Source organism: Acanthochromis polyacanthus, chromosome 7 (genome assembly GCF_021347895.1).
Source record: "Acanthochromis polyacanthus isolate Apoly-LR-REF ecotype Palm Island chromosome 7, KAUST_Apoly_ChrSc, whole genome shotgun sequence".
Lineage (NCBI taxonomy): Eukaryota > Metazoa > Chordata > Actinopteri > Pomacentridae > Acanthochromis > Acanthochromis polyacanthus.
The window spans coordinates 29,386,463-29,895,232 of record NC_067119.1 but is presented as its reverse complement, the minus strand read 5'-3'; the positions used below and the strand labels follow the sequence as shown (position 1 = coordinate 29,895,232).

The following is a 508,770-nucleotide window of genomic DNA, read 5'->3' as shown; positions in this document are numbered from 1 at the left end:
GACATGAAAGAGGCCATTTCTCGCCTCCCCCAAGTTGAAGATGGGGAGCAAAATTTGCTGCCGACCTAGAGGCTTTCTGCCAAGTGTTCACACCCACTGCGTTCGAACTGTGGCGGCTGCTCATGGTTCATCTGGGATATAAGGGGGCTAAAGTGTGGAGAAATCTACCAACAACTGACCTGAGTTTGAAGAACGCAGACTGGGAACACCCTGACAATGTCTATTACAGAGAAATGATAACTCAACTCTGTAAAAGAATAACGGCCGCTTTCCCACCAAGAGTTGACATGGACAAAATATCAATGTGCCGACAAAAAACGGATGAAACTGTGTCTGCTTTTCTCACCAGACTCACAGAGGTCTACACTGCATACAGCGGTCTCACGGTGCCAGATGTCATGGGGAGAAAGCCCGTCACTGTGTGGGAAGCTTTCCTACGAGACCGCTTTTTGCATAGCATCAAACCGGAGATTAGCGAAATGGTGAAGCGGGACTGTATCACTTGGAACACCGGGAACATACAAACTGTTATACCGTATGCCATCCGAGCAGAAGAGTACCTGAACAACAAAGAGGAGAGGGAAAGCGCTCGAAAGGTACATGAACTACTGAATGCACAACAAAGTCTGTGGAGCAGAGGCAGAGGGCGAGGACGAAGAGGAAGATCTCAGGCCTGCTTCATATGTGGAGAAATGGACCACTGGGCGAGGGATTGCCCGGACAACAAAATGAACAGGAGCTACCAGGCTGTTGGTTATCACTGGGAATACAGTATTAACACAAGGCAAATAAAATCTATTGAGTATTGAATCTTGATTGACTAGGCTCGAAGCTGAGGAAAATGATGGAAACATCCAGTTCTGACGCTGAGACAAATGGTCAGCCTACACACACACACACACACACACACACACACACACACACACACACACACACACACACACACACACACACACACACACACACACACACACACACACACACACACACACACACACACACACACACACACACACTCAAATCAAATGTATCGGCTCTGCAAGATTAAGCAAAAAGTTACTTTGTTCTACCAGACAGTGCTTTACACTACATTCCCTTTCATCATGTAAACAAACTGTCATGGCTACATGTGAACTGCCATGGGATAATAGATTTCATGACATACATCACTCCACTGATCCTGACAGACTCTCATTATGATACACCATCTAACCACCTGAGCAGGGAAATGATGGTTTCCTGCCCTGGTAGAGGACATATAAAGAAGATGAGATCGCTCTGGAAGGGGAAAGTTTTCCATCTCTTATATCAACTGGATTTTCAGCTCTCTCCTTCACCATCTCACTGGGACTACTTGTTGAACTTACATTCCTGACATTTCAGATAACATGACTCATGTTGTTTCCCACGATCTGCTGCATGAAGAGTAAAGGAAAGACTCCTCGGCTTAAGGGATGGAGCTGGTGGTCTGGGGAAACTGTCGACCGTAATGATAATGTTTGCCAAGCATATGTGTTGTATTGTTCTTGTGCTAAAGCCATGATCACTTCTTTGATTAAATCTTCCATTAGACTATACATACACTTGCCACTTACAGAGATGACATTTCTGATTTTTCAGACTGGACCTCATCATTCCTTGATGATAATGATAATGTATGAACTAGCTAATTTTCCTAATTTTTCTTGGCTTTTATCTTGTTATTCACTGAGATCATGTCATTTTTGCTGATTTGTGTGTATTGCATAGTTAATGACTAATGATTGTGCTCTCATTTAACCACTATGACAGTTTGTGATTGATAAATTTCTGTTTTTATTGTGAGAATGAAATGCTTCAAGGGAGGTGATTGAAATTTGTGAGTGTAACTTGTGTAAGACTTTGGAATTTTAGAATTATGTTGTTAGCCAAGCTGACTGAGCATTGACTACATGTAACTTTCATAACCTTTGTTGACTTTTAAAGTTTTGCCACCCTTTCACCGTGTTGTGTTTCTTCTGTGCCACTCTCTAGAAGGACAACAGAGAGAAAAGAAGAATTGACTCGAGGCCACAGAGAGATGTATTGTCTTTACAGAGGCTGTTGCGGTTATCAGTGAAGAATAATGTGTAACTTACACCTTCATGACTGTCTGTAAGATACAATACTTTGATTTTCTTCCTTCCTTTGCTCATTTGACTGGTTATGAGTCCATCTGCAGATGTTGAATTAAACTTAGACAAAGACAAGTTTTTTGACTTCCTGCATTTGATGAACAAAAATTGCCACCTTAAGGTATGGAAAGAATTGGGTCAAATAGTTCAGATACACTTCTTTCAGATTGATGCAGAAGAGGGGATGAATCAGTTTGGTGTTAAACTGAGCAGAACAGCAGCTAGAATAGAGCAGTTTCTACTACCATCACTCGATAGCATTTCACAAGAATCTTTAATGCTGTATTATCCAGCCTGATTTGTTAGTTTGAGACATCCTAAATTTCATAGAATCACTTAAAACAGCCTGCAGAAATGAAAATTCTTAGTCTTTGTGCACGACACATGCCGGCTTGTTTTAAAAACTGATCAGTTTACATATATGTTACTACAGTATGTCACGCCAGCTTAATGAAAATCCTGAATAATGAATTGCAATTTTTGTTTTTGCACTAATTGTCAAAAAGCACTTAAATGACAAATGGTTTATCTCTCTTTCATTGTAGGCCAACTCTAGAATTTCAATTTGTCTTTCAGACATTTAATTAGTTGAAAAGTGCCAAGAAAAGTGAATAAAGTAAATATAAACAACAACAAAATAGCCTTTTTTTCCAGCACGAGCATAGGAGATAGCAAAAAATCTTTTCTTAAAATAAACAACTCATTTTGTGTGTTATAAAATAGAATAAGTCTTTATTGTCACAGTTACAAAAAAAACATGAAAATCAGTTTAGCATTCTCCTTATATCAGCATTAAAAATAAACTATGTAAGGTAATATTAAACACAGAATAAAAATATATAAACTGAAATACAAGAGCAAATATACAGTGTTGGTCAGTTGTGGTTAGACGCCTGCTCTATGCATGATTGTTGCACATAATATGAATTGCATGTAAACATGAATATTGCACTTGTAGGCATGTGATATTGTCATTCAGGGAAGTGTTGCTATTAAAGTCAGAACATCAAAATTAAAGGTAATTTTATGATTAAGCAACAACTTCGTAGAAATCAAAAGGACTTCTGAGGTAAAAAAAAAACTTTCTAGTGTACATATTGCACACATTTTCAAAATGTATATATTTTAGAAGAAAATGGGCTTTATTTTTAAGTTACCTTAAAAGATTACACTATCCATCCATCCATCCATCCATCTTCTTCCACTTATCCGGGGCCGGGTCGCGGGGGCAGCAGGCGAAGAAGGTTGTTCCAGACGTCCCTCCCCCCAGCGACGCTTTCCAGCTCTTCCTGGGGGATCCCGAGGCGTTCCCAGGCCAGACGAGATATATAATCTCTCCAGTGAGTTCTGGGTCTGCCCCGGGGTCTCCTCCCAGACGGACGTGCTCAGAAAACCTCCAGAGGAAGTCTCCCTGGAGGCATCCGAATCAGGTGGCCAAACCACCTCAACTGGCTCCTTTCGATTAGATTACACTATTATACATCATTTAATTGTTTAATTAAGCGAAGGTCATCCCAAGTGTCAATAAACTATAATGATTTTTAAAATTTAATTATTCTTTTTAATGTATTTATTACACATGCACACAGAATGTATAAGACTTTCGTAAATGATTCGGCCTTGACTATAAATGGTAAATACAAGTGACACATCATGTGAATAGGTTGCCATGACAGTAAGTCCAAACTGTTTAAACTGTAAATTTTTAAAGTGCATTTTCAACTACCTTTTGTCTCAGTCTGAGTAATGTTTCAACATGGTGAGTAAACTCTTAGTGGTCAGTTAATGGTGATGCCAAGCATTAAATAGAAATCTGCTAATTGTGTGATTCTTAATTTACTTTCCATCCAGCCACCCAAGACTAAAATAAAAGGGAAAGGCAAGATGCAGAAAACAAGCAATGAGCCAAAAGAGAAGAAGGATAAGGTCAGAGCTGATGGCTAACAGAGCTAGCTAGCTACAAAACAGAAACTAGCATACTCTTGTTTGTGGTAACAGCTGCAAATATGAATACTGTAAACAATGTTATCATGTCTTAACGGGTTAATTATATCAATCTGAAGTGTTTTAGTGTTGGTTTTTGGAAGTTAATTTTATTATTTCTGTGGAATACATAAACAGAAAGTTTAAATGTTAGCTGATATTAGCTTAGCATCAACTGCAAGCTAGCCCACTGACACCGTGTCTACATTGAGGACTGCTGGAGGGATGGACCTCAGGATAGGTCTGCATTCAATGCATACAATTCCAGTAAAACTTCTGATATTTTCTTAAGAACATTCACTTAAAAATCAACCCAAATCCAGCGAAATTCGTTGGATTTGGGTTGATTTTTATGTGAAGGTTCTTAAGAAACATTTTTAACCTTTCTTTCTTTCCACCAGAAAATGTTCAAAGATTTCCTAAAAATGTTGAAAATGTGAACATCAGAAGTTTCACTGTAATTTTTTTTATTTTTTTTTTTCCACATTTTCAAACTTTGAAACAGTTCAATTTGACTTGCGGGACGACACGAGGGTTCAACTTATTTTGAGTTTTCTTGTAAAATTCAACTCAAAACAAGATCATTTCAAGATTGTTTGACTTAAGATATTTAAGATGCACTATCTTAAAACAAGCCCCTCCATCTTGCTGAAATGTCACTTGTTAAGTGAATTTATCTTAAATCAATTGGGATGAGACATTTTGACAAAAAATAAGACAAATAGACTTGGTAAGATTTTGAGTTTTTGCAGTGTACAGATGTCTTGTACTTGCAGCTGTGGGAGGAATGTGTTAAGGAACTCAAGAGGGTGCAGACGGAGAAGAAGAACCTGAAGACTGAGATGAGGACTGCCAAAACACAGTGGGACAACTCCAAGAGAAGACTGGAGGAGACCAAGGTCAGGATGAGAGAAAAGCTTCGGTTGAAATGGGACGCTGAGAAACACAACCACACCGAAAGTGAGGTACTCTTTGTGTGCACACCTTTTAGAGGTTTAATTTACTCATTCATGGACAGAGTTGTGGATTCTGCAAGAGTTTGCATGTTGCATTCCAGTTTTACATTTCAAGTAAAGGAAGAAGTGCTAACATTTTATCCACCCCAGTAAAATACTAGAGAGAGGCAAAATATTTGGATTATTTGGATATTTGTCTAGCGCGGCTAGGCTAATGTTGTCTGCTTTTTGCACTGTAGTCTCAATCTGTATGTGCCATTTTTCATTACTGTGTACAGACATTCTTTTTCTAGATGTGGAAATATCCATATATATATGTATATATATATATATATATATATATATATATATATATATATATATATATATATATATATATATATATTACATTATCATATTGGAACATATCCATGACCATCAAGGAAGAAAAATTCCATTGATGTAAAGACCTGGGGCCTCATTTATAAAGCTTGCGTACGCACAAAACAGGGCTAGACAGCGTACGCCACTTTCTACGCAAAGGTTGTGATTTATAGAAACAAACTTGGCGTGAGAATGTGCGCACCGGTGCACCAACCTTGATTCTTGATGCTTCTTTACGCACAAAACAGGGCGTAAATCACAAACTTTGCGTAGAAAGTGGCGTACGCTGTGTTCGTTGTGATTTCTAAAAAAAACTTGGCGTGAGAATGTGTGCACCGGTGTGCCAACTTTGATGCTTGCTTACGCACATTTTGGAGACAGAGGGAACGGCAGTGCCGGAGGGTGAAGTGGCGAATTGAAACCAGATTGATCTCAAACCTTTATTGTTATCACATATTAGACTTGTAGAGCCTGATAATCACAAACCCTCATTGTTGTAGATGTTCCTATAGTGCGCCATTCGGCTGACGACTGTATTTGCAGAACTATGTTCATATATTAACAGGAGCGGATTGAACGTTATTTCATTCGGTCGTTTGACCGAAGGGCCGGTATCTGGGGCCGGTGCGGTGATCTTTATTAAATAATTTTGTTTACTGATCACCCGACGCCTGTATGGCTCATCCATTTGTAGGGGTGGTCTCCGACGCAGTGGCTCGGGTTCGATTCCTGCGTGCGGCACTTTTATGCATGTCTTCCCCCTACTCCTCTCCCCATTTCCTGTCACTCTTCACTGCAACTATCACAGTAAAAAGGCAAAAACAAGTAAAGAATTTTGTTTATTTATCCATATGCGGCCGAATGGGATGAGCGTCCAACCATTAATCAGCCCTGTACAGGCACACAGGCACACATGCTTCACACCACAACTCCCGAGTGAAGATGAATTTCTCTATGTGAACCGAAAAAATGCACATTCAATCAGTGTGCAAATTATTTGTACATCGGACATGATCATAACAAATTTAGTGGCAGGGTGGCCTGGGTCAACACATGATTCATTCATCCTGACACACAGCAGTGAAGACTGCCGGCCGGCGCTGCGTGAAATGCCGTGGATCAGCAGCTTATTTAAATACAGATACATTCATGAGTTACTTTGCATTGACCATTCATGGTAAAATGTGGGTGTGTTGTGGGCGGAATGTGAGGTGGATCCACCTGTGCAATCTTCCAGCTGGTGTGTGATTTATCAAGAAATTGCGTGCAGCTGTGCTTACGCAAAGTTTTATAAATCAGGGGCGAGGGGCATACGCCCTTTTCGTATTTTCGGCGTAGGCAAACTTTAGTATGGATCCTACGCAATGTTTTATAAATGAGGCCCCTGGTCATTCAGTATATTCAGGTAGTCAGCTGACCTCCTTCTTTGGGAACATAATGTTACTGAATAAAAGCATGAAACACCAAGGCACTCTCTGGGTGAATAAAATGCCTTTAATACTACATGGCAAGTCAAAAAAGGAGACAATAAGCCCCGACGCGTTTCAGCCTACAAGGCTTTCCTCAGGGGGACAAACAGAGTAAAAGGACACACCATGTGGTCCTTATAATCAAAAGAACCAACCAATAGAAATCCTCCATCTGTCAAGGAGGAAGTGGAGAGAGTAAAAAAAAAAAAAAAAAAAAAAAAAATCAAAGAAAAACAGAATAATCAATATCCTCATTCAGTCCAGGATATTTCGTAGCTTGTAATTTATATATCCAAAAGGTCTCACGTTGTCTTAGTTTTTTCAATCTATTTCCTTTTTGTATTGAGTCCTGTATATGTTCAATTCCATGTATTTGGAGAGAAGATGGGTTACTATTGTGGAGGTCCAAGAAATGTCTAGCCATAGGATAATTGGTGTTAGCTGTACGGATAGCATATTTATGTTCAGCCAATCTGTCCTGCAGTCGTCTCTTAGTCATCCCTATGTAGAAGACTTGACATGTTGGGCAGACCAGTCTATAGATGACAAAAGTAGTTTTACAATTAATGAAGTGCTTAATTGAAAACTCCTGGCCTGAATGAAGATCCAAAAAGGTTTTTGTATTCAGAACATTAGTGCAATGATTACAGTTTTGACATTTGTATGAACCAATAGGTTTAAAGTCAAGCCAAGTTCTTTTACAGGAAGAAGGCTGATAACTATGAACCAGTTTGTCTTTAAGGGTGGTGTCAAGTCTTCTACATAGGGATGACTAAGAGACGACTGCAGGACAGATTGGCTGAACATAAATATGCTATCCGTACAGCTAACACCAATTATCCTATGGCTAGACATTTCTTGGACCTCCACAATAGTAACCCATCTTCTCTCCAAATACATGGAATTGAACATATACAGGACTCAATACAAAAAGGAAATAGATTGAAAAAACTAAGACAACGTGAGACCTTTTGGATATATAAATTACAAGCTACGAAATATCCTGGACTGAATGAGGATATTGATTATTCTGTTTTTCTTTGATTTTTTTTTTTTTTTTTTTTTTTACTCTCTCCACTTCCTCCTTGACAGGTGGAGGATTTCTATTGGTTGGTTCTTTTGATTATAAGGACCACATGGTGTGTCCTTTTACTCTGTTTGTCCCCCTGAGGAAAGCCTTGTAGGCTGAAACGCGTCGGGGCTTATTGTCTCCTTTTTTGACTTGCCATGTAGTATTAAAGGCATTTTATTCACCCAGAGAGTGCCTTGGTGTTTCATGCTTTTATTACGATTTTTCCCCTACCAAAGAGCACCTCTGTTTTGTGAATATTTACTCAGTGGATGTCCAGGAAGCGTTCCTCTTTTACCCTCTTTTTTGATAATGTTACTGAACTTGACCAACCCCAGATCATAACCATAACCCCTACAGGCTTGTAGACACTAGACATGATGAGTGCATCACTTCATCTGCCTCTCTTCTTACCCTGATGCCCCCATCACTCTGGAACAGAGTAAATCTAGATTCAACAGATCACATGACCGACCACATTTATTCCTCTGAGTTGATGGTTTACCACTATCCTTCAGGTTTTAATAATTTCTTGGACGGCTCTTAACCTGATTTTAGTTGTTTCAGAAATCTCCTTAGTTGTTTTCTTTGATTGATGCATGACAATAATTTGAACCTTCTGAGACAGATTAACATCCTTTCCATGACCACAGGATATGTCTTCAGACATGGTTGTTTCAGAAATGAGAAGCTCCTCACTGCATCAGCTAGGGTTAAATAGTTGTTGTAGCTGAAATGTGTTCATCACTGCAGTAATTATCCAATGGAAGGATCTTACCTATTTGCTGGGTTATATCCAAGTGGCATCTTTTTTTTGGACGGGCAGTGTATTTTTTCTTTATGAATTCATGATTTTAACATTTCTTTTATTTGAGCTCATCTATTACAGTGCCTTGTGAAAGTATTCAGCCCCCTTGAACTTTTCAACCTTTCGCCACATTTCAGGCTTCAAACATAAAGATATAAAATTTAAATTTTTTGTCAAGAATCAACAACAATTGGGACACAATCGTGAAGTGGAATGAAATTTATTGGATATTTTATACTTTTATAACAAATAAAAAACTGAAAAGTGGGGTGTGCAATATTATTCGGCCCCTTTACTTTCAGTGCAGCAAACTCACTCCAGAAGTTCAGTGAGGATCTCTGAATGATCCATTGTTGTCCTAAATGACTGATGATGATAAATAGAATCCACCTGTGTGTAATCAAGTCTCCATATAAATGCACCTGCTCTGTGATAGTCTCAGGGTTCTGTTTAAAGTGCAGAGAGCATCATGAAGACCAAGGAACACACCAAGCAGGTCCGAGATACTGTTGTGGAGAAGTTTAAAGCTGGATTTGGATACAAAAAGATTTCCCAAGCTTTAAACATCTCAAGGAGCACTGTGCAAGCAATCATATTGAAATGGAAGGAGTATCAGACCACTGCAAATCTACCAAGACCCGGCCGTCCCTCTAAACTTTCACCTCCAACAAGGAGAAGACTGATCAGAGATGCAGCCAAGAGGCCCATGATCACTCTGGATGAACTGCAGAAATCTACAGCTGAGGTGGGAGAGTCTGTCCATAGGACAACAATCAGTCGTACACTGCACAAATCTGGCCTTTATGGAAGAGTGGCAAGAAGAAAGCCATTTCTCAAAGATATCCATAAAAAGTCTCGTTTGAAGTTTGCCACAAGCCACCTGGGAGACACACCAAACATGTGGAAGAAGGTGCTCTGGTCAGATGAAATCAAAATCCAACTTTTTGGCCACAATGCAAAACGATATGTTTGGCGTAAAAGCAACACAGCTCATCACCCTGAACACACCATCCCCACTGTCAAACATGGTGGTGGCAGCCTCATGGTTTGGGCCTGCTTTTCTTCAGCAGGGACAGGGAAGATGGTTAAAATTGATGGGAAGATGAATGGAGCCAAATACAGGACCATTCTGGAAGAAAACCTGTTGGAGTCTGCAAAAGACCTGAGACTGGGATGGAGATTTATCTTCCAACAGGACAATGATCCAGAACATAAAGCCAAATCTACAATGGAATGGTTAACAAATAAACGTATCCAGGTGTTAGAATGGCCAAGTCAAAGTCCAGACCTGAATTCAATCGAGAATCTGTGGGCAGAGCTGAAGATTGCTGTTCACAAACGCTCTCCATCCAACCTCACTGAGTTCGAGCTGTTTTGCAAGGAAGAATGGGCAAGAATTTCAGTCTCTCAAAACTGATAGACATACCTAGCCTAGCCATGCTATATCCATGTTTCTGACGGTACAAGGGTCTAGGGAAGCTCGACAGGGAGGGAGGCGGGCTAAAAGGTTGTCTATCAAATCCCTCTGCAGCAATTGGGTAGGTATACAACCACTCAACGCAACAAATAGGCTGACGTAGTTCCGAGAGCACCGGCGGATTGTGGCTAAGTCCCATTAGCTTCCCAACCAGCGGAGCCGCGGAGCCAACTGGTATATTAAGGATTTGCCATATCCCGTCGGCATAAGTCCAAATACGTCTTTCTTCTCAATGAAACACTTCAGTGCCGTCCTTTGTTTATCTTTCAAGTTGAATTTTAGCTTCAAATCTTTAAGGGCTGTGGCCAAAGCCGAGTCGAAAGATAACTGTTTATTGTGCGCTGGTTGTTTCTGTCAGAATCGTCACGCCTCTGTCGTCACTTCGTTACGCCCGCCTTCTGACTCTACACTTCATGGTGATTGGTCCGGCCAGTTTTAGGAGAATCCAGCCTCGAGCCTTATGGAGGGTAACTAGACCCACCCTGGCAGAGAATTAAATTCGTTGCCGTGGGTTGTCTAGCGCGGCTAGGCTAAGACATACCCCAAGCGACTTGCAGCTGTAATTGCAGCAAAAGGTGGCGCAACAAAGTATTAATGCAAGGGGGCTGAATAATATTGCACGCCCCACTTTTCAGGTTTTTATTTGTTAAAAAAGTTTAAAATATCCAATAAATTCCGTTCCACTTCACGATTGTGTCCCACTTGTTGTTGATTCTTGACAAAAAATTACAATTTTATATCTTTATGTTTGAAGCCTGAAATGTGGCGAAAGGTTGAAAAGTTCAAGGGGGCCAAATACTTTCACAAGGCACTGTATAGGCTTTTTTTGGGGGGGATTTGATGGCTTCTGCAGTTATAGATCCTTAAGTGGGATGTTTGCCATCTTACATTGTACTTTCTTTTTGTGAAGAAGTGTAAGAGTCAGTTCCTTCATTTTGATACAGGAAGTGGTATCTTTGGTTATCTCTCCACCTAGTATCCTTTTATTTTGCTAGCTCATTGATGCAAGTGAAGAGTGAAGTCTGGTCTGTGTGGTCTGAGCACAAATTGCTATAAACCTCAATGACTGTGACAGAAAGGTGTTTGAACACAGTGCATTGCAGCGCACTGCCTACCTAAACATTGTGACAGACCATGCACACCCCTTGATGGCAATGGTATTCCCTGATAGCAGTGGCCTCTTTCAGCAGGATAATGTTAGGATTCATTTTTGTCCAAATTGTGAACTAAAAACATTTACTAACCGTTTCTTTGTGGTTCAGATTTGACCTACAGTGCTGAGACATTTTTAGCTCTCAACAGACAATTATATCCATTGAAATGACATTGAGAGTGGTGAGAAAAATGTTTTAAATGACTGGAATGTTGGCGAAACGTTGAAGTCATTAAACTTCTGATAATCTCTCCAACAGAGGAACCAAAAGACGACTGCATGCGTTCTCAAAGAGAGACGTGACCTGTATGTAAAGCTCAGCCAGTTGGAGCTGAATCTTGAACAGGTGTCAGTGATTTGTTCCAATGTTTTAACCTTTTTCATTCGCTCAGATGCTGAGCACAGAATGACATGTGAGTCATGTGTCTGCAGCTTCAGCAGGAATACAAGAATCTGCAGGAGAGGCAGACCAAGGCCACTCTAAGCATTCAGCAGAAAAACAACCTGAAGGCCTTGCTGCTGGAGAACAAGATAAATGCCATGACAGAAATTCACGAGAAAAGGCAGCTGGAACTCTGGGTGGCGCTTGCTTTCTCACAGCTAGACCGCTCTGTTGATAAAAATATCAAGGTGAGATTTGTATCTGGGCTTTACCTCATCCTGTACATTAGCTTGTAGGACCACATACAGCAGTGATGCCACAATCAAACTGTCAAAGGGAGTATCTTGAAGTTGGCATGTCTTTATTCAGATAGTGCACAGAATCACACACAACAAAAGGGATGACAGTATTTATACTCTTGTATCACGTTGTTTAGCTACATGTAAGTTCTATCTGTTCTGAATAGTTAGAACTTACTGTTCAGTTCTAGCTGAATGGTAAGTTACAGGAGAGTGGTACAAAATCTCCTCATCTATCAGAGGAGTTTAAGTCTTCCTGCCCAAGGTCCGGGGAGTGTAGCTCTCTCATGCACTCATTCTTTTTCTGCACTTTCATACAGATCTTTAACCTTTTATAGAACAGGTACTAAAGTCATTAATATTTTTCCATCAGTCCCATTGCCTTTACCCTGAACAGAAAGACAAACTCAGCCCAATCAAGTTTTATAATTATTCTCTCATGATGTCGTAGTGATGTCTGCCCTTTCAACTACTAACTATGGCCCGATTCCAGTCCGGCTCATACACACAGGAACTCCATGTGGAGTCACATTTATTGCTGTGGAAGATCTCTTAATCAAGATGAAAATAGCAACTTTCAACCAGTCTGGCAAATTATACCGCTATCAGATGGATGTGTTAGGATTATGTCGAAACTTCATTTCCACGTTGGGGCATTTAACAATAATAATAATAATAATAATACATTGAATTTATATAGCGCTTTTTTGGTCACTCAGAGATGCTTTACAAAATAGACAGATGGGAAAAAAATGTTAGGCAAAAGCCAGATTAAACAAGGCGTAAACACAAAAATAATAATGTAAGTCCACAATTGAGACTCTTTTTTTATCGTCTTCCGTGTTCTTTGTTATTGACAACATTTTTATTAATATAAACTTTATTCATTTGAACACTTTTAAGAATTGCTTTACAAGAAAATTCATGAAAAACAATCCAGCACAGTAAAAATAGTTCACATCAGACCACTAGAAGTTACTTTGAGAAACATGTTTTTGATATGATGAATTCCTCTTTCTGGCACTTAAAAAGGTAAGCAATAAAGTTTCTTTCATTAATATAAATCATTTGAAAAATTATACTTGCTATTATTAATATTATTATTAAATCTCTTGACAAATGATAAAAGAGGATAATAGATACAAGTGGGACTGTTTTAGAACACTGATTGCAGCAAGGCATTATTCATAAAGTCTACCATTTAACACAAACCACTGCCAGTATGTTTTGTATTATATGTCCTAAAGCTGTTGCATTTGATTTACTATTAACTGAGTTTGTCCTTAAAATAGCCCCACAAAACTCACATTTAAACACAAAACAGGTGCTGCACTTGCAAGGAGTGCGATTTGCGAGCCTGCATTTGTGCAGACTTAGTGTTTTAGGACTTTGTAACTCACTCCTACTTAATTCTGGTTGGTTTGGCATGTCGCTTCATGTGGCTAACCCTCCACATAAACACGTAAACAAAGTCAGAGTGTGCTGGGAGGCAGATGTTGTTGAGCCAGACTGGATCTAGGCCTCTTAAACCATTCTGAGTTCATTTCAAAATGTAGAGTGCAATCAACACTGTCACCTCCAGAGGTCAGTAGACGTGCCTGATGTAAGATGTTGCATTCATTGTTTGCTGTGCCTTACTTTGTTTGAAATGTTTATTGGCAGAGGTGGACTGAGTAGCCAAAAAATCGTACTCAAGTAAGAGTAATGTTACTTCAGAATAATATTGCTCAAGTAGAAGTAAAAAGTAGTCATTCAAAAAATTACTCAAGTAAGAGTTAAAAGTATTCGGTTGAAAGACTACTCAAGTACTGAAAGTACTGAGTAACTGTTTGACTGTAATGTCTGATTTATATCTTTAGAAATGATGTGATCAGACAGACAAAAATTTAAAATAATGTGCAAATTCTGGTATTTCCAAATAATAAAATAAAAAATAGCAAAATTAAATAACATCTTTAAAAAATGACGAGTTCAGGCACAAGAAACACAAATTTCCAAATCTTGGTTTTTCATAGCATACAGCCAGTCAAACAGTTACTTAGTACTTTCAGTACTTGAGTAGTCTTTCCACCAAATACTTTTTTACTCTTACTTGAATAATTTTTGAATGACTACTTTTTACTTCTACTTGAGCAATATTATTCTGAAGTAACATTACTCTTACTTGAGTACGATTTTTTGGCTACTCTGTCCACCTCTGTTTATTAGTCAGGCTTGGTGAGCTACTGCCACAGCTGTGTTTGTTGTTACTGTATGAGAATAGAGTGTTTTCACCTGTAGGAACTATTTGAGTCCAAAGATGCAACAATCAAGGCCTTGAAGAATGATGTCTCACAAGATTTAGAGGTGGGTCATCAGTTGTCTCAAAGCCATTTACTACATTTGTTTAACTGTTCGTGAAAGGCTGCCAAGTTTAATTAAAATAAACATCTGACTGGCAGGAATATCATGACTTGGTTCGGAAAGCCGAGGATTTGGGAATCTGTGCCGACAAGTCGCTCCAATGTTGTTCTCCTTTAGATCACATGGTAAGTAATCAGTCATCTCCAGTCTGAGCGTCTTTATGCATCTATTTAATCAAGAGTGATTGTTGCTGTCCAGTGTTGGTTGATATTTTTCCAGTTCAGTTGCTGCTGTCTTGTGTTAATGAAATAAACATGCAATTGACAGAGCACTGACGACCTGATGAAGGAGCTCATCTCTTTGTCCATCTCTGAGCATGAGTCTGACCAAAAAGACGCCGAGGGACTGAGCCTTGCTGCTACCGAGTTCAGAGAGTGAACTCCTACGGCTCTCATGTTTGCACTCATCTGTTCTTCTTTAACATTTTCCAACCCAAATTACATGATATTTTTTCTTCTGTCTCATCCAGTTCCTTTTTTCTCTCTTTCTTGTTAATTCAGCCTAGCTTGACATAAATTTATTACCTGGGAATTTTCTTCTTTTAACTTTTTATTTTATTATTCAAATGATTTACCTTGAGCAATACCAGATTTACATCATCACTCGGTATTTTTCCTGCTCATAGTGCAGGTATAGATACTCTTACAAACCTGAATGTCTGACCGAGTAACATTAAAGTCTGCACAAGGCGACAATGATTTCCTCAACACCCCAGGTCTCAAATAAACATATATATATATATATATATATATATGTGCTGTATTCAGACCTGCGTAACCTACCGCATTGTTAACAGTGTCAGTATTTTTTTGGGGTTACTAGTCATGTATATTTCCAGATACAAATAAAAATGTTTTATATCACCTATCATGACATTCAGATAACTAAAATCCCATGAGATTAGCCTGTCACTGTGGGAAATATTTGGTACAAAAATACAGTATTGTCATAGCGTCACCATCCAGCATATCAGCGTTGTTTTTTGTCTGAATGGTAACTTGGATTTTGTAATAAAACGGGATAGTCTGTTGTGGATTTTTGAGGTACATCCTAGCAAACAGGAACTTTTAGGGAACCTTCAGGGAAAGTTCCCTAAAGGTTCCTTTCCCTGAAGATTATTTTTTAAAGATTTTTACAAGGATGTTGCAGTTGATTATAAACACAGCCAAGCAAATGTCAATCTTAAGGGATGTTCTCTGAAGGTTTTGTGAAAGTTTGTAGAATTTTACATGAAAGTTTTGGAGCCAAGCAAACACAAACCTTCAGGGAACATTCAGGAAACGTTCTCTAGATATCAGTATGTGTAGAATCCTGTAAGAAAGTCAGTTTGTTGTAAATACAACCTGGCATACAGAAACCTTTAGGTCACTTTAAGGTAAGGGAGATTAGTTTGTCCAGTAAAAATGAACCTTTAGGGAACATTCCTCTAAGGTTCCCTAGAGGTTGCTGTTCGTTGGGATGGTCGTACATACAGAGGAGGGGGTGAGATTATGAAAGAGGAAATGAACCGTAATGAAGAAACTAAAGGAAAAGGAAATGAACATTTGCGAGAGGTGGAACATATGTGTAAATAACAAACATGTCCAGGGCCCCGGTGTATTCTGTAAAGTAAACGGGGGGGAACATGGGTCGTTCCTCCGCATCCTGCCTCCACTGAGAGCAAACAGCTGACAGGAAACGCGACCACTTTCCCCGGAAAGGAGGAGCAGTTTTTATTGTCGCCTGAGAGCTGCTGTAATGGCGGTGTCTCGTCGCTCTTCGCAGCAGCAACAACAGCAAAGTACGTTACAGTCTCCGCCGAGAAACAGCTCTCTTTCGGGCGCTCCTCCGGCCTCCCCGCCGATGTCTTTGCTGACTTCGGCCGTTGGACCTCCGGAGACGGAGAGGGAATGCAGCGGAGGGATTGAGATGGCCGTGGCCTCCCCGGACCTACCAGCCCCAGTCCTGGCGAGCAGTGCGAGCTCCACCACGACAACTTCTGGCGGCGGCAGCAGCGTCTCAAGCCCCGGCTCCGGAGCCACGAGTCCCACCGACGGCAGCAGTGGCATCGGCGGGGCTTTCCGGGAGCTGTTCGAGGCTTGTCGTAACGGAGATGTGTCTAGAGTGAAGAGACTCGTCGATTCGGTGAACGTAAACGCGAAGGACATGGCTGGTCGAAAATCAACTCCCCTTCATTTCGCTGCGGGTAACGACGAGCTAAGCTAACGGAGCAGCAGCGTTATGTTGTTAGCTGATGTCTGTAGGCTGCTGGCTAGTTAACACTATGTTTTTGTCAGTATGTTTAATGCTAACCTGTTTTTATGTCATTTGCCTTTATTCTAACTTTAAATGCACCTGCGGTTTATCGTGTCTGAACATTAGCCCTGTGTTGCTAACCAGCTAACGGGACTCTCCAGTTTGTTTATCACATGCAGTCAACATTTCTGCGTCTCTGTACAGTTTAGAAACACAAAACTAGTTATATTGTAATTAACCTAGATTAATTGCCGTAATGAATTATTTGTCAACGTACAATGTTACCAAAGCTGCAATACTACTTAGGTTTACGTTTTATGTGTCCCGCTAGCCTTAGCATAAGTTGTCTTGTCCAGAATATGTCTGTCCTCCTGTCATGTAAATTATAGCTAGCCTCGGACATGCATCTAAATTGATGCAGTGGATTAATAAGGGCTACAGCTCTTGATTTGTTAATTAAAAATGTCATATAAATATAAAATAACGCAGACGTTTAAATTGCATTATTTTCTGACTTGAAAAAATTAACTAAAGTCTCTTTTCTATTGTTGTGAATAGAAAAGGGTCCATTTTAGCCATTTGAGCTGTTTGAGTGGTCAAATCTTTGAGTTAATCCACATACTAGTCAGGTGTGACTTTAAAAGACAATCATCAGATAGTGTGACCAGCACACATACGCTCCTATGACCAGTGGCTATAAAAGGCCACCTGAAAATGCAGCTTAATTCAAATGACACCAATGAAAAGAGAAAGGCAAAACCTTTATATTTGCATGCTGGATGCTGGCAGGTCAGTTGGGGACGTAGCCAGGCTCCATTTGTAGTCTAAGAAATCATGTCAAACAGCATGCTAGAGCAATCTGCTCTGGATGTCCAGCAACATGATCCTGTCCCTTAAAACGTCCATTAACTTCACTAAGCCCCTAAAGATGAGTGGAACAACATCCCACAATCAGCATCTGCAGCATAATGAACTCTCTGAGTTGCAAATATGTGACTAATTACTGATTTATGATTTCTCGTCTGTAACTCTACTCACCATCTGCCCGTTATCATTTTCAATGTAGTGAGTTTTTGTTTTTTCATGACAGCCATTCTGTTGTAGAGACGCCATGTGTTGGAAAAACAAGTACTTGTTACTTTCTATGGTAACAGAATGGCTAGAATTCAACTAAATATTACGAGTGGTGTTTAGTATTTTGTTTAGTTTATATATCATGGGACTGTGCATGTGCAACACTCTTAAGTTAGTACTGATGAAAAGCTAAATTCAAGTGCCTTTTTTCCATGTTTCAGGTTTTGGTAGAAAAGATGTGGTGGAGCACCTCTTGCAGACGGGGGCCAATGTTCACGCCAGGGATGATGGAGGTCTTATCCCCCTGCATAATGCCTGCTCTTTTGGACACGCAGAAGTTGTCAGCCTCCTCTTGTGTCAAGGTGCAGACCCCAACGCTAGAGATAACTGGAACTACACTCCGCTACACGAGGCTGCCATCAAGGGGAAGATAGACGTGTGCATTGGTGAGGATCTCTGGTGGTTATTTTCAAGGAGAAACAATTCTGGAAATCTATGATGAATGTTTTTCTAGACGGTTTTATTAGGTGTACAAGTTTAACTTTAGGACAGAGGTTTTGAAAGTATGAGAGGGGTGGAGACAAGGTCTGAATTTAGTTTAACAAGTAACCACAAGGGTTGTTTTTCAGCTGTTCTCAGGTTTGTGTTTTCTACCAATGTCTTTGCTGTGAAACGAACCAAACTGTATTTAAATATTCTCTGTGCGCTGGGTAATGCAATTGAGGTACACAAATGACTTGAGAACAAAATGTAATTTTTCTTTTCTTTCCACCCCACTTCTCTTATGCAGTATTACTCCAACATGGAGCCGATCCGAACATCCGCAATACTGATGGCAAATCCGCTCTGGATCTAGCTGATCCTTCAGCCAAGGCTGTTCTGACCGGTCAGTCCCTCACTCTTACTTACTTTATACTTTTATTTGCACAGTGACAAATGAGTACAGGACGCAATAATGCTTTAGTTTGAAGATAACTGTCATGTAATGGAACCAGTTGAATGTAGTGCTCAGAGTGTATGCATTCACGCAAAACAATCGTACACATGAAAGTGTCCTGACGTCCGAGTACCACAATTAAAGATATTCTGCAATAACACTGCAGACTAAACACGACTATCAGATTATCTGACTCCTTGCCCCTTGTATTCTGTACTTTTTTGAGTTTAGCAGACACAGAACTGCAGCAAATTACTGTGTCTTTAATGCATCCTCCCCTTATCTACACCAACTTTTCCGTCTAAACTAAGTGTAAAAACTAGCAAACTTTGCTCTTTGCCACAAACTACAACAGGCATCCATTTTCCAAACAAGCATAGGCAGTAACTACTTCCATACCATGGAGAGTTACACCACATTCTAACATCTATTGAAAGTGTTTATCATGCCTAGCTCTAATCTGAGTTTTTTTTTTTCATCCAGGTGAATACAAGAAGGATGAACTTCTGGAAGCAGCAAGGTGAGTGTACCAGGCAACAACATCAAGTGGTTGGTACAGCAGGAGACAGATTGTTTCTGTTTGAAACGCTACTGGTGTGTAGTAAACTTTTGTACATACATTACCATTCAAAAGTTTGGGGTCACCCAGGTAATTTCAGGTTTTCCATGAAACCTCACACTAGGGCTGGGCGATAAACCGAATTAATTCGATTAATTCACATTTTTAAAACCTGACAATTTGAAAATTTGCCAAATCGTAAAATCGAGGCGAGCTTAAATATATAATAGTACAGATTCTTCTTCTGCCTTTCGCAACTTGTGCACTGACGTTTGCTTCCGCCTCTCATCTCCTTCCGCCAAAACACTCACACCCCCGTTATGGCGGACACAACAGCAGACGAAGAGTTGGTCGTGAGGAAAGGACCTCATGTTACATAGATTATATGGAAGTGGTTCGGCTTTGACAAGACTGACAGAGCAAACTACAGTCATGTGCAAAGTTTGCAAAAGTACTGTGAAAACGAAGAGTAGCAGCACAACTAACTTCTTTCAGCACCTCCGGCAGTGGTATCCTAAAGAATGGGAAGAGTGCTTGCAGCTACGGGAGTGCGGCATGGCTAGCACTAGCCATAGCTAACAGACCGCAAAGAAACAACAAAATCGATTAAAATCGTAATCGTCCAAGATTTTATTTTTTGGCCATATCGCCCAGCCCTACCTCACACTTTTATTCATGTGCTAACATAATTGTTCAAGGGTTTTCTAATCATCAATTAGCCTTTCAACACCGTTAGCTAACACAATGTAGCATCAGAACACAGGAGTGATGGTTGCTGGAAATGTTCCTCTGTAGCCCTATGGAGATATTCCATTAAAAAAATCAACCACTTACAGCAAGAATAGTCATTTACCACATTAACAATGTCTAGACTGGATTTCTGATTAATGTTTTCTACACTGGAAAAAAAACTGCTTTTCTTTCAGCAATAAGGACATTTCTAAGTGACTCCAAACTTTTGAATGATAGTGTACATGTAACAGTTCTAAACACACCTGCGTAATATGTGTGACATTTGACCCTTAAAGCTGAGTGTCATTGACATCTACATCGTGCCATCTGAGTAGTAAATGGTGTTCAGATTATGGAATTAAAATTTTCTCTTAAAAATCGCAAGAAATTGGTTATTTTTAATGACGTCAGTCTTTTCAACTGTATGATTACAGGAGTGGAAATGAAGAAAAACTGATGGCGCTGCTGACTCCATTAAATGTTAACTGTCACGCCAGCGATGGCCGCAAGGTAAATGAACCACCAATACAAGACTAAACTGCACCAGACAAATATCCATCACATTACACAATGTATTTGCAGTGTTGCAAAATGAGTATGCCGTATTTTAATAGTTCTTGACCAAAATAGCAAGAAGGATTCTGAGTCAGGCAGTGTGTGAGTCAAGGATACACCCTACAGTGTGTTTGTGGCTGGATTAGCTTGTGTGGTGTGGGTATAAAGGGTGTGGGAGGGCATTACTTTGGACAAACCACTGTGAAACATACATGTTGTAGGTGTTTTTCTTCTCTGTAATTACGCATGTGTGACGCAACTGTGAAATCCATGTGCTTCTGTCGAATCATCTCAGCTCAGCATAATTTTTCTGCCATGGTGTGGGTAGGTTCAACTGTACAAATTGTCCTTTTTTTTGTCAAACAGAAAAAAAGCACTATTTTCATACATTCAGTTAGGTTAGTTGATTAATTTTGTTAAAAGTAAAGTAGACACTACTGCTTTGATTTACTGGTCAGTGTTCTTTTAACCCTCGTGGCGTCCTGTGGGTCAAAACTGGCAAAGTTTGAAAATGTGGGGAAAAATATATATTTTCACACTGAAACTTCTGATGTCCAGATTTTCAACAATTTTGGGAAATCTTTGAAGATTTTTTGGTGGATAAAAGAAATGTTAAAAATTTGTCTTGAACGTTCACAAAAAAATCAACCAAAATCCAGCAAAATTCGCTGTTTTTTTTTTTGTGAATGTTGTTAAAGAAAATATTAGAAGTTTTACTGATATATACGTAGTCACTTTAGATATTTTAAGGATTTTTTTTGGAAGATTTTTACTAGTTTTTAAAAAATATTTACAAGAATTTTCTTGCCAAATTTCAGGGATTTTTTGAATATAAATTTTAAGGGAAGCTATTCAGGAATTATTGGAGTTTTCTTCCTGAAGGTTTTGCAAATTTTCAGAAATTTCGGAATTTTTTTTCCCTGAATTTTTGGGTTTCTTTCTCCTTTCAAGGAAACAATATTTTTGGTGCCCATAAATGAGGACAACAGGAGGGTTAATCATTTCTCAGTATGTTTGGACATAGCGCCTTGATGGCAATATTATCTCTCCCCTAATCACTTTTTTATGCCAGTTTCTAGAGCAAAAATGTTTGTAATTTTGACATCTTGACACAACTTCAGCTTATGTATTCTGCTCAGTTTATTTCTCAGTGTAATTTCCAGTGTCTCTGGACCTTGCTTAAAAAAGTTTTTAATTTTCAGAAGGACATAAGTCATTTCTAGCCTTTATTTTGTTTCCTATTTTTTTCTTCTTTGTGGTTGGGTGTCGTTGAAGGATAATGGTACAAAGACAGACTTTCACAGAGTGCAACTGGCACTTCTCTTTTTGGTTTTACTCAGCATTGAGCTTTGCAAATTTTAGGTGAACAATCATTTGTCACACAATGAACTGGGGTGTTTGCTTTTTTCTGCTGTCATTGTTTTTGTATGTGAGCTTCTTTTTTCATTTTTGCTTTTTCCCAGCATGCATTAGTTTGAATTGATTTCCGTTCTTGTCCTAAGCACACTGTCTTAAATTTGTAAGTTACTGCATATAAGCATAATTCCACCATAGAAGTCCATTGTCACTAACAGTATGTCAGCATTGGTTTATTTCATTTATTTCTAACCCAGTTTCTTCAACAGCAGCTAAAGTATTACTCTTTGACCGTATAGTTAGAGTTTGCATGATCCAAACCAGTAAGCCAGTGTAGTGTGGGGTTTAACCAGCACACATTAACCAGTCCTTGCTTTTCCACAAAGAAAACAGAGGAGGAGAAATCACACTCCCCTCTCCTGCTATTGATCCTCTCTGACCTTGTCTCATGTTTACCTCAAACTTGCTTTGCGGCTCAAACAGTTTATTTCTAACAAGGGTTTGTGTTTCATTGACTTTAAGGGAGAGAGAAATTGCTGTGAAAAGATACTGTCATTTTGTAATTTTTGTTTCGTTTTGTTTTCCGTGTGACTCTGGCAACATTTGTCGATCAGTCAACATCCCAAAAAATGCTGGTAAGTTGACCTTGATAACGGCCACTTGATTGATGCACTGTTGTGATCTTCTTTTTGTTTTTGTTCCTTTTTAATCCATTGTTTTTATTTGACCAATACGCTGGCTGTCACTCGTTAATTGCACATCATGGACCTGGGTGTACGGGTCACTCATGTATCCTACCCTGATGCTCCTCTGTTGTATGTGTGTGTGTGTGTTTGTGAGCGAGCGGCATGGAAGTGAGCGAAAGAGTGAGTTGGGTTGGTGTCATGGTGACGACTCATCTTTTTTGGATTTGGAGAGGAGCTCAAAATGTCCACTGCCTGCTTTCTTCGGCGTCTGTCCTCTCTCTCCTCTGCACACTCACCCACACTTCTCCAACTTTCAGTCACTTGCTCATACATCAATATCTGATTTGGCTTTTAATTTATTAATGTCTTCATGTGTTTTGACGATGATCACTCATGCATGCCTCAAGGCCTGCCCCTCTGCATTTTGTCAAGCGATTCTTGAACTTGTGTCTGTGAAATATGTGTCTACTTCCCTGTTGGATCAGTTGGTATGCAGTAATGAATGACCCACATGTCACCTGTCACTGTAGTGCTATGCTACCCTCCATGGTAATAATGTTTGATTGCTTCTGATTGCCATCCCACACTGAATGATGCCTCCACGATTCAGCTCTCTCATCGGTCTGATTTTACCACTGCGGCTTGAGACCTCACACTTGACCTTCTGGGTTTTATATTGATATCACTGCATGGAAATCGAAATGAATGACGTCTCTCCTTTTGATTATAAGCTTGACCTGAGCTCGACTTTTTTTTATGGCGAACAAGTGCTATTGAAGTCAGATTTGCAGCTTTGCTTAATACTAATGTTCATCTTCCTTGGCTGAAATGATTTGATTTTTGACTTTGCAGAGACGCTTTCTCAAACACTCAACCTGCTTATTGGAGTTTCACTGCATCCTATTACGGTTGGGATTCAATAGCATTTTATCAAGCCAGAATCCAATATTGAATCTACTTATGAAAACTCAATTCTGTTTAACTAATTCATTGCCGTTCAAAATTTGGGGTCGCTTAGAAATGTCTTTATTTTTAAAAGAAAAGCAGTTTTTTTCTTGATCTTGTTAATGTTTTAAATGACTATTGTAGCTGGAAGCAGCTGATTTTTAATGGAATGTCTACATACAGCCATGGCCATAAGTTTGGACACAGCATGACTTATGTCTGTTTTGATGTCTATTACAGAACATAACTAATATTTTTTGACAGCACCAGTTTAATTAGTCAACAAATCAACAAGGGATATAATATTATCAATAAATTCCAACAATTGGAACAACTTTGTTCCCAAAACATAATATTAGAAGAAAATACCAAAAAATGCAGTACTTTCACAACCGAATTTGGTAAGAATAACAAAATGACACCAAACTCTTTTGATGTTTTTTTAAATATGAAATGTAATATAGTTCTCAGGAGTTGTGTATTATCACCCAAACACTTCAGTATTTTGTGGTATTTTCTAAGATTCACAAGCGTCATGGTACTTGTGTCCAAACTTATGGCCATGGCTGTAGAGATACAGAGGAACATTTCCAGCAACCGTCACTCCTGTGTTCTAATGCTACATTGTGTTAGCTAATGGTGTTGAAAGGCTCATTGATGATTAGAAAACCTTTGTGCAGTTATGTTAAAACATGAATAAAAGTGTGAGTTTTCAATGGAAAACATGAAATTGTCTGGATGACCCCACACTTTTCAACGGTAGTGTATATTTTCATAAAAATTTAGTAGTTAAAAATAATCAGATCAACAATGAAGATTTGATTATTTTAATTCTTCATTAAGCCCAATGACTACCTTAATGTCTTGGTCAGGCATGTAGGTTAACAGCTTTAGTAACAGGAACTAGATATAAATTAAGGAGTGTGTTGTATCCCAGCCGTAATTCATACCCAGCCATTTTGAATTTAATTCTCTAACAGCCCAAGCAGATTCCTTCTTGCCAGCTTACTGCATCAAACTTCTATAAAGCCTCAGCACCTACAGCAATATTTTATTTCACTGACCGTATCAACTGAAAGTCGAGGTATTTGAGTAACGACGTTGAAGCTGCTTGTTGTCGCTCACTCAGGTCAGACTCAATATCAACAGCAACTGAATTTTGTTGCTGGATTTTCCCTCAAACTCCATTGACCTTGCATCATCATATCCACCATTCATCTGCCACTCACCAAGCATAGCCTGCCGTAGCACATTGCTTCTGGCCCTAATCAGCCGCTTGCTCCTGTGGCCATCGAAGGCAGTACACGCTAAACTCGCCGGTCATCTGTGTGTGCTAACAAACGGACGTCTCTTTCAGTCGACGCCCCTCCACCTGGCTGCCGGCTACAACCGGGTCCGCATCGTTCAGCTGCTTCTACAGCACGGAGCCGATGTTCACGCAAAGGACAAAGGGTGAGGCACTGTTAGGAAAAGCAGCAAAATCTTTTGAAAATCATTTTTCCCTTATATGTTCTAACACTGATGTCTTGTCCTGCAGTGGTCTAGTTCCTCTTCACAACGCCTGCTCCTACGGTCACTTTGAGGTCACTGAACTTCTGCTTAAAGTAAGACTCAAAAAACTTTCAGTTAATTTGATGAGATATTTTTTTTGAGTTAATCCATGCCTTGGAATATATAAATAATGTTCAAGCAAATGTAGCAAGCTTATGATCTATAACAAATGAGTTAGATTTTAAGAGACAACTAATAAGAATGCTAATTACATTTTCAGAGATGTTCTTCTAACGTCAGATGCTACGATGTGGGCTGTAATAAAAGTTATTCTGCGCTCTCATGCGCTTTTCTCTCTGCAGCATGGAGCCTGTGTGAACGCCATGGACTTGTGGCAGTTTACTCCCCTTCACGAGGCGGCATCAAAAAACAGAGTGGAGGTCTGCTCCTTGCTGCTGAGCCACGGGGCCGATCCCACCCTGCTGAACTGTCACAGTAAGAGCGCTGTGGACATGGCCCCGACTCCAGAACTAAAAGAAAGACTCACCTGTGAGTTTCTGCTCAGCCACAATGCACACTTAGATGCACAGTGATGACTGGAAAAATGCTTTGTAAACTTTCAATCTCACAGACGCAGTATACAATTAGAGGCTTTACCACATTTCTCAGCCCCCTCAGTTTAGCTCTTTCCTATGTAAATGCATCACTACACTCAAATAAGGCACCCTGAGTCTGTTTTTTTTGGTTTTTTAAATCAGATACATCATTTTCTGTTCTTTTTCATGCAGATGAGTTCAAAGGTCACTCGTTGCTGCAGGCCGCCCGGGAGGCCGACATGGCCAAAGTGAAGAAGACACTGGCTCTAGAGATCATCAGCTTCAAACACCCTCAAACCAACGAGACAGCTCTGGTCAGTCTTTTGACTAGTTTGAGACTAAAAACATTTGAGGGCAGGACAGAAAGTACAGTCTCTTCTCTTCTCACTGCACAAATTCCAACTGAAAAAATCACGTAGCAAATTACAAGTAACACTGTCAACAATGCTTTGTATGGTTAATGATGAAATACATGCAGTGTTGTGATTGGCTGTAAGTGTTTAGCAGTGTCCTTGTTGGCAGATCTTTAACTGAGTATCTCATCTGATGTTGATGTATATTTCAGCACTGTGCAGTGGCTTCCCCACATCCTAAGAGGAAGCAGGTGACTGAGTTGTTGCTGCGTAAAGGTGCCAACATCAATGAGAAGAACAAAGAGTAAGTCCACCACAGTTTTTAGATTTGACCTCTATTATACACATTGTTAAGGGGATAAGGACCTTACAGTCAGCTTTTTAGCAGATAAATATATTTTTACAAAATGAGTGTGCTAACAAAACAATATCCACAAAGCCAAAGAGTAACTCCACCAAAACCAAGGTGGGATTTTAAGTATGAAAATCTATCACCTGAGAAACAGCATATCAAATTGTAATTAAAAATGTAACTCATACAGTGCTTTCTGTGTAAGTTGTGAGACAAACCGATGTCCTAAAAAGCTGACTGGAAATGATTTGTATATGTAAGCATGTTAAAGCTGCTGTCCGGAGTTTCCGTTTGTTTTCAATTTATGCATCATTTTTTAACAAAGCTTAAATGTGTTAGTCTAGTTCGATACTATAATATAAAGTTAGTATAACGCAATATGAAAATTTATTCCTGAGCTCCGCCTTCCTCTCATAGACCCCCATGTTATTCCAAAAAGCGCCGGTCGCTGCCGACCAATCAAGTTCGAGCTTCAGCTTTGTCATGCTGTCAATCAACGGTTACGCGCACAGCAAGCAAGCCCATGCAGAGGTGGGCGAGCTACGCACTACGCAACCGCGCACATTTGTTTTGCTTGTGGAGGAGAGAGCATCAGGGATCAGCAACTTCCAGAAAAGTTACCAATCCCACGGCTTGTCAGGCCAAGAGACTGCAGGACGTTTTTTGGCTCGGGGTGCTCGCGTCGCTCCCCGACCACGGCCTCCATAGCCCGCCTGACGGCTTCGTTTAGATGCCCGACCTCTGGAGGAAGATGTTGGGGCGTCTGGGACATACTCTTCATCAGAGGAGTCATGCAATTCTGAACTCTAGATAGAAATAAATAAACAATGTAACACATATACACGCGTAAATGCACTAAGTTTGATAAACAACGTCATCGAGAGGGATACACGAGTGTAATCACATATTGAAACTTTACTCGTTCGTCCTAGCAGATTCATGTTATTTTGGTATTAGGACAAGTTAGACTCAATACAGAATTCTAACGTAATTCCCTTATTATTTACTAAATGTACTAAATGTAGAAGAGTGGAAAACAGCAAAACAGGCGAGATGCTGCAGCACTCCGGGCACTCCTCTCATGTACTGCGCGCGTGCACAAATAAAGGGGCGAAATCAGAGGGAGGGAGGGTGGGACCACCAGTGTTTTGGGAGACGCTGCGATTCAAACTCCAGACAGCAGCTTTAAGTAGTTAAAGAAATGAGGTAGTGGTCTAAAAACACAAACACATGATGTGCTAACATAAACAGTGCTAGCTAACTGTCTCTTGTGTGTTTTAGCTTTATGACTCCATTGCACGTCGCTGCTGAGAGAGCTCACAATGACATCCTGGAGGTGCTGCAGAAACATGGAGCAAAGGTTTGTTTCTGTAAAACAGTATTAGAAAATGTGATCTGAGGGAGTTTACGGCCTGTGTTGCTGAAACTTGACCTCACTTCCTGTGGCTCCAGGTGAACGCCGTGGACACACTAGGTCAAACAGCTCTTCACAGAGCAGCGCTGGCCGGTCACATCCAGACCTGCAAGCTGCTGCTGAGCTACGGAGCCGACCCCTCCATCGTGTCCTTACAGGGTTTCACTGCTGCTCAGATGGGGAACGAGGCCGTACAGCAGATTCTTAACGGTAAGAATACACTTCTGAATCCTCCAAATTGTCTGCTTTTAAAAATCTTAGAATGACCATGAACATTATATTTTTCAGTTCAAGATGATGCAGATTTTCTTTAAAGCTCTAAACCCTGATTGTGTGGTTTTATTTGATGTATGTGGGTCTTGTTTGACAGTGTTTCGTATTGATTTTTTTAATTCCAGAAAATGTTCCCACGCGCAATTCTGATGTGGACTACAGATTTCTGGAGGCAGCCAAAGCAGGAGATCTGGACACGGTGCAAGTAAGTGTATTAAATTTTCTGTATAAAAATGCAAACCACATTCACAGAGATGCATTTATTGTAGTCAAATCATTTTGATACACTTTCAGTTCTTGAAGAATTTGCTCTTAAATTGATATAAAAATCCAATTTGTATTGTCCTGTAAATGTGTTGTCCTTCCACTCAGGAGCTTGCTAATTATTGTATTGTTTCTGTGAATGGCAGCAACTTTGCACCCCCCAGAATGTGAACTGTCGTGACCTGGAGGGCCGCCACTCCACTCCTCTCCACTTTGCGGCTGGTTACAACCGAGTGGCTGTCGTTGAATACCTGCTGCACCACGGAGCTGATGTTCATGCCAAAGACAAAGGGTGAGTTCTTTCACCGCCGTCTCTTTTTAAAACACTCTAATGAATAGCTTAAATGATTTCATTGTTAAGGCTACTGACTTTCCCTTCGGGGATGAATAAAGTGATTCTGATTATTAATATTTTTCATTATCTACAGCCCATGAATGTAATTGCATTAATATACATAGTTATTTATATATAACTATATGTCATTGTTTTGTATAGTTAAACATTTTTTGTAAGGAGGTGTACAACACGTCTTCTGGTGTGAAAATGTTTTGCTTGTGTTTTCCCTCCTGCAGCGGTCTGGTTCCCCTCCACAACGCATGCTCCTACGGTCACTATGAGGTGGCTGAGCTGCTGGTCAGACACGGAGCTTCGGTCAATGTGGCCGATCTTTGGAAGTTCACCCCGCTTCATGAGGCTGCAGCCAAGGGAAAATATGAGATCTGCAAACTGCTGCTCAAAGTGAGGATCCATTATCATCACCTGTCACTGTTGTACTTTTTTTTTCCTGTTTTAGTTGCACAAGTCTGACCTATGAGGCCTTACAGTGTTTTATTTAGATAAAATGGTGAAATAAATAAGTTAAACTCTTCTGTTCAGCATGGAGCCGACCCATCCAAGAAGAACCGTGACGGCAACATGCCGCTGGACATGGTGAAGGACGGAGACACAGACATCCAGGACCTGCTGAGGGGTGATGCCGCCCTGCTAGACGCTGCCAAGAAGGGCTGCCTGGCTCGAGTCCAGAAACTCTGCTCCCCAGAAAATATCAACTGCAGGGATACACAAGGACGCAACTCCACACCTCTCCACCTCGCAGGTACAAGCTGCTTTGAGGAGGTTTGGATTTTATATTGTTGTGATGTGGAGTTTACACGAAAGTTGTACTTTTTTTTCTTCCCACTCTGCTCTTGAAATATTGAAAAGGGAAAAGCTTTGAGGATAATTTTTGAAAGTGTGATTTTGTTTATGTAGTTCCTTGTTGTATTTCCTCTTTCTCTCTGCTTATGCTCATTAAAACTGTCTAATTAAATTATTATACATTTTGAAAAGTGTGTTAAGTGCTGTTCTTATGCAGAATTTTACAAGCTGTGCATTTTCTTGGTCTGATTTCTGCTCTTACTCCACAGCCGGCTACAACAACCTTGAGGTGGCAGAGTATCTGCTGGAGCACGGGGCTGATGTCAACGCCCAGGACAAAGGAGGCCTTATCCCTCTTCATAATGCTGCATCTTACGGGGTCAGTCTCAGCAACATAAACACATTACACATCACATACGGACTCTGCAGAGTTTGATTTACACATTCAGATCAGAAAGCTTAAAGCTACAGGAAAAAAAGTGCATTTTTACATTAAAACGTGTATTGTGGTGGTGGTTTTACCCTCAGTGCCTGTAAATATTGCCAATAGGTGGCCACTGCAGGAACTCAGGGCAGGCCTGAGTTGGTGTCAGCATTTACAGCAACAGCTTTGACTGTGATGGTAACTAGAATTATGCATCAATATGCAAGAGTCACTTGATGTACTTTCAGTTCTGTGAGCACATAGGAAATAGACCACATGATGATTTGTTATGTTAGTGTATATGGTGAATTTTATATTGTTGATGATGAAGTTACAGAGGCAAAGACATTACTCAAGGAAAACATTGAGTGGATAGAAACAGGCACTTGTTGCACTTTCCGAATTTAACCAGTCCGATAGTAGACGGTGCAGCACAGTAGTTTAATCAGGTCTGCTGCGAAATACCGATCATGGAGATGGTACTTTTTTCTCTCCTCAAAGAGGTCGCACAGGACTTGGTGTTTGTGTTCAGTACATGTACAAACATTTGGTCCACAAGTTCCTGAAGTGAGAAATAGCTGCATAATAACTGTTAGTTGATTCTTTAACTTAAAGTTCGGTGCTTGACTTGCCCTCTGTCTCCTCTCTACCTCGCAGCACGTGGACATTGCAGCACTACTGATCAAGTACAATACATGTGTGAATGCTACAGACAAATGGGCTTTCACCCCCCTCCATGAAGCAGCTCAGAAAGGTCGTACGCAGCTCTGTGCGCTGCTGCTGGCTCATGGAGCCGACCCCACCATGAAGAACCAAGAGGGCCAGACAGCTCTGGACCTGGCCACGGTAAGGAGAGATAAACATCTGTCTTTTCCTCTAGTAGTTCTCTGGTCACAGTGAGTGTTATACCACTGCCTGTTTAATATGCCTGGCCATTGAAGACTTGAAAGTCATCACTCTATTGGAATGATAGAAGAGTGAACTTTAGTTAATAAGTCCAATTGAACTTAGACCACGCTCCTTTCAACTTTTTGTATTTTTCTATCCCTGTAGGCTGATGATATCCGAGCCCTGCTGATGGACGCTATGCCACCAGATGCCCTGCCCAGCTGCTTCAAGCCTCAGGCCACAGTGGTCAGCGCCTCCGTCATCTCTCCTGCCTCCACGCCGTCCTGTCTGTCAGCTGCCAGCAGCATAGACAACCTGGCCGGACCTCTCACAGAGCTGGCGGCGGCTGCTGGTTCCGGGACCTCTGGAGTGGCAGATGGAGCCACGGGCACTGACCGCAAGGAAGGGGAAAGTAAGTTTGCTTCACCCGTCGTATTCAGCACCGGTCAGTTTTTAGCAGTCAACATAGAAAAAAGTGAATGTAGAAAAGAGAGAGGAGCTTTTTTGTTTATTTCTGGTAGAAGATATATTTTTACATTCAGTCTAACATGGTGTTTGTTTCATAGTGGCAATGCTGGACATGAATATAAGTCAGTTCCTGAAGAGCCTGGGCCTGGAGCACCTAAGGGACATCTTTGAGAGGGAGCAGGTCAGTAGCAGAGTCGATCTTTTGTAGCTCTTTGAAAGAATATAGTATTTTGGAATAAGTCTGTGTAGCTCACTGGTTATTTGTTCAGAGCCACAACTCAAGATTGAACATATTTTTAGTGCTTTGTATACATTTCTCATTCTGTTCTGGTGTTTACCTTTACTAGATCACCCTGGATGTGCTCGCTGACATGGGCCACGAGGAGCTGAAGGAGATTGGCATTAATGCGTACGGCCACCGACACAAGCTTATCAAGGGTGTTGAGAGGCTGCTGGGCGGCCAGCAAGGTGAGGAGGCATCCAGGGGTGTTTTTTTTTTTTTATATAACTAATGCTGTGTTGCAAAAATCAAACATGTTCAAATATTCCAAATAGAGGCTTATGTTTTATGTTCACTTCTCAGGTGCCAACCCATACCTGACATTCCACTGTGCCAACCAGGGCACCATCCTAATAGACCTCGCCCCAGATGACAAGGAGTACCAGTCTGTGGAGGAGGAGGTGATCAGAGCTTACATATCTGCTTATCTGATATCTGTTCAGGGTGTGGTTTAACTGCTGTTGTTATTGTAATCAGCTTTCTTTTTTGTATTTAAATGACTATTGATTATCTATAAAGCTCGGCATATTTCCATAAATTTAAATCGGATTGTCTACAATGGTTTGCACAGAATTAAGGTTACAAATTCTCCTTTAAGGCTGTTTTAGTTACTGCACAGTTGCTAATTATGCTGCTTTTGGAAAGCAGAGCACTGACTGATGACTCACGTAAGTGAAAATGAATTTTCTGGTTAATGAAGCCATGTTGTTGTGTGTCCCTCAGATGCAGAGCACCATCAGAGAGCACAGAGACGGAGGCAACGCTGGTGGTGTCTTCAGCAGATACAACATCATCAAGGTCTGAACCAAGAATTGATCTGCACTTGTCTGTTTCTGTAAAACAAAGCACTGAATAGCTTTGAACTTTGTCTTTGCTCAGCGAACGGGTAATGAAAAGTCATTCAGCCAGTTTCCCAGACATTGATTAAGCCTCGAAAAATTCAGTAAAGCTCTCCACTGGAAAAAGTTTTCAGTCTGGGCCGAGGTTTAATCCATGTCTGGAAAACTGAGCCATTATTCCTGTAATGAGACCTGATGTACATGAGTCAGCAGTTAATTACTGGTGTGAGGCACACAGCTCCAACATGCTGTTTGATCTGTGTCTCATTGTGCCCCATAGATTCAGAAGGTGGTTAATAAGAAGCTGAGGGAACGTTACACCCACCGGCAGAAGGAGATAGCAGATGAGAACCACAACCATCACAACGAGAGGATGTTGTTTCACGGTAAGCACATCACTGTCACGATATCTGTTTGTTTTCAGTCAAATTTAGCTTTAACTTTTTTAATCTGTCTGCAATGCGTTTTAGCGTATGAAGCTTTGCATATTGGTGATTGTATAACATCATTCTGCCACTGATGTCATGGTTTCCTTCAGGTTCCCCTTTCATCAACGCCATCATCCACAAAGGCTTTGATGAGCGCCACGCCTACATAGGAGGGATGTTTGGAGCAGGGATCTACTTTGCGGAGAACTCCTCAAAGAGCAATCAGTACGTCTACGGCATCGGTGGAGGCACAGGCTGTCCGACCCACAAAGACCGATCCTGCTACCTGTGTCACAGGTAACTTTGACTGTCATGGTTTAAAGTTCTCCAGGACTGTGCTGATATTCTGGTGCATGACTGAGGCTGTCACATTTAAAGAGACGGTTATACATTTATCTAGACTTATTTTTTGTTCAATTGTGGCATTATAAGAGTATGTCTGTAAACACTAAAGTTCAAAAGTTGGGGTCACTTACAAATGTCCTTATTTTTGAAAGAAAATTAGTTTTTTGATGAAGATAACATTAAATTAATCAGTAATCCAGTCTAGACACTTTAAATGTGATTAATGACTATGCTAGCTGGAAAACACTGAATTTTTTATTTTTATTTCTTTTGGCCGTTGAGCCTTTATTTTATGGAGGACAGTGGAGAGAGAGAGAGACAGGAAACATGGGTAGTAGAGTGGGGGAATAACATGCAGCAAATGGACATGGGCTGGATTTGAACCCATGACTGCTGCAACGGGGAGTATAGTCCCTGTTTGTGGGTCACACACTCAGCCAGCTGAGCTATCCAGGCACCCGAACAGCTGATTTTTAGACCCAATTCCAGCACCATCACTCCTGTGTTCTAATGTAATGCTACATTGTGTTAGCAAATGGTGTTGAAAGACTAACTGATGATTAGAAAACCCTTGTGCGATTATGCTAGCACATGAATAAAAGTGTGAGTTTCTCTGGGTGACCCCAAACTTTTGAACAGTAGTGTATATGTGAATACAGCCATGAGAAACTATATTTTTTTTTGTACTGATAAAATATATACACTTCATTAATAATCAAATCAAAAAATCTCAGTTCACTAATCCATGTGCTACTATAAGCACTGCAGTGAATAGGCTTTTGATTTTGTTTTCATTTAGTCTTATCAGTCTTTTGGCTAAATTGATGAGGAACAAGTGTTCTAAAAGATATGTGAAGGCTATTGGATACTCTTTATGGCTTTGACAGCTGGACACAGTTAGCCTATTAGACTGCCAGTCAGTTTCCAAATCAGAAAAGGAGGTAGCAAGATAATGCATTTTTATGCTGTTTGGATTTTTCAAATCCACTTTTAAGAAAGCTAACATTCTGTGTTTATTGTCTTTGTGAAATGATATGTGCAGTAGCCACCTCCATATGATAAGCTGATAAGGCTGTGTTTTTTTCAATGCTATACCACCAAAGTATCTCTGTTATCTTCTATTGGTGTTTTGTTGGTAGGTGTGACACTTGGCAACAAAACACTTAAAGTCTTAATGATGACTTAAAGTAACATGCAACTTGGTATTTGTGCCAGTTGTCATAATAATTTTCTTATTCACTAATATATTTATTTCGTAATCTCTCCTCCACTCTGGCTTCTAACACTCGAATACATTTCAAATAGAATTTGTCCTTGCTTTAAGCCTGGATGTGTCATGACCCTTAACTTCTGGTTTAACAGGAGTTTAAAACTAAACTGCAACAAAGATGTTTTTGATGTGAAACTTGGGTCCTTTTTGTTGTCTGTCAGAGTAAATGTTTTCTAGGCGATATTGTGGGGACACTTGTATCTGACTTTCTTTTCTCTCCAGGCAAATGCTGTTCTGCCGAGTGACTTTGGGGAAATCCTTCCTACAGTTCAGTGCCATGAAGATGGCCCACGCCCCCCCAGGACATCATTCAGTAATCGGCCGGCCCAGCGTTAACGGCCTTGCATACGCCGAGTACGTCATCTACAGAGGAGAGCAGGTGAATAGAAACATCAGTTTAATCCCCTAAATCCTGTGTAGCTCACAACATCAGCAGAAGATGCATTTATCATCCTCACCTTGCTGTGTTTTCCCTCAGGCCTTCCCGGAGTACCTCATCACCTACCAGATCCTTAAACCAGAGAGCGCAGCCCAGTCTGCTGCAGGAGCTGAGCAGAAGTCGTAGTTACTTTACGTTACACACACTCACACAAAAAGGACTCGATGCACGTTATTTTCTCCTTTGTAGTGCAAATGCCTAAACACCTTTTTATTTACCAAACACATTTCCAATCTTCTGTCCAGTAGAACCCATGGTGACCAGTGCTTCATGAGCAGATATGCTGTATAATACTCTCCTACTCATGGTGATGACACACTTGGTTTCTTTATTTAGTTTTTTTGTTTTTTTTTTTTGCATCGGCTGCATGTTAATACAAAAGCATGTAAGGCCCAATAGCGTGCGTGGGTTAGTTCAGTGTCTCTCCCCTCCCTCCCCCTCCTCACCAATCAGGAGGATGCTTGTAGAGACTGTGAAGTATCAACAGCATTAACAGTTTTCCACTCTGTGTCGCCACATGCCTTGTGACTTTGGAGAATCACCAAACCCCTCCTCCCTCACGTCTACACGCACACAAACACTGTCTCGCTGTCCGAGCCTGAAACCTGTGGACTACTTCTACCACCCCACCGTATCTGGGCTCATCCTGTATAGAATGGCCTGCAGTAACTGTGATTTTTAATGCTAACCTATAACACTACCAGACAGGTAACAGTGCGTTGTTGCTATGCTGTAATGCCGACTTCCCCAACTTTCAAGCCGAGAACACTACAAACACTGAGCTGAACTGTTACTAGCGGCTTTATTCAGGGCTGAGTGAGAAAGGGCTTTCTCTCAAATCGCAGAATTTAAGAGTATTTTACTGACGTCACAATCTTGATTTGTATGAGAGAGGATGTGCGCTCAGCAGGGCATCGTAAGGCATCATAATTAGATGAAGGTGCTGTACATTAAGAGCATTATACTGTACATGACTGTGCTTCATACAGTAGAGTTTGGTATATGTTGAAATGTGCTCGTGATGCCTTACAGCCAGTGAACTCATCAAAGCACCCTTTCTGTCGCCATGGTCTTACTCACAGACATCCCACGCATACGGATTTGCACTTTTACATAGAAAAACCTATTTAAGTTATTTTGAATTTAAATTGCAAATTTGCGGGAAAAAAAATATTTGTACAGGTTGTGTAAATGGTTGTGTATAACTGTTGCTGTTTAACAGTGTCTTTGAGTTAAACTGTAAATGACATTGAATTTTCCTTCCATGCCTTGATTCTCCATTATTTTTTTTAATAAATGTCCCATTAACAGTTTGTTTTGTTTGTGGTTGATGTTTATGTGAATATTCTCATGGTCTGACTGTTTCACAGCACGATATTTGATATCCCCTTGGCTGATGTTTGCATATTTAACCAATAAGAGAGAGAGATGTCCAGTGAAGTGTGAACCAAGCAGTAAGCCAGAACAAAATAGTTTCCTGGAGAAGCAGTCGCACCACTGCAAATGGAGATCCTACCAAATGGTGGTATGCTGATGCATACATGGATGGGTTGAAACAGTGGTAGTGGTAGTAAACAGTGTGTATTACATATTGTGTGACCTGTTGTTCAAAATCTGTTGTTCCTCCCTTTTGTGTCTGAAATCAAAAGCAAAATTATTGTATTCTCTTTTAAAATATTTCAACTTATGAAGCACACACCACTAGGAGTTCCGTGTGTGTGCAGTGGCATTAGTGTTTTGGGATTTTTTGTATAAATGAGATTTATTCTTCAGAATTTTTCCCTGAATCGTTTCTAATTTTTTCGAAACACTTCACTTCCTACAAGACTCCAACTGCGTCGCATGTAATAATACGTCATCGCGCTCAGGTGACCAAGCGCAGCTCGCTAGTTTACTGAAATTTGGGGGGGTTTGTGTTTACCTCTTCGTGTCAGAGTGAGTTATGTCACAGCTTTCTCTTTCATTCACTCACCTGCAATATTTAGGTAATTATGGGTTACGCTGAGCTCTCTTTTTTTTAATTCCACATCGTTTTCTGTCGTTGCTATTTAAGCTAGCAGACAAAAGTTGACATGTTCGGTCGCAGACATGGTGTGCAAAACTTTTTCAGTTCTGGTTTTACTCCTGAACATTTCGGCAGCTTCAGGCGGTTCGTATGTTATCACAGTTGATGTGGGAAATCCAACAGGAGACCTTAAACACTTCTGGAGGAGTACTGGATTCTGGTAGGTCAAATATAAACCTGCTTTCATTCACACACCGTAGCACAGTGGTCGTGGACAGCTAACAGTGAGAGGAAATCAGAAAGCTGACAAATTCAGTTTGGTTTGTTGTTACACCGAAAGTAGTAGATAGCGTCTTTGAATATTAATTGGTATTAATTATTAAAGCAGGCAAGCATCTTTAAGAAAGCCGATACATTTTTAAATGTGTGGGTTTACATAGTTTTTAAGCAAGTGAAAGCAGTGTTTTCAGATTCAAGAGTCAAGAACTTTATTGTCATACACAGCAGAAACAGTGGTTATCCTGAGTAATGAGATTCTTATTTAATGAGTTCCCTTCACACAACTGAAATAACAAAAGATAAGATAAAATAAAAAGAAATGATAACAAATAGAATACAATAAAATAAGATTAAAAAAGAACATTTAAAATATAATTCTCGAGCCTTCCTGTCCTCACTGCTGCAGTTCCCATACTGTACTTTGGAAGTGGTTAGGAGACTCTCTACTGTACATCTGTAGAAGTTGCTGAGGAGTTTGGGGGATAATCCAGATTTCCTCAGCTTCCTTAGGAAGAAGAGTCTCTGTTGAGCCTTTTTGACGGACTAAATGACAAAACATGACATTGCTTCACTTTCAAATTAAGCTTCAATAAACGTATTGTCAAAGCTAAATAGGTTCTGTTTGTGTCCAGCCCTCCACTCCCTCACACCCAGTCCCACCAGTTTGACCTGAGCATCGATCAGCAGTTGAATCTGGCCTATGTGGGCTCAGTTCCTCATGGAGGGATCCAGCAGGTCCGGATACACTGGATGCTGGAGCTGGTCACTGCAGAGTAAATGAACCGACAGACGGAGATGTCTCCAGATATTATACAGTAGGATTATCTGTGATCATTTTGTGAGTGTTTGTCTTGATAAATGACAGCTGTCTGATTCTGTTGTTGCAGAGATATTGGAAGACAACCCCAGTATAACTTCACTAAACTGGACCAGCTGATAGAACTCTTACATGTTAATGGACTCCAGCCAGGTATTGTATCACAGCACAGAAAATTAATTTAGTAGCCAAGCTAAACTTAAACCATATGTGTGATTTGGCTGCTCTCTGTTGTACTGTCCAGGCTTTGAACTGATGGGCAGTGTGTCTAACTACTTCACTGACTTTGAGGACAAATCACAAGTGTTTGAGTGGAGAAATCTGATTCATCTCATAGCCAAGAGGTACATTGGTGAGTGAGTGCCATCTGCTGATGTTTAGTCTTTATTTTATATGTTTATACCATTTAATCGCAGCCTATGAAAACTTCAATTTAAAAGAAAATTATCCAAAAAATTATTCATATCATTTATTTCAGCCTATGTCAAAGGAGCCGGAATTACATTTATATGTGTTTCTAATTGCTGCTGTTTTGCATAACTTCAGCACAATATAAGGGTATCCCTATAAGGACCATTCAGGAAATGTAATGTCACACAAACATCCATTAAACCAAATGTGTCATTTGACAGGAACTGTTTTTGCTACATTAAATAAACTCACACCAACACTGTATGACCGTATTCCTACATAAAGCCATACAAGTCATCTTCTGTTTCTTTGTTGATTCTAAATTTCAGATAAATATGGCCTGGGAAGTGTGTCTCGGTGGAACTTTGAAACATGGAATGAACCCAACAACCACGACTTCGACAATGTCACTGTGTCAATTCAAGGTAAACTGTGATCCATTCTGCAGGGCTCTTTATGTCATTTTAGATGTTTGTTTTAGGTGGAAAACTTTTAATACATTAATAGAAGTTAATAGAAGAAAATACTAGTTTGTTCCCAAAAAGTTTGTTCTCATTTCTATCATAGATGTGCTTGTGTTGACATTATTACCAGTCCTCTTGAATTGTGTAATGTGCGTTTATTTACCTCTGTATAGCCATGAATGAGTGAATGAATGAACAAATACTTTATATTAAAGAGGCATTTTAATGAAGACCTTTTCGTTTTCATGTGTGGCGACCTCAAATTGTTATGCAGCTGTGGTCCCAGTGCCAGCTGCCAATTGTTGGTTATTTATTAAAGAGGAGCCTCCAGGTCTGAAAAGTGAAGCTAACGCAGAAGTGACTTCATTCTTTTAAACAGGAGGCGACTCCTTTGGTTGAAAAAAGAAGTCTGAGTGTATAGAAGTCTAAGAGAAAATGGTCCTACTTCTCACTTGATTTGCTGCTTCAGTAAATATTTTTGGAATGAGTTTATGATCTCAGTAACTATTTAGGACTTGTTGAATACAGCATGGACTGCACAGTGGAGTAGTGGTTAGCACTTTCGCCTTGCAGCAAGAAGATCCCTGGTTCGTATCCCGACTTTCCTGGGATCTTTCTGCATGGAGTTTGCATGTTCTCCCTGTGCATGCGTGGGTTTTCTCCGGGTACTCCGGCTTCCTCCCACAGTCCAAAAATATGCTGAGGTTAATTGATAACTCTAAATTTCCTGTCGGTGTGAGTGTGATTGTTTGTCTGTATATGTAGCCCCAGACTGGTGACCTGTCCAGGGTGTCCCCTGCCTTCACCTGAATCAGCTGGGATAGGCTCCAGCACCCCCCCGCGACCCCAGTGAGGATAAAGCGGTGTATAGAGAATGGATGGATGGATGGATGGATGAATACAGCATGATGTGCATTTTGTAACTGATTATTCCATTAGAGTAAAATAGACAATAAAGCAGTGTATGCAATGTTTAAATCTTTCATGGTTTTTGCTGAACCTGTGAACTTAACTCTTTTGTCAATTTTTAATTTTGTCATTAAAATGCTCACATTTCACAGATTTAGCAGCACCAAAGATTAATGATGCTTCAGTGCTGCTGCCATGAGGGGCTCTGCAGCTATTTCACTTTAATGCATTTTTCTTTAGGGTTTCTCAACTACTATGATGCCTGTTCGGAGGGTCTGCGTTCTGCCAGCAGTCTCCTGAGGTTTGGAGGTCCAGGAGACTCTTGTCACACCCCCCCACACTCCCCATACTGTTGGGCCATGCTGCAGCACTGCTACAACGGAACCAACTACTTCACTGGAGAGACGGGGGTCAGGATTGACTATATTGCTCTGCACAAGAAGGTATGTTTCATGGACACTGTAGAAATATTATCTAGAACAAACAGAAAACTAATACAGTCATGTTCAGATGTGGTGCTCATATCTGCAGGAGGCCTCGGACACAATGATGCTAATAAAATACCACAATTCCTTTAATCCTATTAGTAAAGTCATCCAAGTCTGTAAAACTCTATTTATTAATGCATTTATTAGCTTTATTAATTTTAAAACTGATGACTTCTTGTTTCTGTGTTTTAGGGAGGAGGCTACTCTTTGCCCATCCTTCAGCAGGAGGTCCAGACAGTAGGGGAGATCCAGGAGCGTTTCCCTCGGTTCCGCAGCCTTCCTGTGTTTAATGATGAGGCTGATCCCCTGGTCGGTTGGTCCAGGCCTCAGGAGTGGAGGGCTGATGTGACGTACGCTGCAATGGTGGTGAAGGTGAAGTAAAAGGATCCGAAAGCACGAAAAACACCACCAGAGTCCAGTCATACTGCATGGTGAAGATCAGGATTTGTATTAAAGTGTAAAAGTAAAATATTCTGTTCATGTAGGAATTTACGTGACTTGTTAGTAGACTGTTTGTGTAGGGGTGGAAGGTGAGCTATAGGGTTAAATTATTAGACAAATGAATTTCTTTCTTCCAGTTCGGTCACCCTGAATCCAATCCTCTGTTCCGCTCCCTCCAACAGGTAATAAACCAGCACCAGGATCTGTTGTTAGCAGACCCGAACAGCACCATCAACTACACTCTGCTGAGCAACGACAATGCCTTCCTCAGCTACCACCCGCACCCCTTCACCCAGCGCACACTGACCGCCCGCTTCCAGGTCAACAACACCCAGCCACCTCACGTCCAGCTCATCAGGAAGCCTGTCCTCACCGTCATGGGCCTGCTGGCTTTGCTAGGTGACAGTTTCTTTCCTCTACAACAGCGGTGTCAAACTCATTTTAGTTCAGGGGCCACATTCAACCCAGTTTGATCTCAAGTGGGCCGGACCAGTAGCATCATAACATAATAACGCATAAATAACAACAACTCCAAATTATTCCTTTGTTTTTGTGCAACAAAAGTACATTTTGAAAATATTCACATTTAAGGAATTCTCTTTTTACAAAACATCATGAGCAAGCTGTACTTTCTTAAGAGAAAGAAGTTCATTTTCAACAACGTCACGCCTCAGTTTGTCTTTTACACATTACGACTTACAGATCACAGAGTGTCTACAAATGGACAAAACATTTAGTCACAGATATCTGGAACTGAGCAATAGAGTATCTTACTTTAAAAAAATACAAAAAACAACAAAAACAAGACGAAGTATAACAAAATGAGAAACAAATGACAAAGTGAGAAAAAAATGAGAAAAAATTAGACAAACATCATGAAACAAAACAAAAAACAGACAAAAAATCTGAGAAAAAAGTTACAAAGTGACAAAAGAAATTGACAAATGAGACAAAAAATGACAAAAGCGTGAAGCCATACAACAAAACAAGACACAAAGTAAAACACAAAATGATTGAAATGAGATTTAAAAAACCACAAGCGAGACAAAAAGGAAACCCAAAACGACAAAAACGAGAAACAAAATGACAAAAACATGAGACAAGCAGTAACAGTCAGAGAAAAAGACAAAAACAAGACAAATTATTACAAAAATGAGACACAAAATGACAAAAGAACAATGAGCAATCTAGTATTTTAGTTCATGATCAAAACAACTTGTTAATGTCTAGAAATTATTTTAAATTTATAGTTTTACAAATTGCAGTTAGTGTCTTCTCTGTCATTTTTACACTTACACAGGCCGGATTGGACCCTCTGGTGGATCGGTTTTGGCCCGTGGTCCACATGTTTGACACCCCTGCTCTAGAACATATGAAATCCAGGGTTTTGAGCGTCCTTCAAGGGAAATGTATTTCAATTCATATGTGTGCATTTCCAAAAGCATCTGTTCTATATGTGACTCCAATTTAAGGAGAGAAGCAGGTCCGGGCTCAGGTTCTGAACTCAGCAGGAAACCACAACAGCACAGTGGGAGTTCTTGCCAGCAGCCACAAACCTGCGGTACCAGGCGGCTCAGACAGCTGGCACGCAGCGGTGCTGGTCTACAACAGTGACGACAACAGCACCTCCACCAGCACTGACGATGTTACCGTCTCAGTCAAAGGACTACCTGCACAAGAAGGTACAGAATACTGTCGGGTTTCATGTCAGTGTAGATGAAAAGATGATTCTGTTTTAACTGTAAACCTTAAGCACTGAACTCAAAAATGTGCAGTATGACATAATTATAGTGCCACAAACCATTAAAGAACAAACAAAAATGAAAGCTGACATTTGTTTTTCCAAAGTAAGTGCCCACAGGTGTTACTACTGCTGGCAAAAAATGTGACCCCCACATAATGTAGAAATTTTATTATTTTACATTTTCATTTTGTTTCCATGCTTACCTCTGGCCTGCTCTGTGTAAACGCAGCCTGCAGTTTAGACAAAATCCCTGAATTTTTGTGACATTGTTGGTTGCAGCCGAGTCACTAATGGCTCCAAAGCTGCCCCAAGGAGTTATTTTAATAGAATCAGGTTCATTCAATTGATTTATTTTTGATATAGTTTAAATAAGCCTTGTGGAATAAAATGCTTTTTTGAAATATCACAACTTTAAGATTTTTAGATTTGAGTATTTGCCCCTTCAGAATATCATCCCTTGACCTTCGGAAAGTTGAAACTTCCAGATCTGCTGTTTTTAGTGTTTGTAGCTTCTATAATTGCAGTAATTTTCCCATTTAAAATGTCCTAATTAACATTGATTTTAGAGGTTGAAGAATACTTTGGAGACCTTTACTTCTGCACGTGAATGATTATTTTTAATCCTGCTTGTTATTTGTTTGCTATCCAGGTCTCGTGTATGTCACATATTCCATGGACAATAACGTAACCAACCCGTACCAGATGTGGCAGAGCATGGGCAGCCCCGACTACCCCACAGCAGAGCAGTTCAGACGGCTCCGCAGCGGGCAGGTAAACAAAACAGCTGACCAATATTAGAAAAGAAAACGTCATGATAGTTGAGTTTTTACAATATATGTTGTATCCCCCCCACCCACTCCCCACGCCTCCATTCACAAGCCCTCTCTAAAGAAGCTCAGACGATGCTTTTAAGCCTCAGTGCCAGGGAAATATGTCTGTGTTCTGCAGTTTACCAGAGTTAATGATCGGTGGCGAATGTGCTGTCCTGGCACATCAGTACAGATGTTCTGTGTTCACTGTTAATGACTGGTTTGCCAGAGCTGAGTGATGGAGATAGACTAGGCTGCAACTGTGGCTTCAAATTGGGTGATAACAGCAGCAGCAAGAAGCAGAACCACAGGAAACATCGACAGTGTTTGTGTAATTGCACAGCCTCATGAATATATGTATGAATGGGACGTTCTTGCACAGCATGTCCTCCTTACACGTGGTTGTCAGGCCATGTACTCACTAAAAGATCATGTTCAGTGCAGCCTTATTTACACACGTGGACAAAATTGTTGGTACCCCTCAGTTAAAGAAGGAAAAACCCACAATTCTCACTGAAATCACTTGAAACTCACAAAAGTAACAGTAAATAAAAATTTATTGAAAATTAAATCATCAAAATCAGCCATCACTTTTGAATTGTTGATTAACATAATTATTTAAAAAAACAAACTAATGAAACAGGCCTGGACAAAAATGATGGTACCTCTATAAAAGATTGAAAACTATTTGAGCAGAGTGACATGATTAACTCAGGTGTGTCATTTAATTGACATCACAGGTGTTTCCAAACTCATAATCAGTCAGTCTGCCTATTTAAAGGGAGACAAGTAGTCACCCTGCTGTTTGGTGAAAAGGTGTGTACCACACTGAACACGGACAACAGAAAGCGAAGGAGAGAATTGTCCCAGGACATCCGAAAAAAAATGATAGACAAACATCTTAAAGGTAAAGGCTATAAGACCATCTCTAAACAGCTCGAAGTTCCTGTGACAACAGTGGCTCATATTATTCAGAAGTTCAAGACCCACGGGACAGTAGCCAACCTCCCTGGACGTGGCCGCAAGAGGAAAATTGATGACAAATTGAAGAGACGGATCGTTGGAATTGTATCCAAAGAGCCCAGAGCAACCTCCAAAGAAATTAAAGGTGAACTCCAAGGCCAAGGTACATCAGTGTCAGATCGCACCATTCGTCGTTGTTTGAGCCAAAGTGGACTTCATGGGAGACGACCAAGGAGGACACCACTGCTGAAAAAACTCATAAAAAAGCCAGACTGGAATTTGCAAAAATGCATGTTGACAAGCCACAAAGCTTCTGGGAGAATGTCCTTTGGACAGATGAGACCAAACTGGAGCTTTTTGGTAAGGCACATCAACTCTATGTTCATAGACTCAAAAACCAAGCATACGAAGAAAAGAACACTGTCCCTACGGTGAAACATGGAGGAGGCTCAGTAATGTTTTGGGGCTGCTTTGCTGCATCTGGCACAGGGTGTCTTGAAAGTGTGCAAGGTACGATGAAATCTGAAGACTATCAAGGCATTCTGGAGAGAAATGTGCTGCCTAGTGTCAGAAAGCTTGGTCTCAGTCGCAGGTCATGGGTCTTCCAACAGGACAACGATCCAAAACACACAGCCAAAAACACCCAAGAATGGCTGAGAGAAAAGCGTTGGACTATTCTAAAGTGGCCTTCTATGAGCCCAGATCTGAATCCCATTGAACATATGTGGAAGGAGCTGAAACATGCCATTTGGAGAAGACACCCATCAAACCTGAGACAACTGGAGCTGTTTGCTCATGAGGAGTGGGCCAAAATACCTGTTGACAGCTGCAGAACGCTCATTGACAAATACAGAAATCGTTTAATTGCAGTGATTGCCTCAAAAGGTTGTGCAACAAAATATTAAGTTATGGGTACCATCATTTTTGTCCAGCCCTATTTCATTAGTTTGTTTTTTTAAATAATTATGTTAATCAACAATTCAAAAGTGATGGCTGATTTTGATTATTTAATTTTCAATAAATTTTTATTTATTGTTACTTTTGTGAGTTTCAAGTGATTTCAGTGAGAATTGTGGGTTTTTCCTTCTTTAACTGAGGGGTACCAACAATTTTGTCCACGTGTGTAATCCCTATTTCACTTACAGTACTTTGTTTTTGACCACTGTTTTATCAGCCAACAGTTTGTGACAGTAAACACCAGAAAATGCATTGAAAGCAAAAGGCCCCAAAAAATAACTTAAAAATAAAAAAGATAACCACACTGAACATACGAACATTTGTTTGCTTATGAAAAATCTGAAAACTCCACAGTTCAACTTTAAGGCTTCTTTGGTTTTTAACTGTTTGAGCTTTTCCTTCTCTGTGCTTTGAGTCATGATTCGACCCACTGGTGATGTGTTGTTGTGTCAGGACCCTCATACTGATGGACCCTGGAAGGTTCCTGCAGGAGACACTCTGACTCTGAAAGCCAAACTGTCCGTTCCCTCCGTCCTCCTCATCCATGTGTGCGCTCAGCCCAAAGCTGTGCCAGATCAGGTGAGCTCCAACAACGTCAAGTTGAAATAACTCTGATCTCATGTTCTTTTATTATCATATTGTGCCTGAAAGGAAGCTTCACAGAAATATTCCTTCTCACTGCATCCATAGAGTTCTGATTTCTGCCACCTCCTCTATGTTTATGTCACATATGTACACTTTCAACTGAAATATTTGAAGCTAACTTTAACAATTGAATGATGCTCATTTTAAGCTGTCAGCAAACCACAGAGTCTGTGGAGCCAAACTAACACTTCAACCTTTGTTTTAGTTGTTCATGAGGAGGTGTATTAGGTAATCAGACAATTCATGAATGTTTTGAACTAATCATTTGTGTCTTGTATAGACTTCCTATTTCCTACAGAATGTAATTTCCTCTATGTTTTAGGTGAACGGATTACGTTTCATCAGGATCACCAAAGCCCAAGTTCTTATTGTCTGGTCTGATCGCTGTGTTGATTCAAAGTAGGTGCACGTTTGAAACACTTCTTATCCAGAAAACTAATACAGATTCTTTGTCACTCACGCTATACACATCAGAGGATTCATTATCTTGTCCTTTTAAAGTTGAGTGAACTCAGTACGAACAAGAAAGTAATCGTTTGTTACTTTATACTTTTCAGATGCATCAAGACATATGAAGTGGAATTCTCCAAAGACCAGAAGGAATTCAGCAGGATTAACACCCGAGACATCATTTTTACTTCTTATGTCTTTTCACCAGGTAAGGACTGCTAGTAAGTTCTTCTTAGAATAGTCTTTAAAATGATGTGATTTGTGGTCTGACAGCCACAGAAGTAACATCATGTTCCATGCTGTGTTCTGTAGTGGACCGGGTGGTCGGTGGTCTGTACAGAGTTCGAGCTGTGGACTACTGGGGAAGGCCGGGTCTTTACTCACTGCCAGAGAGATATTCAGAAAAGTCTTAACCCAAGGTCAAGTCTGCTGCTGTTCATATAATCTTTCTAAATAGTTCTGTACAATGTAAATATGTTTCAGATAGATTATTGTGCGGATTATACACTGTATGTTACACAGTATAAGACATTTATCATGAAGCGTTGCCCAATCACAGAGTGAGCATATATTATGCTCTGAGTGGCACTAATTCAGGACTACAGCATAATAGGTGTGATTTCAAAGACTTGACTATTTGATTTATCTCTTTTCTAAGGAGACTTCCTCATGAATAGTGAAAAAAAATGACTGAATGCAGAAATCAGCAAACATAACCAGCTCTCATGCATTCAAATCTGAAGGTACTGAAAAATTTAAGGAACTGAAGACAAGCTGTCATAGTAGAAGCCTTTTAAATGCAGTTCTGGCAGCACTGAGCATAAACACTAACTAGTTCTGATCTTTAAATTGGCTTTATTTTATGTTTGTGTCAGTCAGGACCTATGAGAAGACCCTAACCAACAACATGTCACAGTGTCTCAGTAACTTCCAAATCCTTTGCATGGTGTTGGTTTCTGACAGATACAGGAATCTTAAAGTGGTTAATAAACATATACTGTGCATTCCAATACCCATACTACCATAATATAAGGTGCCAAAAAATATTTACAATGTCCTAATACACACAATGTCAAATGCAATACCAGTATGTCCTTCTGCTTTCAGTCATATTGGCTGTATGCAAACCTGCAGACTTTTCTGGCTCATTGTGACTCACAATCCTCTGCACAGCAGGAGCTATACCACATATGTCACAGTGTCCTTCACAAACACAAAGCAAGCTTGACCCACCAAGAGGGAACAGGCTGATGACAGCATATTTCACACTGCACAGTGTGATAAATATATGAGAAAGCTCGCCAAAGCTTTAGATGACCGATACAGCTGTATGCAACGCTACAAGCTTTATAAGAGCAGCAGCAGTATGTACAGAAAATGTGGGATTCAGGTTGCAGGGACGCTTTCATTTTCACAAAAGACTGAATAATTTCCCAAAACATTTTCATTATTACATACCTACACTACCGGTGAAGGGTTTAGTTCAGGCAGCTGGACTTATTCTTGTGATCTTGAAGATGTTTCACCTCTCATCCAAGCAGCTTCTTCAGTTCTAAAAACTAGTTGGGAGAGTCCCAGGTATTTAACCACTAGAGGTGAAGGTGGGGCTAAGGCTGATGGTATCTACTAAAAGACTAAAGAAATCTTTCAACAAAAGGTGTTGAATCCCAGTGAGGTATTAATATGCTAATAGAATAAGTCCAGTTGCCTGAACTAAACCCTTCACCTTAAGATGACCTGAACAACTGAGAACCTTTGCAGACATGCTCCCTACACGACCGTTCAAAAGTTTGGGGTCACTAAGAAATGTCCTTATTTTTGAAAGAAAAGCAGTTTTTATCAATGAAGATAGCATTAAATGAATCAGAAATACAGCCTAGACATTGTTAATGTGGTAAATGACTATTGTAGCTGGAAACGGCTGATTTTTAAAGGAATATCTCCATAGAGGTACAGAGGAACATTTCCATCATGCTACATTGTGATTGATGATTAGAAAACCCTTGTGCAGTTTCTTAGCACATGAATAAAAGTGAGTTTTCATGGAAAACATGGACTTGTCTGGTGACCCGGAACTTTAGAACGGTAGTGTCTATCTGCGAGAACTGTTCCATGCAGGCAGTGTTCGCATGCTTGCCGTGCAGTTACATATAAAGTGTCCATTATGTGTCACTATGCAGTAGGTTTGAAAGGAAAAGTAAAATGCCTGATGTATTTTATTTGAAATGATTTTATTAAATTTGTCATGTTCTATTTTTTTTTATTCTTGAAATGTGTGTATGTTGTGTTTGTGCATTAGATAAAGTTTGACCACGCTAAGTTGAATAAACTCTTCTTTTTTTTTTACAAAGACGAGGACAACAGCAAATTTCTTTATAAAAATTTATTGTCACCAATACAGAATAATCGTGCTTACAGATGTTACCCATCAGTGTGACAATACCTTACAGTTGGTTACATCTTCACATTTGCTGAACTAGTGATAGTTTTCAGTGGATTTGGCCTGAAATTTAACGTTAAACTTGGCAGTGTTCATTTTCTCAAGGGGTGGTGGATTGGACTTTTCCGCTAATTCTCTCTTATGACATTGGAACATCGCACATGGCGAGTTTGACAGGATTGTTCTCCTGAGAAGAGCTTTCTCCATCTTGGGAAGATGATGATCGGTCCGGTGTAATGAAGGGCGGCTCAACGGACTCCAGCTGAGGAGCAGTTTAGCAAGCTCCTGTTAAAAATAGAGAAAAAGGAGGAAGAAGTTTAGGATGAGTTTAAATGTCAGATGCTTACAGACTGAATGCTTTAAATGCAAGTCCAGGTACATGATCACTTCTGCTCTGTTTGTCTGTCTGTTGCCTACCGGACTGCAGCACAGGCTGGAACTGTCCAGCCATGCAGATTTCCTCCTGCTTCTGGCGGACCACTCTCTGGATGGCAGGGGGGAGGCCGCGGGGGTTGCGGGAGAAGACCAGGGAGTAGCCGTCCTCGCAGCTTCCGTCGTCCTTCACGGTGCGGCAGGCGTAGGTGATGGCATAGTTGTCATAGTCGGTGTCGATGACCCAGTAGTTGTCACCTAGAGAGGCAGAGTGAGAAGTTAGCCTCAGCTGCATGAGAGAGAGAGAGAGAGAGAGAGAGAGAGAGCAACCAGAGGGTGTGTAGATAAGTATGCATGTTTACCGCCGCTGGAGAGGTAGCTGGCCAGTCCCTGGTAGTTCATGAACATCTTGCCGGGGGTGCCGGGGTCAGGCACTGAGTACTGAGCAGCCATGTCAGCGCAAACAACCCAGAACCTGGACATCAAGCAGAGAGAACAATGTAATATTTAATCTTTACATCAAGCAGGAATGGAAACCTTTTGACTGTGTAAGTATCTCACATTCAGACCAAGCAGGTTTCAAAAAGATGGCAAACACCCACCCAAAGAGAGTGACTCTGCCTCTGGAGGAGGCCACCATGGCACCATCATCACCAACAGTGTATTCAGCAGAGATGTTGTCCTGCAGGAACAAACCCTCGGGGTCTTTCTTCTGCAGAGCGTACCACTTTCCTGCATACTGTCAGGGGAAAAACAGGAACAAAGATAAATTATTCTGAGTCGGAATCATGAGGTAAGTAAGAATTCCTGACACCTCATACTCCAGCTGTAGCACACAACCCTATGTTTCACTGTATGCTGATGATGTCCTGGTTTATATAGATGTTGGTGATCACTGTATCCCTGTTAAATTATTTTTTCTTATTTGTTAATTTGTGTTACCAAGCTGTCCTGAGACTAGAGGGAAGTATTAGTGCAAATTGAATTCTCCTAATTCAACTTGGAGTAAACGAAAAAACAATTTTTGACAACTGTTTCAGAATTTATCAAGTCTGCATTTGTCTGGAAATGGATTTATACCATGTACTCACTCTCTGGGGGTCAAAGTCCTCCTTGACTGTGAAGCTGTCGACCACACAGGTAGCCAGGCTGTGCTCCACACAGGCCAGGAAGAACATCACCAGGGCAAAGATTTGGAAATCCATTCTAGACAAAACCCAAGTGAAGCTCTTGTTAATTTGCTGCATAAAAATTCTCTGTTTGCAGCTGTAAAGTTATAGCTCCTCTTGACTTTAAACTGCGCTCTCCTCAAATGGTTAAATGTTGTGAAAATGATTTTAAAAATGAACTTTCCCCTTAAGAAGTGTAGCAGATTCCAGCGAAGCAGCATCTCCTTACCTGAAGCGTAGAATGAAGCCACAAGAAGTTTCTGGTGCAGAGTCGCTGCAGAATCCGAGATGTGGTGAGAAGACAGACTGTGAGCCTTTTATACCCGACGCACACAGGCTCTCTGATTATTTTCCCTTCTTGAGCCTAAATGCAGAGTTTAAATCTACCGCTAATCCAGTTAACAAAATCCCCCGCTGTAAGCTGATGAACCCTTCCATTCAGCAGTGTATGGGCTTTATGTAATTGTTTTCAGAGCTGCATAATAGAGTGTGTAACGACAGAAGGCCCGGGGCTGAGAAGGTGGCCTGACTGAGGTTTAAGTCATACGTCCAGGTGAAGCTGTTTACATGTGCAGACGGATGTATTTTGGGCTCTGAAGCGACATGGAAACTTTCACTGAGAGATTTACTGAGTCATGGCTGCTGAGAAAGTGCTGTAACAGAATACATTAGAGACTATGAAACAATGATATCATATTACAAGGATTTTGTGGTGTGTTTTTGTGTTTGTGCTCATTAGACCAGCCATCCTCTTTGAGTTTGCTGTCACAAATATTCCTAAATCCATAAACAGGGATAGTTATTTAAAGTTTTTCCAGCTCTCTTTAAATACATAAATACATTTAGACTTTTTTTATATTTTTTTACCTTAGTTTTGGAACAAGCCGTCTGACGAGGCTCACAGAACCAGTGACGTCTTTCGAATCACCTCTTAAAAAAACATTTTTATAGACTCACTTTAATGTGAAGTTGTTGATTTACTAATTATTATTAATAGTATCAGTAATGGGAATACTCCACTATGAAGGCCTTTTCCTCAGTTATTTGGATAGAAAGAAAAAAAATGTTTTAAAAAAATCTTAAGTCCGCAACTCATAAGTGTGTGAAATCTATAAATGTATTTGATCAAATGTCAGTTTTGTTCTTTCAGATGAATTTTAGTTCAGGATCCACATTCAGCCCAATTTGATCTGAAGTGGACCGACCCAGTAAAATCTTAGCAGAACAACCTATAAATAGCAACAATTCCAAATGTTTCCCTTTGTTTTAGTGCAAAAAACACAATTCTGAAAATGTTCACATTGAAGGAATGATCTCTTCACAAAACAATGAACAACCTTGAATTTCCTCAGTAACATAAGTGCAATTTCAAGGATATTATACCTCAGTTTAGAATTTACACATTACAATTTTCAGATCACAGTGTCTACAAAGGCTCAAAACATTTAGTCACAGGTATCTAAAACTGAACAATGTAGTATTTTACTTTATGATCAAAACAGCATGTCAAGATCTAGAAATCATTTAAAATTTATAATTTTACACATTTACAATTTGCAGTTAATTTTTTACACTTTGCAAAGTCACGCCAGGGGCCAGATTGGACCCTCTGGCGGCCGCTTTTGGCCCACAGGCCTTATGTTTGACACCCCTGATATAGTAAATCACTGTTCTTGGTCATCATTATTGTCTGTGCTGTCTGGTTTGGTTAACATGACCAACATTTTTTGAACTAAAAATAACACGTTTCACATGCACAAGAAAATATTTTGTAAGGTCTTCAAGATTAAAAAAAAGAAAGAAGAAGAAGCACTTTTACATTTGAAAACCACCCCAACAGGCCAAATGATAAACCAGTCTGGAGAACAACACTGAGTGATGAATGTTATAATGAAGTCTTGTCACGTTATGTCAGCAGAGGCTCAGGTGTTCCCATCACCTGCTTGGTTAAGTAACCTACTGTGATCTTGTCTGTAAACGCAGCTTCACCCTGTAATCCTGAACAAAACGTGTCGCACAGGAAACAGCTGAGGTGTGATAAAGGAAGTTTATACCACTAATGCATCAGCAGAGCGTGCAGAGACACCATGCACGATTTAACAGGTGTTCAAGAAGAGTAAACTTAAAAGAAATTGTATTTGCTTTATAATTAAAGGGATTTTATTGAAGCATTTTAGAAAAGCAAATTTTATTCTGTAAATGTGCAAAATCAGACGTCTTGGGCAGCTTTTTTTTTTTCTTTTTTTTTTTTTTTGAAATCTGTTGTTTTTATTGTTGTGTACTTAAAAAAAAACCCAAAGTAAGCAGATCAGTATAATCCCCCTAACACGTTCCCTGTACCACTCCTCGGAAGATGAAGATATTTTTGCTAACTACAGTCGGTAAAGTAGCTAAGTAAAGACAACCGGTGTGCCACTAAGTTCAGCTGTATTTTTAGAGCCCCAGCCATTGTTGTTGTTCTAATAATAACCTGCTCTAATGACATTAGGTAAGCAGTCTGCGCTTTGACATCCTGGTCTGTTAGGAGATGCCAGGTCTGTCTACCTGGCACGACCTGTGATATATTAACTTTGCATCCCTAATCTGAGAACAGAAGCTAGGTTTAAACGATGGGATTGCAGACACGGACTTGCTTAACTGGATGTGGGCTCAGATTGGACATGTCTGGATGCAGAGGCGGATCCAGGGGGGTTCACACGGGGGTACAACAGATATTTTGGGGGGGGTCACCAAAAAGTTGTATGAAAAAATTAAAGCTGCTACCGACCTCTCGCTTTTACAAAGTATTTTTCATGGGTTTTTTGGCTCTTTAACCCAATACGAAATATGATGATATTTTCATTTTGGACTGTTAACATTCAAATTATGATGGACTTGTTTATGTGAATTACAGCATCATCAGCTGCAACATCTGCCTGTTATGTAAAACTGGTAAGCTCAACGACAGAATCCTGAGGGCAATTAAGTGATAAGTATTGTGCAAGAACAGCACTATATACAACCCTGTGGATTTCTTAGAATGTTTACTGACAATTATCACACCTAAAATAATAAATAATATTCTGTACTTTTAGCAACCAATTCTCAGCTGTAAGCCATAAACATCACAGGGTTCTGTATGATAATCAGTCTAAATCAAAATGAGTACTACCCAAAACACAGTGAACAACAACAATCTGTACCCTTGATCTGTGGTAAAATAATCTTAAATGTTCTGTGCAGTAATGTCAGTTTTAAAATAGAATAAAATACAAAAGCAACAATCTATACATTTAATAATAAACATGAGAACAATAATAAACAGTAGCAATATTCCATATTCTTAAGTCATTTAATAGTGCACAGCTCAGCAATCATCATGGTGTTCTGCATAGAAATCACAAAAAGCTGCTCTCAATAATGTTTCACAGTGAGCAGATGTTCTTGTGTTGCAGGTCCATGGTCCAGACGTGTCCATCAAACAGGCCGGGGGGGTCTGGCACCGTCTACTTCCTAGAGCACCTCCTCTTTTTGCATTCTTCATATGGGATGGAAATAAAGAGCCCGATCTCACGAGGATTCGTGAAACTGTCACGTAAGTTTTAGTTTCGGTTTCGTGCGCACCAACACGATTTCGTCATGTTTTTCGTGCCGCTCACCACGAAATGCACACCAATGTATTTTAAACGGCGGACTTTTCGTGCCACTCAGAACGTATTTCAAAAGAATGTGTATATTATATTTGTAATGTAAAACCGTGGCGAATCCAACGCTATATTTTGCATGACATCGTTCCTAAACATAACCCTAACCATAACCATAACCATAACCTAACCATAAGCCGGTGGTACGCTTACCAATTTGCATAGGAATTTCAAGAATGTCCGGCGGCCGGCGGCCGCAAACGCGATCACACAAGCAGTATACGCCGATGGACAGCTTAGATCGTCATGAATCCGCCGGTATAAACCACTTTCAGATGTGATTACCACAGCGAAAAACATTTCGTGGTGAGCGGCACGAAAAACATGACGAAATCGTGTTGGTGCGCACGAAACCGAAACTAAAACTTACGTGACAGTTTCACGAATCCCCGTGAGACCGGGTTGAAATAAAGCAACGTTGGTTTAGTACGTCCATCAAAGGCCTGTAGGTGTGAAGCAGGAAGCCCTCCACAATGACGATGTGAGTCTCCTCCTCCTCCTTGTGGCTGGACTTCAGGATGATCTCTGTGTCCAGGGTGTTATTAACGCCGTGAGACTTCTCAAACTTCACCAGGTTCTCCAGCCATGCGTAGATCTGACTCATCATGGTGTCCATGTCCAGAGCAGTGATGACATCGTCCTGCTTAAAGCCATCTTCACCAACTTCAATCTGATCTTGGGGCTTGAAGAAGTCATCCTGATGGACCACACAGCAGTTGGGCAGGTTCTTGATCAGGTGGTTGGTGAGGGTGGTTTTCCCTCTATTGGTTACACCACCGATGCCGATGATGTACTTCATGTTCTCAGATTGGTCAAAAAAAAGAGTCAAAAAAGTCAACAAAAACCGGGTCGGGAGTGATTGGACGTGGAAGAAAGCTGAAAAAGAGAAGGTTGCAGCAGAAAACATCAACTACTCGAGTCCTCCATGGGGCTTGAGTTTAGTGAGTAAGGTAAGAGCAGAAAGGGAGCTGCCACTCAGACGTGGTTCTTTCACCCACAGAGGACCTCTTTCTGCTGTCGCTGTTACACATACTGCCCTAGTTGAGGTTTTAGGTGGAATATTCCTTTTAACCAGCCCCTCAGGTCTCTTTGAGGATTTTGGATGAAATACTCGGTTAAACCAACATTTTAGGTGCATGTCCAGGGATTTTTGGTTGAATGTTCCTTTAAGGTGGATGTGTGAGGACCTTGAAGGTGGAATACTTCCTGAAACCAACCTTTTAGGTCAACATTCAAAGATTTAAGGTGGAATATTCCTTTAAACCAACCTAAATTTCATTTTTGATCATTATCAAGTGAGAAACCTCAACCCAGACTCCTCATAATGACGTCTGAGATTTATGCTGCTGTTATTTGTTTAGTCCAGACTAAATGACAGAAATCCACAACTCTAATTATATTTCAGGACTCAGTTATTAAATATCAAAACAATTCATGTAACTCTAAAAACTCAACAGCTTTACAAACTCTTAAGATTAAACTCTCCACAAGGATCCAAAATAAGCTGAACTTCTACATGAGAGCTTTAATTCTTCATCTACTTCCTGAAAAGTTTGGTCAATAAAAAGACAAAACTAATATTTTCAGCTGAACTAAAGACAGACTTTGATTTTTCTGCTCACATGTTGTGTTGCTGTAAACTTACTCTTTCAAATAAAAAGCCTCCTAAACCCCTGGAAACCAGCGTTTGTCCTGTTTCTGTGTCACTCCTCAGCGACCCAAGACAACCGGTCATAGTGTTTTTTGAGCAACACACCATACTACGACGTTTTTACAGTGAAGGTTCTACTATGAAACCAGTTTGACATGTTCAGGCGTTCTTTGTGTGAAAACTCAGAGATTTCAGGTATCAGAAGGTGGTTTTCAACTTTCTTTGTGAACTTTCTGCTTCAATTTTAAACTAAATTTCCTTCACTAAGCCAGCCCTCTGGACTTCCAGTAAGCTGTGTTCCTATTGGCTGTCCAGGTGACTGCTTGGTGTTATCAGGAACACCTGAGTAGCTCAGTGTCTTCCTGCTTTATGTCTGCAGTCAAACACTTCCTCTGCTTCTCTTCACCACTGACCGGGTTTGGTTCCATTGCTTTAGTTTGTTCTTTAAGATAAGATAAGATAATCCTTTATTACTCCCAGTGTCCGGGGAAATTTCCCATGTTACAGCAGCACACATCATACAGTATGAGCAGCAATAAACAACAGTAAACAACAAGCATAATAATATTCACAGTACGTTCAAGAGTGTAGGATGGAAAAAGGGGCTTATGGAATGATGTAAAGTACAAGAAAAATTCAAATGGTGCAAGAACTGTGCAGATTATGTGGTAAAGGATGATGTGATAGAGTCCAGTTTATGTTAACATCAGCCAGTGATGCTGATGTTATAAAGTCTTATAGCAGATGGAATGAATGACTTGCGATAGCGCTCCTTCTTGCATGCTGGGTGTCTCTTTAGGCATTGGCTTGCAGCTTCCAGCAGTAAAATTGTCTTTAATGTGTTTCTTGATGAGTTTTAGGGTTTTGTACTGGATAGTTGTCTTGGTAAATGTGGTTCTTTAGCCACAGTTAGCACATGGTGCTAATGTGTGCAGTGATTAGTGGATTTGGTGCAGCTGAGTTGTGTCTTTATCTTGGCTGTAGTGAGTCTTTAGAGGTTTTTGGTCAGACACATTCTGTATTCTTGTTTATGAACCAACGTTGGTTGTCCAGAAGGGAAGAGTTCCTGTCCTGATTCTCTGTTTAAAGAGCTTCTCTGGTAGGCTGCAGGAGACTTTAGCGTTTGGGTTGTGCTAGTTTGGTTTTTGTACGGTTTCATTTGGACGACTATCTTGAGGCCCCTCCATGTGGTTTAGTGAGGTTTTCTGTAACAGTTCTACAAAGCAACCTGCAGCAGAAGAGACTTTGAGAGTTTTTAGGAAGTTCTGGAGACCAGACTTTAGAGCAGCAGAAACATTTGTCAGCAGTTTGAGCAGGAGAAGGTGAGCTTCAGAGTAGAAATGAGAAGGAAACCTTCTTGACCCGTGTGGTGAGGTCCTGTACCAAGAGTTTGAGCAGGTTGTGAAGAGTCTGTAGTTCTTTGGTCTGAAAGCACCAGAAGAGTCGACTCATTAAAGGAGAAACAGGAGATATTGTTGGTTTTTCTGTTCCTCTGCAGTTTCCAGTTTCCTTAGACTGAATATCAAGTTTCTATTTTAAATGATTTACTGTGTGAGCCCAAGAAGACTTCAATAACCTCCCTCCATCCCCTGGACACAACACATTTTATTACCATGTTAAGTCTTTTTTTATAAATGTTTTTGAGTTTTAGCATAGTTTTTTCCCTTTGCTTGTTTAGTTTTGTCATCTGTGTGAAAGGTGCTAAACAAATAAAGTTGAATTGATAAACTGAATAACTAACTCATGATTGTGACAACAGAAGTATTTTCATTGTGATTTAAAGGGTTTGTTTCATTTTTAAGTATGGGGTTAAAATCTTAACAGAAAAAAAGGATTAAAGAAATAAACTGCATAAAAAAAGCAATTAAATCAAAGGAAAAACATTTTATACAACAAAATGTTTAAAAAGAAAAATAAACACTAAATAAAATTAAATATATTAAACAGAAAAAATATTTAATTCAATAATTAAACAGATGATGCAAAACATGTAACTTTTTTAACAAAAATATTTAACATTAAAGATGAACTATGTTAGATAATTAAACACTTAAAAATACAATTAAACAAGAACAATATTAAACATTTTTAAAAATACAAAATATTTAGTTACATTATTAAACCTAAAAGATAAAATATTTACTTAAAAAATGTTTAATTAGAAAATTAAATCTTAAAGACAATAAAACGTTAAATAGGAATTAAACAGAAAATACAATGAAGCATTTAAAAAGAAAATTAAACATTAAAAAGTGGTAAAACATTTAAAAAGAAAAACCTTCAAGATTTAATTTAAAAATTAAACACTGGAAAAGAGAGAATTTTTTTCAAACAAGCCGATAAAGCATTTGAAAAAACAAACATGAAAAAGACAAAACATTTCGAAATCAAATAAGACATTAGAAAAGAATAAATGGTGAGAAAAGAGCAAAACTAAACATTTAAAAAGAATCAACCTAAAGACAAAACATTTGAAAAGACACCAGTTAGTTATGAAAAGTGCCACATTGTTTGATGGAAATGAAAATTATCAACCCCCCAGGAGGGCTAAATTCAAGACACCCCAAAATCAAAGTGAAAAACTGATGTGGCAGGCTAGTCCATCTTGCTGAAATTCCTTGGCAGCAACTCAAAATGGTATTCAGTAGTTTGTATGGCCTCCATGTGCTTGTATGCATGACTGATGATGCCGGGACAAGCTCTGAATGAGACGACAGATGGTGTCCTGGGGTATCTTCTCCCAGATGGACCAGGGCATCGCTGAGCTCCTGGACAGTCTGAGGAGCAACCTGATGGTGTCGGATGGAACAAAACATAATGTTCCAAAGGCGTATTGGATTCAGGTCAGGTGAGCATGGGGGCCAGCTAATGGTATCAGTTCCTTCATCCTCCAGGAACTGCATGAGTTCTCTTACCACATAAGACTGGGCATTGTCGTGCACCAGAAGGAACCCAGGACCACTGCACCAATGTAGGGTCTGACAGTGGGTCAAAGGATTTCATCCTGACGCTTTGCCCGCCCAGCCAATCAGAGGTTTTTATTCCGTCTGAGGTCGCTTTACCGACTTCCGGGTGTGGAATTTCACGATGGAGAGAGTGTAGGGAGTTCTTGTTTTGGACGGCTGGTCTGCTCTAATCTCTATAATGCGCATTTCCCAATGACTCAAATAACTTATCCATTCCTCTTAGTATATTGAAATCAAAGCCTATACCAGTGGTTGGCGACTGGCGGGCAAAGCGTCTCCCTGACTGGCCGATAAGTTTGTCAATCTCAGAGCATAGAATTTATACACAGATCGGATCGTATTGTAGTTTTGCACCAAATATCTCAGCGGGACCGGAAGTACGATTTCTGATTTGCACCTGTAGATTTCGGATTTGCACCTGTACATTTCGGATTTGCACCTGTAGATTTTGGATTTGCACCTGTAGAAAACAGAGAATGTGTGACTCGTGGGGAGGATTCGAGTGGTTGTAAGTAGCAATTTGTGTATTTTGGTGGTAAATTATTTCACATACTTATTGCACAAGTTCACATTCAGATTTGCACATATTCAAATTCTCCCCTCAACTTCACTTCTTACAATACAGGTGCACAAGTATGTTTTGCACTTAGTGTGCTGCAACAATAGGTGCAAAATGTGAGCTTGTCAGTGTTGAAATATGTGACTTGTAGAGAAGGATTTGTACACCTGTAAATATGATTTGTGCACCTGTAAATGTGATTTGTGCACCTGTAATTACGATTTGTGAATGTGTATTTTTGTGTTGTATTTGTGGGAAGAAAAAAAATCGACACATACAAAAAATTATTTTACAAGTACACAACTCATAGAGTGTGGGAAATCAGATTTGCTGATACACATACAAATTCAATGTACACATACAAATTCAATGTACACAACTACAAATTCGATGTTACAGGTGCTCAAACATTTTGCACCTGAAATACCTCCATATTATGGGAGACACAGCAAACCTTCTGGCAATGGCACGCATTGATGTGCCATCCTGGAGGAGTTGGACTGTCTGTGGAACCTCTGTAGGGTCCAGGTATCGCCTCATGCTACCAGAAGTGACTCTGACCCTAGCCAAATGCAAAACTAGTGAAAAACAGTCAGACAATATTAGGAAGGAAAAAATGTCAGTGGTCTTCACCTGTAGACTCATTCCTGTTTTTGGGGTTGTCTCATTGTTCCCCCTCTAGTGCATCTGTTGTTAATTTTATGAACACCAAAGCAGCTGAAACTGACTAAAAAGCTCCTCAGTTACTTACTTGACCAGATCAGTAGCCCACATGTTTCACTGATTTGATGCAATACTTAGATTAAAAAGTGTTCCTTTAATTTTTTTGAGCAGTGTATTTGTTGCATGAGCTCCAACAAAACCTGTCCAGGTAGAAGACCACTTTGACAAACAGGAAGTGGAAGATTCCAAGCAGATTTATAGAAGGGGGAACCGGACTGTACTAAGTGTGGTCGAGTATAGAGGGGTGTTTTGTGGGTTTTTAAGGCAATAATGATTATTAGTGAGACATTTGGAGGAGGTATTCATTTGCAGTAAATGAAAGTATTTAAAATCTTGCAGTTAAACTTAGAACAACACAAACTCTAACAGAAATTTTTGTTGATACGTTTTTGTTTTGTTTACAGATGTTAAGTTAAAGGAGTTTTATTCATGACGTAGAACCAATCAAATCACTCTAGAAGACAGAGCGACCACAGCTGGATAAAGGTTCAGAGGCAAATTATTAAATTATGTTTGTCATGCTTAATGATTCAGTTCAATGTACCTGTAACTATTCTGTTCTATTCTATCTCCATATATATATATATATAACAATAACTGGAGAGAGATAGATAGATAAATAAACATTAATTATTATTTGATTACCTTCACAATCAAATTTTTTGGTCCAAAAACATTTTCTATATATTTTTTATGTTTCTCTTTTTTGTTCATGTAGCTATATGTCTAATTATTTACAATGTAAATTTTACATTTATATATTAACGGCTGAAGGTAGAAAGACTTTTTCCCACTGTCCTCCCCCCCACCCCCGCGTGCCCCCACGGAAGATCTGCCACTGTCTGGACGAGACAGGTCAAAGGTTGTTGTATACACAGTGCAAACTGTATAACTTGAGGTGATCAGAGAGAGATGGATGCACGAATATAGAAATTCTTATGTATATACAAAACACATGGCACCAGGATGCACTATTGGAAAAAGGCATACTGGTGGAGGCAGTGTGATGCTTTGGGCAATGTTCTGTTGGAAAACCTTGGGTCCTGCCATCCATGTGGATGTTACTTTGACATGTACCACTGACTGAAGCATTGTTGCAGAAAAGACACCCTTTCATGGAAACAGTATTCAATGATGGCTATGGCCTCTTTCAGCAGGATAACTCTCTGTGCCACAAAGCAGAAACGGTTCAGGAATGGTTTGAGAAGCACAGCAGTGAGTTTAAGATGTTGAGTTGGCCCCCAAATTCCCCAGATCTCAATCCAATCCAGCATCTGTGGGATGTTCTGGACAAACACGTCGAATCCATGGAGGCTCCACCTCACAACTTCCAGGACCTGAAGGATCTGCTGCTAACATCTTGGTGCCAGATACCACAGCACAGCTTTAGGGGTCTAGTGGAGTCCATGCCTCAACAGGTCAGGGCTGTTTTGGCAGCAAAATGGGGACCAACACAACATTCAGCTGGTGGTCGTATCATTGGTGATCGGTGTATGACTTTAGACTTAAGACTGCTAGAAACTGTCTCACTTTAACTGCAGACTTGTGGCTCTGAGAGCTGCTCTCATCTGCTGTCCAGGTGAAAAACACTTCTCAAATCAGCTGCTTTAACACACCAACCAATTTTTGCCACTCTCAAACTGAAAATGCACTTACACCTTCTATGCAACTGAAATCATTCACCTTCAGTAAATGTCTAAGTAAACTCAGTATTAACTCATTTTTATTGGCTCACAGAGTAGGAGTCAACAGGGTCAGAACATTATACAGTAAATGTCTTTAAAACAAATCTTCCAAAGACAAACAGCTTTCTTTTGTATATGTTTCTTTTGAGAATCGTGCACGTTTTTGTGTTGGAGATCAACACAATAAGCCTTGTCGTATTTTTAATGTCTTGACATGATTAGACAAAAGGATTACAGGATGTGTCGTACATAAAACCTGTGAACCAAAAAGGTGTTGGCAAGAAAGAAATTCAACAAACGAAACACTTGTGGATTTGATGTGATGATTATTGTGAGCAAAATGACTGAGGTTAATGTAACATTTGTAGTGCTGTAACTAAAAAGGAGAACACTGATTACAAATCAAAGTCACATGCTGGTAAACAGAGACAAAGCCACAGTAGTTGTGTACTTCTGTATTTGTTACATTGCTTCATTACAAACATCAATAGAATAACTTATGAGTGCGTCTGCATTGTATACAATGCTGAGTTCAAGAGCGTTATTTCATATCATCTAACTAACATAAAACAACTGTATCTGGAAATCCAGAGGGGTGTCGTATTATACAAGGTAACAGTTAACACATCCACAAAAAAGTTGGAGTGTTTGAGTTGCCGAAGTTACTCCAGAAAAAGGAGGAAGAGGCTGGAAATTGGACATGGAGGTGGACGTCCTCATGGAGCTTTACTTCAGGATGGTGTCTTCATTTGCTGCAAGGAGAGGTAAACATTGAGGATTTTTTAAATGGAGGAGTGATACTCAGTGATTAAAGTTTGCATTTCAAAGAGCGATGGTTTTCTGTGTAGATGTGCACATACGGAAACTAGAGACTGAATATCTGACATGTGAGTCAGCTTTAAGAGGCTACCTTCTGCGAGCTGCTTGGCAATGCGCTCCTGCTCCTCACGGACCTTCTTCTCCTCCTCCTCAATCCTCCTCTCCTCTGCAGCGATAGGCTTTAGGGTATCTGAGCAAAGTAAGACATTTTTTTTTTATTAAATGCACATCAATCCCACCCATCAAGCAAAATCTGGTTATATAATCTAAACTGCAAATCCTGCTGAGCTTCACAAAGCAGCACTTGAAGAGTTTATTTGCAAAAACAGATAAAAAAAATTTTTTTCTCTATTTTGTCATGTATTTTCTACTGAGTCAAATCCATTCAACTTCAATTTGACTGATATTATCTCAAGTAAACAATAAAACACAAAGTTTTCTGAAAATTTATAAAAATGGAGTTATCTGTTTTGGCAAATAAACTCTTCACTTGTACATCTGTGAATACCTAAACTGAAAATCCCGTCCTCCTAATTAAAAGGCAGGGTTCTCGCCAGCGCATTTCAGCGTAACGGCCCGTTACGCAGTCGTAACGGCCCGTTACACAGTCGTATCGGCCCGTTACACAGTCGTAACGGCCCGTTACACAGTCGTAACGGCCCGTTACACAGTCGTAACGGCCCGTTACGCTATCAGTTTAAAATATTGTTATGAGAGTGTGTGGCTCCGTCATGAGAGAGGGAGAGAGAGCAGCGTGTGCGAGAGGAGGAGAGCGAGATGTCCGAGCGACCCTAAATGCAGCGCGAGCGAGAGAGACGGCAGTTCGGTAGAGGAGGAGAGAAGGTGTGTAGTTGCTGGGTTGGCGGTACTGTGCGGTTCAGCCACTGTTTATAGACAATAAAGGCTGCAGTGTTCTTCAATACGGCTGGGCTCCTGTGTCTTTGCCTATACGGCTGCTGATGAAGTGAAGGGGGTTAACCCCGGGCTTCCTGACCACGGTCGGGGGCCAAACAGGAAGGGTTAACACTGTGATTAGGGCCGCTGCGCTGTTATTTTGACAGATAACGCCATGTGCGTTTTTTTTAATCGACTGGGTGCCTATCTAGGTTAATTTATGTCTCCCCACCTCAGCCGTACTTTCCTGTCGATTGACCCGTTCCTGTCTATTGCGCGTGCGGGAGGACCTGCCGTTACGCTGAAAAAAAATTCTGGTGAGAACCCTGAAAGGCAGTCCAGATTTGTCAGTTTTTATTTTTAAAAAACATGTGACCTTTGATTTAACTGAAAATGTAATCTCTAGTGTTTCGAATAATATTTACTCAGGAGTTTTCCTACATAGATTAATTTGCCAGCACCAAAGGAAAATCACCAGGGCCTGAGCAATATAAACAGAGAATAAAAGCAGCAAATCAATTTTAATCAGTTTTGTTAACTGGAGCTCCATTTACTCAAACATTTTAGAAACTTTTGTTCATTAAGTGTTTAGAAATAGTAGGAAAATAGTAGTTAAATAATGTAAGACTGCCGTTCCCTTTGAAGCCATTTAAAAATATTCATTTTAAACGACTTTTGCGGGAAATCTAAAGATAAAAATGTTGGAGTACCTAAAATATTCATGTTAGTATGACATTTTTAAGAAAAGCTTTTATCTAAATATTCCTCAGTGTCTACAAATGTTCTACAGAAACAATTTAAACAAAAAACTTGTTTGTAATTCTGTTAAGATCACTCAGGAACAGTAAGAGGAGTAAAAGAGGAAAAAGACTCTAGGAGGGTCTGGCCCTCCCAAACCTCGACCCTTTGGAAATGCTCCATTCAAATGTAACTCTCTGATCTTTTTGATTAGACAGTAAATTATGTTTAAACACTGAACTGTATTTTCAGAATGTTGTTTCCAGATCTCACCAGTTAATACAGTGAGATGAAACAAGTCAGTTCGATGTTTTCAATGTGACTGGATGAATTGCAAAAACAATACTACTAAAATTAAAACTATAATTTGGATGGAGCATTTCCTGAAGACCCTCCTAAAGTCATCTCCTGCTGTTAAACTCCTGGTATAAAGTTGTGAAAGGGGTACAGAAAAAAAGATTCTAAAACTACCATTACTGAGCGACATCTTAAACATTTGTTGGATGAATTTAGATGTTTTTTCTTTTAAGATTTTAAAATCAAAAAATAAAATCAACTAAAAGAAAAGACTTATAAATAACAATAATGACATCAAACAGTAACATTTGTAAAAGAGGAAAAAGACTCTAGGAGGGTCTGGCCCTCCCTAACCTCAACCCTTTGGAAATGCTCCATTCAAATGTAACTGTCTGATCATTTGATTAGACAGTAAATTCAGCTTAAACACTGAATTGTAGTTTCAGAATATTGTTTCGAGATCTCACCACTTAATACAGTGAGATGAAAGAAGTCGGTCTGATACTGTGAATGTCACTGGACATATTGTAGTAATGCTACTAATAATAAAACTATAATTTGGATGGAGCATTTCCTGAAGACCCTCCTAAAGTCATGCCTTACTGGCATTGATCATTCTTACTGTGGACAGCTCCCAAAGGCCCGTTCTGAGCCAGGAAATACTCTGGTAGTGCACAAAACTTTCTGTCCTAATGAATGGATCAAAAGTGGGTTCATCTCAGTACACTGCCGGAGCAAAGGACACCACATGATGACAGAATAACTTACCATATCTCCTTTTGCCGTAGATGATGCCAGCAATCAAAGCTGAATACCTGGCTGTCTGGAATAGAAAGGAGATACATGTTAGTAACAGTTTTAGTCTTGAATTAGTCGTTTAGGACTAGGCACAAATTAGAGGATAAAAAGTACTGGATTTAAATCTAACTCTTGACATTTTGTTTGTCACTCAGAGGCTCCTTTAGTTTATTGTACTTCAGGATGCTGCAGTAGTAAAACATGACTGTTCACTGGCACAAACTATGTATCTGGGAAAGTTGAACTGAAACTCAGTAAAACTTTCAGAGCAGTTATGACACACTCTTGAAAAACAGAATTGTCTGATATGTGTTAGTTACAATAAAATATAGCTAACACAAATATAAAGGCAACACGTAATACTTTATGAAACTATATCAGATTTTTCTACCAAACAGGGAGTACGCATTTGTTGTTCCAACACATTCTGCAGCAGCTACTTATCACACACGTTGTTTTAATGTAAATTCTTAATCCTGTGCTTTAATCTGGCATGCATTTTATTTATTTTGTTGAGTGACTGCTGTCTTGGCCAGGCTGCCCTTGAAAAAGAAGTCACTGTATCTCAGCAAGAATGACCTTTTTTTCCTTTTTCTTTTAAACATGGCTTCAACAACACAATGAAACAGCTAAGTACACACTATAGAAGAAATGACAAGGGGCAGATGTAGAATGTAGACCAGAAAGTCAGTCACACCTCACACATCTATGATGCATAGAGTAATGAGGTTAATAACGATTCACTCTTCCTGGAGGTTTTGGTGAAGTTAGAGGACATTTTGAGGGACAGGATCAATGATGTCAGGCATGCCTAAAATCATTTCTTTGACAATAAATGGTGCAGACATTCAAGTGCCAACAACCAGCATCCAGCAGGCCAACAGCCTGTTCTCATATTTCTCTTGCCATCTGTGGCACCACATCATTTGAATGGAGCTGCATTTTCAGGAGACCTTTTGGTACCTGGTCAACTCATACGTATTCAAACTCGTGCATATGCAAGGTGTAGGGTTAGGGTTAGGGACGACAATTCAGCAACTGCCAGTGGTTTATAAATCCATGTTTGATCACCATAAATAAATAATAAAACATTGATTTTACATTCACTCAATACACATAAGTTTGCATACGCATGAGTTGACCAGTATCCGACCTTTTATAGTTGCTGGTGACCGGAGTCTCTGAGTGTCTGTCACTATCTGATCATCTGATTGTCCTCCTAAGTCACACCTGACAAGGACACTCAATGGATGAGACATTATCACCAGTTGAATAGCTCCAAACTTTTAGTACTCAACTAGTTAAATGTAACACATTTGAACCAGGACAACAGCAATCAGGTTTTTAACTTTTCTCAATGAAGAAAAGAAAACCACCTCCATGTTGTGTTACTATTTTCGTTCAATGTTTTGCATATAAATTAAAACAGCTGGTCCATCTGCTGTTTTCTGTGTCACCACTAACAAAAACAGTAGAGGGAGACAAAAAGGACCTCAAATTTTCCCTAAAAATATAGATAAATAACAGCTGAATTAAACACTAAACTACAAACTAAGCGTAATATTTATTAGGAAGCAGCTGTGGTTATAAATCGACTTGCTTCCATTTAGCATTTATGCTTAAAACAGCTGACTCGTTTCAATGGACGGGCTGTGTTAGCTATTAACAAAGTCAAAGGCGCTGTTCCCTCATTGAACACAGCACTATACATAAATATTGCACAAATGCACAAATAAAACTTGGTTCATCATGGCTGTAGTTGCTCACTTGGTTTAACTGAAGGTTTTTCTAATACTGTGAGGTTAGCCGTTAGCTAGCATACCTCTGGCTAACAGTTATCAAGTTAGCATGCTCTGCTCTGCAGTTAGCAAACTAAAATACAACAGTTAAAGTCATTTCACAGTAAAACACGACAAACATCTTTTCAAAATATAATGGGAAACACCAACCTTAATCAAAGGCGACACTGCAACAGGAGGAGCCATAATTTTACAGCAGACTTGCAGTTAGCAGCAGAGGTCACTTTAGCACCGCAGAGGACTACGGGAGGAGAGATGCTCTTCTTCACTGAACGTTTTTAGTGTAGCTCAGCGAAGTGCTGCCACCTGCTGGAACAACCCGACCTTTACTGCAGCAATTCACAGACTGTCCATGAGTGTAAACTGTTTATTCCTTGATTCAAAGACAGTGTCTGAACTTCACTTTAACAACACTTGCCATTTCAATATTCCCATTTCTACAAAATATTTTTATGATTGTAAAAATTGTTAAGATTAATGTCTGACAACAACGAGACCCACGAGAGAGGAGGTCCTGCGCTTGGTCAGCTGGTGATCTGAAAGCAACCTGAATACCACCAAGACAAAAATGATCACTGTGGACCTCAGGAGAGCCAGAAAAATGATCCCCCATCACTTTTCTGGGTCTCCACATCACCAGTGATCTCACACGGACCATCAACATCTAACATTTGGTGGAAAACGTACAGCAGAGACTTTTCTTTCCCAGCCTGGACTCTGTCTATGAGCTAAGAAAAAAGATCAGCAACACCGCCACCTATGAAAGTACATCAAATCAGACTCATCAGATTTAAAAATTTTTAAAAGCTGTTAAATTTCTAACTTTGAATTTTGTTGCATCGAGAATATGTATGTGAATTTTCTGTCTGAACTGAACTCATCAAAATGTTAATAGCTATTTTTCACTTTTGTTTTTCAATGCTTGCTCATTCAGAGTCAAAATTTTAGGTGTAAAAATTAGAATTTGATGAGCTAAATTGAGACATAAAAATTCACATGCATATTTTTGATGTGACAAAACTCAAACTTGGGCTGCACAGTGAGGCAGTGGTTAGCACTTTCGCTTTGCAGCAAGAAGATCCCTGGTTCAAATCCCAGGGTGGGCCTGGGATCTTTCTGCATGGAGTTTGCATGTTCTCCCTGTGCATGCGTGGGTTTTCTCCGGGCACTCCGGCTTCCTCCCATAGTCCAGAAATATGCTGAGGTTAATTGATCACTCTAAATTGCCCGTAGGTGTGAATGTGAGTGTGATTGTTTGTCTGTATATGTAGCCCTGTGACAGACTGGCGACCTGTCCAGGGTGTCCCCTGCCTTCACCCGAGTCAGCTGGGATAGGCTCCAGCACCCCCTGCGACCCTAGTGTGTTAGGATTTGCCCCAGCTTCTGCCATTTTGTCACTTTTCCTTCCTTTTCTCATTTTTGCCCTTCTGTGTGGTTTGGTTTGTATGTCTCTGTCTGTTGTCTTCCTCTTCTGTCTCTCTCCCTGTCGCTCGTCCCTTGGCTTCATCACTTGATTACTGCATTACTCTCAGCTGCTGCAATCTGCTCAACCTCATTCACCTGGTCCACTCCTCAGCCATTTAAGCCCTATGTTTCCCTCTGCATTTGCCGGTTCATTGTTCACCAACCCCACACACTGCCACAGCTCTGTTTTCCACCTGGACTACGCATAGTGATGGGAGATCGAGGCTTTGATGAAGCTTCAACACTTTATCCAATACCTGCTTCATTACTCGAGGCTTCACTGACACTCAGTGCTCGAGTAGGACATCTAGTGGTCAATAAAATGAAGTGCAATTGATTCATGTTTCTGATTGGTTCATGGATTGTTTTGGATTTGATTCGCCATGCACGTTCCTGTTCCACTACATTAGATGATTGTATCTGTTCTAGTGGCTACAATAATAATAATATTACCAGCAATAATAATGACAATAACTACTGAAGAGCCTGTTTCTTATCTGCCATGTCTGTCTGTAACCCTATATACTCTTCACTGATATTCTGTGTTATGAAACATTTAAACGGTGCTGCTACATTCATGAGATGTGCTCTATAAGTACAGACTGATGCAATTTTCACATGAGGCTGGTGCAAATACAGATTATATTATGGATTTTGGCAAAGTATGTCTTGGGTTAACTGGTAAAGAGGGTGTGCTTGTGTAACAGGATATGATTTTTTTAAACAATGTATTAACAGTTTTTGTATGCAGGTACATATATGCATTGCAGTATACCTTACAAGACTTACTCAGTTATGCAAATATTTTTAACCATAATGTGGTACTTGCACATTAAACAGATCCTCATAAAATAAGGAAATGAAGAGAAAAAGATGGGGGGGGGGGGGGGGGGGATGAAATAAACATGTTCTCATACATGCAAATACATAAATACAGTAGCTTATACAGAACAGCAGGTAATCCTGTCATTCCTCTCATTCTGGCAGTTCCACGAGGTTTACATCATAACTGTTCATTCCACCTCATCACTTTCATCTGTTAAATTCATGGATTTCAAAAAAGCAATAAAGGGTCCCCACGCTTTCTCAAACAAATCCTGTCTCCCTTTTCGTACATGTGTCACTCTTTCTAGAGGAAAGGTTATTAACATCTGCCTCACCCAGTCTACTAATCTTGGTATGCAAGTTTTTTCCAAAAAAATGTTGTAATGTAATGTTTTTTAATGCAGGAGGCTTGAATCTATTATTATACGCTCACTCTTGGTGTACTTATGTCACCTTGGATAAAGTCCCAAAATAACATAGTGAGGATAAAGCGGTGTATAGAGAATGGATGGATGGATGTTGCTTGTTATGGCAGAACTGTAGAGCCAGTCATCAGTGCAGAAGTCATTAACCAAAATTTTTAATAATCAAAATCTGATGAGTCTGATTAGCTTCCATACTATCTATCTATCAGCAGGTTCCATCAGAGAGAATCTTACTTTGTCGAGTTACAAAAACTGCATTAAATCTCTAATCCAGTGAATATATGTGGACAGAGTTTAATCTTTCAGCTGAAAAAGAATGAGTCATCTGACAACCAAAGATGCAAAGGCAGAAGCATTACATTTATATTTTGGAAGTTAAATATTTCTGTCAATGTCATTTGATTCTTAAACACCTTTGAGAAAGTTTTGACCACATCTTCCCAGAACCTTCAAAGACTAAAGCATGTTCACAAAGTGTGGATAAGATTCCTAATTAAAAATTTCCACCAGCAACCACACACATGGTTCAAATAAAGATAAATCTTGCAAGTTTAGGCTCTTATCTCATAAACCTTTAATTATAGATAAGCAGCGGCAATCAAGATAAAAAAATAAGCTCATATAACTGAGTAACAATATGCTTTGAAGGTGGATTTATGGGCACAATATTGTCTAACGTTATTGTATGAGGTGGATAAGGGAACTGAGTCAGAGCAAGTTTCTAACTTGTGAGTCTATCTAATCTAAAAACGCTGCTTGTTAGAGAGATGTCTGTTTCAGTTGGGTGAATGAGGCAACAGTTTCCTGTATTAAATGATTATATTTCTAAATGTGTTACTATGCAATCACCAATAAAATAGAAATCTGAAATATATGATGTCTAAAAGATGATTGTATAGTATTTAGGTTTTTCATTTAAAGAAAAAAATCTGTTGTCCAGCTCAAAACTTCGGTGTCTCTGTCCACACTATACCAACTGATCTGACTACATCACAAAACACAGCAGCTGGTCTCATATGTCCCCTGACTTTGCTGAAACCATCATGGTATAAAATCATCCACTGGGTCACCTGTGATTTCTCACTCATATTTACACTTTATGAAGTGTAATCAGCTAAATGGATTACAAACCAACAGTGGTGGAAGAAGCGTTCAGATGCTTTATTTCCAATTTTTCTCAGTCGTTTTGGTACATTTCTCAAATCATCCTTGGCATTTGCAAAACAGTAAGCGCATTTCTGAAAACAATTCGTACAAATAGCAAAAAACCATGGATTAGGGTTAATTAATCCATTAAAATATTATCAAAATGAACAAGATGCAGCTCCTCACAGTGAACATATGAAATAAGGATCAGTCAACACAGAAAATGCTGACTAACGGATTGATTTTGAAAAAAGCATCACACACATATACAATTCAAATTTCATAGAATTTTTGGTAAATTAAAGTACACACTTACTTTTCAATTCTAGTGTTTTTTATATAGCTTACTTTATTTTATTTTCACTAATGTATCGTACACAAGCTAACAAATGTGAAGTTCCTTGTGTGAGGTTTGTCTTCAGGTGTTTGTGAATTGTGCTGTGTTGTTGTGGTCTGCCATTAAAATTCTGCACAGTGTACAAACCACCTTGTTGTTCTGCGATCATCTGAAATACTCCCATACTTTGGAAGCTTTGGGTCTTTGGAAACTTTTACACTCAGACTCTACTGTAGTTAATATTATCTCAAACTGCACCACTGACTGCAACGGATCAATGACTTTAGCCAAAAACAACTGGGATCATGATGCACCAATTATGTAAGATACTGAGAAAAACCATATAAAATATAAAAAATGATGAATTTATAAATAAACGTGTCAGTTAAAAATGTTGATGATGCTGCATTTTGGACATCAGTGTCATCAGTTGTGTTGATCACTTGCAGTGGCTCAAGTTGAATTTAGCCCTAAGATTTTCATATTTTTTTCTTGTCTGCTTATCATGTTCAGATGTTAATCTTTATAACAATGAAAACCTAGTTTCAGTTGAGCACTTCTCTTCCATCTTTGGCTTCAGCAGTCCTGCTATCACATTAGTGAAGTTGGACATGAGAACATAAAGGGGTGTAAGGTAAAAAGAGTGATTTATTTGAACAAAAGTCTCAAAAGGGACAGTGGAGGTTGAGGACTGGCTGGTTTGGTGGACGGCTGGAGTGACCGAGGCAGAGCTGAAGACTGAGCACATGAAACACTGGAGTTTAGGAGAACTGAGCGAGGAACACAGGATCTACACAGGAGAGGACAAACAGTCAGGAAAACAGAAATCTCTAAGTCACCAGAAGGAGACTACTCAGTTGAATGAGTGCAGAAGCAGGAGAGCTGCAGTTGTTGTACCAGAACAATCTGTGACCAGAGTAGAGAAGAGTCCAGGTTTTATGGAGGAGCTGATGATCTGGAACGATCTGCAGGGTGACGAGCCACGTCCTCAGCAAACCAGTGAAAGGAAACTAGGGAGGAGAGAAAAAGAGACGACGAGAGACGGACCGAACCAAACCCAAAACATGAAAAACAACAGGAAATCCTCACCATTTGTCAATTTTTCTGTTTTTTCTCTTTATAGATATTAAAACATCACAAAGAATCATCATTAATAGTGATGAAATCTACTAATAACATTTGTAAAAGAGCATGAAGACTTTAGGAGGGTCTGGCCCTCCCGAACCTCAACCCTTTGGAAATGCTCCATTCAAATGTAACTGTCTGATGTTTTTGATTAGACAATAAATTCTGTTCAAACACTGAATTGTAGTTTCAGAATGTAGTTTCAAGATCTCACCAGTTAATACAGTGAGATGAAATAAGTCAGTTTTATGTTGTGAATGTCACTTGAAGAATTACAACAAAAACAACAATAATAATTGTAATAATAATTTGGATGGAGCATTTCCTGTAGACCCTCCTAAAGTCTTCTCCTGCTTTTACAATCTCTTTAAATATGCACTTTAATTAACTGATGAATATTCACACAAACAAATGACTTTGAAGCATCACAATTACTGAGAAAAATTTTAAATTTTGCTCTCTTTTGTCAAATTGGGATGAATTTTCCTTGAAGATATTAAAACAACAGAAGAAGAAGTCATCATTAATAGTGATGATTTCTGATATTAACATGAGTATCAGAGGTAAAGAGCTTCAGGAGGGTCTGACCCTCCCTAACCTCTACCCTTTGGAAATGTTCCATTCAAATATAACAAACAACAATGACTTAAAACTGGTCAAAAATTCTTGGTTCATTTCTTAACATTTCATAAGCTGAAATGTAAAATCATTATAGACATTGTAAATACAGATTATAGAAGAATTTCTTCACTTGTTTTTAAATTCATCATATTAACTTTAACAAAGTTTTAAACAGATTTGAATGGAACATTTCTGAAGACCCTCTTGAAGCTCTTTCCATCATTTGAAGCCATTTTAAAATATTCATTTTAAATGACTTTTGCGGGAAATCTAAAGATAAAAATGTTGGAGTACATAAAATATTCATGTTAGTCTGACATTTTAAAGAAAAGCTTTTATCTAAATATTCCTCAGTGTCTACAAATGTTCTACAGAAACAATTTAAACAAAAAACGTGTTTGTAATTCTGTTAAGATCACTCAGTAACAGTAAGAGGAGTAAAAGAGGAAAAAGATTCTAGGAGGGTCTGGCCCTCCCAAACCTCAACCCTTTGGAAATGCTCCATTCAAATGTAACTCTCTGATCTTTTTGATTAGACAGTAAATTATGTTTAAACACTGAACTGTATTTTCAGAATGTTGTTTCCAGATCTCACCAGTTAATACAGTGAGATGTAACAAGTCAGTTCGATGTTTTCAATGTGACTGGATGAATTGCAAAAACAATACTACTAAAATTAAAACTATAATTTGGATGGAACATTTCCTGAAGACCCTCCTAAAGTCATCTCCTGCTGTTAAACTCCTGGTATAAAGTTGTGAAAGGGGTACAGAAAAAAAGATTCTAAAACTACCATTACTGAGCGACATCTTAAATATCTGTTGGATGAATTTAGATGTTTTTTCTTTTAAGATTTTAAAATCAAAAAATAAAATCAAAGAAAAGACTTATAAATAACAATAATGACATCAAACAGTAACATTTGTAAAAGAGGAAAAAGACTCTAGGAGGGTCTGGCCCTCCCTAACCTCAACCCTTTGGAGATGCTCCATACAAATATGACTCTTATCGTTGACACAATAATCTGTTAGTTTCAGAATATTGTTTCAGGATCTCACCAATTAATACTGTGAGATGAAACAAGTCAGTCTGATACTGTGAATGTCACTGGACACATTGTAATAATGCTACTAATAATAAAACTATAATTTGGATGGAGCATTTCCTGAAGACCCTCCTAAAGTCATCTCCTGCTGTTACAGGAAACTTAACATTACCAAACAACATCTTAAACATTTTTCTCTATCACAGAATTTGAATGGCTTTTCAAAATGTACAACTGATAGGAAAGACTTATCAATAACAATAGTGACATCAAGCAGTAACATCTGTAAAAGAGGAAAAAGACTTTAGGAGGGTCTGGCCCTCCCTAACCTCAACCCTTTGGAAATGCTCCATTCAAATGTAACTCTCTGATCATTTTGATTAGACAGTAAATTCTGTTTAAACACTGAATTGTAGTTTCAGAATATTGTTTCAAGAGCTCACCAGTTAATACAGTGAGATGAAAGAAGTCGGCCTGATACTGAGAATGTCACTGGACATATTGTAATAAAACTACTAATAATAAAACTATAATTTGGATAGAGCATTTCCTGAAGACCCTCCTAAAGTCATTTCCTGCTTTTACACTCCTGTTACAAAGTTGTGAAAGAGGCAAAGAAAGAATAATTCTAAAACTACCATTACTGAGCGGCATCTTAAACATTTGTTCATTTTTTTGTCGGAAAAATTCAGACGTTTTTTCTTTCAAGATTTTACAACAATAATCCCAATCAACTAAAAGAAAAGACATAATTCATTGTGAAAATATAAAATCGTAACTTTTGTAAAAGAGGAAAAAGACTCTAGGAGGGTCTGACCCTCCCTAACCTCAACCCTTTGGAAATGCTCCATACAAATATGACTCTTATCATTGAGACAATAATTAGTTTTTGTTCAGAATATTGTTTAAAGATCTCACCACTTAATACAGTGAGATGTATCAAATAAATCAGACATTATTAATGGAAAAAATCAAATAACAATAATAACACTGAAATTATATGGATGGAGCATTTCCTACAGACCCTCCTAAAGTCATCTCCTGCTGTTACAATCTCACATTCAAATGTCTGCTTTAACTAAGGTGGCAATGTGGACAAGGAAAGACATCGCTTTAAAGAATGACCTCTTTCTCAAACTTTTGTCTTTTGCAGAGACTTTAAATGGTGTAAATTTGAAGATTTTAAAATCAAATAGAAAAAACTAATAAATTCAACCCAACAGGAAGAAAGGACTAATGAATAATAATGTGGTACCCAACAGTATCAATGATAACAGAGGTAAAGGGCTTGAAGAGGGTCCACCCACCCTGTCTCTGTGGCTGCACTGAACCTGAAACATCTGCAGACTGTCTGTGGAATTACACCAGTCTTCTTTTAATGTTTTGTGCACAAGGTGTATGAATATGTTTGACACATAAATGGCTCATAAATAGGAGAAATAACTGTTTGCATCAAACAGATATTACAGTGAACAACTTCAAATTTCACAGAGCTGTGCTGGGTCCAGAAACTAAAAATACAGCAATCTCTAAATGTGAAAAAACAAACGACATGTTACATGTTCAGTGCAGCAGCAGAAGGACCCTAACCCTCTGGAAATGTTCCATTCAAAAATAACAATAATAAAAAGTGTAAAACTAGTCTACAAATTCGTATTTAATTTCTCGTCATATCATAAATGGTGATAGAAACAATAAAATAGATATTGAAAATGAGAATTGTGGAAGCATTTTCTATCTGTGCTTCAGTCAAAACAATCAAATTAAACACAGATTTAATGGATTTGAATGGAACATTTCTGAAGACCCTCTTCTAAGCCCTTTCCATCTGCTTTGAAACTTTACAAAGCAAAAATATAAGGAGCTGTACAAAAGATATAGAAATACTTAAACTTGAATAAGAATCCTAAACTTATCTTAAGTTTATCTACATAGGATTTTATTTTTTTTATTTTTATTTTTTGTGTGTTTTTAAAGGAGGAAAAGAAAGAGCTGTACAGAAAGATTGAGAAATCCTTAACTCAGAGTATCCTAACCTTACCATTACTGTCTATACACTGTAAAGAGTTTTTTTTGTCATTTTTTTGTTTTTTGAAAGTAGGAAAAGAAAGAGCTGTACAGAAAGATTGAGAAATCCTTAAGTTAGAGGGTCCTAACCTTACCATTAGTGTCTATACACTGTAAAGAGGTTTTTTTTTTGGTCTTTTTTTGTTTTTTGAAAGTAGGAAAAGAAAGAGCTGCACAGAAAGATTGAGAAATCCTTAACTCAGAGTATCCTAACCTTACCATTAGTGTCTATACACTGTAAAGAGGTTTTTTTTTGGTCTTTTTTTGTTTTTGAAAGTAGGAAAAGAAAGAGCTGTACAGAAAGATTCAGAAATCCTTAACTTAGAGGGTCCTAACCTTACCATTAGTGTTTCTAAAAGGTAAAGATTTTTTTTGGTCTTTTTTTGTTTTTTGAAAGTAGGAAAAGAAAGAGCTGTACAGAAAGATTCAGAAATCCTTGTGTGGCGATGGAATATGCCACTAAATGCCCTATGTGTGACCAGCTACTCACTGAAAGGAAAGCTACATCTCACGTGTGTAAGGAGAGCAAACCCAGTGGTCCCAAACCGAGTCCAGTACCTCAACAACCTCGGCGTCTGGTAGTCCAGATGGGAAGTGGACGACGGGCTGGCCCTCGTTTTCCTCGGCCCAAAGACCTTCGTAGCTGAACAAAATGACCAGCTCCTGTAGAGAGATGAGCAGAGGGGTCAAAGCAAGAAACAGATTCAACTGCTTCACTCTGAAAAACTAGTCATTTGAGTGGAGGGAGGTCGTGGTGTCACTTTTCCAGCAGAAACATCATGACCCTTTTTAAAGCAAATCAAATTTTCCTGAGAAAATAAAAACATCCATGTAGCTTATTGTTAACTGCTGTGCTCTTAAAATGCCTTGTAGGATTCTTGAAACTGTGATTTCCTGAAAAAAACATTTTGAGAAGAGCGCTCAGCGTGGAATACTGACTCGGCTCGGAGCTCGTCCCTGGTCGGTCCTCGGGTCCCTGTGAGTCACAGTTTGTTGTCAGGGATGTTTTTCTCACTGAGCATAAGTGATACTTAAAAACCTTTAGGAGTGCACTGAAAACATATCAAATAATGTACAAGCTAAATCTATTCGAATACAAACACGATATTAGTTTGTTTAATTGTTTCTGCTTCAAACAGGTGGAACATTAAGATATTACAATACAAAGAACAAATAAGGCAACATTATTTTACTGTGGGCCAACTTGTAAATAGTTTTCAAATTCATTATTTTACTTTGACAAAAGCATTTTTAGGTGACACATTCTTTTCTCTGCCTGCGGCCAGAAACATGGAAAGACTTACAAACTAAGTAACGAAATAGCCCTGCTGCCTCTGGAGAACCGTGCATTTAAAGTCATTTTCACTGTTTCTAACAAAACATTACTGTATACAAGCTGCTTTCAAACACGTCACTGCCAAGACAATTTGATATTTAATGTTGTTTGTTACTGAGGCAGTAGTAAATCAAATTTTACCTCATGTAATACACTTTTAATCTCAGCTTGTCTTGCAGTTCTTTTGACATAACCACACAGAACTCATTAAGGGGAGGACATCCACAGCAGGAAACAACGCGCACGCTGTGTTTGTGATGAGTGTGGTCAGAAAACCTGTGATACAGACTGAGTGTTGGAGGGCTTTATAACCTACTCCCACTTAAGGTTGGTTGTTTTTAATGACACTCAGTCAGATGCTCCATGCCAACGTCCAAACGGAGGCAGAGTGTGTATAAGGTGGGAAGGTTTTGAGCTGAATTCTTGGTGTAGTTTTGGGGGAGCACTGTTTCAGCTCAGTGAACACATCGTTGTTGTAATTGAGGCAGCTTGGTCTGAATTTTGTAGCACTTTCTTATTTAATACATTTTACATTTCGCACACATCTATTATTACTTGAAGTGCTCACACCATCCAGTCCTGATTGTAACTCACTGTGCTCTCAAAAAATAATCATTTCCTGTATTTTAAAAATGACTACAGACCAACTCCACAAAAGTCTCTTCTCTCAGAGTAGACGTTTCAGTGAACTACTGACCTCCTCCACAGCAGAGTTGGACATCGGGGGGCTGTGGCTCTCGTCCTGGGAATCAGAGTCAAAAAGAGAATCTGACTCGTCATCTGACTCTAACTCTGAACATGTATCGATATTAAAATCTATGACAGAGTCTGAATCGTAGTCTGAGGTGGACGGTTGGGGGCTGGGACTTATCTGTGGCTCTTCAGGGTGATGCTGTGTGCCAGAGGTGGACGGCTGGGGGCTGGTGCTCCTTTCTGGCTGGGCAGCGTGTACCTGTGACACATAACTATTGGTAAAACACTGTTCTCTCAACATGCTGACTGACCGGTGTGCTTCATTTACTCATTAGTTTTACAGTAAGCTATCCTCACAGGAGACAGCTGTGTGTGAAAATACATTTCAGCAGAGTGTTTAGAGCGACTGACCTCCGGCCGGGATGGTTCCTCGCCTCCACGCTGAGAGCCAGAGGTGGTGCAGGGCCGCTTGGCTGGAGGCTCCGGGTGGTCTGCTGGGCTGCTGTCTCGCTTCCGCTAGTCAGAGAGTTGAGAGAGGAAGAAAGGAAGAAATTGGAATAAATGAGCAACTTAAAAATGTCTTTCATGTCCTTTATAAAACTTTTGGTTTATTGGTTTCATTTTAAGCACATACAGGGTTGCTTGTCAGAAAAATTATACATTAGAATAATATAAAAAAGACATTCTACAAATCTGTTACATTATTAAATACAATCCAGATTTCCACTTCTAATAACAATGCATTCCATGTTCAGCGTTTTGAAACAATTATTTTAGCAAAAACTTCATCATTTTTCTTCAGTAATTAAGAATTCCATCCATGCATGATCTATAAACCACTCAATCCTCTGTTGGGCCGCGGGGGGCTGCTGCCTATCCCGCTGGCTCAGGGGGAAGGTTCAACCTGGACGAGTCCCCAGTCCAACTCAAGGCTGCACAGGGAGACAGCTTATAAGAAAAAAATGTTAATTTTCAAACCAACAACCTTCAATACCACCAACACAATCCTTCACATAGCAGTTTAGTTTTAGCAGGAATACAAGAAAACGTTAAAGATGACAGCATTCAAATGACATCACTAAACCACCCACATCTGAGGAGCAAATGCTCAAATGAAACCATGACAGTAGGTGGTGCTTCACAGAGGGATTTCTGTAGCATTTAAAACATTTCTGTTTCAATAAGTTCATATCACATGATTTTGACTTCAGACTTTTTCAAAATTCCATTATTACACATGATGTAGAAAAAGCACTACTGTGATTACTGATCATTTTCTGTTGAGTTCAAAGGGGATTATCTGTTTTAAATTGATTACCCAGTTCATATACATATACAGCTGCTTTTTTCTGAGTAAAACAGTTAGAAAGAAGTCCTCTCTTTTGTAGCTGTCCTGAGGCGATGTCTCTGCATTATTTACCTGTGCCCCAAACTTGAACCAATCCATTTCTGTACCTGTTCAAAAAGCTTTACATCACCAGTTCAAATAATAGAATGCACCTCTTCACTCGTCCAGAAGTGACTGTAGCCCTATATTCTGAGTGAAATGAGATAAAATGCTGCAAAATAACTTAAAACTTTTTTAAAAATGACATTAATGAGGACAATATATGGACTACGTGGACTACATTTTAAAGATGAAAGTCAACAGACTAAAAAAATCAGCTAGTAAAAGGAACTGTTTGAAATATGATTATTGCAACAAAGTACTTCAAAAACAGTTTTAAAAATAATATTCTTGAGGACTATATTTTAAAGACTGAAGTCAACAGAATTTAAAAAATCAGATAGCAAAAGAGATTATTTGACATGTGATTACTGCCACAAAACAGCTTAAAACTTTCAAAATATTACATTATTGACTATATTTTAAGATTAAAGTCAACAGAATAAAAACAGAGATAGCAAAAGAGACTATTTGAAATGTGATAAATGCCACAAAATGACTTTTACAAAAACTTTAAAAAATAGCATTTTTGAGGACTATATTATAAAGATTAAAGACATCAGAATAATGCTAAAAAAAGGGGGTGGGGGGAGCAAAAATTACAATTTGGAATGTGTTTAATGACAAAAAGTACCTTAAAAATGTTTAAAAACATTATTGAGGACTGTACTAAATCATTAAAGACAAGAGAATAAAACAACAGAGCAAAAAGGACAATTTGAAATGTGATTAATGCTTCAAAATACCTTAAACAATTAAAAAACATTTTAAGGACTCTATTATAAAGATGAAATTCAACAGAATAAAAAAATCAGAGAGCAAAAGAGAATATTTGAAATGTGATTAATGCTACAACATATCTTAAAAACTTTTTTTTAAATTACATTATTGAAGACAATATCTTAATTATTAAAGACAACCGAATTTAAAAAAAACACAGCAAAGGAGACAATCTGAAATGTGATTAATAATCCAAAAAAATTTAAAAAACAACTTCAAAACAATAACATTATTGAGGTCTGCATTTTAAAGATTAAACAGAGTAAAAAATAAATGGCAAAAATGACTATATGAAATCTGATTACTGATCCCAAATAATTTTACAAAAACTTTTTTAAAAACATTATTGACGACGATGTTTTCAAGATTAAAGTCAACAGAATTCTAAAACTCGATAGCAAAATACAATTTCTTTGTTTCCTATCACTAAATCATGTTAATTACAGAGTACTTTCCAAATATTAAAAAAATACATCGGGCCTAACCACTGAAAAATATTGTAATATTCTCCATCATGCTAAATGTGGAACTTAACTATTGCCTGTTCACTTGTTCATTTTGTACTGTTATTTTCTTCTCTTTTTGTAGTTTCAACCATTTAACTATAATAATTGCACAAAAATTCACATACATTCGCATTTTGGACTCAGTGAGACCAATTTTATATTTAAGCTAGCTATCGCTAACAAGTTGGCTAAGGAGCAAATAGTACCCAAACAAGTTGAAATCTTACATAGAACAAAACAAATGAAAGACATTTAAATGTTATCAGTGATTAATATTCTTACCTTGTCCATGTCGTGGCAGTGCAAAGAAGTCAGGTAGTCCTGTAGGTTGCTGTAGTTTTGCTGCTTTTCTGGATCAACTTGCTGAATGCTCACCAAAGTCTGCTCTCTGCTCTCTTCAGTCGCAAAATGGCGGACGATGCTTAAGGTCACCAAATACTTTACTTTGAACAAAAATAACTTTACCCATTACATTTAAATAATAACAATAACAATGTGCAGATGTTCTAGAATAGAACAGAATAGAATAAAATAGAATAGAAGGCTTTAATTGTCATTATACACACACAATGTAGCTTATAACGAAGTTATTGACAACTCTGCACTGATTAAAAAACAATATTAAAAAATTACTGAATAATCTGCAAATAGGATCCAAACATAGCATCTCAGTATTACTAGTCTTGTTTTTCTTTTTTCTTTTTCTTTTCTTTTCTGTATTTTTTATTATATAGACAGACCCAAGCTTTGGGTCTGTCTATATAATAATCTAATAATCTAATAATCTATCTACCCCCCGCCCCCCTTCCTTAAGTGGTTTAGTCCGCACGCCGTCTCCAGCGTGCTGGGCTACTGGTGAGGTGTTGTTCCGAGTTCTTGGACCCAAAAACTGGGGATGCAAAACTCGGCAGATCCATTATCTTTTCATTATCAAGAAGTAGTCTACTGTGCCGTAAAAAACAGCTTGGCGTCTCATAGTTTCTGTTTTAGCAGAGCATGCATATCTCGGCACAAGACAGGGTGTGTCAACAGCGCGAGATGATCTTTCAAAGGATGACAAATTATGCTCATGTGTAAATGTTTTTTTAATCAGCACGCCCTTAAGAAAATAGGCTCAAACGAGTATGTAGAATAGCAGCAGTGACAGAGGTGACACAGAGAGACAAGGGAGGACAGAGAGGGAAATAGATGAGGGAAAAGAGGAGACGACAGGATTTTCAAAAACGTCTGTCAGAATATTAATGTCAGATATAAGCCCAATTTATATTTTACTGACATTAGATTTGTTTCTATGTAGATTTCCAGAAGATTTGAAGATTTGATTTTTATTATTTTTTGTAGGCTCGTAGTTAGTCCAGTACACTGAAAAAATGATTTTTTTGGCCTCGTGCATATTACTGTGACATGAAAAGCAAATTGTACAAGTTTTGTATTATCCAATTTTTACTCAAAAATGCATATTTTTATGAAATGCTACTTGACATTAGTTTGTATGTTTTTAACTTAACTTGAAAATGTGAGCATTACAATCAATTATCAAGTAATTTGTATTAAATGTATTCATTATGTGATAAATTTGTATATTGCTAGTAAACTTTACTTTGCAAAACTGGCAACCTCATTCAAACTTGGCGTCTGACGTCACGGACGGCGCGCAATATCCTGAAAAAGAAGCGGTCGTCTTCGGTTTGCACCCGAATTTTCAAGGAAATTCCTCCGTATATTCGTGTAAGTATTTTTATATCCACTTTGTTGTCATTTTAATCTGCATGGCACTCCAGTCGGACATAATTTATTGCAAATGAATAAAGGTATAAACGAATGGCTTTTTACTTCTGTGACTTACTAGCTTATGCCCTGGCTAGCAAACATATTGCCTGCCCGAACAGTGGATATAATTACATGGTTTAAGTCTAGTTTTAACGGCTGTCATGTCCTCACGATATGTGTGGTTAAACTATTTCATCTTAAATCCATGGACCGCTTTTGTCATTGAACTTTCCGTGTAGTTGCTTGGCAAATGGTCTGTGGACAAGCTGTTGCCTCGTAATTTTCTGCGTCAGGGTTGACGTTCACCGTGAGTGGGATTTTGAGTTTTATAAGCTGTGTATAAAGCCTCGAAGAACAACGCGACGTTTGTTTAAATTTGTGTTGATAATGAAGGTCGTGGTAAACGACCTAGCTGCTGCTAGCTAAATAAATCCCGCAGTCGAGCAGCACGCACCGGGTGAGGGACAGCGGACCAACCGATGTTTGGGCAGGGCAGAGCCAATACTATTTGGTGGAGATGAGGCATACATTTCGTAACGCTTGGGGTCCGTGCATGAAGTATAATTCGTTGTTGTTGCTTACACTGTACAAAGAAAACACTCGTTTTCGGGGGCATTTCCTATTTCACTGACGTATGGAGTGAAAAGCAATTCTGCACAACACAGCGACCGCTTTCCCCTTATCCAAGTTGCACAATGAAAATTGAAAGAAGGAAGTCCACAGCCTTCAAAGTAAAAGCATGGCGTTTCGAATGATGCGTATGAGACGGCGTAGTTTAAGGTTCGGGAAATGAAAAAGCACAGCAATATCCTACATAATTAACATAAGTCGTAACTAATATGCCAGCAGTGTCCCACGCTATTGACATCGGAAGACACCCGACAGGATCAATAAAACTAGCTAGCTGTGGTGGCTAATTACCAGCCATAGTGCTATTTTTTTTTTTTGCAGCTAATGTGAAATGTGGGGCCAGCGTGTTATTTTTATGCTTAACCACAAGGTGGGGCATCATCATTAATACCCAATAAGAGGGCAGGTGATCAGCAGCAGACATTTAGCTGGGGAAGCAAATAGTATGCTGGTCATGTCAAAGTGTCATTGTAGCAGCACGGGAGCGTTTATTCTACAGAGTTCTTTTATAGAGTAAGAAGACAACATAAGGCAATCTCTAAGGTGGCAACTATTGAGTATATGTGTGGTTTTAAGGACTAAATTCAATACAAACCTTTGTCATGGTTAGAATTTAAATGCCATTATCATGGAAAGTAACAAGCATGACTTGATTTAACATGTGTTAGAAACACAGAAAATTTCCATAATGCTGCTTTTCTTCAAACTAGTTTTAACTCTCAATAACTGCGCACATATTAGCTTATCATAAATTCCATGAGTTTCGTGAAATTTCTGGAGGGAGTTCATTCAGCTTCATGTTTCATTGTGTTTTTAATTGTCTGAATATAAAAACTCGACATAATAAACTGAATTAAGCACTCAAAAACCTAAAAATGAATTAGACAGATAAATTGAGGCAACAGTCTTAGAATTATACATCTATAAATTAGTATGATGCAAAGATACAAATGTTAATTTCTGTTGAGAGGTGACATGTATATATATATATATGTGTACATATATAGAGAGAGTTTCATTGATTTTATGCTGCTTTATAACAGTGTGCAATTTAACTGGGAAAATCTGTTAACAACGAAAAAATACTAAACCAACAACCTGTTCAACAAATACACTTAAAAGAATAAATTGTATTTTGTATTTAAATTTTTAGATTTAGTTTATATTTTTTATATTAACATTTTTTTTGAAAATTACTATATTTCACTGTTTATTTACATATTTTTTCTCACACCATTCACTGCCTTCTAACAGTGTTTAACAGTCTTTCTTTCTTTAACAGTGTAAAATTGAGCACTAGATGTAAAATCTGTAATATAACAGTTAATTTCTTTTAATAGTTATGGAATGTTAGTGTTTCAAGATTTTTTTCTAGTAATTTTTATGTACAATATTTAATTTAAAAACTACAAAAATAGGAAAATCTGCAAAACAAAGCCCAAAACAACAACAAAAAAGCAAATTCTTTGTGAAAAGTTTTGTATAATTTAACAAAACAAGAACATTCTGCAAAATAACAGTGAAGTTTTTTTGCCCCAAAACACTATTCTATTGTATTTTTCCTGACCTTCTTGGCATATATATATATATATATATATATATATAGTTTTTTTTTAAAAGGATTTTTTATTGTTTTTCATGTTGTTGTTTGCAGTGCAGACTCCAGTTTAAGCGCATCAGAGTTGCAGAATTGCTTTAAAAGCATCAGGTCCGGCAGGTTGCTCGTCTCTTCTTCGGGGGGATTTCAAGTCACACATTCACCAGCTGGGATTTTTAAGTGCGGCAATGACATTTTGACATGACCAGCATACTACACACGTGGACAAAATTGTTGGTACCCCTCAGTTAAAGAAGGAAAAACCCACAATTCTCACTGAAATCACTTGAAACTCACAAAAGTAACAATAAATAAAAATTTATTGAAAATTAGATAATCAAAATCAGCCATCACTTTTGAATTGTTGATTAACATAATTATTAAAAAAATAAACTAATGAAATAGGGCTGGACAAAAATGATGGTACCCATAACTTAATATTTTGTTGCACAACCTTTTGAGGCAATCACTGCAATTAAACGATTTCTGTATTTGTCAATGAGCGTTCTGCAGCTGTCAACAGGTATTTTGGCCCACTCCTCAGTTGTCTCAGGTTTGATGGGTGTCTTCTCCAAATGGCATGTTTCAGCTCCTTCCACATATGTTCAATGGGATTCAGATCTGGGCTCATAAAAGGCCACTTTAGAATAGTCCAACGCTTTTCTCTCAGCCATTCTTGGGTGTTTTTGGCTGTGTGTTTTGGATCGTTGTCCTGTTGGAAGACCCATGACCTGCGACTGAGACCAAGCTTTCTGACACTAGGCAGCACATTTCTCTCCAGAATGCCTTGATAGTCTTCAGATTTCATCGTACCTTGCACACTTTCAAGACACCCTGTGCCAGATGCAGCAAAGCAGCCCCAAAACATTACTGAGCCTCCTCCATGTTTCACCGTAGGGACAGTGTTCTTTTCTTCGTATGCTTGGTTTTTGAGTCTATGAACATAGAGTTGATGTGCCTTACCAAAAAGCTCCAGTTTGGTCTCATCTGTCCAAAGGACATTCTCCCAGAAGCTTTGTGGCTTGTCAACATGCATTTTTGCAAATTCCAGTCTGGCTTTTTTATGAGTTTTTTTCAGCAGTGGTGTCCTCCTTGGTCGTCTCCCATGAAGTCCACTTTGGCTCAAACAACGACGAATGGTGCGATCTGACACTGATGTACCTTGGCCTTGGAGTTCACCTTTAATTTCTTTGGAGGTTGCTCTGGGCTCTTTGGATACAATTCCAACGATCCGTCTCTTCAATTTGTCATCAATTTTCCTCTTGCGGCCACGTCCAGGGAGGTTGACTACTGTCCCGTGGGTCTTGAACTTCTGAATAATATGAGCCACTGTTGTCACAGGAACTTCAAGCTGTTTAGAGATGGTCTTATAGCCTTTACCTTTAAGATGTTTGTCTATCATTTTTTTTTGGATGTCCTGGGACAATTCTCTCCTTCGCTTTCTGTTGTCCATGTTCAGTGTGGTACACACCTTTTCACCAAACAGCAGGGTGACTACTTGTCTCCCTTTAAATAGGCAGACTGACTGATTATGAGTTTGGAAACACCTGTGATGTCAATTAAATGACACACCTGAGTTAATCATGTCACTCTGGTCAAATAGTTTTCAATCTTTTATAGAGGTACCATCATTTTTGTCCAGGCCTGTTTCATTAGTTTGTTTTTTAAATAATTATGTTAATCAGCAATTCAAAAGTAATGGCTGTTTTTGATTATTTAATTTTCAATAAATTTTTATTTATTGTTACTTTTGTGAGTTTCAAGTGATTTCAGTGAGAATTGTGGGTTTTTCCTTCTTTAACTGAGGGGTACCAACAATTTTGTCCACGTGTGTATTTGCTTCCCCAGCTAAATATCTGCTGCTGATCACCTGCCCTCTTATTGGGTATTAATGATGATGCCCCACCTTGTGGTTAAGCATAAAAATAACACGCTGGCCCCATATTTCACATTAGCTGCAAAAAAATATTTAGCACTATGGCTGGTAATTAGCCACCACAGCTAGCTAGTTTATTGATCCTGTCGGGTGTCTTCCGATGTCAATAGCGTGGGACACTGCTGGCATATTAGTTACGACTTATGTTAATTATGTAGGATATTGCTGTGCTTTTTCATTTCTTGAACCTTAAACTACGCCGTCTCATACGCATCATTCGAAACGCCATGCTTTACTTTGAAGGCTCTCCTTCTTTCAATTTTCATTGTGCAACTTGGATAAGGGGAAAGCGGTCGCTGTGTTGTGCAGAATTGCTTTTCACTCCATACGTCAGTGAAATAGGAAATGCCCCGAAAACGAGTGTTTTCTTTGTACAGTGTAAGCAACAACAACGAATTATACTTCATGCACGGACCGCTTGGTATCTAGGAGGTGAGATTTTGTTAATCCTAGGCTTTATGTAAGGGATAATGACCTACGAGGTGTCCATTTTCATAAATTAATGGTGGCCTGAACAAGCACACGATACTATGCACCTAAACATAAATTCACCTATATTTTACAGGACACCAGCCGAGAAGCCATTGAAGAAGACCAGGCTGAATATGTGATGAAGATTTTTGTCTCACATGGAATTGAAGGATCATATCACTATTGTGGTTGAGGGAACCCAGGTACTGGACAAATGTGAAAGTGTGAGCAAGGCATGCCTGTTGCTCATGGGCGTCATATATGTAGTCAACATGAGCTACCCACCTAAACTAAGTACGTCTTTGAGGTTTTCCAAAAGCTCTTTCTGGAGCTTGATGTCCTCAAAATGTCACCGAAAGTCCGGTCACTGAGAAATAAGCTTGTAGTTTGAGTGCGTGTTTGACGATGTTTAAAACTTGTTCCTTTAATATGCAGATTCAGGTATAAGCATTTGGTCAGTTGAGGGTCAAAAAAACTGTCTTCTAAAGAGAGTGCTCGGATCAAAATTTTTGGGTTGACTTTGTCCATTTTGTTTTTCTACTTTCAAACTTGAAATGTGTTAAAGGAGGACTCCGGCCAAATGTCATGTCAGCCTCCACAGTTTAGGGTCACTAAATGCCAATACTGGAAAAATATGAGGAGAATCTGTTCAGCTGTTTCGCTGCTAATCGCACTTTATTGCCGCTATGCAATGAAAGCGATGGGTGCCGATTTTTCCTACCGCGAGTGTGGCCTCTACTATGTTCAGAATATCACAACACATGCTTCAGAACATCCACCAGCATTGACGAACTCCACAAAAGAGAGATAGAGCAGCGTTACAGCTGTTTCTGGGAGAAGCGTCACTGACCATTCTGTTTACTTTCTGTTTACTTTCACTTTTCGCTTCTCCCAGACACAGCTGTAACCCCGCTCTATCTCTCTTTTGTGGAGTTCGTCAATGCTCATGTTCATGAGGTAAGTAACCAATAAATGTAATAATTGGATGATATTTAATATTAGATTATTACATGTATTATATTTTATTATATTAATATTATATTTATATTGTCATTATTGTTGTTATTTTTTATTATTGACATTATTTATTATTAGCATTATTATGAACAATATTCCATTAAAAAAGATGTCCACATGTGTGGATGCCAGGTCTTAGAGATTATTTTTGGACTCATTTAAAAAAAAAAAATGAAAAAAATCTTTTAAATTGCATGATGGATTTTGATTACATGTTTTTGGTTTTATGTGCTATAAAACACATTATATTTTATTCTATTCAAAATTTATGAACAGCATGAAGGCTGACAAAATATATCTATATATTCAACAATGAAACATTTCACTAATGAATAAACCTTTCTATTGGAAGAGCAAACAGCATTTTGTGTAATCTTTAGTAAGACAAATGCTAACAGTGCCACTGTTTGCCAACACAGCATCCCTATAATCCTTTCCAGGGTTTGAGCCAGTGATAAGGTACACTTTGATCGATCAGCCTGTTCTTTTAAGTTATGTATTCAATAAATAATATGAAAGAGTTGGAAAGAAATCCAATCATTGTAATGTCCTGAAACAAAGCAAGTTTTGTCTTTAAGACATACAATTAAAATATTATCAAAATGAACAAGATGCAGCTCCTCACAGTGAACATATGAAATAAGGATCAGTCAACACAGAAAATGCTGACTAACGGATTGATTTGAAAAAAGCATCACACACATATACAATTAAAATTTCATAGATTTTTTGTAAATTAATGAAAGTACACACTGCCAGTATTACTTCTTACTTTTCAATTCTAGTGTTTTTTATATAGCTTACTTTATTTTATTTTCACTAATGTATGGTACACAAGCTAACAAATGTGAAGTTCCTTGTGTGAGGTTTGTCTTCAGGTGTTTGTGAATTGTGCTGTGTTGTTGTGGTCTGCCATTAAAATTCTGCACAGTGTACAAACCACCTTGTTGTTCTGCGATCATCTGAAATACTCCCATACTTTGGAAGCTTTGGGTCTTTGGAAACTTTTACACTCAGACTCTACTGTAGTTAATATTATCTCAAACTGCACCACTGACTGCAACGGATCAATGACTTTAGCCAAAAACAACTGGGATCATGATGCACCAATTATGTAAGATACTGAGAAAAACCATATAAAATATAAAAAATGATGAATTTATAAATAAACGTGTCAATTAAAATGTTGATGTTGCATTTTGCGCATCAGTGTCATCAGTTGTGTTGATCACTTGCAGTTGCTAAAGTTGTATTTTAGCCCTAGGATTTTCATATTTTTTTCTTGTCTGCTTATCATGTCCAGATAGGGTTAATTCAGTCCATTTTTATTATGGTTCTTTGAAATTATTTCTTCTAGAGAAGTAAGAGCAGGATGTGCTAAGGACTGATTCTGTGTAGAAGATATAAAATTCCTCAGTTGAAGATGTTTACTCTTTGAAATATTATAAATTAGAGAGACCTCCTAAAGAGTCATTAAAACCTCTTATTTATAAATGTCAGATATTTTATTTAGGCCTTTCTTTGCCCTCAGCTGAAATCCAACATCTGGCTTGCCTGATTTAAAAGAAGCATTGCCCCAAACAGGACTGAACTGTGAAAGGGAGTCAGATATGTAAGTACAAGTGGAGCTTATTTAACGAGTTTATGTGCTGTTGGGTTTATTGAAACACTCAGTGATGATTCACATTTTATACCATCATTGTTGGTGGGAAAATGTTTTCAGACACCCCATACATTTGCATGTATATTGCATTAAGAATCACTCTTCACTGCACTGCTCAGTTAGCCTAGCCGCGCTAGACGACCCACGGCAACGAATTTAATTCTCTGCCAGGGTGGGTCTAGTTACCTCCATAAGGCTCGAGGTGGATGCTCCTAAAACTGGCCGGACCAATCACCATGAAGTGTAGAGTAAGAAGGCGGGCGTAACGAAGTGACGACAGAGGCGTGACGATTCTGACAGAAACAACCAGCGCACAATAAACAGTTATCTTTGGCACAGTTAGCAGTTAGCTTTGGCCACAGCCCTTAAAGATTTGAAGCTAAATTCAACTTGAAAAGATAAACAAAGGACGGCACTGAAGTGTTTTCATTGAGAAGAAAGACGTATTTGGACTTATGCTGACGGGATATGGCAAATCCTCCGCGGCTCTGCTGGTTGGGAAGCTAATGGGACTTAGCCACAATCCGCCGGTGCTCTCGGAACTACGTCAGCCTATTCGTTGCGTTTGATTGGTTGTATACCTAACCAATTGTTGCAGAGGGATTTGATAGACAACCTTTTAGCCCGCCTCCCTTCCTGTCGAGCTTCCCTAGACCCTTGTGCCGTCAGAAACATGGGTCTAGCATGGCTAGGCTACTGCTCAGTTGCATTTTCTTTTAGTACAATCACAGTCATAATACTAAACAAATCCTTAACAAAAAGCCATTCATTCGTTCAATACAAGTAACAAATTCTGAGTATTGGTTCATTGTGGTAGAATTTAGTTTTGCTATTTTTTCTTGCAAACAATAAGCAAAAAATATATATAATTAATATTTGTTTGTGTGTGTCTAATGCAGCCACACCTTTTAAAACGCAAAAAAGATTTTTACACAAATATTACATTAAATATTTGAGATTGTGTAAAATTTTAAGGATGTCTGAAATCTTTCTACAGTGATGCTCTTCTGTTTGTGATGTGATTTGCAGCTAATCACTGATGCTTAAATAAATAGCTTATTTAGCTTAAGACGTACAGCCTGTAAAGAAATACTTTGTTCAGTCTTGCAGTTTATAACAGAATTTAGCATTCAAAATAATGACATTTTTGAGATATTTGGTTTTCATTGGACAAGAAGGTTTGAAAATTTGTAATCTAAAAAGTAATTAAATATGGTAAGGCTGATGGAGCAAAACGTACAATATTTGCTTCTGACATGTAGTGGAATAAAAGTAGAAAGTAGCATTAAAGCAGCATAAAATATTCAGACGGTGATCCATTCTGTTGTGCTGTCGATCTGTATGGTATTATGAATGCTGCTCAGCTGTTTTTTTATTACAGGGAGTGCCATGTCTGTTCTTGTTTTGTATTAAAAAGACCAACAGCTGGAAAATGATTTTGCAGTAATGAATGTCATCCTGAAGAGGTCAGTAGAGATGCACACAAACATGATGTGTCTGTATTTACTAAATGAGACTTTTTATGAGGAAACAGTGTTTATTGAGAACAGGGTAAGATACTGCATTATGTGACTTAGCTGCACAGCAAATAAATCATACTGCATACACTGTAGGCAGAGCTATTGAACACATGAGAAGCAGCACCAGTATTAAAGGTTTATCAAACTCTGCAGAGCCCTTATGCTTCTCCTTTTGTAAACACACATTTAAAACACTGCAGCTGGAGTCAGGAGAAACATTTGTAGGTTATATTAGTGCTGATTCTTGGTTAAGCTGCCTCTGAAATGTACATCTTCCTAAATGCGATAGAGTTGTGCCATGAAGCTGCTCTGGTAATACAAAGGCTCATTTTGTCATTCTGTAAAACTGCACCCCTTAATGCAAACAATAGGATGACTGATAAGGTTACTGAATTTCACTTCGGAAATCAGAATCAGGAGGAAAAGATTGTCTTTCAAAGAAAAATAAGAAGTTAAAAAAGTTACAAATGTTGAGAGGAATACTTAAGATGTCACATTTGTGAAGCTGCATTGTTTGATTCAATGCATGTTAAATTATTGTATCCATTTAAAGACAGCTTTTACACACAGTTTGAATATATAATACTCTTTGATGAAATAATTTTAAAAGTATTTTAACAGAAATGGCATTCAGTGTGGAAATATAAAGATATACACCAATCAGCCACAACATTCTGACCACTGACAAGTGAAGTGAATAGGATCGATTATGCTGTTATAATGCAACGTTCTGCTGGGAAACCTTGAGTCTTGACATTCATGTGGATGTTTAACATGTACCACCCACCTAAACACTGCAGTCCTTGATGCCAGTTGCCACCTTAAGCAGGACAATGCATCCCAACACAGCAAAAACTGCTCATTAGTGGCCTGGGGACCATGACAGAGCTAAGGTGGATTCCCCAGATCTAAATCTTATTGAGCATATGTGGGATGTGCCAGGATAAGGCTGATCTAGTTTGATCCCATAGATTTCACTGCTACCATCTTGGTGCCACAGGACATCCCCAGAGGACCTGTGTCCATGTCCCACTGGATCAGAGGAGTTCTAGAAGCATAAAGGGGACCAACACAATATTAGGCAGGTAGTCATAATGTTATGCTTGGTCTGTGTATGCCAGTAACATGTCGATTTTTCATTTTTGTAGAGGTCTTCGAAAATCGGTATCATAAGTCCTTTTCACCACTACCTGGCCTGGAGAGGTTGTAGATACTCATGTCCTTGTGTGATCCCTCACAAAATCCCCCAACTCACTGCAGACCAGGTGGGGGATTATTCTTGTGTGCCTGTTCCATTTCTTTGTCCCCATCACATACATATTTGCTCTGTTTTGCAGTCAAGCATATTACTCTTTATTATATAAAAGAAAACACAACAAATCAGTTTGGATGACAGTGGCCGTTTCCGAAGCAGTGTCCGAGCCTTTTCACCGTCCTCTTGGCAAATCTCACCTTCCCTCTCTGCTTCAGGGAGGCTGTGTACTGGTTGGACTTGAGTTTGGAGTAATAGTCCGAGAACTTGTTGAAGAGGATGGAAATGGGCAGACCGTTGAGGATAATTCCAAAGGCGATGCAGATGAAAGCGAAGATGCGACCCAGCATGGTTTCTGGGTAGACATCTCCATAGCCCACGGTGGAGATGCTGACCTGCAGGGTGGTGAGGAGAGCAGTCAGTGCTAATGGACAAACATGGATCAGTGTCCTGGTTAGCTGGCTTTACAGTGACCTGTATCATCATTTGTCTAAAGACTTGACTGGTACTGCAAAGTAGTGAGGAAGACAGAGGAAGTCTTGATTTAAACTGGAATCACTGCAAATACACTATGTGTCTAACAGAACTAAAGCTTAATTTGAGATCTAAATCAGGGGAGTGTTTCATTGAAGGTAAATAATGTGGAAATCATAAGAATAATATTAGCAGAACTGTCTGCAAAGCCTGGACTCCTCTCCTGACTTTAATGACCCCAACTCTTTTGAAGATTTGTCTTTGTTTGCCTTGTAAATATTTCAATATGGTGTCTTTTATAAGTTAGCTAGAGGACATATGAGTGAAATAAGCAGTCATTGCCTTTCTGAGCATTTCCCCCTACCGATGACAGTCTCAAAAAATTAATACAAGCAACTAATCGTGTGTGACTTCCTGTATTATTAGTCTTCATCAGACCTGGCTGCGGTTCTAACATTTGTGGCTGAATTACTTCAATATTACAACTTGCCACAGTGTAACTTAGAGTGTTAGTGCAGTTGCAGTTCAGAAATTATTTCTATGCAAATGCCATTTACGCATTAAACTCAGAACACAGTAAATAATTCTAGGGTTTAATGGGTTTGATTGGATGGTTTTATGATTTTTTATGAATGCTTTTATATTGATGGTCTTCGATGTTTTTTTTGTTTTTTATTTGTTTTTGTTATTTATTTTATTTATTATGCACTATAAGGACTGCACTTTCAATTCCGTTGTTTCATACAATGACAATAAAGACATTTTGAGTCTAATTCTGATTGTAGGTGAGCTGGTGTGCTCAAGCTGCAGTGATTGATTAAAGGGTAGGGAACTATGAAGGGATTCAGTTCATGGGGGGCAAACATCTTCTAAATATGTCATTTTGATCTCCAGAATTTTTATGGATTTCATCAGCGATCACAGACTTTTACCAGGATATTATACAGGATTGCTCTTTAAAAACAGTATCTACATTATGCTGAATGTTCTGCAACCTAACAGAAAACATATTTCTTTCAGTCTTATTACAGTCATAGATCTCTTTTGTAGGACAATGGGGACATGTCAAGGCTTCCATACCGCTCTCTAAGTTCTGCTAAGTGTAGATATTAGCAATGAAAAATGAAATGGCATGGAAGTGACTGGTTATATTCATCACAGACAGAAATTGCACTGAGACTGTTTTGTATAGGCCACATATTAGAGCCAATTCTTCCTCTAAATGATTAGGTTTCTGTACTGAATAATATATTCTGTGGCCTTTTTCTAATGAGTTTCATATCAGAAGACGCACATACTCTATTTAAATATTACATGTTGCTTGTTATGGCAGAACTGTAGAGCCAGTCATCAGTGCAGAGGTCATTAACCTTGTACTGTAGTCTTTGCAGTGCTGGTTCAGTTTCCTGTTCAGGTTTCCTGCTGATAGAAGCACAGCTGGGTTCTGTTATGAGAATTTATTCAGGCAGGATCTGACTTTTAGTAAGAGGCCCTGTGGCCATAGTGTGATAAAACTGTAGTCAGGATATCCCTCATCTATGGCTTTGTTTTCCAAAATGTTTTGCAACCACAATTTTATGAGGTATTCTGCAGCAAAATAAAAAAAAAAATGACTCTGGAGTGGGTGTTTCAGTGACTCATGGGAGCTGGTAGCTGTGAGCTCAGTTCACTTCACAATAATCATCGCTATCATTCAGAGGATTATCATTTCCTTCCCCTGGATTAGAAGTAAGATTCCACCACCCGCTCTAAGTGGGAGAGGAATGATCTGTTAATGGGTTTATTTATGGCAACAGACAGACCCAAAGGTTTGTGTTAACAGTCCAAGTCTTAACTCGAGTGCAGGCATTATTTGAGTTAAGGTTATTCCATCCTGTCTCACTGACAAGGTGGCACAACTAAACAAATCTGATGTAAATATACAATCTCCCCACAGCAGCCACACATCCTGAAGCAGGAGGAGGAACATCCTTAAGCAGAGCTGACCTCATTGTGTTGAGTGTAATCTAATAACGTTACACAGTTCACACACTATTAAGGAACTATGTCAGCATTACAGGAATTTGAGGACAGAGCATTTTATTTTAATTCATTTAAAAGGTTAGTTCAGTTTGTTACTTAAGGGATTTAGACAACATTTCTAATTTTAGGACTTATTCTGCTTCCTGAAGCTTTTTAGATTCAACCTGTTTCCATTTTTGTTGCTACCTGCTCTATTACAATAGCAAATATAAGAAAAGTCAACTTACAGCTGCCCACCACCAGGCATGAGGGATGCTGGTAAAGTTCGTCTGCGGCATGTCATGCTCCACGGTGTAAACCATGGCGGAGAAGCTGAAGATGCCCATGGCGATGAAGAGGAAGAGGCAGCCCACCTGCTGGTAGCACTGACGCAGAGTGAAACCAAACGCCCTCAGACCTGTGGAGTGCCTGGCCAGCTTCAAGATACGAAAGATTCGCATCAGTCTCATGATCCTCAACACTTGCCCCAGCTTTCCCACTTGCCCCACCGCCTGTATGTCGGCCTCATGCTTCATGTAGTTTTCCTCGCTGTCAAAGAACTCCAGGATGGCCTGCAGATACTGAGGCAGGATGGCGATGAGGTCCACAGTGTTGAGGACGCTCCTGCTGAAGGCTTTGAGGTCAGGAGTGGAAATGAGACGCAGCAGGTACTCTGTGGTGAAGAAGGCGATGCACATGGACTCCACGTATTCCCAGTAGGTTTTGCCACTGAGCTGGCCTGCAGCAGTTTTGTATTGCATCTCCTCCACAGTGTTGAGAGTCATGGCCACCAGGGAGATCAGGACAAACAGACTGGAGGCCACAGCCATGAGCTTGGCCTTGACAGATGAAAACGGCTTCTCCATCAGGTTCCAGATGGCTCGGCGCTTCTGCCCCATGAACATGTCATGAAACAGCTCCTCATTCTCCTCGATCTCCACCTCAGCTTCCAGCTCCCTCTGGATCTTCAGCTGCTCGTTCAGCTCATCCTGCCTCTCCTCAAAGGAGATGCGGCAGCAGCGGTGGGTGTTCTTGATCCTCACGCCCCAGTAGTTGATCTCCTCCAGAAAGTTGCGGGGACACAGTTCATCCTTGATCCAGAGAACGCCTGTCCTGTAGAAGTTGAAGATGCTGTGGAAGACATCCGGGTCCCTGTCAAAGAAATACTCATTGTTGGTCACTGTGTAGTCGTCGCATAGGTCCAGCTTCATGTTGTGGTCTGTGTAGGTGGCCAGTCGTCCTATTCTGGTCTTTGGGTACTTGGCAGCCATCTTATAAGCAATCTGGTAGGGCTTCCCCCCGACATTGATGTTGATCATGTAGTTCTTCTTGGAGGGCGAAATCTGCTTGGAGAAGCTGTATGGAGCATTGTCATCATCGTCATCCTCATACTCGGCGTAAATGTCATAGATGTCCCTGCTTAGCTCCTGCATAGAGTTCCATGTCTTCACACAGCTTTCCTTGGCTAAAGGGTAAACAATCTCAGACGGTCTTCGATTAATTTCTGAATCTGTGACTTTGTAGTTGGAGAAGAGACTCTGTCTCCTGTTCCATACGTTGACCGCCTTCCTGGTACTCCCCATGTCGATCCCCCAGACTACAGAGCAGACAGAGCGTCCAGCATTACTGCTGTCTAATACCCCCTCTACCTAAGCATGGAGGACATGAGCAGGATGCCTCATGGCCCCATTAATGTTGCTGACTGAGAGGATCCGCGTGCTTACAGGACATCTAAATACCATTATCCTCCGCTGAGCTGCCTGACTGACATGACGTTGCCTCTCAGCGGTGCATCTCCACAAATGACTACCAAGAATACACCCACTTTTATAAAATATATTATGATGTGAAGCTTTCAGCTGCTGTTGAGTGAATTAAAGACATTAGAGGGAACAAGTAGAGTTGTTGTTTCTCACAATGTTTATGAATGTATAGGTAATATGCCATGCATTAATCTTCCTGAAATCCCTACAGATTACTCAAGAAGTCATATCAGAGGGATAGAAAATACTATTGCATGTCTTTTGTTATTGTCATGTTGCCTGAAGAAAACCACAACACAACAAACACAACACCACCCCTTCTGTTTGTATGAAAAACATTGCAAATTTTTTTAGTTGCAAAAGTTTTTTTTTTTTTTTTTTTTTAGAATTGTCTTTAAATTGTTTATATTGGTTGTATTTTGTACTGGTTTAAGATTCCTTTGGTGAAGGGGGCTGGTGGACACATAAAAGAGGATAAGGGCTTTAAGCATTAGCCTACTGATTGGGAGGGGGTGCAGGATTTTTCAGACATGAAGTCAAGGCCACATATTTGAAAAACAGTCTCTTGTTTTTATATGAAACCTATAGAGAGACATCAGGTGTGAGGCTGTGATATGGCACAACACAGAACTGATAGGTAGTAGTGATTAAATCTCTCCTCCAAAGAAGTCCTGTATCTAACATACCTTTGCCTTGCAGTGAATCCTCTTATTGGATATCAGATTATTGCCCTGCTGATTAACAGCACAGTCTGGCATTCTGCAAAGCTGCTACATGATGACATGAGCCATAAAGTATGTTCACCTTTTATTTACTGTCATGGTGACCAGTTAAAACAATTAGGGACTTCAATCGTTAATGCAGTGACGTTTAAGTAGAACTACCAGACTTAAGCTAGTCTTGTTAGTGTAGTGTGTCATAAGAATAAGAGCTGAACTGGAGTTGACATGCAAACCACAGGTCACACCTGAGGAAAGAGGCCACAAAGAAATAGGACATTTTTTCTCATATATTATGATACAAATCAAATAAAATATTGCACATTTTAAAACAACCGGAGCTGACGAAAGTGTTGTGCATGTTATTAGAAAGGCAAGACCACAGATAATTTGAAAAAACAGGATGAAAGCTGGTTCAAAAAAGCTTGTAAGATCAATTTCTTTAAAAAAAAAATACTAAAGACCACTAAGAGCAACCAAAAGCCACTGAAAGCATGTGCACCTTGAGGTTTTTCTTAATTGCCAATGGAAGAGAAGCATTAAATTGAATGTGAAAGACTATCCCAAAGCTGCCACTGTGAATGTACCACTCTCACCCACTAGCCTCGATCTTACAACAGTTGAAAGCAACTGTTCTGAGGAGCTAAAAGGCATTTATAGTACATAAGGTATTTGTAACATACCATGGCAACCACTTTACCTTTTAGAGCGTAAATAATGTGATCATCCAATTAGAAAACAAAAGTTGAATTCATTAACAATGAATCTACTTTTTGCCTTGTTAACATGTGAATGTGGTGCTTTCATAGCTGTAGACTACCACGAGCAAAACAAGCACTATATATTGTATATGAACACAAATATCCAAATTAGTCTAATATTACAACTTGCCATTGTAACTTAGAGTACTTTTACAGTGTTTGAGTAGAGTTGTAGGTGAGCTGGTGTGCTCCAGCTGCAGAAGGGATGAAGGGATGGAGTGGAGATAGAGGGAAGGATTTCATAGATCAGGAAGCAATAGTCTACAGGTACATCTGAACCATTTGAAGGCAATACAGGATTATTTTCTTGGAACAAAACAATACACTGAGATGAGTATTTAGGGGTAAAATCAGTGACTGGAGAGAAATTTTAAGATACACTGCCCATCCCAAAAAAAGTTGCATACTCTAATATTTAATTGGATTGCCTTTAGCTTTGAGTATGGCCACATTCACTGTGGCATTATTTCTATAAGCTATAAGCTAAACTATTTGTTTAGTTAAATCCAGGTGGAGACTTTTTTTTTGGACAGTGTATAAGGTTCTACAAAGTATCTTAAGAAGTTCTAAACCAAATGGAAGAATAGCAGATTTAACATGAAATTCACTCTGTCTATTTTTCTTACAGTACTTATAGCAGTTTGTTCAAACAAGTCAAACATATCAGTGACAAACATAGCTGGACTAAACAATGAGTCACGCTCCCTTGTCCTTTTCATTTATTCCACATTGGCATCTACCCCCGTATTTCAGTGGGCTCACTTACTACATGCTGTATGGTACGTACTCTAATTGTTATTTTTATGAAGAAAGTCATATTTTAACATCAAAAAGTTTCTTCATTTATCCATAAATTGTTCATGAAGCTGAACTGCAAACAACTCATCAGTCTACATCCGTGCACATTTCACAGGGATTAATATCATCTGCTCTCAAGGTCCAGAGTTTCCTGCCAGCCATTAATGTCTGCAAGATTTACGGATCAAATTTAGTAAAGTCCCTTCAAAGCTGCTTAGTAAAAGAAGAATGTAGGTTATAATCTGTCCTTTACATTTAGAAAGCTTTATGTCATTAACATTCTCTGTTATTTACCGCTGCAGCATCCAAACACAGATTGTTCAGTAACAACAAATAATGGTGTTGGATTTGACCTCTGTTGATGTGATTACACACATACAGTGTCAGCTCAAAATAAAAGAACACATATGGCTGTTTGCAACAGTTACATAATGGAACCCGCAAACTCCACAAAAGTATACTGTAAAAACTTGCACACTATTTTTTTTAAAACATGCTGCCACAATGAAGTACAACATGGAAAATCTGAATTGTCTGCACCCTTCAGTTGCTCAAATTTGATGAATAACCATGTTTTAGGTCTTAAAAGTTACAACAGATTCAATTAAAACACCATTTTGCAGAATTTGTCTTAAATTGAAAACCAACAGATGCCACCAGTGACACAATAACAAATGGCAAATACTCTACTGAGTCCTGAAAAATATGGCAAATATGGAGTTTCAGAGATTCCAGTAAATTACCAGGTTAATGATACACCTGTTTTTGCTCTTCAATGCAGCGTTTACTAATGTCACATTCAGCCTGCTGTGACAGACTGGATATCTGTCCAGGGTGTCCCCTGCCTTCGCCCAAGTCAGCTGGGATGGGCTCCAGCACCCCCCACAACCCTAGTGAGGATAAAGCGGTGTATAGAGAATGGATAGATGGACATTCAGCCTGTGAACATGTGAATGATTCAATGAAGAGGCAGTATGGTGTCAGCTCTGTCCAGCAGATGGTGGTATCACAGCCACTGACTAAAAGATCATCCAGAGCTCTCACATTTAACTCTCTTTGTCACAGTAACACAGCAAACAGTAAAATATTGTCCTGGTTAATTAACTCACAAATGACTCAACTGTCTCCTTTCTAAAGCATTAAGTGTTAGAAATATGACTCAGATGAGTTGGACTAAGTTAAAAAGAGAGACATGCTGGATGTTACAAGATGGAATTTGTGCATTTTAGTGATGGAATAAGTAGCTATTCAGATCCCTTACTTCAGTAAAAACAGTAAAAATATGCCACTAGATGTAAAAATCCTGTTTTGATCGTTGACCTTTACTGACATAGTGAATCATTTGAACATACTGTATACTGAAATTAAAAATGTGAGAAGATTCATGGAGGAATCACTATTTGCTAGAACTCATAGAATCTGAAATGTGACCCAAATCACTGGCTTAACCTTCAACAATGTGTTGTCTACATGTGTAGACTGTTGGACAGGTGTTCCTTGAAACAGTTTTCTGAAGATAATTATTTACAATCAAAACACCTCTAATGCAAAGACACACTTTAGATAGTTTTGTGTAATGTTTTGTAGCTAAAATAGATTTCTGATAAATTATGTATGCCATCATCTAATATAGCAATAAAGCTAACCAGTACAAAAGAGCATTATCTGTCCTAAAGAATAACTGACTTTGTTAATCTGATAGTGCAATGCTATATTAGCTAGCTGTAGCTCCAGCTAGCAAGCTATCCTGAATTCTTAGCTTTTTCCAAGCAACCCTGGTGAATGTTATTTGACATTATCCATATGTCAAAAACTTAAATGTCAGGGATAATAAAGTTAAAGTTAAGTTTTAAATGTTTTCTTAAGGCAGGGGTGTCAAACATGCAGCGCGCGGGCCAAAACCGGCCCTCCAGAGGGTCCAATCCGGTCTATATTACGGCTTTATAAAGAGTAAAAATTACTGAGAAGACATTAACTGTCGACCTGTCCAGGGTGTCCCCTGCCTTCGCCCGAGTCAGCTGGGATAGGCTCCAGCACCCCCTGCAACCGTAGTGAGGATAAAGCGGTGTATAGAGAATGGATGGATGGACATTAACTGCAAACTGTAAATTTGTAAAACCATCCATCCATCCATTCTCACTAGGGTCGCGGGGGGTGCTGGAGCCTATCCCAGCTGACTCGGGCGAAGGCAGGGGACACCCTGGACAGGTCGCCAGTCTGTCGCAGTTTGTAAAACCATAAATTTTAGATAATTTCTAGACCATGATGAGTTGTTTTGATCATAGGCTATAGTAAAATACTATTTTGCTCATGGTTGCTTTTGTCATGTAATGTCTCATTTATAGAATATTTTGTCTGTTTTTTTTTTGTTTTTTGTCTGACTTTTGTCACTTGTCTCATGTTTTTGTTGTTTTGTTTCTAATTTTTTTCATTTTGTGTTCCCTTTTTGTCTCGCTTGTGTCATTTGTCTATTTTTTGGTCATTTTGTTTCTCTCTTTTGTCATTTTGTGTCAGGCTGTTGACATTTTGTTTCTCATTTTTGTAATAGTTTGTCTTGTTTTGTTGTTTTTTGTCTGACTTTTGTCATTTTGATCATAAAGTAAAATACTATGTTATTCAGTTCCAGATGTCTGGATGCTTTGTTCCTTTGTAGAGCCACTGTGTAAGTTGTGCTATGTTAAATGATAAACGGAGGCATAATGTTGTTGACACTGAACTTAATTTTCTTTGGAAATATCAGGTGAAATGGCATTATTGAAATAGTTACAAAGCAACTATAATGCTAATAATTTCAAAGCTGCAGTCTCTTATGATTTGATTACCTTCAAATTTTTTTCACTTCAGAATATTTAAAGAAAATAAACTTTGGTCCTTCGTGCTGCCTCGCCTACCTATCTGATTTTATATCTACTCTTAGATGTATGTCTGCTGAATGAAATTATAAACTTTAATAAATCATAACACGTTTGACATAATCTGAGTTGACCAAAGTGGTGTACATGTCATCAGACCAGCAGCAACAAGATTATGTGCAACACATCTTTCAATGGATTACCCAAAATGTCACCTATAAGCAGTCCAAGTAAAATGTTTAGTGGATCATTTTTAGAATATGTAAATAAGCAGACAGTGTAATCAGGTTCCTTTATGATTTCAGGAGATAAATCACAGATGAGACTTCTTACTGTACATTCACAGCAACAACTAGAGTCGCTCAGGAGGCCTGACACTGAGAGCTCCGTCAAGTTTCTGTCATCACAATAACACCAGAGATTACGCAATTGTGCAAAAATAAAAGCATCACAATAGCTGATAATAAGATAAACGATTTCTTGATTGGGCTGCAGACACTTTTCTGTGCATATTAGATTTAAATTTAACGGGATTTTTTTAAATGAAGATGTCAGTGACGTATTTTCTGCTTGAGGTTTCCTTTTAATTATATATTTTAATTTATGAAAATGCACTGTAGTATATTGTGACAAAAATGTAGGGTAGCTTCTGTATTTTACACTCGTTTTTAAGCAGTACCATGAATGAATTTGTAAAAGAAAGAAAGAAAGAAGACATAAACTCTCTTAAAGCAATACTTGTACAATGCCGCCGTTACGATATTTTACTTTGAAAAGCACAGGGAGAGGTTATTAATACGGCTAACTTGATTTGCTGAGAAAACGCTGTTTTTAAAGGGAAACCAAGGTTGTTGAGGTCTGTTGTGGGCATAGCAGGAGGAAGGTAGGTGTAAACTCATTTTTGTGCGTTAGCTGTCAAAGTATCGCGGGTGTCCTTGTCCTCTGAATGCCACTCGTTTGGCTGAATATCGCTTAGGATAACGGAAAGATGCGGGCAAGTGTCAAGTCAAGACAACTGGTAAAGTGCAAGCTAACCTGCTAGCTAGCTGAAGCTAACGAGGCTAACGGTACCCGGTTCACGGGGAGGAGGCTGCCGAGCTCCGGGATGTTAGCCCGTGTGTTTGGTTGCGGTCGTCTGCTGTGAATACATGGAGAAATACAATTCGGTGTTTTCTGAGATACACTGTCACAGTTGTTGAGAGTCTTATCAGTGCAGTGGCGAGTATTTGCTGTAAATGGCTGCGTGGGGTGGGGGAGTTGTGCCCCCCCGTATGTACACACAGACAGCCGGGCTGTTTAACAAGTCTCCGTCCTGCTCCTTGGAGGCAAGTAAGAATGTAAAACTGCATGTAATAACCATTATACTGCAGGAATACATGCGCACACAGCTTGGGAACTTTAACCAGTCATTCATCATTTGATCTGCTCTGTGTAAACTGTTGTTACGTTTTGTATTTGTTTGCTTAGTTGTCACTGTTCCTGTGTACAAAACAACTGTGTAGTTTATGTCTGAAGTGAATAACTTTAATTTTCTTGTTGCATTGTGAGATCAAACAGCTGAACAACGTGGCACAGAGTTAGGCTAATGGTGGAAAGATCTTAACTTTTATTCCCATGAATGTTCCTCTTCACTTTCTTTGTGTTTAAGCCGCTATGTAATACTGTGTAGGACTGTTTGAAATACACTACCGTTCAAAAGTTTGGGGTCACTTAGGCAATTTCGTGCTTTCCATGAAAAGTCACACTTTTATTCATGTGCCAACATAATTGCACAAGGCTTTTCTAATAATCAATTAGCCTTTCAACACCATTAGCTAACACAATGTAGCATTAGAACACAGGAGTGATGGTTGCTGGAAATGTTCCTCTGTGCCCCTATGGAGATATTCCATTAAAAATCAGCCATTTCCAGCAAGAATAGTTATTTATCATATTAACAATGTCTAGACTGTATTTGTGATTAATGTTGTCTACACTGGAAAAAAACTGCTTTTCTTTCAACAATAAGGACATTTCTAAGTGACCCTAAACTTTTGAATAGTAGTCTACATCCTGTATCTACTTGTGAAAACCTCAAATTATGATCACGTCATCATTGTCACAAATAACTGATGGATCATTTATACATTTACACCTTTATAGCAAATGGAAATGTTTGATATGTGCTCATGTAAAACATTTGCCACTCAGCAAATGCTAACAGCAGCTAACAACTCTAATTCCACACAACTGGTTACACGTTTGCCATATCTTGTTTGAAAACTCCCTTTAAAGTAGCACGTTTTCTCCAAATATTGCTTAAATATTGTGTATTAAATAATTATTTAAATAATTCTGATTGCACCCATCAGTGCAATCAGAAATCTAATTTCTAGAGTAGAAGAACTAAAAATGAAATATTTAATCTTTTGGCAGCTGACATCAGAGCTCATGAAGTGATCGGATTTGTACAAGTGAATTGTAAGTAGGGCTGAATGACCGTTAAACTTTGAGGATAGTCATTTTTGCATTTTGCTTCTGCTTAAATTCACATCAGCCAAATTATTGAATTTTTGCTGCAGCCTGTACCAAACAAGCATTTCCCCATAAATTTAGACAGCCTGGTTTGTAGGCCAGACATCTGTGTGACACCACAATGCTTCTTTCATGTTGGTATGTTGTGACACGTTTTACTTTTATCAAAAAATCACAGCTCTTGTGAGTTGGATGTTACGCTGGGCCATTATGCGATCTTCAAAGGGTTTCAGTACTTATTGAGCCGTGCTTATCAGTCTCCAAATTCATTTTATTCAAATAAAGAACAACACTGTACCATTTTACATGTATAAGTGATGTATTAATTATAACTGGTGATCTTTATTTCTTCCTCCAAGTGAGAAAAAGTCTAGATTAATTACTCCCATGTCTTTAAAATCTACACTCACGTCACTGTCCTCTTTATTGTCACCAGTAGTACAAAGATGCATGTAAGGCTGAGCAATTAGTCAGTTTTGAATCGAAATAGCAATTTGAAGCAGTGCATTTAGCAAAGTGCAATGACTGCAGTTTAGGATACTTTAAACTGTTCTGTATTACAGATTCCTCTCCTGGTGTGACAGTCACACTATTCATAGTATCTCGTGATAATTATGGATCACATTTTAAATCTAGTGAATTTTGAACTGAAGCTTCATGTTAAAAACAAAATTGCAAATCACACCCAAATCATTCAGCCGTGATAACATGCATGTGTATCAGAGCCCATGCTTAATTCTCACAATATTTAAAATCTTTTCATAACTGTGTGTGATTTTAAAATGCCTGTCTTTGGTGGACCTTCACAGGAAATACCAAAACAACAGTTTACGATCCACCTCCATTTCCTGCTGTAGTTGAGCGGCAACACAGTGTCACAATGCTTTTGTTGTTCTGCAGCCTGCATGTTTTTACAGTTGTCTTTACGTCTTCTCCTTGCTGTGCAAGCTTCACTGTCGGGTGTGAACTCTATAAAACAGCCAACGAGCAGCACGGATTCTGGCCTTTGGTCAGAGCGCTATATTTGACGGCATTTCAAAAGCTTTTGCACGCTCTCCACTGCTGACATCTTACATTCACAAGAGTTATCAACTAGCGTATACACCAAACCACATGAGGAAGCCGCTGAATGTCAAGTACTGAGGAGAGAACACCTAAAACATAAGAAATCTCCTCAAAGGGAATCAACCTGCTCATAAATTTAGATTTCTGCTTCAATACATTCCTACATCAATGGTGAACCAAAATCAAAACAACAAAAGACTGCTAGAAAGTTTTTAATCATGTAAAATTCATTCATTTCATTTTGTCTGAAAGAAAACCATGCTTACCAGACAAACCTATGAAGACCCTCTCACATGTGTTTACTTATTTCAGAGAAAAATGGGTGGAGAATACAACATGAGACTGAACGATCGAGTGTCAGGCTGGCAGTGTACTCCAAAGAAAACTGATTAAGAAAAGCTGTTGAGCTGCAGCTGAATGTGTTGTCTGTATGCTCGCTGTGACTCAAGGTCTGTTTGATAATGCCAGTGCAAATGGAGGGACTCATGTGGCAGAAGAGGGTGGTCATTGGGGCAGATGAGTCATTGTCCTCTATAATATGGGGATGCCAATAATGGACATTATTAACCCTAACCTTTGACCAAACTTCAAATCCAGCCTATACTCCTGATGACATCTAACATATAAAATAATGGTGAAGTTAACAGAAATGGAAATGCATATGGTTGTAATCAGTTTCTGTTAAATCAAAATGTGAAGTGGAAACCGCATAAACATGCTGAAAAGCTTCTACTGCATCCGCTTCAATGAAAAATACCAAACTGGTTTTAACCAGAAGAGCACTGGCATTCTGTAGGAGGTCTCACTCTAAACTTTGGGAGAGTTTAATTATAAGATCATTGTGTCGTTTCCCAGTGGCTTGTAGGCATAAAAGGACGGGTGACAAATTAAAGGAAAGCCTGAACCATTCACCCCACAGTGAGGTGATCTGGTGGCTCTGTTATGCCATGGGGGCATTTTGCTACCATGGTTTGGTTCCAAATGTCCCATCAGAGGGAAGGGTCACTGCAAATCAGTACAAAGTTGTTCTGCTAAATGATCACCTTCAGCTTCTCATGAAGCATCTCCCGCTATGATAGTGGATAACTTTTCACTGCAAGAGCTCTGAGCAGGATAGAGGTGGCGTAAGTGTTTACTATAACAAGATCAATCCTGAGTGTGACAAACAACGGCAAATAGTGTTTCCTGAACATAACTCCAGTTCTGTGAAAGCACAGGAAATAGAATAATTGAGATTTTCTATGTTAATCTATATGGTGAGCTTTTTCCAGCTAACTGTTCTGTATATAGCAGGTTTACAACAACAGCAATAAAACCGAAGTACTCTCCAGTAGAGAAATAAGACTACCATTGCAATTTTACCTAATTTTACAAGATTAAATATTCAAATTAAGACCATACAGAGAGTATTTATAATGTCAATTAGTGTTTTTCCCTCCTAAAAATGGCCCTGAACAAAGTTCTCTGGGGCAGGTACTTGTGGTCAGAATACAAAGTTTCAGAATGACCCTCAGTCACCAGATTTACCTTTTGGACCAACATTTTAGACTAGCTTTAGCTTTTTCAACATCAAAACACCAAATGAGGGAACACCTACTGGAGAATGGTATTTATCTGTCAAGTACAGGACAGAGACTTGAATCAATGCCAAGGCAACACCTTACTGAGACACTTTGTACCTTTTACTTACTTATAAACAAGTACCCACGATGTACCCACAAACAAAATGAGCGCTGAGCACAGGCGTGTGCTATGCATGTGTATGTTATGTACGGATACTGAATCACGTGATCTAAATATGTAGTGGATGGAATTGATGGGACTCAGAAACACCCCCACAATTTAATCAATTGTTCCTTGTATCATTTCCGATGGATGAATCCGGATAAGTCCACAGCGGTCGATTTGTGGTAGGATCACAATCATGTGATCGTCAGAAGGCAGCTGACGTAGTGTTCACTTGTTGTCATGGTTACAGTGATGCAGTGCTGCTAACAAATATGTGCATCCAGACTATAAGCCGAATCAATGCCAAAATCCCATCCCTTGGTCCTTGTGTCATTTCTGACCTTCGCTGAAAATTTCATTGAAATCCGTTGGTCTGTTTTGAGTAATGTTGCAGACAGACTGACAGATGTCGATTGTGACATAACTGCGCCATTCCTTTTTAGGAATAACAAGTTCAAGACTGCAGCCAACAGTGCAATACATTACAAGTTAAACTCTACTAATTGGTCACTCATCTGTAAAGTGTAAGGAAATTAAAAATATGCTAATCGCTAAATTCCAAAACCCAAGGGGATGTCTTTGAACTTTGTTGTTTTGTCCCACCAGCCATCCAAATTCCAAATATTCACATTTCGATAGCTGGAAACAGAGAGCTAATCATTACAACACTAAGAACTAAGACATCTGGCTTTGCAGAAGTAAGACACTCCTCATTTTGTCTATTGCAGCATTTTCATACTAGTAGGAAGTGGTGAAAATATTTCAAAAGTAACTTATTAAGTTCGTGTCACCATTTGAGCTGGTTAATACAGTGATGGACTCTATTACTGATCAAAAAACTGGGTTTAAACGAGCTTTAAAGTGTGGGAAATAAATCTACAACTATTCCAGTAATTTTAATTCGCTGCTGAAACGTCTTTAGCTGCAGACTTGATGTCTGTTTCCTGCATCTTCCAGTAATCATGTGAGGCAGATACTGGTATAAAGAGAACATTTATCTTTAAACTAACAAATCATTTTTAACAGTGCCTGGTTTGTGAGTTCGACCTTTGCTTGGGAACAAGAGCTCCTCCTTGTGTGGATTTATTTAAGACCAGTTCATGTTAGTTCACGGCATCTTTCTTCTGAGTCAAGGACACACTTGTAACTTTACTCTGTGTAAAACGATATCGCCCACGGTGTGCCCTGTTTCCCTCCAGCACAGAGCTGACCTTGGCTCAAGACTTCATTCTCTAAAGGGCACACTTGGCCATGACTGTACATTTTATGGCTTCATGTCGCTGTTGTGTTCTTTTCCAAGACGTGTCGCCTCATTGAGCTTGTGTAATCGATGTTTGTGGGAACAAAGCCACCATTTAATGTATGCAGTGTTAAAGGTGAGAAAGGCCAGCGGTGTGGATGGTATTTTATTGCAGAATTTGTTTTTGTTTACAGTAAACGGAGGGATCCTCTCCCTATAAACAACCTTTTGCGCTGATGTTCAGCAGCGATAGAGGGAGAGATTAATCCCAACACTCAGAGCTGTGACACACCAACAATCACCTGCAGTTTCTGCTTCGTGCCCAGCTCATGAGAGGACTGTTTAGTCAGATTTACAGTTATGTAAAAATGTGTGAATGGTTTGTTTTCTTCATTTCTCTGCGATATTCTTAGGAGCACATACACTCTCTGCTCATTCAGGCTCTGAACATTCAATACGTGCATGTCAGCAGGCTTTTAACTGTAGTTTTTGGCACGCCTTAAGATGCAACTTTTAACAAAAGATAAGAGACAGTTTTGTTTCTCTCTGTTCTTGGAAGGCAACTTTTGTATGTGAAGGCAGCATATTCCCAAAAACAATGCAGTACACGGCGTATTTGGCGGCTGAAACTGAGTGAAATATGGGCTGACACTGAAGAACTTGCAAATGGGTTATTTCATGTGAAAACACACAACTTCCAGAAAAGTGGTTGCTGCACCATTGACAATTTTCTCAAGGTTTTATGTGCTGAAAGATAGTTACAATAGAACTTTCCATGCAAAATTATAGGTCTCTATCTCTACTAGTTCCAAAGTTATGACCTCTTCAAATTTCTGGAATTTGGACCTAAACCCACCCCCTAAATCCTCGCCGAGGATTTTGCACTGTTTAACTGATTATTTCTCAGCTTCTAGACATAATTGATGGCTGACATTTGGCAGACAAGCTCACAGCAACCATCTGACATCACAGGTAGCCTCACAGCCTCCTAGCTACTCTCTACAGACTACAGGAGCCTTCTAAAAATGCTAAAAAATTAAGAAAAACACACTCGCGAGTAGGTTTTAGGGGTCTAAAATTACTAGAAATGTTGACCCAAGGACCGCTCTGTCCTATTCTAAACATAATTGTATGATAACTTACAAAGTTGGAGACTTCTGGGGGTATCATATAGAAAGATATGTGCTGCTAAAGTATGGACCCCACAAAAAGTGACCAATTTTGGTGAGGCCGGTAGGTGATGTGGCACAGGTGCTACAGATCTATAAAATATCTTCCATCATGCCACTACAAGCCTACAAAATTCCAGTTTGGCTTATTTCCTCCTTCATGGTCAACCATACACTTGAAGTGAACCCCTATAACCTGCTTGCAAACCTATGTTTTCCCTTATATGAACTGAATGATGGTGGAATGGTGTGGCACAGGTGGTAGAGATCTGTAACCCTGAATAAATTATCTTCTATCATGCTGCAAGAAGCCTACATAATTCCAGTTTGGTTTCTCTCCTCCTTCATGGTTAACCATACAATTAAGTGGACCCATATAAATAGCTTGCGAATCTATGTTTTGCATTATATGAATTGAATTTTGTTTATATATCTTTTTTTCTTTTGCAGAAAACTGAGCTGAAAGAGTAAAAGTCCTGTCCAAATGATGGAGTTGGTGCCTGACATGTTGTAGTATAACTGTAGTGTAGCGCTACAAATTCTAAAAAATTCAAGATCCCACAAGTTTGGAACTAATAGAGCTAGAGCTCTAATTTTTTGCGTGGAAAGTTGTTTTGTGTCTATCTTCCATCAGAAGAAAATGTAGCCAATTTCTAGATGGTGCAGCAACACCCATTATTGAAACCACATGAAATGACACAGATTACAGCAACTTTACAACAGAGTAACTCCTGAAGTACATTTTTAATCACACAGATAAGGTTCTTGTTGTCTAACTGGAGTGTTTTTCATTGTCCTCCTTCAGGTTGCTGCTGGTTGCGGGGCCCTGTGGAGCAGAAGAGCCGTGCCATTCCCCCTTTTGTCCTCTCATGCCCCCCCCCTGTGTGTTTCCCTGTGTGTTAGTGACCCCCCACCTACCCCCTACCTGATCCCTCCTGTCGTGTTGCCACTCCAGCCCAAATACCCCCCCTCTCACCCCATGCTTGGGACAAAGCCAGCTCACTGCCAGCCCAATGACTGCCTGGATCGTCCTGCCTGTCAGCCTGTCTGCCTTCTCCATCACAGGAATATGGATAGTGTGAGTCACAGGGTGTCTGGGTCACGTATGCTGTTTTATTTAAACGTGTTGTCGTACATGACGAGGGAACAAGGGCAGATTTATGGTATCATGTGGGCTTGGCAAATATAGTCTTGTGTCCTGATAATAGTCCAGCCTGTCACTAGGGATCATATCACTCTGTGTCATTACATGTTTGATATTTCTTCCTTTAGATGATGGTGTTTTCTTCACCCTACAGGTATGCCATGGCTGTGATGAATCACCATGTCTGTCCTGTGGAGAACTGGTGTGTGATTATCTTGTATTGATCTGACAAAAAGGCGCTTTTTCCCTAGCACCTACTCCGCTCGACTCGACTCGGTTTAGGTGGTTTTCCATTACAGTTGCGTACCACCTCATCGTGGGTGGAGTCGTCATAGAACAGGGACACGGAGGTCATCGAAGCGAAGGTATCCTGTCTGCTCGGTCTATGGCTTTTCGTCAGATTCAAAGTTAGAGTTTTGTGAAGAACAACGCGCACCGTCGCTGTTGCCGATGTTACGACTACGGTTGTATGTGTGTAGTTTTCTTGTGCTCTGTGTGTGTACTTTTTATTTGCCACTCAAAAATGCAAATAGGGCTGCACTGCACCACTGCCAGGACTGGACGCCAGGCTGACGGGTCGGGGCCGGATTGGCTAAAGATACCAGGAAGGCCGTGATAAAAAGACGGAGTAGTGACGTCGTCTCCGGGTCAGAGGGTCAGAGGGCGTGGCAAACATCCTACCCTGTTTCCAACGAAGGCACACGTCAGAACACTGCACTGCTAGTAGCAGCTTGATTTCTGAGAATAGACTATAGAGCAGGGGTGTCAAACTGAAATTTCTTAAGAAAAATAAGTTCAATTTCAGCAACATTCTGCCTCAGTTTATCATTTATACATTACAATTTACAGATCACAGGGTTTCTACAAAGGAACAAAACATTTAGTGACATGTATCTGGAACTGAATGATGTATTTTATTTTATGATCAAAACCACAGAAGTCAGACAAAAAAACAAAACAAGACAAAATGTTATAAAAATGAGACACAAAATGACAAAAAATGAGACGAGCACAAAACAGAGACAAAAAAGTTACAAAGCCACAAAAAATGGAGAAACATAAGACATAAAATGACCAAAAAAGTAGACAACACAAGCGAGACAAAAAACCCGCAAAATGACACAAACGATACACAAAACAATGAATAAGCAAAACGCAAGACAAAAATAAGACAAAAAACACAAGCAAGACAAAAAGTAAACAAAACAACAAAAACATGAGAGAAATGACAAAAGTCAGACAAAAAACAACAAAAACAAGACAAAATATTTGAAAAATGAGACACAAAATGACAAAAGAACAATGACCAATCTAGTATTTTAGTTTATGATCAAAACAACTTGTCATGGTTTAGACATTATTTTAATTTTAGAGTTTTATAAATTTACAATCTGTAGTTAATGTCTTCTCTGTAATTTTCACAGTTTATAAAGTCGTCCTGGGGGCCGGATTGGACCCTCTGGAGGGCCGGTTTTGGCCCGCGAGCCGCATGTTTGACACCCCTGCTATAGAGTAATCGCAGTGAGCAGCCACCTTTTGTTTAACTGTTTTTTCTCATGTTTAAGTTAGGGTGTTGTTCTTTTTCCTCTTTGTTTTGGCAGGTCAGTTTTGGTTAATAGATTAGTGGCTTTTTGGTTTTGGTCACTGTTGATTTTAGTTAACCGTCACCATTGTTTCAATTCACACTTTTATTGTAAATAAACACATAAATTATATGAGAAAACGTGTGTTGTAGCTGCTTGGGACCAGGGGAAGGATGCCTCTACATGTTTCACTCAGTGACCCCTAAGCTGGGCATAACATCAATTAAAAAAAATGACAGGTTTGGTTTTCGTAACGGAGTCGCCCTCATGTGTTGTCGCTCCTGGTCCAATCAGTAGTCTGTACTCTGTAGACGTCACATTATCGGCTCGACTCAGCTCGCTTGTATGTGGTACAAGGTAGTAGTCCTAATGGGAAACCTCACAAACCGAGTAGAGTCGGTGCTGGTGGAAAAGCGCCAAAAGTGGGCCTAGAAATGTAATAGATCTTGGAGTTTTGTTCTGGATTGCACAGCTACCAGCAGAGAATGAACTGAGCTTCTTGTGTCGCTCTACAGGTCTTACAATGTAACATGCACAGAGGAGCTGCCACGACCAGGCTTCCCCAAGACATGCTGTACCATCCAGGACATCCCCCTCATCAGGTCCGCTGTCGTAGCTCTCCTCCTCACTGCACTTCATGTCTTTTGTTTCTGCAGAAGACAAAAGCTGTTTTGTGTCAGCGAAGGCCCTGAGGCATGAATTAGCACCTTGTTATGTTGTGGCTCTGTGTCAGTCATTTACCCACGCTTTGCATAAATTGCATTTGTTTAATCTGCAGATACGCCTCTAACCATGGGCATAAAGAGAAGCACTCTTGTAAAAAGCATCAAGCCATTCAGAACCTTTCTTACTGTGTATATATGTTTCCTGTGAACCAGTCACTCTTACATTCGTTTACATTTTTGAACCAGAAGTGTAATTCAGACATTTGTCATCATAGTTACCTTACTGGCTCAATCAAAATACAAGGAAGCAGCCTGTCTGGGTAGAAATCCACACAGTAATAAACAGAGAGAGTCTTTGTGCAGTGATAAGCATATATTTGGTTTCAAGTTGTTCTCTTGTCTGTAATTTTGAAATCTGTTTTTGTCTTCATTCTCTACAGTAAATGTGGATCTTACCCTCCTGAAAGCTGCCTGTTCAGCCTAATCGGCAACGTTGGAGCCTTCATGGGTAAAGATTCGACTGAACTGACCTGCATACATACATACACACTGAGCCATGCTGATTAAAGCGCATGGTGAACACAGGGGTACTTTCTTAAATGAAATAAGTTGTGTTTTTGGGAAATATTTATGCCACTTTCATGTCAAATAAGAAGCCAGCAGCCATTTAGCTTAGCTTAGCATAAAGACTGTAAGCAGCCTGAATGGCTCTGTCCAAAGTTTTAGTCAGAATCTGCCTACTAACACTTCTAAGGCTCATTAATAAGTCATCATGTGGTGTCCAGGGGTTATGTGCCATTTCTTGGCTGGGTGCAGCTACCTTAAAGAGGCTTGACGTGTCTAAGGTTTCCAGACTCTAGGAAGCTACACACACAGAGAAGCAGTTTTAGTTTATGAACTCTCAGAAAACCACAAGTTATTGGTTTAATACAGATTAACGTATTTAAATGTGTGAACTTTAGAGGTGTTAGTAAGCAGGTTTTTGAACTTTGGACAGAAATATTGTAGCGACTTCCTCCTGTTTCTTTATGTGAAACTAAGATAATCACGTGCTGATTCATATTTATATTAAATATGGCTTCATATTTATTGTCAAGACACAGCATTAAGCCGAGAACTATTCATATCCAAGCCAAATTTTGATTTAAAGTATTTATTTGACCATTAGATTTCTTCTGGTTGTAAATAATATAAACAAGAGACAAAGGACAATGAGACATTGTGTTGGAGATGCTAATAAGAGTGATGCAGGTGTTTTACCGAACCGTCACGTAAAGAAGGAGCCTTCAATTTACCAGTCGAACTACATTTCAAACATTGCTCTTCTGCATTGAAAGGAGCCACTTCAGAAGGTGTCGTTTAGGATTCCTCCTCCTTTGTTTTGGAGGTTTTTTGGGCATCTGGGAGGAAACCCCGGGTAGACCCAGAACTCGCTGGAGGGATTATGCATCTCGTCTGGCCTGGGAATGCTTTGGGATCCTCCAGGAGGAGCTGGAAAGTGTGACCAGGGAGAGACATGTCTGGAATAACCTGCTTCACCTATTGGCATTGTGTCCTGTCCACGATTAAGCAGGAGAAAGCGGACTGATGGATGGATAGGAACTGACTAGAGGAGCACTGCATCAGCTGCTGGCAGTTTGTAGTGGATTAGCATCCTGTGGAACATTGTACAAACTATCAGGACTGTTTGGAATGAGAAAGAATCTGAATTTATTCAAATATGTGCGCAGACTTCAAGGAGTATGAATGATTTTGGAAATATCAGTTTTAGTAAAAATGCTTAAAAAAAGTTAAAAAATGCAGAAACGGACAGTTTGTGCACGTCATCTCATGTTTTGTAGTTAAGGTTATGCATTTGTTTTATATAGAAACTGACATTATCCAATTCTTTTTGACTTCAGTTCCAATTAATGTAACTCAATGTGATTTCATAAACCAATCATGACTGATTTTTAATGATCTTATTCTTATTTAATGATCATATTCTGTTTTTTGGTCCTCTGTGACAGATGAAGGAAGCAGGCCTGTGTGAGTTTTTCATACTAAAAACACAATTAATGTGTATTTATCATGAGCACCTCTAGCACAGTGTCATTTTTTCTGTCATTTTTAGGCAGAAAGAAACGGATTGGTTCAACAGAAAAATTGTTATAAGTCAAAGTTTGGCGTCAGTATGAATAATTTTGGGCATAACTGTCAGAAAAGATATCAGATATTTATCCCACTGTGGAATACTGATTGTTTAGAATGAAAGTAAAACTGCTTGAATAACTATTTAGATTTGCGGCCCACAGTTCAGTGATAATAAACTACTGCCTTCTGTTTTTTAACACCAACACAATTAGGCAACATAACTGAGGTGAAAAGTGTTTGTTGTCTGTCTCCACTTAATCCTCTGTGGTGCCCACAGACGCCAGCCGCTAGCCTCCAAGTGCTACAGAGGGGCTTGAAATAGCCTGTGCTCTCTAATCAATAATGAATGCAGCTTTCCTTCCACTTCCCCCATCTGTCCTTTCCCCTCCATGTACCCTCTGTGGCCTTCCTCCATTACTCCTCCTCCTCCTGCTGTCTTGTTTTATCACCGCTCACTTCTGCCCCATTTTCCCCCCTCTGCCTTTAATTTCTTCTCCCCTGCTGTTCTCACCGTTACGTCATTATTCACAGCACCTTTTCTCTCTCTGATGTATTTTCATTTTTTAATCCCAGCCCTCATTATCTGATTTTGCTTCCTTGCGTTTGTATTTCGGAGGCCTTTTCTCTGCCATCCCTTCCTTTCTCAGCTCCCTCCTCTGTTCTGTCACTGATGTTGAAGCTGTTCGAATGCTTCTGTTCCATCGTTTGACTTCCGTTCTGTTGGAGGCTTGTAATGTTCATCAGTGTTTTACTGCCTTGGTAGTTTGTTTTATAACAGACAGCAATGAACTGGTTTATCGCTTTCAAACAGTGACGCTAAGAAAATTGACCTTATGCAACCAGAGGTGTCAATAGTTGACATCCTGTCAGCAGTAAAACAAATCAGCAGAATGAGTGAAGCCACAACCCAGCAGCTTTCCTCATTCAGCTGAACTTTAACCAGGGGAGAGCATGTTGTTTTGAGTAATTATTTCAGATTTTCCTGTTTAGTAGGAAAGCAAAGAAAATGATTGTTTTCTATTTTAACTTGTACGCAGGAATCGGTTTGCTTCTGCGGCTTTATTCTGTGAATGCAGCTGAGTCGTTCTTGTTGTGTCCCACAGTGGTGATGGTGTGCCTTCTGCGCTACGCCCAGGTGATCGAGCACAGCCACCGATGTTGGGTCAACACCAGCGCTCTGGTGTCCGGCTGCACCAACGCCATTGGTCTGGTCATGGTGGGAAACTTCCAGGTAAGCATTCGTCATACATCTAGTTTATCCAAATTCTGGTGACTTTTCCTGAACCTCATGTGGACGTCAGCAGAGCCAGCAGCCTCCTGACTGTGAGTCTGTGTCTGACAGGTGGATCACGCCAAATCTCTTCACTATGTGGGGGCCGGCGTTGCATTTCCAGCAGGGCTGCTGTTTGTGTGCCTGCAGTGTGTGCTCACCTACCGGGTGGCTGTGACTGCCCTCGACTACTGGATGGCCCATTTCCGGGTGGCTCTGGCACTGGGAGCCATGGTCTCCCTCGTCCTCAGTATCCTTCCTGTACTAGTTGGATTCATGTGTTTTTAACTCTTCGACATTTTTTTGGTTCCTCAAAATGAATGTTCTATTTATGTTTTATGTTACACGCTACTTTCTTGTACTTGGAAGCATGTGGTGGTCTTCAAAATGACAGAATTTCATGTTGATGACAGTATCATCAGTCAGGGCTTCCTTTCATCTCCTAAGGTTTGTGCTTCCATTTGTGTGGCGGCCTGTCTGCCCTTTCTGCCTCCCGGTGACACATTTTTAACACTTCCTAACGTTTTCCAATTAGAAAGCGTTTTAGGGGTGTCTATTTTTCTCCACCGATTCATTTACTGTCATTCTTCATTCCTGCCTGCGCCTCCTCCTCTTTTTGGTAGCAGGAATAACAAGAAAAGCACCGAGAGAGTGCAGTATACCAAGGCTGCTCAGTCGTATCATTTCCAGCAGCTGAAATCTTGGAAAGATTTTTAGCAGAAACCATGGCACTATAGAATTTGACCACTTTATATTGATGTACCCACAAACTAAATGACCTTGTGCTGAGCACAGGCGTGTTTTATGCACGTGTAGGATCGCAATCATGTGATCATCTGCAGGCAGCTGACATAGTGTTCACTTGTTGTCATAGTTACAGTGACTCTGTGCCACTGTCTTGCAGTGATACAGAAATCTTTAACAAATCCGTGCGTCTAGACTATCAGCTGCATCACTGCCAAAATCTAATCAGGTGGTCCTTGTGTCATTTCTGGTCTTCCCTGAAAATTTCATCCAAATCCGTTAGTCTGTTTTTGAGCAATGTTGTTAACAGACAGACAAACGTACACCGATCATAACTTTGCTGTTCCTTAGTGGAGTAATAAACTTCAGCTTCATGTTAATTATCTGATAAATAACAGCATTTACTGACTGTTACTTATTAATTTTTCAGTGCTCAGGGCATCTTTTGTTCTCTCCGAGCCCACTCTTCGTTTACTAAAATAGAAAAAAGGCGTTCTGTTTGTCTTGGATCTACCAGAGAAGTTTTCCTCCTTAACTCTTCCTCCTTCCAGGCGGCATCTTCTTCATCCATGAGAGCTTCATCCTGCAGCACGCCGCGGCCATCTGCGAGTGGGTCTTCACCGTGGACATCCTGGTCTTCTATGGCACCTTCACCTACGAGTTCGGCACTGTCACCAGTGAGACCATGATGGCGGGCCTGCAGCAGAGCCACCACCACGGCTCAGGGGTCATCATGGGCCCCAGGGCCCGGGGCTCCACGCTGGGCGGGGCAACCAAGGGCCTCAAGTCCCCTGGGGGAAGCAGCACATCCACACATCTTAATTGTACCCCAGAGAGCATAGCCATGTTGTAGCTCTGCATCGCGGCCTGACGGTCTGAAATGTCACTGCAGAGGGGCTTCATGGGTTCCCACAGGAAGGCAGGATGTGGAGGAAGAGAGTAAGTTGTGATATCTGTAACTTTAAACCAACACCAGGTCATTCCATCCGTTACACTCTACTGGCTTTTTTATTCCCAACATCAGTGCAAGCTACAGCAGTTTCTGTAGCGATGTTGAAAGGAGGGTCGAATGTGTGGAGCCACCATGAATGTTTTCCAAGATGGCTAGAGTGTTCTCAAAAATAACTCTGGTGTCTGGGTGGAAAGAGAAAGTTACTTAAACCCACAAAGTTTTTCTCCTCCCCAGACTCTCCCACCCGACGCTTTGTTCGGCCCACCTGTTTTGGCCTTTTGCTTTTCTCTGCACGGCACACTTTTTGAATGGAAGAACGGTCTATGTTTGATTTATTTTTTAATTTGTTTTGAGTTCGTGTAGTACATAGAAAACACTGAATGTTTGAGAGGTGGGTAGCTTCATGCGTTTTTACAGGCTGAAAGCATACAGCCTCTTTGTTCAATCAAGCATAAATTCCGTGAAAATTCCCGGCAAAAAGAATCACTGCTTTCACCAGACAATTTAATTTGTTTGCACTGATCATTTGAATGCGAATGCTGATGGTATTTTTGAATTATTTTATGAAATATGTGTGTGTGTTGAGCCACTGTCCTTCTGGAAATCATAATTCATGTTAGTGCAAAAAACCCCACACAAAAACAGACGGTCTTTGACAGAATCACTTTTAGCTGAGAATCACGTCTTCTCCCTCGCGGTCATTCTGTCGCATGATCGGATTTATTTGTACATTTACATTTCAAGCTATCTTTTATTTCACCGATGTCACGTCCAATGCAATAATTGCCATCAATCATCAGATAATTTACAACAATGCCTTTCTCAGTGTGTTAGAGTTGAACACAGGGCTCTTTTTGTTTCAACTACAGTGTCAGTAAGACATTTGAAGTGACCTACTGTTGTAAAAGGAAACAAGCGGGTGTGTGAAGGTGAGGCTATAATCCGACTGACACATATTCAGAGTAACATAGTTGTCGTTCTCGCGCTGATTTGATTCCAGGCTGGACCCTCGGAAGCCTTATTTGACTTTAGCTTTTCTCTTGAACATGACGTGAAGCCTTCTCAGTGCTTTTGTTCACAGGAGAGGTGAATAAGATGCCTGTAGATCTCACAGTGGCGTCAAAGCAGCTCTACAAGCAGACAGTACTGTGCAGGCTGTGCACTGATGAGGTTTTTGTATTATTTCTCGTTGCCATTTTCTCTCCAGACTGCCACTGCTGACTAACGCCACTCCATTTAGGTTCGGATTAAGCCTTTTTTTTTTTTTAAACGAATGAAGTATGTTTCATGACGCACACGTACGCACAGTGTTCTGCCCTCTGCATAGTGTTGATATATTTTAACCTGTCTAAAACACTGGATGCCAGCAATACACGTTTTTAAAAGGTCACATCACCTACCTCTTTTATCTTTCTGTGGGTTTGATGTTGTTTAAAGGTGAAAGCTACAGTTCCAAAATGTTTGCCATCTCAGTGGTTTGAGGTTCTACTTAATGAGAGGTCAGCGGTCCACTGCTGCGTCCACATGTCTAAAAGAGTGTCAGGGCAGTGGATGAGCTGTTACACAGGATGCATAATCACGTGTCGGTTTTCTTTATTATTTTCTGTGCAAATGATTGAACTCCCCATTGTTTCTGGGACTGCAGCTATCTTGTTTTGTTCTGCAAATCTTGCCAAAAAAAAGGACTGGAATCCACTGATTGGTTTTTCTGGGTGTCAGCAGTAGGTGTATGAATCGGTGTGAGTGTTTGGTTTTAGCCTTATCCCTCGTACTGTGCCAGGGGAGCATTGTTCAGATAGTTTAGTTTTTTTAGTTCAGCTGTAGCCTGTTTCACCATACTGTAACCAGGTCACGAGGTGTGACTCCAAATGGCAGCTTGTATGAGTCCTCACATCAGGGCTGGGTTTATTCAGCAACAGCACCTATACCATAACATCTTCCACAGGCCAAATATTCAACGGTGGATTTTTTTTAACAGTGTGTTTTGTTTTGTTTTTCTTCTGTCAAAATGTGCACTTCGGTAAACTGTCAAATGGTTTGTTTGTTTGTGGGAGAACCCTGTTTGACAAAAGGCTGCCTGACCTGTACGTGTCAGCACAGAAACAAACTTCTATAAACTGTACCAGTCCTACTTCTTTTGAATCTGAAAAATATGTAAAAGAATGCCAACGGAGGAAGAAATCCATGAAAACAAGTTGACACAAATTATTTTGTTTCCTTTTATAAATTCTGTAAATATGTATGATTTGTCTATCATTTAGGTATTTTCATTTGACAGAGATTTATATTCAAATATGAAATAAAAATGATAAATTATTAGACGGTTGTCATGGGCTGTTCTTTAAACACTTAAGACGGAGATTGTTTCCACTATTTAAAAGACTGGGAGTACAGCACTGATGAATAGCATTAGCACTGTTCTTTATTGGGGACTCTTTTTACAGATATATATAGAAAACAATTTATTTCCAAGCACAAACTTTTAACAGAGCAGATGACATGAAAGTTGTGAACTTGCACACATACTGTTTAAAAATCACACCAACCTGCTGTTTCAAATCCAATCTTAAGTGTTTATAAATGTAGAGCTGATGGGTTTTTCTCAGATTGTTGCTGTGGTGTGGCTGTGGTGTAATTCCATTAAAATAACATGACCATGTCATGTAGAAGCATCGAAACCAGCACAGAGTTTACTGGCTAAATGTTTCTGCTGTCTGAGAGGAGGGCGGTATTTTCTCAAACATCAAAGCAACATCATGAGACACGCTAAAGGTCGGTTTATTCAGAGGCGTAGCTACCCACACAGAGAACACAATTGTATGATGTCTTCTGTGGTTCTGGAGGAGCTTTGTCAAGTCTGAAAAAAGCTGGAGATTATAAACATACAGAAAACCAGTGTTCCCCTGGGAATATGGGGTTTGAAAGACGGACGTTTACCAGGCAGGGAGGGGCTGACGTAGAAATGCATAAATGGGAACAGGGGTGGACCGGGGCAATAAATCGGCTCTGGCATTTTTGGCCCATTACATTATCGGTTGACTGAATCAAGCGCTACTTTTTGAATGACAAAAAACTGATAGAGAGGTCGGATTTCCAAAACAAAAATTCAAAAACATCCCTAGAGACCTATACAAACTTGTTGACAAGCTGGGAAAAAAAAACAATTGCAATCCAGTAGAGCACGGGTATTCAACTAAAATTCAAAGTGGTCCAGTCTGAGAAAATGTATTAAAACAAAGGTCCAGAGCATCATAATGTCAAACCTGAGTTAGTGCGATAGCTGTATGTTGATGTAATCTACTAGTTTTATTAGCGTCTGCATGTAACCAATAACTGACTATCAAAACCAAATAAATTCAGTACAGTTCAAAAAACATTTTGGCAACTTTTTTTTTTATAAATAACTTTTTATATACACACGTGGACAAAATTGTTGGTACCCCTCAGTTAAAGAAGGAAAAACCCACAATTCTCACTGAAATCACTTGAAACTCACAAAAGTAACAAATAAAAATTTATTGAAAATTAAATAATCAAAATCAGCCATCACTTTTGAATTGTTGATTAACATAATTATTTTAAAAAACAAATTAATGAAATAGGGCTGGACAAAAATGATGGTACCCATAACTTAATATTTTGTTGCACAACCTTTTGAGGCAATCACTGCAATTAAACGATTTCTGTATTTGTCAATGAGCGTTCTGCAGCTGTCAACAGGTATTTTGGCCCACTCCTCATGAGCAAACAGCTCCAGTTGTCTCAGGTTTGATGGGTGTCTTCTCCAAATGGCATGTTTCAGCTCCTTCCACATATGTTGAATGGGATTCAGATCTGGGCTCATAGAAGGCCACTTTAGAATAGTCCAACGCTTTTCTCTCAGCCATTCTTGGGTGTTTTTGGCTGTGTGTTTTGGATGGTTGTCCTGTTGGAAGACCCATGACCTGCGACTGAGACCAAGCTTTCTGACACTAGGCAGCACATTTCTCTCCAGAATGCCTTGATAGTCTTCAGATTTCATCGTACCTTGCACACTTTCAAGACACCCTGTGCCAGATGCAGCAAAGCAGCCCCAAAACATTACTGAGCCTCCTCCATGTTTCACCGTAGGGACAGTGTTCTTTTCTTCGTATGCTTGGTTTTTGAGTCTATGAACATAGAGTTGATGTGCCTTACCAAAAAGCTCCAGTTTGGTCTCATCTGTCCAAAGGACATTCTCCCAGAAGCTTTGTGGCTTGTCAACATGCATTTTTGCAAATTCCAGTCTGGCTTTTTTATGAGTTTTTTTCAGCAGTGGTGTCCTCCTTGGTCGTCTCCCATGAAGTCCACTTTGGCTCAAACAACGACGAATGGTGCGATCTGACACTGATGTACCTTGGTCTTGGAGTTCACCTTTAATTTCTTTGGAGGTTGCTCTGGGCACTTTGGATACAATTCCAACGATCCGTCTCTTCAATTTGTCATCAATTTTCCTCTTGCGGCCACGTCCAGGGAGGTTGGCTACTGTCCCGTGGGTCTTGAACTTCTGAATAATATGAGCCACTGTTGTCACAGGAACTTCAAGCTGTTTAGAGATGGTCTTATAGCCTTTACCTTTAAGATGTTTGTCTATAATTTTTTTTGGATGTCCTGGGACAATTCTCTCCTTCGCTTTCTGTTGTCCATGTTCAGTGTGGTACACACCTTTTCACCAAACAGCAGGGTGACTACTTGTCTCCCTTTAAATAGGCAGACTGACTGATTATGAGTTTGGAAACACCTGCGATGTCAATTAAATGACACACCTGAGTTAATCATGTCACTCTGGTCAAATAGTTTTCAATCTTTTATAGAGGTACCATCATTTTTGTCCAGGCCTGTTTCATTAGTTTGTTTTTTTAAATAATTATGTTAATCAACAATTCAAAAGTAATGGCTGTTTTTGATTATTTAATTTTCAATAAATTTTTATTTATTGTTACTTTTGTGAGTTTCAAGTGATTTCAGTGAGAATTGTGGGTTTTTCCTTCTTTAACTGAGGGGTACCAACAATTTTGTCCACGTGTGTAACTGTAAATCTTAAAATAAAGTGCAGAACTTAAAAAAAAATGAACAACCTGAATCGATTTATAGACATCGTTAACAATGCCTAAATCTGAAAAATGGACCGTTAACATTCAAATTATGATGGACTTGTTTCCTTGTTTATGTGAATTACAGCATCATCAGCTGCAACATTTGCCTGTTATGTAAAACTGGTAAGCTCAACGACAGAATCCTGAGGGCAACTAAGTGACAAATGTGCAAGAACAGCACTGTATACAACCCTGTCAATTTCCACTTCTTAGAATGTTTACTGACAATTACCACACCCAAAATAAGAAATAATATTCTGTACTTTTAGCAACTAGTTCTCAGCTGTAAACCAGAAACATCATAGGGTTCTGTATACTAATCAGTCTACATCAAAATGAGTACTACCCAATACACAGTGAACAACAATCTGTACCTTTGATCTGTGATAAAATAATCTAATCTGTTCTGTGCAGTAATGTCAATTTTAAAATACTCTAAGTAGCACTCTATACATCTAATAATAAACCTGAGAACAATAATAAACAGTAACAATACTCCATATTCTTAAGTCATTTAATAGTGCACAGCTGAGCAAACATCATAGTGTTCTGCACAGAAAGCTGTTCTCAATAATCTTTCACAGTTCACAGTTTTTACCAGTTAATCTTGAACACCGGTTGTAGCCTAAAATATTTAGCATAATTAATTTGTGTGCACAGTGGAGTGGTGGTTAGCACTTTCGCCTTGCAGCAAGAAGATCCCTGGTTCAAATCCCGGGGTGGGCCTGGGATCTTTCTGCATGGAGTTTGCATGTTCTCCCTGTGCATGCGTGGGTTTTCTCCGGGTCCTCCGGCTTCCTCCCACAGTCCAAAAACATGCTGAGGTTAATTGATAACTCTAAATTGTCTGTAGGTGTGAATGTGAGTGAGATTGTCTGTCTGTATATGTAGCCCTGAGACAGACTGGCGACGTGTCCAGGGTGTCCCCTTCCTTCGCCCGAGTCAGCTGAGATAGGCTCCAGCACCCCCGCGACCATCCATAGAGAATGGATGGATGAACTTGTGCGCAACCGGCTACCAACTTACCTAGCGCGGAAGCAGCCAGCAACAGTAGAGAGGGGAGCGGCGGTGACTGGCGGTGGAGCAAGGTCAAACCGACCAATAGGAACTCTTGTCTTTTCCACCAGCATTGGCCCCGCCCATTTGGTTCAGTCAGATTCGCAAGCAAAACTTTAGAATTCGCAACCAAAACTTTTGAACTTGCAAGCAAAAATATTAGTTTTGATTGACGCTAAGTCAATATGTTCTCAAATTATTGAAACGGAAACTTCAGTCTTCACATCACCAACGCCATCATCACACTCCAAAGCAGAGCACCTGTCTGCTGAACTTTTAAAAGTGGACTATAAAGGTGAAGAATGTGATCAGTTAAACAGATGTGATCAGAAAGAGGTCATTTTGTTTTTTCTTTACTTTCTGGTTGACTTGATGCTGTCAGATGCAGATGTTGGAGCTGATTCTGATCTTTTCGGAGAAAAAGCTGCTTTTCCTTCATAGATTTTTCAGGAAATTAATCTCTCAGGTTTTCTCTGCTATTTATATTTTTATTATCTGTGATTATTTCATTATTGTAAAATAAAGGTGGAGGCATAAAGACTTATTTCGTTATATTATTCCTGAAATCTCTGACGTAGCAGAACTAAACTTCCATTTTCCTTCTTGTACTTCTGATACTAGAACTAAACGTGTCTTCAACACGGATCATCTGGTTTTAATGAATCAGCAGCAATATTACAACAACAAATGAGACAGTTTTCAACAAATTCATGAAACTGATGTCATTTAAGACTATCAGAGTCTGTTTTCATGTCAAATTAAAGCTCATTACTGACAACTACAACATTAACGTTTCTGTTTTCATCACATTTAAGTTTCCTGAACGTTACATTAACGTCAACCAGCCACAGTTTTATAAACTTAATCAGATTACAGGAACACAACACACTTCAGCTGCTGACAGGAAACAACACAAACATCGTTAGCTTGATGCTACATTTAGCTGCTAACCATGACTATTCAGCTCGCTCGGTTAGCATCGCTAATTCACATTAAAGCTAATATTCACTGGATGCTAACTCTCTTATCTGGTCAACACACACAAATAAACTCCACCAACTCCTGGGGTTCACTGCTCACATTATATCTGACTCTGAAGTTGAACATAAAGTTCATTAAAACTGGCACCAATCAGTAACCCTCCCCCCTTCCTGTGCCCCCACAGAAGCTCCACCACTGAATTGAACACTTTCACATTTTTTCCTGTTTTATATCTCTCACCTTATATCCCTGCTCCCCTAAACTCCCTCAACTCTGGTGCGGATTCTTTTTTTTTTCGTTTTCCCCCAAACAAACATATTTTATACAAGGTTAGTATTTTGAATCGCGGTCTGAATGGTGTCGGGGTCGTTCTCAAACACATTCGGAGCTCATTGGTCAGTCTGGTACGATATTTAGTTTGGATTATATTCATAGTTGAGAAAACTGCCTCATAACTGTATGTTTAACCGAACATAATCAGCATGTGCAGGGCTGCTTTCTTCTTGGTGTCGCGTTATTTGTCTATCTACTCTGTCCTCTTGTCTGTCCTTTGCCTCTAAACTGTTTTCTGAATGCTGAACTTGCTTAACGGCTACAATGCAGAGATTTCATTGGCTGAGTAGCGTCACATGGGATGCCTGAATTCGTATGCAGTTGGTCTGTGTGTTTCCTGAGCTGATAACCAACGACATAGACAAATATACGTATATATGTCTATGACCAATGACGTAAACACAGGAAAAGCTGCGCTGGGATAATTAAAGCGACCAGTGATATTTAAAACGTCAATCCACTTTACTGATTACAGGTCCGGGGGAACCTGTTGACCAGCCCCACTAGACACTGGGACAGTGCCCGGTATCCCAGATGGCCAGTCCACCCCTGAATGGGAATGGAGAGTGGGAAAATCTAACTTTTTCTTTTAAGCAGTTTTAATAAATTCCTAGAATTCAGTGGGGGGATCTACACTTAATTGCAGGAGTAGCTTTAAAATGAAATTTCTTGGGTGCCCAGATAGCTGGTTTAGCAGGCGACCCATGAACAGATGCTATAGTCCCCAATGCAGCGACCTGGGTCCTCCAGCTCATGGCCTTTTGCTGCAGGTCCTCCCCTCATTCTTCTCTCTACTAATTTGTCTAATAAAGCCATAAAAACCAAACTAAAAAGTCGTGTGAAGATGCTATCATGCAGTAACTTTTTGTGAGATTGGACGCTGCACAGCCAACACTGTCATCACTTGTAGGTGCATCTGCAATGTCACCATGGCAACCCCCACGACTGAAGACCACGTGTCAGGTCAGGAGTGTGCTCCAAACATGGCAGGAGAGCTGGGACCTGTGTAGTTATTGCACAAGATGTCTACTTTGACAGAGATGACGGCTAAATTAACCCCTTGGCACCTGAATTTATTAACAGTTATATATGAAAAATAATAATAATTATTTGTGTTTTTGCTTTCCAGTTGATGCTAAATTAAGTGGAGATTAATTTGTCTATTACACAAAAACAGATATACAATAATAACAAGAGATATGCAATAATTAGGTCCCACTCTGACCGGTCCTATGAGAAACCAGTGCTTTCAAAAGTTTCCTACATACATAATTGAATATGCACAAACCAGCATTGGGGGAATGGATACGCTATCTCAGCTGCAGTCTGAATGAAAGCGATATGATGTGAATTTGTGATGATCAGCGCCAAGGGGTTAAAATCAGCTTCAGTTTTGCTTTCTATACACTCACTCTGTGAACCTTTTGATTGCTCAAACCCAATGATACGCGCCTGTACTATTTAAACTGTTACAGATGTACAATGTGGGCCATGTCAACTACCTCTTTAATGCAAATTAAGTTACCAAAAAAAACAACATTCATGCTGTTTTCAAAGTTTTTTTTTGTGGAGAACTAACAGAAAAAGTCACTGAAAAAATATTGATTTTCATAAATATATCATATGAATTGGACAAATACAGCTGAACAGATGGTTTTGTGTATTTAAAGCTCATAAATGTATACAAAATGAATCAAGTGACTGAGCCGATATACTTCAGAATGCTTAGTGTCAACAGGATCTTAAAATATATTCATTCTTTCTAGCGACAAAAGAGCATTTTAAATGTTGGGTGACCCTGTTGCTTATGCTGCATTCACGCCATGTCAGATTAACAGGAAAACCTTTATTCCAAGGTAGTTATTCCCATTTCTAACCACAAAGTCACATCAGATGAACACAAATTTAGCCTAAATAAGTTCTTTTTTTACTGTCACATATTTAGAACATCGGACTTTATTGACATGGAGCTGCCAGTTGTATTGACTTTGCAGCTACATTACCAACAGTTTCCTGATAGTTGTGTAGTTCTTTTTGTCAGCTGGGAGACACAATATAGATGCCACACATTCCCAATATCTGACTTTTCCCCATTCCCATCTTTGGAATTACAATCAGTAAGAGACGGCGTGAATGCAGCTTTATGCATTTCTGGAAGTTTTCATTTTTCTCTACATTATCAGCGTGCATCAAACGTGCGCCGAAGCACTGTGGGGTCATGTGTACATGGCTCCATGGAGGTCCTCCAGCCGGTGCTCCCTTTGTTTTCTTCTCTCCTGCACGACAAAACAAAACAAAAATCAATAAATCCACACTGAAAGCACTGTTAGAAGATGAGGGTCACCTGTACTCACTTTGTCCTTTTTAAACTCCTCATATTCTGGATTGTCAGTTGGTAATTCAAGTCGGCACAGCGGACAAGAGTTAGTCTGTGATTGAAACGTTAAAAGAATCAAAAGGACTTTAGAGAAGCAGCTCAAACTTTTTCCATCGTAGCTACTACAAATACACATCTGTGAGCTTTACCTTGCCCAGCCAGGGCAGTATACATCCTGAGTGAAAAAGGTGTTTGCAAGGCATTTCTCGAACCGTCTCTTGTTCCTCAAACTCCAGCAAACACACAGGACACTTGAGACCTTTGTCTGTAGAAACAGAAATCCACATTAAGTCTCTTCTAAAGATATTAATCCAAGAAATGTTTGCAAATTACAAAAAATGTGGACACACCTTCTCATTCAAAGGTTTTCATTTAATTATTTTCTACATTGTGGATTAATACTGAAGACATCAAAACCATAAAAGAATACAAATGGAATTATTTTGTAAACAAAACAAATGCTCATCTTCAGTTTTAATCTACAATGTAGAAAATAATACAAATAAATAAAAGCATTGAATGAGGTGTGTCCGAAGTTTTAACTGGTAGTGTCTATCCATATCTAAAGATATTTAACTCAACTGGAGCAAATTCCTGTCACCTGCTTGTTCTGGAGAAATGATGACCACTGTGAGGGTCTGAACAGCAGTTTTGGCCGCCGGAGGAGGAAGCCGCTGATCCCAGTCAGACAAGTCAAACCCTGCTGAGTCGATCAAGTCCAAGCCCTGCATCAAAGACCTGCACACAAAGACCAGCATTCATTTAGAACACTACACTATTAAGCTACAATTCTACAGCTTTGTTTAGCAGACGCTTTTATCCAAACATCTGAGAATAGAAAGAAGACAAGCAAGGATCTAGTCAGGAGAAAACAACCTGGAAAAGAGTCAGAACACTTCGAGTGTGATAATAGGACCTTAGTTACCTCATTAAAGCTTTACATTGTGTCTCGGTGTGTTTGGTCTCACCTGGCCAGTTCAAGTAGAGCGTTCTGCCGATACTGCTCCTCAGGGTTGGTGGGCTCACAGTCATGTTCATCAAAGTAGGATGCCATATTTAGTCCAACCAACGTCTGTGTAGAAAAACACCTGCAGACAAATGAATGTAAAAAACAAAAACTGAAGGTTAAAGCTGATGTGATCACCATCCAGGATACACAGGAAATGCAGCTATGTGGACTTGTATGTGGAAAATGTATTGTTTCTTCATAAAACCTTAGACAAACACGGTACTGTGACTACGTAGTGTAATATTATGTGAAATTAAAAGAGAAAAGGCTATAATAACAAAGAAGGTAATTACAAATAGTCTTACTGTCCTTTGCCACTTGTTAGTGTCATTTTTAGCCACATTAAAATTCACTAGAAATCAAAGTAACGTGGGTAGGAATAATTCTGCCCGTAACTGTACATGATATGTGCTACTGATGACCTAAATTTAACTTAAAAATATACACAAACTAGAGAAAACCCTCGACATTAATGTTAACGTTACTGACTGAGGTCGCTACAATTAAACAGAGCAACAGACACGGATAAAGTCTGACACTAGAGCTTCTTCACCTTCTACAAAAATAATTCAACATGATGAAGAAAAATAAATGTACTGTCAGAAATTCTTGGCCAGAAATAAACAAATTCTCTCGACTTACCTGAAACGTTACCAATAAACATATGTCATTCTTCCGGGTAATACGGTTTTAACCCAGTGGTATTTCGTCCAATCACCGTGGAGAATCCGTCTTCTTCGTCTGAATGTTTTAAGGCGGTTCGTTAACGACAAATATTGCATCACCGCCACCAACTGGTACGAGACAAAATAACAATAACAACAACAATAATAATAATAAATGCATCATTCTTATGATTATAATTTGAGGTTTATTGTGTCTCCAGTTGTTTGAATAAAGCAGCTTTCTTGCTTTATTCAGTGTCCCTGTGTATCACGCAGAAACACACAAATGTTGGATCCATGTTTGTAGTTTTTTGTTAATGAACTATTGAATCTGTTTTTGTAGTTTTTCATTAACGCACGTGTTGAATCCATGCTTGTAGTTTTATATTAATGAACATGCTGAATCTGTTTTTGTATTTTTTAATTAACACACATGTTGAATCCATGATTGCAGCGTTTTTATTATTATTGAACTTGTTGGACCTGTTTTTGTAATTTTTTTAACACGTATTGAATCCATGCCTGTCATTTTTTATTTAATGTACATGTTGAACCCATGTTTGCAGTTTTTTTTATTAATGAAGCAATCAATGTCTAGACTGGATTTATATTTTATTTAATATCATCTTTGTGGAAAAAAAACTGATTTTCTTTCAAAAATAAGAACATTTCTAAGTGACCCCAAACTTTTGAATGGTAGTGTATATATGTGTGTAAATGTATTAATTTAAGTGCTCTGATGGGAGACTGCCTGGGAATACCAGGTGCTATGTTCTTTTTAACATATAATATAATATGCACCAATTTGGACACAGACATCAAATAGAACAGTGAGATCAAACACTGACGTTTTCTTTCCATTAGTCTAAAACAAAACCTGTTACGGAAACAAAATAGACCAAAATCTCAAAACTGACGAGTGCATACAATGTCTTGTCTTATTTTTTAGTGTAAACTGACACAAAGCACACATTTAAAATAAAGACCTTCAATAACATTTTGATACCAAAACAGAATTTATTTGCATAATCAAACTAGAATTGAGGAATCTCACTATTCATATCTATTGACATTCAAAGTGAAAAGGGAAAAAAAAAGTAGTGAACTGACACAAGAACAAATCAAAGAAGGTATGGCTTTGGTTAAATAACGCTCTACGAAACTGATTTGTTACATGAGATCTTAAATAGAGTGAGAAAAGAATTAAGGCTCTAGAATTCCCTGAACAAGACAAAAGGCCAAAGGTATCTGCTGCTTCTCATGAGGAACCGTGTACAGACCCAACCTGGTGGTCTTACAGTAGATGCTGCTCAGACGCTGAGGGAAATGAGTCATCTCAGTCCTAGCGTTTCTTCTAGCAGACCACCAGGCTCTACATTTATCAGTGGACACACAGACTCATGGAAACTGTGGACCTGCTCTCAGTATTTTGCTGTATTTGCCAGTGTTATTAGACGTGGAACTGAGACAACGGCACAGACAGCCTGTTACATAAGAAACGCAAGCAGGAGCTGAAAACAAAGCTGTTAATCCACAGTTGCATAGTTACTGGAATATCACAGGCAAATTGTGTGTACTGTTTGCATTATGTACTTCTTTCATAATGATACACATTCAACAGCTTCTCAATACAGTAATGACAGCAAGAACACGTCTCTGCTACCTTCCCAGCAGCCTTCCTTCTGTGAACGAGTGGTTATTAAACACATGTACACGCCAAGCAATGTAGCTGCATTGGATATTTACACACAAAAAAAAAATCCCAGGATGTATTCAGGAACAGTAATGAAACTAGCGTAAGAGACACACAATGTACTCCCAATGTCTTTGTGCGATTCCACTTCACCGCAAGAAATTGCCTTCAGATTGTTTTCTCTTTTTTCAGTAAAAAGACGAGGAATGATTTGGCAGAACGGAAACATCAGAATGTGTAGCTGAGGATGAGATTGCAGCGTCTGGTGGACGGCTGCATGCTGGATTTCTTCTTGAGAATCACTAAAATATTGATTCATGTATGGTTTGTCTTCGGATAAAAAAAAGATTCTGATTTTCAAAACTGTAAAATGGACTGATTCAGTTCTTGATGAGTTTATAAAAGAAGATCAAAGCTTAGAATATTTTTACATGATTGAGTGACTGGAGATCCATTTCACACAAACATAATATCTGTAAGTTCTTTACAGATCCTACTTATGGTTTATCAAAGGGGTTAGCGATGTCCAACTTTGTACAACGGACAAGAAAATCCAAAAAGTACTTTGTTCTCTTTAGTTGTAAAAACTATTTACGTTGTAATTCTACAACAACGGGTCACCTGCTCTCTGCTGTAGCTTTCTGATTTTTTTAAAATGACACTCGACCAGTGAGTAACTTTGTCCAACACAGAGTATTTTGTGTATTTCAGTATCAGTAAAAATCCATTACCTTCTAAAAAAAAGGAAAACTAAAAAGATTTGAAACATAATGATGTGAATGTAACATAAAAGAAGGACTGCTCTTTAAACACATCTAAGGAGGCCAACAAAATCATTCTGTCCATATTGATTTAGAAAAAACATCCCAATGGCATCATTTCATGTTCTGAAACATTTTCGATGTCCTTTAAATACTGAATATTTCTGCATCACATTTACTGACCAACTCAAAACCCAGAGAAACTTCAAAATGAAACTGCTGCAGTCTGAAATTTGTTTTTTCTCGACGTGAAAAACATTTAGTCTGACAGAAGGCGGTCGACTGCTCCAACACATGCACATACCTGACCCACACGCACTTCCAACCTGATCAGAAGAACTTCCTTTGATACAAACAAACCCATTCTGACACTACCTGTGCTAAAAACTCTTCAGACGCGTATCTGACCCAGAAACACGGTGCTGTTGAACGTTGTCCCTAACTGAACAGCTTGATGAAGCAGCCGTGGCAGTAGGGTTTGTCGTTTTGTTCTTTAAAGGTGCCTTTGTTGAGCTGCTTCAGGCAGAAGGCGCAGACAAAGTGCTCCGGGTGGAACTTCTTGGACATGGCCGTGATGCAGCGTCCTGTGATGGGCTTCTGGCAGCCGGAGCAGAGGGAGCCGCGGCGCTCGTGGTAGTGAACTTCACAGTAGGGCTGGCCGTCATGCTCAAAGAAACTGCCATTCACAAACGGGGTGAAGCACTCCTGCAGACACGGACAGAGGAAGACGCTCTAATACCATTATACACAAAAACTCAAAATTTTATCGTGTCTATTTATCTTATTTTCACTCAAAATGTCTCATCCCACTTGATTTAGGATAAATTCACTTAACAAGTGACATTTCAGCAAGATGGAGGGGCTTGTTTTAAGACAATGCATCTTAAATATCTTGTTAAGTCAAACAATCCTGAAATTATCTTGTCTTGAGTGGAATTTTACAAGAAAACTCAAAATAAGTTTAACCCTCCTGTCGTCCTGCGGGTCAAAATTGACCCGTTTTAAAGTTTGAAAATGTGGAAAAAAAATATCTATTTTCACAGTGAAGCGTCTGATGTTCACATTTTCAACATTTTTAGGAAATCTTTGAACATTTTTTGGTGGAAAAAAAGAAATGTTAAAAATGTTTCTTAAGAACATTCACATAAAAATCAACCAAAATCCAGCAAATTTCACTGGATTTTGGTTGATTTTTATGTGAATGTTCTTAAAGAAAATATTAGAAGTTTTACTGATATATATGGAATCACTTTAGATATTTTTAGGATTTTTTTTGGAAGATTTTTACTCATTTTTAGAAAATATTTACAAGAATTTTCTTGCCAAATTAGAGGGATTTAAAAAAAAAAAAAAGCTTAAAGGGAAATTTTTAAGAAATCATTGGAATTTTCTTCCTGAAGGGTTTGCAAATTTTCAGAAATTTGAGGATTTTTTCTGCCGATTTTTTTTCAGACAAGGAAACAATATTTTTTGGTGCTCGTAAATGAAGACAACAGGAGGGTTAAAACGTCTCAAATTAGGAGGTTACATGAAAGCGAAAATCTATTTTGAGTGAAAAACTTATTTTTTAGCATGTCTGGCTCATTTTAAACCACCTATGCTTGACAATCCTGGTAAAATAGAGCTTAAAATAACTTTTCTCAGCTAATTTTAAGATCTCAATATTCTAAATATCACATCTTATTTCAATAAATCTTACCAAGCCATTTTCCACTTGTTCTATTGGCAGATTTTTTTTTTTCACTTATTTCAAAGTAAAAAGTTCCTTGAAATAAGGTTTTTTTTTTTCTTGTTTTGAGAGGAGCATTTTTTCCAGTGAAGCGACAGGCAGAAATGCACGATACAAACCCTGCAAACGAAACACTCAGGATGCCAGAGACAGTTCAGCGCTGAGATGTAGTTTTCCAGAATGGCTCTGGCACAGCCACCACATTTCGGTGCAAACATATCGAAATAATCCTTCCTGCAGTAGGCTTTTCCATCCTTTTCATGAAAACCTTCATGGGAAAAACAGACAATAGATTGTAATTAATGAATCGTGGAATGTACAGTTTTAGAATTTGTACTATCAATGTCCTGTATAAATAAAAATCTTAGTACCCTCTGGGCCAAAGAAAGATCCACACTGAGCGCAGAAGAAGTGTTCAGGATGCCATGTCCTATCCAGTGCCGTCACAACTTTCTGAAAGGATATGACGACATTAATCATTGACTGTCTGATCAACAATAGAAACCACAGTCTGTATGTCCAAAGCAGCGGCTCACATCCAGTATGGGCCCGTTGCAGTAGTAGCATCGTGGAGAGAACAGATTGTGGTAATCTTTCTCACAGTACGGCTGCCCTTCACGCTCAAAGAAGTTCCTGGAGCCGATCTCCTCCTGACAGTGTGTGCACACAAAGTGTTCAGGGTGCCACGTGCGGCCCATGGCGGTCACCACCTAAACACACAGGAAAGTTCCCTGTACATTTAGTACGCACAGAACAAACATTAGATATTGATTATATTGACACAGTCGTCCCTCGCCATATCGCGGTTCACTTTTTGCGGCCTCAATGAATGACAGATTTTTAAATTCTATACATCTAATTTTGTATCACGGATTTTTCATTCTATGGTGGATCTTGCAATATATAGGTATATTTATATACTTTTCATTTTTTTGCATCAAAATAAGCAATTTCTAGCTTAAAAAAATGCTAACAATACAGGGTGGGGAAGCAAAAATGTCCCATTGACAAATTTGAATGTCCTGCCCAAACGGTGAGGGTAATCAAAACAATAATTAAAATTAAAGTTCCTTACCTTTAACCCATCTTTTTAGTATTTGTCAGACCTTGGTGCATTGTGAAATGAGCAAGCAACAAGCAAAACGCAACAGGGTTTGTGATCTCCTGGATGCCCAAATCCCTCAGAAGGACATTGCCAAGATTGTTGGCATCAGAGGACCATTCGCCGCGTCCAGCATGCCAGACAATCCCGTTTGGGCACCAAGAGATCTCCAGATGGTCCTGGGAGTCTTGGGCTCAGATGGCAATAAGATGCCCCCCTACTTCTTCAAGCCAGATCAGAAAATTGGGGCTGATGTGTACTACAAAGTTGTGAGATACACCGTTTTGCCCTGGCTGAAGGCCACCTACCCTGACAACAACTAAGTGTGGCAGCAAGATGGGGCTCCTGCTCACACATCAATCAAGGTCCAAAAGTTCTGTGAGTAGAATATGGTGAACTTCTGGCCAAAGGCATTTGGCCCCTGAGCTCACCTGATCTAAACCCCCTGGATTTTTTCTGATGGGGTACCACTGAGTTGAGGACTAATGCCACCCCTCATGCCAATATGGATTTACTTAAGGCTGCATTCTCCAGGGAATGGGAGGCCTACCCCAAGGAGGATATCAGGAGGTCCTGTGCCTCTTTCAGAGGCTGTATCGAGGCCTTCATCATGGCTGATGGAGGACAGATTGAATAAACATGTTCTGAAAGCTTTAAATTTGTGTTCTTCAAGAAATCAGTTCAAAATTCCAAAGAATAAAAAAGTTATACCCATTTATCGTTGGTTTTACCTGACAGGACATTTTTGCTTCCCCACTCTGTATAAAAAATATTAAAAATAATACTTAAAACATAGTAAAATAATATCAAATCTGAATAAAATCTTAGCGTACAGCACTGGGAGCTGATTGGCTCAGTGACCGTAGCATCAGTGTCCTCCGTCTCCCCTGTACAGCAGCATTCAGCATCTCACCTTGTCCATTTCACATCGACGTCTGATCGCTGCACATAGTGTTGCTCTGCTTTGTTGTGTTTTTGTGAAATTTTCCTCACTTGGAAAAAGACACCAGTTACGCCTTTAGCAAAAACAGAAGTTATGGACGAGGACGAAGATACCTCACCATCATCAGGACTGCACAGCTAATTCATCATCATCTTCATCATGTGAGTTGTGGTATATTCACTGGTGAGCACCCATGTAGAATTTAATATGTTGTTAAAATCAAGTAGGCTTAAGAGTGTAGAAAGTGTTCATAAGAGCATGGGGAGGGTTCATAAAGCCTTAAAATATATATAAATAACATAAATATGGTTTCTACTTTGCGGATTTTCTACATTCCAGAACCTCCGTGATAAGTGAGGGACCACTGTATTGTAGATACATATTTAAGCATCTCACCTGTCCCACAATAGGCTTACAGCAGGCACCACAAACTCCTTTAGCGACCGTCTGCACTCCCAGTTTGTTGAGGTCGGACTGCAGGCTGCCAAGCATGTTGTCCAGCTTGTTGACCTGCGTCGGAGGACCACCAGGAACGCCACCTTTCCCTTGAGCCATGATCTGAAATGGTTCAATATGAGTACAGTTACCATTATGTTCCTGATACATGCAGAAATGCACATTTTTAGTGTGAGGTTACTGAGCTTTGAAATCATTATGGTGTGTTTTGTAGACGTGTGAAAAACAGAAGGGAGAAGATGGGGGTTCGTGCCTGCATTGGAGGGAAGACTGGGTCATACTCTGTTTGGCAGCCTACAGACACCAGAACTTTGGGGGCAACTGGTGGAACTGGCTCCACTGGTGGTGGCTGGGTGGGGGTTTTAGGGACAGGAGGAGGGGGCTCAGGTTTGGGGGCAGAAGGTTCCTGAATTGGGGCAGGTGGAGCTGAGGGTTTGATAATCTGCGGAGGTGCAGCGGGAACTGGTTCCTGAACGTGGACGGGCTGTGGAGGGGGAGGAGGTGGGGGTATTGGGACCGGGGGCTGTTGTACAGGGAGGAGTCGCTTAGGTTCTTCTACCACAGGGGGGCGACGAGGGGCGGGGGGAGAAGGAGGTGGGAGCACCTTCCTCACAGGGACAGGAGACTCTGGGGGAATTATGATCTGAAGGAAAGAAGAGAGAAAAACAGAGAAACGAGGAGACGGGGAGGAAAATATGCAGAAAACTAGAAAAGGTGAATTAATTGAGAAAAGAAATTTGGAGGAAACTGTTGAGCACACTGAAGCCAACCTTGTCGACCTCATTGCCGGCCCCTTCGGGACGGAAACGCTGTGGTTTGGATGTGATGACGACACCCTCGGTGAGCCAGTCGTCGGACTGTTTGCGGCGCCTCTCTGAGCGGCCGATCCCGAGCTTACCCTGCAGCTCCTCTATCAGACGGTCCTGAGACGTGTTCTTGTTTACGATGACGGGTCCCATCTTCCTGCGGAGATGACCGTCTCGGTACATGGGGTGCACATTGGGAGTCTCCTTCGTTCGCCTGATCACTGATTTGATCTGAGGGGGAACGGTGACCACCTTATCATGTGTCCACAGTAATCAGAAACCAGCTCATGCAGTAAAAGCAGAGCTCTGAGGCAGCAGGCGATGAAATCACGATGTGTCAGGGTGCAGCGGTAGTCAGTGGCCTTAGAAAAATCACATCATGCACCACTACCCAGTTTTCAGTCTCTCAGGCAACCACACCAACGTCACAATGCAGCTCACATTAGGGTCCATCACACAAAACTAGTGGTGCCATGCTGAGCACTGGTGTCACCCAACAGCCAGTTAGTTGTAGTAGTTAAGTGCAGCATCACAGCAGCAATTCTTGATTAGCTCGCTTCTATACTTCTCTAGCCTCTGCCATGTATTTTCTCTCTATAAGCATTTCAGCATTATTTTTTTTGCAAAGCTGAAACATTTTTTTCTTTAGGGGTTCTGAATACATATTTAACACTGGACTGGGTAGTAAAATTGGAGCACTGAGTCTTCCCTCGCAAAGTTTAAAAGTGGTACAGCAGTTTTTAGATGATCAGATTTGGGATTTTTTTCAAATAATCAATAAACTGTGTAGACTGTAAAAGGGTAAAATGCTCATACAATACAAGTTCTGGAAGCCTGTAGCGTTTTATGTGGCCATTTGTTTAAAAGCAAAAGATATTTAACTCAAAACAGCAGCCAAACAAAGACAAACACATCATTTTCCTTTTAGTTATAGTAAATAAAAACGTTATTGCTTTCCATTTTGCTTGACTGGTCAATGTTTTCAGTCAGTCCACTAACAAATGAACCGACTGCTTCAGCTCTGTTTGACAGGACTAAGACTTTAGAGATGAAATTGAATGCTAATAATACAATCATTGTCTTACATTTGCTAAAATTACAAGGTTCAAAAATTCTACTCATTTTTATCATGTTTCCGCTTTTCAAAAAGGCCTTTAAGAAATACCCTTGAAGCAGAGGCTAGCATATATAGCAGCATTAGCTCCATAAACAAGGGCAAACCGAAGGTAAAACCGTAGCAAAACAAGCTGGCCTTGTGTCGACCAGGAGCGGATGCATACATGTCCAGATGCAGAGACTCGGTCTATATTGGGAGACTGAAGCAGGGGCAGGTCCAGGGCAACGTCAGGGGTCCCGGGGCATGAGGACGGGGTCATGGACTCATCCATCCAGCTGGCCTCTGTCAGCGGGGTCATGCTGCCATCTGTGTACAGCCTCTCGGTGTAGGGCGTCATGGTGCCATCCAGTCCATCATGCAGAGACATGGACAGCTCCTCATCAGCCCAGTCCAGATCTCCGTTCCCATCAGTGCCTCCGTCCACAGAGTCGTCTGTGATGGTGTTGGTGGCGCTGGTGAAAGTGTCGGGCTGCATGATGCTTCTGTCCATGGGCAGGATGAGCTCCTCATGCACATCCTGCATTCCACTGCCCAGACACTGTGCCTCCATCTTCATCTGTGGTTCCTCCACCTGTGCCGCTGGATGATTTTGCGCAAAACTCATTGCAAGCAGCTTGTCTAGTGCCTCGTCCAGGGAAGGCTCCACCGCAGGGGTTTGCCATACAGAGAGGGGGCTGGCTCTCTGGACAGCGGGCACTGCCTCCAACTGTTGTCTGCTGGTGCTCGTGAAGGCCAGTGGGGAGGGAACCATCATCGGAGAGGCTGTAGATGGTGAGGATGTTTTTGAGGAGATTTGTGCAGAAGATGGAGATGTAGAGACAGGGACAGAGCGGGGTGAGGGAGCTGAGAGGGGAGGGGTGAGGTTTTTCGGAGAAGGTGAAGTGGAGAAATTAAAATCAATGTCATGAAAACAAGCAGACCCTTTGCTCAGAGTCTCAGGAGGACAAGACAGTTTACCAAAAGCAGCTGATGGTGAGACCCGTTCCACAGATGGACTCGGGGACTTTGAGAACTTGTTGTCTAGGACAGTGTTTACTGAGGTAAGTGAGGGGGTGGTGGTACTGGAAGGACTTGAGCTATTTCTCATCAGGTTGGAGTTAGAGGAAGCAGACTGAGAGAGGACTAGCAGAGCCTTGGTTTGGGATGACAGCATGGCTGCAGAGACGTCTATGACAGAGTCTAGTTCTGGGTCACTGACTGCAGAAAGTGAGGAGGTAGGACTGTGGGGAGGCAGACGGCTCGGATGGGGCATCAACATGCCACCATCTCCTCCATCCTCGTCTATGTGCAGCTCTAAACCAGGTAAAGAGAAGTGAGGAGAGGCACAGGCAGACAGGTGGGACAGACTAAGGGAAGGAGAAGCCACTGGGGTAACGGAGGAAGAGACTGGAGGATGGTGAGAGCTGAAGGGTGCTCCTGCTGGCTCTAGCAGAGAGCCCAAAGAACTGGGCTAGAGAACAGAGAAGCATCAGTGAGATAAGAGGAAGAGGACAGAAATAATCAGGAACATGACAGGAGAAACTTGTGTTCTGGTATTTAAGTGCAGCTTTTCCACTGTTCACTTCTGCTGCTTTGTACCTTGAAGTCAGACAAAGAGGCCATCAGCTCGTCAAGTTCTCTTGTTGCACAGGAAGCTGAGATTCTGGCTTGCTGTTGAGATGATGTGTCCAAATCACTGTGGCGGGTGGGCGGGCTGAAAAAGACAAATTATAATGTTATCATAGATTACATGCAAATACAGAAGCATAATCAACAGAAAAGCACAAAATAACTATTTTGCAAGTTCTCACAAAAAAAGTCTGGCTTCTGGAGCTCTAACACAACAAGCTGACTTTAAAGAAGCAGCAGGTGTTGCATTACCTCACATCTATTAAAATGTACAAGCAGATGCTCTACAAAGACAGCAGCTCTCAGCATGCTTGAATAAAACAAGCTAGCTACCATTTATTGGAGCTGTAAACCTGTTTAAATGTCTCTCTTTACTGCACGGGTAGAACTGAGAGAGCAGGGATCCAGTCATCCATGTTCTTGTATCAAATTTAAATCCATATACCTCATTGCATTTAACTTTTACATGAGGGCTTATAAGGTCATGACTGGCTACACTTAACTGATGCTTTTCACTGTGAGCAGTACTGCTGACACTGACATTCATATCTCGCGGTCATTGGCCAGATCTGTTACATGACAGGTAGTGAGAGAGTTTGTTTGGTTTGGACTTCTCTCTCAAGCCGAGTTTCTTGTTCTTCACATCTCTTCTTCCATTTTTGTGTGCATAAATGAGCCCAACACAAGGAACGAGCCTTTATGCTCATATCTGAACTATGTGGTCCCATTTAAATAATAATTAGTGTCAGATATGCGTTTTCCAAACAAAAGCTTTATTATCCGATTAGAAATCCTAAAAATGATATTCATGCCTCCCACAATACTGAAAAATCCAAAACCTATAAACACACAAACATCTGTCCTGTGTTTCCACATCATGTTTATGTCAGCTGCCTGTTGGCTCAGAACCCAATTACGTATGATGTCAGAAATCCTGCTCATGGTTACTTTAACCCTCTAAACCACATTTTCTGGGTATTTTTCACTGCGATATATCAAGTCCTGAGCCTCTATAAAACAGCAGAATCCTGGTACAATAAACAAATAAGTTAAAGACCAGCAACAGTACAGGGACTCGGTTTACCTGGGTGATGGCACGGAGCCCTCCAACTCGTCCAGCAGACTCTCCACAGAGGGTCGAGCCTCCTCCAACCTTGTTCCATTCCTCTTGGGTTTCTCCTGAGGAGGAGGGCTCACTAGGATGTCAGGGGCGCTGCCGTTCTCATAGTGGGTGATGCTGCAGGATGGTAAGGGCGGAGCGGCCTCCTCTGCGGACACATAACTGTTTTACTAACACTGTTCTACACAAACAGAGCTCATAAAGATGAAGGCTAGGTGTCTACCTGTGGTGGGGAATGAAGGGGAGCTCTGCTGTACTGCGTTAAGTTCCAGCAAAAGCCTGTCGAGCTCTGAGAGGTTACTGCCCAGGGCAGAAGTCATGGCTGCTGTTGATGAGTCGGATGTCTTCTGTTTGTTTGGAAAACTGAAGAGGAGACAGAAAGAAACAACTGCTTATAGTACTAGAAAATGCCAGAGGATAAGTTTCACTTTACACACACACACATGTAAAATGTGTGGAGGATACCTGTAGACGTGGTCCTCTTCAATGTGAGACAATGGAGAACTGCTACTGTCCCTGGACCATGAGCTCTTCTGGGCTGAACCTAATGACTGCAGAGGATACATCATATTTTGAAATTAATCTGGATTCTTTTCTGATGTGTTTAATGTCTCAGGTTCTGACCAGTCACAGAAGAAAAAGTATTACATGCACACAGATATGCATGACAGAAAGTGACCTGCTGTGAGGAGTGGTGGGAGTCTGGCTGATCTATCAGGGAGCCGTTCAGAGCCTCGGCTGAGGGTGGAGGAGGCACTGGAGGTGGAACCGAAACATCTTGGTACGAGTGTCCTCCAGTGGGGATGGAGTAGGGGGTCTCGTCAGGCAAGAACACAGGTCGCTTTGAGATGTGGGACGTAGTAGATTCCAGGTCCGCCAGCAACGCGTCTGAAAGATACGATATATTGTTGCTGCAAGGCACACTCACAACTACAAAAATAAAAAGAGCAAAAGTCACAATGAAAATCCTCTATCTTTGAGTCTTTGAACTACTGTAACCCAGCCAAGTTCCTGAACAGTTTGTTGTAAGATGTTTCAGCCCACAAAGGTGGTTGTGCTGGAGACCAACGAAGTCTGTGGGGTTCCTACCTACTGTGGTGTCAGGCTGTAAACAGACAACAACAGTGAGTCTGAGTCTCTCATTCCAACCTGTCAACTAAAAAAGCTTTCTCCTCAGTGCAGATCATGCAAGAGAACCATTAAACCATATGACCACCACAGCACAGTACATCTGAGCCCTACTTCATACCGAAACTCATAAGGCCTTCATAAAATATCCCCCTGAAATCCCCAACTTACTTTTTCCACTGTCCACACTAAAAATACCACCCTGTAGTCAATGAGACGAGCTACCTGTCTACGTGTTTGATGTGTTGATCTTTTCATTCAGTCCATGCTGACATGAGCGTAACCAGACAGACCGATGAAACAAAGCAGCAGACAGACAGAAAGTGTTGTTGAATCCCGTCCAGGGTTGAGAGGGTACAGTGTTGCCCTGCTGAGTGTTCGGTGGAACGCAGGAACAAAATAGACTCTTACATCACACAATCCATCCATCCTCAGCTTGTCCAGAATAGACCGCAATCACCGGCTGCATACTGTTACACTACAGAGGCTTGGACATGTTACAGTCTGTCTCAAACAATCGCTGTACATTTAAGCTCACAATACCACAAAAGCTGGGTAGAAAACTGTCCAAATATCCAAGAATAAAACACATCCAAGCAAGCTGACGCCACTTCCATAGTATTATCTAGATTTGGAATTTGTTCAGGTATGAAAACTTTTATTCTCCATCCTTCCTGGAGCCCATTTCTAGAACAATATTAGTGTGAATATGTATCCATTTAATCAAAAATATGATTCAAATCCTTTGCCAGAGGTAACCACACGGTGTTATTTAATGACTCGATTTATTTAAATACTCCACTGATTTAAACAAAAGTTCAACAGAGCAGAATGTGAATGTTTAATATAAACTGAAAATGTTTCACGTATAGTACCTTTAGAAAAAACAAAAATTCAAATCAGGCCTGGAAAAGAAGACATTATATACATTTTCTTTTACCTGTGCCAAAACCAAAGAATCTAAGAACAAAATCTTTCCAAAATAATCTTATAATTAGACAAAAAAATTTCTGGTGTCACAGCAACCCTGCAATACAAACATTCAGCTTTAAATTCTTAGAAAGTCTAGTATCTGTACTTACATTTTTCCCACCTGCTGTATCTGTAATATCCTAATATATGCGTGTGAAGCAGACAGAAGTACAGACAACGATAGTGTGAGCACCGAGGAGTGATAAGATGCTGTCGGTCTACTGGGAGAGCAGGGGGAGTGGTCTGAGGGCCAAAATTGGGTGACAGTATCCTTTCAGTGCCCCTTTATCGTAATAACAAACACCTAACATTTACTTCATCAATGCAGTCTCACCCTCAGATATGTATTGTAAAACTTACATGTTACATCTAAAACAAAATGACTAAGGTTTAAATGTTCAGCTCAGAACAACTAGCCTAAGTCTACACCATTAGATAAACTGAAGCCTCTCACACATCTTGACGTGAACTTCCACTACGTCCAGTCTCACTTCACTCTTCATCCCCATCTTTGGTCCAAAGGGAGATCCTGCTCACAAAGCCAAATGTTTAAGTCATGAAGTTTGACATAAACCACATGGGAGCACAAACCTATTTAAAGCAGTAAGCTCAGTGAGTAGCCCATGTCTGTGCAAATGTGCTGAAATATCATGACGAGCTCAAAATAATCTGCACCTGGTGCTGACATGCTAAACAAGGTCTTACTGAAGTTGACTTTGTCACTCATAAAACAAAGGCTCCTGACAGAAAACAACCACAACTGGTTTTGGACCAAAGGTGAGTCATATTAAATACAGTGATGGGGATGTAGAGGCACATTCACATTTCTCTTTGTGGAACATCTCTCAAATTAAAAAATAAATAGCTAAGCAATTACTAATTATGGTAATGTATTCCTAGAAAGTTGTTCATGGGCTGGACAGCAGTGCTGCCTGAGGCCCTCTAAAACACTCGGAGACGGAGCCAAGTTTTTGAAAGTCCTTCTGTAACGGTGTCTCTGCTCTCATTATGCCCCCTCCCACCTGCTGATACTACACATCTGTGACTCAGGCACAGGCCCATGAACTCCAGAATAGATCTCCACAGGGGACGTCCACCACAGTTAGATGAACTGCTTAAACCAAACAATGGTGGCTGATGCTTTGCCCCTGTTTTAACACACAGTACAACTTCAGCAAGTTTTTGTTTCTTTTTTTGGTAGATATTGCTTTCTGACAGGGCTGGACAATCTGTAAAAGTGTCTTATTGTGATTATTCTGACAGATATTTTGGTTTGTGATGAAGCATTACCACTTGAAACCATCAAAATGTGACTGTCACACAATGAGGACAGTGTGAATTTGTAAAACCATTGACAAGACAGTTCAAATCCTGAGTCAGACAAAATTTCCAAAGTGTAGATATTAAATAACAAGACTGAACTCAAGTCAGTTAGACCACAGTTTGCAGCCTGAACAGCTTGTTATACGTTATTCAATGGACAAGCACAAACAACTCCTGAAAGTTTCAATTTCCTCAAATTAAACAAAATGTATTTATGGCAATAATCTCATTATTGATGGCCACACCCCATAAATCCTAAATTACAGCATTCACAATTTGATATATGCATTGTTTCAAATTGCAATTTTCATTTGAATTTGATTAATTATGTAGTTATACTTTCAGCTATCCATTTGCAATACGTCTAGATTAAATCTGGCTTAGGAGTTGTCGTACATATAGAGGTTTTACAGAAGATATAGATCAGAAAAAACAATTAAGCAGTTATTCAATTAATCCACTAGTCTATGGGCAGAAAGAGAGATGCATTTTTTGTTGTTCTTATAACCCTAATCCTAGGGAAAATTTCTCCTGGGAATAATTAAATCTTGTCTTATCAGAGCTATTTTTCATTATTGACTAGTTAATGAAGTAATTTTGCAATCAAAAACACTAAACATTCTTTAGCTGTAGCTTATCTTATGTGAGTGAAAACTCAATTTACTGGGTTTCACATTGCTAGTAGGACAAAACTAGTGATTTCAAGGTGTCACACTGGGGCCTTAGGAAATTAAAATTTGGGGATTTTTCATATTTTTTAAATTAAAACATGAGAGAAAAGCAGCAGAATAACCAGTAAGAGACAGGCCAAGTATGGATAATACAATAACCATAGTGGGAGACAGTCCAGTATGAATTCCAGTATCTCTATATCACAATAAATAAAGACTAACACAGAGCAGTAGGAAAGACCTGTAACACGTCAGATCTGTTTAAAAATAACTCCTAAATCCAAAACTTCCAGCTCACATCCTTTTGTGGCTTTCCACTAAGCGGCCTGCTTTCCACACATGGACCACTCTCCTCATCTCTATGACATGTTTTACTGCAGGTCATAAAAGGATGAAGAATGAAGATGCTACTGACACCTTCTTGCTTCTCTCCTTTCCCTGAGGAGGGCAGCATGGTGTCTGACATGAGTACAGACAACAAGCCTCGTCACTCTCAGCCTCTTTGGTCCACAAAGAGTTAGAAGCATTAAGAATGCAAACATGCACTGTAAGCCAAGTAACAGGCTAATCTTTTCCATTCCAAACAGGGGGTAGGAGCCACAGTGGACAAAGTCCAATTCTGCTCTAACAGCATCCTGACTCAATAGCCCATTGTGCAAGGTCTGGGGGAATAAAGCTGTCATCTAAAAGGATATGACTGGGACTAATAATTCAAGATGAATCCATCAGACCTCAGCTAAACAATATACTGAATTACACTGACAGAAGCTCTGTCAGGGGATCCAACTGTGGTCACACTGTGGTAACTAATCTTCATTTTGCTCAACAAACGACTGTGAAGTCATGTGGATACTGTACACATTCTTGTGGCCGTGGGTACAAGTACAGTCTTGACTGTGCACCCCTATCAACCCACCCACAGCTCTGCCACGGTCCTGCAGTGTTTATCAGATGGGAGCGAAGGTACATGGGGAATTCCACACATTCCTCTGTCCACTTTGCAGAAAGCAAGCAATCAGGCGGCGACACAGGGGAGGTGGCTCAGGAACAGAAGAACACAGTTCCCTTAATGCAGTGAAACCCCACAGAAAATCAAATCTGACTGAAATGAAATCAAAATTGTGTTTCGTAATAAAATCTACACAAGCAAAATATTCCCCCAGTGCTGCCGGGATTCAAGGTAGGTGAAGAATGTGCTCGAATACAAAACACCATCTGTCAGTCCAGAAAATGAAAATAATGTGTTGACAATTACAGGACGCATTCCACTAACTGCAGCGTGCTTTGAATTCCAGGATAAGGGAGATGTCAATGTTTTACTGCCTATTTCCCACAGAGTATGGAGTACAGTGCAGGCAGGCTGGCAGGGAGGGAGGAAGGAAACCGGGGCTGTCTAATCTTTTCTATTAACATGTGGGCAACGGTGACGGGCCACCAGGGTCCACAGCTCACCTGTTTATAGCCAGGGAGCAAAAGAGCAGAACTGGCCACAGTCCCTCACCGAAACCCTACCCCATCAGGCCAACCCAACATGATATTTATATCAAACAAGACAGGCGGGGGCCAGGGAGAGGGGGTGGAGGGTGAGATGCCAATGAGACAGACAGGGGGGGCTGTGTAAAAACCAGGGACAGAGAAATGAGACAAAATGGACCAACAGCAAACAGATTAAACGACGAACAAAAAAAATTAAAAGTAAAATAATTGTCAGGGCCCATAGCTTATAGATGTCCTCCCAGTTTCTACAGCAGAACAGACAATCCCATACAGACAAAGGATGAATGAATGCAACAGCACACTATTAGAAAGACAGAAGCATCTCAGGGTGATTACTACCTAAAAATACCCTTCCAAGCAGCCCCATATCCGAAAGATGACACTCCCCTTGAGAGAGCGCTGGACCAAAATAAAAGTACTTCCCCACAGACCAGTAAATCAGATGGCAAGGGAAAGTCTAAAGACTGATGTAACACCCAGTCACTGAGGACACATTCATAGTCACGCATGCATGAAGAGCGTATGTCAGTGAGGAGTCCTTTGTGCTGTAGGAGGGTGTAATTGGGAAGGATGAGAAAGACCCTCAAAGACCCCTCTTGTGCTTAAACACTGAAAGCAACCAGCCGTGCTCCAGACTGACAGCGATCAGTAAAATCTTGACTAACTTAGGATTCACTTGGTGAAGCTTGTCTATATCACTAAAACTAGCTTGTGTTATAATTATGGGTATTAACTGAGATATTTTACACTTGTGTTTATATTATTCACCCAAAATTATTGTTTTTAGTTTTCAATTTAGTGTATGAATCAACCTTCTTAACTATACGATGTAATCAAAGCAGCTATGCAAGAATGTTGTACAAGTCTGCAGCTGTCACATACAATTTTAAAAAAAATTAAGAAAAGCAGCTTTGAAAAGATTGGATTGTTCTTTTAGTAATTGGGTTGCTGATTGTTTTTCTCTGTCAATCAGCTGTGTTTCAGGTCTAACACAATCGAAAATTGGTAAAATTTAATTAGAAACCGTCTGATCAAAGAGTTAACGGTTCAAATCTGAGCAAGCAGGCATCATCAGTAACTGTTTGACATCCAGTCTCAGAAACAAAAGGTAGTTATATTTTTTGAAATCATATGAATATAATATGAAGTGTAAAAAAATGAGATTAAACTGATTTAATATGCTGCGAATAGTTTAATTAGTCTAAAATTAATTTATGCTGATAAGGCCAGCAGACAGAGTGCACTGTGGCTGAATTAGATAAATAACAGCAGGTAAAACTTCAATTAGCCCATATTCTTTTTCAACTAACTACAGCCCTAGAAAACAGATCCCTTGCTCTTCGTACAGTCACAAAGTTCCCCTTTCTAGGGACATACTGACAGTCTCTGAATGTACCCTGGGGTGTTCCCCGCTTGAGTAACGATAGAAGAATCCAGCAGGGACTCAGATTCCTGCTACATTACACAGACCTGTTAGGAAGATAATCAACACTGTTCTCTGAGCCAAGCTACACGGCCAGGGAACTGGGAAGGCGTGGAAACAGCACTGCAGAGAGGAAGAGGAAGAGACTGGAGTGTGCTGCAAGTGCAACAACAGTATGGTTCATCAGCATTGAATAGTGGAAAAGCTTTTCTAGCACCAGGATCACAGATTGAAGGCCCACAGCTGCCCCCGCTACCAGTGTTTGCTGGCCTCCAGCACTGACCGCTCATTGTTTTTCTCCTCTGTTTCCTGAGGATGTGGGGCAGGCTGTGTTGCCTAAGCGATGAGGTCAGCCATGTAGCGCTCTCTTCCCCAGACCCAGAACAGGATGGGTGTGGAACAAGACTGATTTACAGTCAGGAGCTTCCCTCTAGCCTAGCAGGCAAGGCTGCTGGTTAGGGGTGGTATGCACTAACCCTGCCGCTCTCAAAGGGTGATGATAGCTGGTCTGGTAACACTAACTCTGTCCTGCAGACACACTGGGACACAGAAACCACTAAAGCCCTCCTAAGATTTTTTGGTATGCTGTGCAAACACTGTAAACATTTTAGACTATGCTGCTTAGATCTCAGCCAACTCTTATTACTGTCTCGATAATAAGGCCCTCCTCTGCAAGGTGATCAGCTGATTCCAAATCCCACAGGACTGCTGTGTGTTTAGAGAAGGCATGTTTAGAAAGTGTTGCTGTTTGTTTTATCCCACACATCCACGGGCCTCTGAATGTCCACAAAATGAAGCTGAGGGGCTCCCTGAGTGGTTTAAAGCCTGTCTGCATTTAAGCAATAAACAGCACCTGCTCTCTGCTGTGTCTCCTCTCAGATGAATCAGCAATGTTTATAGGTAGACAACTGCACACTGTTATTTATTTAATCAATTTTCTGATCAATATTTTACCGGCTCAGTGGAAGGATTAAGAAAATGAAATGGTTAAAGCAAGTTTGGTGACAGTAGAGGCCTTGTTCTCAGTCTGACTAGCTGCAACAGGGTCTAAAAGTTACAGGAAAACAGAGGTGGGACAACATGTATGTGTGTGTATGATGATATATGATGAAAACTCTTGATTAAACAGAGTGTCAAATTATCCAAAGGAGTTTGAGTGCCTTTCTGTCACGACACTAGACTGTTTTAATGTTGTAGCAGATTTTTGTTGTTTTACACTGTGTAGGTTTCTAAAAAAAAAAAACACTAACACAGATTACCGATATGAATTAACTCATAACGGGGCCACTATTGACCCTAGCATCCAAAATTTAGTTTGGCTGTAGTTTGATTATATGTCTCGCTATTTGAGTTAGACGACGACACATGCATAGGTACTTCTCAGGAAGAAGTCCTGTGTTTATTTTGATTTCTTTTGGTTGGATGACCATGAAAAACTTGAGTTATGTTTTAGAAGGGGAACCTTTTTCATGGCACAATTTCTTTGCCAGGCCTGGGATAAAAGGCCACATATTTTGTCTGAGAACTGAGCAGCAGAATATTGTGTGTTTTGGATGTATTGCTGCAATGCTAGTATATTGGTGTCTTAGTATCAACAATGAACTGTAGACATTGAACAGTGGTTTTAAAGCTCAGTGTGGTGACTCCAGCCATCTCAGCAGTGTCTGATTCTGCCTAACTAATGCAGAAAATGAGCACAAAGTTGAAGTGAAAGTGGAGCTGAGGCTTGAGACTGTCCTCTGACGGCATCCACCCATCAGTCAAAGCAGCCACAGTCTGAATCAGGGTTTTTTCTGGTTTAGTATGATGACTATACATGACAGTAAGCATGTTTGGTCCTCTACGCATTAAAAACCCAGTAAGACTTAATACAACTTAAATGGGTGGGTTAGAATTTTTTTTTTTTTTTTTTACTTTGGGAACTTTACTGCTGTGAAGTTGGGCATACTAACATTCAGAGTGTCTCGCTATTGAAGCCTGCATCAAGTGGTCATTTGAAGAACTACCGTTGCCACTTTGCAGCAACTGAAATCTTAAGGGACAACAATTACATTTTGGAAGACAAAGGATTGGTTAAAATGCTTGGTCTTGTAACATGCACTTGGTTAACAAAAGAAGCTTAAAATGTTTAGAATTTCAGTTTATATTATGTTTTAATACATATTTTATATTACATCAAATGACCATGCAGTGAACCTGGGACGTACCACACACTGTCCACTGAATTTGATCAAATTATGATGAAAAACAGCCACATTAGAATGAATTAACAAACAAGACAAGAATTTAAGCTTCTCTAATGTTATTGTGGCTTTAGTCATGGCCCTCCAGCATAATGCATGTCACGTCTATATTAATCCAGCATGCTCGGTGTTAACCTGCACAAGTGGTCGGGGTGTCTCCAGCAAAGTGAGCGAGGTCAGTCTGTCTGAATCTCACACATCCCTGAGGAATTCACAGAGAGCTGAATGGTGGCTTCATGCCCCACGGACAAAAAACCCAGTGAGGAAGACACTGGTCCACATCTGTGAGGACTCGTCCCTTTGGCCACATCAGTAATGACAGTGAGGCTTTAAGCCTGGCAACCACCTGGTTTGGACTGTATAAAAATGATCAGAGATATCCTCTGGAAAAATCTGAGTCAGAGGAGCAGACTGCAGGAGTGCTCTCACCCTGCTCAGGGAATTCCCTTCCTCGAGTGGTAAGCAGTGAGGGCAGATCAATATACAAACAGAGTTTAAGAAGAGGGGAAAGACTAGAGTCTGGTCAGGTTTCCAAACAGCTCAATGAAGAGCTGTCAGTAACCAGTGAGCCTCATTACCACGACCTGCAGGGGTTTGTTAGCTGGGGGGTCACTGGAAGTACAGCAAACCTCAGTCATAAAGTGTTTACAAATATTTAATGTGATTTGTTTCTGCATATTTAGAACATGGGAGTGAGCTGACATATGATGTGGATCAAAATGTTTAGATTGTTACAGTAGGACAGATGAAAGCCATTTAACTCAACAGTGCTGTGATTATCACGCTAGCAGACCATAAAGCTCAACGTTTTTAACAATCTCCAAGTGTCTGCAATTACCAAAGGACCTAAGTTTCAGGGAGACGGGCTGAAACCGACAGCCCTCCCTCTGGTGGCAACACACACAAAGTTGAGAGCAGTGGCAGGAGGTGAGTCATGACCCTGACAGTATTTGGCCTTGGACCCTGACACAGAGTGATGTTCGAAATTCCTCAGCAGCCTCGCCCCCTCCTTCAGCCTGCCGGTCACACTGCTTCAGTGAGCCTGCAGACTCCCTCTCAACCAACAATCAGTCCTTTCAGCAGCCTATGGCAACAAGAGCATCTAACGAACCCTGGACTTATTCTCACAGCGGGCCAAAGACAAAATGTAGCCCGTCGTCTCTCCACTTAAACAATTCACCAAACCATTTTAGTGCAGTTCTACTCTGGGAGATCAGTGCAATGGGACAATTCCTGCAGATACCTGACAGGTGAAACGAAGTGATTTACTCTGAATTAGAAGGTAAATATAGCAGACTGACCAGCTGTTCAAAACTATAACAACAGAATTAGAAGTTCAGAAGTTCAGTGTCAAAGATCAAGGGCTAATGATTAGAGGGGCACAAGAAATAGATGAAGCTACCAGGAGGCAGGGACACAGTGAGTATACTGCTTGGGCTGTCACGATCCTGAAAGTTTATTTAACAACTAGCAGTTTAATTTTGTTCATTTTATGACTCTATTAGTTTTAGATTAGGGGTTTCAACTTCTATTTGAAAGCCACTTTTTTGCTAGAAAACTGTCAAACAAGGTCCTCCAGGTTACTGGGCTCTTCTTGCTCATTTTAAAATCAAAATGTTCCCACAGCAGTGTTGTCATGTTTCACTTGATAGTTAAATTCATGTGGGTAAAGTCAATAGATGTTCATCAAAAGTCGGTCAAACATTAGAGGTCAAGCGCCTCAAGACAAACATTAATCTTGAGGCACTCAACCCTCGAGATAATAAATCAGTTAAAACAGAAGATCACAAACAGTGAACAGTGACTTGGGAATACTAATCAAATCAAAGTTTATTTCTATAGCCCTTTACAACAGCCCCAAGTGTAACCAAAGTGCTTCACAATGAGAAACAAGGGAATATCTTAAAAACAATACAGAAACTTAAAACAGGACAAACAATCACACTCACACTAATGAACAATGCTGAGGATGAATTGTTCCTTCTTTAACACACACACACACACACACACACACACACACACACACACACACACACACACACACACACACACACACACACACACACACACACACACATATATATAGGTATTTTTATGCAGGGAAATGGAAATGATTCTAATTATTATAATCAGGAGGAGGCAATTATGTAACGCTTGTGACAGACTGATATACTCTATAATACCGATTGTTGTCAGGGCTGGTATAGAATATAGGGTAGACAAGAGGCATGAAGGCAATTAGTTGACAATTGATGGAAGAATTTTTTAAAAATAAGTGTTTTACATCAGTCAAATGTGAGAAATGCTGCTTTTTCTGGACTTTAATCACCCTGAGCTAAACAGCTTCAGGTACTCATCGACTAATCAAGCACAACAAAGTATTTGAAAATGCAACTTTGGGTTTGCATGACTTGTGATGTATTTTGATTTGTATCTATTCTCACAGCGATGATGAGAGGTCATCTTTTACTAAATCTGCTTCTTGTTTCGTAATAATGAGGCCATCATTATTTCTATACTTGCATGACAGATTAAAGTTAATGTAAAAGGAAATTATAATTGTTAACATGCTATAATTAATCAATAACCTAACAACTGTGCAGCAAAAGGGTGTTGAATCCACTTCAGCTTAAGATCTGTGATGTACTGACATGAATAGCTGCACCAGTTGGATATATAAAACCTGATCTGTCACAGAAATCAACAGAACATGACATACAATGTGCCATCCTGCGTATAACCAAGTAGAACAATACATCTGGCAAAGTAAAATGGGAAGTGAGGCTTTTTTTTAAGCAAACTTATGACTTGCACATGTTTAATCACAAACAGTAGTTAATGTTCAATTCAATTCAATTCAATTTTATTTATATAGCGTCAATTACAGTCAACTCGTCTCAAGACGCTTTACAGAACCCAAATGCCTGACCCCCAGAGCAAGCCCAAAGGCGACAGTGGCAAGGAAAAACACCCTTTTAACAGGGAAGAAACCTCGAGCAGAACCCGGCTCTATATAGGGGGGACCCATCTGCCTGCTGGCCGGGCGGGTTGAGAAGGACAGAAGAGGGCAAGGGGGAGGGATGGGAGAAGAGGGAGGGGTGGGAAAGCACGGAAAACACAACACTGACACTAACAATTTCCAGCTTTCTCTCTTGTGTCAAAGCTTTTCCTAGCAAAAGGGGGACCAACAAAGTGGAGTGTGTGGTCAGTAATTATGCATCTCCAACAGCCAAGTGTGCTCCATCAGATTGGAGATTGATTTTAAGGTAGCCAAGCCAGGGCTGAGCTCACATTGTGCTGCACTGAGCAGTCTAAATGGGGAGGCCTGTTGACTCCACCACTTCAAAGCTGGAATGAATAGCCTGGGGGCAAGAGTTGAGGAGGTAACGTTAAAGCTCGATGTCAAAATGTCAGCCAAATATCTCCTCCCTGTGGCACACATATTGACCAAAACTGGTTGGTTTAAAAGGGCAGCAGAGTGTATTATTATTATTATTACTATCAGAGACGTTACCACAGAAAGTTTAAAAGGAGGTGCTGGTGAAGGAGGCTAGCGATGTCCAGCAGCTAAGTTACTACGATGCTTGTTTAAAACAAAGTGGGTCAAATGTGAACTGTGTCAAACGTTCACTCTTCTACCCTAAACTGTAACGTTTCTCTCAGATATTAGCGGACTTTTCCACACCAAGGTGACTGACCTACAGTGAACCACAAACGGTCTTTCCAACGTAAAGTCTGCTTGTAACAACTCCTCCACCCAGCTACCCGCTCCTCAATGGGGGCAGAAAAACACGGAGAACAGGGAAAACTGCCCCACAACTCACCCAAATCGTCCATAGCCGCTGTCTGCTTGTGGCCCGCGTCAGTTTTCTGTTTTAAGAGCTTCTCGGCTGTTTACGAAGTCTGAATTTTCCTCTTCAAACTTCACCACCGCTGCTGCTGCTGCCCTGGAAGTTAGTCGGGATTGCTGTCGGGAACGCGCTGAGATATGTGCATGTGTACTTTACGGGAGCGCGCCCCGTGGTTGATGCCCGGCGATGAGCGACATCTAGCGGTCAGAACGTGGAACTACACGATGAAATGTAATGCAGGGGCGTAGGTTTCATCTGAACATACAGGGGGTATACAGAAGCTCCTTTCAGACAGGCGCTCTATTCCGGTAATCTGACATTAATTTAACATGGTGGCTTCATGTCTAAATGTCACAATCTTAATTCAGACCTTTTTGCGTACAATAGTCAGCATTCCAATGGACATGGACAGTATTTTTTTGCACCATGACCAGCATTCTCTACTGTTTGCACTGCATCATGCAATTATCATTTGCACTACTGTGTCACTAGCAATTATCATTTTTGCACTACTGTGTTCATATATTCTTTTCTAGCTGTAGATTTCTGTATATATCGTGTTGTATTTAATTCTGCTTCTACTATTTTTATTTTCTTCCCTGTTCTTCTTTTGGCACTTTCTGTTTTTTATTATTCTCTTCCATATTCCTAGGGTGACACCAACAGCCAAAACCAAATTCCTTGTTTGTTGTGTATACCATTAAAGCTGATTCTGATTCTGATTTGTAACATGGCACAAGTTTGTCACATTAACTGATAGATGTGCAGAAATCCAGTACTTTGAATTGTGTGAAGCGACAACAATCACATTCACATTCATACCTATGGACAATTTGGAATCCCCAATTAACCTCAGCATATTTTTTGGACTGTGGGAAGAAGCTGGAGTACCTGGAAAATCCCACTCATGCACAGGGAGAACATCCAAACTCCATGCAAGGAAGATCCCAGGTTTGGGCGGGACCTGAACCAGGGATCTTCGAGCTGCAAGGCGACAGACGTTTGCACCATATCCACCCAAAAACATCCCAGAGAGTGTAAAAAACATAGCATATGTGCCAAACACACACTCACAACACATCTTTCTCCCTCACTTTACAATTTAAAATCTTTTAAGACACAAATTGAAATGTCCATAATATGAAAACTTTATGGCTTAAAGTTTAATTACACGCACCAATAAATGAATCTAGTTTTTTTTTTACCCTAAGTTTAATTTGTTGCTTCCAGCTGTTTATAGGAGTCTTTTCCCTGAGTTTGTTAAATACCTGCGGCATCAAACCACAACAGGATCCATATGAGTGCCTACAAAGACACATAACATTTTCATATAGCACCACTGGAAACTTCATTATATGTTTATAATCATAAACTATCCCATGGAGAGCAGATTAATTCACTTCTACACTGTGTGTTTCTTTAAAAGGGTCAGCTGTTAAACACAAAATCACAGTTTAGCTTGTTGCGGTCAGATATTTGTAAGTTTTTTTCCCTTTGAGTTTAATATGTGCTTCATCAAACATCAGCAGGATCCATATGAGTGTCTCTGAAGCCATGCATTAACACACAAACAACAGCTGTAACTAAATAAAATAAGCGATTAGTTATTTGGAAAATTGCCAACTGTTATTAGTTTAGTTTTAGTCATTTGTTTCTTATTGCATTATACATCGCTTAGTGTTTTGTCTAATTCCACATGAATGGCAACATTGAAAGCCTACGGGCATAATTTCTAGGCCATGACAAGTTTTTTGATCATAAAGTAAGATACTGTATTACTCATTGTTCTTTTGTCATTTTGTGTCTCATTTTTTTAATATTTTGTCGTTGTCTTGTTTTGTCGGATTTGCGTCATTTGTCTCTTTTTTGGCATTTTGTGTTTTGCTTTATTCATTATTTTGTGCATCGTTTTTGTGGTTTGTGTTTTTTTTGTCTTGCTTGTGTTGTCTATTTTTTAGTCATTTTGTTTCTCGCTTTTATTTTTGTCTCATTTGTCCATTTTTTTTCTCGCTTTGTAACTTATTTGTCTCTTTTTTGTTCTGACCTGTCATTTGTCTCATTTTTTTCATTTTGTTTCTCGCATTTTTTTGTCTCATTTTTGCAACATTTTGTCTTTTTGCTGTTTTTTGTCTAACTTTTGTCATTTTGATCATAAAGTAAAATACTATATCATTCAATTCCAGATAGCTGTGACTAAATGTTTTGTTTCTTTTAGATCCACTGCTATCTGTCAGTTGTAAAGTGTCGATGATAAACTGAGGCATAATATTATTGAAATTGAATTTATTTTTCTTAAGAAATTTCAGGTTCATGATGTTTTGTAAAAAGAGAATTCCTTAAAAGTGAAGATTTTCAGATCATACTTTTTTGCGCTAAAACAAAGAAAAAAATTGGAGTTGTGATTATATATAGGTTATTATGCTGTAATTTTATCAGTCGGACCCAACTGAGATCAATTTGAGCTGAATGTGGCCCCTGAACTAAAATGAGTTTGAATCCCCTGCTTTAACGGATCGATGAAACCAACAATGTTACAAATCTCGTGACTGAAAAGGACTTAAGTGGGTGGTTCAGGCATCCTCCCTCAGGAAATCAAACATGAAATTTTGTGCATTCAGGGGATTTTTACATTTTCTTCTGTACAGCTAGACTCTCAACTGACCCACAACAAATCAACAAATATGCATTAATCTTAATTACATAGCAGATACTTTTAACATACTCTTTAAATCCTGAAATGGATTAATATCCAACAACTACCAAAATAAAGAATATTCAGTCCCGATGCATTTGTGACGGACTCCTCAAGCTCTGCTTTTAGGAGGCACAATGACAGATGATTGTGTCTTTTATATACGCAAGCGATGAATGACAGTTAAAAATATATTATTGACATGTGTCAGCTGTCTGGGGGAATATTACAGCAGGCAAAATCCTTCTATTAAAATTACATTGTAATGAAAGGGTTAATGTCTAGTTTACACTGTAATAAAACTGTCTGTAGTTTATTTAAATAGTAAGAAATAATTCAACCTGGTCAGAATCATGAAAAACAGAAGAAACAGAAAGATATCAATGTGTTTATTAAATCATAGTTCATAAAACACCTTGGAATGTGAATATAACTGTCATCATATTCTCCTCAAAGATTGGTTTACTGACAAAGAAAGAAAACATTCTTTTTATGCGAGACTGAAAACATGGATCCAACTCACACGCTTCCTTATCAAAGTTACAAAAATGATCATTTACAGCAAAAAACTGCGGGATACATCTGCTATTAAGCAATTATTTAAGAGTACCAAACAATAAAAGGCGCATTTTTACTACCATTGGAAACAATGTCTACATGGCCTCTCCATCATCCAGTGCAGCGGCTGCAAAACACCAGTGACTGAACTTTCTATGCTGTGAAGACGCTCTACAAGTTTTCTTTGGTTTGTCAAAAATGAGAATTTATAAAAATGTTCAATAAATATTCAGCAAATAATAAATGAAAACAAGAGATCTGATTTCTTAACACGGTCTTCTCCCATATCAAACTTAAATTTTTCTAAAATTTCATAGATACACTACCATTCAAAAGTTTGGGGTCACCCAGGCAATTTCATGTTTTCCATGAAAACTCACGCTTTCATTTATGTGCTAACAACACAGGAGTGATGGTTGCTGGAAATGTTCCTCTGCACCCCTATGGAGATATTCCATTAAAAATCAGCCATTTCCAGCTAGAATAGTCATTTATCACATTAACAATATCTAGACTGTATTTCTGATTCATTTCATGTTATCTTCACTGACTTTTAAAATGGCTTTCTTTCAAAAATAAGGACATTTCTAAGTGACCCCAAACTTCTGAATGGCAGTGTATCTTCTGGTAAATAAAACATTTAATGCTAATGGTCAAAAGTCCACTGGTTTCAGCTTCCTCTCCTCCTTATCGGTTAGAGGCTGCTGGGAGAGGATTTTATCATGCAGGCGGTGGTGTTTGCCGATGCCCAGCTTAGGCAGACCTCGGTTCAGCCCCTCCAGCAGCACACAGGACTTGCACAGCGCCTGACTGGAGATGTAGCCACAGCGGCTGCAGGTTCCCTGGACGGGCATCTTCACCCCCTCCCGCACAGACAGGTTCTCCCCAGAGTGGATAATATCTATTATGGTGCTGGGCCGTATACTCTCCAGGTCCTTCAGAAAGGTTCGTGCGTAGCCACGATAAGCATTGGGAGAATAGATACATTCGGTAGAGAAGTAGTCTAACTTTTTGAAGTAAGCGTACAGAACAATCTCCTTCTCATAAGCATATTTCAGGGGCTTGCAGCGCGGCACGACCCCTTCGCCTTCGCTGGAGGTGGAAATGGCGGTGCAGCGGCGCAGTCGAGCTATGTCACCTCGCAAGACATTCATCAGAACAGTTTCTGCCACATCGTCAGCATTGTGACCTGTGAAAAAACACATTCAGTTACTCAAACAAAACATTCACACATCTTCTGATAGCAGGGGTCGTGTGCCAAAAGGCTGAGGACATGCCTGTGCACCAACAAGAGGGCTGAGTTAAACGCGGTTCCTCTCCATCAGCTTTTGACAAATGAGAGTGTTGCACATTCCAAAAAAAGACTCTGTATACTGTGAGCTTCATCCATTACTGGGAAGACGCCTTCAGATGAACACCTTTGTTAACAGAGTCATTCCATGTCAATTCAACAAATGCTTGTTGCACCACTTTCTCAGATCCTCCCAAAAATTTTTTTGGGCTTTATTTGGGTAATTTTATGAACAAATGCAAAGTATTATGGTTATAAACATACAGTATAAGCAGTAATGATCTAATCTAATACCCATAGTCAGTCCAAACTTAATCCTCGCCTATGATTTTAGGGTTTTAAACTACTAAAAAAAGCAATTTATACTCCTCTTACATGGTCAGAATTTTTTCCCCTTCCAAAACTTTTACCCTTCTGGTGAGAAAAGTATAGAAATGAATGAAAATAAAAAAATACTGGACTGTGGAATTTCCCAAAATATCCTTATTATTTCATGGGCGACTTTATTTTGGGTTTTTCATGCCTCTATTTTAGGACTTATTCTTGTGAAAAGACATTGAAAGAATGAATTTTCTTCTTTACTAATGAAAGTTGCATAAGGTAAAAGTTTTAAAACATTAAAATAAAGCTTATTTATTGATTTATAGGCTGTTGAACTCAGGTGTAGACCCAAAATAGCCTAACTTTAGGCATTAAAAAGTGCATGTGGGATACATGGTACGCGGTTCAAATTTTTTTTGGAGGAACTAGTATGTGTGAAGTATGTGTGAACTTACTTTCATATTTGTTTCTTGTGCCAAAGATGAGCAACTGCTGAATCAATTTACTATACATTTTGATCCTCGTTTTTGTTTTTAGGAACCATTTACATGACCAACTAAAGATGAAAGATGAATCTGAAGCATCAGCATCGTAGTATAAGTTACAAAGGGCATATCTGAAGTTAATTATTATATAGACATTGTTTTTTCTTTCATACAGTAACTGAATAAGAAGAAATGGCATCACTCCCAGACTGCATTCTCAGGACAGCCTCGGTATCGTATTTGACTTATCAGCTGAATTTGAAGATTTGCAAGTGAAATTCATGCACCCAAAAGGTCCCAGCAAGAAGTTCACATGGCCTAGAAAGGATGACGTAGTGTGGGTGCCTACAGCCCACATCCTCTGTCCAATCACTGCTCCTTCAACACGCCGTGGTGGACAGTACCACATATCTGGTGCAGATGATGGCCTGATTTCAGAGAAATTCAAGCAGTTCAAAGGACAGAAATAGTGGTGTGATAAGTTGGGGACAAATTACATGTTTTACATGGGACCTAAGGCAATATAACTCATTTTAACTGCAATATATTAGTTAGAATTCCTAAAAAAACGCCTATAAAACATAGTGCATTTCTTGGTTAAATTGGCCATGAAGGATTCAAGAAACAATGTTGATACTTCAGATATCAATTATTCGGATGTTTATTGTTATACAGACAAAGTTTCATGTTTCTACTCCATGTCCCACATTGGTTTCTGTGCCAATATATGTATGGTGTTTTTCAGTCTGTTTCATAAATAGGCATCGTTTTGAGGTCTAAAGAGACTAGCTAGCTCTTGGATATTTTTAGGTTAGAGAGAACTTTTAAGGTACTTTGAGATTTTTATAACATATGAACCTTGTTACTTATTAAAATTTGTGAAAAAAATGCCTAAATTCTTGAAAAATGCCATTTTCGCCAAATTTTTAAATTGCCCTGTACCACAGAGAAATGGGTATATTCATTCCAAATTTTTTTTTCCTGCTCTATTGTTAAGGTGTTTGAACCCTTCAGATCACTTGTAAGTCTATATCATCAGTCAGTTCCCAGTATTATCTTCCTAAATCAAGCCTTTCTACCTAACATATCAATTTCCGAGTGGAAAAATAGGGATTTAAATATTTTATAACTTAGCAAATAGCAATCATATGATGTTAAAACTTTGCAAGTAATCTATTCTTATGTTGGGATAGTTAAAAAAAAAGTTTGGAGATGATCAGAGGAGGTCATGCAACAAAATTTCCTCAGATTTGTTGAAATGAGATGGAATGACTCAACAATAGTCCTCTGAGCAGTAATGGTCCTTGATATCATTGCAGAATAAACAGCTTTAACTGTGAGAAGTTGCCTGTCTGCTATCTCAAAAAACACTCAACAACAGCAAACTCTCCTCATGCATTCACACTTCAAATCTCTGGAAGTTACCTGTGCATATCTTGTCCACTTTCAGCATGACAGCCCCTCTGTCTAACGCCTGTCTTCTGAACACTCCACAGAAGGTGCAGTTGTTTTTCAGTCCCACCTGCTTCACTATAGCATCCATAGTCCAGCCGTACAGCTCCTCGTACGACACAATCTTCAGCGGCAGCTCGTACTGTTGCTGATTCCTCTTCACCGTCTCCAAGGAGTCATCCCGGTAACCAGTGATTCCTTCATCCACCGAGATGAGCATAAGTTCCAGGCCGTAGTTGTATCGCTCATTTAGGAGCTTCATCACATGTGCGAGCACAGTGGAGTCCTTTCCTCCCGAGGCAGCAATTCCTACCGACTCCCCAGATTTGAAGAGCTCTGCCGCCACGATGGTCTGATGTACCTCCTCCTCGAAGGCCCAGAAAAAGCACTCTTTGCACAGCGAGTGGCCCGTCTTTGGACGCTTCAGCACAGCACGTTTCTCAGTACAGCTGCTGCACTGAGCTGGCATCTTGACTGATTGTTAAAAAGGACAATAACATTCAAAATTAGTAAAAACAAAAAACAAAAAATGTCCCCAAATATTTTCACATCAAAGCCCAACAAATACATGAACACAGCTGCATTTTCTTTGGTGTAGACACTTTAGTACAGCAGACCTACAGTTTTTAATGTCAGTGTCTTTTTCTCTTTCTTTATCACTTGTGTCAGACACCATCTTTCTGTAATGAAGCTGTGAACTAGAGTTTCAGAGATTAATCGATTACTTATCAACTAATAAATTAAACTGTTTTGAAAAGTAAATGTTTTTTAAAAAAAGCCAAAATACTCTGATTCCAGTTTCTTAAATGTGAATGTTTTCTGGTTTATTTACTCCTCCACAGCAGTAAACTGAATCTTTGGCTTGGGGACACAGTTTTCATCTGAGGTTGTGGTAAATACTGAGAGACAGGTTTTATTTATTTATCCTAAGTGACAACTAAACCGTTATTAGAGTTAGAAAATGGACTGATTAGTCGACAATGAAAGTAACCTTTAGTTGCAGGTATAATGGGCAGTGTGTAAAATAATTACACCTAAAATTTCAGTACTGCTAAATACTTTGTCCATACACTGCAAAAACTCGAGAGAGAAGAGAAAATCATTTAAAAACAGACAAACACAGAAAATCTGGCAATTTAACCATTTTGATAGCTAAAATACAACATCCAGTAATTCTAGTCAGGCTGGGGTAAATGATAACCTTCACTGTACTAACAAATGTGCATCTACTGTCCTAAATCCTTCATTTATTTATATTTGATACCATGATCCTGGGATACACAATGCAATGAGGATACTTTATACAACAGAAGGTTTCGGCTAACACGTTAAAACATATACTACCTGAGAAAGAGGTGAGTATCCTGTAGAAGCATTTTAAAGCATTCCGAGTTTAACTCTATATCAACTTCACTTATGAAACCAGCAGACATTTACCTAGTAAACAGGGCTAGCGAGCTAAGCTAAGCTAAGCTAAGCAGTCGCATTTACAGTACATAACATTTTCATACCAATGTTTCCGACGAACCGAAGCTTTAAATGAAGATGTCCGGATAAAGAACAATAGATAAACACTCTCCAAGTAGGGTTATGCTTATTCAAATAACATAGGTGTCACACAGCATGGAACTGCACGCTGTTTCATCATGTGTTAGCCGGAAAACTTCAAGCCACTTCGGCTTTGAGTCTCCTGTAGCGCAGCCTAGTGGTGGGAGGGGGCCAGTGCGCATGCGTCAACTCTACTATGGATCTGATAGGATTCACTGTGTTTGACATCACTGAAAATCATTTAAGTATGGTGTGCTAGTCTGATATTTGGCTTAGAAGTCTAAAAAACTTGTGTGAAGAGCAATGCAGAGGTAAATCACAGGACCATGTGAGGTGTAAGCAACAAGGATTTATTAGTTTGCTTCAAAGAATGTCACTACTGCAACAGCTGCAATAGATATCAAAATGCCGTATGGTGTAAATGAAGGACAAGGAGGTGTTTGCTGCTGGAAGGGAGCAAGTTTGCCGAGGTCAGGATTCATGACAGGAAAGAGTCACAAGCTTAGTTGATGGGGTGAAAAGCACCCCTCTGATGCCACTGCATGTCTCTGATGCGCCGAACCGACTGGATCTGAGGGAACTGGGCCCCGAACTCACTGTTGTCCTTATATTCTCCCTTTTCAAACAGGTACTGATAGCCTCTGTATCCTGGATACTGATAGCCCACCCAACTGGTGCACCCAGAGCACAGAGAGGGAAAACAAATGTCAGCAAGTTAGAGGGCAAAGGATGCTTACAAGACACATAAAGGAAGATGTTTTCTTATCAAATAACATCTGCTGGGAGGATGGACTCACGTGCCACTCTGGACGCGAACAGAGGAGACCTTCTCCTGGTATCCATGTGCGTGAAAGCTGGGGACATCATCATCTATGATTTCTATCTTCTTCCCTGCAAATCCGGGGTTTTCATAAAGGACAATCTTGTGCTCCTGGCTGTCCTAAGAAAGCAACAAAACGACGTGTTAAGCAGCTGGTGGGATGCAGCAGTGAATCTGTATTAAAAAGTTTGCATTCCTACCACTTTAATTGGGCGGAATGCAACAATGGTGTCACTACGCCTGCTGTTGGTCCAGGAATCCCAGCGAGGATACTCCCCCTTCTCAAACACATACTGCTCCCCCTTACAGTTGGCCTGCTCGTATCCCACCCATCTGAAACAGAGGAGGAGGAGGGCTGAGGTTACAGCAGGTGCTCAGCATAGAAAGAGCTAATCTGTTCAGCACATATTAATCTGTTTTGCAGTCCATTTTCTCCCTCACAGAGCCAACCCTTCCAGCTCTGCCTAAATCATTTCCTAGTTCTCTGTCTGCCTCTGACCCACACTCACGGTCCACACAGCACCAGTATGGAGCCCACTTTCTCCACGCCTGCTTCCTGGAGGTTGTTACAGGGACCAGTCAGCTCGTGGCAGCGTCCCTGGAAGTTTTCCTGCTCATAGATGACCAGCTGTGGAGGAAAAAGGAAGAAAATATGAATCTGTGAAAGGTCGTCTGTGAATGCTGTTGAGCCGCTGGTCGTGTGTTAATCTGATGTTTCAGGTGATCCAGAGTTGTAAATTGTGATTAAATTGCTCTCACCTTAAATGCACTGGAGCCTGGCTGCTGCTGCTTGGATGCAGGGTTCTGGTGGTCTGTGGCCATAGCGAACGGGTTGGCAAGGATGAAACTAAAAAGAAAAACAGACAAAAATAGAATTATATTGTTTTAAATATTGATAGCAGTCTAAATTATTCTAGAAGTTTTGTTTTTGTCGCTAAATATAGGCAAGCAGCTGTTAATTGCACTTTAAAATATTTTGTTATCTGTTGTTTTCTCATACACATATATGCAGAATCCCTCTTCTTCCAAAACCAGTTAAAACAGTTCACAGACCTACGATAAATGTAATAAAATGTGATAAAATTACACAGTAAATATAGTGGCAAAAGGAGGATATTTCATGATAAAAACAAAAAATTATATAAAATACAGCATGACGGACGTGAACCCCTTACCAGTACCTGTCTGTGCCAGTGTGTTTGTGATGGCACGACGACCTCAATATATACGGGACGCCCAGGGGTGGAAACTCTGCCAACAGTACCCACAGTGTCCAAGTCGGCCTGCAGATCGGCCTGCCATAGGCCCAGCAGACTGAAATGAGGGGTGACTGTGTAGCCTCCCCCCACCCCGGGGTGTCACACTCCCACAAAGTTATTTCATTAGTTGTCAGTTTTGTCCAGCCAGTCATTGTTTGATATTCACATGATTCAGCACAAACAGTGCCAAGAGTCACACACCTACAATGAGGGGGAGAGCGAGAGAGAGAAGGATTGTAAAAGATGGGTTTTACTGTGCAGGAGAGGTTCGGAATGATATGAATAACAGTGGAAATGCTGCTGAATGTTTCCACAAGTGTAGGTTTATTTTAATTCTTTCCTATAAAACTGTGTTGTTGTTCAGTGTGGAAATCCACTGCTGCTGCTGCTGCTGCTGCTGCATTTAAAGTCAATAAAGCGTTTGGATTTACAAACCTGTTGACCACATATGCCATCGTTCTCCTGCTGGTAGTAATAGGATGGTGAGAAGTATATGACGTGGGCTCAAGAATACAGTTTACAGACTTGTACTTTACTTAAATATTTACATTTTTTACACTTTTGTACTTAGTCTATATAACAATTCAGAGGATCTTTGATGTTTTTAACTTTACTGTATTTATCTGGAAACCAGTTACTTTATATACATTTTATATAAAGTCTACATTGCACTTATTATATTACATTGTAAAAGAATCAAACAGGTGGTTCAACACCTTTTTGCCCTGAGGCCCTTTGTTTTAGATGTCTGGGAGTCCTGTCAAACACATTTTCCCGCAGTTCAGACTTACTGTAATTGTTTTCACACCACATTGATTAAATGTCATAGTGTGTATAATTTATTAGTTACAGGGATTATTTTTCTGAATAAAAAAGTATTTTTATTCAACATGTTTAGTGTATTTTGCCAAAAAGGATTTGAAATAAATGTTTATAATGGAGTATTTCTTTTACATCATTTTATTAGGAGTTGGACTTAGTGAACTGAAATGTGGTATTTTTTTTACCCTCAAACTCTAACATTTGTACATATACAAGGTGTATGTCCGTGTGTGTGTGTACATATATATATATATATATATATATATATATATATATATAAATATATACACACACACACATATATATATATATATATATATATATATATATATATATATATATATATATATATATATACACACACACACACACACACATATATATATATATATATATATATATATATATATATATATATATATATATAAATGAGCAAAATTATATATATATATATATATATATATAGATATATAATTTTGCTAATTTTTTCCTATTATATTTGGGTTTTACAGGGCTTTGTGTGTGCATATCAACAGTCTTGCAGGCAACAACAGCTAATATTTTCTTATTTATTTAAACATGGACTGAAGGTTTTTTTAAAGCTAAATGTAACTTTAGGCATTTGTATAATATGTATATCTCTGTTTTAGTGGTGGGAAACCTGTTTTTACTGACACAATGTCCTATTTAGGTACCATTTTGTTGTGCCTGAGTATCATTTAAGTGTTTAGATGTTGTGATGCTTTAAATGTTTATTTTCAGTCTCTACAGATTTCTTCATAGTCCATTACATTTACCTTACAGCTTCAGATGTAAAACATGAGGTCATAAAACATATATAATACGTGCGTTATTATAGTTGTAACACAGAGAATCATGAGAAAGATCCTCAAATGCAGTGAGAAAGTGTCTAAATGACTCATGAGGGACACTTCAGTGAACATCAGCACTTTATCGATCTATTAGTCTCTCACAGAAAAGGGATCATGATGTCAGTGAGGCTACTTAATATCCACAGGTGTATGTGTTTTATGGTAATTCTGCCATGTACGAAGTTTATAAAAAAAATCAGATATAACTTTTATTAGTAAAAGTCTGAGTCGTTCTCCACACCTGTCGTTAGGAGGGTTCAGGCAACGAGCAGAAGTGATTTGTTCTGATCACTGTTTTGGCTGCACTGCACTCTTAAGCAAACAACTTAGCACCTGTTTGTTCTATGAGTTTTGTTCTGAGTAGTAAGGATCATTTTATGGGATCCATTTCATAGAATCAGAATTTAATAGGATCAATACTTTAAAAAAAAGCATCATGGCCACTTTGTGGTCACTTTTCTCTTTCCTGCAGCAGTCCCTTCATTAATTCAGACGTTCACCTATAAAGCATTACATGTTGCTTTCACTACATCATTGTGCACTATAGGAGCTTGAAAACTTAGTATCTACATCAAAGTTGATGGTTCTATCCCCATCCCAAGCTTCTGCATTTGGAACAAATAAAAAAACTGAAAATCTAAGCTGTGTTGGTATTTTTAAAGCACAAAATAACTGTGTGAGGAGAAACATTATGCAGCTGTATTTTATGAAGTCTTGCTGTTGGTGACAGAATGAACCCTACAGTTGAATCCCATTAAAGAATGTCTGGAAATGGCTTCTTTTACAAGCCAGGTGGCTGATTTGGGAAACAGTCTGGATTCAGGCAAATTTGCGTCTATGAATATTTGCGTGGCATGTTGCTGCTGACGACTATTTTGTCGGGATGTTGTTGTTTTCATAAATTTCATTACACCTAACTTAGACACAGGAAAAGATTGTACAACAGATCTTTGGTTAATTAATTGGGATTATCGGGGATTACAGGAAGGTTTTGTGATCAATAAGTGGCTGTACATTAAAGAAAAGTAAGATTTGAGGGAAAGTGAGTTCTAGCAATGTGACAATATGTTTGTACAAAGGTTCTGTAAAAGAATTTATGGATGCAAAAAGCAATTTGGCTCCATATTGCACTGCAGCCTTCTGGTGTATATCTTAATTATACGTGTGGAGCTTACTTCAAGAAGGCCTCTACAGTGAAACCCACAGATTTAAGTACAGGGAAGTGACCGACTTCCCAGAAATAGTCCAAAATACACATTGAGAATTATAACAATATAGCAGCAATCCACAGACTGACTCAACTCAGAGGCTCTCAGTAAATCCTGGGGATCCTAAACGATACAGATGTGAGGTAGTTAAGGATCACAGCTGGCCAATTGTGTTTCTCTGCAATGATTCATTATTAATGTAGTTGAAATGTGGGTTTGTTACACTATTCTCTGATGTGAACTGATTTGGACTCCACACTATGTAGAAGCGTGTGGAGAAAATGCTCCTCTTGACAATAAGGAGAGCTGTTTTATTGTTAAATATGACATCAACAGCTCCAAAATAACAGCCTGTCATCACAAAAAGAAATCATGCCTGCAGATGGAATCCATTTGGATTGTGCAATGCAGGTCTTGGCTCATTATTATGACAGAAGTATTATTTAACTAATCAAAGCTGTCTAGTTTTAAAGATGAATTTGAGTGAGACAGACGTGGTTATTTAGTTTCTAATGTTTAGCCGGTGGCCATTCATCACGAGGGTAATTAACCATCACATGCACAATGATGACTATGGAAGGAAATGCAGTGCACTCTGTTTTAATAGCAAGCATACATACAGCATGACATCATTTCCAATGCTGTTAAGCAGATGCGATCCACATATTCACTGGATAAGTCATGTGCTCCTAAAGCTGGATGAGGTTTTGAGCTGTCTGTCTAAAATAGGAGAACACAAGCATTAAAAGTGGCACAAGTGACTGAAAAATAAATTCAAAACACCTCTGCAGTTTATCTAGAGGAAAAATATCAGTCAAATTTGGCTACGTCATCTCCACTTGGATATCAGTTTAACATCTCTTATAGCATTTACCCCCCAAATCTGTAATTTGCCAGTTAAAGCCATTTCCACCACGACTTACAAGTATAACATCACCAACAAACTCCAGGTCAAACAACTTTTTATTCGCCACTGAAACATACATGGCACTCCTCACTGGGCACAAGCAGCATTTGCCATGGTTAGGTTAAGGCAGAGGGCAGGCACTGTCGGCAGCGTGGGGGAGGCTGTGGGAGGGGTTGGGAGGCAGGTGAGGACCCTGCTCAGCTGGATCCAGCTGCAGCAGGAGGGGCAGGAGGCGCTGGGGCAGGGTCGGGGTCCGGACCGGGGCCGGGGCCGGGAGCCGGAGCTGGGTCAGGAACAGTGAAACAGCCCCTCTTGTGCCACTGCATGTCCCGCACACGTCGGACAGACTGGATCTGAGGAGCAGGGGCCTCCCAGTCATTCCAGTGCTTGAAATCTCCTCGTTCGAACACAAACTGCCGACCTCTGTAGCCTGGGTACATGTAGCCCACCCATCTGGAAGAAGAGAGAACAAAAAAATGCGAGATTAGTCAGTGATAATACTAAAAAAATATATACTTGGAGGCTGGTGGGGTAAACGGTAAAAAAAAAAAAAACCCAAAAGAACCACCAGGAAGAAGGTGTGATATGGTTGAAATGAGGAGGGGTCTTACGTTCCGTTTAGAGCCTTGACACTTGCTACACGATCCTGAAAACCGTGTCCCCACAAACTGGGCACATCATCATCAACTATCTCCATCTTTCTGCCAGTAAACCCGGGGTTCTCATACAGGTGGAGCTTGTGTTCAGCACTGTCCTGTAGAGGAGAAACACAAACATGGACGCTTTCAAGTCACTCATGTGTCTCCAGCAGATGTTGACTAAGTAAAGCAATACTTTATAGTTTGTCCAAATACAATGGGAAAATGGAATATGTGGGCATCTCATATACATTTTTATTTTAGAAGTGATTTGTAGGTGTAGTGGCTATCACCCACCACTTTGAGTGGCCTTAGAGAGAAGAGGGAGTAGCTGTTCTGACTGTTGGTCCAGGTGTCCCAGCGAGGATACTCGCCCTTCTCTAGAATAAACTGCTCCCCTGTGAACCCATGCCGATCATAACCCACCCAGCTGAGAGGGGGAACAGGAGGAAAAGATTCAGTTTAAGTGACAAAGTAATTGGGCAATCTATTTACGTACTATGTTATTTATTAACATGAAGATGTGACTAACAAATTACTTACGGTCCCGACTCAACTATCACAGAGCCAACCTTTTCCAGCCCCTTCTCTGTCACATCTTTACACTCTCCAGAGAACTCCGCCTTGCAGCCCTGGAAGTTTTCGAATTCAAACAGCACCACCTGGATCACACACACGGAGAAGTTGTCCCTTTACAAACCAGTATTGAACCAAGACAGCTGGGTTTCTTGCAGTGTCCACTGGGGGAATTTGAGATAAAGGCCTCCATAAAGGCCTCTAAGTGCTACACTGAGCATCGTCAACTAAAGGTGATGATACAAGCAGAAAAAAAAGTAAAATCACTGAGGTCTGCCCACCAGAATACATCATAAGAAGAGTGTCAGAGTTTTGTTCAATAGCTGGACTCTACATGTGAGTAAATGTGCCTGTATAAATGTAACACTCCTTCTCTGATCAAACCAGGTTTTCATCTCCAGACAGACGGCTGTTTAAGTACCTTATACGTGGCTCCAGCTCCACCCTGGCTCTTCCCAGCAGCCAGCTGCTCTGGGGCACTCTGCTGCTCCGACATCCTCCTGGTCCACTGCTCCTCCACTTTTTGGCAGCAGCACACACACAAACAGAGCACCATCCATCATGCATGTACACACAGGCAGTCATATGCCGACAAGACGAACGCTCAAAGTCACTGTAACAACTTGTGTCAACCATGGATAGGAGGATTGTATTCAATTTGATGTAAAGTAGGAATAGCATGTCTGATCTTATTAAAGCTTAATCTGTTAAGTCTATAGTTACTAGAGTTCAATTTCAATCCATGACACCAAATCCTCCAAACCTGGATCTTCTCTGAAGAAGCACCATCTAATTCCACTGCACAGGAATGAATACACCAGTGTTACTGATTCCTATGTGTCCAGAACGAGGCTTTTACCTGCGTATGCCTGCTAGTAAGTGGTAGTGTCCCTCTTTTTCGTTGTCACTTGGTGTTTGGTGGGGTTGAGCCATTAGAGGGCAGGGACAGGGGGGGTATTTATGGTTTATTTCTGGCCACAACAGCAGAAAAGGGGGAGCTGTTGATACAGCAAGTCTGTCGCTCACATTGTGTCCGTAACGCTGCCTCTCAATAGGCAGCTGTGTTGGCACACGCTGCCCTGCCTGTCCACCCGGCTGCCAGCAAGCACTGTGTGCGGGCACAGGGAGAGAGAGCCAAGAGGATTCAGCAAACAGCCCTGCTCAGCACAAACACACACAAACACACACTCACAGGCTACACCCAGTCCCAACCACACACAAAAGTTTCTCCTACTTTTCTCTCAAACTGGATTCATATTAGAAGTAAACACTTACATGCACAAATACAGCGTCCTCCATAATTATTGGTACCCCTGCTTAAGATGTGCGGAAACCTTAAAATCTTCTTTTCCTTTCGGCTTTTCCCTTCAGGGTTCGCCACAGCGAATCAATTGCCTCCATCTAACCCTGTCTTCTGCATCCTCTTCTCTCACACCAACTACCTTCATGTCCTCTTTAACCACATCCATAAACCTCCTCTTTGGTCTTCCTCTAGGCCTCCTGCCTGGCAGTGGGAAACTCAGCATCCTTCTACCAATATATTCACTCTCTCTCCTCTGGACATGTCCGAACCATCTCAGTCTGGCCTCTCTGACTTTATCTCCAAAGCCCCTAACATGTGCTGTCCCTCTGATGTACTCATTCCTGATCCTATCCATCCTGGTCACTCCCAAAGAGAACCTCAGCATCTTCAGTTCTGCTACCTCCAGCTCTGCCTCCTGTCTTTTCCTCAGGGACATTGTCTCCAGACCAAACAACATGGCTGGTCTCACCACAGTTTTGTAAACCTTTCCTTTCATTTTAGCTGAAACTCTTCTATCACACAGCACACCTGACACTTTTCTCCAGCAGTTCCAACCTGCCTGTACGCGCTTCTTCACCTCTTTTCCACACTCACCATTGCTCTCGACTGTTGACCCTAAGTACTTAAAATCCTCCACCTTCTTGATCTCTTCTCCCTGTAACCTCACTCTTCCACTTGGGTCCCTCTCATTCACACACAGATACTCCGTCTTGCTGCGGCTAACCTTCATTCCTCTCCTTTCCAGGGCAAACCTCCACGCCTCTAGCTTCTCCTCCACCTGTTCCCTGCTCTCACTACAGATCACAATGTCATCTGCAAACATCATAGTCCATGGAGACTCCTGTCTAACCTCGTCTGTCATCCTGTCCATCACCATAGCAAACAAGAAGGGGCTCAGAGATGATCCCTGATGTAGTCCCGCCTCCACCTTGAACTCCTCTGTTACTCCTACAGCACACCTCACCACTGTCTTACAGTCCTCATACATGTCCTGCACCACTCTAACATACTTCTCTGCCACTCCAGACTTCCTCATACAAAACCACAGTTCCTCTCTGGGCATCCTGTCATAAGTTTTCTCCAGATCTACAAAGACACAATGCAGCTCCTTCTGACCTTCTCTGTACTTCTCTATCAACATCCTCAAAGCAAATATTGCATCTGTTGTACTCTTTCTTGGCATGAAACCATACTGCTGCTCACAGATGTTCACCTCTGCCCTTAGTCTAGCTTCAGCTACTCTTTCCCATAGCTTCATCGTGTGGCTCATCAGCTTTATTCCTCTGTAGTTGCCACAACTCTGCACATCTCCCTTGTTCTTAAAGATGAACACCAATACACTTCTCCTCCATTCCTCGGGCATCTTCTCACTATCTAAGATCCTGTTGAACAACCCAGTCAGAAACTCTACTGCTACCTCTCCGAGACACTTCCATACCTCCACAGGTATATCATCAGGACCAAGTGCCTTTCCACTCTTCATCCTCTTCAATGTCCTCCTCACTTCATCCTTTCTAATCTTTGCTACTTCCTGGTCCACAACAGTCACCTCTTCTACTCTTCGTTCTCTCTCATTTTCCTCATTCATCAACTCTTCAAAGTACTCTTTCCATCTTCCCATCACACTATTGGTACCTGTCAACACACTTCCATCCTTATCCTTTATCACCCTAACCTGCTGCACGTCCTTCCCATCTCTGTCTCTCTGCCTTGCCAACCTATACAGGTCAGTCTCTTCCTCCTTACTGTCCAACCTAGCATACAAGTCATCGCAAGCCCCCTGTTTGGCCTTTGCCACCTCTACTTTCACCTTACGCTGCATCTCCCTGTACTCCTGTCTACTCTCTTCAGTCCTCTCAGTGTCCCACTTCTTCTTAGCTAACCTCTATCTCTGGGTCCACTCCTGTACCTCCTCATTCCACCACCAAGTCTCTTTATTTCCTTTCCTTCCAGATGACACACCAAGTACTCTCCAACCTGTCTCCCTGATCACATTTGCTGTAGTTGTCCAGTCATCTGGAAGCACCTCCTGACCATCTAAAGCCTGCCTCAACTCTTTCCTGAAAGTCATACAACACTCTTCCTTTTTCAGCTTCCACCATTTGATCCTCTGCTCTGCCTTTGCCCTCTTCATCTTCTTCACCACCAGGGTCATCCTACACTCCACCATCCTATGCTGTCTGGCTACACTCTCACCCACCACTACTTTGCAGTCACTGATCTTCAGATTACACCGTCTACACAAGATGTAATCTACCTGTGTGCTCCTACCTCCACTCTTATAGGTCACCCTACGTTCCTGCCTCTTCTGGAAGAAAGTATTCACTACAGCCATTTCCATCCTTCAAAGTCAACCACCATCTGTCCTTCTGCGTTCCTCTCCTGGATACCAAAACCTGCCCATGACCTCCTCATCATCTCTGTTTCCTCCACCAACATGTCCATTGAAGTCTGCACCAGTGACAACTCTCTCACTTCTAGGGATGCTCTGCATCACTTCATCAAGGTCCAACCAGAATTTCTCCTTCTCCTCCCGCTCACATCCTACCTGTGGAGCATACCCACTAACAACATTGAACATCACACCTTCGATTTCTAGCTTCAGGCTCATCACTTGATCTGACACTCTTTTTACCTCCAGGACATTCCTAACAAACTCCTCTTTCAAGATAACTCCTACTCCATTTCTCTTCCTATCTACACCATGATAGAACAACTTGAACCCTGCTCCTAAACTTCTAGCTTTACTACCTTTCCACCTGGTCTCCTGGACACACAGTATGTCCACCTTCCTCCTCTGCATCATGTCAACCAGCTCTCTACCTTTTCCTGTCATAGTTCCAACATTCAAAGTCCCTACTCTCAGTCCTAGACTCTTGGTGTTCCTCTTCTCTCTCTTCCTACAAACACACCTTCCTCCCCTCCTTCTTCGACCAACAGTCGTCCATTTTCCACCATCACCCTGTAGGTCGAAAGCACCGATGGTGGTCGTTGTTAACCCGGGCCTCGACCGATCCGGTATGGAAGTCATACATCTGATTCGCATGTTTGATTTGGCCAAAGTTTTACGTTGGATGCCCTTCCTGATACAACCCTCTGTATTTATCCGGGCTTGGGACTTGCACAATAAGACACTGGCTTGTGTCCCCTTGTGGCTACACTGTACGGAAACCTTAAATTCAATTTTTATTGCAGAAGCATACTCTCACACTGAAAATGGTTGAAAAATGTATTATAGGAGAAGATTAGGTGATGTTTTGTTGGCAAAAGCGGGTTGTGCAAAGTATTAGCATCAGTGGTGCTAGTAATTGTGGCACACATGATTTGATGCAAAAGAATTATTTCTTAATGTGTGATTTTTTCCACACTGAATAAATGCACTTGAATTAAAGGTTGGATTTTCCTCTTTTTTTCCATTGTGGTCCTATATTATTTAGAAAAAAATGAATTTATTAGAAGCTAAAGAACACATCTGTACCAGGGGTGCCAATAATTATAGATGGCGCTGTACAACAAACTCTGCAAAGAATCTTGCTAAATCTTAAAATGAGAACCTTCTCAGATGGTGATTTGATAAAAGAAACCCCCATAAAGAATCGCCAGAGGCTGTAGCTGAAGTCAAGTAAATTTTATTAAGAATTTATTCACCTTAGGACACTGGCCAGTACAACACAGTGCAATATACATCTTTACTTTCAAATAAAAAAGGACAAAGTAGGACATAAAAAATAAACCCTCAAATTTTAATGACAAAGTAAAACATCCATGTATATAGAAACCAGGGACAGTCGCTCCGAAGCCTCGATCAACACATTCACTTGCATTGCGTTAGCAGGCCGACGATACAGAAGACGACACACGGCCAACCGGAGGGGGCAGAGGTCAGTGCTGTAGTGCATCAAGTGACAAAGTGCTTTAGAGAAGCGCAGAGTTGAGTGGGTGGATGGCAGATATGAGGAGGAAGACACAGTTGAGCTGTAAAGAAGGTGCAAATGTTCACATTTGTTTAGAAGTCATGTAATAATGATTGCAGTGAATAAACCGCCCCTCCACTGGGGTAGTGTGAGTCAACACCCCGACGCTCTGAGCCCAAGCCTGATGTGACAGCGAAGATTGTGCATGCATGTACAATGGAGGGAAAATAGAGAGAAAATTGCACATTCATTGGAAAAACATTGTCGAAACATGATTGAAGAGTGTGTGAGGGTGAAAGTGAAAGTATGGCTTATATCAGATGCTACAATCACTTAATCTACTAAAAGGAGGGAAGAGAGGTGGAGTAGTGTTTTCATACAAGATTGAGGAGCATATTTGTGCTGATTAGGAGTGTGCATGATTGACAGGATGCAAAGCCACTTGTCCAAAAGTCCCCCTCTTCCACAAAGACGAACAGACAATCAGACATAAAGATACACGGTATGCAGCAACGGTTAGGTTGAGGAGTGTATCAAAGTAAAAGGCTGTGGAGCCTCTATTGTAGTGCTGTATCTTAATGTTTTCCTTTCAAAACTAGCTCTCTGTCTTAGTTAAATCAATGATAATACAAATATAACATCTCCTGATTGCAGTTACTAACATGATACACGCTTCCACTGACAATCAAGTCAGTGGCGATTTGTTCTCTATGTTCAAAAATCATTAGTGTCTGAAATGTTATCCTATGTCAATGCTTGTGTGACTCCCTTCGACAACCTCCAAAGGTAACACAAATACGGCCGTTACAAATGTAGCCAGCTTGTACGTATCAGCCGAGTAAAAACAACAAAAACTACATCTCGTAAGGGTTGCTGGATTGTCCTCCAGCATGCGATGAAGCACGTCCAGGATACAGAGGCGTTGTCGTGGTCCCACAAGTTCAACCATTTCCTGAAATGCTGCCCGACAGGAAATGATTGCCGATCATCGCCTTCTTCTCCGTTTTCCCCGACTTCTCCTGGTCCCTATTAAAGTGTTCATGTGGAGTCTCCTCTGCTGCAGAAGAGCTTCCACAGGTTCAAGCATGAAATGGATGAAGCAGAGCAGCCTGATGTTTTTCTCCTTGCTTGTTTTTCTTTTTCCATAAGACAGAGACTCTCCATAAAAAAAAGGCACCATGCACATTTATCGACCCAGATGGGAAGTGAAGAACAAAAACAAGAAAAAGAAAAGAACAAATGGAGAAAAAAAATACATCAGCAGCTGTTCACATCCTCCTACTCTCTGGGTCAAACGTTAAGGCTTCTGTTTCATCAGTTAAGGCAACCTTCAGGGGAGAGAAGAGAGAAGAGACACGGAATAATGATGAGATTCTGCTATTGGGTTGTAAATTTCTAAAACAGACACGGAGAATACCCAAAAACCATCTCACCTCATTGTTTACTTAGCTCTCATTTTCATACTGACTCAATCGCTTCTTGGACTTCAGCTCTTTCAACCACTGTGGTGAGTCCTCCTCGCTGCAAAGACAAGAGACGGCAGCGATTAAGGGGAAAGCTGTGGAGCTAAACAATGTGTTGACAAATTCTGTAAAACATATCACATCCAATAGGTACCCATTTTCTTTCCCGCCAGGTGGGGGCAGCACTCTTGCAGCCCGTGGGAGGAAAGGGGACTTGGGTGAGCGAGAAAGCTGGGAAGGTGAGGGAGCCAGTCCGTCAGTGTGATTGTCAGAGTCCCCCCTCTTCTTCAGCTGAGCCTGACGACAAGCACAACATATTTAGTAAAGCTCATTCAAAGTAACACGCTGTAATACGACAACAGCTATATGGTTAACAAACATGCTGCTGCTCACCTTCAAAGCTGAAGGGTCCACACCAGGGAACAGGGCGATCCTCTGTGGCTGTGAGGCAACAGCCGGACTAGCATCAGCTCCTCTGGGCTGCTCCTCCGAGTCCGACTCATCGTCTTTACTCTCAGCCTTTGGCTCTGTCATTCAGACAGCGTACATTAACAAGTGCTTTTCCACCCTGAGATTCAGTAATTTCTTAGGAGTGATGCCCAGAAATTTTCCTAGCGATAAAAGCTTCTTCTGGGAGGTGTGATTTGCATGAGCACAGCAGGGCCAAGGCAACAGGAAGATTAAGCAAATGAGTGACGTAACAAAGTGCAGAGCTCTCATATTCCTTCTAAATGTCATCTACTGTAAACACGAATGACTAATCCTGGACTTTGTTGGATCAGATTCTGTCTAAACGTCTGCAAAAATGTACAACAGACCCTGACAGTCAGGGTTAGGGTTATGATCACAAACAACCCAATGTGTTTGTATGTATAGACAGATTTAAATGTCAGGTGTACTTGACTAATCAGCAACGTTCAGCGCTGCATGCCCCACCCTTAAAGTACAAACCCAAGAGATGGGACTTAATTTAGACCATAGCTGCTACAGTTTAAAAGCAGGTAGAGAAATCTCAAAAGGTTTCTATTCTCAAGGGAAAGTTGTTGTAGATGGAATGTCAAACGAGAGCATACAGTCAGTTAATATGGGGTAGGAAGAGAGGTGTCATTAAAAGAAATGCATTTTTGAGAGCACAATGTTCATGCAGGTCAGTCAGTGTCATCAGTGATAGAGGTGTTGCTTCACTGCAGCTTTAGCTCAGAACATATTTGTTTTTTGGGACATAAAACCAGGTTCTGTGAAACATTTTGGTAGAATTTTTGAGATATTTTTTTTTTCCAGCCTTGGAGTTTCTGTAATATTACCCTAAAATAAGTCTTGTCTGAGAAACCATTTAAAGGGTTCAATATCTCCAGAAATACAGTCATGAAATTAGATGAAGACACAGAAAATTGTTTTACTGGCTCTTGGAAACAGAAAAAGTTCAAAATTTTCAAACAAAGGTTGTATTGGAGCCCCAGAGGTTCCCTAAATCTCTGGATGTATCCAGATTTTCCACTAAAAATACCATCTTTGGTCAACATTGTACTAACTGTTGATGCCTAAAACACCAGTAGAGTCTTATGTGTGGCAAGTATGGCAGGAAAGTGTTCCATTTTTTCGGTATTTAGACAACAAAAAAATGGTGATATGGACTCATTCATAGGAAAACTGATGTGCCTAGGAATGTATACTGTATTCAATCAAAATATTTTACAGAACTAAGTTGTGGATCCCAAACAACAAACAAGTAAACCCAGCAAATGCAGAGAGGATGCAGCAATAGAGTTCCTAAATTCTGTCAGATTTGACACAGACTGATCCATGTTATATAAAGTTCAAGCTGTCCCTGTTGAGCATCACTATGAAAATAAACACAGATTTCAATTTACAGAGGCAGTATTAACCTGTGGAGTCTCGATAAAGCCAGTCCTCAGTGGCTCCTCCCTCTGCCAGCGCTGCATTCTGACGGGCCGCCCTGGTGGGTCGCGTCCGTGGGGCTCGCTTCTTCCCTAGTTGGGCTCTGGAGCGGAGAGCGCTGGTGTCTAACAGAGAGGTCGGAGCCTGAGTATGGAGGCACAGGAAACAGATAGCATTGTGGAGAATTAGTGTTTTTGCAGTCAGAAAACACATCAGACAGTACAGAGCAGTAAAGGTTCGTGTGGTGATACTGAGCTGTGGTTAACACTTACATCAGGGAAAGGGAGCGGCTGGCTGTCGGATGAGGATGAGGGAGGCAGGCCGTCCACAGCATCGGTTTCAAACTGTGAGGTATGATCACCTGGTGTGTGGGGTGGAGTGGGCTTTCTGGGTGAAGGACTGAGAGTGCTGTCTGAACTGGGTGTGGCAGGTGTCAGGCTGCCATAGACGGAAAAAAAAAAGAAGTTTTGAAATCCTTCTGGAAACAGCTGTGTGGTTGAAGTGACCACAGTTACAATCAAACACAATCTGAGTCATAACTTTTCTTTTGTTCCTGTAATTCCTGTAAAGGCTGCGGAGAAATATGAGATGATGCATCTACAACAAAACGCAGGCCTCCCTGGTCACCATGGCAGGATAAACAAAGGTGATGCATATAAAACACAGATCTTTTAGGCTAAGATGTTAACTATTTTTTAAATGAATCTGAATTGAATTACTACCCATTCTTATCAGAGTTGGTTAATGTTGTGATATTACCGTCTGACCACAGGAGGTCAGTAATAGATTGCAATGGAATGCAGTATGACTACCAACACACAGGAACAATCGGTCTATCACAGGGTAAAGCTAAAGTTATTTCAGCATGGTAGTCTCCTGTCTTTTACAGAACTATTAGCAGGCTGTGGATACACTAGCAATACTTGTTGGGATTTAGTCACGTTTAGATTAAGTCTTTATTTCACTCAAAAACAGCTGCACACTGGTCTGACTTTCTTCAACTTATCTATCACACTTAAAAATCACAGCTTAAGAACTGGCAATTATATCGGCATCATCGTCATCATCAGGATCAAGCGACAAATAATAAGTATATGGTTCTTTACATCTTATTTTGCCCAAAGGATGTACATGAATGAAGAGCATTGTATTTTATGTCTGTGTCCAGTGTGCTGTGATGAGAAGAGAAGGCATTATAATATGTTAATTCCACTGCAAGAGACATTAGATGTTCTCCGCAGTTTGGAGAAAAAATTCTGTGTAATTATCAGCAATCTGTAAAAATGAGTGAAAAACTACTGGCATATCTGCAAAAATCCAATATCACGCTTCCCTATTAAGCCTTACATACAAAGTACAGAGTTTCTGCACAATTGAATTTTCAAAAGACTTGGGAAAAGTCAATAAACCTCTTGTGCAAATTGGCCGTAAACTCTTGTAAGCAAAACAACATTTAATCAATATTACACACAAGACCCTAATATTAAGGTTGTTGCTACTGGTTTTAAAAATTAAACATTTTATTGATTTTCCTGTTTGTTTAAATCTCACTTAGCTGAGGCTGCACACCTTCAGTTACTTGATGTAGAAATGAATCTGTACTGTGCAGGGTAACAGTAATGGTTCAGTGCTGCATTCCAGCCTTACACCAAGTCCTGACCCAGGTTAAGTCAAATTTAATCTGGTAATTAAACATTTTGGAAGCAAAACTGTCAAAGATTATTACCTTTAACACGTGCTCTATTAACATACATTACATTGTATTGATAATATTGTTTTAAGCATTGAATTATTAAGGTGTTTGTATACAATTTGAAATACAAAAGGACGGTCACAATAGTTTAGAATTACCGAACACAGATAACAACCTATCACGTCTGGACCGTACCTGTCATCAGTACGCAGTCCCGTCTCCCAGGTGCCATACTGACTGTCAGTGTCACGAACTGGTGTTTCTGACTCTTTCCCCTCCTCTTCACCGCTGACACTCTGCTTCTGCTGCACCTGGAGGCGAGTGGGAGAGCAAAGGGAAGGGTAATTAATGACTGACCAGAAATCAAATTGAGCTACAGTATTAGACAAGCTTCAGAGACACGAACGGCTCCGACGCCGGGACACGGCAAACAATCTGACCCTGGTTATATTTTTTAATCGGTAAATTACGCTCAGAATGATGTTTATCTGACAAGACCCACAACACATTATCATGAATAAAAAAGTGCGGTAGCTGTTTGATTGATGGCATCACTGCTGGTAAAGAGGTGGCAGTGTTTCTGATGGGCTGCAGGCTGTCGAGGTTTGAGCGGCAAGCAGCGGTAGGAAGGATAATGAAAGGTGAAGGGATGAGTTAATGGAGACAGGACCAGAGAGGGGACAAAGACGGAGATGAGAGGGTGGGTGATTGTGTGTGTGTGTGTGTGTTTGCTGCCTACTGAACTGTGCCTCTTTTAATGAGGCCGGTACAGAGGACATACTGTCTGAAAACCACACAGAGCTCTCAGGGACACGCCTGCACACGAACTGATAACCCCGGCCTATATAGGAAAAAACAATAGAAAATCCTTCTGTCCGCAGATGTTGCCTGAGGAGTGGACAGAGAAATGTGATACACCTGGCTCTGTAATTGCCCAGGTTCTCTGACTATGAGAGCGGTTCACCAGCAGTGTTTATACGAGCACCGACTGTAGATCAGAGCGCTCGGTCTTACAGCGTCATGAATGCTTCCCCTGTTTTCTGTGTGCATGTGAGAGCAGAGGCACGGGAGCGCTGCAAAACAAGCACAAGAGAGACAATGAAATAGAAAGACTATGTGAGGTAGAGTGTGACGGTGAGAAAATTTGATTGTGGAAGCATAAAATAGCTGAGGAGAGTGAGGGGGGAAAAAAGAACAGCGGTGCAGGATGTCATTCATCAGCGAAGCCTTTCCTGACAGGAAAAAAAGAAAACCGAGGACAGTGAGTGTGGCATGAGAGAGCACTTCCGCTCATCCTCTTCTCAAGGATTTACAGCACTCACACTTTTCAAGCTGGGTCGCACCACTTGGCCTGAAAAACATAACACATCCATGTCCCGAGTGACACATAGGCTACAATATCAACAAAAGCATAAATCAATAGCACTCGTGGAAAATGGAGGTTCTGTCACTTCATGTGTGTACAACGGGGTAAACAAGTTCAGTTCACTTCCAGCTGTTATTATGTCATCCGCCCCTCATCCACACAGCACGGTGTACTGTTATCACCGTTGGCAAAACTTTGAAGTAAGCCTCGTAAAATTCTGGTGATAAAAATTCCAATCTTATGTGTACAAGCGTTTCTCAACCTAAACACGCCCAGAACACACCCTCCGATCATCAGCATAGTGGAGGCACACTGCCTTTGCTGGAACATGTTGGAGAGAGGCGGCATTATACAGCAGCTAAAGATACTTACAGCAGTCTGCTCAAAGCAAAGGTTGTAAAGCCCTTTAAGAGCTGATTCATAATCTCATTCTGTTTAATTTGTCAGTAAAATAGGAGCTTTAGCAGCTTTAGTGCTGAAATTCAATCACAGTCTTTCTACTTTCTTTGTGACAGTCTGCATTAATCAACAGACAATGCCAGGTTTGATGTATTGGTCAAACAACAACAAAAAATCTTCCAAGCACCGTGACTGTTCAGGCGCTGTGCTGAATGCACACTCACAGGTGCAGCTTTCACAATCAACGACAAACACGGCAAATACGGTTAGCGAAGGAAGCCTACTGAACCAACAGGTCCAGTAGCAGTCATTTATAACTGTCAGAAGGAAGGCTTTTCCTTAATAACATTAGCAATAGCAAACTTCCTCGAGACAGGAAGGGCGTGTCAAGGGAAACAACATAACAAAGAGCGGATGAATGGAAGGATGAAGGAGAGAAAGGGGTGATCACTAAAGAGGTCTGACTGACGAGCTGTGGAGGAAGAGGCTGGAGCGAGGCCTTAGAAAATTCTACTTAATAATGGACGGATTGCTGATTGTCGCACGGTGACATCAGGGTGTGGGTGGGCGTCGTCCTTAACACCTAAATGGAAAGTGAGTACATCGATTGCTGCTCCCTAAAAAAGATCTCTGTTGTAACACACCCAATAAAGGGTCTTAAATCAGAGCCCCAAACACAGAGGGAGAAGTCACTGTAGGTATAATAAGAGTGTTTACATGAACACAACATCTAAGGCACAAGTTCATAACCCACTCTGATGTTGTCGAGGAATGTGTGTACATCTTTGGATCACTGTCAGCACTCTTCAGTATAGATATGGGGGTTATCTTCTAACATCTCTGTTAAGGTGTTTATATGCGTCAGTATTTCAGCTACCACTGCTATGAATGTCAGGTAGCTCAGACAGGAGCTTCTCTGGGTTACAGTAAAGTGGATTTGAAGTGACCATCTCCTATACTGTAAGTCTATTAACAGCCATAAAAACACACTCAGTCACAACATTGCTCTGGCAGTACGTCACCACTCCATTCTCTACTCATCTGCTCTTATCAGTCACACCAGGGTGGAGTGGGAAAATATGTTCTGCGTGCACTCCCGTACACCGCAGTAATCAATATCAATATCCTACAGATATTCAAAACAACTGCTCCCACGAGCACTAATCTCATGTCAACAAATGGGCATTCTTGCCGCATGTCGGGGGGCTCACATTGAGACGAACTCTGCAAGGCAAAGCGAACACTGCTGTGCTATTCTTTCTCATTACATAAATGGTGCATACAGACAAGGGCTCAGTGCTGCACAAAGCGTCCAGTAAGAACAGAGAGCAAGAATGTAAAAACCTGACTTGGCTTAAGATATTTTAGCTCAGAGTGCACTGAACCTGACTTAAAGGATTACTTTCAGTCTGGGGTTTGTTTTCCTGATTTTGTTGATTGTTTGACATCAAATGTTTGTCACTTAGATCAATGGATGTCCAGTCTGGTGGAAGTGTTGATGCCAGCAGCTGAACTTATAGATAGCCGCATGTCACCTGTAACAGTACATGAAATTTGTGTAATATTCATGTATCTGACAAATCTTCATTTATGCTCACATTAAGATAGTTTGCCAAAGTACTAAGTGAATAAAACAAATTGTTCTGCTTGGTTTAACCTGATAATGGTCACTGAACCTTTAAATTCCAAATAGTTTGTACCCATTACTTTAAAATCCAGCAATAAGAAATACCTGCACTTGTCTTTATATGTGTCTTTTTATGTGATGTCAAGCAAATTTATTTCCCCTGGTGGGATAATGAAGTTTCAATTACCTTGCTGAAGGGTCTTCTTGAACAGAGGGTTTTTTGCTACCCCATAAAGAGGCCTGAAGCAAAGAAAAATCACCAGCACTAAACTTATAACAACTGATAATATATATAAAAAAGAATAAACAATTGTCTTGTTCATTGGGTCAGTTTACTCTAGCATTATAAACACTGATGGTCAGAAAATACACCAAAAGCTTAGATTTCTGTCCAGTAAGTCAACACAGACCAATCATTTTTACTGCAATGCTTAGTCATCTCTCAAAGACCCATCTGATCCAGGAAAAGCCCTGCTATGACATATTAAATGACTGTTTTAATACCTGCTAGCTTATTTGAATTGTTAGTTGCCACGTGTTTATCACTTGTACTGACATGTATCCACGGCTCGTAACGGCGAGTGGGTGATTTCAGAACCTGGTTGACATGAACAGTTGGACGTTTAAAGTATATTTACACAACATCTGATATGACACAGATTGTATGTCAGAGCAGTTGAATCGTCCAGAGATGTGCAAACCCGTCATCTTGCAAAGTCATTTGAGATTACGAGTGACTGCTAGCTATCAGATGGCAAAATCCATCTTTATATACTACAACAGCTACACTGGAATATTAGAGAGAACGGAGCACAACTATTTATACTGAGATTTGCCAAGACAACAAATGAGAGATTAAGAGTCACTGCTCAAAGTGGAGATTAAAAGCCTTAAAATACTGAAAACTGCACATAGCTGTCTGGTTAAGTGGACATTGACTCTCAGCATTACAACTATATTTACTGAATTTGTGGTATTGCTGTGCCTTGTCTCACGCACAAAAGGACACAGACGAGGCAGACAGAACAACTACTCACTTTTCACGGTGACATACATCTCAAGATTTCTTTATCTGCTATGATAACATCCAAAGCTTTTCAAAGCAGCCCAATGTCAAACACATGGCAGTAGTGACACCAAACTAAACCAGCATGTGTAAATGTGGCAGAGGTGATACTTTATTTACTTTAATTCTAATACTTTTAATACACAGACTAATACAGAGCCATTCACATAATAGCTCAGACTCCAGAACCAGCTTGTACATTTTCTGGGCTCGGGAACAAACAGCTAGTTGCCTTATTTTCATTTATTGTATGTATATGACTGGACTATGATAGCGTGGTGTGGAGCACACATCCACCGCCTCCTCCAAGCCATTTACTGGCTTCCTGGCCACTGTCTGCATTCTGCCATTACTGACCTCTTGCTGTCATACATCCACTTACTGGTGGGAAGGCATGCTGCTTCCAGAGACCACAATAAAAGTTGCTGATGTCTAAAAGTGAGCAAGAAAAGGCGACACGACTGACAGCCGCACAGACGTCATGAAAACAGCTCTTATCTTTGGGAGTTGTCACTCAGGGGGTGTTGAACTGTAGTTGAGCAAACAGGCGTTAACTTAAAGACAAGAACAACGTCACTGTAAGGCATACATTACCCACACGGGCCTCTAAATCTGTGCGCCGCAAAGATCAGGTTAGATGTCAGGTTGGAGGCATCAGGAAGAAACAAGGCAGACCAGTTTTCTGTGTTTTCATGAGCTTGCCAATGTAAACAGTATGACTTCAAATAAAGCTCTTTCTCTCCTGTCGCCAGGTTTTGTGCCTAATATTACTAAAACCCAATAATAGACAAGAGAATCACTTGAAAAACTGGTAGAACAGCAGCTATGCTAAACAAAGAGCAGCAAGGTTTAGGATAACATAAGACGGAGATGTGATGAAATAAAGAAATAGATGAGAAGCAGCAGGGCAGAGCAGAGCACAGCAGATGGACAAGTTCTTGGCATGTTTGGCTGCAGACCAAACAGTTGATGAAAGAGCAGCTGTTAACACAGTGACATGGACATCGCTGCAAAATGACTTGAATTCCACTTGTGCTTAATTTAACTGCAGCAGATGTAAATTTAATAGTAGTGAAAGCATAATCGTGGTATAATAACATGAATCACATTGACGTCCGGTCAGTTTGTGGATCATTTTAGTGTATGTAACGGGTGTCTGTGAGTGTGTCCCTGCTGTGTCTTTGCACTTAAAATGTGTGTGTTGTCTTACAGCGGTGGGGGTGTTGGGCGCCGTGCGTCTGCGTAAGGACAGACGCTGCTGGCTGCGCAGTGAGAACCTGCGGATGGACTCCCTGCTGCGTGAGGCGAGGGATCGCAGGGAATTGGTTCTCTTGAAGTCCCCGGTCCCGTCCTCTCCCCTGCCTCCCCTCTCCACCGAGGTGGACAGAAAGCTGAGCGCCCCGTGAAGGGAGCGACGGACGTTTCCCACCCATCCCGACACCTGAGAATGAGCCACTGACAGCTTGTCCCCGAGATACTCCATCACGACACACTAGTGGCAGGATGTGCTGTGTCCGAATAGAGTCTGTGAGCTGAGCCGTGACTCAGGGGGAATCACGAGATATGCTGGAGAGATGGCAGTCCGGGGATGGTGTCTTAGGTACTCGCTGACGTAGGTTACAGGGTCAATACTGCAGCAGCGACGAAGGTGACAGAGAGAACAACAACAGAGCTCAGCCAGCTAACTGTGGTGATGCTGGTGTTGTCTGCTGCTCACAGCACTGCAGTAACACCAGTATGTCTCTGACTTTTGCAGGACGCAGACTCTCCCTACTTTCACTTCTGAATGGCCTTTCTGCAGTGCAGTCCCACTGGAGCCTTGAGGACTCTTGTTTCAACTCATCCCTGTGAAGGCTCCAGGCTGTCGGCTGTAAGGGAACTGTGACGCTTTCTAATGTCTATTTCGATGCTCACTAGATATGCTTGCTATGATATGCCTGGCACAGCACCGGAATGGCCATGTCAAGGTAACGTAAGGCCAGCACTCACTATTAGTCATGCAGGGCACTACTCTATGAGATCAAAAAACGCTGCACTGTCTTCCAACAGGTTACATGGCTTCAAGTACACAAAGTGCTACACAAACTACACAAGTACAGAAGTGACCAGTAATGATGATAGAATCATGTCCTCAACATACAAGGTGTTTGGCTAAACTTTCACTTATCTGTTTCCATCATAGAGGTTACTTCTTCTAAATCTCTGCCCTGTGGCAAGTGTGAGCTTCTGTCTTGATCTGAGCCTAAATTACAGCCAACCAAACACCTCTCACAGAGCTGGTGTTGATCCCTTTCTCTCAAAAGAGGGTCAGACTCAAAGTTGAAAAAATCCATCCATCCAACAGCGATACATCCCCATGGTGCCTTGTCCTATGCCATCTCCTTCGAGGTGAAATGGTGCAGGGCAGCCGGTGGCAAACGGAAAGCTGCTGTAGTCATTCGTATTCCATGAGGAAAACCAGAGGGCAAGCAATGCAGCGCCAAACAGAGTAAACAGGACAGAGTGCTCGGGCAGAGAAGTCGGCTCCACACAAGAGAGGAGACAATTTTACCCTCCTCGCCTTTTCCTGCAGGTACGGGCAGGTAGGAGAAAATGCGTCAGCAGTGCTGCTCTCTGTAGTCAGCGCTTTATAGGACTCACCGCCAAGGAGAAACTGGGTGGAGAGAGGGAGTGTGGAGCGAAGTCTGACAGAGTGAGAGAGAGAATGGGAGGTCCCTGATTCAGAGCGGGGGGGAGGAGAGGGGAGGGTGATATATGTTCTGCGGTGCTCTGTTGCTCCAGCCTGATTCAGTTGCAGGGAAAGACGGTTAAGTGACACAGCCGGAATAGCAAAGCAATGGGGAAACGAATGTAGCAGGAGGGAGGAGAAAGAGGAAATACTGCACATGTGGTCACAGCATCTCCATTCAGAACAGACAGAGAAAGCTGGAGAGAGAGTGAGGATGACAAAGTGTGATACAGTCAGATAGGAATGAGCACAAGTGCGCGATCATGTTTAAGACAAATCTATAAATAGACGGATTTGACATGCATGACAGACAGGAGTGAAAGGACAGGTGTGGCTCTGTATACTGTTTTCTCGTCAACCAGCTGGTCAGCACAAAGCAAAAGTCACAAAAGGCAAATGAATATTTATTTAAATCTCACTCAGTCTGACTCATGCAAACAACACAGCAGATTAGAGAATGCGGCTAACTTCCTGACATATGCTGTTAACTTGGAGGGATCTCTGCCCTAAATAAAGCCACGGTGGGCACCTCCACAAGCACTCCAGAGAGTTAACCTCAGAGCAAACTGGGACAGAGGGGCTCATAAACGCTCAATGGCTGTCCACATATGCCCCCTACAGGTAATCTGATTAATGTTTCTTTGAAGAGCTGTGCTGAAGGCAAGTATGCTGTGAGGTTCTCAGTTTCCAAGAGCACACAAACTGACCACTCACATGTACTCCTTAGCCTCAAAATGGCTGCCTCCTCCTGGGTATTTTGACTTTTAAGTAACAGACTGAAAAGGCTAGATTACTTGATCTGATAAATATTTAACATCTGCAGGTTTGGATGGTCAAATATTTCTCATACTGCACAACTATAACGTAGTAATATCCATTGACCTCCTCTATTATTTATTTTCTCAAGTTAATTATCAAGTTGGTAGCTTCAAATTTACTGCCAAAACAATTGAACAGTTGATTAAGCCACCAGTCAATCCACAGAAAATTAACTGAATATATGAACTATTATGTTATATTGTAATTCATTAATTTGATCGGCTAAATTTTGGGTAGTTTCTAATTCTTATATGCAGGGATTTGTTGCATTAGTCTGTTTGTGTCACTGTAAATGTAACATTCTGGTGCAGGTACATTACATTACATTTGTGGGAAAGAGATGCAACATCTCACTGAACGATCGATTGGTTGTAAACTATTAAATTAATCACGAATTATACACTTTCAACTTGTGGGATTGATAAAGTTTTCAAATAAAATAAATAAGTAAATGAAAAAGTAAATAAAAAGGTAAACAAGGCTGCTCAGTCGTATCATTTACTACAGATGAAATCATCAAAAAAAATTCATGGTCCGCAGTGGTGGAGTTGTTGTAGGATCGCAAACATGAGATCATTAGAAGGCAGCCGATGGAGTGTTCACTTGTTGTCATGGTTACAGTAATGCTATCTCGCAAAGATACAGAAATCTTTAACAAATCCGTGGATCCAGACTATAAGCTGCATCAGTGCCAGAATCTAATCATTTGGTCCTTGTGCCATTTCTGACCTTCCCTGGAAATTTCATCTAAATCTGTTCGTCTGTTTTTGAGAAATGTTGCTAACAGACAAACAGACAGACAGACAAACCACGTCGATCATCACATAACTCTGCCATGTTTCTTGGCAGACTAATAAAAGGTGGCATGACACTATCAGTGTTTGGATCAGTGTAGTTTTGCCAGTTTCCACTTCCTGGATTATTTAAGTATACAATTAAAACAAAATCATAAATAAATACCCTAGTTTGACTATTTTTTTTAGCAAAAACTATACATATATTTTTTTAATTCCAACTTGTTGACTGTTAATACTTTTGGGATTCTTTACTCCTCTATGACAATAAACTGAATGTTTTTGTGCTGTGGACAAATCAAGACATTTCAGGACGTCATCTTGGGCATTGGGGAACATAAATGAACATCTGTTTTCACTAATTTATGACATTTTATAGATCACAAATCTAATTAATTAACTGAGAAAAGAATTGACAGATAATGAAAATAATTACTACTTGCAGCCACAGTGGGAAAAAATATTTTGCAGATTAAATATAATGACGGATAAAAAAGCTATCCACCTAAAAATGTTGAAAATAGCCATTAGTTACAGAACTACTCCAAATAAACAGCTTTTAAATGACATCAATATGCACACACTTGTTTTCTGAATGAGCTGCAATCAAACACAAATTTGCAACAAGGATGTTAGGCTTTCAAGACTGGTAATATTCCCATTACTGATTTGAACAGAAAGAAGCGATTATTAACATGAAATGTATTACTGCTCCCTTATTTTCTGAAATTTCCCCTCCTAATACTGAACATCATCTACTGGGAAGTGACTCACAGCTGCTCATCACTTCCCCTCTTATGACCTCATCAGTCTGTGCACAGAGTCCGAGCCAGAAACCCAACCAGCAGCTACAGGAGGAGATGAAACAGGATGCAGCTGAAGCACATACGGTCTGCTGTGTAAGATAACGACCAACTGTACATGCAGCGCTGTATATAAAAACATACATATCTACCAGAGAAACATCTGTATTAAGAGAGGCTCGCTGTCACTTACCCAGAGGCAGTACGGAGTTAGACAGCATGACCACACGTACAGCACAGCTCTCAGCACGGTGCCCATCTCTGCTCTGCCGCACCCAACGGCCTCAGACCCTCACACACTTACACCGGTGATGTCACCACACAACTATTATCTCATCTCTGGGAGTCCGAGGATGCTTCTGTCAGCCATTTCCCAAAAGTAATCATTTCTGTGATCTGCTGACACCGTCACTCATGGCTTTAAACGCGATTTCCTCAGCCAGATTTATAAATTTTAAATAATCTAAAACAAACACAGTACTTTGTTGAAGACGTACTATATGTGATGCTGTTTTATTAACAAACTGAAAACAATCTGGAAGTGTGTCTGTGTTTTTGTCACATTGTATCATTTCAAATTATGCCATGCTGAGTTCCTGCTGCTATCACTGAGGTATCACTGAACCTGATACATGAAACATGAACAGAAACAATAAATTGATTAGCTGATCGCTATTAGGTTAGCTTCATACTTGTGAGAATGTGTTGATTTTGTCTTCAGTGACAATAAGATGAATATTATTAGGTGTTGGACTGCTACAAAATGACTAATAAAAGCTAGAGGTGTCACAATTATCAACAATATTATTGACAATACCCATGTTTTATTAAAAAAATATACAATGATATCATGATATCCACGCACTTATTCTCTCTCTACCTCTCCACATTCAGAATTTTGAGTGTAATTAATTTGCCAAAAAAAGACAAAACACAGTGAATCTGATTTGGTATTCTTTTCTCTGAACATATCATTATTGTAGATTCTTTTGGCTATGGTCATCGTTTAGTGAAACTTTAGGAAACTGTCATGGGCTTTTTTTTTTTTTTTAATTAAACTCTACAGACCAAACAGTTAGCAGAATAAATAATGAAAATAATCATGAGCTGTAGTGTTAGACCAGTGTGATATTCTGCTTTATAACTTTGTAAGTTTACCTTTACACTAATGCATGGTCACATTCAGCAGTGACATGGGACATGGAAATGATAGCATTTTTATATATTATATTAAACTGTAGTATGTAGTGTGTTTCAAAAACATAGTGGTGCTAAGACTCTAAAATGGGTCATTGACATTTACACATTTAAACAATTAGAGGCAGTTTTATAATGCAAAACAATTAAAATATTCCATTTCCCATCAGACTATTTTAATCTGTCTTTAGTAGTTTTTAACATGAATGTGAAATGCCTCTACTTCAGTGAATTATGTTCAGTGCTTTCTTGGCTGTTATAACATTTGGAATTTGATGTACTTCCTTAAACAGTGGCCTGATTAAACTATTCCAATTAGCTCCACTACCATCACCTCTGCAGTGCAGTAGTTTCAACATCTTTTTTCAAACCTGAGAACACTGTAAATGGCAACAAGGAGCAGCTCAGACACCAGGACAGTTGACACATCAAGCTGAAACACAACCACTAGATGGCAGTAGTGACCTTGAACTTACAGTGACTTAATCTGAGCTCCATATCACAGCCGTGTGCAACTGTAAAACGCAACACATTGTACTTTTGGGTTCATAGTGCAGGCCTTTATCCTGAGGCTACAATTACAGTCTCAATGACAAAAGGCAAAGTGAACCCAACCCTGTACAGGTGATAAATGTTTGAATGTCATGGCATGCGTGTGTGTCATGTTAGTTACTGATACCTGGGAGGAGACATATTTTTGTTTACCCATTTTGAAATAAAAAAAAAACCATTAAGTATATAGTTAAATCTTAGTAATAGCAGTTATAACTGATCAGCATGGAGAAACACAGACACACAAATATTACATGTCTGCTTGGCTGCGTGACAAATGATCATTATGGCTCATTTTACTTCAAAGGTTACCTGAGCCATGTTGACAGGTTTCTGATAAATGAGCAATGAGAGTATGTACCCATTAGCCATTTGTCTAATCCCATCCTGAATTACAGGCCTGAGAAGGTGTTTGGCCACCACTTGCCTAGAAACATTACGTGGGTTAGGCGGAGGTGAGTGCAGGGAGGGCCATGCCTTCAACGTTAGTCATCAGCTCTTCACCAATGAGTCCAGCAGCAACTAACTTCAGTCAACCGACCACATTCCACTACTGGCTGTCTTCAGTGCATGAGACACACACACACACACACAGAAACACAGGCTTAAAAAAAACATAGCGTCGCTCATACTCAAGTGCACACAGATTTCCCTCCCTGTCTCCAAGGAGCTCTTAGAGAAACAGTCCAAATGAAAACGGCAATTTATAACAAAGGGCTCTCAGCCAGTCGTCTAACTGACTCAATGACTTGAGCAGCAGTTTTAAATCTCACTGAGTTACAGCTTCAGTTTTTGCGGAGACTGAGCTGCAGCCTGACTCACCCAGCTGTGTCGGTCCCGCTCTCTGTGGGCGCTGCGACTCCTCATCCTGGAAAGGCTTACTTCTACAGCGCTGCTTGAAGGTGCTGATCGCCGCGACACACTCCGAGACCGCATCCTGTTCAACTCCTAACAACAAGAAGGGATCAAAGTGAACATCTGTACCACTGTACGCATACAGGATCTCACTATCATGCTACATGGTAGTGTACTGTAAATCTGTGAGGGACATTCATACAGAACAATGACAATTTTGACTTTAGGTTTACCTGATAATATTGGGACATACAGTCATGGAAAAAATTATTAGACCACCCTTGTTTTCTTCAATTTCTTGTTCATTTCAATGCCTGGTATCATTAAAGGTATATTACCTGAAGAATACAATGAACACGACAAAAAATGCAGCTGATTCCATGATACTTTATGTCCTATTTGAGATGCTTTAGCTTCATTGTATTCCCAGGGTATATCAGAGGCCATTTAGCGTCATTATTAGCACTGCACATGCAAAGGCCTAGAGTGGTTTCCTGCTTGCATTCAAGCCGTTGCACAACTCACAAGTTATCAGCTCTCACATAATGCCTCAAACAAAAGAATTATGTGAAGCCACAAAGGCAGCAATCTTGGCACTGTTGGAAATTGGCATGAGTGAGAGACAGGTAGCGAAAAACTGAAGATCTCCAAGACAGTCATTCATTACACCAAGAAAAAACAAGCCGAACACGGTGCTACCAAATTGCTAGCTGGTCGCAGCAGGAAACATCTTTCTACTCCACTACATGACCTTCACTCATCTGTTCCTGCATCAGGAATTGTCCTCAGACCTTCAGGGACCTTAAAAATGAGTGGGCACTGAGGAGAAATGTGACTTGTTCAACAAGGACAGTTGTAAATTGACTTCTTGAAGCTGGTCTGAAGTCACACAGGGCAGGAAGAAGCCCTTCATCAACAAAAGGCAGAGGAAAGCCCAGTTACTCTTTCCTGGGATTCACAAGGATTGGACTGTTGATGATTGGGCTAAGGTTCACTTCAGGGAGGAATCCAATTTTCAGTTGATGCCCACTCCAGCCAACTTACTGGTTAGGAGGAAGCCTGGAGAATCCTACAAACCAGACTGTTTTGCCCCTATAGTAAAACATGGGGGTGGGATCAGTGACAATCGGGGGTAGTTTCAGTATGAATGGAACAAGGCAAATGAACCAGGTCATGTTTGGGGCTACTCCTGAAAACAGTCTTCTTCCATCAGCTGGAAAACTCTTTCCTGTCTCCAATGACTGGATTTTCCAACAAGACAATGCCCCTGGCCACACAGCAAGGTCAGTTAAAGCCTGGAAGGAGAACCAGAACATCGAAACCATGCTTGGCTGCTCAATCACCAGATCTAAATCCAACTGAAAACCTGTGGAAAATCATCAGATGCAAAATGGAGAATCAGAAGCCCTTAAACAAAGCAATTGTTTGGGATTTGTGCAACAGGAATGGGCTGCTGTGACAGCAGAACAATGTCAGAAGCTGGTGGAGAGTATGCCAAGACGCATGGCTGCAGTCATCAAAAACAATGGTTAAGAATCAGTACTAACTCCTGTGTGTCTCATGAGACTAAAATAGACAGAAAAGAAAACAAGAAATGACTAAAAGCACTATTTTTGGCAGTACAACGCCATAGCTATTGATGAAAGAACAAGAAAATGATGGAAAATGACTAGATATCAGCTCTTAAATTAAACTCCTATGAGCTACTTTTGTTGTTATTAATACACTTGTCCAAACAAATGTACCTTTTGGTGGTCTAATAATTTTTCCATGACTGCATGTTAGTCTACAAAAATAGTCTTAGTCAACCAAGTTTTGATTGATTAGTTGGTTGCAGGAAAGAAAAAAAATTCCACAGGTAGTGGTGATTATCAGTCACAGACAGACATTATTGTTGTAGTATTGCTGTCCTGTCTGATAAAATTGTTTTTGTCAGACAGGAAATCTTAATTGCATGATCATTTCTGGAGGGTAAAGTACAACTCCAAAGATATGACATGTAAACTCTCCAGGCAAACATTCGCCTGCCTCTATCATTGCTTATCATTCGAACCATGTAATTCATAGAATGTTAGCCACTTAGCATAGCCATTCATGTTAGCATTTGATCACCTAGATAAATATGTGTTTATTTGCAAAATGTTCAGACAGTGTCCTTGCTGGATTTTGTTCACACAATCAGAATCATTAGCCTACCGATTCTGATGGCGTCGTAGCACTTGTAAAATATATATTTTAATGGCAAATGATCAGTTTTGTTACACTGTTTTAACAATGTTACTTATGCTACTTTTCTTAATCTCCCACAAAAAAAATTTAAACACTTCAGTGTAACTATAGTTTGAACACGTTTTTCACTGGGGGAATATTCCTTGCACACAACACCGCAATAACAGGGAGAGGCACAGGATACGTGTAAGGACACTTTCACTTAATCAAACAGACACATACATCCCTGAATGAGCAGAAGCATGGTTCGCGAATAGTGAGTCAGCATAGGTAAATAGACTGCAGTTCTACCATAGTGTTAGGACCAGGCGTAAACTAACCGTGACGTCACCCGTTGGTTTCAACGCCGAGAAAATGAAGCCCGGATTTTGCTACTTCCTGGTCGCCGTTTTGGATTTTTTGGAGCCAGTGACGTAAAAAGCGTCATCAAACAGACTGGACCGGAGAGCAACTAGGGGCAGGATTGGCTGAGAACTCTCTTATCCCGCCCACGTTTTGCCGCAGAGGCTTCTGTTGCTGTCTATCAAGTATAGCCACGCCCCCTGGCTCCGCCAACTTTAACGATTTATTTAAAATTCAGTATTGATTTATTTTAAGATCGGCCACCTGATCTCTCATTTTGACCATGAAAACTAACGGGGAAAAAATCCTGAGCTGTAGAAAATCAGTCTATGAAATTTTATTTTTTCCAAAAATGAATTGGAATCTATGGAGAAAAAGCTTTTTGGAGCCAACCCTAGCGGACGGTGTGATATTGCAAGTTTTTGACACTTCCGGGTTGGCTTCAATTCTGGAGCCAGATGCTACGTCCATTATATATACAGTCTATGGTTAGGACCAATGTCAACACATAAAATGCATGTTAACATCATAAGATTTAAATTATTACCTCCGCCAAGGAGGTTATGTGACACTCAGCGTTTGTGTGTCCGTCTGTCTGTCTGTCTGTTAGCAAGATAACTCAAAAACACGTGGGCAGATTCACATGAAATTTTGAGGGGATGTAGACTATGGTAAGAGGAAGAGCTGATTTAATTTTGGTGGCAATCCGGAAAGGATTCTGGATCACTTTGAATTTTTTAGTATGTTTTTTTTTTTTTTTTAGTATGTGGTCCAAAATATGACAAAATCACAGGTTAGTAAGTCGTCCAGCAAATTGGAGCAAGGTGTCCAGATAGCTCAACTGGTTAAGAAGGTGATTCGTAAACAGAACTGTGTCAGAAATGCAGGTTCGATTCCAGCTCATGATCCTTTACTGCATGGGTTTCCCGTTTTCCTCTCTATCCTTGGCAGAGGTCTGCACTCTCTGAGTGCTTTTCTAGTTGTACATAAAATCTAAAAACTTTCTGCTATCTTGCAGACATGAAAAGCCCAAGGATAGTATGAACTAGAGTTCCTATATTAAGAGAGTAGCGACATGACATGTCCAAAAATTTTGGTCACGTGATCTATGGGCGCCATTTTGTTTCCTATTCATGAACGCCGGGTTTTTCTGTTAACGTTGTTTACACCGCAGAGAGTAATTCTAGGTCTTCCAACGCTTCCTAAATTCCCTGAAAAATGACGGGCTGTTGTGCCTTTGGGTGCACAAATCGGTCAGAGAAGGGATTCCACATGTTTAGGTTTCCCAGTGATCCTGAAAGAAGGAAACTGTGGGAAAATAAAGTCCGGAGAGTGGGATGGAAACTGACTTCATCATTGTTTTTGTGCCAGGTTAGTCCCATGTATGTACTTTCATGTTATGATGTATGGGTGAATGACAGATAGAAAAGTGGATGTGATTTCAGGGTTCTCACTAGAATTTTTTTTCACCGTAACGGCAGGTCCTCACGCGCAATAGACAGGAATGCACATGCACGCATGCGCAATAGACGGGAACGGGTCAATCGACAGGAAAGTACGGCTGAGGTGGGGAGACATAAATTAACCTAGATAGGCACCCAGTCGATAAAAACAAACGCACGTGGCGTTATCTGTCAAAATAACAACGCAGCGGCCCTAATCACAGTGTTAACCCTTCCTGTTCGGCCCCCGACCGTGGTCAGGAAGCCCGGGGTTAACCCCCTTCACTTCATCAGCAGCCGTATAGGCAAAGACACAGGAGCCCAGCCGTATTGAAGAACACTGCAGCCTTTATTGTCTATAAACAGTGGCTGAACCGCACAGTACCGCCAACCCAGCAACTACACACCTTCTCTCCTCCTCTACCGAACTGCCCTCTCTCTCGCTCGCGCTGCATTTAGGGTCGCTCGGACATCTCGCTCTCCTCCTCTCTCACACGCTGCTCTCTCTTCCTCTCTCACGACGGAGCCACACACTGTCATAACAATATTTAAAACTGATAGCGTAACGGGCCGTTACGACTGCGTAACGGGCCGTTACGCTGAAATGCGCTGGCGAGAACCCCAGATTTTAGGCAGTTGTGGTTATTTTGACTTTGACCATTTTCATGCATGGAGATGTGTTACTGGTGACTGTTGGGTACCGTAAACCCCGTTAAACTTCAGTGGCCCGTATTCGGGCCATCTTGAGATGTGAAAACGTATTTTGCTAAATTGACCGAAGCTGCAAACTCGATGATAGAAACATTATACACCCATGGAAAGCTTAGACTCTCATGAATCCGCCGGTATAAACCACTTTCAGATGTGATTACCACAGCGGATAATATAAACACATTTGTCCAACAAACAACAAATAACGACTCGCCTTTGAAGGCTCATAAATAGTCAAAGATGAAAATATTCCACAAAAATCGGCCATAATCCAACCTTGGACATCCAGACAAAACAAGCCAATAAAATATTTTGTCCAAAACATGTCTTGAAATCAGTAAACAATCCACAAATAGCTAGTTTAGTCCTCTAAATTGTAAAAAAAAAAAAAAATCATTATTATTGATAAGCAATCATCCTTTTTTACTTTTGAACGATGACTAGAAAGCTTTGAATGTAAAAATCTGAATAAAACACATAGCGCTCAAAGCGAGTACACAAACAGTCACGGGTGCATTAGTGCGTGGCACAGTGAATGGAAACAAAATGGCGTCAAATCCCCCAGTTGTCGCTACTCTCTTAATATAGGGACTCTAGCATGAACTAACCATGATAGAGAAATAATGTTGAATTAATAGAACTGTTTAACAGTAATTTTACAGTCCTTCCAGGATTTTGCAGGCGTTTTTTGTGATTGCTGCGGCCGAAAATGCCTGAATTCGCGGCAGCTTTTCTAAAAAACTGTGATAAAAGTTGCGATGTTTTAATCTTATTTGTTGTGATGAAATTGCGGGAGACAGTGACAATTACTTAAAAGCTGCATTTTTTTCCAGCTTGTAGAACAGGTTTCAACACTGTAATCGACAATATTTATTCCAAAATTAATTATTTTGCGTTCCAACCCATTTCGACAAGCTGGCACACCACGGTGGGACATTAGCAGCAGCCAGATACTGGTTTAACATGACGTGGTTGGTAGATTTGCGGCACAAAATGCTAATTTACTATTGAATGAATCATATTCTGACATATCTGTCAGTGGCTTAAAAAGTTAATTTCCCTTCCTGGCACACACATGCTCACGGCTTTTCACGTCAACTAACAAGAACAGCACTGAGAGAGCGCAGTCCTCCACCAAGACAGGTGTGTGTTCTGCATGTGTACATACCGACTCGTGTGACCTAAATATGTAGCCGGCAACTGGAATTGATGGGACTCAGAAACACCCCCACAATTTAATCTACTGTTCCTTGTATCATTTCCGATATGTCCACAGTGGTAGATTTGTTGTAGGATCACAATCATGTGATTGTCAGCAGGCCGCCGAGATAGCGTTCACTTGCTGCCATGGTCAGATGCCATGCCGCTACCTCAATGGGAAATCCTTAACAAATCCATGGATCCAAACTTTAAGCCACATCACTGCCAAAGTCTAATCATTTGGTCCTTGTGTCATTTCTGACCGACCCTGAAAATTTCATTCAAATCCCTGAGTCTGTTTTTGAGTAATGTTGGTAACAGAGGAATGATTGACACACGCTGATCGTCACATAACTCCGCCGTGTTCTTAGGTGGAATAAATAATCCAATTTACCTTCATTCTTTGAGTGCTCTAACGGATCTGGACGCAACAGTTTCCATCATGGTGATTTATGTGGTCTGTTGTCTGATCAATTCAGCAGTTCTGTTTCGTGTTTTTTTTTTTTTTTTTAAGTATGTCACTCGATGATTTTTTTTCCTTTTTTGGTATTCCACCACAGTATTGCACGGGTGTAAAACAGTTTAGCTTTGCTTTGGTGAAGAACATCAGTGAATTAATTGTTTATCATGGTCTTCAGCAGTAATTTTTGTTGGTAAATGAGAGACATTGGTATGGCACATGTCTGCATCTTCAAACCATAAACAAGGAAGTGAATTCGGTGATGTACGCGCATTACGTTTGTGCTGGGGACTGCTATGATTGGTGGAACTCACGGGAGGCGGGCCAAAATTGCGGGAAAGTTGCAGTGATTGGACAAAATTGCAAGGCCGCGCAAAATTCGCGGAGATTGGTTGATTTCGTGTGAATTCGCGCGATCGCAACATCGCAAATTCCTGGAGGGACTGATTTTAGCTGCATATTGCTTGACAGTGACAAAAACCAGGAAAAACAGTTAAGTAGAAACTGAGAATGGTTTCAGTGACTTGTTAACCCAATACTGAGCTGAAGAGAGATCATAACGTTGCCATTATTTCATTTAGCAAAACCAATAAAATGCAGTTTTATATTGGAATAATGGAACCGGTTTACCTGATTTGGCGTGTGATTAAATAAAGTTATTATTGTATACGTGTTTTTTCATTTAGATTATTTTGGCCACGTATAAATCTACTACATGACATTTAATATAATATATTGTACGTCCTTTTCAATTTTAAATGGTTTAGTCCATACATATAAATTGACATAAAAGCTTCATCCTAAACTTTGCAATTGCTAGACTGATTCCTACAAAAAAATCCTCAACCTCTTTAAAAAACGAAAACTCCAATGTGCCCATTTTCCACAGAGGCATAAACTATTAACTAGCGTCCCTGATAGTATTTCCTGGATCTGTCTCACTCACCTGGGATCCCTGTGATCTCCGGTAGCTCTGGGTCTCTCCCCTGTTGTCCGGAGGCTGTAGCTCTCTGGGAAACCAGATCTGCTCTGCTGGAGTGTTGTTATAAAGTCCACCAGCAGGGTTCCCGGCTTTAGCCTCTGCCCCAGAAAAAGGGTTCAAGTTGAAGAGGTCATCCACCACGTTAGACTTGTGTTTCTGTGGAGTCAGGAGCCGATCCTCCTGCCTGAGGAGGAGCTGCTCTGGGCTGAGACTGTTGGCATGTTTTCTAGGTTCATCCACAGGCTTGTCCACAGACATCTCAACAGGCCGCAGCTCCCATGGGTCCATAGGGGATGTTGTCCATACTGGGCTTGAGAAACCTACTGAAGTCTGTGCTGGTATGTTCCAGCTAACATCCCTTTCAGGTGTGGGCTGTAACCTCGCCCCAAGCTCAGCATCTAATCCCTGAATACTAGGCAGAGGAAACAAGTCTTTACTAGGGGTGAGCTGAGCTTGAGATGTAAAGGAGTCGATGTCAAGAATGGCAGGTTTGTAAGGCTCCTTCCAGCGTGTCGCAGCATCGCTGCGTTGGGAAGTGGACTTAGATAATGGGTCATTTCTGAGCACAGAGTCCAGATCAACAACTTTAGGCCTTAGAGATGACGACTCCAGCCACATCCTCTCCTGCTCCTCTTTCCTCTGCTTTTCTTTCAGTCTCTGTCTCTCTGTTTCTTGTTGTTTGGCTATGTGTCTCATTTTCTCAGCTTCTTCCCTTTCCATCTTCTCCTTCAGTCTGTGTCTCTCAAGCTCCATAATTTGTTGCCTGTCCTTTTCTGCCTTTTTCTGCTTTTTCGAATTCCAAGAGCTGTCTTCTTTCCATCTCTTTAAGTCTCTCTAAATCCTCCTTCCGCTGTCTCTCCTTCTCCTGTTCTCGTCTCAGCCTTTGATTTTCTAATTCCTGTCTCTCATTGTCTAATTGTCTCTGTCTCGCTCGCTCCAAGTCTCTCAACCGCTGCTTCTCCTTCTCCTGTTCTTGTTGTCTCAGCCTCTGGTTTTCTAATTCTTGTCTCTCAATGTCTAGCTGTCTTTGTCTTTCCCTCTCTAAATCTCTCTGTCGTCGTTTCTCCAGCTCCCTCTGCCTTTCCCGCTCAATCTCTTTCTGACGCTCCCTCTCCAATTCCTTTTGTCTTTCTCTCTCTTTATCAAGCTCTTTTATTCTTAACATTTCCTGTTCCAATGCCATTTGTTTCATTTTCTCTGCCTGTTCTCTCTCCATCTTCTCTCTAAGTCTCTGCTTTTCAAGTTCCAGGATCTGCTGCCTCTCCTTTTCTTTCTGTTTCTGTTTTTGAAATTCAGCAAGCTGTTGTTTCTCCAGCTCTTTGACTCTCTCCAGCTCCTCCATTCTCTGTTTCTCCTTTTGGAGTTCTAGCAGCCGTCTTTCCTTGTCCAGCTCTCTCTGTCTCTCCTCCTCCCTTTGTCGATGCCTTTCCATTTCACGCTGTCTCTCTATTTCCTGTAGTTTCTCTCTTTCAATCTCTCTCTGTCTCTCCAGTTCTCTGCGTTTTTCTCTTTCCAGTTGCCGCTGTCTTTCGAGTTCTTTCTGTTTCTCCCTCTCCAATTCTTGTAATTTCTGTTTCTCAAGCTCAGCCTGTTTCTGTTTTTCAAGCTCTATCTGTTTTAGTCTTTCCAGGGCACGCTGTTTCTTCTCCCTTTCGAGTTCTTTCTGCTTCTCCCTCTCCAATTCTTGCAATTTCTGTTTTTCGAGTTCAATCTGTTTCTGCCTCTCCATCGCACGCTGTTTCTCCTCAAATTCTTGCTTCTCCTTTTCAAACGCTTTCTGCCTTTGCCTTTCAAATTCTCTTTGCATCTCCCTTTCCTTCATTCGTGCAAATTCTAAATGGTCTTGTTTCTCTAATTCAAGTTGTTTCTGTTTTTCCCTTTCAAGCTCTTTCATTTTAGCCTTGTGTCTTTCCGTCTCCTTTTTTAGTTCTCTTTTCTTTCCAGCTTCGATCATTTCATCTTCTGCCTGTCTGTCTGATGCTGACGGGATCTCTTTGGGTGACATTTGGCTCCTCCTCATCAGCTCGTCAACTTGATCTTGAGGTCCTTTTCCGAAAACTTCATCCAATGATGGATTTTTCTTCATTGGAAGAACCTTCCCTTGTGAGCCGCCCAGAGCTGATGTCACAGAGAACTCATCAAAGGGTGCAGTCATGTCAACAATGCTTGTACCGGCATCTCCAGGAGAAACTGGCTCCTGCATTTGCCCCGTCAGAGCAAAGTAAGTTGCCCTGGGTTTCGGCTGTTCGTCTGTCTGCAGCGTTTTCAAACGTTTAGGGGCTGCAGCCACTTCATCCTGCTCTGCCACTCCCTGCCTGTCTTTGTCCTTATCTAAACTCACTTTTCCTTCCCTTTGAGATTCCTTTTGCATCCCTTTCTCTAAACCAGCATCTTGGTCAAGATTTGAGGTGGTCCACTTCTGCAAACCTCCTACTCTCAGATACCGTGGCTGCCGTTCTGGCATCACTGCCAAAGCTGGTTGTCCCTGTGCTGGACCAGCCCTCTCTGCCGCTGGCCTGCTCCCCTCTGAGCGTCTGGAGCGGAGCGTCATGGCCTTATCCTCCCACTGAGCCGACGGGACGCTCTCACTCACTGCGCAATTCTCTTCGACTGCCTGCACGGTGTCAAAGGCATGTAAAATCCGCATAGGACTTGATGGAGATACAGGTTCTTTGTAGGTGGCAGTGACCAGAGTTCCCTCATCCTCCATATCTGCTCTCTGAAATGACGGGCTGCTGAGTGCATCCTTGGCATTGTTGCCCTCGTCCATCACCAACACACTGTGCTTCTCCACATAATTTTCAAACAAGGATGCTCGCACTGTGTGTACTTCAACACCAGGACCGCTTGTCTTGGAAGTGGCACCAAATGTTTGTCTTGCCTCAGGCTCTTCAGGAGTTATAGCAGACTCTTCAGCCTGAGAAAATGAAGAGACATACTGAGAATTCACAGCAATAACAGCATTATTGCAACTAATTCTCTACTTATCCATTTGATAATCAGGCTGTTTTTTTTTAATTAAATTGTTATCACCACTTTAACACTATGCATCTGGTACAGAAAGAATCAACTGACAGAAACAAAAGACTCAAAAAATAACTCTTAAATGAAGCACATTTTACTACTATAAAACCTGAGAGTAGAGAAAGTGTGAGTTGACAGCAGAACAGGAAAATACAACACACAAAGGAGCTCAAATGATTGACTGAACAATTGTCAGCACACAAACGGAACCCCCTTCTTCTATGTTGGCCTCATAACTGTGGGTGTGGTGCCAAGGTGGTAATCAAAGCTGCTCTGTATTGACCTTTTTTTCACTGATCTCTTCTCTGCGTGTTTCATAACTAGCAGCCACTGGGGATGATTAATGCTTTGGGTGTCTTTGGTTTCACAGCTTTGTACATCAATGACAGCAATTCTTTCAGCTGCAATGCCCCATTTCCTCTATGGAAAGTTCCTTCTGAATGTAGACAGGCTTTGGCCACATAAAACGTAAGAACTCCTTAAGCAAGGTGTATTTCAGAATGGTTTTAAGTGTAACTACAATGGCAGATACACAATTATCTCATCCAATCAAGTCCCATCTAGTTCAAACAAATATAACTGAGACTTCACTTCCTTCGGCAGATTGCAAACATTAATATCCTCTTTCTTCTTTGTCTTTTCTTCTTCTTGTTATGTACCTTGGATTTCATATTGGCAAGAGATGACATGAGACACACTGAAACGAGAACCTGTTTAGAGAATAGCACTGCTTTTCCGAGCACTAAGCTTCCTCATTGTTATGCTCATTTGCTTGCTAAACATAGGCCAAACCCAACAAAAATCCGTTCCTACAAAGCTTAGCCCCTCTCTTACCCTCCTCTGAGGATCTTTGCTGATCTCATGGCGGTCTGCTGCCTCAGTGAGGGAAACAAGGTCTGGTGACCTCTCGGACGAAAACCTGATGAACATACATCACACAAGACAAAAGCCATGCATGACAATGGAACTCCTGGACAAAGACACAAAACAAAACCAAACTGAGGAAACTTTAAAAGCAGCTCTTACCTTTTAGTTAGGTCAAGGGGCAGAGGGCGGGGCTTCAGTGCTGGTTTCAGGACAGGGCTCTGAGTTGGCGTTGTGTCCTCTGTTAGCTGTTTGATGAGCCGCTTAACACCCACTGGTGGTTCTGTATCAGGAACCAGCTGCACTGGAGACTGAGGATCTGGTCCCAGGCCTGTGGCACCAGGCACAGGAGAAGTCGATGAATCGAGGAGAAGACTGATTCGCGATTTGATGCTGACGCCACGCTTATCCTCATCAGTCTCTTTCATTTCTTCTGCCTTTTTGTTGCTTTGGTCTGAGAGGACAGGATCACCTACACCATCAGTTCTTTGTGCTGTGGTACTCTTGGGGGTTTTATCTTGCTCTCTGTTCTGTGGCAGTGCCTTCTCCTCTGGAGTGTTCTCTTTAGTATCTGCTTTAGGGCTTTTACGGTGCAGTGAAAGACCAATAGACTCAAACTTGGACGTGAGATCAGCTGAAAGGGGTCGTCTTGTGGCCCAGCGAGGTGCTGGAACTGATGTCTCTGCTTTAGTTGGACTGCCAGGAAAAATGGCTGAAACAGGTCTGGGCCTGGAGCCTCTGGTCTGGGGTCGCAGTGGAACCGATACTTCAGGCAAAGCTTTTTCTTTTGCTTCTTCCTCTTGCCCTACCTGAGCAAGAAAACCCATGGACTTAGCTCTGGTAATGGAGGTAGCACTTTTACTCTGTGCTGTCTGATCATTCTCGTCTTCCTTTTTAGTGGTTCCAGACCACTCTGCAGATGGAAGCTTTTTAAGACTTTTGGAATGGGCTAAGTTTGAGGCAGCAGGTTTCTGCCTCTCTACTGGCACAGGGGCAGTGGGTTTGCTGGGATCTCCAGGGTCGAGTGGAGGCGCTGGTTTAAATGGCTGGACCGTTGGCTTGGTTGTTTGTCCAGCGTTGACCTTATTAGATGTTTTAAAGGAGGTAGGGGCAGGACGATTGGGGCTGGCTGATACTGGCCTGGGTTTGCCGGTGGCAACGGGTTGCTGTGGTTTTGGACTGGTTGGAAACTCAGGTTTGTATCCAGCAAGGCGAGTGGACTCTGGTCGGGGTTTGGTTTGGGGTTTAGGGGCAAGTATGGGCTTAATAGTGGGATTTTTCTCCACAGCAAAAGGTTTGGGAGTCAGTCGGGGCTTGGGGCCGGGGACAGGTTTGTTAGGTTCTGGTGTGATGATATGTGACTGATTGATAGATGAAATCTCGATAAGGCTCTTATTGCTGGAGTCAGTCAGAGGACTCAGGTGAAGGCGTCCTCCTGCCACTGGCCTCCCTACCTCCCCAGTTTTAACCTCCACCTGAGCAGCCATCCTTTGTAACAGCACCTTTTTGTAAATACAAATAAAAAAAAAATCACCTCAGCACAACAAAGTATTTATTTTATCATTGAGGTATTCAAAAAACAGCACAATATCATACAAATTAACTTATAATTAGCCTAAAAGCAGTCATATCTATCCAGTATGGACTTTGTCTTATGGAGTGTCTTACATTACATAACAATTATAAGCCTTAGTAGGAAAGACATTTATAAAAGTTTATTGATCACACTGGCAGGTTAAAGCACATGTGCCGATTGTTAAACATGACGTAACAATTAGCAAATGGCTGTTTTTTTCCATCCATATTCACATTAATATGCCGTTCCTTTTATAACTGCAGTGGTTACTTGTTTGTGCAAAATACCACATTCACAACTCACTAGCCAAAAGTCCTCTCTGTTAGTTATTTTTGTTTTTTGTAATGTAAACATCTGGTAAAATTTTCAGTAAAATAACAACACTCTCAAAGTAAACACTGACTTTTCATAGCTGAACAATCACTGGTGGACCAGATAACATTAAAGTTTAGGTCCATTAAACTTGCATGATAACTACATCAGTTGTTGGCGCAGTGATCATTTATGTTCTTCATTGCACATTTATTTTGAAAAAGGACTGTTGTTTAAGTACCAGTTGTGTTAGTAGGAGCTTAAGTTACAAGACATGATTTGATTCCATACTAAAATGTGTTTCCTGTATTTTTTACACAGACTATAATTGATTATCTACAGCAACTGTGCTCCTTCAGGAAATATTTTAACGCTGGTTGCACTAAGCTTTGTTAAAAAAATAAGGTGCTACAATATATGTTGCCTTGTCTATACAAACAGTATTATTTAGTTTAGAATGTGGTAGACACTGTAGCGCAATGTAGTGTGGAGCGGACAGAATTATTGTTTTTACTTTACTCAGTTTTACTGGGTCAGTGTGATAAAATTTACCTTAAACTTTATCCACTTTTTGTTGGTAATCTACCAAAATATCAGGTAAAGAAGTGCCTCACTAAGTTGAATTACTGGTGTCATAGTAATCATGACTGCATACCTTTAAGGTGGATCCTGAGACAAGGAGGGGCAGGACAACGGTACAATGTCACTGTTTTCTTTGCTTTGTTATGCTGTAACACCAGCATACAGGGTGGGGAAGCAAAAATGTCCTGTCAGGTAAAACCAACTATAAATTGGTATAACTGTTTTATTCTTTGGAATTTTGAACTGATTTCTTGAAGAACACAAATTTAAAGCTTTCAGAACATGTTTATTCAATCTGTCCTCCATCAGCCATGATGAAGGCCTCGATACAGCCTCTGAAAGAGGCACAGGACCTCCTGATATCCTCCTTGGGGTAGGCCTCCCATTCCCTGGAGAATGCAGCCTTAAGTAAATCCATATTGGCATGAGGGGTGGCATTAGCCCTCAACTAGTGGCGCCCCATCATAAAAAATCCAGGGGGTTTAGATCAGGTGAGCTCAGGGGCCAAATGCCTTTGGCCAGAAGTTTGCCATATTCTACTCACAGAACTTTTGGACCTTGATTGATGTGTGAGCAGGAGCCCCATCTTGCTGCCACACATAGTTGTTGTCAGAATAGGTGGCCTTCAGCCAGGGCGAAACGGTGTATCTCACAACTTTGTAGTACACATCAGCCCCAATTTTCTGATCTGGCTTGAAGAAGTAGGGGGGCATCTTATTGCCATCTGAGCCCAAGACTCCCAGGACCATCTGGAGATCTCTTGGTGCCCAAACTGGATTGTCTGGCATGCTGGGCGCAGCGAATGGTCCTCTGATGCCAACAATCTTGGCAATGTCCTTCTGAGGGATTTGGGCATCCAGGAGATCACAAACCCTGTTGCGTTTTGCTTGTTGCTTGCTCATTTCACAATGCACCAAGGTCTGACAAATACTAAAAAGATGGGTTAAAGGTAAGGAACTTTAATTTTAATTATTGTTTTGATTACCCTCACCGTTTGGGCAGGACATTCAAATTTGTCAATGGGACATTTTTGCTTCCCCACCCTGTATTAGTCTTTGACAGTGAATGGGGGATTTCACTGCAAACTCACACCAGACTGCCATTAAACACTCAGCTCCACCCCAGTGAACTTTTAAGACTACTATCACCAGCCTCTTCAAAATAAAGCAGGTACAGTGATAAACATATGATAGCTGGAGATCAACGAGCGACGGTGATGATAACTGTTTTTATCAGTTGTTTCTATGCTGACAATGAAGACAGAAAACTACTCAAGCATTTCTGTGTTAGCCCTTTAAGAGGCTCCTGCTTCACGTCTGATAATGCTTTCCACATGTTGCTGTTGAGTTATTTCACTGAACAGACCAGCAAGTTCTTTTGGAACTGCTGCTGCTGCAAAAAAAAACAACCCAAAAAACAGGACATCCTACCTGACCAGATGTCAACAGTCTGCTGTCGAGCTCAGGCTTTTGTTGTAACCAAACTGTGATGTCATATCACACAGGAGGAAGGAGCCTGAGGGGAACACACTTTACGTCAATAGAGCGCACAAACTTTTCACATATGACAACAGACATGCTTCAGGCTATGGTAGAGAAATCAGAGCAGAGCTACAGAGGGGCTGTCCCAAAGTCTCTTCACTGTGCTGTTCTCACGCCTTTGTACAAGTCGCAAGTAGATGATAATGTTTACACTGACACAGACTTGAGTAAACACAGTCACACCCATACATTTGAGCTGATGGGATATTAGTCCACACATTATAAAAAAAAAAAAAACTACAAAATGCACAACGAAAGTCATTAAGTCAGTACTGTGATATGTTTACCTTTCCCTGTTGGTATATTTGCATTATGTCCAGCATCACTCCTCACCCGCCAATCCTCACGCACAGCTTACTACGTCTATGTAAATTCAATCTGTGAATGTTGGAACCATAAATATTGCAAATGCTTCTGTCTGCTGCCACTTACATGTGAGCCATGTGTTATTAACCTCTCTAAGCTTATTCTGTGCATCTCATTTTATGCACTAACCGATAACGTCCAACTTCTCAACAGCCAGTTAAGTTATTATATCCCACAGAGAAACAAAACAAATATAGAAAATGGAAACCCAAGGAAAGAAAGTGACACTGAAAAAACACGGACTGACTTGTGCTTGGCTAAGAAAGATTGAAAAGTTGAAAACTTGAACTTTAGATGTTGACAGGAAACGCCTTCGCCAAGATGGAATGCTAAACATTCGCTGTGATGGTGGGTCAAGCAGCACAGCAGGGATTAGGAAAGTGTCTGCCTTATATAGACCCAGGCATACAAGTGAGTACTCTACACAAAACTCATTACTGAGAGCTACAAAAACAACAGTCAATAAGTCAGAACTGCACTAGTTCTAGCTTGGTACATACAAATGCTGAATATTCAATATTTTTGGCAGGTATCTTTGGAGGATCTATCAACAGACATATCTCTTTGATTTCTAGCAGGAAGTAGAGAAGAGCAGGGCAAAGGGTAACCGGTAAATAGTTTGTTGTGTTTTGGCCTGGCTGTTAGTAGAAAAAAATATCAAGTCATTAACCTTGTTCAGCCAGTTATGCAAAGGAAACTTTCTTCCAAAGACAACAGACAACTTCATGTTACCTAATCTACTGACATCTACAAAAAGTAGTACAGTCACTCTAAGATGAGTTCTCACACAGTGCAAAACAAAGCTTTAAGTTACAATCTACAAACACTGGAGCAGAGCTACATCTACAGATTAAGTTGCCTGCTGTCATTTAAGAGGACTCTATGCAGAGATTAGTCTGTCTGTGATATTTGTCAGTATTAATGGACAGATTTAGCATAATCTTGCAAACAAAAAGTACTCCAGGTACAATTAAATCCAACTTTAAATGTGTCAATGCACCACTTCTTTACAAAAAAAATGAAGATTTAATGTGTTTACCTGTCAGATGCTACATACACCCACCCTCCCCCCACTAATTATGATAACTAAAACACAGATGAATTAGCAATTCAAAGACAGATCATCAGTAGTGTCTCAATTAAATCCAAACCATGTTACAACGGTGGCTGCTTTTGGTGATTTTCCATCTGCCCCACTCCCGTGTTTGCAACAAGTGCTACCTCTTCCTCATGTCCTGCTGCTCACCTACACCGCCTCGTATCGTGGACAGGATCCGCTCCAATTCCGCAAAAACAATACAGAGTTGGCCTGCTCACATTGACTACTAGAAAATTGTGCACAAGTACTGAATGAGCGAGATGCCTTCAAAGTAAACGCAGAGCTGAAGCTGTCTGATAATTCCCGCAGACTTCAAATGAGAGGAGAGATAAACGCATCAACAGCTTGCTGGCTAGCAGCCGTAAGCTAACAACTGAAGAAGCTGAACTCGCAAAATGGAAAGACTAACTGGAGCTGGATGTTTGACACGAACTGGAGACAACTTACCAAGCGATAAAAGTCAGTTTTTCCTCTCTTCTTGTCGAAACAACTTTAAACACGATATGTCCACGCAAGCTAGCAGGATAAATAGGAGTCGTGACAATTGGTTACTAGAGAGGCTAGCGGAGGAGCTAACTTAGCAGGTTTACATAGCTAGCCAACTGACTGGCTATCCCGTCTCAGGTTGCAGTGCTGTTGACAGGATCGACTAGACGGAGAACAAGCCGCTGGACTGGTTAGCAGCCGCAGCACAGTCAAGCTAGACAACACCACATACTGCTTCCAGAAAGCACTGTGAAAATACAGCGTAGCAAACCATAAACTGGTCCTCGAACATAAGGAACTGGAACTTAATTTATGACTAAACACATACGCAGACATAACAGTCGGTTTTTATGTACAAGACTTGTCTGTATGAGTATCCAGCAGCAGCCAGCACCGATATGTCACCGTGACTTCCGTGACGGTGTTTCCATGAATGTGTAAAACTTTACAGCTTGATCATAAACTGAGAATGGGACAATGTGGTTGTGCAATTATCATCCCATCCTAGCTGTATTTCCTTCTGAAATAAGTTGTCATTTTCCAGGTAGGTAAATACACACACCAGTTTCAAAAAGCCTATTTGGCTATTGTCTATCTGAATAAACGGGAACCTGGATGTCTACCAGGAGTACTAAGCAACTACAGACCTCTCAACAATTTCAGCAACATCCTTGGCAGCTTTCAGACAGGGTTCTGCCCATGTCATAGCACTGATCGTGCTGTCATAAAGATTTAAAATGGCATTTGTATAAATGATAATCCAGGGAGTCTAACAATCCTGGTGTTTTCAGGTTTTTGTGCAGCATTTGACCCTGCAGATCGTAAAATACTATACAACAATATTATGAAATAGAACGACTGGATAACTGGTTCAGGCTCTCTGATATTCTGAGATATGCATGAATATTGGCAATTTTTAATGAAAAATACCCCCAGTGTTGTGTGGAGTCCCACAGGGATCACCTCTTGGGCCCCTCCTATTCAATCTGTACATGCTTTTCATTTTTCAGCTATTCAGAGACTTAAGGGTTGCTTATCACAGCTTTGTAAAGAACACACAGATCTAGCTGGTGCCTTATCAAGTGACTGTTTTCATACAGACTTGATTTGTCCTTGTCTTTAGGAAGTAAACAATTGGAGGCAACAAAACCTCCTTCAACTAAATAAAGACAAGGCTAAACTGATTGTTTTTGGACTTAAAGGAGGAAGTGCTTACCTTGAGTCTCGGGTATTAAAAACCAACACCCAACTCAAGAACTTCAGTCTAATCATTGATGAGAATCTACATTTCAGCAGCCGCATTAATGCTGGAAGTACATCCTTGTTCAGGATTCTTAAAAACTGACAAAGATTGTATCCAAGCAAGATTTAGCAAAATTAATGAATGCTTTTATTACTTGTAGAGTGAACTACTGTAATGCACTCGTTCACTGGCCTCTCTATTAAGACTAAAAGAAATACTGACAAACACCAAGATGAGAACACATTACTCTGATTCTTAGGTCCCTGGTAAATACGGAACTAAATTTAAGACTCTACTTATTGTCTATCAGTCTCTGAATGCTTTGGGGCCCAAAATATATTACACGTTTGCTGACTATAAGCCCAGGAAGTCTCTATCATCTGCAGATTGGTCAGATAGTCGAAACAAAGACCAGATAAGGTGAAATAGTCATTATTGTATTAGAATTAAACTCCCCTTGGAACTTAAATTTGGCCCATATTTAGCCATTTTAAAAGTAAGATGACGGCTGTTCTTTATTCCACTGCTTTTAATCTTTTTTTAAATTTCATAGTAAGGTTATAACTGCTGGGATTTTGTGTACTTATGTTGACTTTTTTCTAACCATTCTTTGTGGACTTAATTCACCTTGCCTATATGGTGTAATTTCATATTTTTCTGCTCTATATGGCTTTTAATCCTTTACATTTTTTTAACCTTCGCCTATAGAGCACTTTTAATAACCCATGCATGAAAAACTGCCACACAAACAAACATGCTTGTTTCATGTCAAGTAGGAAACCCACATAATTCATGTAACTTACTGATATATGATGAATCAAAATCAGACTATACCATATTAACCAGTCAATATCAACACTGGTTCTGTTGCTAAGAAAACTTCACAATACAATGGATGGTACTACAAATTCAGGCTGTCAGGACTGCCCCCATGTGGAGAAAAGATAATACTGCATCAATAAACAGACATAAATAACACACAATAGTCAGTTCTTTGATTGTGCATGAGTTCTTTATTCATTATAACAGACTAGTTATGACAACTAGTCTATAAACTTGCTCAAAATTAAAGGTGAATTAAAGATCCCTCAAACAAAATACATTTCCAATAAACATCTCTCCGAGTTTCGCGGGCGTTCGTTAAATCTCAGCAATCGTCACACGTTTTCAACACTGAAATAAATCTGGACAAGTAATGTTAAAAGTTAGGGGACATTTTACTCCAGAAAATGAAAAAGGAGAAACTGAATGAGAACAAAGTGCGAATTTTCTTTTGAACCAGGCTGAATATATGAGAGTTCTGTTGAACCTACAGAACTAATCTCTTCTATACAATACTGTGTTTTCACTTCCTTGTTGTGAGAATCTGATGAGTTTACGTTGCTGTTGCAATAATACTAGGGCTCTTATCTCTGCAATCCTAAAATCTATCCTCTTGAAGTAGCACAAACTGATATTACCACTGAAAATGTACAGATTTGTCTCCTTGTGAAGTTCCAGACTGATGATGTGTAGGTGCGGAGTATCCTGGAAAGATTCAAAGGTGCAGTGTACCTGCAGCTGGCTGACTGCTACTCTTGTATAAAGCACCCTTAAATTATCTTGTCCATATTACTCAGTGGTCATAAAAGCAAAACAGGGTCATTTCTAAAGAAGCTGGGCACCGCAAAGCAAGTACTGTGATGCAAACGGGTATTAGGAAGTCATGAAAAGCCCAAACCACACATATTAGTCAGCAGCTTGATATATTCCTTGCTTTACTTAGCATCTGAGCTAAATGTTACCCAGAAGGCTTTCAGGGTGTCAAGAGGATGATGCAAAGTTTTGACCTAGTTAGACAACAACAAAAAATAATGTAACTCAACTGATGGGAAGACAACTGAAAAGTGGATCAAGTCAATGGAACAGTGGCTAAAGCAGCATGAACTTCTGCTACATACTAAAACTATTTCCATAGCTTACATGTCCAAGAAAGGTCTGCATGGAAGTAAAAACACAAGCAGTGGGAAGATCTTTAGAAACAATATGGTTACATGAACTTCAGTGTTGTCTACTTTGTGTGAACCATGGATGTGCTGAACAGAAGCTTCTGCTTTTTCTTTTTCTTCTTTCCTCCTTTTTCATCTGAAAGAGAACAGGGCAAAGGTAAGAGCAAGTCTGGGAGCAAAAAAAACAATTCACATTAAAAAAAAAAAAAAGAAAAACTTTATTAGGTGATTTAAAGATTCTCGACCTGGTTCAACAACAGGTTGTGGTGGAGCTACTGGACCGCTGTCCAGCTCCAGAAGTGCCCGCTCAAAAGCCTGACTGAAGGAGTTCTGAAAGCTGGGAACAGGAACTCGGTCCGACCCATCGCTCTCACCATCACTGTCTGCTGCTGGGGGAGCTAGGAGCATATCTGCATGGGACAAAACATAATGCTCAGTTCAGGAAGTCTTTGGTGTGTTATACTGCCTACAGCTGTAGAAACTGGTTTTACTGGAAATGCACAATAATACACAAAGCTGTGATTTCATCCACCCATTTGTCAGTATGTGGAACTTGTATAGACAAGCACACAGCCAATAAAAGTACACAACAATCTACAAATACAGAAACACATTTCTTTGTAAACAGCAGCTTAACAGAGCATTTAACACAGCACTTCTTCAGCTGTGAAAGGCTATTTTTTATAAGAAATTTAAACAGATATTTCCTCAGATACCAAGTACAGTATCTTAAAATTCTATAAGTTTAATTTCACAAAGCTAGCAAGAAAAGCGGAAATTCAATACTTAAGTCAAATAACACACAATTTAAATATGTGGAAGCAGAAATATGGTCCATTAGCTCCAGTGAAAGATGAAGCTAATATAAGCCCCTTTCACACAGCTTGTTCACAGCTGCACATGTGAGAACAGCATCATGCCTGACTGTTTGGTTCAGTCTGAAGGTGAGCAGAATAAAAAGGGCATCTTTAGAGTAGCATTATAGCAAGATCTCTATGTGAAAGGGGACATAAAAATGACTTGACAATCGGAGTAAAATACAGAGCTGTGTTTTGTCCATACTGATTTTGACAGCTGTTGTATAGTCAGCTCTAGAAATATTAATAACTCTACTTGGTTCTTGGTTTAAGTAGCATCAACTTCTTCAGGTTATTTAGTATTCAGCTGACAGCAAGGTGGACTAATACTGATGTTATTTCAACAGTACGGATGATTTGCAATCGGATTGCTGCAGCTAAATACTAATATACAGCCTGCTGTTATGTGCATTTAAACTGTTTTTCACAGCGTCTCAATCAAAGAATTCTCCAATCATCTAAATTATAACCTGGGGTAAAGTTAATGTTTACGTATTTCAAACTAGTGTATATTTTCTTTTTAGTGAATGTAGTCTTGCAGGGTAAATGATAACATCTAATTTTCAAATGACTGTGTTAAACTACCACACTGTGTGACTACATCAGCACTTTACAAGCCACCACAACTTCCACACTACCTTTCTTTGGAGTGATCCTGGGCCCAGCATCAACTCTGGCTTTTCCATCTCTTAGCATCTATAAAGGACACAGTCAAGTTCACACCATGTCAAGTTATGTGATGCGTATCCTTCATGACAAAGGCAGTCTTAATTAATGTTTTTTTTTACCGTACACACCTGTGCAAAGGACATGCAGTGGGAATCGTCCTCCACGCTACCCACAATGGGTAACGACACATTCAGACTTGGGAATCTCATCCCATCTAAAGAAACAGAAGGAACCAAAATGAATGATTATTTCATGATGTTGAGGTGTTTAATCATAAACAGTACAGACTGCTGAATAAAGGAGGAGCTGATCTTACCAGAGGAAGGGCTGCTGCTGAGGGGCGAAGGAGGGGCGAAAGTGAAATCAGGCTGGATTGGTGGACTGCTGTTGTGAGGCGGAGAACCAAAAGCTGGGAAATGTTGAAGGTTCTCCAGTCCGATATGCACCTCAGGATCTGAGGGGACACACGAGTGCAAATACTTTGTTATGGAATCTGAACATTTTCGAAAAGTACCGTTGACAAGTGATGTAAAGTCAACAGCTGTACTTACATTTACCCTGCTTCTTATTCTCCTCGATTTCAATTCGCTTCTCTCTGCGTTTCTCATCCCTGGCTTTCTTCTGCCTCAGACGCTTTCTTTTCTCCAAGTCGTCTAAAGGTTTTAGAGAAAATTTATACAAATTACCGTCACAATCCAAGAAAATTCTTTACTATAATTTTTAAAACACCCATCCTAAAAACGGAATTCAATTTGTGCTAACCTGCAAATGTGTCCAGAGTTTCTTTGGACAGGATTGGCGGCTGCAGGGCCAGCTCACAGATGCTGAACTCGCATGTGAGCGGTAGATGAGCCAGATAACGATGCCGACGACGGATCTCCTGCAATGAACACAAGAATACAAAAGCAATCAGTAACAACAACATACATTTTAGAGGAAAACTGAAGACTTGAGCAGAGTGGCTTGGTGAAAGTTAAAAAAAACAAACAAACAGGCCTCAAGACACAAAGTCTGCTTTTTGTGTTTCCTTGTTTGCTGACCTCAGTGACTGTGTGTCCCACTATCTCCACCACCGTGGCAGTGATGGAGTCAGGACTGGCCTCCAAACTGCCATATTCACGCAACAGACAGCGTACATTCACAGGATGCAGGAACATCTGCTGGCAGTCGTCAGCTGGAGGGAGAAAAAAAATGGGAAAAGTCGAGATAAAAGTGATGAGAAAAGGTTTATTAACACTGAAACATGAGGAAAAAAATACCAACAGTTCACAGTGCTAAGACAAACAGGCTTCCTGCGCTTTCTATCAGCCAGAATCCAATGTGATATTTTCAACTTCTTGATCTATACTATGTTTAAGGAAGCACAATTTCTACTTATCATTATAGAGTGAACAGGAAAATGCAGTCAAATTTGTTGAATACTGGTGCACACAGATAGGATGAAATTCTGTGTGAAACTTGCATTCGAACACTCAAAATGAACAAATCAAAATTAAAAAAAAAACACCTCATAAAAGATTTGTCAGTTGGTGTTTATGTAACCAGGAAGTTTGCAGTGATGTAACAGCTTCCTCAAAACACTCCCTCAGAGGTGTTCGGTCTGACATTAGTTGAAAATGTAACCAACTAAAAAATAGCACTTTCTTCCTTTTCAAATACCTTTACTTGTCATGACAGAAAGTTAAGAAAACCTGGAACTACTTACCTTGGTAGAAGTAGTAGTAAGGTCCATGCACTACGCTGGCAGTAGGGCGGCCTGCCTCTGCCTGGCTGGACTGGCTCTCCTCCTCAAGCTGGGGCTCTGGGGCTGCATCCATCATAGGCTCTGGAGGTTCCTCCAGCACACTCTCAAGAATGGCTTCAGAAAAGTCAGGCGCTTCTGCAACTGCATCTTCAATAAGTTCCTCCACCTCATCATCAAAGGCAGAGGAGTACTGAAGCACAGGCTAGAAGAGACACAAGACAGAGATGATGGGTAACATATTAAAGCAGAAGTTATAATCAAAGGGATGCACATACAAAACAAATGATTTGATTAATCAGCAGAGACACAACATTATCAAAAAAAAAGAGAGGGGAAAAGTTTAGACTCACCTTGGCACTGCTGATGTTAGTCACCACTTCCTCCACTGGAGAAGAAGGTTCTTTCAGAGTCAGAGAACACAAGTCAAGACTGTCTGCATTTACCTTCTGCTGCTTCAGCTGCATCTCTTCTTGTTCCTAAACCACAAAGACAAATCAGTTCACAGCTTGTATGGCATAATCTGTACTAAATTAGGTCTATGTTTATATTCCACTTTATACTTTCTATTCCAGCTGGAGACATGCAAATAAAAAACACATTTTACCTTCAGTGGAACAGCAAAACACATTTGCCAGTCATTATCAGTGTTTTTGTGTCATTTCTTTATCATGCCTGCTCCGTTCAATGCATCTTGTTGATTGTTTTATTTATAAGTACAGACATGTAAATCTAAATGTTGAGTGCCACACATCAGCTCGTAGCTTTACCTGCAAAAGACAAAGGGCGCTCTGGATGAAGCAGCCTTGAGCCTCCTCTTCCTGGCTAAGCTGAGCCTGAAGGACAGCCTTCTCCTCCGTGATCAGGCTCAAGACCTGCGCTGGGGAGGTCAGCAGCAGCTTGGAGTACGGACTCAAACAAGCATCTATGAATGACAGGTGAACAACAGGACTTGATAACGTAATATAATGTTAAGTCTTGATGATCAAGGTGCATTACTGCAATATTATTTACAGTATGCATAGGAATTAAAGATAGTGGAAAATCCTTCATTTGTCTTCCAGTCTACAAGAGGTAACTATAAATGTTCCTATGACATAAACCACATATTTCAATATCGTCGATGTAAAACTGGTCGTTACTAGTTGCAGTAAGCTGTACAGACGCCCCTGTCTCTTACCTCCAAAGCGAACAGGCTCCTCCACCTTCACCCACTGAGAACTGGGCATGGCCACCAGAGCCCCCTTTTCCCTCCTCATCAGGCGCATGGTGATGACATCACCAGCCACATACTGCCTGGTCTCCATAGCAACCACACTGCAATAACAGAAGGGAATCAGAAACCCCCAACCAAAACAAACCAAACCGCTTTTATGTGTACCTTACAGCGTTGTTTCGCCTCTTTTATTATGTTCTTTTACTTCAGAGTTAGTCCAGGGTTTCTGCAGAAATCAGCCAGTCAGATTTAATGCTTGTGAATACCATTTTATTGCTATGTTGTAAAAATTTTAATGCCACGACTGTGAATTCAACAAATTACACATTTTTTGGGGGGAAAAGATGATTTTTATATGAAAACTGTCCCTACATTTCACTATTTCTGAATTCAGAAACCACCCCTGACCACACACGGGCTGTAGTCATTTTCTGAAATCCACGTTTTCTAGCCATTTTTGCTGGAATTTGCATTTCCCAGCTCTCCTCCACTTTCCAAAAATGCAATTTTTGGCAACTGTAACCAACCAGCTGCAACAATTATCGCACTGCATTGTCATGTTTATGCACATATCTGACGAATCGGTCTATAATTATATATTATTACTGTCAAATATTTTTCTTGAAAACTGCAGAAAGAATTCTTAATGCCACCGAGAATCAAAATTAATGATTTCTAACGCCATTTAAGGCCTTAATTTTCGCAAAATCAACTTAATGACTATTAATGCTTTTTAATGCCCTTCAGAAACCCTACAGTCTATAAAGCTTTATTCAGTTCTTATTTACCTCTTCAGGTCAGCGGTGTGCACGGCCTCATAGCAGATGGGGCACTTCGACCAGCTCTTGTCACTAAGAGACAGGTAGTGCAGCATGCACGGCCAACAGAAGATGTGTCCACACCGGGTGATGCGGGCTGCCAAAGGAGGGTAGAGGCAGATAGGGCAAGATGGCACCTCATGGCTGTAGATGCGCTGTAGACACACAGAAATGAGTTATTATATGCCAAATTATTTTATACACCCAAGTGCAGATAGCATTCATTTTGATACCAACTACTCAACCACAGATAATAAAATGCTGGAAATGAAGCTACAGACAATGGCCCTTAATGTACTGCTGATACTCACCACTTGCTGCACACAGTCCCAGTTGACCAGAGTGTCTGGATCAGTGAAGTGAGCCTTGTAGTCCTGGTCATCAGTCACCACAAACTGGCAACTAAAACAATAAAGACAGAATGACTCCCACGTGTTCAGTCTCTCCATTTCATGTTATTTACAGTTTGAGGGCCTGCTTACTTGGCCTGCAGGAAAAGCTCCTTGTTAAAGGGCTTATGCTTGTGGCCCCATTTGTTTCGGCGGCCCCAGCAGGCATGGCCACCATCTCCAACACCACCGTTACCTCCACGGGGTTCAAAGGTGAAGTTTAGCAGGTGGTTCAGGCTTATTTTTTTCGGTCCAGCAAATTGAGCCGGGCTAAACTCGGCCCGGCGCGTCTCTGCTACCTGGAGGGACAGACATGGATTACATTTTATCAGTTATTTGTTGCTGAACCTCTTCTGACAAGCTTCTCACATTAAAGAAATCATTATTATCAAAGAAAACATGAATATTACCGATTAAGATCACTCACCTCCTCACGTCGTCCTCCACCTGTAAGCCCATACTGTCGTCCTCCACCTCTCTGAGGGGGTCTCTTGTCAAAATTCTTGCTTTTCTGTGAATTGGTGCGGCGAGGGCCTGGGAAACTCTCGGCTTTAGGAAAGGAGGGCTCACGCTTGCGGCTGTAGCGCTTGGAGCCTCCATTATTTTTACCTTCTGAAATTTAAAAAATAAGACTTAGATTGAAAAATGCAGAATCATTATCACTCAATATAACATCTTCAACTTCATGAGGTCTGATTTGTAAGATAAAGTATGTAAGCTGGGGTTTATATTGACATACCTAAATAAAGCCCTTGTCATGTCGAGTAAAAAATTGGCCTTTTTTTCATTTCACGTCATATAATGGAACTGCTACAGAATCTCTTACAGAATCAAATACCGCTTAATGTGAGGTGTTCATCATTCACTAAAGCCAAAAACGACTTGCATATTACAGAAACATATTTAGTAAAGCTAATCGATTTCAATTTCACATAAGAATCAATTCACAAACTACTGAAGACAATACATGAGACTAATCTACTCCTATAAACACCTTTGAAAACAGTCCCAGTGATAACAGTGACTTCTTGCATAGTCATGTTGGTATGTAAATAGTAAAACCAACTTCAAATAAAACTTTATGCAGGGATAACGTAATACTTTAAATTGCTTGTTAAACGGTATTAGCATGTCTCTGCATCCACATACATGATATATGTGCTGCATATGTACAGTGCATTAATGTCCACTGCTGTGTGCACGTATTAGCTGCAGCTCTGACTGCTAGTGGGTCAAATGTTTTGAAAGCGACGTCAGCCACAGCAGATAAACAGCCTCCGCAGTACTGCTAGGCCCCAACAGGCCACAGGGCAAAGAGTGTTTAGCGACAAGTACACTCCGAGTTTGACAACCTCTTGTGACATTTATGTGGGGTCTTCACCTGTTTTGGGTTTAGATTCGCCCGGTTGTGGGCCTGTGGAGCTGGAACGAGGCGGAACCTTGGTGCTGGTGCTGCTGTTGGGGTTTTTCTCCATGTTTGTCTCCGTACAGTGAGCGCTGTCGAGGCCGAGCTCCGGGCAGAGAGCCGCCGAGCTCTCTAGCATCAAACAGAAAAACGAACGAGGAAAGCGGGCAGCAGTGAGTGCGGGTCAGGCGGCGAAGGCCCTGATTCATTTCTGTCAAACGCGGAGACCCCATCACGGCGACATCTTGACAACAAAACAAACCCGAGAAAAAATAAGAGACACGATTTCGGCGTCTCAAAATATGGAGGCTGTTGGAAGAGAGGACGAAAGCTCGCCACGCGGGGCCAAGACCCCCCGAATTTAAGCTTCTTACCCGCTAAGGAAAACAAAATGCCTTTAACAAGGCGTTAAATGTTTTCCAAAAGCTGGAAAACGTGACAATTTGAAGATTTTAACCAAAAAAATGTATCCGTTACAACGAGCTTGCACTAATGGCGACGGGTCGCCAGATAGGAACCTGAGAGACCCGGATGTTTCTTGTCCTGGCTGCCAATCTGGCCCAACGGTGCATCATGGGAAATGTAGTAATAGCAACTATGTCAGATAAGGATTAAATTTCATGGGCTAAAATTGGGTTTAGTAAAAAATAGCATCCTCTCGACTATGTGTAAAGACATGATATGACAGAGTAAGGAACTGATGTGTTGTTAAAGGCTATGCTGCATCTTCTTATATCAACTGAGAGTATAAAACTTCTTCATACATTCTTCTGATTATTTTACTGACTTTATACCACTAATTAAAGTTACCGTGGATGATTTAAGTGTGCGCGGAAATGAATTTTTAGGACATCATGACAAATGCAATACCTTCAAAAACGGTGCTTTAATTCAAAGATAAAATACATATTAGCACAAAAAGTATAAATGCAAAATGAATTCAATTCAACATAACACTTCTGACTTTTCAGAATTGGGACACAGGCTTGTGTTGGACTGTGTGGTTCTAGTTTTATTTCTGGTGATAGTAATTCAGTATCATCTTTAGCTGTTCTGAGCATCCAACTTGTCACCTCACTGTTAAAGGATACTCATACTGATTGTCAGGCCAATCTGTTGACCCAAATTATTCATATGACAAAGCGAGGCAATCATCATTTAAGGGTCCTTCTGTTCCAGAAAGGCATGCAGTCAGTCAGTTTTTAAAGTAACAAATGCACTGTGCAGCTGCAGTAAACAATGCTTGTACAGAGGACAGTGTGCATTTCTTCAAATGAGTCTTGTAACAAAAATGACCACAGCCAGGCATCCAAAGACAACTTGAACAAAGCGAGCAACACGTTGTGTAGTCACTCTTCTTCATCTTCCTCACTCTCTGATTCCCCTTCCAATGCTTCCTTGGTTCCTCCTTCTAGGTAGCAGTCCATAAGTGATTCGCGAATCTGTTGCTTCTCTTCTACAAATGAAAACATGAAAGAAATCAGTCAAATGGTTTCCATCAGTCATGTATCCAATATTTTGAAATATAATCTTGTGGTGGCCCATAAACTAAAGACTACATTATAAAATAAGTTACATTTTTCAGTATATTCTATAGGATTGGTGTTCAACTCTAATAAACATTTTAAGTTATTGGGGTAGTGATGTTATTGAAGAGTTCACAGACTGAAATTGCAGAGTAATACAAAATCAGACAGCATTCAATTAAATTCCTCACCTTCATTTTTACATTTAGGGAGCATTCGATGAAGCTGCTGGGTGTTGTATCGGATCAAAAACTTCTGACATGTTCTAATTGTTCCTGAAACAAAAATACTTGAACTTAGACAAGCTTTCATTTAATAGTAAAGATTATGATTTGTGATTCATTATGAACTGTGTTTTTCTTACCTCCCACATGCAAACAATTCAGAAAACATGGGATATTTTGTCCACGTGTTGTAATGCTGGTAATAAAAGGCAATGCAGACCAGAGGAGTTTGTAACACTTTTTGGGAAAACGTAGTAATACTATCCCAGTATGAGTATTCAGATATTTCACTGTAAAGAAACAAGGAACAATGCAAAGTGATCAGTCAACACAACAGCATCATCAGAATACTGGTATTTCATAAAGTGAAAACTCGTATTATCACTACTCCATAAGTCCTTCATATCCTGATTTTAAGGTCTCTAAACAGATCGCAGTCACAATCACCTAACGGGTTTCAGAAAACCAACAGAGTCTGATATTGCTTCAGTATCTTAAATATTAATAATTTTCTACCAGTGGTGGAATGAAACTGAGAACATTTACTTAAGCACTGCACCTTAATACAAGCATGAGGTACTTAACTTGTGCATATCTATTTATGTTACTTTGTACTTCCAATCCACAAAATTTTAAAGGAAAATATTGTACTTTCCACTAAACTGCATTTATCTGACAATTTTAGTTACTTGTAACTTATAAGATGAAGATTAAACCAGTTGTTTCCCACATTTTTGGATGCTGAAGTCTTACAAAACATAGTGTTTAACTGGATTCAGATTTCAAATGTGCATGAATTGTTTACAGCTCGGTCAAAAATTGATTTTTCTCTCCGACTTTCTCATTTGATTTAATTTCAAGAAAATTTTAAATAATAAAATTTTTTCACAAAAAACAAAGATTAGAGATAAAGTTCAAAAACTGATTTGTGGATCAGAATTGTTTTTTTCTTTTTTTCTATCCTATTAATGATGTAGTAACCTCTCAAATGTATGTACTGTAAACAAAAACACAACACAAATTATATAAAGTACTTCAAATAGGCCTCACCTGCAGCAAATTACAACAGCACCATGATGCATATTATTATCGCTTTATATACACTAACAGTCAAGAGTTTGGACACACCTTCTCATTTATACATTTTTATTTAATTATTTTATACATTGCAGACTAATTGTTTTTAATCTGTGAAGCACTTCGTGTTGCAATTTTCTTGCATTTAAAGTGCTATATAAATAATCTTTGATTTGATTTGAATACTGAAAACATCAAAACTATAAAAGAATACAGACGGAATTGTGTTGTAAGCAAAATGGTGTGAATCTTCAGTATTAATCTACAATGTAGAAAATAATACAAATAAATAAAAAGCACTGAATGAGAAGGTTTGTCCAAACTTTGGACTGGGAGTGTACGTACAGTACCGTCCAAAAGTTTGGGGTCACCCAGGCAATTTCATGTTTTCCTTGAAAAGTCACACTTTTATCCATGTGCTAACATAACTGCACAAGGGTCTTCTAATCCTCAATTAGCCTTTCAACACCATTAGTTAACACAATGTAGCATTAGAACACAGGAGTGATGGTTGCTGGAAAAGTTCCTCTGTACCCTATGGAGATATTCCATTAAAAATCAGCCGTTTCCAGCTAGAATAGTCATTTACCACATTAACAATGTCTGAACTGGATTTCTGATTAATATAATGTTATCTTCAGTGAAATTTTTTTTCTTTCAAAAATAAGGAAATTTGTAAGTGCCCCCAAACTTTTGAACGGTCATGCATATTATTGCATATATATTATTTTGTTAAACAGATTAACCAAACCAGTACTTTAACTATATTGTACTGTTAATACTTTAATATTTTTCCTTAAGCCAAATTTGTCATGCAGCACTACTACTTGTACTGGAATGTTCTAACACTGCTATACTGGTAACTTCACTAATTACATCTAAATATTTCCTTATTTCACAAGTACTTCCATTTATGAAACTTCTACCGTACCAAATTCCACATGTGGAGGATTTATTCCACAACACCATAGACTGTATATATAGCACAACACCCATCCATTTGACAGCTGTTGTTTACTTGGCAGATTACGATTTTATCGGGATCCGCTTATAAAATGTAAATGATTGGTGCGGAATAAAATACTGATAAAATTAGTTCTACCGAGGCCAACAACAATGGACACATTATTTACACTTTGTAGCAGTGAGCAAAACAGCATGAGAACATTTTCAGATATATGTCTTCAATTTAAGTGCAGGAGTTTCACTTAAACTGGGATATTTATTAATATTGAGTTGAATATTTTACATCAGAATATAACGGAACCATTTTTTCCCACCAGTGGCTTTTACCAGAAAATCGGATGGTGCATAGAGCTAGCCCATAGTCTCCGTGTGTTCGGGCCACCGCCGCCTTCACTGTGGTTGCAACAGCTCGATCATCCAGCAGCAGCAGCTGTCTCTTGTCTGACACGTTGATTTCGCATAGTAAGTACCTACCGACAGAAGAGAAGCCTCAGAAACAAACTGTGAACACACACACAATGTGAGAACAGAGAACACGAAAAGCACGTTTTACCTAGACTTGACTCGCACCATTGCTGCCCCTCTGCTCTTCCGGGGGGACTTCCGTCAACAAAACTGTCTGCTGTCTGGACATGCGTAATAGCGCCCCCTTCTGGGCGTTAACAACTGTACCGGATGTACTTGACATTAAACACGGAGCAGCACGAAGTTATAGTTGTCTTTTCAACAACACATCGATACTGTTTTCCAAACTGAAAATAAAAACACTGAAAGTTAGCATCAGTCCACAATGGGAGGAGGTGGCAGATGGGAGCTTCTAGAGTTTATAAAATTTTCCGATTTCGCTCACATCATTGTTGTGCACCAGAAGTAACACACAATGCTCGCAGCTGAAACCACAACGGGCAGACCCGGACACTAAACCCTTCATACCCATCCGGTAACTATGACAACCTCCATCGTCCTCAGCCAATCAACAGCTCGCTTTTCCGTCTCCCATACACGTTTCACGCCATCTTGAAATTACACCCCCCAGTTTGTCAAGTCGCTCTCAAATTAAAAAAAAAAAGCACAGCAACTCTTTTCATTCCCGGCCCCGTCTCCGGTATGAACGGTTCTCGAAACGAACCGTCACAGACAGTAGGCAAGGGGCAAACGGACGCAAATACCGGCTTAGAGACGAACCACAGGGACAGAAAGACCGGTGGAGGAATGCTGAAGAAGCTGAAGTCGAGGCGCAGCCAAACAGAGAAGTGGCCTGTGGTCACGGAGGATGAACTCCGGGCTCTGGGAAGAGATATTTCCCCGGACCATGTCCTGGGTCTCCGGGCTGTTACGGAAGGTACGCTACGTGAGGGCTAAATTGGGCTTTATTAATGAGTAGAAAACACACCGCCTCACGGCTACCATGTATCTTATGCTAATTGTGGCTAACATTAATGATAGGCGACCACTGATTAAGCCCACTAAATCTAATGAGTATATTAAATATGTTTTATTAGTCAAAAAAAAACAACGCTCATTTGTGGTTTAGTTATGTTTTTAACCAGACTATGTCCAGAGACGTATGTAGGAATTTGGGGCACCCGGAAGAAATATTGTTGAGAGCACCCTGTGCTCAAAACTGTATTAATGTTAAAAACTCTTTGTCTTATTAAGCTGTTTTGTCTAATGTGTGAGCAGATGTAGAGTTTGTGTTCTGCCTTTGTTTAATAGTCGTGAGATTATCCTTAAATATGGGCAGAATTTTCAGTTATTGTGTAAATAATAGGCAGTTACTTATTTGGACAGTTTGAAATGGTTGCTGTGAGTTTAAGATTTAGTTGTTTTCTTTAGCAATAGATTAATATGTGTTCTCATCTGTCCTGAATGGCAAATATGTGATTCACACTGTGGCTCTCCCCATCTCTTGGAGGGGTTTTGACTGATTGAAGCTGTAAGGGACATTTATAGGGACTTGAAGCTGTAAGGGACATTTATAGAAAGTGACCTTTGTCTGAATGAAACAATGTCGTCACTTTAACGGGTTAATGACGCCAGAAATGTTTTGTGTTTGAGAAAGACTTCATAAAATTGTCTTGGCAAATGAGTTTGCCAACACACACATTTACACTTACGTTTCTCACCACCTGGCAAATGTAGGTTGAGTGAATAAACTGTTCACTTTATTTTGTCCTCCACCCATATCAGTGGGAGATATCTGGCAGCACTATGATCACTAATAGTGTTGCAGTTAATGTACAGTGGTTTTACAACAGACTGTTCTGTAAATGGATGGTGGTTGATAATCGGATGTTGATTCACTGTGATTTTGCCACAGCAACCAACACTAACACATTAGTTATTTTAGCTACTGTTTGGTGAAAAACCTTGTACACTTTCAAGTAATTAATTTGGATTTTGGCCTGTTTCCATTTGCCCCCCTGGGATTGTCATCACCCATGCACCCCACCACTAACTGCCCTACTTGAACCCTCTGAGTTAACCCCATGGTTCGTCATCGGACACCCACTCTACCAAGGTTGCAGCTAATGCTTAATAGCTCCCATTGTTTTGGGCTTTTTCCGGACCAGACAACAATGGCATTACTTCCCTTCTCTCTCACTACACTTTGTTGTCAAGCTGGGAGCCTGTGCTATAGGATTACTCACCACTACTGCAGGGGGCAGAAAACACATGCTGAAATCTTAGTTGCTCACTGACTGCTGTCTCAGTTCTCTAGGTAAGGGTAAGCCTTTGTGGTACAAAATATTTTGCGACTTGTATTGGACTTCAATGTCCACTACCCATCCAAAAGAAATCACACATTCTAATATTTCATTGGACCACCTTTAGCTTTGAGAATGGCATGCACTCACTGTGGTATCATTTCAATAAGCTTCTGCAATGTTACACCATTTATTTCTGTCCAGAGCTGCATTAATTTTCTGCCAAGATCTTATATTGATGATGGGAGAGCTGGACCTCTGCATGAAGTCTTCTCCAGCACATCCCAAAGATTCTCAGTGTGGCTGAGGTCTGGACTCTGTGGAGGCCCATCCACATGTGAAAATGAAAATCTCATACGCTCTGTGTGAGCTTCACAACATGAACCCCATGAATCCTAACATTGTCATATTGGAATATGCCATCAGGGAAGAATATCTCCACTGATGGAAAGACCTGGTATTTTTTAATATACTTAGGTAGTCAGCCGACCCCAGTCTTTAGGAACATAATGTTGCTGAACCTGACCAACTGCAGCAACCACAGATCGTAACCCTAACCTCGGCAGACTTGTACGGTAGGCACTAGCCACGATGAGTCATCACTTCAGCCACCTCTCTTCTTACCCTGATGCCTCCATCGCTTTGAAACAGGGTAAATCTGGACTCATCAGATCACATGACTGACTACATTTGTTCTCTGAAGATGATGGTTCACCGCTACCCTTTAAGTTTTAATGATGCGCTGGACGATTTTTAACCTGATTTTAGCAGTTTCAGTAATCTCCTTAGTTGTTTTCTTTGCAGCTGAAATGTATTCATCACTGCAGTAATTATCCAATGGAAGGCTCTTGCTTAGTTGCTTAGGTAAATCCAAGTGGCAACTTTTTTTGGACCAGCACTGTGTAATGAAATATCAAAAAAATTGGATGCTGATTGCTAATAGGTGCTTGTTTGCTGTCAGATAATGATCTTACCTATCATATGTTTGCCATTTTCTTACTTGTACTGTTATTTCACTTTACAGATTATCTTTGCAGACCTGAGGACAATATCTACAACATTGACTTCACGCGTTTCAAAATAAGAGATCTTGAGACGGGGACGGTGCTGTTTGAGATCGCCAAACCTCCTAACAGTGGTACGTGTTATATTAATGTTTGACACTACATCCAGCTAAGTATTCTCAACATATAAGTCTCAAATGGAGTAATAAGCTTTCTTTGAGAGGCATGCGTAAAGAACTCGTTGATGCTGTTCAGTTATGCCCTGAAGGTATTGTGTAGTGGATAAAGTACAGTGTTGCCTGAAAACCACAATCTCTCTCATGGGAATACTGTGTATAGGTCTGACTCCATTGCCATATGCTCAGTCTAGAGTTACTGTTTTCTAAATCGGTATTTGGATAAAAAAAAGTCCCAGAAGCAGGACAAATGCTTGAGGATTTATTTATTACTTCCTTTTCATGGGTAACACTTCTCGATGGAAAAAAAAAAAATCAAGAATCTTAAGTGTTTTCTTAGCATCTGAGCTGACTTATGTAACATTCTTCTTTTAGAACATACTCTATGAAAGGAGTCAGTTATATCAACGGTTTCGGGATTCTGCTGGATGATAATTTGAATAACGAGTTGTTTGAAAAGACAGATATTTTAGCAAAACATGAAACAAATTGTGTCTTTCAAGAGAAACTGTGAAAAGGTGTCATAACATCCTTAAACATTTCTGTTAGCTAAAGTATGTAAAAGATTACCTGATTTCCAAACGATATACATTTGAATATGACACATTTCTTATATTTTCTTTTTATGTGTTATTTTTAACTTTCAAAATAATTACAAGGTAAAGGGCCTATGAAAAAGTTTGGGCAGTACTTAACAACACCCCCAGTAAGTATCACAGCTTGTAGTGGCAGCTACATGTCTTTCAGTTCTCATTTGGATGGCTTTTTTTCATTGATTTTTACTGATATGTAGATTGGAGGACTGTGAGGGCCATGGCAGAATCTTCAGTTTGCACCTCCTAAGGTAGTCCATTGGGGATTTTGAGATGCGTTTAGGGTTATTATCCTATTGTAGAAACCATCCTTTTTTCATCTCTAAATTTTTTTACAGTGAGATGATTGCCATTTTATTCGGCCCATGTTACCTCTATCAGTGAATTGTTTTCTGTGCTGCTGACTACAAAACAAGGATAAAGCCTAATCGGTTCACCTCTGTGCTCAGCAGTTGGCGAAGTTTTATTTTTATGCAATTCTGCACAAATTTTCTTATTTGCTGACTGCAGCCAAAAAGTTCTGTTTGAACATTATCAGTTCACAAAATCTTCCAAAACCTTCCAAAATAAAATATGTCTCAGTAGCTCTTATCACAATTACATATAGTGCTGTATTATCGTGGGAAAACTGGAACACTTAAAATGTTCACACTTAAATGCTTAAAAATACAATCCCATTTTCGCTTCAGAGAAATAGTGTAATAGATTAAAGTTACCATTAAATCTCAAAAAAGAATTTTCCATTTCAGTCAAAATGGTAAAGCCAATAGGAGTCATGTCCTAGAAAAGATGCGACATTTAGTCAGGAGTAAAGTTCAGGTACTGCGTAAAAAGCAGGGATTTGATTTGAAGAAGACTACCAAGCACTGTAGAGTGCTGGGCCGCTGCACAAATGAGCCCATAGCTGCTGATTGTTGGGATAGAGTTTGAGGAGTCAGAATATTTACAAAGCTTTGCATCACCTGACCTTTCCTAATGATGATTATCAACAAGTCGTGGTCTTAACCGTCTAGTTAAGGTGGAAAACCTTGGAAAAAGTTAGACTTAGATCAGATTTCTTGGGGTGCACCTTTCCTGTTTCACACTGTAAATGTGTTCAAAGCAAAAATAAAACGCTAATTATCTTGAAAATGTTTTAAAGAATGTGCCATCATTAAGTTTTTTTTTCTGAGATCAGTTCAGCATTTCACAGCAACATTTACATTCTACTGTAATTACGTTGCCATAATGTATGCTATGAAATATTTTCATGTCCTGTCAACACCGGGTGCCAGTCAGCTGAACATATTTTGTGCATCAGGTCCTGTGGAGAATGAGGAGGAGAGCGGGGATGCAGACACCAGTGCAGGGCGTTTTGTCAGATACCAGTTTACACCAGCCTTCCTAAAGCTGCGCACTGTTGGTGCAACGTAAGTAAATGGACTTTCTGACTGCATGACAGTGAGGCCCGTCCATCTCCTGACTGTCAGTTTTAAATGGGGTCTTTTTTTGTTTCTGTTTCCTCACTGCAGAGTGGAGTTCACAGTGGGTGACCGGCCCATTAACAGCTTCCGTATGATCGAGAGGCATTACTTCCAGGGACGCCTTCTCAAGAATTTTGACTTTGACTTTGGCTTTTGCATTCCTAACAGCCGCAACACATGTGAACACATTTATGAGTTTCCACAGCTTCCAGACGACCTCAGTGAGCATTTGTCTAAGTCCATGATATTTAGTCGGTGTTTTACATACCAGCCGACATACTAATCTCCTGTATTTCTCCTTCTCCTCTTCCAGTTCGCCAAATGGTGGCGCACCCTTACGAGACCAGATCAGACAGTTTCTACTTCGTGGACAACAAACTCATCATGCACAACAAGGCAGACTACGCCTACAATGGCGGTCTGTAGTAAATGAAGGGAATGATAATGTGCAATACCTCCCAGGGGATATATTTCCTGGATTTACACCCCAACAAAAGTTTATTTTGAGGAGGGGGACAGAAGTATTCTCTCCTTTTTGGACATTATTATGAAAGTGACACCGTACTGAAAAAAAGAACAATGGATCACATCTGTCTTCATATGAAATCATGGATCCATTCATTAGCACCTCAAAATCTCAGTTTCTGGGACTCAGAGGGATAGTTTTGTTTATATCTGACTGAAACCTTTTTGTTCTGTATTTTGGTTTCTCTTACAAGTGTCATGTTACTGCTTGAACACTTTTGCCTTAAGTTTCTTGCCGTCTCTGCTGGAAAGGGACACTTTGAGTCACAGACCTCTCATGGTAAAGCCTACAGACCGTGTTAGTTTTCATTTACCTAAAGGACCAGCATGTAGGATTTAGGGATCTACGTGCAGAAATGGAATTAGCTTACAGTTACATGTAGCAACAAATTGTGCTTTTGTTAGCTAAGAATGAGCTGTTCATATCTACGTAGGGAGTGAGTCCTCGTCCATGAAGCCTGGCATGTTTACGGTTATATGATGAAGTGTCAGTCACCATAGATTCTGAAAAAAGAGGATTTCAAACTGCCCCTAAATCCTACACTGGTTCTTTACAAATATAGATGCTATCAGTTGATGTTTGTTTGCACCTTTTGCAAGTGACAATTGTGTTTCCTGTATGGAAAAGCGAGCATTAACTAGATGTTTTACAGTATTGTTAGTAATAGATGATCATGTAGCACAAGTTAATATTGTTTAATTCTTCTTTCGGTATAAGTTGTGAATCTCTGCGATGGTTGGTGTCAGATCTTTAAATGTGGTGTCCATTTTGTTAAAATTGACCAATCTTTAGTCAAGTATATTTTAATACAACTGCATGTGATATTTTCATAATTTGAGGTGTCACATTGATTCTGTTCAACTTTTTCGAACTCTGGGATGCATCAAAAGGAAAAGCTAGCAGCAGCATCTAAGGTACTGAACTTTACACGTCTTGCTTTAGATGCCGTCCGTGTGTAAAACTCATTGGTCTGCCCTCTTTGTTCACACCATAATTGAATCCCTTCAGGTCTGTCTTCCTGGTTTATTTGTCACAGCAGCACTGTGAATCCCATTCTTTAGTAGCTGAGTTTGGCCTAAAGTGTGATGTACCTATCTAACTGATTGCTGAGTCTATGTTCTGCTGCCTTGTGCTCAGGTTCTCAGTTTACCAGTGAAATGCCACAGTAGCACGCAACTTGACAGTACAGAGTGATGTAGCTGGGTAGCTGATCTATTTTTGATGAGGCGCTAGGGTTGGTGCAGAAGTTGACCTGCCTTTTTTTCTATTTACAGAAGTCCTGTTTAATTGATTATACTCGTGATTTAGCAGAGTTTAGGCCATGTACTAAAAATCGTACATATTTTCTTATAAACACAGGTTTCCAGACCATTTGATACACTGTTACAGCCTAAAGCAACCTTACACAGCAGCCCTCTGTAGCAGAGTTGATGATTTGATTGTTAGTCATTCATTGTGATGCTGTTAGACTGTCTAGTCCTGAGAGGTTGTCCAAAGTTCATAGAAAGCACCAACAATGATCAGTTTGAATTAGTTTCTGCTTGCAGCATCAATTGCAGCCTAAGTATTCTAAATATGTCTAATGTCATTAGCTGGTTCCATTTCTTAAGGCAGGAAGCAATTTTGTAATTTGCATTTAAATCAGGCATACACAGGGAGATTTGTAATTTTTCAGTACTCATGATCTGGGCTTCTTCTTACTGCATGTTCTAACATAGACTCCATGTGCCTTGAATCCGGGTGTTGATTTTTTTTCTTGTAAAGACAACTTGTTTTTCTTGTACCTGTCAAGCACACAGCAGTAAGCTGAAGGGATGATGTCTTCACTCCTCATATCACGCTCTCTGTTGCTGTCTTGCAGTGCCGCCTTGCATAAAACTTGGATGTTTTTTATTCTCAACGCATTATGTAGCCTATTTGTAATTTATCAGGTGGGATATCAAGCACACTTTGACAGGTGTAGTCTTTGCTTCATGATGTACCCTCAGTCTTTTTGCCAGTTGGACTCGATGGATGTATGTCTGTCAGGCTGCTGTTGTGGTAGCTGGGAAGACTTTGTTTAGCCATACAATATCAGTCAGTGGTGTTTTCTCTAAATGCCTTTATAAGTCTGGACACTTTGTATGTCTGTGCAAAAAGACCATGTGACCGACACAAACAGTTTATGGATCCATTCTGTGTCCTGTTGCATGGACTCCACTTTTTGTATCAGCTGATTTTACAAATGACACGTTCATGTCTTATCAGATTTGTTGTAAATAAAAATGGCTGTTTGAAAAATACACACTGAATGTATAGTGCTCATTGTAACAGGGTTATAAGTGATTGTTGTGGTCAAAAATTGCATGTTAACTGAATAATAAACATAGCCGGGGATGTGATTTTGTGGCTATTTCAAGACAATAATCTTTTATGAATGTATTTAAATATACATTTATTAAGCTGTTACTTTCTGTTGATTTAGTCTAAACCAGGGGGTGTCAAACTCGTTTTAGTTTCAGCCCAATTTGACCAATTAAATCATAACATAACAACCTATAAATGACTTTGTCCTACCCAAAAGGGAACCCATCCTTTGTCTTAGTGCAAAAAAGTACATTCTGAAAATATTCACGAAATACCTTTTTTTTTTTTTTTTTTTTTTTTTTTTTTTTTTTTTTTACAAAATGTGAACAATCTGAATTTTTAACAGAAATAAGTGCAATTTTAACAACATATCATTTACACATTACAACTTACTGACTACAGTTTATCTACAAAGGCACAAAACATTTAGTCACAGGCATCTGCAACTGAACAAAATAGTAATATGCAACTTGTAAAGATCTAGAAATTGTTTTAAGTTTACATTCGTTTCCACATCTGTGTAGTAATTCTGAACACCTGAACTGATGCACCATGCAAACTGAAGTGGGAACTATTAAGGAAAAGAATAAGTTGTTCCACTGTGTTGTTAAAATTTCTACACAAAAATGCATAAAAGTTGTGGCAGGAAATCAACAATAGGATTCAACCAAACCAAGCCCTGTCCTACTCAATCTGCTAACTCACATTATATTGCACAATATTCAATGTCTTTTAATATTTTCACACTAAGGATTCATTTCCACCTCTGTAATTTTTACACCTTTTTAAACCTACAGGCCACATTGGACCTTCTGACGGGACCGTTTTGGCCGTATGTCTGACACCCCTGGTCTAAGCTAATACTAAATCAGCTCTATGTGTACCTTCCAAAAACTTGGGTTCTGCTAATTATCGGCCTGGTCGATTATTGGATCTAATTTTTTTTTTTTTAATTTCAGCCCATATTTCAAAAAATATTTCAACCCACTTATTTCAAAAATGTGCTAATTTGACTCTGCTGCACTGTGTCTATCTATAATCAGCACTCTGAGGTCTCGAGCTATGTTCCACTCACAACAATATCTGATGGTTTCACATTGCAAGTTGTAGCAACACTATCAAATGTTGAAAAGTTCTCTTTTAATTAAACATATCTAAAACTTAAATTAAAAAAGGCATTTCAATAATAGTGTTGCATTGACGTTTGTGCCACTTTAAATTTTAGTATTGATGTCAACTCTAAAAAATAAAAGCTGTCTTAAACCCACCAATTTTGGATAACTGTTGCAAGAACTGCACATTTTCCCTTCTGATTTGTAAGTAACAATATGACATGAACTTATGACATCATATGGGTTTATTTCTGAATAATTCAGATATCCATTGCTCGCTGGGGAGGTCAAATGTGTGAGCTAAAGAAGGAAAATTTGATTTTCACTCTTATTTGTCCCTTTTGTTTCTGTCATATAGTTTATTTCCCAAAGCTGTATCAAACTGGCGATGAATAAAGGCACATATCTAAGAATTAAGACATTTAACTGTGCACGAAGTTCCCCTCTACTAGAAAACTTCATTACCCAGAATCCTCAGTTCTAAACAGAAACACCAGCAGCACATGTTTCCATCATGGCGGCCCCCGCTAAAAAGATGGTCGGTGTGTCAGACTCCAGCAGCAGCGACGACGAACAGCTCAGGAGATGTCAGGAGGCAGTTTGGGAGACAAAAACTACCAAGAACAAAGGTGAAGGGTTTTCTGTCATATGTGGAATAAGAGACGAAGTCAGCAGTCCCTAAACAACTTTTTAATTCCTGACGAAATTAACTAAACCCAGAAAAGTACACTGCCAGTATTTGTAGTTCTGCAAGTAGTTCATGTACACATTTCTAAGTAATTACAGAGTTAAATGGCTCAGAAATATGCAGTTATTGGAATTTACTGACTTTAGCTTTAAGCTACAGCATCAGCTGGGGTTGTTAGTGCATTAAACACTGTTTTGATATGAAACGTGTCTGTGTTACTGACTGCTGCTGCGTGTTTTTACCTTTTTAAGATGCAGACAGCAGTGTGAAAGAGTCAAAGCGGTGAGTGTTACCATCAAAGTATGTACTAGTTATACAGCAGACATGGAGAAAAGAAATGAAGGGTTTTCAGTGTGTAGTATAAATCCTGTGCTCCATTAACGAGTCACACTACAGGTGAACAGGAGTTTTGTTTTTTTTTTTTTAAAAGATTCCACCTTAAAACTTTAACAATTACTTACAAGACAGTTGATTTAATTGTTTTAACTTTTTTTCTTCTCTTGAAAGTTTGTTTTTTTCGTTTTTTTGTTTGTTTGTTTGTTTACATCATTTACTAAAATATGCGCTCAGTTGCAATCAGAAACAGAGATCAGCATTGGTTGAAAACCCTTGTTCCATTATGTTGACATATTAAAGTCAAAGTCCAATTTTTCTTTTTTTTTTAATGACATCATAAGTTGGAAAATGCTTTCAACAGCCAAAAAAACATACCCTGAATGATATACACCACCAGTCAAAAGTCTGGACACACCCTATTTTCTACATTGTAGATTAATACTAAAGATGTCAAAACTATCAAAGAATACACATGGAATCATGTAAAACAAAAAAGTGTTAATCTGCAATGTAGAAAATAATCCAAATAGATAAAAAGCATTGATGGAGAAGGTGTGTGCAAACTTTTGACTGGTAATGTATAAATTAACTTCTCTGTACAAACCTTCGATTCATAGATTGAGAACAAAAGTTTTTCTTCTTTGTAAATGCCATAACTTTACCACCTAACTATGTTTGCCCTGGTTTGAAAGAAGACATGCTATGGAAGCAAAATATTTTCATGTAATATGTCAAAATTGGCTGTTGCATGGAAGAAATTATGGTTTTTGGCATAGTGTTACCTTAAAAGATGTGGTCTGTTCATGATTGTCTTTTCAGCCACATTTACCTTAAGAAGGGGAACAGTAATCGTCTAAATGTCGGTTTTATTTGTAACTACTTCGATGCTCAGTATTCTACTCTTGTCCAACAGTGTTGTCGTCGCTGACCATGAGCATGATGGCAATGAGCTCCAGGTCACCAAAGGGTTTCAAACACATGTTGCCAAAAAGTTGGGGCATTTTCTTGACAGGTAGCTTGTTTGATTGCTGACATATATGATTTTATAATAGTAATTATTACTTGAAGAGACTAGACTTCTAATAGTTTTCTTTAACTTTCAGCTGCATTTCAGAGATGAGGCCTGAAGCTTCATCCTGTGTGGAATCATCAACATGTCATGGTGTTGATGATATTGATGAAGGTACAGTTTCTCTTTCTCGCAGTATTTTCTGGTACATTTGCATCATTTTTTAATGTAAAAGTTTTCTTTCTTTTAGGATTTCGTCTGTTTTCAACATCAGTCCCAGGACAGAAAGCTGATGATCCTCCAGCCCCCGTAAGGCGTCGGCCAGTTCCAAGCTCAAGGTTCTTCATCCTTTTCTCTCTCTCTCTCCTTAATACTGGTTAGTTTTTGTACTCCTGCGTTAACATTGCACATTTCTCTTCTCCTTACAGTGACAGCGACAGTGAGATGGAAGCAAGGCTGAAGGAGGCAGCGGTGTCTGTTAAAGATCTCTTACCCTCATCGACACAGCCCTCCTCGACGTCACCTCCATTTACAGAGAATCCCTGCTCGGAAAAAATAAAGAAGAAGAAAAAGAAGACGGTGGCAGAGGAAGAGGAAAGCCACACTGTTAAGAAAAAGAAAAAGAGGAAACAGAGTGAAGAAGAGAGTGAACAGGTGGACTCTAATGCTCAAAGCAATGGTGAGCACGAGAACTCAGAGCAGGAACACACACAAGTCAAAGTAAAAGGGAAAAAGAAAAAGAAACGAGAAGGAAACACAGAGGAAAAAGCTATGAACTGATTTTTTACGACTAACGTTTCACTGTTTTAGGATGTTCCGTTCTGCTGATGTGCGTTTAAATGATGGGATGGTGCCATGTTTTAGGAATTATTTCGCTCATTTCGGTTATTTGTGTCTTTACTTTGTTATGAAAAATCTTCATAGAAGTCTGAAAAAAAAAAAAAGAATTTAAGGCAGTGAACTCAAAAATAGTGCAGTTAACATGCTGTTCAAAAGTTTCAATTCAATTTACATTTTTTTAATACTACAAAACATTTTAATAAAAAAATACATATTGGTGTTGATTTTCAGTTGATTCTCTGCTGCATGAAGAGGGAGTCTGACAGTCTTTGATGCTTCAAAGCTGAGTCGTCCTTTGGGCCTTGATTCCAGGTTGTTTTCAGAAAATTTGCACCAGAGGTAGCTGTCCATCCCAGACACGGCGAGGACATGGACAGGGTACTTTACTGCGCCGTTGACACCATTTGTGTAGGAATGTAGGAGCTGATGTCTGGAGGTGAAGGTGAGAGGAGGTGAGACGGATGACTTTCTGTAGACTGAGAGGCAGGATACAGCTCCAGGCTCTCAGAAGAAGCTGTGGACAAAAAAAAAAGGAAACTAATTTATGTGGACTTACAAAAAGCTTTAGGAAAAAATAATTTCTCTAAGAACAGTTACTCATTTACTGATTGGGCTGCACAGTAGGAGTGTTTGACATGAAACTGCAGACAGCACCTTGTTAGCTTAATTCACTCCAGTTCAAAAAACTATTTATCCCCATGGGGCAATTAAAAAGAGAATACAAGCAGCTTAAAAAGGACAACCAGGCAAGACAAGCAACTGCACACATAAAGACAAACGGCATTAAAAAAGATCATTGTAAATTTAAAGTGCTTTTTTTTTGTTCCTCATGTATGGGACAGTAAAGTGCTCTTAAATGCTATGTTAAAAGAACACGTGTTAAAATAAATAAAGTCTTAGCTTTCCATAAAGACTTGAAATAAGGAACCAGTAAGCCTGACTCTGTCCAAACATAGCAAACTCTACCTACCAGCACCTCTGGGCCTAAATAATTAACACATTTTAGCTACAAGTGAACATTTATGTTTTCACGGACAGTGATGTGGCAGATTATTTCTTGGCTTTTAGCACTGACTTCCTGGATAGTTGTCATCACTATGATGTTGCCGGGCAACAAGCTAAAATAAATTAATCAGCTTTTGGCTCTGGCTTCATATTCAGAAAAACAAATATGAGTGTGGTATCAATCATTCCATCTAAGTCTTGGGATAAAATAACCTAATTAACATATTTACCAAACTATGTGAGCTAATGTGATAAAATGCAATAACTGAAATCCAACAAAACACTATTGCAGAACATTAAAATCCTCAGATTAACCCCAGATAAGTGCGCATACATAGTATCTCCTGGCTCTGCATGGGCCTATGAGGGGCCGTACATGACAGTGAACATAGGTGCACCATAAAGGCACTGAGCCTATTCAACAAAAATCTGTGCATTTTCCAGTTTGTATGCACATTTACTAAACAAAATGTCTGTTAGATTAGTTGAACTTCATTGCTGTCCCAGTGGTGAAAGATATTCTTCTTTTGACATGAAAACACATTCAAAAGCAACTGATAAAAACGGGTATGTGCGGTGTCTGTGATCGTTGAAGATGGTTATTGCTGAAGAGATGAAGGTCTGTAACGTCTCCCTGATGGCGGCAACTGGAAAGACTGACGGAGGGGTGAGAGGGGTCCTCTGTGATCAGAGAGGCTTTCCTGATCACAGATGAGTGGTAGAGCTCAGAGAGGGAGGGAAGTCAGGAATCAGTTATTTTGCTGGTCTGACTGATTATACAGAAAAGTTTTGTTGGGTATGAGGGACTTGTACCAGGATGAAATATTGAAAGTGATTCAATGAGTGAAAGTTAAACCAGGCTTAAAATGTGTTTAGTGATGTGAAAAGTCCTGAGTTTCCTTAGCAGGTGGAAGCGCTGTCGTGCTTTCTTGTATAAAGAGTCAGCATGTTGTGAGAATGAGAGACAAGTTCTGTTCCCAGGTCTGTTCCCAAAAATTCAATCTGCTCTACAATCTGACCTTGGATGCTGAGGAGGTTAAAAAGAGGTGATGATGATCTTCCTCTGCCTCCACAGCCCAACTCCTTTGTGTTTGTAGAACTAAGAGTCTTCAGAGCATCACTGTTACGCTTGAGTAAATTAGACCTCAATCAAAAAAACTAGTTAAAAATATTCTGCTAAATCCTCTTTAGGTGGAAGTCACCAAAAATTCCTCTATGGTGTAAAACAGGAACATTCTTGCTTCTAGATTAAATACGTAATGCTCATAGATGTAGCTTTGAAATGGTTTTGTCGGGGTCAGGTAGATGTTGTGCAGTAAACTTCCAGCTGTGTACCTGGTACAGGTGTGTGCGGCTGCAGGTGGAGAGAATCCTCCTGTAAAGGCGGGTCTGACTGTTCCTCAGGATCTGCTGTCAGAATCTACCCAAAACAAAAATAAGAACAGGCTGTTAATATACGACTATTTGCACCCTAACAGACCAACTAACCAATCAGACCACATACCTGTCTGACAGCAGCCAGGCTGGTCAGAGTGCCGAGGCTGCTGCTGTCGGTGATGACCATGGTCTGAGACAGCAGGCTGGATGAATGGTACTGGGGCGACTCCGACTTGTACACTGTAATGAGGAACACATGAATGAATCTTTACTCAACATAACATGCTGAACCCACTGTGTTGCTTTGGCCTTACTGTGACACGGCAGCTGTGCCATGGTGGCCATGAAGGGACTGGCAGCCATGTGGCTCTGAAGATGCTGTGATATTGGCTGCTGGGGGGAGCCGTGAAGCTGCTGCTGGAATGAGATTGGCTGGAGAGTTGTGAAACCGCCGCCCATGTTGTTTATGACGGGCACCGTCTGCGGCTGTGTGGAGGCTAAACCTGGGAAACAAAGGGTGTCAATATTATTCTCAGAATTTTGGTTTTGATTCCAAGAAAGAAAAGGAAGCAAAGCAGAAAGGCAGTGTTACCAATGAGAAGAGAGGACTCCCCAAGACTCATGACGCCGGGCACCGAGGCCATGATGAGGCTCTGAGAGGAAGCAGAGGAGGCCGACAGACTGTGCAGAGAGGTCAGAGTGCTTACTGGGGGTAGTGGGCCGCCGCTGGACACCTGAAACCAGAGACAATGTGGTCATGAAGGCAGCAGGGCTAGCTGGTAGATTTACAGTACCGAGCAGTAAGGAACCATGATACGTGCTCTCACTGGTTTGAGGTTGTGGCCCTCCAGGAGTGTGTGGCTGGGCTCCAGCTGGACAGGACTGGCCACCAGTCGTCCCACTCTCTCCCCTCCGCTGCCTCTGGCTGAGCTCCCTGTGTCACAGGAGATCTGCTGGCTGTATTTCACACCTGGAAAACAACACAAGTCAGGTCCCAGATCATTGACAAGGTTCATAGTTTACACATAGATCAAGTTTAAAAGTCGGCTCCAAATGGCAGTGTGAAGTAACTGAGAAAGATGAGCATCAGTGTCAGAACCAGTGCAGTCACTAAAATTGTTTTATATCAGTAGATTAAAAAGGAATGAGAGTCTAAAGGTCTTCCACAATCAACTTTGTACAGACAGAGCATCCAGCTCTGATTTCAGTCTTAAATTTCACTGCCGTTCTTGCCTGAACACAGTCAGGGTATTACCGTGCTCAGGACTGGGCGGAAGGGTGGGATTAGAGGAGGAGGCAGGTTGGTTGGTGAAGGGTGTGTCGAGGGCCAGTTTGTGACGGAAGGCCTCCTCTTTACGGCGGTTGGCGAACCAGTTATAAACTCGGACTTCAGTAACCAGGTTGGAGCCCAGACCAGCAAGCTGGGAGGGAGACACGCCCCTCTGGAGACACTCAGCTCTGGAAGACAAGAAGAAGAGCTCAGTGATACATTAATTTACATCGTAACAACTCATTATTATTTGAACACAGATTTTAGACATGTTCTTCACGCCTGACCAATCTCGTCTTTAAAATTTCTTCAAAAAATGCTAAAATGCTGCATGCACAGTAGACCCACCAGACACATAATTAAGTAGAGACTGAACAAAGTTGATGCTACATGGTGACACCTGAACTAAACTTGGCCATTTTTGGGTCGAATAATACACTGAAAAGAAATTGGGGAACCAAAAATGTTTTTTCACAGTAATGTCTGAGAACAAAGAAGCTTTTAGAATTTTGTGTGCCTCAAAAAATGGTTGCTTTAGGAACCATCAATGACAAAAATATGTTCTGTATGTAATCATTTCAAAGACACTTCTTTACAGAATCCCCCCCAAAAATACTGCTCATTATATTACAGGATGCCGTCATGGGATTTGGAAACTGTGATGGCATTTCTCACTTCACTATTTTCTGATGTTTTATAGACCAAAGATTAATTGAGAAAAATGCAGATTAAACAATATTGAAATAATAGTTAGTTGTAGCTCTGATGTTGCGCTATTATCTGCCAAAAAAACCAAATGACTCCAAAAAAGTGAAAAACCTCTAGTTATTTGAAGAACTACATGGATGAAGTACTAAGTGAAGAACCATTCTCTATAAGAGATTCTTCAGTCAGTGACGGCACTTTGAAGAACCAGAAAATAATGTTTTTCTTCTGAGAGTAGTAAAAACCTACTGGAGAGGTGATCACATCCTTGACATAAGTGGTAGCACTAGAAAACTCTCCTTGTGTATTCAAGCTTTGCTTAAGTAAAGTGTTATCAAACAGGATTGTAATTTGAAAACTAACCAGCAACTAAAGCTGTCAAAGAAACATGGTGCAGTAAAAAGTACAATCATTTGTGATGTAATAGAAATAAGAAGTTGCATGAAGTGGGAAGTAAAGTAAAAGTACCACAAATTAGCCTAGAGGCTCTGTGAGACTGGGCTCGGGCAGCTAATTGCTATCATCGGTATGCTAACGGTCTTTGATATCTACCAGGTCCACCTTCTTAGAAAGCAGAGTAACATTTATTCCTCGGCAATAAACTCTAGTACAGCTCAGGTTGATGTGACCGTAGTTGGTTTTACAATCAAATTTAAACACTGAAATTCTGACCTAATGAATGCACTGGATGAAAAGTCAGAAGAGCATCCAGGTTGGGCTGCTGCAGATTACTTACAAATGTTTACATGTTGGGTGTGAACACATGGCTCCTGTACAAAAAAACCCTATATAGCTTTTCAGGCAATCTTTGTGATGTGTTTAATGCACATGTATATTTTGAAAATACAGTTTATTGTTCAGCCCTACCAAATCTAAAGCAGTAAATGTGTTTTTCTCTGCTGCTTTTTAGCTGCTTTTTATTCTAACAGCCATTAGATGATTAAATGGGACTAAACCATACTAGCATAGGCCTGATGGAGCAGATTATACAATTCATGTTGTTGTGTTGTGCTGCTTTTCTGAATTTTAGCTTTTATTATTGCAAATTCTTTCATGAATACTTATTTTATTGACAGTATATATAGGATCAGATACCATTAATTAGAGCAGGGGTGTCAAACATGTGGCCCACAGGCCCAAACCGGCCCACTAAAGGGTCTGATCTGGCCCGCGGGATGACTTTGTAAAGTGCAAAAATTACAGAGAAGGCATTAACTGCAATTTGTAAAGCTATAATTTTGATCTTAAAGTAAAATACTATATTGCTCGTTGTTTTGTCATTTTGTGCCTCATTTTAGTAATATTTTCTCTTGTTGTTTTTTTGTCCTTTTTTGTCTGACTTTTATCCTTTGTGTCATGTTTTTGTTGTTTTGTTTTTTATTTTTGACATTTTGTGTTTCTCTTTTGTCTCGCTTGTGTTTTTTTGCCTCGGTTTTGTCATTGTGTGTTTTGCTTTATTGATTGTTATGTATATCGTTTTTGTCGTTTTGTTTCACAGTTTTGTCCTTTTTTGTCTCGTTTGTTAATTTTTTGGTCGCTACGTAACTTTTTTGTCAATTTTTTTGTCACTTTTTTTATTGTTTCATGTCATTTGTCTCATCTTTTTGTCATTTTGTTTCTCGCTTTTGTTGTTTGTGTGTTGTATTTGGAATATTTTGTCTATTTTTTGTTGTTTTCTGTGTTTTTTAAAGTAAAATACTCTAAACCTTAGTTCCAGACACCTGCGGCTAAATGTTTTGTGCCTTTGTAGACACTCTGTGATCAGAAAATTGTAATGTGTAAATGATAAACCGAGGCATAATGTTATTGAAATTGCACTTATTTTTCTTAAGAAATGTCAGATTGCTCAAAATGTTTTATAAAAAGATAGTTCCTTAAATGTGAACATTTTTAGAATGTACTTTTTAGCACTAAACCAAAGGAAAATTTAGGAGTTGTTGTTATTTATCAGTTATTCTGATTTTAATGGTGCGGCCCACTTGAGATCAAATAGGGTTGAATGTGGCCCCTGAACTAAAATGAGTTTGACACCCCTGAATTAGATTATTCAGTAACAGTAATATGAATGTTACATCACCAAGCATGTGGTTTAAGTCGTCGCTGAGCCAAACTAACAGCAAAAGCTCTGAGAATAAGATATTTATAAAGCCTGTCTCACCTGTTACACTCTTCCACCAGGCCCTCTCTCTCCTCCTTGCTGGGGTTCTTCTGTCGTTCGTAGGCGTGGAAGAGGATCTGCAGGGATGCTGGACCCCACTTGAACCGGTTCCTCCGGCCTTTCTTGGTCTCCTCTCCCTGCTCCTCCACAGTCGCGAGGCCATGTTTGGCGTTGGTAAATTCTGGAAGGAAACGGTAAAATTATTCTCTCTCTCTCTTTACATTTCTCTGTTGAAAACTCCCAGCCTCCTGGAGAACTGATGTCTGAACGGTGTTTGAAAGCAGAAATCGGAGCTCCACGGTACTCACGCTGGCTGATCTCGCACCGCTTCTTGACGTACCAGCTGTACAGAGCAGCTCTCTTCTGGTTCTTCATGGGTGTGCCTTTGTTGAGGTGCTGTGAGAGGTGGGACTGGTTGAGCCCTGTTGACTCCACTACCTCCCTCTGAGGTAGGTTATGCTGCTGCATGTAGCTTTTCACCATTTTTGCAACATGCCAGGGGTCCTCCCTGTCAGACACACACACACCTGAGCTGACAAATACAGACTTTTGTATGGGACTTCATATTTTTTGCATTTTTATTTATTGGGTTGAAATATATCCATACATTCTTGCCTTTCCCCGATATTTCTGCACATTTCTGACAGTTACCAGGATTTAAAGCAGTGCGATGCAGACACAGCTGGTCACAACATTAGACATAGAGTATGTCCTGTCAGAGGGAAGTAGAGAGCGGCTTATTGACAGAGAGCGATAAGAGAAAGCACACAGGGCTAAAGTCCAGCGCTTTCAGATCACCGGAGGGGAAAAACATGTGAAAGGTTTATGAAACCTGATTAGTGCTTTCTAACTGTCAAGAAAAAAGCTGTGAAAAAATGCATCAAATTTCTAAAATCTCTTACTTTAATAGATTCCAGTCTACCCCACAAATATTGTAGCTATGATATTAGATAAATTAGAATAAAAATAATTCACAGTTTGTCAAAAAGTAAGTGTTTTACATTAGATTTGACATATTGATACGAATGCAGTCAGAAATGCACGTATTCCAAATATTAACAGTCAGGTGTTTGAACTGGGTGCAGACGTATCAGTCAAGCGTTGTGCAAACATGGCCTCACCTGAGCAGCCCGACTCTATTAATCTTCACCTATGCATGTAGCTTATTTATTAAGAAAAGCCCAGGGAATAATGATGGGGGTGGGTAATTAGTAACTAGCAAAGGAGGAACCCTCTTTAAATTCGCCTCAGAAGCCAGATTGCAGAGAGACAGACACAGAAGCATGTGAAGGAGGCTGGATTTGGTAAAGAGACGTTAAACCAGGGCAGAAGAAGAGAAAAGGAACAGTCGTAACAACAGGTTAAATGCTTGTTTCAACCCTCGGCCGCTTAGTTTGGATAGAAGAGACGGAAAAGAATGACATGGGAATCAAAAACATTGTCAAGGATCACTTTTCAGACTCTGCCTGATCAGGTCCTGTTGGACAGATAGACTATGAACAGTATTTAGAGACATTAAGATGACTTTTGCTGCTGGAGCTTCCAGAGAAGTGCTTGGATCTACTTACTGCAGCAACTGGTCGACTTCAGCCCTCAGTTTGGACGCTTCTTCTGGAGGAAGCTTATCCAGGTCTCGGAATATAGGCGGTGGGAAGTCCATTTCTCCCTCCTCTGAGCTCTCTCCATCCCCTCTGTCTGCCTTCTCAGCACCGGCACTGGCCCTGTTTCGCTCCAGCTCCCCCATGGCTTGGACCAGGACGTCCCGGGTCAGTCCAGACTCCAGCAGGGCCCAGATCAGCTGCTCCTGGAGGGCAGTCAGACGGCTCGGCCTCCCCTTGGCTGCCCCGGCCCTCTCCTCTCCCTCCATTAGTCTTCTGCTCTTCCTCACCGCTGCCTCACAAACCAACACTGCTCTCATGTGCGTTGCCTCAGTCAAATAGCAGCCACACAGCCGGGCCTCATTCTCATATCTGCAGTCCCTCTTCAGCTCTACAGAAAGTTTCCTTTCATTTTCCTCGTTTGAATTGTCTCCCGTTGTGTCCCGAGCTGCCTGATTTTTAGCTCTCCACCTGCTGTTTTGCTTTCAAAGGTCAATTTTCTTTTTTTTAACCTTCCTCCTCTTCACCCCCTCCTCCTTACATGCGTCCTGTGCACTTTGTCCCCACTCTCAGTCCCCAACACGGACCAAAGTGCAATTTAAGAACAATAAATAAAAGTGAGGGGTTTTTTACATTTGCAGGGACTGCGGCTTAGCACTCAGAAAACAGAGGAAGAAACACGAGCGAGAAGTTGTGAAGTGAGGATTATGTGTGGAGGTATTTCTCATTTCATATTGAAACTAACTGATGGGACACAGAAAGCTTTCATCTGTTTGGATTACAGGTATTCCAGGCGGTTATGTTTAGGCACATAGTTTAAAAAAAAAAGCAACAGTAGGACAGAATTGAACATAAAGCACAGAGCTACAGGAGATCCAGTGATCAGAAGCATGAGTTGATTTGTTGTTTTTCCCAGTAGAGAGCGCTGTTGCCTCAGCTATACTTCAGAGGAAACCAGTTTGAACCAAAAGTTACTGCATGTTCTACTGAGCAGTGTTCTCTATGTGGAGCATTAGTTCCATCACTGAGAATAAGAGGTGATTATGAGGTCTGCACTGTGGAAAGAGGATCCTCCTTTAACAACTACCACAACATCTATTTTTAACAGTGTTTATGTGCTTAATTTTGATAGATAGATAGATAGATAGATAGATAGATAGACAGATAGATAGATAGATAGATAGATAGATAGATAGATAGATACTTTATTAATCCAGAGGGAAATTCAAATATTCAGTAGCTTACATATAACAACAACAAAACAAGCAGCTTAGTAACCAGATTAACATTAACATTAAGGTTAGTATAAACTCAAAAAACTTGCTGTACAATACTATAAACAAAACACTTCTAATTTTAAAATGTATACAGTACTAAATGTGGTAAAAGTTAATATAAAGTATTGCATTTTTGTGTGTAGTTATGTATGCATGTTCTTGGTAACACTGTAAGAATTTAGATATTTTTTTATATTTATAACTGTAATTTTCTGAATACTTTACTTTTCTTTTACATATTCTCCCTGTTTGGTTAAATTACAGGTAATAACGAGTAAAATCACTGAAAAACAAACAAATTTGCTTGATAACAAGGCAAAGCTGTGAATAATGTCATGACTAAGACTGAGAGAAAAAAGCATTATGCAGTACAAATCTGTGTTCATTTTAAGAGCTTTTAATTTTAAAGTTTTTCTGCTTATGGTTTCAAATTGTTGAAGTGGAACCATGACAGGAAGTCTGGAGGAGCTATGGGCATATGAAACAAGACAAAGTGGCTCTAAGTAGGAGATGTTTCTATAAAAAAATGTTGACTGCACTCTTCTAACATTTAGCAGTGCTTTGTGTTTTATAGAACATATATTGTCAATTCATAAAGTGCAGAAAAATGAAAGGACTTCACTATGAAAAGGAAAGATTTACATATGAAGATATCTAAAGAATCTGTGATGTCATAGTTGTTCTGATCGTCCTAGAGAATGTCCAAAAATTCATATAAATGTAGTTGTACATAGAGCACTAATAGATAACAACATATTTTATAGTTTAATAATATTTTATTAATTTTCTGTTCTGCAACATATTGTCATCTGAGTTCTGTGTTTTCAGGAAAAATCTCTAGTTCAAAAAACAAATGCAGTGGAGTGAAAAGTACAGTAATTCCTTTCTAGTGTAGTAGAATAGAAGAAAGTACCTCCAGAGTGTACGTAATTGCAGTGCAGGGCCACATACTTTCACAGTGTTACCATTAACTACTTCTGTGTGTTTTCATCCAAAACTTTTGCAGTTTTGCAGGTTTACTATTTCCACTTTTTTTTTAAAATTAATAAACATTTCTTTCTTTGACTTCCATGACACTGATGAAATAGTGTTAACATAACAGAATGCACAAGTTACTATATTTTTTATGATATTTTTTCTTTTTTAACAGGTATTTATTAGTAACTTTACCAACATTTTTGTTATAGAGGTGCACTACCAGTCAAAAGTTTGGACACACCTTCTCATTCAGTGGTTTTTATTTAATTATTTTCTGCATTGTAGATTAATACTGAAGGCATCAAAACTATAAAAGAACACATATGAAATTATATTGTAAACAAAAAAGTGTTAAGATTCAATTTTATTCTACAATGTAGAAAATAATGCAAATAAATAAAAAGCATTGAATGAGAAGGTGTGTCCAAATGTTTGACTGGTAGTGTGTGTTAATACAAACTTTATTGATGCTATTTTTCTTTTATTCATCAGGTCATAGTCTGTAATCTTACATTATATGCCTATTGTGGGTTTTTTTTTCATTAAATTACAGCAATTACCTGGAAGGAGAAGCTCTGTTTATTAAATAGCAGCTGTATTTGTGGAGATTACAGTAGCTATTCTTTTTAGTTTTTTGTACCATTTGTTGGGAGTTATTTTCTGTCAGCAAGGGTTTTGTTTTGTTTTGTTTTTAGTTGTTATTTTTTCTTGGATTATTTTTTTACAGATTGTTTTTTGTACACTTTAAATACATTTGCTGTTGGATTTTTATGTCACCAAAGACACTCCTTGCTATTTCATGTCAGGATGATTGAACTTTCCTCGGCCCCCTGCAGGTGGTGTTAAACTCCAAAAGTTCTGCGGTTTGTGCTGTTGTTTGTACTGTTTCTACTGTGCCCATAGATTTCTCAATTTCAGTGTATTTTTTTTTTGCCTGTTCCTCTTGTGTTTTGTCAAAGAAAGTAGGCAGGAATGGAAAGTTGGAGGCGAGCTGGAAAGGAAAGAGGGCAAACTGAATGGGAGCAAAGCTTTGGGAGTTAATGTTGTCTTTTATCTTCCCTCCCTCTCTTTTCAGTGTAAAACGCTCACTTTCTCTGCTTGGATCACCTTATACCATTCTCAGGTTCAGCCTATCAGCACCTTTTTGTGTCGGGCTCCTGTTACCCCACCCCACCCTTGGGAAGATGGCATTATACTGTATTTGGAAGGGTAACAGAGCTCCCTCTATCTCCCTGAGACATGCCACTGACCTGTAATTAAGTCCCATTGTACTATTCAGAGGAAACTCCTCACCAAAACGGACAGAGGGTAGTGTGTGTGTATGTGTGTGTGGATTTCCAACAGCTCAGATACCGCTGTGACTAATGCTCCACCACACAAGCTGGGTTTATCAAAAAGGAACACATGCAGCACACATTAGAGCTCACATTTTCCCTCTCCAGAGAACTCAAAGCTATGTTGATTGGTAATGAGATACAATCCACGCTGTCCATCTCTCATTAGTGAGCCATTGCTGGTGCCTGAGCCTGTGTTCTCTCTGCTCGCCCTCTCTCTCTGTCTCACCCCCACCCCGTCCCCGTCCACCATTCAACCCCATTGATCATGCATGCAGAAATTTAACACACCCCTTAATTCCTGTCCAAATAGCCCCTGTCCCACTTCCAGAGCTTCATCTGTTCATCTGTGGAGGATAGAGTGGGCCTGTGTGCAGGCAGGACACTGGCTGCAATGAGGATAAAGTGTGTTGGAGGGGACAATCACAAATCTAAATCTGTGCCTGGACATCCTGTGCTCCACACTGCCGGCCTGTAGAGTTTCTATAACATATGGGTGCTCCGGAGAGACAAAATCAGCACTGTATTCTCACAAATGTCCTACTGCAGGTCAATTTCAGCATACTCTTTAAACTAAAAACTCTCTTCACGTAGGACAGCTTGCGTTTTATACCCACCGTAAATCAAAGCTGTCTCTGTCTTTGTTTGAGTTGCTCGAGCTATTGATTGGCCTTAACATTAGTTACCAGGTCACATGTTGAGTCAGTGTTGAGAAGATTAGCCAGAGCTGGCTTTGCTACTAATTAAATACTTAAACCCCAGCAATGAATGAGCACACAAACCTCCCGTTATACCACACTGAATAAGCCGTGTGCAGTATGGAAGGTGCATTAAGACACATATTTCTGCTGGTGCTGCAATCAGCAGCGCTCACACACAGAAAGTCTCCACGCATACATTAACTTAAAGTGACTTAACCAAGACACCTAATCAGGATTTGAGAAGGGCAGTCAAGTTATAGTTACTAGATGAGGTAACAGCAGTGATAAAATGGGAATGTATCGATGAAATTACATAATTAGAGAAGAGTAATGATGTAATAAACCGTAAGTGATGAATTAAGAACTTCAGATACACTATTAGAGCCTGTTAATGAGTTAAAGGATTAGTTTGATTTTATATATATAAGCAGTGACTTCATGTTCAGTTAAAATCAGCTACATTTAGTTGGAATCAATAACAAATTTACCAACTACTTGTCAAAGAATATTAAATGTAACACTGGAAGGACCACACAGCATTTATAAAGTGACACACGGCATCACCTCTTGAGTGAATGTGTCAGTATCATTTTTAACTGATCAAATTATAATAATTGTCTGACAAAAGCACGTAATTTGCACTGCACAGAAGTTATCCACCTGTAAATTGTGTTTGGTAACACTTTATCTAAAACAGGCTGGAACTGCGTCAAGTTAGTAAAAATTTGCTAGAAGGTGACAGGAAGTTATGAGGTTGTCTCTTCATAATAAAGTCTTAATGTTGGTCACTTCAGTTACATTGATGTAATTTAAAATCTCAGTTATTTTTATGTTCTAACTCAGTTCATTCTTTTTTTAAAAAATACACTATATATGACATAGGAGGATGTTCGGTCAGCGATCTCTTTATTAAGTCGACTTGTGAAATCTAGTGAAATTCATTACAACACTTCTGCCATAAATTTGACATTTTTTAAAGAGCTTTAGCAGTTGTTTATTTATACAGTTTGTTTGTTTTGATTTATTGGGTTTTAATGGATATTATTCTAGGGTGGTAACTTTAGTTCTAAATCAATCAGATTCATCTCCAAATTAATGATATTGTAGGATTTTAGTCTTAACATATTTTTTAGTCAGGTAAAGTTGGATTTTATATAATATTTGTAGGGTTTTTGTTCTTAATATTTAAATTACCCAGGTGATGTCACAAATAACACTGTTGGGTCTTAACCTCAATATTTAAATGACTATTTAGTTTTTTGTTCTTTTATTTCACAGTACTTTGGTTCCACACTTGTTGTTTTAAATGTGGTATACCAAAATGTCCCAAAACTTTGTGCTCTCCAGAAAATCAAAGGTTGAATTTGCAATATATTTAACAATCAGTATTTCCCCCTTTCACTTTGATCACAACTTTTAGTCTTTCAGGCATGAAATGTACGAGGTTCTTGAGTGTGGATGGTCTTCCTCCACTCCTGCACAGCCCAAGAGTTGAGCTGTTTCATGGTGGTCGGCAGTGGACTGGTAAAGATGTGACTGTTCAGGATTCCCCAACAGTTCTCAGTGAGCACAGCTGTGGACACACACACACACACGTACACTGACACATCAAAGGTGCATTCATCTACTGGAATATAAACACAACCAAGTACACATGAAAAAAAACCCATGAAGTAAAAATAAACTCATCACACGCTGTGCAGTACAAACATACATATTGATGGTGTGTGAGTCAAGAATGTAGAGCAGGGACTCACTTACAGTTGATAACCTCAAAGAGTTGGAAGAGTTGATTGAAAGAGAATGAATTAATAAATCCACTGGCCTCTTAAATATACACTACCATCCAAAAATTTGGTGTCATCCAGACAATTTCCTGTTTTCCATGAAAACTCACACTTTTATTCATGTGCTAACATAACTGCACAGGGGTTTTCTAATAATCAGTTAGCCTTTCAACACCGTTAGCTAACACAATGTAGCATTAGAACACAGGAGTGATGGTTGCTGGAAATGTTCCTCTGTACCCCTATGGAGATATTCCATTAAGAAATCTGCCATTCCCAGCTAGAATAATAAATTTACCATATTGACAATGTTTATGCTGTATTTCTGATTAATTTAATAGTATTTTCATGGAAAAAATGAGAAAAGCACTCAGAGAGCGCAGTACTCTGCCGTGGTTGCTCAGTCATTGAATAATTTCCCACGGATAAGTCCTGATAAGTCTGCAAATGTGGATTTGTAGTAGGATCGCAATCATGTGATCATCAGCAGGGCACTGAAGTAACATTCGCTTGTTGTCATAGTTACAGTGATGCCGTGCCTCTATCTCACAGTGATACATAAATGTTTAACAGATCCATGGATCCAGACTATAAGCTGCATCACTGCCAAAATCTAATTTGGTGGTCCTTGTGTCATTTTTGACTTTCCCTGAAAATTTCATCAAAATCTGTTTGTCCATTTTAGAGTAATATTGGGCACAGATGGACAGACGGAAGGACAAACATACGCCAGTCTCCACATAACTCCACCACGTTCCTTGCCAGAGTAAAAACTGCTTTTTTTCCCACAACAAGGACATTTCTAAATGACCCCAAACTTTTGAACAGTAGTATACATTTAAGTTAGTATAAAAAGTAGTAAACATTTAAGTAGTATAAAAAGAAAGCCGACATTGCTCATTTGGATGGTATTTTCCACAGGTTTATCTTCCTCGCTCTTGATGAAACGATCTCAGGCTTTTATTTCGAAAGGCTACACCGGAAGCTGTGTGCGTGGCCGCAGCGGACTTGACCCCGGAGGCGTGCTGCCGGTGGTGGGATGAGAGAGAGACAGCAGCGGGGACTGAGTGGAGGAGGAGGTGGAGTCTGTCCCAGCCTGCATCTGGCCCGCTCCCCTCTCTGTCACCCCGGGCCAAACCCGCCCAGCTCCTCTCACTCGCTCTCCGCCTGCTTTCCCGCACGGCTCGGCCCGGACGCACGCAGCTCTTAGCAGCCACACGCACCGCCAGCTCACGGAATGGACACGGAAGGGAGCCAGAGCAGCCTGTCCACCACGGACTCCCCTCACGACCCCTGGTAAGGAGAAAAAAAAAAAACTAACTTTGTTTTTTGAACTTTCTTTCCTTCACACAGCTCAGACACAGAGCTGCTGTTCTCTGCTCTCACACACACCTCCACACACTCACAAATCACTGATGATTCTCTCTGAAAACCTCTCCTATGTGCAGATCACTCTTTCAAAAGCTCAATAACAACTTTGCCATTGCTGGTGCCCCCATTAACACGGAGCTCACTGAATCCTCCTTTGATGACTGTGTAAATAGAAAAACATTTTCTCCCTTTTTTTCCACAGCAAAATGTTCATAGGTGGACTCAGCTGGCAAACAACACAAGGTAAATCTTTTTCCGCCTCTCTCTCTCTCTCTTTCTAAAATGCCACCATGTCTTTAAAAATCCTGGCATGGATTAGATTGAGTCAATTTGAAAAGCCGTATTTCTTAATATTTCTGTTTGCATGCATTAAAGCTGTTTGTTTTGTGAATTTTGCATATGCTCCAGAATGAATGCCCCCATTCAGAAGAGCATAGAAATAATTCTCCAAAGCTCATTAGAAAGCATGAATCTGGAGTGATTACAGTTGGAATTATTGCAAGATTTAACGTGTTTTGGGTTCTGCTCGCGGCTCATGTTATGTTTAACACGTTTAATGAAAACTGTGTGAACTTTGGTGAAATCTCAGCAGAGCCACTCTGTATGCTCGCTGACTTCTTATCAAAAAGTTGTCATTACTCGTTAACCTCTAGTCTCATCTGCGAATCCTCTTTTCTGCCTTGTTTTGCTTCCCCAGAGGGTCTGAAGGAGTACTTCTGCAAGTACGGCGAGGTGAAGGAGTGTATGGTGATGCGAGATCCGGTTACTAAGCGCTCGAGGTGAGGGAGCTGTGAGCCCGGCTTCTCCGCCGGAGCTGAAAGTTTATCTGACCTCCGTGATTCCTCGCTGCTCATAATGTATCATTACATGTCAACATCAGTTCCTGTGCCATTAATACCTCCTCCCCCCCTCGTGTCTGCAGAGGGTTCGGATTCGTCACCTTTGTTGATCAGGCCGGCGTGGATAAAGTTTTGGCCCAAACCAGGCACGAGTTGGACTCCAAAACAGTGAGTTCTCTGTATTTACTTCCCACCACCAGCTAATCCCGTTGCTCAGTGTTTGATTAGTGGATTTTCCAATAATCCGCCAGAGAGGTGTAACATTGCTACATTTCGCTGTGTTTACTGAGGTTCCACTATGCTGATGTTTTCCTCAAACCATGTCTGTGTCGGCCGCCACACCTCAGATGTGATCCAGTCATTAGTGGACAGAGGAGACACATGGGAGAAAGTGCTTCTCTCCTCTGTCTTCAGCCAAACAGGCAAGAAAATGTCACCCAGTGTCAATTTCCATAGAAACAAGGGGGGACTGGACAGGGTTGCATTCACTGCCAATCTTTGATTTGGCCTCTCCGAAGAGTGAACCAAGACTTTCTTTCTCTTTTTTTTTTCTTTCCCGTCCCCAAGGGGTCGAATTGACCCCAAAAAGGAGTTCCTCAATGGAAACGCAACCTGAAACCATCAAGGTGTGAAAGCAGCAACAATCAGACTCCTGTGAGCGGAATCTCAGGGAGAATAAAACTGCAAAATGATAAAGTCACATTCAGAGGCCCCCCCCTACACCTGTGTGAATTCCAACTTAAAATGTATTAATCGCCTGTGTTGCCGAGTGGGTGTGATTGTGTGTGTGTCTTTTTGTCAGTAATGAATGTGGGCCTGGTCTGGGAACAATGTGGCCCGTTGGTCGCCATAGGGACCACTGCCCCCGCCTCGCTCCTCGGTGGGAGTGGTGATGGCTGCGGGTTGGCGACTGTATTGAAATGAGGGGAGGCTATTTCTTGGTTCGCCTTTTGTGCTCTGAGTGATGCACCTTCTCCGGTCTTAGGGAGATAAGTAGCGAAGAAGGAAATGGAGAAGAGAGAAAAAAAACCTGGTTGTTTTTGGTTGAAGAAAGTTAGAAGGAAATGAGGAAAATTTCCATTTAGCCCGAGTCCAAAATTAGCAGCAGCGTAAGTTGTTTGATGGAGAAGTTGAGCTGGATTTAGTTTCTTTTTCGGCGCTTTCCCATGTGCCCTACTGCTGTAGTGTCACTTGCAGGGACGACAGCTATGACAAGTAGCGCCATCATGGTTGGACGCCACTAACTCACCATGGGGTTTGTTTCCATAGAGACCCCCCTGCCACCACGGCCCCCCTTTTCCTCGCACAGTTGAAGAATGGCTGTTGTCACAAAAGAAAAAAAAGATAACAATGCACATCGTTTACCATCATTTCTTGGGATACCAGAAATCAAGACGGCGTAAACAGTCACAGAGAGCCGAGGCAGTGACTCACGTTGCCTCTCCGGAAAGGAAACTTACTGAGTTTACTCGTCGTGCACTTTGCAGATGATGATTCCCTCTTTTTAATTTGGGTTTTCCCCTCAGTTTGGGCCTACGTTTCCTCCTCGAGGGCTCGTGGGCCCCTTGTGGCTGCCACTTTGGGCGTGTCAGTGGCGTTTTTTTGGTGAGGGGGCCTTCAGCCGAGTGTGCATTCGGCGTGGAGAGGGCTCAGTGATCAGCCACAGGGGTTGGATGGTGAGTAGAGTGGGCCTTTTAGGACTGCTCCCCCCCCACTCTCTCCCTCATGCAGACAGGTTATCCTGTTAGAGAGGGGAGAGAAAAAGTTCTCCAGTGGCAACAGAAAGAATGTGCCATGCTGTGACCGACTGAACCGCTCCGGCTCTGGAATTAACACAGCTTTGCACAGCCGTGAGGCTAAAGAGCAAATACAGTGCTGCGGAGGAATTTATTGGTACTTATTGTGTTGAAGGACAGATGCGGTCCGGTTTTGACCGGCGTAGGAAGGCAGGTTTTACTGTGATTTATGTAGCTGCTGCTCGGCCAGTTGCCCCTCTGGGTGCCCTCCCAGCTTCCTGCTATCTGTAAAGTTAGTGACGACCGATGCAAACTGCACCTTTGTAGGACAAAGTTTCCATTCAACTGCTGCTCCAAGGAAGGTGCACAGTGGAGAGTTTTACAACGGCCACACAGCTCTTTACTGAGCGGCATCAGGCGTATTTGTGACCCCCTCGGCCTTTTCCATACTGACCTGAGTGAAAAGAAAGAAAGAAAGAAAGAAAGAAAGAAGGAAGGGGTGAGGGGCAGGATAACCCCATTTGTGATTACTATGGCTCTCCTAACTAATAGGATTGGAGTCAACAAGCTTGAGTTGCTCCTCAGAGATGACGAGCGCTGCCCAATCGGCATGTTGCGTTAAGTGTGTTACCGGCTCAGGCTGTGACAGGCAGCACGCTCAGCCAACTGTTGCATAGCTGGGATGGAGCTGGTCAAAAGGGATTGTCCTGATTTCCTAAACCTCTCTTGGAATTACGCTCATCTTCTGCCCCGTTACCTTGCTGTGGGCGTGGAGAGGTTTGGCCTCTGAGGCCTTAAAGCAATTTAACAAGTCTTTAAATAGGAGAAAGTGTTTATCGCATGTAAGGATACTCTGCTAGGAATGATGATGTGTGTCTGATGTGTTTTCCTTTTCTCAAAAAGTTCAATCATGTGAGGAAAAATGCTCCAAATTAAAGCTGCTACTTCTCACTCAAGGCAGATATTTTTACTTGAACACTTTAAAGCTGTACAAGGCAGAAACACCCAACAACAAAAAAGCAATGAATGAGAGAATTGAAAAAACCTAAACCCCTCCAACTACCCTAACACCCAGTTGAAAACAATGATAGTCAACTTTCATTCATAGCTTCATCCAGAATTTAAACCCCACTCTCCCCCACTGTTGCTGTTTAAACTGCCTCATCTGATTGGTGAAAAGCCCTGTGATTGACTTAAATCTCCCTTTATGGTGTAGAATTTAAAAACAAAAACTTAAATCATGAGTGTAATTTCCTCTCAGGCCAGTTGAATTACAAAATACTGAAAGATTAATATGGAATTTTTGCCCAACGATGCCAATAAAATCCTGCCTACTCCCGACTTTAACTGCTGAACACACAAAGTCTCCTGCTGCACAGAAACACTGGTGGAACTCAAGATTTGAAAATGTACAGCCCTTTTTCTACACCTAAACCCCTTCCTACCACCCTAACACCCGGTTCAAAAACAATGATAGTCAAGCTAAAAGTCAATGTTCATTTGTATCTTCACACAGCTTGTGTTGTATCTACTCTCAGATGTATGTCGCTTTGGATAAAAGCGTCTGCTAAATGAAATTGTAGAATTGTAGAAATCATTCAGAAGTTAAACTCCACTCTCCCCACTGTTGCTGTTTAACCCTCCTGTTATTCTCATTTACGGGCACCAAAAAATATTGTTTCCTCATCTGAAAAATATCCAAAAATTCTGCAAAAAAATTCCCCAACTTTCTGAAAATTTGCAAAACCTTCAAGAAGAAAATTACAATAATTCCTTAAAGGGGAACTTTGGTTTTTTTCAACCTGGGGTCTGTTTTCATATGTCATTTCATACATGTGAGTGATGGAGAAATGAATTTTCGACATAGCCCCAGTATTTAGGCAGGCAGGCAGCTTAGCAGCTCAGCTAGCAGCTCAGCTAGCAGCTCAGCTAGCGAAAAATATGGGGCAACTTGCCCCCCCACGTCAAAGTCCGCCCTAACATGCTTTTTTTCCCCACACTGACGGGCTCGGATAGTCTCAACGAGTGTCCCACAACATACTAGAGATGATAAGTGAACGAAAACCTCCACATTACGTGGCAATCGCTCTTTGTTGTGGTCTGTATCCAAAGCTCAGGACGCTAGAAAGCAAATCTCGTTCCGAAATCGCGCGATAGCTCGCGCCAAAACACCGGTTTTGGTGCGAGCTATCGCACAATTTCGGAATGAGATTTGTTTTCTAGCGTCCTGAGATTTGGATACAGATATCATTGAGACTATCCGAGCCGGTCAGTGTGGGGAAAAAAGCACGTTAGGGCGGACTTTGACGCGGGGGGGCCAGCTGCCCCATACTCTTCGCTAGCCGAGCTGCTAGCTGAGCTGCTAAGCTGCCTGCCTGGCTAAATACTGGAGCTATGTCGAAAATTCATTTCTCCATCACTCACATGTATGAAATGACATATGAAAACAGACCCCAGGTTGAAAAAAACCGAAGTTCCCCTTTAAAGGTTTCCCTTAAAAGTTTTATTTTAAAAAATCCCTCAAATTTGGCAAAAAATTCCTGTAAATATTTTCAAAAAATGAGTAAAAAATCTTCCAAAAAATCCTAAAAATATCTAAAGTGATTACACTATATATCAGTAAACTTGTAATGCTTTATTTAAGAACAAATCCGTTGAATTTTGCTGGATTTTGGTTGTTTTTTTGTGAATGTTCTCAAGAGACATTTTTAACATTTCTTCTGTTCCACCAAAAAATGTTCCAAATTTTCCCAAAAATGTTGGAAATGTGGACATCAGAAGTTTCACTGTGAAAATATGTTTTTTCCTCCACATTTTCAAACTTTAAAACGGGTCAATTTTGACCCACAGGACGACACGAGGGTTAAACTACCTCATCTGATAGGTGAAAAGCCCTGTGACTGGCTGAAATCTCCCTTTATGGTGTAGATTTTCAAAAATCCTAAAAGCAGAAGGTGCACAAGTCTAGTTTCCTCTCAGACCAGTTGAATTACAAAATGCTGAAAGGTTAGTGTGGAATCTTTGCCTGACGATGCCAGTAAAAAAACTTGCCTACTCCAGCTTTAACTGCTGAACACACAAAGCCTCCTGCTGCACTGAAACCCTGGTGGCACTGAAACTTCAGTATCGACTCATGATTGGCTGCCAAACCAGTCGTAATGTCACAAATCATGCTTATGTGCAAACTCATATTTTCGGTAAGTACAAAGAAACATCCCCCCCTTCAGCAGACGAACGTGAAAGCAGCCTTCTGGTGTCAAACTCTGCACAAAGACGACCAAACATCCAAGTTCAGTAGCAATCATCCAGAGGAGACCTTCAGACATATCTCCGGATTTTTCTCTGATCGACATTTTTTCCCACCAAAAAAAAAACCACAAGCCGCTTATTCACTGCCGCGGCCACTTTATCTGTTTAATGTCCTCAATTTGCTCCCCTGCGGATGTGCTGTGTGCTGCCATGTGTTTGATTTTGTTTGTTTGTGTGTGTGTGTGTGTGTGTCTGTTTGTTTTTGAATGTGCACAGGAGTTGTTGGACATCAGGAGGGTTGGTGACCGGAGGTGACTATCAGAGTAGTCTAGCCACCATAGAAACTAAACAGTAGACTCTGCATCTGATCCTCCAGTCTTAGCGTATAGTCTTCTCACTCTGCTCTCTAGAACAAAAGTGAAAGAACGAGAAAAAAAAAAGAAGAAACTTGCGGTGACTCTCGACGCTGTTACCCTGACTCTGGTAAACGCATGTGGTTTACCATAGAGGCTCTAGCTCTCTACTGTAGTTCAACTCTACCCTCTCATGGTTACGGACTAATCATAGCGCTGTACTGTCTCACCATCTGTTAGTGTAACAGCAGTACAGTGTGGCGTAGTCTAGTTGTTCTCTAGCTGTATTAGACCAGTATAGACTAATATAGAGGTCTCAAATTCCAATTTTTACAGCCTGTCTATGATTGCATCCTCATGGAATGGTGTGGTTCTCTCTCCAATCTTAACCTTGGTGACGTTCAGTGGTCTCGTCCACGTCTCTGTTTTATTTTTGTAGTTCTATTGTTACGATTAACACCAAAATGCTGCCAGAAAACACAAGTCAACAGAAGTCTTGTCCCATTTTTCCTGAGAGCAAATATAAGGAGCGGCAGGGCAGAGGACGATCCGGATCACCTGAGCTGAGAAAGAACGACAGAAACAAACAAACACAAACAAACAAAATGGGGGCGGGTCTGCCGTCGGGTGCGGTGTGATTGACAGCTCCTCTCTTCTTCTTCTCCTCCTTCGTCTTTCTCTCACTCTCCCTCTGACACACTTGTCCTCCATCTCCGGCTGTCCTCGCCGAGGTGAAGGCGTGTTTGTGATTGTGGTGCCTGTGTGAGATTCCAGGAGATCACATGTCACACGGTGGTGACGAGAGAGGCAGGGGTTCGCTGGACATTCCCAGGCATTCCACCTGAGCACAGCTGTGGACACACACGCACACACACACACACACACAGACACACACACGTACACTGACACGTCAAAGGTGCATTCATCTACTGGAATATAAACACAAGCAAGTACACATGAAAAAAACAACAACCATGAAGTAAAAATACACTCATCACACGCTGTGCAGTACAAACACACATATTGATGGTGTGTGAGTCAAGAATGTAGAGCAAGGACTCACTTAGAGTTGACTTAATTAAAAAAAGAGTTTTATCTAGGTTTATATTCCAATTTTCGCTGACAGGAAGAGTTGATTGAAAGAGAATTAATTGATCTTACACATACACTATCGTTCAAAAGTCTGGGGTCACTCAGACAATTTCATGTTTTCCATGAAAACTCACACTTTTATTCATGTGCTAACATAATTGCATAACAGTTTTCTAATCATCGATGAGCCTTCCAGCACCATTAGCTAACACAATGTAGCATTAGAAGACAGGAGTGATGGTTGCTGGGAATGTTCCTCTGTACTTCTATGTAGATATTTCATTAAAAATTTCCAGCTAGAATAGTCATTTACCACATTAGCAATATCTGGACTGTATTTCTGGTGATTTTAATGTTGTCTTCATTGAAAAAAAATACTTTTCTTTCAAAAATAAGGACATTTCTAAGTGACCTAAGCCTTTGAACGGTAGTGCATAAGCCAACGTAAACTAAATACCTTTTTTTTTTTTCCGTCTGTTGGTTGAATAAGTGAGAATACATCAGCCTTGGTGTTGGAGAATTTACAAATGCATTTAACAAACTTCACATTTTGTACCCTCAGTAATGAAGTGATTAATAAATAAAAAACCAAGACTAATCAGTGCTGAAAGTCATTTTTTAAAAATCTATTCAGGCGTCTATTTGTCACACAAATTCAGAGTGGAAATCACAAATATAAAGTAGAATCTGTTGTTTTCAGGTGAAATTCAATTTGGTTTATATTGTAAAATCTTATGAGACTAATTTGGATTAAAGACCAACTGATTATCCCCAGCTTATTCAGCATTTTGTTTTATTATCAGTCTCATCAGTACCAACTCCCAATAAAATAGATTCATTCAAAAATGCACTACTTTGGCTCTGATGTAGTGAGTAAGTAACACACTGAAGGATAAATGCTGAAAAGTTGTTTTTTTTTAATTAATCTTATGTGAAATGCAAATAAACAGGCATTTCAATGAAGTTTTGCACTGAAGTTTGTTTTCTGCAAAATTTTGACATCAAAATGTAATTTTTTGTTCTAAATGTTTATTAGTTCCAAATATCAGTTATCGATCTTCTTGATTAATAGCCTTGAAACTAAACATCAGTCAGTCCCTGATTTGGATACATGATCTCCACAATGGTCTATAGTTTGAAAATTCAACTAAAGTAAAATTTAATCTGAACTCAAGCATCTGCAACAGTTTTTAATTCTCTGCTACAGATGCAATATTAACATTATTAATGATAAATCAGCAGAATGTTCAGACTCCAGTAGGTCTGATCTACAGCAACCAAGCATTGATCTTAAAGTGTGTTGCTTTGAGGACACTCTGTACATGTGAAGTCTGCTTCACCTAGAGTTTCCTGCACCAACATCAAGGGTGCCAGTCTGTCTTCTAACACGCCGTATAAGAATGACAAACCGTAAAAACAGGTGTGTTTGACATCACGGCTTTGATTTAAGAGTGATGAATCGCTGTGCTAGGTCAGGAGGTGAACATGGATATATTACAGCTTTAGTGCTGAGTTGGTAAAAAGGTTGTGATATCAGAAGACATCAAGGGAAGGCGACAGGTTGCTGGTCCGTCTGTATGGCAGCACATCACTAACCGGCCCTCCGTTTCTCTGTATCTTCTCTTTTAGATCGATCCAAAGGTGGCGTTCCCTCGCAGAGCTCAGCCCAAGGTGAGTCCAGGCGTCTCCTGGTGTTTGTTCACCGCAGGTTGGAGCGTGTTGAATGTTTCCAGGTCTTATCTGGGTTAATGTCTCGTAATCTGATGAACACAAGCCCCGCTGATGGTTATTTGAGCGCACGTTAACAAAAAGTGTAACAACTTTTAAGAGTCGCTGCGTTTTTTTGCACACGAAAACATCTGTATTGTATTTCAAGGACTTTGTGCTCCGTCCTGATCGCGGCCTCTCTGTCTTTTCCTTTAACACACTGAGAGACAGAAAGAGGGAAACAGCAGGAAGGAATACTCTGGTGAGCTTAAGGAGAGCCGTGTGGAGACTTTTAATATTTGTCACGACAAATGTGTCCTGCTTTCACATTAGTTACTGTTTTCTATCTTTGAGTTTGTGGTAAGTTTACACAGAAAAAGTTGACAAATTTTTGTCACATTTTAGTTTCCAAATTTCCACATCACTGTGGTTTTCCAGAGTTTGACTAACTTGTGCACACTACTGACTGAATGATTAGTTCATTATTTAGTTAGTTTTCCTGTTTTTTAGAGCTGAAATGATTAATGGGTAAGTTGTCAACCATTAAACTAAATAGTAACAAAATGACATATTTAAAGATGCCGTCTTTGGCTTTGGGAGACACTTTTTGACATTTTCTCTCATTTTCTGTCATTTTAGAGTTAAACAACAAATAGATTAATCAATAAAGTATCCAGCAGATTAATATTCAATGAAGAAAATCATCAGTTGAAGCTCTGCTATTTTAAAACTTGTTTCAGTTCATCGTTTTAAACAAACCCCCCATTATTTACTGGTTCCAGAGCTTCAGTATTTGCTGCTTTTTCTTTGTGGTGGTGAACTGAGTGTGTTTTGCTTCCAGACTGTTGGATCAGAAAGCAGTTTGTATTGTAAACAATTGCACTGTCCATTTGTCCAAATTAGTGAATTATTTGTAGCGTTGTTGTAATGTAACACGAGTTAGGCACAACTCCAGTGACGACCTGCATTTATTTGTATCTGTTTATCTCGCTGAATGCTCAGAAAAATAATAACCCACTGACTGACTGCTAATAACACGACACCGTCACTTTGTTCTCTGACTTCAAACTTACAGTCAGCGGAGAAAACTGTGCTGTGATGTAAAGAAAGTAAAAACCCAAGTAACCTCAGGTGTCAAATGTTTGACTTTTTGTCCAGTGCAGGAAATAGTGCTTTTGATTAGAAGATTTTCTGATCTTTAAGTCACACAACAAGCAAAAGCAGAAACTTGTGGAGGCTTTGACATTACTTTTTTGTTTTTATCTTGTCAAAATTGTTATTTTTCAATATTGTTGGAGCAATCATACCTTAAATTATCTGTTTTATGACTTTTCTGTTACACATGTTGAACTGCTGGATCCATGTTTAGCAGCCCTGGGTTCTAATAGTCCGAAAGAAATAAAGCTTCCTGCTATTTCCCAATTCATTTAGGCTTTAACACGAGGATGCAAACAACTGTACTAATATTTTAGTGTTTTAGGGGCTTTAATGAGATAACTAATAATGTGTATTGCCACTGGAAACTATAATTGTATCTCTGATGTGTTACTGAGATAAACACCCGGTACTGAATGTGTTTTAAAGTAATAAATACACAAAAAAAGTTGTTTTCATCACTTAGAAATGCCCTTATTTTTTTAAGAAAGGCATTTTTTTCGATGAAGATATCATTAAATTAATCAGTCTAGACATTGTTAATGTGGTAAATGACTATTTTAGCTGGAAACGGCTGATTTTTAATGGAATATCTCCATAGGGGTGCAGAGGAACATTTCCAGCAACCATCACTCCTGTGTTCTAATGCTACATTGTGTTAGCTAATGGTGGTGAAAGGCCTAAATTAGATTAAAAAAAACCCTTGTGCAGTTATGTTAGCACATGAATAAAAGTGTGAGTTTTCATGGAAAACATGAAATTGTCTGGGTGACGCCAAACTTTTGAACGGTAGTGTGTGTATCCAATTTTCAGGACATGATTCATGCGGCAAAAAAGAACTCACAATATAATCACAATATCCATATCTATGATTAATTTCTAACTTTGTTTAGTCTGTTTGTCTCTTTTTTTGGCAAATGAATGACTCAAAATAATGGAGGGTGTCTGATGTTCATGACTGTATCACTGGTTATTTACAATATTATTAACATGACATCAACATTTTACTGTCATGATTATCGAGAACACTGGTGTATGACAGTCCCCAAACTGAGCTACAAATGCATGTGTTTCTATTTGAGCTGGCTCATCAGTGTCTGTTCTGTTCTTCTTCCAGCTGGTGACTCGAACCAAGAAGATCTTTGTTGGAGGCCTGTCAGTGAACACAACTATCGAGGACGTCAAGCAGTACTTTGACCAGTTTGGGAAGGTGAGCGTTAAAGTTGCTGTGGTGTCAGATTGTCTGCAAAATATTTGGCGGAGTGGCTCTGAGTCGAAATAAAGGCGACTCTGTGGATCATAAAGGACTCGCGTGAGGTTATCGCAGCAACACCAGCTCTGCCGATTCTGATTCACCAGAAAATTCTCGGAGAAAAACTTCACTTTGAGTCAAGAAGCAGCGAGTGCCTGGAAGTGAAGGAGTTACTGCGACGAAGGAGGAGGAGGGCGAGAAAGGAGGGAGAGAAAAGGCTTGGAGGAGAGTCGGGAAAAATAACGAGGCAGAGAAGAGAGGCTCCGGGAGCAGCAGGCGAAGTTAGAGAGGAGGGGGACTGGAAGAGGGAGCCGAGGGGGGAGAAAAGTTTTGTAGTGAGTGTGTGGTGATGGTGAGGAAGGAGGAGGGATTATCAGAATCTGAATTAATCTGATGTAACAGCTGCTCCTACCCACAACCTCCCCCCCGGCCCGTTACCGTGGTGACCTGGCTTGCCATTGTCCCCAAGTAATTCTGTGGGTAAGGGGTTTTGTTCTGAAGGAGGAGGGATGAGGTGGTGCTCGGGGGTGTTAGCATGAGTGTGCTGGGTGGGGGTCAAACTCGGGAGTTTAGGAATAGTAAATACAAGTTGACAAATCCGCAAAAGCTTCTAAACTTATCGCTCATCCTTCAGTTTCATGGATGCATTTTTTTTTTCAACTATTTTTCTACTTTTCCCAAGTTTCTTCTATATATTTGTAAGAGTGTGAAAGGCAGGGGCAGAGAATAGATGATGGGCTGACAAAGGCACCGATAAGGGAGGGAGGGTCTTACTGAGAGAGGTTTGTGAAGGCGTAGGAGAGGGAACTGGGGCAAAGATGGGGTGTGTGTGAGTGTTGGAGGGGGTAGTTACGACGGCCATTATGCCTCTATACAAAGCTAGACAAATATTTTGTTAGTTTGTTCTGAACTTATCTGCATATTAGATGTTTACTGAGTTGTCAGCTCTCTTGGATGTGGAAATTATCAGCAATATTACGGGAGATTTAAGAGGTTTAAATCACTTTTTTTGTGGATTTTGCGCAAAACACGTGGGAAAAAGAAATCATACCAACTTTTTTTCCCGACTAATTCCAAATGGCCGATCTGCACCTTGAACGCCCTTGAAACTTTTCAAAGTCAAAGATGCAAAGGCTCAGCTTTAGCCGCCACATTTCCGACTGCGTGGCACTTTTATTTTCGGTGCCAAAAGGCTTGGCCTCCAGTTTCTCCGCGCTCCCTCCTCAATCATAACGCCTAGATGAATTTTTGCCGAGAGAGATATCGAGGGATGGACGGTGAAATGTAGGCTCCAGCCATCCATGGAAGTTCCTGATTAGACTGCCTCACTGGACCTTTTGTGTCCCGTCCTGGTGAGGACAAAGGAGTGCGGAGAGGGATGGGCAGGGGATAACAGGGAAGATGAGAGGTGGGGGGGGGAGGATGAGAGGGAATATTGTTTGGCAGTGCGCCGTTAAAATGCCCGGCGTTTGAAATATTGAGCTGTGACGTGCGATTAACTCCATTTGGGGCGTTTAAATGTTGTTGTGATGTTTTTCGATCGTGTCCTCCGGGGCAGTTTTGGCTCACGTTGGGGATTGTGTGTGTTCGACCGAAGATTGTGGCCCTTTAGCATGAATCACAGAAGTGTGTTGCACTCCCTTGACCCTTGATTGTTGTGAATTGTGAAAATCTGGAGTCGAAGTCAAAAATAAACGGTGTTTCCTGCAGAGATCCAGAGTTGCAGGCGACTGTCAGGCTGGAAGTAAGCAGCGACTTGAGAGGCCGACTAGCAGGTCCCCTTTCACACTGACACTCTTTGCTCACCTTTGACCTTTCTGTAGGCAAACTGCCCTTTGGGGTTCACACACACACACACACACACACACACACACACACACACACACACACACACACACACACACACACACACACACACACAGAGTCACACTGTGCTGACACTCCTATGTGACTGTGACAAATTATTCAGTGGACCGTATCCAGTAAACTTATTATAGACCAAGAGCACAGATTAATTTACCAAATGTTTACGTGGGTCTCCGTGTGCAGGCCGGAGTATAAACATGTCGGCTTGTGACGAGAGAGAAAGAGAGAGGGGGAGAGAAAAAGAGAAATGCGTAGGTCAACTTTGACATAAGAAACTCTGGGCGTGTGTATAGAATAGACACCTGTGTCTTTGCTCTGTAAAAGGAGGCCGGGCAGGAGGGAGAGGTCAAAGGGAGAAGAGGAGGAGGAATTACGGCTGACTGTGCCAACAAACAAAGCCTCCAGGCCTCTTTGTTCTCCCTCTCCCTCTCCCTTTTGTCTCTTCTTTTTCCTCCCTTTCCTCTTTGACCCAATCTTTTTTTTCTTCCTCCCTCTCCCTCTCCCTCCCTCCCTCTCCTCCCTCTCTCTCTCTCAGGACTCTCCAAGCTCTCTTTCACCATATCTCCACCTGTCGCTATTCCTCTCGCTATCAGCTCTCCCCCTCTCATCGAGTCTCCACCTGCCCACAGGATTCACCTTTCTGCTTGTGACCGGCTACTTTTCTTGTGTCAGCGTTTCTCTCTTTGCGGCCCTCTTTGTCTCACTGGCACTCTCCCACCATTCATAAAGCATATTTGATGTTGGCTCAAGCCTTTTTTCTTTCTTTCTTTTTTTTTTTGCACAGTTGCCATGGGAATGTCAAACTTTGAAGGGAGGTGGGGGGTTGGATTATGGGCTCTCTGTAGAAGGATTGTGCAGTTTAGCAGCCAAACTTCCAACTTTTTCTGCCACCCATTACGAGCCGCCGGGCCTTGTTGTACAGTATTTCACCATATTTTCCCGTCCTTGCCCCCCTCAGGCCTCCTCTTTGTAACCTGTCGCTCGTCTCCGGTCCCTCCGTCGCCTCCCTCCCTCCTCCTCCTCCTCCCCTCTGTCCATCTGTTGCTGAGCCTCCCTGCAGAACTTGAGAAGGGCTGAGGTCAGGCAATATGCCGTGTGGCGAGAGAGAGAGAGTTAAAAAAACTGTGTTGTTTGTCTCCCCTCAGGTCGACGACGCCATGCTCATGTTCGACAAGACCACCAACAGACACAGAGGTGAGCCGGACTGACCCTCTCCGCTGCCCCTCGTCCCTGCCCTCTCCTCTCCGGCTCTTTTCCAGCTCTTCCTTGCCGTCTTTCCCGGGTGTCTATTGATCTCCCCCACCTCCACCCCCCACGGGTCTCCTTCCTGTGGGCTGAGCTGGAGGAGACGAACGAGGCTAGTCTAATTAGCCAGTCCGTTAATCGGGATCAGGATAAAGCCTCCTTAAGCGCCTCCTCCCCACCCTGCGATTGATCGATTATGACAGCCTACCAGCTTTGCCCGGGCCTTCTGGCCAGGAAGGGAGGGAAGAAAAAGGATGAGTGCAGAATAGCAGCGTCGGCGGAGGGGTGGGGGGGAGGGCAGAGGAGGAGGGGGGCAAATGTGTTAAGCGGCTATTACAGCACTAATTACTGCAGACTGTTGGCTATACCAGTGTGCAGAAAGGCTAATTCCGCCATATTGTGTGATTTTTTTTTTGTTGTTGTTGTTGTTGCATGAACTTGTCTTATGCTCATCAGGGTTCGGCTTTGTAACGTTCGAGAACGAGGATGTGGTGGAGAAAGTCTGCGAGATCCACTTCCATGAGATCAATAACAAAATGGTGAGCCTCATTTTCAGATCGAAGTTTTGTCATTTAGAAACCAGGAGTGCTAATTTGTGTGTTTTTTTTTGTGGAAACAGGTGGAGTGTAAGAAAGCTCAGCCCAAGGAGGTGATGTCCCCCACCGGCTCGGCCAGGGGGCGCTCTCGGGTGATGCCCTACGGGATGGACGCCTTCATGCTGGGCATTGGTATGCTGGGTAAGTTAGTATTGATCAGGAAGGAAGCGGCTGCACACCTGAACCTGACAGTAACCGTTCCTGCAGTTAAAGGCCCAGCTGCCTGAAAGGTCACACGGAGCCTCATGGGGAGGAAGCTGACCGCTGGAGTGGACTGCTTCACCTCAGCTTATAGTTCTCCTCCATGTAGCTTTGATTATCCAAACCTTAGAGATTGGAAGCTTAGTGAAACCGCTTTAGTTATGTGGTAATGCCTGATCCTGGTCAGTTATACATTACTTAATAACTGTGTCTGGTTTCACGCTTTCATACAAGTGCAGTTGTAAATACAAACCCTTTGAATCTCCACCAGTGAGTTTGAAAGCTATGCTATTTTTAAAAAATCATACATTTCCCCATTTATTAAAGCCGGAAGGAGAAGATTTTCAGCTTTCCAATTGGCTGCGTGACTTCAGTTTGTTGGGAAAATGAACCACATCTAAGCTTACAATTTAGATATTTCTTTGAAATCCATTTATTGTATATGTCTCATTAAAAAAATGTCAAAAATAAACCGTTTGAAGGAACCAGATTCCATTAAAAACAAATAAAAAATTGCCCTTTTCAGCACAAACAATTGCTGTCTCAGCTGTGTGCAACAGTTATATGACCAGAATTAAGGGATTTTTCAGATGGACTGGGGTTCAATTGCAGGCTGTGTTTACACAGAGCAGGAAAAAGACAAAGAAACTAATTCAACATTTAAATAGCAAAATACGTGTAGTATAGTTGTCATTTTTTTGTCAGTGCTGTTGAAACCTGCGGGCGCTTAAGAGAATTGTTATAAGTAAAAGTTCTGCATTTATGCCTGTAAGTATTATCACAAAATGTACTATAAGTAATAAAAGTAAAACTACTCAGTACAGAAATAATATGTACAGAACAAATATGTCCTATGTGACTATTATGCTATTATATATTTTCATTAGATTGTTCTTAACAGTGCAGCAGTATAGTAGTAGAGCAGGATTTTACTGTTTTAGTTGCTTGAGGTGGAGCTAATTTTGAACTATTTTGTATCTAACTTTAACTCGTGATCATTTTCGTTATGGATTAATCTGTTGATTATTTTCACCAATGGTTCAATTATTGTTGGCTTTGTAAAAATACCAGAAAACAATGATCACAAATGCTGAACACACAAATCAAGTTATCATTTTCAATCTTAGAACAACCTGCCGGATAGTTATTTTATATAAAAAAATTTTTGAAAAGTAGTTTAAGCTGTAAGAAGAATGTAGTGAAGGAAAAAGTGCAGTATGTCCATCTGAGACATCGTAGAGTAGAAGTAAAAAAAATGTTACAAAACCACTCAAGTAAGATACAAATACTTCACATTTGTTCGTAAAATACAGTACTTCAATACATGTGCTTTCCTACATTTCACCAGCAGCTTAATATTGCACTTTAGGGAATCACAAATGATGGTTTTCTAAAAAGAGTGGCTCAAACAGAAGCCTGAGAGACACACTGACTCTGTGTCTCTGGTATTAGTCAGGCTCCAAAAATGTTGGATAAATTGGTTCCCGTAAGGCTCCTCAATAGCACCTTTTATTACACCCGCTTTAAACCTTTAACCTCCACTTTGCGTTCTTTTGGTCAGAGGCTCAGACCAAGATAACTCTGATGACATCACCGTGACATCATGAGGGATAATTTTTCAACAGTTTCGAAGGTCCCTAAAGAGCCAGAGAAGACTTTTCAACAAGTGTTCTCTCGACTTAGTGTCGCTCTTCATGAACAGCTGGTTCTGAGGGGGTATAACAGATGTTTAGCAATTTTCATTACCTGGAAAATTATCCTCTGCACTACGGCTGAAGCGTTTAGTGTCGTGTTAATGATAGTTAGGACCTGTTTTGTGCATCCGAAGCCAAACTTTCCACTCCGATGCTACCACCTACTGTTCAGTGTGAGAACTGCCGTCTTTAGAGTTTCACGTCAGTCAGAGCAGGTGAAGCAACATGACACCTTGCAAGGGAAAAATCAAACAAGTAGTGCATTTTGTCATCTTGCTTTGCTTGTAATTCTTCTAAATGTCGCTGAGAGGGCCGCCCTCCGAGGTGTCAGACAAATCTGTGTGTAGTGTTCACCGCTGAGAGTGAAACTGAAGACAAAGACACTAAGCTGCTCAGTGTTGTCCTGAAGAAATTCCGACCGCAGGTGTAGAATATCATCCACCTGCAGCTTGTACAAGGCTTCACTGTTAGGGGGCAGCACAACAACACACACCTGTTACTCCATTTTGTTTTCAGAATTTCCTTTGTGTCATTGCCATCCACGTGACGACATCCAGTGTTTATTCATTCCTTGATATTTGGTGTGATCTGGATGTTAACAGTGATATTCTTCCCTCAGGTTATCCAGGCTTCCAGACTGCCACCTACACCAGTCGCAGCTACGCCGGCATCACTCCGGGATACACCTACCAGTTCCCTGGTAATCACAACACACCTCCTGCTCCTCATACACCCCGACACGTTTCTGTCACATTAAGTCAGAAATAAATACAAAGATATTTAGTCAGCAGGTGTTTATGACTGAACATGGTCCCTGGTAGAATGACATTTTTCAAGAGTCCTGCTCTACTCCAAATACAGTGAAACCACACACTAAAGTCATTTTTAAATGTTTTGCAGATTTCACACACTGCATTTAGTAATTGAATCTGAACTTATGGTTGCTATAAAAAGTGTTTGAATGACTTGCAACAGATTGAATTTTACTCAAATGTCAGAATATATGTCAAGTAGAATTGCATGTTTGACAGTAAATATTGTTGTGTAGTGAGCAGTGTGCGTCTGTAAATGTATTAATTCTCTGAGCAGCAGATAGAAATGTGTTTGAATGGAGAGGAATCTCATACTGAAACAATAATCTGGAAACAAAAATTGAAAACGGTGTCTTATGAATTGAATAACTTTCAACCGTATGTTATGCAAATACAAAATCAACAGCAGGAGCACAGAGAGACTAACAGGGAGAGTAAAAAATACGTATTCAGATGCTCTTCAAGGATAGGGTCGATGGTCAAGTAGAGATGAACAGTGACTATTCAACTTCCTATTAATGGAAGTTTTTATGATTTGTCAACAGTCCAGAAACTATCAGAGGCACTCTGGTTTCACATATAAAAATCTTTTTATCCTTTAAAGCTTTGACCTCCACCAAAGCAGTTTAAATTGAGGAGAAATTATGCTGATGAAACACATAGACAGAAAACTTGCAAATGAGATCACACAGTTAAAAAACAAACAGGATGGTAAAACATACAAAAACAGTAAAACAATGTATTCCTCGTGAAACATACTGATTAAATCATAGTGTGATCAGTGGCCCTGAGAGTCTGTGCACTCAGATAGTCTGTGCACTTTCCTTTTATTTTTCCAAAATAGTATTAATAATAATAATAATAATAATAATAACATTTTTTATTATTATTTTATATATATATATATATATATATATACATATACACATATATATATAGATAGATATCACTGCCAGAGACTTGTGACTCCCACTGTGCCCGGTTTGTGTTTGTGTGTGAGACGGTTGAAGCAAACATATATTACAATTGTATATACACACTAATAGGCTTATTCAAGAAGAACAGGACAATATAGGATCATATAATTTGTAGCAATTTAATATAGATATGTAGCAGAATACATCAGTTAAATAATCTACATGAGTAAATTATAGTACTAAGCAAGCACATTAATGTTGGAACAAAAGCTTTTTTTAAAAAAATCTCCTGTTTTAGTAACACAAATGTGCTATTTCCAATTAATTATTTGTTTTCTGAAAATCAGCCCCACCTCAGTGTCTTACAACAGGCTTAGGAACGACTGTTTTTATCAGATTTTGCATTTAAAATCAGAGTGTCTCAGGTGCCTTTTGGACTGCTAACCAGTACTGAGGATTTCCATTAACATTTTGTGGGACAGTCAGTATTTTTTTTCCATCTCGGCGTAGGTTTACCTTGAACTGACAGCAGACACACTGTCGCAAATACAAACATGTTTCCATAGAAGCACATGAAACACTGTGAGTGTAAATGGCTGCTTGTAAATATCAGGGAGTGGAATTGCATCTGCTTATCGTGTGTGTGTGTGTGTGTGTGTGTGTGTGTGTGTGTGTGTGTGTGTGTGTGTGTGTGTGTGTGTGTGTGTGTGTGTGTGTGTGTGTGTGTGTGTGTGTGTGTGTGAGAGTGAGTGAGTGGGTGCAGTGTATTTTAGTGCAGTGTGTGATGGTGATCTGAGCAATAACTCCAAAATTAGATGCCTACCAAAGAAAGATAGGACACTTTATCTCCTAAAATTGAAATAACTCCTTTGAATTGAAGGTTGTATGACAAAATTGTGACACTTTCTTTAATTTTTTTGCTCTTTCAGAATGATTAATGTGTAATAATTTACTCCACTTCTTGGACTTTGAAGCGTCTTTCCATCCTTTAATTCCTGTTTGCGTTCCTCCAGCCCTGTGTGTTGTGCTTCCTGGCCTCTGAGGTGTCTCCCTGCCTTTACATGTGTGTGTGTGTAAGTGTGTGTTGTCGTTGCTGGCGGTGGTGGTGTGTGTCTCAACAGCACTCTGATGTTTCTGTTTTAGAGTTCCACTTAGAGAGGACTCCCCTTCTGACTTCACCCCACCCCCCTGAGCTCACAGGTCAGTCAGTCCCTCCTCTGGACTTTACAAGCAGCATGATGTCAGTCTGCTACACGCCACATTAGCACCAACACCTCATCATTCTTTGGTTTGCATGTTTGTGTTTGTCGGTCCTCCTCGGGTTCCGTCTGCAGGCAGGACTGCTGGCAGTAATGGGGAAGGGTTTTGATTCAGTTTTTTAAGTGATAAAATGATGTCTAGTGTGATTTATGCAGCGCTCTAATTGGCATATTTAATGTTATCTTCTTCATGCCTTTTTAATTGTTCGTAAATTTTCTGCGGCCACTGGAGCGAGGCCTTAAGTTGCGCTACAGCTGCCTGTCATGTGCATTCAAACCACGATGTTTAACCTGGAGCTTTTCTTCTTGCTCCCTTCAGCCATTCCTCTCACAGCGTACGGACCAATGGCAGCAGCAGCGGCGGCGGCAGCAGTAGTCAGAGGTAGGAACTTCTGAAATGACTGCCAACAAAACAATTCATTTACTTACTAGCATTTCCTGGTGGTCACCAGCAGGAACAATGTTCCTATTACAGATCAAAAACTGAAGTAATGTAAAAGACAGTAAATCTTTCTATCGGATTTTTATCACACATTGTCAGAAGTTGAGACATTTTACTCAAAATCCCAAATATCTACCTAGTCTGAAGCGGGGAATCATCTGATTGCCATTTCCATCCCATGAACCGTGCTGCTGCTGTGGCTAAAAATGAGATACATTTGATTTTGTTCATTCAATAAAAGGCAGATTAAAGAAATTACTTTGAATCCTTATAGGTTAGAAAATTTACATTTTAATCTTTAGGTCCTCTTCATTATTCTATTCAGTGCTCTCTTATCTGTAGCACTAAAGCAGGTACGATTTAGACTGAATGATATTTCCTTGGTTTATTTAACTGATATTAATCATTTTAATAGCTGTGTACTCTGTATTATTTTAACCCTTTGAACCCCAAGTGTTTTGCTCCTGTCACATTTTTACTGCAATATAAATTCCTGCACCTCTATGGAAACAGCACAACCACAACTAGAAGGAGAGAGAGCTCAAAAATGTCTTTTGTGCCGTATAACACAATTGTAATACTGAAAATTAAAAGTATATAAAAATAACAGTTTAATTTCTCTGATTATTTATTTTCCCAAAAATTAAAATACCTGAAATAAACATTTCATCATTTACGACATGCCCAAAAGTGTCACCAATAGTGGAAAAAATGGTAACTCTACGTACTAACTTACTACTTAAATTGCTTTCATAAGGCATGGCTGAATTATTTTCTTTCAACTTAACAAACTTGAGTTGAATTAATTCAGTACTCTTAAGCTGAGTACACTTACTTACTTAAGCTGGAGCCAGTGTAATTTACTTGAGTTGGGTTAGCTCAGTTCAATTAAGTTGATGCACCTATTTGCTCAGGTTGAAGCCAACGTGATTTACTTGAGTTACCTTCATTCGTTTGGGTTCATTCAACTCATTTCCTAAGGGTTGATCCAACCTTTTCAGTATAGTTGGTCAAACCTAGTTCAGATTTGTCAAGTAAACTTCGGTGAATCAAGTTAGTTTAGTTTGAGGAAATCAAGTCATTCTAACTGAAATGCATAATGCCTAATGAAAGCCGTTTAATTATGTGGAAATTCTTTCTATGATTTTTTAGTTCATTCAAAGCACACTCATTTTAAGATTAGAATTGCAGTAAATTAACCCTCAGTATCAAATAATCCAACCAGCTTGGTGTCAGTAGTGTAGAATATTGGGATTCTGGTGAAACATCATGATTTCTGCTTAGTTTTGTGACAGAGCAACACATCTTAGATGAGTAATTCAAGGACCACTGGAAAGTTCATCTAATTCTGTTTTTACAGTTTGATAAATGGTGTCCTTTTGGTGATTTTTAAAGATCAAATGTCTCTTGAACTTTCAAGTATTTTAGACATTCAGAGTGTTAGATGTTACCTGTAAATGATTTCAAACAGGTAACAAACTTTGATTTGTGGATACTACAGCAGTTTAAGTCCATCATTCTTTCAATTTCAGGCTCCACCCCGTCTCGCTCAGCTGGATTTTTAGGTACAAGCAGTCCAGGTCCGATGGCGGAGCTTTATGGAACAGCCAGTCAGGAGTCGGCTGTCAGCAGTTACCTCAGTGCTGCCAGTCCTGCCCCGAGCACTGGATTCAGCCACAGTCTGGGGGTGAGTTAGCATCGCCACTGAATATGTATTAGAGTTCTGTGTTTTAATGATGTCTGCTCCTTGGCATATCTACAGCTACAGATTATGTGGCTGCTACATCTAGTCTAGTACTATCATTTTTTTTGTAAGATTTAAACTAATTTCTAAATGAAATGAGGAAACACGAGTATGTAAACAAAAGAGAATCCACAGTCCCTGTTTAGCTGTGGCTCATCACTACATGTTGAATCAGATGAGAAGATCAATACCACACTCCTGTCTGCCCATTAAATGTAAGGCTACACCCATCAGCTGGCTAGCTTAGCTTTTCATACAGACTGGAAGCTAGATATGTCTCCATGAACAAGGTTGTTAAAGGAACATGCGAACACAACAGCTTTGTCAGTTTTGCGTGGGTTGTGTCTCATGCAGCGTGGTTGTGTGTGACGAGGAACTGCCTTGACAAGTAAGAAAACAAACTGAGAGCTAATAAAGAATGGGAGGATCAGTAGGCTGCAGAATGTAACCTGAAACACAGCAGCAACAGTCAGTTGTCGGGCACCTGCTTGTGAGTTGGCACAGAGGTTGTTTGTGATGACTGGTGCTTCAATGTGATGCTCAAACTGTAGAGAAAAGATGGCATGAAGTCAGCCTTAAGTGGCCTTAAGAAGACACAAAACTGGAAGTTTAAACGTGGAAAAATGTGCGATGAGTATCTGAGACGACTTGCTTAACTTGCTGGACTATCAGGGAGCTCAGGGGGACCAGTTGAAAGGCTTCTCCACCATGACCCCGACCGATATATTGATCTGGCACTATAATCAGTCAATATTGATGTTTTTATTATGTGCTGAATATTCACCAACATGAAAACTGCTTTTACAGTAGAAATGGTGTCGTCACATGGTTTGTCCAGTGGAGTGACTCTGACTGCAAAGTTTACATCAGCACTGTCTGCAGCACATGTAGCAGAGCCTTGATTGTTCTCACACAAAGAGCTGTAAAGTTCTTACTTTTCTAGTATGCTGCAATCTGATAGGAAGACTCTGTTCTATACGTGTGCAGTAAGTCGTATCTACCGTTCAAAAGTTTGGGGTCACCCAGACAATTTCATGTTTCCCGTAAAAACTCACACTTTTATTCATGTGCTAACATAATTGTACAAGGCTTTTCTAATCACCAATTAGCCTTTCAACACCATTAGCTAACACAATATAGCATTAGAACACAGGAGTGATGGTTGCTGGAAATGTTCCTCTGCACCCCTATGGAGATATTCCATTAAAAATTTCTAGCTAGAATAATCATTTACCACATTAACAATGTCTAGACTGGATTTCTGATTCATTTAATGTTATCTTCATTGAAAAAAAAGATTTTCTTTAAAGAAAAAAAGGACATTTCCAAGTGAGCCCAAACTTTTGAACCATAAGTCGTAGTGTAGCTGCACATAAACATCCTTGTGTGGTCCATGTGGACTCTCATGGATTTCAGGAGACGACAAAAGTACTGTAACATGGACCCACGCATACATGTAGAAGTATAGCAGTGGCCTTACACAACAGCTTTCACTACGCTGTTACAGAAACAAGCTAGAACCTGGTATTTAGTGAGCATTACAGGCGTTAGTAGACGTTAACAGAGCAGGGCTTGATGTTCACTCCTGTTCTTAGCCTTTGTGCTAAGCTAAGCTAAGCTAACCCTCCGCTGATGATTGCATTCTGTTGAACTGACAGAAGGTATCGATCTTATCATCTGCCTCTGCAAGAAAGTTAATGAGAGCATTTCTTAAAATATTAAACCGTTGCTTTAACGTTCCCGGCACTGATGCTGATGTTGCATCTACTACTAAATAAATTACACAGGAAGAAGTCAAGGCGCATCCAGCAGTAGCACAATAGGTTTTCTTTCACCACTAGCCAACTGTACAAACATTTACTATTGGGGGGAGAATATTTCAGTGTTTTTCCCTGAAAGTTGAATGCAATATATGCATGTTCTCTTTTTAATATAGATGAATTTGAACTGTGTATTTTCTAACAGTAAAATGATCTTTAACCTTGCATGCTTGCTCTTCCAGGGCCCTTTGATTGCCACGGCCTTCACTAACGGCTATCACTGAGAGTGTGAGTCAGACCTGGAGCAGCACAGAGTAACATATGAGACTGTTTGGGTTTTATCTAACCTGTGAGTAATCCGGCTGCTTTGTGTGTCAGTGCAGAGCTGTAGACTGAGAGCTGGAAGGAGTTGAAGCTGCTTCGGAGCTGATCTGGCCTGTCTCTGTCCGGTCCACGTCTCCGGCTGGGGTGGCTGAACCTCCCACCCCCCAACACCCACCCTGGTGTCAGCCACATCCAGTCGGCCCTACTGACACCACACTAAACTCCACCTCGCTGGAAAGAAAAAAAGTTGAAAAAAAAAAAAAACGCCACAAAAGGAGCGACAAAGTTTATCACTACATGTAATAGCAACACGTTCAGATGCTGTATTTTTTTGTGTGTTTTATTTTCTGTCATGTTTCACCTCGCTGTTATTTTTGTGATGGCTGCGTTATTTCATTATCTGTTTTGGCTGTTTTACTGGGTCATTCGACGTCTGCAACCTGATCTCTCTGAGAAGAGAGGAGTTCAATCTCCAGGTGACGCCTGTTTGAAGGTCAGGAGTTGTAATATGTACTGGAAAGCTGTATATTTGTCAGTAGTTCATACTAAATTTTAACATTTGGGATTAATACTATTTCTTGAAAATGTGTCACAAAGTGTATATCTTGGTAGGTTTTTAACATTGACTTGTTACACTAATAATGGTCAGACCACAGCGGTCATTAGTCAGTTATGTAATAGGCCTTCATGAGGTGTACAGTTTTGTAAGATATTGTAAATATGACTGGTTTCTGGGTGGGAGGGTTCTGCTAATTTTTGTGTCTGGGAGGTGGGAGGCTTTTGGACAAATTGCTTCTTTCATCAAACCTTAAGTGTTGGAAAGTTTGATTGTTACGTATGATAGTGTCACATGGAGGTCAAGAACTTTTCGGCTTGTCTGTCTATGTTAGACCGGCCATATACTGTATTTCTCTCCAGGCGTTTATAAATAATGATGTGTCAAGTGAGTGTTTTATCGAATTCAGAAGCTGCCTCAGGGTTGAAACCCTCTGAGTTGAGCAGGAGAGAGGCTGGATCAACACTACTTACTACTTTTGGGAGGATAAGGGTGTGAAAACACTCCTCTGTCAGGAGAGAAAAAAAAACATGCTATTTTCTTACTTTATCATATTGTTGTTTTAACTGTGATTTTCAATAAGTGATGATTGTTTGTGAAGGAAAATGAAGGAGGAGTTTGTAGGAGCAGTTGCACGCGTTAGTGACAACTGAGTCCCTCTGCAGGTTGTGTTGATGTTTGCGTGAGCTTGTCGTATGGTTTTACACACATTGGTTTCCAATGTGCCATGTGCTGTTTTTGGGGGGACGGTACCTCAGTTGCAAATGTGAAATTTTAATCTGACTTTTATATTATTACATTAACATTTATGTCAAAGTGCGGATGGTTGGACCTTTTTAGAAGAAGGTGGCTTTTCCAACGGGAAAGTCGGGGTCGTATTAACTCTTGTTTACCTGTCACTCCCCCCACCCCCCTCCATCCATCACTGCATATCCACTGGAGGTCACAGACTGTACTAATGTGACGGCTATTTTTTAGACCAAAACGATTATTTTCTGAGCTACTAGGATGTTGCACTGGCCGATCATGATGAACGTGTTTTCCTTCGAATGTTTAAGAACAAAGCACTCTCGATCGACAAAATACCAGGTCTTACATTTAGGAACACTTGCTGTCGCTGCTGCGGGCGACCGCAGTATTTCAGACTTTGAAGTTGATTTCACTGAAAAATAACAATCTTGTCAACACTGTAACATTTTTCTGATTTTCTTTTTTTTTCCTGTCATGTTTATTCCTTTGGGGGAAAAAAAACTTTTTAAAATTCCTAATAAATTATTTTAAAACATTCCACTTTTGTGTCCTGTGTGACTTTATTCAGCACATTACAACCCGTGTGCTGTTGTTTTTTATGTGAGTTTACCAGAAATGGAAATTTTGCTAAAGGACAGACATATTTTTCACAATTGCAAAGCAAATTTTTCTCATAATGTTATAAGGCTTTATGATTTCTGGTACTTTTCTTCATGTGTCCCTCTGCACAATCTGATGTGGAGACATCTGGATGTCACATGATAAATCAACCGTGACAAGTTTTTATTTAACAGCTGTTGTGCAAAATTACTACAAACTATAATACATTTTTGCAAAATCAATCTATATTTGGAATAAATCACAATTACTTTTGTAATTGTAGCCTATCTTACATTGTGTGTGAAATTACCACACATTTCAAACAGGTGACAGATTTGTATTTTGTTTTTTTTTATGTATAACTGTACAAAATTGCTAAAAAATAACATTAAATTAATTTAAGAAATGTACTAAATGTACAGAAAATTCCTATAAATGTGCGCTAAAATGCAAAAATATATATGCTATATTACAAAATATAAATATAAACATAAATATGTCAGATTTAACTGTTTTTCATGCATTTCCATGAATATCTTATAAATTATCATAAATATGATTTTTTAAAATATGAAGTAGATTACAATGTGCACTGCATTATCATGAATTTGTAAATCAGTGTCCACTACAGTACCACAAATATACATGCATCAAATCAATCTAAATGTATAATTATTAATATAAAAGTCCACTACAGTACCATAAATATGCAATAATTACTGTTTTCTCTACATTATCATAGATTTGAAATATGATACTGTGTACTATGTTACCATAGTAGTAATAACTTCCTATAAACATACACACGTGGACAAAATTGTTGGTACCCCTCAGTTAAAGAAGGAAAAACCCACAATTCTCACTGAAATCACTTGAAACTCACAAAAGTAACAATAAATAAAAATTTATTGAAAATTAAATAATCAAAATCAGCCATCACTTTTGAATTGTTGATTAACATAATTATTTAAAAAAACAAACTAATGAAATAGGGCTGGACAAAAATGATGGTACCCATAACTTAATATTTTGTTGCACAACCTTTTGAGGCAATCACTGCAATTAAACGATTTCTGTATTTGTCAATGAGCGTTCTGCAGCTGTCAACAGGTATTTTGGCCCACTCCTCATGAGCAAACAGCTCCAGTTGTCTCAGGTTTGATGGGTGTCTTCTCCAAATGGCATGTTTCAGCTCCTTCCACATATGTTCAATGGGATTCAGATCTGGGCTCATAGAAGGCCACTTTAGAATAGTCCAACGCTTTTCTCTCAGCCATTCTTGGGTGTTTTTGGCTGTGTGTTTTGGATCGTTGTCCTGTTGGAAGACCCATGACCTGCGACTGAGACCAAGCTTTCTGACACTAGGCAGCACATTTCTCTCCAGAATGCCTTGATAGTCTTCAGATTTCATCGTACCTTGCACACTTTCAAGACACCCTGTGCCAGATGCAGCAAAGCAGCCCCAAAACATTACTGAGCCTCCTCCATGTTTCACCGTAGGGACAGTGTTCTTTTCTTCGTATGCTTGGTTTTTGAGTCTATGAACATAGAGTTGATGTGCCTTACCAAAAAGCTCCAGTTTGGTCTCATCTGTCCAAAGGACATTCTCCCAGAAGCTTTGTGGCTTGTCAACATGCATTTTTGCAAATTCCAGTCTGGCTTTTTTATGAGTTTTTTTCAGCAGTGGTGTCCTCCTTGGTCGTCTCCCATGAAGTCCACTTTGGCTCAAACAACGACGAATGGTGACACTGATGTACCTTGGCCTTAGAGTTCACCTTTAATTTCTTTGGAGGTTGCTCTGGGCTCTTTGGATACAATTCCAACGATCCGTCTCTTCAATTTGTCATCAATTTTCCTCTTGCGGCCACGTCCAGGGAGGTTGGCTACTGTCCCGTGGGTCTTGAACTTCTGAATAATATGAGCCACTGTTGTCACAGGAACTTCAAGCTGTTTAGAGATGGTCTTATAGCCTTTACCTTTAAGATGTTTGTCTATCATTTTTTTTCGGATGTCCTGGGACAATTCTCTCCTTCGCTTTCTGTTGTCCATGTTCAGTGTGGTACACACCTTTTCACCAAACAGCAGGGTGACTACTTGTCTCCCTTTAAATAGGCAGACTGACTGATTATGAGTTTGGAAACACCTGTGATGTCAATTAAATGACACACCTGAGTTAATCATGTCACTCTGGTCAAATAGTTTTCAATCTTTTATAGAGGTACCATCATTTTTGTCCAGGCCTGTTTCATTAGTTTGTTTTTTTAAATAATTATGTTAATCAACAATTCAAAAGTGATGGCTGTTTTTGATTATTTAATTTTCAATAAATTTTTATTTATTGTTACTTTTGTGAGTTTCAAGTGATTTCAGTGAGAATTGTGGGTTTTTCCTTCTTTAACTGAGGGGTACCAACAATTTTGTCCACGTGTGTATAAAAATTTCCAAATAATGTGTAATAGATTATTGTAAAATGTAGGAAATAACTATGTAATAGATTTTTGTAAGTCTATAATCTGTCATTTTTGTTATGCAATAACTACAATTTTGAATGAAAGTATTGTGAATGTTGTGTTTTTTTCCCTCCAATGTGTTATAAAGCAGCTGAATGTCTGTTTTTAGACCCCCCCATTTGCTCTCATTGTTCCTCACACTCCCTCAGTCTTCATTCTGCTCTGCGTCCCTCTCGTGTCTCTCTGCTGGCTGATTCCTCTCTTCCATCATCACTGCTCCATTGCCTCCCCTCTCCTGCTTCCACCTCCACCCTCCCAGTGTCTCAGCGCTGTTGCCTCGCCTCTCTGCTCGTACCGTCTCGTGGGGGAAAGTTGCAGCCAGTCATGGACGCCAAACCCTCAGCGGATGGAAGCTCTGACTTCGTGAAGAACGAGGAGGCTCAGGAGATCCCCCCTATGAGGAACTACCTCTGTCTCACCATGTTCACCTGTTTCTGCCCGGCGTGGCCCATCAACATCGTGGCGCTGGTTTTCTCTGTGATGGTGAGTTACAGATGGCTGAAAGTTTGGGGTTTCTGAATGCGGCTGCTTCATTTTAACATGATAATATACTTCAAGAGACATTTTTGTGAGGCTTCCTTGTGTGCTGGCAGTTCACAAAGATGTATGACAACATGTGGATGAATAATGTAAAGAGGAGGGTGGAATGGATGATAGTTGAATCTAATATGTCACATTTATTGAGAAAATGTATGCCTTTATTGTGTGAATTGGTGTCTAATGTCTTCTTTTTTCTGAACTAGCTACCATAATTAACAAATACCTTCGCTAATGTGTGCAAAAATCAAATATACATCCAGTTTATGGCCTTTCCAAGTGCTAAAAAATGTCCGGAACTGCTTACACCAGTGTTCTACGGTAATCTTGCCTCATCAGTGTTTAAATCTGAGAAAGTGCAGCTCTTCCTGAAGCTCTCTGGTAAAAATCCATTACCTGTATCAGGATGAAAGAGAGCTGAAGCATTAGATAGTAGCAACACATTTAAGTTTGTCTCCAGTCTTTGAGCTGTCAGGAGGGGCCGAGTTGCGTTGAGTCGACGTGCCAGCAGCAGCTGTTGCATCGTTGTGAGTAATCAGATGAGGCATGCAGCCGCAGCAATCCATGTTTCTCACTGCTAAATGTGTTGGCTTCACTACAAATCTGAATTAGAGGCAACACGTACATGTGGATGAGAAGGAAAGCTGTAAATGATTTCTTATGAAATGTTCTGCACATGAAAGACACACGGCCCCGCTATGTGTCAAAGGTTTAAGGTTTATTATTATCTGCCGTGGGAGAAATTTGTTTTAGACAGAGGTAAAAACAGCTGCACAGCAACATATAAAGCAGAACTCATAAGACATAAGACACGTGGCATGTAATGAATAAGTTAAAAGAATATAAAAAAGCTAGAACACACACACTCCCCCTGCATACATACATCTCTACACCATCTGGCTACCTGCCTTTGGTAGCTGCACCTAACTGCTCATTGCTGAGTTTGGTGGAGAGGCGGATGAAAGAGTTTTCAAGATGGTTGAGCCTGCACAGTGGGACTCTACCTTCTGCCAAAGTTCAACAGTTCATACTCTGTGAACAGGAGATGTGATGAGTCAGAGAGAATGTTGTTTGCCTGCCTGATGGTGGCCTGGATAAACAGTTCTTGTGAGGTTATGAAGCTGTGTTTTTGATTTAACTGTGAGAGCCCCAAACCAGCAGGTGATCCCGTCGTACCTTAGTATGGACTCAATGGTTGCACAGTAAAAAATCTCCATGATTTCTCTACAGACACCAAAAAGCCTGAGCCGTCTGAGAAAATGGAGGCGCTGATGGATTCTGGCACAAACACCTGCCACCTCAGGTCGCTATTAATGTGCACACCTAGGTACTTAACAGAGGTGACCTGTTTAATGCTGTTATCACGTATGGATGCTGGACTGTGGTCACCTACTGATTTGGGGTTTAACAGTTTCTCAACAATTTTTTCAGATTTTTCTGTGTGCCACTTTCTACTGTAGGGATTGTTGCTGACTTATTTACATGCACAGCCTGAGAATGGACAGAATTTCATCTTTCAATCATCCTGCAGGCCCAGAGGAGCTACCATGAGGAGGACTACGAGGGCTCCAGGCGGCTGGGTCGGAAAGCTCTCCACCTGGGGATCGTTTCGTTTGTCCTCGGCCTCGCGATCATCACATCGTACACCATTGTGCACTTTACTACGGTATGAAGCCACCAAATATGAGATACAAAATTTAACAGAAGATAAAAATACTTCAACTATCCTGTGTTTGTTTTATCTGTGCAGCATGTGGTGTGACCTCTGGAGGAGGAAGAGGAGCTGGAAGCAGAGAAGAGACAGAAACTGTCATGGAGAGATTAACTCCATGGGACGCAAAGGAGGCTCTGCTTGGCGTCTGTCATCAGCAGCTCTGGAGGTTTTGGAAGAGCAGGCAGAGTCTCACATTACAGCTGAATACATTTTAGTTTTAGCTATTGTGTAAATTATATTGTAATAAAACTTTTTACAGGTTTTCTCATTACAGGGTGAAAGATGATGCAAATGTCTCCATGAAAGAAAACTTCAATCATTGATGAAAAACTGGGATTTTAATTTTTTTTGTCCAGTCTGTACAGATAGCTTTAAAACATCTGATATACACTGCCTGGCCAAAAAATAAGTCACTACCTGGATTTGACTAAATAAATAGGTAAGAACCTTCTATTGGATAATTACTGCAGTGATGATTTTGTTTCAGCTGCAACAACTTATTTAACCCTAGCTGATGCAGTGAGGAGCTTCTCATTTCTGAAACAACCATGTTAGGAAGTTATATCCTGTGGTCATGGAAAGGATGTTGATGTGTCTCAGAAGGGTCAAATTATTGGTCTGCATCAAGCAAAGAAAACAACTAGGGAGACTTCTGAAACTACTAAAACCAGGCTAAGAATCGTCCAACGCATTATTAAAATCAGAAGGATAATGGAGAACCATCATCTTCTAGGAAAAAATGGGATCGGAACGAACTCTTAGATGATCATAGGAACTCAACAAGTAAATTCACAGTTGTGTTTTATTAGTGACAGTAAGAGTATTTCCACACTCACAATGCAAAGGGAACTTGAGGGATTAGGGCTAAACAGCTGTAGCTCTAAGAAAACCACTGATCAGTGAGGCTAAATGGAAAAAAAGGTTTCAGTTTGCTATTGAGCATAAAGACTGGACTCTGGATCAATGGAAGAAAGTCATGTGATCTGATGGGTTGATGCTAGAGGTAGGCCACAGGCTACGAGTACGGGTCCGTATCTGTAGACACTACCGATCTGATGAGTCCAGATTTACTCTGTTCCAGAGTGATGGGGGCATTAGGGTAAGAAGAGAGGCAGATGAAGTGATGCACTCATCATGGCTAGTGCCTACAAGCCTGTGGGGGTTATGGTTATGATCTGGGGTCACGGACATATTCCTAGATGATGATGCCAGGATTTATGGGGCTCACATTGAGAATGAGTGGATCAGGGATCATGAGACGTCATTTTCACACATGGATTGTCCTCCACAGAGTCCAGACCTCAGCTCTGGTCTGCAGTGGTCCGACTCTTCCATCATCAACATAAGATGTTGATAGAAAATGAATGCAAGTCTGGACAGTAATAAACGTGGTGACATTGCAGAAGCTTATTGAAATAATGCCACAGTGAATGAGTGCCGTACTCAAAGCTAAAGGCAGTCCAACAAAATATTAGAGTGTGCCTTTTTTTTGGCAGGGCAGTGTTTATTATTGATTAATGTAACTATTGATCATTGATACCTGATAAATTGTTATCTCATGCTGGCAAGTGCAAGCAAAATGTCTTTGAAATATTACTGCTTTACAGTTTATTTATGTGGGCACACAAATGTAAAATAAAAAGCTTACTTTACAAATCCTGCTTTGGTAAATAAACTCAAACTATAACAGCAAGATAGCTTAAAAAGGAAGTTTCATTTGAGAGTTTGATATCGGTGTTTGGGAAGAATATGTATAAAATGCTCCTGTTCTTGTGAGATACACTCACACTTTCACAGCTTTAACCTACAAAAAATTAATATTTCAAGCAATGACTCGATCAATATTAATGGCATAGAAGTAATAAATAGTAGGATACAGTAACAATATTGTCAAATGTTGCTCAATAGAAAATATGTTTCATGATATCCTCTCTGCTTCAGTCACTGGCCTCATTTCACACCATCTTTGGCACCTGTTGCAAGCTGTTGAGTGTGAGGGACCGTGTACTCTGATACATAATATTAACACTGTTACAAGTCCAAAAATAGAGCACATAATCTTCAGGCATGATGATCCCATGCACTAATTAAACATAATATAAAAGTCTAATCACCAGCTTATTATTAAGACCTGAGAAACATTTGTGAAACATCTTATCCTCTGGTTTTGCTCTGACACCAGCACCTGGAAACAAACAGAAAATGTTGTTTGGGGTTGTGACCAGAAGGTTCCACTGTTGATCACCAGAAACACAGAAAAAGCATCTTGACTTGGTTTGCTTCTGGAGATCCTTGTTCCAAACCCTCAGACAACCTGAGAGAGAAGCAAAAGTGAACCTGAATAAGTGAATCTGTCAGACAAATGGAAAAACTCTTTTAAGATGTTAGTCATTTTAAGCCAAGAGTCTATGCAACTCTGCAAATGAATGCATGGCATGGTGAGGTGATTTCGCATTTGTCAGTGAGGTAAATACTTCCTATTGTTGGTGCAGATGTAGGTAAACTATATGTGAGTGTGTTCTAATAGTGACTAGCACTAGAATTCTTGGTAATGTAATGAGACTTTGTCTTTGTCAACGTACACGACCAGTCAAAAATCTGAAGTAACTGTAGCTTCACGTTCTCACACTGAGAGAAGGAAAACTGAGACTTTCTCTACAGAGAAATACTGATGACTCTGGGTTTGTTTTAATTATTTTGAGTGCATACAGTAACACCCTTAGATGTGTGGATAGTAAGAAACCGGATCGCCGTGAGAACGTCTCAGAAGAATCAGACGTGGTACAGGACAAAGACTGCAGAGCTGCAGAAATCTCTTTCTTTTTTGCTGTAAAAGCAGTAATGCAACACAGTACAACATATTCAGCTTCATGAAGAGCAGGCAAAGAAACAAACACAACAACACAAAAGCTGAGCATATGCAGTGTAGTAAAATAAGCTAAACCACTAAAATAAGAGACAAAACACATTTTAATGATCCCAAATAGAGAATATTTTATTGTGTTATGGTTCTTTCTTTACATACATTTAAAAACAAGCTCAAACTATATCAGATTACTTTTATTATTACTCCTGCTAGTTAAAAATTTTAATGAAGCATTGTCTGACACTGTGTGGAAATTTAAAGTTGGATGTTTTCTTTCCTTTCATGAAGCTCATAATTTGTAGATCATTCAAAAATCACGTCTTGTCCTTAAAAACGAAATCATCTTGTTCTACAGATCACTAACTTTTCTAATATTCTTTTTTTTGTCCATGATTCTCACAGGACTTGTTTTTATGAAGTGACTGATTATCAGCAGTTGCATATTTCTGAGGGCTCAGAACGAGTCAAGCATACAGTACAAATAATTAGTCGAGAATTTTTTATAGGTGACACTTTTAGAATTAATGTAAGCAGCTGATTCCCAAAAACAAAATAAAATGTAAAATAGAACACCACATTATTGGTATGAAAAACGCAAACGCACGCAGTCCTTCTTTTTTCTTTTTTTGACAGCAGTTGAGAGAAATGTTTTGACTGTGAAATGGTTGCGATCAGGCAGCCAAATGAGATAAACTCCACACACAAAGACTAGTATTACAAATGCATCTTATATAATTAGAATATAGTGGGAAAGGCTCAATAACTTTGATCAGACATTGCTCAATGTGAAATTATTTACACTACCATTCAGAAGATTGGGGTCACTTAGAAACGTCATTATTTTTGAAAGAAAATCATTTTTTTTCAGTGAAGATAACATTAAATCAATCAGAAATCCAGTCTAGACATCTTTAATGTGGTAAATGACTATTCTAGCTGGAAACGGCTGATTTTTAATGGAATATCTCCATAGGGGTACAGAGGAACATTTCCAGCAACCATCACTCCTGTGCTCTAATGCTACATTGTGTTAGCTAATGGTGTTGAAAGGCTAACTGATGGTTAGAAAACCCTTGTGCAGTTATGTTAGCACATGGATAAAAGTGTGATTTTGTCTGGGTGCCCCCAAACTTTTGAACACTCATGCATACTCTAGACTCAGTACACAAAAACTGAAAGTTTCAGACCTTTAATTGTTTAAACTTTGAATACACTTTCAGCTCATGAAATCCCCCCCAAAATTAACCCACATTAACAAACATGCACAACAACGCCTGAGAGTCCGTCAGAGAGAGACAGTGACAATAAGCGTGAAAAAGTGGGGCACATACGGCAAAAAATAGAGTTAAGAGTGACAGAAAGAGAATGCATTGAAAGACTGGATCCGATCTCAAGTCTGAGATAACTCGAAGGCTTTCCGTCGATTTTGCAAATGTGAGATACGTGCTCACCATGCAGATTTAAAACAGCATGCTGGCACCGAAAAGCACAAAAAAAAAACAGTAGCTCAACATGTAGAGCAGGCAACAAATAAATAGCAGCCATAGGTTTAAATCTGGCCCTTTGCTGCACGTTCTCTCCCCACTTAACTCTCTCTCTCTCTCTCTCTCACTGTCAGTAAAACTAAACAAGGCCTAAAAATAACAAAAGAAAAATCCATGAGGCTAACAGACATTGGTTTCACCACTACTAAGCAAACAAATGAGCTAAGGAGAGCCACTTTCATAGCCTTTCACACATAAGTTATCCAATTTTTTTATGTTTACTGTCAATTGCTTATGCATGGTCTTTTATTTTAATCTGAGTTTTAAAATGTGAGTTATTCAAAGTTTTTATGCTTTTACTGTCAATTTATTGTAAAAAAAAAAAAAATAGATGTATATATTTATACTGTTGTCAAGAGGCTTCTCATTTACAAAATGTGCCAGTTCTACTGTTGGTTTTTTGGGCTCGTTTCCATAAATCTGGTTGCTTCTTTCTGTCGCGAGATGTGGCAACACTGATGACCCCTCGAGGGACGCGATCATACGCGATCCCCAAGTTGGAAACCCCAAATAGATGAGTAAAAAATATAGTTTTAAATAGTTTCAAGCGTGTCACAGAAGTTATTCTTATGTTTGTGTCCTGGTGTGTATTTTTTTTCCATCTATTTCACTGAATTCCTCTCAAATGCGACCAGACTTGTTTCTCCAACAAATAGTTTTTATTTCATCGTCGACATGAGACAAATGTTACAGATCTCTAAAACCAATCAGCTCGCATTTTTACAGCTTTTTTATGAGTTTCTGTCGTTAGCAGCGTGTTGATTCCAGATGAGGAGGTTACAAACAGTTAAATCCTCCTTCACACTGAGGGCAGGAGGCGGAAGAGGTGTGTTTTCTTCACTTCTCTCACAAACACTCAGGTTTCCACCGAATGGCGAAAATGCGCGAAAAACGGCCGATCAGCAGCGAATAAAACAGAAACGAAGGAAGGAAGAGAGAGATTTCACACCAGCTAAACATCAGAGACAGCTCGTCTGTTGTGGAGTCGTGGGACGGTGAAGGTTTTTTTCCAGTCAGAGGTAAACTTTTCTAGTTTGGACACGGAAACAGCAGCGATAAGAAGAGCAGAGTTAATGTAGAAACAGTAAGGAGCAGCAGCTAAACCTCATCTGACTGCACTCTGGTGGGGTTTTAAGCAGTTGCAATGCCTGTTGCAGCAGACCACAGCCCAAAAGTCACTTCTGTAATTGGATGAATTGTGAATTACATTTATTTATTACTCTCACATGGATCCCTGTTAACAACATAGGCCCCTAGTGGTGAGCGGGGCTCATGTCTGCTGCTCTGACAGGACTCACATGCTGTTGTCTTGTTGTGTTGTAGTGTTTTTCCAGGCAGCAGGATGGGGAACAGCAGCAGTGACCGGTCCGGTGGCGGGCAGGGGGACAGATCATACAGGGATGGACAGCAGGGAGGGAAAGAAGCTCGTCCCAACATCATGATGGACAGCGGAGAGGACGCAGACCTGTTCCAGAGAGAAGACCCCAAGGTACGAAGACAGATCTGCACCAGGTCTGCTGTCTCACACTCACACCTCACTCCTGTTGTCCTCATTTACAGGCACCTAAAAATATTGTTTCCTTGTCTGAAAATTTTTTTTTAAAATTCAGCAAAAAAGATCTCCAAATTTCTGAAAATTTGCAAAACCTTCAGGAAGAAAATTCCAGTAATTTCTGAAAAGTTTCCCTTAAAAGTTTTATTTTAAAAAATTCCCCAAATTTGGCAATGAAATTCTTGTGAATATTTTCAAAAAGTGAGTAAAAATCTTCCAAAAAAATCCTAAAAATATCTATAGCGATTACATATATATATCAGTAAAACGTGTAATATTTTCTTAAAGATCATTCACATGAAACTCAGCGATATTCTCTGGATTTTGGTTGATTTTTATGTGAATGTTCTTAAGAAACATTTTTAACATTTCTTTTTTTTTTACACAAAAAATGTTCAAAGATTTCCCAAAAATGTTGAAAATGTAAAGATATTTGTTTTTCCACATTTTCAAATTTTAAAATGGATCAATTTTGACCAGCAGGACGACACAAGGGTTGAGGACATACAGATCCCACATTGTGGACTTTACCCATTTTACTGCACTAAATAACATACAGACCACTAATGATAGGCATGTTTTTGCACAGCAAGTGTTTTTTTTATGAGATTATTATCAATACAGCAAAATTAAATCTTTTACACTATATATTTTTTTAGATTGGCTTGCATGAGGCAGAAAATCCTTCAAGCTTAAAGCCACCTTTGTATTTTATTGACCTCATAAAACAGGGTATTGTGTTTCTTATTTCATTCTTTGTAAAAATCAACCTGCCAGAGAGTCCAATTCCACCCACAGGATGACTTTGCAAAGTGTAAAAATTACAGAGGGGAAAATTAATACTTTCAGTGGAAATATTTAAAGACATTTGATCTTATGCACTATTATGTGAGTCAGAAGCTTCAGTATGACAGAGTTTGGTTTGGTAAAACTCTATTGTTGACGCACTGCCACAATTTTTATGCATTTTTTTATGTATATATTTTTTACACTTACAAGGCAGAAGGATAAGTCAACCTTCTTCCTTAATAGTTCCCACTTTAGTTTGTGTGGTGTGTGATTTGGTCATGATTACTACACAGATGTAGCCTAGCCGTGCTAGACAACCCACGGCAACAAATTTAATTCTCTGCCAGGGTGGGTCTAGTTACCCTCCATAAGGCTCGAGTCTGGATTCTCCTAAAACTGGCCGATGAATCACCATGAAGTGTAGAGTCAGAAGGCGGGCGTAACTAAGTGACGACAGAGGCGCAACGATTCTGACAGAAACAACCGGAAACAACTAGCCTAGCCGCGCGAGATAACCCACGGCAACGAATTTAATTCTCTGCCAGGGTCGACAACAAAAACGACAACAGTCGTTGAGCTCCATTAGCACCGACTCTGAATAATCTTTCCGTTAACATGTCTGTAATATACTTGAGCTTCACCCATTGACTGTATAAATAAGGCTTCACCGAACTACCGCATCCTCTCATTTCCGGCGCTCTAGGAGCCTATTCGTTGCGCTGATTGGTTGTATACCTACCCAATTGCTGCAGAGTGATTTGATAGACAACCTTTTAGCCCGCCTCCCTCCCTGTCAAGCGTGCCTAGACCCTTGTGCCTTCAGAACATGGGTCTTGCTGGCTAGGCTAACACAGATGTGGAAATGAATGTGAATTTAAAATCATTTCTCGATCTTAGCAAGTTGTAAAATAATATATTGTCCAGCTCCAGATACCCGTGACTAAATGCTTTGTGTCTTAAATTGTGATCTGAATGTTGTAATGTGTAAATGATAAAGTGAGACTTAATATTGTTGAAATATAGTTGAAGATAGTTTATTAAATGGGAACATTGTCAGAATGTACTTTATTGCACTAAAACAAAGGGGAAAAATTTGAATCGGTTGTTGTGTTGTGATTTTACTGGTCTGGCCCGCTTGAGATCAAATGAAGCTGAATGCGGCCCCTGAACTAAAATGAGTTTGACACCGCTGTTCTTGGGGATAGTTTGGTTTTCCTGGTGTTGGATCGTATCAGGTGCTTATTGCAATGTGTCTCTTCAATATCAATCAGATAATTAGTAACCAAAGGCACTGATGATCAATCAACTGATACACAGTTGTAAACAGAAATTTCCATAAACACAATCATATTGCATATATCTCTTTGTTGTTATTGCAAATATCCCTTTATCCGTATTGCATATTTTTATAACCCCGCTGTCACTACAGCACAAGATTCCACTACATTTATCCCTCTAACACTATTATATATTATTGTATTGTACTTTCCCATTATCACTATTGCACATGATAACATTGCACATTTCTCTAAATCACTATTGCACATATCTCTGTCTACATTACACATAATTACACTATACATGTCCCTTTGACTATTGCACATATCCCATTATCACTATCACTCATGACCCTTGAACACTATCACACATGACTGTGTTGCACAAAGCCCACGTCTACACATTTAAAGCAAGTTACAACTAATCCTCAAGAACAAGCCCCATCAACAGGCAAACAAATGTACAGTGTTATTATCACAGATCTGATTTTCCAGTAGCCGTGCTTTGGGATGTTTAGTAAATGAAGTGAGATGCAGTAGTTCATAGTTCACAAATTGCACTTGGTTTAGTATTGCAGGTTTGTGATGCGCGGAAGGAGAAAACAGACTGCCCAAAAGCACGTTTCCTACAAGGTACTATGCAGTTACCTCTAGAACCTGCTCTGGTTGATCTGCTGGAGTTTTTTATTGTAAAAAAGATTTTAAACAGAAGTTTTCCTACACGTTTAAGCACCATGTGTATCATGGCAGTTTGATTTTAAAATGACTCCTATAATTCATAGTTTTCTGTTATGGAATCACTGTCACAAAAAAAAGCATCCTGTATTTTGGTTCTTTCATAGATTTTCTTTTGTAGATCTTCTGGAAATATAATTTAAAAAATATACACACAGCAAAACTAATGTTTGATTAAATGTCCTTTGGTCATTTTCACCTCCACTAACGTCTTTGGTTCCCGTCTACATGCTTCAGATAATCTTTGACCACTTTCTCTTGACAGACTTTGTACAGTTCAGCTTAATTTGTTAACTTTCTGACACAGACTTGTTTCTTCATCACAGTCCACTGGTTCTTAATGAGGTTTACAACAGAACTTTAGGGAAATTAAGCTCTTAATTCTGGCCTGATAAGACTATTTCTTTACTCCTTTTGATGTGTTTGCCTCATTGTCTTGTTGGAACACCAAACTGTCTAATACTGCCCAACCTTCTGACTGATGGTTTTAGGTTTACTACCTCCAATATACAGTTTAGTAGAATGCTTTAATTTAAAGAGGGCTTTCCAACATTTGTCCTTCAGTCTTTATTGGCTGTTACAGGTACTCTGTAACCAAGCAAGTGGTGCTTGGGCGGGACATTTCTCAAGATCAGAGTGTTGAACACAGATGGACAGAAGTGAAAGCTGAATTAGCACATTTTGAAATGAATTTATTGTACAGGGAATCATTTCAAAATAAATAAATCCAATACTGATAGTTGTAAAACTGCTAAATATCGGATCTGGTCATCAGTTAGTTGATCCTTAATACTGATCAAGATCATTATCCAAATTTGGAGAAGCAGACCGAAGGACCTGGCCAAGAGCTAAACCGCTGTAAACAGGTTTAGAAGCAAAGTGGGTTTTAGCCCCACCAAAAATCTATATCAGTTCAAGTATGTTCTGTATTAGAGTATTTTTTACAGCTTTATTTAGCCATCAGACATCCTTTGTATACTAAAGTCTTTATATGCCTTCTTCAAAGGCCTTTTTTAAGTGGGGAAAAAACATGTTTTGTTGCTGCCCTCTTCCATAAAAGTTCACTGTTCAGCTCCTGTGCTGGTCCTCCTGTCTGCTCCTGAAAACTTTAGTTGCATCAACTATCATCTACTACAGCTAATACAGTAACTATGGATAATTACCTCACACAACCCAGCTTCAAAGAAAGCAAACAATCCTCTTAAAGGCAATTTCCTGAAAGCATTAAAACAGAGTGTTGCCAAAACAGTCCCATCTTTGTGCATGCAGTGCACAATTATAGCACAGCACATAATAAAGGCAGATTAATGTTCACAATGCTGGATCACTCAATCAGGCTAGTTTTAAGTCTCAGCAAACAGGTTTTAGATTTGAACAAAAATACAAAGCCTTCCTGGAAGGAAAGAAATAAATCTCAAACATGGGAAAACAAAGTCTAGATATCTATTCAGGATATCTGTGGGAAATCAAATAGTTGCAACATGAAATACTCATTAGATAGGAATCTTGGGATGTGATGATGAAGATATATTTATTGCATAAATCTATATAGAGTTGTGAGAATATTATCAAAAATACTCTATACTGTATACTTGATGTGCGATATGTGCTGTAGACAGAAACAAGGCGATATATTCTGTAATTACAGGAGAGTGCGCATGAATCACATGTACAGTCCTAAAAAGAACTGTTCAACAGAGCTCATGTATTGGCTCTTTGGTGGAGGACACACAAATTAAGGCTTCGATCAATTTTTTTTGCAAGAAAACACCATACATTTAAGACACACAAAGCAGTTTACTGTGTCTTCAGTGTTCTTCTCAGTCAGAGGTTTTGTTAGATAACAGAGAAAGAGGCTGGAGATGTTCTCATTTACACACCAACAATACATTGATTTTATGCTCCTCAGGCTCCACAGGAACTACAGGAATTCCTGGCCTGGCAGCAGGACCTGGACAGTGACAGTAAAAGTCCTACACAAGCCAGACCGACTGTGTTCAGATGGTCCGGAGTCGCCAAAGAAGTCTTTGTATCTGGTTCCTTTAACAACTGGGTCACCAAGATCCCGCTCAACAAAAGGTGAACAGCTGCCTCTGAAGATGCTTCTATGCTTCAGCTGTGTTTGGATTGAAATGTGACTTGTGGTTGTTTCTCAAATCCAGTCAGAAGAACTTTGTGGCTATTGTGGACCTACCAGAGGGAGAGCACCAGTACAAGTTCTGTGTGGACGGTCAGTGGATCCTGGATCCAACAGGGGTGAGTGGAGGCTTAAATAACACAGTTCTCCTTCCTCTTCATATAAATATCTCCTCTACACTGCCAAGCGCCTTTATCAAATTTCTGTTTATGCTTTCTCAGGCCGTGATGACGTCTAAAACTGGAACAGTCAATAATGTCATACAGGTGAAAAGATCCGACTTTGAAGTCTTTGATGCCCTCAGGATTGACTCAGAGGATTCAGCAGACGTCTCAGGTAATGACACCTGTATTAATGAATTAGTAACTTTGCTGAAACAGGTCAAATATTATTAAAACATGTTTTGTGCCACTTGAAATGTTTGAATGCGTGACCAAAAAAGAACAAATGGGTTTTCTATCAGAGTGGAAGGAAGAAGTAAGTTGTCAAAATGAAGGAGGATTTTCAGGCCTGGTGGGCTTGGTGGTCTCCCGAAACAGCTGAAAGTACCAGTCGGATAAAAGGGCCACAGTTGTGGCATTTGCCAAAAGCTTTCCCTTCTAGCATGAAATATGGAGTTTTTAGCGGTACCGGTGAGTGATATTTCTCAGGAGATGTGTGCAAATTTCTGGACATATTCTACAGCGATATCAGAGAGAAGCAGACAGAAGGGTCTCCAATATGCTTTTGAGAACTACATTCACCAAATTAAATGTTGGCGGAGTGCAAATAAAGAGGATGTTAAAATAGAGGGAAAAGTGCACAGATCTCAGTGTAAGCGCCAAACACCCCATGTATTGTCACTTCACATCAAAAATAATCATATACAAAAACAACAATGTTCTTGTACAGCAGGGTAAGCCAATATGTATTATATACATTTAAATTAATGTTATGTCAACTGTCATTATCATGTGTCTCCCCATTTCTTGCTAAGCTAAATTTGTGTTTGTTTACAGCGCGCCAGGATATTGCTCACATATAGTGGGGCTGATCTATACACTTTATCTCATTAAGGCACAGCAAAGCCCAGCAATATCTTGCACAAGTTTGCCACAACAGTGGCACAAACCAAGGGGTTACAATATTAATGCCGTACCGATCTCATCTGTTGTTGTCGCCAAAGCCAGACATGAGCGTAGGCGGAGACCCGTAAATTGCTGCTACAAAGGAAGCAGGTAGGATCATATTTAGGAAGATGAGGTACTGTACAATGAGCTCTATGTTGCAAACTTTTGCCCTTCTGCTCCACGGGAGGTTTCTGTCCTTGCATTGAGACATCTTTCTTTGCTAATGTTATCTAACCTAACACACAGCGCTACGGTTAGCTAATGTTAGCTAGCAACTTAGGAGGGATTCAGCTGATTATGCAGTCTCTCACACTGCTTAATCCACACGTGGCACCTTTCTTCTTGTGTCTTTGTCTTGGGGAATGCAAAAAAATCAACACCACCCTCCAAGCATTGCGGATAACGAGTGTCGGACTTGCAAGTACCGTACGCACACCGCTTCGGCATATTGTCTTTGCTGAAAGCTTGACAGACCTCTCGTGCCTAGTTACAGTTGCTAAGGTAGGATTGGACAGTAGCCGTTTGTGGGAGGGGCTTAGCGAAGGGTCAATTTTGGCTGACGCTTCTTTTTAATGTCACATGGGTATTGGCTACTGTGCCCGTGGAGTGGCAGACTGGGGTGGTGGTTTCCATTTTTAAAAAGGAGAACCAAAGAGTGTGCTCCAATCATCGGGATATCGCACTTCTCAGCCTCCACAGGAAAGTTTACTCCAAGGTGGTTGAAGGGAGGCTCTCACTGATTAGCAAACCTCAGATTCAGGAAGGGCAATGCAGATTCTGTCCTGGACGTGGAACAGTGGACCAGTCATGGGAGTTTGACCTGTCAGTCTAGATGTGTTCTGTGGATTTGGAAAAGGCTTATGGCTGGGCTCTGTGAGGGGTACTGTGGAAGTACAGGGTACCGGGCTCATTGACACAAAACATCTGGTCCCTGTACAACCCTATGATGTTCCCATTCTCAGCACAAAGTCTGACACTTGTCCAGTGGGTGTTGGACTCTGCCAGGGCTGCCCTTCTCCGATCCTGTTTGTGGTGTTCTTGGACGGGATCTCAAGTTACAGTCAGGTGGACAAGGGTGTCGACTTTGGGGATCTTAAGATCGCATCTCTGCTTTTTGCAGATAACATGTTACTGTTGGCTTCATCAGACCGTGACCTTCAGCACGCACTGGAGCAGTTTGCAGCCAAGTGTGAAGTGGCTGGGATGCAAGTCAGCACCTCCAAGTCCAAGGTCATGATACCAGTGGATTGTTCCCTCCTGGTTGGACAGTAGGGAAGTGCAGTATCTTGGGATCTTGTTCATGAGTGATGGGAAAATGGAACGTGAGATGGAAAGGCAGCTTGATACAGAATCAGTAACCGCAACAGTATTGCGAGTGTTATACCAGACTGTTGTGGTGAAGAAGGAGCTGAGCCAGTAGGCGAAGCTCTTGATTTACCAGTCTATCTACGTCTAACCCTCACCCATGGTCATGAGCTCTGGGTAGTGACCGAAAGAATGAGATCGCAGGTACAAGGGCCCGACATGAGCTTCCTCTGTAGGGTGGCAGGGCTCAGCCTTAGAGATAGGGTGAGAAGATCAAAAATCCAAAAGCAGCTCAGAGTAGAGTCGGTGCTCCTTTGCGTTTAAAGGACCCAGTGAAGGTGGTTCAAACATCTGATTAGGAAGCCTTCTGGGAGACTGTTTTTTGAGCATGTCTGCCTGGGAGGAGACCATGGAATAGACCCTAAACCCACTGGAGGGATTATAGACCTCGTGTGGTCTGGGAACACCTTGGGATCCCCAAGGAAGAACTGGAAAGCGTTTCTGAGGGGAGGGACATCTGGGGTGACCTGTTTTGTGTATAAGTGGAAGAAAATCTATGAATGGATGTATAAATCTTGAATAAGTCTGCCTTATTGCTTCAATATAAGTCTAGACTGAAATAATCTTGTGCAATTTTTTTCCTAGATTTGTCCAGTTCCCCTCCTGGTCCCTATCAACAGGACGCATATGTAACCAAACCAGAAGACAAGATCAAACATCCTCCTATCTTACCTCCTCACTTGCTGCAGGTGCTGCTCAACAAGGACACAGGAATCTCTGTGAGTCCAGACCTGATGCTTGTTTTAATGATGTAAGAAACCAGTTACTGCAGCTGATGATTTAATGAAATTCATTCTGCTTTTGATTTTCCATCAGTGTGACCCAACACTGCTTCCAGAACCCAACCATGTGATGCTCAATCACCTGTATGCCCTCTCCATCAAGGTAACCAAACATACCTGCTTTTTCACTGTTGGCACCAATTATATGCATGTTTACAGAGCATAGAAACATTATGCCATGTATTTCATTCCTATTCCATAAGCAGACCTGCCAACCTGTACGCATTTTGCGTAGCAGGTACGCAATTTGACATCAAAATACGCTGGTACGCTCCGCCTCATTAAACTACTCAAAAAGCTGCAGACATCTGTGAGTGCTGTTAGAAATGTGGACGTGCAATACTCATGCATGATGCAGCAGTGTAGTGGTGCAATTTCAACCAATCATCATAGAGTAGCGGAGAATAACGAGTCTGCCGAACCCTTGTTGGCCTGCTCTCTCCTGTCCTCTGCCTCCCTCCGCCTCTCTCCCCGTTCCCCGTGCCCCACCCACAGCTGTTGGCGGTTAATAAAACGGTTAAAAAAACGGTAAAATGGTGTGTGTGTGTGTGTGTGGGTGTGTGGGTGTGGGTGTGTGTGTGTGGGTGTGTGGGTACTTGTTTCTGCTATACAGGTGGGGACTTTGACCTGACTATTTGCTATAAAGGTGGGGACTTGTCTTACGGTGGGGACCTAAAATGAGGTCCCCACGGGTGGCAACACCGTTTTCTTGGCCATATTGTTGTTAATAAAAAATGTAAAAGTGCAAAAACGTTTGTTTAGGGTTAGGCATTGATTTGGTGATGGTTAAGGTTAGGGTTAGGGTAAGGGTTAGGGTTAGGAGTTAGATATGAATGGGAGTCAATGGTAAGTCCCCACCGGTGTGTGTGTGTGTGTGTGTGTGTGTGTGTGTGTGTGTGTGTGTGTGTGTGTGTGTGTGTGTGTGTGTGTGTGTGTGTGTGTGTGTGTGTGTGTGTGTGTGTGTGTGTGTGTGTGTGTGTGTGTGTGTGTGTGTGTGTGTGTGTGCGTGCGTGCGTGCGTGTGTGAGATTAAGTAGTACGCAAAATATTTCGCCAAGGTTGGCAGGTCTGCATAAGTATAAAGATTGGACAGCCGATATGCAAAGCCTCATATGTGATTTTGGAAACTGTTGTCTTTGAATGAATCAAAAAATGTAACATTTATTGACTCCCTTACATTTTCTGTGAAGAAGATACTTATTTCTACCTAAACTGCTAGTGCTACAGTTTTTAAAAAAACTTTTTAATACTTTTGTGATCACCATTTGAATCTAAATGCTCCTCATGTGATTGTGTTTTAGGATGGGGTGATGGTTCTCAGTGCAACACACCGATACAAAAAGAAGTATGTGACCACTCTTCTCTACAAGCCAATATAATCCACAGAGGTGGGATCCAGCCTCTTATTTTCTAACATTTTATTGTTGTACACAGCTACTATTTGGATTGTCTTGCTGAAACTGGACCTAAATGTCTTTCCAATATCAGTGGAAAACATTTGCCAAAGCTGTTTTTTGCCATTTTGTCATCTGAAAATTTGCAAATGTTGTGCCTATTTTAGTATTTATATATGGATCTTCATGATCAGATTCCATCTAAATACACAAAACGCACAAGATTAGGTGAATGTTTATGTCCATTCTAATTTCTCTAGGTTTGTAAGTAGAAGTATGGTTGAAGAAGAGACCAAACATGAAGCTTTTCCCTTGTGGCTCTGGTTCAGTTAGTACAGAGTCAGCATTCCAGTGTGCCTTTATGTGAGTGACCTGGAACTATGAGAGACTGTGACCGGACAATATAAACTATGGCATAGTGAGACAAACACAGCTGCAATCTCTGCTACATAAAGTCTACATATGTGAGCAAACAGCCACGAGGATGGTGAAACGTTACAATCCAACAGGACACCTCACATTGAGAGTCTCACTACTTTATTTCAATCAGACTCCTTTGCACAAAATCAACCTTCTTTTACATGTGATTTTACGAATTAAAAAGACATTAAACTTTTTGAGAAGAAACAAGAAATCCTCCCATCTTTTCTGTGTGTTGCGTCACTCAGTTGGAACAGTGGACTTTGGTGTCTAGGTTTTTGTATTCAGGGTTGTATTCGGTTCGAGCAAAGCACTCGGCTGCCACACGATCGCACTCACATACAGCAGCCTGGCACTTATCGTTGGCACCTGCAGAGAGAGAAGCCTGATCAGCACAAGAACACACAGCTGCATGATCTTCACAACACAAACACAACATAATAGCCATGTTCTGGTTAAAATGCCAGTGTGAGAATAGGCTGAGGACAGTGTGTGCTTTCTCCACTGTTATTCAAGCCTCAATCCCATCTGTGTAATACCTATATATAGCTCCTTAAATACAGTTATTGCATATATAATATTTATACATGTGGCCACAAATGCAGCCTTGTTTATTTTACACTATAGCTAAGTCTACTATTCACTGAAAGCTGTCAAACTGGAAAATGCTTTAAATGCTGTAGACATGAGAAACCTCTACACCCTTTCTACTGTATTTAAATGATCGAAAATGTCATTATTTTGAAAATATTTGCTGTTTGTTGAAAAAAAATGCTATGTATACTCAGGACTGGATAATGGTAAAGCTGCTATTTCACAGATTTTCTTTGTTTTGTTAAGTTACAGATAACTAAATAAAAGTGTTAAAAATGATTAAATTCCACTTTACCAGTAAAAAAACAAAACAACAAAAAAAGAAAACCTGACCATCACTGTGAATAATGTTCACATCAAAAATCTGTATTTTTGTACATTTTTTCAGAAATTTTTGCGGGGACTTTTTAAAAAAAACAACAACATTGTATTTTAATATTAAATATGACTAATAAATTGATAGTATATACCTCATCAGACCTCATTTCCCCGCAGTAAAATCTGTAGACCTGTGCTACATGAGCAGTAGTTGTTTTTGTTACTGTACATGTAGGTTGAAATAAATTAGCCAAAGTCAAAACACTGGTATCCGAATTTCATGAAGGAGAAGCTCGAGTCACTGAAAAAAGCACAGTTGTCATGATTGAAGATGGGAGTGAATGCGTCTTCAGTGAACCCCAGTCACAGTTTTACCTGAGCAGGTGACTTTATTACTTGAGCAGGTGTAGTCATAAGAAATGACATAAGGAAGGTCAGCAATATCCGTGCATCCAGGCGTCTTTCTGCTTTCTTCATAGCAATTATCATGAACTTTACAGCATCTAAGAATTGAGGAAAATATCATGTTTAAAACAATCTACAGCTGCTTCCATTTCAAATATGATGACCAGGAAATGATGCTTCCTACCTGTCCAGATCATCTACAGGGGTGCCGGATCCCCCGATGCCGCACCAGCAGCCGTACTCGTTGTACCTCAGAGGGTTGACACCAGGCTGGAAACAGCTAATCATGTTCCCAAACTGCCATACGGCCTTAGGCAGCAGTGCACCATTGACCACACAAGCTGGTAAAGGGAGATAAATAGACAGTAAAGGAAACAAGATGCAGAAATGATCTGTGGCAGAAAACAGCATTTATACAGGTATTCCCTTTACAGTGTGTGTTGTTGTAAAGTAGTGGCAGATTTCAGTCTTACCAGTGAGAAGCAGCAGCAGCAGAGGGACTGTGGTGTTCATGTTTACAGTAGGAAGAAAGCGACGTCTCTCACAGCCTGCTTTTATGGAGGGAAGAGAAAAAGAGCAATAAGGTGACAGTAAAGGGGCGGGTGCTGTAAATATGGAGATCATTTTTACTCCATTGGATACTAACTCCATATATGTGGGCTTATATATAACTTAAATGCCAAAATATCTTCTTAATTATTTAAAAAAAACGTATCTGTTATAAGATATTACATCCACATGAAGTACAACATGATACCTGTCAAAAACACATTTTGGATATTTTTTTCCTTCTCCAAAGCAATCATTTGTCAACGTCACACGGACAAATTATTTTTCATCTTTTCAGACATTTTTAATCAGGTATTCTGCAACATATTTGCTGTGGTCTTTTTGTGAGCTCTCTGTTTTCTCTTGAAGCTTGCATTGCCCAAAGCTGAATTTAAGAACACTTTCCAACATTACAGCTGTGTAAATACACAACACTTGTTGCAGTTCCCATGATGTTCCACTGCACCTGCAGAGTACTTAGATGTTAACATAAAAAGAAAACTGTACTTGATACTGTCATGCTACAACATGAGACAATATGAAGTCAACGTGTACAAAATCCTTTGTGTTGGGAAAAATCATTTGCATGCTTGTGTGCACATGACTATGTATTATTTAATGCATATACTGTATGTGTACATGCGTAACCAAACATGGTTATCCATACATACATGTTGCATAATGTAAAGTGATCAGGTGACTCTTTAGGCTTTAGCGATACGTTGGAGGCCTTCACCAGCAAATTGCATTGGTTGTTGCTAGAGGTACGGACCGTACCCGTAGCCTGTGGACTACGGATACGGCACTTGCCATTTGCCAATCAGATACGCCAGATCTGGTCACGTGACTCCCGGTAGACGCTAGCGGTACGGACCGTAGCATCGGCACTACAGGTACGGACCCTAAACCTGGCCCTAACACTAACCCTAACCTTAACCTTTGCTTACCTTTCAACAGTTTGCAGTGGTTAGCAGCTTCTTGACTCGCGAGACTCACGTACGGGTCTGTATCTGTTTGGCAAATGGAAAGTGCTGTATCCGTAGCCCACAGGCTACGGGTACGGGTCCGTATCTGTAGACACTACCAATTGCATTTGGCTCATTCACTTCTTGGCTCCAGTGAGACCTTGCAGCACAGTGATTGCAAAGAAAGCAAACAGTCCTTTTGAAGTCCCACATTCAGCAGTTTCTCGAAAGCATTACAATGGAATGTTGCCAAAACAGTCCCATCTTTGTGCATGCAGTGTGCAATTATAGCACAACACATAATAAAGCCAGATTAATGCTAACAGTGCTGGATAGCTCATTCCAGCTATAGTTTATAGTCTCAGCAGTCAGATTTTAGTTTTGACCAGAAATGCAAAGCCTTCCTAGAAGGATGGAAATAAATCTCAACATGAGAGAATAAAGTTACCAGATGACAACCCACACAAGAACAAGCGCAAGTTGCAAACTACTCTACTTAGCTGACATACTAACTGGGAGAGGAGTCGAGGCAATGCAGACGACGGAGGAGAGTGGAGAGAAATTTAGTTTTCCAACGTAGACGGGAGCCAGGTAAAGGTCCGCAGAAGTCATCAGGAGTGAACCAGGTCCATGCAGATGTGGTATGACCTGTAGCTTCAGCAGAAGGTACGGGCAGGGAGTGACATAGAGAACTAGACTCAGGAAAATCAGGTTAGCAAGAGCACAAGAAAGAAAAGTAGATCATAACAGTGACCTGAGTTGACTGACTGAGGTTGTTCATCAGTTTGGCATCGAGTGGTGGTCTGAGCCCTCTTTTATGGTAGGAGATGATTCAGTCCTCAGTCAGGTGATTATCCAATGAACGGACTCTACACACATTCCAGCACACACACCTCACTCATGCCCACATGAGATTAAAAGGGACAGGAGTTAGGCCTCCCTGGGCTGGGTGCCAGAGGTTGAAGTCCCAGATGAGAGAGGGATCAGGGATGGGGGATCCAAATGCATTCCTCTTGTTCATATTCTTCTCAGCTGACAAGGTACTGGAGACTATGCCCATGGTGATGCACATCTAGGAGCTGTCTTATGATGCCGGTGGGCATGTCATCCACCATTCTGGGTGGTGTATGGAGAAGGACGGAGAGGTCAGAGGATGCTGGGTGTATGCACATGGTGATGGGCAGCTTAAGGAGCAGAGCACTGAGATTGATAATGCGGTCAATCTCATAGGGACCTATGAAAAGTGGAGCAAGTTTGTTGCCCTGGAATTGCATCCTGTGATGTACGAAGGAGAGATGTTTTGGCCCATCTCCACATTCTCTCACATCTCTGGAGGAACACATGGACAGTGGGAATGGAGAGTCCTTGTTCCTGAGAGTTACACAGAGGAGGATGGTATCCCAAGGAACACTGAAAAGGGGACAAGTCAGGGGAAAACTTTGTCAACAAATTGTATGCATACAGCCATGGCCATAAGTTTGGATACAGCATGACTTACTATGTCTGTTTTGATGTCTATTACAGAACATAACTAATATTTTTTGACAGCACCAGTTTAATTGGTCAACAAATCAACAAGGGATATAATATTATCAATAAATTCCAACAACTGGAACAACTTTGTTCCCAAAACATAATATTAGAAGAAAATAACAAAAAAATGCAGTACTTTCACAACCGAATTTGGTAAGAATAACAAAATGACACCAAACTCTTTTGATGTTTTTTTTTAAATATGAAACTTAATATAGTTCTCAGGAGTTGTGTACTGTATTGTAAGTGACAATTTTGTGGTATTTTCTAAGATTCACAAGCGTCCCAAACTTATGGCCATGGCTGTAGTTTGAGCAGAGTAATGAGTAATGGGTAGTGAGCAGACTTAGAGAAACAGCTGATTTGATGTCATAATATGGACACAGACTGAGCAGGCGACTATGAACTCCTGGGTGTCCTCCATGGTAGGTCACCAGAACCTTTGTCAGAGAACGCCCAGAGTGTGGGAGGTACCAGGGTGACGGGTCAACTGCAAGGAGTGGCCCCACTGAAGAACCTGAGATTGGACAGAATCAGGCACAGACAAAGAATTAGGTCTGTTACCTGGATCTGGCAGGATTGACTGGGCTTGGCGAACCCGAGACTCAATTTCCCAGGTGACGTTATCCATTCTGGAAAGCATCAGGCTTTACGTGGCAGGAACCAGGTCAACTGCTATTTGAATTGTCTTGCTGAAATTGGATCTAAATGTCTTTCCAATATCAGTGGAAAACATTTGCCAAAGCTGTTTTTATGCCATTTTGTCATCTGAAAGTTTGCAAATGTTGTACATATTTTAGTATTTATAAATGGATCTGTATGATCAGATTCCATCTAAATACACAAAACGCACAAGATCAGGTGAATGTTTATGTCCATTCTAATTTCACTAGGTTTGTAAGTAGAAGTATGGTCGAAGAAGAGACCAAATATGAAATTTTTCCCTTGTGACTCTGGTTCAGTTAGTACAGAGTCAGCGTTCCAGTGTGCCTTTATGTGAGTGACCTGGAACTATGAGAGACTGACTGGACAATATAAACTGTGGCATAGTGAGACAAACACAGCTGCAATCTCTGCTATATAAAGTCTACATACACTATATTGCCAAAAGTATTTGCTCACTTGCCTTGACTCGCCTAGTATGAACGTAAGTGACATCCCATTCCTAATCTATAGGGTTCAATGTGACCTCGGTTCACCTTTGCAGCTATAACAGCTTCAACTCGTCTGGGAAGGCTGCCCACAAGTTGTAGGAGTGTGTTTCTGGGAATTTTTGACCATTCTTCCAGAAGCGCATTTGTGAGGTCACACACTGATGTTGGATGAGAAGGCCTGGCTCTCAGTCTCCGCTCTAATTTATCCCAAAGGTGTTCTATCAGGTTGAGGTCAGGACTCTGTGCAGGCCAGTCAAGTTCATCCACACCAGACTCTGTCATCCATGTCTTTATGGACCTTGCTTTGTGCTCTGGTGCACAGTCATGTTGGAAGAGGAAGGGGCCAGCTCTAAACTGTTCCCACATAGTTGTGAGCATAGAATTGTCCAAAATGTCTTGGTATGCTGAAGCATTCAGAGTTCCTTTCACTGGAACTAAGGGGCCAAGCCCAGCTCCTGAAAAACAAGCCCACACCATAATCCCCCTCCACCAAACTTTATACTTGGCACAATGCAGTCCGACAAGTATCGTTCTCCTGGCAACCGCCAAACCCAAACTTGTCCATCAGATTGCCAGGTGGAGAAGCGCCATTCGTCACTCCAGAGAAGGCATCTCCACTGCTCTAGCGTCCAGTGGCAGCATGCTTTGCACCACTGCGTCCGACGCTTTGCATTGCACTTGGTGATGTATGGCTTGGATGCAGCTGCACGGCTATGGAAACCCATTCCATGAAGCTCTCTGCTGAAGCACTGTTCTTGAGCTAATCTGAAGCACACATGAAGTTTGAAGGTCTGCAGTGATTGACTCTGCAGAAAGTTGGTGACCTCTTGGCACTATGCACCTCAGCATCCTCTGACCCCGCTCCGTCAGTTCACATGGCCTACCACTTGGTGGCTGAGTTGCTGTCGTTCCCACACATTTCCACTTTCTTATAATACAGCTGACAGTTGACTGTGGAATATTTAGGAGCGAGGAAATGTCAGGACTGGATTTGTTGCACAGGTGGCATCCTATCACAGTTCCACGCTGGAATTCACTGAGCTCCTGAGAACGACCCATTCTTTCACTAATGATTGTAGAAGCAGTCTGCATGCCTAGGTGCTTAATTTAAAACAACTGTGACCATGGAAGTGATTGGAACACCTGATTCTGATTATTTGGATAGGTGACCGAATGCTTTTGGCAATTTAGTGTATGTGAGCAAAAAGCCATGAGGATGGTGAAACGTTAAAATCCAACAGGACACCTCACATTGAGAGTCTCACTACTTTATTTCAATCCGATTCCTTTCCACAAAATCCTCCTTCTTTTACATCTGATTTTACAAATCAAAAAGTAAATAATAATAATAATAATAAAGTTTTTGAGAAGAAATAAGAAATCCTCCTGTCTTTTCTGTGTTGCATCACTCAGTTGGAACCATAGACTGTATATATAATGGACGTAGCATCTGACTCCAGAATTGAAGCCAACCCGGAAGTGTCAAAAACTTGCAATATCATGCCGTCTGCTAGGGTTGGCTCCAAAAAGCTTGTTCTCCATAGACCCCGATTCATTTTTGGAAAAAATAAAATTTGATAGACTGATTTTCTACAGCTCAGGATTTTTTTCCCGTTAGTTTTCATGGTCAAACAATCAGGTGGTCGATCTTAAAATAAATCAATACTGAATTTTAAATAAATCGTGAAAATTGGCGGAGCCAGGGGGCGTGGCTATACTTGATTGACAGTCCCATTGACTGGTCCTGCCCCGAGCTGCTCTCCGGTCCAGCCTGTTTGATGACGCTTTTTACGTCACTGGCTCCAAAAAATCCAAAATGGCGACCAGGAAGTAGCAAAATCCGGGCTTCATTTTCTCGGCGTTGAAATCAACACGGTTAGTTCACGCCTGGTTGGAACAGTGGACTTAGATGTCTAGGTATTTGAATTCAGGGTTGTATTTGTTTTGAGCAAGGCACTCAGCTGTGTGTGCTCCTACAGCCAATTTGTACATCCTCCCTGGATGTGTTCAAGGAGCATTATCTGGTAGAAAAATCCAATTTTGACCTTAACGGAACACTGCACGTGCAGAAGGGAGCATGTGGGTTTGGAGAATGACACAACACTTAGCAGAGTTTAATGTGCCACCTCAGACAGTGAGATGACCAACACCAGCAGCACTCATGCATCCCCAAACCATGATACTGCCTCCACCATGCTTGACAGTAAGTACTGTACATGCTGGAGATAATGCTTTGCTTGGCTTTCTGCATAGCCTCACATTAGCAGGAGAAAGATCTGGAAACTGGACTCATCTGACCACAGAATCTTCTTCCAGTTCCTGGCTGTCCAGTTCTTGTGTGTTTGGGCCCAGCGACGCCGGGCTACCCTCTGTCTCTCATTGATAAGGAGCTTCTTGATGACCTTGTAGGACCTAAAGTCATGATTTAAAAGTTGGCTACGTACAGTGCTGGTGGAACACTGGACATCACTTTGATCTGACCACTGCTGCTGAAGCTCCTGTGATATAATTCGGCTGTTTTTCCTGCACATGCGGATCAGGATGTGGTCATTTCTTGCTGAAGACACCCTTCAACACCCAGATCTTGGTTTGTCTTTCAAGCTGTTGGTTTGTCTGCTTTTCTGCAGAATGTATCCAACTGCTGAAGGACTGCATCTGCACTTCCTCGCTATCTGGTGACAGTTGTAATCTTCCTGGCTGAGAATCTGTAGCTTCAGGCATATTTCCTGCATTAGGTTCCTTGTTTTAGCCATTTTTGTCTCTGAAGAACTTTCAAATGTGCTGGCTTTACATATAGACATAAAGCACAGCAACAAAAATTGTGTCTTTTAATAAAAAGCACGACCTTCATTGGTGGATCACTGGTACCAAAATGACTAAATACTCAAAATTTCATATGTATTTTTATGGCACCAGTCAATTTTAAATTTGGCTGTGACTATACTAAAAAAAGCACTTTAAGACCTAAGAGTGATGCAATATTTCACAAATGCATGGGGTGTCCAAAAACTTTTTCCACCATTGTAGTCTGGTTAAAATGCCCATGTGCGAATATATTGTAGAGCAGTGTGTGCTCACTCTGCTGGGATTCAAACCTCATTCCCAAACTGTATAATACCTATATACAGCTGTTTAAATACAGTTATATTCATATCTAGTATGTGCACACAAGTGCAGCCTTGTTTAATGTACTATGTTTACACTAAAGCTACAGTCTGCTATTCACTGAATGCTGCCAATTCTGTAAAACTGGAAAATAAATATTTAAATATTTTATATATGAGAAAACTCTACCCTTGTACTTAACTGTGCACTTTAAAAATGTATTTGCCCAGTTTTTAACCATAACTTTTTGGACTATTTTGCAGATTTCCCCTGTTTTGATAAGTTACAGATAATAATAATAAGAAAAAATGTCCACATCAAAAATCTATGTTTTTCTAGATGATAAGTTGTTCTTTTACAATGTTTGACTAACAAAACTACACTTTTTTTTACTGTATTTAAATGATCAAAAAGGTCATTATTTTACAGATATTTGCTGTTATTTTGAAAACAAAAACAATGTATTCTCAGGATTGGATAATGTGTCACAGATTTTCAGTTTTATTAAGTTACATATAACAACTAAATAAAAATATTAAATTAAAAAAGTCTTAAATTCCATTTTACTTGTAAAAAAACAACAAAACAAAACAGCCCATCACTGGGAATAATCTCCACATCAAAAATCTGTATTTTTGTCAATTTTTTCTTGCACCTTTGCTGACAGATTCCCACATTTTTGGGGTATTTTTTTTATTTTTCCACTGCATTTTAATATTAAATATGATTAATAAATCGAAATTGATCATCAAATCTCATTTCCCTGCAGTAAAATCTGTAGACCTGTGCTACATGAGCAGTAGCTGGACATTTTTGTTACTGTACATGTAGGTTTAAATAAATTCCCCAAAAACCAAAATACTGGTATCAGAATTTCATCAAGGAGAAGCTTGTGTCAAGGAAGAGTAAAAGCATCTTCAGTGAACCCCAGTCACAGTCTTACCTGAGCAGGTGACTTTATTACTTGAGCAGATGTAGTCATAAGAAATGACATAAGGAAGGTCAGCAATAGCCATGCATCCAGGCGTCTTTCTGCTTTCTTCATAGCAATTATCATGAACTTTGCAGCATCTAAGAATTGAAGAAAATATCATGTTTAAAACAATCTACAGCTTCTTCCATTTCAAATATGATGACCAGGAAATGATGCTTCCTACCTATCCAGATCATCTAAAGGGTGATCCCCCGATGCCGCACCAGCAGCAAAAACAAAAGTGATTATTGGCGAGTCACTTGGGCGATGGCGTCAGCTCAAGCAACAAATGGACCTAAAGACAGATGCCTTGGTTGCTAAATTCCTTCTGGACAGGTAAAATGTATTATTGTATTATACTGCTGCTGTAGGCAACTTCACGAGTCTTACGCAAGTTTCTGGAGGGGGGCGTTTCTTCGTAAATGTTAAGAGGGGGAAGGTTAGAGGGGGGTGAAGGAGAGGTTGTATGTGCGCATGCGCATGCTACGTTCAAAGTCGTAGGAAATTAAATCTCCTCTAATGCCTTTAACACCAGGCTGGAAACAGCTAATCATGTTCCCAAACTGCCATAAGGCCTTAGGCAGCAGTGCACCATTGACCACACAAACTGGTAAAGGGAGATAAATAGACAGTAAAGGAAACAAGATGCAGAAATGATTTGTGGCAGAAAACAGCATTTATACAGATATTCCCTTTACAGTGTTCTTGTAAAGTAGTGGCAGATTTCAGTCTTACCAGTGAGGAGCAGCAGCAGCAGAGGGACTGTGGTGTTCATGTTTACAGTCGGAAGAAACCAAAATCTCCCACAGCCTGCTTTTATGGAGGGGAGAGAAAACGGAATGATAAGGTGACAGCCTAGGGGCGGGAGCTTTAAATGTGTAGCTACCCTCTACCCAACATGTAATCACTCTGTAAGACCAGAGCATTTCCTTTTGCTCTATTTCATCAGTGGAAATTTAAAGTATTGATCTTTGTTCAGTGTTTTCATGTCACATTTGTTAAATCTACATTTAATATGCTGCATTTGTCTGAATGTTTTTATTTTTACTGAATAAGACTTTATATATGACACATACGAGTAGTTCAGGAAACAAAAACACTAAGAAATTATTAAAATGAGCATCATCTTGATCTGTTCCATTGGAGGTAAATGGAGAAGTGATGGATAAGGTGGAAAACTTCAAATTTCTTGACATGCATTTATCAGATGACTTAGCATGGACTCCAAATGCAAACTACTTTGTCAATTAGGCATATCAGCAACTTTATTTCTAAAATTCACTCAGGAAAATCTGCTTCTCTCAACACCTGTTACTGTCCTCCTATCACTGTACTGATGAAAGTATTATAACATAAGGCGTCCTGGTATGGTATGGCAGCAGCTCGGCAACTGACAAAAATGCCCTGCAGAGGGTGATAAAAGCTGCACAAAAAATAACAACTTCAACCCTCCTCGCTCCTGAGGACATCTATACATCCTGCTGCTTCTAGAAGGCAACAAACCTCATCAAAGACTTGTCCCACTGTGCTCACCATCTTTTTGAACTTCTGCTTTCAGGCAGGTGCAACCAGCAAATCAAAACAAGAACTTCATTAAACATTAAATGGACTCAAGAATATTGCCATTTGGACACTGTCACACTGCGCAACACCTCATGGATATTCCTGCTTTTTTCAAGTGCAATTTTTTTTAAGGAAAATTTACCCAAATTATTTTATGTGCACAAAATGCAAATGTGTATTCTGTGTGTTGGATTGGTTGGGAAGTGAGTATGAAGTGTGGCATTATTATTTATTGCTTTATTTATATTATTATGAGATCCGTTTTACTAGAGCTTCAGTTTCGCTGTATCATGCAATGACAATAAAGGAATCTGAATCTCAATAAAATACAACAGCAAAATGCTGTCTGCACATTTAAACATTGGTAATAAGAATCCAGTAATGGAGCATGTAACAGTGACACTCAGAAGAGCCATGTTTCATCATTATTAGCATTTTTACTTTTGGCAAGTCTACATTTTACAGATACCTTAACTCAAGAGACACTTTTGATGCAACACTTTTATTTTTAGTATTTTCATATACGCCTGTTAGGGGTGTTGCAGTGTACTGGTACTGACAATCACCCTGATGATTAAGAGAAGACAGAAATACTGATATGTTAACAATACACATATAAAAATATAAATAATCCACCCTCAGTAACCGTCTGGTTCACACAGCAACACATGAACAACATACAGCCCAGTTATGGTACTGACTCTCTCTCCACCTCCATACATTGGTATTTTTCGTATAATTCATTTGGCAAAAATGAGACAAAACACACGATCAATAAAGATGATTTTAACTGATTGCATTGTTATTATTATTGTTTCAATGATTGCGAAAATATCATAGATTACTTTGGCTATCATAATCATGTAGCTAAAGTCTGAAATAATCACTGCCCTATTTGCAGTATTTGTACAATGTATCTCCAAGGAGATGCAGCAAAAACTCAATATGAACAGCTAGGGTGACATGTTAAAATTTCAAAACTTCTAAAGGGCAATGTGTACCTTTTAGTCGAGTCCACTTTTACTTCATCAGATACTAGCTTGATACATATAGGTTCATATACAACCTTAAAATGCCAAAATATCTTCTAAATTATTTTAAAAAATATTTGTTATAAGATATTATATCCACAGGAAATTCAACATGACACCTTCCAAAAACACATTTTGAACAATTTTTTTTCCTACTCAAAAGCTGATTGGCACATTGACAAATGATTTTTCACCTTTTCAGACATTTTCTAATCAGGTATTCTACAACATTTTTGTTACCGTCTTTCTATGAACTCTCTGTTTCCCTTGACGCTTGCATTTCCCAAATCTGAATTTAAAACAACTTTCCTAGATACAGCTGTGTAAATACACAACACTTGTTGCAGTTCCCATGATGTTCCACTGCACCGGCTGGATGTAACCAGACGGTTCAGATGTTAACACACAAAAAAAGCTGTACTTGACACAACATGACACACAATGAAGTCAACATGTGTACAAATTCATTTGTGTGGTTGTATGTTTGTATGCACATGATTATGTATTGTTTAATGCGCATACTCTGTGTGTACCTGTGTGAATGTGAACACAACATCGTTATCCATATGTACATGTTGCATAATGTAAAGTGATCAGGTGACTTCTGACAGTCAGTGAAAAACGACCACCTCTCCCAGTCAGAGTTCATATAAGGCTTTAGCCATACGTTGGAGGGCTTCACCTGGGCTGGGCTTGACAAACCCGAGACTCAATTTCCCAGGTGACGTTATCCTGTCTGGATAAGGCAGCAGGGTTTACATTGTGGGAACCAGGTCAATAGGTCAGGAAAAACTTAAAATGTCAAAGAAAAACAGAGCCCAGCGGACCTGGTGAGAGTCCTTTAGCCGTTGGGATGTGGTCAAGGTTTTTGTGATTGGTCCATATGATGAAGGGCTGATCAGCACCCTCCAGCCAGCACCTCCATTCCTCTAAGACGAGGAACCATATCGTAGTTTCTCTAGGCAGGGGATAATCTCCGAGAGAACAGGTGCAGCGATGGACTTTGTTGTCCACCAGAGACAGTTGAGAGAAGAACGTCACCTCTACTGTGTCAGAAGCATCCGCCTCTACAGTGAATTGCAGGCATGGGTCAGGCTGGACCAGGATAGAGGCAAAGACGAAGTGGTGCTGAAGGTTCCTGAAGGCTTGCATAACTTCAGGGGTCCAACTGAAAGTTTTGGAGGTGGACATCAGGGCAGTCAGGGGGCAGCAACTTTGCTATCGCCTCAGATAAATCTTCTGTAGAATCCAGGAACCAGTAAAGCCATTTTCTATTTCCTGGCTGTGGCCAATCCTTTACCACAGAGAGTTTTTCTGGGTCCATTTGTACCTCTCCTCTGGAAATGATGTAGCTCAAAAAGGTGACTGTGGAGGTGTGGGATTTGCACTTTTCAGCTTTGACAAACAGACGATTCTTGAACAACTTCTCCCGGATTTGGTGTACATGATCAACAGGGTCTTCTGGGTTGCAGGTGTAGATTAGGACATCATCAAGGTAGACAAAAACAAATCATGTCATGGAGCATATCATTGATGAGCTTTTGGGACAAAGCAGGAATGTTGGTGAGAGCAAAGGGCATGAGCAGATATTCAAAATGCTCCAGTAAGAGGTTGAAGGTGGTTTTCTATTCATCTCCTTCACAGATCCTGATAAGGTGGTAAGTGTTGCAAAAATCAATTTTGGTGAAGACAGTAGCCAGTGCAAGTTGGTAAAAGCTGATCTGATTAATGGTAACAGGTATTTGTTTGTAACTGTGATGGAGTTGAGGCCTTTGAAGTAGATGCAGGGTCATAATGAGCCATCCCTTTTGTCCACAAAGCAAAACCCAGCGCCAAGGTACTTTTTTTGTGACCAGTCAATATGTGGATCGTGTATCTTGAGTCAGGAGTATCCCAGGACTGAAAATGGAAGGTGATATCATGGTTCTCAGGCAGGAAGAGGGCAACGGGAATGGTCTTGCTGCTAACTTGGGCAAAATGAAGTCCACTTAATGCACAGCTCCAGACTCTTCAGCTCCAGAGTCAATCAGAGCAGTCAATGGCACAGATTGTGTCTTCCAGCAGATAGAGGCAGAAAGCTGATTGAGTAGGGCAGGTGGTGATCAAGTGATCCAGCTTTCCACAGTAGAGTCTGGGCTTTGTGGCTCTGTGAGGATTCTTTTTTCTGAGGAGTTAGCTGGCCTTATCCTACTTGCATGGATTTTGGTTTCAGATCGGATGGTTGAGAGGTGACAGGTACTGGGAGTGAGAGGTCTCGGTGTGTTGTATTGGGGTGGTCGTGGCCTCTGTGATGTTCTCTCAGGCAGTTGTCTAGTCTAACGTTCAGGAAGATGAGCTGATCCAGACTGAAAGAATCCTCTCTGGCTAATTCCTCCTTGATAGAGTCATCAAGTCCTTTGCAGAAATATCATCAGTGTATCCACTTTGAGGTGCCAAAGTGTGGAACTCCAAGGCAAACTCAGCCACGCTACAGGTTCCCTGATGAATGGATAGGATACATATTCCAGCGTCTCTTTCTTTGACTGGGTGTTTGGACACCTTCTTCATTTCAGTGGACAAGGCTTAATAAGAACTGCAGTCCTTGGACTGACATCTCCCATACTACAGCTCCTCCCTCTCTAGCAGAACCCTTGGAGATGGTTACTTGCAAGCGAACTGCAGGTGTCCTCAGTCAGCTGATTATTCAATGAACAGATTCCACACACATGTCGGCACACACACCTCACTCATGCCCACATGAGAGGGAAAGGAAAGGGAGGGAGAGAGAGAGCAAGGCTGCCACTAAACAGAGGTTTAGGTGGAAGGCATGACAAACACATCAACAATACATTGATATTAAGCTCCTCAGGTTCCAAAGGAACTACAGCAATTCCTGGCCTAGTAGCAGGACCTGGACAGCGACAGTAAAAGTCCTACAAAAGCCAGACCAACTGTGTTCGGATGGTCTGGAGTCACCAAAGAAGTCTTTGTATCTGGCTCCTTTAACAACTGGGTCACCATCAACAAAAGGTGAACAGCTGCCTCTGAAGATCTTTCTATGCTTCAGCTGTGTTTGGAGTGAAATGTGACTCGAAGTTGTTTCTCAAATCCAGTCAGAAGAACTTTGTGGCTATTGTGGACCTACCAGAGGGAGAGCACCAGTCCAAGTTCTGTGTGGATGGTCAGTGGATCCTGGATCCAACAGGGGTGAGTGGAGGCTTAAATAACACAGTTTTTTTTTGTTTGTTTTCTTCCTCGTAGAAATATCTCCTCTACACTGTACCAAACATCCATCCATCCATCCATCCATCCATCCATCCATCCATCCATCCATCCATCCATCCATCCATCCATCATCTATACACCGCTTAATCCTCATTGGGGTTGTACCAAACACAATTGTCTTATTGTTATTAATCAACTTTGAAAATTCATGGTAACAGATATTAGGGATTTGGTTTCCCATAAAAAACATATATAAATATATATATATTTTACAATACATATCTTTAAATGTTGTTTTCTAAAATGATTCTCTGACTATGATCCAGTTCATTGGCACCTACAGTGGGTACAGAAAGTATTCAGACCCCTTGAAATTTTTCACTCTCTGTGTCATTGCAGTCATTTGCCAAAATCAAAAAAGTTCATTTTATTTCTCATTAATGTACACTCAGCACCCCATCTTGACAGAAAAAAACAGAAATGTAGAAATTTTTGCAAATTTATTAAAAAAGAAAAACTGAAATATCACATGGTCATAAGTATTGAGACCCTGTGCTCAGTATTGAGTAGAAGCACCCTTTTCAGCTAGTACAGCCATGAGTCTTCTTGGGAATGACGCAACAAGTTTTTCACACCTGGATTTGGGGATCCTCTGCCATTCTTCCTTGCAGATCCTCTCCAGTTCTGTCAGGTTGGATGGTGAATGTTGGTGGACAGCCATTTTGAGGTCTCTCCAGAGATGCTCAATTGGGTTTAGGTCAGAGCTCTGGTTGGGCCAGTCAAGAACGGTCACAGAGTTGTTCTGAAGCCACTCCTTTGTTATTTTAGCTGTGTGCTTAGGGTCATTGTCCTGTTGAAAGGTGAACCTTCAGCCCAGTCTGAGGTCCTGAGCACCATGGAAGAGGTTTTCCTCCAGGATATCTCTGTACTTGGCCGCATTCATCCTTCCTTCAATTGCAACCAGTCGTCCTGTCCCTGCAGCTGAAAAACACCCCCACAACATGATGCTCCCACCACCATGTTTCACTGTAGGAATTGTATTGGGCAGGTGATGAGCAGTGCCTGGTTTTCTCCACACATACTGCTTAGAATTAACACCAAAAAGTTCAATCTTATTTCTCATAGTCTGGAAGTCCTTCATGTGTTTTTTTTTTGGCAAACTCTATGCGGGCTTTCATGTGTCTTGCACTGAGGAGAGGTTTCCGTCGGGCCACTCTGCCATAAAGCCCCGACTGGTGGAGGGCTGCAGTGATAGTTGACTTTGTGGAACTTTCTCCTATCTCCCGACTGCATCTCTGGAGCTCAGCCACAGTGATCTTTGGGTTCTTCTTTACCTCTCTCACCAAGGCTCGTCTCCCACCATTGCTCAGTTTGGCTGGACGGCCAGGTCTAGGAAGAGTTGTGGTCATCCCAAACTTCTTCCATTTGAGGATTCTGGAGGCCACTGTGCTGTTAGGAACCTTGAGTGCTGCAGAAATTCTTTTGTAACCTTGGCCAGATCTGTGCCTTGCCACAATTCTGTCTCTGAGCTCCTTGGGCAGTTCCTTCCACCTCATGGTTCTCATTTGCTCTGACATGCACTGTGAGCTGTAAGGTCTTATATAGACAGGTGTGTGCCTTTCCTAATCAAGTCCAGTCAGTTTAATTAAACACAGCTGGACTCCAATAAAGAAGCAGAACCATCTTGAGGAGGATCAGAAGAAATGGACAGCATGTGAGTTAAATATGAATGTCGCTGCAAAAGGGTCTGAATATTTATGACCATGTGATATTTCAGTTTTTCTTTTTTAATAAATTTGCAAAAAATTTCTACATTTCTGTTTTTTTTCTGTCAAGATGGGGTGCTGAGTGTACATAAATGAGAAATAAAATGAACTTTTTTTGATTTTGGCAAATGGCTGCAATGACACAGAGACTGAAAAATTTCAAGGGGTCTGAATACTTTCCGTACCCACTGTAAATACACCAAACCTTTTGCTCAATTCCATTTAATATTTATTGACTTGCCCTCTTTTTCTGTGAGGAAGATATTTATATCTACCCAAACTGCTAGTGCTGCAGTTTTTTAAAAAACTTTTTAATACTTTTGTGATCACCATTTGAATCTAAATGCTCCTCATGTGATTGTGTTTTAGGACGGGGTGATGGTTCTCAGTGCAACACACCGATACAAAAAGAAGTATGTGACCACTCTTCTCTACAAGCCAATATAATCCACAGAGGTGGGATCCAGCCTCTTATTTTCTAACATTTTATTGTTGTACACAGCTGCTATTTGGATTGTCTTGCTGAAACTGGACCTAAATGTCTTTTTAATATCAGTGGAAAACATTTGCTAAAGCTGTTTTTTTTTTTTTTTTTTTTTTTTTACCATTTTGTCATCTGAAAATTTACAAATGTGCTTATTTTAGTATTTATTAATGGATCTTTATGATCAGGTTCCATCTAAATACACAAAACGCACAAGATTAGGTGAATGTTTATGTCCATTCTAATTTCTCTAGGTTTGTAAGTAGAAGTATGGTTGAAGAAGAGACCAAACATGAAGCTTTTCCCTTGTGGCTCTGGTTCAGTTAGTACAGAGTCAGCGTTCCAGTGTGCCTTTATGTGAGTGACCTGGAACTATGAGAGACTGTGACCGGACAATATAAACTGTGGCATAGTGAGACAAACACAGCTGCAATCTCTGCTACATAAAGTCTACATATGTGAGCAAACAGCCACGAGGATGGTGAAACGTTACAATCCAACAGGACACCTCACATTGAGAGTCTCACTACTTTATTTCAATCTGATTCCTTTGCACAAAATCAACCTTCTTTTACATCTGATTTTACAAATTAAAAAGACATTAAACTTTTTGAGAAGAAACAAGAAATCCTCCCATCTTTTCTGTGTGTTGCGTCACTCAGTTGGAACAGTGGACTTTGGTGTCTAGGTTTTTGTATTCATTGTTGTATCCGGTTCGAGCAAAGCACTCGGTCCCCACACGATCGCACTCACATACAGCAGCCTGGCACTGATTGTTGTCACCTGCAGAGAGAGAAGCCTGATCAGCACAAGAACACACAGCTGCATGATCTTCACAACACAAACACAACATAATAGCCATAGTCTGGTTAAAAAAGGGTTAGTTCACATGTTATGTGTAAAATAAACAAACATACCAACAGTGTAAATGGTCATTTGTCTTTTACAACTTTTGACTACAAACTACAGAATTTTTTTTAAACTGTATTTAAATAATCAAAATGTCAATATTTTATAGATATTTGCTGTAATGATGCATATTGAAGACTGGATAGTGGTAAAGCTGTTCTTTCACTGCTTTGTTAAATTAGAAATAACTCAGAAAAAATATCTTAATTTCCATTTTACCTGTAAAAACAAAAACAAAAACAAACAAAGAAAACCCTACAAAACAGGCCATCACTGTGAATAAGGTTCATAACATAAATCTGTATATTTGTCAAATTATTTCTTACAACCTTGCCCACATTTTCACATTTTTGTGGTGGAATTTCTTATTTTTACATTGTATGGTAATATTAAACATGATTAATAAATTAATAAATTGATCATCAGACTTCATTTTTCTGCAGTAAAACCTGCAGCTCTGTGCTCCATGAGCAGTCGTTGGTCATTTTTATTCCTGCCTATTGAGATTTAAGTCAAAACTCTAGTATCTGAATGTCATCGAGGAGAAGGTTGAGTCACTGAAAAAAAGATTTTATGATGGAAATGGGAGTAAAAGCATCTTCAGTGAAACCCATTCATATTTTTTCTTACTTGAGCAGGTCACTTTTTGATTTGAGCACGTATAGTCATAAACAAGAACAACAGGATTGTCAGCAAAACCCGTGCATCCAGGTGTCTTTTGGATCCTTGCGTAGCATTCATCATGAGCTTTACAGCACCTAAGAATACATCAAGGAAAGTATGTTTAAGACAATCTACAGCTGCTTCCACTTCAAATATGATGACCAGGAAATGATGCTTCTTGCCTGTCCAGATCATCTAAAGGTGTTCCCGATGATCTGATGCCACACCAGCAGCCGTAGTCGTTGTATTTCAGAGGGTTAACACCAGGCTGGATACAGCTAGTCTGGCTCATTAACTGCCATAAGGCACCGTGGGCCACACAGGCTGGTAAAGGGCGATAAACAGACAATAAAGGGATCAGGAGGAAACAAGATGCAGAAATGATCTGTGATAGAAATCAGCTTTTATACAGATACTGCCTTTACAGTGTGTGTTATTGTAAAGTGGTGGCAGATTTCAGTCTTACCAGTGAGAAGCAGCAGCAGCAGAGGGGCTGTGGTGTTCATGTTTACAGTAGGAACAAACCAAAATCTCCCACAGCCTGCTTTTATAGAGGGAAAACAGAGTGATACGATGACAACATAGGGGCGGGAGCTTTAAATATGGAGTTACTCTCTACCCAACAGGTAATCACTTTATAAGACCAGAGTATTTCCTTTTGCTGTGTTGAGTTTGCTTCGATGTTTTCATGTCATTCTTCTTAAATCTACATTTAATTTGCTGCATTTGTCTAAACATGTTTTTTTTTTTTTACTGAATAAGACTTTATATCTGAAACATACAAGTAGTTCAAGAAACAAAAACACTAATAAATTATTAAACTATTTCAATAAAGTACAACAGCAAAATACTGTCTGCACATGTAAACATTGGAAATAATAATCCAGTAATGTAGTATGTAACAGTAACACTCAGAGGAGTCATATTTCATCATTATCAGCACTTCTACTTTAGGGACACCTACATTTACTGACACCTTTACACAAGGGTCATTTTTTATGCAACAGTTTTACTTTGATTGGAGTATTTTTCTGTATTCCTGTTAGGGGTGTTGCTGCACTATGCACCGCTTAGTCCTCATTAGGGTCATGGGGAGCTGGAGTCTATCTCAGGGTGAAGACAGGGGACACCTGGACAGATCACCAGTGTATCACAGGGCTACATGTACAGGCAAACACTCACATTCACACCTACAGACAATTTAGAATTACTAATTGATCTCAGCATGTTTTTGGACTGTGTGAAGAAGCCGGAGTACCCAGAAAAAAACACGCATGCACAGGGAGAACATGCAAACTCCATGCAGAAAGACTCCCAGGCCAGGATCTGTGAACTGTTTATCTTCTAACGGTGAGGCGACAGTGCTAACCAGTCTAGTTATGGTACTGACTCTCTCGCCACCTCCACACATTTGTTTGGTAAAAATGAGACAAAGCACACAATAAACAAAGATGAATTTGACTGATTGCATTGTTATTATTACTATTATTATTATTATTATTATTACTGTTTCAGCGATTGGCATAATGTCATGGGTTATTTTGGCTATGATAATCATGTAGTGAAAGTCTGACATCCTCATGGCCCTATTTGCAGTATTTGTACAGTGTATCTCCAAGGAGATTCAAAAGTTCTACAATTTCATTTAGCAGCTTTTATCCAAAGCAACGTACATCTCAAAGTAGATGCAACACAAGCAAGGATCTAGTCAGGAGAAAACAATCTGGACAAGTGCCAATAACAGTATGAAGTAAAAACCCAACATGAACAGGAAGGCTGACTTGTTAAACTTTCAAGACTTCTAAAAGGCAGTGTGTACGTTTTAATGGAGTCCACTTTTACTCCAACAGATACTGTCTCCACAACGGCTTCCTTTTTTCTGTCTGATTTTGACTGATAGCATTGTTATTATTATTGTTTCAATGATTGCAAAAATATCATGGATTATTTTGGCTATGATCATCATGTAGTTAAAGTCTGATATCATCACAGCTCTATTTGCAGTATTTGTACAGTGTATCTCCAAGGAGATGCAGTAAAAATAACAAGGCTGACACGTTAAATTTTCAAGACTTCTAAAGAGCAACATGTACCTGTTACTTCATCATATTCTAGCTTGATAGATATAGGTTCATTTACAACCTTAAAATGCCAAAATATCTTCTAAATTATTTTTAAAATATGCTACATGATATTATATCCACATGAAGTACAACGTGATACCCTCCAAAAAACACATTTTGAACATTTTTTTTCCTTCTCAAAAGCTGATCGGCACAATGACAAATGATTTTTCACTTTTTCAGACATTTTCTAATCAGGTATTCTATTTGGTGCTGCCTTTCTGTGAACTCTCTGTTTCCCTTGTGTTGCTTTTCCCGAAACTGAATTTAAAATAACTTTCCTAGATACAGCTGTGTAAATACACAACACTTGTTGCAGTTCCCATGATGTTCCACTGCACCGGCTGGATGTAACCAGACGGTTCAGATGTTAACACACAAAAAAAGCTGTACTTGACACAACATGACACACAATGAAGTCAACATGTGTACAAATTCATTTGTGTGGTTTTATGTTTGTATGCCTATGATTTTGGATTATTTAATGCATACACTCAAAAGTTTGGACACACCTTCTCATTCAGTGCTTATCATATTTTTATATTATTTTCTACATTGTTTCATACTGAAGATTATCACTTTTCATTTATATGTGTTGTATACTGGATGGTTGTAAGATGAATCCAAAGTGGGAGTTGCCATCGTCAGTGAAGAAATTCTCCACCAACACTGAGGATTGTGTTGTTATTGACAATCAATAAAGCAGAGAAGTGTTATTTTTTCATACTGCTTTATTGTCCAATAAAAGCCTTACAGACACACATACAACTTTCACCCCTTTATGTGATACACACTTAATTACAAATCAGTAACATCTTTTCATATTGTGTTGTCATGTTGCTGAGGGGACCACTGTCTCTCACTGCTTGGATTCACAGATGTACCGGTACGACAGGCTACAGTCTGCATCGTTCCACAGCTTGCGTTTGCGTTTGTTGGAACCATGAAGCTGCCCACAGTCCTCTCCGTTCTCTCTGTAGTCCCAGTCATCAGGCTGACCTTCATCCCAGAAACTGAACGCAAACAAAGAATGGAGGAGAAATAGTAATGTTACAGATGGTGACGACTTAACCTCCTGAGCTTTTGCTTTTTATCTGTTTTTCTGTTTTCTCATTTCTCTTACGTTTGGGTTGAGTCGAAGTTGGTTCCGTCCACCCAGCTCCAGTGGCCCTCATGCTGCCGCTCCACAAGTCCAATCCAGTAGTTATATTGGATTTCAACAACTTTTGAAATGTAGTCCTACAATTTAAAGACACCAAAAAGTTATTTTGAAGCCTTTGTTAGGTTTGGTAAGTGTGTTGCTCTGTGTGTGCTGAATAGGAGAGGACAGTCATATACTGGAGCCTCACAGTTGAAGACATAGATATGATACGGAACCAAACTTAAAGAGCCCATGTTATGCTGTTTCTGGTTTGCCCTATCTTTAGTGTGTTACAGCTTTTTGTATGTGTAAAAGATCTGCAAATATATAAACTCCAGAGTGTACATTAAAGGCAGTTATTCTCTAAAACACTATTTGTTAACTGAAACAAACCTGGTTTGAAGTCCAGGCTTCTCTTCTATTATCCAAAGTAGTTTAATTAAATCCACTGGACTTTAAGAAAGTTACTTGAAGATGTTTCACCTCTCATCCAAGAGGCTTCTTCAGTTCTGGTGGTGGTTGGTGTTGCCTCAGCTTTTAAACCTCTGTGAGGTGTGTCCAGGGCTATTATTACAACGACCAAAACCAAAACTCATCTGACTACTCAACAATGGTCGTTGTATCGGTGTGGGTCGTTGAAATGCACAGATGTCACTGAGCCCTCGTGTGCTAATGGTGGTCATTAGCATGAGTCTGCTGAGTAGTTCTTTTGGGGAGTTTTGAAAGGACCTGATTGTAAATTGGCGAAAGATGATGTCGCAGACCACCACCCCCGTTCAGAGATGGCTTCTCTACTTTGACATGGATGGCTTCTTTCACTCCTCTCTCAAACCATCTGTCCTCCCTGTCCAAAATCTGAACATTGGTGTCCTGAAACGAGTGTCCTTCTTCCTTAAGGTGAAGGAAGACTGCCGAATGCTGTCCTGAGGAACTGACTCTCCTGTGTTGAGCCATGCACTTGTTAAGTGGCTGTTTGGTTTCCCCTATGTAGAGATCTGAGCATTCCTCGCTGCATTTAACTGCATACACCAGGTTGCTCTTCTGGCTGTGTGGTGTGGGGTCGTTTGGGTGAGACAACACCATCACCACCAGAACTGAAGAAGCCTCTTGGATGAGAGGTGAAACGTCTTCAAGGAACTTTCTTAAAGTCCAGTGGATTTATTTAAACAACTTTGGATCCCATGACCTGGATGAATGAGAACCTACACAGACTTCTCTTCTATTACTTTTTTTATGACAAAATGTAATGCATTTGCATAACTTCACAAGCACGCTTCAAAGGCTGAGCAGATTCATGGCACACAGGTATTATTTCTTCATCATACCTACTTCTGCCACTTCACCTATACTCTATGATGCTATGAATCTATCATCACAGTACATAAGTGAGCTGACCAATCAGAGCAGACTGGACTTTTCAGGAGAGTCATCTTAAAGAGTCGGGAGCTAAAATGGACTCTTTTAAGCAGAAGGTGAGAGGAAGTGCTGCAGCAATGTATGGTATGGGGAAAAATAGGTGTTTTTTGAATAGTCAAGCATGTAAACATATTCTAAAAGAAAAAAAAATATAAACCCATAAATGTACATAATATGGCCTCTTTAAAGCTCACCAGTTCCTCCATATTGTTCAGAATCACCAGGTGTCCTCTTTCAGTCTTGCAGTGCTCCTCTGCTCTGCTCCAGGATAAAGCGTTACTGGACAGCAGGTAGCAGCTTCCCCCAAAAGACACCCAACCCTGTCTACATGTTCCTGGTTTGATGAGGATTAAAACAGTCTGAGCGACAAAGCAGCACAGAATTTAGATTTTATTGATATTAAAGTGTTCAGTTTTTACCCTTTACTGGCACAAGTTGCTCTAAAAGCACCTCCTGCACTGCTGTTGAGTCTGTAATTTAAGAAGCCACAAAAACACAAAACAAAGCTTTTTAGAGGAGGTAAATGTCATTATATTTAGACCAGAGAGCACTTTCTTTAACTTGAACCTGGGGATGAAGTTGTACCATGATGGCTGATTTTCTGAAGGTGGAATTTGACATCCGTGATTTCCTTGTTTAACTGCGAGACTTTGAGAAAAGAAAATAGTTGAGAGTCACATCACATTGTAATAATATATTAATAAGCAAGTTTCAGTTTATTATTTGTGTTTAAAATCGTACATTTTACCCCAGTTACCATCAGCAGAATCAACAAGAGCAGCAGCAGGATGGCATAAAGGATGGAAATCACTATCCTCCTCAAGCCTTTAAAACATTGACACATGTTTTGTCATTGTTTATTGTGACACCTTAAATTGCTGAATCAAAATCGTTTAACGTTTAAGTTTTACCTGTAGGCATTGTGACTGTGCGCCCTTCATGGACAGAGCTGCTTTCAGGCGATCCAAAGTGCTGATATTGAGAATCCATTACTGAAAAAGATCAATTTCACATGGGAAATCTATTTTTTAGCATTTAAATGCTGTGCGTAAGATAAATTCGTCTTACCAGCTGTAGAGCTGTCATGTGCATATCAGATATTCAGTCCAGACAGTCAGACAAATTCAAATCACAGCCGACAAGAGGTCAACTCTCATGTTTGCTTTTAGGCTACATACGTTAACTATTAACAGTTCTAAAAAACTCAACTTCTGCTATCATGTTCTGTACAATATACAACCATTTTCACATGTACCAATTTGCATTTAATTTGACCAAATCCTTAATGTATTTAAATTATTATACAATATATATGTGTTGTCTTCATTAATATCTTGACTATTAGATGTAGAATCTATTGCCAGTTTTACATGACTCAGTAATTCATTTAAATTTCTGCACAAGTATGCAGTACAGTAGCATACTGAGAATAATACAGGTCATATTATGTCAGACATACCATGCGGATAAAACTCATCACTTACCTTGATCAAAACAAAGTATCTCTGATTTTCTCAGTCTGGACTCTGACCATGTAATCCCAGAAAGTCCTCCCCTTTAAAGAGAAACACATTTCAATTACAGGAAATGTTTGTCATGTGCCCATAATAATTGATGCTTTATTCATCATTGTTTTGAGTGGACCGAGGTTCAGAAGAGAATAAAGACGATATGACAAGTTGACGATCTATCAATTGCAGCATAAAACTAAACTGATTCATTTCCTTTTTCATTTTTTTGTAAGTTGGAATTGTATCAATGTGTGTCTGCTCAAAGTGTGTTTTTTTCTTTGCAGACCAAGAAGTTTGTTAAAATAAACTGTACTATAGATGAAGAAAAGCTAAGAGCAGAAAAAGACACAAGAATAAATAGAATTTCATTAATGGAAATTTTATTTTTTGTTATTAGAAATTCTCCCAGCTCCTCAGGTGTGACCAGACCATCAGGTTGGGAGCTACTAACTGATAATCGCAGTTTTAGAAACATACCAGAGATGGACAATACTGTAGTTTACTGGAGATTTTCCCACTCATTAACCACGCCTGACGTATGTCAGCGGGCTTAGTGCATTCGCTTCGGTATCTGACTGGGTAAGTATGTATGTGGGTATGTCCGGTCAGATATCTCTCAAGTGCTGAAGTCAGGATAATCAAACTTGGCAATGAAGATCAGTCTCAGGTCCCCTGCTCAGTTTCGGAGTTACAAGTCAGCAGACCAAGTAGGAAGGGATATACGTAGGATGATCAAAATTGATACAGAGTATCATGCATGGGCATGGTTCTGCCATCTACTGAGGGCTGGTCTAGTTTTCATTGATTACAGATACAGATACCAATATAAGTGTGTTTTGTTTTTCTACCTAATTGCGGAAAATATCAGGTCTCTTTAACATATTATACCTTCTCTTATCATGATGACATGCTGCCAGTTGCAGACGTATGGCACAATACTTTTCAAATGGTCACAAATTAAGAAAACAAAACTTCAACATATGTAAAAGAAGAAAAGCGCTCAGAGAGCGTGATACTCTGCCAAGGCTGTTCATTCTCCCCATATGGCATTGTTAGAAATGCAGAATTGATTTTTTTTTTTTTTTTTTTTTAGAAAAGCAGCATCTGTTTATTAGTTATTCGTGATCAGAAATCAACATAGCATGTGGCCATTTAGTACAGATGTACCCACAAACAAAATGTTCTTGCGCTGAGCCCAGGCATGTGTACGTTATGTACGGATACTGAACGTGACCTAAATATATAGCGTGTGGTGGAAATTGATGGGACTCAGAAACACCCCCACAATTTAATCCTTTGGTCAGCAGGCAGCTGACGTAGCATTCACTTGTTGTCATAGTTACAGTGTTGCTGTACTGCTATCTGGCAATGATACAGAAATCTTTAACAAATCCGTGGACCCAGACTATAAGCTGCATCACTGCCAAAATCTAATCACTTGGTCCTTTGTGTCATTTCTGACCTTCCCTTAAAATTTCATCCAAATTCATTGGTCACTTTTTGAGTAATATTGCTAAAAGTCAGACAGACAGACAGACAGACAGACAGACAAGCAGACAGACCTACACTGATCGTCACATAACTCCGCTGTTCCTCGGCGGAGTAATGACCATAAAGAATCTTAGTTTTTTTAAAAAACTTTTTTCACAAATTCAAGATATATCTCATGGACTTCAAAAGTCCCTCGAATACCCTTGTCATCATATCGAGGTATTCCTTGAAACAACACTGACTGGGTGATTTACAGTGTCTTACTATTATATTTCTAATTCTTGTTCTTCATCTGCTGTGACATTTAATTTATCCATGAAACTGTGACTACAATCCACATTGCCTCATGATGTTTTCTGATTTCCATGTCTTGTTAGATGTCCGTGTTTCAGCTCTCAGTTCTGTCTGTGGCCGCTGGGTGTCGCCGTGCAGAGGTCTGGCCACCACGTGACTCCTCCACGACACAACCTGCTTCCGGCTCCGCGGCTCTCAGAAGGAAAATGGCGGCTCTCGGACGACTCTCTCAGGCGCTGCTGAGGTCTTCTTTGACCCAGACCCGGCGCCAGCTCTCTGCTGCAGCGGGACACACCGAGCAGGCAGGTAAGTGTAGCATACGACAGCGCCTCTCTGGCTGTATTTAATGTAATTAATCTTCAGGATAACTGTGTTTGTTTTGACAGTGACCTTGCTGAGCTGGCGTTAGCTACTTTAGCATTAGCGTCCCATCCTTGAGCAGACAGTTGACAGACGAGATCCAAAGCATCACCTTTCTCACCCAGTTATTTCAGGCTTTCGTCTCATTACAGCATTAAAGCAGTCATATACAAAGCGGTGACTTCTTTCAGTCTTTAGCCCGTTACAGTGGCACTAACAACAAACTAATCGCACCGGAGTGTTACCCTAGGTCAATGTACATTTTTTAATCATATCCCTGGTAAAAGTCATATCCCAACTTCAGCAAAAAAAAACAGTTGTTCACACAGCAAGAAAGACAGTAGTAATTAGGGTGCAGAGGTCAGACATGAGCAATGAGGGTAAAGGGCAACTTAGAAATTACTAATGCTAAATAAAAATAAATTAAAGTGTCCTGTGTAGGATAAACGTGTAGATGCAAGATAATTTAACATTCCTTTACAATTTTCACTTTTCTATTCAGTTTGACATATGTTTGAAAAAGAAAGCAAGAATATTAGTAGAAGTTAATGAAAGAGGGAGTTTGTCAGACCAGTGAAAAACATTCAGAAAACTTGACAAACTAATAGCATCAAACAAGTGAAATTATTTCTTACAACAGATATAAAAAAAAAAGTGATCTTGAATAACAAGCCAAAATGGTAGATCTGCAATTCATTGTCAATTATTAAATAATATGCCAATTATTTTAATAATTAAATTATTTGTCTTAGTTTGTAAAGAAAACCAAATCCAATATCTTAAATTGGCATATTTTATCCTCTGTCCTCATATATGTCAGTAAATAAAATATATTTGAATTATTGTGGGCAAAACAAGAATTGTCAACACACTGCCTTTGTCTTTGGGAAATATTTTTTCACCATTTTCTTACATTTAATAAACCAGACAGGGAATCCGTTAACCAACAATGAAAATGTCATTACAAATGGCTTAATGTGATGTGAATGGGGCTCTTTATATGTTGTTGTAGAGGTTCTCGGTAACAAATCTTAATTTCCCTGGTTTGTCTTTTGAACTGTGTATAATGTGTGCTGATTGTAATTGATGATTTATTTCTTTTTAAGAACACGCTCTGGGAAGTGGCATAAAGTTTCCTAACTAAGATTTGTAATGTAATATTCTCAGAAGTAGTTTATTTAATTTTCTTTTGTCCAAGGTCACGTCATGTTTGTCTACACAGCATTTTTTATTAAAAGATTTGTTGTTTGTATTAAATAATATTTGCATCTTTTCCACAGCTAAGACATGGAAGGTGCTCACGTTTGTGGTTGCCCTGCCTGGTGTTGCAGTCTGCATGTTGAACATCTACCTGAAAGAGCAGCAACACAGCCATGAGCAGCCAGAGTTTGTCCCCTATAGCCACCTACGCATTCGCAGCAAGGTCTGACTTTTCTATCTGGCTTTAATGATTTACACTAATGGGCTTAAATGGGACGATTTCATCATTAGTTTCAACTTCTTAATGTTTTCCTTTTCTCTGATCTCACAGCGTTTCCCCTGGGGAGATGGCACCAAGACCCTTTTCCACAACCCACATGTGAACGCCCTTCCTGACGGCTACGAGGAACATTAGTGAACCCACCAGACCTCATCACTGGAACGAGGACCAGTCCTCCCTCAGCATTTGTTACAGGACCACACTCCCATTTACAGTTTACTCTTCTCAGTTTTATTGTGTTTACCTCTGTGCTCTCAAGATGAGGCACCCGAACCAATAGTTTCTGTTCTCTGGACCATCAAACAAAATGTCAGCTTAAACTTAACATAAATAAAGTAACTGTTATTACCTCAGTTCGTGTTGTAATTCTTCTGTTTATTCATGCGATCTTTCATCCCAGTTTTCTCAGTTCCACTTGGAGCACGCCTTTTTGTGGGAAGACATTTAATATATTGCAGTAGAAAAAGCACGGGTTTAAATAATCAAATTAATCATGACTCAATTAAGTTTGTCCGCTTCAGTCAGAGTTGAGTCGTGATGTTGCAGCTCACTGGGACATTGAACACAACTGAGTCACTGTGCGCTATTATTTTTGTGAAAGTGCTCAAGTCCCGTGCGGTGACTGTGGAAAACATTCTTTTAGTAATCTCATCTTATATTCACATTCACTGATTAAATTTCTGCTTAGCTCATGCACACACTTGGTTTATCTTTGTAGCACTTGTTAAAGTTTATCAGTTATTGTTGGTAATTGGTGTTCAGTGATGTAATTCCAAACACAGTTGTCCCTGACCTCTCTAGAACCAGAATGTTGCTCACTGAATCACATCAACTGTCCATCACTGTACGCCCACTGAGGCCAGGCTGAGAGATAAGTGGTGAAATGTTTCATTGAAAATGTACTGAATTTAATTAGTTCTTTCTTAGCATTATACAAAAAAATGAATAGACATACAGCTAATAGGCAATTGTTTCATATCGACATTATTGGATGGATTTTATTTATTTATTTATTTATTTATTTTAAACAACTGAGCTTTTCCAGCTGTGATTAGTCAAGCTATCTTTTTAGAAAAAGGCCTTCTCATTCACGTCTTGTACTCATTAACATTTAGGGAATACTTGACCTGGTGAAATTATGGCAGTCGGCCACACACTGAAAAAACTTGGTCATGGGAAACACCGACCCAGTGTTATGCTGAAAGACCATTTATATAAACAGTTATCCTCTGGTCTGTGCATTATTGTACCTGCTCTGCGGCCTCTTTTAAAACCAGCCCAGTTATTTTTACTGGTTGAAATATAATGCAGGCTGCACAGTGGCTTGATGGTTAGTACTTTTGCGTTGCAGCTAGGCATGGGATAGACTCCAGCACCCTGCGATTCTCATGAAGATTAAGCTATGAACAGATATTTGATGGAGGTATGGATGAACTGTAAAGCAGATGTCAAAAAGAGATTGTAACCCTTACACTGTAACAGAAATGCATCACAATGACTTGATTCTTTTTGTGAGGATTTTCTTTTAGAGACCTTAGGCTGCAGGATAATTGCAAAAGTGAAAATTTTTTTATTGTGCCTTTCTAAAACCCATCAAAAAGTCATGATAATGAAAGTCTAAATAGTCATGAGACATGCCAAACACAAACAGTTCAAAAATGTGACAACAGCATATTATTGCCTATAACAATTGTAGATGTCAGGGCTGGTGATAAACTGCAAAAATGGATAGATAGATAGATAGATCATGACCACATTAATAGTAACATTAAAGCTGCTGTCTGGAGTTTCCGTTTGTTTTCAATTTATGTATAATTTTTTAACAAAGCTTAAATGTGTTAGTCTAGTTTGATACTATAATATAAAGTTAGTATAACGTGATATGAAAATTTATTCCTGAGCTCCGCCTTCCTCTCATAGACCCCCATGTTATTGCAAAAAGCGCGGGTCGCTGCCGACCAATCAAGTTCGAGCTTCAGCTTTGTCATGCTGTCAATCAACGGTTACGCGCACAGCAAGCAAGTCCATGCAGAGGTGGGCGAGCTACGCACTACGCAACCGCGCGCACATTTGTTTTGCTTGTGGAGGAGAGAGCATCAGGGATCAGCAACTTCCAGAAAAGTTACCAATCCCACGGCTTGTCAGGCCAAGAGACTGCAGGACGTTTTTTGGCTGGGGGTGCTCGTGTCGCTCCCCGACCGTGGTCTCCATAGCACGCCTGACGGCTTCGTTTAGATGCCCGACCTCTGGAGGAAGATGTTGGGGCGTCTGGGACATACTCTTCATCAGAGGAGTCATGCAATTCTGAACTCTAGATAGAAATAAATAAACAATCTAACACATATACACGCGTAAATGCACTAAGTTTGATAAACAACGTCATCGAGAGGGATACACGAGTGTAATCACATATTGAAACTTTACTCGTTCGTCCTAGCAGATTCATGTTATTTTGGTATTAGGACAAGTTAGACTCAATACAGAATTCTAACGTAATTCCTTTATTATTTACTAAATATACTAAATGTAGAAGAGGGGAAAACAGCAAAACAGGCAAGATGCTGCAGCACTCCGGGCACTCCTCTCATGTACTGCGCGCGTGCACAAATAAAGGGGCGAAATCAGAGGGAGGGTGGGACCACCAGTGTTTTGGGAGACGCTGCGATTCAAACTCCGGACAGCAGCTTTAAAGATCAGTATAAACTCCAAAAAATTGCTCTACAATCCTATAATTACAACACTTCTAATTTAAAATTTATAGAATACTAAAGGTATTAAGAGTCAATATACAATATTTACACATTTCAAGGCAAAGTGATTTAATGTAATTTTAACAGGTAGTTAGAAAACTACAGTTGCAGTAAGCTACATAAGGTGCATAGAAATTTAACAATCTCACTGGATTAGTCCTAATGTGATCCTGACTGAACAACGTTTCACAGACACCTCTGCTGTTACCACAGACATGAAGTTCTGTACATTTGTATGCTATGACTGATCCAGATAACAGTCACAAAAAAGCTGTAAATGTATATAAACTGGGAAATATAACTGAAAGCAAGCTGTCACCACTAGTATTAATAGATCTTTTTTCTCCGCAGCAATTTTGACATGAAATAGTAGGTTAACATAGATAGATAGATAGATAGATAGATAGATAGATAGATAGATACTTTATTAATCCCAAGGGAAAATTAAGTGTTCAGCAGCAAATATGGATAATAATGCCTGTATTTACCAGCTGTTTCTCTTCAAAATGGTCTCTGAAAAGAGGTCTGCTGTCTGACAGGTGAACCTGAATCAGGTTTTCCTCCTTAAGTGGACTCTGCAGGTAATAAAGACAAACACTTGAACTTCTACGTCGGTGTGACACCAATCAGATGCACATTAATAATTCAGCTGTGAACTCCAGTTCACTCAACAATTACATCTGCACGTAATCATCATTAACGCTGTCTGATAGGAGGCTGTGTCCCACGTGACCCGCTCTTTGTTTACAGACTCCACCTCTTCAATGTGAACGCGCCTTAAGCCGAATTAGAAAATCCTGGGTTAACAAAGCTTGCTGATATACTGCTTCATTACACCGCTTTTCTCCTCTCCGTTTCCGTCGCTTGGACACTAATTGATAATGTGAGACGTGTCGCAGCAAACGGTCGCTTCGGTTCAGCTCGGTTTTCCTCCGTTTCGCGACCGCGTGTTACGATTTGATTACTAAATCTAGCATTGAAACATCTCGGATAACTGCGCGCACCCGCTCCGCCAGCGAGGGGAGATCAGTCGCACGCCGAGACACCGATCACAAACCATGAATTCAGACAGAGGTGAGGAGACCTGAGAATATGCACCACCAGCAGCCATCAGTCATGTCTAACGCTCATAAGTGTACATTTACAGTTAATTTATTGTGCTTTTGTAGATTTCCCGATGATGAGGAAGCAGGAGAGGGCGCATTTTTTCAGCTCCAAAGAGCAAGAACTCATTCTGAAGTTGTATGAAGAGGAGAGAGAGATACTGACAGCCAAATCCAACACCACCAGTGCCTCCAAACTGAGAGAAGAAGCCTGGCAGAGAATTGCTGATAAAATAAATGAGTAAGAAGACTTGTTCACAAATTAATGGAACATAGTTAATGATTTTATTTAGCTCCTAAACGTTCATCATGCCTTCATATTGATACAGTAGTTTTGAGTTCTTTTCTTCAGACAAAAAGTGAATAGATAGATGTTGATTACCTTGACAGTTTCAGCGAGAGCTCTTACCTTCTTCAGGAGTGTCCCACTGACAGCCGAAACTGTCAAGGTAACCAACATCTATCTATTCACGTTATGTCTGAACAAAAGAACTCTAGACTAATGTCTTTATTTAACGTTAACTCACAATTTAGCAGAGCTGCAATGGTTAATTGACTGATTGTCAAATACTATATTAATTTGAGAAGCAGTTAATCGAGAAGTTTTTAAAAATGCAAAAAAATCTGGATTTGCTAATTGCATTGTCGTAAATATGAGTATTTTCTGTTTTCTTTCCTCCTTTGTGGCAGTAAACTGAAATCTTTGGGTTGTAGACAAAACAAGACATTAGAATTATTATTATGATCTTTATAAAACACAGTCTTGTTTGTTTTGAACATTTTTTGACAATCTGAAAACCGAACATATGATTTATTAGCTGAGAAATGATTCCACAGAGTACTCAGCGGTGAAAATAATCATCATTTGCAGCTCTGTAATCTGTCCTGACACGTAATGATGCTTTTCATGGTTCTCAGGGTGTCGGACAGCGGCTACAAAAGAACATGGCAGCAAGTGAAAGTCAAACACAAGAACATAGTGCAAACAGGTATCTTTATTATTGCATTCAGTCATGTAATGAAATTGAAGTGGAAACTTGAGATACTTTTACTGTAGTTACATGTACTCTACCATTGAAAAGTTAGGGGTCACTTAGAAATGTTATTTTCTATTTTTGAAAGAAGAGCATTTTTTTCAATGAAGATAACATTAAATGAATCAGAACGCCAGTCTAGACATTGTTAATGTGGTAAATGACTATTCTAGCTGGAAATCTTTAATAAAATATCTCCATGGGGGTACAGAGGAACATTTCCAGCAACCATCACTCCTGTGTTCTAATGCTACACTGTGTTAGCTAATGCTGTTGAAAGGCTAATTGATTATTAAAAAACCCTTCTGCAATTATGTTAGCACATGATGTAGTGTGAGTTTTCTATGCAAAATGTCTGGTAATGCTTGAAAAATATTGCATAAATCACTCGACATTGGAAATGTCCATTGAAAATGTCTTTAATCCGCCACAGTTATAAAATGCTGCATTGATCACTAATGTTAGTTTGATAATATACAATAATGTGATTCTAACAGGGGTTATTGTTTATTCAGTTCTTACTTCCTTTAGAAAATACATTTGGAACCCCTGAGTGAAAGTCTACATTTTCAAAAATACAGACAGATATTACAAAGTCGCACTGGCCTGTAAAAACATCTATAAAAAAATCCTTTATTCCCACTGCAGTAACCACCCTGATCAACATTGAATAAGACACTGAACAATACATATGTTTTTTTTATGGGCTGCTGTTTCTTTTTAACATTTCTTTTAGACATCTGTACGTTGTGAGCTTGTGTTTTAAGTGTGTTTTGATATGTGTTCTATTTCATTGCTGGAGTCTATCTATCTATCTATCTATCTATCTATCTATCTATCTATCTATCTATCTATCTATCTATCTATCTATCTATCTATCTATCTATGTATGTCAAGAACAACTTTTACTTTTCCGATCTGTCCCCCTTGCAGCTAAAAGAAGAAGGGCTGAGGTGAACAGGAACGAGGAGGGTTCGGCCACCCCGTCCCTGACCTCTGCTGAGGAGGATGTGCTGCATCACAAAGACAGCAGGCTGAAGGTGGAGGTCCTCCCCAGCGGTGCCTGTGTCGACCCAATAACTGTATCTGACAACTCCTTTATGAGCGGTACGTAGAGTTCATCCTCCTTAAAAAGCCTCCTGGAATTCAACCCATCGCTTAATTTACCATTTTCCCCTAAACTGCAGTGTCCGGTCATCCTGTCCTCCTCCTGCCCATAACAAAGACTGAACCGGAGAGCTTGAGCAGCGATGAGACAGACGTTAGTGACAGCCATTTTGAAGGGGTAAGTGTCTGCATGTTTGTCAGGCATTTGTCTTTGAATACTTAACATCCATCTATTATCTATACACCAAATAATCCTCATTAGGGTCATGTGGGGCTGGGACACCCTGGACAGGTCACCAGTCTATCACAGGGCTATTTTAGAGTCACCAGTTAACCTCAGCATGTTTTTGGCCTGTGGGAGGAAGCCAGAGAACTGGAAAGCAATAAGGAGACAGCAAAGGGGCGGAAGCTTTAAATATGGAGTTACTCTCTACCAAACATGTAATCTCTTTGCAAGACCAGAGAATTTCTTTTTTTGCTGTGTTGATTTTGCTTCAATGTTTTCATGTCATTCTTCTTAAATCTACATACTATATGCTGCATTTGTCTAAATGTTTTCATTTTTATTGAATAAGACTTTATACATGAAACATACGAGTAATTCAGGAAAGAAAAACACTGAAAGAAATTATTAAAATGAGCACCATCTCAACAACAACAAAATGCTGTCTGCACATTTGAACATTCATAATAATAATCCAGTAATGTCATATGTAACAGTAACACTCAGATCAGTCCTGTTTCTTCTTTATCATCACTTTTATTTTAGGCATATCTACATTTTACCAACACCTTTACTCAAGGGGCATTTTTGATGCAACACTTTTACTTTTATTGAAATATTTCTATGTATTCCTGTTAGGGGTGTTGCAGCGTGCTGGTGCTGACAATCCATCCATCATCTATACACTGTTTAATCCTCATTAGACTTGCAGAGAGCTGGAGTCTATTCCAGCTGACAGGTCTATCACAGGACTACATTTAGAGATATTTAGAGACAAACACTCATGCCTATGGACAATTTAGAGTTACCTCTGAGCATTTTTTTGGACTGTGGGAGGAAGCTGGAGAACCCACGCACGCACACTGAGAACATGCAAACTCCATGCAGAAAGATCCTGGGATCTTCTAGCTGCAAGGCTAAAGCGCTAACCACCGCTCCACTGCGCAGCCTGAATACTTAACACATGAACCTACGTTTTTGTTGCAGGATGTGCACATTAGCAGCTTCCAGGAGAGGCCTAACTCAGTCGGTGGTGCAGCTGGCGGTAGAGGTGCAGAGGTAAGGTTCATGTGCCGGCACTGGGCCACCGAAACTACAAAATAATAAGAACATCAAGAGCACACGTGCTGTTTATTCTCTTGCACAGAGGCAGACGGACGACGTAAAGACCCTTTACTGCTGCTACCTCAAAAAGGAGATCGAGAACCGGGACCAGGAGATGGCGTACAGAGCGCTTAAAATGAGGAAGCTGGAGAAAGAACTCTTATTACTTGATAAACAGCTGATGTGATTGTAAGAAAAACAGTCATCTTTTTATCCGTATCGTTATAATATGTTAAAACAACATTTGTTGAAGGTCAGACAATTGGAGTGAATTCCTTCGGTCACGTGTTGTATTGACTGATTTGCGACTTTTACCACAGTGCTGCAGCAGCAGCAGCAGCAGCAGCAGCATGTGTAGGATGCGGTTAACCCTTTCAGCTGTGGTGGGACCAGGACCACAGCTGTATTTTCAGAACAGGTTCAGTGATTTACACTACTGTTCAAAAGTTTGGGGTCACTTAGAAAGATCCTTATTTTTTTTAAAGAAAAGCTTTTTTTTCCCCAGATGAAGATAAAATTAAATGAATCATAAATCCAGTGTAGTCATTGTTAATGAGGTAAATGACTATTCTATCTGGAAATATTTAATGTAATATCTCCATAGGGGTACAGAGGAACATTTCCAGCAATCATCACTCCTGTGTTCTAATGCTACATTGTGTTAGCTAATGGTGCTGAAAGACTAATTGATGATTAGAAAAGCCTTGTGCAGTTATGTTAGCACATGAATAAAAGTGTGAAAATTGTCTGGTTGACCCCAAACTTTTGAACACTAGTGTAAGTATTGCATCAATGGTCGTTATTAAGCATTCGGAAGTTAAAAAGCATCAAATCTTTGCTGGACAAATCTCACTGTGGTCTAATGAATAAGACAAAAACACTTCTAACTTTCTCCCAAATGTCTGTGATCCATAGAAGCTAACGTTGTTAATTTTAGGCTTACATTTGTGGCGCTGTTACTGACTGAATATGATGATTTCCGGTTAAGATTTTGAAAAATGTGCCTGTCGAACATAAGCGGTTAACTGCAGTGGTGGGTAGTAATGTTTGTAACAATACTCAGATTTTTGCAATATTGCATCATGCTATAGTAAGTAAGCCATTAGGGTAATCCTCAGGCTGTGGAAGTGTTGAAATCTTCCTATACGTTGCCCAAAGAGCATTTCAATCCCTGCATTGTGGAGGCAGTAGTTGCCCCAAAGCAGGCTTTGAGGCCCAGCGAGGGTTCAGAGTCACACAGAGGATTCCTCTATCACATGGTGCACTGACACACTGCTGCTGCTGCTCTGTATCCCAGCTCAATGGATTAGAAAGGAACGAATGTCTTTAATTTCAGAGCATTTACATCCACATCGGATGAACGTCCAGGAACTGTTTTACTCTTTTATACATGCACTACCGTTTATAAGTTTGGGGTCACTTAGAAAGGTCCTTATTTTTGAAAGAAAAACATCATTTTTCAATGAAGATAACATCAAATTGATCAAAAATCCAGTCTAGACATTGTCAGTGTGGTAAATGACTACTCTAGCTGGAAATTTTTAATGGAATATCACTCCTGTGTTCTAATGCTACATTGTGTTAGCTAATGGTGCTGAAAGGCTAATTGCTAATTGGTTATTAGAAACCCCTTGTGAAGTGATGTTAGCACATAAATAGAATTGTGAAAGTTCATGAAATTGTCTGGTTGACCCCAAACTTTTGAACACTAGTGTATTTGTGCAGTTTTAGGAGACATTAATCTGATGAGTTCGATGAATAACGGTGACATTTCTAGGAATGTTTCTCGTCTGAGCAGATCCTCTGCATCCTCAGAAACCCCTCTGGCTTCTTAAATCCATACGATGACAAAAGCAGCTATTTTGTCCGGTTGAGTTTTGCGGTTTAGTGTCAACATGAAAGGCTGCTTTTGGAAAATTGTTTCTTCTACATGGTGATTGCAGGGCATAAGGAGCTGACTGTCAGTGTTACAAAAGTTTGAACAGCTTTGGAAATACTCATTAGACCTCCTGTTTTCTTCACTACATCTACACTACAGCCTTTTAACGCAAAAATTATGTTTGAATTTCATCATAGTGCATCTTCTAGGTGACATGATTATGATATTTACGTACATGCAGTATCCAAACTGAATTATCGCTCACCAGTGCCTAAAAGAAGAGATGATGCAGCCCTGGTGCTTAACAGAGGGAAGCAGTGAGTTAACTGGTCTGGGATCAGCCACACAGCTGTTCATTGTAAGATAAACAAGAAAACACAGTGTGGCCACCAAGAACTACGAAGGAAGAGTCAGAAAACAGTGATCACAGTAGTGTAATAATTATTTCCAAAGCTGTAGGTGATATTTTTAGCTCATATTTCCCACACAATCAGCTTTTCAGTCCTTTTCATTTGTTTGCAAAGATTGGGGTGAAAATCATCATGTGTGAAGCGATCTTACTTTGTCTCTTTTGAATTATGTAAAACCAGCTGTCTGTCAGATGTAAAACAAAACAAAAACTTAGTGTTGCTTCTACATATTTTATTTTTTAATATCTATTTATGAATTACACATCTTAGTTGTAGTTTCATCCATTTTTTGTGATTTTTTCCCCCATGTTGTTGTGTTTGACTCTGTATTTATTCATAGTTTTTGTATGAACCCACTACAACCCAGAACGCTTTTGGTTTTTAAATGGAAACAGTTTGTTCAGTATCTGACATGTTGTGCATAAACTGCTGAATGAGGACTTAAACAGTCCAAGAATACATGATATTAAAACTCCTTTGCAATGATTGTGACGTTGATTAAAGATGAGTTTGGTACAAAGGTCCCATGAGGTCTGAGTAAACTGTTGCCTTGTGTGACTCTTTATCAAAAATTCAACATTCTTTAATGTTTATTATAAACACAGAGTATCGGCGAAAGGTTTATGGTGATTATTGGAGGCAGGAAACTGTTTTGTGAGCTGACTGCAGGTCTGTTGTCCTCCTGAGGCCTCACCGCTGCTCCGAGCTCTGGACGGTCAAGATGGCGGACTGCTTCGCGACTGAAAACTCTCATTTTCCTCCAAAGATAAAGAGCGGAGCTGAGACAGAAACCTGAATCCAGACTTCGAAATACATGCGACATGTTCGGAAAATCTCCCCCGACCTGACAGCTGATTCCTGTTTGGTTTTAATGCAGCCATTGGCTGACGGAGCTGTGCGCGTTCACAAACCGCTCCTGAAGACATTCTCAATCGAGCGCTGAAAACCGGAGAAATTAATCGTCAAGCTGCATTTTCTTTGCCCGTTTAAATCCTCGTGTTGTCATTCTTGATACGTGCGATAGATAGACTCCATGACTGTTCTTTCTTTCTTTCTTTCTTTCTGAAAACAGCAGCTCATGTTAATATTTACAGCTGAGTCTTGGTTTACCACGTTCCAGTTAAACAGATGTTATTATTTTTTTTACCACACACCCAATCATAGCTTGTCCCTGCCAATGATGATTTAATCTTTCTACAGCCTCTTTCAACTGCAGCAGGATTTCCCATGGAGAAAACATGCAAATGATACTGAAGAGTTTCCCAAACTAATATAAATTTCTAAAAAAGGTCTTGTTACAATGATTTTGAAGCAGGTACCGTTCCCATTGTGGACACCAGTGTCTGTTTATAACCAGACTCATGAATATGTGTGTGAGAAGAAATAAAGAACACTATCCTAAACTGTCAGGATATATTTAAGGACACTCTAAAGAAAACCTCCAGCTTGAACATACGCTGCTCTGGAGCTCCATATCTTTCATGTTAAGTTCGAATATTTGGTATAATTTAAGGATGTAAAGTAGCAAACTGCATCCACATTGATGAAGTTATTATGAAACGTTTGCAAAAAGAAAATAAAGTCTTTAGTAAGTAAGTACACCTGTGTAAATGAAAGTTCGTTCTGTGTGAATATTTACAGTAAATGTAAGTGACTGCAGTGCAGAGGCTCCAACTACCTTTTACTTGGTCGTTGTAAAACCATTACACGTTGCACCTTCATGCTTTCCCTACTGTATAGTTTAACAATATTTGTCTGGAAAGCCAGTATTTACTCTAAGCTGCAATAAACTACAATAAAAATCAGATACCCAGAAGTATAGCTAAAGTTAATTTTAGGTTCACTTTAAACGGCTAATATTGTCATGTAACACACTGACACTCTAAGAGGGGTTTAATTGTGCATGCGGGACATGTTCTTGTGCTGGATTCTATTTAAAACACTGAGTTAATGCTCTTTGTAACTTTCTCTGCTGGCGTGCCTTTTAAAGTTTGCTTTTTAAGCCTGCGCGTCTCCCCGGTTTGTCCCTGCGCGCTCGCCGTACTTTCACATGACTTCCACTGCGTGTGACTGACCTGCATTCCTCAAGTCTCCCCTCACACTGCTTCATTTTAATGTCCAGAGCAACACAAACGGCGGTCTGACCAACCTCTGGCCTCTGCTGTGGGGTTTAACATGTAAATCTGGTATTTATAGCAGACAGCTGATCGTTTCCGGTCCGAAGGAGCATTTGTAACTTCCGAGTGAAATATTTACTTCTACTTTTTAGTCAGAGGAAACCTTCAGGTGGCTTAAAATACATGGATGCAAGATAAACTGATGGCTGAGCTTATGCCGCCGGACCCAAGAAGGTAAGAAGTTTAACTCCAGAAACAAGCAACAGACTGTAGGGAGTGTTTACATGTTTTGCTATAGTAAAGTACCCTTTACGGGTCAAAATCCTGTTTTTAAAATGTTTTATATTGTAAATAACGTAGCAATGATAAGGAAAATGTACTTAAAGAATCAAAAGTAAAAGCACTCAATGCAGAAAAATGCCCCCTGTGGCTGTCACAAATACTAGTTAATTTCAATATGAATTAATATGTAGATCACTTTCTGTGATCAGTTGATTATTTGGTTTGGGAAATGACTGAAAAATGTCATCACATGTGTTCTTAGCAGACACCGCTGTTCAAAAGTTTGGGGTCACCCAGACAATTTCACATTCTTCATGAAAACTCATGCTTTTATTCGTGTGCTAACAGAACTGCACAAAGGTTTTGTAACCATCAAATCAACCGTTTCCAGCTAGAATAGTCATTTAACACAATATCAATGTCTAGAGTGTATTTATGATTCATTTAATGTTATCTTCAGTGAAAAAAAAATTATTTCTTTCAAAAATAAGAACATTTCTAAGTAACCCCACACTTTTGAACGGTAATTTATATCAAAATAGCTGCCAATTTGACTGATTGACTGACTAGTTGTTTCAGTTGTACTGAACATATTTTATCGGTTCTTCATATAATTTGCGTGCCAAAATTTAAACTTGCAAAGTCATTAAAGCTGTCAGATAAATGTAATGAAGCTACACGTACAATATTTTCTTCTGGTTTGCAGTGGAGTGGAAGTGGAAAGTGGCATACATGTGCTTCAAATTTGCACTTCAGTACAGTACTTGAGCAAATTTACTCAGTTAAATTCAAAGTCAAACCAGTACTCTCTGGCTCTATTTTTCTGTTAAATCTTCGGGCCACACATTATTACCATAAACCAAACAGAAATGTTTCTGCACATTAAAGTGAATGTGCTGTCATTAATAACTGGATGTCTTCAGAGGGGCGGAGGGGCAATGTTTGGAGCTTGACTTTTATTTTCAAGCACATGACCAAACTGATTTAATGAAGCAAGATCCACAGTCTGTTGTTGTTCATTAAAAAGTCTGAAAATAGTGAGATGTGCCATCACAAGTGCATTTCTAATCAGTTTTCTGCCAATAGACGGACTGCGGACTTGTCGTTGCACTCGTACAAACTGATCAGTAATAAAACTGAATATTTGATGAGTGTTTCCTATATTTTGTTTGTAAAAATGTTTAAACTTAATTAAAACTGTCAGAAATGAACATTTCTCCCAGAGATTTAGTGGAGCAGAAATAGAAAGTGACGTGAAAAGAAAAGACTAAAGGAAACATAAATGCCTCCAATTTCTCCAAGTTAAATTTGCCTCTAAGTTTGTAAAATCAAATTTCCACTGTAGTCTGTTTCTTTGTTAAATTTTTCAGCTGCTGTAAAGAGAGCAGATGTATTATTCTAGGACAGCAAACAGAAATGTTTCTGCACATTAAAGCAAATGTAGCTTGATGTCTTCAGAGCAGCGGCTTTAATAAATGTTTGGAATTCTTGTCAAGCCTGTGATCGTTCTGATTGTATAAAACAAAGGTCTTCAGTCTCTAATGTGTCACGCTTCTTTGAATCTGCATCTTGTGATGTCAGTTGTGTTTGTCTTTTATCCATCAAACGACGGTTTAGATGTCTCTGTGTGTGATGATCCTGCAGGTGTAATTACTTCTTCCTCTACGATGGATCCAAGGTCAGAGGAGAGGGCGACCTTACCAGAGAGGGGATCTGCTACTTCTACCCCGAGGAGGTCTGACTGTCGTAACGTATCCCTTTGGTTTTGTTGTGTGGGTGCTTGTCGGTGTGATTGTAGTTTAAGCTGCGGTCATTTGTGTAACTCCAGAGCTGATCATTCCTGCTTGTGTCTCTCAGACCCTTTTAGAGAAGCAGGAGCTGCTCTGCAGTCAGTTTGCCGGCGTGGGTCGCTGTGTGTCCGAGCTCTCCTCATCTCCTGTGCAGACACTCAGGCTGCGGCACAACAAGTTCGCCATCCGCATGAAAGATGACTTCTTATGGGTGAGTGGGCCCACAGGAGGTGGAAGCAGCTGCTGAGCTTGGATTTTATGGCATTTTAATTCTTCCCTGAGTGTAAGTGTGATGGTTATTCTGGAGGTGTGCGTTCATGTTCCTCTCAGGCTCTGGGCTGCTCGGTGGACGTGCCGACTGTCAGCGTCTGTGAGCTCCTGGATCAGCTAATAAACCTCTTTTGTTTCTACAACGGCTCGGTGCGCCAGAGCTACCAGGTGAAGTTTTTAAATAGTTCTACAGTCGTCTAATGTGCCCCGCCTACGCTAAAAGTCTCAATTCTAATTAAGATTTTCATCAGCAGCCAAACACGGAGTAACATTAGAGAGCAGTTTATAAAAGCTGAAAGTCAAAATGACAAAAAATAAGAGTACTGACAAAGTGAATATCAAATAGGCTACATGACCAGTTAGAAGTTTGGACACACCTTCTTATTCAATGGTTTTAATTTATTTTACACATTGTAGATTAATACTGAAGACATCAGAACTATAACAGAATACATATGGAATTATATTGTAAACAAAAAAGTGTTGATCTTAAGTATTAATCTACAATGTAGAAAATAATGCAAATCAATAAAAGCACTGAATGAGAAGGTGTGTCCACACTTTTGACTGGTAGTGTACTTTTTTAAAATACTATGATTGAAGTTGAACATTGGGTAAAGTGTCTTGCCCAGGGACACAACAGCACATGACTACGTGTACTGTATCAAAAACTGGCCTCCCTGTCCTGTCAGTGAAGAGGGATCAGCGTTTGTCTGTGTTATCTATAAATCTGTTTTACTAAAGCTCACATGCCTCACTATGTAGGTGTCAAAAATTCATACTGACATCTGAAGCTGTACTTTTTGTTACTGCGCCCCACATGTTGGAATATGCTTTAATAAAACCTTCAGTTGACCTCATTAATACCACTGGGACAATTCCATAATGTAACTACTGCTCCAACAGGCTGTTCATTTTTTCGTTGTTCTTACTCTTAATGCTTTATTATCCCCCGCCTCCACAAAGTGGAAAAGGGGGATATAGGTTTGGCCTCCGTCCATCCGTCCGTCCGTCCGTGCTTCCGTCCGTCCGTGCGTCCGAGATGAAGGGGACAGCTTTTCTCGGAAACTGTTACAGCTAGGATTACGAAATTTAGTGTGTAGCTTCACACCATGGACACCTTGATCAAGTTCGAAAATGAGACCTGTGCGATAATATTTAACAGAGTTATGGCCCTTGATCACTATTTTGGATATAGACTCATAGACATCACATGTGGCGGGGGATATTGATGACCATGTCGTCTTGTTTGTTTCACTGTTAAATGTAGTTTTTGTCTCATATAGCATCTTGAATCATGCATTTTACAAACAAATGTGATGTCTTTACTATTGTGCAATTTGTGCTTTTCTTTGCCCTGCAGCTCAACAGTCAGGAGACTCTGGCGGCTCGGTGGGCTCGGTACCTCTCATACCTGCAGTCAGGATCCTCAGAGATGTGTCACATCTTCAGCTGCTTGAAAACAATCGACTCGACTAATGTATGTACATGACGGCGCATACATACACAGAACAGTTCTGCTTTTAAGCTGCAGCGACTTTTCCTAACGCTGCACCACAATGATGCACACAGGATATGTCACAAACCTGCGGTGTTGCGTAAACACTCAGTCTTATCATGTCTTCACAAACACACAGAGGCACATTTCTGCATATTTATTGTAAATACAGAACACATATGCACTGTAAAAAAACGTTCATACATTTTATGGTGGGAAAACTATCAAACCATGACAGAAAAATTCTCTAAACTTTAAAACAGTTTTACGTAGACAGTTTATTTAACAGTGAATCACTGTAAATAAGTTAATCAGGAGAAAACTCTATTTTTAGAAACTTTTTCTCTTGAAAAAATTACATTTCCCCTCTCTTGCACGGTTATTTAATGGAAGCATGCCGTAATATGCGTGAAATCACTACTGTAATTCTTGCATTTATTTCTCAAAAAGAATACCAGTTTTCACAGTTTCTACTGATAATGGAAATATGCTGTAATATTTATAACCAGTAACGTGGAGATTTTTGCCTTTATTTCATGTAAAAACTGATAAATGGACATATGGTTTAATATTTACATATGACAACAACAGCTGGAATTTTAGCTAAAATACACTTATTAAAAGTTAAACACACTAACTGTTGTACTATTTCTTTAAAAGGTTAAAACTTAACAGTAAAATATTGAATGAAGCACATTTTTTCACCATAAAATCAACAGTATCAAGACATTTCTGTACCGTAAATGAAGAAAATATTTCACAGTGATTTTACAGTAGCGTTCTGGCAACCACAGCTGCCAGAATTTTACTGTAAAAATAATTTTTTTTTTACAATGTGAATCATACAATGTGCAAAATGTGCTATTGTTGGTGCAGTTGTGTAGCTCTTGCTAAACACGTACTGAAACACGCCGGGTCTATCAGATGATACAAATATTGTCAGATCAAAACGTTTTATTCCAACATTCACAAAAGTGTCTTTGTGTCAGAATTGAACTGATCAAGTTATTATCTTATGAACTTCTTATTGTTGAAAGTTTGAAAGGTTTTAGCTTCAATGCTGTGGAAACATCTCCCCTATATTTGCACTAGAACAATTTAAAAGGCTTTTGAACATTTTATTAAAGCTCTTTTTGCGCATCACGCTGTAGTTCTGGTTTTGAAAGGCACCACAGAAATAATGATTAATATTATAACTTTTTTGTATCTATCACCTTTACGTTTTGGTATTTTCTCGTCAGCTGAAAGGCCCCTTTGGTTCTTGTCCTCAGGTTGACCCACTTCTCCTGCTCAAAGCTGCCCTCATTCTGCAGGCCTGTCAGCGCTGCCCTCTAGTGCTCGCAGGCTGTATTCTCTTTAGAGGACGGTGAGCTGACATTTGACCACAACCATGTTGTAGCAGGATTTTTTTTTTTAAATAACAGGTTCTGAAATCTATTTTTCAATCTTTTTCCTCCTCTCCAAAGAGTTGTTAGCACGCAGATGTCTCCAGAGCTCACGATGAAGGTCATGGTTCATGAGAGTGAAACGTACACCAAGGTAGGACACACATTCAGATTCAGACGTTCTCCTGAATCTCTTCTTACCAAGTGCCCTTAAACAGATCGTTATTCATTAGTAAAACTTTTCTCCTTCTGAGAACCGAACCAGTCTCTTAATAATCAATAATTTGAACAAATTTTAATTAAGTCTCATTATAGAAATAGGCTCAGATTTTGGGATATTGTCTCATTTACTTTCTTATCTAAGATATCCCTGTCATGTCTGTACTTCAAGTATCTTGGGGTTGTGTTGGACTCCAACCTCAATTTTAAAAAACACATCAGAAAGGTAACCAATGTAACCAGTTTTTGAACATACTCGGCCTTTCATTAAATCCTACCTCCACTGCAAGATCCTTTCTCACAGCTTCACTACCTGGTCACTTTCTAGTGTCACTGCTCTAAAACCCATTGAACAGCTTCATAAAAAAGCCATCAAAGTATTTGACAAAAAGCCACAGTCATTCCATCATTGTGCAATCTTAAAGAAATATCGACTCCCAATCCTTGAGAATTTTAAATTATATAAAAGTGCTTGCTTAGTATAGAAGTGTATGAATGGGATGGCTCTACCGCCGATAGGAGATTTTCCCAAAAACAGAAATGGTATTCCTAATACAAGGTCAGCCACCAGGGGTGACTGTGAATTCAAATTTAGAAGTCCTCCTTTGCATAGTGATTTAAGGGATGTACAAACTAGAATGCTTTACCTATAGCTATCAGAGAAAGCTCCACCTTTGTCAGTTTTAAGAGACAGTATAAGACAAGACAGTCAAACTTGTGAACATTGAGAAAAACAGGCACTTTAACTATAAGCACTTTATGACAAGCTCTGCCTAGAAAGCACTTTAGGGTAGGTTTAACCAGTCAGAACTAATTTATCATCATCATCTTTGTGTTTACTATATTGTGTCTGTAACTCTGTATGTTTTTCTTTTATGTTTGGGACAACGGATGGAAATTAGCACTTGTGGTGAATCTGGCTCATTTCCTACAACGTCGTGTAAACTTATGAGATTGTATGTTCATTAATATGCACTGTCCTATCCAAATAAATAAAGAAATAAAGAAATGAAGTATGAAGCTAAAGACAGCAGCTACTTAGCTTAGCGTAGCTTAGCTTAGCGTAGCTTAGCTTAGCTTAGCTTAGCACAAACTGGGGTAACAGCTTTCCTAACAGAACATAAAATGTATGTCCCAGCAAACATTTTTACACTGAATTATTGCTTTTTGCTGTCCCTTATAGAATTCTAAATTAAAGATCGTTTTAAATTAATAGCTCTGGCTGTCTGCTTGTCTTTCCTAGTGCTTGCTTGTTTGTTTTTTAAATCTAGCAACAGGAAGTGAATAAACTACTTACGGTCCGTCCAAGTAAGGGCAGACAGATGATCTTTAAGCACTGTGACATCTTAAAGGCCTGTATGGATTAGCTTCCCTTATAACACATGATGAGACAAGAATATGATTTACGTGTGTATAATAATAATAATAATGGATTAGATTTATATAGCGCTTTTGGGCATTCAAAACACTTGAGTGTATATGTATATACACACTGTCTGTTTAGATTTTTTTCAGAAAAAAAATGAACTTCTAGTAACACTAGGCTTTATATGTGGAGTAAATGTGTGGCAGCTGATGTAAACCAAGTAAATGATCAATCGAGTGTTGCTTTATAAATAAAAAACAAGACACAACTTGTATTTGTTTTTCCAAACAATAATAAGAAAAACATTTCCTGTTTTGTGAGAGAGGCGCTGACTGGACTGTTGTTGGATGAGAAAACAACATTTTCCTCTCTGGCCTCCAACCTCATCTGTTTTTGGCATCAGACTGAGAGCATTTCATCCAAACATAGCCATCAGTGTGATGTTTAATGGCTGTTTGCCCTGCTATGGCTTTCTTTTATAATCTGTACACAAACCTGAGAATCGAGCCATTTTACAGGGGTTATGTGTCGGACTATTTCTTTACCGCTGATGCCAGGTGGATTTTGTTACCTCTTTGCAGTCTCTGTACTAGGCTAAGCTAACTGGCTCCTGGTTTCAGCCAAATAATATTAGAAATATGGAAATAGCAATAAGTATGTTGTTTTGAAAATCATTTCAACTCTATTGGATGGCAGAGCTCACACCACACCCGCAATAGTATCACTGGGATCACTGTCATTTGATAAACATCATTTTAAGTTCATTCAGTTTAGCAACACAAGTCTTAAAAATGCAATTTAACTGCACTTTTGATCTTAAATTAACAGTTATATTTTTGTTAGCATGAATACTCAGTAAAATCTAAACAAGAAAAGCACAGAGAGAACAGTACTCCGCCAAAGGTTCTCAGTCGTCGGATTTCTGATGGATAAGTCGCAGCGGTGGATTAGTAGCAGGATCACAATCATGTGATCGTCAGCAGGCAACTGAGGTAGTGTTAACTTGTTGTCATGGTTACAGTGATGCCGTGCTGCTATCTTGCAATATACAGAAATCTTTAACAAGTCCGTGGATCCAGACTATAAGCCGCATCACTGCCAAAATCTAATCTCTTGGCCTTTGTGCCATTTCTGACCTTCCTTCAAAATTCCGTCCAAATCTGTTTGTCTGTTTTTGAGTAATGTTGCGCACAGACAGACAGACAGACAGACAGACAGACAGACAGACAGACAGACAGACAGATGTACTTCGTGTTCCTTGGCGGAAGTGCCTTATTAATGTTTTATCTGCCAATTATTACTTTAATGTTATAGAACTTTTAGGTTGTCCACTGATCTCTTAATCGTATGTTATTTCACTTACCAAAGGTTTATTTGACATAATTTTTGGATGAAAATCCATCCATTCTCTCTACACCGCTTTATCCTCACTAGGGTTGCAGGGGGTGCTGGAGCCTATCCCAGCTGACTCGGGTGAAGGCAGGAGACACCCTGGACAGGTCACCAGTCTGTCGCAGGGCTACATACACAGACAGACGATCACACTCACATTCACACCTACGGACAATTTAGAGTAATCAATTAACCTCAGCATATTTTTGGACTGTGGGAGGAAGCCAGAGTGCCTAGAGAAAACCCACACATGTACAGGGAGAACATGCAAACTCCATGCAGAAAGATCCTAGGCCCACCCCGGGATTTGAACCGGGGATCGTCTTGCTGCAAGGCGAAAGTGCTAACCACTAGTCCACTGTGCAGCCCTGGATGAAAATTACACTTTAAATAAAAGTTATTTTACTAGAGTCATACTGTGTAATATTCTTTGACACTGATGAGTTTGTTGTGAAGTTTGTTTGTTCCTGACTGATGTCCTCTTGCGCAGTCAACAAAACAGGTCCACCATCATACTAACGCTGACTCACAGCCACACAAGTATGAATGCAATTTGCCTTCAAGAGACGACATCTCTCGTAACAGAATGATAGATTTGTTTCCTTTTTCTGTGCTGTGAACAGCAGTAGCAGGTCATCAGTATCCATTTTGGGCCCAGACAGAGCACACAGCGTGGGCCTGGTGCCACTGTTTACAGAACATTATTGTTCATCAGTGTGGATTCTCACATCATTATGACCAATAAAATGCGGAACTGTTACTTTTAAATGACAAGCAAGTGTTTTTGTTTTTCACTCAGGGCCAAAGGCTCAATGGACCGAGCACATCCAGCTCGTTCGGTGGTGCTGTCAGCTCTACAACCGTGTACTTGACCATGTCTGAACTCCAGTACCTGAAGTCTGCTCCCGTCGACAGAGATTCCAGGTAAGATCTTCGTTTACAGAAGGTGTTTGACTTGGCCTATAAAACAGGACGCTTGAGTATCATTTTCAGAGTTCTGACCAACTCAAATGTTTTTACACCTTCCAGTTCACATTCTACTCCTAACAAAAACGTCCCTCCGAAGAAGACCCGCCTGTCGAGGACTCTATCCGACACGCCCTCTACAGAGTCAGAACCTTCTTACCCCAACTCGTCCCAGACACCCCAGAAGACGTCCTTCAGCCCTCACTTGTCAGGATCAGATAACTCAGTGTGCAGCCCGACTGCATCACAAAGTGCAACTGATTCTCTCAACCTGTCACTGCTGTCACTCAGGCCTCCTCTGTCCAATGGAAAACACTGTCATGAAGCTGAGGAGGAAGCGCTGGAGGAGTCGTGCTATCACAGTTTTCACAACAACGGAGATGGAAGCAGTCAGATACATAGTGAAGAAGACAGCTCGGTGTTTGAAGAAAATTCTCATCTGAACGGAGACGGTGACGCAGCTGGTGAGGCAGTGTTTGACTTCAGAGGGACTGATTCTGGGAATGAGCAGTCACATGGCGGCGGTGGGACGGATCAAGGCCGCAAGGCAGAGATGAAAGATCCTTCTCATCTCTCAGGCGCTTTTGACGACTTAGAGCAGAGTCCGTTGGTGGACGTGACGCTGTACATGCACCGGGTGAAGGGCCTGGTGCTGGCTCTGCTGGTGGAGCCTCATTTCTTGAGCGACGCAGTGTCTATGGAGGAAGTGGTGAGAAGAAAACGTTGACTTTTTTCCGTGACAGCGGCAGAATTTGATTTGCACTAGTTTGCGTTTGTGATGCTAATATTTGGTATTGTGTATCAACCCTGCCCTCGTGGTTTGGATCCAGTATCACAGCAGCCTGGCTTCACTCAATGGACTGGAGGCCCATCTGAGGACCATCTCTCCAGGGGCCCCCGGTGCTCCAGGACCCTACGTCTTTGCCCATTTTGACTGCATTCAGAGCACACTGACAAGTAAGAGCCCTGTAATGTACTCTCATGCATCTCTCTATATTCACTCTTTGGTGCTTCCCAAACTTTCCTCTGCACCTTTTTTCATCTCTGATCTTTCTAAAAATTCTCTCTTTTCCAGTTCCCCTGCTTTCCCTTTTTCTGCTACAGTGAGCATAAGCCCTGGTGTGTCTTCTCAGGGACCTGGCTGGGGGGTTTGCTAGTTTATATTTGTCTTTGCATGAGCTAATGGCTAATTAGTAAGACTGTGATCGGCATTCCTTTGTGCAGCAGGCAAGCCTGTCCAGGTTAATTTGCCTCTGTTATTGTGTGTCCCTGCAGCCAACCTGTCTGGCCGACCAGGGGGAGCCCCGGAGCATCCTTTTGTCAGAGCCACATCACTCCTTCACTCGCATTTCTGTAACACTGAAACTCTGCAGGAGGCTATTATCAGGTCAGCGTGGCAGTGACGTGCTGGAGGCCAGGGGGGGTTTCTTGCTCCTCTCAAGTAGAAGTTGGGGGTGGGGGGGATGGATTTGTCGTTTTATTGTGTCTTCCATCACATCCCACCAATCCTAAACATTCCTCCTTTAACTTGTACAGATCACACTCACATTTACCAGCAGAGAAATGCTTCCCCTTATTTGCTCTGAGATCTCATTATTATGTCACCTTTCCGGGCCTCGTGCTTGAAATGTAAATGTGTCTGACATTTTCACTGCAGGAGCGCCGGTGCTGCTGTGTATGGAACCCGCAGCGTGGCTCAGGAGACTTACTTCCAGCAGCACGGAGGATCACTGAGGAACTCGGGCATCCCTAACCACCAAGACAGTGCCTTCTCGCTGCCCAGCAAGGCCCGACACAGACTGATGAAACACGGGGTTAACCTGCTCTGACCGACAGCATCATGGCACCTGCTCAGTGTTCAAGAGGAGTTCCAGTCAAAAATCTAAACACCTGTGCTGTGAGTAGCCTTAAAAAGTTAATCTGAAAGCTCTGACTGAGGGAATTTTAAAAGCTTCCTCTGTTTTGCAGCAGCTGTGGGTGACGTGTGCGAACTACACCATGACTATAGGGGTAGCTCACTTCTTTGACTTTTTTGTGGTTAAAAACAACAAACATGGTTTTTATAAGGCACTGATTTAGCTTTGATTTATCATTATTCATGTTAATAAGAATATGAAAAAAAGAATCAGAAAACATATCAAGAGGAGCCTGCTTTGAGCTTTGGTCTTCTGTTTTGTTTTGTTTTTTAAAGTTGTTAAAAGTGAGTTTATGATGTTGACCGCCACACTTCTATGGTGATGGAACAGCACACATGTTGGTATCTTTTGAATCAGTGACTAATCACAAAGTCCATGATGGTAATAATATCAAAAAATCAGAAGTCCAACTCCAAATGGTTGCTCTGTAGTTCACACACTGCTGCAACACATAGTCTGATACTAGAATGTAATGCGCTGTAAAACATTTATGGTACTCACATTCTGAGAAGAATTAGATTTCCTTTATTATTTTGGATCTTGACGATAAATTTGCCAAGACAGACAGGAAGGGCGTTAAAGGTGATTGGAAGTCGATTCTTCACGTCTTCACATTCTTTTATGCTAAAGGAATTGCCATTACATCTAGACATCTATAATTTTGACGTAATAAACTCATGTTAATGCACTACACCCTCTCTCCTAAATGATGCTTCTGCAATGCAGCAAATATAATGTTGCTCATGTTTTTGTTTTTGCTTTTAATATGAAGTTTAGTCTATGGCAAGATAAAATGTTTGCCAGTTTTGACTTATTTATACAGAATCTCTCTTTTCTTTTGCTGAATCTAGAGCAGTTTTTCTATAAATGTCTCCATTTCAAATCAGCCATTTGGTAAGGAAAACGTGTTGTTTATCCATTTGTTTATTAAAGCTACTCTTTTTTTAATTTGAGAGTGTCATATGTTTAAAAAAAAAGTGTATTAAACATTTGCCAAGAAGAGATTTACTGTGAATTCCTGCGTTATTAAATGATTACATGATCCACTCACTGTTGATTCTTATATGAGCTACTTTTGTAATTTCTTGTTTAAATCCACAGGGGTTTTGTGACCTTCTTAGGGTCATTAGATGCCTGCATGTGACCCTCACAATCCGACTCTCTTTGTTTTCCACTCTCAGTTTAACGCCTCGTTGTAAAATGGTCTAAAGCAGTACGTGCGCATCGCTGTTGAAGCCACACATGCTTTTTAAAATGTTATTGTTCATGTTCTGGGCGCATGTTTCTGTGCTGCATGTGCTGTAAATAAGATAGCTCTTGATTATCTAAATATGGAGTAATTAGAGTCATTAGCTAAGTAGCTGAATGTGAATGTACAGGTCGGCGCTCTTCGGGGCGCCTCATTATGCAGGCGCATTAAAAGAAAGCAGTGGGGGTCAAATGGGTGGTTAAGGGCACGGACAAAAAGAGGGGCAGGGACTGAGAGGAGGGATTCAAATTTTAAGTGGTTTGTTGCCCCCATTGTCAGAGGGTATATAGCCCGCACACCAAACTCCACGAACGTTTGGAGAGGTGGCGTCACCGAGAAGCTGCTTGAAGAACCGAAGGCAGAGACTTTGGATTGCACCATGGCCTCTTCAACCTGCATTTGGATTGTTTCATTTCTCATCACAGCGACGACAAGTAACTTTGGAGTATTTGGTCGCGCGGTGGACACGCTGGAATTTCTGTCACAGTTGTCCAAAACTCCGCACGAATCCCCCGAACCAGCTTTACGCACGGCGGCGTCTCGGAGGAGGATCGCGGAGGCGCACCGGGAGCGATGCGCAGAGCTGACGGCACCTTGGCTGAAAAATATGCAACAAGCTCCCAGTGATAATGGAACACTGTTGCAGCTCCGTGTTCGTCCATTTTCACCTGGATCCTCACGGGGTTTGGTTTTTCCGGGAAAATCTCTTTTCAACTTTATGCGGCGGGTTTATCGCTGCTGTCAGGAAGGAGTGAACTGCAGGAGCGTTAAAGGGATTCAAGGCCTACTGAGAGCAGGTACGACAGATTCATTTCACAGGAAACTTCTTACACTGTGTGACTGGATGTTGTTGGGTTGTGTTGAACCACCTCTTAGTGGGTGAGGCTGTAGAGGCCAGTCAGGGAAAAGTGAAGATCAGGCTGATGTCCAGGGTGGTTAATTCTACTAAACAGACATCAGTGTAACATATAAATGCAGCTGTTGTGTAATCAAAGCAATCCTCACATCTATGAACATCAGCCCCCGACAGGCCCTGAGGACACAGGCCTGTAACACTGGTGAAACATTGTCCAACTTGATGCCATCAGCTAGTTAACATTTTGGTTGAATGGCTTTTGATCCAGCTGATTTGGATTTACGAAATTTCTACCATGAAAAGCTGTATGTGATACTCATATGATTTTAAGTAAAATAGAAGTAGAAACAGTGCTCCAGAAATCCTTTTACTTTAATAATCAAATTCACTTAGATACTCATTGAAAACCATCCTTAAAATTTTTCCAATGTGGATGACAGAAGAGCAGGCGGCTGCAGCAGTTTTGCAGAGATATGTGTAATATTCCCAGATAATAAGGCCTATTTAGATAAAAGGAAGGGAATTGGAGCATAGATGAGTACACAATTTAGCAAAACACAGATAGAGCAGATACTTAAGCAGCCACACACTAAGCACACATAGTGCTGAAAGACACTGTGAAGGATTGTCCTCTGGCAAATGTCACAGGCTGTTTTTCTGAGCAGAATTGACAGCTGAAAAGCAGTTTTGGGGGGGTGTTAATGGCTCAATTAATGCAGCTGTATAGAAGACTGTGTTATCTGCATACAAATGAGCTGGCTTAATGTCCCCTCCCAGGATGGTTGAGATATCCTGCTGACAGATTAGCAAGGCACTGGGAGCAGAAACATCACATCTGTGGTGAAGATCTGACTGCTATTCCTGAGTTTGAACCTGGTGTGAGTGGATGTGATGCGCCGCGACTCTGACAGACACTTCAACTGCTTCTTCTGTCCGTCACCAGATGCAGGCGTGGAGATTGTCCTCACCAGGGAGATTTTATCACTGATAGTTAGAAGAGCTGAGCTTCACCTTCACCTCTTCAACCCACAACATCTGGACATCCGCCCCATGCTTCCATCCATGGCAAAGCGCAGCCTTCCTACGAGGTACAAACGGCTTCTAACCCAAATTCCTTAAGTGACACAAATATCTAAGCCCTGCTTGTAACCCAGTTGTCTCTTGCCTCCTTCAGGTTCAGTCTGGGGTCTCGGGGTGATGTGGTGGAGCTCAGAGTGGATCTGCTGTTCCTTTTCCATAGTCTGCAGGAGGTTTGGGGTGGCGCTGAACGCAGTGTCAGCTTGGTAAACATGCGACGTGTGGGATTTTTCTCCAACAGGGATCCACTGGGTGAAAAGCCCTCTTTAACAGCTCTGAAGCATGCAGACGGTGATGGGTGGGGGGATGGGGTGGCCAACACGCTGCCTGATCTAGACCTGGGCTTGTTTCTGAGCTGCAGTCAGGCTGGATCGGAGGTTTCCTGTGGAGCTGGAGGTGTTCACCTCTCACACATTCCTTTCATGGCTTTCTACCACAGATGACGTTGAAGTCAGGACTTGATTGTGTTCTGTATGGGAACATTTTGTCTGTTCAGTCTAACTAAAAAAAGACCGACAGCTGTCTCAAAACCTAAAAGGAAATAATGCACTTCAATGTAAAATCTATTAATTTATAAATGTGTTGCAAGCTTTATATTAATGTGTAAATTGTAAATATGGCATAATGTAAGTTTATTGCGCTATTCTTTGGTTATTAAAACTCTAACAATGGCTCATGACAGAAGTTTACAGCCTCGTCAGTTCTAAGAAGTACTTCAGTCTACTTTGTTCAGCTGTGTTCCTCTTTTAGATACACAATGAAGATATGTGCTTCCATTTAAAGAAGTTTTTACAGTTGGTGTGAAAAGGTGGAAAAAACAACACCTGAACAAACAAAGGGCTTGTACATGTGTTGTGAATATGCTGAACATAGCTGTAACCAGGGTGGAAACTGGCCATCTGGCATACCGGACACTGTCCCGGTGTCTAGTGGGGCTGGTCAACAGGTTCCCCCAGACCTGTAATCAGTAAATTGTAATGACGTTTTAAATATCACAGGTCGTTTCTATTATCCCAGCGCAGCTTTTCCAGTGTTTACGTCGTTGGTTATCAGCTCAGGAAACACACAGACCAATACGAATTCAGGCATCCCACGTGACGCTACTCAGCCAATGAAATCTCTGCATTGTAGCCGCTAAGCAAGCTCAGCGTTCAGAAAACTGTTTAGAGGCAAAGGACAGACAAGAGGACAGAGGAGATAGAAAGACAAATAACGCAACACCGAGAAGAAAGCAGCCCTGCACATGCTGTTATGTTCGGCTAAACATACAGTTCTCAACTATGAATATAATCCAAACTAAATATCGTACCAGATCAGGGCCGGAGTAGGATTCATTTTCACCCCTGGAGCTCAGCCCACTTTAGATCACGACCTATTATCATTAAAATCATGTAAGTATAACCTTACATGTTAAGTCTACAATAGCACACTTTTATGTATAACCTTGTAATCAGCGTATTTTTCTAAAATAGTTCCAATTCAGTGGAAGTAAGGGTTGCTTCACAATGTGGATTTATTTCAACATAAGTGCACATCTCCAACATTATTATTGACAGCACGTACATTTCAACAATATCAGAATCTATATTCTGTTCAAATAAGTGTTCACAGATATCCAGACCTTAAAAAATGAATTAAAAGAATAAATAAAAATATTTCATTTTAAATTTTTTAAAAAAGGGCTGCAGAGTGCAGTAGTGGTTAGCACTTTCACCTTGCAGCAAGAAGATCCCTGGTTCGATTCCCGGGGTGGACCTGGGATCTTTCTGCATGGAGTTTGCATGTTCTCCCTGTGCATGCGTGGGTTTTCTCCAGGCACTCCGGCTTCCTCCCACAGTCCAAAAATATGCTGAGGTTAATTGATTACTTTAAACTGTCCGTAGGTGTGAATGTGAGTGTGATTGTTTGTCTGTACATGTAGCCCTGTGACAGATTGGTGACCTGTCCAGGGTATCCCCTGCCTTCACCCGAGTCAGCTGGGATAGGCTCCAGCACCCCCCATGACCCTAGTGAGGATAAAGCGGTGTATAGAGAATGGATGGATGGATGGAAATTTAAAAAATAAAAAGTGTTGCACTTTCTAATAAAACTATCATCTCTTTTTCCTCTGCAAGGAAGCATTTCCAGCACAACTTAGATCCATAGACTGTATATATAGTGGACGTAGCATCTGGCTCCAGAATTGAAGCCAACCCGGAAGTGTCAAAAACTTGCAATATCACACCGTCCGCTAGGGTTGGCTCCAAAAAGCTTTTTCTCCATAGACCCCAATTCATTTTTGGAAGAAATAAAATGTGATCGACTGATTTTCTACGGCTCAGGATTTTTTTCCCGTTAGTTTTCATGGTCAAAATGAGAGATCAGGTGGCCGATCTTAAAATAAATCAATACTGAATTTTAAATAAATCGTTAAAGTTGGCGGAGCCAGGGGGTGTGGCTATACTTGATAGACAGCAACAGAAGTCTCTGCGGTAAAATGTGGGCGGGATAAGAGAGTCCTCTGCCAATCCTGCCCCTAGTTGCTCTCCGGTCCAGCCTGTTTGATGACGCTTTTTACGTCATTGGCTCCAAAAAATCCAAAACGGCAACCAGGAAGTAGCAAAATCCGGGCTTCATTTTCTCGGCGTTGAAACCAACGGGTGACGTCAGGGTTAGTTTACGCCTGCTTAGATTTCACAAACATGAGAACATGAGTTAAAGGGCAAATCTCCAACACTATTCTTTACAACATCAACATGTATGTATGTACATCCTGTGACTGAGAGTGAGCAAAGTAATCAAAACCATCAACCGACTCATCTTCATCCGTCTCATCCCTAACTTGTGGTTCAGGTTCTACTGCTGTGATCAGTCCCTGAGGAGACTCTGCTCTCCTTTCACACTTCCTATAGTTTCCCTAGACTCGCCTGCACCTGTATCACAATAAAAAAATAATCTGTACAGGCATTTTGAATTAACCAATTAAGGTATTTTCAATGGCAAAATTTGTAGGCTTATTTCATATTACTTTCATTCAATTTGAGTTCATTTGTGGGCTTCCTGTATTTACTATCTTAGTTTTAATGTTTAAAAAATTAAACGGGTCACTGCTATTTTTTGGGCATAGAAAGTAATTATACTGGAACGAATGCTTGCTTGTTCAAACACTCTGTTCCAACAGCTCACCTGTTCCTTCCACACTGACAGGGGTAATCCCCTCACCCTCATCACTACTGGCTCCTGGCTCTGCTTCTGACCCTAAATCACATTTTAAAAATACTCATACTTCTAAACACAAATCTCCTCTTTTTACAAAGCATTCTGATCAGTTCAGGTCAGTTCCATTAATGTAGTGCTGAATCATCTCGCATCTCAAGGCACTTCTCATATAGAGCAGGTCTACACCACATTCTCCATTATATTCATTTGAACAATATTCACTCAATGAACCACTCTGGACTTGTGGGCTCATGGCTGCTGCTTGGTGCTGGATTTCTTCAGACTTTGAGGGGCTACAAGACAAAGTTTCAATGATATGTGGAGTCGCATCATACTATTATTTAAATTGTATAATGTTATGTGATATGCCACAATGTCACACAATTCATTGACTTGATAATGAATTTGAACGGTGGTTTGAAGGCAAAGTTTAATATCTTGTCATACCGTTTCCTCGTCCTCATTTGACGTTTCAAACCGCGAGCTTGTTTTAGTGAAAAAGTCTACAATTTCAGCACATTTGGCTGCATGCGTTTCCAGAGCTTTCCTCTTTTTAATTCTTGCTTTCTTCGCGCCAGCGTTGCTCGTTCTGTTTTCCATCTTTTAAACACCTCTGACTGTGTGGATGGACGTGTTATGTCAGGGTGTGCCTGCAAAAAAAAGAAAAGAAGAAAGAGCTGCCAGTGGAGGGACTGCTGCACCAGTATACGTGATCAGACCAGTGCCATGACTGAACACCGGCAAAAAGAAAACAAACAAAAAGTGAAGGCTGGCCCTTGCAGCCCAAACATCAGACCGGCCCACCAGGAATTGTCCTGGTCCTCCCGATTAGCCACTCTGTATGGAGGTATTTCAGATGCAAAATGTTTGAACACCTGTAACATCGAATTTGTAGTTGTGTACATTGAATTTGTATGTGTACATTGAATTTGTATGTGTATCAGCAAATCTGATTTCCCACACTCTATCAGTTGTGTACTTGTAAAATAATTTTTTGTATGTGTCGATTTTTTTTCTTCCCACAAATACAACACAAAAATACACATTCACAAATCGTAATTACAGATGCACAAATCATATTTACAGGTGCACAAATCATATTTACAGGTGTACAAATCCTTCTCTACAAGTCACATATTTCAACACTGACACGCTCACATTTTGCACCTATTGTTGCAGCACACTAAGTGCAAAACATACTTGTGCACCTGTATTGTAAGAAGTGAAGTTGAGGTGAGAATTTGAATATGTGCAAATCTGAATGTGAACTTGTGCAATAAGTATGTGAAATAATTTACCACTAAAATACACAAATTGCTACTTACAACCACTCGAATCCTCCCCACGAGTCACACATTCTCTGTTTTCTACAGGTGCAAATCCGAAATGTACAGGTGCAAATCCGAAATCAACAGGTGCAAATCCGAAATGTACAGGTGCAAATCAGAAATCGTACTTCCGGTCCCGCTGAGATATTTGGTGCAAAACTACAAAACGATCCGATCTGTGTATAAATTCTATGCTCTGAGATTGACAGACTTTTCGGCCAGTCAGGGAGACGCTTTGCCCGCCCAGCCAATCAGAGGTTTTTATTCCGTCTGAGGTCGCTTTACCGACTTCCGGGTGTGGAATTTCACGATGGAGAGAGTGTAGGCCAGGGGTCGGCAAGTAGATGTGGCTTCGGGCCAAAATGTTTGTAAACAATCGAACAGCGGGCCAACCTGCGGGCGGGTGCGCTCCGATTCCGCCAGCAGCGGAGCTTCTACAGCTGATCGCCGCTGCTTGGGACACACGTTTCTGATCACAGATGTATTGAAAATGACTCCCGAGACACACACATGTTTTGCACACACTGTTGCTCAGTGAAATCTGGCTGGTACAACCGTGTCCGACCAGTAGTGCAAACGCGGAAATGCCCGGCTGCAGCCGACAACACGAGTTTCGTGTTGCGGTGACGGACCGGCTTGGCTCCGTGCCAAATCAAATTTTCTAAAACATCTGGCGGGCCAGATATTATTCCTGACGGGCCAGTTTTGGCCCGTGGGCCGCCAGTCGCCAACCACTAGGCTTTGATTTCAATATACTAAGAGGAATGGATAAGTTATTTGAGTCATTGGGAAATGCGCATTATAGAGATTAGAGCAGACCAGCCGTCCAAAACAAGAACTCCCTACACTCTCTCCATCGTGAAATTCCACACCCGGAAGTCGGTAAAGCGACCTCAGACGGAATAAAAACCTCTGATTGGCTGGGCGGGCAAAGCGTCTCCCTGACTGGCCGATAAGTTTGTCAATCTCAGAGCATAGAATTTATACACAGATCGGATCGTTTTGTAGTTTTGCACCAAATATCTCAGCGGGACCGGAAGTACGATTTCTGATTTGCACCTGTAGATTTCGGATTTGCACCTGTACATTTCGGATTTGCACCTGTAGATTTCGGATTTGCACCTGTAGATTTTGGATTTGCACCTGTAGAAAACAGAGAATGTGTGACTCGTGGGGAGGATTCGAGTGGTTGTAAGTAGCAATTTGTGTATTTTGGTGGTAAATTATTTCACATACTTATTGCACAAGTTCACATTCAGATTTGCACATATTCAAATTCTCACCTCAACTTCACTTCTTACAATACAGGTGCACAAGTATGTTTTGCACTTAGTGTGCTGCAACAATAGGTGCAAAATGTGAGCGTGTCAGTGTTGAAATATGTGACTTGTAGAGAAGGATTTGTACACCTGTAAATATGATTTGTGCACCTGTAAATATGATTTGTGCACCTGTAAATGTGATTTGTGCATCTGTAATTACGATTTGTGAATGTGTATTTTTGTGTTGTATTTGTGGGAAGAAAAAAAAATCGACACATACAAAAAAATATTTTACAAGTACACAACTCATAGAGTGTGGGAAATCAGATTTGCTGATACACATACAAATTCAATGTACACATACAAATTCAATGTACACAACTACAAATTCGATGTTACAGGTGCTCAAACATTTTGCACCTGAAATACCTCCATAACTCTGGGCCTGTACCAGACTGACCAATAAGCTCCAAATGTGTTTGAGACCGACCCTGACACCATTCAGACCACGATTCGAAATACTAAAAGGACAACTTGCAGCTCAGTTCTCCCATTAAGCAGCAGGGATATAAGGGGAGAGATATAACACAGGAAAAAAATGTGAAACTGTTCAATTCAGTGGCAGATCTTCTATGGGGGCACGGGGGGACAGGGGGGCAGGCGGCAGTGCCCCCATCCGTGATCTGATTGGCCACCCCGTGTGCCCCCTCAAAAGTTTCGTTGGAAATTTACATTACTGATTTCTGATTTCCGATGCTCATGAACGCAACTTCGTTGTCCGACTGCACCTGAATGCACCAATGACGTGAGTTTGATGTTTTGATTATATTTCATTTGGATTTGAAGAAGCTTTGAAGACGTTTCCTGATGCCAGAGGAGAAGACGAGCAGCTTTGTACCTTTTAGACAGGGATATTCTTCTAAGGTTTTGATTTCTCAGTCAACCAAAGATGTCTTAACTGATTCTTATGTAATTTTTACCGTAGAATCCAATTCTGCCTCATACATTTTTGTATCATGCATATTTAAGGAGTAATAATTTTGCATAAATTAGTGCTAAAACTACATTTCTTCAAAATGCAGCTGTATTTCACATAATAAATGGCAAATTTTCATATTTCTGTATTTATTTGAACTTAAAACATCAATTTTTATGTCAATATGTGATGCAAAATTGCTGAATATATGATAAATATATATTTTGATTAGCATTTGTTTATGTTTACGACAATTTTATTTTAAAAAATTAAACATATGGATATCAAATTCAAAGACATAACGCATTCCTTTGAGTGGCATATTTGAAGAATTGGTTAACATAACTTATGCAAATTATCTCTTTATATCAATTTTGCATTGGAGCCTATCTCAGCTGACTCAGGCGAAGGCAGGGGACACCCTGGACAGGTCACCAGTCTGTCACAGGGCTACATATACAGACAAACAATCACACTCACATTCACACCTACGGACAATTTAGAGTAACCAATTAACCTCAGCATGTTTTTGGACTGTGGGAGGAAGCCGGAGTACCCAGAGAAAACCCACGCATGCGCAGGGAGAACATGCAAACTCCATGCAGAAAGATCCCAGGCCCAGGCCGGGATTTGAACCAGGGATCTTCTTGCTGCAAGGCGAAAGTGCTAACCACTACTCCATATATTTGAGGTAGAAGTAGTCATTATGCAGAATGACCGTTTTCAGATCCACATGTGATACTATTGCTGTGTTAGTGTTGCAGTTGGGCTGTATTTGTGTTACTTTATACTGCTGGGCAGTTCAGTCCATTAAAAATATGAGAAAACACAGCTGCAGCGGCAATCAGGAGGTACAACATGAACCATACCACTAACTGGAGCTGCAGTGACAGTCTCCCTAAAATGATACCGAGGACAGTGTGCCACTTGTCCAATGTAGCTTTAACCCTCCTGTTGTCCTCCAAAAAATATTGTTTCCCTGACTGAAGAAAATCCAAAAATTCAGCCAAAAAATTCACCAAATATCTGAAAATTTGCAAAACCTTCAGGAAGAAAATTCCAATAATTCCTGAAAAGTTTCCCTTCAAAGTTTTATTTTTAAAAATCCCCCAAATTTGGCAAGAAAGTTCTTGTAAATATTTTCAAAAAATGAACAAAAGTCTTCCAAAAAAATCCTAAAAATATCTAAAGTGATTACATATATATCACTAAAACTTGAATATTTTCTTTAAGAACATTCACAAAAAAATCAACCAAAATCCAGTGAATTTTGCTGGATTTTGGTTGATTTTTTTTAACATTTCTTTTTTACCACCAGAAAATGTTCAAAAATTTCCAAAAATGTTTGAAAATGTGGACATCAGATGTTTCACTGTGAAAATATATCTTTTTTCCCCATTTTTAAACTTTAAAACGAGTCAATTTGACCCACAGGATGACACGAGGGTTAAAAATAGTGCTTCAGACTTGGCAGAGGGGTTATCAGTGGAAACCAAGAAGTTATGTGAGGGTTCAGGCGTTACATGACATCCAAAGACATCCAAGAACAAAACCCTTGCTTGCTCTTTGAGGCAAAATGGTAAGATGAAACTGCTAAAATGCGATAAAAGAAGCCAGATGGATATTTTTGAGCACTTTCTTTGGTCAGATAAGACCAAGATAAATTTGTTTGGCATGAACAGTTAATGCATAGTCCCAACATTTGTGACATTTACATGTATGTCTGGATGTCTAGATACTGTAAAATACTGGCTGACAAGGTCACCAGAAGTGGGTCATACAAGTCATACAGAAATTTCTAAGAAAGAAAAAAACTATAACCTGACCCGAATCAAATAGAACACTTTTGGCTATTTTTGAGAGAAAGGTAGAGAAATACAACGTTCAGTATCCTCCATGTCAGGGTCGAGTGAGTCTATCAGCAAAAACAAAGCTGGACATACAAGTACTGAAAAGAATAAAAAGATACAGGGTGTACTGACCTTTGTTAGATAGAATTCCTAGAGTTGAAACTCCATTTTTATATACAGCAACTCTAAATGCTAGCTTTAACTTAACATGAGCAAATGCTGTTCATCTTCGACTAAAGAGATGCAACTTTGAATCATTTGATATTTACATGATATTGCACAGGGATGTACACCCTTATGTTGGTAAATGTACTTATATTCCTCCACTGCTACTCTTGTCGGTCTACATGTTTTTGTTTTTTTGAGTTTTCAGGTAATTAAACATTTCAAGTTACATAATTCCAAAAATATTTCCTAATTCTGATGCTGTGGATTCACAGAGATAGTAGTCATAAGACAAACTTAACTTGATTTAGCACAAGGCTACTGTTAAATACCAAATGACCTCACAGAAAAAAAACTCAGATGTGTTGGGAGTCAGAAAAACAGCAGCGACACATTCTGATAAAATAGCACATTTATTAAAAAGAGACAGCATTTTTCAGCATTTCCCATTTTGCAGATATCTGCATCTGAGTCAGAAGATCAGGGGTCTCAAATACATTTCTCAGTCCACCTGCTGCTGCCTACAGCCCTCAGAAGAGAGTGTATTTATCCAACACGTGTATCTAGAAGGTAGGACTCACACTGCGCACACACTCACTGTCTCACACACTCACACTGTGTGAACGGCGGCAGACCTTGTTGTTGGCGGTCTGCTGCCTGGACGATGGGACAAGTTGGCTGATGTTTTGCTGTTCAAATTTGTTTAAATTAATCTCACATGTTCAGTTGCTTTGAAAAAGAGAAAGGAAAAAAAAAACAGCAACATGCGGAAAACAAATCTACATTAATTACAGAGCGATTCAAAAGACTTTTTCAGGATGACATTTTCAAGAAGATTGGGTTCATGGCAGGAGAATAGAAATCTGTTGACAAGACATGTTTGTTTTCCCTGGTTTATTTCACTGGTTTACCAGGTCAGAACTAAAGAGGATGACAGAAATGAGGAACCTTTAGCGTCATGTCGGGACACTGTGTTTAAGAATTAGGATGGAATGACAGCAATTCTTTGGTTCTCATGTGGAAAAAAAAAAACACAGAGCAGATCTTCATTCCACTCCAGTTCATTGAACTGTGAGGTGTATTGACAACAACAGGTCTAAAAAGGAGGGATAAGACTGTTTGAAACAAGTTGTGGACATATATTTTTACACACTTTTCTTGACTGGCTTTGCTCCTAGAAAAGTTGAGGTTAGTAACAGACCTTAGATATATAATAATTCCACTGACAGGTGTTTGTGTGGAATGAAAATCTAGCCCTGAAAAGTGTTTAACAGAAAAGAAGGGGGAAAAAAATGAGGCAATTTTTTTTTTTTATATAAGCAAACAAAAGAGCAACCTCAAGGCGAATGATGGTAAAGCACGATGTATTCGATAATTCAAGGCAACAAAGACAAACACACACAAAAAAACTGACATTTAAAAATACATGAGGCAGTGCAAAATGTCACACCAATAAAATATCACGTTTTAAAAACTCAAAATAAAACAGATCCTGAGGAAAAAATTCAAACAAATCCAAGCGTATTATAAAATATCTCCAGGTCAGCCCCACTCCGATTTAAATTATATATAATAGAATGGAAGATCCCATATTTTCAGATATAATCTCATTTATTTGACGTTCTGACAGTCAGTTCATCTGGCTGCCTGTTAGATTTTACTTATACTCTGTACCAACAACCGTTCCTCCCCAGAAGAAAGGCCACAAAGTCTTCCTGGCAACAAAATTTAAAAACCCTATCACCTCAGCTACAACACAAAACCGATGAGAACAGAACAGCCGTCACACGATAAAAAGTGTGATCTTGTACCTTTATATACACACGCAACTGTGTAGACCAACAGAGGAACAGAATATGGTGGCTTTGGTGCTGAATTAAATGAACTTTTTGCATCTTTTCAGAGGAAAAACAAAGGTGCTTATATGTCTTAAATATGAACTGAGATTACAACAACAACAGAAAGAAAGAAATAAAATAAAATACAGAACTGCCAACAACTGACTGAATATTTTCTGGCACAAACTTCTTGCCCACCATCAATCAAATTGGGAAGGAGAATCAAGGAGTGAGAAAGGATCCACAGCACCTGAATTATTAATCGTTTTTTTTCCAAGCACTGCTTATGGCAACAGCAGTACTGGTGAGGGGATGGGGGAGTAGGGGGGAGGGAGGGCATTTAAGACGCATTAGTGAAACAGGCAAAGTTACAAAATCGTCCTTGGAGTAGAGCTAAGCACTTAAGGGAGGTAACTAGATACATAAATAGGAGGGTTCACAACAATTCCACCAAAACTGAAGAACAAAGCTGCTTTTCAGTCTGCGTGAAAGCTAAAAGAATATCATGGTCCAAAGACTCTGATAACATGGCCATGTAGAGGAAAAAAAAAGGCTCAAAGAATACATTTTGTCCCTCGTTCAGTTCAAGGACCAGAACGTGTAGCTTAATCGCACTGAAAGTTCACACTGAATCGACGCAACAGTACAGCCCGTACTGAAGAGTTTTAAGACAACAGAACCGAAAAGGCCGACAGAACAACGTGGAGACTTGAATGATGTGTAACATCTGGTAAACATCGAATTTTCTACCTACGCTAATGTTGTGCTTTCTCACCTCTTATGGCAGGTTGGCAAACTTGCTGTATGGTGTGTGAAACGAGTGCATTGTCTGGCACAGATTAGTTTATTTCATTAACATTGAGGTGCAGCGGCCGGTTGTCTCGATTTAAGATGGAGGACTGGAGGTTATGGCTCATCAGAGTCAACACAGTATTCTGTTGTAAAATCAAAGACACTAATTTATGACAAAAAAACAAACAAAAGCACCCTAGAAACTCTCTCCCTGTTTTAGACACCGGTGTAAAAAGTGTAGAAACTCCTCGACTAAACCCTAAATCACTCGTCTTTATCCATTTCAGATGAAGACGTACTATATTTAACTGCTAACCACAGAATCGAATCAAATTTAACAGGCCACCAATTATTCCATTTCCAAACAAAACGAAAAAAAAAGGAAAACATTCTTTGGTGAAACAAAAAGGCAGGCATGCATCATGAGTGAATGAACAGAAAAAAGGCAGAGATTACATAAAATACAGTGACGTAATGATCCTGACTCACTGGAGCGTAAGCATTTCACAGCATAAACTTTGCCTCTCACTAAATACAACTGTAGTGTCCCTTACCGAAAGAAACTGTTCTGTTAAAGGTTCAGTGTGTCAATATTAAAATGGATCCATCCTTGGAAAAAAAATTCTGCAAGGAATTTCAATTTGTGATCACTGCAGAGGACACTTGAATGGCCCTGAATCGGTATTTGGTGGAACAAAGCCAAAGACGCCGCTAAGCATGACCACACGTCACTGACAGATTTGTGAAACCCAACCTTTGTTTTATGTAAAGGCAAGCTGACGTAGACAGCAAATGAGCCCACCAGCCACAGAGCTGGGTCGAGACTAATTACCCCCTCCTTTCAACACCTCGTGACAAGTAGATGATGGCACGTCAACAAAAGGACTAACCGTCTGACTCGTGGTTTCTATTCTATTTGACCAATTTCTCGGCAGCAAGGTAACACTTCTGACCAGACGCTGAGCAGGAGTGTTAAACAGAGTGTGCTTCCTGGCTACACCCAGTACAAAACAATGCTTTTACTTTACAAAATGGGCCCAGACTAATCACTCCTGAGCATCCCTTAGCTGCGCAAATGTGGTTTTCAATCCATGAAGACGGGCGTCTGTAAATCTTGCCCGGCCTCTGAGTGGAAATGACTAACATTGTTCAAACGGGTCAGCAGAGGTGGATGCAAAACACATTCACAAAGAAGCGCAGAGCATACACTTCCTACACCTCCTGTTCTTCACTCCATGGTACTATCACGACAGCAGCGTTCGCTTCACCTCGCAGTGGCTCTCCTAAAAGTTATTGTCTCTTTGTGTCGTCCTGATTTTCTCCCAGCCTTCCGCTCTCTCCCGCGTGTTTGCTTTTACCTGTGCTGCTGCTGCTGTTGCCACCTTGACCCCCCCTCCCCCCTTTACCCCCCACCCCACCCCCTCTCTCCTCATAGGCCCACGTCCATCTTATCCTCCTGACGTCTCCTCCACCGACGGTTTCAAGCTCACAGCCGGCAGAGGCAGAACAGTGTGGGGATGAAGACCCCGAACGCAACAAGGATGGGAAACATTAGGCTGCTGTTGTCGGCTGCATATGGGTTTGGTGTTCGCGGGCCGGACTGGACCCTGTACTTGGAACCTGCCGGAGCCTTTTTCTTCCCACCTTCCTCGCCTTCTTCACGATCTTCCTCGTCTTCGTCGTCGTCGTCAGTCTTCTCCAAGCCGGGGTGAGGCTGAAGTTTTGGTACATCTGGCAAATAAGAAGTGAAAGTTAAGATGGTTGAGGTTAGTCGAAATCAGTTTCATTATAGCCTAATAACATCTTCTAATTTGTAATTTCTTTCAGTGCAAAACAGCACGTTCTGAAAAAGCTCACATTTAAGGAATTAACTTTTTACAAAACATCACGAACAACCTGAAATTTCTTAAGAAAGTAAGTGAAATTTCAACAACATTCAGCCTCAGTTCATTTACACACTGCATGTTCAGGTTAACAGAGTCTACAAAGGCACAAGACATTTAGTCACAGGAATCTGGAACTGAACAACAGAGTATTTCACTTTGTGATCAAAATAAGTCAGACACAAAAAAGACAAAATTTTATAAAAATGAGAGAGAATGACAAAAATGACAAAACAACAAACATGAGAGACAAAATGAGAAACAACACGAAACAAAACAAAGAAAGACAAAAAAGTTACAATCCGACAAAAAAATGGACAAACGTCACAGTGAGACAAAAAAAATGACGCAAATGGGACAAAAAAATGACAAAAGTGAAAACCATCAAGACAAAACAACAAAAAACGAGACGAGAAAACACAAGTGAGACAAAAAGGAAACATAAAACGCCAAAAACGCCAAACAAAAGGACAAAAAATTACAGCAGACACAAAACGACAAAGCAACAATGAGCAATATAGTGTTCTACTTTATGATAGAAACAACTTGTCAAGGTCTAGAAATTACTTTAAATTTATAGTTTTACAAATTTATAATCTGCAGCTAACATCTTCTCTATATTTTTTATTCTTTACAAAGTCATCCCATGGGCCAGATTGAACCCTCTAGAGGGCCGTTTTGGCTCGCGGGCCACATGTTTGACACCCCTGGTCTAAATCCAACCAAGAAATGGATACACAAATAGCCTGGGTTTATCAAAGAATTTGCATAGAAAATAGCTACAGTTGTGTCTACAACTCAAAATGCTTACATCTGGTTGAGCTAGGTTTGCATCAAGATGTTGAAGAGCATGTTTGTAATCTCAGGACTCACCTTCTTGTGTGCCCTTCATTACATAGAGAGCGCAGATCTTGGGGTTGTCATAATAACCCTGGAATAAAGAACAGATCAGTCAAACAGCAGCTGCATCAGTGTCAAATGTAAGAAAAGAACACCGAGTCCTTGTGAACAATATGTGTTTAATTCTACACAGGAATGATGATAAACCTCGGTTCTAAAATCCTCCACAATCATTTTTCCTTTCAACTGGTTGAAGCGTTGTTATCCTAGCATAATAAGAAAGTTGACACAAAAACAATCGTTAAATGCTTTTCTCCTTCATTTTTTTTAAAGATCTAAACTTATCCCACTGTATGAATAAAAGATGAAAGAATCGACATTTGATGCAGCTGGAGTTCAGCCAAACAACTAACAACATTCTTCCATTTGCAAAAAGAGCAGAAAGCGTGTCCCACTTGTGTCTTTTCAGAGAGGAAAATGCAAACAGGGCCAGTAATCTACAAAAAAAGTCACTACAGAAACTGTTCTGAAGTATGCCATCTTACAAATTTAGCCTGGAGTCACATGTTCTATAAACCTACTAACAAGCCAGTAGTTGTCATTTGTTAGAGCCCAGAGCTTCAAGCAATACTAATTGTATTTGCGGAGAAAAGAGGCAGATATTTTTGCTGTAGCCTGCAGCAACTTTATCAGTACTTGTGAGGAGGTGCGCAACTTAAAAAACAGGATCTCTGACTAAGTGTAATGGTGCAAACAAGATTAAGTACATGCCAAATAAGCACTGACATAATACGTCTAACTGAAAGGCATTCTGTGGAAATGACACTTGAACACATTTCACTTCAGGGCATCGTAAAAAGATGTCCTGATAATGACACAGGCATGTCCTTTGTAGCAGATGATTTTGATCTGACAGACATGGATTTTAAAAATAAAAGAAAATTAAGTGAAACATTCGACTATGATCAACCATATACATAAAGAGAAGAACGACAATGGCTCTGCATGCTGGACTTGAATCTCAATGAGCTTTGCTTAGGAGGGATCAAAGCCAACAGATAGGCAATGCCATTTGCAGATTTAGAAAACTTGCACATACACACACTGGCCACTTCATTAGCTACACCTTGCTAGTAAAAGGCTGAACCCCCTTTTGTCTTCAGAACTGCCTGAATTCTTCCTGGCATACTTTCAACAAGGTGTTGGTAACACTCCTCAGAGATTTTGCTCCATATTGACATGATGGCATCACGCAGTTGCTGCAGATTTGTCGGCTGCACATCCATGATGCATCTCAACCATTCCACCACATCCCAAAGGTGCTCTATTGGACTGAGGTTTGGTGACTGTGGAGGCCATTAAAGTACGGGGTGAACTCATCGTCATGTTCAAGAAACAAGTTGAGATGATTTGAGCTTTGTGACATGGAGCATTATCCTGCTGGATGTAGCATCAGAAGATGGTCCACTGTGGTCATAAAGGGGTGGACATGGTCAGGAACAATGTTCAGGTAGGCTGTGGGCTTTAAATGATGCTCAATTGGTGCTAAGGAGCCCAAAGCATGCCAAGAAAATATCCCCTGTACCATTACACCACCAGCAGCCTGAACCGTGGATACAAGGCAGGATGGATCCATGCTTTCACGTTGTTTACACCAAATTCTGACCATCTGAATGTTGCAGCTGAAATGGAGACTCATCAGACCATGTAATGCTTGTCCAATCTTCTGTTGTCAAATTTCAGTGAGAATATTTGAATTTTAGCCTCAGTTTCCTGTTCTAAGCCTGACAGAAATCGCAACAGGTGTGGTCTTCTGCTGCTGTAGCCCATCTTCTTCAAGGTTGTGCCTTCAGAGATGTTATTCTGCATTCCCTGGTTGTAACAAGTGGATATTTGAATTACGGTTGTCTATCATCTCCCACCAGTCTACCCATTCTCCTCTGACCTCTCACATCAACAAAGCATTTTGGTCCAACCAACTGCAGCTCACTGGATATTTTCTCTTTTTCTGACCATTCTTTGTAAACCCTAGAGATGGTTGTGTGTGAAATTCCCAGTAGATCAGCGGTTTGTGAAATACTCACACCAACAACCATGTTATGTTCAAAGTCACTTAAATCTCTTTTCTTCCCCGTTCTGATGCTCTAGTTTGAACTCAGCAAGTTGTCTTGACCATGTCTACATGAATAAATGCATTAAGTTGCAGCCATGTGATTGGCTGATTAGCTATTTATGTTAAAAAACAATTGAACAGGTGTACCTAATAAAGTGGCCAGTAAGAGTACATATACATATAAAACTTCATACTACAGCAGAGCAGTAGGGTAAGCAGACGTGAGCTATCACCTGGTTTGAACCAGAAAGCCCCAAATATGCTTATTCCCATTTCTTCTTTCGTATCAGCGAGCATGAAGGGCACAGGGTTTGGGCTGCATTGCCACATTTTGAGGGACCGGCTTGACATAGAGCCTGTCTCCTACACCTCTACTGTATGTAGTAAAGTAAAACATTGATGATGGACAACGTGAAGGGGAAACACTGAAATCAAATTACTAACAGCTTGCTACTGCACGGTCATAGGAAATGATACATAGTGTAACAGAGAAGTGAAAGAATGACTGCTCTGATCACAAATATAGCAATAGGTAGGGGGCCATTTTGATTGGGGAGACAATCATGGCCCTCATAGCTCTTTTAGAATCAAAAGACCAGGCTGATCCATCTGATCTAAACACCACACTTATAAACGCATAAATACCACAAGGCTGGTTTCAGAAAGTTTCACTTTGACTATGGGTTAGATTTAACAAATCTGGTTCAGATAGGAGTCTGAATGTAGCTGATGCAGAAATTTAAAGGCTAACTTTCTATGAATCCTGGATAAATTAAGCCCACTTTCCAAACTAAAAACTGGTGCTGACTGTACCATTGCTTCAAAACCCCGTTTACACTCAATCAGAAAACTTGTGTTCTAAAAATAAAATACAATATATGATATCAGGAGGGGCTGCACAGTGGAGTAGTGGTTAGCACTTTCGCCTTGGAGCAAGAAGATCCCCGGTTCAAATCCCGGCCTGGGCCTGGGATCTTTCTGCATGGAGTTTGCATGTTCTCCCTGAGCATGCATGGGTTTTCTCCGGGTACTCCGGCTTCCTCCCACAGTCCAAAAATATGCTGAGGTTAATTGATCACTCTAAATTGTCCGTAGGTGTGAATGTGAGTGTGATTGCGTGTCTGTATATGTAGCCCTGTGACAGACTGGCGACCTGTCCAGGGTGTCCCCTGCCTTCACCCAAGTCAGCTGAGATAGGCTCCAGCACCCCCGTGACCCTAATGAGGATAAAGCGGTGTATAGAGAATGGATGGATGGATGGATTTTGAAGGGGGGGACTACAGTAAACACCGTCACTTCCACTATTGACTGAAACATCAAAGGTATTCAAAGCAAGACGGTAAAAGATGCACAATTTAAATTATTCAAAAGAAAAAACAATGAAGAGGACGACCACCTTAGGAGTACTTAAACACACCAGGGAAATTAGGTTAAAGATACATTGTGGGTGGACAAATCTGTTTCAGGGGATGAACGGTGGGCAGAAAAGCGGAGGTTGTGGGGTCACCAGGGATGTTTCACCTGGCATTCTTCCACCCAAACTGCCAAATGTCGGCACTGATGGCAGCCCATTAAGCCGGCAGTGAGAGACGGAGGCTAATGACAGCCAAGAGGGAAATCCAGAGAACATTAGGCAGTAATGATTTGTTAATGGTTACATTGACTCTGCTGAAGGAAATAAGTTTTGCTTTGCTGTTTTGGGACACTACAGAATTAGTTATCATGTATGTGTGATTGTTACAGAGGTCTTAGTTCAGAGTTAGCCTGGTGATAGCATGGATCAGTCAACAGACTTAACATAAAACAATGTTTATTTTTGTAAGATTGTCTGATTTGTTTCATACTAACCTAGGAGTAAAGCTTTGCCTGGTCTAGCAGCCGTATGGACTGTGCTTTCCAAAGTAATAGCAAGCAGCAAACATATTCATGACAAATGGAATAATGGAGGTAAATAGCACTTAATTTTAAAAAAATGACTGACAATAACAGTTTAATGAGAGCAAAGTTAAATGCAGCTGTGAAAGCGAGTATACAAATATGGTAAAGAACCAGTCAGACTGGGGGCTACTGTCCGTCATCTGCACTGTTCACACACTACTGGCTATTTAAAGACCCTTTCAGAGACTGACTTTGTTATCATCATAAATCATTAATGTGCTGTCAGTTTTACTTCAGGGTTCCAGACTAACTTTTTCACTGGTAGCACCGGTATGACCAATTTTTTCATTTGGTCGCACCTCCCACCTTGTCACAGGCGAAACACATCACTTGCTGAACATCTGCTTATCGATAGACACCACAATTTACTAATGTTCCCTAAACGCCCCACACTGCAGACATAGCAGCTGCTCGGTAGCTGCGGTGCTCAGACAGGTGTGTGACCAAAAGTGGCCTTGAAAAGAGTAAACAATGGCATTGCCATGTCATGAGTGATGTCGCTGCACTTCGCATTTCTCGAGAAAACCACATTTTTAAGTGTAAATGAAACAGTGCACCAAAATTGTAGAAGTACTACTTTCTACCACTGTGGTTAACACAGTAGCTGCCTGTGATGGTTAGAGGAACACCAATACAGCTCACAGATCATCATGTACTCGCACAATGTGACCACTTAAAATTTTAACCCGCACATTCTCAAAAAAAACCAAAGGTTGCAAATGTGGCCATTGTGGTCGCAATCTGGAGCCCTGTACATGCATCATCTCCTGGGTCAATTTTACACACAGGTTGTGATGCCAATTTCTCTACTCAGTCTAAATTTAGAAGGAAAAAGTTGAACATTTAATGAAACTACAACACATTGTTTTAAAACTATTTTAAAAAGCCATACGTAATACTAACTTTTAAAAGCAATATGTAATACGTTAATGTGGTATGTAAGTACTCCAGGTATGGGTACACAGTTGACAGAGCCTGGACAGTTGCACATGGCAACACATCTTTATATAGTGTAGGTTAGTTTTACAGTGTTTAAGCAAAGTTGTAGGTGAGCTGCTGTTCTGAGGTGCAGTGCATCAGACAGCAACTGGCATCGTGGGTTTTCACGATGCCAGATACATTACTACCATAATGTATCTCTGCTACATTATACATTATATCTCTGCTATCTCACAATTCAAGCAAGCTGACCACTCCTTTTCACAGACAGCGACCTACAGAAGTTGCTCAGACTGTTAAAACAAACATAACTCACCTTTACAAACTCCACAGTGAGCTTGCCGTTGAAAGTGGACACCTCCCCTTGCACGCTCAGCTTGCCTCGTCTAATAGAGAAGGGCACTATCTCATCGTGAGCTGTGCTGTGACCCACTCGCTCAAAGATATCCAGGTCCTTAACTACCATATGGCCGTTTAGACGGACGTCAAACACCTGGAAACATATTTCCAAAAAATTAGCGGTGATTAACAGCTTAACTGCGCACACAGCTTCACTTTGATAATGTTATTAACAGAGTGCACTGATATTCAGACAACTAATGTAGAAATGTGCATTAGAGTGTAAATGTGTGTAAAAGTTTAAATGTCGTCCATTATACACTACATAAGAGCTAGAAAAGAACATTAGACCACAGAAAGTTTACATATAACAAAGTATGCACAAATTTTCCATCTAAACAATGAATAAGAAAAAGACAACTTTAATCCACACACCATTTAAGACTATGTCTGATCTATTCATTACCATACCTTTTGCTGTGACTGAGCAAAGTAAACCTCTGCATACTTCATAACTAGTATATAGTCTCCTTCTTCTCGAATGGGGACATCATATCCAAAAGTGTCTTCATTGTAGCGCTCCGTCTGGTACAGAATCTGGTCCTCTGGACTGGAGCGCAGTATTGGCAGACGCACCCCATAATCAGATGCTACAAAGGAGAATAACATCAGGCTCAGTATGCACTTTGCTCACAAGACCTCCTTAATAGCAGCAACACTGGAAAAACTTGTGGTTTAAGTCAAGCAGAGCAACACATTGCTCAACCCATGACCTTTTCCTGCACTCAGTGTAATACTGTGATATTCTGACTCAAATACCAAGTTACCACACTGTGATCCCTCCAGCTTACAATAACAGTATCCCTGAATCATGAAAGGAGCCAAGAGTGACTCTCTGCAGTCAGTGGGATCATATGAACACTTGATCTTAGGAGCTTCAGGGTCATTTTATGACAAATCTATCAGTGCCTCTCACTTGAACCCCTTGGAGTTAGCTGGGTTTTTTGGACAACTTGAACATATTTAATGAAATAATGCATTTCTTTTTACCTGAATATGATGTATATTTTCTAAGTTACAGGCCCTCGAAGTACAGAGGGATGGTTGAAATTTTGTACTTTGTGGGAATTGTTTTGAGCATTTTGTCATGACCTCATCAGTACAGGAATTAGCCACAAGAAACAGCCAAGCAATCTAATGCAGGCTCTCAACACTCTGAAGAGACAGGTCAGAACTGAAGACTTTTGGATGAGAAATCTCCAAGAACCAAAAAAGAGAAAGTCCAGTTGTTTTAAGCTGAAGTTCTTTTATTACCATGACCTGGGTGAGGTCCTGCTCCATGACATATGAATACCTGCTTCCTCTCAATGCTGAGAGGGGCGGGGCTGTATCCCTCAATGCTGACTCCTCAGTTTATAGTGACTTGCGGAAGCAGAACCATGCAGAGGTTTCTGCAGGAAACGTCGATTACTCTGAGCAACACCTTTTACCTTCACAATGTCACTCCAAGCAGCACCTTCCAGGTGAAGCCCAGCAAAGCACAAGCACACACATTTACAGTTAACCGCTGATAACTCACCTTTGCCAATTTTCCCTTCCAACGGGTCCTTTTTGAAGTGAATGCCGTGCACGTCTACGTGCGCTTCGCCCCCGGCATTTACAGCCCAGATAACCCGTTCAGCGAGGCTGGGGCCCCCGCCGTCCGCCCAGCACTGCTCGGACAGCAGCGACAGCACCGCTGCGAGCAGCCCGGCGACGAGCTGCGCCGTGACCCGCTGCATTGCCTCTCACAGCCTGCTCCTGGACACAGAGACAGCCAGCGTCGGTATCTGCTTGCATGCGGCACAAACTCAGTTGTTGTATGGAAACAACCCTCCCACATGTGACATTAACCGCACAAGAGCTAGCCAGCTTGTCCGGATGACATGAAACGTGATATCTGTGTTAGCCACTATGCTAACAGTACCAATACCGGCAGAAGCGTTTGTACAAAAGCTTTCAGACCCGGAATATGACACTTAAATTACAAACAAGTCCAGCTCGCAAATTTATGACATACATCCTCTGTAACATTTAGGCAAACACAAAAAGACAACGAGAGATTGGCAACGTTAGTTAGTTAGCTAGGCTAGCTAGCCAACCTACCTGTCTAACCAGAAATACTTTGAGAGCCCGGCAACGGTGTGTCTTACCTTCCCCTTCCACAAATATCTCCAACCTGCCTTCTGCCAATGTGTAAGCTGCTGGAACAGCCTCACCAGCAGCCTGCTTTGTACACTGGTATATAACTTTGCTGTGTGCAGATATCCTCAGCTGGCCACAGCCTTCTCCACTGACTTTCATTCAATGTGTGCATCCAGAGGAACATTTGCTGTGCTGTTAGCTGCTACAGCGGCTGGCAGAGTGCACGGGGCGGGACAGAGCTACCTAACGTTCACTGGACCGTAACTGACAGCCGCTCTGTCCAATCATAGCGTCCCGTCTTGGCTTCCTGAAGCATTGAACACATTTCATATCCCAGACCAATCACGTCCTGCTTTGTTGTAACTAAATACAAACAACGATTTTAAATACTTTTTAAAAAAGGAATATCACTGGTTATGGCCTTTCTGGGTTGTCAGCTATTTTCCTTGCATTGTAACCTCGACTGACAGACCCAGACAGACGGAAGTCCTGTGTCTTTTTTCCACGTCAAGTGTGGACGATGAGATTTTGTACCCTGAGTTTGGCCTTAGAGGCAGCAGGCTGACAGAGACACAGACCCAGCCAGAAATCAAATACATGACATACCTAGCTTTATGTTAAGAACAATGTAATTTTTTCATCAAGAATAAAGTTAGAAAGTGAAAACAAGGGTGAAAAACCTGCTACACTTCAATCAAATTACCAATGTGCTACAAATAGGTATTTTATAGTGTTAACATCCTTCCATCAGTCACTGTTTGCCTTGAGCTGCTGTTATAGATGATTTCATTGCGTTTAGTCTTCAATTTTTACTTCACCATGTCTCCCAATGACCCAAGGCCAATCAATACCATTTGTCTCTGTATTATAGATATCAATTAATTCTTAACAGAGAATATTCTACAGGTCAATTAGGGCAAAAGTGAATTCTTAGTCATTGGAACAGAAACTTATTGTGAGACTGCAGCACTGCCATTAAACCCATGGCAACAAGTGAAAAACGTAGGAGTTGTCTTTCTAGCACAACTGAGACCATATTTTATCATTTGAAGAGCATTACAGTTTTTCACCACGTTTTTGTTTCCTGTCGGATTGACTGTTGTAATGTTCTTCAATCCAGGCCTCCCAAGAAGAACCTCAACTGCTTTCAAACTCAGCAGCACGTGCTGGCTCGGACCAGTGGGAGACAACACATCATATGAATTTTAAAGTCTCTGCACTGGCTGTCTGTCTGTTTTAGAATCTATTTCAAGATCCTTGTACTGTTTTATAAAAGTCTTAACAGTCTTCGTTCTACCTGTTTAATGGATTTACCTTTATCCTATGAATCCTCTAGAACCTTCAGATCTTGTGGCCCTTTAATTAAGCAAAAAATCAGAATAAACTAAATGATGAGACATCCATTTATTGTTCTGGTCTATGTCTGTGGAACAATCTTCATAAAAGCCTGAGGGCAGCATGTGTTGATTTTTAAAAAGCAAACTCAAAACCTGTATTTTTTTTTGTCATGCTTTAATTTTTTTATTTTAAAAACATTTATAGCACCGTGTTTTTATGTATTTTAGAAATCTTTTATCACTTGACATTTTTATCATTGCATTATTGTGCTTTGTTCCTAAGTCCCTGTTTATGTAGAATCCTTCAATTACAACATCATGTTTATGGGAGATTAGGAGGAGTGTTGACAGTTTAATTATTCATGTTCCTTTTGTAAAGCACTTAGGGTTACATTTCATTTGTTTGGAAAGTGCTGTACAAATTAAGTGTGATTAATTGACTGAATCTCTTCAAAGGCTTCATCACGCTGTGTTATTTGTAATGTCCGTTGGCTAGAAAGTTAGCAGCTCTACTCAAACAAGCCATCAGAAGTATCACAACTTCAGTACTGTGTTACATTCTATATATTTAAGCCGCTGTACTGTTTTCCACACATTATTATTACACGTGTTCTTTAAGAAAACGTCACGCCCCCGTTTTTCCGGTATGGTACGGTCCGAGTCTTGTCCAATCAGGAGCGTCCAACGCAACGCGCACACAGTGCACTGGGGAATTGACCAGAGAGGGATGAATGAAGAGTTGCTATGGCAACAGCGATACAGCTATGGATGACAGGTGTCTCATCATCGCTCTTTACCTAACAATGCGTGGTGAGCATACGTTGAAATACCTCCCATCCTTTAAATTAGGCCTAGTATAGTTCAGTTGTTTTCTGCAGCTGGTGCTGTAGATTTATCAATATTTGCAGCAAATTTACAGTAAATGCCCTCAAAGTCATAATGTTTACACAAAGTACTTTGCATAAGCATATGGGCAAACATTTGTCGCTGTCAGCTTGCTGCTGCCACATGCAAAAGGGTTTTCTGTGAAGGAAAAGTGGCCAGTAGGCATCATGTTATTGTGCAGATGTGCCATTCTTTGGTGAAAATTTGTTCTTGCACTCACATGTCAGTCCCATTACACTAGTTGTAGCTTTACATTGTTTTATAATCGTGTACGTGTTCCCAAATAGTTTTTGTTATAAAGTGACTGCAGTTACGTGTAACTACTCTCTGAAGCAGAAGAACATCTCTTTAAGAAACGTTTTATACGCACTGTGTTACTGCTTTATGTCTTACTACCCATGTACTATGTTTGTAGTAAAACAGATCTTCAGTCAAAACTAAATCTATTTAAAGCCACTCAGGGATGTTTCACAGTTACCTGTCATCCTTTGGTACCCTGTACAGTGATAGGACTGCAGTGTTGCTGCAGGTAAAACATGCCCAGCCTGCAGTCTTACCGAGACATGTATGAATAATACATAATATAAGGAGGCTTGTCCTCCAGACATGCAGTGACAGCACTCAGTGCCACACTAATATACTCACAACTCCAGTTAGACATAGGTCTAACAGACACACAGACAAAAAGTCCACACCAATTTAGGTTGTTGTCAACATATGTTTTCATTTGATGTCTAAATAGCAAACCTTTTCTCTATTACATAGTGCCTGTATTTTCCTTGGCAACATCACCACAATATAAATGTAAACACCTTTTATTTATCTACAATAACTTGGCGAAATATTCCGTTTACTTTGTTAGACAAAAATGCAAATGTGCATACTGAATTTAATAAATGTCTCTCTTTGGCATGCATAAAAATGTCTTTGACAGCACAGATGTGTGGAACGTTACCACAACTACAATCATAATGACATTGACATACATTTTATAACATGAACACATCCACTGTACAGTTCACGTGTGTCATTCCTACTGTATAATCTCAGACAGGGCAAAATGGATCTTTAAAAACAGCTATTGCTCCCTCCCAAAGCTAGATTAGAGACTCTGGGAATTCAAACCTGCAAACATTTTGCTGCAAATTGCAGTGGGCTAGTGTCAATGAGGACTTTGGTACTCTGGATTTAGGCTTTGAAAGAGAGCTTTACATCTTATCATTTTGTAAGTGTTGTTTCAACTGTCCTAGACCTCAGACTCCAGTGACAAACATAGACGAAAGGCATTTCAGAGTCTCATTAATATCAGAGCTCTTCTTCTTTGTTACATGTCAGACAATGACGTTTTCAACAGACTGGACTGGCACAGTGAAAAATCACCTATGGCCACACAGATACAACACAGATGTGATATTGCCACATGGGTTCCTTGGTGGAGTACCGATGTCACACAAAGGTAGTTCCACGTACAATTTCTAGTACAACACATACTGTGTGAATATATAGTGAAATCTCCAACAGTGCACTTTTACATTTTTCTACAGACATTCAATCTCTCATTCTGACGTTGTTGTACATCAAAGATGACATTTTACAAGACACTTACTTATACCATGTAGAGGATGAGACAGGACACCAGCAACCTATCCACACAGGAAGATATTTAGTGAATAAAGTGCAAAAAACATAAATCAAGACAATCGTCAGCTAGGCTACAGCAAATTCTGCCTCAGTTGGAGCGGAGACTTTTCAGGAAGAACACTTATTGATTGAAAGTGTGAGGTGACTCCTCGCTTTAAAACATTCAAGGAGTTTCGATTCCAGTGTCATTCAGATTTGGATGGCTCAGAAGGTCTTAGCTTGTCCCATGTTGTACTTGGTCTAGTATGGAGGAGGACACAGCTTCACATTCAGGACTGATCATCTTCATGATCTTAGCGAGACATCATTCGTACAAACTCTGAGGAAAGAGAGAAGAAGGAGGAGGATGACGAAATGAAAAAACTGTGCCACACTCTACAGCAGTGGTTCCCAAAGTGAGGGTCAGGGCCCCTTAAGGGGTCATGAGACGCTGAAAGAGGTTGCAAATTGGTTTTCAGAAATCATATAAAATTTAAGAGCATTTAGAAATAATATCTTTTAGCCACAGCTGTTCTAAAAAAACAAAACAAATGTGAATCTGCTACTTCTAGGGCTGCACAGTGGCTGGTGGTTAGCACTTTCATCTTGCAGCTAGAAGATCCCAGGTTCACGACCCCAGCTGGGCCTGGGATCTTTCTGCATGGAGTTTGCGTGTTCTCTCCGTGCATGGGTGGGTTTTATCCGGGTATTCCAGCTTCCTATCACAGTCCAAAAACATGCTCAGGTTAACTGGTAACTCTAAATTGTCCATAGGATTGAATAGAAATGTGCTTGCTTGTCTGTATATGTAGCCCTGCAGTAGACAGGGTGTCCCCTTTGCCCTAAGTCAGTTGGGATAGACTCCAGCCCCCCTGTGACCCTAATGAGGACTGAGCAGTGCATAGATAATGGATGGATGGATGGATGGATGATACTTCTACATATTGTATGTTTATTCAGCACCATAGTTTACACATGGAGATTAGTTTGATTGATCCATTCTGCTAGTAGCCTATATTAATTCACTATACAATAATCATATGGTTGTTAAGCTGTTATGTTCTTTTGTGTTGTCATAAAGTCTGTGTTTGGATTCACCCATGAGAGGCAATTTTGTACATGTCATAAGTAGGATATATAATGGAGTCTCTGGCTCCATTATATTGGAACTGAAAAGTGTGGGAAACCTGGCTCTGCAATATACTTTAAAGTTCCATATTGTGTCCTTTTTCCACAGTGTGTTTTTCAATTGCTCTTGTTTTTATTTAGCTTCAAATACTACAAAAATGATTAATTTCACTGACAGTATAACCCTTGGTTTTAATGTTGTTCTAAATGAGCTGTTTGACTCTGAAAACTAACCAGCTCCTGCTGTTGCTGCCCCCTACAGGAAAAACACACTGTCTGTCTTGGTTTGAGCTGGACGACTATTGGATAGTTCGGTGTTACATAGGACCTGGGGACAATTTTTATTGGATTGTAAAGCTGGGATACTATCTAGTTGTAGGGAGGCTTGAGCAAAGCTTAACATCTTTATTTCACAGCAACACATTTATATTTATTTATAACAACCACAAAACACAACAAAGAGATTTTCACCATATGAGACCTTTAACTAGTTAGTTTGTGAGAGATGTTTTACCTTCAAAGTCAACTAGTCCGTCACCATTCAAGTCTACATCCCTTAAGATGTCTTCTACCTCCTTCAGACCTACCTGGAACAAAATAAACAGGTTGACAGAAGTGAGTGGAGCATCACACACACTGACTATCCATTATGGAACATTTAGAGGCTCTCTGTTTTCTCTCTCTGATCCAAATCTTACTTGTTGGCCCAACAGCTTCCTCATTGCATCCCGCAGCTCAGAGGTGCTTATAGCACCATCTCCATTAGTGTCAAACTGAGAACAACAAGCAGAAACACAAAACATAAAACTGAAATCAAAGTTAAAATTGTACAACAGAAACCAGAACAACTTAAACCAGTTATCCGAATGTGAATCCAAACACTCTTACCTCCCTAAATGCATCTTTTAACTCCTTAATTCCAATCATGTCTGCAGTTTCTGCGAGTAGTTTTGGGCCCATCAGCTCTACGAAATCCTCAAAATCCACATGACCTCCCACTTAAGAAAAAGAAATGTTGACACAGAATTTTAAACCTCAATACACACAGAGGAAACAGACATATGCATTAACAGCTATGTCCTTACAATTCATGTTTATCTGCTGGCTCAGTTCAATCAGCTCCATCTCAGTAGGCATGTATCCCATGGTCCTCATACAGTTTCCTAGATCTTTACAGCTGATGAAACCGTCCTTGTCTTTGTCAAACTCTTTGAAAGCATCTCGTAGCTCTGTAATAACAGAAATCATCTGAGTAACTGTACTGAATGGCTCTTTTTTACTCACATTGCTTTTAGGAATTTAAATTCTTGCAAATTAATTCACATCAGAGCTGAACAATTAATCGAAGTATTATCAGAATTGCAATATAGCCTCATACAATGTTCAAGTCAAAGGAGCTGCACTGTTTGATTAAGAGAAAACGTCTCGTAGCATTACAAACATAACATTTTGATGCTGCGGAGCTGCCATGGTTTACAAACAATAAACTCCACATGTAGGGGCACATGTTTGTTCAGCATAGTAGATATTAAGTTATTACTTATTTATTTTTTCAGTGGAAAAGAAATTAAAAAATTCCATTCCAACAAATTCTTGACTCATATTTCAATTGCAGCACCTGACTGTTTTTTCAAGCCTTAATTGACAGGTTCATTTAAATTTGCTGTGTTCTGTAGAGCACATTGACATGTGTTCTTTAATTGTTTTAAGATCGTTTTTTTTTTGGCTGATTAGCTTCAGTTAAAAAGGAGAATAGGAACATAAAGGGCAAAAGAACATACCGTCCATTTCTTCGGGCCTCAGCTCTCTGTCCTAATAAGAAATGACATTTGATCATCGGTTAGTACAAAACAGATTAATGGCACATGAAAAACACATAGATCAACACAGATCATAACACTCTTCTGTATATGAGCTGGTTGCAAACAAACCCTTGACAGCGCTGTGACTCGAGTGATGCCCAAATCTAAATCAGCAATCTTCTCCATAACAATCCTTACTCTTCCTGGGAACCTCAGCTCAAGGATGCCTAACAGTGGAAATGGTAACAAGCAGACTGAAACTATCTCACATCGTGATGACAAAACTTCCAGGCATAAACAGGCCGATCCCTATCAAGCATGACTGGGAACCATAACCCTGATGTTCACACAAGAATGTGTTTCTTTTTTTTTTTTTTTCCATCGCTTGCTTACAATGAACGCAACCTTTAAAGGGCAGAGAGAGAGGCAGACATATCCCAGAGCCCTCAGGGGTTAACAGCAGGAGTAGTGAGAAGTCTAAACACAACACTGAGTGCTGACGTCAGACCTGAATAACTATCTGACCGGAACCACTGACATAGAAAGCATAGGAGGCACATGAACCAAAAAAAAACAGCCAATCCGACACAAATGCATTCAGCGCTCCGTTTCTCAATGCATTAACCATAAGATCGGATCCATTTGGACAAAAACCTCCATTACTGTGCAGATTTCACTGACACACTAAATTACAAAATCTTAAAGCTCATTCTTTACATGGAAATTGCCACAATCTGTAAACATACAGACAAAGATATACAGTATATGCATATATAAACTACCAGCCAAAAGTTTGGACACACCTTTTCATTCACTGGTTTTTATTTTATTATTTTGTTCATTGTAGATTAATACTGAAGACATCAAATAATACATGTGGAATTATGATGTACACAAAAGTGTTAATCTTCAGTATTAATCTACAATGTATAAAATGATACAAATAAATAAAAGCACTGAATGAGAAGGTGTGTTCAAACTTTTGATTGGTATATACATATATATATATATATATATATATATATATATATATGAGCTATGGCTTGCGCAAGTAAGGTAAGATGAAGTACAACTATTATCTTTTTTCCCAACAGGAGACAATATGGATGCTTTACTCCTACCTACATGGAAAATAAAAAGCTACAACTAGCATCCAGTTAGCTTTGCTTGGCACAAAGAGTGAAGAAACAGCGAAACAGCTTGTCTGTTACCTATCAGCATCTCCAAAACAAACAAATTAGCATATCTTTTTCCATCACATGGAAGATATGAAAAAGGCAACCAAATAGCATCCTACGAAACTAAAACGTTCTGGTTTTACGACTGTTTGTATGGCTTAAGCAAACAAGCTAGAGCATGTTAATTAGTGATCTTTAGAGATGCTGGCAGGGTGTTAACTTTGGACAAGGACAGACTTGCTGTTTGCTCCTCTGTGCCGTCCGAGCTGTAAACTAACTGAAGAGATTACAGGCTCCGGGTTCATATTTATCTGACAGACATGAAACAAGCATCAAGCTTCTCATTTAACTCTCTGAAAGACAAAAAATACACCTGTTTCCCATTAAGTCAAACTATTCCTCAGATATTTTGTGCACTCACTACACAAATAGTTTTGCGTCTGTAAGCAATAAGGTGCATGCGCATCGCTACACCTGTTTAACACGTGACCTGTTTGAGCCAGAAAGGTTCAAAACTGCTGATCTACAGTAGTGTACCAAATGTGAGGACTGCTGGGTTCATGAGCATTGCATTTATTATTTGTGAGCTTCCAGTTCAGTCATTTTCCTCACTGGGGTGTTCCCTAATCGCAGCTGACAGGTTACCACTCAAAAGATCAATTATGATGGAAAACAGGGTCTCTACAAGCTAATGGTGACAGCTGTTACTCCAGATTACTTGTTAATAATAGAATTCCTAGCTTTACTGGTATGAATATAGCAAATAAAAATGGTGTTTGTCCAGACTTACGTACAGTCTGTCTGCACTTTTCCATGCCTTTACTCAGGAAGACACAGGTTTGTCCCAGTATGTTGCTCATGAGGGCGCAGTTTTGCGTCATGGACACAATGGAGCCCTGATAAGGCCCCAGATACCCTGTCTGGACCATCTCCTCACAGGACAGTACCCCTCTGAATCTCCTCTCAGCATCCTGGAGCATCTTTCCAGGAGGGCGCAGAGACAGAGCAGAATGGAATGAAGGCGTAAGGTGAGAGGGGATTTGTGAGATTACATAAGAGAGTCAGTGCAGACTTTTTTTAATTCTTTACAAACAGCAACGTGTTAAATACTAAAACACAAATGCAGCACAGTAACGGTTAAGCATCGTCTGTGTGTTGTACAAGAGCATACGTAACAATGTTGAAAATATGAAAACATGGCAGAAAGGTAAATGCATCAATAAAACAGCATGTTGCCAACTTTCCACTCATCGTTCATAACAGTTTACTTGCCACGTTGTGCGGACTGGCACCTCACACCTATACACTGTCACAGGAACAGTAAACATACTCAGAAGCAGAGAATAGGCGAGCTGAGGCACCAGAGACTAAACTACATGTGTTGTCTTTACAGAAAGACATTGTGCTTCAGGATATTGGGACACGTTTTCTTTTAGGACATTCAGTGCTTTTTAGAAAAGAGTTCCTGTTGCACACCAAAGGTCTGCCAAAGCCTGAAACCATTCATCTAAACACACAAACTCCATTCCAGAGCCGACTACACACAGTGCGGCAGCAGGATATGTTTCATTGCAAACCACTAAACTAAACCTAAAATGTGGCTGGCGTGACGTGCACTGATTTGGACTGTTTTTGTGTATGGATAATTACAAAAACAGATCTAAAAATATTCTACATTTTCTACGGGGTTTTCGCAGTGTGATGACTGAACACAGCTGCACAAAAACTATGCAAAATCCCAAACAAATTTCTAAAAATACCACACAACTGCTGCCCAGTTTCACTTACAGGTGTCACTTTCAAATGCACCATCAAGCAAACTGAGAACGACAGGGTGGAAAAATGCAACACGCTGAGTGCAATCTTACCGTTCTCAGAGGCCAGTCTAAGCAGTTTCCCATACCCAAGGAGAAAAGATGCACTAAAAAGGAGCATGGGGGCTTTTTCTCCGGTAAGTTTGCAGTTTGGGTTGTGAAAGGAGTGCAAACTCTGGTTTCATCAAGACCCATGAAGACTGGGGTGCTAACCTACAGCTGAATAAAAAACACTGAGGTACTGCACTAAATGAATGTAGCAATAGTACGAGTACCACGGCCCGGTAAGAACGAGGGAGAGTGAGCGCGACAGGGGGGAGAGAGGAGAAATAAGAGTGAGGGTGAGAAGCTAAATGAGAGAGGGAAGTGGACCAAGGAACAAATGCCTATTAAAGGAAACAAGGCGTCTCTGAGATATTTCACCCAACTGTGACACTGACCAAACTGTTAGATATTCTTGAAACAGCGCAGACAGCTCAGCACAGATTCACACACTATCTGTGACAATAAATATGACAAAAGGGACGAGAACTCGCAGCTTTCCTGCAGACAAATTCCACCTTAGCGCTAACAAATGTGCAGCTGACAGGTGACCTTTTACATCAGGGTCGCACACATTTTGTGAGGTGCTTGCTCTTTCTGTGAAAATCTCTAGCAGGCAAGTTTAAAAGAACATTCTGTAATGACCTACTTCCAGTCTTCCTGTCCTCCTCACCTGCGCTCTGCCGTTCTAAAATAATTTGTCCATTTGCGACCCATGAGATCGCATTTGAAGTGGACTTTATATTTTCTGCACGTGCCTTTGTTTCTTCCTGCCTCACACCCCCACACCTCACACACATCCTCCTCTGCCCCCTGCAGGCAAAGACAAGGTCACTCTGACCTCCAGCAGCCACATGGCATCAGAAGGAAACACATTAAAAAAAAAACACAGTGGAGAGTGTATCCGTTGCAGTGAAATTTAAATGAAAAGTGAGATTTTTCTTGGCACAGAAAATAAATGAGGACAACTATTTTCTTTCCCTGCTACCATCTGCTCACGTGTATTTCCATTTTGGACTGTCAGGCGGCTACCTAAGGCCAGAACAGTGAAATCTTATCTACTTCAGATGCATTGTTCAGACGAAATGCCAAAGGCAGCGTTAGTATCTCTCAAACCGTGCGTTACATTCCTGCCTGTCATTGAACTCCTCACCATCTACAGTAGCTGTCTCATCAAAGACCTTTTTCAGGTCACGCTAATGTTTTCACAGAACTGCTCACAGACTGACTCATGGGTTATTTGTAGAAATGGCTTTTATACTATAAGTACTAGAAGATGTTTCTGAAGCCACAAAGGATGATCTCTGTGTTCCCAAACTGAGTCTATTTTATGACTTCTTGTTCCAGCGCTGCATGTAAATCATCTCCTGATTCAGGATCTGACTGAAATGCAAACAACCATACATGGACGCAAATGAACTCTTTGGAAGCGGCCTTCAAAAAATAACATGTTATCAGGAGTTTACACAGCCAGCTGGAGCTTTGTGGGGATTTCCAGTGTAAAACTAAAGCCGTCTGCTTTCACAGAGCCTAAATTATGCAAAATGGCAGTGCTGATATGAATCCGAGCACATTAAGCTGAACTCCTTTCTTCTGTATAAATAGATTTGTGACTCAAAATAGAGCCTCCATCACCGGCAGGAACATCAATGCAATTGCCTTCAAACACAAAAACACAATAGCTGCGGCGATTGAATGATGCAAGGACATGAATATACAAGCATATTTTTGCATCACACATGAGCACATCTGAGATTTCCACCTCTCTGATACTGGAACATTTCGTTTGCTCCCGGCACATCCACTTCACTAAGAACAAGCTGCCTGATTGAGAAAGTCTGTAGGAGGTAGTACTGTATTTGAAATTACATAAGAAATGAATGCGTAGAAGGAGCTTCTTTTTTTTCTCCTCTATAGTCTGTCCAGTAATGACAGTGTTTGCAGACAGCATCATGGAGCAGATTAGTGTGTATTGATTGTAGACAGGATGTCAGTGAAATTAACCACTTCATACCTGTGTGCACTTTGGTACAACAACAAGCAGAGGAGCTGCAGTGAAATAAATGCAGATGATTCTTCTAGATAAAGTCTGAAGCTCTAGATGTGGATGTTTTGTTACTGAAATCATCCTTTAACAAGCCTTCAATCAGTCAACAAGCCCTACAGTGAAGTTTACATGAGGATTTAGGTTTGGGATGTCACTGTCACAGCCTGTCAGGGAATCAGCACTTCACCAACCAAAGCTCTTCAAATCAATATGAACCAACTGACCAGTGTTAGAGACCAAACTGGTGTTTTTACCTGCTGTTCCTTGAAGGCTATTTTAGGGCCTTACCTGCCCGAAGAGGGAATTCAGGATGGTGCGTAAATTGATATCAGATGCAGAAGAAGCAGCGCTGGACCTCCGAGAGCGACGGGAGGACCTGCTGGACAGCGGCACCAGGGAGCAGGAGGACGGGGATGGACTGCTGACCTGTCCGCCGCCGGTGGCCAAACCTGCCCCCTTATGGCTCCTCGGCTCACAGAGAGGAGCCCGGTCGTCGTTGCTGTCCGACAGAGAGGGCACCCTGGGGACCGGGCGGCTGTGCGTGTGACAGCGACGGGGATGCTCAGTTTCCGGTGGCCCTGCTGCCGGCGGACGGTCCTCTCGGTTGTGCTTTCTGCGGTGGTGGTGTCGGTGTGTGGGCTTGGACGTCCTGCAGCGCTCCCTCACACCTCGGCCTGCCTCGCCGTTTGGCTCCGGCGGCGGCACGGGAACTTGGCTGTGAGGAGCATGTGACTTGCACTTGCCCCGAGTGGGGGCATCATTACTACTGTCCTGGCTGCCGAGGAGGGACGGATGGCACAGGGGTCTCCGGGCGCTGATGTCGCACTCGGCCGACCAGAAGGACTCCTCGGCTTTGCTGCTGCTGCTGTGGAGTGCGGCGGGACGGTGGTGATGCTGGTGCTGATGCTGATGGTGATGCTGACTTCTCCGGCTCTCTGCTGTGTGTTCGTGGAGGTGTGTCGGTCTCTTGGCCGCCGAGGAGGATTTCAGTAAGGAGGTTGTGGAATCAGATTTGGGAAAGGAGGCGCTCATTGCGGCGGATCTGGTGTAGTCTGCCTCGGTGGGTTGCTCATCGACATCACTTGCCGTTGCCTCTCCATTGTCGACACATATTGTACAGCAGAGCCTGCCCGCGTTAACTTGAGCTACATAGCGCTTTCACCACCTGATTGCTGCGCGGCGGCGGCGCGGCCGGAGCGCGCACAGACAGCGGGGCACACACGTCTCTGCAGAGCGCGTCACCTCTCCATTGATGTGAGTGTTTCTCTGTGGCATCGTGGCAACGGCGTGGGTGTGGACGGTAGTAAGAAAAACCAATGGTCTGCAAACTTTTGTATGACAAAGTGACACCTCCAATTGGATAGGAGCTCATTACTGAAGAGATAATCCACAATAAGAAAAATATATAACATTTCTACATGTTTTTACAGATGTGAACATTAGATAATGAAAATTTTGAACAAAAAAAAACCAATAAAATAAGTTTGTGCCTCTGCCTGTAGTCACCACTTTCCTGTATGGGAATAAAATGCCATAAATTAAGAAATTAAAGTATTCAGCACTTTCAGCTACACCTTCAGCTGATCAGCCCACACAGCTCTGGATTATAAAAGAGACACATTTCACATTTGCATTTTACATTTCTGCACCTATGTGCTTATAATTTACAATATGAGTCAATTACATCAGTGCATATTGCTCAAATGATAGTCTTTGTGCATATGCATCTGTCTGATCTTTAGCTTGGTCTTCATCCAGTGTTCTGCTCTCCTGTAAAGTTCCTCTCACTAAGCAGCCAATTCAGCAGTTTGGTGACAATAATTATCTAACTACTGCATAGCCTACTTTAATAATTCAACAGCTCTGACTCTAAAATATGATTTTGTGCCCATAAAGGATGCAGCTTATGTAAGGTCTTTTCAGTGCTGTGCCTCAGCCTCAAATCAGCTCCAACCACCATGAATGCACCACCAGAGAAGACTTTAGCGGAAAAGATTTTCCCTAATGTGTGGGGAATCCTCTTCTTAGACTGCAAAGCCAGACTGTAGATTGCAGGGCCAAATATTAACCTGCAGGCTCTGTATATATTTTATGAACCCACGAGTAATGACGACACCACTGTTTTTATTTGACATGTATTATTGCCCCAGATTTTTAGTGCTTCTGGCTTCATGTCCTCTAGAGGCACCGCAGGTCTGACAGGAAATAACTGCTGTGATAATGAGGAAGCAGAGCAGCGACAACATCATTGCCTTGCTACGCCTCCCTGTGCCACCACCATAAAACTGCATCTGGATGAAAAAAGGGAACACAATTACTCTTGTCGGCCTCTATATTGCTTAAACTGTGCGTATAATCAATACCAGAGCCGAATCTCCACAGAAGACTTAATTTTCCTGGAAAGCTTCCCTCGGCAGAGTGCAGCAGAGTGAACACTGTGAAGTCAGCTCCTGGGTTCAGAGCTGTGATGTTTGTGTAAAAGTGAGAATTCTGACACCAGCTGGTTAAATAAGATACTCGACCATTTATTAAATGTACAGAAATACTGTTCAAAATCCACACAAGACCGTGTTAAAGGACAAATCCTTAATCCAAATGTAAACAAAATGGTTGCCCCATCATATACTGGAAAGCAAATGCTTTGTTGATGACAGTGTTCGTACTCTAAGGTGGATTAACAGCACTCTTGATTTGAAACCTAATTATGGACAGCTCAATGTGAGTGTCAGCGCCATCCGATTCTGTAAACAGCTCATAAACGATCATATCTCTGTAAACATTAGAACTGAACAGATGGGGATCTTGAATTGCAGTGGACTAGTAAAGCTGCAGAAGACTCGTTTTAGACTGTGCACACATATCCATGAAGTGCCGCTGAAGGACTGTGGCTTTAATAATGGTGCTGCAAAATCACAGGGATTTAAAAAAAACAACATCACAGAACAACAGGAGATAGTACTTCATAAACATTTTACAGAATATACAAATTGAATCTATCAAAATGACTTTGTGGGTTCGAAATGGGGGAATGAAATGCGATCACTTTAGCTAGAAATCAAGACAACACAATAGTCAAAGCATTGAAGACAATCATCTCGAAACATCTCAGACCATTCACTTTGTTTTTGTTACCTCAACCATATTTACAGAAATACAAACCTGATATCAAATGCAACCAGATTACAAGAGTTTAGTAAATTTACCAAAAACGCTTCATCTCCAGTGTTACAGCACAGGCCGACTCACACAGTTTGACCTAAAAATGTGCTTATCTAACCATGTCTTGTGAAAGCAGGACTGATTCTCAAAGGGGGAGTACAATTAACTACCACACTGGAAGGGTTCATGACAGAGACATTAGCTGCGTCTGTAAACATTCAAATCATGATCGACATTGGACCTCAGTTACCAAACTACACACAGATAAACCTGTTCACCTTGACATTGATAAGACAATTGTAGCTATTATTACACTATCTATAGAACAGCTGGCAATTTAGTAAGAATGTCAAACAGCTCAAAATTCAATTTAAAGAAGGATCCGACATTGCTTATTTATCTGTTCTGCTCTAATTGTTAAATTCACTTTTGCACAATTGGCTTACAGTCACCAAAGCAGTACTCCCTTCACTTGATCAATAATTACGCCGTGGCTTTGTATAAATCATAATGAGCATTACAATCACGGTATGTCAACATTCTGCAAGCAGGGGAGTGTCCAGTCATTCATAGAAATGTAAACAGTCTAAAGTGTTTCCTATATATGAAAGTGTTCGTGCAAACTCTCAGATGATGGGTGTCTTGATTTGAATCGAAATTTTAAGTGTGACTGGATATGCAGAGGAATATAAAAAATTACCAAATTTCTTAGCCCTTGCAGAAATGTATGCGGGTGTTACATGTCGTCATGTGCCTTTCTTAAGTCCTGGGAACAAGCCGGGGCTCATGAATGCTAACTTAGTGCCACGTAGCTCTGAACAGGGAGGCATTTAGTCCACCCACTTGTGCGTCTCAAAGTCCCTCTCCGGTCATTGATTAAATCCCTAAAAACTCGCTTCTGTGTACCAGAGTCACATATTTGGATTTTTTCCTATTAAAATAAACCCTTCTTATCTTAAAATGGCTTAGATGTACCTTTACACGTCAGTTCTTCTAGAATGTGCGGATCTATAAAGTCCCTGCTTCTGTCTCCACTCACTGCAGCTCGAGCACACCAGCTCAAACACTGTAAAACTACACTACACAACACAACAACAAGTGGAATATTGGAGTATTTCAGTCATACATCTTAGAACTGGGACACGATTTTGAAGAAGGATAAAGATACAGAAATCCGAAAGCTTTAGGTTTGTTACGTATGAAACTCAGAAGCTTGAATCCTTGTTTTGGAGACTGTCATCGGTACACTGCAGCTTTAAGGTGGAGATGGTGTTGATTGCTTATTTTGCTCATGATGTGTCTTACTGCATATAAAAAAACACCATATAGGCATAGTAGCATGAAAAAAAAGATTTTCACAATGAGTATTTAATAATAAACATTTGACTTTTATGTTTCTTTCGCCAATGGAAAAAAAAATGCACAAAAAATACCAGAATCATTTCTAATTTCTACTGACTGGATGACCCGGATACAGCCAATCAGGAAACTTCTAGTTACTAATCTACTTCTCGAACCTTTGGGCTGCCTTCCACCAAAGTTACCCTCATATTATTTCTACCGGCCCACTATAATACAGTGGAGTAAAACTGGCCCCAATTCAGTGACTCCGGCCTACGGATACAGCACTTTCCATTTGCCAATCAGATACGCGAGATCTGGTCACGTGACTCCCGGTAGACGCTAGCGGTACGGACCCGTAGCATCGGTACTACAGGTACGGACCCTAAACCTAACCCTAACCTTAACCTTTGCTTACCTTTCAACAGTTTGCAGTGGTTAGCAGCTTCTTGACTCGTGAGACTCGCGTACGGGTCCGTATCTGTCTGGCAAATGGAAAGTGCCGTATCCGTAGGCCACAGGCTACGGGTACGGGTCCGTATCTGTAGACACTACCTTCATTTATAGCTAATAGAATAGTTTGGCCTTTAGACCTTTAAATTCTGTGAAGCATAACAGCAACAGAGTGATACATTATTGTTTGGCTCCCTAAGAGCCCCTTAACGTGTCTGTAATGCACTTTGCTCTGTATCAGCTTCAATAACAACCTAAATAAATGCGATGGGAGCAGCACATGGAATCTTAGAAATCATTTTCAGAATTGGCCCAAAGTTAGAGGATGGAAAAATGGAAATGTGAAATAACATATTTGGTGACAACTGATCGCCGGGCAACATTCTTAGTGTTCATTCATGTATGCGCCAGTAAACATTCAGCAATTGAAAAAACAGCAACTTCTGAGCTGAAATGTCACCAGCCGTAGTATAAATACACATGAATAAGATGGCGGCATCAACTGCTATGTTCTGGGAAAATGCAAGTGTGGGATTTAAAGTATGGCTGCATCTTACACAACTGTACAGACAAAAACGCGATTGATAAAAGAGGCCCAATGTTTGGTCATCTGCTAAGAAGAGTTATGAGTAATACTGGATGAGCCGGAGATTATGTACACAGTGAATGTGAGAGCTGGTCTGGAGGCAGAAAAAGAGTTGCTCCCCAATCCTACAGACACTTCCCTAAATGCCATCTGTCGCTTGCTTGCTTGGACATGGTTTCTCACTCACACCTATTTTCCCTCCTTGTCCTCCAAACGGCCCGGAGTAAAAATGTAGTCCAAGGCTTGTCTCTCAGCAGCGGCCACGTTGGGGTGCCACAGGTCCACCATGAAGACCACCCTGGGGCCGTCCTCTGCGCCGCCTACGCCCAGAAACAGCGCCAGAAAGAAAAATCAAGTCATGTTGTCTCACTAAAACTGATATCAGACTCCTATTAAAGGCTATCCATTTTCCTCAGCCATTGGATTATACCACTTTTAGGTCAATCCTCTTTCTAGGAATAAATAAACGACATGAGGCAAGAAAAGATTCAACTTTAATCCTGTCTTACCCTCGTGGAAAGCCCTGTGGAGGAAGGAGTCATCGAAAAGCAGACAGCTGCCCTCAGACCAGCACTGTGGCTCTCCACCGACGACCAGCTCACAGGAAGGGGGCACTCTGAGACCTGTCAGAGAAAAAGCCCAGTCATGGGTCATCACGGGTAAATACAGGCAATCTGAAAGCATTTGTGCTGCTATCCAACCTCCTAGTTTCTCCATCTCATACAAAACACACAATGTTCTGCATCAGTTTGCTGTTCTATAGGATCCTGACAAGCTACATAACAATAAACATCCCTATTTAGAGCCATCTCACAGAGAACAGATGGAAATAAGATCCAACCTCAGGTGAAGTAAAAACAATGCATTTTATTATCACGGGACATTTTAGCCGTGTTCCTCTGTGACTCAGGAGGATTTGTCACATCTGTCTAAACACTACAGCTGCTGATTCACCGTGTTGCTCCTCCTCTGAGGTTAAATATGCTTATTACTGAAATCATCTGCTTTAGTGTTGAGATAAATACACACCGAGCCTCATCAGTTTCAGTTCACTAAGCCCTCTTACCCAGGTGGCAGCGCAGCCTGACATTTGTTGGACCGTAATGCTCGGTGATGAGAGCTCCAGGCGTCAGCACAGAGAAGCAGGCGTTTCCAAACACGTTGTTAGCGATGAAGGTGCGCAGCTGGCCCAGCACCCTCCAGGCCCGAGGGCATCTCCTGACATTCAGAACCAGAGGGGTGCCTTGGTTGACCAGGTAGTAGGTCCACCACTGCCCACGAGGAGTGCTGTTGACCTTCCAGCCTGGTGGCAGCGAGGAGCCGCTGCGGGCCGGAGGCTGGTGGTAGATGCTCTCAAACTCTGCCAGGAGGGCGGGGAAGCTCTGCTCCAGCAGCTCCACGTCATGTCTCTGCACTTCTCTGGAGAAGAAAGGGGCTGACGGTAGGTCGGGGAGGAAGAACACCTCTGGCCGCTGGATGGTGGGTCGGCTGTTGAGGTACCGGCCTTGGTCCCGGACTCCTTTGTGCACCCTGCCCATACCTGACCAGGTGTAGCGCTTGGCGTAATCCTGCAGGCTGTGATAGAGCCTCTGGTTCAGACTCTCCCCTGCACTTGTGCAGCGGAAGCACTCGGACGACTGACAGAAAGCGAAGCCGTTCTGCTCCTCCAGCAGCGACCCGTGCTTCCCTTTGCCCCTGCCGCGACAGTCTGAACTCATGAAGCCCCCCACCACCCCTCCGATCCGACCAGGCCCGGCCAGGTACCGCCCACGCAGGGGGCTGGAGCCGTGCTCCCGGCCCACCCTGTAGCAATACCACATGAACAGCAGCAGCACACACATGGCTATGGCAAAAGCACAGATCTCACACTCCCTTATAGACTGCATCCCTCCTGCCACCATCTCCCTCACACTCTCTAGTGACCACTCCATTTGGGCTCGTCTCTGGACTGCTGAATCGGACGGAACTATAAAGTGCTGATGAAGGGTCAGTTAACGCGTCTTTTCTCGACTGTGATTGAAAGGGGCCTTAAACCACACACAGGGCGTTAGTGTCTCTGGTGTCAAGCAGCTCTTATCGCCCTCCCTGATGTAAACAGTCTGCTGATTTGATCTGACACACTCGCTCTTCAGTGCTAACATTTCAGCTCTCTGCAGCGAGGGAAGCTTTCTCCTTGCATGATGTCTGGTTGTGCGGTATTTGTGCTTCTCCCTCTCTTGTTCTTGCAGACAAATGCAGACAGACACCGCGCCGTAGGGTTATCTGCTCCCTGAGAAACAAAGACAGAAGGAGAGAAAAGGGGGGAAAGAAGAGAAGAGGATGTTGAAAGTATTGTTAGGATGGTTGACATTCATACTCCAAACTCTGACGCAGGTATCATTACACTTTCCTTTGTCTCCCTCTTTAGAGTTTGACAGTAAATCCCCCATCCTGCATTCACCACATGCAAAAACACACCTGCTGGAAGTCACCCACACACTTCAGAATGACTGCACCCCATGCACACACACACATACTGGGAACACAATTTGGATTCCAGCTCTCCACACACACACCCCTGTACTGCACTGTATAAAACCATGAGTCATGGGCACATTGCTGCATTTAACACAAGTCTCTCCCTCTTTGTAATATTTTTTTTGCGCACCACGCACACGCGCGCGCGCACACTGAGCAGTGAATTATGTAAACGTAAACAGTGTTGATACCCACCCACATTTATAATTGGCATTCATAGGTTGCTCAGCAGGAGCTGCATAAATGGATCCTCAGGGGGAGGGAGGGAGGGATGAAGGAGGGGAGAGCAGTAGTCTGTGGAGTCCTATGCTGTCTAAGTATATATATATATATAAAGGCTGGATTACATGAGTGTGGTTATATAATGGTGATGGACCGGCAGCCAAAACGCGACGAGTGCAATGCGTCAACTGTGATCAGAACTCCACGATGCGCTCTCACCAAAAATGGTCGGGTAATCCTGCTTCAATAGATCCTCCCCTACATCCTGTCTGACAGCATCAAGACGCCCCCACACCTCTCCCCCGCCGCTTTTAGGACACACTGACCACCAAAACCCAACCGAGAAGCCATGTAAAACACACACCCTGCCTCATTCCTCCAAACGCTCCGCTGTAATCTGACCACCGGAGCCAAACCAGGGCCAAGCCGCCAACTGATGGCCAACACATCGATGAGCTGCGCCCGTTCAATAAGCCTCGGGTAAACAAGCAGCGAAGAATCTCGTGTTGTTGTTTTTTTGCCCCCCTCTTGTCTGAAGCTACGTGGATGTTTCGTGCGCTGGTTTCGTGCACAGGTTTGCGTCCATACCTACTCAACATTCATGACTGTGGCCAGTAGAGAGGAGAGGCGCACAGGTGTTTCTCCAGGCGAAGCTGCGCACCACTGCAGTGCACAAGGTAGACGGATATCACTCGGCAACATCATAGGAAAGAGCTCCAAAATGCACAAAAGAAGTCCTAAGTGTGACGGACAGCCGCCCTGCAAGAGAGGGAAAAAAAGATAAAGAGCTGTCCTACCGACGGCTGGACTCCCTGTCTGGCTGTCTGTGCTGGACAGCAGCGGCGGGTAGGCTTAAGATAATATTGATGTAAATACTGAAGCTCCAGCAGAGAGAAGCCACCAAGCGTCAAGCCAGCGGAAGGATGTGCGATAGTGTTTCCAGTGGTGCCTTTCAAAATAAATGTCTCTGGTGAGGCGGCGAGGGAAAAAAAATCCATTATAATCAACAAAAAAAGTGCCACAACCCCAAACTCCTCCCAACTGTATGGAAGTCAATGGAGCAACGATATCTAGCTCAGTGCAATTTAAATCAATAAGGCTCAGTGTTAATGTTAACAACAACAATAGCAACAATAATAAACTATTTTCTATCACACTGTACAAAACTGGAGTGATAAGGTGCTTAACAAAGCATTAAAATGCAGAAAACATTATAAAGCAACAATAAAACATTAAAAAAGAAAAAAAACACGAGTGAAGATGGTTCAACCTGTGCCTTAGAAAAGAAATAAAAATGTTATTCAAACGTGTGTCTGTGCAGATGGTTTTTAAAAGCTTTTCAAAGTCAAAGTCAGCTTTGTTGTCAATTCTTCAATACACACACGGCATACCAAGGACTGAAAATACCTTACTCAAAGACATTAACAGACATTAATAATAGACACTACTTATATATATATATATATAATATAATATGATGCATAATATTAAAACATCAAAAATTATTAAAGAGGTAAAAACTAAGTGAATTAAGAGCGAGAAAGCAAAAATCAGGTAAACTACTCTTCAAACTTTTTGATCTTTTTGACAATGACAGGAGCTTTTGATTGAATTTCAGCAGTTCTATCATGCTGTTAAAGAGAGTAGTAATGAGGCTAGCTGAAAACACTGTCAATAAATCACATACTGAAATCCTTTGGTTTCTTATTTTACAGTTAACGTTACTAATTTACTGATGTGCACCAGTTAACACGCTGCATTCATAGTTTATTTGGTGATTTCAGCACTGAAAATGTTGTCTATTTGTGATGACAATTTTTCAGACTACATCCACTTATGGTAAACTAGAATGTGTTTTTATTTTATCTCTATATTTTGATGTGTTCTTTAGTGGAAATAAAGTGACTAGCAGCTGATAAAGTGTGACTCTGAGTGTAACAACTCAGGTGTAGCAAAGAACACAGTGTCATTTACTGTTAGATCATAACCGATCTTGTGTTCAGGTCATGGATCATGTATAATTACAAGCAAATAATGAAGTTACTACCATGCTGCGATGCTTGTAAATCCTCACAAGTCTCTTTCTTTGAAGGCATTTACATGGATTCTGCTACTGTTTGGTGCTGCAGGTATTTAATTAAGTCAGGAGAGAAACTCCTACAAATAGCTGGAAACAACAAACCAAACTTCAGCTCCTGGTAACACTTTTAGTACCGTGTGTGTCTCTGTCAAGTAAAGGCGCAAACAGTGTGTTTTGTGCCCTTTGTGAAGCTCATGGAGGTGATATATAGCCAACTGTTACTACAAGCATGCCTTGCGGTCATCAGTGCTGCTTTCACTTGCACTGGGAAACTTTAGTTGCATTCATTAAAACTTGTCCTATCGAATCAGGTTATTTGTCCCAGAACTCAGACTTCAAAAGCTCTCTCCACTGTCAGAAGTGACATTACAGCCGATTATTTTGCTCAGAGGTGAGATAGCAGGCTACTCTCCAGGACAAGTACACTGACCTTTATGTGTAAAAGTGTTAGCGCTGGCCCTCAAGATACTACCAATATCCTTGTTTTTATGTTGCCATGTCAATAGAACATAAATTACTTCAAGCTTGTCAGAACCCACCGTGTCGTCAAAAGTTTGCTTCTTGTTTTCCATTTTGCATATCCTGGATCAAGCCGGGGTCAGAGCTCCTGGAGCAGATGGGGTTAGGGCCCTGCTAGGTGGTGCTGGGAGTTGAATCAAACAGTGACTCAAAGCTTTTACCACTGAGCTTCCGGTACCCACGACTGAAAACATAATGAGTTTCGTAATAGTTGGAGGTAGCCTGAAACCAAGGAGACAGAACTACCTACAGAAAAAGTAAAAGTCAGTAACATTAAATTATTAATGGTGCCGTCTAAATTTTGGTTTGCCTGTACAATTCAGCTGTGAACGTTTAAAGTAGACGTTTTTGCATTGAGCTTGTATATTAGATCAGAAATGCTTGGTATTTACCAGAAAAATTATCTACAGACATTTCGAGGGGTGATTAATTATTGTGAATTTTGTCAAGCAATATGCCTAAAATCCATCCTCTAAAATGTAAGTATTTAATACTTATTGGGTATATCAGATACAAAATGAAGTTTGGCTTTTTCTCTGTTTGCTGGATCAAAGCAATAAGAACACATCAGCTCAGGCTCCTAGAATTATTCAAGATTTCCTGATAAGTTTCAGAGAAAAAAAATTGTTCACTTCACAAAATTATTTAGATAACTGGACATTCATTAAACAATAAATTGATAACTACATACAAAAATGAAAAATACCTGAAGCTGTAGCTCCATTTAAGGCCCAAAGACCATGCTTGCAAGCTCATTGGTTAGGGATTTTATTTTGAAGGTAACACTGCCTTACATCCTGTTTTGCTCCAGTGAGTCTCTTATATTCTTGACTTGACTGATCAGAGCTCTTCCGCATGTCTCATGGCTCGCCCATCGACTACCGTTTGACACACTGCAGACAGCATTTCCCAAGATGCATTGCAGCCCTTCTGATTTCTCCCAGGGGCAGTTTGACGGTGATATTTCTGACGGAGCCACAGCAGCAGAACCAAAAACAACTTTTCCTAGAAGGTCCAACTGTAGATCTCACTGCTGGAGATCCACCATTTATTCTGTGAGGGAAAAACCTGCAGCTGGACTATGTTAGCTTTAAAGGAGCGCCACTTTTTATGCAGCAACATGAATAACATGATTCTAATATTACAGTATTGATTGTCTGACACAGACTCTGTTTTGTATTTGTTGAACACCAGTTAAGTGATCCTAAATACATAATTACAATTCATGTAACCTAATAAGAGAGGCTGGGACAGGTTGGGGAACAAATTTGCTGGTCTTTTTTAATAGTATTTTATTTCTTTTTATTATTATCCTCAAAATTCAAACATGAACAATGAAGGTGACAAAAATATTCACAATAAGAAAACAACTGAAAGCAGCCTTCAATCAAGAAAAGAAGTCTTCATATGCCTTTATTCAGAGGCTGGATCATGACGGAATTAGTAAAACGTAGAAAATACTTGTTATTGTTCAAATGAATCTAAGATACCACCAGTATACAACCTCTATGTACTGTGAATACCATCATAAGGGAGGCCGTTCGTGTGTCATAAACTTTATTCAGGGTTTTTGTTTGTTTGTTTGTTTATTTTTCTTTCTTAATTTGTAATAGCATTCATCATGAAAAAAATAGCAGAACTTTTCCAGAGATTGCTTCGGATCTTTTTTCTTTTTGAAAACTTTCTTTTAGCCCTAAAAACAAACATTTAACAAGCTGACTAATAACCACAGAAGCAGTAAATTAAGGGAAATACTTACATCATTACACCCCATACTTAACCATGATAATGAGTAGTCGGCTGGAGCTTTACTTTGTCAGTCTGGAACATTTTAGTGATGTACAAACTTGTTTCCCCAGCTAGGACATCCAAATAATTCAGAAAATGTCTTGTACCCCTCCACTAAAGCACCTTTAAATTATTGCTCAGACAGAAAGACCGAGGAAAGGCTGGCTACCTTTGTACTTTCACTTGAATCACTGTGCATTTGGCAGGTGATCTGCTTTGAGTCTGGACTTTATTTCCTCTTTGTGAGACACAGCTGCAGGTCTGAAAGGAGCTCAAAGTTCCTCAGGCAGGACTCAGCCACATAAAGCCTCCCACGGTCCTCCCCTCCTCTTCATGCGCTCCGGGCTGGAGGTGGAGCCAGGATCTGCGGTGACCTACTGGGCTCCCGGTCATTCATTCAGTCAGACAAGGTGTAATAATCAGAGGAAATAAACTATCATGGTCCTTGGAGACTTGAATGATCCCCTTCGGAGGCTCTGAGGAGAAACGGTCATGGCGAGGTCAAAGGCGAAGCTGTACACTTGTTGCGCGCTGCTGCTGATCTGCTTCGTCTCTATAATTGTGTGTATTGCTGTATTTACGAGGCGCAAGTGTCCAGGTGGCACTTTCTCACACGCTGCAGTGGCCACAGACTCTAAGAAATGTTCAGAGATTGGACGGTGAGTTGCATTTCATTCTTCTGATCATTTTCTGGGCAGCAGGAGTCTTATGGAGACCAAAAGACGCACGAAATAGACGCACTCTCTATTTCCTGAGCAAACTTTAGTGAATATTGCCATTTCATTCATATTGATAAGGTATTTCATTTTAGTATGACACATTTGCACTCATAGCTTAATTGATTCAAACACTTGTGTTTTTCTGAGTTGGATTGATAATGCTAGAGGACACAGTTTGGAGTTTGGTGAAGTTGTGGAGTAAACTGCACCTAACTGGCTTTGAGATCTGCTCAGCTTGCGCAATAACAACTACTTCTTTTTTTGTTTCTGCGCTTAGCCTACAAAACTATGCATAGTGTAATCTCAGACTGAATTTATTCTCACAATTATGCTCCTGTGAAATAAACTCGAGCCTTTATAACGTTCCAACCATAACAGTACTAAATATATTTTGCATAATGCCACAACACAAACTTATGATTTCCGTATATAAAAGAGGAAAGAGACTGATAGGTGAAGCTGGTGCGTAAAATCTCCTAGAGACATCCTTCAGAGAGGAGGCTCGGCGGTAGATGGCGCCATTGCTGCGCTCCTGTGCACGTCCGTCATGAACCCGCAGAGCATGGGCATCGGTGGGGGGTCCATATTCACGGTGATGGACGGCTCTGGTAAGGGCAAACATTCATTCAGCCCTCTCTAATGCAGCACAGCTAACGAGCGTCCTGCTGAGAAGCCAAGGTTGACTAATGACGTGTGGGTCTTTCTAAAGGTAAAGTGAAAATCATCAACTCCAGAGAGACTGCACCCGCAAAGATAAAGCCTGACCTGCTCGAGTCATGTCCCAAGACCTTCCAGCTGATGTCAGGTAGTCTGTTCTGCTGTGTCATAAAAGAGCTGCACATGTTCCAGATTCTTCTGTAGGGAGTCTTTCTTGTTGTTCTTGCTCTGGGTGGTGGAAGGTGTTTTCTTGCAGGCTCTGTACTTTTGAATGTGAATTAGAGAAGTTCAGATAGGGACACAGGATTTACATTTGTCTGGTTTGTCATGGGGCTGCACAGTGGTGAGGTGGTTAGCGCTGTTGCCTTGCAGCTAGAAGATCCCTTTGGCCTGAGATCTTTCTGCATGGAGCTTGCTTGTTCTCCCTGTGCATGTGTCAGTTTTCCTCTATCCCCCCACAGTCCAAAAACATACACAGGTTAATTGGTGATTCTAAATTGTCCGTAGGTGTGAATACTTGGTTGTTTGTCTCTATGCCTGATAGATAATCCAGTGTGTCCAATCTCTTTCCATGGGACAGACTCCAGCTTCCCCATGACCCTAATGAGGATTCAGCGTTGTACAGATAATGGATGGTTTGTCATGACATGACATGAGAGCTGCACATCCTCTCAGTTCTTTTTTAGAGATGGAAATGTATCCATTTCCTGTTGTGGTACAGTTTGATTAGATAGAAAGGGCCCAACAGCTTCAACATGTGAACCACACACAGTAGAACAGGACAGCTGTTAAACCAGCAGCCAGATGTGGACACGGAAGCCTTTTCAAGTAGAATGGAAAGTGCTGCAACTGAGACAACACAGTTTAGTCAGGAGAATCCTTGATTTATTAGCCCTCCTGTTTTCCTCATTTACAGGCACCAAAAATATTGTTTCCTTGTCTGAAAAAAATAAAAAATTCAGCAAAAAAATTCCCCAAATTTCTGAAAATTTCCAGTCTTCACGAAGAAAATTCCAATAATTCCTTAAGTTTCCCTTAAAAGTTTTATCTTAAAGAATCCCCCCAAATTTGGCAAGAAAATTCTTGTAAATATTTTCAAAAGATTAGAATAGATAAAAATATCTAAAATGATCACATATATATATCAGTAAAACTTCCAATATTTTCTTTAACAATATTCGCAAAAAAAATCCACTTTTTATGTGAATGTTCTTAAGAAACATTTTTAACATTTCTTTTTTTCCACCAAAAAATGTTCCAAGATTTCCCAAAATGTTGAAAATGTGAACATCATAAGTTTCACTGTGAAAATATACTTTTTTCCCCACATTTTAAAACTTTAAAATGGGTCAGTTTTGACCCTCAGGACGACATGAGGGATTAAGAAAATTAGTCAAATTAATATGCATGGAGCAAAGCTAAAACCATCATGGCTGTGAAAATAAATAAGGATTCTGGTAGATGTGTTTTAATGTCAAATCTTAATCTGTTATTTAGTGACAAACAATAGCTGGCAGACACAGTAGAAATGAGTACAGCACTGTGCAATATCACTTCACTATCACATGCTTCAGAAGGGTCACAGTTATTGCTTCACCTGTGGGTTAAACAGTCAGGCATTTGCTCTTATGTAAAATTAGAAACTAAGTTTCGGTTTACTACATTTAAAAAAAACAACATCACAGGAGGAAGTCAGTGCAGCAAAAGTCAGTTCTTCATTTCACTACTGAGACTGAGGTTTTGTTTACACGCCCACATTCATTACTAATGACAGTCAGTCCTCCTCAGCGTGGAGATGAACAGTGTTGCGCAAATTTCTGTAGAATTTTGCCTTTCGCTGAGGCACATTTGGAGTCGTGTTTTTTTCACCTGGCCTTGACAGGAGGGGCATGTAGATCAGCAAACAAAGGTATTCTTTTGGATTCAAGTCAGACAACATACTTGGCCAAGTCACAGTTTTTGCTTTTTCTTCTTTGGAAACTCTCTGTGATTTTGGCGATATGGTTTGGATCGTTATCATGCTGGAATTTTCCTCTTCTGCCAAGCTTCTGCACACTGGGAGTCATCTGGTCATCCAGTATTTTGGTGTATCCAGAGAGATTTATGGTGCCAGCTTTACATGTCATCTCTTCAACACCTTTTGAACTCATGCAGTCCCATATCGTCACACTCCCACCTCTGTGCTTCGCTGTCAGGACAATGCATTCACTGTGGTAGTCCTGACCACGTTCACACGAATGCGCTCTTATTCATCGGGCTATTCTTTTGCAACGTTCTGTCTCACCGGTTTGAATCAAATATCAACTATGGATGTGTTCTTGGACGTTTTCCATACAGCTGTCCTTCACACTGTCTGAGCTGTCACAGAAACTCTTCCATTAGTGCCAAATCTAAGATACTTTTTTAGAGCTAGGTTGTACATGTAGCATCACTGTGACATTATTTTAAGACAGCTTCTGCAACTGTCATTAGTTGCCTCCTGGTGGCTTTTGTAACTGTGTGTTGACTGCTTTGTAGTTGGTCACTGATCTTTCTGTATCCTTAGTCTCACTATCAGATTTTTCAGTTCCCCATGTGGAGCCATGATGCAGACATAGACCACTGGTCCAAAACTGAGAAGGTTCCGAGAGACGTGTTCAGTTTTGCTGCATTGAGTTTGGGGCTTTATTTTCAATATAGTCATTCTGAAGTATCTGCTTTTGATTTTTCAAAAGATGTTCAAAACACTCAACTGTTTAACTTGGAAATAATGCAGTTGTTGAAAGGTGATACAGTTTTACTCATTTGACATTTAGGTGATATTTCAAATGGGGTGTACTCACTTTTCTTGTAAAAAAATAAAATAAAAGGTGTAATATTGAAATGTAATAGAGAAGATTTCATCATAGCACATGTTATCTTGGGACTTTTATATTATCTGACAATATTACAAATATGTGGAACTACTCAGAACTCAATACCCTTTATCCATCTATCTAGGTAGTCAGTGGATTGGGGTCCCAGGGGAAATTCGGGGTTATGAAGAGGCACACAGGCTTTATGGGAAGCTGCCATGGGCCTCCCTCTTCCAGCCGACCATCAAACTAGCCAGAGAGGGGTTTCCTGTTCCTCCGGTCCAAGGTCGATACATCCCACACACTGATACAAATGAGACGCAGCAACTACGGTACGAGACACCAACAGTATGACTCAAAAATATGAAGAGCAAAAAATGAACATTTCACCTTTAATTCATTGTGTTTGTTCTGCAGGAAATTATTTTCAGATGATAGCGGGAACTTGCTCAAGGTCGGGGATATAGTGAAATTTGAAAAACTGGCCGACACTCTGGAGTTTATTGCCAATCACGGTGCAGACGGCTTTTACTCTGGAAGAATAGCTGAGGATTTAATCCGTGACATACAGGACGCAGGTATTGTCAGACGGGTTTCATTATGCTCTCTTTTCCAACCGTCTTCTGTGTCTGCCTGGCACTATGATCTAATTACAAATGAACAAATCAATTGGGTCTGTAAAGCACTGCAGTGATCACTCACAGACTCCTGTGTGAGCTGCCTGGATCCATTAAATATCTCGATTATGTGGAGCTGGGATGCCTTTTGTTCAGTTTTGCTTATCAGGACCATTTGTTTCAATGTTTCTGCTCAGGAGGATCGCTCACGCTGCAGGATTTGGCGTCGTACAGAGTTACAGTGACTGATGCGTGGGCTGTTCCTTTGGGAGAGTACCAGATGTACATACCCCCACCCCCTGCAGGAGGAATCATCCTCAGCCTCGTCCTCAACATCATGAAAGGTTTCTGTTGGAATCACTGCAGAGCTGCTCACTGACATTTTCCAATCACAAAATGAAGCTTGTTAGATGAGTTTGTGTGTTGAACCTAGCCAGCCAAATTAGAGCTGCTACTGGGTTTTTGCAAACACACGGTTCTAAATAATGGTGATATATATGCGGGTCTAGAATGCTAACCAGCCTTTGGAAGGAGGATACAGTGAGCAGGGAATAAAAATAAATGAATAACAAACTGCTTTTTTTTTTTTTACAGGATATGACCTGAATCTAACATCTCTGACTGGTGAACAGAAGGCGCTGACTTACCACCGCTATGTTGAAGCTTTTAAATTTGCCAATGGATTAAAGAAACACATCCGGGATCCAAAGTTCAGCTCAGAAGAAGTAAGTATCACAAAATGCGACAGTGAACACTTGTGCATGAATCTGCACATGCTCTGGCTATGAACCTCAATAGTGTGGTTTATTCATGATGTCTAGCCAGTGCTGGAAGACGCATTTAGATCCCTCGCCTGCCACAGTATGAATACACTTGAGTTACCAGTGTAGGAGTATTATCAGCAAAACATATTTATTGTAACAGCTGTAGCTCTAGATGACTGAGGTTTAGTAACTCCAGCTGCTTTACATACTGCTTAAAAATGGGTGATATTTGACCTGTTTTTCATGTGCTTTGTTTGAAAAATCTGAATCTGCAAAGTGTCTAGTTCTCAAGGCAATCAAATGAGAAAGTTTGAGTGAAGCTTGGTGTTTCTAACTTATAAACAAGCTAAGCTATCATTATTGTATCATTATGATGATACAAGTAAATGTGTGCACATCAAGTTAAGCTGTGTCCCTCCTAAAGTAGGGAAAGTAAAGGTGTTGACCTCTATTAGATCCGACAATTCAATGACATGGTTTGACTTGAGTAGAAATAACTTTGTTTGCTGTTGCGATTTATGAGTTTATGCCTGTTTTAGATGCAAACAATCTGAAGGGTAAGGGGGAACCAGGTTATGGAGGGTTTGGAGGTGAGCAGTAGAATCCTGTAATGTATCTGTTCACCTGCTGAAGAGGGAGCAGGTGGAGCTGAATGAAAACTATAAGGGATTGAGTGCTGTGTTAGGAGAGTAGGATGAAGTCTGGAAGTGATGCGTAGCTCTAAACAGTCAGTAGAGGGGATATTACTGATGCGGGGGTTAAAAGGAAAGCATGCCATCAAGTATGACACTGAGACTTTTGATTCTGGGGAAAATGTGGAGCAGATAGTCATCAGTAAATATAGTAAATAGGTGAGTTTTGGCAAGTGCAGCCTTGAGCCAATGAGGAAAATCTTTAATTTCCTAAATTAGAAATGCAGATCTTCATGGCTTAAAGAGATCTGGGGCCTCATTTATAAAGCTTGCGTACGCACAAAACAGGGCTAGAAAGTGGCGTATGCCACTTTCTACGCAAAGGTTGTGATTTATAAAAACAAACTTGGCGTGAGAATGTGCACACCGGTGTGCCAACTTTGATGCTTGCTTAAGCACATTTTGGAGACAGAGGTAACAGCAGTGCCGGAGGGTGAAGTGGTGAATTGAAACCAGATTGATCTCAAACCTTTATTGTCATCACACATTAGACTTGTAGAGCCGGATAATCATAAACCCTCATTGTTGTAGATGTTCCTATAGTGCGCCAATCGGCCTACGACTGTATTTGCAGAACTATGTTCATATATCAAACTTCCATCTTCAAATGATATAGAGCTGTGGATGGCACTGATGGATTACTATTTGGGGACAAGTCATGTGGCAATCAGTCCAATCGTTGATCAAGCGGATAAATAGCAGGTGACAGCTGTGCGTAATGTGGCACAATGGATGCGCTGGTATTGCTGGAAGTCACATAAATGGTAGATAAAAATGGAGAGAGATTTTAGGGATCACGGGGATTTGCCCATGACGATGACTGGCTAATAAGCCGATTTAGATTCCCAAGAGCAGTACTCTTGGATCTATATGCTGAACTGGGCCGTCTTAGACCGACCCACCCGCCGAAACCACGACATCCCGGTACAAACACAGGTGCTGACCACTCGGGGGTTTCTGGCGACACCGGCTCCTTCCAGCGGGAATTGGCCGTCAGGTATGTGTTTTATATGAAGAATATATGAGGTTACATTTGTTGTCTAAATCCTATCTGGGTTTGATATACAGTTAAATGATGTCCTTTAGGTCTGGGATATCACAACTATCCCTCAGCGCAATAATGCCAGCTGTTTTGGATGACATTATAAACATGACCAGTCAATACATCAGGTTTCCTTACACTGTGGGTGAACAGGCCAACATTAAACGGCAATTTGCAGCAATGTCCGGTTTCCCAAATGTAATCGGCGTAACTGACTGCACTCCTGTTGCTGTAAGGGCTCCAAGTGAAGATGAATTTGTCTATGTGAACAGAAAAAAATTTACATTCAATCAATGTACAAATTATTTGTACATCAGACATGATCATAACAAATTTAGTGGCAGGGTGGCCTGGGTCAACACATGACTCATTCATCCTGACGCACAGCAGTGTAGGGAAAAGACTGCAGGCCGGCGCTACGTAAAATGCTGTGAATCAGCAGCTTATTTATATACAGATACATTCATGAGTTACTTTGCATTGACCATTCATGGTAAAATGTGGGTGTGTTGTGGGCGGAATGTGAGGTGGATCCACCTGTGCAATCTTCCAGCTGGTGTGTGATTTATCAAGAAATTGCGTGCAGCTGTGCTTACGCACAGTTTTATAAATCAGTGGTGAAGGGCATATGCCCATTTCGGCTTTTCGGCGTACGCAAACTTTTAGTATGGATCCTGCAATGTTTTATAAATGAGGCCCCTGGTGAGGGCAGAGTGGATAAACAAGTATTTGGCATTATGGGAATGCAAAGTTGGGCATCTTCAGCATAGCGGTGAAAGTGTTTTCCACAGTGGCAGAAAATATTCCCACTGGGAAGGAGATACATAATAAATAAAAGTGGCCCCAGCACTGATCTGTGAGGAACACCATAGGTAAGCGTCTGCACATACATAAACATCCGGAATGTTGTCTGCAACTTTTCATACAAAATATTTCTTTATTTCGTATAGACCTGTTTATTCTTAGACAGAAATAGTGGTAAAAATGGGATGTAAATGGTTGAAAATGGGCTGCACACCACTTCTCTATACAAGCTTGAATTCATGTTTTTCTTGTAGTATTTGTATTTTTGTAAAGTGTGTTTTTTAAATGCTCTGTACTTCTCACAGATGGCAAAGAAATTCACAAAGGATAGCTTTGCAAACCACATACGGAGCTTAATTAGCAACGACAAGACTCACGATCCCCAATATTACAACATCACGCCGTACCTGGACACGCTGGGCACATCTCATTTATCTGTGCTGGCTGAAGACGGATCCGCTGTGTCTGTCACCAGCACCATCAACCACATGTCAGTATCTGAAGAGTGCTGCTTCACATTCAGAAGCCAGTTATTATGTAGTATTGTTACTTTGAATTTAGAGGATTAAAAGGGTTTAAGAGATTAAGGAATAAATGTTTTTGTAAAAGGATTTAGAAAGGAAATCTCTCCAATGATTCCAGTCATCATTATCTAGACGCATAGTTAGAGGAAGCTCAGTTTTTAGAGGCTGCTGTCTGTTGTATTTCTCTACTGCAAACACTGCTTTGGTGTTACAAGTGTCACTGCCTGGATCTAGTTTATTTCATGTTTTTTTTTATTTTATTTGCAGATTTGGCTCCAAGGTGTTCTCACCGAGCACTGGAGTCATCCTCAATAACGAGCTGTACGACTTCTGTGGGAAAGCTGCTGTCATCCTTCCTGGTAACAGATCAGTACAACACATTTCCTCCGTTCATTTTACACCTATGAAATACAACAGATCAGGGTGCAGTATTATGCAAGGTTTGAGGCACTACAAGTACAGTGAGGACGTTTTCTAAATGAATGCCTTAAACTATTCATATTTATCAATAAACTTCACACAAAGTGCAATAAAAAGTTAAAATCTGAATCAAATCAATATTTGTGGCCATAATTTACCTTTTAAGCAGCATTAGTTCTAGACTTAGACTGACTTAATCCCTGGAGAAAACTTAATAATAATAATAATAATAAATTTTAATATTGATATAACCCTTAGAGAGTGATGGACATATTCTGCATTCAAATTTTCTTTTTGTTTCTTGCTTATCTGTGTGACAAAGTGTCAGAAAATGTATGTCACACCACGGCTGAGGGCTACAGATAGTGGTATTGCTGTCCCCCTCCCTTCCTGAGTCTGATTAACAGGTGAATTAAGTAAATAAAGACCTTACATTTTTATTCTAGTGTGTCGTTTCTCATTCCCTACACTTGAGCCTCCTAGAGAACCGTAACTAAATACCTTTAAATATACATCAACTTTAATCATAGTTACAACGTATATACAGTCGTATGTCCATCTCCATGTTCCTTACTTCTAAATTTCTCATGAACTTGTCATGACATAGATATGTTCAAATCTAGATATATAAATGTCTATGCAATGCAATCATTGCATTGATGTCAACATATTACATATTTACATGTTGTTGTAGACCTTTATACATCATAAAGGCAGATCAAATTTCCACAAAGATTACTAATTTCTTCACCCAGTTTCACTCTCCTGCTTCTTGGTTGAACAGATGTGAGTTTTATCACTCCATAATGCAGGTACCACATGTCAACTTAACGGCCGAATTTACCTTTTCCAATAGCACCACTTGTTTTTATGTGTGCCAAGAGTGCTCCGGGTTTGAAGTTACAGCGAATTTCTGCATTGTCTCCAACAAAAGGCTGACATTACATCCCACTTTGGATGAAAATATGCACAAAAAATTTAGATTTTCTTTTCATTGCGATGATTCAAAAGTTGTGATAAAAGATGGCAGTGGAAATTATACACTCTGGAAACATTTGCCTTGTTTGCCCCTCTAGACTACTGCATGTGAACAAATCAGCAAATAAAATGATGACAGTTATTTCTTTCAAACACTACGAACATGTTTTTCCCAGTTTCTAAGTCATTCAATTTCCCAACATCATGGTTCTGATAATGCTAGATGTCAGACAACCTACATTTCTGGTGAGACATTTTCATGATATGAAATATTTTTTTCCTTTCTTATAAAGGCGCAAATAATTTGCAAGTAATATCACATCAAATGACGAGAGATGTGTATAACCTAGACTGTTCTGAAAAACAGCATGTATGACTGAGACGTAGAATAATCAAGTTAAGAGCTTAAATGGAAAGTATCCTGAAAATAGCTTGGGGCTCACAGAGTTTATACAACCAGTCATTTACTCTGCCTTTATCATAGCATTGAGGTTTCTGTTTTAAACTGGGACTCCTGGGGTTGTTTCTTGCTTTGGAAAACAGTCAGCTAGCAGCCAGGAAATGAACTACAGGCTTTTTTCTTTTAGTTGTGGAGACAGCAATGGCAGGTGTTGATCTGTTGTCACATATAAGCAGGCAGGTTTCTGTTAGCAATCTAGTGGAAATAGTGCCAACTAAGTGTCAGTGTTTGACCTTCTCAAGTCATGGAGCTTTCTCCATCAAGTACATGAGGTTCAGTCTTGTTTTACCTCAGCTCTCCTTCTCCTTCGTCTTCTTTGTCACCACTAGTTTGTCCTTTCAATCATAAATCAAGCCTTAATGTTTCTAGAGAGACTTTGAAGCATAATTCCAAAATGAAAGCAAGGATGTAGGAACCAATCTAAACACCAATCTATAGGCCTTCCATTGTACTATCACCATTTACTTCATAATGGTAAGTTAATGTACATGTCTGTTGCTACTTTAATGTTTTCTGTGTGTCATTTCAGAAAAAGCCAAAGCACACGTTAGGGTTGAATGAATGCCCTTCACTCTCCGATTCACATCATTCAAAGGCTCTCAGCTGATTGCATTTTCTAATCATTTTCTTCTTGTTCTCCTCACATTGATGAGTCTGAATAGCATTTGTCTGTCCTGTCAGTCAAGGCTTTTGTTGTGTTCTCAGGGGAGCAGCCTCCTTCCTCCATGTCTCCCGCTGTGCTGAAGTCTCAGCTGAAGACGCTGGTGATTGGATCGACTGGTGGGGGTATGATCACGACTGGGATGGCCTCAGTATGTGTCCATGGCAATCACACTAAGTGCCATTAAGATAAATTGCTGCAGAGTAATGCCCCTGACTGTTGTCATAGCAAATGCTGTCTCCACAAGTGTCTTCACCGTGTCCAGAATCCATTCTATAATCATTACTTGCCCATCTGGTGGATTGCAGTGTATTGTTCTGTTTTTCTTCCAGACACTCATGAACCACCTTTGGTTTGGAAAGAGCCTTAAGGAGGCAATTGCTGCTCCGGTTGTTTATGTCGACTCTGAAAGTGCAGTTTACTTTGAACCCGGCTTTGACAAGGTAATACATTCGCTGCATTTCTTTGATGATATAACACATCGTAGTGGCTTCTGTTGCATCTGAGTCCCCCTCTCCTCTTCACCCTTAGGATGTAATAGAGGCTCTTAAAGCTCTGGGACACAATCACCAAACAGGAAAGAAATTCTACAACGTGGTTAATGCTGTGGAGAAGGAGGACGGCTGTATCTGTGCAGTGTCTGATACCAGGAAAATGGGGGAAGCTGCCGGTTACTGAGAGCAAGAGTCAGCTGTGATTTTTATACAGGATCCTCCTGAAGGTTACAGAGACCTTTCTGCAACCACAAAATCTGCAGCAGATGGTCTCTGTCCTGCTGGAAAATCATTGGAAACATCCTGAATAACAAGCTTCTTTCTCTTTTTCTTTCTTTTCTTTTCTTTTTATTTGTTTCGGAGGGACACTGCACATTAATAAACATTTTATATACATAAAAAAAATAAATAAATAAATGCACCCGAATTAGCCAAAAGGCTAATTTGCATCAGCTGTCCCCCCCTGCCAGAACTAAACTGAACACCTGCGGTAACATGAAGCAGTCGAACACGTGGTTTCTGAGTAGAACTGGCCGTAACAACGACATGATGGATTTTGTTGTGCAAGAAGAAACAACAACCTTTATTTGTGACTGTCGCTAACTTTGTCTGATTCCTCTATTCAGCGTGCAGACATTTTTTTTTTTTAAATCTCTAATGTCATTTCTGCCTCTTTTTCCACTTCTGACGTACAGGGGGTCCTCTGCTTATGTCGGAGTTCTGTTCCTACGGCTCAACCTAAATCGATTCTTGCCGTAAGTCGGAACGCCAGTGAAAATGTAAACAAAGCCGCCCTATGCATCACGATATTGATCAGTTCTTCAGAAAAGTCATGAATACCAACGACTTCCATGCATGTATGAGTCATTTTACAAGAAGATAACAGAATATGTTGCACTGTTTTTACAACTTGATCTACTTGATTACGCTTGGGAGCATGAAGGGCAAAAAGTTCGTGAATGTAGCACAATCCAAAGTGGCATACAACCGGCGAATGTAAACAAAGCCGTCTTATAGCGCCGCACGACGACGTATTCGTCTGCTCTGCTCACCTACTAGTTCTACATAACCAGTTTTGACAAAACGACGAAATGGCGTAGCTTGAGGACGTCGTAAAACCGAGGACCCCCTGTATTTCCGTTGTGAAACTGGTAACAGAACTAGTCAACTCTTACCCATTCCATCACATAAGTAACCTTCATAGTACATTCATGTTAATATCTGAGACACAAAAACTTCTCATAGCAGGCCATTTTCAGCAGTTAGTAACTGGTTTGTATCTAGTATTATCTTGTATTCACACACTACAGGTGTTCTTTCACCTTTTACCACATACAGTGAATGAAACATAGATGTTATTTTTACTATTCATATGCAATATATTCCTTTTTTACACGCTTCATGTACAATATTGAAATATTGTTACATTTGAAGACATCCCTAAATATGCTTTTCAGGATGCAGTTTTTGCAGGAAAAATGCTAAATGTCTGTACTTAGAAGGGCAATTATCACAAACTGCATTAAACAATTTTGGTTTTTGAAATTTAACTTGATACATTTTATATAAATGCGGTAATCTGTGTTGTTTTAAAACAGTATTTTCCAAGTTCAAGTCCAGTTAGAAAATGCTTGAAACCTTAACATGTCTTTTGTAGTTAAGGTGTTTAGTCAAAAAGTAGGAGGAAAAAAAATGGTAACATAATAGGTGAATGAAGAGTTTAATGCATGAATAGCAAAGAAAATAGAATACATAAAGACACAAAAAATGAATAAATTGGGGTCGCGGTCTAGGTTTGACAAACTGCCAGTAATTGAAAGTCTTTTCTTAGATGCATCAATGTGGTCCCCAGCTGGTCGGGCAATCCCTCTAACCTCAGGTCACCGCTATTGAAATCGGCTCTGTAAAGCCTTTCCTCTGTGCCAAACTATATTCAGAGCAGTCTGTGTGACTTCTCTGTGCTATTTTTCATAAATTATTTTTCACTTTAGTGCCAGAGGATGCAGCAGCTGGAGCAAGATAATCAGATCTAGTAGTGACTCATACAAACACGAGAGCAGCTTCCTGAGTGAAAGTTTGACGCACTTTCTGTCAGCTCAAAGACCCACAGCCCACTATAAATCCCCCATTAACGTAGAGGAAATTGTTATTTTACTCATAATATGGGAAAATAAATCAATCCTGAAAGGAAAAGGTCAAATGATAAGCTCCTGGTGGTTTTTAGGGTGGGCTCTGTTGCCCTGTCACAGGGTATTTGGACCTCAGGGGGTGTGACAGTCACACTGTGCCCTGACCTTATAGGAGCCACCTGTTGCAAATGCCACATTACCATGTCTGGCAGCAGGAACAAAAGGTTGCCAGGAGAGGATCATGGGTAGGGCCTCATGCGATGACCACCCTGGCTTTCCCTGGCAAGCGGCGGCGGCTCAGGCATTTCCCTGACAGCACACAACGGCACAGATGATCCGCTGGCTCAGAAACAAGAGCAACACTCCAGCAACCAATCCCTAACAACACGGTCCGAGCTGATTTCCTTTATTGCCCTATTTGCAGACTAATCTGCAACAACAAATCCTCGCTTTTGTTTCACTGAGCAGCTGCGGGTTCAACTGGTGACCCAGATGTTGCCACCCTTCAGTGCACTTTATTCGTATTGTAGAAGTAATCAAAATAAAACCAGACATCACTTCTCAATTCGGATCGGTTCTTTTATTGGCAGTCAGTGTTTGGCATGAGACAAATACACACAGGCTACAACAAGGAAGAATTTGACATTGACACATGAAACATAAACTACAAACCAAGTGGACATCGCTCTCCATCACTCAGAACATTCAGCGTGAATGGTGTCTGCTCTGACTTTGAACTACATTTACTGAACTGTCTTCTGCTTTATTGCATAATCCTATCAGTCATGTTCCCTTTTGTTTGCTGTTCAAGCTTATAGCAGGAGGTCACTAGGCTCAGTTTCATAGTCATTAGAGTCATTTTATAATCACCGAGTCGGACGAGAGACGAAACACCAAAACAATAACACAAATTATTACAGCAGCAACCAGACAATTTACGATTACAAACATATATAACACACATTAAACATTTATTATATATCCGGTGGTGTTGATTTTAATGATCCTTCTAACAATCATGAGCCATTTGGTCATCATTTCTTCTTAAAGAGGTATACTTTCAGCTTCTGCTTTGCAAATACTTATAAACAATGTACACTGAGTGTATGCTGTGGTGGATCGGAACATCCAAAGAATAGGGCCTTAAAGTGCATTGTAGTATTTTGCTCAGTCGAACTTAATCATTATGTGCTACTTGTAGACGGACTATAACCAATAGATAACAGTCATGGCTGTGGCTCATAACAAACACAAGTCTAGCATCAATAAATGGAGATGACAACACAACTGTAGAGAGGAACGGCAGTAGGAAGGGCAGTTTGGGCTCTGCTCGGACACAGTGGCCCATATTAACAGTTGGCTGAAGTGTCATAAATGCACTAAAACAATGTGGTGATGACTACAACAGCTCAGTAATTACAAAGAGGTGAATATCAGCATTCAGACAAGTACAAAAACAATCAGTGACAGCTAGCCATTGTTCAGTCCTACCTGTTGTCTTGTAAGATTGCTTTGTTCATCAAAGTGCACAAAAATAGCCTGTGGAAACACAACAGGGCCATGTTTTGTGCCCTCACTTACATCTACACAAGGGCTGCGTGGGTATTCACAAGTGGACATTTGGAAAGGGGGGGAAAACGCAAAAAGTCGACCTAGCAGTTTTGCCAGCGTCACGTGACGGGTCGTCGGCTGTATAGTCTGTTGAACTTGTGTCATAGCTTTTGTTGAGAGATTAACAGAGAACACACAATGTGGAGCTAGGCCCTGCCTGCCAGAGATAGTCTCAGTCCTGGTAGAGAACCCAGAGGGACCCACTGTTTCCAAACTAGCTCGAGTTCCACTTCAGCTACCGCCGGGATGCTGCTCCTCCATCCGACCAACTGATCTAAATCTCCTTGAGATTGGCTCCTCAGCTGCCACTATCACAGACAGAGAGAGAGAGAGAGAGAGTGGGAAGGAGAGAGAGAGAGAGAAAGAGAGAGAGAGAGAGCACTGGTTCATTAACTCTTCCAGCCCCCCTCCAATGAAACCGCACCTTGTTCCCAAGAGCACCATCCACCAACACAGTAAGTCTGCCGTCACTTCATTGTCACTGTCTTGTGTGGGTTAACTCAGAGATGGTTAGGAATAGCTTGGTAGCCGTGTCGGGACAAGAAGTTCACAATGTGGGCACTGATCTCCCTCGCGCCTCGAAGGGTGACTGGGCTCGTGGTGTGAGGGCAGGAAGGCGAAGGAAGTAACAGAGTGCTGTGGGACGACATTTCAACCACAGTTGAAGCCTCAGAGAGAAAACACTCCCATCACCTCTCACAGTAGTGAAGGGTGAAGTCTTTGGAGAGCTGCTTCTCCCCTAAACCCCACGGCTCCAGCTCAAATTTGCTCTCCTCATCAACCTCTGCCTCTTCCTCCTCCTCTTCCTCCTCCTCTTCCTCCTCGTAGTGGCTGGGCTCCTCGATGGAAGTCTCCAGGTGGTAGCAGTAGGGTTGGCCCTCTGTGTACTCGTAGATGGTGGGCAGGCTGCTCTTCAGGCTGCAGCGTCGACGCAACGCGACCAGCAGCGGCTGAGGCATGGTGAAAATGTCCACGTTGTTTCCCAGGTCTATCCAGGCCAGGCTGGAGAACTTCTTGGGGTCTTTGAGCATCTCTGTGAGGTCTTTGAGTATAGACAGGGTGAGCCGGTTCCCATTGAGAGCCAGGGTGCTGAGTTTGGGCAGTGAGGCCAGAAGAGGCAGGAGAATCCTCAGATTCTCGTCGTGGAGTTCGGTGAAGCTGATGTCTACAGCCACCACACTGTCTCTGTTGTTTTGGAGGTAGAAGGCGACTTGGCGGACATCTCGAGTGGACAGAGGGATACCGGACAAGTCAACAGTGTCGCTGGACAGCTTTTTCTGTAGAGTTGTCTTGAGACTGTTGGAGAAGATAAAGACAAAGAAAGTAAGATTATTTAGATGACTCTTTGACATTTAAGCACACAAGTCAATACGGGATTGAGCAGGAAGATTAAAGGATCTCTGAATAAGTCCTCTAACTGTGCCTTAGGAGCAAGCTGTGGTTTTATGTTGTGTTTCCTGTGTTTTATGAAAGAGTGGGTGACTGGTCCGGCTTGGAGCGGAAGGTTGACACAGAGACTGCAGCATGAGGATTTACTAGTGTAAACAGAGGAGCCAAAACATCCGAGTGGACCAGCAGCATGAGCTGAAAGCTTGGAGAGCCACGAGCACAGAGCTCCTTATAGCACAGAGCATGAACAGTTTCCTACTTAAAAGATGAAATTATGACATGTTTTAGGAGATGGAAAGTGAACAGAAGACTCTTAGACACTTTATGTATAAGACAAGAAATGAAAAAGTTGTTTCTCTGTTAGCAAGTTGCCTCCTGATGACCGATATTGGTGAAATCTAGCAAAAAGTCGGGCAAAGCAAAAATTCTGAGTTTATTTATTAATGCATAATGTATTCTGCCTTCTTGTTGCTCACCATAAATAAATGATTATGTCACTATGACTTAATGAAATCATCAGTCATTAAGTCACAGTACTTCATGCATTCATTTATCGCCATTATCCCAAAATGAACTGGAATCCAGTTACAGAAAAAAAAGTACATTTCAGGACAAACTTTTGATTAGCCTCTGCAAGTACTCTGAAATGTATGAGTCTCTTCTTGTTGCTTTTGAAAAGAATGGTTAGAAACACAAAAGACAATGGTGCACTGAAGCCAAACATATTAGGAAAGGCCCAGTTGCTGAATCAAAGAAGAATGGACTAATATGTTCAAGTCAAAGGTTTGATAAAGTGATAAAGAAAAACTGCATATTAATGTTGTACCAGGAATCTGACCTTGAACTGACAACAGTGCAAACAAGCAAAGCACTCACAGAGCACAGTTTTCCACCAAGGCTGCTCATTCCCCCATACGGCATTTCAGAAATGCAGCACATTTGTGTAGAAATGCACCATTTTTTTAGTAGTTATTGATGATCAGAAATCACAGCAACACAGAATATGGCCATTTAATAGATGTACCCACAAACAAAATGACCTTGTGCTAAGCACAGGCGTGTGTTATGCATGTGTACATACCAAATTGCATGACCTAAATATGTAGCGGATGGTGGGAATTGATGGGACTCAGAAACACCCCCACAACTTAATCAATTGTTCCTTGTAACATTTCCAATAGATAAGTCCCGATAAGTCCTTAACGGTGGATTTGTAGTAGGATTGCAATCATGAGATCGTCATAGTTACAGTGATGCGGTGCTGTTATCTCACAATGATACAGAAATCTTTAACAAATTTGTGGATCCAGACTATAAGTTGCATCACTGCCAAAATGTAATGAGGTGGTCCTCATTTTTTCAAACCTGTTATTCCATTTTGAGTAACATTGTGCACAGACAGAAGGATTCACAGATTCACAGAAGGACAAACATACGCCGATTGTCATATAACTCCACCACATTGCTTGGCTAAATAGATATTGTCTCTTTGGATTAAAGGGTCATATAGCAACATGGAAATGTACATCCGTCCCAAACGTTTGATTAAAAAAAACCTTCTATAAGAAGAGGACGTGTTTGGCTTTCAGAGGCTCATCAAATGAATGAACCTGACAATTTGCCATTTTTCATGTCACTGGAAATCTGTTCATTTGGTGGCATACACTGATCAGCCACAAGACTAAAACAACAGAAGAACATTTATCATCTCTTCACAACACAATATTCTGCTGGAAGCCTTGCATCCTTGCATTCAGGTGGATGCTGCTTCGTACCACCCAGATAGACACTGTTTACAGACATAGTCCAATCTCTCAACTCCCAAGGCCCCAATCTGATCATATGATGGGCTGAAATAAGCCTGATCCACAGAGGCCCCGCACTGCAACACACAAGGCCCAAAGGATCTGCTATCAACATCCTGGTGTCTGGGTGCATGCCCTGATAACTCACAGACTCCTTTGGCAGCATTTCAGTGATCTACACAAGGTGGTTTCAATCTTGGGGCTCATTCTGACTTAACTGAGCAACAGGAATTCACACCACATCCAGATTTAAATCATTAGTCAAATGTTTGCTAAGCATCACCTAGATGTGTTACAGGCTTTGGTCCCTAGTTTAAAAGTGTTACATGATTGATATCAGTCATCTGATTGATTAAAATGTGCATTTTACTGCTGATCAAATCTTTTTCATATCACCACTGGAAGGCTGGTGACGGTAGGAACTGTCTAACTGGGTTGGAGTTGCAGCTGGGTCTGTTTTGTATATACTGAGGTGACTTATAAAAGTAAATGCTGGATATTGCAGGAAGCTTTATTTAATGTATACGTTTATTCTGTGCAGGATATTTGTCTGTTTCCATGCAGACTCAGCACAAAAAACCTTTAAACCCCTTTCAGGATATTGTGGAATACAGGCAGGATTTGTGGTTGTATCTGAATTTAACTCTGAACCTTTTCTGTAGCTATAGTTTAACATCGCAGCTGAAAATATTTATGCATTATTTACACAGTCCCTTGCCCCTTTGTTTTCCGTCAGTCGCATTTACCAGTGCCCATCTCCACCCTCCCCAAGAGGACGCAGTGTGTTTAACTTGTGCTGTTGCTGAAGTGGCCTGTAATGCTGATTCTGTGTCAGAGGGAATTAAAGCATCCTCTGGTGCCTTCTGACACCCGCTGCAGTACCTGTCACTCGTGATGCTTTGAAGTGTTTTTGTCACATTGAAAATGGATGTGCCCTCAGCAGCATTAACTGCCTCATTTTAAATGGAGGTGATGGGTTGATGAGCTGAAATGCTTGCATTAACAGCAAAAAACACAAAACTACAAGCATAATGTCTGCTTCTGAAAGCAGGATACGACAGAGTTTAATCAGCAGTTGAGCACAAAATCATGAGATGAAGCCGTTTGTCAGGCCTGCTCCTTCTTTATCAAACTCTTGTCAGCCACAGTCCTCCCTCTCTCTATTGTTTGGCCCTTTTATATGACAGAAACCTCATCTTCACCAGAGCCACAAGTCCTAATGGCCATGTCAGAGGCTCCCCTGCAGGTGTGAATAGAGTTTGATCACGCAGCTCCGTCCTTTTCAGACAAACTCTTCCTAACTGGAAGCCTCTTTAATCCTTCCCTTCCATTTATCTGATACTGGAAAACAAGAGTGTCCCTGATAATTTCGAGGAGATGGCTTTCTGTGGTTTTTACACTCACAGAAACGCTGATAACAACAGAACTGGTTTATAGGTAGACAATTAAAGGGAAGAAATGGTGCAGAGGTGTGGCGTTGCTGACGAATCACACTTAATACTGAATCCAGTCAATAGCATCAACATTTCAGTGACACCAAACAGTATTCACGGTCAAATAATCTAATAAATAACCATTAAATAATTAAGAAATCAATTAAATTTACATTGCATAATGAAGGTGCCTGTTAAATAATCCCACTCAAACACTCAGGAAGCAGAGTGCACCTCTTGTCTCCGTGTGTGGCTCATCAGTCTCCATGTGTCAGTGATTTCATATAATGAGGCAGCATTTGAATTCAGTCTGCACAAATCCAATCGTTGTTACGATTTATTAAAGTAAATATTCCTATCTGAAGGCCTCGCAGATCCTAAATGAGACAGGGGGACATGATATTAACTAAAATGAGAGAGTAAAACTTTGTGGCACTGTGTTAACAAGTTGTTGGTTAGGAAGAGCCATCATAAAAATCCCATTTTCCAGGAGTTCATTTTCTCCTTAGCTCTCCCCTGGGCTATTACTGCATTGCTTACACCATTTATTTTATTATTTTTTTTGCAGAGTCATTTATGTTCAAACTTTGCTCTATTAGTCATTTCAACTCTCTGATGGGTGAAGCCAATCGGTATGAGATGAGCAGTCTAATTACATCTGCACCCTGACACGTCACTTATAGTTTCAGTTCTTTTTCTGCGGTTCTATTCGTACGGCCATACAGAGGAGTGTGCGCTACGGTGCAGATTGATAGGAATCACACACATACTCACACCACTGCATTGTCCTTCAAGCTGCAGGGAATCTAACCTCTCAGTTCACAGTCCATATCAATAAAGTCAGTTTCTGCGCATGAAAATCACCCTGATACCTCTTTGTGGGGTGGATGTTTTGGTCAAAAACCCGACTTGAGGATCTCATCTGTCCTCTCTCTGTAGGAACTCTGTCTTATTCTGTATTTTCCTGGTGTTTGAAGCCGGAGCTGCCACTAAAAAGATTTTTCATCATGTGGATGATTTAGCATGCATGGTACGCTACAATGCACAATAGAGATGAAGCTTGCAAATTTGACAAGAGATGACAAAACTGAAAATACATTAAGCGAAAGCTGAGCCACTAGTGTTGGTTATTTTGCTTCTGTGTGTCCAGGTGACAAAGAAAAAAAAGGTCACAATGAGGTCAAATCAGGCAACTGGAGCACAGGAGATAGCAGTGTGAAAATCAAAGAGAAAAAAGGTTACAAAAGTGTTGGCAATTTTACGCTTACATGAAATTACCCTTAAGGTGAGAGCGCCTCGGCAGCGTTTCTGGGTCACCTCCTCCATCAAGCTGATTATCAAGCTCTTTCATTAATTGTGAAGAAAAGAAAAATATGTTTCGAGAAAAACCCAAATAAACTAGTTAGATAGATTAACAGGATCAGTAAGATTCAGTGTGGCATTTCAGCCAGAAAAGTGCATACAGTATTTAGAGCGAGCAGTGTGCAGTGCTAATGCTGGATAATGAAGGGATGAACAATCCAGTGGCATTAAAAAGGACTGAGCTGTTTCTGTGGCCTCTGAGTAGACAGAAACCTCACAGACGTGGGATTGTTGCATTTTTGTACAGATGAGGGTTGTTTACCTACAGTTAAACCAAGATGGAAGAAAAAGAGGAGTAAAATACACCCCAGAACAACATTTATGACATGCTTTTCTTGTTACTGTGGACAGTTATATCCCTATTGCTAAAGGAATAGTTCCGCATTTTAGGAAATATGGTTACACATCTGTGTGACAGTTTTAAAATTATAGCCAGAAGATGGCTAGCTTAGCATAAAGAATGAATACGGGGGAAACAGTTAGCTTGGCAGAGTTTGAGTGAAACACAAGTCAAAAATCTTTCTACCAGCACCTAAATCTGTTTTACATATTATATATTGTTTGTTGAACAGCACATAAACCAAAGTCAAAACAATATAACGTAACGTAACGTAACGTAACGTAACCAAGGTTCTCACCAGGATTTTTTTACAGTGTAACGGCAGGTCCTCCCGCACACGCGCGCATGCACAATAGCCTTCATTAAATCTCGCGAGCGGCCGGCCCAGATGTCAGCCAATGAGCGTCACGCAGATGCTCCAAATGCTCATGATTTAGGTCACTATTCACCATACATGGCATCACGGAAACAACCGAGACATGCTAATTGTAACCCCGAGACTGGAAGCGGCTCTTAATTTTAGACGGGAACGGGTCAATCGACAGGAAAGTACGGCTGAGGTGGGGAGACATAAATTAACCTAGATAGGCACCCAGTCGATAAAAACAAACGCACATGACGTTATCTGTCAAAATAACAGCGTAGCGGCCCTAATCACAGCGTAATCTTTTAAACTGATAGCGTAACGGCCCGTTACGCTGAAATGCGTTGGCGAGAACCCTGATAACATAGCATAACATAGCATAACATAGCATGACATAGCAAGTAAGCTTCAGAGGTGTTATTAGACAGATTTTGCAACTCTTGAAGACGGCCAAGCTGACTGTTTGCCTGTTTTCAGTATCAGTAATGCTAAACTGAGCTAACTGCTAGCTGTTGCGTCATATGCAGCACAAGTGGCATCATTCACAGATACACGACTGTTAAAAAAGTTTGGGGTCACCCAGACCAGACCTCACGTTTTCCATGAAAACTCACACTTTCATTCATGTGCTAACATAACTGCAAGAGTTTTCTAATCATCAATTAGCCTTTCAACATGATTAACACAATGTAGCATCAGAACACAGGAGTGATGGTTGCTGGAAATGTTCCTACGTACCCCTATGGAGATATTCTATTAGAAATCAGCTGTTTTCAGACAGAATAGTCATTTACCACATTAGCAATGTCTAGACTGTATAATCTGATTAGTTTAATGTTATCTTAATTGAAAAATCTGCTTTTCTTTCAAAAATAAGGGCATTTCTAAGTGACCCCAAACTGTTGAATGGTAGTGCACATACACACACATGTTTATCCAGACTCATAAGATGCTCACTTTGGGTTCTGACTATGCGTTCTGACCTGCTTCAGAAGACAATGGCACTTTTTTTGTGCTGCATTTGGATGTTCTCTCGAAGAAACTTTTTTTGCTGCTTGATACCAAAAAGACAACTTGGACGACTTTCGTCATCCATGACTAATCTACAAGACAAGTCTGTGTAATGGAACATAATTTACTCTGAAAAGAAATGCAGCATCAGTTTTCAGGCTGCACAATTAATTGGATATCAATCAACATTTCTGGCTTCTCACAATTAAATGAACATGATCGACTGTGATGTTGATATTTAAAAGGCTTTCCTCATAGAAAACAGCCCATGAAGATAAAATCACTTCGGATCCAAATGCATAAATCTGTCATTGGAATACCTGATTTCACTCTTTTCCAACTAATCTTGGTCACACACCTGCCTGAGCTGATGTGCTGCACAGACTAGAGGCTTCTCTGTGCACAGGGAAGCAGCTTCTACTTTAGCCTGCATGTGAGGTGGTGTTGAAAATTATATTTGCCAATCAGCTCTTTCGCTGTATGTTTTATTGTTTTCAGTAGTCAAAAACTATCTACTTTAAAGTGTTAAATCTGTTTCGTGGCACCTATGTGAGAGTAACAGTGAGCATAAACATGTGGCTAAGTGGTCTGCAAAACTGCATAGCATTGTTGTTGTGACCTAAAATGTAAAGAAATATTTCATAAAAAAAAAAAAAGAAACAAAACGACATCACATGTGGTAAGAAAAATAATATATTTCTTTTTATATATAACCTCCTTGGTGGAGTAACAAGATGAAGCATTTTCATGTGAGAACCTGCAATGGTAGCAAGTTTCCTGTATTATGAAAGCAGGTTTTGCATTCATAACAAAACAAAGCACTTGCAAATTAATGGAAAATTCAGTGAGTTATGAAGATATTTCCGGATAGACCTACATGCATTAAGATGCATGGCAAATACTCGGGCAACCATTTAAAAGCATCTACATGTATATATTAGTGAGTATCAATCATCTAAATTTGAGTGCAATTACGTCTAGTTCCCAAAATCTTTCTGTAAATAGACACAAAACACAGTGCAGCTCTGACAGGACGACACAACAACACAAGACGCTACAGCCTGACCTTTGTGTCAGAATTTAAATTATTACCCAGCTGTTTTATAAGTGCCACACCAGAAAAAGCATCTCCAAAAATTCAGTTTATGGGGTGAATTTCCCATTCTCAGTCAGCAGCAGCAGCAGACTGGCCCCGTCTCGTGTCTTTCTACCGCTGACAGGTATTTGTTCACGAACACATCAGCCGGCGAGACTGTCAGAGCTCACAACACCTACTGTATTAATATTCTGTTTTAGGGTGGGTTTAATGATTCATGTTGCTCCTGCTGTCTCAGCCAGTGTCAGACTGTCTCTCTGCAGCTTTATGAAGCCAACAACAAGACCAAGTCAAAAAAAAAAAAAAAAAAAGCCCTTCAGCTATAAGAACTTAGCAGTCGCATGTATGTGCACATTTGCAGAGATGCTGTCAATGCCAGTTAAATCTTGTGTCTTTTCTACTGGCCTGAATTATACTATGTCCACAAGCACAACAAACCGTGGCCGTGCAGGATCGACGGTGAAGCGTCTGAACCTGCCACATCCCCGTAAATGTGTTGCAGCTCTTCCTGCGTTTGTGACTGACTCAGAATGAACCTGTCTGATCTCACTATCCTCGCATTGTCTCCTTCTCAATCTTCAGCTTATTTTCATCCCGACAATATGAATGCATTATTTACGGCTGTAGAGCACGCAATTACATGAGAAAGAATTATGATAGCCTGTTTCTGTTCATGAATAGGATTACTGAGCGACACCTTGGCACACAAACACCCCATTTGTACGTAAGCTAATTCTCTATTCGCCATTTGCACATCAAAAGCAATTCACTCTTTCATCCGAATGAGTACAATTACATTCTAATACAATGCTCCCAGCTTTTCCTCCGCAAACAGACGGACAAATTTTGCTGCCACTTTTGAAAAGAGAAGCCAGCAGCCGTGCACATGCACTGCACGGGCCGTGGGACTGAAAAAGAGACGTGACTGACAGCTGTGGTTACCATGACGCTCCTGTCAGGTCAGCCTGTGGCCAGCTCTGTCCTATTTCAATGTCAGCTACAAAGATGGAAATCTCTCCTGCTCGACATGGAGCCAAACGCTGCTCGCTGTTGTGCGGTGCTGCAGATTTATTACAGACTGGATGTCTGGACAGAGAGGCTTACCAGGCCTGGGATTTCCGTCTGGACATGCTCTGCCTCAGCCACTTTGAGTGTGGGGTCAGGTGATAGATCAGCTGTCTGCAAATCTTATCAGAAGACTTTATGGTGTCTGCGTCCTGTGGAGGGAAAAAAAAGCACAAAGAGTTCTGCTAATAGCTCACAGAATAGAGAGAATAACAGCAGTGAAGCAGCACCCTTCACGATTAGATTTTCTGCTTGTATATGCAAGAGAAAACATCTTCACAATTTATTGTATCACACTGAGGAGGCTTTGAATCCTGCAAAGTTTCCTCCATTTTCTAAAACTTATCAGCCTGTAAGTGCAACATCTTTCACATGAGCAGAAAAAAAATGGTTTGTTATTACTCTTGAAGCCTTGAGCTACTCCTGAACAAAACGCAATTTAGCTGCCTTGCTGGAGCAAGAAAATCTAATCACATGCAGCACGCATCGGGGGGAAACTCAGGAAGTACACAGGAGAGGTGAGATTCAGCACAGCCACTGGTAAACACGTGTAATTTCAGTTCATGAGTGGTGTTGTGGCCATTGCCTGCAATCAAAATAATTCAATATTCACCTTTGGAGGTTAGTACATACTGAATTATGAATTCACATCTGTGCACAAAACACAGGCTTTTATATTTAATGTGCTAATTTGACTGATTGCCGGGGGCTTATTCCTTGTAATTTCCCTGATATTATCGGGTCACTCCAGCTTTTGAGTTTTCAGGCAGGAAAAATTCAGCAGAAAGCATCGAGCACAGTTTATACTGAAGCGCTACTTCTGTTTCTCTGTGTCTACGTGTCTGCCCAAATTCTTTCAACCATCTGTCTGCACAAATGTGAGTCGATAACATCCTCAGATTAGATTTTCGTTGATCTTAAGAGCCCATTACTTCACTAAAAGAAATGAGAGGGGAAATATTTTTAGGAGAAAGCGTTCTTTTTGCGGAACATCAAACCTGATTTTTGCAGACTGCTCTGAGCGTTGGAGGAAAAAGGAAAGAGAAAATAACTGACCTTCTTAGGACACTGCATCTCTCGAGCCAAGCTGAGCAGCAGTTCATGTGAGATGGGGTCCACGAGGTTGAGGAAGGCAGCGTTTTTGTACAAGATGTCGTTGAGTGAGGTGCCTTCTAAACCCAGATCCTACAAAAGCACACAAGATATGAGAAAGTATAAACATCAGAAAGGTATAAAAAGACACAATTAAGAATCTAACGGTGCTGCTTTGGACCTGAGGGGGGGAAAAGCACTAGGGATGAAAACAGGTCCCTGCTGTGTCAAGGGCATCACGGCTCCGAATGGAGAGATAAAAGAAGTGTTTTGCTTTAAATATTCATTCAAAGAGACAGGAGCTTTTTTATCTACAGTAGGGAAGTGAAATCTAGGAGGAGTCGTGGGGAACGCTGTGTTTTGGCATATATAATCACACCTTCATGGCAGCGAGCCACGGTGCACATCCCAGCATGCCACAGCACACACCTTTCTCTCACACAAACCCACTCCTGACTCCATCTGATCTGACTTAAAAACCTTAGATCAAATTATGGGGATTTTTGCCAACTAACCTTCCTCTGGAAAAACTCCAAAATCCATTTCATCTTGTAGCTGTATGACATTGCCAATATATATGTGTCTGTATAACTACAATTAAGCCATTTTTCTTAGTTTAAAATTCTCTTCCCCTCATAAAAATTGTAGGTTACGCTTCAGAATGTTGGATTGTGAATAAATTTCATTTAAAATTTGTGCAGCACATAAATACATCTGTAAAGAGGTCAGGACTGACAGCTATTCTGGCGGCTTACTCATAAATATGACGAATCTCAAGTCAGGATCTGAAGTAAAAACAAATCAAACCAACTAAAAGGGGGAGATGTCAAACGACCTTTTGAGAGTGATGAGACCAGCGGCGGTCAGCAGAGCAGCTGATGTGTACTGAACTGTACAACTTCCTTCATCTACCCGTCCATCCTTCAAGGTCCTAATGAAGCAAACTACGATGGGAGACACTTATGCAGCCCATGCCACTTAAATGAGAGAAGAAAGCCTTTGAGGTGCTGCATACAGTATGCACACACCCAGATGCAACACAATTGACTTTAATAGACAGTCAGAGTGGGAGGCTGGCAGCTCCACATTAGCGGCTCTCCTTTTAACAAGGGCAACGGTAAACACAGACTGAACCCAATGCGGGGGAGAAGCTGCTTCTGCCCTTCTGAGAAACAAGGTATAAAAATATCTCCCTCCTGTGTTTGGATGTGATCAATTGTCATGTGCGAGTGCGGCGTGAAGCCACGAATCCTTCCCACATCTGCAGCAAAGCTCAGATCTTTTTCGTATCTGGAGCAGAGCTCATGTTACACACCAATTAACGCTGCCACAAACTCCTTTCAAATTTAGAGAGCAGAATATCTCAGACATCTGCCTGCTTGCAATGCAGCGAGTAAAGATAAAATGAGGCTCATTTAATAAAAGTAGAGCTCATTTAGAGAAAGTGAGCCCGTGTCCCCTGTGATGTGGCTGTCATGGAGCCTGGCCTGGCTAGTTTATCTCCTCGGCTTGATTAAGGAGCTTCCACTCTCTCCTGTGTCAAGGCTTCAGAGTAATTAACAGTGAATTGGTCGACAGCTAAAAGACAGAGGAGGGCCCTGAGGGTAACACAACAAATGAGATCACCAAGGATGCTGTCTCATCTTCCATGGACCTACACCATCTTTCATGTGTGTTCACACAACACGGGCGAGAAAAGGCTTAGCATGCACGATTAAATCCAATATTGCTCACTCAGCGTGTTGGAGTGTAGCACATTCTAGATCACGACTACTTACTTGTAGCTGTTATCATGGAAAAGCAAGAAGTGCATCATTCCAACAAACGCCACATATGGACATCTTCATACAGTTTCCTTTTCAGAAAACAACAGAACCAGCGGCGTTTTCGGCTCGATGACAGTGCATTTTAGACGTGATGTTTTGTGTTTGATGCTCGTCAGTCAGAGAGGCTTGACGATGTCTCAACTCATGTGAAAATCTTCAAAAAGACAACACTGCCAGACGGCTACAAGGAAACATGCAAGTAGGAAAAAGACACAAGCGAGGCATTGGCAGTGGCCTAGATTCTTTTTCTTTTTTTATTTCTGTGACCTTCTTCCTTAAAGTAAGAGTTAATGAAACCTTTTGGAGAAGAATAATATTTCGTACAGGGGGGAACGCAGGACTCTAGGGCTTACATTGTTGCTGCTGGAGCACAGGCCATTACACCGAGAGAGAGAGAGAGAGAGAGAGAGAGAGAGAGAGAGAGACAGACAGACAGACAGACAGAGACAGAGAGAGAGAGAGGCATTAAGAGTGGGCCGAGATGGAGGTGGGGGGGCATGGGAGCATCAGAACAGCCTGAAGAGAGCTGAGATTCTGGCTATCAGGGAGGAAACAAGGACAGGTGGAGAGGAGGGGGACGGGTTTGTGTTTCAGCTTCAATCCAGACGCAATGAAATTTGGGATAACCATTTCCTCATTTCTAGTGCAGGTAATCCGTTCAAATGGGATGTCAACATAAAGCACCCAGAGTGAGAGGCAACACTGGTGAGTCACATGCTGACTCTAGTAGCATCAGGTACACAGCTCTGCCAGTGGCCTACTTTCTACAAAAACAAATGCACTCACACTCTCACACACGGACAGCTCAAAGGCAGGGGTGAGCTGTGCAGAGGTGAGAGGTCAGAGGACGTGAGCCTGCAGGATGAGGCACCTGTGGCATTATTGGACACATCAAAGTGGACTCTCTCACACACACACACACACACATGAGCATCCTGTTCTCCGTCAGGACGTGCGGCTGCACCAGCATCTCTGTCGGACTTTCCTCTTACCTTCCTCAGTAATTTGAGCACGTCGGTCGCCTGCTCTATGCTGCGGTCACGGAGCAGCTTCTGGATCTCCTTGATCCACGCCACTCTCCTCATGTACGGACTGTGGTTGGTCCTGCGCAGCATCCCGGGCAGTTTGTCGGATTTCAGCATCAGTGCAAACAGAAAGTCTCCGCCGCCCCGGCTGCTCCTGTCGCTCTCTCCGGTGCCGTCCAGAAGCTTGCGTCGCTTTTTGGAGAAATTCTCATTGTCCAGGCTGCTCTGCCTGCTCAGCCTGGAGCCCATTGTATTGTAAGGCAGCTGCTGTTGTTCTGTTTTTGCTGCTACTAACGTGTCGTGCCGCTTCTGCTCAGATAATATTAAAGCTACCAGAAGGACAAACCCATGATCAGTTTTTCCCCCCCTCTTCCTGTCAGCAGATGCTCCTCAGTGGATGGTGGAAAACAGCGCCGTGTTGTCTGGCGCTGCGTCGCTGGCTAGCTGTCACACCACTCAACCACGCTGTGTCTCCCCCCCCACAGCAGGCTTAATTTAAGAGCATATTCTCAGGCACATCGCCGCTGTTTAGATGTTTCTCTCCCACCCCTCCTCGGGCTACGTGCGCCTGGATCGGGTGATGAAGACGCTCCGGCTGCTTCATCCTCATCCTCATCTCTCCGCTTTACGCTGCTGTTTAGGTTTGTGCAACGTGGAGCGTCTGACCAATCACAGCATCCGGTGTCTGCCGAGCGTCTCCCCTCCCAGACTCCAGATCCCCCTCAGTGCAGCTACATAGGAGGAAAAAACAACAACAACATGAAGGGATGTCAGTTTGTATTTAATACTTAAGGAAGCCATGCAGACAATACTGAGTGTTAATCTAAAATCAATCACAGAGAAGTTTCTGTGCAGGTTTTGTCACTGAGGGGAGGTTTCACTTTATCTTTAATAGCAACTAAAAGTTTGGCTTTTGGGTCATACCAGAATTGGAGGACATTTGGGTTTCAAATTGTTTGAAAAATAAACCTTCTCTTTCACAATTTTCTGCTGCATATTCATCAATTATAGGCAATAAACTATCAAAGGCTTGATTGGTTCAGCTTACACATCAATGGTAACATTTTTATTCCATGTTTTATTTGTTGTTCTACTCTAATCACAGTAACAGGGTTGCTAATCCATGCTAATGTTAGCTTTTTCTCAGGAGTAGATGCTAGATGTTTAGCTAGCTGTTAGCGCTGACCAAGAGGACAAACTTTCTGATGGAAAAACAGTCAAAATAATTAGTCTTATCCTGATAATATGAGGTAGAGTGAGATGTTCAATCTGACAATGTTATGAAAATGAAAATAGAAGAGAGGACCTGCTTTTGCTCTGCCTATTTTTTTTTTGGAAAACTGATGATGTAAAAATATTTGGCTGCAAAATATGCATCAGTCTCATAAAGTGTTTGCACCTCTTATTGTGGAGTTAAACAATGAGAATAAATGCAGACAAATTAGGAAAAAAAAAGGAAAAATGATGATGTTAATTCCAGCGTTTCATCTGATTCTCTGTCTTCTTCTACCAGCTAAAAGTTCATCCTATCAGGGTTGTCGTAGGACACGTGTTCAGTATTTATGAATAAATACTGAACGCTGTCGTTCAATATTATGTGAAGAATTACCTAGTATTTATGAATAATGAGTACTAATTTTTATTTAAAATACTATGATGATTTTAAAAAAATCCCCACAATTACAAGAGACATCAATGAAAAAATAAAAGAGATTTAAATTTAATTTTAGCTGTTTTATTTGAGATTCAATTTGGTCATCAGAGGGGTGGGACAAGAGAAAAATGTCATTTTATTGGGAACTCCAGACTTATTTGGTATTTTAAAAAACATTTTCAAACATTCTTTTCTCCTGTTTTTTTTAGTTTTTAGATTTGGTCTCAGGACAAGTACATTTACACAACAGCTGCATGTTTTAGTATTTTGTACATGGATTTTTTGTATTTTGATTGGTGGGATGTAAAATGTCCTCCAATTCTAGAATGACCCTTTTATCTCCAGCTGCCCAAATCTGTGCCTCCACTGGTCCCATATGAATATGAATTTCTCTTTTGGGCAATCCTGATGTCAGTCAGCTGTTGTAAGAGATGTCAAATCCTGTTTGCATCTGTCACAACTACACTAAATCTTTGTCGTCCCTTGAAGAACATCCATGTCCCGCTGAATCCTTCTGTCATATCAATCAGTATATTGTTCCAGGGGTCCACAGGGGTCAGCTGAGAGGGGCCCATGGGTGCATCCAGCTAAACAAAATCATCCCCTTGTCACACCTATTCTATTTGAGGGTCCCATCGTTGTGGCTTTCAGGCCTTTGATCCTGATTTGACTCTATTTTAGGCAATGATTCAGCCTTTGTTTAGGGCAGCGGGACACTTGAGCTGCTCTCTAATACTCATTCCCCCTGGCTCGACTATGCCAGGACAGGCCCCGCTGCATATTTTCCTAGAGGTTTTAATTATGATTGACCGATGCCCTTAATTTAATGTATCATCCCTGAAGCCACTAATCTGTGTAGTCAGATCTCGGGCTCTCCAAGCAATGCTAATAAATGGCATTTATTTCCACCACATGCGCTCAACATGGCTGTCTTTCCTGCTCTTGTGCAGATTTAGAAATTAATGTGCAAGACAAAAATCACAAAATCAGAATCAAATTTGAACCTTCACGATGCTTTTAGAATGCTACAAGAAGTAAAGAGTAATGATTCCTTGCTCTTTTGAGAGTTTTGAGATTATTAAGGTAAGGGGTGCTGCAAAGTACAGATATGCAAGGGATCAATATTTTTATTAAAACACTGACTTAACGGGGTCACTCCATGACTCTTTGTGGAGGCAACTATCAAATGAATGACGGTGAAGTGTATAGAGAATGGATGAATTTACTACTTATTATACTCATGGTTAGGGATGCCTGACATTGGATTTTTCACCCATAACCACTATGTTGATATTGTCCAACTCTCTAGCCTAGCCATGCTACACCCATGTTTCTGACGGCACAAGGGTCTAGGGAAGCTCGACAGGGAGGGAGGCGGTGCTAAAAGGTTGTCTATCAAATCCCTCTGCAGCAATTGGGTAGGTATACAACCAATCAACGCAACGAATAGGCTGACGTAGTTCCGAGAGCACCGGCGGATTGTGGCTAAGTCCCATTAGCTTCCCAACCAGCGGAGCCATGGAGCCAACTGGTATATTAAGGATTTGCCATATCCCGTCGGCATAAGTCCAAATACGTCTTTCTTCTCAATGAAACACTTAAGTGCCGTCCTTTGTTTATCTTTCAAGTTGAATTTTAGCTTCAAATCTTTAAGGGCTGTGGCCAAAGCCGAGTCGAAAGATAACTGTTTATTGTGCACTGGTTGTTTCTGTCAGAATCGTCACACCTCTGTCGTCACTTCGTTACACCCGCCTTCTGACTCTACACTTCATGGTGATTGGTCCGGCCAGTTTTAGGAGAATCCAGCCTCGAGCCTTATGGAGGGTAACTCGACCCACCCTGGCAGAGAATTAAATTCGTTGCCGTGGGTTGTCTAGCGCGGCTAGGCTACCAACTCTCAATTTCTCATTCCGATATCAACCGATACTGATACATGTGGGCTTGGAAATCATTTCAAACCACAGACATATTGTTAGTCAGGCACAGCAAGCTTGTTACTGCAGCCACGCTTGTTTACACGCTTCAGTTTGATGATGTGATCGTTTGGTAAATGGCAGCGAAATCCAAGCATTATTTATTCGGCTTTCATGATAGGTAAAAAACCTGATAACAACATTAACACATTTTTGGCCACTATTGACCCCATAACATCAGCCCACCAATATTATCGGACATTTGTACTCATGGTATGTCTTGTAGCTTACAAATAACATTACATGGACATTTTAACAAAGTTTAAAAAAACCTTGACTTTTATCAGAGAAGGTCTCATGCGGTCTTATATTCTCATACTGTAAAAAAGTCTTCCAAACTTTTCTTTCTATACCTAATTTATGAATAATTTAACTTTCTTCTGATTCCAAAAGAACTTAAAAGATTTTTTATCCTGTTAATTTTCTCATGTTGTTGCCTTATAAGGACACCACATGCTAATCTGTTAGTATAGAAGTGTTAGCTAGCTAGTTAACTTTCAACTTTATGTCCTTTTTGGCAAAATGTTTTAAAAACAGTGAAGTTAATAGTTAATGAATATCAATACATAGCGATAACACACTAAAATAACAATGCTAAACAATTTGCATTGTCAACATAATGTGCAGATCACACATAGCGACAAGACTCTGCAGCAAAATATTGTTACAGTTTCTCGTGCCCCTGTGGCTTTAGGGTTAAGCTGCTGGTGATATATATATATATATATATATATATATATTTTACTTTCATTGCACCTCTTAGCCCTCAACTAACAAATCAAGGTAAAAATGTGCCCCAAATAATGACAAAAAATATTGCTGCAGTAAGTTTGATCATGTGCACGTACAACCAGTTACACTTTAAAGGTTTACGAGCAAACAAAGTTTGGGGACTGCTGCAATAGAAAACATGTATCTATCCATTTTTCTCTTTTACTATCCACCCATAAAAAGGCATCTAAAACACATTTGCTGATAAAAACGAAGCTGAGTTACCCACTTGTAATTGCAGCATAGATCAGAGTCTGTCTGTGGAGCTCCTATCATTAAAAGGACTGCAGCCACCCATAAAAACACATGACATCACCTCCTTTTTCCACTGTGGCTATCTCTCTGCTGTTAGTGTTCCTGCAGGCTGCGTTTCACCTGTCGCTGAGGAACAACAGCAGTGTGTGATTTGATTTGCTGCTGTGTATACAGACAAGCCATCCCCTTTATTGTGCAAAAACAATTGGAGGCAAGCGTGGCGGGTAGTGTGAGTGTATCCCTCCCAGCAAAGTCAAAATGAAACCTATAAGCCTCTAGCTGAGGGATAAAAATATGAACAAGCTCCAGCTGATACTGCAGAAAACAAGCCCCATCCACTGACACAGATACACGCATAAAAACTGGAGGAAGCCGTTTGTGATCTGCAACAAACAGACATGTAATTGTCCTCTTCCGCTGTAAATCAGCTCTGTCCACTGAATAAACTCTCCTCCTTGGGGTGGCTCTGAACATGGGAGATCCAGAACAGGATAGCAGTGATTAGATTTAGACACAATCATAGCAGCAGCAGTAGCAGCAGGCCACAGGCTCCTTTGACAGTGCTTTATCAGTGTGGCCCAGCAACAGGAGTGCACGCTGGATTAGCTGAGGTACCACAGAAGGGTGTTTGCAGTTGAGAAGCTACTGTCATCGACACTGCCAGCTTGGACCCGTGCTCCTGGGTGAAGGCTCAGACATCTCAATCAGTTTGAGGATGCCTGCAGAATAAGCCAAATAGACTGTGACACGGTTACTGAGCACGGCAACGCTGTCGGCTGAGCCAATCACACCGAGCCCCGAGTCAGGGCTGAATGCTGCTTGAATCTGTAAACAGATCACTCTCACCTTCACTTTGGCAAGCCTGGCAGATTGATATCAGGGTGAAACGGAAGGTTACAGAGGACTGCAAAGACAAAGTCATATTCTTAGCACAAACATTTCTGGTGGGTGCTGGACTCTGTCGGGGTTGTCTCCGATCCTGTTTGTGATATTCATGGATGAAGTATTAGGGTGCAGCCAGGGTGAGTAAGATATCGGTTTTGAGGACCTCAGAGTCATGTCAGTGCTTTTTGTGAATGACTTGGTTCTTTTGACTTCATCTGACCGTGACCTTCAACGCTCACTGGGGCATTTTGCAGCCAAATGTGAAGCAGCTGGGTATGAGGTCTTGGTTCTCTGCTGGAACCCAGTGTATTTCTCTCTCTGGTTTCAGGGTGAGTTGATGCCCCAAACAACAAGTTTATAGTACTTCAGGATCTTGTTTATTACTGGCAGTAAAATGGAGCTTGAGATGGACAGATTGACTGGTACGACATCAACAGTAGTGCAGGAATTGTACCAGAGCGTCATGGTGAAGAGGGAGCAGAATCAGATGGCAAAGCTTTTGGTTTACTAATCAGTCTACATTATAACCCTCATCTATAGTCACAAGCTTTTGTTAGTGACCAAAATAATGACATAGTGGATACAAGTGGCTGAAATGAGTTTCCTCTGTAGCATGGTGGAGTGATGGCTCCACAGGGATCATCAGTAGGAACCCGCCAATATGATTCAGCATCTGATTAGGACGCTTCCTGGGCCCATCCAACTAGTAAGGGATCCTGGATTAGCCCTAGAACTTGCTGGAGGGACTACATATGTCATCTGGGCCGGGAACACCTCAGAATCCACCACCGGGAAATAGGAAGCATTGGTGGGGAGAGGGACCTAAGGATCGCTATGTTAAGCCTGCTTCTACCACCACCCAACTTTGAATAAGCGGAAGAGAACGGATGGATGGTTGCGCAGAAACTTTATTGCTTCATTTCTAACATTCCTAAGAGTTCAAATACATTATAGGTACAGAAGAAAAGTCCCTTCCACACTCTATGCAGGGCTGTACAGTGCGAGCGTTTCACTCGCATATGCGCCTAAAAATAGATCGGTGCGAGTAGAAAAAATAAAAAGGGAGCACGCGTGCGAGTACAGATGTCAACCCTATCATTCACATGTGCTCCTAAAATAAATCCACACAAAGTGGATCAAACTAAAAGTCTTGGCCTACACCTTCTTCTTCAACAACTTTTTTTCCACATCGGCACGCTACAACACGACATGGTCAGAAAAACCGTGAGCTCCTCTCGACTCTCAGGCCGTCTCCCCCACACAGTACCGAGCATCACACAGATCGGCGCACTTTCTTAAAGCGACAGGCTCTTATTTTTGTCTTTAGCTTTTATGAACACATTAACTTGAAATAACCAAATACTGTGTCTGTCTAAATTATAATAATGCAAATGACACTAAATTAAGCATGTAAAACAGTTTAAATACTATAAAGTAATAACTGAACTAAAATTGTTATCAGTTAACACAATCAATGCATTCCACACCTATAATCAGACTCCCCTAAGAATGCAAGATATGGCATCAAAATATGTCTGGTATTTATGTATAAAGTCTTTAATATAAGTATAGTTCTTAAGTATAAAGTCATTTGTTATTGTTGTTATTTTTATTGGGCCAGTTAACAATATAATAGAATTGAAATTCTTTATTTTTCCCACACCTGGGAAATTATTTGCTACAACAGCTAAAACACCAAATCACAACAAGTTTTTGTTTTTTGTTTTTTTTAAAAACTAGTAAATTACAGTCTGTAAGAACAGAATAATAAAATAAGGGGCTAAATGATCACAGTATGGCAGATTAAGAACAGAGAGACTATTTCAAAACTAGGACTTTAACAGAAATATGCAGGTTGAGTTAAAAGTGCAGATTGAATGATATGAAATAAAATCTGGAGTCAGAATTTATTGGGCCACTTAACAAAATATGACTCCCCTTATTGTTTTGGGGATCCAAGAAGTGACAACCTCCAAACTTTCTCAGCTACAACATCTGCACCTCTGCTGCTGTTGTATTATGTCTTGTGTACATGGTAGCTTCCACCAAGTTTTTTGCTTGGAAATTGGAAAAATGTAACACAATGCCATCTGAGTGATAATGGAAAATATGACAAAAGAAAGAAGTCAGTAGACCAATCACACTCCAAATGAAAGGAAGCCATATTGGAGAAAGTTTTGTTTTCTTTTGTGAGAACAAAATCAATAATTCTTTACAAACTAATTACAAAATACACATACATATGTACACACGTGGACAAAATTGTTGGTACCCCTCAGTTAAAGAAGGAAAAACCCACAATTCTCACTGAAATCACTTGAAACTCACAAAAGTAACAATAAATAAAAATTTATTGAAAATTAAATAATCAAAATCAGCCATCACTTTTGAATTGTTGATTAACATAATTATTTAAAAAAACAAACTAATGAAATAGGGCTGGATAAAAATGATGGTACCCATAACTTAATATTTTGTTGCACAACCTTTTGAGGCAATCACTGCAATTAAACGATTTCTGTATTTGTCAATGAGCGTTCTGCAGCTGTCAACAGGTATTTTGGCCCACTCCTCATGAGCAAACAGCTCCAGTTGTCTCAGGTTTGATGGGTGTCTTCTCCAAATGGCATGTTTCAGCTCCTTCCACATATGTTCAATGGGATTCAGATCTGGGCTCATAGAAGGCCACTTTAGAATAGTCCAACGCTTTTCTCTCAGCCATTCTTGGGTGTTTTTGGCTGTGTGTTTTGGATCGTTGTCCTGTTGGAAGACCCATGACCTGCGACTGAGACCAAGCTTTCTGACACTAGGCAGCACATTTCTCTCCAGAATGCCTTGATAGTCTTCAGATTTCATCATACCTACCCTGTGCCAGATGCAGCAAAGCAGCCCCAAAACATTACTGAGCCTCCTCCATGTTTCACCGTAGGGACAGTGTTCTTTTCTTCGTATGCTTGGTTTTTGAGTCTATGAACATAGAGTTGATGTGCCTTACCAAAAAGCTCCAGTTTGGTCTCATCTGTCCAAAGGACATTCTCCCAGAAGCTTTGTGGCTTGTCAACATGCATTTTTGCAAATTCCAGTCTCGCTTTTTTATGAGTTTTTTTCAGCAGTGGTGTCCTCCTTGGTCGTCTCCCATGAAGTCCACTTTGGCTCAAACAACGACGAATGGTGCGATCTGACACTGATGTACCTTGTCCTTGGAGTTCACCTTTAATTTCTTTGGAGGTTGCTCTGGGCTCTTTGGATACAATTCGAATGATCCGTCTCTTCAATTTGTCATCAATTTTCCTCTTGCGGCCACGTCCAGGGAGGTTGGCAACTGTCCCGTGGGTCTTGAACTTCTGAATAATATGAGCCACTGTTGTCACAGGAACTTCAAGCTGTTTAGAGCTGGTCTTATAGCCTTTACCTTTAAGATGTTTGTCTATCATTTTTTTCGGATGTCCTGGGACAATTCTCTCCTTCGCTTTCTGTTGTCCATGTTCAGTGTGGTACACACCTTTTCACCAAACAGCAGGGTGACTACTTGTCTCCCTTTAAATAGGCAGACTGACTGATTATGAGTTTGGAAACACCTGTGATGTCAATTAAATGACACACCTGAGTTAATCATGTCACTCTGGTCAAATAGTTTTCAATCTTTTATAGAGGTACCATCATTTTTGTCCAGGCCTGTTTCATTAGTTTGTTTTTTTAAATAATTATGTTAATCAACAATTCAAAAGTAATGGCTGTTTTTGATTATTTAATTTTCAATAAATTTTTATTTATTGTTACTTTTGTGAGTTTCAAGTGATTTCAGTGAGAATTGTGGGTTTTTCCTTCTTTAACTGAGGGGTACCAACAATTTTGTCCACGTGTGTACACCTCCTTTTATGAGAACAAAATCAAACATAATTCTTTGCAAACTATTTACAAAATACACACACACACACAGACACACATACACACACACACTCTCTCTCTCTCTCTTTCTCTAAACATGGGCTTTGGTGTTTCCTTGTGACGGATGTAGTATAGATGTCCATCTGTAAAAAATACATTGGTTTATTAGTTCACAAAGTCCTGAGGACCAATGAAGCTGATGTATCTGACACTGGTGAGGGATGATAATCTATTTTGTGGGAGAAGCTTTGTTTGTGCAATGTCACTGTTAGAACTGCATCCATTTATTTGACCACCACCGAAGACCTCATTAGGATCAGCTTGGAGGGGCCATGGCTTGAGGACTTTGATCCAAGTCCTGCTCTGGACCGCTGGATGAACTCAGCCAAGCGTGCCAGGCGACTTGAATACAAAAAGATGTGGGACAGGGATGTTCTCTGTGTTAAATAACTGAGCCTACTGCTTGGCTTGTTGTGTGAATGTTAATAATAAAATTGTGCGATTCATAGTAAAAATTCATAGTGCTCCTAAATTTTTTTCTGTGCTCCTAAATTTTTTCATTGAGGAGCACCTGTGCTCCTAGTGAAAAAGCTAAGCGTACAGCCCTGCTATGCATGTATTTTTCTTCCTGTAACTTTCAAAAACATGTCCAAATGCAGTGCATGCTTATTATCCAGGCAGCACTGCATCATTAACGTCACACCTGAAAACCAAAGGTGACACAATCCACATCGCCACTCATTTCAATTGGTCACACTAAACATGCTGTCATTCCTGTTGACACTTACAGAGAGTCAGCTGAATGTGCAGCTCCTGTCTTTTTTCACTAATACTTTACATCAGCTGGTGAAAAGCTACAAACCAAAGGTAAGTACATTTTCTTGAAAGCATATAATGAAAAATGTTGTGCGATTATGAGCTGTTGTTGATTTTCCCACGTAGGAAAATGGTTGGGAAGTCCCTGATTGCTGGTCTGGTGGTCCTTCTGGTGGCTGCAGTGAGCTTGTTCCTGGGGGTGTTCATGGGCCTGGGGAAGAAAAACCCTCCTCTCCCTTCAGACCACTTCTACTCAAAGGCCGCAGTGGCTGCTGATGCTGGAAAGTGTTCAGAAGTGGGGAGGTAAGATGACGTACGGTGCATGTTTTGCCCTGCACGTGTGCTTTCTGGTTGTGAAGTGCGTTCTTGTGTTTCCAGGGACATTCTGAAGAAAAATGGCTCAGCCGTGGACGCCTCCATCGCTGCCTTGCTATGTGTCGGCCTTTTAAACGCTCACAGCATGGGCATCGGAGGAGGGCTCTTCTTTGTCATCTATAATGCCTCCACAGGTGTGTGTGCATCATTAGTTTAAAATTCTCAGCGCAGCCAGCGGAGAAGAGACTAATCAATCATTCCCTACTTTCTGCTCAACAGGGAAGGTGGAAACCATCGATGCGAGGGAGACGGCACCCATGAACGCCACCGAAGACATGTTTGGCAACAACACCAAGCTTTCCCGTACAGGTAGCAGCTACCTGTGAGCTGTTGGAGTATTTCCCAAGCAGAGATTTATCTAACGGAGATCTGATTTTATTGTGTTCTGTAAATCTGCTGCAACCACTGTGACATGACTCAAATGTTATATTAGAGATAGGGAGGGATTTAGAGTGGATAGATATCCTGGTCTTTAATGTTCTCTCATCTTATCCTCAAAAACCTCTCTATATCTTCCCTTGCACCTGCTTCTGGCTCAATAAAAGTAAAATACTACATCTAGATGTGCAGAATATTATCTATAGATTCTCATGATGTATTTGTGTCTGACTTAGTATGTAGGTCCTCCATTCAGTCAAGGGATAGAAAAAAAGGGAGCTTGTGAAATTCAAATAATGGTACGGATGTTTCTGCATTACAGGTGGATTATCAATCGCTATCCCAGGGGAGATCCGTGGTTATGAGATGGCACACAAAAGGCATGGCAGGCTGCCATGGAAAGAGCTGTTTGAACCTAGCATTGCTTTGGCTCGTGACGGCTTTCCCATAGGAAAAGCTTTGGCTCATGCCCTGTTCAAGAGCAAAGAATCGATTCAAAGAGACGCCAACATGTGGTGAGGGTGATTCTCATATTAATACTTAAATAATTTATCTAGCAGTTTGTAAGCTCAAATAAATATATTTTAGGATATGCTCGCTATCCTTCATGCTGATGCTCTGCAAAATCTCCAAATCTTACCAAGTCTGTTTGTCTTATTTTTCGTCAAAATGTCTCATCCCACTTGACATTTCAGCGAGATGAAGAGACTTGTTTTAAGACAATGCATCTAAATATCTTCATACATACGTACACACACACACACACACACACACACACACACACACACACACACACACACACACACACACACACACACACACACACACACACACATATATATGTATCGTCAAACAATCTTGTAATTATTTAGTTTTAACCCTCGTGTCGTCCTGCGGGTCAAACTGACCTGTATTGTATGGTGGAAAAAAGAAATGTTAAAAAAATGTTTCTTTAAGAACATTCGGAAAAAAATCACCCAAAATCCAGCGAATTTTTCTGAGTGTTCTTAAAGAAAATATCAGAACTTTTACTGATACATATGTAATCACTTTAGATACTTTTAGGATTTTTTTGGACGATTTTTATTAATTTTTTGAAAATATTTACAATTATTGAATTTTTTTATTTTTAAAATTTTTATTTCTTGCCAAATTTGTTTTTAAAAAAACTTTTCAGGGAAACTTTTAAGGAATTTTCTTCTTGAAGGTTTTGGAATTTTTTTGTTGAATTTTTTGATTTTATTTAGACATTGAAACAATATTTTTGGTGCCGTAAATGAGGACAACAGGAGGGTTGAGACACCTAAGCTTAACAATCCTGGTAAAATGCAGCTTACAATAAGTTTTCCCAGCTAATTTTAAGATCTCAATATTCTAAATATCACATCTTATTTCAAGAAATCTTACCAAGCCATTTTTCACTTGTTCTATTGGCAGATTTTTTTCACTTATTTCAACATAAAAGTTCTTTGAAATAAGTTTTTTTTTCTTTTTTTGAGAGGAGCATTTTTTCCAGTTTGGTTAAATATAGTTGATACTACTCTCAGTTCAATGTGTTAAACACGAAGTTACAGACTGGACTTACCAGTACCTCTCATGTTGAACATGTCATCACTAGTAGACATTCTCACCACGAGGTTCCAGGAAAGTGTTTCGCTCATAGGAACCTGTAAAACCACAAGTCATTGCATCCACCCTTTCAATTTTGTACAGCCTAAATGAACAATTTTAAGCGTCCAAATGAATGTTTTCAGATGTTTGTAGATGTATATTTTATATTTCTAACTGTGGTAAAGGTCATATGAGTTGTTTCTGCACCATTACAGGAGTACTGCTAAATTAAAGATCCCATAATAGACTTGTTTTTAACATGTTCATCTAACTCTAACTCATCTATAGGATGTGTATATCCAATTTCAGATAAAAATACAGTACAAGATTGTTCAGTGTTGGTGGTAGCTGAGAGTAAGAAGAGGTTGTGACATCACACCAGACCTAAACAGCTCATTCAGAGACACCTTCTGATCTATGGAGAAAGGAAAAAAATAGGCTATTGTCTTTACTCATCCCACCTGTGTCTAGATACATTGGTGACACATAATTGTGTTAAAAAAATGTAAAAATTTGATTTTGCTCAATATGGCCTCTTTTAGCTGAGCCTCTGTTTAATGTAGCTTCCATGGTTGTATTACAAAAACTTATAATTTGACATCAAGATGGCGCCCTTTCATGTGTGTCGCTATCGCTAGAGTCGCCTGCTCACATGTGAAAAACTGATTTGATTTAACACATTTTTATCTGAGTTAAAATAGACGTCTTTTGGTGGAATCTAGAGGTTTCATTTCTACACTTTGGTCCTAAAAGACGGTGCATTACTATCGAGCACAGTTTCTCCTATGATGTAAAAGCTAAAGAGTGCACTGTAGTCAGGCATCCTTTAATTTTTCAACCTTCTTTAACACTTTTACTTCCTAACTGTTTTACTTCTTTTTCTTTTCATTTTTCTCAGTGAGGTATTTTGTGATTCCCAAAAAACATCCTGAAAGAAAACGACATTGTCAGATTTCCAAAGCTGGCCGACACATACCAAAGAATAGCTGACGAGGGGCCTGATGTGTTTTATAACGGGACGATGGCTCAGAGCATCGTTGAGGACATCCAGGCGGCAGGTGCTGTGCTGTTTTCTCATCCACTGTCGTCTGTAGATATAGAAGAATAAATGATTTGAGAATACATTTAAAACTAAGGTGTGGATTACAGAACTCAAGTGAAGACGTGGAGTGAGAAATACCACAATAAATGACAAATGGTACTGTGAACATAATTCCTTATTTTAAATTCACTGCGACACTCCTGTACTCATTCCAGGCGGCATTATCACCCTGGATGATTTGTCAGAGTACCAGCCTGTGCTGAATGAGAACCCTCTCAAGCTGAACGTCGGGGAATACACCATGCACGTCCCAGACGCCCCCTCCAGTGGCCCGGTGCTGGCACTCATACTGAACATAGTGGATGGTGAGCAGCCTCGCAGATTGCTTGTGCAGCCATGCAGAAGAAAGGATGTCAGGTTTCCCAGGTCGTCCCTGGAATGTTTCCCCGCCTGTTTTGGAAGCAGAAAACACAGCCTGCGCGCCAAATGTATCTTACCAAAGGCACTCCATCTGTTCAGGCAGAGGATATTTGAGTCTTGTTTGAAATAAAAAGTGGCCTCTTTAATTGCAAATAATATTTCATGTGTTTGTATAGGACTCTGATGAAGCCTGTGCCCACAGATTCATATCTGTTGGACGGTTTTATGGTGACTTCTAGTTTAATGACCTGACCTTGACTTTTAGCACAATGACTGAGAGCCCTCATTACACGATTAGGCCAATAAAATGAGAATCCTCCTTCACTCCAGACATGTGTGTCCTGTGGATATTTTGCAGGATACAACTTCACCGACACAAGCGTCTCCACATCAGAGAAAAAGACGCTGACGTACCATCGCATCGTGGAGGCTTTCCGTTTTGCTTACGCCAAGAGAAGCAGACTGGGAGATCCACGTTATCTCAACATTACTGATGTAAGAGCTCATGCTATTATCCTTCAGAGTTTCTGCAGCATTTTCAGCATCACTCTACTCATTATACCCACCGCTGTCTCCTGCTTGACACTCTAGGGGCAGCTTGGGGTGAAATGTCTCATCCAAGGGCATGTAATCATCAGCCCTTTCTGTATTTTCTCCTCTTTACCCGACTTGTTTTGCTCTCCTCAGCTAATCCACAACATGACCTCAGACTACTTTGCTGATGGCATAAGGAGTAAAATTACAGATGACACCACTCACCCAGACAACTACTATGAACCCGACTACTTCGTCCCGGACAACCACGGGACGGCTCACCTGTCAGTCATAGCGGAGGACGGAAGTGCTGTGGCGGCCACCAGCACCATTAATCTGTAGTAAGAGTCCTGCGTCATGATGTAAACCCGCTGCTTGGTTTGTTAAACAGGCATGGTAAAGGTCAGATCTGTATATTCATTAATTTCCTGCAGAGTAAAGCACCCTTTTTAAATTTTATTTCCTCAGCTTTGGTTCTAAAGTCATGTCTCGATCGACTGGAATCATTTTCAATGATGAGATGGATGATTTCAGCTCTCCATACATGACCAACGGCTTTGGAATTCCTCCATCGCCCAACAACTTCATCCAACCAGGTGTGGCTGAACTGAATTATCACACTCCAAACCTCTGTTCAGGCTATAACTTAGATGATAATGGTGTTTTTGTTTCTAAAATTAACCACAAACAGAATGTCTGATGACCGTTCCTCTGGTGACTCTGATGTGATGCTTCTACTAGTCTTTCTCTAGCTCCTGCAATCTTAGCTCAGACAGAGTATAATCCTCCTCAGTTTTATAGCTATAAGCTTAAATCCAGCCTCACACCGTGCATAAATGTTGTTCTTTGGTTTGTTTACAGTCATTTTAAATATGTGTCAAATGAATGTGTACCAAGGTACCACTACACCACAAGGTAGAAAGTCAGCGTTGGTCCGTTGAGCAGTCATTGTCACATTCTGTTCATCTGTTGCAGGGAAGAGGCCCCTGTCTTCCATGTGTCCTACTATCATCTTTGACAAAGAAAACAGAGTGAAAATGGTTGTAGGAGCATCTGGAGGCACAAAAATCACCACAGCCACCGCCTTAGTAAGTCTGATTCACTCACATCGCATCTCAATCCTGTGGAGTCACACTCATCTATGTGAAACGTGTCACGCTACATTTTGTGACTAAAAACAGGTCATCCTGAACTCCTTGTTCTTCAACTATGACCTAAAGAAGGCTGTGACGGAGCCGCGAGTTCACAATCAGCTTAATCCAAACATGACGGTGGTGGAGCAGGGCTTTGAGAGGGTGAGTCACGCTTTTTACGTTTGAATACAAACTGCAAAGGATAACACGGTGGTGGTGGGAAAAGTATTCAGATTCAACACCAAAGTAAACGTATTAATACTACACTGTACTGCACTCAAAGCCTTACTTATTAAAAGCATCATCAGCAAAAATTACTTCAGGAATCAAAGATAAATGGTTCCTCTTAGTGTTTTGCTATTATATATGATGTCTTTGGAGTATTGCTGTTGCTCTATTTTATGTGTGCTTGCTGCAGTGTAATGCTGTGGATGTTTAAGGCTGAGCTAATATTGACCACTTTATACGGTGCCTTGTGAAAGTATTCGGCCCCCTTGAACTTTTCAACCTTTCGCCACATTTCAGGCTTCAAACATAAAGATATAAAATTCTAATTTTTTGTCAAGAATCAACAACAAGTGGGACACAATCGTGAAGTGGAACGAAATTTATTGGATATTTTAAACTTTAACAAATAAAAACCTGAAAAGTGGGGCGTGCAATATTATTCAGCCCCCCTTGCATTAATACTTTGCAGCGCCACCTTTTGCTGCAAGTCGCTTGGGGTATGTCTATCAGGTTTGCACATTGAGAGACCGAAATTCTTGCCCATTCTTCCTTGCAAAACAGCTCCAGCTCAGTGAGGTTGGATGGAGAGCGTTTGTGAACAGCAGTCTTCAGCTCTGCCCACAGATTCTCCATTGGATTCAGGTCTGGACTTTGACATTCTAACACCTGGATACGTTTATTTGTGAACCATTCCATTGTAGATTTGGCTTTATGTTTTGGATCATTGTCCTGTTGGAAGATAAATCTCCATCCCAGTCTCAGGTCTTTTGCAGACTCCAACAGGTTTTCTTCCAGAATGCTCCTGTATTTGGCTCCATTCATCTTCCCATCAATTTTAACCATCTTCCCTGTCCCTGCTGAAGAAAAGCAGGCCCAAACCATGAGGCTGCCACCACCATGTTTGACAGTGGGGATGGTGTGTTCAGGGTGATGAGCTGTGTTGCTTTTATGCCAAACGTATCGTTTTGCATTGTGGTCAAAAAGTTGGATTTTGGTTTCATCTGACCAGAGCACCTTCTTCCACATGTTTGGTGTGTCTCCCAGGTGGCTTGTGGCAAACTTCAAACGAGACTTTTTATGGATAGCTTTGAGAAATGGCTTTCTTCTTGCCACTCTTCCATAAAGGCCAGATTTGTGCAGTGTATGACTGATTGTTGTCCTATGGACAGACTCTCCCACCTCAGCTGTAGATCTCTGCAGTTCATCCAGAGTGATCATGGGCCTCTTGGCTGCATCTCTGATCAGTCTTCTCCTTGTTGGAGGTGAAAGTTTAGAGGGACGGCCGGGTCTTGGTAGATTTGCAGTGGTCTGATACTCCTTCCATTTCAATATGATTGCTTGCACAGTGCTCCTTGAGATGTTTAAAGCTTGGGAAATCTTTTTGTATCCAAATCCAGCTTTAAACTTCTCCACAACAGTATCTCGGACCTGCCTGGTGTGTTCCTTGGTCTTCATGATGCTCTCTGCACTTTAAACAGAACCCTGAGACTATCACAGAGCAGGTGCATTTATACGGAGACTTGATTACACACAGGTGGATTCTATTTGTCATCATCAGTCATTTAGGACAACATTGGATCATTCAGAGATCCTCACTGAACTTCTGGAGTGAGTTTGCTGCACTGAAAGTAAAGGGGCTGAATAATATTGCACACCCCACTTTTCAGTTTTTTATTTGTTAAAAAAGTATAAAATATCCAATAAGTTTCATTCCACTTCACGATTGTGTCCCAATTGCTGTTGATTCTTGACAAAAAATTAGAATTTTATATCTTTATGTTTGAAGCCTGAAATGTGGCAAAAGGTTGAAAAGTTCAAGGGGGCCAAATACTTTCACAAGGCACTGTATACTATTGGGTAGTTTTAGCTAAAACAATGTGTTTTAAAAAAAAAATTCTGTCCTATGGGAACCCTATAGCCCTAAAAGGTCACCTAGTCATGAGCTCAGAAAAACAGCTTTGTGATGTTTTTCAGTTAATAAAAGAGGGATTTTAAAATATTTCCTGTATTCTAAGGAGTAGAAAACTGATCTCACTCGTAAAGGAAAACTGTATCTTTCAGTGTATCAGAAAAAATCTAATTCAAAATCACAGCATTTAAAGATGAATAGTTTCACGGGACATGAAAATATCTTTGAAGTTACTAAAGCTATCGCACAAATGTTGTAATTTCGCTGTACTTGTTGCAATGACAAAGTTCTATTCTATTCTAGTGGAGTAGACAAGTGCAGTACAAGTACCTCAAATCTGACTAAATGTACGTAGTTTGATTTTCATTTTCATAACTCATTTAATTTTATGTCAGTATAAAAATCCATTTGAAATATGAAAGTTTTATCAAATATCCAGATGCATCACTGTTAAAAAACCACAGTATTGTTTTGAATTAGGAATAAAATGTAAACAAGACTCCGATTACACAGAACACCGCTATTGGCTGATATTTAAGCCCAGCTGTTTGAACTAAATGTTACAATCAGTGTGCTAACATGCTTATACTAAACTGATGTAATGTTTGCATTATTTATCCGCGTGGCTTACAGTGTTTGCTTGCTGATATTTACTAATGTTCATTAAACACAGAGGACAGCAGGGGCTGATGGGAATGTTGCTAGTTTAGCAGTTATTTACTCAGTAAACTAAATTTTGCAAAAGTGAATTTTGTCCAGATAATAAAAAGCAGACAAATGTTTTTTTTTTAAAATTGTTTACTAAAAATATTAGTTTTCTAGTATTTGGAGGAAATAATTCCAAATTTGTCAAATGCATTAGGAAACAATATTCAGAAACTTTACATTTTTGTGGCGTTTTTGCCTTTATTATACATAAGACAGTGGAGAGAGAGAGAGAGACAGGAAACATGGGCAGAAGAGTGGGGGAATGACACGCAGTAAATAACTATGGGCTAGACTCAAACCTATGACTACAGACCCTGTTTATGGGTCGCCCCCTGAGCTATTAAGGCGTCCCAATATTCAGAAACATTAATGTTCCACAATGAATAATGAACTGACAAAGCAACCAAAAAAAGCCTGTTGTCATTATTGATCCTCCAACAAAGACCAACAATGTTTAAATCCTGCACAAGACTCTATTTTTGTGTGTGTGTGATGGTACTGTGGTAGAGCGTCCTGGAGGGTCTGGCCCAGAAGAACCACATAACACAGCTGCTGAGCATCCCAGACTCTGTGGTCCAGGCCGTGGTGCGGCAGGGAGAGCGTCTCTGTGCAGAGTCCGACCCCAGAAAAGGAGGCTATCCAGCGGGATACTGAACTTCTTCCAGCTTCTTCTCTGCTCCCCTCGGTGAGGACGCCTTCCTTAAAGACACTCGGACAGAACCACAAAGGAAAAAAAAAGACTCAAGCAACACTGGAGCAGCTGTGGAAGCACAGGAACTGCTCCTTCTCTGGACAATTTAAATATATCTTTTACTCAATTACTCAGCATTACTTCTTTTTTGGGGGAATTATGTTAGCATTTTGAAGTAAAAGAAGGGGTTGTATCTGGTTTGACTCTTGTATCATCACTACTGATCAGGAAGGTGATGTTTAAGGACTGGACGGGCCCCAGATGTATCTGCTTTCCACATTAAAATCAGGTCATGTCTGACACAGCATGCATTCTATTATTAAAAACCAGGCATATGAAAATGTCATGTTAAGAAATCTTTTGAGATTTCATCCTTAACTAAGAATCTGAGTGGTAGATTGTCCATGTAGTGTTTCTCTTCTTTTGTAAGGACAAGCTATTGTGAATAATTGGACAGTTTGTCTGGAAAAGGAGGCTTTGTTTTTTTAATGTCAAACTGGTGAAAAACCCTCAATTTCAACACTCAACCTACAAGCTGGTGTTCCAATTCAAACTAAGGATATCTCAGGTTGTTTGCCCGTTTTACCAAACTGTCTTGATCCTGAGACGGACATCATTTAGAGGAAACTCACTGTGCTGTTTTCTTCTGTGACTCTACAGTGAAATTATCGCTTCTGAGCTGTAAATGTTTAATATCGAGTAGAGGTTAAGTGAATGTATAGTGTATTCTGAAAAATACATTTGCAGATATATTTTTCTAAACATGCATTGTTCTCATGCCATGTTTGTTGCCATGCTTGTTATTAAACATTTTGAACAAAGATGTTATATTTTACCAGAGAAACTGTGCTGTTTCTGTACTGGAATATTAGGCACAAAATCTCTCTTTTCTTTTAATTTGGGGTTAGCCGGACTTTTGTTCCTCCGTGGTAAGTTCATTTAATCGAGGGCACAGACGATATGACAACGACCCAAAGCTTCAGTGGTAGAACAGTTAGTACAATTTACCAGAGCTACCATCGACAGTTTTTTGCCATTTTTGATTAATCAATTACTCCAATATTCCAGGCCCAATATGATGTGTTCGCATTGCTTTCCAAAAACCGAGGAAACTGTACTATAACATGGTGTTTTGAGCTAAAGGCTACTTAAAAGGCCCAAAGGAAACTCACCAGCACCAAAATAATAATAATAAAACAACATAAATAAAATTAATTATACTATTTTCAAACTTTTTGGTAATTAAGGTTTCATTTACTCAAGTATAATAGCCATTTTTGCTGATCAAATGATCAGAAATAACTGGAAAATACACAGATTCCAGTAAAATAAGCCAACACAGACTCATTACCTTCACTGTTCTCAGACCAGTAAGTCTGAACGAGAAAAACTCCTGTTTGGTTACAAATAAAAGTGCTTTGAACTGATGAAGGTGTCAGAAGCAAAGTCTGAGAATCTCTGAGGATATTAAAGTCATCCTGAGTGAAACATCTGTGCCAAATTTTATGGCGATCCACCCCAATAGTTGATGAGACATTTCACTCTACACCAGAAGTGATGACCTCCCAGGGACACAGCAGAGCAGCAGTCAGATCACAACAGTCGATAAGCTGATAAATGATCGCAAAAATATTTCACGGTAATCCATCCAGGAACTGCTCAGACATTTCATTTTGGACTAAAAGAATGGATTAACAAACCATCTCTAAAGCAGTGCCGCCGCTGAGGCTAAAAACTCCAACAAAGTGGAACTTTTTGCTTGATAAACGCCATAAAAGGTTGATAAGTTAGCAAATCTGTTGCTAATTAGTTCTGTCGATAAACTAATCCATTAAGTCGACATTAAAGATTTCAGGACTCAGTGGATTCAATTATGGTCAGATGCAATAAAACAAAACCTGGAGGGGATTTTGGGCCCCTCAAAAAGTCTGACCCTTCACTGCTGAGTGAATTTCAATCAGCGTTGGGTAAATATTTCCACTCATGTGCTCTTAAAGCAAATGGAAAACCAAACACCAGCACAGTCATTATACTTTATCGCCTTGGGATAAAAATCTCAACCTAACTTTTCTGAGTTAGAAAAAATCCTTTCAGTTTCTCTCTCACCTGATGAGGTTTAAAAGAGTTCTAATTTCCCATAAATGGTAGAATTTACTTAACTCGAGGAAATTGCTCTCCTGCATTAAAAGCACTTTGAAACCGGCAGTGTCAAATTCAAAGAGGAAGCTTTCCTGATGTAAACGGCTCTGGCTAACATTGTGGTAACAGTAAGTGAACTGAGTCCCTCTGCAGGAAATCAGACGTGCAGCTGTAAGAGTCGGGCTAAACGCACAAACCAAACACCACATGGTGAAATCACACACACAGTCCTTTTACTCCTGTGAATTAGTCCAAATCATCCACACTTAGTTGTAATCATGCAAAGCTAAACATATAAATACAGGTATTATATGGCCCCATGCCTGAAACCACATCATGAAAAGCAACTGTAAAGACCTCACTTGTTAGAGCAAAGTGTATCACATGACCCTGTGCCATATTTACAGAGAAAACAAGGCTGCTTTTACGAGAAATCTCTGTAATCTATCTGTTTATCCACTAAATAATCTAACTTTCACCGGATAGTTGGTAATGAGGGAGAAATTTCCTGTTGACAGACTCCAGCGGTCCAAATCTGACTGCTGCAAAAAGTCAAACAAAACAACAACAGATTAAACTATTGAGATAAGTAGACAAGTAGAAATTGGAAGTACAACTGAGACTTTAGGGGGATGTAACGCAGATGTTTTCCCACTACGGGTATTTCCCATCACAGTTATTTAAGTCAGCTTAACTGAAAACTAAACAAGATGAAACAAGCCATTCATCTTCTTGAAGGACGTGCAGTAAGTAATGGATTACCGTCCAGGCTGAACGCATAAATGTAATGCTATCAGCTAAAATAGTTCTCACAAATTGTGTCAGACATAAGTGGAATACAGATACAGCATCTGTGTTGTGTCATCACGGTGCTAATGTGATCACGACTTCTTCCTCTGAATTCCAGCTTCATCAGTATTCTTTGGGAAAAATATGAATCATCCAGGCCACTGAAACACATTCATCTTGTAGCTAACCGTGATATTACCCTCATTCATCAAACAGCGGCGGGTAAATCGGCGCGGCCCTGACAGCTCCTGATAAACTTTTGACATTTTTACCCACACCGCCGCCTGGCATGTCTGTCACACACCTGGGCTGTTCTTCTGGTTGAGGCTACTAAACCATAAAATATATTTGGGGCCATCATTCCAGTCTGTACCTGAAGAAACAGCCGATACAGTCTTGATCTGCTGGAAACTCATCTTTATTTATGACTGCGCACATTCTTCTGCTTAATTAGAATCCTGGCGCTGTGTGCAAAGAGGTCAAGAATTACCTCTCGTTAAAAATGCTTCTAAATGAAATGTTTTAGTGCTGAGAGAAGCAGCACAGAGTCTGACCGCCATCTAGTGGTGAGGGGCAGCGCATCAACTCAGCTTTTTGAAGACGTGCGTCCTTTTGAGCAGAGGGATCAGTCAGAGCTGCATGGAGACCGGCGGTGCTGGTGACTGCAGCTCCTGGTCCAGCAGCCGGAACAGCATGGCACTTTTGTTGCGCTGCAAAGTTTGTCCCAAAGCGTGGTGGAGCTGAGCCTGCTGGTAGTGGACGTCCCGCAGCCGCTCCTTGCAGTTCAGCTTGGAGAAATAAGCTGCGGCCTCATTAAGTGTGTCAACGGCCAAAACTGCCAACCGTAAATCTGCCAGGACACAATAAACAGCAGCGTGAAAATGCAAACTAAGAGAAGTGGTCTGTACTCGGAGCGGGGGCGGAGGTGAAGCTGTTACCTGCTTGCCCTTGCCTGTTTGGCCTGAACCCAGCCACCGCCATCTGACAGCGGGCTGCCAGCAGCATGGCGCGGCCTTTGTCCATGACCGCTCCGTGAGCCAGGACGGGCTCGATGGCTTCATGTAGAACATTCAGAGCCTGCTCAGGAACTCCCAACATCAGCTGGAAAAAGTGGAGAGGTCAAAGTTGTAGTGTAGTACTTTTTGGGTACGACGGGCTAAAAATAAGAGATGATATAATTATGGTAAATGCTATTAGACTGAAAACTAGAAGTAAAACACATGTACTCAAAACATAATGGTGCAAACATAAAGTATTATAACTGTTAACATGTACTGGAATAAGATGCATGAAATCTATCACAAAATAATGAGGGTAAGATGTGGAGCAAAACGTCTGAACATGTCTGGGCATGTTCTCTGCAAAAGATGACCTAATGATAACTTAACGCTCATGTGTTCTGTAAAGTGAGACCTAGGGGTGAAATACAACAGCCTGATGTCATGATCTGACCAATAGATTGAGGAAAGTATCATGGTTTCAAAGCTGTCACTCCTATCATACGCCCTATAAGGGGTGGAAAAACGACCAACTTCAGTTCTTCTTGGGGTGTTCTCACTGCTAAGAATTACTCCTGGATTTCTTGTCGACAAATAAACCCTGTTGCCCTCCGAATGCTGACTTCTCTTGGTGATTTTTTGACGATCTGAACACAGTCAAGTCATAGACTCTGGACTGATTTGTAACTTCGTTTACACTTCATCAAAGTCAACAAGAAACGGACACCAGCTTTACTGCAAAACGAAGGTAGAGGTGATCTGCATGGATGGGAAGTGTAACAGTGTTGGAGTGAAGTCTGTTTTCCTGTCTTGGCTGACCTGAGTGAAGGCCAAATGAAGGATGGCTTCTGAGGCCAGGGACTGTAGGTGGTGCTGTCTCGCCAGAGCCAAGGCCTGCAGGAGGAGAGGAAGAGCCGTGGAGAAGCCAGACGACTCCCAGTGCAGCTCAGCAGTGGACAGCATCACTCTGTTTGAGACATGAAAGGGCAGCGATGTAGACAAGAGTTAAAACGCAGCTTAGTCTGATCCCTGAAAAAGCACGTAGGCCAAGAATATTCATGTTGGTGTCTCTAGATCTTATTATACAACAGTTTGGACTCGCGAGGATGACGCATAATGTGAACTTAACACCTTAACGGTATCTGAAAATATTCATAGAGAAGCAGAGATATTCTACCTGATCACCATCTCAGTACATTTAGTCTTCTCACAGTGAACCTGTAGCTGCTGTAAGATGTTGTATGCCTCAGTGCTGCGGTTTAGAGCCTTCAGAACTTGAGCTTTCCTGTCAGCAAACACAGTGTTACTTCTACAGCACAACTTACACATGTATAAAGCAGACGCTGTTGGGAAGATTTACCTGTAAAGACCCTCTGTTTTGTTTAAGGCAGAGATGGCTGTGACTAGCGGCTCTGCTAAGTGGTATTTCCCTTCGTTCATATGTCTCTCAAACTGGATTTGGAGATCACACAGCATCCAGAGCTGAATTTAAGAAAAAAAAAAAACAATTATCATTAACATCATCATGTACATCTGCTCTTGTTACACTTGGATGATTTTAACATTACAGAATAAAGCATTTAAAAGTGGAGTAAGCCAGTCAAATCTAATACGTTCTCTGTCAAATTCTGGCTCTTTAAACACAAAGTAGCTCACATCAATCGACACAACACTTTTCCATCCAACACATAACAGAAGGCATTTATGTTCATGCACGGACATAGCCTACGTGCACAGGAAAGCCTCAGGGATTCCTACACATTTTCCAGTTGATGGGTGAATTCAGAGGATTTTAGAAAGCACAGCTGCGTCTTGTTTATTGCAGTGAATGTTTATTGTGCTGCAGAAGCTTGTAGATCAGGTGTTAGAGACTGTGGTGAACGTTTTTTCTCTCCGTGTTTCAAAGGGAAAATGTCAAGCAAATAGTACGTTTCAGCAGCACCAGGTGAGACTCTCGCAGCAGATGGACGAAGGCGCTGGCTCCAGCTCTGTCAGGGAGAAGATGGTGTCTGCACCGCTACGGTTGTCACGTTAAATAAAAACTATTTAAACAACTAAGTGTCATTATGTTTCACTCTGTTGTGTTTTGGATGCTGTGCTTTTGTACTTAGATGACATTCATTTGATGGCGTTATATTAAAAGGTTTGTTTTGCTCCAGCTATGAAAACGACACAACCACTTTCAAGCTTTCACTACTCAAGACTCCATAAAAGAAAAAGTAGTCCACTCTGGGCTGAAAAACCAAAATCCAATGACAACACTTTTGCTCAAAGTAGAATAAAAACTGGAATGTAACTTTTTGATGACTGTTTAACAATATTAAAATTACTAATAAAATACAAACGTGAAAATAACATGAAAAGCTATAAAGAAAGCAAAACAAAATTAAAAAGCAAATTAAACTACAGTAGCTGCTCCCTGCGATGGTAATTTAGGCGGTGCTGTCACATTTTACTCTCACAGAGAGATTGTTAATTGTTTGCTAAAGATAGCTAGCTTATTAGCCACAGTGAGACCTGGCTAAAGCTAAGAACCTGTGTATGTCCCCAGCTATTATTTGTAACAGAAACACATTTATTACAAAAGTAGCACTTTTGGTAAATTAGTTTCTTATTTGCTCTCAGTAAATAAGGTAGTAGCTAAAACAATTTACAATGAAAAAAAAACTACTGTTAAACCTCTGCTAACTATGTTAGCTTAGCCAAGCATCAGTCAGCTGACATCTCAGCTTTGTGAGCAAGTGGAATCTGTGTCATTTGGTGTGGTTTTTCTACCTTTAAATCTTTTATTTAAATGCACTAAATTTCTACATTCATTCATTATGTTAATTTGAATATAAATGTTAATCATTTAGCAAAACAAAATACATTTAATCCCTATGAACTATTAATAAAAATCAAAGTACTTTAATTGGACGAGGAAGCAGAAAAGAACACATATTTCCCCTAAATCTGTTTAGAAACCAAAGGCAGAAAGCAGTATCTTTGCATTTTACTTTTTATGTATTATTTGGGTTAAAATGTCTACAAAGGCATTCCAAATCGTTTTACTCATTTGGTCTGCCTGAAAACCTAAACGTGTGTCCCTAACATCCCCCTTTGCTGCTCTCTGCCTTGGTAGAGAAGGGCAGCACGGACCTACACGTTATGGTTCAGTGAACGTACCTTGGCATGCTGCGTGTGAGGAGGAAACTGTTCTTTCAGATGCTGGATAATCTCTGACACGGCACTGTACAGGCCCTGCAACAAAAGCAAAGGTACATGGGACAATGAGGCAAACGCTTAACTGCGCCCAGGAGCTGGGAATCAATGTTTATTACCTTCATGCAATACTGGGAAGGTAATAAAACCTCCTAGTGGCTGGCTAATAGATATGCAACAGCGGGGCACAAAACAGGCCGACGAGATCAAATCAAATGTGTTACCTGCTCAGCATGGAGCTCGGCCAGGTGGCAGAGAGCCACAGCGAAGGCCTCGGTGTTGTTCTGCTGGACTCCGAAGTTGACTGGCTCCAGACTGCTTATGTTGAGAAGCAGCTGGGCCTGCTGCAGAGCCATGGTGCTGCGCAAGACACGGGAGGCCACGTTAATGACTTTCAGAAAAAAAAACAAGCAGTTTTCTGTGAAGCTCTCGAGGAGTCTAACTCGGGCAGAGGATGTTCTGCCATCCAGAAACTGAATCCATGCATGAAAACACTAGACATCTGAGACGTTTCACAGATTTGATTGAATGTGAACGGGGAGAAGCTTGTGTGCTAGTTTGCAGTCAACAGTGAGCAGGAGTGACAACTGTGTGCTGCGGTGGCAAGGTGAAAGGCCTGACCTCTTCCCGTACATCCTCCATATGGACGTCGTCTGAGCCAGGCTGATCTCGATCAGCTCTGACAGACTGTGCTTCCAGTGCAGGATGTCTGTGTCCTTCAGAGCATCCATCAGTTTGTGTGCTGTCTTGCCCTGTGTCGCCCCCTGCTGGACCAAAGACTGAATGCCCAGAGATGCCAAGTACTACAGGAGAGAGGATCGAACAGTGTGGTGGACAACAGGCATCACAGATCAATATACAAAGGCCAGGTTATATGAAGCAACGGGACTGATACATGAAATATCCTGTTGTGGTTTCATGGATGTGTGACAAGTTATCGATCAGTGTGGTGTTCCATGCATTCCTCTGTGTTCTTTTATTAAGAAATGATGACTTAAACAAAAGTAATTTACAAAGAGAGTGGAAGAGATATTAGATATTCACTTTGCATTTACATTCTTTACTTCAGCTAAATAAAAAGTTCAATACAGTGTCGTAAAAATTCTCATTTATAAGTAAAAGTCCTGCAGGAAATATTAAACACAAGTAAAAAATATATGAACATCAGCAGCAAAATGCAGTACGAGTATCAATTCAATTATTCCAATTAATTTCTGGCTGAAATATTATTATACAGAGTGTCTCTAAAGTCTTTACACATAGGAAAACTCAGCTACTATATATTTTTTTGCCTCCACAAATTAAATATGGATTTGTCGAAAGAAGGAGGAGTTGAACTGGGACTTCTCAGTGGAGGTGAAGGATGGACTTTTCGAAAGACAGCAGATGATTGTAATTTCTTGAACATATGTATTTCTGCCTGTGTCCAGACTTTAGGGACATTTTGTATATGACATTGTGAGATTATTATGAGTAACGCATCAGTCTGTCAGCAACGTGTTACTGTTTCAGCTGCTACATGTGGAGCTAGTTTCATCTCGTTTATATACAGACTCTGGGAGATTTCAAATCATTTGAGCGTTTATTGAAATTAAACTGTGAGGAAGTTAAGGAGAAAGTCATTATTCAGTGGAGCTGTTCACAAATCAGACATCTTAAATGTAAACCCGACTACATTCAGATTTTTGTAAGATGTATAATGCAGATGTATTTTGAAGATCTATTATGTAGAATTTTCATCTTACGGGTAACTAAAGCGAAACACTGTTTACCACTCCTGCTGACAGCTAACATGTTTATCTAATATCCCCAGGGTAACAGCTGTACTTCTAGTGTAATTAAGAAAATAACATGTCGTTGCTTCAGAAGTTTACATCAGCTTTGGCTCAGTGTTCACAAGAATTCCAATGTGCTAAAGTCTGTCATCTATTAAACAAAAACGCTCTCGTTACAAAGTGCAAAACTCCAAATCCCATGAGTTTGTATTGGCACGACTGTAAACTAATTCAGAGAAACACAAGAACAATAATTGCTTTCCCTTGTATGGATGTACTGACTGCTGCAATATTTAATAAGAACCATTTTGTTTTCAAATCCAACTATAATTAAAATTCCACGATGATCATAGTCTACATAATGTTATCCTGCTCTTGCCTCTTTTTAATTTGGTACACATACTTTGATTTTGTGCATAGCCAAAGCAATTAAGACACATAATGAGCAGCTAATTCTGCTTTAATATATTATTATATCTTAAGACCTCATGTTGTACTTACTGGCAGGCAGAAATGGGCGGCCATTTTCACTGAATCCTCAGTTAACACGGTGCTGTCAGATCCCTTCATCTGTTCCAGTGTGTAGAGCCAACTCTGATGGAGGAGACTCGTGTTACATTAGACATCATTAACAATCCATTCTGGCACCATCACCGATGCGAAATGGAAAATAAGAACTGGAAATTGTTTGTTTTACCAGGCAGTGCTGCAAGCACACGTGATCATTGGACTCCTGGGCGATCCGGATAGCCTCCTGTAGAGCCAGATCAGCTTGGTGACTGAAAGGAAGGACAAGTTAGAACATCTGCTTAAGAAATGCATTTATTCTTTCCTGAAGAACTTCCCCCATCTATTCAGAATCGGCCAATTCTTGTACTCACTAGTGGCCGAAGCGACAGTGCAGGCTTGCCAAGTTAAGAGCAGCGTAACGGAGACTTCGTCCATAGCCTTCGTCCCCGTTGCTCTTTCCCTCATTACCAGACAAGATGAGACGGTCAAAATAATGTAAGAGGCTGTGAGCGGACAGGAAGATGTCCTGGACTCTCATGCTGTTCAAGTAGTTCAGGTAATGCTGAGGACAGAAACATATAAAAAAGACTAACATGATGAAGGCGAAACCCACTGTTAGTCTTAATAATTTTGCTGGGAAAGTTGCATACCGCTTCAGCGAAATCTGGGTTAAACTTCAGCATGTTGTTGAGCTCTTCCTGCAGTGCAGCGGGCTTTAGGGCTTTGTTCTCATCATTCTTCAGAAGATAAGCCTGCAGAGGGATGATTTCAAAAACCGTAAGAGCCCTTAAGTGGAGGGCACAGCAGCACAAATAAGTTTCACACAGGATGTGGATGGCTTTTTTGTTTTTGAATCTATGGCATGAAATCTGCTGGTTTGAACATGATTGTATTGAATACTTCAATTCATTTCAGTCTTGATATCAACTCTTACCTGTCTGGCAAGAAAGTACTCTGCTTGTTTTTGTGACAGGGGACCTCTGCTTGGAGTATTTTCACTTCTACAACAAAGGCAAAATACAGGAGGCACATGAGAATAAGCTGTTAACAATTGTCCTGCCTGCAAAAAGTCCCTCCAGATGACGAAAACGTAAGGATTTATGGCTTAGACTTTAGGAGCAGACACGGTGGCTAAGTTACACAAAATAATAGGTCCTTTGAGAGTATAAAATGCTACACCAAAATAGCTAATGATTTCATCCAGGAACAGCGGCACTAACCGAAGCTCTGACTCATGCAGTGGTGTGTCCATCTCCTCTTTGTCCACTTTGTCCACTACAGTATCTTCGGTGCTGGTGAGGTCCATGTCTGAGTCGTCTGCAACCAGCGCCGGCAAACTCACCTGCCCGTCTGTGGGCTTGGCGTAGTGACTGTGATAGTAATGCTGCAGGGACCTGTACAGCTTGTACACTTGACTGAAAGACAGCTTGTTGTAGGCCAGAAGCATGTGTCTCATAAACAGACCTACAAAGCAGGTGAAATACAGCTTAATGCGAGGCCTCTTAATGAGTATAATGCAGACATTTCAGGGACTTCCAATCAGACTTCAGGAGCATCATGTGATGTGAACTACTCACCCACAACACTGGTTTTATAAGCCTCCGAATCAAAAGCAGTGAATGGAGTGGGAAGAGTGGAGAAGAAGTACTCCATGTCCTTTAGCTCTCCATCCGCCATTTCATGCAACCTTTGAAGAAAATACAACAGCTCCATCAACAACAAATGTCAGCATTTAAGAATGACTGTATTAATACATTGTCTACATACACTGCAGCAGCCAGAGTCCTGACCAAAGACAATGAAAGAGAGCACACTGCTCCTAATTCCAGAATTTATTTTAAAATATTATTGACAGTTTTTAAGAACCACTGCAGATCAACCCAAGTCCGCCTGAAATGGTCGCGACCTAAGGTCCTTATTTAAGGCTGCTAGCCATTCTACAATCTAAGCTGAGGACCAAGGAGGACTGCACTTTTCCTGTAAGGGCCCTCATCCTCTGGAACAGCCTTGCTTTGGAGATCAGACTGGAGACGTCTTTATCTTCTTTTAAATCCCTCGTACAAGCAAATTTTTATAAATGCACATTCACAGGATTTGTGGTTAGAATTACTTTAATAGTTAAAGTCCCTCTCTGGTCGCTGATAATGATAATAATAATAATACCAACTTTAATTAAATATAACAAGGAATAGTTTACAAAATATTTTACAAGACAAAACATAATTGTTTGGTGAAAAACCAATGAACAAAATTGTTTAAAATTGTTTCAAAGAGTGACATTTAATTTTTTTAGGGCAAGAAGAGATTACTGTCATGGAAAAAACTAAGAAATATGTGACTTAGGAACATGATGACAAGTTTTGGGGGGTTGAATTACTGACCTGAAAGGGCTTTTAAGCCATTTTTTAAAACCTATTTCATACAAAGTCATTCTCTTAACTCCTGCAGTTGTTTATTGATGAGTTTTAATTATTTTAGCTTATTTTATTCCTTCTCATATGTAGCTTTTATCGCATACCTTTTAGAGTATTTGAAATTAGTTTATTTATTGCTTGTCTGCCACAATTATTTTTTTTTTGTCATTTTGAGCATTTTGGTTAGTTCTGTACTTTTAATGCACTATATAAATGAAGATTGATGTTATTAATACTACATATTGTTTGGCTTCTATGTGATTATGTGTGTATTAGGACTGAAAAATTAATCCAAATGGTAATATGGCTAAATACCATATCCATATCACAGTAAAGGTGAAATGTGTCACAACTGACCTCTGCAAATGTGGTGCTACAGAGATGCTGCTGCCTACAAATCATATTTTCTAGATATAAGGAAACATGTTTACTTTGTGGAATAAGCAGAAAAAATCTGCCATTTTTATATTTATTTTATTGGACAAGAAATGTAAACTGTGAAAACTCCAATTTCACCATTGATCTGTCAATATAACCACAAAATGATTTTATTTCTTGATTATCTTTCATTTCCTGTCTATATACATACAGTGGGTACAGAAAGTATTCAGACCCCTTGAAATTTTTCACTCTCTGTGTCATTGCAGACATTTGCCAAAATCAAAAAAGTTCATTTTATTTCTCATTAATGTACACTCAGCACCCCATCTTGACAGAAAAAACAGAAATGTAGAAATTTTTGCAAATTTATTAAAAAAGAAAAACTGAAATATCACATGGTCAGAAGTATTCAGACCCTTTGCAGCGACATTCATATTTAACTCACATGCAGTCCATTTCTTCTGATCCTCCTCGAGATGGTTTTGCTTCTTTATTGGAGTCCAGCTGTGTTTAATTAAACTGATTGGACTTGATTAGGAAAGGCACACACCTGTCTATGTAAGACCTTACAGCTCACAGTGCATGTCAGAGCAAATGAGAATCATGAGGTGGAAGGAACTGCCCAAGGAGCTCAGAGACAGAATTGTGGCACAGATCTGGCCAAGGTTACAAAAGAATTTCTGCAGCACTCAAGGTTCCTAAGAGCACAGTGGCCTCCAGAATCCTCAAATGGAAGAAGTTTGGGACGACCACAACCCTTCCTAGACCTGGTCGTCCAGCCAAACTGAGCAATGGTGGGAGAAGAGCCTTGGTGAGAGAGGTGAAGAAGAACTCAAAGATCACTGTGGCTGAGCTCCAGAGATGCAGTCGGGAGATAGGAGAAAGTTCCACAAAGTCAACTATCACTGCAGCCCTCCACCAGTCGGGGCTTTATGGCAGAGTGGCCCGACGGAAACCTCTCCTCAGTGCAAGACACATGAAAGCCCGCATAGAGTTGACAAAGAGAACATGAAGGACTCCCAGACTATGAGAAATAAGATTCTCTGGTCTGATGAGACCAAGATTGAACTTTTTGGTGTTAATTCTAAGCGGTATGTGTGGAGAAAACCAGGCACTGCTCATCACCTGCCCAATACAATCCCTACAGTGAAACATGGTGGTGGGAGCATCATGTTGTGGGGGTGTTTTTCAGCTGCAGGGACAGGACGACTGGTTGCAATTGAAGGAAGGATGAATGCGGCCAAGTACAGAGATATTCTGGAGGAAAACTTCTTCCAGAGTGCTCAGGACCTCAGATTGGGCCGAAGGTTCACCTTTCAACAGGACAATGACCCTAAGCACACAGCTAAAATAACAAAGGAGTGGCTTCAGAACAACTCTGTGACCGTTCTTGACTGGCCCAGCCAGAGCTCTGACCTAAACCCAATTGAGCATCTCTGGAGAGACCTCAAAATGTCTGTCCACCAACGTTCACCATCCAACCTGACAGAACTGGAGAGGATCTGCAAGGAAGAATGGCAGAGGATCCCCAAATCCAGGTGTGAAAAACTTGTCATTCCCAAGAAGACTCATGGCTGTACTAGCTGAAAAGGGTGCTTCTACTCAATACTGAGCACAGGGTCTGAATACTTATGACCATGTGATATTTCAGTTTTTCTTTTTTTTTAATAAATTTGCAAAAATTTCTACATTTCTGTTTTTTTTCTGTCAAGATTGGGTGCTGAGTGTACATTAATGAGAAATAAAATGAACTTTTTGATTTTGGCAAATGGCTGCAATGACTGTGCTCTGAGGAACCTTGACTGCTGCAGAAATTCTTTTGTAACCTTGGCCAGATCTGTGCCACAATTCTGTCTCTGAGCTCCTTGGGCAGTTCCTTCCACCTCATGATTCTCATTTGCTCTGACATGCACTGTGAGCTGTAAGGTCTTACATAGACAGGTGTGTGCCTTTCCTAATCAAGTTCAATCAGTTTAATTAAACACAGCTGGACTCCAATAAAGAAGCAGAACCATCTTGAGGAGGATCAGAAGAAATGGACAGCATGTGAGTTAAATATGAATGTCGCTGCAAAGGGTCTGAATACTTCTGACCACGTGATATTTCAGTTTTTCTTTTTTTTTTAAATAAATTTGCAAAAATTTCTACATTTCTGTTTTTTTTCTGTCAAGATTGGGTGCTGAGTGTACATGAATGAGAAATAAAATGAACTTTTTTGATTTTGGCAAATGGCTGCAGTGACACAGAGAGTGAAAAATTTCAAGGGGTCTGAATATTTTCCATACCCACTGTATGATTATTTCATTTAAACAAACTAGGAAGCTTAAAAATTAAAGAATAAAGGTTCTAAATTAAAATTAGAGAATAAAAAAATAAAACAAAATTTGAGAAGAAATCACACCGAATGACTCGGTAGCTAAAATTAAAATAAAACAAGAGAGGATATATAAAACAGACGGGACACAATACAGAATAAAACACTAAAATTAATTAAAACTTCACATAAAAAACTGACTATCTTCTAAGGCACAGTAGAATATTGATAACTACTGCGTGCTACTGATAAATTAAATACAGTCAGTGTTTATGAAACAGAAGCTTCGTACCTGAGTTTGACAGCATATGCAGTCTGAGGACAACACTCCTCCACAGTCTGGAGGAACTGTCCGAGAGTCAGGTCTGGACCCTGGAGAAGCACCATGAAAGTGGGTGAACGAGGCTTCAGCACCTGCTTCCACAATTTAGCTACAGAATAAGTACAGAGATAACACCGACCTGCTGCAGGGGCAGGATGAGCTTGTTGAGTCTCCTTCTCTCTGGCAGGGTGGTCTTGGACGCGGTCATCTCATACAGCAGCGCCAGCACCGAGATCTTATACGGAGTCACCCAGTCTTTGATACCGAACACGTTGGCGTGGACCACTCCGTTCGTCATCATTGGGTTGAAATACAAACTTTCATGGACACTCGCCATCTTCGGAGGTTTTATTCTGACGTCGTGGCGCAATAAATCAACATTTAACGGAGACAGAAGTTGAATATGGTCTAACAGTAGCAGCAGCTAGCTAACTAGCTAAACAAGTTCATTTAGCAGTAGCTATGATTTAACGAGGCAACGACACATCTACGTTTAGCTTCAGATAACTTGCACTTGAGGCATCTTACTGACAGCGAGCAGAAACTCCGGTAATATCATGCATTTTGTTTTCTTATTTCATACACGTTGACTCAAACTGCCTCTTGGCTTTCAAACCGCCCTCCTTCTGTCACATTAAAAGTACGTCAAACCTCTAGTGGCTGCATTACTGCTCCCATGTGGTGGGAGTGTAAATTACACTGACTGTTATTCACACCGTTTGGTATAAAAACTCAAAATCGCCACAAGATCAGTGAGTCCAAGAAACTGAAATATCATTTGATTACACTAATTTGTTGAGTTGTTTGGTTCAATGTCTATAATGTCAAATGTTACTTTCATCTTTCTGAGATTTTGCATCAGCTTGTGTAGAGAAAACCTACAAAGAATTTAGATAGATAGATACATAGATAGATAGATTAAACCTATTAATCCCACAGCGGGGAAATTTACAGTGTAAAGCAGCAAATAGAACATTTTGAATAAAAAAAGAGTGCAGCACAAAATGCACACAGTGCATATATATATATAAGTAAAAATATTTTCTTCAGAAGAAGAAAAAAAAGCAGTATTTTCAGCAAAATTTCTATGAAACTGCACAGCATCATTATTTACATTTTTTATTGCACAGTTTGTAGGTGGGTGAACTGAACTACTGGGAGCAGGCTTGATTGTAAAGTCAGACTGCAGCAGGAAGGAAGGACCTGCGGTATCTCTCCTTTAGACACCGCGGGTGAAGCAGTCTGTCACTGAAGGAGCTGCCCAGTGATCTTACTGTTTCCTGCAGGGGGTGGGAAGTGTCCTCCATGATAGACAACAGCTTTGTCCTCATCCTCCTGTCTCCCACCACCTCCACAGGATCAAGGGGGCAGCACAGGACAGAACTGGCTTTCTTTACCAGTTTGTTTAGTCTCTTCCTGTCTGCAGCTGTGATGCTGCTGCTCCAGCAGACCTACTCCATATAGGATGGCTGATGCCACCACAGAATCATAAAAGTTAAAAATTTCAATAAAATATCAGTGTATCTATACTGTAATGCACCCAAGCAAATAGCAATAAGACTCGATTCTATTCTATTCTATTCTATTCTATTCTATTCTATTCTATTCTATTCTATTCTATTCTATTCTGTATCATACTCTGCCGTCTCATCCTCCCTACAACGGTCATATCTGCCTACCTTGAATAATCCATCCATTCTCTATACACCGCTTTATCCTCATTAGGGTCGCGGGGGTGCTGGAGCCTATCTCAGCTGACTCGGGCCAAGGCAGGGGACCCTGGACAGGTCGCCAGCCTGTCGCAGGGCTTGCCTTGAATAATGTTCTGTTTAATCCAGTGTGTCCAAATCTCAGTCTTAATATTGTTATCTCCTCCCTCCTGCTCTGTCTTGCACACCTCGTTTCTCTCGCTTTCCTTTGAACTAAGTAAAACCATCGTCCTTTGCTTTTGCCACTTTTTCTCCAGCCTCTGCCTAATGATGCTCTTTGTTTCTGTCCTACTGAGGCTAACTTCCAAATCAATGTGAATGCTTTTTGTGGCTTCCTTTACAGTCTTATCTGCCTTTCACTTCAGCGCCTAAAAAATGTCACTGTGAGTAACATCATTTAAATTCTGTGAAATGTCTGTTGTATTTTTTTACCGAGTTGTGTCCGTAAATTGGCCGGTGATGAGCTTTAGCCCAAACAAATGATTGTTTTCAGTGTTTCTGTCCACTGCTGTGCTCACAATATTGCAGGCATCTCTCCCGTGCAGACAAATAGTTCCTTACTGATACATTTTTCTACTTCAAGATTAAACTCTGGGTCAATAAATTCTACACCTATTTAATCTCCTCCACACTTAGATGTGTCTGCGTAGACCTGGACTGTGGTATTTAAGTTAGAAATAAACTTCTTATCCTTGTATTTCTTTTCTAATCATGTAAAGTCTGCTGTGGCGTCAGGAGCTATCCATGCTTGCACTCATGCTAATGACACTGTTGGACTTCTGCTAATGGATCCACTTGATGTTCTGTTACTGTCTGCATCACCATCCACCCAAAGCTTTTTTCCCCCCTCCTCTCCTCCCAGCAGGGTTTTAAAGTGCCCTGTGCTGATTGATCTTGACTGTGACCCTGCAAATTAACCCAGTAGTTAATTGATATCTGTAACCTCATCATCCCATCAGAGTTTCTCCCATTTCAGCCTGCAGTGCTGCTGTAGGGATAATTTTTATGTTTTTTTAATTTAATTTAATTTTTTTTGCACATTTCAAGCAAGACTGGGACATGGGTAACAAATAATAGAAAGTCAGGGTTCTAAAGGGACAATTTTCTGCTTTGAAAAACCAACATGGTGAGTCACAGCCTGTAAAGAGTAGTTTGAGTTGAGCACACTGCTCCCGTGGTTACAATGAGAACACCTTTATTTTAAAGTGCAGACTAGAAGTGATTATATGGCGTTGGGTTTGCTTTGGTTGTGGCAGCTGAGTGCTGTGCAGGGCTGGAGTTGATGGCCATCATGTGTGTACTAACGTGTTATTGCAACCTAGTGACCGTCGATACTTATCATAGACTGTACGTCTATATTACAAAATTTGTTTTCAAGAGCTCAGCAGCATCCACTCACTGCCTGTCCTTGGGTTTAATAGTTGCTGGTTGCTTGAATAACATTTCTGCTCATCCTGCTTATTATTCAGCTATTACTTTACCCACTGTGGTCACAATATGTAAGCACACGTAGACAAGACATGATCGCTTAAGAAAACTAAAATTTGAATCAATAAGTAAGCTATTCAGTGATTTTAAGTGATATTAAGTGTTATTTTTTCTTATTAGGACAGAGTATTTGCTATTTAAAGGTCACATATAATAATAATCCAATTTTATTGTGTTTTGTGGCTGTTATAAGCTTGAAGTTAAGACGTTTACTTCTACCATTCTTAAAGCCCCTCTGCAACTAGATAGCCTGTAGCCCTTCATTGGTCAAGTGATCATATTAAAGTAGCGTTGCTTCCGCCTTTCAGTGAGGCCCAGAAGCATGTGGTTTTCACCCAGCCAATCAGCAAAGATCACTCTACATTATAGCACACTACATCGTAGCGTTTGACCAATAAGCCGAGGCCTGGAAAGTTTCAAACTTTCTCTTTTCTCCAAAGCTGAAAAAAGACAGACCTGTGGCTTGGTCCTCTTCCATATTTGCAGTCAAAACGTCAAAACTAACCATGGATGGCTGACGAAACTCCCACATTTTACGTTTGAGTAATTGTGCTAAGTGATGATATATACATTTCTTGGAATGCTTTTTTTTTTAACCACTAATGGGTAAGGAACCATATATGGTAACTTCACTGACCTTGAATTTCAACGCAAAAATTAGAAATTTTGAAAAATGTCACAAAAGTAAAAAAAAAAAAAAAAAAAAAATCTTGTTTTGTCCTCCAATAACAATCTAGGGTTGAAATTTTGAATTTCAAAGTACTTCAATGAGCGCCCTTTAAAGGGTTAAGCTTGACAGTCCAATAAGAATCGACCCAGGTGCTATGTAACACCTAACTAAAAAAAGTCACCCGTCTGAAACTGTGATTGGCACCTGCTGCAGGTGCAGGATGAGCTTGTCGGGTCTCCTTTTCTCTGGCAGAGTGATCTTGGACACAGTCATCTTATACAACAGCACCACGGTCTTTGATACCGAACACGTTGGTGTGGACCACTCCGTTCATCATCATAGGGTTGGAATACAAACTTTCATGGACGCTTACCATCTTCAAAAAAGCTAAAAGACACATTGAGGGGACATGGGAGACTTATGAATTTGCAGAAAATGAGCATGATATGGCACCTTTAAATATTTTGTGTTTGTAGAATATATAAATAAAATATAGCCAATATATTCAGTGACAATCAGCATGACTGTAAAACTCATTTAGAAAATCCTTATAAATACCATTCCTGCCATGGTTTGCTGAATAGCAGCATGACAGGTCAGCTCTCTCCTGTCAACACATTTTAATGTTGCAAATTAAATCCCAATTAACATATTCATTCTTCACTTGTTAAAAATAAGGCAGCATAATGCAAACATTTGAAATGAAAAAAGGCTGAATGTAAAGTCATTTTTTGTCAATTGTAATGACTGTTGCATTTTCAAAGTGCAGTACATTTAAAACACTTGTTTCTTTTTGTGAAAGCCCAGTGTAGGCAGATTTTAAATGCATCTGAGTAACCAATGCTGTCTCATTTGGCAGATGGCGATGACAGTCCTGGGAACACTGTGGCAGGCTCTTGGCCCCAAAGCTGTGCAGGAGAGGATTCTGTCTGTTTCCTCACTCACCCTCCGGCAATATGTCGGTCACCTCGTGGTGGAACAAAGCTCACTTGGTCTGAGATCAGTCCTCAGCTAACAAAGTCAACACACTGGTAAGTAAGGGTGAAAATGTTGTTGCAGTGCCAAATGTAAGTCTGAAAGTGTTTATAATGACAGAAACACTTAATACTGAACAGCCACTGCATCTCCAAATCCTGAATCCTCAACCTTGAACCACTGTAGATGCTGTCTATTATATACTTGTTCATATTTTCATTCCTGCAGCATGTCTGCAGTTGCACACAGTAATTCAACACTCAGCTTCCTTTATTTAACCAGTAGTCCTTGTATAAATGCCTGTGTGGGCTTTGTGTATACATGTGGACAGAAAAAAAATGGTTCTCCTCCTGAAGTTCTCATAATTCACTGTGAAAGTTTGAGATTTTAGACAGTATCAGCTATCAAAATAAAAGGCTATAAACATCAAAAGGGATTTTTTTGCTCTGTTCACATGTTGTTTCCACTACAGCTCCTTCTACCAAGACTTAGTATGCTTTCTGCTGCATATCTGACACTAATTTGTTGTTGCTCGCACACCTTCATGCATATTTTACCTTGAAACATTTAAACCTCTGTTATTTACTGTGTACATTCTTCAGCAGCTGTAGAAGTATCATCTTTGTAATTGCCTGGCTAATAGCAGATCAATATCACAGGCAGCACAGCAAGAATAAAAGTTGTATGAATGTACGCCTGCTGCATACAAACACTTGTACCTTCGCCTGCTGCTGAATTTATCACATGATCGATATTTTTGCTATGAGCTTAAGTTTGGGGAAAGGAAGTGTTTTTACTGGACGAGCTGCGAATGTGAGCAGCCTGTGTGAGAAAAGTAAACTGAGAAGAGGTGCAATATTATACAGAAAAATAAATGTGAAAACACAAGCACAATGGACACCCTCTTCCAGAAGAGGGCACTATTGAACTACCAGTTCATGCAGGCCGGCTCGAATTTCATCCCATTGGTAAAGTGGTCTGAGAAGGACCAGAGAAAGTACAATAAGTGATCCCCTCCTTCTGCCCCTCCTCAGTCTCTCCATCACGTTCTAGTTGAGGTGAAGTCAGAAGACAGACAATAACACCTGTCAGAGTTGATATTTTTGAAAATCTTCAATAAACTGACTGTGAGTGCCTCTGTCAATACATGAGTCATCGTGAGCTAACATTACCAACTGTATGACTGCACAGTTTGAAGGATTTGATATCCAGGGAAGGCACAAACAAACTTGTGTGCTGTGTCTTGTCACATATGGGCCTGAAAAATTGTCTTTAAATTCAAGGTTTTCAGAATGATGGATAATGAAAGAGTTGGATCTATCTATCTATCTATCTATCTATCTATCTATCTATCTATCTATCTATCTATCTATCTATCTATCTATCTATCTATCTATCTATCTATCTATCTATGTGTCAGCTCTTTCAAAGGTTCACATTAAAGGAACAATAAAGTTAGAGTGGTATTGACTTAGGCCCATAATAATGCATCTGTAAGTTGATCCATTTCATTGTACAAAATTATTTTCTCTGAGCAACGATAAATATTGATGAAACTGTCTGTTGAAATTGTGCAAATCATAAAAAAACTCATATCTAAATTATCCACAGTGAAATTGTTTGACTCGTAAAAACATGAGGAAATTACTTTTAAAAAGTTCGGTAATGCTTTGATGAGCAGCTGGTATATCATTTTAATGTCTCCAAAGAAATTCATTCTTATTCTCGTTTCTAGCTGGTAGTTGTTGTGCATTCACACAATCCCATTTTCCCATTTTCCCATCCAAGTAGGGAAGTCAGCCTTGGTTTCCAGCATTGATGTGTTCATGTGCTTTTAAATCAGAATGTAGAAACAACATGGATGCCTTGAAGAAGTTGTGGTATATTTTATTGCTGAGAATATTTCAACAATATATTCATAACTGTTTCCATTTCATAGCTGTAAAGGAAACTTGTAATCAAAATTACCATGCATTATAACTTTTCTAACTAATCCAGGTTAGTCAACGTGTTCAGCAATTACCACAGCATAAAACTACATCACAAATTAAATGTGAGCAAAAAACTGTGTAATTCATGGCTTTACATCATCAATCATAAATTTTTTACCATCAGCAATACATTTACTTGTGTCCAGCATGTTTCTGTGTATATGATGGCAAGAACCTAGCTAATTACACTTCCTCAACCGTCTAGTCGTTCTGACATGAGAGTCATTGATGTGAATTTTGAATGTACAATTAGACAACACCACTTTTGTATCTGTATGATAAAAATGAAGCTCCCACCAGCAGACAGTTTAGTTTAGCTTAGCATAAAGACAGAAAACACCAGAAAAGAAGTAACAAAATCTGTCTGCTAGCACACTAATTAGTTCATCATATCTCATTGGTTTAATAAATGCAAAACTCAAACAGTAAATATGTCTTCTGAGCTTTAGAGGTGCTAATAGATGGATTTTGTCACCTTTGTACCTAAAATTAGCCTGCCAATGTTTACAGTCTTTATGCTAAACTGAGCTGAGCTAACCAGCTGCTAGCTCTCCTTAGATATTCAAGCTAGTGTGCAGGAATGAGAGGTTTGACTGTGCAAAAAAAAGGGAATTAGCATGTTTGTCAGAAAGTAAAGCAGTATCACAAATTGTGTTTACAATCTTTATTCAACCTAACAACAGAAAGTCATCCATATTTATCAGCAACGAGAAGCTCAGCAGCACAACTGAAACATTTCTGTGTTTCTTTTAGCAAGCAAATGCTAGCAGGTAAAACAGACTTTGATTGTGAAGCTGTGCTGCCCATCACTTTTAGGACTAAATTCTGCTGAAGACATTGTAAGGATACAGTTTTATATTTCTTCTACTTGAGTAGCACAGGGATAAGTACAATATATTAGTGAAAATTAATAAGAAGCAAAAGTAAAAAGTGAACTAAAATAAAACTTAAATGGAAAAATAAGAAGTAATGAGCAATGATCCTGAAGTAATAAAATGATATTGCACATTACAATGAGTTATTGCTCATGAAATTGAAATATTGCACACTCTACTGAAACAGATATTGAAAATACCATTGAAAAAGTAATATTGTAAGAGATATTAATATTCTTGTTTAATGTTAGGTCTCAAGTTGAGCTGGGGTAGAAGTAGACTTTAAAAAATGACAGAAATGTAGGAAAACAGCTGAACAGATGCAAACACATAAAAAGGAAGTAGCTGGAAGCCGTATGTAGAGTATTTATGCCACACACAGAGGTAGATATGTACTTAGCCCTTAGGATTACAGCTGTCACTTTTCTCTTTTCTTTATTGGAGGCCACTTTAGTCATCACATACTTTTGGCTCTAACTTTTTGATGTCATCTAAAACACAGTTTCCTGCTCCTACGCTCCATTTGCACCTTCCTCCACTTTTCTGAGGATGCTAAAAAGAAAGCTGCTGAGACCGCTCTGCCCCCAGCCATTCTTGAGCTGCCTTCAAACATGGCCTTAATTAACATATTGAACTGCTCCATTTTCAAAAGGTCATTTTGTCTACTTTTCACAATTCAAAGATTTTGCATAACATATTCTCACATCAAGTCAGCAATGTGCTTCCTTCTTTTTTATAAATGGCAGATTATACACTATGGGTTTTCTTCTTTCCAAGTACTCATGTAACCTCAGTGTGAGCAGACTTTCTTGCTGGTACACCTTTTGATCATTACTGTATCAAAACAAGATGCGTGGGTTTTTCTCCTGCCTGTCTGCTGTTTTTGTCCTAAGCGTGTGGAATAGATTAGCAGAGAAAAACTTATTGTGCCTCGCGTGAGAAATGACAGACCTCTGTGTACACTGACCCTGACTCAGCTTCCTGCTGCTTACTCAGTGTCTCTAAATGGATTAAGTTGTCAGTTGGACAGCCCATCTGAGATTTTTAATATCCAGCCTGAGGTATATCAAGCAAGCGTCTGCCAAATGGTATCAGAGGGATTAACTTCGGTTTTATTGCAACTTTCTCTCTCTCCCTTTTCTCATCTAAGATATGGTCATGCCCTCTATGATTCCTTCAGGGTGTTTGACTTGTACATTAATAACACATTGAGGGGACTGACTAAAAATACAGTCCACGAGCTCCAGAGTGAATATTACATTTTATACCTTCAACTTATAGCATAAGTGAGGTACAGAAATTTAAAAACATGGCTCCATTCATTATCTTTTTAGTCCATTTTGTCAACTTTCCATTGGGTTGTGTCGTTTCCACTCAACTAAAACTCAGATATAAATGGGGGGAAAAGAAAAAGAAAAAAAACCAGGAAACTATTGAAGGCTTAATGGATTTGTGAAGAGACACAAAACTGACCAGAAGCTTATTGACCTTAAGTGAGAGGACGCACGGCTCATTGGACCGTAAGTGACACCCACCTTTCCTTGTATGCAATAACCACCAATTCCAGCCTCTTTGCAGGGATTCAGCCTCTTTGAATGGACCTTGAACACTTCCTTGCCTTCCTTTGTCCGTGGTGCTGAAGTACTGTCCATAGTGCTGAAATTTCAAGCAGAACAGGCCTGAAGAACAGAGTGAAGTCTGCGACAGTGCATTCAGTCGTGTTTCATCATATTAGGCATTCACAGAGAGAAGCATGTCAGTTGCTTGTGTGTGTTTGTGGATTTCCTTCTTTGGGCAAATGTGTTTGGTTTGTTGAGCTTGTTTTGTTTGTGCTTGTTTGTGAATCTGTGTGTGTTTGTGTGGGTGTGTGTATGTGTGTGAGTGGGCGCTTTTATGCCACGAAAATATCTTGTAACAGTTGCCACTGTTCGTGACAGAGCTATAAACCAAAAAGCCTGAATACAAATTACTGTAAAAAGTTTTTCATTTACACTGTAGGCGTTTTAGTTTGTTGGTTTTAAACTGAAAAAAAAAGTTGGCTCTGCATAGGTCAGTTAGCTGTGGCTTATTAGATAATGTCCTAAAATCCAGAGAGAAAATGTATTCATCCTTAAACTCTATCTAATCACCACAGGGCATTCTGAGTATTGGCTTTTGAAGCATATAGATTTATTTTTTTACAGGGATATGTTGATCTTTAGGGAGCCGGCAATTTTCCAAAGCTTAACAATTCCTTTAATTTCCCTAGTTTCCTTGGAGAAGGAACTGTATGATTTAGTTCTAACTATACACTGCAAACAGAGTCTGTGTTCTGTCATTTTCAATATTTTTTTATTCCACAGCCCAATCAGAAATCCATATTTTATGCGACAGCAATAAACACTCAAACAAAATATGAGCACAATACAAAGGAATAAGAACCCCAGACACTCCATCATTCCACATATGGTGGCATAAACAAATGCTAATCATATTTCTTGAGGTGCAAAAGACAAAAAGAACTGAATATCTCAGGTAATTACTTAGCTTACTGATTCTTCGTGACATGTTATTGAACCAAGGTAAATAGGAATATGTAGAAAAAGCAAGCTGCAGAGAAACAGCCACATAGAAGTCATTCTTGTCATTGTATTATCTACAATTTATTTTATATTCTCTGATTATTGATGTCCTTTGAATTCTACAGTCTTTCAGGCACAATTCAAATATTTATGGTACTCTTTGATTTAACTCTTTCCACCCTACATGTACCTGTACTGGGACCAGCCTGTATCTGTTATTAAAGCACAAACTGATGCCATTTTCCCAGTATTACTGAATGTGGCACATCCACGAAACAGCCCAGCTGGTGCTACTTTGAATTAAATGGCTGTAGCATTTGTTGTATTTTGTATCTGTCATGTCACATTTGGTAGATTTGCAGTCGAGATTCATTTAGATTTGTGTTTACAGATTTGTTATAAGCCTTTCAAACTTACAGTTTGAGTAGGTGGAATTAAAATGTGCAAGTTTTTCAAATCTCATTCTGACCTGGCGATGGGGACAAGGAGATTTATTCTATTTAAAGACTCTCCCAAGTGTCTCTTGTCCACAGAGCCCAAGGTTTCTCATTTTGACCTCACAAGTTGTAGAGCTGTGACTGATTGAATGTGGGGATGCTTTCTCAGGTAGAAATGTAAAAAAAAAAAAAAAAAAGAAACCCCCTGAAGGTTTTGTGGCTCCTAGATCAAGTTTTTATTAAAATAAAAAATGAAAACACACACACACAAAAGCACAATAAAAGCATAAGACAATGAAATGACATATTACAGTAAATCAATAAAGAAGCAATAACAAAACTAATTTAATCTGGCTACATAAAGAAACTGATTCAGGTTAAATAAATGAGACTAATCATATAACAAAAAAAAACATGGTCATTGGAGGTGATTTTGGTAGCATGTACAGTGGTTATCATAACACTAATTGCAGACTTCCTGTCTAAAGCTTGATAGCATAAATATCATTAGATATTCATGGCTAATCAAGCCACAGTTGTACTTATCACGCATCTTTAAGTATTCTTTCACTATAGTTTTTACCCATAAAGCTTCTTCAGGATCACATGGTTTAGGTTTGATCAGGACTGATTGATAACTGATGTGCAGAAGTACACAACATCCCCCTTTTCCTACTGTGTACCGAAAAATGCATTTTGTGCCATAACCAAAGCTATTAGACTAAAACATGAGTTTATACATGCTCCCACTCTTCATACAAGCTTAGAGAAAATAAGGTTTCAAGGCCTTTATTTGTTGGAAAATGCACCTCAGTCATTGTGTAATTCTGTGCTCTTTGTAAAATATAACTACGGTACACTGAAAGGCAAAGTTTGAATCTGTGTGCTGCAAAGTCTTTTCCAGGGAACTTTCTTTAAAGACCCCCTCTGGTAAAAATCAGGTTTGTTTTTTTTTATCTTCATAACATGTCCATATGGTGTTTTTTATTTGCTGGGAGACACAGCATGAGCGAAATAAGCAGTTAACACCATAGCTGAGTATTTTCACCTTGAAACTGCAATATATTGACAGAAGTCTCAATACAGACTTCCAGGGTTTCATATGTTACAAACCTAAGGGACCTCCTGTCAGTTTCCTGGGGCTTTCTGTTGTCTAATTCCTCTTCAGAATCGGTTTCCAGTTTGAACATTTATGGCTGCATTCCTCCAATATCACAACTTGCCATTGCGTTGACTAGAGCAGTTTTATAGTGTTTAAGGAGATGTGAGCTGATGTGCTTGAGCTGCAGTAAGTGGGGGTGGATGCATGGGCAGAGAGGCGGACTCTTCACAGATCCACACATTCTCAAAGAAGCAATGATTAAGAGTTACATCTGAGTTTTATTTTAAATCAAGAAGGGATGATTTTCATGGAAAAATGCATCTTTATATGCCATTTTCATTCACAGAGATGAGTGTTTTATGGGGTTTAACCAATGGCAGCAAGGGAATTTAAAACTACAATCAAACCTTGTAAAGTTCAATATTAATATTTGCACTGCAAAAGTATTTGCCCCCCTACAGATATCTTCTATTTTTGCATATTTATCCCACTTAAATGTTTCACATTATCAAACAGTGTTTAATGTAAGACAAAGACAACATAGAAAACACAAAAAGCAATTTTTAGATGATGATTTCATTTATTGAAAGAAAAATGCTGTCCAGTCCATCTGTGTGAAAGAGTAATTTCCCCCTTAGCTACCAATCTACCAAATCACAAAATTCATTTGGCAGTTGGGTCTAGTTTCACCAGCCACACTCACATATTATAACTGCTAGGTTTGTTGAACCTAAACATCGCTAAACAGAACCTGTCTGTAATTGTGAAGTAGCTGAAGGGTCTCAAAAAACAGCACATGATGTTCTAAACAGATTCAAGATCAGATGCGGAACAGTCATTGACATTTATCAGTCTGGAGGGTTACAAAGTCATTGCTGAGGCTCTGGGACTCCAGAGAACCACAATGAGAGACATTATCCACAAATGGAGAAACATGGAACTGTGGTGAACCTTCCCAGAAATGGCCGGCCTACCAACATTTCTACAAGAGCGCATCAGCATCTCACCCAGGAGGTCACAAAGGAACCCAGACGAACATCAAAAGATCTGTAGGAATACCTGGCCTCAGATAATGTCCATCTACATTATTCCACAATGAGGAAGAGACTGAGTGAAAATGGCATCAACGGGAGAGTTGCAAGGTACAAACCACTACTGACCAAAAAGAACACAAACATTCATCTGACATCTGTGGATTGATGCGTTAAAGGTGGAACTTTTTGGAAGACATAGGTCCGATATATCTGGTGTAAAGCTAATGCTGCTTTCCACAAGAAGACCACGATACCAACAGTGAAACACGGTGGTGGTAGTTTGATGGTTTGGGGCTGCTTTGCTTCCACAGGACCTGGACGACTTGTCATAATTGATGGAGCCATGAATTCTGCTCTCTATCAGAAAATTGTCCAGGGGAATATCCACCATCAGTTCATGACCTAAAGCTCAACACAAATGGGTTCTACAGCATCACAATGACCTGAAGCATACAAGCAAGTCCACCTCTGAGTGGCTCAGAAAGAACAAAATTAAGGTTTTGGAGTCAAAGCCTGACCTTGAATTCAATTGAGATGCTGTTGCAAAACCTTAAAAGGGCAGTTTATGCTCAAAAACCATCTAATGTGGCTGAATTGAAACTGTTTGCAGAGAAGAGTGGGTTAGAATTCCTCCATGGAGATGTAAAAGACTGATCACAAGCCACTGCAACATGTAACTGCAGTTGTTTCTGCCAAGGGTGGACTAGCCAGTTATTAGGTTCAGGGGGCAATTAATTTTTCATGGGGGTGATATAGGTTTTTAATATTTCTTCAGTAAATCATAATTTAAAAACTGCATTTTTTGTTTTGTAGGTTATCTCTGTCTAATATTAAACACATATACATATCGATTTGTTGATCTGGAACATTTAAGTGTGACAAATATGTAAAAATAGATTTCTGTTTGGGGACAAGTGCTTTTGCATGGCATTGTACTTAGTCTTAAATCTAAGTGACTGTAATCAAATGGACAGCAAGACAGATAGGCAGGAAGATAAGGATGTGTTCATGAAAAAGCTGAATTCCAGTGTGCAATCACCACTAGCTTCATTACTGACTTTTTGAGATAATGTAGATTTGATTCAGAATATGAAACAACGATGTCTTTTCTGTAGAGCCACAGCCGACAAGCACAACAGGAAGCAAATCTCAAACAACAGTTCCTCCATCAAAAATCGATAAAAACATCCTTAAAGTGAGACAAGCAGCACATGTCAAAATCCATAAAATCTGCTCAATAGAAAACCTTTTCTTCCACAAAGCTTCTTTAAACAATGAATAGACAAAAGATTGCTGCTTTATTTACACCGTATTAACTAGACAAAGAAACAAAATGTCGCATGTTTTTACAAAACAACACAGAGAGATGCATTAAAGCTGACTACATGTCTACAGCTGATGTATTAAAGTGTCTGTAGAAGTTGCTGGAAAAGATCCATAAGACATACTGCAGGCAAATCATCAGAGGCAAAGCAGCATTTGAAACAGTCTACTTTGTTTTAATCCACTGCGAATTTTTCTTGCATGAAATACCTCAAGGACACCTTTGTGCAGCTCCCACCCACAGATCTGCGCTCTCCTTGTCTTGCAACACTCAAGGTAATTTATTTAATACATTGCAAAATCATTTATCATTTTTAAGGACTGACAAGAACAAGGCAGCAGCAGCAAAGGCTACATGATTCTTCATGGTAATAAAAGAGTCTGATTAGCATCAACTGTCTTGCAGTTTTAAAAGCAGTGGGGGAAATAAACATTAGGGATTCTTGCTACGCAGCCAAGGCAGCTCAGGCATTGATGGCAGTCTCTTTCAGGAATGCGTATGAGTGTTAGAAGATCGTCTGAGACTTTGTCGAACTCCTCACAGCTGGAATTGAGCTCATTCTATATTTTCAAGTGAACTGACTGCAGCACATTAGTAAGAACATGTATGGATTTTGTACAGTTTTACATTTAAATGTGAAGGATCATCATTCATCAGCATCTGGGGAATAAAACAAAAACTATAATCTTTTAAAGCAAAAAAAAAACAAACTCTGAAGTACCCCTCTAGCTATAATATGTTCACATTAAAAATTAAATACAGTGTTGTCTAAACGTTCACATAATTCTACATGGATTTCACATTTTCTGAAAATAGTGTCAGGTTTCGTAAAACTTACAGTCAATGCCTGTTGTTAGATTTTCTGCTATCAATTTATAAATCCACATATATCATAAAATATGATAAAAAAAAAGCAATGTTTCCTTTAAGAGTAAGGCCAGCACTTGTGAAACTGACTGCATTTTCGTGACATTTTTGAGTAAGAGCACACCAAGAAAATTAATTGTGCACTCTGATTTCATAATGACACGACTTCCTGTTATACATCAGATCCCCGCTACTCATTATACAACACAAATGCTGTTTTAGCAGCTGGAAATCATCTTCACACTCAGTGAAAATGTTGATGAAAAATGCCTCTGAGTCAGTGCTGGTAGCTATCAGCACTCATAGTGTTTCCATCGTCCTTATGTCAGGATGACATAGCGTCTCACCTGTCCCATTTCAGGTTGACCCATCGGATACCATTACGGGTGGCCGACAACTGTGAAAGTGTCAAACAATAATTGATGTCATGGAATGGGTGTTGCCGAAGCTATACATCATCTGATCTCAACCGACTCACCTTTTTATGACAGTGCATTACAGAATATAATAAAGCAGCAGCATCCGAATTAGGACTGTGCAGAAACGGTTGCCGTAGGTGTAAATTATGCCGTTAAATATAGATTCAATTCAGGAGTACCTTTGCGTGACATATTACTGGATTTTTATGAATCAAAAAGCCAATGCAATGAACTTCTAGATAATCTAAATGCAGACATGGTTTATCTTTAGTGCTCTTTTATTTAAACATTTTCTCCCACCTGCTCTTACAGCGGCTCTGCAGGTGAACTGCCTACAGAGTCACAACTTATACGTAGCTGTTTATGGTTCTAAATGTCATCCACTGTTGCAGTCCTCTGGTACTGGGTCTCAATCTGCTGCGCCAGCATCCCTGGGACTGCCATTAAATGGAGCTGAGCCGCTGGAAATTATCTCCTCTTTCTGCTGATGAACTAATTGTACTCGTATGCTGTAATAACACCATTAAAATGTAATACACTTGGGATCATTACCTCACATTTGACATAGTTGCAGGACAAAGAAAAAGGAAAACAAGTGCTTTAGCTGCAACAGTGTTTACACTCATGATGAAATCCACTTTTCAAATCAGGTAAAACTATCTCTCTCAGTGGAATAAGAGACTATAAAGGAGGTGAGTTTCCTTTCTTCATTGTTGAAAATTGTCCTCCACGGGCACGCTAAATAATCAGATTAAACAGAGGGGGAGAAAACTCAAGTATTTCATTGCAGAATTACAGATAAGCAGCAAACTGAAGTCCACGCAGAAAAAAAAGACACATCCGGCTGCTGCAAGTGAACGATACACTGCTGTCATCTCAGGCTTTGATGAAAGATCTTTCATTTTCTTGGTTACTAATGGAAATTCTCACAGTGTCAGTGAAGCCCTCATTTTAATTCCTGCTTTTAATTTATCATATCATTTCTTTAGGGCCAGGATGATGAAATATTTGCCAAAATATTCTTCCCTTTTTAGGGATTTTAAATTAAAATTGCATTCATCTCTCTGAGGCTATTTGTAAAATGAAACTAACGATTTCAGGCAACAAAGGCTATCATTACATACCTATTGCTTACCCTTCCAACACAGATCCAAGAGATAAATAAATACAATACTTTGTGGAAGTTTCTTTTGCAAGAAACAAAAAGGAAATAAAAGACTACATCAGTTAAACTTCAGAAAAGTAACTCTACATCCCCTCTTGTATAATATCATTTTAAAACAGTTTTTCCAAGCGATCTCCATGTAGATGAGCATTTAGCTGTGTTTCAGAAATACTGTCTGTGCGAACTAACTCACCTGAAAACATTCATTGCTGAACAAGTTGTATACATATGAATCATTTGTTTGCTTTTAGTGAAAACACTGTTGAGGAAGAACAGTGATAGCTAAAAGTGAGCGCAGAGATGTCCTCAAGTGCTCTACATCTTCTAGCAAAAAAAAAAAAAATTCAGTGACACCTGTAATTTGTGATCTATGCTGAACTAACCAGTGGCAGTCAAAGATGATGTCTTAGTTTTCTTCTAGAAAACAGCCATGCGATAGGAGCGTGACAAATCAGAGAATGCCATACAGTGACAGCTAAGGTCCATTTAGAAAGAGCACAGTAGTGGCTGTCCTCGTTTCCAAAATTCTTTATTTTAGTGGCCTGCTGGAGTAGCACAGGAACAGGACGTAAATTTACCAGAAGCTATGCATTTCAAAATGAAAATGTTTTAGTGTAGATGTAGCCGAACAGAATAAATTGTATTTTTTCTCCAAAGCTTGCCAGATAACCTGCCATTTAGGAACATTAGCTTCCAAGGCCCTTGAACAAAGCTCAGCCAGACAGCAGGGATTGGGGCTGTAATAAAGTGCCAGAATTTTCATAGTGCAGCAGCGGCGAAGGGTCCTTGGAAAGTCTAATGAATTCTGAAAACTTTGGTTTTCTCTTCACATGAAAGGCACGAAGCAATAATACCACAACCTTGGCACAGCTAACCTGAGTAACAAGTGATCAAACGGCTCCATCCATCCATCCATCATCCATCCATCCATCCATCCATCCATCCATCCATCCATCCATCCATCCATCCATCCGTCCATCCATGATCCATCCATCCATCCATCCATCCGTCCATCCATCATCCATCCATCCATCCGTCCATCCATCCATCCGTCCATCCATCATCCATCCATCCATCCATCCATCCATCCATCCGTCCATCCGTCCATCCATCCGTCCATCCATCCATTTGTCCGTCCATCCATCCACCCGTCCATCCATCCACCCGTCCATCCATCCATCCATCCATCCATCCATCCATCCATCCATCCATCCATCCATCCATCCATTTAGAAAGTCCCTCTGTGACTCTTTCCATGTCTGTGTGAATGCAGTAACATCATTTTATCGAAATGGATCTATTTTGTATGATTTCAGCGCTTCCTGATCCTTTTGACCTGTCAGATAAAGTCAAAGGCCCTTTTAATTACACATCATGCCTGTTTGATCTGATGGTTTTTACACTATTGATTTTATAAAAGAGGCTACGGCTACATTGCATTTTCCATGCAGTCTGACTGTCAATAGGATTTGAAGACATCTTCAGCTTTTTATTTGTTGCTTTTAGCCATCTATATGATTTATGTACATGTATACACCATTAATTTTTTTTGATTAATTTCTTTTAAGAAATATCTTTTTCCAAAATTCATTCAACTATTTATGTAATTTTTTTTAAAAAGTAACCTTTTACCCATTATTTTAAGCTTACCATTTTAACATTACCTATTTAATGCAGCATTTTAACCACTTTAAGCTGTTTCGACTGTCAACTGTTGTGTAACTATTTCAACCTTTTCACCATTTACTTTACAAAAGATTATTAAGCTGTTAATTGGGTACTATTAAACTGTTTATTCACTGTTTAAGCTATTTATTCATTGCTTTTTGTTAATGCAAACTAGCTACAATGAACACTAGCAGTATTCATCGCTGACTTAAGTGGATGTACACTAATGTTCAAAAGTTTGGGGTCACCCAGACAATTTCATGTTTTCCATGAGAGCTCACATTTTTATTCATGTGCTAACATAATTGCACAAAGGTTATTCTAATCATCAGTTCACCTTTCAACACCATTAGCTAACACAATGTAGCATTAGAACACAGGAGTGATGGTTGCTGGAAATGTTCCTCTGTACCCTTATGGAGATATTCCATTCAAAATCAGCCGTTTCCAACTAGAATAGTCATTTTTCACATTAATAATGTTTAGAATGTATTTCTGATTAATTTAATGTTATCTTCATTGAAAAAAACTGATCTTCTTTCAAAAATAAGCACATTTCTAAGTGACCCCAAACTATTGAACAATAGTCTGGCTTCAAGAAATACATCAGTTTTTACCCCCCCCCCCCCCCCCCCCCATTCAGCTACTCCACAATCCTAAGGCATACCTCCAGGAACTGCAGAGGAGTCCCCAATGGCACAAGTACACCTGGTTTGGAATCACTGATTCATGGGTCATGCTCAAGTGTGTCTATACACTCGCAATGTTGTAACAAACATCTTGAATCTCAAGCTGAAGCTACTGGGAGTAATTGAAGCCAACAATTCACATATTTACACTTGATTCATTTTAAACAGCATTTTCCCACTGTATTAACTGCTGCATATTTAAGATGCCAAACACTGACTAATACATTGAAATTTTTTAAATGAGCAAAACATAAAGACTCCTCTGAATCAAATGCAGTTTGGTTGCAATTTATTTCGGGGCCCTTATCAGATAAATTACGCTGCGTTTCTGCTTAGGGAATCCAGGTGCAATCCCTGAAGGGGGTGAAAGTGAATCTGTTTTTTAATTTATTTATGTAAACTTGGCCTTCCTCCAGTTGCAACAGATGATTTCATTTGTCTGTGCAGAGTGCCTGATATAATAGGATTACAATCTGGCTGTTGGAAAATTGTCTGTGGACCTCTGTGTTTCTTAAGGCTTGAGCAGGTCTATTAGCCTGTGATGGCATCTTCATGTTTTTTCTTCTTCAGCTTTACTCGGCATTAAAGTACGTAACATATCATGTCAGTCACGTTGTTATTGTGGGTAAAATATTTACTTTTAAGGTCAGAGATGCTCCATGGGGTTATTCATAATAAAAACTCTTTTGATCTTTGAAGTTGATGCATATGAAAGCAAAACTAGATATTCTCAGCCAACGTAGCAAGTCGGCATTGTTTTTCTTTGGAGCTTTCTTCGTTAAAAACACCAGCTTACTGTTTCTGGAAATTGGACTAATGAAGCTGGTAACTCTGAGGTTAAACTGTAAAGTTGCAAGCCAGAAAATCAAAGCAATGACCTAGAAAACTTTGTGTTTTTTTTATTTGATGTAACTTCCTTTATATTACACATAACCAGACTCGAGGCTGGTTTCAAAAACAGGCAAATTCCCATGGATCCCCCGCGTTAAATGTCCAAATTTACAGCAGAAATATAACACATTTACAGAGAGGTGCAAAGATTGGTTTTGGTCTCTGTAGCTAATTTTTTGTTCATGATAACTCTATGTGGAATGAATTTTCATAGAACTCATTTGTTTAAAACATACCAAGGCTTAATTTTATGCATGTGGTCACAATCACAGGACAGTCTGTGGTGTTGAGACATTTGCGTTGCCCTTATCAGCTCCACTCAGTCTCCACCAAAATTACTTTGCACTGAGCACAGGTGTGTGTTTTGCATGTGTTTGTTATGTACAGATACCGAATGACATGACCTAAATATATGGCAGGCGACACAGATTGATGGGACTCAGAAACACCGCCATAATTTAATCAGCTGTTCCTTTTATCATTTGCACATCATTGGATAAGTCCTGGTGGATTAGTAGTAAGATCGCAATCAAGCATTTGACGTAGCGTTCACTTGTTGTTATAGTTACAGTGATGCTGTGCTGCTATCCTGCATTGATACAGAAATCTTTAACAAATCTGTGAATCCAGCCTATAAGCCGCATCAATGCCAGAATCTAATGACTTGGTCAATGTGTCATTTTTGACCTCCCCTGAAAATTTCATCAAAACCCGTTATTCCGTTTTTGATTCATGTTGTGCACAGGCAGACAGACAGATTCACGAACGCCGATCATCACATAACTCCGCGGCATTTCTTGGTGGAGTAATAATAGATCATTGTTTCTTTAACAAAATAAATACAGGTAGCACAATGCCTCTGTTGTTTTTCTGGTTTGCTTGTTTTGCAGCATTGTGTCCTAATATCTGCAAATGAAAATATGAGTTTAAATGTCAGCGTCATAACTTCGCCCAACATTTCTTCTTCAGAGACGTTTCTCTGTGCTCCGCCCTATTACCAAACTGGCAGTGCCTTCTGATGCAGAAAGCTCTGCTTTTAAGAGGGATGATGAAAATGCCCATGATTTTGTCCAGTTGTACTCGCCTAGTGCTAATTTATGATAATGAATTCTTCCTAATCCTAACTTACAAAAAAACACCAAAAAAAGCATCACCGCTGGGCACTGTGCACTGCCAGCCCTGCACCTTAAGTGACCACATTAGCGCTTCCTCTACCTGTTATGATTCACCACTACCAGAGAAGCCAACATGGAAATGAGGTTCAGCAGAGAAAGTCTAATCAGAACTCGTCTCTCGGAGGCATATTCAGATGAAGGGCTCCCAGGAGACGTTTGGGGGCTGCGGGAATGTCCTGGGATTAAGTAAAACTTTTTCTTTACTCCAGGGAAACATCCACACAGAGCACTGCCTGCTGCACTATGAATGTAAGACTAGCCCTAATCTATCACTGGAGATATTTTGTTCTCTGTTTTACATTCTGGATTTTACTGAAGAATGTTGATGGCAATATAGAAAAGGAAATACTGTATGAAGTGATTATTTCTTAACCATCACTCTCCATTTTTTTTTGACACAATTGACTTATTTATTTATTACTTTTCATTCTAATATTACTGCTCTGACTGAGTGTGTTGCTGGATGTACAATGATTGACAATATTAACAATAATTGTATTTCATCGTCTAAGCCTTGCTTTTTGGTCTTTGTCAGTAAAATCTTCTCCGGCCTCTTATTCATCTTGACATGTTCTTTTTTAAGCATTTTCCAAAAAGTAAGCAAGCTTAACTATAATGTTTCAGCTATTTTTGCCTCCAGGACACACAACAGAACACAATGCCAAATAAACCTTGAGCTAATACACCAGTCAAAGAGTATCTGGGGGGATCTGGCATCTACCTTTATGTTAAAATTAAGCACTGCTGTCATCTTACCAGCAACATACTGCACAGAGCAGTGCATGAGTGAGTGCACAGAGTAGCAAAGGAGACAGGGATCTACATTTTATTCCCCAGGCTACCTGTTCTGAAACACAAGCGCAGATACGCAAACAGGGTGAGACCCGAGGAACAAGGAGGGTGAAAATATCTTGCAGGCGGAAGATATGACATGATAGATGAGCTGCGTACAGAAATGAGGAGCAAATAGAGGAAAACAGCTTGTAAGCGCTCGTCTCTAAATAGACCGAGGGGCTCGTTTTCTATTTTCTGTTTTGTTGCCATTTGAGAAAACAACACACCATGAAAGTTTGCGCTGCCTCATCCCCGCAGACACAAATCCTGGATGACATGGCAAATCCATCCATCGGTGATTAGCACTGGTGACGCAAAGCGGCAGCAATTTGTTCTTTGACTTTAGACCTGACCACCTACACACAAGCTTCGCACGGCTCCTTTTCTCGCCTGGTGTTTCTAAGAGCCCCCTGAGAGCTCCCCAAGCACTACTTCATCTAGAAGGATGTCAAACATAATGTTGACAGTTAATGTGGTCATTTGGTGCATGGCTGGCAGTGATGGCTTTTCAATTAATACAGCCCAAATAGCAAAAATGCTCAATTAGCTTTAATGCATTCTACTTACTGATGAATGCTGTGCAAGTGGATTGAAGGGAAAATAATTTATTAGCTGCTTTTTACCTATAATGGCTTAACTTGAAGTTGCAATGTTCAGCAGTGCTGGAAGTTTTTTCTTTGTTTTAATCATTCTGTGTCAGCCTGAGCCTCGGACATGATATAGACCGCTGTCTGGAAGACTTACTGTTGCCTCTTGTGGGCAGCGGAACGGACAACACAAAGCCAGACAGAAAGATATGTTGGCAAAGCTGGCCGAATGAAAAGTGAAACTCGAACTGCTGCACAAAAACTTCTAATACCCGCACAGACAAGAGGAACAGATGTAAACATACTGGTAAATATCAAACACTGACAGCCTTCAGAAGCAATGCGAGACTGCAGGCCCCCAGAGTTTTGGCTACAATTGGATGGCACATGCTGCTCGTGCTGTGTTCAGTTGCTCAGATTCTTCGTTCTTTCATCATATCAACTCTTAATGTTTGTGGTGAAGCAACAAAGATTTTAGTTTGTCACTGACCACAGTTGAGTTGCTTGATTTTTTTTGTGTAGACCGACATGTTTTTTTGCCTCTGAATGTGAAATCCTCAGCCCTGGCCAGCGCATAGCAACCACCAAGTATGGTATCCATAAGACTCAAGCTGGGTAATCCTCAATCTGCTTCTGAGACCAGTCTTCAAGTCTGCAATCTGAGTGGGATTAGACAGTACTAACAGGATTACGTTGGAAACATAGTATTAATTTTAGCCCTAAAAACAGGACAGACACACTTCATGTACTGCTGCTTCGGGGCAGGTGTCGGGTTGAGTCTCCCCCCTCTCTAAAGTGTCGACCAAATAGAGTTCTTCTTAGAAGGAGAGTAATTCAATAAAACCAGAGAAACGCTCCTTGAGCATTAGTTCCAGATGTTTGCCTCAGACGTCTGGATTCACACTGACACTTAGGGTGTGTGTGTGAATGTCTGTATGAGTGGATTTGTGTGCCAGTCCATGAGATTTATCTGCCAGCGCGGTTGAGCGAAAGCCAACAGCAGGTGTGAGATTATGGTTTGCTCTTATTTTGAGGTGAGCAGATGCGGCGCTGCTGAAGCCTCACCGGATTCAAAAGCTGCTCTTTTGTATCAACCTTATCACTCATCTAATCATGTATAAGACTCCGACACGAAACCTGGCAGCTGAGTTGATGGCTTTGTTGAAATGGATCTTAAAAAGTTACTGCTATATTTAAGGAAATAACGTTAAAGGCACCACTGAAGGAGAATATGGTCTCTAGTTTGACTAAAGGTCCATTAGCAGCCTGACACTCAGCAGCCTTTTGTGTGTCCCTGAAAAGCAGCTGATGTGCTAAACATTGTTAAGTCACTGATGGATGGTTCTTGAATGTGGAAAACTGCAACTTGTCCATGCTGTTTTCTGTAGCTAATGCACCTTCAGTACCTTCACAATGAGCACAAAACAAGTTCTGGTACAGAAAGTTTATCCTCGATGATAATATTAGATTCAGTCGATTGCAGACATCTCAGCTGTAGTGGACTGTTTTCTTCTAATGCTTATATAACTTCATAATGAAATTGCTATGTAAATAAATCTATTTGCTTTTAAATCTTTAAAACCTGCATTAACATTTTTTTTCCTACTTTAGAGAAGTGCAAAAAGCTGGACACACGATACTTGTATATAATTGCCACATAAATATGTTTGCTAGTGATTATTTGCCTACTTGCAATATGCAGTAGATTGAAATTGCAGTTCAGATCAACTAGCTTTGTTCCCTACTAACTCCTAAGGCCGGTGTCTGACTTTTAACCTCTTAAAGTCACTCGTCTCTGTTTTTAAAAAAAAGATTTTATTCCTACGCAACAAAATTGCTTTGAGGGCTAGACATTTTCTCCCAGATTACATTTGTTTGTCACACATGAACACACATTTCTTGTCAACACATCTTTGTAATTAATTTTATTGCATCACTCAGCTAACCCATCGTATGTATACTTGATGGGGTGGGACTTGTCACTCTGGTGACCCAGAAAAAGGAAGAGAAGCCTCACTCATGTTGTTATAGATTCATGAATTATCCCAAACCGTGATATTTTTTGTGATTTTTAGTGAACAATAAATGAAAACAAAACTTGAGTCTCAGATTAATGGTCCCACATGGGACGGAAACCCCACAAGCTAAAAGCCTTGTTGTGGTCTCATACGTCCACCTCCTAATGTAGACTTTGTGATGATTTTAAACTGGAAGCCTATCCTTCTATGTCATATTCTTGCCTCCTAAGGAGAAAATATTTTTCTTTCAAAGTGAGAATGCAATTTAATTGTATATGTAGGAATGCCATTTTTATGAGACAGGATCGGACATCCAACTCTTTATTTTGACATTTTCATGTATATGGTATACCCAGTTGAACTAGCTATAAAAACAGAACTGTAATGCCAAAATACATGTATGAAACTTCACTTGAAGGGTAACATCTTCCAGTTGCTGTTTAACATACACATCCCATATCAAAAACAAGAGAAGCACTCAGAGAGCGCAGTACTTCACCTAGGCTGTTCACTTGTTGTATCATTTCTGACGACTGAAATCTTGAAAAACATTTGTGGCAGAAATCACGGCACCATAGAATGTGACCATTTAATATAGATGTACCCACAAACAAAATGACCTGAGCTGAGCACAGGTGTGTGTTATGCATGTGTATGTTATTTAGGGATACTGAATCATGTGACCTAAATATTTAGCGGACGGCTGGAATTGGTGGGACTCAGAAACACCCCTACAATTTAGTCAGTTGTTCCTTGTATGATTTCCTATGGATAAATCCCAATAAGTTCGTAGCAGTTTATCTGTAGTAGGATCTCAGTCGTGATCATCAGCAGGCAGCTGACATAGTGTTCATGTGTTGTCATGGTTACAGTGACGGCATGCTGCTATCTCGCAATGAAATAGAAATCCTTAAGAAATCCGTGGATCCGGACTATAAGCTGCATCACTGCCAAAATCTATAGAGGTGGTGCCTGTGGCATTTCTGACCTTCTCTGAAAATGTCATCCAAATCCGTCTTTGAGTAATGCTCTGCACAGACAGACAGATTAACAGATTAACAGCAGGACAAACACACACCGATCATTACATAACTCCATCGTGTTCCTTGGCGGAGTAGCAATAATATATTAATAATTTATATCAGAACTAAGCAAATCACCAGACACCTTCTTCATTCTATCAACCAAACCAGTGGTTAATTCCAGACCTCTTCCAGACCAGACCTTACTTTATGGAAGCTAGGGACAAAAATGAACTGAAAGGTTTCATTGTGGAGAATGCCACCTTTCCAACCAGACGTTGCAGGTCCATACTGCGTTTATATCTTTATATTTAGTGTTGAGTGGCTTTGAAGGAGCTTAAATGGGTCGCTGTCAACCTGCTGGCTGGTGGGAGGTTTAGTTCTTCATTGTCTATTATGTTCGCCAACTGTTTGCTAACTTTGTCTGTTTGTTGTTTGGTGCTGGACAGGTATTACAGTTGGTTTTTACAGGTTTGTTTCTGTGAACAGCTGGTCTGAAAACAACACTGATGAAAGCTCACACATTAAAACTGTAAAGTTGTGGGCTGATAAACATAACAATGAGCTTGTGATGTTCAAGTGTTTTGCAGAGCTGAGGGGAACTGCGGCGCTGAATGAGAATTCTGTTACAGCGACGGATGGAAAGCATTCACATTTATTTGTTTCTGTCAACATTTGATTTCTTATATATGCATAAACTTTTATGAAGCAGAGGCCTTTTGGTGACTCCCAATTAGCACCCATTATAGCACATTATCCCTTGTCACTATCAATTGTCACACATTATCACTTGCAGTACTCAAATGACTCAAACTGTGAGTCACTTTTCTCCTAACTTTCCACTTTTTGCAGTTTCACAGTAAATGCCAACAATAATTCATCCATAGGTTTCCTAGCAGAAGGTAAAGAAAAGGCTCATTGGTGCTCCGTCTCAGAGAGATATTCTCTGTCACTGAGCGGCTCGCAGAGGTCTTGGCTCAATGTTCTGGTCATTAGTTCAAGACCATTGACTTGATAATCTCACCTGGGAAGGACAGGTAATGGTTCCTATCTGCGCAATTATGCCTGCTCTCACAAACAGCTATTCGTACTTGTCATGTACATACCTGCTCAGTTTCCTTGACCTCAGCAGCTAAGTGGTGGTGCCTGACATCTGGCACAGACCCGAGGCCAGAGTCACAAAATGCTGTCTGATGAGCTGAGACTAAAAGCAAACTGGCCACATAACATGAATTCATTCCTGAGTGATTCAGTTGGTTCTATTGTGTATGTTATACAGGATTTTAATTTGAAAAGCAAAATGATCTGAAAATTACCCTTAAAGGTGCAGCTAAAAACGGGTTATCATTATTTTTCAATTATTTCTCAAAAGAGCCTTTGTAAACGCACGCATTCGTCAGAGTCCATCAGAGAATGTTGATGGTGTTTAAACGTTCACAGTCTCCTAACAAATGGATGTAGAAGTCTCTGATATTTGTATAGCACATTTAAAAGCACAAATGCTTAACCAAAGTGCTTTGCATTGGGGAAATAAGATTAATGTTGCAAATACACCCTGAAATTTATGTATTAGGGTTAATGCCTTATAGTTTTATATATTATACACATTTACCTGACTAATTCAAATATTAAGCTCACTAAGCATCAGTTCCAGATGTATATTACCATCAGCATTGACTAGAAGTATCTAACTTTTATTGAATCTGTGATGATAAAATATGAACCCTAAAATATTCTTGCAGGGTTTAACAGAAATAACTGCATTTCAGGAGTTAACAAAACACTGCTGCAAGTCCATGTTTGCATGAGATAACTTCTCTCTCTGCAAGTTACCACTTTTAAACCTGTCATACATATATTCTTTTTTGGTTGTTGTTTGTTTCTCTCTCTCGCCAAAACGCAATTACAAAGACATCCAGGATAGTATTGTGACATTTCACAGGTAAGTATTGGTGTTTTTCTCAACCCACCGAAAGGTCACGTCCTGTGATAAAGGAAATCAGCACAGTGTAAGGCATGATTCTTGGCTGAAATACATCAAAACAAAGGAAACACAAACAGAAGAGCAAAGCAATCCATCTTCTTACTTGAGGCTGATTTCCCTGTGAGACAGTTTGGGTGCAGGTGGAAGTTAATTTACACGCTCTTCCTGCACTTAGCTGCCCCAGAAAGCATTATTATCTTATAAATGCTCTAATAGCACATTTTCAAATGGCATAGGTTAAAAAACAGATCACTTTGCTTTGTTTAAGAGATCATGGGTAACATGAATAAGAAGCATTTTAACCCGCAGTACTTAAAAACTAACCTCCCCACCCTGCCAGACGAGGTGGCGTATGATTTTCCAACATGACTGAACCCATAGAGTTCCAAAATTGACTCCTGCTCCCTTCAGTGCCCTACATTTCCTGCCTTTCAAATGGAATGTTTCGGATTTGATTGATTTCCGACTTGATCTATCTTTGCACCTGTACTCAACCACCTCCATCAACTTGGCAGAAATGCAGCTAGAGCGCTATTGATTTTTGTACCCCTGAAATCACTTAGAAGAGGATATACACTTTGCTCTCACTGTACCAAAAATAATTTTATCTCACTCCAAAATGGTTTCCTATATTCTCAATTCCACAAGCCCATTTAATTAAGGGAACATTACTGTGGGGGAAATTGAACATGGGCTGGCTGTGCCCCATTCAATGAAACCTTAAGATGTAGAGCCAACATTTACAGTGTGTGGAGGAACTGGGCAGCCCCCCGGGATCAGTGACAACTATAAAGTAAAGCTGGCTTTTATTACAGGTTTCAATAGAAATTTATAAAAGAAGTAAAAACAAAAGATGATTGCTGCTTTGATAAATACTATATTGAGTGTAAATACTCTTACCATGGGAGTGAAATCTGGCCATACCGTGTGTTTTCAAATGAGAAAGATTTTATCACAGGCTGTGGACACATATCCACCAACAAAGGTTTTAGGATCCATGTGTGCGTGCAAAAATAGCCCAATGACCGCAACATTTTTAGCTTTTTAGGCGTTGTTGCGCTGAAATTAGAAAACCCGCTCCCACATGACAGAGTGTCATCCACAGCTCTACTCTTTGTGTCAAAGTCACCTTTCGTGTCACAGCTTCATGGAAAGCTGCCCAATGATGAGCTGCCAGGTATTAAGCATTTTTAATCTCACTTAATCTCCCCCGAGTTTCATCCAACCTTCCACTTTCAAGGAGTTAAAACTTTATGATTTGTGATTCGGCTTTACGATTCTCATCTTTCCTTTCCTTCTCCGTTCCTTCCCTGTCCCTATGGTGACATCAAGTGTACATTTTTCTTTATTATATACAGACTTGCTGCAGCATACTGTGTAAAGAAGCAGGCGACCTGATGGACTGTAAATCGAAACAAATACAGTCTTGGTTATTGAATTTAAAGAAACATCAAAATGGATTAGCAGTAAATTAGGCAGGGAATAATCCGATTTTTAAGAAAAGTAATCCCATCTTTTTTCTTTGCTGGGCGTTTTATGTGATGCCCTGTGACCAAATATGTGACCCCAAGACAGAACTGTAGCCAAACTCTGCACATGAACAGTCCAATCTAAGCTGATTTAATTTCACTGAGCTGCATTTATTCTACACCAGACTGATCCAGTTATGGTCTGCACTAAACGCCACTGTTTACTCAAGGCCACGTACAGCACAAATAAAATACAAACCCACAAATACAAGCAACCAAATCTGACTTGTCCTTAAACAACCGGAGATGTTGGTCTGCGAAGGCTGTAAATCAAATCTTTTCTTCATTTTCAATACAAATGATACTTCAAGGCGATGTAATTAAGTAAATGGATTCTAAAAGAAACCAAAGCAGGCTTGCATAGAGAATAATGCCTTTTTTCCCTGCACTGCCACAGTTTCATCCTGGATTCTCCATCTTACTTTTTCTTCTTCTGTCTCTCCTTTGTCTTTACCTTTAACCCCTGTAACACCCGCCCTGTGAGAGGCCACACAAGCCAGCGTGACACCAGTTGAGATTTATGTATAGTGCCCATAGGTCAACTCTCAGATGCAATTGAGAAAGAGATACGAGTCTGGCAGGGAAGCGCTGCTTGAAGCCGTTCTTTAGATGAGTGAAAAATGTCACAGAAAAGGTGACTTATCCCGCACGAGTTATGATAGAGCCACTGTGGACATGGGTTTGCATAGTAACTCAATATAGCCTGCAGGTTTTCCAAATTCTAAGTTCAATAACTTTTTCAGCTGATGCTTATAAGGTGGATGAACAAACTCCAGGAAGCACAAACAGATTTTTTTTTCTATCCTGATTACTTCTGAAATTAAGTGAAGCATTTCCAATGTCATAGTCAGTAACACAACAATAACTCCAGTACATTTTTTTGTTCCTTGTTTTGTTTGTGCTGTATAATGCGCAGGAAAATTGGTGCAATGTTCCTCTGCTTTGAAGTAAGGAGAGCTATTCGAACGCCTGCTGAGCGTAATGATGATGGATGTGCACAGGTCTGGGTGGTAGTGGAGGCGGTGGATCTGTGTGTTTGAGGTGTAGCAGTTGTCCACAGAGCCTGGTAGCTGGTGAGCTGTTACTCAGGGCAGACAGACAAACGTAGAGATTGTGTGGGTGATCTCTGCCGCTGACAGGTGCGAGAGGTTCTGCGCAGCTTGTGTAGGAACATGTTTAATAGATAATACAATGTAGCAGCACTCAGGAAGGACTGACAATTTAGATTTTCTTCCTCTGACAGGAAAGAATGGTCTTTTTCTAGCTGGTGTAGACATGTACTTAACAGATGTGAAATTTCATTGTTTTTTTTTCCTGCAGGATGCCATCCTTGTAATCCACTGATGTAGGGCTGTGTCTGAAGAAGATGTGGCTGCACTTTTTTTTCCCCCTACATTTTTTTTTCTTTTGAGGGGGACATTTTCTGCCTTTATTTGACAGCAACCGTGGAAAGAGACATGAAATGCGGGGAAGAGAGCAGGGGAATGACATGCAGCAAATGGGACTGGGACCTGGGGGCTCGCTGCTGAGGACATTTGCACCCATGTGGTGTGCAACATATTCAGCTAGCGGGTCACCACCATGGCTTCATTTTTTGGCTGAACATTCGCATGACTAAAATTTTTCAAAATCATCTTTTCTGAATGATATTACCCTGCAGGGCGTTTTATAAAGCATACTAAATTTCATGCATTTAAAAATACTTTTCTGAAGTTTAATGAAAAATTAAACAGGCAACATTTTAGCTGGGGGAAAACAAACATTTTGTTGTAACAGCCACCTGAGCAAACATGGAACCATTTCACAGCGACTGAGTTTGGTGTGGACACACACTGATAATCCTTGAGATTTATTGACGTCTTGGATGCTCCCTTGTTGATGATGAAGTGCACATTGTTGTGCTGCTGCAGCTGCCCAAGCTAGCATCATGAACCTTCACATGGATGCCTGTCCATTCACATCAAAATACACACCACATGTAATATTAATCAGATTACCGCACAAATAATTATTTATTTTACACGAAGCATTCATCAATTAATTATCAACCATATGCATATAATTAAACATACACACAGAGATGTAACTAATTACCAAATGTCCAAATCCCATTTTAAATGAATGAAAATCACGTCCATATGGTGTTTTTAATCACTGAGACACATCATGTGCAAAATAAGCCGTCAGTGCCATGGCTGAGTATTTACAGTCTGAAACTGCAGAGCTCCAATTACAGTCTGAAAAACACAGATTTACTCTTCCAGTGTTTCAGATGGAAAAAATGCAAGGAACAAATGCTGCAGGGTGGGACTCCTTGTGTCATTACTGTTTTTCAGAATCAGTTTGCGGTTCTAACATATACGACTAAATTACTTCCATTTTACAATTTACCGTTTTGTAGCGTAGAGCAGCTTTACAGGAGAGGTGTAGGTGAGCTGTGATAGGTGGTGAATGGAGATGAGGTAAAGACTTCATAGATCTGCACATTCTGGAGGAAGCAACAGTGTAGAGCTACATGTAAGCCGTCCTAAGGAAGGAAGAGATTATTTTAATGGAGCAAAAATACTGTCTGAATATTTAAATTCGATACACAGAGAGGAGTTTGCAAACATTTACTCAATGACAACAGAGAGATTTTAAAAGGTTAAATGCCGTCCTTTAGAAACAGTTTCTGGTTCAAACATCCATCAATCCATCCATTATCTATATACCGCTTAATCCACATTACAGTCGTGGGGGGGCTGGAGTCTATCCCAGCTGACTTAGGGTAAAGCCCGGACAGGTTACCAGTCTATCACAGTTCTACACATAGAGACAAACAATCACACTCAGATTCACAACTATAGGCACCTATAGGCAATTTAGAATTATCAGTTAACCTCTAGATGTTTTTGGACTGTCTGAGGCTGTCAAAGCACCTGGAAGGAAACCCACGAATGCACAGAGAGAACATGCAAACTCTATGCAGAAAGACCCCAGCCTCAGACTGGGATTCAAACCGGGGATCTTCTAGCTGAAAGGCCACAGCGCCAACCACCACAGCCCTTAGTTTGAACATGTACGCCTGAATTGCTCCAATATTACACCTTACCATTGTGAAGTGAAGAGTAGTTTTACAGTGTTTGAGCAGAGAAGAAAATGAACAGACATGCTTGAGCGGCAGGGGAGCGGAAAAGGGGCTGGTGGAGACAGAGCTGGGAGCTAATATACATATTCACTGTGGGTACAAAGCTACATCTAAGCCATCTTAAGACGTGAAGGGATTGTGTTCACAAATAAAACTTCTAAATATGTAATTTTAATAATTAGAGATGAGTTTTTAGGCGTTTAATCGAAACCAAGAAAGGGACTTTAAGTATTAATGTCGTAAATCCTCATTCCTGTGAATTGGTCCCAGGTGTAGTGATGCCAAAACCAAAACACAGTAACAGGCTGTCCCCAAATCCATACAATATACCATGTCTGAACTAGCTTTAAGTATGGTGTGTTTGCACTATAAAAATGAGAACGTGAAGTTTGATCCAAGCAGTCAGGACACATATTAGAAACAACAACAAAACTCTTGATTTTTGACTGTCCCCCAACACAGACGAGCAAAGGCAATGGATGAGCTCCCCCACACATCTGGAAAAAATTTAAAACTAATTATGCATGCTGGTGAAACAGCTTTGTGAACATCCCAGAAAACAAAGAAAGAAAAACAATTAAATCCTTGAAAAACATTTTGCTTTGTGTTTGTGAAGTTCAATTTGTGACTGTTTTCTCATAGTCTGACATGCATCACACGTAATGTAGCGTTTTCTGCTATTATAACACTTTGAAGTGTGTGGATTTTGTTTTTAGACGCTAACTACAAAAGCACCCTACTAAGATAATTAATTAGTTTATTGATTTATTGTGAAGAGTTTTCTGCATTGTGAAGAGTTTTCTGCTTGTTACACACAGTAGCACTGGAGCAAGTGAAACTGAAATGGTGACGCTTTACTTTTCACTAAAAAAACACAAACATTAAGGTTTCATCACTATTTTTGTATTTTACTCATATTTACACTACTGTTCAAAAGTTTGGGGTCGGTCACTTAGAAATGTCCTTATTTTTGAAAGAAAAGCATGTTGGAAAATGAAGATAACATTAATTAAATAGAAATCCAGTCTAGACATTGTTAATGTGGTAAATGACTGTGCTAGCTGGAACTATTTAATGGAATATCTCCATAGGGGTACAGAGGAACATTTCCAGCAACCATCACTCCTGTGTTCTAATGCTACATGTGTTAGCTGATGGTGTTGAAAGGCTAACTGATGATTAGAAAACCCTTAGAAAAGTGTAAATTTTCATAGAAAGCACGAAATTGCTTGGGTGACCCCAAACTTTTGAACATTATTATATGCTTTTATGTATTATGTGATACTTTTCTTTAGAGATGCATGATATCAGCTCCATCATCAGCCGATGGAGGCTTTAAAATGAAATATCAAACCAAATGGAACATTGACAGGCAGATAACACCCGCCAGGCAAAAAGTTAATGTTAGATAACGCTAAATATGGATGTTTTACATGTAAGTTGAAATCGTTTTCGTATTTTGCTGAATGAATGTGTGGATTGAAAAGCTTGTATTTTATATCTGTCTCTGCCAGTCAGCTGTCACACTGAGAGTAGGCATAATAATACGTTAGTTCCACTACAGGAGAGTGTTGGTGTGTCCCTGCAATCAGTGGACAAAGTATGTGCATATGTTGCTACTGTGCATTTCTGGTGCATTAGTTTATACGTTGCATTTTACTTTAATTACAGTTAGTTGCTCATTTGGACCACTTCATATGCTGCACCATACACTGTATGATGTGGGATGAAACAAGCAATGTTTCCCTCTGCATCATAGAGGAATAGAAATAATAATGGTCTTAAAGGAAAACTACACTGAAATGAAACACATTTTTAAAACAATTCAGAAACGGTTGAAGAAAACCATTTAAGTGACAGTTAACCCTTAGATGCACCAGTGACTGGACCCTAAACTCTTCCTTAAGTGGGTCAAAAATTACTAGATTAAGACTCAGTGTGTTTTTATGCCATTTTTGTAATTTCAGTGAAGAACAATAATATGTATTGTTGTTTGTATTCTATTTTTGTCAGCAAAAGAAGGATTTCATGTTTGAAATATGTTTATTTTCCACTTTATAACAGATTTTGAACATTTTGATAATTGAAAAAGAAGAATATTACACAGAACAGCAATAGAAGAGTGTCAAAATCCATTTTGTTGACATCTTTCCATTCTTTTTCTCCAGCTGTTGCTGCTTTCCATCCCTCCAAGCTTGTTCACTGCATCACCTCTTGTATGATATTATCAGTGATGAAGAGCTTGGGGTAGTAATACAAACATTAGAATTTCTATAGTAAGTATTAAATGGAATGATATCAAAACTATGTTTTTTGAGGAATAGCTGGAAAATGAAATGATAAAAACCTTTCATTACAAAGATATTGAAAGAAAACGACCTCACCGGCTCATTTTTCACCCACTTACACATTTAAGGGTTGAAAGGCCGTCACTTAACAGCATCAAAGAATGTTCTGTAGGCACAGCAGTGAAATTATCTCAGTCATCTTCATCATGTTTGTCAATGTAGACGCAAGCCTTGGCACACATCTGGAGCCTGTCAAATTATACCATGAGCAGAAAAGTGTGAAAGAGATAAATAAGTTACAATAAACCCATCTGACGCCAAAGATGTTGGATGAAAAGAACCGTTCACACTAAACTCTGGTCCTTTTATCATTCATTTCTTTTTAAACCGACAAGAAACTATTTAGGTTCTCTGTGTACAGGTGTGAAGAAGAATCAAAGCGTCGGGGCCCCTGTGCCAGAGCAGTGTGTGTGTGTGTGTGTGTGTGTGTGTGTGTGTGTGTGTGTGTGTGTGTGTGAGGGATCTTACTTGGCTGCTCTTGATGCCATTTATCATTTTGTGGCACCGATGCACCAGTCAACAGTCTCCAGCTCCCCTGTAATATGGGGGATATTTGTGGCTGCTGTGAGGCAAACAATTTAATAAATCAGTTCATTGCGGTGCACACGATGCCCCTGGGCTTTACAAGCAAACAACATGCTCCAGCAAAGACTCAGAAAAGACAGATGAGAAAACAACTATTAAACAGTCTCTTTAAGGGAGGCTAATTTCTGCTCCAACGTACATGACGACATTTGTATTCCTGGGACGGTGCTGCAGAATTATGAACCAATAGCTGTAATGGCTAGACTTAACAGCAATTAAAAGAATAATTTCCAGCCGTATTTGCTCGTTTACAATCGTTTTTATGAATCTGAGCGATTCTAAATTAATTGTGCAACTCTCGTCCACATAACAGAGAAACAGGAGATTAGCTGTAGATTAATTTAATGAGTAAATGTAATAAGAAGAGGGGGATGTGGGGGTGAAAACAGCCTCATGTCCCAAAATGAATAAATGATTTAGACTGGTATTCTGGCAACTCATTCAATGGTCGGCATATTCATTCCAGGCTAATGACGCATTTATAAAAGAACTGCAGTTGTATTTAACAGCTTCATTGTGCTTTGTATTACAAGAGAAGTGTTGTAAATGCAATACATTGTGGCTTCTCAGTGCATTTGTCATTTCTTTATTCCAAATGCTTTTATTCTGCACTGTGCTACAGAGCCAGTCAGGTAATGATAACATATGGCATTAAAAAAAGATACCGCAACAAAAGTAAGTAAATATTCAATAGTTGAAGATCTATTATTCATTTCTAAATGAGTTCCAAAACGTGTCATCGGCCTGTTATGAATACACAAAGAACCTAAAAATGGATGCGGTTTCAAAGGGACCAAAGCATTACCAGCTTAAAATGATGCTGATCGCAGAGACACTCTAATGGATTTCCCTCCTGCCAGGTGTTTCTGTGCAGCCTAAAGAGATAACTGGTGAGTGAAATCCTGCCAATTACAAAGGACTTCTGGTGCCGAAGCTCCTCTGACCTCAAATCATCAGGCTCTAACTGCAACAGATCTTCTCTTTAGGTTCAGCTTCTAATCAGTTCCTGAAAAAAAAAAAAAACTAAGATAAAATTTACAAGCTCCCTGATTAAACGTGATCAGAGGAGATCCTTTCATGGCCTTTCTTAAAGCTCTTGATTAGATCTGCCATGATAGATTTCCAGTCATGTGGAAAAATAGGGGGGAAATGCCGGATTTCTGCAAGTCATGAATTGCCTTCTGCCACTGAGATGTAAATCAGTGTAGCAAGCTAAAATTGATGGAGCATCCTCTGATTTTATTCCCGGCTCCCGAGATCACCCTGAATGCCCCCGCCGATGCATACAGACACTAAAAGATGGATTACAAGCAACTAGGAGAGGTGTGAAACAAAGAAATTCAGCATCAAAGCTATCAATCACATCGATCCTTTTCTGCTTTTTTCCTTCCTTTTTGCTCTCAATTGGTTGCATGAACTGTAATTATGGACACAGCTGAATATGTGGCCTGTATCTGTTTTGATCCCCATTGACAGTGCTTATGTTGAGTTAATTGAGCTCATATCCCTAGATACATGATGAGAGGCTGTAACATTAGCCGTTTCCTGCATGCAGCTCATTGGGATGCAAGGCTAGTGCTGGCAGAGTAAACTGCGCCTTGGCAGAGATGCTGAGCAGTGGTGGTGCTGGTGCTGCTGCAGGGACATGACAGCTACAGTCTTCCCAGCCATAAATCCCCTCACACTCCACAGGGCACACAGCCACACCTGTGTATTAAGTTGAAAGACAGCTAAATTCAATCTGCCCCGTCGTGGCATGTCAGTGGGTGAACTTGGTCAGGTGTAAGACTTTTGTGCTGTTTCGTCAACAGCCCATTATTTATTCTCGGTAGTTGTTTTTTTTTCTCTTTTCTTTCACATGCAGGCGGGGAGGGCCGGTCGTCACTCAGTCTCCACAGAGTGTGAACCCAATTATGCCACCTCCTTCACTTGTCCCACTCAGAATCAGAGCAGTTCACTCAGAGCCCCATCCCAGGCCTTTTCTAACTATGCCAGTCATGGAAGCAATCATGTAAAATCCTCAATAGCATGTGATGAATGTTAAACCTTTCTTTCTGTTTTTGGCCACAAACTAATCAATCACTGACTAATTTATGAAGTGTACTCAATTGCTCACGTAGCCTGATGATATCAACCACTTGCTGCTGTGTGTGGGGACAGGAGGTAAACAGCTTCATTTAGCAGCTCGCTCCTCTCATTCGGCTCCCCAGCTCAGTGTGATATGACTTTGATTGTCTACTTGCAATTTACCCAGCAACTGCCAGCTCTCTGTCTTCGCCACATCTCATGCAGACCTTTTCTTAGATCTCAGCGGATTGCCTAGCAACCTTTTTCCTCTGTACAAATACCGATCTGTGCACAGAGAGCGCAGAATGGTGACCAGTATAATTACTATGCAAGGGAGACTAACCAGAAACATAACACATTAAGAAACAATATACTTACAGAAATGATAGAACTCGAAGGTAATGTGAGACAGGAATGGTTAGCAGAGGCGTATTACCATTTATGACAGCTTAATGTTTGCCTAGTCTCAATAGGTGAACGACTTCTGGGTATTTCTTTCACTGAGCCGCTGTCTGTGAGATTCAGCTGTATGCAACAGGTGTCCTCCTCTGCTTTAGTGGGAATTGAAGGATGTGAGAACACAACCTTTCACGTCTCAAACAGGATAACGCAGTCAGCTGTGTCTCCCGCTACAGAGGGGCGTGAGGACATGTTCAGGGACAAATGACGCTGTTTGCGGCTGCACCAACAATCAAGCAAAACAAAGAAACGCGGCTTTATGCCAGCTTCGAGGTAGTCCGAGCGGTGTTTCGAGTGCTCATAAAATCATGCCCATTCTTATTACAACGGAAGCACCTATAATCCACGGAGCTTTTGAGATTGCTCACGGATTCACCCTTGGTAGCAGTGGAATTAGCTATCAGAGTTCACTTCTTCAGTCCCCTCGGTAGGTAAAAGGCAGAGGTATGATCACATTATCCTACTTAAGGTACGGCAGGCTGTGTTCTCACATCATTTACTTCCCCAGAAGCACACTGCCAACTCTCGTAAACCCCGGTTCAGTGAAAGGGACAACTGGAAGCTTGGGAATAATTGACTCTCTTCCGAATTTACTAGTTTGAAAACTTCACTCGGCAACTTAACACCTATTTTCAACTATGAGGCAGCATAGACGTCCGTGGTAACGAATGCACTCAGCGGAAATCCTTGAAACATGACGACCTGGTTGCTTTTCATGTAAACAGCAGCTAAATGTGAAAGTGGACATTTATGAGCTTGATGGAGAGTCCTTACCACATCCCGTAACCGAGGAGAGGATGTGTCTGCTAAGTGAGTGGCATTCACCCCTCAATACAAAGCATACAGCACAATACCGGCTTAACTATAGCTCTATTTACCATAATTGATTCGCATTTTCACTGCTGAATTTGGCATTGAGGGAGATTGATTCTGAAACTGTTTAAATAGCAGCAATTGACTATGCATTATCCTGCCTTTCAGTGGCTGAAACAGCTGTGGCTACAGCTTGAGATTTTTATACTTAATTCCATTGTTTACGGACATTTTTTTTTTAAAGGAAACCATGCATTTCAATCACCACTGCCACCGAATGTGCTTTCACTCAAGCCTCATCCTGCATTAACCCTGTTTTTAGTCAACAAGTCCATTCCCAATTGGAAAGCCCGGCTCTGTACAAGAAATCTGCGGAATCAAGGAAAAGCTACGTTGCGCATTGGACTTAGATATTAAACCTTCATCCAATAATACTTACATCCTCATGTGAATTGCTTATTATTATTTCAAGTGATGAAAATGCTTTTTTAGCAAGAACACAGTGGGTAACGGACGATACATAAATTATGTGGGTGGATGGAAGATTTGGAAAAGGGAACAGTATTTTGGGGTTATTTTTTGGTTGAAAGTGAGGAAGTAAGTTAGAGAAGGGAGGCTGTTGGGTGAGAACGATCTTACTTACGTCCTTTGAAGTATAGTTAATGATCTCGTCTAATAACAGTTACTGAGATAACGGTTGTTCATGCTGGGGTTCATAGAAGTGAAATTGCTAATGCAGAGAGTGTCACGTTTATGAGCATGTACACTGGTGGTGCATATATTAAGTAGATTAAATGTTCATTAGAGGTAAACATGGAGGGGATAATGCCCAACTAGCAGCCTGCTTCATGTCAGTTGAATTTTAGGCCTGCATCATCCATTACGATCATTAAATATAGAAATTAGGAGGCAATTATCAGATTTAGACCTCAGACATTCACTGACAAAATGCCACTTATAAAAGCGGTAAAATTTACACATGCAGATTAATACAAAACCTGTTCATACCTGTGACAAATTTTGATTTAGAATATTTAAAAAATGTGTTTCTTCTCGCTGGAAATGACACGAACAAGTGACACAGAGATGTTTGATGTTTGAACTACGACTATTTTTGGCTTAAAATGCCATGTTTACAGCCTAGCTTATAGCATTTATATCTTATGTTATACATAAATTCTACGACATATGTAATATGTCATATAATGTAATATCTGAGCCTCACTGTTTCTCTAGTTGCAAGGCTGCATCTATGAAAATAACAAGAAGGGGTTTGTAAGACTTGGGCAGGAATTTTATAGACTTGATGTGTTTTTTAACCAGGAAAGTCAAGTTTAGAAAAAGTCATTGTGTTCCGTGGTTATTAAAACTGTATTTAAGGTTACATGGCACTCACCCAGCCTTCCTCTCTGTCACTGAATGGACCTCTCTCTCACTGTCTCCACATCTCCTTATGTTCTGGGCAGGTTTAACTGTATTTCTCTCCTTTCCCCCTGCAGCTGTCCCTCATGTTCAGGCCATCAGGCTAACCGTGGGGCAGCTTCACTAATGTTATTTAGCTCCTCTATTTAAGTTCTCTCTCCTCTCCCTACTGTTAGTTGATGTGGATTCACTCAAATATGATGCACACATAAAATTACACATGCGTGGTTCTCACTGAGAAGCTATTTATCCTGTTTTTTGGCTGTTGTTGGCTACACAAATAATTCTCGCTCCAAGCTCTTTATCTCAGGCTCAGCTGTTGCTGTCTTTAGCTACAGTTTAATACTGGCACATTCATTGAGAACAGTAAACAAACACTTATGCCACAGTTATCCAGTTAAACTGCCCAGTGTCTGAGATAATATACATCCTCCAACCAATAGGAATCCAGACTTTTCAGTGGCCATGGCTTGATAAGATTTAAATTCATGATTAAACAAGTACTAATCTGACACTTCGACTATATAATGTTACATGTTTCCTCACATCCTACTAATTTGACTGAGCCTAAACAATGAGAATAAGGGGAGATTACTGGGTTATGTGGGGATAGACGTCCCTTCATGTGGTAATATTTGTCCTACTTAAGGCTTTTTAATTTGTAAAATGGAGGATTGTGTAGTCCTGCTTTATCCAGCCCTTATTTAAACTCAGAATACATTGAGGTATTCAGGCCCCATTTACAATACAGCTGAGTAAGTGCAAAGGAGTTATACAGGGTTCCATGATTGAAGCAACTTAAAACTTGCCAAACAGAGTTATAAGTCATTGGAAGCATTAAAAAGTTGCTGCACCTTTGACCCTGAAATGGATCAGGAAAGTAGTCGATTGCCTCGTGATTTGAGAGGCAGTTTGAAAATAAACTAGCAGCACTAGTGTCATATGGGCTTGTGAGATGGTAAAGGTAATCTCAAAGTGTGGGCACAGCAGCAATGTAACTCTCAGGGGAAATCAAGAGCTTTCACGGCTGCCCTGCCCGTCGGCAGCTGCAACACAACTCTAAAATGACAGGGCAACGTGCAAGTGGCCGAAGACGGACAGAAACTTCAGTTTGACCTCAAATCGAAACACTTCAAATGCACCGTAAACTGGTGGGTGAGACAAAGCTGCGTGTTTCCAGATAAACACACCGCTGCCTGGAGAGCAGCCGAACATGAAAGCGTAAACACCTTTCACCCTGCAAGTCTGACATGAACCCAACATCTGCTTTAAAAGGTAAATATTCCCACTCACTTTGTGTCAAGCCAACCGCTCTGCATCCATGAGAGGAATATGGGTTAGACTCCGCCAAGAGCCAAAACATCTGGCCCGGTTTTATTGCATTTTAGATAATTTGGGTAAACAAGTATACACAGAATTATTTGTAGGCGTTTGGAAAGAAGTATAAAAAGTACACAGAATGAAGCAGGTGTCGTAACTTTTTACACTTCCTCTACCCTTTACTTTATTGTGCTTTTATGAGTCTTGTAAATGTAGAGAGCTCTCTCGATGACATCCCGAATCCCGCTGAAATAAGATCACTGGATGAAATCAATGGAACAGGATGAGGGATGAGAGGATTTTAAGCCCACATACTATAAAGTGTTACATTGTCTGGCTTACTCTGACAGCTCTGAGGAGGAAGAAAATAGCTTGTTTCTGCTTTCCAGGAAAGTGCCAGCAGATTGTCAAAAGGACCAATGTGTTGTCCAAACAGATAAAATGTGAAGTGAATAACAAACCAAGAAACATCTGCAGCTATTACCTTGACACTTTTCATTTCTGGAAATTAAGCCCGGGATAGAATCGGAAATAAATAACAGTCCGTCATCCTCCGTATGCAGCACCCAGCTTGTGTTCCTGCACACTGCAGGCATGGACATTGTATTTTTAAAAAGAGTGATTTCCTCTAGTGGCCCTCTGGCTACAGTGTGCATGCACAAAATTGTGAACAGCTTAATGTTTTTGTTTTTCAGCCTATTTCAGTCGATACTTTATTATAGGTTGAGTCATTTCAAGGCTTCGGATGACAGCTGCTTTGGATTAGAAAAGTTTTTGCCGTATCCCCAAATCTTCTTGTGACCTGTGAAATCATCCGTCAACCTTTCTGGTTTCGGCAAACTCCAAACTTCAGGCAAAACTATCTCGTGCCTCTTGTGTTTCTATGAGTCACACAGTTGATTTAAGACGTGATGTGGGTGATAATTATCTTCCTCGATTGTGGATAAAGTTGTGGAGACAGAACTTCTCCAGAATCAGTTATCAAGTGAAGTATCATGAGTCATCAGCCTGTTAGTGTAAATCCATGCGAACACATAAGTCTGACTGCTATTCTCTTGCATCTGCCACTTCCTCCTGTCCTGATTCTCTCAACGCTCCTCTGAACACTTGAAGTGAGTGCAGTCTATGTGCAATCTATCGGTGTCGTTAAACTGTTTCACGTGTGCCAGTACAGAGCAGTAAATCCTCCAGCAGCGTGAATCTGTGATGTGTCACAACATGTTGTCATAAGCAGATACATCTCCTGCACTGCCTATTTTACTCTTCTTTGAACAGAGGAACACCAGGCGGAGCATTTACAAAATGTCTGTTATTGAAGAATCAACGAAAATCTGACATACAGGTGCGCAGCTGTACACAAGCAATGTGTCATTCACTTGTGATTATGATGGTGATTTTATGCAAGCAGCTTTAAAATATTCAGCTTACAGCTTAAGCAAGAGTGGAGACAGACATGGTTATTCAACATAATCTTGAAATGTGACAAAATATTGTACATCCACTGATAAATTATATCTCCTTCCCTCAGAAATGGAAATACAGGAAAATGGCTTTTCTATAAAACACATCAAAAACAAATGTGTACTAAATATATTCTTTTCTTAAGACAATTTAATCTGTTATGTCACATGTTTGATTATCAAATCAATATTGTAAAAAGCCCATCAGCAACACACAATTGACCGCTTGCTAAGCCCTGTCCTTAGCTACTGTTTCTACTCATGTTAAGCTCTCACTTCCTGCACAGCAGCACAGATTACAGTTAGATCAGGGGCAGATTTACCACTAAGATATCTTAGTCATTTTTGAATCAATGGCTTCTTGATTTCAGACACTTGCGCACAGAGGAAGCGTTTCCTTTCCAGTGATGTTTATCCAGATGAAGTGGCAGCTGTTGGTGGAAGATTTTATCAGCTGCCACCTTCCTACCTATTAAACCTAGCAATACCTAGCAATATCCTTTAATTGGTTGAGTTGGTTGAAAAAGCAAATGATAAATTTCTTAAATATGAATGTCATGGCTGCATAGCTGCAATTCTAGCATGCTAAAACACTGAGACTAAAGGTACAGGCAAAACTTCAGTGTCCTCACCAAAGAACGCTGCAGTCCTGGTTAGTCCTAGTCTTTGGTATATCAGGCATAACTGAGTTTGATCTAATGTATGCTTAAATTCTCACCTTGACTGGTTACTTAGCTTACCTAGCTTTTTTTTATGCTCTGTTGTATTTGAGAATATTATTTCATCTGTAAAACTGCAAGAGAGTTTTTTGAGACCATGCCGGTGTTTTTTCTGAATATGAAGCTATATCTGGCAGTGGCTTTGACAGGGGTTGCAGGAGTGAAAATGAAAGAAAATCCAACAGTAGAATAGAAGCAAGGCAGAGCTGCTAATGCATTTGTGTCTAAGAAATGCTTTTATACAGCGTGGACGGTCATTTCATGTTGTGAGTCACCGCCGCAGACTGTAAAAAGATAAATGAGTCAAAAAAGTGAAGTGGTTTAAACCCGCATTCTTTTTAAATGCCAGCAGGGGGCGAGTCTCCGTTTGCAAAAAGAAATCCGATTGTAAAGAAGTCCACGTGGAAAAAATTCTATTTCTCACTCCATTTGTTGCCTCAGTAAACATTTTCCTAATGGGTTTATGGTCTCAGTTGCTTGTTTCAAGTCTCTTTCAATACAGCATGATGTTCATTGTGTTAATTAATATCCTATTTAGAGTGAAACAGATATAATCCATCCATCATCTATACACTGTTTAATCCTCATTAGGGTCTTGGAGGGGCTGGAGTCTATCCCAGCTGACTTAGTTTTAGGCAGAGGACACCCTGGATAGATCACCAATCTATCACAGGGCTACATATAGAGACACACAATCACACTCACATTCACCCCTACGGACAACTTAGAATTTGAAACAGATCTAATACATACATTTGAAGAGTTCATTTGCAAAAACAGCTAACTTCGTTTTCAGAAAACTTATTTTTTTATTGTTTACTTGAGATAATAATAATAATAATAATAATAATAATAACACTAATAATATATTTTTTCTCTATTTTTTCATGTATTTTTCTACTGAGTCAAATCCACTCAACTTCAGTTTGATTAATATTATCTCAAGTAAACAATTAAAAAAAAAGTTTTATGACAATTTATCAAAACGAAGTTATCTGTTTCTGCAAATTAACTCTTCATATATTAAAATATCTCTGTGTGTGAATTTTCTGCAATTTCTTAATCCTAGCTTATTATGAATAAAGATAGACTTTTTTTGGTTCCAGTCACTCCAGTGCTGAGAGCAGCAGTGAACCTCCTACACTTGCAGTGTGCATCCCTAGGCTGTGAGAAGGTGGTCCATGCTTTTATATAATCCAGGTAGACCTTATGTGCCATAAATCTTCTATGCATGCGCAACTGACATGAGGTTGTGACAGGGACATATGTAGTGGATGGGCTTATCCTGAAGGAGGCTTTTTGTATGTTGTATAAATGCATCACAAAATGCATCAAAAAGGAAAAGAAAAAAGGGAAGGGAAAAAGAAGGGGGAAAGAAAGGGAGAAGAAGGAAGGAGAAAGAGAAAGGGAAGAAAGGGGGAAAAAAGAAAGGGGAAGAAAAGAGAGGGGAAGGAAAAAAGGAAGAAAAGGGGTGCTCGGTCTTAGGCGCGGCCTTGCGGTGGGGTTGTCGTGCCCCTCTGCCCTGGCCCCCCCGTGTGGTTTCTGTGTGTGGGGATTGTCCGCTTTCAATCACTTTTGCTTTGACAATTGTTATGTTCACTATTATTATTGTAATGATGTAAATAACTGTTATTATTTCATTGATCTCCTTATTTATATCACTGTCATTATCAACATATATATTATATATCACATATGAAATATACACGAACACACTCGCACGCAGACACACACACGCACGCACACACACACGCACGCACGCACGCACGCACGCACGCACGCACGCACGCACGCACGCACACACGCACACACACACACACACTTCCTCCTTCATACACACAGAGAACAGCCATTTCTGCTTTCATTTCCATTACTTTTACTTATCTTGATTTTTTTTCGTTATTACTTATTATTAATGTTTGTTCTCTACTTTGTTTAGCATTATCCTCTATATTGTAAAACTGACTTGTTTGTATGTCTTTTATGTTCACTGTTGTAATAAAAATCGATCAATCAATCAATCAATCAATCAATCAATCAATAAATAAATAAATGCATCACCACACTAACGGATGCTCACCAGCCTCAGAATTAACCCTGTTATGGTTATGACAGTTAGAACTATAATTCCTGTAACCCTTCATACTCTTTAAATACCGAGCATCAGCCTTACACTTTCATACGCAATATGCCAGCATGTGGAAAACTCCAAAGCTTATCAGACCTGCTGCGCCTGTTTATGGTACCTAAACTATGATTTTGACAGTTGCCCCCACAGAAGTGGATTATTATGTTAATAATGCTTCAGCCTCACTCCCTCTTGGACGTCCCTTAGTTCTGCCCCTAGTCATTCTGCTATA

The 508,770-nt window shown here is 40.4% G+C and overlaps 35 protein-coding genes and 2 long non-coding RNA genes across 63 annotated transcripts; 16 read left to right on the top strand and 21 right to left on the bottom strand.

The window, feature by feature from the left end:
* The first annotated feature begins 16,038 nt into the window (after positions 1-16,038).
* On the top strand, positions 16,039-36,169 carry LOC110967272 (poly [ADP-ribose] polymerase tankyrase-1). 2 transcript variants are annotated; one of them, XM_022216824.2, is made up of 28 exons: positions 16,040-16,700; positions 18,046-18,270; positions 18,615-18,710; positions 19,245-19,281; positions 20,487-20,562; positions 22,578-22,598; positions 24,952-25,046; positions 25,132-25,198; positions 25,448-25,634; positions 25,874-25,995; positions 26,247-26,338; positions 27,668-27,746; positions 27,839-28,010; positions 28,199-28,278; positions 28,484-28,629; positions 28,911-29,076; positions 29,215-29,434; positions 29,745-29,854; positions 30,557-30,745; positions 30,953-31,199; positions 31,354-31,436; positions 31,603-31,723; positions 31,839-31,936; positions 32,259-32,333; positions 32,655-32,760; positions 32,913-33,099; positions 34,640-34,796; positions 34,896-36,169. In XM_022216824.2, the coding sequence occupies exons 1-28, from the start codon at positions 16,253-16,255 to the stop codon at positions 34,980-34,982; spliced, it is 3,789 nt and encodes a 1,262-aa protein (XP_022072516.1). In that variant the 5' UTR covers positions 16,040-16,252; the 3' UTR covers positions 34,983-36,169. The 2 variants fall into 2 exon arrangements, with proteins under 2 accessions (XP_022072517.1, XP_022072516.1); XM_022216825.2 differs by lacking the exon at positions 22,578-22,598 and having other exon boundaries at positions 16,039-16,700.
* A 550-nt stretch (positions 36,170-36,719) lies between these two features.
* Positions 36,720-48,583, top strand: idua (alpha-L-iduronidase). Of its 2 annotated transcripts, XM_022216828.2 has the most exons (14): positions 36,720-37,081; positions 37,773-37,913; positions 38,028-38,110; positions 38,202-38,309; positions 38,698-38,793; positions 39,982-40,184; positions 40,422-40,601; positions 40,853-41,069; positions 42,143-42,352; positions 43,064-43,185; positions 45,597-45,722; positions 46,111-46,187; positions 46,346-46,446; positions 46,551-48,583. In XM_022216828.2, the coding sequence occupies exons 1-14, from the start codon at positions 36,945-36,947 to the stop codon at positions 46,649-46,651; spliced, it is 1,902 nt and encodes a 633-aa protein (XP_022072520.2). In that variant the 5' UTR covers positions 36,720-36,944; the 3' UTR covers positions 46,652-48,583. The 2 variants fall into 2 exon arrangements, with proteins under 2 accessions (XP_022072520.2, XP_022072521.2); XM_022216829.2 differs by lacking the exon at positions 37,773-37,913 and having other exon boundaries at positions 36,966-37,081.
* Positions 48,584-48,606: 23 nt separating this feature from the next.
* LOC110967276 (purpurin-like) lies at positions 48,607-50,589 on the bottom strand. Its single transcript, XM_051951028.1, has 6 exons — positions 50,449-50,589; positions 50,142-50,256; positions 49,653-49,789; positions 49,413-49,525; positions 49,096-49,308; positions 48,607-48,963 (listed from the first exon to the last, which is right to left on the bottom strand). Exons 2-6 carry the CDS (start codon positions 50,253-50,255, stop codon positions 48,953-48,955), a joined length of 588 nt encoding a protein of 195 aa, XP_051806988.1. The 5' UTR covers position 50,256; positions 50,449-50,589; the 3' UTR covers positions 48,607-48,952.
* Positions 50,590-70,691: 20,102 nt separating this feature from the next.
* Positions 70,692-79,702, bottom strand: LOC127534793 (uncharacterized). 5 transcript variants are annotated; one of them, XR_007943239.1, is made up of 5 exons: positions 78,327-79,702; positions 77,920-78,174; positions 74,149-76,549; positions 71,926-73,742; positions 70,692-71,818 (listed from the first exon to the last, which is right to left on the bottom strand). It is a non-coding gene; the product is annotated as an uncharacterized LOC127534793 (long non-coding RNA). The 5 variants fall into 5 exon arrangements; XR_007943240.1 differs by having other exon boundaries at positions 74,647-76,549; XR_007943237.1 differs by having other exon boundaries at positions 71,926-75,855; positions 75,977-76,549.
* A 2,579-nt stretch (positions 79,703-82,281) lies between these two features.
* On the top strand, positions 82,282-95,108 carry LOC127534884 (uncharacterized). Of its 2 annotated transcripts, XR_007943438.1 has the most exons (5): positions 82,282-82,376; positions 87,147-87,255; positions 89,601-89,681; positions 91,114-92,517; positions 92,723-95,108. It is a non-coding gene; the product is annotated as an uncharacterized LOC127534884 (long non-coding RNA). The 2 variants fall into 2 exon arrangements; XR_007943437.1 differs by lacking the exons at positions 91,114-92,517; positions 92,723-95,108 and having other exon boundaries at positions 89,601-89,920.
* On the bottom strand, positions 92,511-96,796 carry LOC110953050 (potassium voltage-gated channel subfamily V member 2-like). The gene is made up of 2 exons (XM_022196874.2): positions 95,228-96,796; positions 92,511-92,899 (listed from the first exon to the last, which is right to left on the bottom strand). The coding sequence occupies exons 1-2, from the start codon at positions 96,560-96,562 to the stop codon at positions 92,633-92,635; spliced, it is 1,602 nt and encodes a 533-aa protein (XP_022052566.1). The 5' UTR covers positions 96,563-96,796; the 3' UTR covers positions 92,511-92,632.
* A 5,874-nt stretch (positions 96,797-102,670) lies between these two features.
* On the top strand, positions 102,671-120,398 carry LOC110953062 (transmembrane protein 150A). Its single transcript, XM_022196885.2, has 8 exons — positions 102,671-102,755; positions 110,394-110,666; positions 110,887-110,934; positions 112,831-112,917; positions 113,421-113,488; positions 116,217-116,344; positions 116,456-116,633; positions 117,679-120,398. The coding sequence occupies exons 2-8, from the start codon at positions 110,602-110,604 to the stop codon at positions 117,978-117,980; spliced, it is 876 nt and encodes a 291-aa protein (XP_022052577.1). The 5' UTR covers positions 102,671-102,755; positions 110,394-110,601; the 3' UTR covers positions 117,981-120,398.
* A 6,654-nt stretch (positions 120,399-127,052) lies between these two features.
* Positions 127,053-129,686, bottom strand: rnf181 (ring finger protein 181). The gene is made up of 6 exons (XM_022196875.2): positions 129,592-129,686; positions 128,909-129,028; positions 128,542-128,678; positions 128,090-128,205; positions 127,918-127,992; positions 127,053-127,839 (listed from the first exon to the last, which is right to left on the bottom strand). The coding sequence occupies exons 2-6, from the start codon at positions 128,992-128,994 to the stop codon at positions 127,780-127,782; spliced, it is 474 nt and encodes a 157-aa protein (XP_022052567.1). The 5' UTR covers positions 128,995-129,028; positions 129,592-129,686; the 3' UTR covers positions 127,053-127,779.
* A 925-nt stretch (positions 129,687-130,611) lies between these two features.
* On the bottom strand, positions 130,612-154,181 carry LOC110953063 (paxillin-like). Of its 2 annotated transcripts, XM_051950449.1 has the most exons (14): positions 154,031-154,181; positions 141,629-141,837; positions 141,415-141,500; positions 141,173-141,312; positions 140,914-141,097; positions 139,800-139,914; positions 138,385-139,671; positions 137,069-137,335; positions 136,552-136,941; positions 136,239-136,400; positions 134,334-134,507; positions 134,169-134,250; positions 133,917-134,065; positions 130,612-132,773 (listed from the first exon to the last, which is right to left on the bottom strand). In XM_051950449.1, the coding sequence occupies exons 1-14, from the start codon at positions 154,041-154,043 to the stop codon at positions 132,507-132,509; spliced, it is 3,525 nt and encodes a 1,174-aa protein (XP_051806409.1). In that variant the 5' UTR covers positions 154,044-154,181; the 3' UTR covers positions 130,612-132,506. The 2 variants fall into 2 exon arrangements, with proteins under 2 accessions (XP_051806409.1, XP_022052578.1); XM_022196886.2 differs by lacking the exons at positions 136,552-136,941; positions 137,069-137,335; positions 138,385-139,671.
* Positions 154,182-157,121: 2,940 nt separating this feature from the next.
* On the bottom strand, positions 157,122-162,559 carry ctu1 (cytosolic thiouridylase subunit 1 homolog (S. pombe)). Its single transcript, XM_022196876.2, has 3 exons — positions 162,368-162,559; positions 160,830-161,330; positions 157,122-158,496 (listed from the first exon to the last, which is right to left on the bottom strand). Exons 2-3 carry the CDS (start codon positions 161,323-161,325, stop codon positions 157,961-157,963), a joined length of 1,032 nt encoding a protein of 343 aa, XP_022052568.1. The 5' UTR covers positions 161,326-161,330; positions 162,368-162,559; the 3' UTR covers positions 157,122-157,960.
* Positions 162,560-162,733: 174 nt separating this feature from the next.
* crybb2 (crystallin, beta B2) lies at positions 162,734-164,495 on the bottom strand. Of its 2 annotated transcripts, none has more exons than XM_051950466.1 (6): positions 164,406-164,495; positions 163,984-164,071; positions 163,734-163,852; positions 163,425-163,557; positions 163,202-163,344; positions 162,734-163,075 (listed from the first exon to the last, which is right to left on the bottom strand). In XM_051950466.1, the coding sequence occupies exons 2-6, from the start codon at positions 164,044-164,046 to the stop codon at positions 162,907-162,909; spliced, it is 627 nt and encodes a 208-aa protein (XP_051806426.1). In that variant the 5' UTR covers positions 164,047-164,071; positions 164,406-164,495; the 3' UTR covers positions 162,734-162,906. The 2 variants fall into 2 exon arrangements, with proteins under 2 accessions (XP_051806426.1, XP_022052569.1); XM_022196877.2 differs by having other exon boundaries at positions 164,400-164,482.
* Positions 164,496-168,330: 3,835 nt separating this feature from the next.
* On the bottom strand, positions 168,331-170,456 carry LOC110953054 (beta-crystallin B3-like). The gene is made up of 6 exons (XM_022196879.2): positions 170,366-170,456; positions 169,928-170,025; positions 169,474-169,592; positions 169,228-169,360; positions 168,904-169,046; positions 168,331-168,745 (listed from the first exon to the last, which is right to left on the bottom strand). Exons 2-6 carry the CDS (start codon positions 170,000-170,002, stop codon positions 168,490-168,492), a joined length of 726 nt encoding a protein of 241 aa, XP_022052571.1. The 5' UTR covers positions 170,003-170,025; positions 170,366-170,456; the 3' UTR covers positions 168,331-168,489.
* Positions 170,457-174,422: 3,966 nt separating this feature from the next.
* On the bottom strand, positions 174,423-200,103 carry LOC127530206 (uncharacterized protein KIAA1671-like). Of its 3 annotated transcripts, XM_022196887.2 has the most exons (9): positions 199,315-200,103; positions 191,952-192,077; positions 179,974-180,089; positions 178,358-178,523; positions 178,073-178,229; positions 176,580-176,713; positions 176,341-176,483; positions 176,157-176,244; positions 174,423-176,051 (listed from the first exon to the last, which is right to left on the bottom strand). In XM_022196887.2, the coding sequence occupies exons 1-8, from the start codon at positions 200,101-200,103 to the stop codon at positions 176,169-176,171; spliced, it is 1,707 nt and encodes a 568-aa protein (XP_022052579.2). In that variant the 3' UTR covers positions 174,423-176,051; positions 176,157-176,168. The 3 variants fall into 3 exon arrangements, with proteins under 3 accessions (XP_022052579.2, XP_051806413.1, XP_051806412.1); XM_051950453.1 differs by lacking the exons at positions 191,952-192,077; positions 199,315-200,103 and adding an exon at positions 189,574-189,763; XM_051950452.1 differs by lacking the exons at positions 191,952-192,077; positions 199,315-200,103 and adding an exon at positions 185,447-187,256.
* si:ch73-138n13.1 (trichohyalin) lies at positions 200,093-209,487 on the bottom strand. 2 transcript variants are annotated; one of them, XM_051950447.1, is made up of 5 exons: positions 209,162-209,487; positions 207,139-207,223; positions 203,401-204,740; positions 203,209-203,293; positions 200,093-202,267 (listed from the first exon to the last, which is right to left on the bottom strand). In XM_051950447.1, exons 3-5 carry the CDS (start codon positions 204,723-204,725, stop codon positions 200,093-200,095), a joined length of 3,585 nt encoding a protein of 1,194 aa, XP_051806407.1. In that variant the 5' UTR covers positions 204,726-204,740; positions 207,139-207,223; positions 209,162-209,487. The 2 variants fall into 2 exon arrangements, with proteins under 2 accessions (XP_051806407.1, XP_051806408.1); XM_051950448.1 differs by lacking the exon at positions 203,209-203,293.
* Positions 209,488-211,433: 1,946 nt separating this feature from the next.
* On the bottom strand, positions 211,434-220,064 carry rnf10 (ring finger protein 10). The gene is made up of 17 exons (XM_022196888.2): positions 219,503-220,064; positions 218,549-218,733; positions 218,215-218,420; positions 218,044-218,134; positions 217,703-217,887; positions 216,879-217,015; positions 216,469-216,623; positions 216,052-216,177; positions 215,663-215,903; positions 214,998-215,131; positions 214,720-214,837; positions 214,509-214,610; positions 214,274-214,411; positions 214,086-214,171; positions 213,927-213,984; positions 212,677-212,841; positions 211,434-212,567 (listed from the first exon to the last, which is right to left on the bottom strand). Exons 1-17 carry the CDS (start codon positions 219,663-219,665, stop codon positions 212,494-212,496), a joined length of 2,364 nt encoding a protein of 787 aa, XP_022052580.2. The 5' UTR covers positions 219,666-220,064; the 3' UTR covers positions 211,434-212,493.
* Positions 220,065-220,393: 329 nt separating this feature from the next.
* On the bottom strand, positions 220,394-224,005 carry pop5 (POP5 homolog, ribonuclease P/MRP subunit). The gene is made up of 5 exons (XM_022196890.2): positions 223,873-224,005; positions 223,647-223,789; positions 221,417-221,566; positions 221,244-221,327; positions 220,394-220,982 (listed from the first exon to the last, which is right to left on the bottom strand). Exons 1-5 carry the CDS (start codon positions 223,890-223,892, stop codon positions 220,876-220,878), a joined length of 504 nt encoding a protein of 167 aa, XP_022052582.1. The 5' UTR covers positions 223,893-224,005; the 3' UTR covers positions 220,394-220,875.
* A 307-nt stretch (positions 224,006-224,312) lies between these two features.
* On the top strand, positions 224,313-232,071 carry unc119.1 (unc-119 homolog 1). Its single transcript, XM_022196889.2, has 5 exons — positions 224,313-224,661; positions 227,052-227,165; positions 229,101-229,209; positions 229,312-229,484; positions 229,577-232,071. Exons 1-5 carry the CDS (start codon positions 224,427-224,429, stop codon positions 229,687-229,689), a joined length of 744 nt encoding a protein of 247 aa, XP_022052581.1. The 5' UTR covers positions 224,313-224,426; the 3' UTR covers positions 229,690-232,071.
* Positions 232,072-233,726: 1,655 nt separating this feature from the next.
* c7h12orf43 (chromosome 7 C12orf43 homolog) lies at positions 233,727-236,344 on the top strand. Its single transcript, XM_022196894.2, has 6 exons — positions 233,727-233,876; positions 234,187-234,217; positions 235,185-235,283; positions 235,375-235,454; positions 235,531-235,618; positions 235,709-236,344. The coding sequence occupies exons 1-6, from the start codon at positions 233,762-233,764 to the stop codon at positions 236,058-236,060; spliced, it is 765 nt and encodes a 254-aa protein (XP_022052586.1). The 5' UTR covers positions 233,727-233,761; the 3' UTR covers positions 236,061-236,344.
* Positions 236,277-245,932, bottom strand: hnf1a (HNF1 homeobox a). The gene is made up of 10 exons (XM_022196892.2): positions 244,204-245,932; positions 242,944-243,143; positions 242,636-242,816; positions 239,758-239,960; positions 239,330-239,472; positions 239,095-239,236; positions 238,817-239,005; positions 238,630-238,742; positions 238,461-238,545; positions 236,277-236,634 (listed from the first exon to the last, which is right to left on the bottom strand). The coding sequence occupies exons 1-10, from the start codon at positions 244,551-244,553 to the stop codon at positions 236,504-236,506; spliced, it is 1,737 nt and encodes a 578-aa protein (XP_022052584.2). The 5' UTR covers positions 244,554-245,932; the 3' UTR covers positions 236,277-236,503.
* A 5,409-nt stretch (positions 245,933-251,341) lies between these two features.
* Positions 251,342-277,770, top strand: msi1b (musashi RNA binding protein 1b). 2 transcript variants are annotated; one of them, XM_022196896.2, is made up of 15 exons: positions 251,342-251,606; positions 251,884-251,924; positions 252,379-252,460; positions 252,604-252,688; positions 260,580-260,621; positions 262,930-263,022; positions 266,076-266,124; positions 266,632-266,714; positions 266,795-266,912; positions 269,286-269,366; positions 271,539-271,595; positions 271,974-272,036; positions 273,629-273,783; positions 275,843-275,888; positions 275,979-277,770. In XM_022196896.2, exons 1-14 carry the CDS (start codon positions 251,548-251,550, stop codon positions 275,882-275,884), a joined length of 1,050 nt encoding a protein of 349 aa, XP_022052588.1. In that variant the 5' UTR covers positions 251,342-251,547; the 3' UTR covers positions 275,885-275,888; positions 275,979-277,770. The 2 variants fall into 2 exon arrangements, with proteins under 2 accessions (XP_022052588.1, XP_051806416.1); XM_051950456.1 differs by having other exon boundaries at positions 251,533-251,606; positions 275,984-277,770.
* Positions 277,771-280,516: 2,746 nt separating this feature from the next.
* On the top strand, positions 280,517-284,247 carry LOC110953057 (transmembrane protein 233). The gene is made up of 3 exons (XM_022196880.2): positions 280,517-280,823; positions 282,409-282,543; positions 282,628-284,247. Exons 1-3 carry the CDS (start codon positions 280,665-280,667, stop codon positions 282,637-282,639), a joined length of 306 nt encoding a protein of 101 aa, XP_022052572.1. The 5' UTR covers positions 280,517-280,664; the 3' UTR covers positions 282,640-284,247.
* A 3,572-nt stretch (positions 284,248-287,819) lies between these two features.
* On the top strand, positions 287,820-298,774 carry LOC110953072 (5'-AMP-activated protein kinase subunit beta-1-like). Its single transcript, XM_022196899.2, has 8 exons — positions 287,820-288,020; positions 288,325-288,490; positions 293,264-293,433; positions 293,517-293,610; positions 293,713-293,827; positions 296,551-296,684; positions 296,782-296,850; positions 298,048-298,774. The coding sequence occupies exons 2-8, from the start codon at positions 288,344-288,346 to the stop codon at positions 298,123-298,125; spliced, it is 807 nt and encodes a 268-aa protein (XP_022052591.1). The 5' UTR covers positions 287,820-288,020; positions 288,325-288,343; the 3' UTR covers positions 298,126-298,774.
* LOC110953073 (phospholipase A2, minor isoenzyme-like) lies at positions 298,661-308,942 on the bottom strand. 3 transcript variants are annotated; one of them, XM_051950463.1, is made up of 8 exons: positions 308,892-308,942; positions 308,341-308,451; positions 308,127-308,254; positions 301,905-302,045; positions 300,351-300,428; positions 300,062-300,218; positions 299,848-299,975; positions 298,661-298,929 (listed from the first exon to the last, which is right to left on the bottom strand). In XM_051950463.1, the coding sequence occupies exons 3-8, from the start codon at positions 308,197-308,199 to the stop codon at positions 298,805-298,807; spliced, it is 702 nt and encodes a 233-aa protein (XP_051806423.1). In that variant the 5' UTR covers positions 308,200-308,254; positions 308,341-308,451; positions 308,892-308,942; the 3' UTR covers positions 298,661-298,804. The 3 variants fall into 3 exon arrangements, with proteins under 3 accessions (XP_051806423.1, XP_051806424.1, XP_022052592.1); XM_051950464.1 differs by having other exon boundaries at positions 300,351-300,425; XM_022196900.2 differs by lacking the exons at positions 308,127-308,254; positions 308,341-308,451; positions 308,892-308,942 and having other exon boundaries at positions 301,905-302,101.
* Positions 308,943-311,746: 2,804 nt separating this feature from the next.
* LOC127534853 (5'-AMP-activated protein kinase subunit beta-1-like) lies at positions 311,747-316,277 on the top strand. Its single transcript, XM_051951134.1, has 4 exons — positions 311,747-311,839; positions 313,635-313,759; positions 313,843-313,936; positions 316,090-316,277. Exons 1-4 carry the CDS (start codon positions 311,747-311,749, stop codon positions 316,165-316,167), a joined length of 390 nt encoding a protein of 129 aa, XP_051807094.1. The 3' UTR covers positions 316,168-316,277.
* Positions 316,278-316,718: 441 nt separating this feature from the next.
* Positions 316,719-318,292, bottom strand: LOC110953074 (phospholipase A2, minor isoenzyme-like). Its single transcript, XM_022196901.2, has 4 exons — positions 318,243-318,292; positions 317,959-318,100; positions 317,744-317,871; positions 316,719-316,987 (listed from the first exon to the last, which is right to left on the bottom strand). The coding sequence occupies exons 1-4, from the start codon at positions 318,280-318,282 to the stop codon at positions 316,863-316,865; spliced, it is 435 nt and encodes a 144-aa protein (XP_022052593.2). The 5' UTR covers positions 318,283-318,292; the 3' UTR covers positions 316,719-316,862.
* Positions 318,293-320,612: 2,320 nt separating this feature from the next.
* asgrl1 (asialoglycoprotein receptor-like 1) lies at positions 320,613-323,975 on the bottom strand. Of its 3 annotated transcripts, none has more exons than XM_051950461.1 (8): positions 323,941-323,975; positions 323,368-323,448; positions 323,198-323,281; positions 323,024-323,104; positions 322,876-322,926; positions 322,651-322,790; positions 321,023-321,138; positions 320,613-320,912 (listed from the first exon to the last, which is right to left on the bottom strand). In XM_051950461.1, exons 2-8 carry the CDS (start codon positions 323,444-323,446, stop codon positions 320,759-320,761), a joined length of 705 nt encoding a protein of 234 aa, XP_051806421.1. In that variant the 5' UTR covers positions 323,447-323,448; positions 323,941-323,975; the 3' UTR covers positions 320,613-320,758. The 3 variants fall into 3 exon arrangements, with proteins under 3 accessions (XP_051806421.1, XP_022052595.2, XP_051806422.1); XM_022196903.2 differs by lacking the exon at positions 323,941-323,975 and adding an exon at positions 323,525-323,567; XM_051950462.1 differs by lacking the exon at positions 323,941-323,975 and adding an exon at positions 323,525-323,549 and having other exon boundaries at positions 323,042-323,104.
* A 1,939-nt stretch (positions 323,976-325,914) lies between these two features.
* LOC110953058 (cytochrome c oxidase subunit 6A, mitochondrial) lies at positions 325,915-327,945 on the top strand. The gene is made up of 3 exons (XM_022196881.2): positions 325,915-326,058; positions 327,393-327,535; positions 327,644-327,945. The coding sequence occupies exons 1-3, from the start codon at positions 325,959-325,961 to the stop codon at positions 327,725-327,727; spliced, it is 327 nt and encodes a 108-aa protein (XP_022052573.1). The 5' UTR covers positions 325,915-325,958; the 3' UTR covers positions 327,728-327,945.
* A 2,472-nt stretch (positions 327,946-330,417) lies between these two features.
* On the top strand, positions 330,418-337,726 carry LOC110953059 (uncharacterized). The gene is made up of 7 exons (XM_022196882.2): positions 330,418-331,416; positions 331,512-331,686; positions 332,364-332,434; positions 333,413-333,586; positions 333,667-333,764; positions 334,797-334,868; positions 334,957-337,726. The coding sequence occupies exons 1-7, from the start codon at positions 331,401-331,403 to the stop codon at positions 335,098-335,100; spliced, it is 750 nt and encodes a 249-aa protein (XP_022052574.1). The 5' UTR covers positions 330,418-331,400; the 3' UTR covers positions 335,101-337,726.
* A 1,508-nt stretch (positions 337,727-339,234) lies between these two features.
* hps4 (HPS4 biogenesis of lysosomal organelles complex 3 subunit 2) lies at positions 339,235-351,453 on the top strand. Of its 4 annotated transcripts, none has more exons than XR_007942902.1 (12): positions 339,235-339,553; positions 341,246-341,336; positions 341,459-341,602; positions 341,722-341,829; positions 343,025-343,141; positions 344,431-344,525; positions 344,626-344,698; positions 348,321-348,445; positions 348,551-349,196; positions 349,318-349,444; positions 349,563-349,874; positions 350,145-350,181. XR_007942902.1 is itself a non-coding variant. In XM_022196904.2 (12 exons), the coding sequence occupies exons 1-12, from the start codon at positions 339,507-339,509 to the stop codon at positions 350,314-350,316; spliced, it is 2,019 nt and encodes a 672-aa protein (XP_022052596.2). In that variant the 5' UTR covers positions 339,235-339,506; the 3' UTR covers positions 350,317-351,453. The 4 variants fall into 4 exon arrangements, 3 of the variants coding, with proteins under 3 accessions (XP_022052596.2, XP_022052599.2, XP_022052597.2); XM_022196904.2 differs by having other exon boundaries at positions 349,318-349,606; positions 349,763-349,874; positions 350,145-351,453; XM_022196907.2 differs by lacking the exon at positions 350,145-350,181 and having other exon boundaries at positions 349,563-349,606; positions 349,763-349,874.
* Positions 351,454-351,573: 120 nt separating this feature from the next.
* Positions 351,574-354,263, top strand: si:ch211-170d8.2 (uncharacterized protein LOC571755 homolog). Its single transcript, XM_051950459.1, has 3 exons — positions 351,574-352,449; positions 353,452-353,596; positions 353,683-354,263. The coding sequence occupies exons 1-3, from the start codon at positions 352,032-352,034 to the stop codon at positions 354,026-354,028; spliced, it is 909 nt and encodes a 302-aa protein (XP_051806419.1). The 5' UTR covers positions 351,574-352,031; the 3' UTR covers positions 354,029-354,263.
* A 12,144-nt stretch (positions 354,264-366,407) lies between these two features.
* On the bottom strand, positions 366,408-375,762 carry mlec (malectin). The gene is made up of 6 exons (XM_022196908.2): positions 375,239-375,762; positions 374,626-374,846; positions 373,518-373,696; positions 373,024-373,200; positions 367,751-367,808; positions 366,408-366,725 (listed from the first exon to the last, which is right to left on the bottom strand). The coding sequence occupies exons 2-6, from the start codon at positions 374,825-374,827 to the stop codon at positions 366,481-366,483; spliced, it is 861 nt and encodes a 286-aa protein (XP_022052600.1). The 5' UTR covers positions 374,828-374,846; positions 375,239-375,762; the 3' UTR covers positions 366,408-366,480.
* A 2,394-nt stretch (positions 375,763-378,156) lies between these two features.
* Positions 378,157-388,355, bottom strand: cabp1a (calcium binding protein 1a). Of its 2 annotated transcripts, XM_022196910.2 has the most exons (7): positions 387,372-388,351; positions 381,982-382,012; positions 381,286-381,429; positions 381,089-381,198; positions 380,899-380,973; positions 380,715-380,787; positions 378,157-379,412 (listed from the first exon to the last, which is right to left on the bottom strand). In XM_022196910.2, exons 1-7 carry the CDS (start codon positions 388,113-388,115, stop codon positions 379,387-379,389), a joined length of 1,203 nt encoding a protein of 400 aa, XP_022052602.1. In that variant the 5' UTR covers positions 388,116-388,351; the 3' UTR covers positions 378,157-379,386. The 2 variants fall into 2 exon arrangements, with proteins under 2 accessions (XP_022052602.1, XP_051806417.1); XM_051950457.1 differs by lacking the exon at positions 381,286-381,429 and having other exon boundaries at positions 387,372-388,355.
* A 1,232-nt stretch (positions 388,356-389,587) lies between these two features.
* On the bottom strand, positions 389,588-396,298 carry asphd2 (aspartate beta-hydroxylase domain containing 2). Of its 5 annotated transcripts, none has more exons than XM_022196911.2 (4): positions 395,950-396,298; positions 393,689-394,891; positions 393,132-393,245; positions 389,588-392,942 (listed from the first exon to the last, which is right to left on the bottom strand). In XM_022196911.2, exons 2-4 carry the CDS (start codon positions 394,551-394,553, stop codon positions 392,812-392,814), a joined length of 1,110 nt encoding a protein of 369 aa, XP_022052603.1. In that variant the 5' UTR covers positions 394,554-394,891; positions 395,950-396,298; the 3' UTR covers positions 389,588-392,811. The 5 variants fall into 5 exon arrangements, with proteins under 5 accessions (XP_022052603.1, XP_022052604.1, XP_022052605.1 ...); XM_022196912.2 differs by having other exon boundaries at positions 395,954-396,298; XM_022196913.2 differs by having other exon boundaries at positions 396,159-396,297.
* A 3,712-nt stretch (positions 396,299-400,010) lies between these two features.
* Positions 400,011-412,964, top strand: ggt5a (gamma-glutamyltransferase 5a). The gene is made up of 12 exons (XM_022196916.2): positions 400,011-400,407; positions 400,948-401,075; positions 401,177-401,272; positions 404,104-404,290; positions 404,376-404,536; positions 404,773-404,919; positions 405,170-405,300; positions 408,183-408,367; positions 408,669-408,760; positions 410,965-411,071; positions 411,253-411,363; positions 411,452-412,964. Exons 1-12 carry the CDS (start codon positions 400,241-400,243, stop codon positions 411,596-411,598), a joined length of 1,659 nt encoding a protein of 552 aa, XP_022052608.2. The 5' UTR covers positions 400,011-400,240; the 3' UTR covers positions 411,599-412,964.
* Positions 412,965-414,101: 1,137 nt separating this feature from the next.
* On the bottom strand, positions 414,102-429,631 carry lrrc75ba (leucine rich repeat containing 75Ba). Its single transcript, XM_022196917.2, has 4 exons — positions 428,930-429,631; positions 426,076-426,204; positions 425,059-425,171; positions 414,102-416,450 (listed from the first exon to the last, which is right to left on the bottom strand). The coding sequence occupies exons 1-4, from the start codon at positions 429,209-429,211 to the stop codon at positions 415,844-415,846; spliced, it is 1,131 nt and encodes a 376-aa protein (XP_022052609.1). The 5' UTR covers positions 429,212-429,631; the 3' UTR covers positions 414,102-415,843.
* A 9,627-nt stretch (positions 429,632-439,258) lies between these two features.
* Positions 439,259-448,288, top strand: ggt1a (gamma-glutamyltransferase 1a). Its single transcript, XM_022196928.2, is given in 12 exon segments — positions 439,259-439,507; positions 439,583-439,713; positions 439,799-439,888; positions 440,280-440,472; positions 442,467-442,486; positions 442,489-442,626; positions 442,826-442,975; positions 443,389-443,525; positions 443,718-443,905; positions 444,033-444,160; positions 444,540-444,859; positions 448,050-448,288. Coding segments are annotated over 12 exon segments (1,860 nt in total). The 5' UTR covers positions 439,259-439,289; the 3' UTR covers positions 448,197-448,288.
* A 3,273-nt stretch (positions 448,289-451,561) lies between these two features.
* On the bottom strand, positions 451,562-463,724 carry anapc5 (anaphase promoting complex subunit 5). Of its 2 annotated transcripts, XM_022196918.2 has the most exons (17): positions 463,216-463,723; positions 463,047-463,126; positions 459,223-459,332; positions 458,866-459,109; positions 458,580-458,646; positions 458,296-458,397; positions 458,017-458,207; positions 457,833-457,914; positions 457,637-457,729; positions 455,982-456,163; positions 455,585-455,720; positions 455,325-455,399; positions 453,520-453,641; positions 453,337-453,444; positions 452,979-453,126; positions 452,100-452,262; positions 451,562-452,011 (listed from the first exon to the last, which is right to left on the bottom strand). In XM_022196918.2, the coding sequence occupies exons 1-17, from the start codon at positions 463,411-463,413 to the stop codon at positions 451,791-451,793; spliced, it is 2,322 nt and encodes a 773-aa protein (XP_022052610.1). In that variant the 5' UTR covers positions 463,414-463,723; the 3' UTR covers positions 451,562-451,790. The 2 variants fall into 2 exon arrangements, with proteins under 2 accessions (XP_022052610.1, XP_022052611.1); XM_022196919.2 differs by lacking the exon at positions 451,562-452,011 and having other exon boundaries at positions 452,106-452,317; positions 463,216-463,724.
* Positions 463,725-508,770: the final 45,046 nt, after the last annotated feature.

Bases quoted from the DNA above. Each gene is read 5' to 3' on its own strand.
- unc119.1 (XM_022196889.2), top strand. From the start codon at position 224,427: ATGAACGGTTCTCGAAACGAACCGTCACAGACAGTAGGCAAGGGGCAA. The intron at 227,166-229,100 runs GTACGTGTTATA...TTTGTGCATCAG, and splicing joins CGCCAAACCTCCTAACAGTG to GTCCTGTGGAGAATGAGGAG. The intron at 229,485-229,576 runs GTGAGCATTTGT...CTCCTCTTCCAG, and splicing joins ACAGCTTCCAGACGACCTCA to TTCGCCAAATGGTGGCGCAC.
- LOC127530206 (XM_022196887.2), bottom strand. From the start codon at position 200,103: ATGGAGCTTGAGAGACACAGACTGAAGGAGAAGATGGAAAGGGAAGAA. The intron at 176,714-178,072 runs GTTAATACTGCC...TCTGAATGACAG, and splicing joins GCTTTATCGAGACTCCACAG to AGCCAAAGGCTGAGAGTAAA. The intron at 176,484-176,579 runs GTGAGCAGCAGC...GCTTGTCGTCAG, and splicing joins TGGACCCTTCAGCTTTGAAG to GCTCAGCTGAAGAAGAGGGG.
- LOC110953073 (XM_051950463.1), bottom strand. From the start codon at position 308,199: ATGGCTATTGCTGACCTTCCTTATGTCATTTCTTATGACTACATCTGC. The intron at 300,219-300,350 runs GTAAGACTGAAA...TCCCTTTACCAG, and splicing joins GCTGCTGCTGCTTCTCACTG to CTTGTGTGGTCAATGGTGCA. The intron at 299,976-300,061 runs GTAGGAAGCATC...CTCAATTCTTAG, and splicing joins CCTGTAGATGATCTGGACAG to ATGCTGTAAAGTTCATGATA.
- ctu1 (XM_022196876.2), bottom strand. From the start codon at position 161,325: ATGCCAGCTCAGTGCAGCAGCTGTACTGAGAAACGTGCTGTGCTGAAG. The intron at 158,497-160,829 runs GTAACTTCCAGA...GTTTTTTCACAG, and splicing joins AGTGGACAAGATATGCACAG to GTCACAATGCTGACGATGTG.
- LOC110953062 (XM_022196885.2), top strand. From the start codon at position 110,602: ATGACTGCCTGGATCGTCCTGCCTGTCAGCCTGTCTGCCTTCTCCATC. The intron at 113,489-116,216 runs GTAAAGATTCGA...TGTGTCCCACAG, and splicing joins CAACGTTGGAGCCTTCATGG to TGGTGATGGTGTGCCTTCTG. The intron at 116,345-116,455 runs GTAAGCATTCGT...TGTGTCTGACAG, and splicing joins TCATGGTGGGAAACTTCCAG to GTGGATCACGCCAAATCTCT.
- ggt5a (XM_022196916.2), top strand. From the start codon at position 400,241: ATGGCGAGGTCAAAGGCGAAGCTGTACACTTGTTGCGCGCTGCTGCTG. The intron at 404,291-404,375 runs GTACGAGACACC...TTTGTTCTGCAG, and splicing joins AATGAGACGCAGCAACTACG to GAAATTATTTTCAGATGATA. The intron at 404,537-404,772 runs GTATTGTCAGAC...GTTTCTGCTCAG, and splicing joins CCGTGACATACAGGACGCAG to GAGGATCGCTCACGCTGCAG.
- LOC110967272 (XM_022216824.2), top strand. From the start codon at position 16,253: ATGGCGGTGTCTCGTCGCTCTTCGCAGCAGCAACAACAGCAAAGTACG. The intron at 25,047-25,131 runs GTGAGGCACTGT...CTTGTCCTGCAG, and splicing joins GTTCACGCAAAGGACAAAGG to TGGTCTAGTTCCTCTTCACA. The intron at 34,797-34,895 runs GTGAATAGAAAC...GTTTTCCCTCAG, and splicing joins TCATCTACAGAGGAGAGCAG to GCCTTCCCGGAGTACCTCAT.
- LOC110953054 (XM_022196879.2), bottom strand. From the start codon at position 170,002: ATGTCGGAGCAGCAGAGTGCCCCAGAGCAGCTGGCTGCTGGGAAGAGC. The intron at 169,361-169,473 runs GTAAGTAATTTG...TCCCCCTCTCAG, and splicing joins GTGATAGTTGAGTCGGGACC to CTGGGTGGGTTATGATCGGC. The intron at 168,746-168,903 runs GTAAGACCCCTC...CTCTTCTTCCAG, and splicing joins GTCAAGGCTCTAAACGGAAC to ATGGGTGGGCTACATGTACC.
- rnf181 (XM_022196875.2), bottom strand. From the start codon at position 128,994: ATGGCATCCTACTTTGATGAACATGACTGTGAGCCCACCAACCCTGAG. The intron at 128,206-128,541 runs GTGACAGGAATT...CTGTTTCTACAG, and splicing joins CATTTCTCCAGAACAAGCAG to ACAAAGGTCTCAAGTGTCCT. The intron at 127,993-128,089 runs GTAAAGCTCACA...TTTCAATCACAG, and splicing joins TACTGCCCTGGCTGGGCAAG to ACTAACTCTTGTCCGCTGTG.
- LOC110953074 (XM_022196901.2), bottom strand. From the start codon at position 318,282: ATGAACACCACAGCCCCTCTGCTGCTGCTGCTTCTCACTG. The intron at 318,101-318,242 runs GTAAGACTGAAA...GCCCTTTACCAG, and splicing joins GCTGCTGCTGCTTCTCACTG to CCTGTGTGGCCCACGGTGCC. The intron at 316,988-317,743 runs GTAAGAAAAAAT...CTCTCTCTGCAG, and splicing joins TCAAAAAGTGACCTGCTCAA to GTGACAACAATCAGTGCCAG.
- crybb2 (XM_051950466.1), bottom strand. From the start codon at position 164,046: ATGGCCACAGACCACCAGAACCCTGCATCCAAGCAGCAGCAGCCAGGC. The intron at 163,558-163,733 runs GTGAGTGTGGGT...CCTCTGTTTCAG, and splicing joins ATACTGGTGCTGTGTGGACC to ATGGGTGGGATACGAGCAGG. The intron at 163,076-163,201 runs GTGAGTCCATCC...TGGGTGCACCAG, and splicing joins GTTCGCGTCCAGAGTGGCAC to TTGGGTGGGCTATCAGTATC.
- hnf1a (XM_022196892.2), bottom strand. From the start codon at position 244,553: ATGAGAGCAGTGTTGGTTTGTGAGGCAGCGGTGAGGAAGAGCAGAAGA. The intron at 238,743-238,816 runs GTAAGGCCAAAG...TCCTCATTACAG, and splicing joins GGCACAGCTGCCGTGTCACA to TGTACAAGTCGGAGTCGCCC. The intron at 238,546-238,629 runs GTATGTGGTCTG...TGTTTTGGGTAG, and splicing joins GCCTGGCTGCTGTCAGACAG to ATTCTGACAGCAGATCCTGA.
- LOC110953059 (XM_022196882.2), top strand. The intron at 333,587-333,666 runs GTACGTAGAGTT...CCTAAACTGCAG, and splicing joins TGACAACTCCTTTATGAGCG to TGTCCGGTCATCCTGTCCTC. The intron at 333,765-334,796 runs GTAAGTGTCTGC...TTTTTGTTGCAG, and splicing joins GTGACAGCCATTTTGAAGGG to GATGTGCACATTAGCAGCTT.
- pop5 (XM_022196890.2), bottom strand. From the start codon at position 223,892: ATGGTGCGAGTCAAGTCTAG. The intron at 221,567-223,646 runs GTAAAAGCCACT...GTTTCTTTACAG, and splicing joins ATGCACCATCCGATTTTCTG to TGAAATATCTGAATACTCAT. The intron at 221,328-221,416 runs GTAAGAAAAACA...TTTTTGTTTCAG, and splicing joins GAATTGTTTGCATGTGGGAG to GAACAATTAGAACATGTCAG.
- LOC127534853 (XM_051951134.1), top strand. From the start codon at position 311,747: ATGGACTTTGTTGTCCACCAGAGACAGTTGAGAGAAGAACGTCACCTC. The intron at 311,840-313,634 runs GTCAGGCTGGAC...CTGGCCTAGTAG, and splicing joins ACAGTGAATTGCAGGCATGG to CAGGACCTGGACAGCGACAG. The intron at 313,937-316,089 runs GTGAGTGGAGGC...ATTGTGTTTTAG, and splicing joins GGATCCTGGATCCAACAGGG to GACGGGGTGATGGTTCTCAG.
- LOC110953050 (XM_022196874.2), bottom strand. From the start codon at position 96,562: ATGGGGAGTACCAGGAAGGCGGTCAACGTATGGAACAGGAGACAGAGT. The intron at 92,900-95,227 runs GTAAGTTGACTT...ACCACCCTGCAG, and splicing joins ATGCCTGGTGGTGGGCAGCT to GTCAGCATCTCCACCGTGGG.
- LOC110967276 (XM_051951028.1), bottom strand. From the start codon at position 50,255: ATGGATTTCCAAATCTTTGCCCTGGTGATGTTCTTCCTGGCCTGTGTG. The intron at 49,790-50,141 runs GTGAGTACATGG...TTCCCCTGACAG, and splicing joins AGGACTTTGACCCCCAGAGA to TATGCAGGAAAGTGGTACGC. The intron at 49,526-49,652 runs GTGGGTGTTTGC...CTTGATGTCCAG, and splicing joins GGCAGAGTCACTCTCTTTGG to GTTCTGGGTTGTTTGCGCTG.
- lrrc75ba (XM_022196917.2), bottom strand. From the start codon at position 429,211: ATGGGCTCCAGGCTGAGCAGGCAGAGCAGCCTGGACAATGAGAATTTC. The intron at 426,205-428,929 runs GTAAGAGGAAAG...GTGCTTTTGTAG, and splicing joins TGCTCAAATTACTGAGGAAG to GATCTGGGTTTAGAAGGCAC. The intron at 416,451-425,058 runs GTAAGCCTCTCT...CTTCTCCAACAG, and splicing joins AGACGGAAATCCCAGGCCTG to TCTCAAGACAACTCTACAGA.
- cabp1a (XM_022196910.2), bottom strand. From the start codon at position 388,115: ATGAGCGCCTCCTTTCCCAAATCTGATTCCACAACCTCCTTACTGAAA. The intron at 381,199-381,285 runs GTAAGGACATAG...CTTTTTCTTAAG, and splicing joins CCAGCAGATAAACATGAATT to TGGGAGGTCATGTGGATTTT. The intron at 379,413-380,714 runs GTAAAACATCTC...CTCTTTCCTCAG, and splicing joins CGGACTAGTTGACTTTGAAG to AGTTTGTACGAATGATGTCT.
- mlec (XM_022196908.2), bottom strand. From the start codon at position 374,827: ATGCAGCGGGTCACGGCGCAGCTCGTCGCCGGGCTGCTCGCAGCGGTG. The intron at 373,201-373,517 runs GTATGGTAATGA...ATATGTTTCCAG, and splicing joins TTGCTCAGTCACAGCAAAAG to GTGTTTGACGTCCGTCTAAA. The intron at 366,726-367,750 runs GTGAGTCCTGAG...CTTATTTGCCAG, and splicing joins AATGAAGGGCACACAAGAAG to ATGTACCAAAACTTCAGCCT.
- msi1b (XM_022196896.2), top strand. From the start codon at position 251,548: ATGGACACGGAAGGGAGCCAGAGCAGCCTGTCCACCACGGACTCCCCT. The intron at 266,125-266,631 runs GTGAGCCGGACT...TATGCTCATCAG, and splicing joins GACCACCAACAGACACAGAG to GGTTCGGCTTTGTAACGTTC. The intron at 272,037-273,628 runs GTAGGAACTTCT...TTTCAATTTCAG, and splicing joins GGCGGCAGCAGTAGTCAGAG to GCTCCACCCCGTCTCGCTCA.
- si:ch73-138n13.1 (XM_051950447.1), bottom strand. From the start codon at position 204,725: ATGGCTGCTCAGGTGGAGGTTAAAACTGGGGAGGTAGGGAGGCCAGTG. The intron at 203,294-203,400 runs GTAAGAGCTGCT...TATGTTCATCAG, and splicing joins CCCCTTGACCTAACTAAAAG to GTTTTCGTCCGAGAGGTCAC. The intron at 202,268-203,208 runs GTAAGAGAGGGG...TCATTTTCTCAG, and splicing joins GCAAAGATCCTCAGAGGAGG to GCTGAAGAGTCTGCTATAAC.
- asgrl1 (XM_051950461.1), bottom strand. From the start codon at position 323,446: ATGGATTCTCAATATCAGCACTTTGGATCGCCTGAAAGCAGCTCTGTC. The intron at 323,282-323,367 runs GTAAAACTTAAA...AATGTTTTAAAG, and splicing joins CACAGTCACAATGCCTACAG to GCTTGAGGAGGATAGTGATT. The intron at 323,105-323,197 runs GTACGATTTTAA...CTTTTCTCAAAG, and splicing joins GATGGTAACTGGGGTAAAAT to TCTCGCAGTTAAACAAGGAA.
- hps4 (XM_022196904.2), top strand. From the start codon at position 339,507: ATGCAAGATAAACTGATGGCTGAGCTTATGCCGCCGGACCCAAGAAG. The intron at 348,446-348,550 runs GTAAGATCTTCG...TACACCTTCCAG, and splicing joins CCCGTCGACAGAGATTCCAG to TTCACATTCTACTCCTAACA. The intron at 349,607-349,762 runs GTGTGTCTTCTC...GTGTCCCTGCAG, and splicing joins TACAGTGAGCATAAGCCCTG to CCAACCTGTCTGGCCGACCA.
- LOC110953063 (XM_051950449.1), bottom strand. The intron at 136,401-136,551 runs GCACGAACCCCC...GAACCATTTCAG, and splicing joins CAGTCTTCCCTCCAATGCAG to ATCATGGCTCAAGGGAAAGG. The intron at 134,066-134,168 runs GTACTAAGATTT...TTTCCCATGAAG, and splicing joins ATCTTTCTTTGGCCCAGAGG to GTTTTCATGAAAAGGATGGA.
- LOC110953072 (XM_022196899.2), top strand. From the start codon at position 288,344: ATGGGGAACAGCAGCAGTGACCGGTCCGGTGGCGGGCAGGGGGACAGA. The intron at 288,491-293,263 runs GTACGAAGACAG...TATGCTCCTCAG, and splicing joins TCCAGAGAGAAGACCCCAAG to GCTCCACAGGAACTACAGGA. The intron at 293,611-293,712 runs GTGAGTGGAGGC...ATGCTTTCTCAG, and splicing joins GGATCCTGGATCCAACAGGG to GCCGTGATGACGTCTAAAAC.
- anapc5 (XM_022196918.2), bottom strand. From the start codon at position 463,413: ATGGCGAGTGTCCATGAAAGTTTGTATTTCAACCCAATGATGACGAAC. The intron at 459,110-459,222 runs GTGAGTAGTTCA...CCTGCTTTGTAG, and splicing joins TTATAAAACCAGTGTTGTGG to GTCTGTTTATGAGACACATG. The intron at 458,208-458,295 runs GTATGCAACTTT...TTCTGTCCTCAG, and splicing joins ACCCAGATTTCGCTGAAGCG to CATTACCTGAACTACTTGAA.
- rnf10 (XM_022196888.2), bottom strand. From the start codon at position 219,665: ATGCTAGAGAGCTCGGCGGCTCTCTGCCCGGAGCTCGGCCTCGACAGC. The intron at 217,016-217,702 runs GTAAATAAGAAC...CTGTTATTGCAG, and splicing joins CACACCGCTGACCTGAAGAG to TGTGGTTGCTATGGAGACCA. The intron at 214,838-214,997 runs GTCAGCAAACAA...TGTTCATTGCAG, and splicing joins TGGGACACACAGTCACTGAG to GAGATCCGTCGTCGGCATCG.
- asphd2 (XM_022196911.2), bottom strand. From the start codon at position 394,553: ATGGAGTGGTCACTAGAGAGTGTGAGGGAGATGGTGGCAGGAGGGATG. The intron at 393,246-393,688 runs GTAAGAGGGCTT...TTTCTCTGACAG, and splicing joins CAGGCTGCGCTGCCACCTGG to GTCTCAGAGTGCCCCCTTCC. The intron at 392,943-393,131 runs GTAAGACAGGAT...TTCTGGGCGTAG, and splicing joins CCACAGGGCTTTCCACGAGG to GCGGCGCAGAGGACGGCCCC.
- LOC110953057 (XM_022196880.2), top strand. From the start codon at position 280,665: ATGGACGCCAAACCCTCAGCGGATGGAAGCTCTGACTTCGTGAAGAAC. The intron at 280,824-282,408 runs GTGAGTTACAGA...ATCATCCTGCAG, and splicing joins CGCTGGTTTTCTCTGTGATG to GCCCAGAGGAGCTACCATGA.
- si:ch211-170d8.2 (XM_051950459.1), top strand. From the start codon at position 352,032: ATGGCCTCTTCAACCTGCATTTGGATTGTTTCATTTCTCATCACAGCG. The intron at 352,450-353,451 runs GTACGACAGATT...GTCCGTCACCAG, and splicing joins TCAAGGCCTACTGAGAGCAG to ATGCAGGCGTGGAGATTGTC. The intron at 353,597-353,682 runs GTACAAACGGCT...TGCCTCCTTCAG, and splicing joins AAGCGCAGCCTTCCTACGAG to GTTCAGTCTGGGGTCTCGGG.
- c7h12orf43 (XM_022196894.2), top strand. From the start codon at position 233,762: ATGGCGGCCCCCGCTAAAAAGATGGTCGGTGTGTCAGACTCCAGCAGC. The intron at 235,284-235,374 runs GTAGCTTGTTTG...TTTAACTTTCAG, and splicing joins TTGGGGCATTTTCTTGACAG to CTGCATTTCAGAGATGAGGC. The intron at 235,619-235,708 runs GTTCTTCATCCT...TTCTCCTTACAG, and splicing joins CGGCCAGTTCCAAGCTCAAG to TGACAGCGACAGTGAGATGG.
- LOC110953058 (XM_022196881.2), top strand. From the start codon at position 325,959: ATGGCGGCTCTCGGACGACTCTCTCAGGCGCTGCTGAGGTCTTCTTTG. The intron at 326,059-327,392 runs GTAAGTGTAGCA...TCTTTTCCACAG, and splicing joins GGGACACACCGAGCAGGCAG to CTAAGACATGGAAGGTGCTC. The intron at 327,536-327,643 runs GTCTGACTTTTC...CTGATCTCACAG, and splicing joins ACCTACGCATTCGCAGCAAG to CGTTTCCCCTGGGGAGATGG.
- idua (XM_022216828.2), top strand. From the start codon at position 36,945: ATGGTGTGCAAAACTTTTTCAGTTCTGGTTTTACTCCTGAACATTTCG. The intron at 38,111-38,201 runs GTATTGTATCAC...TGTACTGTCCAG, and splicing joins TGTTAATGGACTCCAGCCAG to GCTTTGAACTGATGGGCAGT. The intron at 41,070-42,142 runs GTGACAGTTTCT...CTCCAATTTAAG, and splicing joins GGGCCTGCTGGCTTTGCTAG to GAGAGAAGCAGGTCCGGGCT.